We start from the raw sequence: 576,716 nt of genomic DNA on the forward strand, positions 1-576,716 counted from the left end.
GTGTTTATAGCTAACTGACACAGAATGCAACATCTAATACTCATTTTAAATGCATTAGAAAAGCAATTTCTCAAAATCTCTTTGGCTAACCTTGCTTCTATACACATGTTGTGGTTTTAAAGTCCATTTTCTTGTGTGGAGGCGTGAGGTAACACAGCTGCAAGGTTTCCGCCCCAGTGAAGCGCTTGCCTCTGAAGGCCACCTTCCCAGCAATGTGGCCTTGTTTGTTTCAGCCCTCCCTGCTGCCTTTGTGTGCTTCCTGGCAACCAACATAAAGCCCTTCACCTCCCCAACTAATGAATGACCTGAAGGTTGGAATATACAATGTAAACATTGCGGCTTTTTTAAAGGACAATTCAGCGCACTCATTTTTTATTAAATTTCAGCCCTGCATTATTTAATGACAACTTTTATAAATACATTTTCTATGAAGCATGTTATGTATTATGAAACAAGATGATTAGCCAAAGAAAAGAGCAATGAATTTAGGAATGTTACATTTTCCATATAAAAAAATGTTTCATTCTTATTTAATAAGAATCCATTCCTATATTCTCTTTGTCTTAGTTTCTATGTATATAAAATGGGGATGGTTTAGCATAGGCTTCCAATTCATTGAAAGACGTGGTGGGGGGGAACACAGCATAACATAATATGATAAACCTTATAATAAAACTACTTACAGTACCATCACTGGTTTAGCTAATATTAATGAAAAGGAAGGAAAAAGGAGAAAGTTAATATTTTGTTTTAGTATTTACCATATGCCAGGCACTACACTAAGCACTTTGTAATTCCTTATCTTGCTAAAGCTTCACAATAACCCTGCAAGGCAGACAAGACCACTCTTCCCACTTTACAGATGAAGAAGCAACGTAAAGGCCAAAGGCCATGCAGTCAGTAAGGCGTGGAAAACGACAGAGTGGCTCTGCCTTCGGAGCCTGTCCTTTAGATGGAGGCCATCTCTGCACTTTATTTTCATCTCTGTAAAACTGAAAAGTTGTCACTAGATATTCTCTAAGTTCTTTTTCCTACAATTTCATTCAATGAGCTCGTGTTCACAGGCACGTGGTGGTACAAAGCACACTCCCTACAACACAGAGATGCAAGTATCCCAAGGCTTTCCTGGACCAGTTTTGGGAAAAAAAATGAAATATCATTCATGCAGCCATTAATTCATCAATTTCTCTGTCCATCATTCATTCCAAAATCCATTTACGAAGGACCTGGTGCCTACTCGTGAGGGGTTTACAGTCTTATAGGAGCTGTTACCTGTCTAGTTCATCTTTCATGCCAATCCCAACCTCTTGCTGTCTATAGTGCTGTGTTGAGAAGAATCATGAAGTTATATGTAGGCTCAGAGGAAAAGAGTGGCATTATAAATTACGGATGTGTATCATGGGGACAGAAGGGCTGAGGGAAGCAATATTTACCACACATTTGCCTTTCCTGGTTTAGCCCTTCATGTAAATTAGAAAAACAACTTTAAGCCCTAATATGATAAATTTCCCTAAATCATCTCACATAAGGATAAAATTTGTCTTCTTACCATCCTAATTAGTAAATTAATAATAGTTTAGTTCAGCCACATCAGTCCTATAAATGTCTGTAAAATGTTTTATGGTGATATGTTGAGGAGTTGGGCTTAAATAACAGACACTAACGAGGGAAGGAAGAGGAAACAGAAAAAGTATTCTGTGACGCTGCACAGGGAGAGGTAGGCATCCCACTGGATGACGATGCAAAATTCTCTAATTATTCTAAGACAGTCAAACTGCCTGGACTACTTAGTTTTCATAAAGATGCAGCTCTAAATGTTTTCATTAGTCAAAACAGGAGAGTATAATGAACAGCTAACAAATTACTGTAGAAGTTAATTAACTGACACAGTTTTCTTTCGGTAAAATCGTGGCATTAGAAATCATTCTTGATCATAAAATCTTCGATGGCTTTCACCTTCTTTGTAACTGTGTGGTTAATTTTCAGGTTAAATTTCCACTGCTCTGAAAAGTCCACAACTAGCCTCTTGCCGATACTGAAATTTTCCTTCTTGCCTGCCATGAATCAATTATCAGTTTGTGAAAATCTGCCACGTGCCCAGTGCCATCCTAGGCTCTGTGGGGAACGGTGCACTGATGAAGACAGTCTGTGCTCTCAAAAAGTGGAAGGTTCAGGACTTCCCTCGTGGCACAGTGGTTAAGAATCAGCCTGCCAATGCAGGGGACACGGGTTCAAGCCCTGGTCCAGGAAGATCCCACATGCCGTGGAGCAACTAAACCCGTGCGCCACAACTACTGAACCCACGTGCCACAACTACTGAAGCCCACACGCCTAGAGCCCGTGCTCCACAACAAGAGAAGCCACCGCAATGAGAAGCCTGTGTGCCACAACAAAGAGTAGCCCCCTCTCGCCGCAACTAGAGAAAGCCAGCACATAGCAATGAAGACCCAACACAGCCAAAAATAAATGACTAAATAAATAAATAAAAAATTTAAAAAAAAAGTGTAAGGTTCAGTCTGGAGAGAAAGCTGACTGACTGACGGACACTTGCTCTCTTCTCCGGTAGGGACCAGTCAACAGCTTCTAGCATAGCGGAGCACTCAGCACCCAAAAGGACAATGCAAGCAGATACATCCACTAGCTTTTGCTTTTCTTGGAACCTTGCGACTGAATCATTCTCCCCCACTGAACAGACACTCCCATACGTGTCCTTGTCACAACTCCCAGTCCACCCCCAAATCCCTGCGCTCTTCCTCCCCCGAAATTCATCCGCACCAACACAAATGCAGGCCCTGTCTTTCCTCTTAATTTCCCTTCCCTTTTGTTCGTCCTCCTGTCACCCCGGACCTGTTCTTACTAACATTCTTAATCTTTGCCTAGAATTCTCCCACCACCTCCTTCCTATAATAGAAAGCCGCTTCCCCTTATAAACCCCATTTCCCACCAAATCATTTCAAGCTGAAGCTCCTCCTTGGCCCAGGCTCCATCCCTCAGGGTCAGTGGAAAGGTGTCTTCTCACGGTCTCTTCACTTCTTGAACCCACACCTTCCCAACATGGTCCCAGTGGCCAAACACCCCTACAGCCCTCCCCTTTCAGCCCCCAGCTCACTTTAAACATCACCTGCTCCCAGAGCCTGAAAGCACCAGCCCAGCCTTTGGCACCTTTATTTTTTAATAGATCTTTATTGGAGTATAATTGCTTCGCAATACCGTGTTAGTTTCTGTTGCACAACAAAGCGAATCACCCATATGTATACATATGTCCGCATACCGTACCTCCCTCTTGAGCCTCCCTCCCACCCTCCCTGTCCCACCTTTCTAGATGGTCACAAAGCACGGAGCTGATCTCCCTCTCCTATGCAGCTGCTTCCCACCAGCCAATTATTTTACATTCGGTAGTGTACCTTTTAAGCCCTCAAAAAATACTAGTTTCTTTCCTTCCTTGTTCCAGATCCTCCTGGTTCAAATTAATTCCTCCTTCCACTCTGCAACCACAGCATCGTGTTTACACTTTCACTACAGCAGTTTTTCTTTCTGCCTTGTAATATAATTAGTTGCCTTTGTAGCTATCTCTCTCCCACAACATTAACTCCCTGAGAACAAGGATGGTACCTCACTAACGCCCATAGCCCTACATTGCCCAATGCAGAACTTTGTATAAACTACACAGTGGTATGGTCATGTGTACTCATTTGTAAAATAGGATGGGCTGAAAGCGAAATTCTCCTACAGTTTTGAGTTTTCAGTGCCAGGTCCTGGGAATGGGTGGCACTGAGTCCGAAACGGAGGCAGAATTCCACACAAAAAAATTAATGAGGGAAACAAAGTTTGAGGTTGTATCTTCAAGGCTCTTAGAATAAACTGTTCAAGCACTTCTGAAACAAAGCATTTGTTTTTTTTTTTAATTTTTATTTATTTTTTGGCTGTGTTGGATCTTCATTGCTGCATGCAGGCTTTCTCTAATTGCGGCGAGCGGGGGCTACTCTTTGTTGCAGTGCACGGGCTTCTCATTGCAGTGAGTTCTCTTGTGGAGCACAGGCTCTAGGGATGCAGGCTTCAGTAGTGGCCCATGGGCTCAGTAGTTGTGGCTCGTGGGCTCTAAAGCACAGGCTCAGTAGTTGTGGCGTACGGACTTAGTTGCTCCGCGGCATGTGGGATCCTCCCGGACCGGGGCTCGAACCCATGTCCCCTTCATCAGCAGGCAGATTCTCAACCACTGCGCCACCAGGGAAGCCCAAGCATTTATTTTTATACACGCAATTTCTACATAAGATGCTTCCGTGTTGAGGCCCTACTCTGTCCCAGGTGCTGCTTTAGACACCAGAAAAGCAAAACTGAATTAGACACAGCTCTGTACTCACTGTTGCTCAGAGACATATAACAGTAAACGCTGGTTTTAAGTTAATTTTACCTTTGGACAAAGCAGGTCCCCTGTTAACCCTTAGGCAACAAAATATTTCCTTTTTTTGATCTGCTGAACAATGTCTAAAGTAAGAAAACTATATTTTTGTAACAGCATTTCTCAGGCTGTTCAAGTATTTAAACACTGAGAATTCATGAAATAATGATATCCTGAAATAACTAAATGTATCATTTTGCAATAAATTGCAAATTGATATATGTCAAGTTCTAGTCTAAGCAAGCAGTTGTAGACAAATTTTAAAATATATGGAAGTGGGGCTTCCCTGGTGGCACAGTGGTTGAGAGCCCGCCTGCCGATGCAGAGGACACAGGTTCATGCCCCGGTCCGGGAAGATCCCACATGCCGCGGAGTGGCTGGGCCCCTGAGCCATGGCTGCTGAGCCTGCGCGTCCGGAGCCTGTGCTCCACAACGGGAGAGGCCACAGCAGTGAGAGGCCCACGTACCGCAATAAATAAATAAATAAATAAATAAATAAAATATATGGAAGTGGAAGGTAAAATTAGGAAAATCCTAATTTTTGACTTAAGCATTCCTACTCATTTGAAAAAAGCAACTGCGATTTTTATATTATCAGTAGATACTTAGGATCCACTGAACTGAATATTAAGAATAAGTGCTTAAAAATATTCTCAAATTCAATCTTTTTTATGCAAATTCTGATAGGCCTTCCCAACAGTTAATCACTTTTTGAGCCCTCTTTGCTTTAACATAAAAATCCTTGTCTTTGAAATCCAGTGTCCACGTTCAAAGTCCCACATGGGCTTGTTGTTTGTCAGTGGGATTTCCACGAGAGAGCCACTTTCTGGGCAATTACTCTGAACTACCAAATTCCTTTATGTTTCCGATCTAAGAGGACACTGCATTTTATTCCATCTGGAGATTGAGAACAGTTTGTCAAAGTCACCTTGATATTGAGCACTTGCCTCCATGTATAGAACCACTAAAAAGTAGTCACAAAATCATTGCATGAAAGGAGTCACCGAAAATCCAGTAAACATTTATTGATTTCTTCCTTGAAGAAAGAAGGAAAGCAGGTAGGTGGGAAATTAACAATTATTGAGTCCCTAGTATATGCTAAACACTGTGTTAGGCACTTTCACAAATGTAATTTTATTAAGCCTCATGATATCGCTGCAAGACACTTGATATCTTCCCAATTTTGTTTTACTGATGGGGGTACCAAACAAGATTAAGTATCTTGCCCAACTTCACACAACTTGCAAATTATATAATATAATAATATCATAGTATGGTCTCTGCTAAGACTTGACACATTTTTTCATTTAATTCTCTTTGAAACTCTATGATGTGGGCACCATTATGGTCACCATTTTACAGATGAAGAAACTGAGGCTTAGATGGATTAAATAATTTGTCTAAGATCACCCAGCAAAGCTGTAATTCAAAACTCAAATCCTTCTATGTACTCCACGGTGTAGAACCCTGTAAAGAGTAATCTGCTAGACACCATAGTAAATTCTAATCCAGTTTGGGAGCTGAGATGTGTGAAAAGTGGGGAAACGAGAAAGCATATATTTGGTAATAAAGTCAAAGGAACTTAAGAATTTGGACTCAGTACACCGGGCTTAAGTCTTAATTCTCTCACTTTCAATACTTTATTTCTTGGGCAAGCTGAATCATTTCTCAAAATGAAGACAGTAATGTTGTTTATTTCAGAATAGTTTTAAGGTTAAAATGAGATAATATGATGAAAGCTGTATGTAAATTGTAAAACTTTATGCACATGAATTAGCATTAATGTTAGTACACAGTCAGAGAAAGGGAAATTCCCTGCAAACTCAGAAAGATTGGGTAGGAGTTCACAGAGAGATTGGAATATTGTAATTGTAAAACAGAATGAAGCAAAATCATCCATGTCATGACATTTTCTATTGAAGCTGAGATTCTATAACCATCTTCATTGCTCCTAGGAAGTTCTTACATCTAAATCCATCCCAGAGAGATCAAAGCCATATCAATATATTCAAGGTTAGTTATTAAAAACAATGCTTTGTGTGTGTGTGTGTGTGTGTGTGTGTGTGTGTGTGTTATACTTAACACTTTGAAAAAACATTTTCTGCCTTAGAATTAGTTAGAGATAATGGCAGCTACAGAAGTCTCCTCTAATGGATCTGGTCTGCTTGGCACTGAACCTACTCTTTTTTTTTTTTAATTTTTTTTTTTTTTTTTTTTTTTTTTGTCGGTACGTGGGCCTCTCACTGTTGTGGCCTCTCCCGTTGCAGAGCACAGGCTCCGGACGCGCAAGCTCAGCGGTCATGGCTCACGGGCCCAGCCACTCCACGGCATGTGGGATCCTCCCGGACTGGGACACGAACCCGTGTGCCCCGCATCGGCAGGCGGACTCTCAACCACTGCGCCACCAGGGAAGCCCTGAGCCTACTTTTGATAACAACAGAAATAGCTCTTCACCATCACCAAAACAGTGTTACCACTATCCGTCATAACATGAGCCTCTTACTCTTCAAGTGCCCAAATCCCCAGAATCAGATGTTTTGTTTATAAAACTCTGTTTTAGAAGGAAAGTACTCTCTAGATGGCTTAGCCTTAAGGGAGGATACATGCATGTAAACATATACATATACATATGCATATGCATATAGGAGAAGAAAGACAGAGGGGGAGGAGCCACGTAAGAGTGTAAGATTGGGAGCTTCTAAACAAGTTGTCTCAAAGCAAGGGAGGGTCATGGGCAGTCACAGCGCTGGTCACTACCTGGGGTGGCAGAGGTGTAATTGAGAGATAAAAATATCTCCAGAAGAGATAAAATGTAAGGGAACAAGAGCTCTAAGGTCAGAGTCAGGAGACCTGGATCTTAATGTAGTCCTACCATGTCCATGTAACACTGGACATTTACCTTTGGGCTTCAGTTTCCTTGGTCGTAAGTGGAGATAATAATTCCTACAAACCCACTTCAAAGACTCACTTTAAGCCTCCAAGAAGATCATGTATGTGAAGACATTTGCCCACCAGAAAGAGCTATGTAAATGTTTATTTGTTGGTTGATTCATTCATTCATTTTATAATACTTTTATGTCACTTAACATGTGTAGGGCATCATCGTCATGATACCAATGCTTATCAGTCATGGGCCTTAACAGTAAAGGGCATAAAGTCTAAAAAATGAATCATGTAGGTAAAATAAATGTTATAGATGAAGTACTACGTGGATTTGGTTAAGAAAGAGATTGCTTAAATATATTTGAAGGGGCATTGTGAATGGAGCAAAGATGGCTTTGGAAGAGGTGGCACTGGAGTTGCTGTTATGGCTTGCTTCGTATGTTGAAGTCTTAAGCCCTGATACCTCAGAATGTGACCTTATATGTTATAGGGTCATTGCAGAGCCAATTAGTTAAATTAAGATGAGGTCATATTGGAGTAAGGTTGGCCGCTAAGCCAGTATGACTGGTATTCTTATAAAAAGAGGAAATTTGTACATAAACACACACACACACACACACACACACACACACACACACACAGTACCACGTGAAGATTAGAGTTACTCTGCTAGAAGCAAAGGAAATACTAGAAGCTAGAAGTGAGGGCTGGAACAGATCTTTCCTTAGTGCTTGCAGAGGGAGCATGCCTGCTGTCACCTTGATTTCAGACTTCCAGCCTCCAGAACTGTGAGATAATAAATTTCTGTTGTTTAATGAAGCCACTCGGTCTGTGGTACTGTGTTATGGCAGCCCTTGGAAATTACTACGATTGTTTATATGGTAATACAAGAAAAACTGTTTATGTATAGAAATGTATATTATTAATATATTTATTATTTTTATTAAGCTAATAAAAATGTAAATATAATCATTGTAATACAATAGTATGCTATTATTATATAATTATATCGAATATAATATACTATTATAATATTATATAATATTAAGCACCTAGCACAGTGCTTGGTACATAGTAGGCACAAAATATTGATAAATGCTTATTGAGTTAATTTTTTTATATTTATTTATTCATTTATTTGGCTGCGCTAGGTCTTAGTTGCCGCATGCGGGATCTAGTTCCCTGACCCGGGATCAAACCTGGGCCCCCTGCATTGGGAGCATGGAGTCTTAACCACTGGACCACCAGGGAAGTCCCCGAATGAATGTTTTAATAAATAAAAAGGAGATCGCAGAAAGAGGAATGGATTGGCAACAAACATACATTTTTTATCTGTTTCATACTTTCTTTTCCCCCCCTGGACCAATCCTTTACTTATCACACACAAGAAAAATCAGAAAAATCCACACTCCTATGAAAAATGCTGCCATTTCACCTTTGTTTACTCTAAGAAATTCTGTCTAGGAAAGCAAAGAAATAGAAAAAGTCAAAACTTGTAAAAATCAAAGTTCTGAGACAAACTGCACTTTAAAAGATTGAAAGCTGTGATCCCCAGAGAGAACACTGCCACAACAATATTTCTCACAGAACATAATGCTCCCAGACACGGTGCTCTGATGAAAGCCCTGAAGACCACAGGCCTCTATTTTTCTGCAGCAGAAACAGCAACGGTCAAATTAATATCAGAAATACACTCCTAAATCAATTGTTGTACGTGTACCCATAGAGAAGGCATCTTAGAAAATGCAGGTGGAATGTTTGCAATCATTGCCTAGACCAAATGCTGTCGGAGAAAATGGATCTTAATTTACTCAACACATTTTGGTTTTATAATTTTCACAATTAATTCTTGACAATGTCTGAAAAAACATGAGGCCCTTAAAGGCAAGCTTTAAAAATGCACTCTGGAATGGGGCAGGGAGTTAGGCATGTTCAGAGCAGATGGCAGGAGGTTTGATTACTCTGTTCATGTCCTCTACAGATGTGTGTGTGTGTAGGGGGCCAGTTAGCTCAGGAAAAAGCTTATCTACCTATTGGGAAAATACAGCAGTGGTAATGGTCAGGAACACAAATTTACCAAGTGGGATGCTAAATTTAGGGAAGTGAGTCAGATTTTCAACTAAGGAGAAAAATGATACAAATCTATGATCATAACCAGCTGCATGACCTTGGGAAAGTTACTCAACTTCTCCGGTTTCAGAATCTTCATCTGTAAAATTAAAAGGTTAAATCATATGATCTTTAAGTTCTCTTCCAGTACCTAATTTTAAGAAAAAGGAGAGGGGAAAGCATAAGAGCCCTGTGAGCTCTGCAGGAAAAGAAAATATTCCATGTCCTAGGTAATATTATTGCATTTGTACCCACAGTACCCAGGACACGTCTTTTGACATCATAAATACTTTTTTGATGATAAATTAAATTATCATATGGACCAATTAATGGACCTGTCAGTCAAGCATTTGCCCACCTGCCACACTCTGAGCCCAACACTACCTGCTTCTCTCATTGGATTAGCAGTGGAGATTTCAGCAGTTGATTATGGCAAATGGATTCTGTCAAAAGAATACAGTTCAAATGGATTTGTTTATCCACACATTTATTTCCCCAGACACTGATTGATAGTGTGGGCCACGCATAGTGTTATGCACTGGTGCTATAAAGTGACAAAGAAAGACTGGCTCCTACTCTCATGAAGCTTACAATCTAGTAGGGTAAGAGGTGGATTCAAGGAAGAACATACAGGGGCTCCTAATCTACAGTTGGAAAGATGGCAAAAGGAAGATGCATTGAAAACAAAGTCATAGTTATGATAACTCCCAAATGATGAGTAGGTATTAGCCATATAAAGAATAGGATGAAGGGGGTTTAAAAAGAAGAAACAATATGTGCAGAGGTCTGGAGGTGACTGAGTCCATGGTGGATTCCTGGGGATAAAAATAATTTAGTTTGGATGGCTCATACAGCATAGGGAAGGAGGGCTGGGGGAAGGGGTGGGAGTCTGGCTGGAGAAGTGAGCTGGTCTAGATCATGACAGCTGTGCTGGGGAGCCAGGTGGTCATGCTGAGGGCAGTAAAGCTATGGAAAGTTTAAGCAGAGGATGTAACATGATGAGATGTGCATTCATGGAAGATCACTGATGCCCAGTGGTTCTCATCTAGGTAATTTTTAAGTGATCTAGGCAGCTTTAAAAAAATTCAATGCCCAGTTCCACTTCAGAACAATTATTTAAAATCTCTGGAGGTGGGGAGCTTCTCTGGCGGCACAGTGGTTAAGAATCCGCCTGCCAATACAGGGGACACGGGTTCGAGCTCTGGTCTGGGAAGATCCCACATGCCATGGGGCAACTAAGCCCATGCACCACAACTACTGAGCCTGTGCTCTAGAGCCCGCAAGCCACAACTGCTGAAGCCCATGCACCTAGAGCCCGTGCTCTGCAACAAAAGAAGCCACTGCAATAAGAAGCCCTCACACTACAGTGAAGACCCAACCCAGCCAAAAATAAATTTATTAAAAAAATTAAATCTCTGGAGGTGGAATCCAGGCACCAGTAATTTTTCGAGTTCCTTAGATGATTCCATTGTACAACTAAAATTCAGAACTACTGGGTCAAAAAGAGGCAGGGGCTTCCCTGGTGGCGCTGTGGTTGAGTCCGCCCGCCGATGCAGGGGACACGGGTTCGTGCCCCGGTCCGGGAAGATCCCATATGCCGCAGAGCGGCTGGGCCCGTGAGCCATGGCCGCTGAGCCTGTGCATCCGGAGCCTGTGCTCCGCAACGGGAGAGTCCACAACAGTGAGAGGCCCGCGTACCGCAAAAAAAAAAAGAGGCAGGATCAACTAGGAGACAATTGAAGTAATAAAGCTGACAGCTGATGATGGTTTTTATTTATCCCAGAAAAGTATCAGAAATACAAGAGAGAGTATTTGATAAGTGTGGAGGAGAGAAAAATCCAGAATAAGTATCAACACAATTCTGAAACCTCTTATTGTATGTTTTAGATTTCAGAAATCATTTTAGTAGTTTAAATATTTTAAAAAATAAAAATAATTAAATAAGATGGGGGAAAAATGAAAATTGAACACAAATAGAAACAAGTGTACCCAGCCAAATGCATAACATAACCACAAGGAAAGAAAAAACAAAACCAGTCCAGAGAATGCTTGAGCATAGGACCTTGACTATATAACCTCAATTTAAGGACAAAAAGAACTACAAAGAATCTTGAACTCTAATAGTTTTCTTGATTGCAGTGACATTTTGAAACTATTCTGAAACTATTTTGTGTGTATTACAGGGTTGCACAAATAAATGAACATTGATTTTGTTAGGAATCAGGGTTTTCACTGTAGCAGAAGGGAGATACAAATATGGAATGGGAAGAGGCGAGAAGAACTCTATGCTGTTGCATTGGAATTAGAAGATATCAGTATAAACTAATTTCTCTCTCTCTCTCTCTCTCTCTCTCTCTCTCTCACACACACACACACACACACACACACACACACTTATTTCCTAGCTCTGACTGCTGAGACAACTCAAATGCAATAAGCACATTTAGCCCAGGTCTTCATTTCAAAATATGATTCTCCTTGGAGAACTAAATGATTCCAGAACCAGGGCAGGAGTAGTACAAGACAAACCTTGGATATCTTGTTTGCTAGAAAGTAAAAAAAAAAAAAAAAAAAAAAAAAAAGCTTTAAAAATGATAGACACATCAAAAAGAAATCGGTGAAGGCAAAAAGGGACTCACACTGGCCAAACTGGAGTCAATTTGAGCAATAAAATGAATAATGACAGGAATGGGTAACACAAAGAACTTTTAAGAAGGGTCTATGATTCTATACTGATACAAATATATATATATATATATAGAGAGAGAGAGAGAGAGAGAGAGAGAGAGAGAGAGAGAGGAAGAAAGTGGAAAGAAGGAAACAAGGAAGGAAGGAAGGGAGGGAGGAAGGGAGGAAGGAAAGGGTGGAAGGAAGGAAGTGGACAGGTAGGGAATAAAAAGAGGTAAAATGATAGAGTTAGAAAATCACTATTTCACAACCAACTTTAGTAATAATTGATTCAGGAAAAGATCATCAATTGATTAAAGTTTCTTAAAAAATAAAATATTTACACAATTTCAAAGTATCTTCCTCACAGATTATTTACATTACAGAAGCAAAAGGGGTACCTTGCAGTGGAGTAAGTTATTGGAGTTAATGTCGCCAATAATGGGACAGGCTGACATCATGTGCATCTGGATGTGATGTGCCGAGAAGGACCCCGCATCACTTCCACAATACCCCTGCCAAACCCAGAACTGAATCTATTCATGAGTAAACAGACACATCCAAATAGATAGAATTCCATAAGACATCCAACCATCCTCTTCCCAAAATGTCAATGTCATGAAATGATAAAGAATCATTGAAACTGAAAACACAAGGCAACTACATGCAACTCATAATCCCAGACTGGCTCCTTGAATTGGGGTTGAGTGAAGGGAGGGAACAGCATTGGGAGGAAAGGCAACATTTAAATATGGACTGTATATTAGAAAATAGTATTGAATCAATATGAAATTTTCCAAATTTGATAATTGGCCGGTGGTCATGTAAGAGAATGTATTTGTTCTTAGAGATAAATGGCGATGTAGTTAGGATAAGGGTCATGATGCCTGTAATGTTTGCAACTGGCTCAACAATAATGATCATATATAACAACTCTAAATACACACTTACACACATCGATGTATATTATTGTACTCTTCTTACAGCTCTGTAGCTTTAAAGTTTTTTCAAGATAAAAGTACAAACTTCAGGATTTGAGCTTCAGCAGGGGAAGCACCCACTGTCACCCAGCTGAGTACGTGAGGACATCCTCACTGAGGGAAGCCAGTGGCTTTGGGGTCACTTTGGCTTTTACAGCTGGGAGTCACCCAGTACCCCTCCTCCCACCCAGGTGCCCAAGACCGTGTCTATTCTCCAGCACAGCCTGCATCTCATAGTACTGAAGACACTATGAGAATACCTTGTTAGGAAAATAAATACGAGTACCTAAATATCAATACTCCACAAAGAGAGCTACCCAAACACTACCATTAGGCAATGTAGGTCAGGCTATTTGGGTCATAAAAACCAAACTCACTTACATAGTCAAGTAATGGGGGTTTGTTATATAGTGTGATTAGAAAGAGGAAGAGAGGGATACACTGGGCACTCCTGGAGAAGTAATGAATTACAGGCGTACCTTGTTTTATTGTGCTTCACAAATACAGCATGTTTTACAAAATGAAGGTTTGTGGACACCAGTTAGCTGGTTCCCAGAAACCTAGGTCCAGCAAGTCTAAAACTGTGCTTATTGCTTTTAACCTTGTGTATTCTCCAGTATTTTCTAACAAGACAAATGTTATCATCTTCCTAATTGTTTGTATCTATTAGGAATGTACTAGCATACAAGTAGCAACAGGAATTGTTTTGTTTTTTGTTTTAATATAGCTAGAAATCTAGAAAAAGGCAGTTGCTGATGTTGGTTAAGTGACTCCAGTATGAACTTCCTGAGGATGAAGGGAAGAGGGAACGCGTTTCCTATTTTATCATGTAAAAACAAAGGCCTTTCCAGAGCCCCAAACAGTCTTCCCCTTATGGTTTCATTGGCCAGAATCGTGTCATTTGTCATGTGGTCATTTCTGCCTATGAGGCAGTCTGGGAAATGCAGGCTATCTTGCCTGGTGTTGGGTACAATGTTCTTCTGTATGAAAACAGGGTTTTGTTACCAAGGAAGAGACAGGGAAGGGATGCTGGGTAGGAAACCCAAACTGCTTGCAAGATGGCTAGAAAAAAATTAACGGCTGTTTCAGTAGGTTTTCAAGTGAATCGCCCTTGACATATTAACTCCAGGACTTATAAGGAGTTTATGTAAACTGGACCTAAGAAAAATGAGAGTCTGACTAAGGACTGCCACAATTCAAGCACCTGTACTTCCCTGTTGCAAATAACTTTGGAGAAATGAATAACCAGTACTATGAGAGGCAGGCTGTGCTGGAGAATGGACACGGTCTTGGGCACCTGGGTGGGAGGAGGGGTGCTGGGTGATTCCCAGCTGTAAAAGCCAAAGTGGCAACCCTGTGTTGAGCAATTTTTCCAATAGCATTTGCTCACTTTGTGTCTTTGTGTAATTTTTGTAATATTTCAAACTTTTTCATTATTATTATATTTGTTATGGTCACCTGTGATCGGTGATTTTGACGCTACTGTTGCAAAAAGATTACAACTCACTAAAGGCTCAGATGACAGTTAGCATTTTTTAGCAATAAAGTATTTTTTAATTAAGGCATGTACTTTTTTTTTAGACATAATGCTATCACACACTTACTAGACTACAGTATAGTGTAGACATAACTTGTATATGCACTGGGAAACCAAAAAATTTTTATGACTTGCTTTATTGTGGCGATCTGGAACTGAACCCTCAACACCTCCGAGGTATGCCTTCACAGTAGTGCCAAGTCTGATGCAGTACTGGAAGGTTATTCTGGAACAAAACCAAGTCTGGGAATTGGATTATCTTATCTCAATAGCAGTCAATTGAATTTTCACCTAAATGTAACTCGAGCAACTCTTCTGCTGTTTGTTTCTGTGTTTCTACACCCTACTTTTTCACTACAAACTGACAACTTATCCTCTGATCAATTTTCTCCACCTCATCCTTACTGGTGGTCTCTGTTTCCTCCTAATGTTGGCCCATATGTCTTCTGCTTCATGGCTTCATTGTATTATTTTAGTTTCCTCTCCCACTGCCAAGCAATTTTCAGAATTACCTAGTTTAGAATTTAGAGCAAGGGTCTGACGTGGCCCGGCTTATCATGGTGGAGCAGAGCTGTACTTCAGACTGGCTATCTCAAAGGCCAACCCCTGTAATTTTTGCCATTGGATAAGCTTTCCACCCCTGTTCCAATCAGTGTTGATAGGGAGGGTCACGTAAAAATAGCCAAGAACCCTTTCCTTCAGCAATGACCGTGGCTGGGGCATTCCTTCAAGAGAGGAGTCTGGAGGAAACCAAGTAACTCATGTAGGGTTTGTGAGTACTATCAGAAAAAAAAGGGAAACATAGGAAATATGTTAGTGCTTTTTGTGTCCAGGAGTCCCACTGGGTCCTGCTTGGTTTCAGTAGGGGCTTGGATCCAGGCATTTTACATGCACTTATCCTCGCAGCAAAACAGACTGCTAACCCTGACTCTGCTTTGCAGACAGGGAACAGGTTCAGAGAGTGTGTATGTGTATTCTTCTTTGTGTGCTTTTGTCTGTATAGCTTTGTTTTTACCATTTTTCTTAGGGTTCTGTCTGTCCATTTTATTTTTTGTTTGTTTGTCTTTTAGTATAGATTTTAGCGCTTCTTATCATTGCTGGATTTCTTTTTTGGTTTGGTTGCTCTCTTCTTTCTTTTTTTAAATTACTTTTTAATAATATTTTAAAAATTTTTTATTTTAATAACTTTACTTATTTTCTTTCTGTTCCTTTATTTTCTTTCATTCTTTTTTTTTTTTCTCCCTTTTCTTCTGAGGCTGTGTCGCTGACAGGATCTTGGTGCTCCAGCCAGGTGTCAGGCCTGAGCCTCTGAGGTGGGAGAGCCAAGTTTAGGACATTGGTCCATCAGAGACCTCCCGGCTCCATGTAATATCAAACGGCTAAACCTCTCCCAGAAATCTCCATCTGAACACTAAGACCCAGCTCCACTCAATGACTAGCAAGTGACAGTGCTGGACACCCTATGCCAAACAACTAGCAAGACAGGAACGCAACACCCCCCATTAGCAGAGAGGCTGCCTAAAATCATAATAAGATCACTGACACCCCAAAACACACCACCAGACATGGACCTGCCCACCAGAAAGACAAGATCCAGCCTCATCCAGCAGAACACAGGCACCAGTCCCCTTCACCAGCAACCCTATACAACCCACTGAACCAACCTTAGCCACTGGGGGCAGACACCAAAAACAATGGGAACTGCGAACCTGCAGCCTGCGAAAAGGAGACCCCAAACACAGTAAGTTAAGGAAAATGAGAAGACAGATAAATACGCAGCAGATGAAGGAGCAAGGTAAAAACCCACCAGACCAAACAAATGAAGAGGAAACAGGCAGTCTACCTGAAAAAGAATTCAGAGTAATGATGGTAAACATGATCCAAAATCTTGGAAAGAGAATGGAGAAAATACAAGAAACATTCAACAAGGACATAGAAGAACTAAAGAGCAAACAAACAAAGATGAACAACACAATAAATGAAATTAAAAATTCTCTAGAAGAAATCCATAGCAGAAGAACCGATAAGTGACCTGGAAGATAAAATAGTGGAAATAACTACCACAGAGCAGAATAAAGGAAAAAGAATGAAAAGAATTGAAGACAGTCTTAGAGACCTCTGGGACAACATTAAATGCGCCAACATTTGAATTATAGCGGTCCCAGAAGAAGAAGAGAAAAAGAAAGTGACTGAGAAAACATTTGAAGAGATTATAGTTGAAAACTTCCCCAATATGGGAAAGGAAATAGTCAATCAAGTCCAGGAAGCACAGAGAGTCCCATACAGGATAAATCCAAGGAGAAACATGCCAAAACACATATTAATTAAATTATCAAAAATTAATTACAAAGAAAAAATATTAAAAGTAGCAAGGGAAAAGCAACAATTAACATACAAGGGAATCCCCCATAAGGTTAACAGCTGATCTTTCAGCAGAAACTCTGCAAGCCAGAAGGGACATATTTAAAGTGATGAAAGGGAAAAACCTACAACCAAGATTATTCTACCCAGCAAGGATCTCATTCAGATTTGATGGAGAAATTAAAACCTTTACAGACAAGCAAAAGCTAAGAGAATTCAGCACCACCAAACCAGCGTTACAACAAATGCCAAAGGAACTTCTCTAGGCAGGAAACACAACAGAAGGAAAAGACCTACAAAAACAAACCCAAAACAATTAAGAAAATGGTAATGGGAACATACATATCTATAACTACCTTAAATGTAAATGGATTAAATGCTCCAACCAAAAGACATAGACTGGCTGAACGGATACAAAAACAAGACCTGTATATATGCTGTCTACAAGAGACCCACTTCAGACCTAGGGACACATACAGACTGACAGTCAGGGGATGGAAAAAGATATTCTATGCAAATGGAAATTAAAAGAAAGCTGGAGTAGCAGTTCTCATATCAGATAAAATAGACTTTAAAATAAAGACTATTACAAGAGACAAAGAAGGACACTACATAATGATCAAGGGATCAATCCAAGAAGAAGATATAACAATTGTAAATATTTATGCACCCAACATAGGAGCACCTCAATACATAAGGCAAATGCTAACAGCCATAAGGGAAAATTGACAGTGACACAATAATAGTAGCAGACTTTAACACCCCACTTTCACCAATGGACAGATCATCCAAAATGAAAATAAATAAGGAAACACAAGCTCTAAATGATACATTAAACGAGAGACTTAATTGATATTTATAGGACATTCCATCCAAAAACAACAGAATACACTTTCTTCTCAAGTGCACATGGAACGTTTTCCAGGATAGATGGTATCTTGGGTCACAAATAACGCCTTGGTAAACTTAAGAAAATTGAAATTGTATAAAGTATCTTTTCTGACCACAACGCTATGAGACTAGATACTAATTACAGGAAAGAATCTGTAAAAAATACAAACACATGGAGGCTAAACAATACACTACTTAATAACCAAGAGATCACTGAAGAAATCAAAGAGGAAATAAAAAAATACCTAGAAACAAATGACAATGAAAACACGATGGCCCAAAACCTATGGGATGCAGCAAAAGCAGTTCTAAGGGGGAAGTTTATAGCAATAAAATCCTACCTCAAGAAACAAGAAACATCTCAAATAAACAACCTAAATTGACACTTAAAGCAATTAGAGAAAGAAGAACAAAAAAATCCCCAAAGTTAGCAGAAGGAAAGAAATCATAAGTATCAGATCAGAAATAAATGAAAAAGAAATGAAGGAAATGATAGGAAAGATCAATAAAACTAAAAGGTGGTTCTTTGAGAAGATAAACAAAATTGATAAACCACTGGCCAAACTCATCAAGAAAAAGAGGGAGATGACTCAGATCAATAGAATTAGAAATGAAAAAGGAGAAGTAACAACTGACACTGCAGAAATACAAAGGATCATGAGAGATTACTACAAGCAAGTATATGCCAATAAAATGGAAAACCTGGAAGAAATGGACAAATTCTTAGAAAAGCACAGCCTTGCAAGACTGAACCAGGAAGAAATAGAAAATATAAACAGACTAATCACAAGCACTGAAATTGAAACTGTGATTAAACATCTTCCAAAAAACAAAAGCCCAGGACCAGATGGCTTCACAGGCGAATTTTATAAAACATTTAGAGAAGAGCTAACACCTATCCTTCTCAAACTCTTCCAAAATATAGCAGAGGGAGAAACACTCCCAAAGTCATTCTATGAGGCCACCATCACCCTGATACCAAAACCAGACAAAGATGTCACAAAGAAAGAAAACTACAGGCCAATATCATTGATGAACATAGATGCAAAAATCCTCAATAAAATACCAGCACACAGTATCCAACAGCACATTGAAAGGATCATACATCATATTCAAGTGGGGTTTATCCCAGGAATGCAAGAATTCTTCAATATACGCAAATCAATCAATGTGATACACCATATTAACAAACTGAAGGATAAAACCATATGATCATCTCAGTAGATGCAGAAAAAGCTTTCAACAAAATTCAACACCCATTTATGATAAAAATCCTCCAGAAAGTAGGCATAGAGGGAACTTAACTCAACATAATAAAGGCCATATATGACACACCCACAGCTGACATGGTTCTCAATGGTGAAAAACTGAAACCATTTCCACTAAGGTCAGGAACAAGACAAGGTTGCCCACTCTCACCACTACTATTCAACATAGTTTTGGAAGTTTCAGCCACATCAGTACAAGAAGAAAAAGAAATAAAAGGAATCCAAATCAGAAAAGAAGAAGTTAAAACTGTCACTGTTTGCAGATGACATGACACTATACATAGAGAATCCTAAAGATGCCACAAGAAAACTACTAGAGCTAATCAATGAATTTGGTAAAGCAGCAGGATACAAAATTAATGCACAAAAATCTCTTGTGTTCCTATACACTAATGATGAAAAATCTGAAAGAGAAATTAAGGAAACACTCCCATTTACCATTGCAACAAAAAAAAATAAAATATCTAGGAATAAACCTACCTAAGGAAACAAAAGACCTGTATGCAGAAAACTATAAGACACTGATGAAAGAAATTAAGGAGGATACAAACAGATGGAGAGATATACCATGTTCTTGGATTGGAAGAATGAACATTGTGAAAAAGACTATGGTAACCAAAACAATCTACAGATTCAATGCAATCCCTATCAAATTACCAATGGCATTTTTCACAGAACTAGAATAAAAAATTGCACAATTTGGGCTTCCCTGGTAGCGCAGTGGTTGAGAGTCTGCCTGCCGATGCAGGGGACAAGGGTTCGTGCCCTGGTCCGGGAAGATCCCACATGCCACAGAGCGGCTGGGCCCGTGGGCCATAGCCGCTGAGCCTGCGCATCTGGAGCCTGTACTCTGCAATGGGAGAGGCCACAACAGTGAGAGGCCCACGTACCGTAAAAAAAAAAAAAAATTGCACAATTTGTTTGGAAACAAAAAAGACTCTGAATAGCCAAAGCAATGTTGAGAAAGAAAAACGGAGCTGGAGCAACCAGGCTCCCTGACCTCAGACTGTACTACAAAGCTACAGTAATCAAGACAGTATGGTACTGGCACAAAAACAGAAATATAGATCAATGGAACAGGATAGAAAGCCCAGAGATAAACCCACACACATATGGTCACCTTATGTTTGATAAAGGAGGCAAGAATATACAATGGAGAAAAGACAGCCTCTTCAATAAGTGGTTCTGGGAAATCTGGACAGCTACATGTAAAAGAATGAAATTAGAACACTCCCTAACACCATACACAAAAATAAACTCAAAACGGATTAAAGACCTAGCTGTAAGACCAGACACTATAAAACTCTTAGAGGAAAACATAGGCAGAATACGCTATGACATAAATCACAGCAAGATCCTTTTTGACCCACCTCCTAGAGAAATGGAAAAACAAAAATAAACAAATGGGACCTAATGAAACTTAAAAGCTTTTGCACAGCAAAGGAAACCATAAACAAGATGAAAAGACAACCCTCAGAATGGAAGAAAATATTTGCAAATGAAGCAACTGACAAAGGATTAATCTCCAAAATTTACAGCCAATGCAGCTCAATATCAAAAAAAGAAACAACCCAATCCAAAAATGGGCAGAAGACCTAAATAAACATTTCTCCAAAGAAGATATACAGATTGCCAACAAACACATGAAAGGATGCTCAACATCACGAATCATTAGAGAAATGCAAATCGAAACTATAATGAGGTATCACCTCACACCAGTCAGAATGGTCATCATCAAAAAATCTACAAACGAGAAATGCTGGAGAGGATGTGGAGAAAAGGGAACACTTTTGCACTGTTGGTGGGAATGTAAATTGATACAGCCACTATGGAGAACAGTTTGGAGGTTCCTTAAAAAACTAAAAATAGAACTACCATATGACCCAGCAATCCCACTACTGGGCATATACCCTGAGAAAACCATAATTCAAAAAGTTTCATGTACCACAATGTTCATTGCAGCTCTATTTACAATAGCCAGGATATGGAAGCAACTTAAGTGTCCATCGACAGATGAATGGATAAAGAAGATGTGGCACATATATACAATGGAATATTACTCAGCCATAAAAAGAAACGAAACTGAGTTATTTTTAGTGAGGTGGATGGACCTAGAGACTGTCATACAGAGTGAAATAAGTCAGAAGGAGAAAAACAAATACCATATGCTAACACATATATATGGAATCAAAAAAAAAAAAGTTGTGAAGAGCCTAGGGGCAGAACAGGAATAAAGATGCAGATGTAGAGAATGGACTTGAGGACACGGGGAGGGGGAAGGGTAAGCTGGGACGAAGTGAGAGATGCCATGAACATATATACACTACCAAACGTAAAATAGATAGCGTGTGGGAAGCAGCCGCATAGCACAGGGAGATCAGCTCTGTGCTTTGTGACCACCTAGAGGGGTGGGATGGGGGGGGTGGGAGGGAGACGCAAGAGGGAGGAGATATGGGGATATATGTATATGTATAGCTGATTCACTTTGTTATAAAGCAGAAACTAACACACCATTGTAAAGCAATTATACTCCAATAAAGATGTTAAAAAAAATGAAATATGTTAGTGAGTATAATGGTATTCAGAGAATAACTTTATAACTATACTTGCAAAGCCAGACTGTGTAGGATAATTATAGATGAAATGAGATATTAAATATGCTGTTATGAATAGCTGATTTGATTTAGAAGGATGAGTGCTATTTCTTGGCAGTGGTATCAAATGACTGGGTTTATTTTCTCAAAGTCCTTAGTAACACATGCTTGAAAAAGCTTAGCCCTTTTGCTTGGAATGTAAATGTCAAACTGTCAAAATCATAAAAATCTCTCAAACAATTTCTGGAAAAAGCTTAATAGAAAAGAGAAATGCATAAACATTATAAAAGAGGTCAAATATAAATGCCAACCAAGAAAATAGGTGAAATAGATCAGTATTCAGCTATAATTGACGCCCCCCCCAACTCTTAATTTCATTTGGAATTCAATCTATGTAATTTCTTCTTCTTCAAATTCCATTTAGAATAATATCCTGTTGATAATTTGTAGCTTTTCATGCAGTGTGCCCAGGTGATGAGATCTTTTCTGAAGCACTCTTTGCTCTCTTATTTAGCATCTTTACAAAACAATAACATATATCTTTATTATTTCATACTGAGTGAAACATTTCAGCACATTTATAAGGCAATGTTACTTAGAATCATCTTCCAGGCCATTTTCCTTCTTCCTCTAATATCTTGTAGCTGAAAGCCACGGTATGCAAATTCATTTTTACATTCTTGTGTGTTTTTTTCACGGGGTCCCTCCCTCCTTTCTTTAGTATTAATTTTAGCAAGTGAGACCATCTATCTTAGGTCTTCCTTAACATAGCTGCAGTTCAATAGTTTTACTTAGCATTCTCTTCCCTGATTTTATTTTCTGTTGCTAATCTCAGACTTCCAGACTCCAAATCTGTGAGAAAATGAAATTTTGTTGTTTAAGCCATGCAGTTTATGGTATTTCATGACAGCCAGATTAGACTAATACAAGTGGGCTTATCCTCATTAATAACACTAGGCTTTACTCAAAATGCATGCTTTTACATTTACCACAGTTGATTTGCATAGTTCACTGGATGGCTGGAAACAGTCTTTGGACTTTCTAGACATATTATTTCTTAATTTGAAGCCCAGGAGTATCCTATTTTAGCCAACATGAGTATGCCAATTTAGAACCTTCTCAGAATAGAAAATTGTCTCCCAGGTTAACCTGACAGTTAACAGCAAGAGCACCAAGACCGGGGAAAAGAGAAATGAGCTTACTTCCTACCAGTGCTCCCTGTGGAAGAAGGGGACTGGAAGGATTGAGGGAGCCCACCGCTTTCCCCTGAATCTGTCCTCCCAAAACACAGGGTCTTCATTTACCTCTAAAGCTCAGTCTTTTCAGTACGCGGGCCTCTCACTGCTGTGGCCTCTCCCGTTGCGGAGCACAGGCTCCGGACGCGCAGACTCAGCGGCCATGGCTCACGGGTCTAGCCGCTCCGCGGCATGTGGGATCTTCCTGGACCGGGACACGAACCCGTGTCCCCTGCATCGGCAGGCGGACTCTCAACCACTGCGCCACCAGGGAAGCCCTAAAGCTCAGTCTTTTAATTCATAGGTTTCAGGAATTTTGAATTTCACAAACCAGCAAAATTATTTGAAATATTGGAAAAGGAAGTTCCAGGTTTGGAGAACAATGGTGGCTGTCTGATTCTTAATATCCCACACATTCTCCTATTTGAAACGAGAAATTCAGTAAGACTAAATGAAACCTTAGCTGACTTATGCCTTCAGTATTACTAGGAGACAGCAAACACTGCGACCTTGAAATCACCTGTGAGTCGAGAAGAAAAATCCAAGAGTTCTTCTCTCCTGCAGCTGGCAAGCCTGTGAGCAGGGAGAGCAAGTAAGGGGAAGTTTAAGAGAGCCTCTGAAAAGGAGCAGAAAGGAAAAGAGGACTTAGAAAAAGCAAAGGTAAAATCATCTCTAGAAAGAGAAAGTGCAACATTAAAGGCCAGTATTCTGAAAAGAGGTGGGTACTTGATAGAAAGTTTGCAGCATGAGTTGCAGGGAAGAGGCAGGACTGGATGTGACAGCTTTTTTTTTTTTTTTTTTTGTGGTACGCGGGCCTCTCACTGCTGTGGCCTTTCCTGTTGCTGAGCACGGGCTCCGGACACACAGGCTCAGCGGCCATGGCTCACGGGCCCAGCTGCTCCGCAGCACGTGGGATCTTCCCGGACCGGGGCACGAATCCACGTCCCCTGCACCTGCACTCAACAACTGCGCCACCAGAGAAGAATGAGGCAGAGAAGGAAAGAAGAAAATAAGAAGGGGAAATTAAGTATCTGGTGGTAACAGAAAAGAAACAAGGCACACTGGGCTTCCTCTTTCCCCAACAGCAACACAATTCATTTTCGCTGCTGAAAATCCCCCTACCTTGAAAAAATAATGAAAAAAAAAGAAGCTGCTAAAAGAAAACTGAGTCAGTATACCCCAACTAAATAAAATATCCTCAAATAAGCATGTGATATATGAAAAAGTAGACTAAATCAGAAATACAAGTACTAAGGACTCAAATGCATGCAAATAGGGAGATATGAGAGTTGGTTGAATGTGGGAAAGAAATAGAAAAAAATTACACCAGAAATAAAGGTTAACATAATTCAAAAAGAGTCATCTATCACAAGGTTCACTGCAGCTCTATTTACAATAGCCAGGACATGGAAGCAACCTAGGTGTCCATCGACAGATGAATGGATAAAGAAGATGTGGCACATATATACAATGGAATATTACTCAGCCATAAAAAGAAATGAAATTATTTGTAGTGAGGTGGATGGACCTAGAGTCTGTCATACAGAGTGAAGTAAGTTAGAAAGAGAAAAACAAATACCGTATGCTAACACATATATATGGAATCTAAAAAAAAAGAAAAAGAAAAAATGGTTCTGATGAACCTAGGGGCAGGACAGGAATAAAGACACAAACGTGGAGAATGGACTTGAGGACACAGGGAGGGCGAAGGGTAAGCTGGGACGAAGTGAGAGAGTGGCATGGACTTATAAATACTACCAAATGTAAAATAGATACCTAGTGGGAATCAGCCGCACAGCACAGGGAGATCAGCTCGGTGCTTTGTGACCACCTAGAGGGGTGGGATAGGGAGTGGGGGAGGGACACGCAAGAGGGAGGAGATATGGGAACATGTATATGTATAACTGATTCACTTTGTTATAAAGCAGAAACTAACACACCATTGTAAAGCAATTGTACTCCAATTTAAAAAAAAAAGAAATAAAGGTTAAATTACAAAGTGCCTGAGAGAGTAGATTTGGATAAAAATTTAACAGGATCTTGAAGAAAAGCAGGAAAAAATTAAATAAAGAAGTAAAAAAAGGTCACAAAGAAAGTGGAAGACAAAGCACCGAGCTGACCTCCCTGTGCTATGCAGCTGCTTCCCACTAGTGGTTTTACATTTGGTAGTGTATATATGTCCATGCCATTCTCTCACTTTGTCCCAGCTTACCCTTCCCCCTCCCCGTGTCCTCAAGTCCATTCTCCACGTTTGTGTCTTTATTCCTGTCCTGCCCCTAGGTTCATCAGAACCATTTTTTCTTTTTCTTTTTTTTTAGATTCCATATATATGTGTTAGCATACGGTATTTGTTTTTCTCTTTCTAACTTACTTCACTCTGTATGACAGACTCTAGGTCCATCCACCTCACTACAAATAATTTCATTTCTTTTTATGGCTGAGTAATATTCCATTGTATATATGTGCCACATCTTCTTTATCCATTCATCTGTCAGTGGACACCTAGGTTGCTTCCATGTCCTGGCTATTGTAAATAGTGCTGCAATGAACATTGTGGTACATGAATTTTTTGAATTATTATTTTCTCAGGGTATATGCCCAGTAGTGGGATTTCTGGGTGAGGGGTGGGATAGGGAGGGTGGGAGGGAGATGCAAGAGGGGGGGGATATTGGGATATATGTATACATATAGCTGATTCACTTTGTTATACAGTAGAAACTAACACAACACTGTAAAGCAATTATACTCCAGTAAAGATGTTGGAGTATAAAAAAAAAAAAAAAAAAGACAGTGGATGACAGGTAAGGAGAGTTCAACATGTTAACTGATGTCCCAGAAAGACAAAACAATGGAATAGAATTCATATTTAAAACTGTAATCCAGGAACACTTTACAGAAATAAAGGAAGACCTCAATCTACACACAGAAAGGGCATATTAGTTATCAAGAAAATTGACCTGGAATGACCAACTCTGATACATATCTTAATAAAACTACTAGACTCTGAAAATAAGGAAAACATCCTAGGGTTTCCAGGCAAAAAAGACAAAATAATGTAAAGGCAAGAGAATGAGATCAACACCAGATATCTCAGAAACAACATACAAAGCAAGGTAATAGCAAAGCTATAATTTTCAAGAAATTTGAGGAAAGAATATGTGAACTAAGGATATTATATGTAACCAAGATATTCTTTAAGTATCAAGACTATAGGAAAATAATGTTGAACTTGCAAGAACTCAGAGGATACTATATAAATATATAGCATAAAAGCTACCAGAGGATGAGCTTCATCCAACCAGCAGACAACTGAGAAAACTTAGGCAAAGGGACAACTTGTGAGCATTCATATATTTAATTGTAGAGTTCATTTAGACTGAAATGATGGTGGAAACAAAGGTAGAAGAAAACCATGTAGGTATTCTGTGTTCTGATAAAGTAGAAAAATGTAATTAGAAATAAGAGAAGGGAGAGAACAAGGGAAATGCAGAAAAAGAACACTGACTCTCATTTAGGTAATAGGTGAGCGTTAAAGGATATGATTTAAAACTGACATACCAGATAATGAAAATTTAAGTAAGAAAACAAGGGGTTAAAAATTCTGTAATATATTAATACAAAGCCAACACTAGGATAAAAATATAAACCTTCCTAAATACAAAAGGAATTTTTTTAAAAAGCAAAGATGGTACAACCAAGTAGAAAAGAATACATAGTAATTATAACATAATACATGCAGAAATTATAACAGAATTTGCCCAAACATAATAGTCATATCAATAAATTGAATGGGTTTAACTCAAGGTCAAAAGACAAATTTCAAAAAGCACTAAGCAAGAGGGAGAAAAAGGACACTTTATAACGTTAAAATCCACATTCACATTTAGGATGTAACAGGTATGAATATCTACACAACATATAACACAGCAACCACCATGTAAAACAAATACTACAAGAGATGCAGGGAGAAGCAGAGAAACACACTGCTAATAGATACTTTAACACACACTACGAGACAGGTCAAGTAAGCCAAATAAAAAATATGTAAGAACTAAACAACAGGAAGTAATTTGGCAGGGATATATATTGAATACTACATACTAATAATAGAGAAAATACAATCTTCTCAAGTATACATGAAACATTCGCAGAGATATACAAAGTAAATACAAAGCAGATATACTATCTGCTTATAGTATCAGCAGATACTATAAAGTTATTGCAAACAGCACTTGCTGATCACAATGCAATAATACTAGAAGTTAAAAATGCAACCAAAAATGATCCTCTACTTGGAAATTAAAGATATTCTAATAAACTTAACTCGGGCAAAACGGGATGTATAAACAAAAATTACAGAATTTCTAAAAAATAATGATAATAAATACAACTATGGGATACATTCTAAGCAGTGATCAGAGAAAATTTCATGGCACTAAATAACGTATATCTATAAAAAAACAAAGATTAATTACATTCCCAACTGAAAGAACTGGAAGAAGAACAACAAAGTAAAACAAAAGCCCAAGGAAGAAAATAATAAATATAAGAGCAGAAATTAAAATTAAAGAAGTAGAGAAGGAAAAACTGTACACAAAATTAATGAATAAAATCCTGGAAAAACAGGAACAACATAGACAAAGGATTATCCAGTTTAATAAAAAAAGGGAGGGGGAGAGAGTACAAATATACAGAATAAGAAATAATAACGAAGAAATAGCTATTGAGACAGAGAAAAATGTTTAAAAAACAAAAGAGGGCTTCCCTGGTGGCACAGTGGTTGAGAGTCCGCCTGCCGATGCAGGGGACACGGGTTCGTCCCCTGCATCTGGGAGGATCCCACATGCCGTGGAGCGGCTGGGCAAAGTGATTCAAAATCACTTTGAATTTTGCAAGTGTGCACAATTTTTTAAGCTTTCTACAGGAGTCAGTTTGTTAAATTACGTTTTTCTAAGAAAGTATCCATTTCCTCTAGGTTTTCAGATGTGTATTTCTATTGAAGTGAGTAAAATAATCTTTTATGGGTTTTTTTTTTTTTTTTAACGCAGGCTCTCACTGTTGTGGCCTCTCCCATTGCGGACGCGCAGGCTCAGCGGCCATGTCTCACGGGCCCAGCCGCTCCGATAGGGAGGGTGAGAGGGAGATGCAAGAGGGAGGGGATATGGGGATATATGTATATGTATAGCTGATTCACTTTGTTATAAAGCAGAAACTAACACACCACTGTAAAGCAATTATACTCCAATAAAGATGTTAAAAAAACAAAATAAAATGGATAACCAACAAGGACCTACTGTATAGCACAGGGAACTCTGTTCAATGTTATGTAACAACATAATTGGGAAAAGAACTTGAAAAAGAATAGATACATGTATATGTGTAACTGAATCACTTTGCTGTACACCTGAAACTAACACAACACTATTAATCACCTATACTCCAATTTAAAATAGAAAGTTTAAAAAAAAAAAAAGGCATGTATATAGAGGGACCAACCCTCCCAGTTTGTCCAACTCTCCCAGTTTTAGCACTAAAAATTCTGTGTCCCAAGAAACTTCACAGTCCTAGGCAAACTGAGAGGGTTGGTTTCCCTACATGAATGCTACCTTTTGTGTAAGAATGAAGGGGGGGGAATGAGAAAACACATTTGTCATTACTTTTCTTCACCAAAAGAAACACAGAAGATAAGCACCAAAAAACAGTGGAGTTGGATACTTAATTGGCAGGGTGGGGAATGGGGCAGAAGCGGTAAGAGTGTCACTTCTCTAGTATACTTTTTGGTATAGTTCTGATGTTTAGAAGCATGTTAACGTTCTATGTATTTTTAAATGAATAAAATTAAATTTACAAGGATGGGAAGTGTGTGGGGATGGGCGGGGGGAAGGAACCTTAAACCTGGAAGAAAACTGAAACAAATGAACCCAATTTATTTCAAATAAATAACAATCACAGTGAAGGACAAAAAAGAATTAATCCAAGTAATTCATGAACACAAAATGTAATTACACATTCTTAGTCTTGGGCAGGGTACAGACAGGGAAAGAACTGCAAACAGTCCTGTAGTCTTTTAAGTGTGCTTTTAATAGAGATAGGGCAAAAGAAATTCTAAGACTGTTTCAGATGTATTGTAGGACTGAACAAGTGAATGAATTGATTTTTCAGGGAGCCAGGATTCTGAGGAAGAAGGGACACAGAAACACGGAATGGGGAAAGCAAGAAAGAACCCTATGAGGATGGACTGCAATTGGAGGTACTAGTGTGAACTCATGATTTCTGAAATCAAACATCATGTGCCTATGACATGTAAAATGTATGTGTACATGCATATCCGTGTGTATATGTCTGTATATGCACATTTTCTAGTTCTGTCTGAATAGGCCTAGAAGCAAGACGACACCCAGTAGCAATGACACGTAGTAGCAATGAGCCTACACAGCAGCCAGCAGATCTATATATCTGTTATCATTCCCCAGAGTTCCTTGACTGCTGATTCCAGATCCTGGGACATATTTAAGATAATGTCCTTTAAAAAAAAAAAGGTAGTGGAAGCCACAAGGACATAGAAACAAGATTGAAATAGAAGGTACTCCTAACTGGTCAAATCTCAGACCATTTTAAGTACCAAAGTAAGTAATGAATTATAAGCCATTGAAAAAAATAGAAAAACAGGAGTCCAAAACAACAGTAACTATAAAAATTCATGTGGACAGATATGGACTAATGAATGGAAGGATGGGAGAGAAAGGAGGGTTCAGGCTTACAGAGAACGCTGTGTCAACTGGTACGTAAGAAGAAATGCTGGAGTTGGAAAATCACCATTTTGTAACTGTCAAAGTAAAGACAGAATAAGCAAGAATCATCAATGGATGCTAAATATTGGGGGGAAAATGTTGATGTTAAGCATGGACTTAAAAAGAGCCTTCCACAGATTGCTTATCAGGTGTAAGGTAAAAAACAGTCACTAGGGCTTCCCTGGTGGCGCAGTGGTTGAGAGTCCGCCTGCCAATGCAAGGGACACGGGTTCGTGCCCTGGTCCGGGAAGATCCCACATGCCGCGGAGCGGCTGGGCCCGTGAGCCATGGCTGCTGAGCCTGTGCGTCCGGAGCCTGTGCTCCGCAACGGGAGAGGCCACAACAGTGAGAGGCCCGCGTATGGCAAAAAAAAAAAAAAAAAAAGTCACTATACATTGGAGAAACTGAACGACACCTTGACCAGCTGACCAAAATTAACGGTGAGGAGAAGATGGGACACTGTGTAGTTATTCTGACCAAGAATGCACAGCCTGAATCTAATTGTGAGGAAACCCAAAATGAGGAACATTCTATTATTAAACGGAGGATAGGGGAGGAGACAGAAGACTGTATTTTTCAAAAACAGCTCAACACCATAAAAGACAAAGGCAGCCATGGAAATGACCCAGGGTAAAGGAGATTAAGGGAAGGTAAGCAAATCAACAAATGATAAAATAAAAATGGTAAAATCTTAACAACAGGTCAATCTGAATAAAAGATGTGTTGATGTTCTTTGCACTATTCTTACTCTTGCCAATATCTGGTAAATGTGAAATCCCTTGAAATTATTTCCATATAAAAAGTTAGAAAAACAATTAGGAAGGCCTGACATTGGGTTACTAACCTCATGTTTTGCCAAACAAGGTTATTACAATGCAATCATGAAAAAACCCCATACTACCACCACCTACAATTATATCACTTTGTTTTAAAAAAGTGTGAGGAGAGGGCATATTAAACATCCCAAGCATAGCAATGATGTTAAATAAAAGAATGGTCCTTTAAAATGAATAAATTTAGATTTATGAAAAAGACATCACATTATCCTTATTTTTCTCATTTCCCCGTGGACCAGGGACAGCTATGTCAGCTTGGTGTTAGGGAATTAGTATTTTAAGTGGTGCATTTTCGACAATGGATGAAGTACAGTTCAGTGGAAAGAGCATGGAGTCTGGAGACAAATGTTGAATTCAAATCCTGGCTCCAGCAATTACCAGCTTTGTAACCTAAGCTCTCTTAGCCAGTTTCCTCAACTGTAAGGCAGATGGCTAAATCACAGAGTGTTAAGAGAATTAAATTAATGTATCTAGAATAATGCTTGACACAGAGGTGCTCAACAAATGTCTCCTCTCTTCCTTTGCTTGGTAGCCACCTTTCTATTCTCTGGAGTTGTATATGACTGGGGCCACACTGGTCCTTTCCTCCTTGACCCCAAAACACAAACCCACTAGGATCATGTAAGAAACTGAATTATCCTGAGAATAAATCTCCTTTTTGGAGGTAAATTTCATGAAAATAGAAGCCAGATATATTGCATAGTAGAATAAAAAGACACAAGACTTATAATAACAGATGAGTTGGGGCATGGCTGGTAACTGATGAGGTCTCTTAAGGAGGTAAAGACAAGAGGAAGAAAGACAGTACTTGTTTATCTTAGAAAGGTCTGCTGCTCAAAAAAAAGAAAAACAGTATATTTTTTTCTTCATATATTCACAGATCTATTTTGCAAATACCCATTCTTCTACTTCCAAGAGTGAAAAATAGCTTATGCCAAAACCAAACAGTATTAAAATCGCTAATTCTTTATGTTTTACTAGCTATGTATCTCTGAAGAAAAAATCAATTCAGTAAAATGTCCATAAATTATGAGATTTCATCCAATTGTCTATTTTTTTTTTTTGCTTCCCTCCACATATTTCCTATTTACATCTAACAGGACGATTTCGTTTTATGTTGCTAATGAGAGTAATTCTTTAAAAGTCTGTTTTTTAAAATGGGAGAAAGAATTTTAAAAAATAACTAAATTGCATCATAGCAAAAAAATTTATATTGCCAAGAGAAATTTAGTTTAACATTTAAAATCTTTATAAAAGATAAATTCTGATTTTTTCCTTTATTTTATAACTGAAAAATGAGATCACTTAACCTGAATACTTGATACATGATTTCCTTAAAACTTCTCTATGGTAAAACAAAACTGTCCATATTTCAAGAGTGCATATAATATTATTAACACTCATGACAATTTCAAACCAACTAGCATTGGTATAGTGTCAACTTAGTTGTGGCTATTTATGGAAAAAAGGCGCAAAGCTTATTAGGGCCCAGCAAACCAGAAATACTCAATCTTACATTGTAGAGTTCAAAAGTGGCAGTACAGTGTGAAGACACTATAAACTGCTATCTCCTTCTCATAAGTCTCTTAAAACAAAGGCTGGAAAAATACTCAAATATAATAACTAACAAAAATATCTCCATTAACTACTTTTTGCCCAGAGTGATTAAGGACAAAAAAAATAGGAATTCTTGTTGCTTTATTATCTGATAAACTGCTAATAAGCTCCCGTTAGAAGTTCTTTACACATTACACCAAGTCGTCTTGGTCTTCTGATCATATATATATTCACATATATATATGCATTTTTTCAAGTAAAGAAATGTTTAACAGATGTAAACTATTTATTGAATATTTGCCACCAAATATTGTTAAATACATTATCTTGCAGCATATCGCTTTCAAGTTAAAATGTCAGAAACAAACACCAATATTTACAATTCTTTTAAGGAATGTTATATAATGACACATTAAGGCGTAAATTCTTTTGGCTTATAATTCTTAAAAGAATGATAATAGCAAAAGTGATGCAAAATCTTCAGTGTGAGATTATGATTAAGCTACATTTTACAAAAATATGGTGTAAGATGGCAATAATCCCATTCAACATCCTGGATTATTAGATCCCTTCAGGAGGGACTGATAATTTATACAGTCAAACTTTTAAATTTACAGATAAAGGCAGTCCAATACTGCCACTGAGAAGTACATCTCTTAACATATACAACTTTCAGGCCACAGTTTTGAAGGTCTGAAGTATCAAGTTGGTTTGATGAATTAGTCGGTTGGCACTTATGAACACATTTATTGCCCTGTTTCAAAAAAAAAAAAAACAATTAATTTTATCCCCCCAAAAATCATCCTTTAAAAATATTTTATACTTAAAATGCTCTACTAGCAGTAGCAATAAAATCAATTTAGGGAAAAAAAAAAAAAAAAGGCAAGATAGTACTGAGTATCACAAATTTTATCCCAGCTTGGAACTGAAGGGTCCTGCATCATTTGAAACTATCTAGGAATTACTGCCCCCTAGTGGTTCTGGCTGGCAATAAGGTGTTGGTGGGCTGCTAATAATGGGTGGCACCTCAACAACCAGAGTTCACTTATAGGTCAAAAAAATAACTGGCCAAAGAAGAGGATTCAAACATAGTCTCCAGCTGCAGTTTCACAGAAGTTACCAAAAAAACATCTGCTAAAACATTATACTCAGTCTCAAAATCTGTATATCAATGGGCATGATAAATACTTAAGAAAAAGCTCATTACTTTGAATCTGATTCATCCCAATCTCTTACCTTCTTTCAAAAAAAAAAAACTGAGAATTTTACTTTTAGAATATACTTTTAAAAGAAAATAATCATATGGTTTCAATATTTATGAGTCCACAATATATAAAAATATGTTCTTAAAAAATTACTTAATGCTGCACCATATTTCCTATCAGTCCATTTTCATATGACCTGGAGCACAGAGGTGACGCCCTAGTCCCCTTGCGTGGCCTTATCAGTTTCTCAGTAGCAAAGCTAAGCTTGTACAGTTGTCCCTTGGTATCCAAGGGGGACTGGTTCCAGGACCCCCCTCAGGTACCAACAACTGTGGATGCTCAATACCCTTACATAAAATGGTGTAGTATTTGCACATAACCTATGCACATCCTCCAGTACACTTTAAATCATCTCTAGATTCTAACCTGTAATACCTAATACAATGTAAATGTAATGTAAATAGCTGTAAATACAATATAAATGCTATGGAACTTTCTGGAATTTTTTTCCCCAAATATTTTCAATCCGTAATTGGTTGAATCCAGGGATGTGGAACCTGCAGATACTAAGGGCTGACTGTATCTTCATCCTAAACATTCCTCAAAAAAGGGAGACTAGGAAGAATTAGATGAATCAATGCAAATTCATCCTCCTACTGAAAAATGGCTCAAAGATCAGGCTCTATTAATAATTTTCAATTTTGAGGAAACAGGGACAAAACTTGTGGCACATTATTCATACGCAAATAATGGTAATTTAAACAAGCTGCTGGAGAAAAAGTAGTAGAGAGCTTGAATAATCCATATGCCTGTTTAAACTGTTAAAAATAACTATGGCACCAAGGCACCAGGAGTTTTAAAAACTGAACCCAAGTGATTCTAACATACAAACAGGAATGAGAGTGAGTAATTTCAGATTAATGAAAATTATGTTCCAAATGAATTTATACCTTTCAGTGTGCTTATTCCAGGATAGTTCTCAATTAATCAGTATCATAAATAATTTTCTTAATGCAAGTTATTCTTTTAATGTGTTTTTTGGTTATTTGGGCTTAGCAGGGAGACCAAGGAAAAATAGATGTAAGTTTATTTTCAGAACACACCTGCTAGCTTATTAAACTAAGTCAACAAGGTACATTTCCCCTAGACAACCTGAATAGTAGTATGAAACAACACAAAACCATTAATAATATTTAGCTCAATATCTTTAAGTTAGAATAAAATGTAAATATTTCAACCTGTTTGAACTATTTAAAATAATTATGAAAATCAATATACCATTCTAATGTATTTTTATTATTTTTTAATATTACTACAGTAATATTGTAATAGTTTGACATGGATATTGGGATCTTAAAATGTCAATGGTGGGATAGGATGTTAGAGGTCCCTGCCAATTAGAGCTGAAATAATCACCACTTATTCTTCTGCTTCAAGCACTGTAGGAAATTGGTCTTGTCCACAAAACTCTACTTGAGGTACAAAGAATTCTCTGTAAGGTATGAAGCTGCAGAAGACATAGCCTCTGCATCAGTTTATACATTATATGTACATGTGTATTATACATAAATCACATAAGATTACTTGGCTTTCTAGAATGTTCTACAGCCAAGTGTACGTAAATTTTAAAATAATGTCATATTTACCTTTTTAGTATACTTCCTGTCTTATAGAAAGCCCTCCCTATTCCAGGACAGTGGATCACAACCGTTTACAGCATTTTAAAAACACGTGAAGCACTTTTACAAAAACACACCTGAACCCTGACCCCATTCCAAGCCAATGGAGTCAGAATCTCTGAAGGTAGGGCCAAGGCACTGGGATTTTAAAACACTGAACCCAAGTGACTGTAATGTGCAAACAGGATTGAGAACCACTGTTTTAACAATAGTGCAGCAGTTCTTCACAGACCTGCAGGATCCATGACATCTGGAAATTTCTCAGAAATGTAAATTCTTGGGCCCACCCTAGACCTACAGAATCAGAAACTGGGTGGAACCCAAAAGCAGTCTGTCTTTAACAAGCCCTCCTCCAGGTGATTCTGAGGCTATTAAAGTTTGAGAATCACTGCTTCAGGGGTTGGTAAAGTAGGCCAGTAAGTCAAATCTCACTCACTGTATGGTCTGCGAGCTAGGAATACTTTACATTTGAAAGAGTAAAAATTTTTTTAAAAATCAAAATATTATGATGTGACAGCTGAATTATATAATTCAGTGTCTATAAGTAAGGTTTTGTTAGAACACAGCCACAAAAATACCACTTGTTTCCACACTGTCTACAGCTGCTTCTGCACTACAAAAGCAGAGGTGAAGTGCTGCAGCTGCAACAAGCCCACCAAGTCAAAATATCTGCCATCTGGCCCTTTTCAGAAAAAGTCTGCAACTCCTGCTCCAGACTAGAGTCATGGCTGGATTATCAACCATTCCCTTTCTATTTTTAACAGTCTATCTTAGTAAGTTGGTGTAAGTATTAATAACATAGTAAAAGGGTTTAATTTATATGATTTTAGTATCATATAAAACCACATAATTTTCTAATTCTTAAAAGAAAAGGATGATAAATGACAATACTTACTTGCCATCTTTAAAATAGGTTTTCAGAGTATCACTGAAACTTTTGGAGTACTTTACAAATTCTTTCTTTTGGTGTTCAAGTGCCTGCAGACATCAAAAATAATTTTAAAAAATACTAAATAAGAACAGAGAAGTTAACACAAAAGCCAAAGTCAAAGACAGGAGATTACACAGAATACGAACGTACCTTATATTACAGATAAGCATTTTTAGGAGTATTTACTTAAATATATGTAACAGCATATTTAAATGCAAGGACAAACCCAGTCATTAATGATACAAAACCATTTCCAATAATTCAACAGTCTTATTATTTAATTCAGTAAAATGACTAAGTGTAAACCAATATCTAGGGTGGCAGCTTACAAGGCTTCTACTAAACTTACCCTGCGGTTCTGGTATTGATATTTCTTGAAGACACTGTTCACTGTATCAAGAAGTTCTTTTATTGCGCTAGCTATATCCCTGTTGGGTGAGGAAAAAAGAATCTTCTTAAAATCAGTTTCATTTGAAAGAAGTCTACATTTTTTTAAAGAATCATTGCACTGTTAACTACCATATGAACACTGCATCAAGCACAAATACTTGACTGGCTAGTTGAATGGGGGTTTTGGCCTGTACCCTCCTGTGATCCCAGCTACTCTTGCACTGCTGACAAAACACTGCACAACTAACATCACCTTTCCCAAATCAGTAACATTTCATTCAGCATTACGCACTCAAATTTATAAGAAAATACCTCTGCCTCTCACCTTTTCCGGTTACAATTCTTCCTTTTTCTGGCTCATGTAGGTGAATTCAAGCAACCATATCATCCACTTTTGCTATTTCATGAACAATTATATGAAATTTTGCTATTACATGTAACTCATTTCTGTACTTAAAACACCAAATTACAGACCTGATGTAGTTTTGAAACATAGTTTCAAACATAGTTCTGATGTTTAAAATATTTCCTCCTCAGATGTAGCTCTTCTCTCTTAAGACACATCTATTCTCTTCCAAACTTTTGCTGACACTATTTGCTTCAGAAAATATATTTAAATTTCTGGGAGACAATATCAGAATACTCTTCTACCTTAACCTTTTCAGCAATCATCCTTTGAGTATATATGTATCAGCACTTTTCTCCCCTTTCTAAAGAAAGAGAGAAGAAATCAATAATTCTCATCTGACTTGACTATTCTTCCTATCCATGTACCATTTTCTAAAAAGTCTTCTTATCTTTTGTATTTATGCCCTTTCAATTTCCATGTTCTAACTTCATAGTAATATTTTGGCAAACTGAACTTACTATAATTCTGCATTCTCAAATAGGCTCTCAGTCTCTAAGGCAAACCTTCTCTTTTTCACGTCCATTCTTAGCTGTTAATTGCTACAAAAACTTTTACTGTTCAAATGCAATGCAAGTGTGAAGATATGAATTAGTAAAACATCAACCTAGACCACCCCAAACATAACCTTTTATTACCTACTTTTTAGTCACAAATCTCAGATTTCAGTTATTTCACACCTAAAACATTTCAGCTATACTATTTAAAGAAAACCAAAAGGCTCCGTGTCCAGATTTTTGTGTGTACGTGTGTGTTTCACAGCTTATTTCTAGCAAATAAGCATATGGAAATTCTAAAAATTACAAATATACAGAATTTTGGTATAAAAAAGTATTTTAGCCTATTCTGAAGTAGTAATGATATTTTTATTAAATATTTCAATAACTATTTCCTTATTACCTCTTGTATTTCAAATATTGGCATCAGGCTGAAACATTAAAACATTAGATATTCAAACAGGATAATGAATTTACATAATTACATCTGTCCACTCTTTTTTGTTTTTTGGCCTCTAGTAATAACAATTTTAAGTTACATTAACTATTCCTTTCATTTATGTTTTTGAGAAAGTTGAATCCTTTTGTATTGCTGTGATGGGCGTAAGCCCCCTACTGCTTAATAAAATGGTGTCATATGACCATCCCATTATGTGAGAAAAATTAGTTTCAACAAATAAAAAATGTCAAATCTCTGAATATGGAAGATTCTTCAAACCCACAATAAGCTTATTCAAAAGGGATACAACAAAGAAAATTATAGTGATCAGACAGCTGTTTATACACAACCATACCTTCTTGTGTACTTTAATGAATATTGGGAGTCTGTATGTACTTGAAAAGAAAAGGGAAAAAAATCTCCCCAGGTGATTCTGCTGATGAACCAGGTTTGGAAACCACTGCTTGGAAACCCAGAACCTAGAGCTAATCCTTGATCCACTATTTGCCACGGAGCTTTATAAAGACCAAGGCTGTTTATCCCTAGGCCTGGCCTTTTCTAAAACAATCTGCAGCAATTTATGTCAAATATTATGTCATCTGTATGTACATGGAACAGCATTTTCATTTATGGCACTAAGGTTTGCACCAGGGAAGCTAAATTATTTTAGTAACTACCAGAGGGTTTGTCTCCTATAAGAGAAAATACCGGCACACACACACAAAATACTTCAGACAATTAAACAAAATAAAGAACTGGGGAAAACCTGAGGGTAAAATAATTATAATGCAATTATATGCAGTTTGGAGTTAACGGATTCTGTGATACAGGACATATAGTATGTGTAAATAGAAAGGAATTTTAGCAACTTGCAGGTTGCTAAAGGGGTTAAGGGGGCAACTCTGGGGAACATATACGCTGAAAGAGAGGACCACAGGCATCAGAAGAAACATAATACATCTTATTAAAAAAACTGCATGGAATAGTAAAGCTTCTAACTGTATCCACCAAATTTGTATAATTATGTTTATACAAACACTCTAAAGGAAGGAAATTCCTACACTGTATGTTTAGTTTGGTCTAGACTGGACACCTCTGGAAAAGCTATTTTGAGGCCAGCATCAAAACCAAACGCTGGTAAATTTTCACCTCTGAATATGCAAATGTAGATTATAAAGAGTAAACAGGGGCTTCCCTGGTGGCACAGTGGTTGACAGTCCGCCTGCCGATGCAGTGGACACGGGTTTGTGACCCGGTCCGGGAAGATCCCACATGCCATGGAGCGGCTAGACCCGTGAGCCATGGCTGCTGAGCCTGCGCGTCCGGAGCCTGTGCTCCACAACGGGAGAGGCCACAACAGTGAGAGGCCCGCATACCGCAAAAAAAAAAAAAAAGAGTAAACAGATAAATGCATAGCTTTCTGGACTATTAAATCACCAGTTTCCACTAGTCATCCATTAATTGGAATGTATCCTAAGAATGAATTTTATAAAATATTTGCATAAGCTCAAATGTAGTCAAACACATTCATTAATCAAAAGTACTTTTAAAATAATTTGTTTGCTGGATCATTTTTCCTAATCAACTTCATAGAGAGAGGGAAAAAAAATCTTATTTCACAATGCTTTAGGTGCTGTGAGTGTATGCTAGGTTCTGTGCTAGGTACCATGTATATCATTTCAATTCTCACAACTATTACCCTCATCTTCACAGGCAGAAACTAGAATCACAGAAGCTAAGCAAATTATCCAAGGTCACACAGCAAAACGCTGGAATGGGGAGTCAAACCTAAGCCTGCTGATATATACAAAAATATATGGATATTTGTTAGCTGACAGCAATCTTTTCTCCTATAACATATTGTACAGTGCTTGGTATAGTAGGTATTTGATCCATGCTTATTGAAAAATATTGTTAAAATATTTTGAAAGAAGAGGATATCCACCTTAAATATGAGAAAGTAAAATATTTTAAAGAAAAATAATAACTGTACAATATGTTGTGCTTGAAGGATAAACCATTTTATATTTTTGTGCAATTTTATCCACTAATTTATCAAACAATTAACACTGGTAACAATATATATCAAAAGTTATCAATATATATCAGTGATACAAATAATTATACCTTAGCCATCCATGCTAATACACACATGGTTGAATTTCAGTCTCAGAAACAATACACATTATCAACAAACTTTCCATGGCAAATTATCCCTCCGAAAATGGATATGAAATAAATTTTAATTGCCAATAATCTTAATTCAGTTGGCTGAGTACACTCCAGGAAACAGAAATGAAATATTACTATTGCCCCATAAATGAGAGACAAGACCCCAATTCAGCCCTTGTCAATGACTAAGGACAAGACTCTTAGGCTCTTGACCTCAACTCCCTTTTGATCAAAAGGTGGCTATTAATAAATTGGTTTTCAAACGGTATCTCTTTAGAGCCACACTGGGTTTAGCAGAGATGCCTCCAGGACTTCCTAAGATGGAAAGAGAGTATCAAAGTAGCAAGATGAGGGCTCCGGACCTACCATCTCTATCCGAGCTTCAACTACAACAACACCATTCTGCCTCTTTCCTATTGACACCCTAGATAGGATGTCCTTTACCACACCTCTTCCAAACAGCAGAAACATTCTTTTCTTCAATCACCAGATTAGATCAACGTTATGAATCTATAATTGGGAAGCAGCAGAGAAGTCCCTGGAGTCAGTCTGCTTAGGTTCAAACCAAGTTATAGAAATGTAGCATGTGATCACCAAAATAAATTAAACCTTAAATTATATGAAAATTTTAGAACTAAGTGTTTAAACAGCTGTGTTTGAGATCACTGATAATTTATCCTTTTATGGGCCAAACGTGTTCACTTTATACCAAACTGAAAATAAAAAGCTGTATTAAAAACTGTTAAAGAAAGTTGGGGCTTTCCAATAAAGGTAAAATATTTACCTTAGGGTTTATCCCCTGTGACATGGCTAGTCAATGAAGTCTTTTGTACTTTCTGATCTTCAATTAGAAGACCAAAAAGAAGAGGGTCACTCCTTGATAGCTGGGTTGGCACCTATCACCGTTATTTTCTAAAATGGGTCATACTCCTCCCTCTAACCCACTCAAAATAGGTGGCCAAATAGCTAAAATAGAATTTTGCAATGTGAATTACACGGAATACTCTTCCCCTGAGAAGTATGCTAATATTTATTCCAAGGCAGCCTCTTTCAGCTTTTTAAAGATACAATGTATGATGCAGCTTCTTCCAGAAAAAGATCTGTGCTAAGTTCTTCCTTTCTAGCAATTTCTACCTGTGGTTTCACCAAAAGGTTGCATTGATAGTGCCACTACAGTTATTCCCGGCTTTCTCTGTATTCTACCCATTGAGGCTGAAGAAAATTATCTGACTCTTTAGTTTGAAAATACTTACCTAGAAATTATGCTTGGAGCTTCCCCCTCATTCCTCCGCCCTCTCACCCCCGAGAAGAGTGCCCCTGGGTTGAGGCACTCATGCCCCTGCTTGAGAATGACCCTTTTTGCTGCTGCCCATCAACCAGCCTCCTGGCCTCACACAGTTCTCAGCCTTTTTTAACCTACATCCCAAAGGCAAGGATTTTTGGAGGTTCACCATTTGGTCAACATTAGAAAGTGCTATTTATCACTAAGGGTACATACATTATTATGCTAATGACTTGTACCATTTCTGAAATAAAAACCAATATTGGTATCCTTTGTTATCAATCTCTATAATTTATCCAACTCCTCTCTTCACTTTAATCTGACATTTACATTTTTCCATTTCTCACGAAGTTCAAACTGCATTCCAGTTTTATGCACATTTCACTGTTTTTAAACATTCTAAAAAAATGTTACTATACTCAGAAGCCAAAGGCACAGTTTAGAAGTTAATAATAAAAATGCAGCAATTAAAATTTTCAATTCTTTAATTTCAATTTAATATCATACCAAAGTAAAACATAAAGAATGAGTGGTTCCTTTGAAGTACTTAAAAAAAAATAAGAACCAAACAAAAAGTTGCTTACTTGATTGTCTGCAGAAACCTCACTCTGTCATTGATCTCATCTGGGATCTTACTGAGAATTTGTTTAAGTGCTCGTGCCTTTTCGTTTAGGTCCTGGAATTCTGGCTCCGGTCGTTCAATCATATACTCTGATAAAATACATAATAAAAAAAAAATCATGCAACTTGCTGCCAAATTCAAGTCTAAGAATTTCCAATGTGTTGGTCAAGGAGGTGGGGGGGAGGGGGGAGATAAAGGCCAGATAATTAGGGAAGACAAGGTTGCAAACCAGAAGTCATTATCGTTCAACTTAGTTCTGTAATTATATTAGGGCTCCCTCCAAATAAAATATCAGAAAATGAAAGACTGAACATTTTCAATTTGGGGTAAATGGAAACCCATGAAACCTTAAAAATTAAAAAGATTAATAAATAAATAAATAAATAAAAATTAAAAGGGAGGCCTAATCAAGTTTTTCAGGCCTCTCAAGCTAAATTTCACAAGGAAACCTTAAAGTAAGTAACATTTGTAACAAATACAATGGCAATGGGGAATATGAGTTTAATAAAAACTTCTATACTGAATGTACTACCAGATTCATTATAGACTTGGAAACATTACAACTCTACCAACTCTTCAATATAACTCAGCCTAACAGGCTACAGATGCTCAAATCTAGAATAATGATGAGGACTTTCTCATAATTTACGGAATCAGTTAAAAACATCTACATCTACTTTTGTTCTCCCTTAATAAACATGGGAAATTATACCTCTATGTTTTTCTAAATTAGCGGGAACTGAATTTAATTCAGTTAAACTAAATTTAACTGAAACCCATTTCTAATTATTTAAAAAAGCAAAAATGTGAAAAGAGGCCAAAAGGATGATTATTACATTGTTCTCTCGAATCTGTGTTTGAAAAAAAAATACGCAATACTAAAGTTTAAAAAGAAGAAACTCATTATTTTCAAACTGGTATTTGCATAAGGTCAACACAAAATAAAATAACCATTCCAAACAGCTTGTCTCTTGGTGAAACTAGAACTCATCAAACATATTAATCAGTAGGGGAAAATATTAAAGCATGCAGCATAAACAAATGCTTTACTTCAAGTAATTAAATCTGACAAATATAAAATAAAAATAAGAACTACATTTCTATTTTATATGGGTTTATTTTTTCCCACTTTCAAAACAATAGCAATAACAATAAGAGGGAAGGGAGAAGGGGAGGAAGTCCCTTTTATCAAATAAGAAAGATCTGGAGGAAAAGCTTTTCAACAACTGTAAGGAACTAAACAAGACTCTTTCTGATTACCTTCTACATCATCAGCTGCCATTCGAAGAAGAGACTCTGTGAAGTTGACTTCTACACTTTTTTTCTCTAAAATTTTCATAATGATGTCTTGTGTGAGTCCTGGATTTTCTTTTTCAGCCTATAAGAAAGAGGAAGCTAGTTTTGAAATATAGAAACTAGATCAGCATTTCAAAGCCAAAACCTAATTGTTTAGAACCTGTTGGGACCTCCTTAAACTGATCAACTTATAAATAAGAGCAGAAATCTTTGCAAAAAGCAGGTGTCGTGATGGCACTCACTTATGTTTGGGTACAGCTTGTGCACCCGTAACTTCTTATTACAGACACGGTCCCATTTTCCATTTCAACATAAATTATTTAACATTTCCTACTTCTCATTTACACTCTCTTGCAATTAAACTAATAACAAACGTAGAAATAAAGATTATATATATACTGGTAGTTCTTCAATTACTTTTTTCAATAGATTAAAGACACTGAAGATTTTTAGCTTTTTTAGCTATTTCGACTTGAGGATCAAGCAGTAACTCATCTCACAATATTTTTTTGCAGATTCTTTACATTTAAATTAACAGAATGTCAGGAAAAACAAACCAAAACAAAAAATAATCCGTCTTTTGGAGGTTTTGTTTTGTTTGCAGTACGCGGGTCTCTCACTGTTGTGGACTCTCCCGTTGCGAAGTACAAGCTCCGGACACGCAGGCTCAGCGGCCATGGCTCACGGGCCCAGCCGCTCTGCGGCATGTGGGATCTTCCCGGACCGGGGCACGAAGCCACGTTCCCTGCATCGGCAGGCGGACTCTCAACCACTGTGCCACCAGGGAAGCCCCTTTTGGAGGTTTTATTGAAGCTATGTGATCCCTTAACTACATTCCCACACAACAATTTTCATTTCCTATTTTTGCAGCAAGAGTATTTCCTTCACTAGCTTTCAGAACATCATTAATCCTTTTACTACCTCCTGAGCTTGTTTCACTAATGAGTTTGCATTGATTCGATGTTACTTACACTCTCTACGGTACTAATATCTTCTAGTCATTTCAAGATTGAGCGTAAAGAGTTCTGAGTTTACCAAAGTTAATTTTCGAGATTTTGGTTTTCCCTTGTAATTCTGTCCCATTTTATTTTAAAAAATTTTATAATCACATTCTGTTTCTTTTAGGATGCCTGCCAATTTTAATCATTATGCTGTTGATTTCCTATCTTTTTTGCCCTGATATTAAATAGCAAACAGAAACACAACTTATGATCTATCAGACAGCAATCTATTTGCTTCCTGATGTGCCAATTATGTTTAACCTCTGCCTCCTCAATCTGGTATCACTGCAGATTCAGCTTTATTTGGTTCCTATTGCTCTTCACATTATAACAACTTTTGCTTCTCATTAATTTCAAGTACCAAAAACCGAAAGGTTATGGAATGAACGGAGAAAAAATATACACATTTATCTCAATCCCGGGACCATTTTAACTGCTGTCAAATGCTATACAGGAAAATCATTTTGATAGTTGATTAATAATAATAAAATATGTCCTACTGAATTCCGTTTCTTTTATAACCTGTCTTGATTTTTCCTCTCATAAATATATTTAAGGAAGAATCTACTTTAATAAATAAGATTTGCCATTAAAAGCAAAGCTGTACAAATGTGGCTTAAGATGGTATCAACATCATTAATCTGGTAAACTGCCACAAAATAACATATAGTATACTAATTAAATAAGCCACTATTTGATAACAGTGGTTTATCTTCTCTAAGTAGCATTAAATCTACCTACATAATGAATTATCTTGGAAAGCAGGGGAGCATTCTCTATGTGCTTCCAGAGAATGCCAAAAGAAAAATAATGCCTCTCTGATTAAGTTATAATAAGCTACTGAAAGAATTAAATGCTGAAAGCCTGAGAACAAAGTTTTCAATACCAAGTTCGTTTGCAGTCCCCAAATGCCAAAGCTGGAGCATTACAGAGTTCTTACAGACGTCCCTAACTTTCTTGTTCACAGTGCTCTTAGTACCAAAAGAAATACCTAACAGTGCTGCGTATTAAGTAAAGTACAAACAACTTAATGAATACTTACATCCTAACAACTTAGTAACCTTTAAAATTACATGAATTGAAAGAAAAATATTTTATTTTATTCTTAAATAACCACAATCCCTAACGAGACGTGTGCACCTGTTGGGCACTGCACAATTTCTCAAATGTTGGAATTAGACCCTTCCACCCTCATTTCCTGTTGTACACTGATTTTCTTGTGATACTTGCATTCTATCAATAGCAGTGACCCAAAGTCCAGTTTCACAAAGATATGACATCATTGAAAGGAACGTAGCCCAATCAAATATGCTGAAGCTGCAAACTATTTCAAGAGAGTCATTCACAGAGTGTCAACCTAATGTTGAGTATCACTGTGTTCCTTCAAATTTTTAAAATATCCCACGATGCCACTCTGAGTTTGCTGCATGGTCCTGGAGTGCCTCGGCACATACTAAGCTAAGTCTAGCATCTTAGCTATTTTTTTTTAATCTTAAAAGCCTTAAATTTAATCAGTGACTCTAGTTGACAAAACAAATATATCTACCCTTAAATCAAGAGACTCTATCTATACCTTCAAGATATCCCTCAGAATACAACCTTAAACTCTGCTGTCCAACTTTTCTGAAAAATCCAAGAGTGAGAGAAAACTATCCCAAAGGCAGTTAACATCTACTCTTGTGGAGCAATGATTCTCAACACTATCAGAACTTCCCAGAGGGAAGAGGAATCAACAGCAGGATAGATATCATAAAAGACAATATTAACTAGTATTGTTTTATCTTTGGAAAAATTATTTTAATCCTTTTTCTCCAGATAACAAAACTAGATATTAAAGCTTGATAAATATTACTGTTGTTGTGGACCAAGAACTGGAAACATGAATATATATATATGGATATAAATATGGATATATGGCTGGGCAAGAAACATGAAACAAGGTTTTTTAAATCTTTTTCAAATAAGTTATAGTATAAAAATTACAAAAATCTTAAACTTTTTAATGCATGTCCTCCTTTAAAGTCATTTGAAATTCTAACAAATTAAATATAGTAATTAAGAATAAATCAATGCAAAACTAATATATTTTCCTCCAAATAACTTCCACTATCCCCAATTAAGAATCAGTGCCGTGGATAAAATTACCCATGTATTAAGCCAGATCTATAATAATCACAAACTTTAAACACAGTTTGCTTTTTAACTGTACTTTAGAGTTAAAACATCAGCTTATATATAAAGATATTATAAGAAAGAGCTTAATGAAATTCATTATTTTATCTCTTTTATGAATGTCATTGAGTATATACCATATACTACTTCAGAGAGGGTCTTCTTTATGAGGACACACAGGAGAAATTTCTCTCTGTTCCTGATATCAGAAAAGCTAAAAAACTGACTTTTGCCTTATCGATACTACAGTGTGCAACAGATCACTTTTCCTTCTTTTCTTTGGCCACAAAGATGCTTAAAATAGTCCCCATCCTGCCTCCCTAATGACCAAATATACCCTTCCAAACCACACTGATACTTAATGGAAAGAAGAAAAAAAACCACTAAGGATGGTGCTGCTTCACTGATTCTCTTCATTAACCCAATGATTTGGCAGGATATATTCTAATGAAATTAGTATGTATGTGTACACAGGCACTGCATTTTAGAGTATTAAACAAATCAAAATAGCTCTAATTCAACACACACAATGTAATTTCTTCTAGTGAAATACGCAGATGTCTAATGACATTATTTGTGCTATCAGTTAAGAGTGGTATCAATAAACTAATCTTTGCCATAAAAAGAAATCAAGCTGGATGGATTTATAGTTTCAACTCCAATGAGACTCAACTGTAAACTTCTTCTAGATTTAAACATTAAAATACCTTCCTTGAAATATAACTTGTTTTAGCTATTGATGGGAGCAAGCACACAAAAAGTAAATAAAAATTAAGACTTTGGGTGTCTTGATATGTATTTAGGATGGGATGGATTAATTTTTATATGAAAGACTGTACCCAATATGTAGAGTAGGGTCGTCCAATAAATATAATGCAAGAAACAATGAGGAGCCTATGTAATTTTAAATTTTCTAGTAGCCACATTAAAAAGTAAAAAGAAAAAACATGTGAAGGTATTTTAAGAGTACATCCAAAATATTACCATTTCAACATGTAATCAACATAATACACTTATTACTGAGTTGTATATATTCTTTTTTTTGGTATTCACCTTCAAAATCTGGTGTGTATTTTATACCTGGAGTACAACTCAATTTGAACTCGCTGTATTTTAAGTGCTCAACAGCAACACATAGCTAGTGATTATCAATTGAACATCTCAGGTCTAGAGACAATGAAAAAATTTATTCGAGTGACTCAGCTGTATATTCTCAAAATATCCTTAATCTGACATACACAGAGCTCTTATTTCCCCACTCAAAAATACCGTTTTATACTTACGTTCTATAGGTAAACAATATGAAGAAAATCTTTGAGTTATAACTTTATAAAAGTTTTAATAAGTCAAATAAAACAGAATTTAAAAATATACTCTAAAGCTAAACAGAGAACACTCTGAAGAAGTCAGTTTCAAAAGCACGAAGTGACAAAAGCTGAATGCTAAGGAAACAGCGCCTGTTCCAGCTCACTCTTTACAAGTGTTTTAAGCTTTAAAGAGTACACTAAAACAAGCACAAGATGACTGAAAAGATTTTCACTAAAAAACCAAACAAAACAGGTTTTCACTAAAAAAATAAAGAAATAAACTGGCAATTATCACATGATATTTAGATTTATATATAACATACTTTTTAATCATAATAAATTATCTGCATCTCACCTTAATGAAAGCCGCTCTCAGTGTCTGAGCTGCAGACAGATTTACTCGTTCTAGCTGCAATGAAAATTTTAAATCATTATTAACATCGATTTTCTTGGAAAAAGCACATTTCTGATATTTCATTCTGTAGTAATCACATTGATATGTTCATCGATTAACAAAAATACTTGCTAATGATTCTAAATCACCATAATTCTTCAAACAGACAGGCAATCTAAAATTTTCATTAAAATCATGAAAAATTAAGGCATGTATATCAGTCTCTTAATTTATTCCTTTTAAAAAAATACTGTACCTTAAAGATAGATTTATTTTAAGATAAGCACAGAATACAAAATAACATTAAGTCCCTATAGAAAGAATAAACATATTCACTTAAATTTCTGAAAACAGGGAGGGTTCAAGATTAACTCTCAGTGCTCTGTTGCAAATACATGGCAAATTATGTGTGTACTGACTATAAAATGACCAAAACAAAGAAAATATCTATTACTTAAGATTCTTTGTATTTACTACCGTACTCTTTTAAAATTGCGTTTCAATTCCCTCAGTCAGGCATTAAACTGAAATTAATCTTTTTATTAATTAGCAAATAGCACTGATAAAAGGTTTGACAGTTAAATTGAAGACTGTGGATCATCTGGATTTCAGAGATGCTTTTATCTGTCCTCTATTTTTTTTTTTAACCAGGATTAAAAAATGGTTACCTAAAATCATGAGTCAAAAGTTCAAATGCTTTTAATTCTTATGTCGAATGTGTAAGGTTTACAATTCTGAAAGATAAATGTCCTTATTAGACACTATATAAGTTGCTTTTCAGTGAGCTGAAGGCATGCAATTTCATTAAAAAACTCCATTTTTTGAAGAGTTAACTGCCAGGCTTAAAATAACTAGCTTCAGTTAAAATCAGATTTCCTTAGTCCCTAAGAATTAGGCCAGTTAACTCAATCAAACTCAACATAAATATTTTTTATTTGGGACAATATTAAATGTTCAAAAACAATGTAACCTTCGTAGATTTTTATGCAAGTAGAATATTTCTACAAAAATCTTATGATTATATATCACATCATACAATAAATATTCAATTCCTTAAGGCAATGAAAATGTTTCCCTTTATAAATGACATACACACACACACCCCTAATGAATCTCCAACAGTTTAAATCAATTTATTTTCTAAACAAGACAGAAATGCCAAGAACCTTATCTCCTTACGAGTTATCACCTTAAGCAAAAGGCAAAAACAACAAAATCTGCCAAATAATTTATCTCCAAAAATAAACAATGGGCCATTTAATTTAGTATTTAACTTGGCTTCTACAAATCTTGTAAAATCTAACATTGCCCTTGTGGGTCAAAGGAAAGACACAAGGGGACCCAGGTAGGCAAAAACAGCAAATAAGCAACTACATAAGATAGGTATATTAATTAATGAAGGTATATTTCCCAAAATTAAAATTTTCTTCTTCGAACCAAATTCATTTAATCACAATAAATCCCAATGAACAGTAAAATAACAATACAGCTCTTCTGATCTCAAGTTCATGTTGTGCAAGGGAGGCAGGGGCTGACAGCAGGATGAGTGTTTCCTCCCAGATAGGAACCCATTTCCTTGTTCGGGTTACACCACCCTCTGACCTCTTCTGACAAGTCAAAGGTCTGAGTCAGATGTGTGCCTTCAAGTACTGGCACTATTAACTCATTCTGTACTGCCCTGACTGGTACGTGAAATGGTCAAGGGAAGTAAAAGAGGCCCCAAAAGTCGGTGAAGAACTATAAAATTGGTCAAGACAGACATCTACATCTCTAGATTGCTAGATTAAGTTTACATACATACATACATATATATATACACACACACACACACACACACACACACACACACACACACACCTTAGGAAAGACAGAAAGGTCAGACTTAACGTACTGAATCAAATCTGTGAGCTGTGAAGCACCTGACCAGAACTCTGCTAGGAGTCATTTGGGGATACATTATTTACCCACAACATCTTGCAATAAACCCACCGGGCTTTTTTACTCATATGATATCAACACTGCCCAGGAAGTACAAGGCACAAAGGCACATACATACATTAAAAAAATATTCTGAATGAAACTTAATCTTTCATCCATAAATTTATCTAAATTGTTCTTGAATCTATTTATAATTTCAGCCTGTAATACTCAGGTAGCAAGATATGTTTATACATGCCCTATTAAAAAGTGCTTCTATTTTAGGCCTCTTACATGTGATAGATGATTTCACAATAAAATCATGTTCATCTTACCTGTACCTTTCATGACAGTATCAGGTTCTGGTAATAGACTAATAAAAGCTACCATTTACTAAGCACATATTATGGACTATTATATAGAGTATTTTTATGGAGAGTATCTCTAATCCTCATAATAAATCTGTAACTAGCTATCAGCATCTCCCTTTTACACAGGAGGAAACTCAGTTTGCATAAATTTACCCAACATAAAACAGCTAATAAGTACAGAGCCAGGATTCACACCAGATCTGTCTGGTTCCAAAACCCATACACAAGCCACTCATGCTATCCTGCCTCCCCGTACTCACCCTTTCTGGACTGGAGTCTAACCTATTACTGAATCTCTTCAGCTACTTAAGAACGAACAAAGTCCTGAGTTTCTACCATGTGAGATAAGTCAGTGTGAGAGATACAAAGAAATAGACTATAGTCCTGGAACCCCAGAAGATTAATTTAAGTAGGTAGCTACATGGAAACTGATGGGATCACTGTCAGCTAAAGTACAAAGGAAAGTACGAAGATGAGATCTGAACTGGTCCTTGAAGAATGTGGTCCCTTAAAATCATCTTCCTTAGTGTTTCTTCAGGGTAACACAAGGGGGCGTAATGATATTATGTCAGTTTGGAACAGACAAATAATATACACTTCGTTTCCAATACTTTTACTAATGGGTCCAGTATTTTTCCAACTTTTGGGATAATGGTCTTTGACTAGGGTATGTTTAAAGAGCCAATGCAATCATTTTTCAGTGGTACCTGATAGTGCATACACCATGTTTTAAGTCCAAAGAAGGAGGGGGCATATGATAATGGATACTGGGACATGGAGAGGCACTCCTGGGTCTCTGCCATGTAGAACTTCTACGTCACAAGTAAAAAGAGTTAAAAAAAAAAAAAAAAGAGAATCAGGGTGAGAGAAAAGGGCGCATAACATTTCCCCTCACCTAAAGAGAGGGAAGTGCAACTGGAGGGAAATGACAGGCTGGGTGAGCCCAACATTAAGGTCTCACCCCAACCTCACGTTCTGCCTACTCTCAGTTGTGTGAACTCCTCCTGCAACTGACTCTTCATAGATTTTGAGAGCACTTAACTATTAACTAATTGCAAACTTGTCAAATTTAACTTTCTGGGTCATTTATAAAAATATTTTAAAAGCTTGTAACTAATTCTGATTCCACAAAGAGCTCATTTATTATATTGCTCCCTCCAGAAATATCAGTTCATTCCTATACTTTAGTTTCTAGTATCAAGCTGGTTTCTTAAACCCGTAATTATAAAAAATATATCCACTTAACCCTTTGGTTGCTCAAGTTTTAAACAGTCTTGCATAAAATCTTTCAGAAGTTTTTTTGTTTTGTTTCGTTTTTTAGGTCAAAATAATTAATTAGTTGGTTCCAAATTGTCTATAAATCTTGCTTCCTCAAAATTAGGTATATTTTCCACATGCTGATATCCCTTACCCTTCTTCCCACCCTCCCCCCCACCCCCACGAAGATTATTGATCATATTCTTGAAAAAGAGTTAAACTGAGCCAAGAATAAAAAGAATAAAAACTCCACATAACACCTCTTGTGATTCAAATGATAATGAGGTGAGTTAGGTCAAAAAAAGGAAAAAAAAGAAAAGCCAGAAGAAAAACAGAAGTAGATGGAATCAAGAGGCCACCCATTAAATTTTATGAGTCCACAGAGAAGGCAAAATGCAATCATCTGTTTTGTACAGATTGATATTAAGTCCAGTAACTGGTGCTAAAAGTTCCTGGCATTGCCAAGTTGTCTGGCAAAAAGGTAACCAGAGCCATCTAACTAGTATAAAAATATTCCACTAAAACACTGCCTACAAATATGCAAAACTCTAGGGTATGATCGCAATTTTGTCAGAAAATTATGTGGAAGACTCAATAGCTAATACTTACTACTAATAGTACATGCCTGGTATTATTCTAGGCATTACAAAACATCAACTCATTTTATTTCCCAGAGTTGTGAGTATTAAGTAAAATTGTTTATCATCATTTTTCAGATTAGGAAACTAAGACAAGATTATATAGCATAGTAAGTGGCAGAGGAGTAAATCAAATGCAATGCAAAATATTAACTATGATGGCTTCTCGATGGTGGGATTGCAGGTGAAACCCATGCCTTCATTGTGGAGAAGTGTATATTTACTATCTCAAAATTTGAGGTTTGATTTTTTCAATAGGAAAAATTATATTTATAATTATATTTCACCTTAGAACGTTCCTTTAAAGTCATAGGAAAAGAAGATACATGATATGTCTTTTCCTGGAATGAAGAACTGAACCATATATCTTTTCTCCTCCATATACAAAGAATCAACAAAAGATAATACAGTACATAAAAACCTGATCTAAGACTTGGCATGAGGTTTCTATAAACTCATTATTCCATCATGCAACCAGGACACCTATTTCACAGTACATTTACAACACATGCAATATACTTGGACTCTGAACTCTGCAGCAGCTGATTAAACGAGAAGTTTACTCCTCAGCTGTGCTGGCATAGCTTCATTAAGTTTAGCAAGCATCTAGGTCCCAGAATGCCATAAATAACTTTCCCCTATGAGCTGCAGTAACAGTACTAAAATTTCCCCAGGTGTAAGGATGTCCTACTACCTAAAAATCTGTTCTGCAAAATGACTTCTGGGCTACCATTGTTACTATTATGAATGTAATGTTAAGGTGAGAATGCAAGCTTTTTAACTCTCACAGTACACTGTGGATAAAACTGAGTGAATCAATTTAGCTTCAGAGTAAAACTTTACCCCTACTGTGGTGCTATTTTCTGTAAAATTAATTTGACATCCATTTTATCTTTAAATCTGCAAAGCAGAGAAAAACAGAGCCAAACTAAACTCTAATTTCCCCATGACTATTTATAGAAAAATCCATGTTTGAACTATAGTTAAATATTGTTTAACTGATTAGGTATCTTATTTAAGATGGTACATTAATACACTAGAATGTCAGAGAACAATGCTAGTATTTAAAAAAGAAAAAAGCTTGATAAAATGACGTTAGATCAGTAAATTCAATGTGAGAATTAGATCCTGACAATTTAACAGAGTATCTCTCAGTCGGCCTCATCCAGACATTTCATTTTCAAATTTCACTTCTAACAATTAGTTCTTGAAGCAACTATAAATCATTTGGCAACATGTTCTAATTCTGGGCCCATTAACCCGTGTATGTTTTCAGATCTCAGATTTCTGGAAGAGATTTACTAGTCCCTTCATAGCCATTTCTTTTTCTTTCAAATTAATTTTTTGTACACATGAATCAATTATAAGAGGTATACTAGTATTAATCCCAACAGCTCATTTTACCAGAATCCTACATCTTTTATAACAGTTTTCCAAAGTCAAGATTCAAATAAAATCATTTTACCATATGTAGGAAAAGGTCACTCAAATTGTTAGGAAAAAAGCTTTTCTCATTCCTCCCTCATTAACCAGAGGATCAAATTGAAGTTCTGCAATGTAAATTGCCCTCCCTTCAAATAAAGACTCAAAATACCAGATAAATACAGAAAATGCCCCCAAACAACTTGATCCAATAGCCTACAGAGTTAGCTATACAGACATGAAAAGAGGGAGCACCTCTGGGTGGAACTGTCATGATGGTTCTTGAAGAACATGAGAAGTTCAAACACTAAATGTCAAGATAGGTTACTCACCTACCGTTCAGTGACCCTCTCCTTACCTCATACCTGGTACAAGAATAATTAAATAGTTAATAATGTATTTGCTTAAACATGTGTTCCCTACAACTCTTGGGAAGAAGTATGCCGACTTTTTCTTCTCCATATCTCCAGACCCTTGCTGAGTACTTGACAAATTAACAGTTGGCATTACATTCACTGAACAGCACTGAAGCACTTGCTTCCAACAATAACTGTAGTCTTGCAATGACTGGGTAAAGTGTTAGAACAAAATGGCAGAATTACTGGAGCATTGGCTACAGCTGCCAGAGATGGATATAACCAGCCCTAAAAGAGTGCCTCCAATGCTACCACGGTAGCAGGATAATAGGGACAGGTTTTCAAAAGATGCCTCCTCCTTGCTTCCTCTTTAGTAAACTTCTCAATTTCCTAACCACCCAGCTAGGTGTGGTCACAAATCTAAACTCTTGCCAATGAGATGTAAATGGAAGTCTTATGTAGGACTTTCAAAAAGGTTACTTTAAGGAAGCTGAATCAGCTGGAAATAACTCCCCACCCCCTGCTCCACTTTTTACCCCTTCTAGACAACAACTTAAGACAAAATAGCAGCGGCCATCCTACATACTGAAGTGACCTTGATAATGGAAGGCAAGCACTAGGATGATGAAACAGAAGATAGGAACCTGAGTTTCTGATGATACTGACTCATAATACTACTACTCCTGGACCACTTACTTCCAGAATTTTTTATGTAAAGAAATAAACTTTAAAGTAAAATAATTTCACATATCAGGATATAAGTTCACCATTAAAAGGAGGGGAGTAATTATCTCTAAGGAACTTCCAGTTCTAAAATTCTCTACATACCTTAGCATATAAACTTAAAAGAAAAACCTAAAATGTATTGGTATTATTAAGTCCTGGAAAATTCCTCAAATAAAAAAGCAACTATATATTCTCTAGATACGAAGAATGGTATCTTCCATTTATCAGTAAAATTATGTTTGTTGCTACTGACTATAACTCATTAGGATATTTTTGTGCCTGCTCTTCTGGCTGCCTAAAATGTGCTACTCCCCAACTCTTCAACACTCTAACCCTTATTTGTCTCTTTCAGATGTTAGCATATATGTCTCTTTTACCAGTGAGGCCTGTCCTGGCCCCTAAAGTAGGTCCTACCTGCTATTTTATTTAACACACTTAAAAAAAAAAAACTTCCTAGCACTTACCACAATTTTTCATTTATATAATTACTTGTATTCTTTTGTTCAGTGTCTCTCTCTCTCCCACTATAGTGAAACCTCCAGAGGAGGAACAAAAAGTCAGGGTTTTTCCCTCGATATTTTATGTCCATGCCTGGCACAATGCCTAACACACAGATGGAGTCCATTTATGTAAGTACTTATTATACGAAGGAACAAACGAATGAATAAATGAAGCAAGCATTAAGGAACTGCAGAGATCATATGAAGCAATGTTTACTCACTTACCTCATTAAACACAGGATACATGACTGCATAGAGGGGCATAGAAACCATGGAAGTGGTCTCAGCTTCATTCTTCATCTCTTCCATTGTCATCCTCATTCAAAAGCCAACTACAGTAGAAAAAGCAGTGCTAAAATGCAGAGGAATCTTCATTCACTGCAGCCTTTCTTCTCTTTTTTGTGACAAAAGAACAGGGCACAAAACATATGCTGACCTGGTTAAAGGGGACGAAAGAACAGAGATTTACTACGCTAGAATTAACAATAAAAAATTAAGGTGTTTAACATTTTCATTAAAATTCTTTTGCTAATTGTTCATTGATTTTTGTCACCTAAAAAATAACCAAAACATAGCAAGCATCAAAGATTTACGGCAAAATTTTAAATTCTACCAAATGTGATCTACTTGGGAAAAAAATTGACCTAATTTATTAATTAAATAATTCACTTAATATTATTTAATTTTGCCAGTGGCATTTTTTGAATCTTTGTCCAAATCTGACACAGAGACTAAGAAGAAAAACCCAGACACTGGTAGTTTGGAAATAAAATATTGAGAATTCAACAATATAAGAGAGAAATTTTGCTTTGAGGAGTTGAAGAAATGTGTTGCTTTTTAAGAGAAAGCAACTGTATTTAATTCCTTTGCTAGGCTGAAATATGAGCCTAATTATAAGGTGAAAGAGTAACAGTAGTAACATACCTGTATATTAAATGATATACATGTTAAACAAAAAGCCATTAATTTTGAATAATTTCTACCACTTATAAAGCATTTTCAGATTATAAAACATATTTCACATGCATTTAGTCCTAATAACTTACTTTAGAGTAACTGTCATTCTAATTTTACAGATGAAAATGTAGACTCTGAGATGATAAATAACTTGCCAAAGATCACACATGCAGAGGCCTGTGACTTGATCCCTGTGCTCTGCATACAGATCTGACACTCCCAAATCAGAAAATAAAGTATGAAGTGAAAACCCAGAACCTCATCTACCCAGGAAAATGCCCAGAAGTTATTCATTCACTGAATAAATAGATGTTTAGCACTTACTACATGCAAGATACAATGGGGGATGAAAAAGGTGTGGTCTTAATCATTAAAACATTATCTGAGCCAGACTGTGGAAGACCTAAGCAGTTTGAAAGCTACAAAGGCCAGTACTCATAGCTTTAAAAACTTCCAATAACCTGTCCCGTTTGAGAACTGCTTACTATTCTTCCATTTATCCCTACCAGTGAAGGGGAACTCAACACTTACAAAAACAGTTTAGCCTTATTTCTGGTAGTTCTAAACATGGAAAGTCTTTCCTGTTTCTGAGCTTAAATCTGCTCCCTGACTTCACAGAACCAAATAAATAATAAATAAAAGGAAGAAAAGGCCAATTCCTAAATTTTATTCTATAGGACAAGAGAAAATCATTACCTAATGAGACAATTGGTACTTAAGTAGACTGCTTTGGTCACAGCATTAAGGAAAGAATGGAGGAACAGAAGTTGAAGGCAAGGAAAACTTAAGAAATCTAGTGCATCTAGATCAACAGGACCTGAATAATAAGCAAGAGCAAGCAGATAAATATCAATTCTGGCCCTGCTGTTCCTATTTGATTTCTTAATAAGCCATTTGGTAATCTGCTTTTCCACTTAAAAATTAACTGTGAATACCTTTTCATAATAAACTTGGAATAAAGAAGAGGGGCTGAAGTGCTGTCAAAATGCAAATGATGGATACTGGATGTACAGTATAAGTAGTAAATAAAAAGCCTCAGTATCTATGAAAAAAGAAAGTGAAAAATAGCAGTACGGGGCCAACAACAGAACTTGAAGAGCTATTTCATTTTTTTTTTTATACCACATCAGTACAATACCACAGTATTGTACCACATCAGAAAATTTTCACTTAAAATATTTATGATTTAAGTCAACTGTCTCTCCCTCTGTATATATACATTTATTTTTATACATATAAATATATATATATTTATTTCTTGCTTCTTAAACTAACTTTTACAGGACTATCAGCTACTATTTGTCATCAAGAAGATAATATTATAGCAACATTATGGGCTACATAGGTGGCTGGCCCACTCCACACTTAACCACCTTTTTAAATATTGTTCCTATGGGAAAATGTTCCAAAGAACCAATTTACATCTGGCCTTTTCAGAACACACGTTCACAAGCTGGGGCCAAACAGTTTCATTAGTGTTTACATGAGATTAAAAATCAACAATTCCAATAAGGCTTTTTAAATATTAAATTGTTCTGCCAATTTTAATTCAACTTCAAGTTAAAATATGCTGTCATTCCTTCTACATGCTTCTTCATTTGAAATGGTTTAATGGACAACCTGCCAATTACTCCAAGCCACTCCAATGCCAAACTCAGTCTTAGGAGTTTCTGCCCTGCACTACCCAACCAACCCACAGGAGTCTGTTCATTTAAAGAACTATACTTGGGTGTATCTTAAGGCTCAGAATCAGCATTTCCTGAAACAGCCTCACTTTATTCCATCGGGGCACAACAGAGCCAAAGCTATTTACTCACAAATAAAATGAGTGAACAAAGGGAAGTTCTTGGTATTGATGTATGCAGTTCTTGGGGAGAAACAGAAGCTTCCTAAGTAAAGTAAATTCTACACTTAAAAAATATTTGTAGGCAGGTCTATTTGTCTTGTTTTTCTCTATAGTGAAATCTAGTACTTAGCCCCCTTACATGGTCCTATATTCTTATAATCCCTTTAATTTTTCTCCCTAAAGAGGGGAAGTTTTATTTATTTTTGTTGGCTCTCCAAACTGTCCATAATATTTAGCTAAAAGAAGTTTGTTTATTCTAGCAGTAAACAGAACCCATGAGTTCATGTTACAGTTTACAAGTGTAGTTCTTTTTTCCAATAGCCATTACAGTCAGCATAGCAGGTACATAGTAGACACTTTATAAACGTTTGTTGAACGAATAAATCAGTGAGTTAAGAGATGGGCAATTTATAAGTTGAATCAGTCTTGCTAATACTTTTCAAATATCAAGGCTAGCAAAACAAAAACAGACCCAGAAATCTAAATAATTTTATTAACAAAGTCTGGACCCAGTTACATTTACCAGTTTTTACTTCTTTTGGCTATCACAAGCTCTTCCTACTATAGTAAGCTAAGAGAATATAAGCATCAGATAACTGCAAATAAAACCAGAATTCCAACAGAAATTTACATGAAAACCAAATAAAACCAAAGAAAATAAAACAGAGATTATAAATTCTAATGTCTCAATTTTATTAAGGCTACCAGGACGCGATCCTAGGGACATAACTGGTGTATAATTTAATAGTTCACAAAATTTTCAAAGTGCAAGCATCTCCAACATTGGTTAACCTTGCTTTACACATAAGAAATATCCACCCAACTTTTAGCAGAAAGCAAAACTTTTCCTATGAGAAAGAGTGGAAGAGTGGTGCAGTTTCCAAATGTTGGATGACCTAAGGCATCACAATCACTTCAGGGCCTATTAAGAACACAAATCCCCAAGACTACTCAATCAGAATCTCCAAGAAAGGGTCAAGGAAGCTGTATTTTAACAGCCGGCCTAGATGATTCTTGTGAACAGAACCGGGTGGAAATCACTGGTATGGAAAGAACAGTGGCTAGAGTCAGAAAATAGAGTTGCTAAGGCCAGTCTTGAGACACAGGTAAAATTAAGTTTGACTCAGTACCTGAGACAGGGTTTTTTGGTCCTGACTTTGTAGAAGTTTCACTTAATCACTGACCTTGTTTCCTCAGAAACAGAAACAGAAAGGGGTAAAAATTATATCATCTTAAAGGCCATGGTACTCTAAAATTCAGTGATAATAAAATTTTATTACTGGTATCTCCTAAAGGTTCCAAAGTAATCTCGTGGGAAATTTTTAAAAAAGAAAAAGATCTCATCAGATCTTAAAAAAATTCACGAATTCCAATAAGGAGATCCTCTTCAATAGTTGGTTGATTCAGGGTTTCAAATAACTGACAACCCCTTGCTTTCTCTTAAGCATCCGGCATCACGAATCACACCCAGAAACTGAATTTATTCCAAAGTGGGTATAGATCAATCTGGCCAATTCACATAGCTGGAAAGGTGGGCATCTGATATCACAACCTACCTTTTAGGGCCTTCTCATACCAAAATATTGTAGCCACTTCCAAACAAGAGACAAAAAGTTTAGAGGAGGAAGCTAGGAAAAAGGCAGGCAGAGGAACAGGGTAAGTAAGAGATCCTACTTAGACCAAAATGAGCTTGAACCTTCAGGATACACCTACATCTCTCTCCTTCCTCTGCAAATTATATTTTCTATAATTCAAGGTCCTCCATTCTAACAGTTTTCTTCTTGAATAAGGTAACGTGTAACTCAACCTCCCTGAACACGCACTGCTGTCAGCTTAGTATTGATAGAATTTTGCATTTAGGGACCTCTAGGAACAATCTCTTCTTAATGGTAGGTGTAATATATTACATTTTGCCACTCTATCTGTTTACATGTATCAATTTTTTCTAGGCTTCTCCAAAATAATAAATGCACAATTTGTGCAGAGATATGTGAAAGGAGTGTAAGAACGATCTGAAAACATGGGCTCAAATTCTGTCATTATAAACCATCTTGTCTCTGAGCAAGTCACTTGACCTATCTATGCTTTAGTTTTTTAAGATGGACCAAAACTGAGCTGTATACTTGAAAGTGATATAATTAGACTGAAAGATGAAGTAATTTCTAAATCAAACCATAAAGCCTCTATATTAAATCACTTTAATTTACTGTTACTAAGCACTGTATTTTTGCACTTTTAAGTAACTATTTAAAGAAAGTATACATTCTGCAAAGAATTATCACTTCACTGGAAGATCTGATCTCAGTCAGATTTGTAAAGGCACCTCCTCTGTTATACCACAATTTCCAGGAATCGGATACCACCAACTGTTTTTTTTTTTAAAAAAAAAAACAAGATAAAAAAGATATAATCTCCAATATCTCTGTACACATGACTGACCAAACAAGCATTTCCTGAGTTATTAAGAAATAATAGAGGTTCTAACTAAAACAACATCTGAAAATTAAGATGTTTTTGAAAATAGGTAACACTGGCAAATTAGCACACAATGACCCACGAAGGAAAAATGCCTAAATGTAAAATTTAGCAATTTAACTCCATTTACTTTATCATTCTTTGTTAAACTCCATACAGCTTTCACAGACAAGTGTTCCTTAACTATTAAGCAGATCTGGTTCTAAACATATACTTATAAATCAGTCATTTAAAACTTACTGTTTATTTTTCTATAGAGGGTTAAGTGAGGGTTAAGGTTCTAAGAAAGACTTCAAAGTTCACAATGTTACCTAAAGGAAAACAGTAATAGGGCTGTTTGAATTATACAGTGCCCACCCCCACCAATCCAGATTCACTTACTTGAGGTCAACTGCGGTCCAAAAATATTAAATGGAAATTTCCAGAAAGAAACAATTCATAAGTTTTAAATTGCTCGCCATTCTGAGCAGCATGATATAATCTCACACCCTCCAGCCTGAGACCCCCAACCATAGATATCGTCTGCTCCCAACATGCAACCATTGACATCATCATGCTTGATGATCCTCCTTCTGACGTAGCATCAGAAGGTCAATAGTAGCCTAACACTACATCACAATGCCTACATCATTCACTTTGCTTCATCTTATCACTCAGGCATTTTATCACCTTGCATCATCACAAGGGTAAGTACAGTACAATAAGATATTTTGAGAGAGACCATATTCACATAACTTTATTACAGTGCGTTGTTATAATTGCTCTATTTTATTACTAGTTATTGTTAATCTCTTGCTGGGACTTCCCTGGTGGCCCAGTGGTTAAGACTTCACCTTCCAATGCAGGGGGTGCAGGTTCGATCCCTGGTCGAGGAGTTAAGATCCCACATGCCTCATAGTCAAAAAACCAAAAACATAAAACAGAAGCAATATTGTAACAAATTCAATAAAGACTTTAAAAATGGTCCACATCAAAAAAAATCTTAAAAAAAAGTCTCTTGCTAATTTATAAATTACACTTTACCACACATATGTATAGGAAAAAACAGTATATAGAGGGGATGGTACTATCTGAGGTTTCTGGCATCCACTAGGGGTCTTGGAACCTATAGCCAGAAAAAGGGAGGGCCTACTATACTTAGTCAACATTAACAGCACTGTCATTAGTGAGGTAAGTGACAAGCATAGTGACTGTAGAACCAGACTCGATTAGAATCAATCCTGGATCTACTACTTACTAGTTCTGTGACCTGGGGCAAGTTATCTAACTTCTCTGTGCTACATTTTTCTCATCTATGAAATGAGAATAACAATAGTATCTGTCTCTTAAGGTTGTAAAGATTAAACAAGTTATTACAGATAAAGTGTTTAGAACAGTACATGGAACACAGTAATTATTTAATATTAGCTATTATGATTAAGTACATTTTAATCTAGTATGACAAGATCTCTAGAGGTCAGGTCCTCTGTACAATCAACCATCTAGCCAGGGGAGTCAAGGACTCTTGAAAACCGGACAAATGGGGGAAGATAAGTGATTGTAAACCTTAGAACAGCAGAACTGTTTTGTTTTTCAAATAAATTCTTTTATCAAATCCTAAATGTGAGATAAAACACACTCAACTGTGCATTTATTCAATACATGTATTAAGTAATAACTATGGTTTACCAGCCCTTCCTCTCACAGGAGCCCTTAAACACCTCTCTCCACAATTTGAGAATCACTGCTCTAGGGACAATCACTACACAAGCATTATGAACAAAGCATCGTAAGAACAAAGGTGAGTGGTCCGAATAGTAAGGATAAGGACTGGCAAAAGATATCCAGACCCAGATTTTTTCCATAATTCAGATAGTTCCAGATCTCAATTTCTCACCAGTAAATTTATCTGTACTGTTGTCACATGCTCATGCATTTAAGAAACCTAAATGTTAAGACCCTAAAATTGGGGCTTCCTTGGTGGCGCAGTGGTTGAGAGTCCACCTGCCAATGCAGGGGACACAGGTTCGTGCCCCGATCAGGGAAGATCCCACATGCCGCGGAGCGGCTGGGCCCGTGAGCCATGGCCGCTGGGCCTGCACGTCCAGAGCCAGTGCTCTGCAATGGGAGAGGCCACAACAGTGAAAGGCCTGCGTACTGCAAAAAAAAAAAAAAGACCCTAAAATTTTAAAGCGATAACAACCATTAGTATACATTACTATATATTATCTAGTCCAATCTCCAAATTTCACAATTTAGAAATAAAAGTCCCCAGAAATTCACATTAAGAAACTAGTCACAGATATTTTAAACAAATATGCAATTGAACTACTATAACCTATTGTACAGGACATCTTAGTCTGCCAAACTGATCTACTTCTAGGCTCACCTGCCCTGCTCTTTGTGTCCTCCACTGGTCCTGCAGCTGAGAGCCAAGACCCCCAGACTCCACGCAGAGTGTTTGGAGATGGAAGCCAGTGGGAATGTGGCTCTGATTCAAGGTCGCCCTAGGGTACTCAGCAGCACAAGTTTGTGGATCTTCCATTTGCTGCTGCTGAGACCTCTGACTCACTCACTTTAAAAGTTACCTGCATCATGTCAGTGTAAGAACTTCCAAATTTGGGGGAGTAGCTTCTTAATACAGAAATCATAAAATGGACAAGTAATTAGGTTTTTCTACAGATGGACAGTACAGAGCAGTAGGTAAGTGCTTAGATTTGAAACAAAGGTCTAAGTTTGAATTTTGCTCAGGTGGGTGATATCATTTGTTAATCTCTTTCTAAACTCAATGAGAAATTACTGGAAATAACGATTGAGGTACTCACCTCACAGAATTAAGAGTACAAAATGCATATACTCATTACACCGTCTGACACACAATAAACATTCAATTCATATTATTAGTTATTAATGTTTTATCCAAGATTCTATGAACCTGACATGGCATCAGGACTGGAACTAGGGTGAGGCAAACCGGATGCCTAGAGCACAAAATTAAGGTCTCACCTGCCTGACAGAGAGTGAGCGCCTTCTTAAATTTTGTACCCTAGACCCTCCCTGCCTACCCTAGTCCTGTCCCTGCATAGCACACACAAGAATAGCCTAATACTGATATAACAATGTCATAAAGGCCACTTACATAGCATTTTTTTTTTTTGCGGTACGCGGGCCTCTCACTGTTGTGGCCTCTCCCATTGCGGAGCACAGGCTCCGGACGCGCAGGCTCAGCGGCCATGGCTCACGGGCCCAGCTGCTCCGCGGCATGTGGGATCTTCCCGGACAGGGGCACGAACCTGTGTCCCCTGCATCGGCAGGCGGACTCTCAACCACTGCACCACCAGGGAAGCCCCACATAGCATATTTTTAAAACCTTTTCTCCCCACTTGCCAAAATGGAGGCATATATAAATTACTTGGGCCACCCAAAAAAGTTACATATATCATCCAAATCAAATTACATAGTTTAGGAATCCTTAAAAGAATGTGATCATCAAATGCAAGCCTGTGTTAAAATTACCTTTTATTCTCTTAATGTACATAGAGCAATTTAATAAAGAAAGCCGTGGCCCAGAAGTAGGCTCAGTAGCAGAGTGAAATCAAGATGTGATCAAAGATTTTCTCAAGATAATCCATAAAGGGAGATAATCTATATAGGAAAACCAAAAGATAATAGAATCAAAAGGCTTGCTACCTTTGAATTAGCTGATGGGAAATGGGAACAACAAAAATAGCAACAACTGGCTTCTAAGATATTTCTGCACAACAGGTTCAGGGAAAAGGATACACGTCTCTTTGGTTGTGACAATCCTCAATTTTTTTTCCTATTCGAATGCCTAAATTTTTGTTAAATTCTGGTCTGGACAAAATTTAAATGAAAACATTTGTTGGAAGGCAGGAAACAAATCTGTTCCCTTGAATGTGTTCACTTATGCCCATAAAGTTCTTAATCTAGTGGTTCATGAATTAAATAATGCCTAACTGAACAGTCATTTAGCATTTAATTGAGGTACATCTTTTCATTTTCCCGTTTATTAGTATTTGTGATGTTTTAATTTCTCAAATATAATGCTAAAGCTTTCCTTTAAAACCCCTTAGAAATTCAATTAAACTCAAGCTCTCATACTGTCCCTATGTTCTCTATGCTTGGAAGTACAATGAAAGGAGACTGTACCACATGGGTCAGGCTTACCTGCTCTGTAACACTTACAATCTTATATACCTACTATCTTACTTAATGACTCCTTACTGCTTAAGGTTCTCTACAGTATGCAATGTATATTTTCTTATCTTACCTTATCAAATTTCTTTGCACCACAACACTGCCACAAAGCACTTAAACGTTGATAAAATTATTAGCCTCAGATGATAAATGGACTCTGACTCATTTGTTTACCAGCAGATGCTAATAAGGACAAGATTCTATCATGATGATGAACTTTAACCTCACCTTTAGCTCCCAACTGATCTCAAATAAAAATTCTATTAGTCACAAGAAGAAATAAGGGAGATAGAATGGTCTCTGCTTAAACCATACGTACAATTCCACCTGACCTTCACTTGCAAAACTGTAACTCATTTTTCAAGGAAGCACACCAAAATTAAGGTAGGACCTCAGAAATCTCTCAAGTTTTGAAAATACTGCCAAAATGCCAATTTGATTACTGACGAAGGCATCCACAAGTATCTACTTCTGAATAAAAGACCATATTCAAAATGCTTTGTAATTAAATTAGAAAGCCTTGCCACAATGTGAACTGGTATAGGGAGCAAATGAAATCTGGAGGCCATGTCTGATTCATTTACCATTCCCAAATGCCTTTGGTTGCAGCAACCTAATGAAGTCTAAGAAGGCAGCAGATGTGTAACATCTTAGGATTTTGTCCTTCCTGAACTCCAAACTCCACTGGAGTTCCAGTTCATCCTGAAGACAGGATGGTTGAATAAAGCAGGAAGGCATGTTTCAGTGCCAGGGACCAGAAGGTAACTTAGAGAAACTATCATTTTCCCCCCTCCTATCAGCTCTGACCCAAAATTATCAAATGAATTGATGCATGTTCAAGTACTTAATATATCAGAATGGCTAAATGTCCATATGACGGTCTTTCCATCCCCTATTATCCACTAAATTATAAACACTAGAAAAGTTTTATTCTGTTCTCTATTTTCTAGTACCTAGCTCAGTACTCTATATAGTCAGTCTACATCAGCAACAGTGTTAGAGATGTGATGATGAAAAGCCAGATATAGTCCATGCCCTTGAGGGTGTGCAGTCTTGCAGGGAAGAGAGACAGTAAATAAATACATGTTAAGCTGCCACTTCACATAACTCCAGGGAGCATACCTGTGTCATACTATATATACACTTTTCTATGCAAATTCAATGAACATGCTGAACAATTTTTTTTGAAGAAAACAACAAAAAAGAGAACTATTGAAATAGGTAGGTGATCATAATTCCATTCCACGCATATAAGCCCCAGAATGAAAGAGATAAAGACATGGATCTGCTGCCCCCCCAATCAGACTGAGAGCCATAGTTGTCCCTCATGATGAGCAGCTCACCACACTGTGATTCCACATAATCACACTGTGATTATGTATTATAATGTACATATTTCTTTTCCAACATGATCTCTGAATAACAAGTTAAATACCTGATCCAGCACTCAAAGGAAAAGTAATTCTATTCCAATGCTAGAGGAAAAATGTGTTGACGCTCTGTTAGTTTCCAATGTGGTAACTTCCTAAGTGTTTTTTTTTAGAGTAAGCTTGAAGATAAGTAATTTTTGCCTGCCACACCGACCTTAGCATCTAAGATACAACTTTTCTGTAACTGCAACTCTAACTGCCCTCCAATGGCGCTCAATCACTAACATCATTTTACTGCCATGATTAAAAATATGGTGTCTTAACTCGGCCAGCATGGATTCAAATCCTAATTCCAAGCAATAAGTGGTTCTGTGACCTCAGGGAGGTTACTTAGCCTCCCTGTACTTTAGTTTTCTCATTTACCTTGGGGATAATAGTGCCTCTACATCATAGGGTTGGTACAAAGAAGATTTAAGGCAATTTTATACATAATATATATTCAATAAATATTTGATAAATGAATGAACCAAAGTATCATTATTATGCAATCTAACTTACTTCTGGTAAACTTATTTCCAAAGGACTGGCCTAAGTAAACAGTAGTGACTACCACTTAATAAGCTCTACTGCTGTTACCCAATAATTCATAAGCTTGCTGATAAAAAATCCTCTTTTCTTTCTTTCTTTTTTTTTAATAGCAACACCTGATTCTAGGCAACTGCATAGTGAGACTGAATATTTATTTCACTTTTTGGGTGGTTAAAAAAAAAAAAAAGATTATACATACCAAAAATGTAAGGGTGACCTTGAAAAATAAAACTAATATTATATTACATCCAAGATGCAATTAATTGTATAGCTAAAATGAGAAAACTGAATTCTTCATTTTCATACAGACGAAAATGGACCACCAAACTATACTGTTTACCTTTCTGCCAATAAATTATTTCTAACTGCTACAATAAAGATGCTTTCACTTTTTACATTGTGTGTGTGTGTGTGTGTGTGTGTGTGCACCTGCAGATTGCTAAAACTTAAATCTCTAAGACTGCAACTTTCTATAACATTTCAAATGCAATAATACACACCATCGATGACACTATTTAACATCTAAATCACTTCTGCAGTTTATATTATGGAAAAAAATTGTTTATCATGGAATTAGCTTAAAATTCTTGGCATACATTAAATCATATCAACCTTAATAACCCAACAAGATATAAGAAGCAGTACTTCAGTTTTATCTTTCACATATTAGTATGCTAGGTCAATATCAATTTTTTATCCAAGATTCAAACAACATAGCGACTTACTTTTTAAAAATTAAATTTAGAACTTATCAAAGACTTACATTTAAAAATAAAAACTGGGAGCATTACCAAGTTTTAAAGCCAAATATCAGCAATCACTTTTCGACAATATCTTGTGGAAGAGTAAATGGGTAAATTCATGAAGGCAGGCAAAGCTACAGCAACACAGAGCTGTTGAATTTATTCTATGCCATTATTACAGTTCTGTGAAAGATCAGAGAATTTGTTTTCAGGACCAAAACCTGACACAATTTTTTCCTGAATTTAGTCTGCATGTTTTGAAAATAATATTTTTACTCTCATAAGTATCTAGGTTAAAGCAAATAAGATATTACCATAAGACTCACTGAAATATGAAAACTTTCAAGAAGCACAAACTATAAGCTCCTCTGAAATAAGTACTACTCAATTTTACAGTCACCTTGCCTAAGGCAGGTGATACTAAAGGTAAAAACTCAAAGGAAGATACTGTGGTTAAAAAATGAAACAAAACAACAAAGAAAAAAGGAAAATGCATGAACTTTGTTGAGGACAGAATGAGATACCATTAGGGAAGAACAGAATCCACTGAAAGTTAGTTTCTTCCACATCTGTATTCTGTTATAATGAATGTTGCTTGCAAAAGCAGGATAGTGACAAGGTGCCCAAAATGCTGTTATACAGAAATTTTGCTGTAATAGAAAATGATTCCTTTGCCATGTCCACATAGAAAACTACCCTGATTTTACAGACCTCTAAGGAAGAACAAACATCTTTCTACAATTTATATTAAACTTCTGAAAATAACTCCTTTTTATTCAAAGGTAGGGAACATGTCTCCTTTATTAATTTCTGTATTTCTGCCCCTAGTAGAGTGCTGGAGGCACTGTGCATGAATGCACTTACATTTGTTCATAAATTCAGCAAATAATTACTGAGTAGTTAACTTTGTGTCAGACACTACTGTATAAGTAGTGAGGTAAGGCACATGACAAATGAGGGCCCTGCTCAGGTAGCTTACAATCTAGTGAGCGAGACAGACATTTACCAAATAAACACAGAAATAATTAAGTTCCTTTTGTGATGATGCTACAAAGAATTACAGAGTATGGTGAAGATATAGTGGGAACTTACTGTAGTTTGGGGAAGGAGGGGTCAATGGTCAGAGAAGGTTCCCCTGAGAAATAACATTTAAACTGAGACTTGAAAATTAACTAGGAGTGGGCCAGACTTGGGAATGGGAGGGGAAGCAGCCCAGGCAGGAGGATGTAACACGTACAAAGGTCAGGAAAGAGCTTTTGTAGGTAGTAATTGAAAAGCACGGTAAATGAGAAAGGCTGGGGTTAAGGATGGAGAGTTAGATAGGAGACAAGAGAAACTGTGAGCATTAAACTGAGTAAGAGGGTAACAGTATTTGAATATTTAAATCATTTTAAGTCTTTTTCTCATGTAAAATAAATAATCTAAGGGAACTGAGTCTTTATTCCACAATATTAAATATCTATAGTCAGAAGACCTGGATTATGCCTTGGTCCCACCAGTTACTAGCTCCGTGATCTTGCACTTAACCAATCTGAACTTCTTTATTCTCTTTGTAAACAGGTACTCAATTATTTTACCTACTGGGAAACACAATGATAACACAACAGTCCTGTTCTTACAGATCTTACATCCTTAAAGAAAAAAAAATCATGTATATGGGACACAACCTAAGCCCTATAAGAGATGAGGTCCAAAAGTTCACACAAGGCTCCTGCAAAACCCAAAATGACAATAAATGTGGACACTGGTGAATTGCAAACTACTATAAAAATACAAGCGTACACATCATTCTGTGAGCCCTAAGTTATTCAGTGTGCAGAGCTCCAAAATGACCACAGTACTCCAGCATGTGACTGAAAGATGATAAATACAATAGAAACATTATCCCGCCATTCCGTTACTCACCATTCGCCACTGGTGAAATATCAGTACTATAATGAAGCTCAGAGATGAAGAGCAGTTGGTGTAGAATCGAACCAAGGACAAAAATTAACACTCACTAGACAAGTGCATTATATTAATTTTACTAATTTCCAAGTTTTCCTGGCTTTTGGTTCAAAAGTCATTCCACAACCTCCTAACTGCATGTCAAAAATAAGAACTCATTTCTCACTTCCTCCAACAAAAAGCAAATGCCTACATGGCCATATAGAAAATACTTTCACATTCTTGCTTTACCATAACTGACTCATATTCAGTTTATGGTCTATTTAAACTACCGCACCCTTCTAACACAGCACTGAGCCAGTTACCTCCACATAATTTTCCATTTGTTCAGTCAGTCTTCCTTCCTTGTCTACTGCATTACTTACTTATGGTACTAATTATTTATTTTACTTCATTCTATAGCATCATACCTCTCTTTCATTTTAAAAGTCATATTAATTTCCAGACCATCTGAGTTTCAATCAAAGAGGAATGTAAGAGTATTTCTGATCCTGTAAAGTGTTTTTGCATTCAAAAGTTAAACACATTGTGGATAATTTTAATAATTTCAGAGTACATTCAAAATACTGCCTATTTAAATGGTCAACTTATACAACAGTAAACCATGACTGATTACCTGCTATCAGTAGATACCCGATTTTTAGCTATAAACTTACCAGGAAGAGATCTTAATGTCAATGAACATACTCCTAAAATTCTATTAAAGAACTGTCTAATAATAATATATGTGAACTGTAATTATAATTGGTCACAACAATGGGTAAGACTGGAACAAGCACACTGCTTTCTGCTCAATATAAAACACAAATGTCTATTTTTCCATTCTTTAATATAAAATAAGGATGAGTTAAAACTCATAGATGATGCTAAGAAAAATAGAATATATAAGAGCCTGATGTTATTAATTACACACACACACAACACACACACGAGCCAAGAAAATGAGAAGTAAATAAAAATCAACAAAAATGTGATGCTACCTCCAAGAAATGCAACGTATCTTCTTTTCTAGTAATGAGCACAACTAGAAATAAACTCTTTCTTGCTGCTGCATTATTTGAAAAAGTGTAAAATAAGTTTCATGAAAGAATCCTAATCCCATTGTTCTCAGCTGAAAGTAAAAAAACAGAGTAAAGACTAATGTAGAAAGGGAAAGGAATATCTTTCACCAGTAAGGATGAGCTGTATTGTTACCTGACTTTCTCCTGTCCCATCAACTACCCTTTAAAATGGTAGCACAGTCCATCATTTAATATACCTCTAATAAAAGGAAAAAATAGGTAAGTTGAAACTGATTCTTCTTATTTTTCCAACAGGTTAGAGTGCGTGCTTTCTTTTGCTGAGAAATTTCTCTCCAGCTCAAAAAAACTCTTCACCTCACAGATGGCTTCTTAGAAATACCTAAAATTCATTACTTTGCAACTTCCTCCACCCTCTTCAAAAAAAACAAAAACAAACTCCCTACTCCTTTCTGGTGCGGCAGCTCCGATGCAGAAGCTGGATTACAACTAGATTAGATTCAGACGATCTGTCCCTACGTGTGTGACCTTGGGCACGTCATTTATCCCCTCAGTTTCCTCATTAGCATCCAACTGTGAATGCTCTTTGAAAACAGTAAACAGTAAATACATCTTAGGAATTACATCTTTATAGCGTTAAGCTTTTCTACTTAGGGTAAAATTACCTCCTTAGAGGGACCACGTCATGAAACTGGTACTGAATCCGTAGGTCTCTGTCAACATTTGACTCTTCTACAGTTCTCCTCTTCCCTCAAAGGGCATAACCCGAGTCACCTCAAAAGCAGACTCCAAGCGCCCCTTCCTTCCTCCACTCCTTCCCTCTCCTATTTCTAAAGCAGGGGGAAAACAGCAGCCTCATCTCCCCGCCCCAAGCCACACCTTCAGAGGACCCCACCCCAGGCACATCCGCCCTCTCCCTCCTCCGGGGGCACCAGAGGCCAACCTCGCTCTTCCCCTCCCGCCCCCACCTAGAGGAGACTTCCTGGAGGCGTTCAGGCCCGAGCAGGGCAGGCGGCATTTACAAACTCGCTTTACGCCACTCGCGTAGGGTAACCTCGCTTACGCCCATAGGGCCCCGTTCCCAGCCCCGTCCGCTCCGCCTGCCAGAACCAAGCCCGAGTGCCTCAGCCACGACCCCCGTGTGACCCCAGAGCTCTTCTGCTCCGCGCGGGACTACGGTGACTGGGACAGAACAGCCACACCTTACCGGCAACTGAGGCAATGACTTCACTTGCCACCTTTGGAGCCCTCTTCAACTCCCAGATCAATTCACTCCGGCGACGCCGGAAGGACCCGAGAGGAACCAGGCGTTGTCCGGAATCCTGCCCTGCCGGAGTCGCGCAGGGGCCTATGGGGACTCGTAGTCCCACTCGCCGGTGTTGTCGGCAATTCCTGCACATGCAAGACTACAATTCCCGTCAAGCCATGCGGTGGAGCCTTAGGCGATGGGTGGGGACACTTTTAGCCAATAGTAGGAGAGTTCCCTGTCTGTGCGGGAGGAGGTGAGAAAAAGAGAGAGGGTGCATGGAAAGAAGAGGAAGGGAGGGGTCAGCTCTCACCTGCGCCAATCAAGATGCAGGGTCGGCCCGGCAGGCGACTCACCCATTGTGGGGGCGGGCTAGCGGAGCCGAGGAAGGAAGCGGGGCGGGGGGAGAACTCCAAGTGGGGAACGTGGGGCGGTCGAGCTGCGCGGGCGGAGAGGAAGCCGCGGGAATAATAGGCAGGATGGAGGGAGGGCGCGGTGTGAGGATTCACCCTGGCTGGAGGAGCAGTTTCCCCGAAAGCGGCCAAGCACCAGGCACACCGAGCGGCGAGACCTGCGGCTCAGGCAGGGATAGGTTGAGCCTGGGCTCCTCGCGGAGGTGCCCGGACGGGGCGGGAGGCTGCTGTAGGCGTCAGGCCACTGCGTGAAGGGAGAGGGGTCCCCGGGGAAGGGAAGCGGCAGAGCAGCTGCAGAAGTGCGGGGAGCGCGAAGGTACCAAGGAAGCAGATTCCCGCCGCCTTCAGCCAGGGCAACAGCCGGAACAGCAGGGGGAGGAGCAACAGCTGCCGAATTCGCCAACTAGAGGAGGGGGAGGCGGAGCTTAGGTCCCTGTAGCAGCAGAAGGCGCAGCCTGGACTGTAGTTTCCCGGGAGAGAGGAGAGCAGGAACAGGAGAGGAGCGCAGTCCTCGGAACCTCTGCTCCAGCATCCCGCCAGGGGCTGCAGGTGTGTGGGAGGTAAGCGTGGGTGCCTCTATGGGCGTCTCCTCTGCCCGGGAGAAAGCGTCTTCCAATAGGAATTTTATCAAGGCACAGCCAAAAAGAGTCTCTGACTCGGGTTAGGGAACTGGTGCAAACCCTTTTAGGTGAAAGATGTACGTTTTTGGAGTTTGCGGGGGGATAAAAAGCAAAAGGTGGCTTGACTCAGGGTATAAAGGGCGTGGTTAGTGTTTTTGGTTTGAGTTGTACCATTAAAACTATTCTGGGAAATTTTAATATTGAGGAAACTGCTAATTGAGGACAAGGTGGATGATATTTGGATAGGTGCGTAGCTGGTAAAAAACAAAAATTTTGTCACTGATAGAGAATTACTTCAGAACTGTTTCACTAGGAAAATAACTTAGCATTCTTCTTTACTATCTATCCTTTACGTTGTTTTATCAGATTGCCCTGCTACCGACCTGTTTTCCAGGGTGGTTATACTGCAGGTTCCTAGAATTGAAAGAGATGTCTATTAAAGAAGGAAATACAGTCAGGAATAATCACGATGACTGAACCTATCAGAAGTATAACTTTTGCCAGCAATAATGTAAAACTGTTTTTTAATGGAGACACTTCGCTTTCCTTCCAGTGGCTTTAAACTATCGGAACAAAGACTAGGACTCAGCCTACAGTGGGAACGTATGGTGTACTTCACAGCTGCTCCTTATTCTCTCATTTGTGTCTAGTAATATTTGTACATTTTAAAAAACAAAAGTACCAGAAAAGCTGTGCAAGGATCTTTTCTGTTTAGACAGTGTATGCTAAATGGTTTCCCTTAGTATGTGTTATGATGGGCTCAGGCTTAACACATGTAATAGTGTCATAAAATAATAGTTTATTCTTAGTATTAAACCACGTGTGATTCCTTTGAGTGTAATTAAACACCAATAGGTGAAAATATGTTTTAATACTAAGATGAAAGTCACATCTACCTTTGTGTAACTATGACAAAATTACAGCCTTTTTTTTAGAAAAAAACTGTAAAAAGCTATTTGCCTAGTTCATTTTCTTTTTCTCACAGAGGTTCTCCAGATTACATGGCTTTTAATCATAGTAGCATATTGCAGCACATTTTGCTCTGAAATGCTTTCCTTGTGACAGTTGTATATTTCAGAGTCTGCCTGAATACTTTAATCTGGGTTTTTTGTTTTTTTTGAACTAGGGTCAATAAAATGGAGTAATTACCTTCTATTCTTGTTTGTTTTGTTTTGTTTTCATGGTTTGCTGATTTACTCATGATTTAGGGATTTTATTTCTGTGATACAAAATTCCTTTTTGAAAAGAAATGGCTGGAAAGAATTCTCTTCATAGCTTCAAGTTCAATCCTACTGAGTGCTACTACTGATAAGCCTAAGTGACTTATCAATGTATATACTCCAACACTCCCTCCCATACTCTCACCCACTAGAGGAATATATAGGGGGACAGATCTTAGAAAAACAGCTGCTTTTCGATTGTCCTCAAGTAGATCAGGTAAGTATTAGAAACAGCAAAGAGCTTAGAAAAAAGAAAAAGCAACAGTAGCCACTAAATTTAGCAGCCATGGTAAGGATGGGATTTTATCTTTGCTACATCACAGGAGAGTCTTAATCCACATAGCTGATATGACCCTGTGAAAATGATTTTAGGGTGAAAAATGGGTACTAGGGTATAGTTAGTTAGGCTTGGAAAAGATTGTGTTTGCCCTTGTTATTTCTGATTAAATAGATCATCCTGAATCAGAGTCTCAGATTCTCTCTCAGGCTCTGCTACTGATTCATTCTGTGAAATTGAATACTTGCTGTCACTGGGTCGTTTCCCCCATGTAATAATTAATAATAATACTGGCAATGAAGTTCTTTCAGGGCCTTTATCAGAAGATCTTTTTGAAAGGGTTTGATTGGGAATCAGTTAATAATCAAGTAAGTGAGATAGAAAATAAATATCAAAACCGTCGAAATTCAGATGTACTTTGAATCCCAACTATTTATAGGTCTTCTGCTTTGAAGTATCAAAAAGGATAGAATCTCATTAGGAATGAATGAGTCTGTGGTATTAAAGTACTGGATTTTTCACCTGTTTCCAAGATATGGATCTTTTTTATTGTGTCAGTGAAAGAGATTGGCTTCCTATAACATTTGAGAGTAAGAAAACCATGTTTTTATAAGGAAGAAAATCATTGGCAGTGTGTGGCACTTAAGTATTTGTTACCTTGAACTCTTGACACATTTTAAATTGGTGTTCACATTAAATCGCAGATAAGCTGAAGACTTCTTGTACATTACTGGTGTTGAAAATGTTCATCATATGACAGTTTACAATTTTATGTGAAGTACTACCTAGGTTAAAAGCATATTATTCCGTGCTTGATTTTTACTCTTTGTGTATGGCTATCAGAGTATGCATGTGATGAGAAAGAAGAAAACCAACGGAGTGCAGAATGTCTCTCAAGTGGAAGATGCTCATGAAATTAGTGTTCTTTAGCTAAAAGATTTGGTTAATTTCAAATTACAATATACTTTGGATTTTTTTTTAAATTTATAATTCTAACTCTAAGCCTATTGAGTAAAAATAATTGAGTGGCATGGGTTTCTCTTTCTAACAGGAGGATTCACTGATGCATGCAGTACAAAAGAGCAAGACGTAAAGGTTCAAGATCAAATGGTTTTTGGGGGGTGGCAGTGGGGGAGAGGTGGAGTACAAGGGGGCATAGATATGAAGAAACCTGTTTGAGACACATACCCTTAGCAAGAGAGAAAGAGATTTGACCTTTTTTTTTTGTTGAATGCCTGTAAGTGATTTCATGACCTGTTTTCCCAGTTATTAATTTCTAGAGGCTTATACCCATAGTGGGAGACAGTACTTTCCTACATTGTCATTTTAACTGGAGTCAGACTGACATTAATTCATTAGGTTTTGAATAATTATGGGTTACTGAAGCAAAGTGAAAAGGATCCTGCACGTATACATTCACTTCTAAGTGAAACTTAATATTATTTGGATATAATATTAAAAGTAAAAACTGAGGTTTTCCCCCTTAATAGCAAAGGTACTTGAACCAGACACTAAAGATGAGCAGGACCCTCCCCTCCCAGCCCCTGCTGCCTTTTAAAGTCATCTCCTAAGGTTAAACAGGCTTTGGGGAGCAAGATTGTTATACAAAGGTAAAGATTTGTTTCTGTCTTATTTTCAATCTTACGTCTAATGTTTTCAGAATTTAGTCCTTAAAGTCTGGATCAGTGTGTTTTAAGTTAACAATTATTAGTTCCTAGACACTATGCTTCTTTCCTATCTCCTATTTGTTCTTAGCACCTTATATAATGCTCAGAAGAAAGAACTTGCCCTATAACCTTACTGAATTAGAAGTGGGGACCAATACTTCTTTAATGTACGCATTGATACATCTTGCGCTTTGACAAATGAGAGTCAGTTGCCCTCACAGAATAAGTACTATACATTAGGCCTTCTGAGAATGACCTTGTGCTGGTTAACCTTTGCAAAAGTGTTACTTGAGCCCAATTTGATTCAGACTATGTGGACTGCAAAGACTTACCTACAACTTCATGTGCCAACATTTCTAAATTCTTCCAGAGATAGGCAGTTATAGGTAAGGAGAAGGGTTCTCCCACCAGTGATACTCAAGGTCTGCATTCTACAGCCAAGGAAGCCTGTGGCTCACCACTGTTTACTTCCAGTAAGATACCTTTGTAGAAGCTTATCTAGGAAAAGCATACTTTATTCTATAAAAATTGAATTCGCTCTTCCATTTTTCTAATTGTTCTTTAAAAAAAAACAAGAGCCAGACTCATTGTATTTAAGCACATGTGGAATTTGGCATTTATTCCAGAAACAAATTAATCTGATTAATGTTAGAATTAAGAATTCAAATGTGATTTTTCTTTTATTATTATAAGACCTGGAGAATTCTAGTTAATTGTAAATAGTTCTTTAGTAGTAAATTTAATGATAGCAGATATTTAACTATCATTTGTTTGCTTTTTAATATGCCTTTACTAGCATGCGATAGATACACTTTGGCTTAGAACTGATGTTTGATTAATCTTCCTTCTTCGTGGTTCGTTGGCGTTACTCTAAATGCTTAGCATAGTGCCTTGTATAGAGTTAGGTGAGTTCCTGTCTTCTTCACCAGATGCTTAGTATCTTCAGAATTAAGACTGAGTTTCATTTATCTTGGTATTTACTTTGAGAGCCTTACACATAATAGTTTAACAGTAACAGTTATAGTTGACAACCTGTAAAGAAGCATCATTTTACATTTTTCACAAGTACACCTAGAAAACAATTTTTTTAAACATGTCTTTTAGCACTAAATTCAGCCCTCTGCCCACAACAGTTGCTTATATTGAGCTAAATATAAATATCACTGTATTTTGTTGGATTTCTGAATGGAGTAAACATTGCTATTAACTACAACCTTGCATGTGTGTATACTTTAAATGTAAATTTATTAATTCAATGCCATTTGAAATTTGTGTAGTCTCTGCTTGTCTCTAGAACTTTGCTGACTTAAAGATGTACTTTTAAGTAACATTCCGTACTATGTGTATATACACACACTTTATGACTTTTTTTCTTGACACATAGAGACTTATAGAAAAGTATATAAACGTAACATGAGGCTTTATCTTAACTAAAACTTAACTGCTCTTGAATGTTCTGTTTTCAGTGAAATGGTTACAATGGGAGACCTTATTCAGGCTTATTAAATCTAAATTATTCAGGTATTTGTCATCTTTGAGCCAGCATGGGGAAGAGATGAGTTCTGAGATTTGGCATTGACTGTACTCAGTGCTGACCTTCTGTACAGCATAGCTGATGAAGTGTGCATGGGACCTCCAGCTCTAGCCAGTGCTTCAAGGCCCCCTTCTGGTTCAGCCTAGGAAAGGAGCCTTCTGAGCACACAGCTCATAATTTTAGTGTGAGAAGAAAGGCAGATGGAATTTACTTTGATTTAATAACCTCATTTGCCTAAGTGTATTGTTTTTCCCAGATATACCAGAGTTCCCAGTAACAGTAACTCAAGTGTCAGAAAGTGATTTCTATTGCACAATCTAGCAATTCAGTGAGTACCTGTCAACCTGTAGTCTATTTTCCCCTTAGTGTCTTAGCTTCTTTTGAATGGACCCGAAAGAGCTCACCAAGATACTTTTGATATTTTGCCAATATTGGATTGCTTCTGCCATTTTCTTGATAACCTAAATTTTGTTCTGAGCCTAAGTTTTATTTGAGGTCTTTTAATCCTATGTCACTTGAAGAGTTAATTTTATTGTTTTTTCATCTTTTAGTAGTATGCTATAAATACTGTATTATGATGTATAATTTTTGCCACTCACTTGAATTAAATCAATTATCAGAGCATTTAATTGTTGTGTACTTCACAAAGCAATTTAAAATCATTGAAGCAATTAATGTTTTTTAGATACATTCAGCCTTCCAGTTAAGAAACCTTCACATAGTATCCTAAATCTCTTGTTCTATGTCTAAGGCAGGTTAAATTGGATTTATACCATACGTCATTTGACATATAATACTGGATGAAATTTATACAATTCCAGTATTCTGACAGCTATGTAACAATGGTATAACTTTTGTCCTTGCTAAGTCGGGGAACTTTTAAAAATTATATTGTGAGGTATTGAGCAGAAGGTATGTTAAGCCAGAAAAGTAACTTTTTCTGTATTTCAGAGTTTTTGATTTGTTCTTTTAAAAGTAAAATGTCAATAACAAAATTATGAAGACCTAATAATAACTATTCATTTTTAATATAACAAATTTTGTTAATAATTATTAATATGAAATTAAACATTTTGAAAGAGAAAGAAATCCTGTTGTCCAAGGTTATCTTAAAAGCCAATTTTTACTCACATTATGTGGCCCCAAAGTAACTGACAATTTAAAAAGTAGTTTTCAAGTATGTATCAATTAGAAATGCTTTCAGCTGCAAGTTTTATGTACAATGACATAAAATAATAGGGATTTACTTTTTCCAGGACAAGAAGTCTAGAGGAAAGCGGTTGTGTCCTTTTTGTTTAGAGGCTTAATGTTGTCAGGGTGTTGTCCTCACAACACCTTGTGCCTGATGCAAGATGGATGCTTCTGCAGATCGAGACATCATATTCTAGTTCAGGGCAGGAAGAATGAGGAAAGGCTTGTGCCTACTGAGTCTTTCTCGTTTAATCAGGAAGTAAAAGCTTTCCCAGTGACCTCTAGCAAATGTCGACTGTGGACTTACTGGCTCATGGCATGTAGCTGTCCCTATTTTTAAGGGATGTTGAGATATCAGGGACTTTGGGCCTTGGTGGTGGATGAAGCAGGGGAACAGTGGTTCGAGTGTGATTTTGGGGTAACCAGTCCATAGTTTCAGCCATAGTCTGATAATTAAAACCATGCTAACTTTAAATTGTATTCCTTCTCGTTCCGACTGATGTTTATGTTTCCTGTTTGTTCATTTGTTTGTTTGTTTTCTCCGGGTTAGAAAACTCTAACCTTCTTACACCAAGTTTTCACTTCTGTGACTACCAAATTTCAAGTCTCTGGGCAAAGGCATTTCTCAGAGACTGACGGCATCTCTAGTTAAAAGACCCTGTAGCCCATACCACATATAATACTTGTCCTGTACTTTTCATTACAGATGTATTCAGTAACACTTGAAAGGACAATTCTGTTTTAAATCTGCTTTGAGCCTCAAGGTATCAAAGTATCTTCTTATAGACTGAATTAAAAATATGGGTATAATGTAAATACAATTGAATATTAAAAAAATCTTAAAACAAATGCTATCTGCCCAAAAAAGCCACAAAGCCATTGTTTCATAGAAAGGAACTCATTCTAAAAAATTTTAATCCTGGAAAATGGTGTTATTACCCATTTCTAAAATGTGAAAAATATTATCAACATCTATACCTTGATTATTACCTAAATTATTACTCATTCTTAGAATAATACATCATGGACTTGTAGTTTTGATAAATTAGGATTCCTTGAGATAGGAAAGTCTGAGAAGAAAATTGAAACTGAGAAAATGGAAACAAATATTTTTTCTACTTTAAAAAAACTCATAATCAAAGATGTTGACCATAGAACCTTGGCTATACAGCAGTTGTCTGCATTTCCATATCAACATCTTTATTGTCCAGTTTTTACATTTCTATTATGTGAACTTAGATGAATGGCTTTATAGAGGCAAAACTCTCCAGATATACTCAAGTAAATTTCTAAACTACTATAATCTGTAGCATGGGGTTGGGTGTTATAGAGAGATACAACAAAAGATTGCGATATGTAAAATCACTTAACTCCTTGGCATAAGCTTTTGTCAATATAGTTAACAAAAGAAGGCGTCACAAGACATATATATATATATATATATAAACAAGGATATATGATTTAGGATGATGGTATTACAACAGTTACTATGGTAGATGTCCAGAAGCAGAAGAAGCAGAAGAAATTGATCTATGTGGTAATCAGGGAAGGCTTTGAGAAGTAGGCCAGTGTGGTGTGCTGGTAAGAGCAGGGGACCACAACCGATGGCCTATAGCACACTACCTTTTTTTGTAAATCAGATTTCTTGGAATACAGCTATGTGCATTCATTTACATATTGTTAAGACTGCTTTCTTGCTACAACAGCAGAGTTGAGTCACTGTGGCAAAGCCCCTGTGGCCCACAAACTTAAAATATTTCCTATCTGGCCCTTTAAAAAAAAAGTTTGTCAGCCACTGGTTAAGAACGTGGTTTCTGTTGTCATGCAAAACTGGGTTCAAATTTGGCTTTGTAATCTGTAACTTCACTCCAGGGATGTTTATACTGATACACGGAGATTTCACATACAGTGCATTGTAATACCTGGTGTGTATTATATGCTTATTAAATGTTATTTTATTAAATGTTAGATTTTATTTTATTATGATTTATTATTTTAAGTGAACTATAACTTTTAATTCAAATGGGGATTAGAATCTCTAAATTTAAGTACTCCCTACCCCTACAATAAAAGTTCAAGAAACTGGGAAGGGTATCATCTTATTGTAAGAAATTTTCAAGAGTTGCACAAAATATTGTATAGGGACAATGATATTGATGTAAGAGCCAAACAACATAAATGTACTGAATAGTAAAGCCCAGACTTTAAAATACAATTAATAAAGACTGAATAGCATATTAAATATTGTAGGAAGCCATGATAGTCAATTAAAAGCGAAATTAAGATACTTTATTAAAACTTAGAGCAAAATGATATTTAAAAGTGAATATAATAAAGAGGAGACGTCACTACTAGCCTTACAAAAATAAAAGATAGTATTAGGGAATACTATGAAAAATTATATGGCAATAAATTAGTTGACCTAGGTGAAATGGACAAATTAGTACAAAAACACAAACTATCAAAACAAGAAGAAATAGAAACTCTGAATATAGACTCAAAAATCCTTATATCAAATCTGGCAACAAATAAAAATTATATACCATGATCAAGTGGGATCTATTCCAGGAATGCAAGGTTGGTTAAACATGAAAATCAGTCAGAAAATCTATTGATATACCATATCAATAGAACAAAAGACACATGATCATCTCAATAGATACAGAAAATCATTTGATAAAATCCAATAGATTTTCAGGGTGAAAACATGAAACTCAACAAACTAGAAATAGAAGGGAACCTCCTCAACTTATAAAGGACATCTGCAAAAAACCTACAGCTAACATCTTTCCTAATGGTGAAAGACTGAATATTTCTCCTTAAGATCAGGACATAAGCCTAATAGAATTGGAGAAACATAGGTCTACGCAAGAACATGTACACAAATGTTCATAGCAGTGTTATTCATAATAGCCCCAAAATGGAAACAGCCCAGTGTCCATCAATAAATGAATGTATAAACAAAATGTTGTATAGCCATGCAATAGAATATTATTTAACCATAGAAAGGAATGAAGTACTGATAGATGCTACAACGTGGATGACTCTTGAAAATATTATGCTAAACAAGAAAGTCAGACACAACAGGCCACATTTCATTTTATATAAAATATCCAGAGTAGCCAAATCCATAAAGACAAAGAGTAGATTAGTGTTAAGGGACAGCGGGAATGGGGAGTGACTGTTAATGGTTATGGGGTTTCTTTCTGGGGTGAAATGTTCTAGAACTAGATAGCGGTGGTGAGTGCACAGCTTTCAAAAACCACTAAATCGTACACTTTAAAAGCGAACCTGTAAAAAGTGTAAGTGAATAATATAAAATGATTTTAAAAAACATAAAGAAGAGTTATAGAAGATTGAATTATAAGGAACCCAGATAAACCCAGAACTAGCAGATAAAGGGAAATACTCTCATTTTATATCTTTGTCCTCAGAACACCAGGAAAAATTAATGGAGACCGCAATCTAGCCACACTTTGGTAAAGTTGTTTTGTTTTGTTTTTTAATTTTAAAATGAAGGGGAAAAAGAACCTAAAGAACTCCAAACAGATAAAAAATAAAGGGAGTGAAAATATCAGCTTGTGATCAGACTTCTCTTCTGTGTCATTTAATGACATAAGGAGTAATGGAATAATGTCTATGAAATTGCAGTGGAATAAGTTTACGATTCAAACTTGCTTTTCCAGCTGAGCTAGCATTCAATATGCATAAGAACAAAAGAATGATCTTCTCAGCCATACAAGGGCAGACATACACATACCACCACCGCTGCCAACGACAACAACAAAAAATGCATACTTTGCTTCCCAAATAATCAAAATCAATAATTCAAGTTTGAATTCAAGGAGCTATAAAATGATGAAACAAATGACATTTAAATAAGTTGTTCCTATTTTGTTTTTAAACAATTCAGATGTTAAAAATAATTCTTACAAGGTGCCTTATGGTAGAAAAAATAATAATATTATGGGTCCAGTACCCCAGGTCACTTCAAAAACACAGAGAGAGATGTATAAGAAAGAATATCACATGCCTCATTTTACAGATTGTGGAGTCAGTAAATGTTGTTTTATTCTTCACATTCATAGCAAAACTATATTTAAGAAAAAAGGAAAAAATGCGATCAATGCAAAAAGAAAAGAATAAGAAGCATGACAAAATGCGAAACAAACGTATTGCAATTATCAATAGTTTTGGTCTCTTATTGAAAGGTAGAATCTGCCATGCTGGGTGGAAAACAAAAACTATTAAGTTTTTTAGAGACAAAGCTAAGCAAAATAATATCAGTTAAAGTAGAAGGATGGCAGTGCAATAATAGACAAAAATAAATTTTAAAGTGTAGGTGGCATATTTGTAAGATGACAGAATTCAAAGTAAAAAGCTTTAGTCTGGTCAAAAAGGATAATTTATATTGGTAAAGATGTAATCCACACTGAAGCTTTAATAGCCATGAATCTGTTTGTACTGGTCATGTAGAATTAAAATACATAAAACAATCTGAAAAAGAAAACATGGCCTTTGGTGTCAGATTTGGATTCAAGGGAAACATGCAAATAAACATGTGATGTTAAGAATAAGGAAAGGACAAAAGTGGACTTGGGAAGAAGCAGAAGTGATGACAGTGGCCCAGGGGTGATAGCAACAATGATGTAGATTCAAGATTTGGGATACGGAATCCACAGTTCTTGTCCCTTTATTAGCTCTAGCCCAAGGATTACAAAACAAGTCAGAAGTCAGCCCACAGGTATGTATGTGCACGCGCGTGCGTGCGTGCGTGTGTGTGTGTTTAAATGCCAGTTCTCCACAGTCACCGCCATTCTCTACTGTCTTATACTGAGCTTGTTGGGGCCATTTGCCTTTCCCCTGCCCACCCCCCACCCCAGCCTCTGTAGGCATTTCAATGTGTGAACCCTGGGATGAGGTAAGGGAGATGGCTAAGGAAAAATGGCTAAGAAAATTGTGAGTCTGAGTAATAAGAGGAGAATGAATAATCGTAGTAGTTCAACAAGTAACAATTGGGCTTCCCTGGTGTCGCAGTGGTTGAGAGTCCGCCTCCCGATGCAGGGGACACGGGTTCGTGCCCCGGGCCGGTAAGATCCCACATGCCGCGGAGCGGCTGGGCCCGTGAGCCATGGCCGCTGAGCCTGCGCGTCCAGAGCCTGTGCTCCGCAGCCGGAGAGGCCACAACAGCGAGAGGCCCAAGTACGGCAAAAAAAAAAAAAAAAGTAACAGTTGTATACACTTAAAAATGTTAAGATGAATTTTTTTTTACCACAAAAAATAAGTTTAGAAACCTAAAAAATGTAGTAAGAATTATAAATCAGCTGAAGCATTTAAATCTGTTTGTCTTAAGAGGATTGTGTTCACTCACCTGCATTCAGTTTGCTTCATTTTGTATTAAAAAGTAATGGCTTATTGAGACATTGATACATCACTATGTAAAAATTGTCCCCTTGCTCTTAGATTAAGGAAGTCAACTTTAATTAAAATACTGTCTCATTTCCTCTCTTTTCAGTCTTAAAATTTTTGTAGTTGCTCTAGTTTACTTTCATATCACCTTCCTTTTTCTGTCACCCTAATTGGAAAATTTTAGTTTTTGGTTTGACACCTGCTTCTTAACTGCCACAAAACATATTAATTATGCTTGTTACTGTTATAGAAACATAATGTTCAGCCAGCTAACTAGCATGAATAATCCATCACTAAGAATCATTAACTACAGTAATTGCTGTCTTTAAACAAGTAAAGACAGTCTTCTGATTATGTGGCTGACAACTTAAAACCATAAACCCAGTTTCACCTAAAATATAATAGTGTGACAGCTGATATTTCAAGAAATGTTTTCTTCTTTCTCCCTTTTAGAATAAGTTGTAAGTGAAAACCTTTAACAGAAAGATCTCATTTTTCAAATGGATGCAGAATCCCAACCAAAACATACCTTAGAGCCCAGCTTTCTAATCCAGCCAAATTTCTTACTGTAAAACTCACTTTATGCATTCGTTAGCCCCTTCAGCCCTTATTCATAGCCTGTTTACTTTTAATAAACTGTTTAATTTGTATGTTTAGCAATGGTTCAATAATAGAAACTCTCTCAATATAAATGGGAGGAGGAAAAAGAACAATGGAACTAAAAAAGCTTAGTTATCTGAAAAGTACATGTCTTGAAACCTCAGTGAAGTCCTGTGACACATGAGCCCTAGGACAATGGGAGATGCTCAGTGGGTATTAGTTGGATGAGTGAAGAACAGTAAGTTCAGAGTGACAAAGAGGATACATTGTTATGTTTCCAGTTTTCTGAGAAAAAAGTAGATTACATGTTTTCTTTAAGTTTCATGAAAATGGTAATAGAAATTTTGGTGCATAAGTAGTAAATTCCCATCATTGGCAAAACACCCAGCCAGGACAACTTATTCTCAGAGAAATTAAGAAAACCAAAGTTTTGCTTTTTATATGTGTAGTTACATATATGTATTTATCTGAATATCTAAAATAATGGTTGTTAATGTTGGGATATTTACTTTAGACATGTGCATATGACGGCTATTTACTTTAGACATGTGCATATGACGGCTTTCTCTTTTCCTGGTTGGGTTTAGAAAGATCTCCCAGAAGTATTATTTCATCAGCACAGTTAGGTGTGGGAAAATAAGAATAGGATGACTGCACACAGAAATTAATGAAATAGAAAAGGCCACATTGAGCAATGGGTTTGCAATCATATGTTCCTGATACTTGTTTGCATTTCGTGTAGAGACTGTTATTAGTGTGTGAAGATAGGGTGAAAGCTTTGAGGAGGCGGTGGGTGTTGTGCAGAGGGAGATCCAGAGTACTTTACTGTTTTTTGAGACTAGACTTTTACCTCGACCTGTGCACTGTGCTAGTATGTTTATATACATACACTATCCCCCTTAATTTCTATAATAATCCTATGAGACAAGTACTGTTTTAGTCCCCATTTCACAGATGAGGAAAATGAGGCACAAAAAGTTGTGTAGGTTATCTCAGGTATCACCACATAGGACCAAGTTTGCATTTTTTTTAAGCCTAAGCGTGGCTTATATTCATTACTTCAGAAGTGACCAACATCTTCTGTGTATTTCTATAGACTTCTCCATAGTTACTGCCTACCGTTTGTGTCATGCACCTTGCATTCTGCAACTATAAAGTCTCCAGCATTCTTAAAAAAAAAATGAGAACATTTACAATTATAGGTCTTACCATTTTAAAAATAACAAAAGCAATATTTTAAAATTCTAACTTCAGACAAAACTGGAGGATGTCCAGTGATCCTACCAAAAAATCCACTGCGAGGTTACTTTAAATCAGATATCTCAAACTTCCAGCTGGACAGACTGAAATCCTCCCACCTCACCTCATCCCTACTGAATTGTTTTTGCAGAGTTTATGTTTTAGAAAAAACTTCTTTTTCTTTATTTGCCACAGATGCCACTCCTCTCTATTACACTGGCCCAATTCACATATCTGACATCTAAGTTTGTAATCCTGGCTTTAAATCATGAGTCCTTGGTAAATTGAAAACATATTGAATTATTAACAATGTTTTGGAATATGTCTGGTAAAATGAGAGAGACCTGTGATTATGATTATACAGAGTAACTCAAGCTATATGAGAATAGTTTTTCAAAGCATAGTCCCTACAAACTAAGGTTAGATTATAGAGCTGTCAACCATGTCTATTAATTTCCTATTAATGTTTTTTTCCCTGTAGAAAGAAGCAGGAAGTCAGATTTTTCTTAAACCAGATAGAAAATTTGAGATGTGTCAAATTGCAAGTGCTTACCCTGATGGACGTGTAGGTTTCCCAGGGAGTAGTAGTATTGGGGTTGTCAGTAGTCAGAATACAATGATAAATTGTCAATGGCATTTTCAGGCTGTCAGCTTGATTGACAGGGTAAAATTATTTGGTTAAGTGCTATGCAACATTACCATGTATGATTTGTTTTAATAACTTTTATAATATCTAAGGTAATAAAGAAGCTTCTAATGTTAGCAAAAGATTACTCTTCATGTGTGAAAGGGCAACATTTTAGAACTGTATACTGTCCTGTGATACAAATGGATTTTCTTCCAAATTATGTTTGTATAAGATTGAGCTTTATAAAAATGCCAAAATTTGACTATTTTTGACCTACAAAAAAGAAAAAGACAGTTCACATGGTTTAACATAGTACATCAGCTCTTCCAACCTAGATATAATTGTTTCAAACTGGGAAAGTGTTTTTCAACAGAAACTAAAAGATGGTTTTGTTTCTAGGCTAATAATAAACACGCATTTTGGCCTTGCTTCCTGCTAGGCCCTGTGCTCACATGGATGTTCATTTTCTTGCTCCATCCTCCTAAGTCTTACAAATATTGGAATTTTCCAGAGCTTGGCCATAGGCAGGCTATTCACCACACTCTCCAGAAAATCTCATCCTTCCTGATAGTCTTAAATGTGCTGACAACTCCCAAATGTCTCTCTATCCCAGACCTCTACTCTGAACTCTAACCTCATTTATCTAACTGTACTTCCTTGCCTCTTCAAGTGAATATCTCATAGGCATCTCAGATTTACCTATCCAAAACAAAATTTCTGATCTCCCTCTCTCACTCCTCTCCGTTCTTAGTTCAACCTCTGCATCTTGGTGAAGGGCACCTCCACCCACCTTTTTGGTCCAGGAGAAACCAAGGAGTTGTCCTTCCTTTCCATTACCTATGTCCTATTCAGTCTATCTCTTATGTAAGAATAGAGACTCTGTCTACTTCTTTTCTATCTCCATTGTAGCCACCTTAATCCAGCCACTAACTCCCTTCACCTAGATTGTTGCAATAACCACCCCATTTGTCCTTAGGCTTCTACTTCTGGACTCCCTTGAAATCCATTCTGTAAATATCAGCTTCTTAAATTGTTCTGCATTTAGGAGAGAATGCAACATCCTTGCTGCCTACAAGACCCTGTATGTCCTGGCCCCTACCTACGTAAGCCAGCTCTTCTCTCCCTTTTGTTCAATGATTTCTGTCAGTTCCTCACGGTCACAAAGCTCTTTCCTGACCTCAGGGCTTTGTGCTGTTCCCTCCACCTAGAATACTGCTTTCCTCTTTAACTCTTACTGATCCTGCAATGCTCAGCTTAAATGACACTTGCTCAGAAAGGCCTTTCCCGGTCCTCTCTCTAAAGTAGGCCGCCATGATTCTATCATATAGCACATTGTAATTTTTCTTCATTGCACTTAGCACAGTTTGCAATTAGACATTTATATGTATGTTTATTTGGTTAATATAAACGCCATAAGGCAGGCACCTTGTGTACTATGTCCAGGGCCCAGTACATAGTAGCTGCTATCTGCTTAAAGTGAAAAACAATCTATCTTCGATGTTGGTGCTTGAAGAAAGCCAGATTGTTCAGAAGATGAGGTAGTGATGAGGGGCCTCTGGAAGTGTGTTGTATAATATGTAAGACATGGACTGGTCTCAAATCTCATCTTCATTTGGGGTGAGTTAACTCAACTTTTCTGAGCCCCTAGATTGTAAGCTTTTGAAAACGTATATTTTGTCTATTTTGTTCACTGCTGTATCCCAACAGTGATAAGAAAAGTCCCTGGTGTATAACAGATGCTTAATAAATATTTGTTGAGTAGATAAACTTCTGTTTCTCATTTTGCAGAATTCCTTTCTAGTGACACTCTGAGAGGGTTAATAAAAAATATCATAGGAAGTACCTAGTACACAGCAGGTGCTCAATAAATGCTGGAAACCCTAATGCCTTTTTCAAATAGTAATTTTGATTTTTTTTTGCACAAGTGATTCTCAAAAGCCCTGGGCCCCCATGAATATTGAGAATGGGGAGACAGTGAGGTAGGTGCGTTAGAATAATTTCTGTAGTGTTTTTCAAACTCCTTGCACTTGCATCTCACCTCCACTGCTTGCTACAGAGTGGCTATTTTTAAGTATATTATATTCCTCAGGTGTGTTGAGGCAAAGGTTGAGAAACATATGTCTAAATCTTGCCTAGAACCAATGTCACTGGAATAATAACTGATAAATGAAGCCTTCATTATCAGAGGACTGTCAATTTTAGGCAAAAATATTTTTTAAAAAATAAAAGAAACCATGCAATGATTGTTTAGTATTGCTACAAAATGCCCATTGAGCGGTAATTTTTAAATAATCAAGTTAGTGAATTACAATATCAAATGACTTCAGTGCTGGAAAGAATCTTAAAGATCAAAGACCAACTCTCCCATTTTACTGATGAAGCCCAAAGCTTTCTCTAAGACCACCTGAAACATTCCAGCTTTTTGAAAGGACCTCAGTTCCACTGAACTGCAAGGTCACTGAAGACAGTGTTTAATTGTTGCTTATATCCGTGGTGTTTGCACAGTGCTAGGAACATATTAAACATTCAGAGTATGAGTCTGCGGGATGAATTAATAAGTGATTTTATGAACAAACATGATCACCTGTCTGTTGCACAGGGATTTGTGTTACACAAATCATATTCAAGGTTGATCTTATCTGTTTTCAAAAAGTTCCCTCTCATTACAGTAGCCTAAACTGGTGATATCTTAATCTCTCCCCGCACCCTGCCCTTTCGCACTTGCGCGCACACGGACACACACACCCATGAGTTAAAGTTATTGAACTTGTAATTATGGCTTCTGGCTGGCCTCTGTATATCCAGATGATCCAGAGATAGAATTATTTCTTAACACCCTTCTTACCAATTGCCAGGTGTTAAATCTCCAGCCAGAGTATAAATGTCAGGGGTATCCGGTACCCTGAGCTTCTGTTTCCTTATAGGTCTTTTGTCTTTCATTCTTGGAGCTGCCAGGATCTAGATTCAGTACCCTTTGTCCTTTGTACCCCAGACATTTTTTCCTTCTCTAGGAAAAAATTAATTTTAATTTTAATTTTTTCTCCTATGCCACATCTCAAAAACAGGCATTTCTTGGGGTGGATTGATTTTTAGCAAGGCATTAATCTATGTGAGTTGAACCATCTAAAAAGGCCATAGTAAATCTGGGACAATTTGAGAAATAAAATAAATCATGATAGCAATGGACTGTAATGCATATAAAATAAATACCCATGAGTCCATACTCATACAAATAAGTAACTTGAATACATTACTAAAAACGAGAGAAGGGATAGCTCTTCCTTACAATAGAAGTCCAACTGATGAATGTAGAAAGAATGACAGAAGTAAAAAAATCACCATTTGGCAAACACCATGTTCATTGTTGCAGATAAGAATGACACATGGATGTTAAAATGAGTGGCCAAAAGTATAATGAGAAATAGGATATTTGCATTGTCTTAATGTATCCACCCATGAGATACTTTTCTAAACATTGGAGGATACTAATGAGATACTTTTCTAAACATTGGAGGATACTAAGGGGACAAGACAACAAAATGCAAGGTGAGAACCTGGATAGAATCCAGGACCAGGAAAAGGACATAAATGGGATAACTGGAAACATTTGAGTAAGGTCTATAGATCAGTTGGTAGTATTATATCAATGTTAATTTCCTGATTTTGATTATTATGTATCAGTTATAAGTAAGATATTAACATTTGGGGAAACTAAGAGTATATGGGAATACTTTGTACTTTTGTCAACTTCTTTCTAAGTCCAAAATTATTTCAAGACTAAAATTTAAAAATTTAAACTTAAAAATAAATAAATTAAAAAGTTCTAACATTTTCTAACATTTGAATGGCCCTTTATTTAAAAAAGAATGCTAAGAAATAGGGAAGTTTTTTTGATCCTCCCTTGACACAGGAAATAAATGCCCATCATTTCTGTGATTTGCCCAAGGCTACCCGTTATAAAGTCATGTGTCCTGTTAGGTCCTCACCACAGCAGCTTCATTCTCATAGCTACTTTACAAAGAAGAAGGAGAAGGCATTATGATTCCCATTTTATAGACTTGGAAACAGAGTTCCAGCAAGAGTAAAAGATTTACTGCTAGGCAGTGGTGGAATGAGAGCTAAAGTTCAAGTCTTCTCATACTTAATCCAATTTTCTTTTCATTCATATTCCATACATATAGTTATCTCTCTCTTTTATTCAACAAATATCTATTTAGAATTTTCTAGTCAAGGCACTGCACTGAGCACTGTGCGTACAAAAATGAAAATTACTTTTTGGAGGCCGCCTTCAATCAGGTGAGTTTTGAAAGAGAAATAGAAGTTAGCCAGGTAAAAAAAGCCAAGGACATCATTCTGAGCAGGGAGGGTGGTAACTTGACCTCTAAAGATGGCAGCAAGAGTACCACAGAACTGGCCTTGAGGCCCAGCATCCTCACAGTTCCTTTTATTCACTCCTCTGTAAGCGTTTAGTGCCCATCTACCAGTGAAAGGCCACTTACAGACTGCGGTTTAAAAGTAAACTTTATTTTCTTCACATTAGCTTTGCTTTGGGAATTGTTGTAGAGTTTACTTGCATTCTGCTTCACTGGAAAACTTAAGTTAGTCTTGTCGCCCGTATATCTCTGTGGTCCAGCTGGCTGGCCTCAACAGTTCCTCTGTGCGGTGCTACCAGTCGGACCTTACCAAAGTTATAATGGTACTGGAGAAGGGTGGCTGGATAACTGATGTCAAGAGAAGATGCGCCTGCCTAGCACCAGGGCAGCAGAAAGCAACTGACCAGAGAACAAGTGTGGCCTCCAATCCTCTCACACTCTGTTCCTGGGTTGAACATACTGTCTCAGCTTAAATTCTCCAGCTGGCAACAGGAGATTCTTCAGTTCTGGTAGCTTGGCTCCAAATTGTGTGTGTGTGTGTGTGTGTATGTGTGTGTGCGTGCTCTTGACTACTTTACAACCCTTAACTTGCTAAAACCCCTTTCTTTTTTAATTACAGTAATTTTCAAATTTTTATTTATTTACTTTTTGTTGTCGTTGTTTTGGCTGCACAGCATGCGAGATCTTAGTTCCCCAACCAGGGATCAAATCCATGCCTCCTGCCGTGGAAGCATGGAGTCTTAACCACTGGACCGCCAGGGAAGTCCCAACCTGCTGAACCCTTTAAGTGAAATCTCTCTCTTCAGTTTATCTAATCTGGCCACACATCACGCAGTTCAAATTATCTGAGTTTGCCTTTCCTTCACTGGTTTCACACATGTGCTCAGATTAGTCCAGATTAGTCCATGAGGGGGATGAATTCCACATTGTGGGAACTTAAGGCATTAAACTCTTAGATTCATTCATCACAATTCTGCAAATAACTGTAGCCAAGTTCAGGGAGAGTAAAACCCGATGATTATTCCCTGCATGGTGGATAATCTTGGATATTTAGCTTTGGATGCCGTTGTTTTGGTGGCATATGTAATATATGCATCTGTATTTGAGCAAGATGTAATACTAGTACAGTAGCTACTACTGATGCACAATTAGGGCAGATGAACTCTTTGCTTGTACAAGAACCCTCTTCAACCTGACCTGGAGGGGGAGAAGACAATGCCTTTTATATGGTTTATTCAGTTGTGATCTTTTGTTCTGAGCCTGTCTTTAAACATCGGAATGATAAACTTTTGGGATCACAGGTGTTGTTAGGTTTATCCATTGCAAGGCTAGCCACTGAGTTGCAAGAGCTTTGAGACTTTAAGAATCGAGATAACAAGCTGAAAATTCAGTAATGCCGTTTCAGTTTGTTAAACCATTCATTGGCCCCAGGTTGAAAATGTTATGGGCCTCTACTTTCTGGCTGAGGAATTTGCCCAGATTCTCTGTTAATAAAACTAAATTCCCCATTGTATCAGTTTCCAATTGTATCATCAATTGTGTTGGCATAAAAACTTCAAGCCATGTCAGCCTTACGGATTTGATTGATATGGTAGGGTGGAGGAACGATGAGTAATACCTTTATTATCTGACTTATGTATGTCTTTAAATGGTATGCTATCTTTCAACCAAAATTACTTGTTTTTCATTAACTCTACAACACTTGTATATTCTACTGATGTCCTAATTTCATGACATTAGAGTGATTTCTGTTGCATAAATGATAGCTTGCCTTGCTTATAAAATGTGCTTCGACACACTCAATGTCTTCTTCAAACTTATACTGCATTGATTACATCTGGCAGCCCTATATGGTGAAACTTAGTTATGACCCTTCCAATTAAATTATGGTTGGAAACCCACCTCTGCGGTACAGCTCAGTGATCTACTAAATTTCTCAGTGACATTCAGAACATGAAATAATTTTGAGAGAATATATTTGCAATAAAAACGGGAGCAGACGAGAAGGTTTTCAGTGTGTATTAATTTATATTTCAAGTCATTACTTGTACAGTTTACTTCCCAACCTAATTCTAACCAAAGATGAGTAACACTGCATTGGCAAAAGTATGTGCATAAGATATTTTCATATGCTTAAGCAGAAATATCAAGTACGGTGCTTATGTATGAGTAGATTTGCAGTGAAAGATGTTCTTAAGGCGGGTTTTCTACACCTGCTCCCAGCCTCGTTCTCAGCTAATGAACCTGCATCTTATTTCGTGGAGAAAAGGGAACCCATCAAAAGACTTGCGCAACCTCCCACTACCACAGTGGCTCTGTACCAACCACCTAATAGCTACCACCTAATAGCTCTGTACCCATATACTTTAACTTTTCTCCTGTTTCTGTAGGTGAATTGTCTGTGCTTCTAAGGCCATCCCCTCCCTGTGCACAGGTCCTCAGCCTTCTCACCTCACAATCCCGCTCCTGCAATGCCCTTCTCTCCTGAATCGTCAATTCCCCCTTCTCCCCTGGAGCATTACTACCAGAAAACAAGCATCCTGTTTCTTCTCCTACCTTAAACAAACGAGCAAACAAAGAAAACTCCCTCTTTTTTTTTTTTTTTTTTTTGGCTGTGCTGGGTCTTCGTTGCTGCACAGGCTTTCTCTAGTTGCGGAGAGCAGGGGCTACTCTACTGTGTGGTGCATGGGCTTCTCATTGCGGTGGCTTCTCTTGTTGTGGAGCAGGGACTCTAGGGCGCACGGGCTTCAGTAGTTGTGGCACGTAGGCTCAGTAGTTGTGGCTCGTGGGCTCCAGAACGCAGGCTCAGTAGTTGTGACGCACGGTCTTATTTGCTCCGCGGCACGTGGGATCTTCCCCGACCAGGGGCTCGAACCCGTGTCCCCTGCATTGGTAGGCGGATTCTTAACTGCTGTGCCACCAGGGGAGCCCAAAGAAAACTCCCTCTTGACTCACCCCTTCTCCATCCAGCTGCTGCCCGATTTCTCTGTTCTTCCAAAGAGTTGTCTTTGCTCAGTTTCTGAGTCCCCTCTTCCCGTTCTTCTATAACTCACTATGATCACGTTTCACCCCCTCTCCTCTTCAACCTCTCCATTCTATCTGCGTTGGCTTCTTGCTGATCTTTGGACTAAACAGGCACACTCATTCCTCAGGCATTTGCTTTTGCTGATCCCTGGCCTCCAACCCCAGGTATCAGTGGTTTGCTTCTTCCTTGAAGACTTTGTTCAAAAAAAAATCACTTGTTCAGTAAAGACTTTCTAATCATTTTATTTAAAATTGTGATAGTCCTTCACACCCCCTCACTCTCTTATCCCCTTATGCTGAGTTTTTTTTTTTTTTCTTTCCAGGATATTAACACATTCTAAAACACTATAACACTTTTTATTTTCTAAATAAACTCCATTATAGGGGTTTTTGAGGATTTGAGTGTTTAACCGGCAAAGCTAATATAGGTCCCCTCTACGACCACATTGAATGTCCCGTGACAAGGAAGGGGCCTGGGTTTGGAGCCAGTGAGTGGCTATCACTGAGTGATCTGAGTTGTCACTCAGATCTCTATCATCTGAGTGGTGTTGGACTGTCTACCCTCTTCAAGTTGCAGTTTGCTCACCTGTAAGTGGGCACAATATACTTAAATCATTCACTCAGCAAATGTTGAGGACAGTCTTAGACCAAGCAATGGGCTAAGTCCAGCCAGTCCTGAGTGAGACAGATGTAATTCATGGAGCTTGCAGTCTAGGGAGGAGATAGATATTAAACAACAGTCCTAGAAACAAATGTAAACAGTGTGCCTCTCACGCCACCAGTGCCTAGTTTTAACCTCAGTTTTACTGACAGGTATATCCTAGTTGATATCCTACTAACTTGGTTTTCACACTTGACTGTGTCCTGAAATGTCTCTTAAAAATACAGGCAACGGAGGTCCGTGTCTAGAATTTCTGATTCAAGAGGTTGGTGATGTGGCCTCCAACCTGCATTTTCACCTCATCCTAGGAAATTCTGATGCAGACCACACACTGAGAAGTGCTGATTTAAAGAAATAGCTTTATCATCTTTCTTTTTAATAACAGGTAACAATAAAAACATTTTAAAGTCATGTCATTTTGAATAAATTATGCTCTCCCAGAAGCCATTTATTCCAGGACTTTTGCCTCACGTTAATGATATTAATTATCCTTAGAGGCTACACACACACTATCTAATCATACTAGAGTCTCAATCTTAAAATAACTCACCCACCTGAGGGCACCTTTTTTTGCCTAGTAGGTTTATTGCAAAAAGCAGAAAGAGTTTTAAAATGTCATCCATTTACATGGCTAAAAAGTACAGAATAGCAAAGAGAGCCACAACCAAAAAGAATATTGACCTCAGAGAGCCTTCCTGCCACAGGCACTAAGGAAAGCTATCAACAGATGGTGCTGACTGCTGCCATGATTAAGCCTTGCAGATTCGAACGTGAACATAATTTCACTCCGTTGACATAATTATGCTAAGGCAAATAATTTTGATATATGACATGTGGCCATGTTCTACAATAAGGGCATAAACCCACGAAAGTATTCCTTTGTAAATAATCATAAGGTAAGTTCGATATTACTCAATTCAGATTGATTGAAGCCTGGAAAATCTGACTTGCGGGTTAAAAACAAAAGCACACCAATGATGATTTATTATTTGTCTTTTTTTTTTTTTTGGCTTCTTCTGCTGACTTGTAGGATCTCAGTTCCCCCACCAGGGATTGAACCTGGGCCACAGCAGTGAATGCCCAGAATCCTAACCACTAGGCCACCAAGGAACTCCCTATTATTTGTCTTTAAACCTACAGTAATATCATAGTTAGCTGTGTCCAAGGAAGAATTTGTTTTCCTGTGTGTCTAGAAAAAGACAATTGAAATGTACCCTAGTAAACATCCCAGTATTTTGTTTCAGATGCCTTATGGTAGTTTACCTAACTGTATGTTATTTGTATCCCTCCAGAATCTACCAAACAGAATAAGTTAATATTTTTGAGATGGTTCAAGGTCATCATCATGAATCTCTAACACTGGGTACTACATTAATACCCTGATCTTCATAAGAAATGTGCCTGTAGTAAGTGGTCCTAAGTGGTCCTAAGACTTCAAGGCCTTATTGTTATATCTGCGTAGTTTAGGCCTTAATATTACTTTTATCAATCTGGTAAGTAAGTTTGACCATATTTTTATGTGTTTAAGAGCTGTTTAACATTCTTTCGGTAACCTGTCTATTCATATCCTTTGCCTATTTTTCTACAGGATTTTTGTTGGGTTTATTAATTTATAGAGGTCTTGTACAGAACAGAGAACTTATCCCTTAGTCCAGCAGTGCCCAACCTTTTTGGCACCAGGGACCGGTTTCGTGGAAGACAATTTTTCCACGGACATTGTGGGGGATGGTTCAGGTATTAATGTGAGCGATGGGGAGTGATGGGGAGGGCAGATGAAGCTTCGCTCACTGGCCGCCACTCACCTCCTGCTGTGTGGCCTGTTTCCTAACAGGCGGTGGACTGGGGGGCGGGGACCCCTGCCTTAGTCTGTAATTTAAGATTTTTCAGTTTGTCACTTGTCTTTTGACTTTTCTCATATGGCTTTTGCTGTGCAGATTTTTATCTTTATTTAGTAAAATTTATTAATCTTTTCTTTAATGGCTCCTGGGTCTTTGTCACACTTAGGCCTTGTCCATTTCAACACTGTGTGTCTAATACATGTGTGTATAATATATATATTTATATATATGTATACAAATAATAGTACAATATAAATATATGCAACCTATACATATATAATGTATACATATGTATATATATATATATATATACACGTATATGTTTGTATGCATGAACCATATATATGCATATATATATATATTTACTTATGAATGTATGTTTTAAAATTCCCATGATTTCTCACTGGAATTTTCAAGTTTCAGTTTTCACTTTTAAAGTTTGGTCCATCTGGAACTTATCTTGATTCAAAATAATAAATTAGAATATTCATTTCTTTATTTTTTAATACCTGGATATTCTGTTCTCCTAACACGAGTTATCACTTACAGAATAATCTCTCTTACCCTACTGATTTAACATGCTAAGTTCTATCGTATACCAAATTATATTTCTCACCATCCCTATTCTAATTATTATAGCTTTTTAATACATTTTAGTATCTCATCACTGTTCTTTTTTCCTCAGAGTTTTTCTTGCCGTTCCTGCTTTCTGATTTTTTCTACATAAACTTTATTTTTTAAGAATTTATTTTATTTATTTTATTTTTGGCTGCGTTGGGTCTTCGTTGCTGCGTGCGGGCTTTCCCTAGTTGTCTAAATCTTTATTTTTTTTTTTGCGGTACGCGGGCCTCTCACTGTTGTGGCCTCTCCCATTGCGGAGCACAGGCTCCGGACGCGCAGGCTCAGCGGCCATGGCTCACGGGCCCAGCTGCTCCGCGGCATGTGGGATCTTCCCGGACCGGGGCACGAACCCGTGTCCCCTGCAGCGGCAGGTGGACTTTCAACCACTGCACCACCAGGGAAGCCACAGTTGTCTAAATCTTTTTAAAGCCATCTGCCTCCCTGCCTCCCACTGCCCTTTATTTCTACATTTTATTTGTTGAAACTGAATCAGTTGTCCTATGGAGTTTCCCGTCATCATGATCTTGTCAATTACACCCCCACGGTGTTGTTTAACATGTTCATCTGTCCTTATTTTAGGAAGAATACCCCGTAGGAGATTAAGTATTCTATTCTTTTTGCGTCTATTTCTCAGCGACGTTTCAGTTTTTCTTTAGTGTATACCTTCCTTGTTTCTTTATGAGCATATTTCTAGGATTTTTAATGATATAACCTCTAAGAAGAGCAGTTTGGCAACATTGATCAAAATTACGAGTACATGTGTCTTGTGACCTAGCAACTTAACTTCTAGGAATTTATCCTGCAGAGATAATTGCACACCTGTGAAATGATGTATTTCTGAAATTACTCATTGCCTCATTATTTGTAATAGTAAAAGACTGCAATAATCTAAATTCCCATTGGTAGGAGACTAATTAAGTAAATTATAACATGCCCATGCAGTGAAATGCTTTGAAGCTGGTGAAAGAAAAAATTAGGCAGTTCTTTATGTAATGATGGGGAATATTTTCCAAGATATGTTGCTAAATGAAAAAATGAAGTTGCAAACCAGTGTGTGTATATTATGTTCCGTAAGAAAATGGGAAATACATATACTGAATATACATAAGATATTTCTGGAAGATAACGCTGGTTGGTTCCACCAGGAGAAATTGGCTGACTAAGGGACAAGAGAGTGTGGGAAAGAGAATCTTCACTCTATGCCTCTTCATACCTTTTGAGTTTGTACTCTGTGAATGTTTTACCTATTTAATTTTTTTAGCTTAAAAATTTAAGTATTGTAATGTATTATATAACAGGTTAAGATCCCAATTAACATAAGTTATGTTTAAAGCCTGTTGTAGCATTATTTGGCACACAGAATTCAAGCAGAGTCAGTCTTGTAGAGGGAATTCCTGCCCAACACGGACAGCCTGGCACAGTAAAATTAGCAAGGAATTTGAAGCCTTCAGGCAAAAGTTCAGATGCCTTTTCTATTCCCTAGTAAACTTATGAACATGGTAAAAATATCTTAAACTTACTAGGTTTCAGTTTCTGAATCTACAAAACGGGGTTACCTTCACCTACCTTCCAGCTTGTTATGCGGATTAGCAATAATTTGTATTACGTCCAGATGGCTGATCCATTATGTTATTATTTCAGCTCTAGAATTCCATGAATTAATTGGTCCCTGGGGAGAAAATTGAGGTCAAGGATATATTTTATGGGAATAATTTTCCTTTTCATTTTGAAACTTAAATATTCCTATCATATTCTTGAAGTTTATTAGCTTGAACCTAGTCTTCAAGCTCCCAACCAGTCATATGTAGACTCTCAAGCAATCCTAGAAGTGAGAAATCGGGCAACATATCCCATCCTATTTGGGTGGCCTCCCACGCACTTGTCTCCAGTTGAGCTTTGCCTCTCATTGTTTTTCTCACTGGGACTGTAAAACTGTATATTTAAAATTACAGTTCTAAATCTCTGTTGCAGTGTAAAACCTACGAGGCTCAGGATGCCCATCATTCAGTCATTCTTTGCAAGGCCAATGATGTGAATTTTTTAAAAAAGCTAAGTTGAGAGAGCGATTTCATTTTATTCCAATTCACTTATAGACAAGTCTCATCTGCAAGATAGACTCTGACACATATCTTGGAGTCCTAAAAATATACTCTGAAATTTCTCTGACACAACTAGCTTTAACTTTCGACAATGCTTAAGACATGTAAGAGGCAACCCACAAGTTAACAAAACGAAAAGCCAGTATCCTTGCCTGCGTTTCACCAGACTCTTCTGGATCCTTCAGTAGTTAACTCAGAGGAAGAGAGCTGCACCCTAACAGGTCAGGGCAGTGAGCGCTGGTGCTCACGATATAAGACCCATGAGAAATCCTTCCCATCTTACCTGTGCAGTAATGGGAAAAGCCTCAAGGTGCTATGCAAGGAGCTTGATGGGGACCATTTCCTATCAGTGAGGACTATTAAACTTGGAAGACATTCAGAAGAAACGAATTAAGCCTATATCTCTACAGAGCTCTGAAAAGAAGAGAGGTTGATTACCATTTGGAGTAGTTTAACTCTGCCTTGTGGAGAAGAAGTACACTAGCTCCCTTTATTTTTATTTTATTTTTTGTCTGTACAACATTTACATTGGCTGATTTCCTTGATTCATCTTTCTACACACTTCCTAAAGCTGTTACTGTATTGTAAATATTTTTCTGAAAATCACAGGGAAGTGTACCAGAATGCTTTCATAGAGCCCTTTATATCTACATACTTATGTTCTACTTGTTTGCCCACACTCAGCAATACAAATTACAAGTTGCTTTTTCAGTCATTCACAGTGATGAACAGGAAGAGGAAACCAAAGTACTGTTAGAAATCCCCTATTACAGCGTGGCAGGTTTATAAATAGAATTAACAGGTGGATATTTTCAAGCAGCATTAATAACAATGTTAGTCAATATCAGGAAAATTTTGTACTTTAAGTTTATAAGAGTTTAAAAAACAAAGTAGTGAAATTATTTTTTGACATGTTCCCTCTTGTTCCCACAGTCTGTAGTCCAGCAAGAGACCATTTAAAAAGGAATGTATGTAACTTAATTTCCACAGGGTACAGAAAGTATGAGCCATGAGGATTTTGCATTTTTTCTTTTAAAGAAAGAGACACTTAATTTAGGTTGGTGTTTTGTATCAGTTGGAGAGTTCCTTCTGTCAGTTTCTAGCGTTTCCAGCACAAGGTGAAGAGAAAAGAATTCTAAGACAAAAATCATAATATTTTTTTCCAGATTTCTTAAATAGGATGCATTTTAAAAATATGAGATATTGTGACCTCTCAAAACAGTGAAGCAACTGTATGAAATACTAAGTAACAAAGCAGCCTATGAATGTTCTAATCTTCAGCCTGGCACACGATAGATGCTCAGTAAGGAGTAGGTTGAAGCATATGAAGTTGCTGATATCTGACCACTTTGACTTCCAAAAATGGCAATTTCACAGGATTCGATATAATACTAATATCCTTCATTATTCACCTTGGTGTCAGAATCCCATGAGCCTAAACCGTCTTACTAAAAGAGCAAGCAGGTCTTGGTAATGTTATAGTTATTAGCCAAGATAAGGAAGTACATTTGTGTGGCCTTAACAGACACTGAGGCAAAGTGAACCTATGCATTTCGCCTCAGGAGAGTTTAGATGTCCCCAAACCCTCACACACAATCTTATAAAACAAGGCAAGAGGGTAAAGCTAAAGGAGCAAAATAACAACAGCCGTGAGGGCTGCATTATAGTGGGGAGAGACAGAGAATCTGAAAAGGAAAGAAAGAAGGAAAAAGAAAGAGAGAGAGGGAGGGAGGGAGGCAGGGAGGAAGGAAGGGAGGGAGGGAGGGAGGGAGGGAAGAAGGAGAAACAGAAACACTGTAATTATAACCCAAATATAATTTAATAAAAATACAAATATAAATACCCAGTATCTGGGATACTTTGGTGTGTCTGGCCAGGAGCCCTAACCACTACTGTCCTCTATTAGGATATCATCACATTACAATAGTGTATTTACACTTCTGACTGTAATTATCAAGACAAGTTTAAAACTGGCTTTGAGTGCTCTGAAAGTCTTTCTGTGAGAATTTTTTCTTTAGGTTGGTGCACCAAATAACTTCTCGGGATTTTTCACCTCATTTCTCAGCCTTTCAGGGTGTACTCAAGTGTTAGTGAATGACTGAAAGATGAGTCAGGCTACTACTCCCTCCACTGGCAAAATAATTGAGAAGCAACCTTACATCTGGGTATTTTTAGCTTTTTAGGGACACATCCAACTTTTAAAAACTTTATTACACAAGCAACATTTTAATATTGAAAAATTAGAAAATCGAGTATTTTTCAAGTTCTGAATAAAAAGTTGAATATCTCTTTGAACAATGTAGAACTAACACATGAAGGAAAATACCCCAAAGGCATCTCTTATGTCACCCTATTCTCCTCTACATCCCTAGTAACTAGTTGTCAAGGATAAATATTTATCGTACGAGTGAATGAAATTCTGTATTCACATTTGAAGTTTTGGGCTTTTTTTTAAACATCCATAGTAGCTCATTAAATATCCTTTATGTACAAGATGTTCCATATAAATGACTTCCCTTCCTCATGTATAAAATGAGGGGCTGGACAAGGTGTTTCCAGCAGAAACGTACAATCTTGTAAACAGCTAAACCTTCAGGCCAGGGAAGAGAGCAAGCAGAGGGATTTCTTAAAACATTAATGGGTAAGCTAAGACCATTAATGTATGGCTTAGTTCCAAAATGGCCTTGGGCCATGCATGACCTTGATAGATGATGACTTTTTAACCTGTCTCTCTGAAACTGTTCACTGAATTTTGCCTAAGGGCTTGTGTGTCACTTGTTTAGCTTTCCCAACAGCACATTCCAAAGGAAGTCTTTCACTGGCCAGTACGAAGTCTCCCCCAGTTGTGCCAAGCAGAATCATTCATTACCATTTAATGGAGAGCCCAAATCATAGTTCCAGGAGGGCTAAGGACCTGCCAGCTCACTGGTTCTTGCTGGCATTGACTTTGTTTTCCTCGGTAGTCACCAGCAGTAACCAAATGCCTTTGGAATTCCAAAAGGAGCCTCCTTATCAGTTGAGATCTCTCAAAGAAAGAGAGTGTGTTTTTAAAAAGAGACCCGTTTTGTGAGGCTCACGCGACTAATTTTCTGTTTTTGATTCAAACACTTGTACTATGGTCAGGAATCAATGTTACTGAAGACTAAATCTGTTTAGCCTACTTCTAGCTCTGTACTTTCAAATATGGTAACCACTAGCCACATGTGGCTGTTTAAATTAATTAAAATTCAATAAAAGTAAAATTCTTGTTCCTCAGTTGCATTAGTCACATTACAAAACCCAATAGTTACTAGTGTCAAATGACTACCTTATGGACAAGAACACATACATGATATTTTTATCATCGCAGAGAGTTCTGTTGGACCACATTTTTCTAACTTTCTGAAGGATACAGAGTAATCAAGTATTTTGGATTTTAATTTTAGAATTTCTTATGGCCTAAGGTAGGAAAACTTTTGGCCAGAGATTTATTTATCCAGCATTTATTTATTGAGTCAAAACAATTTCCCAAGAGGCTGTTTTTGTTGTGAAATATTCTTGAAGGTTTATAGCCCCTATCTCCTACGAGATAGATGATGTGGCCCAGGGAGGTTACTGGGAAAACTCAAAAACTCCTTGGAAACCTTCGGTACTTCCAAAGAAAGGCAAGCTTCTCAGTTACTGTTCATCTTCATTCCAATTAGCCTGAGGACTATATATTAATTATATTAATATATACCAAAGCACTTTATAAATTCTGGGAAGTTTGGGCACCATAGCTTCCTTTGATTATTTCTCCAGATTTCTAGGACTAGTTAGTCCCTAAATGAGCAGCCCGCCATAGACTCTTCCAGCCCTAATCTACCTCTTGGATGCATGCAAAATACTCAAGAACTTTAAACCTATAGCAGAGCCAGCTCAGCACTGGCTGCTATATGATCAGTAATTCCAAGCCACAGAATTCTACCAAATCACTTTGGGATACCACTGGTACAATACTAATTCAACCAATAATTAAGGAATATTCAGTGATTCATAAAAGGCTAATATTGCAGTTCTTTCCTATTCTGATTATTGAGGTATCCCATGAAAATAAACTTTTTTTTTTTTTTTTGCGGTACGCGGGCCTCTCACCATTGTGGCCTCTCCCCTTGCGGAGCATAGGCTCCAGACGCACAGGCTCAGCGGCCATGGCTCACAGGCCCAGCTGCTCCGTGGCATGTGGGATCTTCCCGGACTGGGGCACGAACCCGTGTCCCCTGCATCGATCGGCAGGCGGACTCTCAACCACTGCGCCACCAGGGAAGTCCTAAACATTTTTTAAAAGAAAATTTTCTAACTTTGATTTAAAAAATTAAAGGAAAATTATTTTTTAAAAGGTTATAGTCTTGATTTTAATACAAATATAAAATGAACAGATGTCAGAGATTTTATTTAGCTCATTAATTAGTGAGAGATCCAGTAAGATGTTACAAACGATTCACGAGAGACTCCAGAAAGCAGATGAATACGTAAGTCCGTCAGGAATACTGAAATATGTTTGTTTAATAGGTGCAAAACTGGTCAATATCCACAGGACAATAATCAGTTGCATCCCACCATCCATGTACACTGTGCATTTTTATAGACATTTGCATCACTATCAATTCTCTGCAATTTAGAGAATTTTAAAATTGTTCAAAGACTATGAAGGGCCCAAACCCGTAGTCAGATAACTTGGAAGGGTATTTCTAGGTAATGTATAGTTTTTCATTGAAGATGCCCAGTAATCATCTTGGTCCATTTCCGAGCCTTTTATAATTGTTTTAGGGTAGAAATCTTTATAGGTTACTTTCTCCCTAGTTCTGCTTCTTTAATTTGCCTGGCCATTTTCTCCTTGTTTGAGAGATACTCGATGAGCTTTCTTTTTTGCTTGATTCAATAGAACAGGAAAAAGAACCTAAAGATGTATCTTATTGAAAACTCTAAGTTAAGAGACTATTGAAAAGGGTCACAGTGGGCTGAATAGCTGAAGGGAGAAGCAAAAGAAAGAAAAAGATGAGAAGATTAATTCATTTACATCAGAATTTCATAGATGTTGCAATTACAGAATTAAACCTCTTTGTTTCTCTTATTTCCTTGTTTCTGACCTCTTGGCTTTAAGACACATCTCAATTTCATAACACCTTTTTTAGGACAAAGAACATTTTAAAAGGAAAAAAAATGTACACTTCTCTTTAAAAATAGCACAATGGAATATATTTATTCATACCATAGCATATTATTCCCTTAATAATCAGAGTTTAAATCTAAGTCTTCTTATCGTTCTTCTGAATTACATTGGGCCATCATTTATCATGCATATGACATTATACTTTTCATAATGTGTTTTTGTTTTTGTTTTTGTTTTTTTGTGGTACGCGGGCCTCTCACTGTTGTGGCCTCTCCCGTTGCAGAGCACAGGCTCCGGACGCGCAGGCTCAGTGGCCATGGCTCACGGGCCCAGCCGCTCCGCGGCATGTGGGATCCTCCCGGACCGGGGCACGATCCCGCGTCCCCTGCATCGGCAGGCGGACTCTCAACCACTGCGCCACCAGGGAAGCCCCATAATGTATTTTCTGATCAAAACTTTTTAGTGCTGTTGTGATTGAAAATGTAATCTTAAGGCATTTCAGAGAATAGTGATGTGTTCTCTACACTTCCATTTGATTCTTTGATTTATCCATCCCCATGTACGTATACAGCTAATTTTGAAAGTTAACAGCAAGCTTTTGCCAGCTTAGCACCTGAACAATAGTCCTTCACAAAGCATGCATAGGTAATTCACCTTTTCTTGCTTTGAAAACCCTATGATTTATCCTGAGAAATCTGGCAAATTCTTCTGCCTTTAATTGTACTGCTTGGGATCCAACAGACAGTTCTTTGTATATATCCCAAGGACAAAAGATTTATCTACTAGTGCAAATTAACTCTTACACGTGTCTTCTGTTTTTGGGTGCTTTAGAAAAAACTCTGGTTTTTGTTTTACAAGAAAATCAGCTGGTTCATTTCTCTAGTGATGCATGCTTGCATCACTTACAGTAGGTTACATTCTCCTTTCTGTTCTCGTCCCTGTATGTGGTCCTCTTTCTTTTAAGTACTGCCATCATAGTATGGTCCTGATAATTCTAGGTCCAAGTTGAAGCAAAAAACTTAATTATGTGAGCCAGCATCAGTGGAAATAAGTCAGCTGAGAGAATAAGGATAGACAAATAGCCTAAAGTTCACACTTTTCCAGGCTATGACACTTATACAGGCAATGGGAACAGTCACACAATTTGCCTCTCTGTCTGAGGGCCAGCTGGACATTGATTATAAGACTTACTCCAATTTCAGAAAAGGTAAAATTGGGGGTGGGGATGAACACCGTGCATGTTACAGTTGAGGAAATTTGCTAAATTATAGGTTGCTTAAATACATATTGTTTCACAAGGTAATGATTTCTTTTTTTTGTATGTGACAAGTTCTTTGAAAAATTTTCCAGCTTCATTGCTGCTGATCTAGGTTAACACTTTCTCTTAATAAATCAGGAAACACAGACTTGGAAACTTCAACTTGTTCCAAATTTCATCAAGTGAGCTACTGCTAACCAAAATTAGAGTAGTGATTTCCAAACACTCAGTGCCTACCCATGAGGGAAAAAACAAACAAATAAACAAACAAAACCTTCATGAATTCAAATACATCCACTTTAAATGACTGTCTTATTTTCATGTTGAAACGTTCACTCTTTTATGTGATTGCTGTGTTCATTCTTTCATGTGATTGATGTGTTCATTCTTTCATGTGATTGTAAGAGTCATTATTCTTGTTAATTTTTTTTGCCCCCATCCCAATATATTTACTTGGTAAAATAAAAATTTAGCAACCCTATATCGGTTCCCTCAGTTAAAACATTACTAGTCCTTTACATGCAAAAAGCTGAGAATTAATAGGCCAGAGGGCTTTAAGACAGTGTTCTTTGCATTAGGCATTTCTCCTTAGTTATTTCCCATGCCTGTTGCTTGCAGAAGAAAGGACCTTCTTCAGCTTTTCGTCTCACCTTCTAAAGAGCACCTCCCTTGTTTTCTCAACTCAAAATTATGAAACCGTTTCTTTAAAATTTCAAATAATTGGGTTATCTAAAAAGAAATGTTTCATATATGAATAATCAGCCTCTCTATAAATAAGACTAATTACCAAGGAAGTTAAAAAAAACTATCTTTTTTTATTGTTCTAGCTTTAGCTCTGTGATTCCTCATACCTCGATTACCAGAAGATTTAGTTCTCCGACCTGTTTCAATGAAGTGTTTTCTGAAGCAGGATACTCACATACACGTGCCCATAACCTACCTTACTACTGGCAATGGGAGGAGAATTGCAAGAATGAATGTGGTTTATTCACAGCTCAGCTGCCTTTGCCTTTTCTAGCACAACAGCACAGTCTCCTACTAGTCTGGTACTGCAGCCACTTGCTTTTATGTAAAGGCATTCTATTCAGTAACTTGAAAGTAATGAATCTACAAAGTAACGCTCCGTGTGAGAGTAACGTATTTTAGAACGCGTTGATTATTATGATTAATGGCGGGGCCCTGGCATTTTGTAGATGAATGTTAATACAGTAACATTTGGGTACCACCTTTTGCAGTTTTTCAAGGTGGTATACTTGTTTGTTAATGCATCCCATGTCCAGCCATTGCATTATGCCGACATTGGTGACAGTGCCATTTTGTCAAGCTGGAAAGACAGTCTCATACTCAATAAGGAAACACTTTATCAAGGGAATAAAAAATGGAAATGAGCTACTACCTGTGGGCTCAAATTAAATTAGCCTGGAGAATTTAGAAGCAGCAGCCCCTCTTGCTGTTCCTTCTAATGCAGCTGTGTGGGCCTTTATATCTCATGCTGTATTCATTCAACAAATATTTATTGGACACCTACTATGTGTAATGCATTACGTATCCAAAGATATAAAAGATGAATGCAGGGGCTTCCCTGGTGGCACAGTGGTTAAGAATCCGCCTGCCAATGCAGGGGACACGGGTTTGAGCACTGGTCCGGGAAGATCCCACATGCAGTGGAGCAACTAAGCCTGTGCACCACAACTACTGAGCCTGTGCTCTAGAGCCCATGAGCCACAACTACTGAGCCCACGTGCCACAACTACTGAGCCCGCACTCCTAGAGCCCGTGCTCCGGAACAACAGAAGCCACCGCAATGAGAAGCCTGTGCACCACAACGAAGAGTAGCCCCCGCTCACCACAACTAGAGAAAGCCCATGCACAGCAACAAAGACCCAATGCAGCCAAAAATAAATAAATTAATTTTTTTAAAAAAAAGATGGATGCACTTCCATTTGTGCCTTCAAAAAGCTTAGGAGATGAGATGACACATGTACGGAATTATCTGTAATTGAAGGCAACAGTAGTACATGCTATTGGAGAGGTAGAGATAAAATATGCCAAGATTTCAAAAAAGGGGGAAATAGTTGTTTTAACTGAAGACCTAGCAGGGTATTCATAAAAGAAAAGGAAGTGGAGCAGAACCTTGAGGAGTGGTTAGGATTTGAACATATGGAACCAGGTTGAAGCAGTTAGAGCAAGAAAACTCCACAAGCCGGCAACAGGAGAGAGAAATTCTGGGATATGTATTGCAAAGGGGATTCTGGCTAGAACTGCAGCATCCAGGAAGGAGAGTAGTGGATAGAAAGAAATGCTGGAACACAGTGCAGTGGGTTATGTTCAAGATTTGGGGCTTTAGTCTCCAGGCATAAGGGCAAGCCTAAGGTTTTGTAAATATGAGAATATCTGTTCATAAGAGCACATCAAGACAGTTCATCTGGAGGATATGCAAATGTTGGATTTCAGAGAATGGCTGAGAGTCATTGATAGAGTCCTTGGGAATGCATTAAGAGGAAGAACTGCCACCATGACCAGGGCAATGGCCATGGACGATGGCTAGAAGTGTCAGGGATGCGGTATGGAATAAGGGTTGACGTTCATTGAACATAAGGGGAAAAGAGATGGGGAAGAGTCAAAGACTTTGATGTTTTAAGGAAATAAAAAAGAGTTGGTGTGATTGATAAGACAAAGATTCTTATTTGAGCCACCTTGAATTTAAAGCGCTGGCAAGAGTAAAAGACTAAATATCGCAAGAACAGTTTGCAATGCACGTCGGAAATGAAGATAAAAATAAAGCCGGAGCTAGAATTTTACTTATTTGGGAATAGTATGAATAGGGATAATAGTTGAAGCACCTTTTTGTTTTGAGAGAAGTTCACAGGAGCAGCAGTAAGAAGAGCATTACAGAGGAGAGGGCCAGGCATAGGTCCGTGGAGGATGCCTGTGCTTAGAAGGGGAAAAGGAAATCTTCCCCTCTCCTCTGAAAAAAAAACAAAATGAAAAAACACTCATGGACTTCCCTGGTGGCGCAATGGTTAAGAATCCGCCTGCCAGTGCAGGGGACACGGGTTCGAGCCCTGGTCCAGGAAGTTCCCACCTGCCACGGAGCAGCTAAGCCCGTGCACCACAACTACTGAGCCTGTGCTCTAGAGCCCGTAAGCCACAAATACTGAGACTGTGCTCTAGAGCCCGTAAGCCACAAATACTGAGCCTGCATGCCACAACTACTGAAGCCCGCATGCCTAGAGCCCGTGCTCCACAACGAGAAAAGCCACTGCAATGAGAAGCCCGCGCACCGCAACAAAGAGTAGCCCCCGCTCACCGCAACTAGAGAAAGCCTGCGTGCAGCAACGAAGACCCAACGCAGCCAAAATCAAATAAATAAATAAATAAATATTTTTTTAAAAAAAACCACACTCATAAGGAGGAGTCTGGGGTGGCAGAGGTGAAGGGGGCCAGGGCCAGGGGTGGAGTAGGTGGGATCAAAAAGGCTGCATCAGACTGGCAGAGGTCATTTAGCTTGCACATGGTAAATCTTGCCTTTGAAAGAAGGAAAGATCACTTAACCATAGATCAAATGTGTGTTTCCAGAGCAGAGTTCTTTAAATCTTTATTAAGGAGTTTCCCAATAGGACTCAGTGTCCTGCTGCTTGCTACCCTGGGAAGAGCCCTGTCTCACAAACATACGGGTGTTCTTTCCAGGAATCCTCTAGAAGCTTGAAGAGACATGAGTGGTTTTAACATCTCTTTCCCCCAGTAAGGCAATGTTGCAGAACTGTGGGTCCATCAAACACTTCTTCTTTCTGCATTGGACCATCTGCTGTAGACCAGGGGTTCCTAACCCGAGGCCAGCAAAATCCTGGCCAGTGAATGTAATGTTCTGTTCCACATGTGTGCATTTCTTGAGGAGATGATTTACCCTTCACCTGATTCTTAAAAGCATCTCTTTTCTTAAAAAGATAAGAACCACTGTAATGGATCATGCCCTGCTGCACAATGATGTAAGTGCCCTAAAGACAAGAGCCTGTCCTTATAAATTTTGGTATCTTCGTGATACCTCTATCAGTTTTGGCTGAGTGAATGGGTAATGGTGCTACATTCCATGGGCCAACAGGAATCATAAAATACTCATTTTGACCCTATAGCCTCTTGCTTGAATTAGCAAGTATACAAACCTAGAAAACATATTTTTTAATGATAATGTCCTTTATTAGTATAACCTGTAGCTTAAAATGAGTGCTTCAGACACACACACTATCTCCTTTATTTCTTTAATAATTGTGCAGAGTAGGGATTGGTATCTTCATTTCATGAGTGGCGCCAAGACTGAAAGAATGCACATGACTTGTCACAGGTCATACATCATATGCCAGCTATTATTATTATCTCATGGTACATACATAAATAAAAATGCCTACAAACACAATAGACTTGGCCTTACTTTCTGAGATGCTTATTGGTTGGCAATAGGTTTTTGTTTTATATGAATGAAATCTTTTTATTAGCTTAAAATGTAATCCTCATGTGAAATGCAGTGGTTTTGCAATAGTTGTGTTATTGAATGACAGATACTACTCTCATACAGTGAGTTTAATTTCTTGGTCTTGTACTAGATAACATTAAATGAAAGCAATGGGTCTTTGCTTGGTAGAGTGAAGATGGCACGTGAGATAGCAGTACAGCGTCATGATGAAGAGCAGGGGCTTTTGAACCAGACTTGGATTTCAGAGTTCCTCTAAACACTATTACATCTTAAGTATTAAATACCGGATGTGTTTTAAGTTCTCTTTCAACTTAGAAGAGCACGTGCTATATTTCTTCCATCTGAAACTAGAGAGAGAGAGAAAACTCATCTCTTCCACTTCACTTTCCCTGGAGAGGACAGAGGAAGAGAGAATGTCACAGCAGCCTCCCATCAATGGCCTAAGCCAGCGGACCAGCAGGACAGCTGTGCTCTGGCATCTGGCTTCTGTCCCGATGCTGCCTGCACTGCAGACTCTGTTCTGCAGCAACGTACTTCATCTCCCGCCAGTAGCTATTCTCAGCCTCCTCACCGCGTGGGTTGTGAGAGTTCATATTTACATATAGGCTGAGCTTTACCTTCCTAAACAAGCAAGAATTATTTAAACCTTAATACAAAAGTGGGGGGCAGGATACAGGGGGACTTGGAACTTCTCAGACAAAAAACTGATACCTGAAACTGAACCCAAAAATGTGAAGGACTTGCAAAGTGGTCAGGGAAAGTTCTCTGAAATTGGAATCAGAAATATTACAGGGCTGATTGGGACATTCTGACTCAAAAACCTGTAGGAAGCACACTGCTCTTAGGTTAAACATGTGTGCACTCTGTTAACTGAGTAGTGGGGACTGTTAATGCTTCATACTAACAAAATACAATTTTCCAAATGTGTTTGCTCAATATCACTTTACCTGTTTTTTTTTTTGAATTTTTGAATTTTATTTTTTTTTATACAGCAGGTTCTTATTAGTTATCCATTTTATACATATTAGTGCATACATGTCAATCCCAATCTCCCAATTCATCCCACCACCACCACCCCCCACCCCAGCCACTTTCCCCCCTTGGTGTCCATACGTTTGTTCTCTACATCTGTGTCTCTATTTCTGCCTTGCAAACTGGTTCATCTGTACCATTTTCTAGGCTCCACATATATGTGTTAATATACGATATTTGTTTTTCTCTTTCTGACTTGCTTCACTCTGTATGACAGTCTTTAGATCCATCTACGTCTCAACAAATGCCTCAATTTCATTCCTTTTTATGGCTGAGTAATATTCCATTGTATATATGTACCACATCTTCTTTAGCCATTCATCTGTCGATGGACACTTAGGTTGCTTCCATGACCTGATTATTGTAAATAGTGCTGCAATGAACATTGTGGTGCATGTATCTTCTTGAATTATGGTTTTCTCTTGGTATATGCCCAGTAGTGGGATTGCTGGGTCATATGGTAGTTCTATTTTTAGTTTTTTACAGAACCTCCGTACTGTTCTCCATAGGGGCTGTATCAATTTACATTCCCACCAACAGTGCAAGAGGGTTCCCTTTTCTCCACACCCTCTCCAGCATTTGTTGTTTGTAGATTTTCTGATGATGCCCATTTACCTGTTGTTTTAATGATTTTTTTTTTTTTTTTAAAGATCAAGAACAAGGAAGCTGCTTAACTGTTTGAATCGGCAGTTTACCTTTCAGATGCCTAGAGTGACAAAGTGTGAGAATGTGAGGAAAGAGGGAATCCTGTCCCCAATGTGTGCCAGTCAGACTGTTTGTGGGGAGACAGAGCGTGTGGAATGCTGGTGTGCCAAAAGGCAGGAATATTATTCTGAGATATCTGGGCACTGACACTGCTTTCTCTTCCCGAGAGAACACGGTTCAAGTACCAGATGAGCTTGATATTTAGAACAGTCATTTAAATAAAATCACTGGAGTATTGGTGTAAGCTGAAATGGTCATGGAAGTCTAAGAATGAAAGGACATTGTTGTAAGAGGGAGGCGTCTCCCTGCACAGAGATGGTCACTGAGGGCAGCAGCCTGCTAGGGAACAAATAAATAAGGAAAACCACACAAGGATGTGCCGAATCTGCTTTTTCTCTGAGTTACCACTTCCTGTGGGTTCTGCAGCCTGGGCTGAATAAACTGGGGCTCCTGGCAAATGTGTGTTTGATGTCTCCCCACTAGTTGGTAACCCAGTTGCATGGTACATTAATTTCATAAATGGGTAAAGGGGCATTTTCAAATGCCTAACTTCACTAATTCTTCTTAAACCCTGTGAATACCTTTTGGTTTTCATCTTAATTGTCCTGTACCTGTGTAGTTTAGTGTACACTAGAGTGAATTGTTTCAAAGTCATGACTGAAATATGCATGATGAGGCCATGAAAATTGATAAATTAGCCTCACCAAACATTGTTGAATATATATCTATATATACTCAGCCCCATGAGGGTGAGACCAGGGCTATCTTGTTCTTGGGAGTATCCTCAGGACTTAGCAGTGTTATTTGCTCATTTGACTATTAATTGACTTAATAGGATCTTCCAACAAATCCTTTAATGGGCTTTTTTGTTATAGAGACACTAACATTCCATATGTTTAAAAACTTTTGGTTTACTTACAACTTTGCCATGAAATTTTTTTTTTACCTTTCACTCCCTTTCTCTGAGGTAATTAATAATTAATATGTAAAATATTGTTCTCCAGGCTTGAAACTATTCCAACATGGCTTTCCTTGGACTCTTCTCTTTGCTGGTTCTGCAAAGTTTGGCATTAGGGGCCACTTTCACTGATGAAACCATTGCTGAGTTGTCAGTGAATATGTATAACCATCTTCGAGCCACTGGAGAAGATGAAAATATTCTCTTCTCTCCACTGAGTGTCACCCTTGCAATGGGAATGATGGAACTTGGGGCCCAAGGGTCTACCCTGAAAGAAATCCGTCATTCAATGGGATATGATAGCCTGAAAAATGGTAAGTGTGCTTAGATTTAATTTCTCAAGGTGGTTTGACATTAACATTCAACTCAGTTATGTTGCCTTATGCCTGAGGCAGCAGTATTTACAAAGAGTAAGAAAGAGGTCTCACTGAGGTGATATGGATAAGAGAACCATTAGGAAACCCAAGAAAGTTCTTAGTTCCTAGCTGTATCCCTGGCTGAGTTAATCCAAGGAAATTGTATCTTTTATTATTATTGTTTAAACAAACCTCACTATGATAAACAAAAGCAAACATGGTTCTTGCTCTGTTGGAGTTTCCAGTTTAGAGGGAGAGGCATATATTAATCAATTATCACATAAATAAATGAGAAATTATAACTGTGATGAGTACTATTAAAAAAAACATTATGCTCTAAGAATATCAGAAATTTTTACTTAAAATCAACAGTACCTTCATTATTTAAATGGCATCCAAGAATTTTTTTTTATAAATTTATTTATTTTATTTATTTACTTTTGGCTGCGTTGGGTCTTTGTTGCTGCACTCAGGCTTTCTCTAGTTGCGGTGAGCGGGGGCTACTCTTTGTTGTGGTGCACGGGCTTCTCATTGTGGTGGCTTCTCTTGTTGCGGAGCACGGGCTCTAGGCGTGTGGGCTTCAGTAGCTGTGGCACATGGGCTCAGTAGTTGTGGCTCGCGGGCTCTAGAGTGCAGGCTCAGTAGTTGTGGCGCACGGGCTTAGTTGCTCCGCAGCATGTGGGATCTTCCTGGACCAGGGCTTGAACCTGTGTCCCCTGCATTGGCAGGAGGATTCTTAACCACTGCATCACCCGGGAAGTCCCAAGAGTTTTTTTTTGAATGTTGTATTATCATGAAAAATTTTTGTACTGGAGAAAATTTCTAACCAAAATGTATTTTGTAATTACTTTTCAATGATGTATAATTTCTATTTTAATGTTTCTAATATACATGTGAATTAACTCATTAAAAAGTTGAGAACTAAAACAATTTCAATTGGATTTTCTAGTTGTAAGGTTAAAAAAAAGTCTACTTAAAGTAAAATTTAAAGGAATATTTTGATTTTTAAATTAGAAAATTAAACTTGATAACAGAAACAGATTATTTCTGATCATCATAAAATAAGACTCATTTAATTAAAGTAACCTAAATCCTTTGAAAGAAAACAATCCAAGTATCTCTACTTTATAGATTTTACCAAGAAAGTCAATTAAAATGAAAATAATATCAGTTGATAATACTAAACTGCAAAAAGTTAATTTGAACATCTAGAAACAGCACAAATATTGGAACCTCCAGAGTTACCATGTCAGTGTGGAGAATAAGCCAGTGCTTTTCCTTTGGGCCTCTGTTCTATTAATCCCCCTTGCTGTGTTTTCGTGCTCCTCCACTCTCCAGGATCTTTCACTGTGTTTGTTCCACTAATAAACTTATCTTTTGTCATTTTGCAGGTGAAGAATTTTCTTTCTTGAAGCATCTTTCTCACATGGTGACTGCTGAAGAGAGTCAGTATGTGATGAAAATTGCCAATGCCCTCTTTGTGCAAAATGGATTTCGTATCAATGAAGAGTTTTTGCAAATGATAAAAAAGTACTTTAATGCAGAAGTCAATCATGTGGACTTCGGTCAAAATGTAGCTGTGGCCAACCATATCAATAAGTGGGTGGAGAATAATACAAATAGTAAGTCATTTGGTTCCTTTCTTTCTCTAATAGCTTAGTTTTAACTCCCTTTTACTTCTGAAATTATTTGTCCCCTTGTTCCTTTTACATTTTGAATGTTAGATTGCATTTAGTTGAGTATCTACTAATTATTTTGTATAGATTACAGCCTATTTTATTTTATTTATTATTATTATTATTATTTTTTGCGGTACGCGGGCCTCTCACTGCTGCGGCCTCCCCCGTCGCAGAGCACAGGCTCCGGACGCGCAGGCTCAGCGGCCATGGCCCACGGGCCCAGCCGCTCCACGGCATGCGGGATCTTCCCGGACCGGGGCACGAACCCACGTCCCCTGCACCCGCAGGCGGACTCCCAACCACTGCGCCACCAGGGAAGCCCTGATTACAGCCTATTTTAGAAGCATTGTATATGAATAAACATTTGAGAAAGAAGTTAATTCTTTTGGCATGCATAGAATATTGGCACTGATAAATTAATATGAAATCTGTGCTCTCCAGTTGGTGAGTTTCATCTGAATAGTAATCTTAACTACTGTATGGAATTTTGCTTGAGCTGACCATTTAATAAGTTAGATACTAGTTAGAATCACAGTTTCTGGCTCTCTTAACAATATGATTAAAATAGAGTAGGAGAGTTTAAAGATATTTGTTGGCTTTTAAACCACAGAACTTGATTGCTAATCAAAAAATTTGTACAGGATTCCTTTAAAAAAAAGAGCAGCCCATTTTGAGCCCAAACAAATGGAGGGGAATTAGAAAAGGATGCATTTGTTTCAAATTTTAATTCTAAATCATATTCTTAAAATGTATTTAGGGGGGCTTCCCTGGTGGCGCAGTAGTTGAGAGTCCGCCTGCCGATGCAGGGGACACGGGTTCGTGCCCCGGTCCGGGAAGATCCCACATGCCTCGGAGCGGCGGGGCCCGTGAGCCATGGCCGCTGAGCCTGCGCGTCCGGAGCCTGTGCTCCGCAACGGGAGAGGCCACAACAGTGAGAGGCCCGCGTACCGACAAAAAAAAAAAAAAACAACAAAAAAAAACTATTTAAGCTCTCCAAATGTTTCATATTTTACCATTTTATTTTCCGATTTTACCAACAAAATAATTGAAATTAGAATAAATAAATGAGACCAAATTGAAAGTAGATTACTATGGCTGTTCCTTAAATTAATTAATTCATGTTGTCAAAACTCTGAAAATAATGTTAATCTAATACATTTTATGCTGGAACAACAACAACAAAAGACCATCATCCCATACCCTTTGTTCTATATTCCCCCAAATGCTGAGGCACCTTCTTAAGTACCTAAAGACGTGCTATGACTAATAAAATGAGAGAATACGGAGTGAATGTGCTCCTATCTTTTCTAACTGTGAAATTAAAATGTAAGATAAAAGAAACATGGTTATTTTTTAACATTCAAAGAATAAGAATAATAATTCAGCTGCATTAGATTGGATTATTGAAAGCTGTTTATTTCCAAACTCTTCTTAAACAATTTCAGCCATTAATAAAGTCCCAATGTCTTTCAAAATGGATTTAGAAAGGAACATTATACGTGATAAAAATTAAGGTATCATTAGTTAAGTTGGCTTTTACTCATCTGTTTTCACCTAATCAAAAGCGGCTGTTATATCTGATAGATATCCAATGTACATGGGGGAAAAGTTTGAATTGGATGACATTTTAATCATGTACACTGTTCAAGAATAAACTTAGAAATATCTGTTGAATGCTTAATCTGTCTTAAGATTGCAACTAGAAAGTAGTAAAGCCTGAGATTCTGTTGTATGTGGTTCTGTAGTTTGTGCAAATGTCAAGATACTACTAGTTAGTGTTATTTTAGGTGGTGTATAACGGTATTTTAGATGCCCTTAGTCTGTAAGTATATTTGTGTGTGTGTGTGTGTGTGTGTGTGTGTGTAACATTTTTTCCTTTGAAAGTTAGTTTTAATTTTTATTGTAAATTTTATAATGATATAAAGTTCATCTCAAGCACTCTCTTAGATGGTAGTTTGATAATCTTTTGGTTTCCTTTCACCTTCAAATTTAATATGAATTTTCATCCATTCATTTTTTCCTGAATAGGTCTGTTGAAAGAGTTGGTATCCCCAAGGGATTTTGACGCCGTCACTCATCTGGCCCTCATCAATGCTGTTTATTTCAAAGGGAATTGGAAGTCACAATTTAGACCTGAAAATACCAGAACTTTTTCCTTCACTAAAGATGATGAAAGTGAAGTCCAAATTCCAATGATGTATCAACAAGGAGAATTTTATTATGGTAAGACAGTTTGGCTTTTATTTCTCTCTTCTTGCAGTGTATCAACAAATTTCTAAGAAACAAACATGAAATATTCGTTACTCAGATTTCTCAACAATCTGGTTTGGGCTACAATTCAATTTTCTTGGCCCCATTTTCACAGGCCTCTAATTAGATCCTGAGTGAATATGATATGTTTTGATAGTTTTCCAATATGTTTCTTAATTTATAAAGTTGATTACACCTACAGAGCGGCTTTATTCATGTGAAAATATCTGACCTGTGTCAGAATGTTGAGTCACTCCAGAAAGTCATTCGCTTTGGGGTGGTTTTCAGTGAGCCATATATTCCACCCAGCTCTTGATTTGGACACCTCATCACTTTTTTTTTTTTTTTTTTGCGGTACGCGGGCCTCTCACTGTTGTGGCCTCTCCCGTTGCGGAGCACAGGCCCCGGACGCGCAGGCTCAGCGGCCATGGCTCACGGGCCGAGCCGCTCCGCGGCATGTGGGATCTTCCCGGACCGGGCCACGAACCCGTGTCCCCTGCATCGGCAGGCGGACTCTCAACCACTGCGCCACCAGGGAAGCCCCACTTTTTGAATTATAAGCATTCCTTTAAAATTTTGCTTTCAGACTTGTTTATGTTTGGTCAGGCGTAATTATTCATTCATAGTTTCACTTACTGAGAGTCTATAATTTGTGATACAGGTCAGCATCCTTGGCATTGTTTTCAGGGATATTTCATTGGCCTTTTCAGAAGTTTAGGGTGCTAATCCTTTCTCCATACCATACTGAACTGTAATTATTTATTGTCATAAGCAGAAATGTAATTGCAAGCTAAGTATATGTTAGAACTAATATTTTATACTATTCAAAGGTACACAGTAAAATTAAAATATTATAATCACAGTTAATCAAATGAACAGTCAAAATAAGAGAGGGAAATACCTATTTATTTGAGAACCAAAATGTTTAATGTGACATCTAAAGGACCTAGATCAGTTAAATGAAAATATTCAGAACAAAAGCATTATGTTTGTTTTGAAAATGGGGGAAATTTTAAAGTAGTGGCAGGACCATTTGTTTTAAAGACCTTTTTTTTTTTTTTTTTTAGTGAAAGCCTGGTCAACTTAGCTAAGTTCATAGAACACAAAGCCAATTACCTAATTATCTAATTTGGAGATTTTAATCACCACAAATGCTCTGGATAACTACTGCCGAATGAAGTAGATTTCACTTTGGCTGTGCTACCTTGGCCTCAAAACTTTTAGCTGCGGTAATAATAGAGTACCAGGTATTATGTAGTCAGTTTTTCCCTTCTTAGAAATCAGGTGGGTATTGGTAAATGTGATTTACATCCAACTTGGATCCAGGGCTTTATTTTTCTAATCATGATTTTTCACTTTTTTAATGATACCCTTAAAATATATTCATTTGAGATATCTCATTTAAAAATAAAAAGTAAATCTAGAGAACATGATATGACAAATGTGAAACAATTCTGGGGATCCTAAAATAAAATAAATTCTGTAGGGCTGAGGGATTCACTTGAATTTCAGGGCTTAGTTTAAAATAAACCCTCTTCTTCTCAGATGCCTGAATTTTTTATATTCTACACACTATTTTGGAAGAAAGTTATAACAAATGTAAACATTTTAGTTAAGCCTTGATAGGGGCCTTTTATCACCTTTCTGTTCTTTTTAGGGGAATTTAGTGATGGCTCCAATGAAGCTGGTGGTATCTACCAAGTCTTGGAAATACCCTATGAGGGGGATGAGATAAGTATGATGCTGGTCTTGTCCAGACAGGAAGTTCCACTGGCCACTCTGGAGCCATTGGTCAAAGCACAGCTGATTGAAGAATGGGCAAACTCTGTGAAGAAGCAAAAAGTGGAAGTGTACCTCCCCAGGTGAGAGGTTCCTGTGTGACTCTCTCTGATAGCATGGAGGGAGGGTGTCAATGAAGGTTCTGACGCAGAGAAACTCTTGCCACTGCTGTTGAATTCTGTCTTGTGTTGCTCTCTTCTTCCTCCTCTTCTTTCTCTTCCTCCACCTCCTCCATCTTTTAAAAAGTATTCTTTCATACTCATTCAGTCCTGCCCAGAGACACAGGCTGACTCATTGATCATTCTATACTACTTATCAAGACCTAGTTTCAGATATGAATCAATATTCTTAGCTTCATTTTAGAAGATTTTTCAACAGATTGTCTCTGAATATCATTTGCATCTACAGTCTTCTGTATTTCATTCATATTTAAATTGACAATAGCTGGAGAAAAAATAATCTTCTACTTTGTTGGAAGAAGTGCAAGCAAGTCATGGGCTAGGTGCCAAGATACAACCATAAATAAGTAGGAAGAAGCTTAAAATTCTCCGTGCAGGGCCTTGATGTTTTGACTACCATCCACTTCCTCGACCCTATCTCGGGCCATTCAGCACATTCAATTTTTTGTAGGTACTATCCCTGTGCTTGTAGTTATGCCACAGACACCATAGGCTCTTTTATGCCTCAGGGTCTTTATGTATGGATTTTTGTTTTGTTTTTGGGTTTTTTTTCCGGTACGCGGGCCTCTCGCTGTTGTGGCCTCTCCCGTTGCGGAGCACAGGCTCCGGACGCGCAGGCTCAGCCGCCATGGCTCACGGGCCCAGCCGCTCCGCGGCATGTGGGATCTTCCTGGACCGGGGCACGAACACGTGTCCCCTGAATCGGCAGGTGGACTCTCAACCACTGCGCCACCAGGGAAGCCCTTTACGTATGTTTTTGCATTGGCCTAAAGTGCCCTCCTCACATACCTTTGCCAGATGTTATTTACTTAGCCTTCAGGGTACAGGTCTGGCACCAGTTCTTCTAGGAAGCCTTCCATGAACCGCGTGATGGAGCAGGTGACCCTCACTTTGCCTCACTTATGCACCTCCCTGTTATGACAGTACATTTACATTACCACCCCACAACAAAATTACCTTTTTTGTAGGTCTTGCTTTCCTTCTGTAAATTCTTCTAGGGTAAAGTCAGTTCTCTCTCCTATCCTAGAGATACAGTGTGTTTGCAAAATCAAACCCAACCAAAGATATTATTCTGCCCTTGAATACTTTAAAACGTAATAGGGGAGCTAGACCAGCAAACCAAATTTAAAAACATAATGTATAAATTCTAGGCTAGAAAACAAAACACGCAAACAGCCAATAAACATGTGCGTGTGTATGTATGTGGAAGTAGAGTTCCAATATTCATTGCATGTAAGAAAATTACACAAATATGATTAATTAGTATGAATATTGAAGGATGATAAATAAGATATTAGTATTAAAATTGAATTACTGGGCTTCCCTGGTGGCGCAGTGGTTGAGAGTCTGCCTGCCGATGCAGGGGACATGGGTTCGTGGCCCGGTCCGGGAAGATCCCACATGCCGCTGAGCGGCTGGGCCCGTGAGCCATGGCCGCTGAGCGTGCGCGTCCGGAGCCTGTGCTCCGCAACTGGAGAGGCCACAACAGCGAGAGGCCCGCGTACCGCAAAAAAAAAAAAAAAAAAAAAAATTGAATTACTAAAACCTCATTGACTCATTCATGTTTATTCTAATTTCAGGAATTGTCATTTAAAATTACATCTTATATGAATGCTTATTTTTCCAAAACTTAGCTGATGTCTGCTACATTATGTTAATGAAGGAGAGCTATTTGGAACTGTAGACATTTTTGGCTAGAAATATGCATATATTGATGCATTATGTTAATGTAGTTCATAATATACAGCCATATATAGTATATAGCCATAGACTTCTCAGTCTACATGTAAAAATTAAGGTAATCATAATCCAAATGTTTTTTTCTTTTTAGCTAAGATATTTAGCTTGCATAACTTACCATGACAATACATTTATGTAGAAAGATTTCACTGTAAGTCTATTCTCAAGGAGAGGTAGCCAATGAATATCTAACATACAAAACCAGGTTTTTTTAAAAATATATGATAATTGACATCTACATATTTAATATATGAACAATATATCTTAACTCTAAAAGAACAATTTACTTTTAAATATTAATAATTAGATGTAAATAACTAAATCAGATTTAAACCTTCATCCAGTGACCTTTTATCATTAATTTTGTATTTTTCCCTTGCATTTTTATAAGGAATTCTTTTTGATAATATGAGAAATTCAGTAGAGAGTTAATGCTTCTTTTATTAAATTCTATGAATTGACTGCAGCATCTCCAAATGCCTTAATTCTGTAGGGATGCAAAATTATTTAAGAGTATTTTAAAAGAATTCTAAAGGAATGTTTATTAAGTATCACATATTGTAATTCAACCACATTCACTAGAAAATGTGGCCTTCGGGTCCTGTCCACTGAGAAACTGAATGCGGCAGCAGAAGAAAATTAAATTTTCATTCTCTAAGAGATACTCTTCAATTATGAAAGAGTTTAGCTTGCTTGCTCATATTAATGCCTGTTACTAAACTAGGCATGGTTAATTACCATGTATCCATTTCTCCAGGAGTTCCATGAATTCTCCTTCTGCATGGCTAATGCATAGAGTGGGAGGCTAAGTAGCTAGATAAGATAAATTTGGTGTCCCTTTTTAAGAGATTGAGTGTTTCCAAATACCAATGTGTTGGTAATAATCAATGGGAACTATCCACCCCTCCATTTTACAGCATTAGGACCCACCAAATGTTCAGTGAAGGAAGTGATTTATGTGACTCAATTTTAGCAACGGTAAAAGTTTTCTAATAGTTGTGCTCCAGCTTTACTCAAGTGTCTGTCTTAAAGGGTTTGTATAGTTTTTTCACATGGAGACATTACTCTAAAAATGCAACTGTGCATTTCTGAATTTGACCACATTCTTGTCCTACTTCACAGGTACTTTTACTTTCTATTATACCAGATTTTATACAAGTTGCTTTAAAATACTTTCCCTTAAGAGGCATAGGGTACTTGGGGGGAGGGGGAGGGGGGAAAGGCAATTACTTTTGTATTAATATTTTTTCCCCTGAACAGTAAATCTTACAGGAGTCAGATGCTGAATTGAAATTGTATATTTATCCAAAATACAAGAATCTATTCAGAAGAGGGTAAGATTGCTATTTCTATGTGATATCACCAAATCCAGTGAAATACCACAAGATTTATGCACAGTCATACATCTCTAAGATTTAAATGAGATTGCCAAATATTCTTCCAATTTATCCATGGTAGAAAATTTATCCATGGTAGAAAAAATAGTTTGGCTAATATGTAAAAGTATATATTATATATATATAATATATGTAAAATATCTAAAAAGCACTTTAGAATGATGCCTGCCATAAAGTAAGCATCATATAATTATTATCTAATATTACTATTTTTGTTTATTTTTAAGTCCTAGTATTTATCATTTGTTAATCAATCTTTTTATATACTTTTCCCTAAGTAGGATTTTTTTAAACTTGGTTCTAATGAAATTACCCTCTTCATTGTATATTCTTACTTTTCAGTCTTACTGATACAGCTTAGGTATAAAAAGATCTTTCTATTGATAAAATAAAAATGAAATCTCTAATACTTGGAATGCAGATGTACCTGGCTGTAGTATCTTTCCACTCTTACCTTTGTAGTCTTAGGTTTTTCATTTGTGATCAGAGTACTAGAAATCAAAGGATAAGTGTTCTCTATTTTGTAACCAGAAACCATCCTGCTATTTTGAAGTGACTGTCTACTAATAAAGCACTTCAGTTTCATGTCTGTTAAAGAAAACCAGTGCATAAGCCATCTGATTTTATTTTTTATCATGAGTGCTTTTATTAGGTTTTTCTTCAAAGAATTTGATTAATTCTTACACATTTTTATAAATCTCCTTATGTGTAATATATATTTGTTCTTTTCTAACACTTGCTCCACACTGTCCCTGCTTAGTCTCCGATGCTTCTGCCCTCCGCATACCTCTTTAATTTATTCAGATAGAAAATTGCAAATACAAGATTACATCAAATGCCTTTACAAAAACAGCCATGACTTTTGGTTTTAAAAAAGTAGCATTGTGGCTTTTTATTTTTAAAATCAGTGGGTGAAATGTAAAATCTTCCTGTAGTTTGTTTGTTTTTAAATAAGCCATTGTTGGCATTATAGTGATTAAGGGTGGGAGGACTTCGCAGTCAGAAAGATCTCAGTTCATATCTTTATTCTGCCACCTACTAGCTGTGTGATTAGGGAAGTTGTTTAGCTTTACTGAACTTCAGTTTGTTCTTCTGTGGAATAGAGGTAACAATACCTGTCTCATAGGATTGTGTGAGATTATCACAGGGATGATTAAATGAGATACTAGACATAAAAGGATTTGCATAGTGCCTGGGACATAGTAAACACTCAGTATATGGGAGATGATAATGATTATTTATATTAATATTAGTCTATATAAAGAGGAAAGAGAGAGTATATGGATAATAGCTATTTTTTAATAGTTTGATAAGGAACAAAGACAAGGAATGGATAAGTGGAAATTGTTTACATCTTGTCTTCAACTTTAAACAAACACTCTCGTGGACACCTAGATTTTATTTCACTTCACCCTACGTATGTGGTCTTATGCTAGATACTACAAATATTAAAATGAAAAAAACACTAGATCTGACAAATTTACAGTTAAAGTAGCAGAGATTAGTATACCTATTTAATCAAATTACTCCACCACTACTAAAATGCAAATATTCAACACCTTAACATTGATAATAATGTGAATGTTACACATAACTGCAATATGGTAAGTACTCTTAACATATCTGCCCTTTACTGCATGCCTCCTACAAGCCAGCATCATCCTAAGATGTTTAGAAAACTTATTTAATCCCCTCAACAATACTGTGAAGCAGGCATTATTATTGCCATTTTCCATATGCCAAAACCAAGGTTCAGAAATTAGAGAACTTGCCCAAATTCAATCTAGCTAAAATATCATTGTCACCTAAACAGCCTAAAAAGTGTGAAACAAACCAAGCTGCTTTTAAGAAGTAAAAAGAACCCTTACTGAAATCTTCCTTCACTTTCTTATTTTAGGTAGATCAGGATATATATACTACTACCTGGATCCATATCCCAACTCCGCCACTTACTAGCTGTATGAACTCGGTCAAGTTATTCCATCTCTCTGCTGCTCAGTTTCTTCAAATATTAACTGAGGATAATAATACCTACCTCAAAGAGCTGTAGTGATATTTAAATTCATCTGTTTTTGTTAAATTAATCTGTTTTATATTGTTGGAACAGTTCCTATTATATAGTAAGCTACATATGTGACCAATAAACAAACAAATAAATAACAAAGCACACAGAGAAAACACTTTAAGAATTCATTCAAGTCACTGAATATATTCTCCAATGTATTTCCCTACTCATCCCCCTTTTCTACTTTCACAGTCAATATCCGCTTTTTGTGGAAAACAAAATAAACAATGTTAGGTGCAAGTTAAAGTGTAAGATAAAAATAGTACTTATTTTTAAATAGTACTTAAATAGTATCTATTTTAAAATAGATAAAATTTAGTACTTAGTCTAATATGTTTGTTATACTTTTACTCATCTGTTGGTTTTCCCCTGATTATTCCTCTTGGTGTCTGAGTCTTGTTTATAGCAATCATTCTCTTTTCATTCTTCTTAAAACCAGACATCAGAAATGATGCTAAAGTAATGTTTAGTGACTATTACAGACTTAGCTTTTTTAAGGACACAGCCCATTGCCTAAAAACTTATATTTATGATCTGTATTGATTAGGAGGCAACATCTTTTAAAAAAGGAAATATTTAGTTCTAACCAGTTTTTCACTTTTTATAAAAAAGTAATAAAAGCCTTTGCTTTTAAAAACTGCACTTGTTAATACAGCCATGCTCAGTCCATATCTTTCACTGAAAAGATGGGTGATACAATTCATTGGTTTGATACAATCTCATTGGGAGAGATTCCATATTAAGACCAATCTGGCTTCCTACTTAATAATTTAATACTATTCTGTTATGTTATTCTTTTCGATGCTCCCCTTTTTTACAATAACAATCAAATACTACTTATAGTCAAAATCCAGTTTTAGTATAATTTACCCTCTATAAAACAGACTTTTAAAAATCAACATATCTAACATTTTATTCCTGTCCCAGGTAGCAGGATGCTGTAACTAAATACTTTTTGAAGGCTGTAACTAAATACTTTTAAAATGCTGTAACTAAATACTTTTTCCCCTCTGTGTTCTCCAGGTTCACAGTGGAACAGGAAATTGATTTAAAACATGTTCTGAAGGCTCTTGGAATAACTGAAGTTTTCATCAAAAATGCAAATTTGACAGCCTTGTCTGGTAGGAAATAAACACCAATTTAAAAAAAAATGTTATTCCATAAAGTTTTTTTAAAATGATGGTGGTGAAACCTCTATTTATTAAGGAGTTCTGAGGTAAAATATAGTTATCAGTTGCCAGATAAATATAAGAAATATATTTAACTTCTACAAGCGAAACTATAAATACAGTCACAACATTGTTTGTATTATTCTGCTCCATGTCTATCTTTGATAGCAGAGTATATTCTCCAGAAGACCTGTCTTATGCATCTTTGAATTCCCCATCACATCTGACAGAATGCCTTGTAGAGCAGATAATCAATAAATGTATTGATTGAATATCTCAATATGTCCAGCTATAATAAATCATATGGGAAAGAAAGAAGGAAGAGAGGATAAATGAGTGCCTGCTGTGAGAACTAGATGCTTTTAAAAAGAACACCTGTGAGATGATGTAACTATTATCTTAAGTCTTCAATAAAGAACAGTGGTTTTGAAGAAGTAGCTTCAAAATATACTTGACATATCGGGTGTTGAGTAATTTATTTAAAATATCCCAAGGGAAAACAACCAGTTAAATTATTTGATTCAGATGCCCTAATTTGGTCAGGATAAAAATCTTAACATATTAGGAACATTAAAGTACTTAGAAATGTAAAATCCTTTCGGAAATATTTTTAAAGCAGCTAATCCCAAGACATGTATTGAATTAAGGTACCTGTGAGTGTAAGATTTAGTTAGCTTAGCTAATGATAATTTTCATCATTTCTATAGAACATGGGAAATAAAACAGTATGTTTTCTGATGAGATAAAGACAGATTGATATCAAGATAAAACAAGAGTTCAGAGCCCTAGGAGCTTGGATGTGAGCCATGAAGGTAGAATAAATGGAGATTCAAAGGGTAATGGGTACATTGTACTTGAGGCAGAAATATATATATATTTGTGGTTCAAGCACAGGATAATTTAAAATTCTTATGCTCCTTTCCTTAGGAATTCAACGAATGCTATGTTGGCCAAATTCCAACTAAATAATTATATTTTGCTTTCTTACCATGGCTCTGTTTTCAGTTTGATTAGAGATTCCTCAGTGTGTCACCCAAACATTTAGGCAGTTATCTCACACACATAGAATATTTACTGCTTTTCAGTCCCGAAGGAGTATCACTGCAGTGGCAAATCAATTATTGTGGTCAGTGTAGGTCAACTTTTTTGACATATCTGGAAGGTTTATAAGGTAATATTTAATTGCCTTTACTATGTACAGAGACAATAGGGCATAAATGTACATATGAGTGCAGATTTGAAATCACACTAGGCTCTTTCAGAGTTCATAGAGTCTATAGCGGAAAGTCTTTGCTCTTTGATCAAACCTCCATCAGACCTGAATCCTTCTCAGCATCTTGCTCACAGCTGCATTCCCAGTACCTGGTCATCCTCAAACACTACCCAGTTCAGGTCTTCAGGATAACTGATCTAAAACCAGCTTCTCGAGTTTTCAGTGAGAATTCTTTGATTCTTAAATTTCTAGTTTTGCCACAGTCTTAGAAGTCCCGGCATGCCAGCTACCTCAACCGATACGGTCTTCATTCTCTTTCTCTCTCTCTTTCACTCACACACACACACATATAAACAAATACATACATTACTTTATGAATCATTCATTCAAGAACTTTCTAGTGACACAGCTGTAAAACTTTCCTCTCTGCTTCCTCTAACTTCAATAGCCTTTATTCCCTGCATCATTTTGGGGCACCGTATGCTCTGCCTTACATGATTGGTGTCCTGTTCACATGTATACTTCTTTCCTCCCCAAATTACATGAAAACCTTGATGATTAAAGTGTTTATGACACTCAGTAACCCCACAAGTACCCAGGAAAATTATTAGCATGTATTTGGTTATGACTTTCTACTTTAGTGAGAATTTTCATGGTGTTTAGGATATACAGATTAATTCTATTCAATGCCATGTCTATTCCTTTCATTTAACAACTCTTTGTGAGGCAGATAGTGTGAGCAAAGTACTAGGTCATAAAAATGAAGAAATAATTAAGATATGCTACCTGTTCTGAAGAAGCACATAGACTCGTGGGGAGAAAGACATAAACAGCTGGATTTAATAAAAGGAAGAGTGATAGAAATGTATTATTGCAGTAGTGGTTCTTAACCAGGACAATATTGCCCTTCAGGGAACATTTGACAATAGCTGGAGACCTTTTTGGTTGTCACAATTAGGGAGAGCTACTGCCATCTACTGGGTGGAGGCCAGGGATGCTTCTACATCCCTGTGATCTACACTGCACAAGACAGCTTCCATGACAAAGAATTATCCAGCCCAAAATTTCTATAGCAATGAGTTGAGAAACTCTGTACCTGAGAAAGCATTACGGAAGCAGAAAGGAAAAAAATCAAAGGGGACAATGGGAGGGAGCATATTGGGTCAAAAGATGGAGGAAGAGACTATATGTATTTTTCTTCTTTCTATTTTCATATTGAGGTAAAATTGGTAGCTAACATTACATAAGTTTCAGGTGTACAACACAATTTGCTATTTGTATGCACTACAAAGTGATCACCACTGTTAAGTCTAGTTACCGTCTGTCACTGTACAATTGACCTACTTCACCAATTTTGCCCACCGCCTTCCTCTGGTAACCTTCTCCTCTGGTAACCACCAATCTATTCTCTGTATCTCCATTTTAATGGGTCTTTTTCTGGGGTTTTGTCTTGTTCTTTCATTTGGAATATACTCCTCTGCTCCCTCATTCTGCTTGACTCTCTGTGTTTGTTTCTACGAATTAAGCGAAACAGGCGCCTCTCCCAGTCTTGATGAAATGACCACGTGTAGGAGATGAACCTTATGGTTCAACCTTTCCCCAGCTCTTGGTTGACTCCTGAACCCTTGTGATTGTCTAAGTAGCCTGGTTAATACTTGATAAATCCCAGGTGTGGACAGTGTGTGAAGACCCAGCAGGGTTCCAATAAGACGGATCTCAGTCAGCACCTGGTTTTAGGCTGATTAGAAGCCAGCTCTTCAGGCAGCAGCTTTTAAAGTATGCAAATCCATGCAGTCCTGTGGGTCTACAATTATAAACCCTGCTGACTTCCAGACCAGACCTGAACATGTTCCTGCGTGACAGTTTGCAAAAATCAGGGTTTCAGATGAATGAATAAACTCTGGGGAGGCACCAGTAAGTTGTGGCGAGGCCAAGGGAGGGCTGAAGGATGGCATCTCCCTGCCTACGTTCCCTGCGAGCTCCTCTGTAGCCCCTAGAGGTTTAACAAACCTGTAGCCTGTCCCTCGGGTTGCAGCTCCAAGACAAGGAAATGGACCTTTTTCACAGACAGACTGGGGATGGTTTTAGTCTGCTGTCTGTGCAGTGCCCCGGGGGGTGATAGCCTGCACAGAACTGTTTCTCTGATTGTCACAGTCCTTTGGGGCCCAGAAATGCAAGCCCTTCTGGCCACCAGGGCCAGACAATCAAGGGGCGCCCCCTGTGTGGACTGTGCTCGCCCCTAGCAGGGAAGAGCATTGGGGGAAGGGCACACCCTTGCCTCTAGCGAGGGAGAGCAAGAGCGCTGGGAATGGGGCACACCCAAGGCTATAGCAAGGCTATGCTGTGTGTGCCCACCTGCACTAGCAAGGTATAGGGAGAGTGCAAAAACGGCGCTCACCCATGCCTCTCTCCCCAAAGAAAGTCCCAACTTGTCCCTGCCCCTCCAGCAGATGCTTTAAGATTAGCAAATGAACCTCCTTCACATATGGTCCAGGCACTTCTCTAACTGCTGCCTTTGTACTGGGTCCTGGGATGAGTGAGACAGTGTGCAAGTCCTTTCAAAGGAGTATCTCAGGTCTCTACACCACCCTGGGTGCCCTGGACATAAGCCCCTTAGGTTTCCAAAGCCAGATGTTTTGGGGACCTCGTGTCCCCAGTACAGGTCCCTAGGGTTGGGGTGCCCAACGTGGGGCACAAATACCTTGCTCCTCAGGGTGTAGCTCTGGACCTATGAGACCCCTCCCTGTTGGAGGTCTCTGCACAGGGGCATGGAGTTTTTGGTGGGACTGACCCTCTGCATCTCCTACCATGAGGCCCTTTTATCCTTTGTTGTGCCTCCAGTTGGTCCGCTAATTATTAGTTCTTTTTCAACACTCGTTCCATATGTAGCTTTAGATTTGGTGTGTCTGTGGGAGGAGTGAGCTCAGGATCTTTGTACACCACCATCTTAGATCACCCCCCTCATAAATATGTATTTAAGCTTCTAAATGCGTAGAACATTTTTGAACAACATCTTAGAAAATGATAGAAGTGGTTGCCTCGAGAATACTGGACAGAGGCTCTTAGATGAGAGAAGGGGTTTCGTTTCATAGACCACTGTGTACTGCTTAGAAATTTACCTTGTGTGTGTATTACTTCTTTAATTAAAAGCCTTATGTAAAAACTGGGGAAATCTTTTAAAAATAACATTATTAGTAGAATTTGAAAACTCGAAAGTACCCAGAAACCAATTCAGTACTATTGGGACACTACTACATTCTAAAATCATGTAATGAGATTTTTTTCTTTCTTTAAAAATAGTTAATGTGATTCAGCAGTGGACCAAAAATACCCTACATGACATTCTCTTGCTTCTGAAAAACTGAATGACTTGAGAGTCTTTTGCTAAGACCTCTTGAATCCATGCTTTCATTTTCTGTTCCATGGCATCTACTTTCATTTCAGACTCTCATTACTGCTGCCCTAGACTATTTCAATAGCCTCCTAAACGGTTTCCAATCTCTCTACCATCTAATCTGTCTTATCTACCACTGCCAAGATTAATCACCTTAAAACTCACTCTCTGATCATTCCAGCTCCTGTTCAGAGCCTCCCTTCGGTCTGCTGTGCACCGTCCACCGCTCGGCAGGGCGTTCAGACCTCAGCTCCGTCCAGCCTCATCTCTGGCTGATTCCTTACACACAGCGTGTGCTCCAGCCAAACTGAACATTCGCTCTGCACCTCACATCCCCCCAGCCCTCATCTTTATGAAATTTCTCCCACCTGAAATACCTTTTGAACTGAGCCTCAGGTCAAATATCTCCAACTTTATTAAGCCACCATGATTACACCAACGAGAAGTAATCACTCCTTTTTAAATACTACAATATTCTATTATTTTTCTTATGCCACATACCACATTTAATTTCATATTATCATTACTTATGCATTGTATATCTCCCACCAGAATTTAAACTTCCACATAATTGATCCTTATGTGTGTTTAAGAAGCACCCAGCACTGTGTTTTCTGCTTCGTACTCCCTGAATGAAGGAACAAATAAGATGAGATGCTCTGTATTTATTGTGTTTATTTTTTCACCTCACTTTGATGTCCATTGCTTTTGACGCTAAATTCCATGAACATAAAACATAGTAAAGACTCATGCGATAAACATGGAATCTAGAGAGTGCTGAGAATCATTTTCTTCTCAGGCTCTATTTAAAATGCAGCGAAGATCCTGTTATAGAGTAGGGCTATTTTTGTAAGGGAAATGAAGGACCATCAGCATTTGGATTAATAGATAATCCTCTTGGAAGGTGTAAGGGGAAAGAGAGAGTACTAAATCCTTCAGCACGAAGTATGAGCTTTAATAAAGGAGCCAATGAAATAAAGGAATTAAGAAGACACAGCAAAAAGCCATATTCAGGTCAGACTCAAGTGCTTAGATTTATGCTGGACTGACTCTCACATCCTGCCCTTGTTTGTTCTCTTTCTCCTTCTACCTGTAAGTCAGAGAGCTGTCCTTCTCTTCCAGCACCGTAATTCCAGTTCTACCCCACTTTCTTGCTTGGACTGTTGCAACAGCTGACACAGTTGATCTTCTTGCCCCCAGCTGACTGCTCATCCAATTCACGCTTTACAGCTGCTGCCACCGATATCTTCTAAAATCAAAGCCGTCATGTCCTGTTACTTCTGGCCAAAGCCCGGGCTCTCTAGCATCTTGGTCCAAGCTCTTAAAATCAAGCACAACCCCCACCACTCCCCTCCTCCTTCTAGCCCCAGCTTCAGTTGGACCTTCAGGTCCTCACTGCTGCTTCTCTCACTTTGCAGATATAATTCTCTGTTTGGAATGCCCTTGTCCCCTTCTCTGACTTTCACTCTTCCACTTATTCTTCAAGAACCAGTCCAAATGTCAGCATCCCTGAGAAGCTTCCCCTGACGTCCTGCCCTTCCTAGATGGTTTACTTTCCCTTATCTGGATTCTGATGGTGCAAAGTGCTCTCACAAGTTCTACTTTTTCCTTGGATTGTTTGTTCTTATACCTGTCACTGAGCTTGGAGCCCCTCAGAAGCCTGGACTGTGTCATGGACATCTTTCTGTCCTCAGAGCCCAGCATGGTGTGGGGAGCAGGATAGATGCTGGGTGGGTGCGTGCCCTGAGAAGATGGTGCTGGGCTCTGCCTTGCTCCAAGTTGGGGGCTTCTCTCAAGCCTCTGGCCCTCCTCAATCCCCATGCTCCAGCCACACAGGCTTTTTCTGGGTCCTTGAACACACCTGGCTTGTATCTGCCTCTGCACCAGCCTTTCCCGCCAGTCTGCCTGGGGCTGGCTCCTCTGTATTCTTTAGGTCTCAGCTCAGATTAACCTTCTCAGACAAGCCTTTCCTAACATCCAATGTCAAGTAGCTCCTCTTCCCTTCCCTAGTCACCAGCCAACCCATCACTTTATATTATTTCTTATACTTACCATACCCTGAAACTGTGGTCATTTATTGATTTGCTTTTTTTTTTTTTTTTTTTGCGGTACGCGGGCCTCTCACTATTGCGGCCTCTCTCGTTGCGGAGCACAGGCTCCGGACGCGCAGGCTCAGCTGCCACGGCTCACGAGCCCAGCCGCTTCACGGCATGTGGGATCTTCCCGGACCGGGGCACGGACCCGCGTCCCCTGCATCGGCAGGCGGACTCTCAACCACTGCGCCACCAGGGAAACCCTGATTTGCTTTTTTATTGTCCTTGTTATTTAATGTCTTCTCTCCCCCATTCGGAAGGAACTATTTAGCTCACCATAGTATACCCAGGGCATCAACAATGTCAGGCACATAGGAGGTGCTCAGTACATGAATAAATGAATGAGTGAATAAATGAATGAATATTTGCTGGTCTAGAACAAAATCTATGCAGAGAAACAAATAAGCAAACACTATTCCTACCTTGAAGGAGCTCAAATTCTAAAAACCTTTCTAAAGTTCATGGGTGGGGCCAAAGCTAAAAGTATTTTAGCAACTAAAGTACAGAGACAGAGACATTTTTGGTATCCTAGGGTTCTGTTATGGAACTCCATTCATTCTGTTATTTTAAGCATGTCCTTGGTGATGCAGAAATCCATTAAAATTGGCTGATTAGGAACAGTGCCACAAAGGAAGTAGTGGCATACTCTTGCATGAATGGCCATCTGGCCAGCGTTATGTCAATCACAGGTACTTAGAGCCTTTGGTGCCCTGCACGATACCTCATACGAGCAGGGTACTTGATAAATATTTGCTCAGTGACTGAATGAATGCCTTAGTATTTGGCCTTGCTTTCTTCAGAAGAGCTTGAATTACTGTCCAGCTCTTCTCTGGGGAACCTAGGGTTTGCTGGCACTGTTTCCATCTTATCCATTGTGAAAAGCCTTGCTCCACGCTGCCTGGAGAAAAGTAGGACCAGTTATTTGGCGGCAATGTCTGCTGTGGCCAGAAGAAGAAGACTGCTTGGGACCAGTGTGTGGGTTTTTTTTTTTTGGTGGTTCTGTTTGCCATTGATTGATTTATTTCCATTTTTAGAGAATAAGTTAACTTTTCTCTAACAAATAAGACAACCTCATCAGTGTAAATCTCTTTAACTCCCCTCATATTATGATTCCTTGAATACCTGAGTGCATACTTGGTGGCGGGAAGTGTGCAAGGAACTGGGGATAGGGAGAGGAGATAAATAGGACAGGAGGGTCCAGGCCCTCAGGGAATAAGTGCATGGCAGGAAAAATGGCCTTGATTGACATATAATTACACAAGAATGAGCAATACTGGAGGCCAAACATAGAAGCTATGAACTCGCCTGTATTCCTGTATGATCTGATCTCCTTCTAAGACGTGGCAGCAGACACATTCTTGCTTAAACTACTTTCAGCTTATATTTTATTTTAATGTGACAGCTTGAAGTTTGTGCCTAGAGAAAAGTTTCATTTTCTTTTGTTCCCTCAGTGTTCATGATGTGATTTCTTACTTGTTACATTTTCTCCTACTTGTACATCCAAAGGGGTGGTGTTTTGCTGAAGGTTAAGTGTTGTGAAGTCTTGTTTACAACTGGAGACATTTGCTGTCCTTGGTGTAGCAGTTAGTCACCCCCAGGAGTTGGAACATTGGATTCAATCTTTATTTTGCTCTCTTTGAAATATATATGATGACAGTGGTCTGTTAGATCCCATCCCCTTTGCTCTTCTACTCAATTAGATTTTTAAGTTTTCTAGTGTGTGTGTGGTCTTTGTATTCTTTCTCTCTCTGGGGCTGTTTTCCATCAATTTTCCTAGACCATCTACTTAGTTAGTGTCACATATTTTATTTATAACAAGAATAAACTTTATAGCCATAATTGTGAACAGAATTGTGGTCGTGGTGCCCACAGAGTGACAACACCCAAAGTCTTACAATATGAAATAACTAACACCTTTCATTCAACAGTTACTAAATGTTGGGTTAACTACTGGAAAATTACACGTTACCAGCAAACTCCCTCTACTTAGGTTAGTTCATTCATTAAGCTCCCTAAATGCCAGAAGCCAGGGGCACTAAGGGGAAGGACACAATCCTTGCCTGAAGGAAGTGGACAGTCCAGGAAGAGAGAGATAGCAATGTGAATATGATATATTATGAAGGCTTAAATAGAATTAGATCGTGGGTTCAGTGGGAAAGAGTGGTCAGTTCTACTGTCGCAGGGTTGGAATCGGGAGAGAGCAGAAAAGTCCTGGTAGGGTTTGAAGCTGAGCCTTAAAAGTAGATTAGGTGTCTCACTGTACAAGGGTTCAGTGAGTTTCTGGGGAAGCAAAGACACAGAAGTGATAAAGTGTGGTATGATCAGGCCATTGCCATTCAAATAATCTGGAGCACAGTGTGTAGAGTGAAGAATGCTATTTGGAAGAGGCAGAGGCAACCTCACGGAGGCCCTCATATTACATACTGAGCAGGTGTGTTATATACTGAGGGGGAGATGGGAGGTAGAGCTAGCAGGAGAGGCGATAAAGGGTTTTAAGTAGGGGAGTAGCATAAATTGGTTTGTATTTGATGATCATCCTAGACGAAGCTTTAATGTGAACGGGAGGCAGTTAGAGTAGTTTTAACTGCTGTGTCATGATACACTGACATCCCCAGAAACTCATTTAAAAAAGTTGTTTGTATGTGTTGCTGGGTTTAATTTTCTGATTTCGAAGAACTTTTACCTCCATATTAATAGGTGAGTTTGGTCTATGATTTTCTTTTCTTAGACAGTCCTTTTTAAATTTTAATAGCAAGTAAGATGACCCAGAGGTGACTTAGATTGCTTTTACTCTTTCTAGAGTCTGGAATAGTTTTATCTCAGAAAATTCTGTTGCTAGAAGGTTTGGTTAAAGTTCCCTAGAAAACCATTTAGGCGTGGAGTCTTTAATTTTGAGGATAGGGGAAGATTCTGTCTACTGATTCAACTACTTTAATGGTTACTAGACTATTCATTCTATTTTTTTCCTTGATTCAACTTTATAATTTAAATATTTTTATAAAGTTGTAGTTGATAGCAAATCTTCTATTTCAAAGTTATCTGCATAAAGAAGCATAAGAAACTTGTGGGGAGAGTTGGAAATATTCTTTATCTTATTTGTAGAGGTGGGGTCATAGATATATACATCTATCAAAATTTACCAAATTGTGTATTATAAATAGATACAATGCGTAGTAAATAAAGTATACCCTTTAAAGTTAACATTATCTGCAGAAAATTATATAGTATTTTTTGTGATTTTTAAAAATTCTCTTCTGTTATCTTTAGGTATGTTCTGCTTTTTTGTCTTAATATTGTTTACTTGGGTAATTTCTCTTTCTTCTTTGTGAATCTCATTATAGGTTTGTCCATTTCATTATCTTTTAAATAACTAGCTCTCTGGGAAGAACCCTCGGCATTCTTGCTTTCTTGATCTTTCTGCCATGATGTCTTGCAGCATCCCTCCCCTCAAAACCATTCTGTGGAGGTAAATGAGAGCACATGAGAGGTTTGGGGTCTAGAGGAGGGTATACTTGGGGCAGACGCCAGGGTTGAAGGGAGGAGATTCCTTCTTTGAAGGTGCTTAGTACAGTCAGCAAATCAGGCTCGGGATATTGGAGGCAGTTTCCTTTGTGCAAATTAATGTGTCTGAAATATCATTCAGTGTTATTGAAAACTCCCCTCAAATTTCTTTTTCTTTTTTTTTTTTAATAAATTTATTTATTTTTGGCTGCATTGGATCTTTGTTGCTGCACATGGGCTTCTCATTGCGGTGGCTTCTCTTGTTGCGGAGCATGGGCTCTAGCCGTGCGGGCTTCAGTAGTTGTGGCATGCGGGCTCAGGAGTTGTGGTTCACGGGCTTAGTTGCTCTGCGGCATGTAGGATCTTCCTGGACCAGGGATTGAATCCGTGTCTCCTGCGTTGGCAGGCGGATTCTTAACCACTGCATCACCAGGGAAGTTCCTCCCCTCAAATTTCTGAACAGGGCTTACCTGGCAATGTGGACACTCCTTATCCTTTAGGAACTGGGTGCTGTCACTTTCGCATTTAGGGCCATTGATGCATGACTCTACCTTAACTGGCAGACTGATGAAAATGGGCAGCAGAATCTGAAAATAATATAGCATCTGTTAACTACTAAATAGTTACGTTTTACTGTCTTGGAATTTAGTGTTTGTTTTGCCTACTAAATTAGTTTGACTAGTTACTTAATGCAATTGATATCTTTTCTTTTCATTTGCTAAAGAAACCTAGTCATCTGGATTTGAGAAAGCTAATTATACTTAATTGTTTGATGTAAAACTTTATTGCTTTTAATTTTTCTTCTGGTTATCAAATGCATTCTAGAAGAAAATATAATCTGTGAGATGGACAATTTCATAATGCAGTGCTTCTATCTTAATGCTGAATATGAGCTGAGGAAGGAGTATCCCTATTAAAATATATTCAGAGATGCCACCAGTTTGTCTTGGGGCTTATTCAAAATAAGCAGGTGCTTTGCAACAGGTGTACCAAAAATGTTGTTGAACATCGTTTTCTATCGGTATCAGCTAATCATGTGTCTTTGAAAGTATTACTAAGTAGTTTAGTGGGAAGTCAATTGTGCTTTTACTAAACAGGGCTGGGCATGAGCAACAAAGTTATTTATCTTAAATTTGAAGTAGACCTCCTGGGATTAGAAAAAAAAAACGGTACAAACTTGAGTAATCCTTTATCTTGCTTCTTGTGCTATTTTCCTTTTTATATATATTGAGGTATCTTCTGTTTGTTTTGTTTTAATCTTGGGGAAAAGTGGGAAACCCAAGACTGAAGGCTATTGTACTGTATGCTTTGCTAGGGCTGCCGTAACAAGGCACCACAGACTGAGTGGCTTAAATAACAGACATTTATTTTGTCACAGTTCTGGAGGCTGGAAGTCCAAGATTAAGCTGTCTTCAGGGTGGATTTCTTATGAGACCTCTCTTCTTGGCTTATAGATTGCCAGTTTCTCCCTATGTCTTCCCATGTTGTATTAGTCAGGGTTTTACAGATAAACAGAACCAACAGGATGAATGGATGTACATATATATATATGGAGAGAGATGGATATATGCATTTGCGTGTCTATATATATGTAGAGAGAGAGAGAGAGAGAGAAAGATTAAGAGATTTATTTTAAGGAATTGGCTTGCACAATTGTGTAGACTTCGGAAATATAAAATCTGCAGGGTAGGTCAGCAGGCCAGAGACACAGGGAGGAGTCTGAAGGCTGGCAAAATTCCTTCTCGCTCAGAGGAAGCTAGTCTTTGTTCTAGTAAAATCTTCATCTGATTGGACGAGGCCCACCCACATGATGAGAGTAATCTGCTTTACTCAAAGTCCACCCACTTTAATGTTAATCTCATCCAGAAAACATCTTTGTAGAAACATCCGGAATAATGTTTGACCAATTATCTGGGCACTGTGGCCAAGCCAAGCAGACACATAAAATTAACCATCATGCATGGTCTTCCCTCTGTACCTGTCTGTGTCTAAGTTTCCTCTTCTTGTAAAGAAACCAGTCATACTGGATTAGGGCCCACCCGAATGACTCATTTAAATTTAAGACTATCTCCAAATGCAGTCACATTCTGAAAACTTGGGGGTGAGCGCTTCCACATATGAATTTTAGAGAACAAATTCAGCCTGTAACAGCCATTAATTTAAAAGTAAGCATAACTAGAAAGACAATTCAAAGGGAAAGACAGTCCTCCTAATATTAAAAATGTGTTATTTCCTCTGACTTTAGGATAAAGCATGTTTTTGAATCCTCAGATAAACCAATTAATTGGAATGGGAAATAGCTTTTTAATATATTCCTGTTTCTACAACCTAGAAGTCAATTTTGTTTTCCTTTGCCAAGGATATTTCTATTATCACAGTAATTAGAGATTAGATTTTTAAAAACTTTTTATTCTGGTTATATGTGGATTTCTGTTTTCATTTTATGTTTTGAAATTTCAAGTTAGGGAGAAACATGTAAGAAGTTTTATCCTGAGTTATGAACTAATTTGAGGTTGCTATTAAAAACAGAGCCACGTTTCTGCTTTTCCTGGCAATATAAGAAATAAACAATGGGAAAATTACCAATAAAAATGAAGAAGAAAATCAACAAGAGAATATAAAATAAGGACAAAACAGAAAATACATCTTCAATGGTTCTTTCAAATCATGAATGTAATCTTACAACATTATCTCTTATGTTTTATATCAGTATCTTATATCACTTATATTTCTCAAATTTGTTTAACTAAAGAAAAAGTGCTTCCCTTTCTCTGATACCGAAAAAATGCTTCTGTTATCTCTTTTTTTGCAGATAACAAAGAGATTTTCCTTTCTAAAGCAATTCACAAGTCCTTCATAGAGGTTAATGAAGAAGGCTCAGAAGCTGCTGCTGCTTCAGGTGCCAAATTATTGTTTTCCAAAATCTTCTCACTTTTTTGAGATTTGTATTTTTAAAGCAATCTTGGGTGGGGAATGGGGATCATTTAGAACCAAGCCAAAAAACTGACCCTGCTCTAACTTAGAAGTCAAGCTAATGATGAACCTGCTAGAATTTTCCAAATAGGATATGAAGCATGCACTCATTTCAATGCCCCATACAGAGTAACTCCCATCTCTAATGAGAGGCAGGAGAAGATTGTCAGCTCTGCAGAATAGATTTTCCTGCTGTGCTGCCTGTTTAAATATTTTAAATATTTCCCTGCTGCCCAGTTAATCATTTTTCTTTCTACTTAATTATTTTTGGAAGTTAGTTCTTAATTTTGTCAGTGAAGAGCTTTGAGTTTTTAAAAAGCACATGTACAAACAAGAGTGCATGATAGCATGCAATACATAATTTTAAGTTAATAATAAAATAATAATTTTAAATAAAATTCTTTTTAAATTTACCTAAATTACGTGTCCAAAGCAAAATGGTAAATGTCTTTGGTTATTTTGAATGTTCTGACTTCCTTAGTTAAGCAAGAAGGATTTTTCTTTTTTTTTTCATTTGTTTCTTTGGATTTGTTTCAATATCATGTTCAACAGCCGTCATGAAATTTTGGCAGGATTTTTCCCTTCTCCGGTAAAATGCAACATATCATATTTGCGCAAATTCTTTTTAACTTCTGCATACATTTGTCCATTAAAAGGATCTCATCAGTTAAAATGGTGTTTTCGGGAGGAAATAGAAACAGTAGTCTCAGGCACCGAGAAAGCTTAAAATCTTACATAATTTAATCTTGGCCTTTTCCTGACAACAAATCACCCTGCAGAAAGTATAAAATGATTATCCCACAATAAGGATCTCGAGGGAATTCAATTTCCCAGCTGTAGGAAACACCACTGCATCTCTCCCTGCTGTATTTTCTCTTTAATCACTGCTGTTCTGGCCACTTGCTAGAAGCCTGGTGACTTGCTATGTAAAAATCCCCATTTCATGTAAAAGAAATAATGATTTGAGAATATAAAGAAACTGATATTTGCTTGTTTGCGGTGGTTTTTTTTCCCCTTTCCTTGACTCAAAGGTCATTTTAGTAAAGCTGTAAGTATTTATCTGAGAATAAAAATTTGTAACATGCAAAATAAATGGTTCTATAGGGAGGGAACTGTGTGTGTGTGTGTATTTGATTTTTTTTAAGATCAAGTAGAAATGTTAACACATTTACAATTTTTCTCTAAGTCTTTAAAATCTTGTTTCGTGTAAATCATTACCTTTGCATTAAACATAGATAGTTTGGAGAAATTACTCATTAGTCCCCGCACATCCACAGACATGTAATTACTTTCTCTCTGCGTTACAGGAATGATTGCAATTAGCAGGATGGCTGTGCTGTATCCTCAAGTTATTGTCGACCATCCATTTTTCTTTCTTATTAGGAACAGGAGAACAGGTAAGTCTGTTATGAGAACAGAACTTTAATAAGCCAAAAAGAAATCATTTTTTTAATTGAAAACATTTTCCGCATTATTTATCAGATGTGTTCAAATGATTTTTTAAATGAAAATAATTTACTTACATTTTTATCTTTAGAATTTATGAGTATCCAAGGACACAATACTTATCATTGAATCTTTTACTGCTTGTATATTCAGAAAACTTATAGTTTATTCATAAATCTGAGGTTATTGGAGACCAGTGTGCTTGCTTTCATTTATAATGTACAATTAGAACACTGCTAATTGTAAGCAAGAAGGAAAATAAATATCTTTTGTTCAACTCCTCTTTTGTTCATTCCCAACCCAATGCAGGTACAATCCTATTCATGGGACGAGTCATGCATCCTGAAACCATGAACACCAGTGGGCATGATTTTGAGGAACTTTAAATCATTTTATTTAAATAATAAGGAAAATAGTAACTAAGCACATTATGTTTGCAACTGGTATATATTTGAGACTTGTGTTTTACAATATATCTTAAGATAATACTTAAAATAGCTCCCGATAAAAGCAATGTATGTAAATTATAAGCCAACTTGTCAAGGAATGTTATCCATATTATTGAGGTAATGATCCTCTCATGTCATTGTGTTTGTTGTGCTAGAATTTAAAATAAAAGTACATAGTGAACGTGTGAACAGCTCTGTTTTTCATTTTAGAAGTTGTAGTATAAAGATACCTCTAGGTGAAATTTGGAAACAATGATGTTTCTGGACATCTTAAGTCTTTTATAATCATGCAGAAACAAAGCACCAAAGTAAATTAGCATCATACACTTATACATAACAAGCAACAACAAGTGAGGTGAAGACAGGTACTCTGCAAAAATTCTAACTGCTGTTTCTCTGAAGACAGTGTATAGTGTAATATAAAAACCTGCACACTGAACATCTTCTGTGTGGCTCCATCACAAAACTTGTTAGAAAAAAATAGGGCTATGCCAACCCATAGAATATAGCTATAGCTTACTGACTTTGTCTTTAAAGATCATTGGCTTTACAAGGGTGATGTAGACTATGAGCCTGATATATCACCATGTTTTGCTGTGGCAAGTAAAATCTGAACTGTAACATAGTTCCCAAAAGTCCCCCAATAAGCCAAATGAGCAAATTAATGATAAAAATATGCCCTCTGGTATGTCACCGGAGAGTTAACTAGAAAAACTCTGTGAGTACAGATACTAGAAAGTAGCAGATCATAGGCTGAGAGCTGCCCACAGGGATGTTTTTGTTTGTTCTGTGCAAGAGGTTTTCATGTTTTGAACTTGAATGTCTGTAACTGGAATAACACATTCCTTGTTTCCCCATTGGTTACCTGATGGCTCCAGGATGCATTTGTGTTTGAGACCTCTTGAGATTGTAATAAGTCCTTTGCATAATATTTTGGTCTTATTTTCTAGTATAAGAGTAGTCGATTCCAATGGGGACAGTGTCAATTTCTTAAGTTCTCCAGTAAATTATTTTGTTATCCTGTGGCTGAAATAATGGCATTCCTTTGGGGGGAAGAAAAAAAAAGAATGGTCTTGTCATGTTCCATGAATGGAACCAGGTCCATTTATTGCCAAATTTTTGATTCTATGATTAATGATTTCTTAAAAAGTTTGAAACGTTTCAAAATTTAACAGAAACAGTTTGTATGTGACTCTCTTGTGTGTTAGGTATTTTGCTATGGTTTGGAGCTGTTAAGAAGAATTGATATTATTATTAACTTTAATTCTGTTCAGGAGAGTTGTGGTTTGAAGCAACCAGGCCTGACCCTTGACATACTGAATTCTAAGCTTGGAGAAAAAACTTGAAAATTTGCATTTTAAACAAGTTCCTTTGGTGATTTTGTTATACACTAAATCTTGAATATTGCTAAAATAAAGGATACAGGTGGAACACTTATACACTAGTTGTTTAAATATGATTAATTTATAGAAAATTAGGTCAATCAATGAAGTATCCTAAATTAGTGCTTCTCAAATTTATGTGTAATGGAATCACTTGGGGATCTTATTAAAAATGCAAATTCTCATTTAGTAGATCTGCAGTGGGACCAGAGATTTTATATTTCTAACAAGTTCCCAGGTGATGCCATGGCTGCTGACCCACGGATTCAGGTTGGTAGCGAAGCTCCACTTAACATAGGTTTACATGTTTGATATTTTTACTTATGGAAACAGAAAAACTGTATAATTTTCATGCAACTTGGAGAGATTCAGGAGTTGGGGTTGTAGTTTACATTAACAGTGCTATGAATTTATACAAAAAGAAAAAAATGGTTTCACCCTAAAGTTTTTTTTTCTGTTACACATGGAAAAATGCAGACTTCCTCTGCATATTAGAATACTTGAAATACAGTTTTTAAAAATATAAAGACATTTATAGGCAATGCCCATGAAAGAATTTATGAGTATCCAAGGACACAATACTTATCACTGAATCTTTTACTGCTTGTATATTCAGAAGACATATTCATAAAGCTGAGGTTATTGGAGACCAGTGTTCTTGTTTTCATTTATAATGTACACAGGTTGGGCTAACTAATGTTGATTCTGTATTGATATTCTGAGTTTGTGATGTCCTTTATTACCATATCACTACTTTTTTTTTTTTTTTTTTTGGCGGTATGCGGGCCTCTCACTGTTGTGTCCTCTCCTGTTGCGGAGCACAGGCTCCGGACGCACAGGCTCAGCGGCCATGGCTCACGGGCCCAGCCGCTCCGCGGCATGTGGGATCTTCCCGGACCGGGGCACGAACCCGTGTCCCCTGCATCGGCAGGCGGACTCTCAACCACTGCGCCACCAGGGAAGCCCATCACTACTTCTTAAGCATTACATATATTGCTATACCTGTGTAGCCATCAGTCAACTAAATGAGTTACCTATAAGGAAGAGTAAACATTATTAGACAAGTGTGTGGCTTTTATAAAGCCCAAAATGCAATTTGTGTTAGCTGACATAAGATTAAACTCTACCATTCAGAATGTTTACCATAAAATATTTCAATACAATTTAGATGTCCCTTAAATGAAAAGGGATTCTGCCCTGTTATTAGCATGTTTGTGGAGTGCTTAAAAATAGAATACTTGATAGTACCAAGTTTTTCCTATTGTTTGATTTTGTTTATAATTTCTTCAATAATTTCCTTTCTATTGAAAAAGTAAATCTTTTTTTTTTAGTTTCTTTTTCTTAAATTGAGGTATAGTTGATTTACAATATTATATTAGTTTCAGGTATACAACATAGGAATTCAAAATTTTTATAGATTATACTCCATTTAAAGTTATTATAAAATATTGGCTATATTCCCACTGCTGTACAATATACCCTTGTGGTTTATTTATTTTGTACATAGTAGTTTGTACCTCTTAGCTCCCTTACGCTATCTTGCCCCTGCCCTCTTTCCTCTCCCCATCGGTAACCACTAGTTTGTTCTCTATATCTGTAAGTTTGTTACATTTTCGTTATATTCATTTGTTTGTTTTATTTTTTAGATTCAGCATACAAGTGATAACATACAGTATTTGTTTCTCTTATTTCACTTAGCAGAATACCCTCTAGGTCCATCCACATTGTTGCAAATGGCAAAATTTCATTCTTTTTTATGGCTGAGTAATATTCCATACATATACATATACTACATCTTTATCCATTCATCTATCGATAGGCATTTAGATTGCTTTCATATCTTGGCTATTATAAATAATGCTGCTATGAATACCGCAGTGCATATATCTTTTCAAATTAGTGTTTTCATTTTCTTCAGATATATACCTAGGAGTAGAATTACTGGATCATATGGTAGTTATATTTTTAATTTTTTGAGGAGAAAAATGAAAAAGTATAGTTCAGTTCCATTTCCTTTAAAATGTATGTTAGCACAGATACACACATGCACACACACGCACACACACACAATGTGCACAGCCAGCTTATGAAAACTTTCCTATTTTTCTTATATTTTGGGGGGGGGGAAATCAACAACAGTTATACATCTGCTTTTATTTTAAATAATTTTTCAGCTTCACTGAGGTATAACTGACAAATAAAGTTATATATATTTAAAATTTACAATGCAATGATTTGATATATGTATACATTGTGAAATGATTACCACAATCAAGTTGATTAACACATCTATCACCTCACACAGTTACCTCTGTGTGTGTTTGTGTGTGTGTGTGTGTGTGTGTGTGTGTGTGTGTGTGGTGAGAATGCTTAAGATGTACTGTCTTAGCAAATTTCAAGCATGCGATACAGTATTCTTAACTATAGTCACCATTCTGTACGTTAGATCTCCAGAACTTATTCATCTTATAACTGAAAGTTTGTACCCTTTGATCAATATCTCCCTATTTCTCCCACCCACCAGCATCTAGAAACACCATTCTTCTCTCTGTTTCTATGAGTCTATTTTATTTTTTTTGGTTTCGCATACAACTGATACCATACAGTATTTGTTATCCTTTGTCTGGCTTATTTCACATAGCACAAGGCCTTCTGAGTTTATCTCTGTTATTATAAATAACCCCCTCAGCCCTAGCAACCACCATTCTATTCTGTTTCTATGTATTCTACTATTTTATTTTATTTTACTTTATTTTTAGATTCTGCATTATGGGTGAGTTCATACAGCATTTGTCTTTGTCTGCCTTATTTCACTTAGCATGGTATCCTTCAGAGTCATCCCTGTTGTTGCAAATGGCAGGATTTCCATCTTTTTATGGCTGAATAATATTCCTTTGTGTGTGTGTATACATTTGTGTGTATTTGTATATATACATATGTTACACAGGAATGCATATATTACATTTCTTTATCCATTCATACATCAGTGGACACTTAGGTTGTTTTATGCCTATTATGAATAATGCTGCAATAAACGCGGGAGTTACAGATATCTTTTCAAGATACTGATTTCTTTTCCTTTGGATATATATTTTAGATATCAACTCCTTGTCATATATACGGTTTGCAAATATTTTCTCTCATTTTGTAGGTTTCCTTTTCATTTTGTTGATAGTCACCTTTGCTTTACAGAAGCTTTTTAGTTTGATGTAATACCACTTGTTGCTTTTGCTTTTGTGTCATATCCAAAAAATTGGTGTCATATCCAAAAAATTATTGCCAAGACCAGTATCAGGATATTTTCCCCTATGTTTTCTTCTAAGAGAGCAAACCTAGAGAATATGAAACTTAACTCAGCTGCTTTGTTTCATGTCTGCCAACTAAGTTATTCTTGAGGGAGTCTGAAGCCTCTACATGCACATAAAAATAGCTAATGAAAAACACTGCGTTATGAAAACTGGAAGAGATATTTCCACAAAATAATCCGTTTACTTATAGAAGATAGTTTAACATTAATAAGCTAAAAGCTAAAGGTGCATTATATATATATTGGCTTCTGATTTTGATGAGACAAAGATGCATGGATTTGTGAAAAAGGTGTTTAATAAAATAAAACAAAACCAATGCAAATAAAACACGTACTGTCCTTTGTCCAAATTCACCCTTTATTATGTATTGAGTATAGACACACTTTTCCTCTCTTTGAAAATTGCAGAGTTTTTTGGTCTATTTGGGGGAAAATTACATGGTTATTTGTGACATATGGCATGTTCCAGAAAACGTTTTTTCAGCAGTCATGCCAGCTACTAGCTGATACAGCAGTTTTTTCTCTTTTTCAAATAGGAGACAGTGTTTCATCTCTCCCCTTTTCTGAAAATTTTGTGATAATTCACAAATATATAAATCTGACACTTGTTCACGCAATTGCTCTTTATCTGTTATTCAAGGAAAATTGCTGATGGAGAGATCATATTTTTCTATATGATTGAGTCACCTCCCTTCAAGTATTTTCTGCTTAAATATTTATAACCAGGTACCTATGGAAAAACATGGGCTGTGCGCATGAGAGAGAACCAAGTTTAAACACCAGATCTGCCACTTACTAGATGTTTGTCCTTGGAACAAGGTTGTTTAATTTTCATCTGTATATTCAAATAGTAACACCTACTTCATAGGATTATCTGAGGATTAAATGATATAATGTGTATGAGGAATATAATAAGTACTTGACACATAGCAGTCAGTCATGAAAGGCTAGCAATTAGCATTAACATTACCATATTTCAGCTCTTCTAAGGCACATAATTTTTCACATTTTAACATTAAGAGAATGGAGTGATCAATGGTGTCTTACAGTTGCTGGTAACAACCAAGACTTAGACGGCCTTGCCCGCGCACACGGTAATCTTGTTGCATGACGGCTGTCTGACTGTAATCTCTTGGCTTCTCAGTCCACAAACCATTTGAGAAAGAATCATAATGGCTATTTGAAGAAGCATTGTGAATCCTGGTTATCATCTGAAAACCTTACACTGATTTTTCTGTCAGATAAAGCGCCAGTTTCAAAACTCGTGGAATACTTATCAATAGCTTAGAAGAAAGTCCTAGAGACAGAAGTTGCACTACGGGCATGACTGTGTCACCAGTGCTCTTAGTGCTGTAGAGGATAATGGTGTGGGCAAACGTGGACATCAATCACTGCACAGAGAGTGACTTGGAGCCGGACTCTGTATTTTAGAAACATTTTACTTTGCTTATATTTTCTTTTTAATATATACATAGGTATGATCTACAATAAAATGTATTTAAATAAGTCTAAATGGAAGATATACTTAATGTTTCAAATGAGTTTGAAATAAACATTCTGTTTAACATGTCATAGTTTTACTGAAAGTGATTTTTTTCTTTCTAAGCTGTACGTAAAACAAAGGAGTGTCCTACAACTGATGTCTTGAATTGGATGAACTAGCATATTATTCACAGCAAGACTTGTGAAGGAATCACATTTATTAAAGTACATAGCGAGTGGAAATGTTGTCACGTATAAATTCCCAGGGAGATTGCTTTCATTGGCTCTCAGAAGGGTTATTTAGAAGTTCAAATTCAAAAAGAGGGGAGGGGAGAGTGTGTGAGAGAGGAAAGGAAAAAGGGAGTAGAACAGCAAATATTCACAAGCTACTTGCAAATGGTAATTATTTTCAGCAAAATGACTCCACAGTATCTGAAGCAGACTGAACTTGGTCATTAAAAAACATCTGAAAGAAGAATTTTTCTGACATCCATCACATAGAAGTGACTGTTAATGACCAGAATGCATGTAAGGAGGGCAGAGTGGGAGGGTGGGGATATTAAATCTAGTTTATCTTTTTTTTAAAAAAATTACATCTCTTAATGTAGCTTAACATTCTCGCCTTATATACTGTACATGCTAATTAGAGGCAATCCATGAGGAGGCTGATAATTATCAGATTAAATGCCAGAGGTTTAATTTTGTCCTGAAAATTTTTTTTCTTCCAATAAAAATCTTTCCTCCAATAAGATTGTTTATAATTAGCTGGTCTTAACAATTCATAAGCTATAGAAGCTATAATCACACAATACTTCCTTAGCAACAGACTTTTAATTTTTAATTTCATTGTCTTTACATGGATTGATTTCTAGGGCATTTCCTATGTCATAATGATGTCAATGGAAGAAAATTTTAAATGAATGCTAGATCTTGGTATTTCTGAAAGAAAATATTTTTCTAATTGAAATTATTCAGAAATATTTACTTGAACCAAATAAGGTGGAATGCATTTTGTTCATTTGGCTTCTACTTCAAATAGTAGTTTCTGAGTTTTTTAATTAATATCTCTTACATTAATAAAGCTAAAATTCTTTAGCAAGAACTAAAGTGTTAGCTTTTACCTGGGCAAGTTTTAAAAGGGAAAATAACACGCCACAAGATGTCACTGTAATCCTCATAAACTGATAAGTGTAGTAACTGCTTTTATTTCAACATTTAAAGAAGTTAGGTGAGAAAAAAACTCTCACAATAGGCACAAAGCAGTTGGTAGCTTTACTGTCTATCTTTTCGAATCTAAACATAACTATAAAAAGTACACCCTGGAATGAGCCTCTGGCATTCAATGACAACTTACATAGAATAGAGTAAGAATCTTTCATTCTTCTTAAATAAAATCATCTTCATTTTTATGGCACAATTCTATCTATCCTATTTTTTTTGTTGTTGTTGTTGTACGCGGGTCTCTCACTGTTGTGGCCTCTCCCGTTGCGGAACACAGGCTCCAGACGCACAGGCTCAGCGGCCATGGCTCACGGGCCCAGCCGCTCCGTGGCATATGGGATCTTCCCGGACCGGGGCACGAACCCGTGTCCCCCGCATAGGCAGGCGGACTCTCAACCACTGCGCCACCAGGGAAGCCCTATCTAGTCTATTTCTGATTCAGATTTCAAGTAGGATAATACTTTGGACTCATTGGAAATAAAAACTCCAGGTTAAAGATGCAATAAAAGCTCTTTATACCAGTTCTATGATGCCTTTGATGTTTATGGAAGACTCCACTGCCAGCCAGAATGGACATAAAATTGTGAGAAAAACACAGCGTGGGGCTTCCCAGGTGGCGCAGTGGTTGAGAGTCCGCCTGCCAATGCAGGGGACACGGGTTCGTGGCCCGGTCCAGGAAGATCCCACATGCCGCGGAGTGGCTGGGCCCGTGAGCCATGGCCACTGAGCCTGCGCGTCCGGAGCCTGTGCTCCGCAACGGGAGAGGCCACAACGGTGAGGGGCCCGCGTACCGCAAAAACAAAAAAAAACAACAAACAAACACAGCGTGGGCCATTAAAAAAAAAAGGAAAAAAAATCTTTCCTGGTAATATACTCAAAACAAAAATTATAAGTGAACTACTCATTCTTGTTAACTTCCAGTTGAAAATCTCCTTCTGATTCACATCCTATAGTCAAAGCACACAGATTAAAAGGGAATGTATGAACCTCGGTTTCAACTATAATGAAAAACTCATGGGGAAAAGTGAGTTTAGTTGGTTCTTTCAAGATCACTTTTACCATTACTGGTAGAGAGGACAACCTGTGATTTATTAAAGAAAGTTCTTTTAATGTTTTGAACATGTAAAATAATATTATATTCAGAAATTTTAGGCTGTAGTTACAAGGGACTGATTGTTTTGCATACATGGATTTAGAGGCATTTTTTAAAAAAAGTTGTCCCTTTTTAAAAAGGAATGTCTCATTGAAAACATTTTAAAAAGCAAATCCCGTTGTACACCTGAAACTACCGGTAATATAATATTATACATAACTATACTTCTATTTAAAAATTTTAAAAAGCAAATCCCTGTAACTGGTTATATGAAAGCCTTCGCCACCTGCAACTTTGGTCATCACTTTTGCTTTTACTGAAATTTTTTCCATATTTATTCACTTAATTACTAGTTAATCATGCTACAAAGAGGTACAAAGATGAATCAGACACGAGCCAACAGACTCTTAAAGCTCTTGAAACCCAGTTGAAGGAAGCAACTGTTTAAGCAGATGAGGTTAGGATAGAAGCTCATACTGGGTGCAGCTGGGCATAGATGAAAAGGTGAGTTCACCAGGAAGGGGAGGTAAAGAGGTCCAGTCTATATAAATTTCAAACAGGAGGTAACAAAGCCCTTCAGATGACTGTTTTTTTCACTAGATATGCTGATTTATTTCCCTCTAAACTGAAAGAAAACCTGCCAAAATGCATGATTTCAGTTTTCTTTTCGGTTTGAAAAATTTACTTAACTCATCAAACCAACCATTTCATTGTTAATGTCAATGAAAGATAAGAAATTGTTTACTTGGAGATAGAAAACATTTCTAAAGAGATGTTCTCTGAAGTAATGCTCATGTGGCTGCATAATCATATTGAATCCCACACTTATTTGCTTCAGCACATAACTTACTGCAACAAAGAAGTGCTTGTCTATTGATCTCCTGGTCTGTAAGAAAGGAAAAGGTGAAAAAAAATTACAATACTTTAATGGAGAATAGAGATACAGCAAATCCTATGAGTTTATCTTGTCAGCTAGAAGTTCTGTCCCCATTAGTAAAGCATGTTTTGATCCCCAAACCTAGTCTCCGGAGTTAGGAAAACAGCTTCTCCTCTGTGATAGCCACAGCTAAGCCTACCTGTGGGAAGTCCCAGCCCAGGCATACATGGCAAACTCCTTGGCCTTGACATTCAGGCTCAGGGAACAGAGATTACTCCAGTGCTGGCACAGACAGAATTTCTGTGGCCAGAGGTTTTACATCATTACAAGGTGACAGAGTTCCTACGTGGTAGATTTCTAGCCATGGACAGACATATAAGCTGATCCTGGGCAATGACCTGGCTGGAAGTAGACAAGAACAAGTTCACAGTCCTCATGGTCTTCCAACCTTGGGGAGATCTCTCTCCAAAAACATCACCAGGACCACCAATTCCTGGGTAACCTCTCTAAGGTAGGAATGGAGTACTGTGCCCACCCACTCACATCTGGTGGTGTTTGCATCTTTGACCGGCTTCTTTGCTCTTTGGGGAATAAACTCAAGTACTGGCCGCCTAAACTAGGTCCGAGACATTCCCATACCCACCCTGCAACCCTAACCATCTTCTTTGGTCTGACCTAGGTTCCTGCTGTGGCTTCCTCTTAAAGTAAGAATGTCAGCTACTGTCAAACAGAAGATATTTTCCTCAGAGAATTAGATTTTTTTAAATTTTACAACAATTATCAAAACAAAAAGCCTCAATAACAGAAAAAAAATCCAAACAATTTGATTATAAAATAAGCAGAGGAAACGAATAGATATTTTTTCAGAGAAGACATTCAGATAGCCAACAGGTAAATTAAAAAGTGCTTAACATTACTAATCATCAAGGAAATGCAAATCAAAACCTTTTAGAATGGCTGTCATCAAAAAGACAAGCAGTAACAAGTACTGGCAAGGATGTAGAGAAAGGGGAACACGTGTGCATTGTTGGTAGGAATGTAAACCTGTGCTGCCACTATGGAAAACAGTATAGAGGTTCCTCAAAAAATTAAAATTAGAACTACTGTATGATATAGCAATTCCACTTCTGGGTATACTTTCAAAAGAAATGAAATTACTGTCTCAAAGAGATATCTGCACCCCCATATTCATTGCAGCATTATTTACCGTAGGTGAAACATGGAAACAACGTAAGTAACCATGGATAAAGTACCCATGGATGAGTGGATAAAGAAAAGATGATGTATACATACAATGAAATATTATTCAGCCATAAAAAAAGCAGGCAATCCTGCTGTTTGCTATAACATGGATGGACCTTGACGGCATTATGCTAAGTAAGATACTGCATGATCTCACTTACACGTGGAATCTGAGAAGATTGAACTCACAGAAACAGAGAACAGATTGGTGGCTGCCAGAGGCCAGGGGTAGAGGGGCGTAGACTGAAGGTGCTCAAAAGGCACCTCAAAACCCCAAACCTAACAGTTCATAGAAGGCAAAAGACAGGACTAGTCCTTTGGCAAAAAAATGGCTAACTTTTCACCACTCGTTCCTTTTTTATCCTGGGAACAGCAGATTCCAGCTTGCCTTGCAGTGGTGTGCAGCTAAGTAACTAAATTCTGGCCAAAGGTATGTGAGCAATTATGTACGTCATTTCACCACTTTCTCTCCCTTCATCTGCTGACTGGCTGTGGAATATCTCTCAAGGGGCTCAGGCCCTAAGAGCTGGAAGAACTCCAAGAGGGAAGGAGTCTGGTTCCCTGAGCTGCCACTTGCAGAAGAGATGTCCAGAAGAGCCAAGGGACCAGGAAGACTCATTTGACCTGTGCACGAGCAAAAACCAAAACTTGTAGAGTTAAGCCACTACATTTGAGTTTGTTTGTTTATTATAGCAGTTAGTCTACTGTGACTTTTCTAAGCATACATATAACTGATTTATTCTCATATGCATGCTGTATACCTTTTCACCTTTTTTCCGTTTTTCTCGTCCTTGACGTTTTATCAAAATAATACACTATGTAATATACTCATCCCAGATACAAGGTGGTCTGCAATCATCAAGACACATTTATTTTACATTAATGCTCGATCTTTGTGAGGTCGCTTTCATTAGAAACTGTTGAATAATGCAGGACATTATTTTCAGGAAGGATTTTCAAGTGCTGGCACCTTATGCAGCTCCCTTGCACAGGCCTACTGTGTCAACTAATAGATATTGATAGGATTTATACCACCTCTCTGCTTCTGACTCCAAGAACCACATACTTGAAACAGTTCTTTGCTTCCCGGACCAGTCATCCTCAGGACACTGCATCTTTTGCCTGATTCTCTCTCTCAGGAACTTTAAACTGCACTTAAGAAGAGACCTGATTGATAGATCGCCCTCCCACACGCTCAGGCTGAGGCTGCTACAGGTATTAACAATCCTTACCCCCATCATTTCTTCCCAGGTCTGAGCCACCAGGAAAAGAAGTCAGGCAGGATAATAGGAGATCCTATTAATGAATAGTTATTCATTTTTAAATTTATTCATTACTGACTGAGAACCAGCAGGCTCTGTGAGGTCACAGGGAAGCCAGAGAGCTTGGTTCAGCCCCTATCCTCAGAGAGCTTACACTCTTAGAGAAAGAGGTGGGGGGAGAGACAGGCATGTACTAAGGCAGTTACAATCCCGTGTGAGGTGTGTGAGAGACGGAAGCTCAGGGTGGGTATCTGTCAAAATTAATTAATCCGTGCAAACTTTAGATTTCTGCATTTTATTGTATGCAATATAATATATTTAAAAAATATTGTCTAAACAGGAGCCTATTAAAGCATTTTTTAAAAATTGCATTTGTTATTAGCCTTCCCCCTCTTCTGTTGCAAGGAACACTTCCTTTAGATTCATTTTCATGCTGCATTTATTTAAATATATTTACCTGTTATTCTGATTTCTAGTTTGGGTCTTTATTTTCTCTTAAAAATCAAGATATTTACTGACCCTTTATAAACTAGCCTACTTTGGGGGTATTTATGGCATTCTCATTTCACAGGCATAACACAAATTAAAACAGTGCTACAATACTTTAAAAATACAACATGCAATGGAAGCTCTAAGTGATAACAGAGAAGATGAGGAAAGACTTGCAGGCAATTTAGCAGTTTTGGGTGCATTTTTCCACCGAGAGAGGAGTTCAAGCTATCAATATAAGAACTCAGCTCTGAGAATAAGTTTCAGAATCAAAACAGAACTGATAAAAGCCCCAAACCCAAAATGGCAAGCAAAAACAAACAAATAAAAGCAATAGCCTAAAACAATCTGCCCAAATACTGCAGTGGCGATGCTAAAAATAGAACAATTTTTAATAAAAGTATAGGAAAATAATAGATCACTGAATGTGATCTTTGATACATGTATTTTAAACTGATTTTCAAAAATAAATAATTCTATTTTTTAAGAGCTAAAATCCTGACACATTCAGCATATAATACTATGAGTAATATACCAAGTAGTAATGTTCTGGCATTATGACTGTGCATGACTACAAGGCAGACCTTAATGTAATCAGTGTTTCCTCTAATGGTGCTAATGGTGACTATTCAGCTTCGACCCTGACCAAGATTGCTTTTTATTTCACTGGTTTAAAGAAAGTATGACCATTGCTAGGACTTGGCATCAGCCACGGATGTGGCAACGTAAACATTATGGAAACTTAATTTGTGCACATCTCAGGAACAGAATTTTTATCTTTGTGTACTTTGCACTTCCGACCAGCCCTTTAAAGACCTCCTGGGATGCCTAATTTATTCTAAGGTAATGGAGGTACAAAAGTTTTGTGCTAGATGCCCCCTCCAACCCAGCCCCTAAATAATCAATTATTTGCACTTAAAGAGAACCTGGTTCAATCTGCATTTTGTAGCTAAAGAAACAGAGACCCAGAGAAGTGCAGCTCTTGCCCAACATAACCATCATTATCAATTTCGTCAGCGTGTTGACACTTACTGTGCACTCTCTGTATGCTGGCCATTGTGCTTTATATGTTGTACCATATCATCCTCTTAATCCTGGGTGCTATTTTCATTTCCATTTATTAATGAGAAACTGATGCTTGAAGCAGTTGTATACTGTGCTCAGGGTCACACAGCTAAAATGTCAGTTGTGGGGAGTCCTTCAGAGCCAGCATTCTGAATCACTGCACCAATGCCTGTTGGTTATGGAATCATAGAACCCAGGTTTCAGGACTACTAAGTATAAGTCGGTAGGGTTATTAAAAAACTTGCCACATTTTAGGCATTCCAAAATGCTGGTGAGCAAATAAATGAGTGAAAATGAAATGCACAAAACATAATGCTTTGTCTTCGAAAATTTATCTGCAGCAAATTTTCACCAACACATTTGCAAGAGTGGCTCCATCCATATAGTTGGACATCAGTTTCAAGATTACCTTTCAAAATTGCTTGTACATTACAATCACTATGTTAACAGAAAATAAAATATAAGGCAGTTCAGAGAGGGAACACGTGTACTGTCTATAAAGAAGTTGTGACCTGAGAACATGACTGAGATATCTGAATGTATCTTAAAGAAAACAAGAATAAATGTAAACAGCAAAGAAATTATCAATGATAAAACTGAAACTATAACATTTTTAAAGAATTAACATAACATCAACTTTTTGAAATTTCTAATAAAAAGCTAGTCTATACAGAATATAATATGTATATAAATATATCTATATTTCCCTAAATGGGAGTTGATTTATATGCCAATATACTGCCATCTGATACTTCTTTATTGAAGCTTTAACATCATCTAGCAGGTACTGAGTGAAAGGGACAGCAAGGCAGACAAGAATCTATTGTAATCTACCAAAATCATGTCTCAGATTTTCTAGGAAAATACCAATTTAAAAGAGATATTCTGCCCACACTCCTTATTATAAAACACCCAAGTGTTTCTGAAATTTCTACATTTGAACACCAGCATGCCCTCTCCCAGACCTTCTCTCGAAGCCAAAAATCAATATATTCAATATCAATTTATTTAACAAATATTTACTGGTCATCTATTATATGCCAGGCCCCTAGGATAGAAGAGTGAGAATTATTCCTAACTTTAGGTTCAGAAAAATAAGTAGCTTTATGTCAACTTGATGGTAAATTGTACATTAAAATTCAGTTGACCTTCAAAAAAGGCTAAAACCATCTCTTTCTGCTGGATGTGTGATTGCCTAGGAAACTTCCATTACAAAGAAGCTAAAATAGGTTTTTGTATTTTCTTTTACATTCTTTTTAGTATTTTGGAGAGTAATTAGTCTTTTAAAATTAAAGATGAAAACATTTTAAGTTATGAGTTTAAACAGAATTTATCTCTATATAAGGGGAACTCATCCATGAATATTTACATTTTAGTGGCAAAATCAGATAATCCCTGCATGATATTGCAGCCAATGTATTATTTGAATTCCATCATGTAATATTTTTTACTACTGTTCAATAATCTCAATAACTTTTGTGATTTTGTAAAAGTAATATCTATTTATTATATAAAATATGAACTAAATGTCCATCAAAACAGGAATGGATGAATAAATTATCGCAGATTCATACAATTTAACACTATGTGTCAGTTAAAGAAAATAGAGTTTCAGGGATTACTATCAAAAAAATTCTCAAAAACATAGTATTGAACAAAAAACTATATAGTATGATACCATTTCTATAAAATTTTAAGCCATATAAGCCAAGCAGTACCATATAGTACTAAATGGATGTACACAGTAAAAATATAAAAACCTGTGTCAATTAAAAAGGCTAGAAATGAGATCAAGAAGGGTATCCGAGGGAGGAAGATATCAGATGTATGTGTACTACAGTACAGCAATTACCTTTACGCAGCAAGTATAGGTGACTCTAGGGCTCATCTACCTTTCCTTAAGCATCCTAGTGCTGTCTTTAGTCCAATGTCAGAAAGTGGTTGTTTCCTATAATTTAATTTTTAAGTTGTTTAATCCTCTTATTTCCTTATGGTTTGAAGTGCAAATATTATTTAATTCCGAAAAATAACCAAAAAAGAAAGAAGGAAGGAAGGAAATAAGGAAGGAAGGAAGGAAAAGAAAGAAAGAGAAAGAAAAGAGGAAAAAAAGAGGAAAGAGGAGGGAAGGGAAGGAAGGGGAGGGGAGGGGAGGGGAGGGGAGGGGACGGGAGGGGACGGGAGGGGAGGGAAGGGGAGGGAAGGGAAGGGAAGGGAAGGGAAGGGAAGGGAAGGGAAAAACCCTCTGAAATTGACATTGTAAAAAGTTGTTAAGACTTGGCATTTTGAGTTTTCAGTTCTGGGATGTTTGTTTTGTTATACTCTACTGTATGTTTGAACTATATCATAATTTTATAAATTATTGAAGATAGAAATAAAAGAACATTTAAAAAATTCTGACAAGCCAAAAGGAAAAAAGAATTTTTCATTACTATACCACCACATATATTTTGTTACCATTTTAAAAAGTATACACATATTTTCAGAATATTAAATATTTATCCTTACATCTTTCCTGAATGGCATTTCATTGTGTGTCTGTAACATGCTTTGCTTAATCGATCCTACCTTCCTGAAAATGTAGGCTGTTTTAATTTTCATAATTTTAAATAATGCTTTAATGAATGTTCTTGTACATGTATTTTTTATACATAACCATGATAATATCCTTGAATATAGTCTTATAAGTAAAATTTCTGGGTCAAAACTATACACTGTTTTTTTTAGGATTAATCATGTTTTGAAATTGCTCTCCAAAAAGATTATATTAAGTTATATCAACAGACTATGAGACAGCCCATGTTCTCAGAGTATCATTTATTGCTTTTAAAAAATCTCCAATTGTTACAGGTAATGGAATTTTACTCTTTTTACTTTTGGAAAATGTTTCATGTCTTTTGTCTATATGTTAACTACACATTTATCTGTTTTCTTATAGTTCTGTAAGATTCTGATATTAAATACATTAACCTTTTCTCATATGTTGTAAATATTTCCTTCATGTTGTGTTTTGTCTTTTATTTTGGTTTAGAGTGTTTTTAGTCTTGAATTTTATAGTTAAATCTATCAATATTTCTCCTTATGTTTTCTGCATATATATATATATATATAAAATCACTTATGTAATCTTTAGCATTTCTGTTTCATTTTGCATTTGGATATTCAACCCATATGGAGTTTATTTTAGTATATTTGGACATATGGTGCTAGGAATCTATTTTATTATAGATTATTACAAATAATTGATCAGCTGTTTCAAAAGCATTCATTGAATAATCCAGACTTAGCCTGCAAACTTAAACTTTTTTCAATACTTAATTCTCATATGTCCTGTTTGTGAATTGTGTATTTTCTTCCTATATTGAGACAAAATATTTCTCCACAAAAAGATATATTTCTACTACTTTTTTTTTTTTTTTTTTTTGCGGTACGCGGGCCTCTCACTGCTGTGACACCTCCCGCTGCGGAGCACAGGCTCCAGATGCGCAGGCTCGGTGGCCATGGCTCACGGGCACAGCCGCTCCGCGGCACGTGGGATCCTCCCGGACCTGGGCACGAACCCGCGTCCCCTGCATCGGCAGGCGGACTCTCAATCACTGTGCCACCTCTAGTACATTTTTGAAAGAACTTTAAGTTTTCCTAGAGTTCACATTGTGTTAAAATTTTTAATGCAATCTTTGTAACTTAGACCTTTGCTTTTTCTTACTTTCACTGCTCTTAGAATTCTAGTCTTGCTCATGCCTAGAGAAGAAAAAAAATATTGAAGCATGATCTATTGGTTACTGACATTTAGAACCATTATACTCAAAATCCCAGGAATTTGAACTCACAATCAAAATAATTATAATATACCGAGCACAAAGACAGATAATACTCACTGGCTAAAATGTTACTAACAGGAAATTCTGAAACTGGAATATATTAGCCTTTATTTAAGCTACTGCATATTATATTATTGAAATCTAAGTTTTTACATCTCTGTGATTTGTTCCTCCTCTGGGGCAGTGGATGGAATGAAAATTCATAGGACATGATCTGAATGTTCTTATTCTTATCCTCTTTCTCGCCCATGTACAAGGAGTACTTGCATTTCACACATTACCCCTTCCCATATTACGTGCGGTTACACTGCCATGGCCATGGAAAAAAGAATGTTCATAAGGTATTTCTTCATTGGACAAGCCTCCCTGAGCCTTAAGATCTGCATCTGTTCGTTTTCTCATTAATTGAACTGTAAATGTGTACAATTTAACTCATAGAAGTGTATGGATGATGAGGCTGAATCTACCCTCAAAGAACACATTTTGGCCCTTGTCTTCCCAGGTCTCTAGAAAACTCAACAGCAATTTTTCATTACGGAAATTTAAAAATACACAAATAGAGAATAATAATAATGAAATACCATGTGTCCATCACTGAGTTTCAGAAGCTATCAACATTCTGTGATTTTTGTCTCAATAGTCTTTGATATGGTGACATCTCACTCATTCTGATAACGCTCTCCTAGTTTGCCTCTTATTCCTCTGGTGGCTGCTTCTCAGTCTTCTCCTTTTTTCTTTAAACTATTAGTTTCCCCTTAAACTCAACCACTCCCATAGCTTCATTCACCAACTCCTAAATTCATATGTCCGCTCAGGCATCTGTTTGGGGGAACATTAAACTCAATGTGACTGAATGTAACACATTACCTTTCATATTCTCCTCAGTCCAACTCATCATTTCATATCGCAAGAAATGATATATCCACCCAATTATTTATTCCAGAAACAGAGATATGATCCTTGATAATCCTTTCTTTCACAATAAATCATCAAATTACTCAATTTAGTCTCCTAACTACTTTTCAAACATGTCTACTTCTTTCCATCTCCATTGTCAACACAATGATCAGCACCGTCTGATGAAATATAATGTAATCCACCCATGCAAGTCACCCGTATAAGTTTGTATTTTCCAGTAGCTCCATTAAAAAAGTAAAAAGAAACAGGTGAAGTTAAATTTAATAAGATATATTGTTTAATTCAATATATCCAAAACATTATCATTTTAACATGTAATCAATATAAAATATTACTAATGAAATATTTACATTCTTTTTTTCTTACTAAGTCTTTGGAATCTGGTGTGTGCTTTATACTTACAGCACACTGTAATTTGGACAAACCACATTTTCAAGTACTCAGTAGCCACATGTGGCTAATGCCCATATTGGACTGAGCAGCTCTAGTCCAAACTCTGACCAACTCTTTTTGCAGTGTCTGTTAATGGGCTTCACATGCCCATTTGGTCCCCTTTCAGTTCATTCTTTATGGGTAGCCAGAGTAATTTTTTTCTCAGTGCAAATCTGTTTTTATGAGTAAGCTTAAATCCTTCAGTGACTTCCCATTTTTCCCTTTGGTTAAAGTCTGAAACTTCCAACAGAAACTACCCCATTTGATATCTGACCCCATTTGATATCTCCAATCGGTATATTGTGCAAAGTTTCTTTCCATTTCACAGCCTTTAACAAGCTTGAAATATTTTTGCTCCTATCCATCCTTAATTCTTAAAGTACCACTTAACGGAAATTTTCCTTAATACCCCTTTCCTCTCGCTTCCCCCAGAACAGGTTAGAATTCCAATTACATAGCCTGATGGCACACAGTACTTTTATTTCATGGCAGAAATTACTTGTTATTATTTGTTCAACATAGGCCTCTCATTCTTATTCATCTTTGTTTTCTGGCACCAAGAACAATGCTCGGCACTGAATAAATATATGTTGAATGTATGAATTTGACCCTCTTAGCCTGATTCACCTGAGAAAAAGTCAAGATTGCCAAGATGGGCTTAGACCAATTCACATCCCTGGGCTAAGGGAGGGACTCTTTGTCCTTGAGCACAAAGCTATCCCATTCTTGAACAAAATTAATGTTCTGTTAACAAGAAAAAAGGAGAAAGAGTTGGCTATTGGGTAGGCTACAAATATCATCTACCAGAATTTCCAATTTACCATTGTGATAGGCTGCTCACCTACTCTGGTTTACATCAGCCCTGAGAAAAGCAAGGCAGAGCCATTTGGAGATAAATTTGTGGATGGAGGAGTTTTGTTTTGTTTTAAACTGTAAAAATAAAGTGGAAGAAACACACTGTATTTGTCAGGGTTCGCCAGAGAAAGAGAACCAATAGAATATATATAGAGAGAGATATATATAACAGGAGCTTTATTATAGGAATTGGCTCATGTGGTCATGGAGGCCAAGAAGTCCCACAGTCTGCTGTCTGCAAGCTGGAGAACCAGAAAAGCTGATGATAAAATTCAGTTTGAATCTGAAAGGTCCAAGAACCAGGACTTGCAATGTCCAAGCACAGGAGAAGAGGGGCATCCCAGCTCAAGAAGAGGAAGAGAGAATTTGCCCTTCTTTTTGTTCCATTAGGGCCCTTCAAAGGATTGATGATACCTGTTCACATTGATGGGGGCAGGTTTCTTTACTTAGTTTACCGATTCAGTTGCTAATCTCTTTTGGAAACACCTTCATGAATGTATGCAGAAGTAATGTTTTGCTAGCTATTTGGACATCCTTTAGTCCAGGCAAGTGGAAGCCTAAAGTTAACCATCACACACAAATTATTATCCAATATTCACAAACATTTTCCTGCATCACTGCATTTGGTCCTCCCCCAAATTCTGGGCAACCTCATTAATTTGGTGTTATTACCATTTTGCCTAATTTACAAAAGAGAAATCCCAAATCAGGAAGGTTAAGTGATTTGTCCAAGGGAATTTGGAAATTAGACGTTACGACTTGGAGAGGGACACAGGTGATCTTATTCTCAAATCCAGACTCTTTTCCCCACACCAGTGGTTCTCAGTATCAGCTTCACCAAGCAACTTGTTAGAAAATCAAATTCTTGGGCCTCACCCCCAACCTAAAGAATCAGAAACTCTGGGAGTCCAGCCCAGCAGCCTGTGTTTAACAAGCCCTCCAGGTGATTCTGATACACACTTAAGTGTGAGAACCACTGTATAATACCCTGCTACCCATATCGCTTTCCCCAAAACTGATCAAAAAATTTTCTGGATATTTTATGACTTGGTGAAAAAGAAAAACACTGCCTTTTCCTGGAGATCAACCCAGGAGATCTTGGTATGGGCACTCAGGTACATGATAAGAAGCCAAAGTTGTATTTACCCTACTTCCAGATTCAAAGGGCTCTTGAAATTAAGAATCTACCCAATGGACTCCTTTTCCAAGGTTACATTCCTGAATGAAATGAGGAGCGGCCAGTTACCCTCTACAGCTCGAGCTATATTTCTATGTGAGCAGACAAGGAGAGCTAGGGAAAGTCTCTATCTCATAGAACTTATTTTCTTTTGTACTTAACAGTGAGTTACAGTGAACTCTCTCCTCTGCCCAAAACTTTCTAGTTCCCACATACTTCTGTGACCCAACCTTTTTACCACACAAAGCGCAATATTTTCTGCTTTTTAAAAAACCAAAAACATTTCAGGGACGAATAATCATCTCTGACAAAGATGCCCTAATTTGAGCTCAAGATAAATTTGTCTTCTTCCAACTTTGCCTCTGTCTTTTGCTGTGTTTTCAGGACTACAATAATTCTAACCCATAATCATGAGCTTATGCCCTGCATACTATCTACGATCCACATTTCTGGCATATTTTGTGAGAATAAAAGGAATCATAGCTGCAGGGTCAATTTCAGGCCCAACGGATATACTGGGAAAGTCTGTCTCCCTCTCCTAGTTTTGGAGCCCAGCTTCCTCTGTTGGTAATGCCTGACCATGAGGATTATCCACAGGCTTTTGCTGCTGCTTGGTTTCCTCAAAGTTCTACTCTGTCTTACTTTACCATTTTGTTCTCCCCCAACAGCATATCTCATACCTTGGATCCTATTAACATTTACCTCCACACAAGGAGGAAGCACTGTGCTGATTTTGAAGTCATAGCTGATGACCTTGAGCAAGTTACTTAGTCCTTCAGTTCCTCCTCCTTGAAATGGGCATATGCAGTGATTCTCAAAATGTACGGTACCTTAGAATTACCTGAAGGGCTTGAAAAAGAGAAAACAGAGTGCTGGGCCCTCCACAGAGATTCTGATTCAGCAGGTCTAGGGTAGGTCCTGAGAATTTTCATTTCTACAAAGGTCCCAGGTGATGCTGATGCTGCTTGCCTAGAGACCACTCTGAGAATCACTGAAATAACGTCATTAGGACGAGAAATACTATTTATAAAGTGCTCGATTCAAAGCAGCCACCTAGTGAATGTTACTCTCCTATCTTCCACCTCTATTCTACATGTCCTCAAAGCAAAGGAAATGGATGATAAAAATGAATTAATGACACTGGATTTGAATGAAATTGAGCTAAATGCAATTATCTTTGGGCAAGGCTTTTCTGGAAGCAAACCAAAAGAGATATTTCTGTGGAAATAAACCAAAGGAAATATTTGAAGTAAATGGATCTTTAGACGCTATTAATAAATATTGGCAAGGGCATCAGACAAAGGGCACTCCTGTACGTTGTTAGTAGAAAAATAAAAATTTAGAGGATGATTTGGTAGTACCTACCGAAATGTGAAAGATACATATCTTTTGACCCAGCATTTCACTTCTAGAAATATATCCTTACGAAAAACACACAAATGCACAGGAATATAGTGCAACATATTTACACAGCAGCTTCTAAACTCAAGTAGGCAAGAAATGTTATTTTTTTCCTCTAAGTCAACTTGATTTATACTTCAAGCCCATCGCACCAGGTGGTAAAAATAAATCTAATTCATTTCGGGATTCACTCCCTGACATTGTTCTGGAGTTGCATCTGAGAGCCAGGAGGCATGCACAGAGCAGAGGGGCTGAGGTATCTGTGGATAGTTGGCCTTACGTCATAATCCAGCCATGCTGTCATCTCCTGACTTGGCCATCATTCTGTTGGTACTTGGTAGATTTTATACACAGATTTCTGCTCATCTTATCACAAGATTTCCTCCTTGTGGTCCCATCCTGTCTGCTGCTTCTACAACCCCCATACCGTGCTGAGCTGCCAGGCACTTTGGGAGGCTGGGACCCTCATTCCTTTGATGCCACTTTCAGATGCCTGGGATCATTCTGATGTTTTTGTGCCCTGTAAATTCTGAGGTTGTCTAGGGCTCTAATCAACTACATAACTATTTATTTCAGTCCCACTAGTAGAGTAGATTAATAAAGTTCAATTGCTGGTTTTGAAAGTGTCACGGATTGCCATTTGAAATCTTGTATTATTTTAGTTTTTATCAAATCCTGAAGAACAGAAAATAACCATTTCAATGGTAGAAAATCTTGTTTTCAAGATAAGTCCCAGATGTAAGCCACTCCTTAATCAATGACTCTGATTATAACTTAGCAACATGCAAGTCTGGGTTAATTATATATAGGTCTATTTTTGTATGCATTGAAATGAGCCTCTGGTGGTCAAAATAGTTTTATATTTTCAAAATGATAGCAGCTGTTTATCCTTAATTTTGAGAATAATTCCGGGAGCTATGTACTCCACTTTTTGCTCAAAAGACAGGAATGACTTCACTGTTTAGATGCAGAAAGAAATATGTTATATCATTCAACCAATGCTACTTGGAACAGACTTCTTTAAAGCATATTTTGATTGTGTAACTGTTCTAAACTAAACTTGGCTTGCCCAGTCTCTGGCTGTTATATAACCTCTGAGAAAATACAAAAGTAAGAAATAAAGAGAGAATTAAATAAATGACAATAAGGTTGAGGCATTTCAGCATGCATTTTTTAAGCACCCATAACGTGCCAGATGTTGTAGATTCAAAGATAGATCAAACACAGTTCAATGAGATCTCAGACTAGGTGGAGAGATAATCAAGTAATAGAAGGTTCCATCAAACAATAGATACAAAGTATGGAGCCAGATAGCCTTTATCCCATCTGAAGAAAAGCTTCACAGTGGAGACAATATTTAAGCTGTGATGGAAGAGACACATATTCAAGAAGCAGGGACAGAATTTTACCAGGACAAAAAATATCCTGTTTATTAGACTGTTAGCTGTGTGTTGAAAGGAAGAATGTCTGATTTTCCTCCTACATCCTTAATGCCTAGAAGAGCGCCTGGATGCCTAAGAGATAATATATATTTGCTGAATGAGTGAAAGCATGATTTCAAGCAAAAGTGAGCAGCTCCTGGTGGTTCTATCAGGTTAAAGCACAGAAAGACTGGGGTTAACAGATAGAGGCTAGAAAGCTGGGTACGGACCAAATTCCTTAAGTATGATCTTCTAAGGAATTACAATTTTGTCTTGCAGATGATGGGAAACCACTAAAAGCCTTTGAGTAGGGCAGTGACACAAGTGAGTATGTAGTAGGATGTTGGGACTAGGGCTGAGCGCTTGGGACTAGAGCTCATAGGTGAGGACCAATGCTAAGTACTTCATATCATAAAAAGAACAGCCAATTATTCAGGAACAGGATTTACCTTGACCTCCCTCGACCATCACCCCGCTTCCCACACATGCATACAAGCAGCATCGGGAAAATGAAAAGAGGGAGTACAGCATTATTGGTAAGGTGGAACGTTCCCTCACTTGGCCAGGATGCCTGGGCAACCCTATAGACTCTGCTCCCTCCTCTAACCTCCATGCTCCTTCACAGGAAGCCCTGGGAATCAAAGTGGTCCTCCTCTGTTCTTTCTGAGGGCCACGGACTTGGGGAATGACTCCCTCCCTCTGACTTTTCTTTACAGGAATATCACAGAACAGTCCCTTTTGCTGGGCAAACTATTACAGCAAGCCTCCTGCTTTCATGCATTTCTAGATTAGTAGGAGAGACCAGTCTCCATGGTTCAGTCCAAGAGTCACTTTCAAGCTTTCCGAACAATTCTTCCACCACGCTCTCCACTGCACTCTGATGCATCAGTGTGGTCCCAAGATCCCGCCACTGATCAAGCATTCAGCCAGGGATGGAAGCAAAATGCGTAGCTCTGTCTCTTGCAGTGACCTTCAAGGCCTTATTCCCAACTCCTACCTCCAAGCCTCATCGCTTGGCTTGAAGGTGGATGAAATGTGCACACAGGAGGAAGGGGGGAAAGTCTCTCTCCACAAACATTGCCCTTGGGAGTGTATTGTTTGGTGGAAGTTGGGATTGTAGAAGAAATTGTTTCCCCACATCTTAGTTTAGAGGGTCGTTGTTTAGCCCAATTTCTGGCTGCTGTCTTTGGAATGTGGAGCTAATTAGCACTTCTTGTCCTGATCTGTACGTCCTAGAGGCCAATTTCAGGGCAACAGGAAAAGTTTCACTCAACATTCAACAATGGTTCCCAAAAGAAATATAATGTAAGCCACATATGCAATTCTAAATTTTTCTAATAGCCACATTAAAAAGGTAAAATAAAAGGGAATTGCCTGGTGGTCCAGTGGTTAGGACTCTGCACTTCCACTGCAGGGGGCACGGGTTTGACTGGCTGGGGAACTAAGATCCCGCAAGCTCCATGGAGCATCAAAATCAAAATTTAAAAAAAGGTAAAATAAAAGAGTTCGGATTTAATTTCATAACATACTGCACCCCAACCAATCCAAAATATATTTCAACATGTGATAAATATGAAAATATATCAATTAGATAGTTTTCATTTCTTTTTTCATACTGTCTTCAAAATCTAGTGTGTATTTTATAATTACAGGACATTTCAGTTTGGGCTATACTCATTTCAGTGCCCAGGAGCCATTTTTGACAATGCTGTTAGAGATTATCTTGTGATGAAACCTAACAATGGTCCCTTATTGCTCATAGAATAAATCCAAATTTCTATTACAAATATGTTTATGTTTTAGACGATTGTCCTGAAGGATGAAGGGGAAGGTGCTTTCTCTTACCACAGGCTTAGAGATTTCACCCTCTTCATATGTCTTTACTTATGAATCAATTATTTAGAAACTCAGCTGTTTTAAAGTATCCTTTAGAAAAGGATTTTTTTTTTTTTTTTTTTTTGCAGTACGCGTGCTTCTCACTGTTGTGGCCTCTCCCGTCGTGGAGCGCAGGCTCCGGACGCGCAGGCTCAGCGGCCATGGCTCACGGGCCCAGCCGTTCCACGGCATGTGGGATCTTCCTGGACCGGGGCACGAACGTGAGTCCCCTGCGTCGGCAGGCGGACTCTCAACCACTGTGCCACCAGGGAAGCCCTTATTTTATTTTATTTTATTTTTTTAGGAATTTTTTTCTAACTCAGGTTACTGCCTAATTAAATAGAGGCAAATATCTAGAATAACTTTTCTTTAATCTTTGTATCACAACTTTTAAAAAATTGATGAAATTTATTATCTTTCTTAAAACACAAATCAAGGCAGCTTCTTCCATAAAGGCAGCTCAATATAGTCCTTTGCAGATGGATGGGTCTACTTCAATGGCCTGGTAACTGAACATCGGCTGGATATGCCCCATCTGCTCTGTTTCAGATTTATTTCTTCAGACTGAGCAAGAAGGAATCAAGAGTAAAACTGAATCATTACTTTTTAGTTTTTTTTCTTTTTTTGGTTTGGCAGTTTGCCTCATTCCACAGAGACTTTACGAGGTCCTTATGCCTTAACTTTTTGAAGGTAAGAACTGTGATCTAATCTGTATTCTGTGGGTTACTTAGCACACTGAGGGCGCCCAGTAAATATTAAACAGGAAGACGCTATTGAACCACCCTACACCATACACTTCCTAGTTCATCCATTGTGCCAGCTTCCAGGGCAGAACCATTATGAATAGATGGGTGGTTGGATAGATTAATGAGGGAATTTATTTGATAGTTTGCTGCCAAAATTTTGCTACCTAAAATTAAATCATATTTCTTGGTCTCTCCCATCAATCACAAGGAGAATAGTCTCACTTACATTAATAAAAAGCTGAAGTCTGGACAAATACAGAGTAAGATCCCTGTCTCTGAAAAGTTTAAAGTAGAGGTTAAAGCCTAATAGACTCCATTTCCATCAACCCATAAAACCAGAACCCCCAAATGACCTTCTGGCACCTCAAAATCAAAACACTTTAAGGATATCAAGTTGGGAAAGATAATCTCTTAAATAATTAGAGACCATTCAATTATTTTTAAAAATCACTTATTTTTTGGAAAAATCACTTGTTTTAAAAATTCTGAAAGACGTGTTATTGTTCCAGCCTCACTGTCTTATTAAAATAAAGGCTATTGTCTAAAATTAACTTGTCTTTGAAATTTGTATCACAACTTAAAAAAAATTAAATAAATCTATTATCTCTTAAACCACCTGTCAAGTTTCACTGTGTACTGAGGCAAGTCAGGGCATCCCACTTGTGGATGAGAGGATTGATACCCTCAGAGCCATGACATTCTGAGCCCCTGGATCATCTCCTTAGTTTCACTCTATACTATAACTGCTTTCCCAAATTTTGGCTTCTTAAAGAACCTGCTGGTACCTCAAAATCAAAATGACACCTTCCTGAACTTGTCCGGACTTCATAACTCCCAATAGCATTTATTCAATAATTTTATGTGTCAGACGCTATTTCCCAGGGATGCAAAAATTAGTGTTTTACTACTTGCTCTCAATTTACTCATAATCTGGAAAAGAAGAACGATATAAGAAAAAAATGGAGTTAGTATAATGATAGAGACATGCATAGCCTAATGGAAGTACCATGAAAGGGTCTCTAGCCTAAACTAGGGCTCAGAGAAAAGGTTTCCTGAGGAACATGATGCCCAAGAGAATCAAAAAGACCAATTGGGATTCCTCAGTGAGTCATAAAGGCAAATCGCCTCTGCATTTTTCTGGAATGTATACTCGTCGTGAAGCTCATCACGCAGCTCATCATTAGTACATTCCATATGGCAGAGCTCCCATTCTAGACAGTGAGTCCTGTGAGTCAAGGCCCATATTAGTCATAGATTTCTCTCTTTCACAGGGTCTAGAATAATGATGTCTTTAAGACATCAGTTCTCTGTCAAGCAGTCCCATTCTGCAGTAAACAGGTGATTTGGGATTAAGAGGTGTACAAGCCCAGTGAAAAGGTTTATATTAATTACATCAGAACTACATCTTGCAGGACTTGACATTTTTCTCATATTGAAGTAGATATAGACATTTGAAACCTTTTAAGAAATAACTCCCAATTTTTATTTGCTGACTAAATTAAAGGACATGAAATAACTCTAAGACTCCATTTTGAACAGTGTGCACATTTGTCAAACCTCACCTAGAACAGTGTAGGCAGCATAGCGAACACTGAATGGTGCTAAAGAAGGCAACTTGTCATACCATATATCAAAATGATAGCATCGAAAATCAATGCAAGCAAAGCAACTTCAACCGAAAGAGACTGGTTGAATTGTAGCTTCCTTATCCTTCTTCTGTCTCCTCCATGGTCCTGGGACTCCAGGAATTCGCAGTAAGATACGAGTACATGCATTTATATTTGAATATAAATGCACACAAAATCCTGGTAAATATAGTCCTAAATGCTTATAGCAATTGTCTCGGATTAATATGTCAGAATCAAATAGCTTCTTTTATTATTTTCCTGTATTTTCTATTTTTTGGCAGTGGATACGTATTACATTGATAATCAGAGGATCTATTATACTGTTAAAAGTTGAATCCCAGCTTTCCTCGTTCTGTGTGTATGTGATGGGTATCTTGATATGGCCTGCAAGTTTCTCTCCATTCCCAGCCCCATGACATGGACCCTGGTCCCTAACCAGTATATTTGTCATGAGTAGGACATCATCCTGAAAATTTTTTTTAGCTAGACGAGAAAGAAGGTATTTGAAATTAGAAATGCTGGAAAAGGCATTTTGGAGTTTATCTGCACACAGATGCTGGCTGACATTGAATTATTCCCATACCCACATTCACTGAGTACCCTGACTTTGTTTATGTGGAATGTTCAAGTCACACATTATGTATGCAGATTCCTCCAGCAAGTAATGGGTTCTCTCTTCTTTGACCTTCAAGCTATGCAGTACAACCATGTGATAATATTCAATTTTCTCTATTTTGTGGATGTGACTCTAGACTGTAAACTGAGAGAAACCTTGTTTTTCCTTTTTGTGAATCCACAGAGATGAGAACTCAGCTGGTTAAATAGAATACCCTATTCACTTCTTCAGTATCATGGTTAGAAAGTTGAGTGCCTTGGGGAGTTTGAAAATGTGATGTTTAAAAAGATACTTTTCTGGTCCTTAAAACTAGTCTCACCAAGCACATGTATATAATAGATATCTGGAAATCTTCCTCACGATGAATGGACTATTTACTAATCTATACTTCACTGTAAACAAAATGATGATTAAAGTGTATCCTGTTATTGTTGAAACCATGCCATAGAAATATAATAGATTGTCTAAATCAAACCTAGGAACATTAAAAAAACACAAATAAAATTGCCCCTTCCTGAGCAGTTAATTTCTGCATTTTTGTTAAATCTTGGCTTGCTTATAAGAGATTGTTACCTTCGGAAGAAGGGAGATGAACAGGTGACGTATCTGACAGGTCACTGTAGTGTAGGAAACGGAAGCACTGAGTGTAAGGTGGTGTTTCCTAATGAATTTGGAATTTGAAGCCCTGACATTTTTTAAGATGAGAACTAACTGGTTCAGGGTTCTGAAAAGGATAAACTCATCAGGAGCAAGTCCTTTGCTGTCCAACTGAGTGGCATTTACATTACATTCTTCAAACAGCAGGGCCCCAGAGAACATTGAGAACTACAGACATTAGAATCAGATTTGGGGCTGCAGGTAGGAATGAAACAAGCCACATATGCTGACAGCAATTCTCAGTCCTCCATAGGACCTGGCGTTCAAGAGTTTTGCGGGAACTTAAGCCGGAGAGAAAGATAGAGAGCTGGCAACCACACACCACTCCAAGATTTTAGCTTTAAAACAACTTCATGTCTTTTCTTGGCCTGATTCTAACTTAGAAAGGAGACGGTCTGGTAGGCAGTCCTTCCCAAACCTGTACATGCACACCGGTCACCTGGGGGTCTTGTCTCTGAGGATGCTGATGCTCCTGGTCTTGGGACTGGGTAGCAAGCGCCTGGAATACCATAGAGCCCTGCATGGTACACTGAATCTGTTGGGTTCCAAAGGATTAGAAGAGCTCTGCCTTTTTTCAAAGCTGGCTGTTTAAACCAGTGGAAGGTGGCACTGTGTACAGTGTGTGCAGCCCTTGATGTGATGGGAAGCTCCAGGCCTGGGCTCTGCACATGCTCAGGCCACGTCTGATGCATGTGATGCTAAAGGGGAGGCCAGCTCCATTTGTTTCATGGCTGGAGGCCGAGGGATCCCAGAATCACAGCTCTGACAGTGGAGGTCATCTTCACACCTGCCGGCACAGCCTCATAACACCTGCTGGCACAGCATCGTGACATAAAAGACCGCGTCCTCTTTTAGAGGAAGCAAGGTGGAGTGCAGGAGGGAACCCTAAGCCCCTGCCTTTGTGGCTTCCCAGACTTCAACTTTCCAGAAGACATTGCGTCCCTTCTCTCGGTCCCCACCTCTTTGTGGAAGGTTGAGCCGGACCATTGCCTCAGTTCATTCTTTCAATATCTGGATGGCTTCCTAAATTCCTCTCTGGGACCAGAAGGGTGGCAGCATCTGACCTGTACTGCAAGCTTTGACTATCACCATCACCCCGGCTGTTCTTTGCCCAAGACACCTTTGTGCAAATCAGAAGGTGACCCTTCATGTGGGAATGAAGATGTGGGCAAACCAAGGGACCACTTGGTGGGTGGAGTGGGGCTGGACTGAAGGTCCGGCTGGCCCCTGGTGGGCACTGGTGCAAGGCACAACCTGCACCACTGCAGCAGTAACTTTCCTCCAGCAGCTCCCCAGCCCCGGCACCATCGTGCTGAGAACCACCCAGACCCCTGGGTGCATGTCCAGCTGCCAAAGTGTAGATGATGATTTGGGGAAAAAAGTGCTTGGAGCTCTTCCAAAGTGACCTCATCCCTGAATCATCCCTGGCAGCATCTGGCCTTTCTTGGCTCACATGGGGCTCCACCTTTGGGTGAGGCAGCTTCTTCCAGAACCCTGCCTCCTACCTGAAAGTCTTGCAGGGGGCCCTGAGGAGAACTGGCAAGTAGGCCAAGGCTGCTGGTGGTTCAGAAGCACTCAATGTGGGGTGATGCCCTAAGAGTCCCCACACCGGACTGAGACACCTCTTCTGCATTCCTAGTGGGGAATCCACCCTGGGCTCTGCAGGACCAGAGCAGCCTGACTCATTCTGCGCCTTGCACCAGAAAAATCGTCAAAAATAGGCCTGAATCCTTGCCAGGCCTGCCTCGCCATGAATTCTGTGCACTATGACCTTAAATATACTAGATAAACCAGAAGCCTAAAATTGCTCAACTCTCAGAATAATAGAATTTAGTCTTCGTCTCCTTCCTTAAGTTGAATTCTTAACTGTTAAATTTCAGGCTTTCTTTGTGGATGTAAAAGTGTTCAAGGCCACAGTTCTATACATTTTGAAGTGAGGTGCTCATAAAATTAATTAATTTGCCATTAATTACCATCTGATTTATACTCTGGTGGTTGTTTAGAAGAGTACTTTTGGTTATTTATTCATGATTTTGTTGTTGCTTCCTAGTTTTATTGGATTGACTGAAGAATATAGCCTCAATTGCTCTCTGTGAGACGAAATATGATTCACAATTGTATATGCTCTAAAATATGAGAAAAGAATGCATATTCTCTGTCAGTAAAATACAAATGTTTTAAATATGTGTGTGTGTGTTTGTAAATATTTGAAAAGGAGTCTGCTGACCTTATTTTTAATGCATTGCAGCTTTACTTGATGAAATTACCTTTGTATTTGTGAAGGATTTTGCTTTATGTATTTTTGATGCTGTGTGCCTGGTGAATAAAGATATAAACTTTGCTTTGGACTTTAGCTTTTACCATGATAAAATAATCCCTTTGTCTCATTTAATGCACTTGTTGTGTATCTTGCTTCATCTGATATATCGATACTGTCAGCCCTTCTTACATTTTTATTTGCATTTGTCTTTGTGATTCTGAACATCCGTTTCTTTTCAACTTTTGTCTTCATTTTATTTCAGGTGTGTTTCTGACAGACAACATATATCTGTGCATATTTTAAAATTCAGTTTGATATTCATTGTTTCACGATAGGGAAATTTGGTTCACTTGAATTTATTATGAAGATTAATAGCTTTGTCTTAGTCTCATCATATTTAATATTTACTATTTATTAATTTTTCTATTTTTATCTCTCCCTATGTTCTGGCTCATCATATTAAGCCTTTTGCTAGTCCTCCTAAGTTTTTCTTCTATCCTTTCACTCTCACTTTTAAACTAATGTTATTTGATGATTCCCCATGCCTCTAAATATTACCTTACTATTGTAAGAATAATATTATAATCTATGTGTCTTACTAACACACAAAAATTAATATTTTATTTGCCTATCATCTCCTGTCCCCCATCCCAACTCCCTTGAAGAGGAGACATTTCCACCTGTACCTGCTGTTCCATTCTAAACGAAATCCCCACCCTTGCCAACAGGCAATGCTTGGGTTTTGCAGCAACAGTTTCATAGTTCTAATGTTTCATATTCTGGTTAAATATTCTGAGACATTTTCTTCAGTTTAGGAATAAGTACTCAAAACTTGAATATATCCCACTCATATCATCTTATCCATTTATTTTATCTCTATATTTTAAAATCCATCTCATGGTTCAGCATTAGGGAATTCATCACTATGATTCATTAAGTAAACCAATTAAAGGTGGAGCAACATATTGCCTATTTATGCTTTTGGTTTTAGTAATATCCTTTCACGTTCATAATCCAGATCATGAGATAAGCAAGATTTTATCCATCAAGGCTCCCCTTCATGACTGCCAAAACTGAAAAAACATTGCTGCCATTTTAGTCAACAGTTAAACTTTACTATAAAATATTCTGACACTAAAGGAACCTGCAACTCACATGGTGATGCTCAAATCGCATTTGCCAATTCACCAAACTAGCAGATTCTGCAACATGGAATTCTATGAGCTGGGTGTGGGTATGTCCAGGCCCTCCATGGGAACTGACCTTAAATACCTCACAAATACCATACCTTCCAGGAATTCACATTTTCTTTATTGAATGTAGAATTGAGAAATCTGTAGGAAATAGCTGAATCATTATTTCTTAACTATCTCCTGTCTATTAAAGCAGGAACTATGAAATAGCTCAAGGGAAGCCTAAGAAATGTCTTCCATTATATTCAATAGCCTGCACCCAAATCACATATGAAAGGATGTAGACAAATAGAAATTAAAACTGAATTTTGCAGAAGAGGTTGAAGAACTTCCCCAGGAAAATTAAATGTATAAGCTGAAAATTGATGTAAGTCACCAGTTCACTCCTAAATAGACTGAAGGATCACAACAGTTTTGTGGACATTTTTCTTTTCTTCTCTTCCTGCTTTCCCAGACTTCTAAAAAGAGATCTGCTAAGAGTAATAAAAAGATAGATAAATTTTATCTATCTGAAGGTGTATATAAATAAATAAGTAATAAATAAATAATAAATAAGTAATAAAAAGATAGATAAATTTTATCTATCTGAAGGTGTATATAAATAAATAAGTAATAAATAAATAATAAATAAGTAATAAAAAGATAGATAAATTTTATCTATCTGAAGGTGTATATAAATAAATTCTCTTCACTAATGGTAAGGGTGTAACTTGGTATAGAATTTAAGGACGACTGAAATGTATATACAGATCTTTCTCAACTAACGATAGGATTACACCCCATAAACCCATCATAAGCTGAAAATACTGTAAGTCGAAAATGCATTTAAGACACCTAAACTACCGAACATCAGAGCCTAGCCTACCTTAAACGTGTTCAAAACACTGCATTAGCCTACAGTTGGGCAAGATCATCTAACACGAAGCCTATTTTGTAATAAAGTGTTGAGTATCTCATGTCAGTTATTGAATACTGTACTGAAAATGAAAACCAGAATGGCTGTGTGGATACAGAACGGTTGCAAGTATATTGGTGGTTTACCCTCATGATCACGTGGCTGACCAGGAACCGTGGCTCCTGCTGCTGCCCGGCGTCACAAGAGACTCTCATACTACATATTGCTAACCCGGGAAAAGATCAAAATTCTAAACTTCAAAGTATAGTTTCTACTCAATGCATATAGCTTTTGTATCCTCGTAAAATCAAAAAATCGTAAATTGAACTACTATAACTCGGGGACCATCTGTGTTGTTTTTTTAAAGTGCACACACTTTTAAAAACTTAATTTCATTAAAATTCATCTTAAGGAACTGTTTAGGCGGTTGGGCAAAAATGTATGTAAAAGTAGGTTCATTCATTGTTCTCAATAGAAAAATCACTGAACAAATTTTACAAACATCTATTAAGAAGGGCCTGGTTAAATAATGTATTGTATAGTCATACATTCAGTAATTTAGAATGGTCGTTTAGATCTCTACATATTGACATTAAATAATGCCCACAACATACTAAGTGAAAAAGCATAAACATATAGAGAAATATGCCTATGTCTAATTAGAGAAAGTCTACATATCTATTTATGAATACATGTGAAAATATTTGGAAGACCATGGTCTAAAACCTTATTGGCGGTATTTTTTTGCAGGAGTGGGGAATACGTTGACCATATAAGCTACGCTGTGGGGAGTTTTTTATGAATGGCTGCCAGTGTTCTTCCTCCTCCTCCCTCTTCTTTTCTTCTTCATTATTTCCTCCTTCTCATTTTCCCCCCTTTACTGAGGTTGACCTATTCACTCATTTGAAATAAATAAGATATTCATATTCCAATGAAAAAGAGAAGCGATTAAAGTAGGATAAACATGAAAAAGATGGGGAAGACAACTTACAGTGTATAAAAGTGTGGATACTGGCACCTTATTTTTTTAAAACAAAAAAGGGAAAGAAAAGAAAAACGTCACTGACTTTTCTGAATGCTGAAGTTTTAAGTTCATTCCCACTTGAAGTGGCAAAAAGACAAGGATGTCTGCTATCACTACTATTATGCAACACTTTCTGGTAAAATTATATATTGCCTTTGTAATTAAAAATCCAATAAGTTTTCTAAGCCAACATATTATAATCTAGACTAGATTTTACATTAGTGGGGTCAAAATTTTAAGTACATTTCATTGCTAAAATTCTCAAAAATAAAATGATATAAATGACAATTTATGAACTAGCGCTCTAATCTATGAACTCTTTCCAGTAGGCCGGAGGGGGAGGGGGGGAACACTAGGGAAATTTCCAGAAACAGAAAGCAGCATTAAACTCATTGTAAATACTTTTTGACATTTTAATTGTAATCTCTTCATTTTTTTAGCTACACATAAGATTGATTCAGTCACACACTAATAAGTAAGATGTACAAGATACATCACAGTAAAACTTCTTGTACTTTCTCCACTCTTTGCATTTATTCTTATTTATTCGTGTTACACATATCTTCCTTTCTACTAAACTAACATTCAGGATATAATCAAGTTTTTTTTTAATTGAGGTGTAGTTGTTATACAATGTTGTGTTAGATTCTACTGTACAGCAAAGTGGAGTTCCCTGTGCTATACAGCAGGTTCTTATTAGTTATCTAATGTATACATATTAGTGTATAGATGTCAATCCCAATCTCCCAATTCATCACACCACTACACCTCCACCCACCGCTTCCCCCAGTTGGTGTCCATATATTTGTTCTCTACATCTGTGTCTCTTATTTCTGCCCTGCAAAGCGGTTAAACTGTACCATTTTTCTAGATTTCACATATATGCGTTAATATACGATATTTGTTTTTCTCTTTCTGACTTACTTCGCTCTGTATGACAGTCTCTAGATCCATCCACATCTCTACAAATGACCCAATTTCGTTCCTTTTTATGACTGAGTAATATTCCATTGTATATATGTACCACATCTTCTTTATCCATTCATCTGCTGATGGGCATTTAAGTTGCTTCCATGACCTGGCTATTGTAAATAGTGCTGCAATGAACATTGGGGTGCATGTGCCTTTTTGAATTATAGTTTTCTCTGGGTATATGCCCAGTAGTGGGATTGCTGGGTCACATGGTAGTTCTATTTTTAGTTTTTTAAGGAACCTCCATACTGTTCTCCATAGTGGCTGTATCAATTTATATTCCCACCAACAGTGGAAAAGGGTTCCCTTTTCTCCACACCCTCTCCAGCATTTGTTGTTTGTAGATTTTCTGATGATGCCCATTCTAACCGGTGTGAGGTGATTCCTCATTGTAGTTTTGATTTGCATTTCTCTAATAATTCGTGATGTTGAGCAGCTTTTCATGTGCCTCTTGGCCATCTGTATGTCTTCTTTGGAGAAATGTCTATTTAGGTCTTCTGCCCATTTTTTGATTGGGTTGTTTCCTTTTTTGATATTGGGCTGCATGAGCTATTTATATATTTTGGAGATTAATCGTTTGTCCATTGATTCATTTGCAAATATTTTCTCCCATTCTGAGGTTGTCTTTTCATCTTGTTTATAGTTTCCTTCGCTGTGCAGAAGCTTTTAAGTTTCATTAGGTCCCATTTGTTTATTTTTGGTTTTATTTCCATAACTCTAGGAGGTGGGTCAAAAAAGATCTTGCTGTGATTTATGTCATAGAGTGTTCTTCCCATGTTTTGCTCTAAGAGTTTTATAGTGTTTGGTCTTACATTTAGGTCTCTAATACATTTTGAGTTTATTTTTGTGTATGGTGTTAAGGAGTGTTCTAATTTCATTCCTTTACATGTAGCTGTCCAGTTTTCCCAGCACCACTTATTGAAGAGACTGTCTTTTCTCCATTATATATCCTTGCCTCCTTTGTCATAGATTAGTTGACCATAGGTGTGTGGGTTTATCTCTGGGCATTCTATCCTGTTCCATTGATCTATATTTCTATTTTTGTGTTAGTACCATATTGTCTTGACTACCGTAGCTTTGTAGTATAGTCTGAAGTCAGGGAGACTGATTCCTCCAGCTCTGCTTTTTTTCCTCAAGATTCCTTTGGCTATTCAGGGTCTTTTGTGTTTCCACACAAATTTTAAGATTTTTTTTCTAGTTCTGTAAAAATGTCATTGGTAATTTGATAGGGATTTCATTGACTCTGTAGATTGCTTTGGATAGTATAGTCATTTTTCACAATATTGATTCCTCCAATCCAGGAACATGGTATATCTCTCCATCTGTTTCTGTCATCTTTGAGTTCTTTCATCAGTGTCTTATGGTTTTTTGAGTACAGACCTTTTACCTCCTTAGGTAGGTTTATTCCTAGGTATTTTATTCCTTTTGTTGCAATGGTGAATGGGATTGTTTCCTTAATTTCTCTTTCTGATCTTTCATTGTTAGTGTATAGGAATGCAAGAGATTTCTGTGCATTAATTTTGTATCCTGCTACTTTATCAAATTCATTGATTAGCTCTAGTAGTTTTCTGGTGGCATCTTTGGGATTCTCTAGGTATGTATATTCTCATGTCATCTGCAAACAGTGACTGTTTTACTTCTTTTCCAATTCGTATTCCTTTTATTTCTTTTTCTTCCCTGATTGTTGTGGCTAGGACTTCCAAATCTATGTTGAATAATAGTGGTGAGAGTGGACATCCTTGTCTTATTCCTGATCTTAGAGGGAATGCTTTCAGTTTTTCACCATTGAGAATGATGTTTGTTGTGAGTTTGTCGTATATAGCCTTTATTATGTCAAGGTAGGTTCCCTCAATGCCCACTTTCTGGACAGTTTTTATCATAAATGGGTGTTGAATTTTGTCAGAAGCTTTTTCTGCATCTATTGAGATGATCATATGGTTTTTATTCTTCAATTTGTTTATATGGTGTATCACATTGATTTTACCTTTTAGATTATTAATAAGTTAAAATATCAGTGACAAACACAAACTTTTTTTCAGCTTTATTGTGTATACACGAACTCTTAAGCTTTAGAACAGGTTAATGATTAAGAGGACACCAAATATTGGTTGGAAAAATGCTTCCTATACCCTGCTGGTTAGAGAAAAAGTGTTGGGCTCTCAATAAAATGATAGGTTCGTAATATTCCACTGGACAAAAACCAAAATGGAACTTCTTTCAAACATATGCTCTCAGTATACATTTCCAGTAGCATTTTTGAAGTTTGCTCTTTTATAAATGAATATAAGGTCCTTCTTCCCCCTTCCTGCTTCATAGAAGAAAGTCTCCTCTCCCCAGCCAGAGTATCACAATGCCTGCCTGAGTCTTACATCACTCACCTCTTCCGGGGGCTCACAAGACAACTGTTGGTCATTAAGACGCTTGAAAGAACTGAGGTGTGGGCATGGCCAAGCCTCAGGTGGTAAGACTCTCACCCTTCATTCTGTTCCTAAAAGCAGATATTTAGTAACTGACAAAGCTGTGTTTTGAGTTGTATTCTGTGGTGACTGCACAGCATGGAATTATTCAAACGTGTTATTTTAGCAATCCAGACAAGCAGATTTGTTACTAGAGAGCAGAAATATTTCTGGTACACATAGGGACTAGATAGTATATCTACCCGTATTTAAACTTTAACAAATCTTCTGATAATACTTTCCTAAATTATTCTTGAGTATAGTCATTGTGAAACATATGATGTTCAATTGCACTGATGTTTTTAAAATTTGCAATTTAGGAAATTTTGAAGTAATTAAAAAAAATTTTAATAAAAGCAATTAAAAGTTATTGCTAATTACTCTAGGTCAAAAAGATTTATGTAAACTTTTCAAGTATCTTTTTTCCCTAAGCCCATATTTTGTTATTTTATTTGGAAAGCTCCTGCAATCAATGACTGTCCCCAAGCGTCTCTGCCTTCCTGACATGCATTCCTGCATCCCTTTGCTGTTATTTCAGGAAGGAAGGATACAACAAGCCCTGGGGGAAAAGAGCAACAATTGAAAGTTAAGAGTTGAATTCCTAATGTAAAATAAAGACATTACTGAGATTGGGTTCAAAACAAATATTTTGTCTGTCTCCTTGGTGGTTTCTCACTTGCCAGTCGGAGCTGAAAAGCTCCTTCCCTGTCAATGCCAGCAGGGAATGCTAATACATCATCTGTCTTTGAAGTGGAACAAATACCCTTTACTAACAAAACTGATCCAAAATGTAAAAGAATATATTAGAGCAGACTGTGATGGTTGTCAATAAATATGTTTTCATTACAACTATTCATTCACAACATCATGAACAGCTGCAGTATTCTCTTACGTAAATGAAAACTACCCTTCCCGCTCAATCATGTCTTTACAAAGTTAGGGGGCTCTATTTTAAACTTTATGTTACTTGACATTGAAGATAATTCTAATTACATAAATACTCATATACACAATTATTAATTCAATTTTCATTCTTTTCCTGAACTTCACCCCTTTAGAAATCCATGTGATGCCAATGATGGACATAATGGTTAGGAATTTTGTTGGTGAAGTCTTTCCAGGCCTCAGTTAAAGCAGCACAAGAACTGATAGTGAGGCAGGAGATAGATGGGCCCCAGGCTGGGCAACTGGAGTTTGTCCCCTGTGGACAGATACTCTGAAACAGCAGGAGTGAGAGAAGACCTGAGCCCTCCCAGATAAAAGATAGAGACCACATATTTCTCATTCTCGAGGTCAAGGATACCTTCCCAACTATAAATGCACAGAAAGCCTCCTCGGAGGTCTAAAAAGAGGGGGCATCACCTCATAGTAAGTGATGTTAAACTACCCATAGGCCTCTTCACTAGAATCCACCTTGGCTAAGAGATGCACGTGCACACGTGGGAGGACCCTGAGACAAACCAAATATGGACTCAGAACCAGGCAAAGAAAGATGATTGGCCAAAGCAAACCCGGAAGAAATGCCCCATAAGTGATTCAAACTACCAGGAGGGCGCCACTCTCTCTCTGAGTTCACCTGTATCTACCCACACATACCCTTTTTCCTCCTAATAAACACTTTACTTGTTTCACTACTTTCCGTCTCTATGTGGAAATTCATTTCTACACAGCTGACGGGCCAGGGCCTTGTCACTGACCACTGGTCCCTCTAGTGGCTAGGATTCAGCGCTCTCACTGCTACAGCCTGACTTCAGTCTCTGGCCAGAAACCGAAATCCTCCAAGCTGCTGCAGGTTGAGGTCACCCGAGATCAATATGATGATAATACCTAGTTCATAGGCATTGTGAGAATAAAATAATACAGCTAACATGTGCTAAAAAAATAAAAATGAACAACAGGCCCCAAATGGAGTCACTTGCCCCAGGACAGCAAACCAAGACCTAACAACTAAACTAACTGCAGTTTCACCCTCTCCCAGGAATGTGACCTTTCCCCAGTCAACCTGGGATTACCTGATCAGCACTAGTGAGGTAATTTGTTTGACAGACTCTTGTCTCTCCCCTAAAGGAAGGTAACCTTGCCTGAACAAATCCACTTCTTGTTGGAAACTTCCTTTTCCCACCCCCTTCAGCCTATAAAAGCCTTCCATTTCGTACAAATGGAGCTCCTTTCTACTTGCTAGAGCTCCTTGGAGCTCCTTTCTACTTTCTAGACAGGATGCTGCCCAATTCATGAATCACTGAATAAAGCCAATTACATCTTCAAATTTACTCAGCTGAATTTTGTTTTTTAACAATGGAGAGTGGCGAAATAAATGCTAGCTAATTTTTCAGTCATAATTTGAAGGTACTGTTTTTGTTACTTTACTATGAATAATTAAAAAATATTTTATTTGCTGTGAAACTAGCCTTGAGTACTCCAAGATTTCTGCATAAATAACTAGGTACTTACTACCACCTTTTGAGATACAGTTCCCATACTGCAATCTCACAATTGTCTTTATGAAAATGTGTTAAAGTTGAAAAAACAAACTTAAGAAATACTCCCCATTGAAGGTCCAGCTTACATTGAAGAGAAGGCTGTGTGTCCTCTTGAGAGGGTTTGCCCCCAAAGAGCAAATTCCTGACTGTTCCTTCTGCTTGTCTGATGCTTCAATACTGTTGACATTAAAATAGGGCCAGTTCCTTGTCAAGTCAGGCAACCAAAGTCACACTACCACCAAAACTGACTGAAAATTTAAACATTTAGATAATCGGTTTGGTGGATGCTTCACCAAATTCTCTGAACTACCAGTTACTCACCAACGAGTTACAGAACAGCAGTAGTTTAACATGATCTAAGGCTTCCCTGGTGGTGCAGTGGTTAAGAATCCGCCTGCCAATGCAGGGGACATGGGTTCGAGCCCTGGTCCAGGAAGATCCCACATGCCACAGAGCAACTCAGCCCGTTGCTGAGCTGACACAACTAGCTCACAACTACTGAGCCTGCTCTCTAGAGCCGGCAAGCCGCAACTACTGGAGCCCGTGTGCCTAGAGCCCGCGCTCTGCAACAAGAGAAGCCACCGCGATGAGAAGCCTGCGCACCGCAACGAAGAGTAGACCCGCTCGCCGCAACTAGAGAAAGCCTGCGTGCAGCAACAAAGACCCAACGCAGCCAAAAATAGATAAATAAAATAAATAAATTTATTTTAAAAATAATAAAATAAAATGATCTATACATCATTATTATGTAGAGGATCAAGTAATCATGCATCCAAACAACACCAGGTGTGAAAGATAACCCTTCCCCTTCTTCCAAGACAGTCCCTGAGGGGTTGGACAGCCCCAGAGCATTGCTGGAAAAACACTGAAGTAGATTCTAAATTCCTTTTCAGTGCTAAAGTTTGAGAAGCCCTCAAACTTGGAACGGTAGGTCATACAGATTAAGCTTAAAGAGTAGTATACTACAATTCATTGATAAATGGCTCTTGTTGTTCATTCAATGCAAACAGGTTGTAGAGCTAAATTCATGCTTTTGTGAATGGACTTTTGCACACATTAAAACATTTAGTTCAATGGCTATATTCCTGTCTGAGTAAATCATAGAATCCATTAAGCTCAACATTTTAATTAGTATGTCCCAAACTCCATCACTCATCACCTGGGTGGCCTTGGTCCAATTACTTAACCACTCTAAGCTATAGTTTCCTCAACTATAAAATGGGGGGAAGATCATTATGACTCATAAGGTTGTTAAAATGATTAAATAAATGATGCCTGTGCCCTGCCTGACAAGTAGTAAGTGCTCATTAAATGTTCATTAATAGAAGAACCAGTAGTAGTAGCTACCATATTTGGAGAGCCATTGATTCTGTTTTCCAAGAATTCTGTTAGTGAGAATTCTGTTTTGTTTTGTTTCTGTTGCATTGCTATATACAAGAATGCAATTTCCATCTCTAAAATTACTCAAATAATGAGTCAGGGAAAAATAAACTCAAGTCAAGAGTTTGACAGTCTGAATTGGCTGAACACTCCTAAGGAAGGTAAAACTGCATGCCCTTTTTTGGTTGTTTTTAAGTAGATTTTGGACAAGAGAAAGAAATGAAGAAGTCCCTCTCAAAAGAAAGCCCAGTTTGGCGGTGAGAAAACTTTGGAGACAGCTAAGTAGGAGAGTCAGCAACTGACTTTCTCTTTGTGTGGAAGAAACACTAAGAGCCCATCCAGAACTGTGGGATAAGAGGGGAGGGTGGAGGGAAGACAAAGAAGAGGCAAACAAGGGGCTGTCACCATCCACCACTTCTGCTCTGAATACCTTTGAAAAAATAAAGTTGTAGGAACAAGGAGAAAGAGAAAAGTCACCATTTTATTCCCCCACTTGAGATTCAGTTAGAGGAAAACATGCAGACGGCAACAACCCCAGGATGGGTTCTCTCGGTGACAAAGTTCACTTGGTTCTACGGATCTCTAAAGTTCTAGCCAGCTCCTGCCACTAGAAATAAAACATGTGGCAACAGTAGCCCAAGCCCTGGAGACCCCTAGGAGTCTTCTAAGAGGGTTCAGTATAAAGTTGGAAGAGTCTAGAGAATTCATATTTGCTCAATTATTGGGAAAGAATAAACTGGGTTAGATACCACTTGTTCCTAGATTTTGCATTTGTCTAAGCTTCAAATGAGATTTTCTTTCAAATTTATATCAAGAATCATGAACATAATCTGTTCTGTGCAACTTCTATATTCCAGTCATGGTGCTAAGCACTTTATTACATTTTACCTTATTTAATACTCACAGCTTCACTGGGCAGGTGGAATTATTAGCTCCATTTTCTAGCCCAAGAAACCCAACCTTGGAGAGATTAACTTGCTCAAATTCACACAGCTGGTGACTGGCTGAAATGGGATCTGTACCTATTTGATGACATATTGATGGTGAACATACCCTTTTATATTTTACAATAACTTTTCATTTAATTTTGTTTTATTATCTTTGAAATATATGTTCATTGTAATAAAAATACAGATAAGCAAAATAAGTATATCTTTGCATTAAGGGTTTAATTTGCTTAAGAAAAGTTATTTATTTCAAGATCCTACTTAGCAGTTTTGCAACACTTCTCTTCCTATGGAGGGTTAACTTTTTGAGGATTTTCTCTCGTTTACCCACTATTCCTAGGATAGTTCTTTGCCCATTATGGGCAATCAAATGTATGTGGACCAAATAAATCCAAGAGAAAGCTGCTTGTTGGGGTTACCACACCAGTTGAGATCACATTTCCTCACTGTAGTTCCCAGAGTTGGGTGGTAATACTTGCCCAGCCATCCCAGTTTTCTGGATACAGAGCAGTGTGAACAGCATCACAAGTGCTATCAGAAAATTTGGTTACGAGTGAATATCATGGATGTGTTGCTCCATTTTTTTTTTCTACTCTCAAAACATCTTTGAGCAGTAACTTATTCACATATAAAATTTTTTTTCTCTTCAATTTTTTCTTTTCTTTTTGAATACTGTAGTTGGTTTTGGGGGAAATATGCTCAGTGAAAGAAAGAACAAAGAGTATATGGTTGACAAAGAATAAAATAATAAAAAGTATCAAACTTAGAAAGTTTAGGTTTGGGAGTTTTACTCTTTGGGTGTATCCTTATTTAAAAAATAATTAGATGATAAGAACAAAAAATAATAATAATTAGAAAGGAGAAGCAAAAGATGAAAGTGTCCAAATAAGATTCCTGATCAGTTGTTTATTTTATTGATATATTTTATCATGTATTTGAGTTACAATATTTATTTATCAGGAATAAGAAAATTTTAATCATAAAATTATATAACATCATTCCAACATTGGATCTTGTTATTTTCTTCACAGGTATGGTGGAGAGTCATTCCTTTGCATGTCCAGATAAGATCTTTGTTGTCTTGGGGAGCTGCTCCTCCCACATTCCAAAATATGGTCCTCATATGGGAACCACATGACAGGGGCTGCTGACCACATTATCCCAACCCCCAGGATGGGGCCTGGGTGCTAGAAGGCCAATTGGAGTATTTTCATGAAATTTTTCTAACGGAATCTGGCAGGAAATAGCTTTGTTCCTTGTTAGTTACAAGGCTATAAGAATATAAGCCCCGAACTATCTGCTACCAGTTCCTGCCTCATGGATATCACAGCCTAAGATGATGAAGACAACAATCGGAAATGGGAAGAAGTGTGTGTGTGTGTGTGTGTGTGTGTGTGTGTGTGTGTGTGTGTGAGAGAGAGAGAGAGAGAGAGAGAGAGAGAGAGGGAGAAAGAGAGAGAGAGAGATCCATTGTCTCTGAAGCTAAATCTACTTTCCAAGGTTTGCCTTTCAGAACAAATACACTGCCCATTTGCAGAGCTAGTTTGAGCTGAATACATGTTGTTTAACTAAAAGTCCTGACTGATAGCCAAAATTCAGGGTGCTAAGCAAACAAAGTCTGCAAGACATCTATTTTCTAGCTTCTATTCCCCTTGACATCTGTCCTGAAAAATCTATATAGGAAATGTTGAAGTCTTTTGGCAAGTGCATAAAAATATTATTCAACAAATGTATTCCATGCCTCTTTCGGGCCAGGCATTGTGCTAAGTAGTAGAAATACTAAAGAAACGGGCAAGAAAGTACCCTGTATCCATGGCAGAGGCATACATCAAAGCCAATTATTATAGAACTGTGTAAGAAGGGCTTTAATAGATGCCTGTGGAAAGTGTCATGGAAACTCAAAGGAGCAAGCAAGTTCAACTACTTGAACTTTGAGTATATTTTGAAGAATGGTAGAATTTTCCCAAGCAGAGAACAGAGAAAAGGGCACTGTGGACAGCAGAAATAACATGTTGAAGGGCATGGACAGATGAAAAAATACATGCCACATTTGGGGAATAACAAAACCTTTGATGCAACCAAAACATAATGTTGTGGAGTTGGGTAAGAGTGAGGGATTTGGCTAAACAACTAGGCAAAACTCAGATTCTAAAAAGTCTTAAATGCCATGCTAAGGAGTGGACTTTTTACTGTAGGCTGTGAGAAGCCACCTGAAGTTCTCAATCAGATGAATGACACCATCTAATTTGGATATACATGTATATAATGAACACACATGTACCCATCACCCAGTGAACAATTATATCAACTTGTGCATGAGGTTGGGCAACTTTTCATACAGTTCAGAGTAATTTTCATATCTTTTTCCATGAATTTTCTGTAGATCTGTTCTTGGCCTTTTTCATCTCAGTTTTTAGAAGCTCTTTATATATTAGAGGTACCTTTGTATTATATATCATTACACATTTCACTGTATATTTTGCAAATATTTTTTCCCAGGCTCTTATTTGTATTTTTTACTTTGTGTCTGATATGGTATTTTTACCATGAAAAGATTTTTAATTTTCATCTGATAAAATTTGTCAATCTTTTTTCTCATTGCTTCTAGATTTTTGAGTCATATTTAGGAATGCTTTCTCATCCCCTGATTATAAAGGAATTCACAAGTGCTTTTTCAAATATATGCATGGTGCTTTTTTATACCTTTGATTTAAATATCTGATCTGTTGGGAATTTATCCTGGCTTATGGTGTAAGAAATGGATCCAATTTAATTTTTCTCCATATGGCTACCCAGTAATCAGAACAACATTTATTTAAAAGTCCATCTTTTACCCAGTGATGTGTGATGCCACATATAATGTATATTAATTTCCATATGCAATTGGATATATTTCTGGATTTTCTCTTTTTCCTTTGGTTTGTCTTCCTATTCATGTGCTAATATAGAATTGTTTGAATTACAGAGGCTTTACAGTACTGTAAGTGGCTTTTTCTCCTAGCCCTTAAGTTAGGGAAAACTGACATCTTCATGATGTTGGCCTTTCTTTCTCTCCTAGAATTGATATGTCTTTCCATTCATTAAGATCTATTTTTTTCCAAAAGAAATTTCCAGTTTTGCTCATATAAGTTTTGGACATTTCTTGTTAACTTTATGTTAAAGTATTTTTTTCTCTTTTATTTTCTATCATAAATGGGGTCTTCTCTTTATATATTCAAACTGTTCTTTATTTATACAAATATATGTTTATGTATAGGTTTGTAAACATATATACATACATATGCTATTAATTTTTATATCCTCATTTTATAACCTGTTATTTTATCGAGATTCTCTTGTTGATTATTGTATTTTTCCATGGATTCTTTTGAATTTTCCAGCTGTATAATCACATCCTCTCTTAATAAACATAGTTTTACTTCTTTGTTTCCTATTCATATTTCAGTAATTGCTTTCTCATGTCTAATTGCACTGGTTAGTATCTGCAACATAATGATAAATGTTATGGATATGGTAGGTACCTTTGCTCTTGACTTTAGAGGAAAAACTCTACAACATTAAATATTAAACAGTGAAGTTTTCCCATCTTTGGGGAAACTGATTTAGGGATGGTAATATATTGATTTGTAAGATTTGGATCTATCATCTTAAGCTTTTTGTAAGACATCAGAGTGAGGATCTCCATTGTATATGGCTCTATTTTCTGAGAAAAAGCCCTAGATGGAATATTTATTAGGTCCTTACTTTTTGCCAGATACTGTGCTAAGCGCATTACATGAATTGCTTCATTCTAACCTAACAACAAGATTTAGAGTTATTATTCTAAAATTCCAGGACAGGAAACTAAGACAATGAGGTTAAGTAATTTATCAATATCACCTAACCATTAAGTGGTCAAACTAGTATTTGAGCCTAAGCAGTCTAATGCCAGAGCTTAAATATAAAGCCTATGTGATGCTGACTCATAGGATTTGGAGAGAAACTAGTTATTCATTGCAGTTGAAACACTGGTAATGAATTAAATGCTCAAGATTTTATAAATCAATAGTGAAGAGTGATAAGAAAAATGTTGAGAGCCAAAGAATTAAAGAAGAGACAGAAGAGGAGCCCAGGGAAGAGACTGAGAAGGGGCAGGCAGAGAGATGGGAGGAAAATAAAGGAGAGAGTACATATCATGGAATGAGAGAGGAAAGAGTGTCAGGAGTGATGCAGAATTCCAGTAGGGAATGTGGTTTATTTTCTGACCCTGATTCTTTATTTTCAAGTTCCAAAATTTCCCATCATGCTAATCAATTCCTGTTCTTTCACTATTTTCCAAAAAAAAAAAAAAGATACCTGGTATGAAATATTGCAGGATATCCACAGCTATCTTAATAAAATGTTCACAAAATAGTCAAACAGAAAAAAAAATCCCTTTTTCATAAGTGAAGAGTAGTACTTGCATTACCTTAGGAAAATTACAAACTTACGAAGGTTCACCTTTTGCTTAAATATATTTCAAGTTATCAGTCAAAATATAAGTATTATAATGTGCAACCCCACAAAAGGAATTTGATTAGTTAGAATTATAATCTCTAGCAGATTCTAAAATTCAATCTTTATATGTAGGGGACAGCATTAAACTCTGCAGATAACATTATTCTAACAGCTCAGGTTTCTTCCTCCTCACTGTACTCTTCAATTGCAACTGACATATAAGGAACAAATAACCAACATAGTAATCAAATGAACAAACAATTTATCAAAATTTTTTTTAATCCTCTGTAACTAGTTTAACATAGCAGTAAATATATTAGCTTTGCTTTGTGATCTTTATTTACATCATGTCCTTCTTTGTAAGATATAAAATGCAAGATCAATGTGGTTATCCATTTGGCCTTGGTTGAAAACATTCCAGTACAACACTGCCATTCATCTTCATAGTCATTTAAATGCAATTTGTTACTCAGTTTTGTGATTTAATATTATGTTTTATGGAGCTGATAGGACTCCAGAATTGCTTTCTGAATTATCCATCTTGTATATGTATATGGGAAAGCTTTTTCAAGCCCCCAAAATGAGTTCTTCAAGAGCAGGAAGGGTGGGGAGAATGAATCAATAGGGTTTTACGTTTCTGCAGAATCATAATTTTAAGTGATCTTATATCCAGTTTCAAGTAACGATTTGTTGACTATGGTAACATCTGCCATCTTGTGGCTGACTTCAGGTACTACAGAATAAACTCAAAAATTGTATTTTTACGGTAATAATAATAAGGAAGACGGCAGGGTTTTGGTCGTTGTATTACAACTACATTTCATGTAGGAAACATACATGTTTTTATTTAACAAACTTTTTTGTGCCAATTTGATCTAATTATAATTTACTCCATTTTGTGTTGACATCTTGAAAGTAAAGGCGAAAAATAAAAACAGAAAGAAAATAAAGAGAAAGAAAAAATAACATTTTTAAACCTGCCACAACAGAAGATATAAACAGTAATAATTTAATTATATTTCTTAAGTTGTTTCAGTTTTAGGGCGATTCCACTTTATCATTGAACAAATGCTAATTTATTCTTGAAACATAATTAGAATAAAGCTAATATATTTAAAAGAAAACATCACAGATAAAAATGAGTGTATAAATCTCCCCCTTTATTTTTACTAATGTTAAATTATTATATACATATACTTCACCATCTCTGACAGAATTGACTTTAACTGGATAGTCTCCATGCCAAAGGTAATGATTGATTTTCTGTTCTTATCTCACTCAATTCTCAGCAGCATTTGACATAGTTGACAGATCCCTCCCTCCTCCTGGAATCACTTTCTTCACTTGGACTCCAGGACACCATATTCTTCTGGCGGCACCAGCTACATAATTTGTGAGCCCAGAGCAAGATGAAAATGTGGGCTTCCCTTGTTCAAAAAGCAAGGAAAAAACGCCCTAAGGTAGTAAATTATAAAGCTTTTTCCTTTCTTCCACTGTCTCTCCCTCAACTTGTCATGTTTTTTTAAATTTGCTTTCTATGTTGTTCATAAATAAATAAAAATTTAGAATTTAAATTATCGACATGAATTTTACCATCCAAATTTACATTATGCAATGCCAGATTTAATGAAAATATAAGAGCATTTAACTCGCATGAATTACACAATTCATATTTTGTAGCCCATGCACGCATATATATTTTTAATTTTTTCCAGCACAGTGCTGCACAAGACTAATCTAATTATTTTTATTTCACTTCTTGAAATGCATGCATTCTATCAATACTGTCTATTTTTGGCTTATGGATGAGAAAGGAAAAGTCTCTATGGCCTCTTCTATCTTTCCCGCTCCTTCTACATTTCAGGGTGAGTGGTTGGCTAATACAGGGAAGTAATGTAAGCAGCTCTTTGCAGGAAACGACCCTCAGCAGGAAGCCCCTTTTCTTGTCACTTTAACAAAACTATATTGTAACTAACTTTTAAACCAAGCACCTCCATGCTCTACTCATCTCTGGCCCTAGCATCTTCCCTGGCCCGGGAAGATGCCACGGAGCAATTAAGCCCGTACTCCACAACTATTGAGCCTGCGCTCTAGAGCCCGCGAGCCACAACTACTGTAGCCCGCGCGCCTAGAGCCCGTGCTCCGCAACAAGAGAAGCCACCGCAATGAGAAGCCTGCGCACCGCAACGAAGAGTAGCCCCTGCTCTCCGCAAGCAGAGAAAGCCCGCACACAGCAACGAAGACCCAACACGGCCAAAAATAAAAACAAATAAATAAATTTATATATATATAAAAATACCTTCCCTAACTGGTCAGTTCTTTCCGTAGATCAAAGAAGTAGAAATGAAGAATAAGTAATTAACAGATAACAAGATGTCTTCCCTAGCTTCCCCTTCAGTAATCTTCCAAACAAACTGTGTGACCAAGTTCTATGAACAAGATGACATCTAGAGGAAGATCACGAGTGACAAGCCTGCACACAGTGGGGAATGGCGATGACTCTGACCCTCACCTCAATGATTAACTGAGATTGCTTCCTTCCTTTCCTTTAAAACTTTCATAGCCGAGCAGAATCTTCAGAGGCGGTTTTTGGGGAACACTTGAGTCCACCGTCTCCGCAGATTGCCGGCATTTTGATTAAAAGCACCTTTCCTTTCTACCGTTTGTCAGTATGTAACTGATTCTGTACGCAGCAAGCAGCAGGACCCAATTCAATCACAGCAGTAACATAAGTAAGGAAGGATCGGATAGGGTTCTTTGGTTGTTCATGCTTCTTAGATCACCACTGCCTTCTGTCTGTTTTAAAAGCAAATTCTGGTTTGAACACAAAGCACCGCCTCTCAAGGCTGTCAGCACCAACACCACCACTTGCTCCGTTGTCGGTGTAATATACTTACATGTACTTGACTGGAGCCTCATTGAACACCCAATGCATCATGGGTCCCCTAGAACTCTGTGCTCATGGGGCATCAGGAATATGAATGGGGTGTCAAGGAATGGCTGATACACATAATATGTGTATCGTCTCTCCTCGCTGGCATGCTCCATTGTCCCATCAGACTTCACCTACAAAACACAAGTTCAAAGATAAAATAAGTAAGAATTGGTGGCAGCTTAGCAACCAAGTCTGGGGCCCTTCTGAGTGCAGAGCACTGTGTGCTGCACTGGTAACGTGCCCATGAAACCTGATCTGCTTCCTGGGTTTCTTCCTATATCACTGGCTGTACCTTCTCAAACTTTCTCATTGGCTCTAGATATTATGACTTGGGTCAGTGCTAAGCCTTATTTTATTTATTTCTTCTTTAGCTGATGTCATCCAGCCCCTAGGCTTCAAATGTCATCTATGTGTGAATTACTCCCAAATTTGTTCTTCCAGCCCTGACCTGTCTTCTGAGCTCCAGTTGTACATATCAAACTGCCTGCCTGGCTTTTCCACTTTGATGTCTAAGGGGCATCTTATATCATCTCAATTTCCCACAAACTTCTGCCTACACTTACTATCTTAGCTCACTATTTACTAGTCACTTCATCACTTAAACACAGGAGTCTTCTTTGACTATTCTCCTTCAATTCCCTTAAATCTAAATCCAATACAAATCCTATCAGCTTTACCTTTATAATATATCTCCAATTTAACCAGTTCTCTCTACCTAGGTGGAGAGAAATCTAAGACACTATTATTTATTTCCTGAACTGTTGTAATGGCCTCTTAACCAAACTCTTTGCTTCCATTTGTTTCTCTATGGTTCCTTCTCCACATGGTAGTTGGAGTGATCTTTCTAAGAAGAGAATCATTTCACAAACTTTCCCTGCTTAAATCTCTTGAGTGGCTTCCCAGGCAATTTTAAATAAAATCCAAACTCATCAAAGGATCCTCAGATCATGCCTCCCCTCCAGACCTTCCGTCCTACCACACTCTACCTGGTGCCCTGCGTTCCAACTTCCCTTTTTCCTTGCTGAAAACACCCCAAGCTCAGTCTCATCTTAGAGTCTCTATATTTGCTGTTCCCTCTGGCTGGAATACCTCTCCCCTCTCCTAATCTTCAAATTGCTCACTTTTTCAGCGTTTTCAGTGCTCTGTTCAAATACTGTCTTCTCAGAGTGGACTTTCCTGGCTATTCTACCTAAAGTAGCATCCTTGCCCTGCTCCCCGACCTTATATACTCTATACTATTACCCTGTCATCCTTGCCCCACTCTCCAACATTGTATACTCTATACCATTACCCTGTCTTTTACTTTTCAGAGCACCTGTCTGTAACTGTACTCCTTACCCATTTGTTTACTTGTCTGTCTCACGCACCAGAATATAAACTCCAAGAGCACAGGCGCTTTGTTCACTAACTGCTGTATTTCTAAGGCTTCGAACAGTGCCTGGCATGCAGAAGGTGCTGAATATTTGTGGAATAAATAAAGGAATGCTTTATCTTTGAAGCCCTGGAGGCTAGTATAGCACAATGTTTTCCTCAGTATAACCACTCAATAAATATCGTGGAAGGAAGGAGGTTGGAAGAGTATAACCACTCAATAAATATTGTGGAAGGAAGGAGGTTGGAAGAGTATAACCACTCAATAAATATTGTGGAAGGAAGGAGGTTGGAAGGAAGAATCTCCATTTCTCAGTTTATTCGTTCTACATAAAATGATAATTAGCTTATTTACTTCTATGTGATTGGCATCTAAAATATTATTTCAAAGTTAGATGAATTCTGCCAACATACTTAAATTTAAAAAACTTTAAATATATCTTATTATACTACTAATATGGCTAAAAACTGCTCTTTATTGGAGGGTGAATGGGATTAGGGTTTAAACTGTAAGAATTTTTTTTCATGGTCCAGGATAGGAATTGTTAGTCTTTTTGTTCTTTTACTTTCAGCTCTGATTTACTCTACTAAAACGTATATACCCAAAACATTTGATTTTCTATTTAGTTGTTATAATCTCACGGGCAAAAGTCAAAATGAGATTTGAATTATGCTTTGTTGATGGGTGACTGATTGCCTAATGAATATCTAAAAGACATTTCATTGCTTTTGTTGATAAATATGACATTGTATTTTCATCTATTATGCATGAAAACTGATGAAATATCATTTCTATAACTTTTGGAAAACAAGCACTTAGAAGACCTCTTTAAGTGCAACAAAAGCAATATTACATCTCAGTAAGACTAGCCCTGTTCTAATAGACATTCAGTAAATACATAGTGAGTGAATTTGTATGGCTTTTTCATTTGAACTCAGAATACACATGTTTAATGAAATAGCTGTCTTTTATGAATAAATTCAGAATCTGGAATGTAGATATAGATAGGTAGCTACTATATCTACCTATCTTAAAGTAGATAGGTAGATATAGCTAAATGAGTGTAGCTATAATAAAATAAAAATTGGTTTCACTTGTTTGCTTATCTTTTAGCAATCTCTTTCTGAACCACCACTCCACATTGAACTATATACCTGAAGGGATAGTCAGCTGCTTTGGGGTTAAGTTCAATAAGCATTTGTTAAATAGCTCACATCTGCAACAAGAACTGTGCAAATACTTGGGAATAGAATCATGAATAAGATACATTTTCTGTTTTTTGAGGTTCACAGCCTAGTGGGAAAACTAACAGATACCTTATTTCAAAAAAATGTAAAATACAGGGCTACAATAAAGATATTGCCAAAGTAATAAGAAAGCAATGTGGACTAAATTATCTTGAAGGACAAACAGGACAGAGTTAGGTTGAGTTAAGGTATGTGGAGAGTGTCAGAGAAGGGGGAGTCAGAATGAGACACAACACATGTGCTCTGGAAATATTCAAAATGTTCACAACAGGCAACCACTCTGAGGGTCTTAGATATCACCCTGTAAGCAATGGGAAACTACTGAAGGGTTTGAGGCAAGGGAATGATGTAGGATAGAGTTACCATATAGAGCTGAGCTTCTCAACACTTCAAAGTTTATACAAATTACTTGGGGATCTTCTTAACTGTGAATTCTGGTCCAGTATGTCTGGTGGGACCTGTGTTTCCTATAAGCTCGCAGGTGATGTGCTGGCTGCTCACCAGTCTGTGGGCCACACTGTGAGTAGCAACATTTTAGGGAACTTGCCTTTAGGAGTACCCAATAGGGACAAACATGATAGTTTAGGTAAGAGATGATGAGAGTTTAGGCTAAAGCAGTAGCAGTCACTAAAGATATTTTGGGGGCAAATTGAAAGAATATTTTTTTAACACATTTAATGAAAAAATTGGAAACATTCAATAATGTTTAAAGTCTTTTACAGTCAGTACACATATAACCACCACCTAATTCTACAATTAAAATTTTATTATGCTTGCTTTATCACATACCTATTCATCTATCCATCTCTCAATCCTTTCATCTATCTATCATTTTTATGTATTTCAATGGAAGTTGCAGATACCAGTATACCTCCCCCCTGCAATAAAAAAAAAATTAAGATTGATTGAAAATAGGGGTAAAGGAGTGTGGGTTGTTTCCTAAGTTTATGCTTGATGAGGAAGAATGTAGAAATAAATTTATGGGGTGGACTGGGAGATGCTGTGTTGAGTTCAACCCAGTATCACTGAACTAGAGATGACAATTTAATATATATGTTATGCATATATACGTGTAACGTCTACAGCTCTAGTTATGGACTGGGAATCATTAGCTGGTAGTTAAAATGAGAGGAGTAGATGAGAACGCTCATAGAATGTAGACAGAAGAGAAGAGGATCAAGGATGGCATTTTGAGAAAAATGACGCTTAAGACATGTACACGGGTAAATGATAAAATAAAGGAGACTACGATGGGATTAGGGAGACAAAAGAGAATCAGCAGAGGGGAGAGGGACAGTAAACATGTCCTTGTAAATCTCCTCACTGCTTGGGAATATTGTGGTTTTAAAAATGCTGACATTACACTTTATATTTATGATATCTATATCACATTGTATTTATACACTTATATTTAAAATGCTGACATTATACTTTTAGTAGTCAATCTCAACTTCACACTGCTTTATGTACATACCAGTGGAAGTAAAGAGCCATTCAAAGCAGATTATATTAAGTCACTTTCTCAATTCTCACTTACTGAAATGTCAATAAATGTTCATTGTTTTGCTTGGAAAAGGGAAGGCAACTAACTGGACCCCTGATTCTTGTTTCTCAGGTGAGAGGTCCTTTTCGTGAAGGGTCACTGACCCACAGACATGTTTACAACATAGTGAAAAGTGACTTCCAAGTAATTTTAGGCTCTTAGAGCATTGGAGGTGGTGAGAAAAAAAGAGGTATAGTTTTACTTTAGATTTAAGGAGGAATCTAAAATTTCATTTGATATATTATTTTAAAAATATATTATATATTAAAATATATTTTAGTTCCAGGTTACGGCTATTTAATGGAGAAAGAAAGAGTTAAAAATGATGAAAAATATGAGAAAGAATTATGGATGACAGGAAGGAAAAAATGGGATAAACCAAGCAAAAGAAACAGAAGAAAAAATAGAGACAGGAAAAGTAAAAGATCTTCCCAGGAGGGATAAATTTGTGTTTCATTGGAGAACCATGTATTGTCCAAGGAGGCATAACCAAACTTTTCTTATCAAGGATCAGAGAGTCAATATTTTGGCTTTGCTCTGTTATAACTATTAAATTCTGCCATTGTAGCACCGAAGCAGCCATAGACAGTAAATTTTTAAAAAGCATGTGTGTGTGTGTCTATGTTTCGATAAAGCCTTACTTACAAAACTCAGGCAGCCATCTGGATTGGGCGGCTGGCATAGTTTTTACTGACCTCTGCATTAGAGCAAAGGCCAAAAAATGGGGTCAGCAAACTTCTTCTATAAGGGCCACAGAGGCCTCTAGCTTATTCTTCCTTTTTACCAATGTTTGTTTGTTTGCTTTTACAACCCTTTAAAAATGTACAAAGCATTCTTTTTTTTTTTTTTTTGCTGTACACAGGCCTTTCACTGTTGTGGCCTCTCCCGTTGCGGAGCACAGGCTCCGGACGCGCAGGCTCAGCGGCCATGGCTCAGGGGCCCAGCTGCTCCACGGCATGTGGGATCCTCCCGGACCGGGGCACGAACCCATGTCCCCTGCATCGGCAGGCGGACTCTCAACCACTGCGCCACGAGGGAGGCCCACAAAGCATTCTTAACTATAGGACCTACAAAAGGTAACCGTGGGCCAGATTTGACCAGTGGGCAGGTGGTTGCCTGGCACTTGTCTAGAGCACACCTTTCTGTCTTATCTGATTCCAGTTTGACGGGAGGTATTTTACAACTCCGTGCTTTGTAAATAACTGGTACAATGCAGAATAATTTTTGTCTATAGACACGACATGCAAATTCTGTTCCATAGAGGTCCAACTGACTTCCATCACTCACTGTGGAAGAAGCTAGTTTTGTGTCTATTTGCACATTCATTTTAATATTCCAGATTTATAAATATAACTGTTTAGAGTTCTTTTTAAACTGACTGTAACATCTTACCAGTTTATCATTAATGAGTTAAAAAAATTTTTAACACACGTTCATTTTTAAATCTGTATGAGAATCATGATTTTACTTTTTTGTAAATTACCCTTTGAACACTGGCATAACCCTTATTTCCCACACCACCTCCCACGCTTTCACTAGAGACCTCAGTGGTAGAGTGAATTTTTCCTGCTACCTTGAATCTGACCTTTTATAACTCCATCCATTCCCTGACACCTTCCTCCCTAGTACCTGGTCACTCTTCCACACACCCCTCCTCAAACCAAATTGTTTGTTTGAAAAACCATCTCCTTCTAAACTTTGACATAATATGGTCTTTTCTTTTGTATATAGGCATAATCTCACTCATAAATTTCAACTTTGGAAAGGCAAAGATTATTGAAACAATTTTCAAAAATCTTGGCAATGAAATAAAATTGAATTTAAGGCCCACTTTGACTTGGGAAATGAATAATCCCACTCCTGGGTCTATGTAATGACTTAAATGTCCATATACTTATGGACAATTATTCAGAAATGAAAAGGAACAACTGCCACTATATGCAACAATATCAGTAAACTTCAAATGCATTATAATAAGAGAAGGAATCCGGATTCAGAAGTCACACACAGGGCTTCCCTGGTGGCGCAGTGGTTGAGAGTCCACCTGCCGATGCAGGGGACACGGGTTCGTGCCCCGGTCTGGGAAGATCCCACATGCCGCGGAGCGGCTGAGCCCGTGAGCCATGGCCGCTGAGCCTGTGCGTCCGGAGCCTGTGCTCCGCAACGGAAGAGGCCACAACAGTGAGAGGCCCATGTACCGCAAAAAAAAAAAAAAAAAAAAAAAAAGTCACATACAGTATGGTTACATTTTCATTACATTCTGGAAAATAAGAAACTATAGGGACAGAAAACAGATCAGTAGTTGCCAGCAAATGGAGGTGTGGGGAAGAGATTGACTAGAATGATACAAAAAGGAAACTTGAGTTATCATAGAACTGCTTTCCTCTTGATTGTGGTAGTGGTTACATGACTGTATGTGTTTTTTTAAATTTATACAACAGAACAGCCAAAAAAATGAAGTTATTTTATATAAATTATACCTCAATAAACCTGACTAAAAAATCTACCTATCTATCTACCTACCTATCTATCTATCATCTATCTATCCACCTACCTACCTATCTTCTTCATCATCATATATTTACTTTCCTGAAAAATCTGAAGATTTAATTTTTTAAGTTGGAAAACAATCTCTAAATATACAACTTACCACAAAAGTACTACTTAAACTGATTTAAAAATTTAAATTATAGAAATACTTCACTCTTCCTAGTTTACAGAGAGTTTTTATCATGAATGGTATGGGATTTTGTCAAATGCTTTTTCTGAATCTATTAATTTGACCATGTGGTTTTTCTTTTTCACCCTGTTGATGTGATGGATAACATTAATTGATTTTTCAATGCTGAACTAACTTTGCCTATCTGGGATAAATTTCACTTGGTTGTGGTATATAATCTTTTTATATTTTTCATTGTTGGAATCAATTTGCTAACATTTTGAGACATTTTGCATCTTTGTTCATGAGAAATATTGGTCTCTAGTTTTTTTGTTTGTTTGTTTTTTCTCATAATGTCTTTGTCTGGCTTTGGCATTAGGGTTAATGCTGGCTTCATAGAATGGATTAGGAAGTATTCCCTGCGCTTCTATCTCCTGAAAGAGATTGCACAGAATTAGTATAATTTTTTCTTTAATGTTTGGTAGAATTCACCAGTGAACTACCCAGGCCTGGTGCTTTCTGTTTTGAAAGGTTATTAATTATTGATTAAATTTCTTTAATAGATTTAGGTCTATTCAGATAGTCTATTTCTTCTTCTGTGACTTTTGGCATATTGTGTCTTTCAAGGAATTGGCCCATTTTATCTAGGTTATCAAATTTGTGGGCAGAGAGTTGTTCATATCCTTGTATTATCCTTTTAACATCCATGGGATCTGAAGTGATGTCCCTTCTTTAACTTCAGATGTTAGTAATTTGCCTCCTTTCTTTTTTTTCTTAGCCTCAATAAAGGTTTATTGATTTTATTAATCTTTTCAAAGAACCAGCTTTTGGTTTTCTTTCTTTTTTTAAATTAATTTTTATTGGAGTATAGTTGCTTTACAATGTTGTGTTAGTTTCTGCTGTACAGCAAAGTGAATCAATTTTACATATACATATATCCTCTCTTTTTTAGATTTCTTTCCCATTTAGGTCACCACAGAGCACTGAGTAGAGTTCCCTGTGCTCTACAGTAGGTTCTCATTAGTTATCTATTTTATATATAGTAGTGTATATATGTCAGTCTCAATCTCCCAATTCATCCCATTTCCTCCCGCTCCCCCATATACAGCTTTTGGTTTTAATCACACTAAATTACCAAAGATGCCCAAATCACAATGCTCTCTCACCTCCAGCCCCTTGCCCATGTTGTTCCTTCTCTGGAAACACTCCCATCCTTTTCTTTGCCTACCTGACTCCTGCTCAACTCCCAGTGTCAGCCTAGATGCCAGAAAGTCATCTTTAACACTCTGCCATCCCAGTGCATTGTGCTCCTCCTAAGTGATTCCTCACTGTTCTATGGTTACTATTATTGTAGCACTTTTCATGCAAATTAATAATTTCCTATTACTTCTTTCACCTTTACAAGTTTCTTTTTTTAAGGGAGTCTGACCTGTTTACTATGGTACTTCTGTCACCTAACATGCTGCCTAGCACACACGGTAGAAGCTAAATGTCTTTTATTATAAACCATGAGAGAATTTTTAATTAATCTGAAAAATAATTTGTTTAAATGACAGTTCTTTATAAAAATTGATTTATCCTATGATTTAAGGAGCAATGACCATTCAGCATTTTGGCCTTATTTACCATATTTATGCTGTCAAATTTTGCCATTGGAAAATATAGTGAACAGCGAATCCTATTTGTTGAAGAAAATAAGAATAAATGTTTTAAATATAATTGAATTTTTCTTTGGTATTTATCATAATAATTCTTTTAAATCATTTCTCTCAGAGCTGCCAGGCTAAGTAGTGGTTTCAGTTAACTGAAATGATTTTAAATTCAACGAAATTACTTGATGCCTTTAGACTTATTTCTACCAGACTAGATATCTCACATTAAAACATAAAGCAAAGCATTCAGCACAATAAAGCCAGAAATGGAATCTTATTGTTAGAGATTGTCACTAAGCACTTAATAATTTTACTTGTAATGACAGGTTAATTGAATTCAAAAAGAAAAGTAAGAAAAAATATTATGAGTTTTTAGGAATAAGTTGATTTTTAAAAGTTGATATGATATATGCCAACATCAGTATATTAGCCAAAATTTGGAGATAAAAGCTAGAGTACAATAAAAGTATATCATATACAGTGGTTTCATTAAATGTTGAACATCTATTAATCTCCTTTCCCCCAAAGAAGCAACTCATTATGACTGGGAAACATCAGTAATTTTAACAGGCATTGGCTAAACAAAGTAGAACTCTTGGTACATATTATATCATATTTTTTTGCAAATGTAAATTTTAAAAAATGAGTTTCATTGGCATTTGGCTCGTTGCCATTTCTACTGTAGAGACTATAGTCTCTAGAATTTACCAGTTAGCATGTGTTAGGCTATAAAAGACGATACATGCATGAGAAAAATTTTAATATTCCAAGAGTCAGCAGTGCAATAACATCAGATTTGAGGCAACCTCACATACTATTTAGTTTATTCTCTTGCACCTTTTATCAGAACCATCCTGTACTCATATTTTAGGTCTCTCAGAGTTGAGCTGTTAACTCATCCCATTATTTATCTGAAAGCAAAAAAGCCTTTCTTCATATTTCACATAAACCCCTTGTGTATACATGATGTTATTGTACTATAACACATGAGTTATATTAGCATGACATGCCCTATAGCCCTCTGTGAGTTTCAGGATGATAACTCCGCTAAATAAATAAAATGTTCCTACTCCATTATGTACACTCCAGCAGCCTGTTTCCTTCTTAGAATCAACTCCAGAGCACTGACTGCCAAAGACCCAAAAATTAGTCTACAAGTTAGTATCAGCAAAGCCAAGAGCAAACAGGGAAAATAAAGAAAACATAATAGGGCTTTTTTTTTAAACAGAGACATTTTGTTAATTTAATGGAGTATTTTAAGATAATTTTTTCCTATTTGGATTATTTAATAGATTTTTCATGTTAGAAATGATGATGATGACTTCCCTGGTGGTGCAGTGGTTAAGAATCCACCTGCCAATGCAGGGGACACGGGTTCAAGCCCCAGGCCAGGAAGATCCCACATGCCACAGAGCAACTAAGCCCGTGTGCCACAACTACTGAGCCCATGAGCCACAACTCTGAACCTGCGTGCCACAACTACTGAAGCCCACATGCCTAGAGCCCATACTTCGCAACAAGAGAAGCCACTGCAATAAGAAGCCCGCGCACCTCAAGGAAGAGTAGCCCCCACTCGCTGCAACTAGAGAAAGCCCGTGCGCAGCAAAAAAGACCCAATGCAGCCATAAATAAATAAATAAATGAATAAATTTATACTAAAAAAAAGAGAAATAGAGTTACAGATGTAAAAAATAAACTTATTAAAAAAAGAAATGATGCAAGTACATAGTATTTTTGTTGTTTCTAGTTACCACATTTGGAAAAAAAATTGTTAATTCAATGCCAATTAATTAATTAAAAATTTTTGCATATTTATAAAAGACTCAGAATTGAAACTACCATTTTACAATATGACTCTGTAGTATTAGCTACTTTTAAGTAAATTAAATTTTTGATTAAAAATTTATATTGTATATAAACATACATATGCAAATATATATATGCTTGCATAACTATGAAAGAAGTTTCCTCATGAAGCAAGGATATTTAAAAAGATCTAAAATGACAGAAACCTGACCTATCTCATGCTTTCTCTTAATCATTATTGCCTAATAACAATTTCTCTCAGTTTAAGTTTAGAACTCTCTTAGTCTGCTTTTTAATGGGTGCTGCTGAAGTCCTTGTTCTGCCTATTTCTCTTTGGAGGTAAGATCTTGTTCTCAGCTAATTAGAAAAGTACTCCCTCGAAGAACTCCCAATTCCCTGGTTTCACCTCACCAGTGAGTACCTATTATGTGCCAGACCCTGGCCAGGTCCTCAAAATTTTGTTACACTAAGCACATAACTGTTCACACCACAGTAAAAAGAAAGGGCAAAACCTTAATTTGTCTCCAATTTAACCTTACAGGAAGGAAATGAAGGCTTTTTCCATGATTATTTTCTCCCCAAAGAATAGAATGTGAGACAGGATCCATACATCTGTGTTAGAAATACCGTGGAATTTTTCTCAGTTTTTCTCTTGTTTTCCGATCAGTTATTCTTCACATTCCTATAGGAAAATATGCACTTCCTACACAGTTTTTGTGTAGATATATTTTCTCTTCTTTTTGTTTTGTATCATTTTTGGAGGACATATTAGGGATCTGGTAACTAGCCTGCTGCCACTGTCTTAAGCTACACACAAATTTTATCTTTTGGTTTGATTTCACAATACTGAGAAAATACTGCATCAGACAGAGGAGTACTTGTAAACAGTAGCCTTTTTTAAATAGCTCACATTCCAAATTTGGGATACTTCTTTTAACTGGTCCTGAAGCTTAAGAGAAAAGTAGAAGGATTTTTTAAAAGTTAGTTGTCTAACATCATGTACCAACTGTTTAACTGTCCTTAACTGATATTAGTCAACTTGGAAGTTATCAAAGGACTTTACTCAGTTTGAATCTTGATTGTTTTGAGGACATTTCAAAAGTACTTTTAATTTTGAGATATTACTTTTTAAAAAGCATCAGATACATCAGTGCCTTGTAGTTCCTTGTAAGGATGCTGATCCTTTCTTTGTAAGACAGCTAACCACTGAAGCGTTTGATCAGAAGAATGACTGCATACTAACAGAATCACGCTGGGTGCTGTGTTTGAGGAGAGAATGTGGGTAGTATGGTCTGAAGCAGGAGACCAGTGAAGTGTCTGTTGTAATAATACTGTTAAGAAATATGGGATCTCACACCAGTGTTCATAACAGCACTATTTACAATAGCCAAGACATGAAAGTAACCTAAGTGCCAATGAATGGATAAAGAATATGTGGTGTGTGTGTATATATATATATATATATATATATATGTACAAACACACACACACACACACACACACACACAAAATGGAATATTACTCAGCCATAAAAAATGGAACATTGCCATTTGCAGCAACCTTCTCAATGGATGGACCTAGAGATTATCATACTAAGTGAAGTAAGAGAAAGACAAATATTACATGGTATCATTTATACATGAAAACTAAAAACATGATACAAATGAAGTTATTTACAAAACAGAAACAGACTCACAGACTTCAGAAACAAACTTATGGTTATCAAGGAGGAAAGTGGGGGAGGGATAAGTTAGGAGTATGCGATTAACAGATACACAACACTATATATAAAACAGATAAACAACAAGGATTCACTGTATACCACAGGGAACTATATTCAATATCTTGTAATAACCTATAATGGAAAAGAATCTGAATATATATATGTGTAAATATAACTGAATCACTTTGCTGTATACCTGAAACTAACACAATATTATAAATCAACTATAGTTCAATAAATAAATAAGAAATATGGGGTCTCATAGTAGCCATGGAGGGCATGAGAGGTGGTCAGATTCTAACTATATTTTGAAGGTAGAGCTTACAGGATTTCATCCGGGATTGGGTGTGGTATTTGAAAGAAAGAGAGTAGTTAAGGATGATTCCATGATTTGGGGTTTGAATAGATGGAGGGTATGAAAGGGGCTGATCTGGATAGGAGATTTAGAAGTTTATTTTGGGAATATTAAGATTGAGGTGACTATAAAACATCCAGAGGAATTTCAAGTAGGCAAGTAAATATATAGGTCTGGGGACTTCCCTGGTGGCGCAGTAGTTGGGAGCCCGCCTGCTGATGCGGGGGGCGCGGGTTCGTGCCCCTGGTCTGGGAGGACCCCGCATGCCGTGGAGTGGCTGGGCCCGTGGGCCGTGGCCGCTGAGCCTGCGTGTCTGGAGCCTGTGCTCCGCGGCGGGAGGGGCCACAGCAGTGAGAGGCCCGCGTACCGGGGGAAAAAAAAAAAAAAATATATATATATATATATATATATATATATATATATATATATAGGTCTGGGATTCAAGAGACAGAGAAGGGTCTCGGATGGAGTTATAAATATTGGAATCATTAGCATATAAATTGTTTTTAAAGCTATGAGGCTGGATAAGTCACTAGTAGAGTGAGTTAAGAGAGAAAGAAATCTAAAGACTGAGCTATGGGCACACCAGTATTAAGAGATTGGTAGGATGAGTAGGAAATAGCAAAAGAGATTACAAAGTAGAAAGAAAACCAATGGAGTGTGGGGTCCCAGAAGCCAAATGAAGAGAGTGCTTCAGGGAAGACAGAGTAACTCGACATTTCAAATGCAGTGGATAGATCAAAGAAATGAGAACTAGTGAATTTAGTGGCTTGAAGGTCATTAGTGGCCTTGCTAAATGTAGTTTCAGTGGAGTAGTGGAGTGAAAACAATACTTGAGTGAGTTCAAGACAAATGGAAAGAGAATTGGATGCAGCAAGCATAGACAATACTTGCAAAGCTTTTCCCCCATGTTGTAATGGATGTAAAGCAACGGGATAAAGCTGGATGGAGAAGTAGACCAAAGGGCATTTTTGTTTTGTTTCTGCTTTAAATGGGAAAAATTACAGCATGTTTACATCTTTGTGGGAATGAGGCAGCAGAGCAGAGAAATTGAGGATGCAGAAGAATTTCTGGATCAATTGTCTTGAGTAGAGATGAAGTGATAAGATCTAGTCCACAAATGAAGATAGAAGCATTGATGTCATACCTGTTAATGAGAAGAAAGCAGAGTAAATGGGCAGGTAGATGAGAGTAGGTGGATAAATGGATGATGGGACCCTCTGGAAATTCTTTTCTGATTGCTAAGTGAAAGTAAGGATGGGAGCAGAGATCTTGGAAGTTAGGAGAGAGAGAAGAAGGTGAGGATCAACTAGGAGACTGGGGGAGACACTGGATCTGAGGATTCTGGAAAAGTCGGAATCGAAACACTGGAGTATGAATAGGTTTTGCCCAAGGCAGTGGAGGCATGGGATAGTTGTTTGGCGCTAGAAAGCTAAAAAGATAAACTAAGACCAGTTTTTGATTTATTTATCTTACCTAATTCATTTTGGGATAACATTAGTCTACAATTTTTGGACTTGGGGAAATTCTGAGGTTGCTTAGAAAAGACAAGGATAAAAAAATGTCTGACATTTGGCATCTCTACCCCTATCATGGGAAAAACATCCAGAAAATTTGAGATGTAATGTTTCAGATATTTGACAGTTTTTTAAAAAAATTATACTAACTTGAATAGAAACAAATAAATTTGTAGATCATTATCAAATATGTTAAATTATATTTTTTAGCATAGAAAGTTTTTAGGCTAAGTTTCAGCCTAAAGCATTTTGTATGTAAAATTAAAGTTCTAACAGTAACATAATGTGGAGGAGAATGTGTTTTCACTCTTTTGATATGAAGCACATCTCTAAGGTTACTGAATAGTGTTAGTCTATGGATGGATTACCACTGCATGGAAAAAGGAATGAAAAGGAAACATAATGTTTTTTCCGACATGCCAAATATCTTGTTTTCAAATGAAGTTTTGAATAAAATGGTTTCCTAAATGTCTTGTTCTCCAAAGCAGTAAAGACTATGAAAGTGTTTACTGTGCTTTTGGCAAACAACAAATTCTCAGTACCCAAAAGCAGAGCTAACATTTTTCTATTTGGGGGAAAGGAGGCATGCAAGTAACAGGTTTAGAGAACTTTTGTTTTATCAGCTCCTGAAGTTAAAAACTCACAGCGCTATCTATACACATAGCAGGCACTCTGAGCAGACTTCTTGGACCAGTAAACAAGTATACAATATAATATAATATTCTCGCCCTTTTCTGTGACAGGTTGTAAAAATTTGCTTTGAAATGAAAACCTGCTATTTCTTTCCTTGTGCCGAACAAGGCAGAACTCCGTACCTTCAATTCAAAGGTGTTTTATTTGAGCAAGGTTCAAGCTGGAATTAGATAGCTTCCCTTTTGCCTCTTCTGCTTGTTCTGAAACTACAGGAGAGAAGCCCGAAACCAAATACTGAGGGATACATTGCACTAGTACCACTTCAACTAAACTCAAGCCAGATGCAAACAATTCAAGAAACAATGGAGCTGAAGACAGCATACTTTTCAGGGATGCTAGGGCCATTTGTTCCCTCTGCTATAATTTATGTTCCTATAGTCAAGGTTCAGTTCTACCACAGTTTAGGCAACTCACTGGAAACAATGATCACCGTTAGCTGCTCCAGGAGCACAGGAATTCCTTAGATGAGCACTGAGAGATTGGTAACAATACCTCCTAAAGGGCCAGGTTGCTAGGTAACAGGTTGTTTCCTTGGTCACAGTGAATACATGGAAGACCCCCAAAGGAGGCTGCAGATTCTTGGTGGACGGCTCTCATAGCCCCTCCTGGGAGGAGGATGAAAAATGTCTTCAGAAAAATAGCCTTATGAAGGCCAGAGGAACTTTATGCACCAGCAAGACATGTCTGAAAGGTAAGCAAATGAAATGCTAAAAAGTAGCCTCAAGTCATTCCTTAAGAGAAAACAAAAAAACAAACATAGGTAGTATTCCTGTATTAAATTTCATTTACAAATGTAAAATCATGCAACCTTTGTTACTGATGATGGCTGCTTGGAGAAAGAAGCCACCGTCTCCCCTATAGCAGGCAACAGGCTACAAATGCAATTCAGGTGATCAATACTGTAACAGAGAGAGCTGGACCTCTGTCTAGTAGTGGTACATTTATAGCTACACAGGGCTCTTTAAGAGAACGAGTGTGAATTTCAGGGGGAAAAACAGTTAAGACAGACAAAAGGAAATATCTATTAGTTAATATCCATGAATTATTAGTTAATATTAGTTTGTACCTATTAATTATATTTAAATGAAATTACTAGCACAAAACAGGACTTCTACTAGATCAATAAAGCCACAAATGAGATTAAATAAGAGGGCCAAAACCCAATCCTTTTTTCCTCACTCCTAAGCGTTAGAGCTGTTACATAAATATTTCTCAAAGCATGCTGATAATTAGACAATATACAATTAGGGGGGTTGCAAGTTTCTTGAGTTTTTTGGTCCTTCTATTAGTGTTGAAGTTGGCTCTCATCTTTTAAAAAAGTGAGATTTGCACCTTCAATTTTCAGGATGAAATACACTGTGGTTTCATGAGTGTATGAAACGTATTTATAGCTCCCTAAATTTACTGCTTATAGTTAATGTAGGAATGATGCTTAGGAAGAGGTTCAGAAGCTGAAGCAGTTCTATTACAGAAGTTTTGTTTTTGTTAGCAAACTGTGTACATCTCAAGCAGTGTCCAGATGTTTTGTTGATTTTAATGTTATAAACTGTGTCATAATTAAAATTGGGCATGTGAAACAATAGTTTTTAAATGGGTAGAAGTTCTGTGAACAATTATAAACTTTATTTTTCCTACTTGCTAACACCCTTGAATACACTATACCAAGAGGAAGTTTACTTGTGAGCTCTGTGAAAAAGTGATCTTTATGATCAGTATTATTTTTAAACTAGTAAGTTTTATAAAATTATTTTAGAGACAGTGTAAAAAGTAATGGCCAGGCTACAACTTAAACTTTAACCTTCAACTTTTGAAGGAGGAAGGAAGGAAGGAAGGAAGGAAAGAAGGAAAGGAAGGGAAAGGAAAGGAAAGGACAGGGGGAGAGAGGGAAGGAAGGAAGGAAGGAGGGAGGTCGGAAAGAAAAAAAAAAAAGAAGTTTTCTTTGTGCCAGTATTTGTTCAATCATGTTTCTGCACATCATGAAATGAGTCTTAGTCATACTACTTTCCTAACAGATTGTCACTTTCATTTGGAATTTTATTATAGTTTTGTTTCTGTTCACAAGATCTACCTAATCACATGTTGTCCTTTAGTGTCTATATTCTTCTCTTTGTAGTGTCGTATGTGGTTGAATTTTCAAAATTATAACAACATAGGGAGTAGTAAAACATTCTTTTTTTAAATTTTATTTTATTGTTTTTTTATACAGCAGTACTTATTAGTCATCCATTTTATACACATCAGTGTATACATGTCAATCTCCCAATCTCCCAATTCATCACACCACCACCACCACCCCCCCGCAGCTTTCCCCCCTTGGTGTCCGTACGTTTGTTCTCCACATCTGTGTCTCAGTTTATGCCCTGCAAACTGGTTCATCTGTACCATTTTTCTAGGTTCCACATATATGCACTAACATACGATATTTGTTTTTCTCTTTCTGACTTGCTTCACTCTGTATGACAGTCTCTAGATCCATCCACATCTCTACAAATGACCCAATTTCGTTCCTTTTTATGGCTGAGTAATATTCCATTGTATATATGTACCACATCTTCTTTATCCATTCATCTGTCGATGGGCATTTAGGTTGCTTCCATGACCTGGCTATTGTAAATAGTGCTGCAATGAACATTGGGGTACATGTGTCTTTTTGAATTATAGTTTTCTCTGGGTATATGCCCAGTAGTGGGGTTGCTGGATCATATGGTAATTCAATTTTTAGTTTTTTAAGGAACCTCCATACTGTTCTCCATAGTGGCTTATCAATTTACATTCCCACCAACAGTGCAAGAGGGTTCCCTTTTCTCCACACCCTCTCCAGCATTTGTTGTTTGTAGATTTTCTGATGATGCCCATTCTAACTGTTGTGAGGTGTTGCCACATTGTAGTTTTGATTTGCATTTCTCTAATAATTAGTGATGTTGAGCAGTTTTTCATGTACTTCTTGGCCATCTGTATGTCTTCTTTGGAGAAATGTCTATTTTTGGCTTGGGCTGTTTGTTTTTTTAATATTGAGCTGCATGAGCTGTTTATATATTTTGGAGATTAATCCTTTGTCCATTGATTCGTTTGCAAATATTTTCTCTTATTTTGAGGGTTGTCTTTTCGTCTTGTTTATGGTTTCCTTTGCTGTGCAAAAGCTTTGAAGTTTCATTAGGTCCCATTTGTTTATTTTTGTTTTTATTTCCATTACTCTAGGAGGTGGATCAAAAAGATCTTGCTGTGATATTTGTCAAAGAGTGTTCTTCCTATGTTTTCCTCTAAGAGTTTTATAGTGTCTGGTCTTACATTTAGGTCTCTAATAAATTTTGAGTTTATTTTTGTGTATGGTGTTAGGGAGTGTTCTAATTTCATTCTTTTACATGTAGCTGTCCAGTTTTCCCAGCACCACTTATTGAAGAGACTGTCTTTTCTCCATTGCATATCCTTGCCTCCTTTGTCATAGATTAGTTGACCATAGGTGCGTGGGTTTATCTCTGGGTTTTCTATCTTGTTCCATTGATCTATGTTTCTATAGTAAAACATTCTTAAGTATTGGGAATCTTCTGAATAACAGCTATATATGTGGTTACAGTAAAGTTCTAAGAATTTCTAAATATAATTTTGTTAATGGAACATAGAGGTATCTTAGTCTATCTTCATTGTTTTTGGCATTTTAATATAACTTCTTATTTCTATATATCAGTGAACTCACTAATAGGTACTGAAGTTTACAAGCTTTCCCTCTAGAGAAGTTTGATACATGTTTGTTCTTTTACTTTTGTTGTACCTTAATGTGGGGACCTATTTGTGTTTATAAGAATGCACATGGGATTGGAACAACAGGGAAAAGCAAAATTCATAAGAATACAACGTCGCATAAGATTAAAACCTGACCCATTCAGATAGAAATAGAGAAATGATAATTTTAGTTGTATATTTTTCAAAATTACAGTTAGTTGTGCTATGTTTTTAGAATCAACAATCTAAATAATTTCAGATATATCTGTTACAATCTGGGCCTTGGATACTAAAATTTGAGGGATATCTGTAAAACACACGGTTTTTTAGAACAGTTCACTGCTATATGATTATTTACTCAATTTATGGGTTTAGTTCTGGGAAATTAATTTAGAGCCATCCCAAATTTGAACATAATAACTTGGTATACCAAATCTGCCATTCCAGAAACTAACACATTATGATACCAAATTACTTCTTGATTTCGTGAAACTTCCTTTCCGAGTACTTTATATTATCTCATCACCATCTCTAGCATGCAGATAGTAAAATCATCACCCGTTTTACAAATGAATACATTTAAATATAGACATAGAGAGGACAGGGATTCTGGATTTTAAAAGATAAGAAGAATGGTGAAAGAAATCAAAGAGGCTGGATTGATATCTCCTTTCACCCAAATTTAATGCTCTAGAGTCCGTGGTAATTTTCCTCTAGCCAGTAACCTACGAAGTGCCTGGGTTTAGCAAGATTCCACTAGATTTGAGAACCTAGCTCAATATTTTGGGAGGAGAAAGAGAGCATTTGAGGATTTGGGGAGTGTCCTTTGCTAACTGAAAAATATGATTGAGCTTTTTCTTCCTTTCGAAATACAAAGCTCTCATGATGCAGCACTGAATGTAAATGGAACATTTAGAAATGGAATCATAGGCAATGCAATTTAGACAATGCTGGGTGTCTGTAAGGTGCCCTCTGGCCTTCTGGTTGGTGTGTGTCCAATATAGCCTCCCGCACCTCAAGAGCTCGGCTTCACCTCAGAAACTAGGCCATCTGCCACTTTCTCCTTCACTCTCCTTACAAAGCTACATAATCACCAACTTGACATTTGAATTAAACAGATAGCACCCTGTTGCAGCCGACAATTTATGAGGCTTATAAATTCCTGTTTGTAAAGGACATTGCAATCTTCCAATGAAAGGGGCTCATGAATTAATAGATTATATTATTATTGTTTCTCATCCTGCAGTCTCAGCTCACCCGATTCCTTCTTGTTGGCCATTCTACACTTTTTAAAACCAAGAATAGATGGCCAATTCAGATAATACCACCTAATTTAAAGACACTATAAGTTACTCCTGACAAATGTACAGTTTTAGCCATGGCACCTCCTCTGTGGCAGCTTTATACTACAGCATTAATAAAATTAATTTCTCTTTCATAAGGATTTAGAGTTGTAATTTATGATAACTGTTCACTGCAGGCAGAAAGATTAAAAATGAGTAAACCAATATACCAACTAAACTGCAAGTCTAGCTTTATTTTCTTTTGGGGAGGGGCAAGAGGAGAGGGTTTTAAAAACAGCTTGATGTTATCTGGAATGGTGTTCTCATAGGTTCTACTACTAAAGGCTTACCTCAGTAAACAGTCAGTGCTAAGATTTACATGTTCTATTAACTAGTAAATTATTTATCTGTAGTTAAGTGGAGCAATCAGAATAAGAAAGATCAATATTAATGATTTTCCTTACTAACAACTGCACCCTAATAAATGATACAGATTTACAGTTATTTAAAGAATCACAGTAGCTTATCTGAATCTTATTTGAACCCTAGTAATTAAGAACACTTGGTCATTTACTTGTGTGACTTGGGCAAGTTATGCCACCTCTCTGGGTCTGAATTTCCTCATCTCTAAAATCAAAATAATAATGCTACCCACTTTGTTTGGTGACTGTAATGATTAAATGAATTAATCAACGTACAGTTCTTAGTACAATGCCTAGCACATAGCAAGTGCTCAAGAAATGTTAACTGTAAAATTATTATATTAGTAATAGTTGTCATCATGGCAATAATGTTGCAAAACAAAACAGAAAACCTTTTCACTCAGGCAGAGTCCACATCATCTTCTGAATATTAAAGGTAAGGAACCACCAGAGGTGCTAAGTGACCTGAGGTCACAGCAGTAGCTGTTTGTAGATTCCTAAGACTCACAGGTCTTGCAGTTTTGACATCAGTGATGTGTGCATTAAAGCAGATGGAGTAGAAGTTTGAGGGTGATCTCTACCTTTTCTTTTTTTTAAACTAAAGGAGCAGAAATTATATTTCTTTGCTGATATTTCTCCCCAAAAACAGACCAAAGAGAACTTCCATATGGAATTTAAGACAGAAGTAATGGAACAAAGAAGATTTTCAGAATGTCCCAAAGGTTTTACTGCAAGATTCCAGAATACTGCCCTTCACCACTGCCCTCTGGTGTGGCGCCCAGGAAGCGTATATGAATGTGAGAGAAGGAATCCAGCCTTTGGGACCCACAAAAAGATATCACACTGAAAGAGAGTCAGACTAGTCGTCTACTGGTTAGAATCTTCTCAGATCATCTGTCCTTAGCTGAAACTCTACACCAAATTCAATTCATTCCATTCTGGCAGGAAAAAAAAAAAAAGAGAGAGAAAAAGAAATAGTGGGGATGTTATTTGCGTATGTACTTGTGTTACTGAAGTTTTAATTACCTTCTGTTATTCATAAATGTCTAGTAGTAGTCAGGGTAATGGCGCAAGTACTAAGTTAAACTCTCAAATCTGCTAATGTAAACTAAGATGATGAGATAATTTTCAGTTACCTGTAAACGTGATTTTACCTTGAAGCTGTTGGGCTTGGTCTTGTAGCACTACACAAGAAAAGTGTACTGAAAACCCAATCAGCCGGATCTCTCTCATCAGATATTTTGGTTATGTGAACTTATTTTCCCCCCCTGTTCTCTGCTTTAAGCAAAATAAGACCACTTCTCACACTTCTCACACTTACGAGTCAGCCTCTCATCACTGTGTAACCACCACTGAAGTTTAGAATCACAGAACACCAGTCACTGAAGAAAGATTCAGTCATGTTCATTACCCTTATTTTCCTGATTTCATTTTGGCAGAAAATGGCTAGCATAGTTTCATAAAGACAAGTGAACCCAAAAAGTCAGTTCAACTTTTATCCTCTGTTCATCCCCTGAAATACTGTTCCATTTTGCCCCATTTTTTTCTCCCTGATTGTTGGCCAAAACTCTGGTCATAGATAGTAGGATTTACCTGCCTCAGGAATAATAAATTTTGCACAATGTAATGTTGTTCTTCTAATGTTTGTTAATTTGTTGTTATGGTAAGGTATTCCTTGGTAATGTCAAGAAACAGTATCCAAATTATTAAAGAATTGCTCAAGTGTAAAAGAACTGAAAGGCATATATTTTCTGACTTTTTCACATAATTGAGACAAAGTCTTTGATTTGTTATTTAGTAGCAGACGGAGGAATAATTTTCTCCTTGATAACAGGACACAGTTTTATCTTCTTAATGGCACAGTAGTGCTATTTTTTGAAATGATGTAATGGCTATGCTCTTCTACTATAGCACATCAGTTAATGAATGAAAAATGAAAAACATTTTTACATTGTACTTCATGAAGGCAACTTCAATATACAAGAAGTGTCAGTTTCTTGTAAGTAAAATTGCTGTAGAGCTACATAATAACTGTGTCATAAATACAGAATGCTGTCTCTTAAGATTCTTGGAGTCTGAAAAATGATCCCCAAAGAGTAAAAAGAGGTCAGAAATAGATACAATTTTTAGTTTTACTTAACATGAAAAAGCATATTTAGATATTTTTTAATTGGCTTAAAATACTATATAGCACCAATGACAGAAAGAGAAACATATAACCATTGCTAAGGAGAAAGGGAAAAGTGTAAGAATAACAGTGAATAATAAATATAGGAGAGCGAAAAAGACATTTTATATCCCAGTGGCATAACAATGGGAATACAGAGAGAACTGGACTGTTGTTAAGTGAAATGTTTGAGTATTATTTCAAAGTGAGTAAAATTGATTAAAGAACTTGAATTTTTAATATGTTTGCCACCAATTCAGGGAAATTTCAGGGAAAATGGAAGGTCCAGATCAATGGAAAAACCAGTATGGAGTTTAAGGCTTGTTTGTGCCAAATCTGCAATGATAGCTCTACTAGGAATGATCTTCCAAAATTGGGGCTGACTTTCTCGTTCATATCCCATAAGCATGTATTCGTGTGTACCATTAGATTTACTTTTCTAAGATCTGCAATCTATGTAGACACCCTTACCTTGGGAGAGAATTTGTCTTAAGTGACTGTTAGCCATAAAAAAATGTGTGTAGGACTATGACAGAATTCCTAGGGTATCATTTCTCTCTCCTCTAATTGGAAAAGTTGGTGTTTATAATTTGTTTTATAGTTTGTTTTATACAAAGGTATATATACAAAGGTATTTACATTTAAAGGTATTATACAAAGGTATATATACAAAGGTATTTACATTTAAAGACTTTAAGCATTTTCATTCATTCAGCTCTTCAGGTCAAAACACAAGCAGTCAGGAGATTCACCCATCTACTTCATCCTACACCTCCGATCTGAGTGAGTCACACACTGGCTCGGCTCTCTTGAGGAACAGAACTTTTTATTCACGTTCGGACTCTGGAATATCATCCCTGGTAAATATTTTTGATTAGCCCTTTACCTAATGATAAGCTTAAAAATGTGTTTTACCTTGGATTTCACACTTTTTAATAAGTGTATAATTATAATACACTTTTAATAAGTGTATAAACTTTATACACTTATTAAATAAGTGTATTTTAATAAGTGTATAAACTTTTAATAAGTGTATTAAACCTATCCTTGTAATTGGGGGGAAAATAAAAGGTTGGTACTCTCAGTCCCAACTCAAAGAGGCAAGGGAAAGAATCTGAGGTGGAGGAAGGAAGACAAAAGAGACCAAGATGAGTAGAAAAGATAAATGACCAGAGAAACAAAAATGGCGTCCCTTCCTTTCCCCCACTGAGTTCAAATTCTGTCCCTAGTCTAAGATTTATCTCCTTTCTTTCTGGAATGTCCTTTGGCCAAATTTTCTCCTCGTAAACTCACCACTTCCAAGACTTCTCTCTAACACATCTAAGTGGAATCAACCAGGCCTTTTCTCTTTTCCTCCTTTCAAAATTGTTCCACTCATCCCACTGGATCAAAATGAGTTATTTATATGTCTGCCTCCCAAATTACAGAAAATGAGTTTTTCAAGCACAAATGCCATATTTTATTTAACTTCGTATCCTCAGTGTCTGACAGTGCCTGACACATAGCAAGGGTACAATATATATTTGTGAATAAATGAATGGATAGAAATTCAAAATATTCAAAAATATTTATTGAACAAGTGGATTAATCATTGGTCCATCAGAATTAAAAAAGAAAAAAGAACAGGGTAAGACACAATATTCACTATTCCTTTAAGAAGAAACAACGGTCACAGAACTGCAACACACTGACAGCCTTACATAGATATAAACAAAGAAATGCAAAGGCTCATTTTCCTACAATGTCAGAAATCCCAAAATCAACCTCATAACTCCTTTCAAAAACAGACAGGGACTGGTGGTGCAGTGGTTAAGAATCCGCCTGCCAATGCAGGGGACACGGGTTCGAGCTCTGGTCCGGGAAGATCCCACATGCCTTGGAGCAACTAAGCCCGTGCACCACAACTACTGAGCCTGCATGTCACAACTACTGAAGCCCGTGTGCCTAGAGCCCATGCTCCACGACAAGAGAAGCCACCGCAATGAGAAGCCCACGCACCGCAACGAAGAGTAGCCCCAGCTTGCCGCAACTAGAGAAAAGCCCGAGCACAGCAATGAAGACCCAATGCAGCCAAAAATAAATAAATAAAATAAATAAATTTTAAAAATGGAGGAGGCAGCATTTGCAATGAATATTAAAGGTTGGATGCAGGGCTTCCCTGGTGGCGCAGTGGTTGAGAGTCCGCCTCCCGATGCAGGGGACACGGGTTCGTGCCCCGGTCCGGGAAGATCCCACATGCCGCGGAGCGGCTGGGCCCGTGAGCCATGGCCGCTGAGCCTGCGCGTCCGGAGCCTGTGCTCCGCAACGGGAGAGGCCACAGCAGTGAGAGGCCCGCGTACCGCAAAAAAAAAAAAAAAAAAAAAGGTTGGATGCAATTTTAAAAATAAAATAAGATGAAAGAGTTTAAAAAAAAGACACGTTTTTGTATAAAATTAGATGTCAATTGAAAAATGTAAACTTTATTCTCAAATACAGCTTTAGCTTAGATCCTTTCTCAGCAAGAGTCTCATGAAATAGCACCAAAAGGTAAATGGGGTGTGGCAATTACAGGAAATTTAACTTCTAAGAAATTTTTATTCTATGATAGGAGCAAGCAAAAAATTCCAAAAGCACGTAACAGGTTGGGAAAGAAGCTTCCATAAACACGTAAACTGAACAACCAAGAATGGGCCAGAGACTACATTTTTCAATAATCTGAAATGTATTTGTGCTTGTTTTTTTATTTTATTTTATTTATTATTATTATTATTTTTTTTTTTGCGGTACGCGGGCCTCTCACTGTTGTGGCCTCTCCCGTCGCGGAGCACAGGCTCCGGACGCGCAAGCTCAGCGGGCATGGTTCACGGGCCCAGCTGCTCTGCAGCATGTGGGATCTTCCCGGACCGGGGCACGAACCCGTGTCCCCTGCCTCGGCAGGCGGACTCTCAATCACTGCGCCACCAGGGAAGCCCTAATTAACTTTTTAAAGTTGCTCTTAATGAGGGAGAGAGCTTTTGTTATTTTTAAAATGAAGATATTGAAATATTTATGGAACAACTAAGGTCATTCAGTGACGAAGTAATGAAGTAAAAGATCAAAGCTAATTGATTATTAAAAAGCCACCTCTTCCCAATTTATTTTGAGACAGCTTTTCCCAAATTCTGCTTTACAGGATGCACTAGTCCCATGTGCTGCTCTAAGAATAAAAGGTTCTATGGTTTAAAAGTCCAGGGGAACACTTTGTAGTACAGATTCACAATATATGCTAAGATACTAAAGGCTCAGAGAAGTCCTGTAGTAAGAGAAATGCTTAGTTCGGTTTAATCCAGAGCCTCATAAGCTTATTTAATGGTGGAAATGTTTTTCATGTTAGTATCAGTCAAACAAATGTACAGCTCAAGCAAAGCATAAACTATGCAAAATGCTGCTCTGTAAAATGAATGCAGTTGTTCCAAATATTGTAATGACATTTCTTCAAATCAAATATTCCCGTTTCATTTATATATGTGCATAACACTGGCTAACAGAAGAATGAATCTATGGCGTGTATGTATTTAACATAATATTCCGTTCTGAGTAGTATGCTTTTTTGTTTGTGTTAACCTTGAAACTATCATAAGCTATGTAAAATACAGGAATTTTGATTGATTACAACCTCAGTAATAGTAAACAACATAAAATTGCCCTAGATGTGATCTTGGCACATATTCTGGTCAGTAATATACTGTCCAGAAAAGGAAGATGACCAGACCTGAAATATTTCATTCAATACTGGCTACACATTTTAAGAGCAATGTCAATAAAATGGAACTCTTCCCAAGGAGAACCATGTTTTCCCTGGATATTTAATAATTTGTAAACCATGATCTGTGAGTAATAACTAAATGACAAAGAAGATGACAACTATTACCAAACACTTAAAATAGTAGTCACATGTGGAGGGGTTCTTCTGTGTAGCCTCAAAAGGCAGAACTTGTACAACTGGACTAACTTAGAGGGATTACTTGGGGTCCATATAATGAAGAGCCATTAACAATTACAACTCTTCTAAAATGGAATAAGATTCTTTATGAGCTATTCAATAAATATTAAAGGACAGTTTATCACAGGTGGTGTAAAATGGGTTCATGAATGGGTAATATATTTATTTCTGCTGTCATTTGTCATCAAACATAAATCAGTTGCAGGTGTTGGAGATGCAAAGTTGAATAATACATAATTTAGATTGGACTAAGATAACGTTTATGAGCACACCATTAGGTAATTGGAGTTCAATTTGGCTGAATGTTTGGGATGGGTTCGCATTACTTGCACCCATAAAAGTAAGTGAACTATATATTGCCAGATGATATTTCTCTTCTCTCTTATTTTAAAGCTTCCATCAGATTCTTTTAAGTACCTTACTTGGCACAAGGTAGAACAAAGGTAGATTTAAGTACCTTACTTGGCACAAGGTAGAACAAAATGACATCCAAGGAAGTCAACTGCGTCGCCCAAGAGTAAGAGAAGGTAAAGGAACAGGAGTGTGTGGTCTTTGCGTACATGCTCCTAGTGGATGTTTTTTGAGGATCACAAGACATTACTTGGGGATTAAAAACCTGTATTACTTGCAGATAGAAAAATTTCCCATTTCAAGACCATAGAGTTGTTAATATAGTGAAGCCACCTTTAAAAGTATATTCTTATAGCTGATTATATAAATAATAAATGTTCAGTATTAAATATTGGAAAACAGAGAAAGAAGAACCTGTAATTCAATTATCCAGAAATAGTCACTGTGACTTTTATTTCCAGTTAGTCTTTTTTTGAAAAGCATGTATATATTTCTTTACAAAATTATGTGAACAATTGTTTCTTGAGTTTTTTCACTTTATATTGTGAGCCTTTCTTTCCGCCATGTTATTAAACATTATCCCAAACAAGTTTTTTAAAAGTTGCAGATCTTTCCATCATAAGGATATTATTAACTTTAGTTAGCCAATGATCTTTGTTGGAATTTTATGGTCATGAATAACACTGTCACTTCAGTGGATGCCTTTAAGCTGATTAATCCTACATCGGTTTTTTAAAAAGCGTAAAAAATAATCTAAATAAACCAGGTAGTCTCATTAGTATGTTCACTAAGCATTTTAAATTTGGTAAAATAACCAATGTTTTACTATTCCTTTTTCATCCTATCAGATTTTACAAGTGTACTGGTGTGACAGTATGAAGAATTTTTTATCTGCAGCCCCAATATACATAATGTTTGATTTCTATAAGTAGCTTCAATAGATAAGTTGTGTAAGGGCAGAGAGTGTGCGTTTCTCTTGTCTCTTTTGCATCCCCCATAAGCTGATGAAATAATATTAGACATAATTCCTGCTGCAGTGAGTATTTATTCTTTACAAAACATCAAGTATCTTGGCTACCTTGTATCTGTATTTGCAAACTTGCAGATACATTGTCTATCGTACAATTGTAATATTGATTTAAGAAAAGTTGCTTTAGATATACTCATCTGCCCATTTCCCCACTCCATTGCATTACTTTACCCACCAATGTCTTTCTTCTTTCACTCAAACTCAATTGACAAAGAGTGATTAAAATAATATCATTTTCTTTCTTATGTTTTAACTCTGCCATATCTATTTGCAGCTAAGCACTGGCTTATATAAGAAAACATTATATTATAATGATTTATATTATATTAATTTATTTTATAATAATAAAATATTATTAGATAGTACTATTAGAGGTAAATTAGAACTTCCCTTTGGAGAACTTAGAATATTTTTCAAAGAGCAAGAAATTATGGGGAATTAGTGACATGTACACACTTCTATTTTTAAAATAGATAACAGGAACCTACTGTAAAAAAATTTTTTTAAATGAATAAATAAATAAGTAATAAAAAAGAAATTATGGGGAATTAGGAAGGAAGGAGACCAGAGGCCGTGGAGGCCATGTGTGTCACAGGCATAGAGTTCATCAGCAAAAGAAAGAGAAAGGGTTACATCAGGGGCTAACGAAGGCAGGGTTTAACTGGCTCTTAAACTTCAGTGTACGGACAAATTACCTGGAAGTGTGTGGTAAACACAGATTCCCAGGCAGCATGCCCAAATAATCTGATATAGTTAGTCTGGAGTGGGGCCCTGGAATCTGCATTTGTTAAAATTATCACAGGCAATTCTGTTGCAGATGATCTGAGGGCCATGCTATAGGAAACACTGGTTTAGGGGGCTTGGGGAGAGGCAGGAAAGGAAGAAATTTGAATAGGAAGTGAAAACTTGAGAAAGTAAGGGTGTTGGCATTTATGTGCACGTGCATGTGTGTGTGTGTGTGTGTGTGTGTGTGTGTAAGTGTGTGTGAGGGGAGTGGTTGATAATTGTGCAAGCACAACGAGGCTTTGGAGCACAGGTGAAGAGCTGAGGTTTAGAGAGAACTGTAGAACTGAAGAAACTGGAAGAGATGACAGAAGAATAAAATCTAGGTGTAAACTGAAAATGAGCATGTGTAAAGAGTCCTGTGGTCTCCCTCCTTCCCTGATTTAAGCAACCAAGTCATGCCCTGAGGTCGTCACTCAGCAAACCGAGCCTTCCTGATGACCATGCTGGCCATTTATGCAGAGGCTATCATTGCTCTGCAGAGATAAGGCATATTTTCCTTCTACAAATCATTAACAACACCCATTCTCTTGCAAGTGGTAAAAAGAATGGAGCATGATCTAGGGGATGGGAAACAGTGGAAAATCCCATCACCTCAAACCGTGAAGAAAATAGATGTCCTTTGTTTGTTGCCCTAAATTTTGTTGAAGTGTTTGGTTTTTTTCCTTTGTTTTCGGGGTTTTTTTTTTTTTTGTGAGATGGAGAACAAGTGCATTTCAGAAGCATTCTGATAAGAATGACCCTCTTTCTAGATTAGATCCTGAAACACCCATAAGACTACTTCAGTTGATCTCAGTTGCTCAAACTGTACATCCAGGAAGAGTCCCTAAGAAAAGAAAGGTTAGCTGGTGTGTGATAAACAGCAATTTCCCAAGGCTTTGATTGCCAGATAGAGACGGACTTAACTCCTCCCAGTTAAACGAAGCAAAAGAGCAAACTGTTGGCAGAATTCTTTTAGAGAATAGATTCTTTCTGTTTGAAAATCTCCCAGCAAGTTAATTCAGTCACTGCTGTTAGGAGTTACTAATCCAGGGAGGGGACAAAGAACAAGCTCAGAGATGGCAGGTGAAAGCCAACATCCCTGGGCTGCCAGATATTCCAGACTTCAGTTCTCAGCTGCTAAGATATATCTTCAATTATCAACCAGGTCTGAGTTTAAAAAAAAGAATCCAATTTAATAGAACTCCTCACAGTGGAAGAGACCTTCGGCTTCCGACTTCAAAGAAATCTTTGAAAGCTGCTTTAGAAAGAAATAATTGAAAGGACAGAAGATCGATAGAACTCAAACAAACAATACAGGGCAGAGTTTAGTAACTCTGGGGCATCTATTGCACAAAGAAAGCCACCAAATTTGGGGGGGGTATTAAAGACAATAAATCCTGAGGTCTCCCCAGTCAATTAGGTGATGGTTCCAGTTTTTCCAGTCCTACAACTTTTAACTCCAATCATCCTAATCAATGAACAAGATCACTTCCTAGCACAAGGATATTTTATTTGTAAAGTGATTGGGACACTGCCACCTTCAGGGGTAAGTGGTTCCCTGGGTGGCAACATTAGAGTTTGTTATGAGAGAAATGTCTAAAAGGACAGGTTAGATTCTGGCTTCCACCTGTGCCTGATGAAAAAACTGATGTTTTTGTCAATAATGGAATATTGGACTGTTGCTCTTATCGCCTTCCATAAATCCTTCACAAACGGACTCATTATCTCCCATCACAGTCCAGATGAACTTGCCACAAAAGCAAAGTTTGTTCCTGATACCTTCAATATCTTTTCTATGCTCTTTTCACCTTTGAAATTAGGGGAATCATGAATTCCAGAAAAATGAAGTTGGGGGGAAAGGGGTACAAATGGTGCCAGGTCTGACTCAAGAAATACAATATATTAGAGTTGGAAGAGAATTGAAATCATTTAGTTTAGGATTGCTGTCAGGGGCCTTGGTTGGCATCAGAGCTGAATGAAGTTTGCCTGGGGTAGCATGATAAGAGTGTAGGGGTCTATGGCAATAAGAAGCCTATGTTGGTGTAAAAGTATTAGAAATCAGTATTTTTTATAAAACGTTATCAACTTCAAACATAATTTCTCACCAAATTCAGCCCTTGATGGGCCCTTGATGCTAGTCTTCCCCATATTTTTGCAAACTTGGAAAACCGAGGCTCAGAAAATTAAAATTAATCATCTGGAGTCACACAAGTACCTGCTACTTAACTCCAGACTGGAAACAAGATATCCTTTCCCTAACCCTGGAAGTTATGTGCAAACCCGATTTGGAACACAATGCAGTTGGAAAATAGTAGGAAATGAGTTTGGAAATGGAGATTGGGATAAGATAGTAGAAAACCTTGCCTGATGAACTAGGCTTTTTCATCTTTATTTGGTAAGCAATAAGAAACCTGAAATGTTTTGAATATGTCAGTCCTGTGGTAAAAGCTGTGTTTTATGAGAGCTGGGTGGCAATTTGTGTCATTTATGTTGAAGGAGAGAAGACTGCAAACGAGGAGATCCAAGAGAAAGTAGTTACGGTTCAGGTAGGAAGATATGAGGGTCTGGACATTGAAAGGGAAGGGATAGGTTCTCAAGGGGAAAACTGGTAGGACTAGGTGGCTAATTGCATTGAGAGACAAAAGAGAAAGAAAGTCAGGAGTGACTTCATAATCCCTAAAGAGAAAATTATATGAAAATTAAAACCATTATACTGATGATTCTTCTCACTTGCCTGGGCTAGAAGTAATTTATGTAAGATTAAAAGTTAACTCTACATGTTGACTTTTCCGAACAGTTAATAGAGGTCATTCCTCCCCTTTAATCACTCTAGAAAATCATCAAATTATCTCTGAACCTCAAAATATTTGCCCAGAATTAAAGAGTCTAATAAAGAATACAGATATTATATATTTTAGCTAGGACATTTTTCCTAGCAATGTGCTAAATTGCATTTAAAAAGAAATCTATAGGTGAGAATTTAAGCTAAAGCTGACATTTGATCCTCTGTGGAAACCTAGACCATAGATAGCAAACTTGTGAACAATTTAAATTAAAATAATCTGCAACCCTATTTTTTTTTCTGATAACTGTATTCACTCTACTGTAAACTTAAAAAAAGTAAAACAGATGGAAAAGAATAAACTTGCTGATTTGTTTGCTATTTCCTCTCTCTTGTATAACTCATCCTGTGATGGGAGGGCCTAGGAAGTCAGCCCATCAGAAATGCCACAAGGCTTCCTGCGGCAGGAAGAGAAACAAAGGAACTGGGTGGCTTAAATATTTAACAATCATCCCGTGATTAATTTACTCTTGTCATACCTGCACATCTGATTTAGTGTTCTCAAATCAGAGGTTTCACTTTGTTTTGTTTGGAAGACATGAGAGGAAAGTTATTCAGCAAATTTCAGGAAAAATGATTTTCAACAATTAGAAAGTGTACAAAGTGGTCAAGTCCTGGCATCTTTTCTGTCCCCATCTCTTCCCCAACCCAGTTAAGGCAGGCAAGCAAGAGTGTGTTAAGTAGCATAAATACATTTTGTTACTGCTCACACTATGTGGGCCTAAGAGTCTAATCCTGTCTCCCTCAATCCAAATATCTAGTGGAAGTTTAAAACAACCGGCCAAGCATCCAGTGAGGCTGTCAATCCTGTCTTCCTAAACCTACTTCCAAGATCTCACCTTGTGATTTCTGCTCAGGACCCTCTGCGGAAGAGTTGTTCTTCAGACAGGAGTGTACCTTGCCTCCACGGAAAAGAGTCCTTGAAAAAAACAAATGGGAAACATGGCTGCAAGAAAACTGGGAGGACTGCAAGGTGAGAACATAAAAACAGAAGAAGAAAAAAAAAGCCTATTTCCCTCATTGATTAAATTACGACATTTTTTTTTTTAAGGGTATTTGCCAGCACAAACACCAAAACTTTAAGTACATCTTTAGAACTTTCTCTGAAAATAGTGGTGTTTGGGCTCTCCATCTCTTTTTCCATCCCTTCTCTTCATCAAGACTTGCTACTTATTTTCTAATCTTTATTTTATCTTGATATTGCTGAACTTTGGAAAAAGTTTAAAAGAATTGAGAATGAAATTGGGTTTTTTTGATAATAAAAAAGTCAAATATTGAACAATAATCCTTATGAGAGAATTTATGATGCAATCTTGAATCCTTTGAACAATGCAGTAAGCCAAAATTTTTGAAGATTCAGGGCAGCCAGTTGGGTCTGAACAGAGCTATCCTGGAACAAATCAAACTTTCACCAGTGAAGGATATGAGCTGTAGTTTCTTGGTGCTGAAAATGACTCCGCTGGCTGAGCCACTGGCATTGAAACAGTCCCTGTAGTTAGCCCGACCACTACCAATCTATGGGGCTGCCATCACTCAAGCTTCTAATTCCAATTGGAGCAAGTCATGTTTAAGCAGAGGACTGAAGATTTAACTGGGAAGACTAAGCCATTGGTAGCAATAAAAGAATAAATCAACTTCTTTATAGCAGAGTAAGATGTCAATATTTTTTCTTCGAAGTGATCAAATTGTACGTGAGGATTTTAGGAAATCTTCCCCAAATGAGACTTACTGGGATCTCCTGTTGCCTTTTTTGTTTTACAGATTGATCTTGTATGTTGTAGGATTATAGAATTAGGGCGTGGGAAGGAGCTTCAGGGAGGGTCTGGTCCCAACTCCTTCCTTTCAAAAAGGAAAAGAAAGTTTAGAAAGAGAAATGATTTGCCCAAGGTCACACAGCTAATTAGCAGAAGACAGGAAAATAGAATATTGTTTCCCAGTACAGTGTTTTCTTTCTAAAATTAATTTTAATTATTCTTATATAATGGATGGATACATTCTACTCTTTAAAAATTTAAACAATGCTCCTATTTATTTATTTGAAAAATTTAACCAATACACTTAAAACTTTGACCTCCACTCCCAGGATTCTTTTTAGAGGTAATCATTCCAGTGTATACCTGCATTCGTTCTTTATAGCTGTCATTTAAACCATGGATATATTGTAAAGGCCAATGGAACCTTCCTAATAAACTATCATAGAAAGTTTAACTGGCCTTTAGATAACTATACTGTCAGAGAATGGCTAAATAAACTTTAAACTATCACAGAAAACCTTACTGGGAAATAGTGGTCAAAAAATTCTATTTGAGAAGGTGATATTTAATGTAGAAATGATAAATATAATATCTTAATATTTCTTTGGTTTTATTTTAAATTAAGACCTTTTATATTTTGGGAAAATAAAATTTAAAGTAACAAATTTTATAATGTTTAATGTCTAAAAATATCAAGACCATATCTTTTTAGATAGATATTGATATTTCCCTAAAATAGTATATTATTTTGCTTCAATTTTTTTTAAAAATGTCATTTTATGCAATAATTTCTATTCACAGAAATTGATGGTAAAACTTTGGAAACAAAAAGTTAAGTTGACTTTTAGCAATAGAGTTTACAAGAGCAATGCTACCACTGAGAGTGGTTTTAATTTCCTTGGGATCAAAGTTGGGGCTTCCCTGGTGGCGCAGCAGTTGAGAGTCTGCCTGCTGATGTGGGGGGCGCGGGTTCGTGCCCCAGTCCGGGAGGATCCCGCATGCCGCGGAGCGGCTGGGCCTGTGAGCCGTGGCCGCGGAGCCTGCGCGTCTGGAGCCTGTGCTCCGCGGCGGGAGAGGCCACAGCGGTGAGAGGCTCGTGTAAAAAGAGATCAAAGTTGACTGATGTTAAAAGTAAAAATAAAATACCCACTATCTCTGAAATATGCCAAGTCATCCTTATGTATGTATCCCAGGTTATTTTTAAATAAAATCATATTTTCCATCTTTTGAATGATGGTATCTTACTCTGAAATGTATATAAATGTGATTTCTGAGTATTTCCAAGGAGGCTAAAGATAACTAATCATTTAAAGCCAAACAGAACTTTACCTCCTCTACTTTTTACCCCTAGAAGTTTTACCCCTCGAAGTTTCAGAATCTGTTTGAGGGTCTTTCCCTCTCTCCCTGATACACCCGCCCCCACCAACCTTGTGTGTAATTGTAATCAGGATCCAGTCAGGATCTTCACCTTCCCTCCCTACCTTGAGAAGCTCTGCAATAATTTTGTGTTTGGATGTGTGAATATTTTAGAAGACCAAAAAACAAAATAGTAAAAACTGCTGGTTTAAATATACAACACATATTAATTTAATAACTATTTTTAAAAGTTGATAAAGCACTTGCTTTTTCTTTTTATTTGTTTTTCCTTCAGAATTTGAACCTTTCATTTCAGGATTTGGGGGACCCTTATCAAGTTGCAAATTTTAACAGGATTCTTAGAAGACTAATTCGAGTTGAAACCCTCTGGTTAGTGGATAATTCACTGGTGGATTTAAGTGCCGCAAGATTGCCAAGGTATCTGCTCCCCAGCATGTCCAATTACTAAGTTAAAGTGAAGTCTTTGCTCTATGGGTACGTGACCATTGTCTGTTCATACTGTGGCTCCTCTCATGTGGTCAGGTCTTAGTGAGAGTGCTAAGCGATGCCTGGGCAAGGCAAAAAGGGAAATTTATAAATCAAAATGTCATACTTTAGAGGGAAAAATCTATTCTTTTTCAAATTAATACTGTTATTATCAATTATTAAGGGAGTAATTTGTAATCATAGAACATATTGGCAGAAAAGCCTGCTGTGTTCCTTGCATTGTCAACTGGAAATACAATTACATTATATATACATTATCATTCTAAGTTAGTGATTTTTTGTCATATTGGCTGAACACTTGTGGGGAAAGACTCTACAGGTAGTTGACAAGAGTCAACTTGTCACTTCACATTGGCTTCAGGGTCACATTCTAATGGAGGGGTAGGGGTTGCCAATCAGAACAGTGACAAAAACAAACTAAAAATTTTTAAATTTATACGGCCTCCTTGATATTCCAAGGACCCTAAGCTACTGAAGTTAAAGATAATCTGTCTCTTTGCTCAGGATTGCTTGAGAACTCTTTGGAGAGCTGCCCTTTGCTTCACCAGGCAGATGGGTAGCTGGAGTGAGCTCTGGTAGCCATCAGAGGGGCAGACAGAGGTTCTCAGAAGAGAATTAGGAGATGAAGGAAATCAAGCAGCCACAAGAAGGAAGGGTAAATCCCAGAGCAGGTTAAGATACATCTCTGAGCTGGGCTGAGGTAGGGCAACAAAAAGAGATCATCAGGGGTGGGATAGGGAGGGTGGGAGGGAGACGCAAGAGGGAGGGGATATGGGGATATACGTATACATATAGCTGATTCACTTTGTTATACTGCAGAAACTAACACAGCAATGTAAAGCAATTATACTCCAATAAAGATGTTTAAAAAAAAAACAAACAGATCATCATAGTTGCACAGGAGAGGGAAACAGTCAGGCAGACAGAGGAAGTGTCAGAATATGCAATGGTTCCTGGGTATCTTCGGTCATATTCAAAGCCCCTTCCCAACTTTAGACAGACTTGGATAGCATTTGATTTTACTTATGTTCTTTTCAAATGACAAATTTAAAAATACCTAAATAAAAAATTTCAGAGGAATCTTAATATCACTGCCACCTTAACTTATTCAGTTACTTGATGTTAATTTGTTCAGTTTTTTTTTTCCCCAGACTCTCTTCTAGGGATAAAATAGTGATGCATTAGTTATATTTTTCTAATACACATTTAAATAAACAACGACGAATTTTAACAGTAACATAGCCTACTTTGGAAACACTGAACTAGAAGACCATTAATTTGGAGTATGTGAACTTGACTTGATCCAGATCAGTAAACTTCCAAATCTTTGCTATCATATAAAAAAGAAGAGAGAGAGAGAGAAACTCCAGTGACTGAAGAAAAGACTTGACCGAGTTTTAGTATTCTCTAGATGTATTCTTTTGGCCTTTCTTTCTTTAGAAATAGGATATGTCATATAAAATTATATAATTGCAATTCAAACTTTACAACTGTCAAATCAGTGTATCAAGAGAAAAGAAAATTGATGCATGTATATTCATAGCCTCCTTCCCTTCTGCCCCAGGTGAAAAACCACACTTGGTTTGCCACTCGTCTCCCCTAACATTATCCGACTAAGGATCTATGGTAGGGTGAATCTAAGAGGCTGAGAAAGTGGCAGGGTATACACTGAAAATGAGAGAATGACTAGCAGATGAGAAAACAACAGATTTCAAGGAGGACAGAGAGACAGGATCTGCTTGGGCTGGGTTTTCAATTAGAAATTGCAATAGTACTAACGTGCATCTAAAGATTATGTATAGGGACTTCCCTGGTGGCACAGTGGTTAAGAATCTGCCACCGATGCAGGGGACATGGGTTTGAGCCCTGGTCCAGGAAGATCCCACATATCGTGGAGCAACTAAGCCTGTGTGCCACAAATACTGAGCCTGCGCTCTAGTACCCGTGAGCAACAACTACTGAGCCTGCATGCCACAACTACTGAAGGCTGCATGCCTAGAGCCCGTGCTCCACAACAAAAGAAGCCACCACAATGAGAAGCCCGCACACTGCAATGAAGAGTAGCCCCCGCTCGCCGCAACTAGAAAAAGCCCGCACGCAGCAACGAAGACACAACGCAACCAAAAATAAAAATAAATAAAAAATAAATTTATTAAAAAAATAAATAAAGATTATGTATAACCTAGGAAAGAGTGGAAACCTAAAGTTATCAAAGATATGATTAAAAGACTGTAAAATATCCATATGGAGAGGGAATGTTAGAAAACAAGAAAAATGACAATAATGGATGTGAAAAATTACAATGAAATCTGGGTGGGTTCAAACTGAATTTGTGTTTTTCATGCTGCTTTGTGGCTGTCCTTTCTCTGTTTAGCACCATATTTACCATTAGCAATAATTATTTACTAAATGTCTTTGTGGGGTATGAGGTTCATAAATAAGTACCCTGTCTCAGGGTATTAAACCTCAGCTTATAAAGGAATTTTTCCTTTAGGTAAGGTGTCAGTGATAGATTTGGAATTATTGTCTCTACTTGCATGGTTTTATACAATTACAGTTTTAAGGCAAAAATATGAAGAAGCATTATCTGTCAGGAAAATGTATTCAACCTAAATGCCTAACGCACATTTCTTTTCCTAAGGATAGCTTTTAGTTTTCTTTGGTATAAAAAGGCCTTTTTTTTCTGATTTAAAATGCTATTTCTCAATATAGAATTTAACTACAGAAAAGTAGAAAGAAAGGAAAATAATTAGAATCTCACTACTTAGGGGCAATACTCTTCAGAAGTTATTAAGTTTCTTTGGGTGAACTTTTATATTGCTGAGATTACATGCAGCTCTTCACTCTTTCATTCAGGACTTATTGAGAATCCACCATGGACCAAATACAATGCCAGGTACTGAGTGTATACATTGGGAAAAAAAACAGATTCCTGCCCGACACAAGCTTACAGTCTTATATATCTTGCTTATTTTCTCTTAATATTTTAATATACATATTTCTCTTTTCTTCCCAACCACATTTGTAGAAAATATCACTGTCACACCTTTGAGGGGCTATGGTCTAGGTGAGGCATGCTGGTGTTTTGCAAGATTTAGTAGTTTACCATCCTCTTTAGGAGACAAATGACAAGATGTTTATATTTTATATCCAGCTGCAGAGTTTTAAATATGAACAAAAACCATCTCACATCTTTCAAACAATTGCCAAAGATACCTCAGATACAGCATTTATCCTTGGCTGAAAACCATATTGAGACTCTGGCTGGGCTCTCCAGTTTGCGGTGCACGCCATTGGAATCCCTTACGCTCAGGAGGAACCCTTGTGAGTTTCACCAAAACTACCGGAAACGGTGAGGCCCCAAACGCCTTGTCACCTTTTGTACTTCATTGAATATTATACTTTTAACAGTTGTTCCCCTCTTGATTAAATCTGCTCAGCAAGTATTTATCTTATTTACTATGTGTTGAACTTTTCATGCTTCTAATCTCACCTAAAGAACTTTGAACTGATTTGTGTGTGTGAGTTTAATCTTTAATACACTCTTCTCTCAGTTAATTTATGACTGCTGTACAAACTTTAGGCTCCTCCTATAATGTGACTTTACATACACTAAGATGTTTCATTTTAGACTTTCAAATCCTATGCATCTTCTCTCATAATGTTTAATAGATACTATATCTTTTTTAAAATTTCTAAATATAGGTTCCTATCAAGGTCCATATGACCATCTTATAAATTGTTTATTCTCTGGCTTTGTTTTCATCCCTTTGGGCCACAAGGGCACCATTAATTAAGTGAATACAAAAAAGTAATTGATTTGATCTACTCTAGTGGTGGAAAGAGCTGGAAAACCTGCCAAGAATAAACCATTTTTATTTCTTTGTCACTACTGGGAACATTCTTAATGATAATAATGGAATCTAAACAACCTTGGAGTGTGCACCAAGTAATATGGTAATATGGTAATATTTATCTCCAGCTAATTCCCAGCACCACTATTAGTGTACTTACAGGAATTAAAAGGGTGAAAACAAGCCACTGAATTCTAGAACCTATATTTGCCCCCAGATGACCACAAGTCATCTCATCTCTCAGTGTGAATCCATCATACAGAGCCTTAGATCATCTCTAGACTCCATTTCCAGTCTATGATTATAGTGCTTCCTCCACATCCAATTTCAACAAAAGACAGTTCTCATTACCTTCCTTTCTCACACTGCCATTTTCCCAAGACAGCAACTGTATTCCAGAGGCCTGTATAATATTAGACTCTTCAACCCGTGATGAACAATGAAAATTGTCAAAGTAAAAATTCTAATCTCTGTTGGTACTACATAAATCTCATTACTGCCGTTGTCTTCCCTCTGATGTAGTCTGAAAGCAAAATTTCATATTCTGTGACAATAAATTCTCAAATTGCTTTTACATAAGTGAAAACTAGCAGCACAGTTGCTTTAATATTGAACTAATATTTAACCATAATAATGTTTTGAAGTCTAAAATTCTATTTCCTACAGTCAGAGGAGATTTAGCTGGACTTTTCAACATTATTCATAAAAAAGCACACTTCTAGTCATAGAGATAATTTATTAGTATTATATTTCAGTTTGGTTAATTTATATGTGGGATTTTAGAAAACACCTTGGTCCCAACTCAGTCACTTGCCTCCCTTCAAAGAATTCCTTGTAACAGTAGTGTTAGATTAATTATCTGAAATCTGATATGCCCTGAGGTCTCACTATAAATCTGTCTTCAGAATTCATGATGTGGTATAGAATTATGTGAGAATGAGCGATATAATGAGATTTTCCATTTTCCTAGTATTCACTCTATTGGATTGAGTCCAAAGTGGATATATACTGACACTCACGCTATAAAAAGCCAGGTTGTATTGACTGAGGTAGTGCAGGGTTGCTTTAAACAGAAAGACGTGGTCATTTTAAAGTATGAGGGAAGGATTTAAGTATCCACTCCTGCTAAGGAACTAAGCTGAAGTCCCAAGTTCATCCAAATTTGGGTTTAGTTATCTAGCCAAAATTCCACAAGAGGATTATAACAGCATTCATTTTGTCACTGTCATTCATTTTGTCATTTTGTCTCTGTCGAGGATTTAGGCCAAACTTTCAATGGCCCTTTACATCACGATCAGAATTATTTAAGTATAAGCTTTTCTTGATCACTGACACCTAGAATTGTGACTGTCTTTCCCTTCCTCCTTTGTTTCAGATCCTCCAATAAGAAGACAGCACAGTTCAAAAGAGAAAGGACTTAACGATAGAGCTAATAGTATAAGTCCCAGTAGGTAGAGGGCAGTCCACTTTCTGGGACACCCACAGGCAAACTCTTCTACCATTCTTCAGAAGTCAGTGTTATCTTAGTTCATCATAGTTTGACTTTTTAAAAAGAAAGTGACTAGGAGTTCCTGCCAGCTAAGTCTGAACGTTGGCGCCAGAAGACTTAGCTTTTAATCTTTGCTCAGTCACCTACAGGCTTTATGATCTTGGATAAGTTACTTAAAATGGGGGATAAAAACTAACTTGACAGAATTGTTGTGAGGATGAGATAATGTGCAGAAAGCATTTAGAGCTAAGAAAGTCATGCAGCCAATGGGAGCATTCGAGGAGGTTGGCACCATCATTAGTTGACTCAGCACATCACCTGAGAGGTTTCAGCATCTTTCAGCCTGGGCCAATGCCAGAGCCATGCATTTCCTCTGGCCTGAGCCCCCAGAACTCCCCAACCAGAACAGCTGTCCACTTGAAAGAAAATGCTGCTTTGTAACACTGCTAGGCATACAACTACTGTTTAACTGGGTTGACATGAAAGACTGCTTCCTGAACCTGGAAGTGACTGTCTAAATTGGAAATGTGAGCTTCAAAAATGCTCTCTGTCGGGGCTTCCCTGGTGGCGCAGTGGTTGAGAGTCCGCCTGCCGATGCAGAGAACACGGGTTTGTGCCCCGGTTCGGGAGGATCCCACATGCCGCGGAGCGGCTGGGCCCGTGAGCCATGGCCGCTGAGCCTGTGCCTCTGGAGCCTGTGCTCCACAACGGGAGAGGCCACAACAGTGAGAGGCCTGCGTACCGCAAAAAAAAAAAAAAAAAAAAAAAAAAATGCTCTCTGTCAAGGCAAAATCACTCAGCACAAAATTATTTCCCACCCCTTCTTATAACTCTCAGCCAGAATTCCTCCTTAACTATCACTAAACAACTTGGACTTGCTTTACTCTAAAAAAAAACCCAAAAAACTTTTAACTTTATAATGTGTACATATACTGTGACCTCATTCTTTCTCTTATGGTTAGTCGGCTAAATCCACTCATTGATTTTTTTTTTCTTTATAGGACTCTGTAAAAACTGGAATGACATTCTTTTATAAAAACAGACTATGCAGTTCCACTCCTCTGCTCACTACTTAGAATCTGCTGAACTATCTAGTAGCTCACTGAGAGGGCAAGCTATGGGAGGGTCATCACCTCAGTGGACGTGAATAGTACTTTACTGTAACCTCATTGCAGAGACAAGGAAAACAGAATAAAGTGATAGCCACTCATCTTTCTTGTAACAATAGGCAAAGTCTACTCATTTATAAAGAGAGTAAATGAAATACAATGCTTTTGTTCAGTATAGTTACTTTTATTTTTTCTTTAACTTTTGCTTTAGAGTGTTCTCCTGTTTGCCAAACTTAAAAATGCTGGATGGGATCCTGAAGCTACCACAAGACACTTCACCACCAGAAACCAATATTTTTTCCAAAATATGTATTTTGTCCTAATGCTATCTGTATAGAAAGAAAGCAATCACTATTGTCTTTAAAAATTAATAAACAAGAAATGCATGACTAAATATTGCAACATATATATATACATTATGTATCTATGTATATTGATTTCCTTTAAACCAATTATCTCATTTTTTAATTCTATATCCTATCAATAAATTTTGAGCACACACATTTTAAATGATTTATTTTATTTTATTAGTTAATTTAGTATTTAATTAATAATTTTTATGTAGAAATTATATACATAAAATACTATATAAATATATAATATATATTTTAAAATATAAAATTAGAGATTTTCAAATGATGGGATAAAAATTTAACATGAATAAGGGCTCTAAGATTTTCCCACGCTCCAGGGACACATCTGGTCCACTCTCAGGACTATAAGCCTGAGTGTCCTTGGAGTGTACTGCTTTAAATATCTGAACGTATCAAAATGAAAAGGGACAACTGGAAGTACCTTGTACAATTTTCAGCCACATTCACTGAATTCTTCATTTTAAACATTCTGTCACTTATTAGTGATTTTCTCACACAACAGAAATTTAAGCCTTATGTTATTCATTAAATACTCAGAAAGTAAACAATAATGATAAAGCTTCTTTTTGATCAGAGAATTTCACAAGTGTGATTTTAAAACTGCCTTCCCTACATGCTAATAAAGAACACAATTCAATTTAATTGCTTTCAAAATTTAGAGAAAGGTCAACACCCAGATCAACTTATGACCTTATATTTGTCCTTATTTATAAAGACCAACTTAGTTGCAGAACTAAGGTTTTCCCAAGATGGTTTATCGATTAACTAGGGATCCTAGCATGAAATAAATAAAATATTTTCTGGATTCTTCTGCCAAGAGTGAATGCTGCTTGTAAAATTATATAACAAAGATTCTAACAACACCAAGACACAGTTCCTTTCCTCAAGAATCTTATGAATGATTGAAGACAACACACACATAAGACCTAAAATTCAATGAAATGTGTTATGAATATCTATTATATGAGTAAGTGGAAGAGATTTAATTGTAAATTATGGAAAGCTATCTGAGATGGATATTGAAGAACAGTAGACTTTTCACAGGTAGCAGGTAATAGCAGACTCTTCCAGACAGGTGACACAACATGAAAAGGGGCACAAAGACCAGAAATTGTATGTGAGTTAGGAATGGGCTGGCTGCAAAAGTCAGAGAAGCATATTGACGTGACAATGGCTTAAAGAGTAATATTAATAAAAATAGCTATAATTTTTGAACATCTACTATGTATCAAGCATAGGACAGATACTATGTATCCATTATTTAAATCCTCAAAAAACTATGAAGTTCTAGTTATTCTTATTTCCTAGGCAGGAATATCTGAGGCTCAGAGAGGTTAAGTAATTTGCTCAAGGTCGGTGACACAAAAGGTATGTCACACAACTATCACATGACAAAGCCAAGATTCAAACCCTGAACACCTTTCAACACTCTTGCTGCCTCTTCTAATAATTTGGTTCTAATTTTAAAATTCAAGATGGTATTTTTGTGTTTCCAGGGACAGCTTCATCTTCCATAATCCATCACAAATCCTAGCATTTAATCATAATCAAGGATTCACTATTCCTTGAACATACCTTAAACTTCCCTTGTTCAAGTTTTTGCTTCTTTCTGCAATACTTTTCCCTTGAAGGCGCGCCTGAGAACATATTTTCTCCTTTCAGTGCTTGCTTTGGATTGTATTTCCTCCAAAAATCTTCCCTCATCTTTTCAATCAGACTTGTTTCCTCTGCAGTTCCAAAGTACTTTTTAAAAAATATTGGTCTTATGGTATGTTTTCTCATTAATGCCTCAACTTGATTAAAAAACAATTTTTAGACGTTGCTTGCTTCCAGAAAAACAGGGGCTTTAATCATGACGCAAATAAGAAAGTGGGACACATTTCATTTTAGATGTTTACACATGTAACCTTCTGCCTCTCTAACTCAGGCTGGGAAGACGTTTTCAGTAAAGGCCCAGATAATAAACATTGTAGGTTTTCTTGGCCATATGGTCTCTGTCCTAACCACTCAACTCTGCCATTTTTAGTGCAAAAGTAGCCATAAACCACATGTAAGTGAATGGTGTGACTGTGTCCCAATAAAACTTTTGTTTACGAGAGTATGTGGCAGGCTCTAGTTTGCTGACCCCTGCTCTAAATTTTAAGGTCATGTGCTTGAATGCTTTACTCGTTATCAGTATTCACTGTCCTCCCTGGAAGAAGTATATACTTCCGCTACTCCTTGAAGTCAGATATGTCAAGCAACTTGATCTGGCTAGTGAAATATAAGTGAGCCTGACATATGTCACTTATAGGCAGAAACTCTGAGAACCAGTTTGTGCTTTGTCACACTTTCTTTCCTTGGGCCACACCAGCAGGCAAATTTCCATTTAAAAGCTGCTCCATCAGTCTAGGTCCTGGGGTGAATATGATGTGGGGCAGAGCTACAGTCATCTTACATAGAATTCCATTTGATGCTGTACCGTAGCCTAGCCTTTCCCAGCTAATATAGCTCCTTAAGTTTAGGGACTGCAATTTAACTTATTCAATGGTGTGTTTTCGCCCCCCAAATAGCAGGGTAGGCATGCAAAATGTTGAATAAATGGATAAATGCCTATTATAGGAAACCATGAATGGGGTACTAGAATTACCAGGTAGGACACAATTATAATAGTTTAGGTGAAATGTATTAAAAATATTTTAATTAGAGCAATAGTATTAGAAATAGACACAAGTTATGAGAGCATGAAAAACTGGGGAGTTATGACAGCCAACAAAGTGGTTTATCGTTTAAACTAGTTTGAATTGAGTTATTACCTGCAGGCAAAAACATTCTAACTGCAAGGAAAAGCATGGGCTTCATAAGAGGTGCTGGGTGGATAGCTATGAAGAATAATGGCCAAATGCACTGCAAGCAAGAGTCTCAAGATATATATCACACTATTTCTAAGAGATAGCTTGTGTTGAGTTGCAATCTGATTTTCTGATCTTAAGAGGTACAGATTCTATGGGAAGTGTGGCCAGAGGGGGTTGACTTAAGTTGGTGATGCTTACCTACGCCAGAGGGAACCGACTGGACCGAGGCCAATGGACTGCATAAAAGTGAAACCCAAAATTGAGTCTACCTATTCATTGTGGTACCAGCAGCTCTAACAGCTATCAACAATGACAGGTCCAGGAGTGGTACTGCTACTATTTCAAATAAATCTGTTCACTTGACCTGTGTAAAATACTTCCTTGCATCTTCTATAACACCCAGAGATATGAGCCACTCACTTCCACAGCCTAAACATACTAGCAGACATACTTTGTTAGGAAATATGCAAGGATTTTTTTTCCTTTTTTAAGCAGCAGTAGAGCTATGTTTGTGGGAATTTTGTGCATAGGTGCCAAAGATGGGTAACTTCTGGCCATATTCTATTTAACTCAATAGAACCATACCAAGCTCCCATTCTAAAAAATTTTAGGTACATCCATCCTTCTGAAATATTCAGGTCCTTTTCAATACACGGGGCGATTGGCATAAAAAGATTTCCTAATGCCACTTAATTTCACATCTAAGTTTGTGTCCCAATTTCATGCTTACCCTGAATGGCGCATGTGTATAGGTTCATGATTATCTGAATGGCTTAGTTCAAAACAGTGGCAGGAGTTAATTGTGTAGATCCTACACCTACAGCTTTCTGAGAGAGGGCACAGTGCAAATAACTCCTTTGTTAGAAAATAATTTCAGGGAGAGAAGCTCGTTCAGTATATGAAGAAACCTTACATATCAACTACATGTCCAGCTCCTCACCAATATCCAGTGAATGCTTGGATCAACTCTACATTAACCTGTAAAAGACTTTCCAGTTCCCATTTGAACAAACTGAGGGATTAGAAATATTTGAGAAAACTATTTTTGATCCATTCTAATCTTTAGGCAGTTCTTCCTTGTATTGAACTGCTATCTGCCTTCTGCAGTTTCCAACTAATTGTTCAAATCTTTCAAATAAGTATAATTAATTCCATCTTGTAGGGAATTTTTCTCAGCTTCCAGGTTCTTAAAAGTACTCTGATATTTTCTCTTACAAGGGAAATGTAAATGGTTAAATGAAGATTCTGTGGGGTGAGGATGGTGAAAGAAGGGTAAAAAAGCTAACTAGAAAGCCCAGAGTAAGAAAATAATTTTATCTTCTTCAAGTTTTATATACATCTAAAGAGGAAGATTCCTCAAATGAATTCCCTGTATCAAATTTTAAGAATTAAGTTAGCAGAGGCTTCCCTGGTGGCACAGTGGTTGAGAATCTGTCTGCTGATGCAGGGGACACGGGTTCGAGCCCTGGTCTGGGAAGATCCCACACGCCGCGGAGCAACTGGACCCATGAGCCACAACTACTGAGCCTGCACGTCTGGAGCCTGTGCTCCGCAACAAGAGAGGCCGCGATAGTGAGAGGCCCGTGCACCGCGATGAAGAGTGGCCCCCGCTTGCCGCAACTAGAGAAAGCCCTCACACAGAAACGAAGACCCAACACAGCCAAAAATAATAAATAAATAAATAAATAAAAATTAAAAAAAAATAATTAAGTTAGCAAGCTTATTTTTCAATCCCTTTAGAAGTCATCTGCTTCCAGTTATTATTTCTTTCCAGAACAATTATAACTAATTGCTTGTCATTATATTCCCAAACTGTGTTAATAGATGCTTATCTTTTTAAAGGCTAAATGCAGTCATGAAACAAAATTTCTAATTAGTTTTAGAGCTTTGGAGAGATGCATCAGTATTTGAATTGTGCAGGTGTATATTTGCTTATCTGCTTCTTTTCTCTTCAAAAGAAGTATTCTATGAGATCTGTTCAGAATTTCTAAAAGGTTATTCCAAAACTTATTATAATACTCTACAAATGTCATAGTGAAATCTACTATTGATAAATTTTTTAAATTTTGTCTCCAAACTCTCAGTGTCCTTGAGCTATAAATATTTTAAGGTACTTTTCATTCTATAGCTTATAGTCTAGTTATTTTTGACAATGTCTAAAATGCAAGTTTCTCCAAGAGCAGGACTCATCTTCATTCTTCTTTACACCCCTCAAAAACAAAACTTTGTTCTCAATGAGTATTAAGTGGACGAGTGTGAAATTTGAGTATATCCTCCTTGAGGTTAAATCTCTAGGGCTGGAAAAAACTTGTATCTAAAGAAACATTATAGGGCTGAAAAAATATTTTATGAATACCAAAAATCTCACTGAGACAAGAATTCTTCAGTGGGAGAGAGGTTAGCCTTGAGATTGCTCCAGCTTCTTTTCTGCCCATTTCCTCCCTCCTTCCCCTGACCAAATCAAGCTAGAAGTTCTGTCTTCCCTCTTCCTCCAGGCCAAGAGGGCTGAATTGCTTGGACACTGATTACTGATTCCACTGCATTTTTTAGGGGTGGAGCTTTCAAGGGGGCTTTGATTTTCCTTTTCCTAATTTTCCTCCTCTGCACTTGGAAAGTGGTAAGGGCTCCAGCTTTCTCTCCTCCCTTCCCTCCCCTCCCCATTCTCTCTCTGTCTCTCTCTGTCTCTGTCTCTGTCTCTCTCTCTCTCTTTCTCTCTCTCACACACACACACACACACACACACACACACGCGCACACTTTGCCTCTGTCACTCTCCTGCTCAGCAGGAGACTCTGTCCTGGTCTGGGAGGGGTGCCTGCCTGGTGGTCTAGACCTACTCAGTGCTGCGCAAATACAGCAGATGCTCTTTTCTGCTTCTTGTCTCCACGCTTTCCTGGGTTGGCAGGTGTAGCTTTTTGTTTTGTAAAGATGGTCACTGCCTAATATTAAATCTGGGCTCAGTAGGATGGCACCCACTCACATATCTAACTGGGGTGAAAGTTCTACTAAATCCCAGTGTAATTTACTAGACTTTGCCAATGGCTTTTGGGGCAGAGACTTAATTTACAATAAAGTGTTATTTTGTTTAACTAGTCACTGCTCTCTTCATTTATCACCTTCCAGAAAATTGTCAGAGGTATTTTTCTGGAGAAGGATTCTGGCATTCCTGAGTCCCACGGCCAAAATACAATTTTTTTTTTAAAGATTTAATCTTATTTATTTTTGGCTGCGTTGGGTCTTCGTCGCTGCATGCGGGCTTTCTCTAGTTGTGACGAGTGGGGGCTACTCTTCGTTGTGGTGCGCGAGCTTCTCCTTGCGTTGGCTTCTCTTGTTGCAGAGCACGGGGTCTAGGCGCGCGGGCTTCAGTAGTTGTGGTGCGTGGGCTCAGTAGTTGTGGCATGCTGGCTCTAGAGTGCAGGCTCAGTAGTTATGGCTCACAGGCTTGGTTGCTCCTTGGCATATGGGATCTTCCCAGACCAGGGATGGAATCTGTGTCCCCTGAATTGGCAGGCAGATTCTTATCTGCTGTGCCACCAGGGGAGTCCCCAAAATACCATTTTAATAGCATGCCAATCTTACTCTACTCTCAATATTAGAGTACGTGTTTGCATATATACATACAAATATGTTGACAGATTTCGTATTAAACATTAAATTGAATTTTACCTAAGTAAAAATCTATAAACAATCAAAACAATATCTTGATTAAGTTCTATAGATCCCACTATTACAGATTCTCAATCTATTGCCAATCTGGTCAGAGACAGTTAATGATATTCTCTCTGCCTATTGTATAACACAGAAAGCTAATAACACAGCAAAGCTTTGTTGTGCAAATTAAGGATTAAAATAAGGAACCAATATGAATGTACATTTATCTCACACAGAGCTGTGAAATTCAAGCAAAGAGCTGAATATTGGTCTGTATTATTCAGAAGAATTATGGCTTCTCTCTTTAGCTTTTTAAAATAAAAATAAAGACAAAGCATTTGATCACTGGGTAAAAAGATCTAGGATGCCTTTCAAATGAATTTATATTAAGTATCCACAGGGTAAATCACCATCAGTTTTTAGAAGTAAAACTCATTTTGATGAAAAACTGTGTTTTAAAAGGGTCATTTATTTTGCTTTTGCAAGTACACACCTGTTCAATGACTAGATATATTTCCCTTGCTTTTAAAACCATTATCTGTCTAAAACACATTTTTAAAAAGCTGTGTGTTTTTTCTCTCAGTAAATTATCATGGATAAACATAGAAAATGGCCCACTGGTGAGAGGAAATAAAGTTATAAAAAGCAAATGAATTTTATCATGCATTATTGTTCTAAGTTTTGGGTGAAGGTTTATGCATACCTCACACTTAACTCTCCACAGCTCTTTAACCTACACAAAAGAGCACATGTAATCTACCTCTGATTTAAAAGCTGTAACGCTGGGCGGTTCACTAGATAATAATCCAATATTTTATAATATTCTTAGGGCAGCTAACATTTATTTAGCAGCCACAATATACAAGACTCTATGCCAGGATTTTTAGATCCCATGCTACCACGTGTGTAACTTCTACCCCATCATATTTTTAAAATGTAATTCTAGCAGTAGATAAGATTTTGGGATCTGAGGATCCTCATATTGGCACTTCAGTCTACAAATTGTCTCTTAAGTTTGTTTTTTTTGCATTTGGACCTTCAGGTCCAACTGGGAGCAGATATTCTTCTCCCCTGAATCTTGACTGGGGCAGAGTGGAAAGGAGAGAGAAGGAAGTAGGTGTGGTATAAGCACAATTGGACATATACTGGGTGTGATGGTTAATTTTGTGTCAACTTGACTGGGTCATGGTGCCCAGATACTAGGCCAATCATTATTTTAGATGTTTCTGTGAAGGTTTCTTTTCTTTTTTTTCTGGATGGAATTAATATTAAAATCAATGGACTCTGAGTAAAGCAGATTACTGGCTACAATGTGGGTGGGCCTCATCCAATCAGTTGAAGGCTTGAATGGAACAAAAGACCACCTCCTCTACTCTCCCCCTCCCACCCCCACCCCACCTACCCACCTCCCAAAATTCTGCCAGCAGGTGGGCTGCAGACTGGAGCTGCAACATTGGCTGTTCCCTGGGTCTACAGCGTGCCAGCTCACCCTGCAGATTTTGGACTTGCCAGCTACCACAATTGCATGAGCCAATTCCTTAATAATAAATACACAAATACATTATCAATAAGTAAGTAAATAAATACACACACACACACACACACACACACCCTATTGGTTCTGTTTCTCTGAAGAACCCTAATATACCAGGTAACCAGCCTATGATGTGTATCTCTTGTTTGCTTCCAATTCTCCCTGAGCCCTCTACCCACCAGCCCAGGAAAGTGGTCATCATTTTTGTTTTTACTCTAATTTCTGTGTGGTTGGAAATGACTCCTTCAACATATCCTTAATCCTTTCTCTCCTGTGGTTCCCTTATACGCCATGCCTGAGTCCATCGGCATCTGACTTTTGATACTTAAAGATTTTGGAATTCAGAAAACTCTTTTGCCTAGTTCTTGCCATTGAAAATCTAGTTTTTAAAACGATTACTTTTCTATATACTTTTTAAAGTTTATCTTGAAAATCAAGGCTGAACACTGATTTCTTTTGTCCTTGGTTTTTATCTGCCTACCCTAAAGCAATGGATGCTTCATCATTTATGCTAAGAGAGCAAAAGCAAAATAACTCATGAAAAAATTTTTGGTCCATGAGCTAATATTTGTAAATATTTTCACTCTGCAAGAGAGTGGCATAAATGTGATTCTCAGTCCTGGCTTTACTTTGGAATGATCTGGGGACCTTCAAAACTATTAATGCCCTAGTTCCATCCCCCAGAGATTTCAAACAGGTCTATGTGAAGTTCAGGTGTCACTATTTTTGCTAAGCTCCTTGGGTGATTCTAATGTGCAACCAGGGGTGGGAACTGCTGGTGTCAAGGAAAGGCTATGGGATTGGGCTCCTATGCCTGTTTTGCCATGGACTAGCTCTGAGACCTGGAGGGATGCACTTCATCTCTCTGGGTCCAGTTTACTCATATGCAAAATGTGGAGTTGAGTTTCAAGGTCTTCAATGAACTGTCCAACACTAACATTCTATAAATCCATCATTGTGAGAACTAAAAGGGTGACCTTGTTCAGTGAGTGATTAGAGTATCACAAAAAGGGTTAGTGTAGTCACACAAATAAGGTTTCTACTTTGCTTTGAAGTAACATATTACAACTAAAAGAACTCAGTGCTCCTTTCAATACAATGGTCTTTCCCTCTTGTAGACTGTCCGATTGTTTAGGGACCAACATTAATTCAGAAGCACTACCTTACGCAGCTCCACACCCTCTGTTGCTCAGCTAAGTTCAACGGCATAAGCCTCAAATATTTTCTATGTTGAAAGTATGTGCCTCAAAAAAAGTGGAGAAATTGTCCCACTCTCACGTATTTTGAAAATGTGGACTGTGTACAAGGAATTTCAAGTGGTGCATTAAATAACACTGAACTGCATGGTAGATTCTTTCTCTTTTTAATTCTATTTTATTTCTCATGGTTAAAAAAATCTTAGTTTATGCTGGGATATCATTTTTTGTATTCAAACTTATAATTAATATTCAATCGGTATCTTTTACTTTCTCAATTTGAAAGAGGAATATAATTTCTCTTTTGTCTTTCACTTTACCTTTCCTCCCGTTTCCATCTCCCAACAGCTGTCTCTGTTAGGATATCTTTATTACATAGCTAATATTTGCTAATATATTTTAAGAGAGAGGTGGTAAATTTCAGATTCAAAGTTTCATGCAGGGAACAGTATTTAGCTAATATGTAATAAATGTAGTTTCACTCTAAAATATGTTATATATATGCAGGGGATTTCTATTTAAATAGATATCAAGCTCCCTTTTAAAGTTCTTTTATACAAGTAAAGAAGAATTTACTTCACTGTCATGCAAAGATTCAGATGAAATTATTGAGAAAACGTTTATTTGGGAAAAGATGCATGAAAGTCAGATCTCAATTGGACTGTCTGATCAAATAAAAATTACAAAGAAAATTACCAAGGTTATGCTATTTGGGAACTGAAATATTTTATTTTTTCACTGGCTGGGTCTTCACGTAAAGGTGGAGATGATAGTGTCTTTTTTGCAATTGGTTGAATAATAGATGTTGATTGGCCATGTCTTACTATTCTACCTTATCAGTAATTACATTAATTATGAATGAATTAAATACCCAATCAAAAGCAGATAATCTTTTTAAAGGGTCCAACTGTACGTGTCTATATGAGATACACTTTAGATTCAAAGATACAAGTAGATGGAAAGTAAAAGGACAGTAATAGATTTAATATGCAAGCAGTAACCCAAAGAGAACTGGAATGGCTACACTAATACCAGAAAAAATAGACTTTAAGACAAAAATTGCTCCCAGAGACAAAGAATAGAATGATTTTTTTATAATAACAACAAAGTCAATCCATCAGGAACTGTATTAATACTAAAGGAGTTTTTTTTTTTTTTTGAGGAGTTACATATTCTGATACCGTCTATCTAGCTATATGTAATGTTTACTCTCCAAGCAAGTCCATTATTTTCATTCAAATTACTTTTAGAGAATGGGGGTCTTAGGTAAGGTTCTGCCAAGGAGTTCATTGGCATACCCACCAGTATCTAGCCACATAATCTGATTTACATAGAACCCAGAAGGCTTATAGAAGACAACCTGAACCTAGTTTCTACTGAGGGACAAGAGACCCTAGACTGGAGAGAACCCCAGTGGAATCCCTGAAAGAATAATCCCCCGGCCTGGTAGGTGGGATTTGGCAGTGTAGTCTGTACCAGGGAAAACTGCAGCAGACTGAAAGTAAGGGTGGAGTAGCCTGGAGGTGGGTCTGTGTGGAAAGTCTGTAAGAAGGCTCTCAGTAGATACCTAAAGGTCTCCACTAGGCAATGATATCCCTCTTCTCTGAAAGAAGAAAGTGAACAGTGTAGTATTATCTAACCAACTGGAAAGAAAGGTAAGTTAGACTCTGAGACTGGGTGGGAAAATGGAGGAGAGAACACATTATCCAGAGGCACCAGAGGTCAAGTAGGAGAAGGGCCATGATGAGAGGCCTGAGTAAAGCCTGAGCCAGCCAGCCGGGAGCTCACAGCAAGAGCAGATGCCTGAGCAGAGGAAAGGCGGATGCACCGGAAGGCATTCAAATTGGATCTGAAAAGAGTCTTTTGGGGGAACCCAAAAGAAAGATTCAAAAGAACTAGAAATGCCAAGAAAAGTCTAGAAAATTACACAATGTTTAAGGAAGGCCATTTCTCACTGAAAGCTACTGATTGACATAGCAGCCTTAGGCGTAAACTGCAAAATGAACTCATGAGAGAAACTGAGTACACATTACTATGAAGCAATGTATCTGTGTATACTTGTAAAACATTTCTTCATAACTCATTGTAGGCAATCTTCATAACTTGTCCATGAGGTGATATTATTCCCATTACATGGCTCAGGAAGCCGATACTCAGGGTCACTTCGAGTGACTTTCTTGAGATCACCCAGCTGCTAAGTGTGGGTGCTGGCTCAATCCCAGGTCTTAGGACTCCCAAACCAATGCTCTTGCTACATCACCTCCAGTCTTCATAGCTTTCAGTATAAATCTACCAGGACCCCACTTTATAGACATTTTCCAGGAGCCCAGTGTGTGTTTTCATCAATCACAATGGACTTCACAATAGGCCTAGTAAAAAACTGATCACATGCTGCCTAGAAGGCAAGATTGCTTTCACCTGTGTTCTACACCTAAATTTCATCCTCCTCAACCCGATATATGTAAAGCCTGGACGCTGCCATTCCCTACCGGCATATCATCTCAGTAGCAGACGTCTTTCAAACCTACAAAAGTGCAGTATCTGGAGAGATGCATTTCACATTAGGGTGACCAGAGGGAGGCAGGAGACAAAGGTGCATGTGTGTGTGGTTGGCGCTGACTCAAGATGAAATGTGGGGGAATAGGGCTTGTTATTCTCTCATCTACAGAACAGAACAAAAAATTAGAACTAGGATTTGTTTCAGAATCTCTAAATACCAGTATTTCTGCTTAATGGACCATTAAGCTAGGATCTGGCACCCTATACCTGCACTAATCATCAGGACGTCATGAGTATTCCTTTTTTCATGAGCATAAGGGTTAGAGAGAACCACATCTCTTGGCAGAATAAACCTTCACAGGATTCAAGAGTTTGTTAAATGAGTAAATGAATCAGACTTTTTTTTTAACTACAGAGAAACTTACTGTTGGAGAACAAAAAAGTAAAAAGGGGCAGTAATTTGTACATAGCTATAGTTCTTGACAGAATATTCTTCTCCACTAAAATGCCATTTTTAAAGTTGTTGTGCCACTATACCAAGATATCTCAAAAGACTAAATGCGTCACTTTCGGTGACATAGTCAAATGGTGCCCTGGAATGTAAAATTTGCTATTCCAGGAAGAGAACAAAAGAGACACATATTTAAGATTTTTAAATTATAGTCTTCTACAGCAGTATCATCAACACCGCCACCATCATCATCACTATCACCATCATCATCATCATCAACAAGGACTACCTAGGCACATACAAGAGAGAGGAAAAAAAACTGGATTTACCAAAACACAAGAATGACAAAAGGGGAACGCTCTTGGCAAAGAAAAGTAATCAATACTAAATGACATTCTTTATATATGCTATTTTAATCTTTCTAGAAATTAAACAGAAGGGAGCCAAGCAAGATAGAACAAAAGGCAAAGGTGAATAGAACAAGAGTAATTTCTTATGTGATAGACGGATATCCATATTCTACAAACATGCCCATTCCTCATTTTCCACCTCTAAAAATAACCTATGGAAATTTCACTTAGCTGATGTGCTTCATCAAGGTCATCACCTACTTCATGGAAAATTGTTCAATTACATGACTTGCTGTCACAATCTGTAGAGACTGTCATTCTAAGCTCCTAGTTTCCATTTTGGGCTTTGGTCTCATCTTCCACTGGAAAACATGTTGCATTTGATTCCTTGCATGGAAAAATTAAATATCATTTAAAATATCTCAGATCTCAGACAAAGAAACAAGCCTGGCATCTTGTTGAAGATCTGTAAAAAGCTGAGACCAAACTGGTTTCTTACACTGTAGAAACGTTAAGAGTTTGTTCCATAACTCAAGCATTCTTGGTAGAACTTTCCCCCTGGATAACCATGGAGCATGTATAGTTGTTGTTTACAATAAGCTTCCTTATTGTCATATAATAAAGGAAATAGTCCAGAATTTAGCATACCTTTAGCTTATTCACATTTTTTACTAATTAGCTTGCTGTTTAGTTCAGCTGACTTTTTTTTTCCCTTGAGGTAAGATTTCATTAATGTTGGAAACAGTGAGTTGATTTACATTCTGGCACAAACTCCTTAATCTGGGCAAGTACTCTGATTATTTTCCTGTCGTTGCAGCTATGTCATCAGAATTTATTCCCAAACTAAAATTAAATTCTGAACCACATTTGCTGGCAGAATAGTCACCATTATGTTCAAATCACACACACACACACACATATGTGTGTCTCTCTGTGTGTGTGTGTGTGTGTGTGTGTGTGTATATATATATACACATATATATAAAGAATTGTCGCATGGCAATATCTGTTCATTTATCAACTTGTAGTCAAAAATACTTTGCTAGCTCTATTTGTTCTGACTTGGTTTTCTATATCTTTCACCCATTCCTGAATAGGCTGTGGGGTCATTAGAAAGTACTTCAGCTACTTTCTTTGTGGCAGAGACACCTGAAATTTCCAAGCAAAAATCTTTACCACAGTCTTTTGCCTAAGCCTCAGCAGTTGTATGTAGTGCTACGTTATAGGTAACCCATATACCACTAATATTCATATGTGAAATAGAATGTTTATGTGTGAAATAGTGAACATATACTGCTGTCAGCTTTTCAATATTTTTTCTTTCAAACAGTTAAGCATATTTCTTTATGCCCGAGTGCAACTCTTGCTTAAATGTTTATGATTTCATTACTTCTTAGCCAGTACATCTTCATAAGTAACACATTGAGGTTTTAGTACTTCTTCATCAACAGTGGCCACGAAATTAAACACCATACATAAAACATCATTTTTCCAATTAAAACAAGTGTAAGTTTTCTGGTCTTCTTTTGTTAGTAATCACATATTTTATTGCCACATTCAGAAAACAGTGTCTTTTTTCTTGACAAAAAAAGAGAAAATTCAGTGAACTAGGCTCAGAAAAAGGTAATCTGTAAATTAGGGTTAAGTGTAAATAATATAAATTTTAATTATCAAATTTTGCTAACAACATTAAACTGTAAATTTTAAAATTCTGAATTAAAATGTAAAAAAACTAAAAATAACAAGTTGTAAATATCTAATACCTGTTCTCAGATTTCTATACACTTTTGGGTTATAGCTGACAAAATATCTTTAAAATGTTACACATGACTAGTATGCAGCTGAACCACAAGCAAATCACCACCCAACTTCAACAACATCTATATTGGTCTACCTCCTATTAAACAAGAAGAGTTTGCTGATCATGAACTTGGATACCATGGCATGCCAACTGCTATAATGTTTTCTACATACTTACTCTCATTTTCTATACTTTCTTTGTATTATATTGTTTACAAACCAGTAATTAACAGTTTGCACACTGGCACTGAATGCAGAACCCGCTTTGACACTTAATTATCTATCTATCTATCTATCTATGGAGAAAGAGAGATTGAAACTTATCTTAAATCTCTAACTTGTATTATCACCTTTCATTATATGTTTTCTTAAAAATCTTTGTATGAATCAGATTTCTTTAGCCATTCAATCCTAATGTTCTCTTTTATTTCAGGAAGTGTGTCCTTGTGTGATTTTCAGCTAACCCTTAGCAAAGCCCCTAACCTCACCTTAGAACTTTTTTTTAGTAAAACTAAGGAAATCATGTATTACAAAATGGTTTTTTAAATAGAAAATCTGACTGTTTCAGCATCTCCTTTTCTCATCCTACATGAGAGAAACCAACATTACCTTCTTAAAGGCTTTTGAAGAAAGATCACACAGGACTCCTACAGAGGGGAGAGGAAAAGGTGTTGGCAGCCCTGGATTTCAAAGGGGAAGGTATTTGGAGGTTTTGTGAAAATTAGCATACACCTCACTCACTCACAATAACCATGGAAGGTAGCAAAACTGCAGGAGGCGTGATACAACAGTGAACCCAGGGAGCCTAGATCCAAGACATCGAGGCTCTAAATTTGGCAGTCTCTGCTGTCAGAGCTTGGCACAGACCCAGCCCAGCAGGTTGTCTCCAAGGCAGCATGCAGGTGTATCAGGAGAAGAAACCAGAGATCCCTTCCAAATTTTCTGGACCTCATTAGATTCCCAGGACCTTTACACATCCTGGCAGAGGAGAGGGAAGGCCAGTGATGAATGATATTTCCTACTGTTTTGGCCAGGTAGGGGCTCAGAGCAGAATTGTGACTTAGAGAAACAAAGAGCTGCAGAATTTGCAAATTAATACCCACCGCGCATTTGGATTTCTATAGAATGGAAGCTAGCAAACAAATTTCATATCCAGGAGATTTATAAAAGCTTTTTAATGTTGTTGGCTTTGTGAGAAGCAATTTCAACACATTCAACTCCTAGACAGATCTTCATGGTATTCATTCAATTATTTGTTCATTCATCAAAGTATATTGAATCTCTTTTATGTATTAGGAACTGTTTTAGGTGCCATGGATATAGCTGGGAACAAAAGAGACAACAGCTGCTGTGCCCCATGGAACTTCCCTTTAGCCATTTAGACAATAAACTAAATAAGCATAATCGGTAGTACCTTAGAGAGTCATAAGCCCTAAGAAGAAAAATAAAGCACTAAAGGGGTACCTGAATTGTTAAGTATAGGTTTCAATTTTAAAGGGGTAATCAGGGAAGGAGTCTCTTAGAAGGAGACATTTGAACAAAGCCCTGAAGGAGGTTAAGAAGGCGAGCAATACGGATATGTGGAGGGAAAGTAATCCAGGCACAGGGAACAGCACATAGAAATCCCGTATTTGGGGGGATGCTTGCCATGGTGGAGGAAATACGAAGAGGCCACTGGGACGGGAGCAGAGTGAATAAGGCAAGAGAAACCAAAGACGAAACCCAAGAGGCAGTGGAAGGCCAGATCATGCAGGGTCTTGTAAGCCAGTGGAAAGATTCTGGCTTTCACTCTGAGTGTGATGGGAGTGATTGGAGGGATTTGCGTGGAGGAGTGACGTGATTTGACATATATTTTAAAGGCTCATTCTGGTGACTGCAAAAAGGACTTTGTTCCAGCAGAATCCAGCTGCCTGGATTAGTATTCAAGGTGAAGTAATCACATGATGAAAGGAAGTTTCACTATTTAATTCCTATTCTTCCTTTGTGTTGTATTAAGTTCGTTCTCCTTCTAGCCTGATCCACCAATACTGTCATTATTAGCAGACACAAAAGCCATAATCTGTATTGTTGACAGGAGTGAAGGAGGGAAGGCTTCCTAAAAAGCAACTATATTTACACTCTTTAATTGGTTTTTCAAGGACTTGGCTCTGAAAGAACTGCTACTATGGGACAATGACAACTCGGGCAGTGCCCTGGCAGGAAACGTACCTCTAGGTTGCAGTGCTATTAGTATCCACTGATGTATGAGAGTACTGCTCACTAATTTCTCCTCTCTTACTTGAACAGTGAAGTTACTAACCAAACAGAGCAAGTTATTCAAATAAATCTGGCATTTTTCTTCCCCCTTTTTCTCTCTTTTGGTAAATAGAAACACAAGTGTAGGTATTTAATTTCATTAATTGTATTTCTCAATAAGATTTCTCAAATTGTGTGTCGGAGGCAGCTAAAGGAGTGCTAAAGGGAAGTTTATTGCATTAAGTGCATTTATTAAAGAGGAAGGAAGATCTAAAATCAATAACCTAAGCATCTCAAGAAGCTAGAAAAATGAGGGTAAATTAAACGCAAGGCAGACAGAACAAAGGAAACAATCAAGATCAAAGCAGAAATCAATGATATAGAAAATAGAAAAACAATAAAGAGAAACAAAGAAACCAAAAAGTTGGTTCTTTGAAATGTTCAACAAAATTGATAAAGCTTTAGCTATATTTACCAAGAATAAAAGTGAGAAGACATAAATTACCAAGATCAGGAATGAAAGAAAGAACATCACTGCAGACCTACAAAAATTAAAAATAATATAAGGAAACATTATGAACAACTGTATGCACTAAATTAGACAATTTAGATGAAATGGGCAAATTCCTTAAAGAGACGCAAATTACCAAAACATATTCAAGAAGAAATAGAATATCAGAACAGGTCTATAACAAGTAAGAAATTAAAATAGTAATTTAAAATTTTTTCTCACAAAGAAAATCCCAGGCCCAGATGGCTTCACTGGTGAACTCTATCAAATATTAAGGAGAAATAATGCCAATGCATCCCAAACTCTTTCTGAAAATAGAGGAAGAAAAAACACTTTACTCAACGTGGGGACTGCTCAGTCACGATACATCTCAATTTTGACCCAGGGACTACATTACTACTTAAGAGGTAAACACCTCTCCCTTTTGATCTCATCAGTGTCATGAAAGAAAACACACTTCCACAGAGTGAAGTGCTCCCAAATTTCAGCGATATTAATGTATCATCTGGGTGGGTATAATTTCTGACCACTTAATGGTTCCTTCTTGAAACAGAATGATGCTCAATACAACTTGTACCCTAGAACAGCTATCGTATCTCAAAGACTAGTTCACAGTCCTCAAAATCTGTGAATCTCTTCTGAAAATGTTTATTTCCGTGAAATTGCACTGTACGTTTTTGGATTCTGTTTCCTTTGACTTCACACAATTCTACAATAGGAAGTGAGATGTGTCCAGTATTTTTGCAGTAAAGATCTTTGCCACAGGCAGTTTTGCTGCAGAACAAATTGGCTGAAAGGCAATTCTCTCATTAAAGATAAAATAATGGTTGACAGTTTGGTTTCAAACGGTTGACAGTCTAGTTTCATTTCTCCATTGATGCAGTACTCCCATTTTTATGTTATATAAATCTTGGGCCTCATAATGGTCTATACAGTGACAAGGGAGACGTGGCAGTCTTAAAATACTGGATAACAACTATGTATATGGACTTGAAAAAAAATACGGTGATAAATAAACTTACTGGAAGTGTGAAATAAGAGTGTAAACCCAGACTGCACACTATACTAGAAAATGATAACACATCAGTTTGCAGATCCTTCGTTGAGCACAGTCATCCCTCTCACCCCTGAAAACCAAAGTTTACCAAGCTATGGCAAATATAAAAGATGCCACTAATAATTCACAACAGTCTTCAAACGCGTTAATTATCCATTCTTTAGCTACAACATTCAACCAACAGCTTGCTCTCTAATGCTGTCTGTACCAAATTTATCACGCAATATTATAAGCTGGAGGCAAACGAAGACTCAAGCTCTATCTAGATTCTTTTTTTTTTTTTTTTTTTTTTTTTTTTGCGGTACGCGGGCCTCTCACTGTTGTGGCCTCTCCCGTTGCGGAGCACAGGCTCCGGACGCACAGGCTCAGCGGCCATGGCTCACGGGCCTAGCTGCTCCGCAGCATGTGGGATCTTCCCGGACCGGGGCACGAATCCGTGTCCCCTGCATCGGCAGGCGGACTCTCAACCACTGCGCCACCAGGGAAGCCCTCTATCTAGATTCTGATGTAGACAGAATTTAGGTATTTGGCACAGATTCTGGCTTAGATGATTTGGTGAAATACAAGGACTGGGCTTGCGACAGAATATTTAAATGTAGTCCAGATATGTACTGCCAGTTATATATATTACATGTATTAATAAGAAACAGCAGTGTCTCCCTCTGTTTGTTTTACTTCAGATTTACAGGTAAATCTGAAGACCCTAACAGCAGATTTTTTAATATTATAAAAAAATTATTCTGATTTTAGATACTGAATCCTTAATGATTGACTATGAGAAAGTATCACTGTTTTCTCTAAGATGTACCCGAATACAGCTGTAACTATGAATCTACACACTTTTTAAATAAATCGAAATATTTTTGCATTTTTCACAGTAAAGTCTTTTAAAAATTTTATTATTTTTTATATTTCATTATGTCCTTTTTAATGTCCTTTTATTTTTGTTATTGTATATTTTACGGCAAAATTGTCTTATGACCGATTAGTTGTACAGAGAAATTGTTTGCAGGAAACTGCTTGCAGCAGAGATTCTTACTGTGTAAATACCTAGAACCAAAATGGGGTTTCTCTACAGTAGCTAGTTGCATAATCTACATATAATCCAAGCCTATTAGTGTGGTTTCTCCAAATAAACGGAACCAATTTTTATATCTACAAAGAGTTTTATTGTAAGGAATTGGCTCATGTAATTATGGAGGTGAGAATTCCATCACCTGCAGTTGGCAAACTGGAGTCCCAGGAGAGCCAATGGCATAGTTCCAGTTTGAGTCCAAGTCCAAAGGCGGGGGAAGACCAATATCCCAGCCTGCAGCCCATCAGGCAGAGAGAGTAAATTCTCTCCCACTCAGTCCTTTTGATTATATTCAGGCCTCCACCAAATTGGACAAGGCCAGCCCTTGTTGAGGAGGGTTATATTGAGGAGGGCAATCTGCTTTACTCAGTCTACTGATTCAAGTGTTATTCTTATTGAGATACAGAGACACACCCAGAAAAATGTTTCATCAGATATCTGGGCACTCCAGTGGCTCAGTCAAGTTGACACATAAAATTAACAATTACACCATGTATTATCAAACAATCTGCCTAGGATAGTAAATGAGATATTAGTCATTCAACAAATTTGACAAATATTTGTTAGTTCTTATTATGTATCTGTTCCCAGTGCAGGGTCTGGGGATACAGGAGTAATTAAAAGAGACAAGACCCCTGCCTCCTGGAATTGACATTAAGAAATATATTCCCTAGTTCATAGGCACTGGCTTTCCACTGCCTACTGAAGGACCTCCAGGCTCTTGCAAAGTTGTCCCACCCTATACTGTCCAGCTGTTCCGGGAATTTTGTCAGTTAGTCAACAATTACTTGTTAAATAATGAGTATGAGCCATTTTCTTCCTCTCTTGCTTCTGGGGCCTGTGCTGTATCTGTGTAGTCAGGTAAAAGTGACTCACATCTGAGAACATCCAAGGCTCACAGCTGACTCAGCTCAACGGTCACTGCTATCACCCTCACAGGGATGCCACCACTGCCTAGAACCCTGAAAAGGCCAAAGGGATCATGGTTCCCTGGAGTCCTCACTCAGTGAAGACAGTCCATGTTTCATGCAGAAGTAGAGGTGGTGGATGGGGTTTGCGCCCCCTCTTCTCACTTGTTGGTGTTATTATGCTTTGACACATGGGTGAACAAAAAAGACTGCTTGGGGGGCATCCCTGGTGGCGCAGTGGCTGACAGTCCGCCTGCCAATGCAGGGGACGCGGGTTCGTGCCCCGGTCCGGGAAGATCCCACATGCCGCGGAGCGGCTGAGCCCGTGAGCCATAGCCGCTGAGCCTGCGCGTCCGGAGCCTGTGCTCCGCAACGGAAGAGGCCACAACAGTGAGAGGCCCGCGTACCGCTAAAAAAAAAAAAAAAAAAAAAAGATTTATAGTTCTTTAAACTTACATGAATTCCAGGAAATTGGAGGAAGGTTGGGAAGGAGGCTGAGAGCCTAAGTAACATAAACCATACTATACACAAAACTGTCGGGTGATAAGTCTTTGCCATTGGACCAGCCCCACGCCTCCAACTCCTCTTCCCTTTAGGATGATTTATCTCCTATGAGGCACTTCATTCCTAATATAAATAGACTCCTGGTGAAGTTGTGCCACTTGTCCTGCAGACATGCCTAGTCATGTTTTAGCTCCAGCAGTGCACACAGCTGCAGATCAAACTGGCAGCCCAACTGCACTCATAATCAGTTTGAATCTGAATTATCACCTCCTTGAACAAATCAGTAACAGACTTGTTTGCCCTCCCTGAGGTTTTAAGACAAGTGTGGTCGAGGTCTTGCCATCTCTGTAAAAAAATTCAATTTTGTGAGTCATGAAGGATCTGACAAGTTGGTTCCATTCAAGGCCTTTAATTCCACAAAGTTCTTGATTTGAAAAAGTTTTTCTGTACGAAGTTTCTGCTATGTGTCCTATGTGACTAAAATTTAAAAATTACATTTCTAGAATTTGCTTTATCTTGTTTCAACGAGCCATTCAAATATTTATATGGTAATATTTAAAGATCAAAATAGAAAGAAAAGTTTCAAACTTGATATCTTCTTTTCTGTTACACAATACAAAATCTGACAAAGTTCCCAGCACAGAATCTCCTAATGAATGATGCAAGACATGTGAGACAGGCCAGCCTCTCCTCTGGCTTGAGCTAGCTGCTAAAATCTTGCTTTTTGCCTTTTCATTACAGATGCTCCCTTTGTGATAAGTTAACTCAGCTCTTCCAGGTTTAAAACACATTTCTCAAATTCTTCACTGGCAAAATGTGTTACCCCTTCTAGTCTTGTGTGCCTATATATTGAATTTTATTTTGCTTCATTTTTGTATTGAATAGATTATCAACGACTACCATTTATTGAGAGCTAGGCATTGCTGTAAGACATTTTCTCTAATCTTCATAACAACCAGATATTATTCTTCACATATAGCAACTGAGGTAACTGTGGCTGAAAAAATAACTTTACTTGTTTGCCCAAGGTCACCCAACCAGAGAGTGTAAATTGAGGTTTAAAAAAGTTTGTGCTAAACACCTCCTGGGCCCTGCGTGTCAGTGATACTTAATGCAATAACGTATGATGCTATTACAACACAGCTCTGGTTAGAAAGAAAGAGTGAAATATTGTGGTTTAGTTAATTCTTTGGAAAGATGTTTTATAAACCAACCTCCACTCAGTTTCCTGTGTTCTTCTTACTGATAATGGCCTACATGAAGGGGAAACAATACTATTAGCTCTCTCTGATGGATATGTACAAGTTGCACATGATATTTTGCCCATTTTAACTCCAACTGAAGCCAACCCTATTTGTTCTCGTTTGGCATCAGATTTTGATATATGGTCATGAATATGCTTCTATGTTTAGTAAAAATAAAGATGATGTTATAATGGTGGCAGTGACACAATACTGAACGTTGTATTCGGTGTTGCAACAGGAGTACTGGAATATGAAAAAAACAAAAAGGGCCACCATCTAAATTTTTAAATTGCAGAGACTTTACCCTTTACTAATATTTACCAAGTGGGAAGTCAATGATTAGGAGGAATAGAAAAATACACCAGGAAAAAATGTACTCAAAAATTATTTAAAAGGGAAATTAGACAAAACTGGCAGTAGTAGCAATGCTCTTGATTACTATTGTTTTTTAACTACTGATACTAATGCTATACAAATTCTCATGGGTGATTCTTTAATTATCAACTTTGTCCAATTGTTATTTTTATGACTATTTGACCTACATTTCAACTAAAAAGATGATTAACATTTTGAGTAGACTTGACTATTGTCTGATGTTTAGGTTTAGACAAATGTATTTCTCTTCAGGATATAATTTCTCACCAATTAATCTTTTTAATAAGTTTTTCTGCAAAAGTTATGTTTTTTGCTTTGCAAATATCAACCATGTATAACTTCTCAGGGAAGAAAATAGTAATAAAATATGGAAATTAATTTGAAACAGGAGAAATATCAGAAATCATAGCTCTCAATGTCAGCTGTTGACTTTCAAGGAGACCCCCAGAAGAACCAATTGCTAAAGCAAAGCTTATTTTATCAGATTTACTGCAATGAGGGAGAATATCACCTTGATAGAAACTTAATAGTGTCCTTAGAAAAGAGAAGCCAGTAGAAAATATTTGAAAGGTTTTGTGACTTAGGCTGGGAGAGTTTAGGCGGATATTGTCAAGGAGGAGGACTGATTGGGTTTGGGCAAAGTTTATGACATGAAAGACTTGGATTGGAAGGCATAGCGATGTGAGGATGTAAAAGTATTGAGTAAAATACTAGTCTTCATAAGCAAGTTTTTAGTTGGTTCACCATCTTAGCTTGCAGTAACAGTAATTTCCTGGAGCAAATGGCTGTTATTTTTGCTTGACCACACAATTACTTTGCACAGGGAAAGAAAGTATGTTGGCTTCTGGTGGATTTGATTCTTTAACTCTGATGCCATCATTGCCAACAAGCAGATGGACACTTAGCTGTAGCACTACTTTTGAGGATGTCTTCCCAGGCCCTGTTCTACCTACTCCGAGAACCGTATATAAAAATGGTCCCAGGGTCTTCCCTGGTGGCACAGTGGTTGAGAGTCTGCCTGCCGATGCAGGGGACACGGGTTCGTGCCCCAGTCCGGGAAGATCCCACATGCCGCGGAGCGGCTGGGCCCGTGAGCCATGGCCGCTGAGCCTGCGTGTCCAGAGCCTGTGCTCCGCAACGGGAGAGGCCACAATGGTGAGAGGCCCGCGTACCGCAAACAAACAAAAAAAAGGTCCCAGAGTAATATTTCTATTTCACGCCCCTGCACTTGCCCTCTCTCCTCATCCTCCCACCCCACCTAATTGGATTATGGGTAGATATCTGGCCTAAGCCAGTCTATTCCTGACCCAACTATTTTGTCTCAAGTATTTGAAACTGGAATTTAGAGCACTTTGAAAATCTATTCTCTTTTCTTGATCTGAGTACATGTAAACTCCAGAGTATATATATATAAACTGTTTATTAGTCTCAATTTATTTGTATATAAACATAATATTTAAAAAATAATTGCCTCCACTGGAGCCATGTGGGAATCCCTTTCTGGCTGGATAGTGGCTCTCTTGAATATATTTTGTCCAGAGTCCATAATCTTTTAGTCCCTTTTTATTGTTTAAATAGGCTCATTTTCGCATTTAAAGAGTCAGTACCAATTATTCTTAAAATTCAGCCTCATTATCTAATTTAATGCCTTTTTCTTCTTCCCTTTTGCAGGCTGTCTATTTCTCTTGGAGCTTAAAGAAGAGGTATAGTCTGCTCTGCCCACATTTCTCCCTTCACCTTCTCTGAGTTTCTTTCTCTGCTGTTGAGGAGGAGGAGAGTTAGGGGAGGGCATATATGATATCTCAGAGTCAGACGGCAGCCCTCTTTTGTTCTTTATCACTGTTGCTTAGCGCTGTCTGGCCAATTAATTCCTGTAAGATGCCAGTGTCTAAACATAAGCTTTATCATGGGACACAGGCTTCCTCATTCCCTTCCCTGGAGTAGAAGTTCTGACCTGGATTTGACCTCTTTCTCCAGTTCCTGCAAACTGTTCATCCTGCAAGCTCATGCTGTTCAGTCCCAGTAAATGGCTCTGTAGGATTGGGGAACTGGTAACATTGATCAAGCCCATGATCTTTTGGTGTCCCATCCCTACAAGGGACTCCATTAACATGATTGTTAGAAAATGACAGTTAGAAAACAACAATTAGAAAATTTCAAAAGGCATGTATTTCCAAGAAAAAGGGAGCAAGACAGGAAACAGCAGTAGAAAGAGACAGCAAAAAATTTTCTCTAGAAATGAGATAATTCAAGCTGCAAAACCTCCTACAAGCATAAACTGGAGTTGTCACTCTGATGGGAAGGTTGCACGGCGGGGATGAAAACAGGAGAATTTGTTGAAAGTATTTAGATGTGGCACTTAACTCTCCGCATCCATTCCCACACCCAGCGCAGCCAGGCATGGTACCCCTTCCTTTCCTTAGCAGAAAACTCAAGGTATAGCCAGATATAGCACCAGATATAGCCAAGCAACATATGAGGCATGAAAGCATCAAATTAAAAACAGGTATTAAGAGAAAGAGAGACACTCTGTATTAGTCTGCTTGGGCTGCCATAACAAAATACCACAGACTGGGTAGCTTAGACAACAGAAATGTATTTTTACAGTGCTGTAGTGTAGAAGTCCAAGATCAAGGTCTGGCAGGGTCGGTTTCTGGTGAGAGTTCTCTTCCTGGCTTACAGACAATCGCCTTCTCACTATGGCAGAGAGAGAGAGAGAACAAGCTCTCTGATGTCTCTTCTTATAAAGTAGGACACTAATCCTACAGTATTGGGGCCCCACACTTATGGCCTCATTTAACCTCAGTTACCTCCATAAAGGCCTTATCTCTAAGTATAGTCACATTGAGGATTGGTGCTTCAACATTAATTTTGGAGAGACACAAATGGTTAGTCTATAATACCCTCTAGCTCCTTTCATAGCATGTCTCTCAAAATATTGGCAGTAGACCTCATCCTCAAGGGGAAAGCAAGGTCGATTTTCTTCTGGGGAAACTGAGAAGCCTAATAAGAAATAGCGATAGATAAATACTTACATTTGGAGAACCCCTAAAGATCACCTTATAGTAACCTCACCAGTAGATAAGTTTCACCTATGCATGCCGAAGCAGTATTCTAGTGATTTTTTTCTTAAATATGAACAGATAGGAAAGAATTTTCAGGCATTTGGGCTTCTGATAAAAAACAAAGAAGCCAAAGAAAACAATGAAACTCTAGGAAAGAGGGACAAATTAGGGAACAAAAGGAAATATGAGGGCTTCCCTGGTGGCGCAGCGGTCGAGAGTCTGCCTGCCGATGCAGGGGACACGGGTTCGTGCCCTGGTCTGGGAAGATCCCGCATGCCGCGGAGCGGCTGGGCCCGTGAGCCATGGCCGCTGAGCCTGCGCGTCCGGAGCCTGTGCTCCGCAACGGGAGAGGCCACAACAGTGAGAGGCCCGCGTACCGCAAAAAAAAAAAAAAGGAATTAATTCTCCAGAGATATAAAGTAAAACATAATGTTTATAAAACAAGAACAAGAAGTTATTTAAAAGAGATATTGAGAGAATAATAAAAAAGCTTTAGAAATTTAATAAATTTGTATTAGTCAACGTTATCCAGAGAAATAGAACCAATAGAGTAAATATAAATAATTGTATATATGTTTACCATAAGGAATTGGCTCATGTGATTATGGAGGCTAAGAAGTCTCAAGATCTGCACTGAGCACCATTTAGCAACTATCATAGCAATGATTGATTTGGGAATGAATCACTAATGGATGTTAAGCCAAGTGGATGAAAGTTTGTTGAATGACAGGATGTATACACTTATTTATTAACTTTACAGTGAAGAAATTGGGTGGAAATCATTCTACCCAAATGTTCAAAGTTAACACCATTTTGCCCATGGGGCAAAGCAACGTGATGTGCCTCACTGAGAACACAGCACAATTTCTGGGGATTTCCTACCTAAAGTAATTACCTGGATATGATAAAATATCAAGGCAACAAAAGAAAAGAAAACATTGAGGAAAACAAAGAGATTGGAGGTGAACAAATGAATTGTTATAGGTAAATACAGCACATAATCCTGGATTGAATCTTGGACTAGAAGAAAAAAAAAGTTTAATATAAAAGCATTACTGGAAGTTTCTAGCCAGGTAAATTAGGCTTTTCCAGATGGAAACTAAGACGTAAAACTATCTCTATTTGCATATGAAATAATCTTTTATGTAAAAAATCCTAAGAAATTCACCAAAACCCATTAGAGCTAATACATGAATTCAGTGATATTACAGTATACAAGGTTAATGTACAAAAATCAGTTGCATTTCTATACACTAGCAATGAACAATCTGAAAATGAAGTTAAGAAAAAAATTTCATTTATAATAGTATCAAAAAAGAATAAAATACTTAGGAGTAAAGATAACGAAATGTAAGACATACATTGAAAACTACAAAACATTGCTGAAAAGAATCAAAGAGCACCTAAATAAATGGAAAGACATCCATGTTCATGAATTGAAAGACTTATTGTTAAAATGTCAAAACTCTCCAAATTGATCTGTGGGTTCAATGCAAGCCCTTTCCAAATCCCAGCTGGCAGCATTTTTTGTAGAAATTGACAAGCTGATCTTAAAATTCATGTGGAAATACAAGGGATTCAGATAGACAGCACAATCTTGAAAAAGAAGAATAAAGTTGGAGGATTCACACTTCCCAATTTGAAAACTTACTACAAAACTACAGTAATCAAGAATGTGTGGTAATGACATAAAGAGAGACATATAGATCAAAAGAATAGAATTTAGAGTCCAGTTATAAATCCTAACATTTATGGACAATTGATTTTCAACAGAATACCAAGCAATTAATTGGGGAAAAAACAATCTTTTTCAACATATAGTGCTGGGACAATTAAATATCCACATGCAAAAGAATGAAGTTGGACTTCTATGTTACGTGATGAAAATTAACTCAAAATAGATCAAAGACCTAAATGTAAGAACTAAACTGTAACACTCCTTGAAGGTGTAAATCTTTATGACCTTGAGTTAGGTAATGTTTTCCTAGATATGACACCTAAAGCACAAGGCACCAAGAAAAAAATATACAGATAAATTGGACTTCATCAAAACTTTAAAATGTTATGCTTCAAAGACACTATTGGTACATAAAGAACTCTTGGATGTATTAAGAACTTACAGCTCAAAGACAACTTGAATTAAAAATGGGCAAAGTACTTGAATAGACAATTCTACAAAGGTATACAAATTGTCAATAAGAACATGAAAAGACGCTGAACATCATTAGTCATTAGGGAAGTGCAAATCAAATCACAATGAAATACCACTGCACACACTCTAGGAAAACTATAATTAAAGAGATAGACAATACCAAGTGTTGAACAGGATGTGGAGAAATTGGAACCCTCACACATTGCTTGGTGGAAATGTAAAATAGTATAGCTGCTTTGGAAAACAGATTGTCAGCTCCTCAAAAAGTTAAACATAGAGTTACCATATGACCCAGAAATTCTACTTCTAGGTATCTACCCCCCTCAAATGAAAACATATGTCTATACAAAACTTGTATACAAATGTTCATAGCAGCATTATTCATAATAACCAAAAGTAGAAACAACCCAACTGTCCATCAACTAAGGAATGGATAAACAAAATGTAAAAATAGAATATTATTTGGCCATAAAAAGGAATTAAGTATGGGTAGGTACTACAACATGGATGAACCTCAAAAACATTATGCTAAATGAAAGAAGCCAGTCACTAAAGACCGCATTTTTTTTTGAGCTTGTATTTTGATTATATATTTAAAGAATTGTTACATGGTATATAAAGAGAAAATAAGAAAGAAAACTGTCATCAATTCAAATTACATCTAAGAACACTAAAGCCTATTGAATCATAATAATATATATATAAAGACATTAAAACTTTGAAGATATTTAAAAATTTATTGAAGTCAGAGAAATAGATAAATTCTTAATACGTCAATTCTAGAAACCCCGAAGTCCTAGGAATTATGTATCGAAGGATTTAGAAACAAATCTTTGTAAAAGATTTTAAAATTACATTCTTTGTTAAACTGGGACTTGGACCACTTTGGGTTTAGTTTTTCCCCTAAACGAATGCCATGATAAATAAGTCAGCAGCAGCACATTCCATCTATATGAAACGGCCAGAATCAGCAACTGTGTAGAGACAGAAAGATCATTAATGGTTGGTTGGAGCTAAGTGGGAAAGAAACCTTACATCCTTATATAATGGATATAAGGTTTCTTTGGGGGATGACAGAAGTATTCTAAAATTACACCACTCCGTATATAGACTAAAATTTATCGAATTGTAGACTTTCAACAGGTGAACTTTATGGCATGAGAATTATATCTCAATAAAGCTGTTAGTAAATAATATGCATGTATAGAGACAGACTGATAAGATATATGTAGTAAAACGTTAGCAATTAGGGAACCTTGGTGACAGGTATATGGGATTTCTAAATTTTGCAGCTTTTCTGTAAGTTAGATTTGTTTTAAAAGAAAAAAATAAAAATAAACTTTATGGTGCCCTCTTACTTTTTAAACTAAATGCATGTATCATGGTGATCAAATTAAAAAATTATGAAATAGATATGGGTTTAGAATGAGGCAAGAGATAATACTGTCTGGTCAGGACCACTCACTCCAGAACTCCAAGGAGTACCATTCAATAGCAATATAATGGTCAGACATTCCCCACTAATCTGTAGCTTTAAATTAAAAAATCAGGGCCAATATGGAAAAATGGGCAAAGCTCTAGAGTTGGTCAGCCATGAGTTCAAATCCTGGTGCCACCAGTTTTTAGCTGGTTACCTAGGAAAGTTATTTATGCTATCAGGGTGTAGTAGGCACCTACTATTGCGATGACTCAACCCTTGTATAACGCCCTTCCCCTTGAGTGTGGGTGTGAACCGTGAACATGACAGGAGGATCACTGGCATGATTAGATTATGTCACACGGCATAGTTAGCTTTAAGAAAGTTAGTAAACTTTAAGAAGGGATAGACCTGACATGACCACCTGAGCCTTTGAAATGTGGGTCTTGGAGTCAGAGAGAAAGAAGTCTGAGATTTGACATGAGACATTCCCATTGCCTGCTTTAAAGATGGAGAAGCCACAATGGCAAGGAGTGTGGGCAGCCTCTGGGAGCTGAGAGTGACCCCAGCTGACAGCCAGCAAGGAAACTGGGAGCTCAGTTAGTTCTACATTCTCAAGGAACTGGATTCTGCCAACAGTCTGAATGAGATTCTTCCCCTGAGGCTCTGGATGAGAAAAGCAGTCCAGCCAACACCTTGGCTTTAGCATTGTGAGATCCTGAGCAGAGAACCAAGTCATGCCATGCCTGGACTTCTGTTTTACAGACTGTGAGCTAATAAATGGGTGTTGTTGTAAGCTACTAAACTTGTGGTGATATGTTATGAAGCGACAGAAAACTCATACACAGAGTATCCATTTCCTCACATATAAAATGAAAATATCAACACTATCTACCTCCTAACATGGTGTGTTTTTGTCAAATAAATAATCATATAAAACATTTAGCAGCTTCTCATATAGTACATGCTTACTTTAAGTTAGCTCTCATTATCATTACTATTACTATCATTATTGAGATCAGGTAAAGTGAAACCTCAAAAAGAAATCAGAATCTTTTCCAGTAAACCTGTAATAAACTTAATTTATTCGTTAATGTGTCAACCAAGATATTTTGCCATACCCAGGATATGAATAGTATTCCTAATATCATCCATAATTAAAGCTCTGGCTTTTATTCAAAATCTGATTCATTCCATTGATGGCATTTCCTAGTGAAAGATAACCTTACCAGTCCTTTAAAGTATTCATCATAAGGCTACCTGTCAAGTTTCGATGATGGGTGGGAAATGACGGAGACAGCAAAGAACACTCTCATAAATGTCCTCTGAATATGGCATTTAAATTTTTGTGTTAACTGTAAAACTGAAATCCTTCTGCAAACTAACAGCCCCAAGGTGGTATTCATGAAACACACAAGCTGAACTACCTGAATGAAGTCACGTTCGTAAAATGGCTTGAATAGTTTTGTGTCACTTAATTCCAGCTATGGGCTAAGACTCAATGTGCTAAGACTCAATGTGGCTGATTTCCCATATTCTAAAATCGACTGATTGAACATTTGTGAAGCAGAATAGCACTTATTCCCAGGGGGTATTTGTCTTTACAAATGAAGCACAGCTGCCCTATACTATTAGGCTACGCTAACCGTACCTCAAACACTCCATAATTTCCATTTATGTTTCATAATATTACCAAGATTGCCATGGAATAATCCTCCTTATTACTGAGTAGGGGCTGCATGCACTCCTTGATCCTCACTTCCTATCAAATTTAAAACTACACTAGTATTTATTTTTTAACATATTTATTGGAGTATAATTGCTTTACAATGGTGTGTTAGTTTCTGCTGTATAACAAAGTGAATCAACTATACGTATACATACGTCCCCATATCTCCTCCCTCTTGCGTCTCCCACACACCCTCCTTATCCCACCCCTCTAGGTGGTCACAAAGCAATGAGCTGATCTCCCTGTGCTATGTGGCTGCTTCCCACTAGCTATCTATTTTACATTTGGTAGTGTATATATATCCATGCCACTTTCTCACTTCATCTTGGCTTACCCTTCCCCCTCCCCGTGTCCTCAAGTCCATTCTCTACATCTGCGTCTTTATTCCTGTCCTGCAAATAGGTTCATCAGTACCATTTTTTTTCAGAATCCATATATATGCATTAGCATACGGTATTTGTTTTTCTCTTTCTGACTTACTTCACTCTGTATGACAGACTCTAGGTCCATCCACCTCACTACAAATAACTCAATTTCGTTTCTTTTTATGGCTGAGTAATATTCCATTGTATATATGTGCCACATCTTCTTTATCCATTCATCTGTCGATGGACACTTAGGTTGGTTCCATGTCCTGGCTATTGTAAACAGAGCTGCAATGAACATTGTGGTACATGTCTCTTTTTGAATTATGGTTTTCTCAGGTTTAATATGCCCAGTAGTGGGATTGTTGAGTCATATGGTAGTACTATTTTTAGTTTTTTAAGGAACCTCCATAATGTTTTCCATAGTGGTTGTATGAATTTACATTCCCATTAACAGTGCAGGTGGGTTCCCTTTACACCACACCCTTTCCAGCATTTATTGTTTCTAGATTTTTTGATAATGGCCATTCTGACGAGTGTGAGGTGATACCTCATTGCAGTTTTGATTTGCATTTCTCCAATAATTAGTGATGTTGAGCACCTTTTCATGTGCCACTTGGCCATCTATATGTCTTCCTTGGTGAAATGTCTATTTAGGTCTGCTGCCCATTTTTTAACTGGATTGTTTGGTTTTTTGATATTGCGCTCCATGAGCTGTTTGTATATTTTGGAGATTAATCCTTTGTCTGTTGTTTCATTTGCAAATATTTTCTCCCATTTTGAGGGTTGTCTTTTTGTCCTATTTATGGTTTCCTTTGCTGTGCAAAAAGCTTTTAAGTTTAATTAAGCTCCATTTTATTTTTGTTTTTATTTCCGTTACACTAGGAGGTGGATCAAAAAAGATCTTGCTGTGGTTTATGCCAGAGTGTTTTTCGTATGTTTTCCTCTAAGAGTTTTATAGTGTCTCACCTTACATTTAAGTCTTTAATCCATTTGGGGTTTATTTTTGTGTATGGTGTTAGGTAGTGTTCTAATTTCATTCTTTTACATGTAGCCGTCCAGTTTTCCCAGCACCACTTATTGAAGAGGCTGTCTTTTCTCTATTGTATGTTCTTGCCTCCTTTGTCGTAAATTAGGTGCCCATATGTGTGTGGGTTTATTTCTGGGCATTCTATCCTGTACGATTGATCTATATTTCTGTTTTTGTGCCAGTACCATACCATCTTGATTACAGTGGCTTTGTGGTATAGTTTGAAGTCAGGGAGCCTGATTCCTCCAACTCCATTTTTCTTTCTCAAGATTGCTTTGGCTATTCAGTGTCTTTTGTATTTCCATAGGAATTGAATTGTATAATTTTTTGTTCTAATTCTGTGAAGAATGCCATTTGTAGTTTGATAGGGATTGCTTTGAATCTGTAGATTGCTTTGGGTAGTATAGACATTTTCACAATATTGATTCTTCCAATCCAAGAACATGGTATATCTCTCCATCTGTTTTGTTTTTTGGTTTTTTTTTGCGGTACGCAGGCCTCTCACTGTTGTGGCCTCTCTCGTTGCGGAGCACAGCCTCTGGACGCGCAGGCTCAGTGGCCATGGCTCACAGGTCCAGCCACTCCGCAGCATGTGGGATCTTCCCGGACCGGGGCACGAACCCGTGTCCCCTGCATCAGAAGGCGGACTCTCAACCACTGCACCACCAGGGAAGCCCTCTCCATCTGTTTATGTTATTTTTGATTTCTTTCATCAGAGTTTTATAGTTTTCTGAGTACAAGTCTTTTGCCTCCTTATGCAGGTTTATTCCTAGGTATCTTATTCTTTTTGTTGCAATGGTAAATGGGAGTGTTTCCTTAATTTCTCTTTATGTTTTTTCATTGTTGGTGTATAGGAATGCCAGAGAGTTCTGTGCATTAATTTTGTATGCTGCAACCTTACCAAATTCATTGATTAGTTCTAGTAGTTTTCTGGTGGCATTTTTAGGATTTTCTATGTATAGTATCATGTCATCTGCAAACAGTGACAGTTTTACTTCTTTTCCAACTTGTATTCCTTTTATTTCTTTTTCTTCTCTGATTGCTGTGGCTAAAACTTCCAAAACTGTGTTGAATAAAAGTGGTGAGAGTGGACGTCCTTGTCTTGTTCCTGATCTTAGCGGAAATGCTTTCAGTTTTTCACCATTGAGTATGATGCTTGCTGTGAGTTTGTCATGTATGGCCTTTACTATGTTGAGGTAGGTTCCCTCTATGCCCATTTTCTGGAGAGTTTTTATCATAAATGGGTGTTGAATTTTGTCAAAAGCTTTTTCTGCATCTACTGAGATGATCATATGGTTTTTATTCCTTAACTTGTTAATGTGGTGTATCACATTGATTGATTTGCATATATTAAAGAATCCTTGCATCCCTGGGATAAACCCCACCTGATCATGGTGTATGATCCTTTTAATGTGCTGTTGGATTCTGTTTGCTAGTATTTTGTTCAGGATTTTTGCAGCTATGTTCATCAGTGATATTGGTCTATAATTTTCTTTTTTGTGATATCTTTTTCTGGTTTGGGTATCAGGGAGACGGTGGCTTTGCAGAATAAATTTGGGAGTGTTTCTCCCTCTGCAATTTTTTGGAAGAGTTTGAGAAGGATTGGTGTTAGCTCTTCTCTAAATGTTTGATATAATTAGCCTGTGAAGCCATCTGGTCCTGGACTTTTGTTTCTTGGAAGATTTTAAATTACAGTTTCAATTTCATTACTTGTGATAGGTCTGTTTATATTTTCGAATTTTCCTGGTTCAGTCTTGGAAAATTGTACCTTTCCAAGAATCTGTCCATTTCTTCGTGGTTGTCCATTTTATTGGCATATAGTTGTTTGTAGTAGTCTCTTAAAATCCTTTGTATTTCTGCAGTGTAGGTTGTGATTTCTCCTTTTTCATTTCTAATTTTATTGATATGAGACCTTTCCCTTTTATTCCTGTTGAGTCTGGCTAATGGTTTATTAATTTTGTTTATTTTCTCAAAGAACCAGCTTAGAGTTTTACTGATCTTTGCTATTGTTTACTTTGTTTCTATTTCATTTATTTCTGCTCTGATCTTTATGATTTCTTTCCTTTTACTGACTTTGGGTTTTCTTTGTTCTTCTTTCTCTAGTAGGGTTAGATCGTTTATGTGATATTTTTCATGTTTCTTGAGGTGAGATTGAATTGCTATAAATTTCCCTCTTAGAACTGCTTTTGCTGCGTCCCATATAGGTTTTGAGTCATCATGTTTTCCTTGTCATTTGTTTCTATGTATTTTTTTCATTTCTTCTTTGATTTCTTCAGTGAGCTCTTGGTTATTTAGTAGCACACTGTTTAGCCTCCATGTATTTGTGTATTTTTACAGTTTTTTTCCTGTAACTGATTTCCAGTCTCAGAGTGTTGTGGACAGAAAAGATGCTTGATACGATTTCAATTTTCTTAAATTTTCTGAGGCTTGATTTGTGACCTAAGATGTCCTGGAGAATGTTCCATGTGCACTTGAGAAGAAAGTGTATTCAGCTACTCTGTTCTATTTATGTTCACTTATTTTCTACAAATATCAATTAGATCTATCTGGTCTATTGTGTCATTTAAAGCTTATGTTTCCTTATTTATTTTCTGTTTGGATGATCTGTCCATTGGTGTAAGTGGGGTGTTAAAGTCCCCTACTATTATTGTGTTACTGTCGATTTCTCCTTTCATGGTTGTTAGAATTTGCTCTATGTATTGAGGTGCTCTATGTTGGGTGCATAAATATTTATAATTGTTATATCTCCTTCTTGGATTGATCCTTTGATCATTATGTAGTGTCCCTCCTTATCTCTTGTAACAGTCTTCATTTTAAAGTGTATTTTATCTGATACGAGTATTGCTACTCCAGCTTTCTTTTGATTTCCGTTTGCATAGAATATCTTTTTCCATCCCTTCACTTTCAGTCTGTATGTGTCCCTAGGTCTGAAGTGGGTCTCCTGTAGACAGCATATATATGGGTCGTTTTCTTGTATCTGGGCAGCCTGTGTCTTTTGGTTGGGGCATTTAATCCATTTACATTCAAGGTTATTATCAATATGTATGTTCCTATTACCATTTTCTTAATTGTTTTAGGTTTGTTTTTGTGGGTCTTTTTCTTCTCTTGTGTTTTCCACTTAGAGAAGTTTCTTTAGCATTTGTTGTAAAGCTGGTTTGGTGGTGCTGAATTCTCTCAGCTTTTGCTGTCTGAAAAGCTTTTGACTTCTCCATCGAATCTGAATTAGATCCTTGTTGGGTAATCTTGGTTGTAGGTTTTTCCCTTTCATCGCTTTAAGTATGTCCTGCCACTCCTTTCTGGCCTGCAGAGTTTCCACTGAAAAATCAGCTGATAACCGTATGGCGATTCCTTTGGATGTTACTTTGTGTTTTTCCCTTGCTGCTTTTAATATTTTTTCTTTGTAATTAATTTTTGTTAGTTTGATTAATATGTGGCTTGGTGTGTTTTTCCTAGGGATTATCCTGTATGGGACTCTCTGTGCTTTCTGGACTTGGGTGGCTATTTCCTTTCCCATGGTAGGGAAGTTTTCAACTATAATCTCTTCAAATATTTTCTCAGACCCTTTCTTTTTCTCTTTTTCTTCTGGGACCCCTATAATTTGAATGTTGGTGAATTTAGTTTTGTCCCAGAGGTCTCTGGGATTGTCTTCAATTCTTTTCATTCTTTTTCTTTATTCTGCTCCTCGGCAGTTATTTCCACTATTTTGTCTTCCAGCTCACTTATTCATTCTTCTGCCTCAGTTATTGATTCCTTCTAGTGTATTTTTCATTTCAGTTATTGTCTTGTTCATCTCTGTTTGTTTGTTCTTTTTTTTTTTTTAATTTTTTTAGGGGAATTTCTTTATTATTTATTTATTTATTTTTGGCTGTGTTGGGTCTTTGTTTCTGTTCAAGGGCCTTCTCCAGTTGCGGCAAGCGGGGGCCACTCTTCATCACGGCGCGCGGGCCTCTCACTATCGTGGCCTCTCCTGTTGCGGAGCAACAGGCTCCGGACGCGCAGGCTCAGCGGCCATGGCTCACGGGCCCAGCCGCTCCGCGGCATGTGGGATCCTCCCGGACCAGGGCTACGAACCCGCGTCCCCTGCATCGGCAGGCAGACTCCCAACCACTGCGCCACCAGGGAAGCCCTGTTTGTTCTTTTGTTCTTCTAGATCTCTGTTAAACATTTATTGTATTTTCTCAATCCATGCCTCCATTCTATTTCCGAGATTCTGGATCATCTTTACTATCATTACTCTGAATTCATTTTTAGGTAGATTGCCTATTTCCTCTTCATTTATTTGGCCTTGTAGGTTTCTACCTCGTTCCTTCACCTGTGACATATTTTTTTGCCATCTCATTTTTTTTTCTTTTTTAATGAGTGGGATTGTGTTCCTGTCTTACTGGTTGTTTGGCCTGAGGCTTCCAACACTGGAGTTTGTAGGCTATTGGGTAGGGCTGGGTCTTGGTGCTGAGATGAGGAACTCCGTGAGACCTCACTCCAATGAATATTCCCTGGGGTCTGAGGTTCTCTGTTAGTCCAGTGGTTTGGACTCATAGCTCCCACCGCAGGAGCTTCGGCTTGACCCAGGACCTGTGAACCAAGATCCTGCAAGCTGCGTGGGGTGGCCAAAAAAAAAAAAAAAGAAAGAAAGAACAATAATGAAGTAAAAAATAAAATTAGACCAGAAAACTAACAGATACGTTATAAAGAATATAAAAGTAAAAATATAATGAATCAACAACTGGAAGGTACATCAGTACCACAACAGTAAAAAAGAGGAGGGGAAAAAAAAAAGGGGGGGGGAAGGCCTTGGCTGGGCAGGGCCAAGGCAGGGCCTAAGCAAGGGCCAAGGGCAGGGCCTAAGCAAGGGCAAGCTTTGGGTGGTGGGTAGGGCCAATGCTCAGGACCCACAGGGCTGGAAAAGGCCCTAGGGGCTCTGGGGGGGGTGGGGCTTAGGCTCAAGGAACAGAAGGGGCCCAGGCATGCCCCCCACCTCTGGTCTCAGAGGGCAGGGCACCTCACCTGGGAGCCCAGCAGTCTTCCTGGGCTCAAGTGGGTGGGGCAAAGGCCCTCCTCTCCTTTCCTGCTCCTCCCTCCTATGCCCCCAGGAACAATGTGGCTGGGGGCGGGAGGGGACCGGTCTGGGAGCTCAGCAGGCTCCCTGGGCCCAAGTGGGAGAGGCAATCACCCTCTGCTCCTCTCCCACTCCTCTTGTATGGCCCCTCCCACCTGTCTCTCCTGATCTCCCCTGCCTCCCTCCTATGCCCCCAGGATCCATGTGTCCTGGACAGGGCTTTGGAGGGCGGGGTTACTGGCTTGGGAGATCAGCAGGCTCCCTGGCCCAAGTGGGCCTGGTGATCGCCCTCTGCTCCTCTCCTGCTCCTCCCAGAGAGTCCCTTCCACTGCCTCTCCTAATCTCCCTGGCCTCAGGGGCACTGATCTTGTGTGGCCTCCACTTCTCCTCCCCGCTCAGTCCCCTTACATCTTACCATTCACTTTGGGTTTCCTCCCATCTCCTTGGGCATCACAGTCCCCCACCAGCGCCTGGCAGGTGCCCTAGTTGTGGGGAGATGCTAACTCAGCATCTTCCCACACCACTGTCTTGACTCCATCTCCCCCATCTATTTCATTCTTTTTATTGATTACATAACATTGCTCATCTCCTACCATGCTATATAATTTACTAATTTATTATATTTGTTGTTTGTTTTATCCCTAGAACATAAGCTTCACTGGCTAAAAAGATTTGTTTACTGCTATATCTAAGAGCATAGGACAGCCCTAACATAGGAATCTGTTGAATGACTCAAGTTCAAAATAATGTAAACCCATAACTTGTTTTGCCACATTCTTATTAATGAGCTATTTTTGTTTGTGCTCTTTGCTATAAAGAGAAATGTTTCAAGGCTGTCTTTACAGCTATTTCTTCACTTGCTGAGAGAGTTATTTCTTAAATTCCTAGAATGTGATCGCTATATAGATTATACGCTTTTTAAAATAGTTATTTCCAAATTGCTCTCTAAAAATGTTTAAGTTACATTCTTATCACAGGATATGAGTAGGCCTTTTAGCTTTATTCTTCATAATTTTCTGCTTTTCTAATTTTTATATCCAACATTTATTTTCTTAATCAAAAGAAAGCATGATTGAAAAGAAAATTACCTTTAATTTTCTTTATCATCCTAGAAAAATATTTTAACATTCTAAAACTTGAAAATGGCATATACCATTTGAACTATAGTACTCTTCTTTTCATTCATTTAGATTATTCCAGTATACAATTTTTAAAAATTGTTATTTCTATGTCTATCAATACTTTACTACCAAATAGGTACATTACAACATGCTTACTGGAGCAGAGAAATTAGATAGAAAGGCTTAACTAATTTCCAAAGTTGGTGTTGTCTTATAATTTGCAGAGTAGCAGGAAATGCTTTTTACAATAAATAATTTTTGAGTAATGATATCATTAATAAATAGACATACTTGCCTCTCATTTAACCCTTTTAGTAAAAGTTCAGGAAGAAAAGAACCATATTAAAATTTTAAGAGTACATAAAATATATTTGTTTCCAGTTTTGTAACGTTTATAAGCAACCAATAGACAAAGGGAGGTGGTAATTTTTTATTCAGCTTTAAACTTGACCCTGTTGCTCAGTAAGTGTGACTATGGCTTTGGTAAAGTCTTGTCCTTCTACAAAAATTACACTATTAACCTAGAGCCATGAAACTGGAGCTGCTTATTCAGACTTGCAGGCAAATTGTTCTGAACCATTCACATATATTTGCACATCACCTACTTGGAAATAGGGTACAGTTTATATCAGGATACAAACTTTCCCTGTGTGAAGGGAAAACAAACCAGTAACTAATGGGATCGGACCCTTTGTCATAGCTTCTGTCCTTTAACTGAACTCACTGATCCAGGGACAACATTCGGTGTCTCCTAAACAGCTCAGAAGCTAACAAAATTCATAACCACTGAATTTCTGATGTATATAATAGCAACTTGTAAGTAATCAAATGGAATAGGAATAGAAAAAGTTCCCACTTTAATTAACATTGAAGACTACTTTTTTTAAAAAAAAATTTTTAACACCTTTATTGGAGTATAATTGCTTTACAATGGTGTGTTAGTTTCTGCTTTATAACAAGGTGAATCAGTTATACATATACATATATCCCCATATCTCTTCCCTCTTGTGTCTCCCTCCCTCCCACCCTCCCTATCCCACCCCTCTAGGTGGTCACAGAGCACAGAGCTGATCTCCCTGTGCTATGCGGCTGCTTCCCACTAGCTATCTATTTTACATTTGGTAGTGTATATATGTCCATGCCACTCTCTCACTTTGTCCTACCTTACCCTTCTCCCTCCCCATGTCCTCAAGTCCATTCTCTAGTAGGTCTGCGTCTTTATTCCCGTCTTGCCCCTAGGTTCTTCATGACCATTTTTTGTTGTTGTTTTTTAGATTCCATATATATGTGTTAGCATATGGTATTTGTTTTTCTCTTTCTGACTTACTTCACTCTGTATGACAGACTCTAGGTCCATCCACCTCACTACAAATGACTCAATTTCATTTCTTTTTATGGCTGAGTAATATTTCATTGTAGATATGTGCCACATCTTCTTTATCCATTCATCTGTTGATGAATACTTAGGTTGGTTCCATGTCCTGGCTATTGTAAACAGAGCTGCAATGAACATTGTGGTACATGACTCTTTTTGAATTATGGTTTTCTCAGGGTATATGCCCCGTAGTGGGATCGCCGGGTTGTATGGTAGTTCTAGTTTTAATTTTTTAAGGAACCTCCATACTGTTCTCCATAGTGGCTGTTATCAATATACATTCCCACCAACAGTGCAAGAGGGTTCCCTTTTCTCCACACCCTCTCCAGGATTTATTGTTTGTAGATTTTTGATGTTGGCCATTCTGACTGGTGTGAGATGATATCTCATTGTAGTTTTGATTTGCATTTCTCTAATGATTAATGATGTTGAGCATTCGTTCATGTGTTTGTTGGCAATCTGTATATTTTCTTTGGAGAAATGTCTATTTAGGTCTTCTGCCCATTTTTGGATTGGGTTGTTTGTTTTTTTGATATTGAGCTGCGTGAGCTGTTTATATATTTTGCAGATTAATCCTTTGTCAGTTGCTTCATTTGCAAATATTTTCTCCCATTCTGAGGGTTGCAAGACTACTTCTTAATGCCCTATGTGCTTGGCATAATTTTAGGCTTCTGTAAAGTAAGCAAGCCCTGCCCTCAAGGAATCTGCATTTTGCTTAGCAGCCAAGGAGATTGAGAGAAAGAGGTGAGCAAGAAAAGATGGCAATTTGAGTAGGCACTATTTCTAGAGGTGAATTTCATGATGCTTCATATCAGTGTTATTATAAGAAATTATAATGAGTCAGTACTCTTGTTAGAGCAAACACAATGAGATGATGATAGAGCAAACAGAGCTCAAGTAGGTTTCCCAGACGAATTAAATTCCCTGACATCAGTGTCCAAGACCTAGGTCATCCTTTAGCATTCTGGTTTTTTAACTTTCTCCTCAAATCAACATATTTACATTTACTCAGATTCTATCATTCATTTTTCATCTCTTCATGAAGAAAAAGTTACCTTTTCAACTTTCTAATGCTTCTTAACCTCAAGTATTTGCTTGGATAGGCTTCAAAAAGCCTATATGTTTCTTTAAAAAGGCTTTTGTGAAAGAACATTCTTTGAATGGTATTGTTTTAATCCTAACAAAAGCAGGGCACTAATTGAGTCCCTTGTTGGTTAAAATCAATATCCTCCTTGTATTATTTAAAAGTATCTGCCAAAGAACTCAAAGGCATTAAACTCTTGTGAAATTTTTAGGTGAATTCTTAAAAGATGCACACTTCTTATTTATCCATGCTCTCTGTACATTATTGTCCAAACATTTACCTTAATGTCTTTTACCATGTACCTTCCATTTCTTATTCCTTTATTGGAAAGGTACTATCACATTGTTGAACCTGGTAGACAGTCAGCCAAAGATTCACTAATGACTTAATACACATAGACTGAACACCTTCTGTGTGCAGAATAAAATGGTAGCTCCTGAGGTAAATAAAAAGATGAATTAATCACAGACCTAAAGTTCACAACCAAGTGGCAGAGATGGTCACAAGACATGTAATTCAGTGCCTGAGTAAGATGTTGAGAAAAAAAGGAGGAGGAGAGAGTGAAGTATTTAGATACTGAAAGTTTCTTATTTACTATTAGTGTAGAATTTACATCATTACATGAGTTCCACTGCAAAAAAACCTCTGAACTTTCTTATTTAAACATTTACCACATCTCTCATCATTCATTTGCTCTATATACTATTATTTATTGAGTGCCTCCTCTCATTTATTGAGTACAATGCTGCATAAGGATATATCAGAACACGGAGTGATGTAATATGTAAAAATAAAACAGAGCATTAAGGATTGCTATTTTCATAGAGATGTTTATACAGCTTGACCCAGAATTTTCTTCAGGATCAAAGCTCACTTTGATAGAAACTATATGTTATATTTTATTTAACATTTTTTATCTTAATATTTAAATAAAGTTAATGTTCTTGGAATTTTCATTTCAAAAAGTCTTTGGATTAATGGGAAAAGCCAGGAGTTCTGGCAGTAAGCACAAAAAAGTCATCATAACACCTATGCACCTCATCATTTATCTGGCAAATTTTGCTAGAAACGACAACATCCAAAACAGAGTTCTAATCCTCCCAACTGGCAACAGATACCAAATTATAAGTCCAATTCTTCTTATAGTTCTCTAAATTTTCCTGGGTCTGGAAGAAGATAGCCAAAGGGCTGTAAATTAACATCCTTCACATTATTTTGATGATATGCAAAATCTTTAACAAATTTGACACTGTAAACTACTTAGCTCCTTTTAAAGGTGGCAAAATATATTCAGATATGAAAATACTAACCTAAAATTGCAGACACCAGTTATACCCACTTCAGTAATGGCCATGAGTTAATAATTAATTTGCATAAGATGACAAGTAAAAAACAACTGAGAAAACTGATTCTTTCTTATCAAAAAGAGACGTATTGCTCACAGAAAAATGCTATGGGAAAAAATACTCAGTTTTATACCCAAATGATCAAGTGTGAGCAGTGAATAGAGAATTTGCAGAAGTGCAGGGACTCAAAATCCCATATATTCATTTTCAGGAAGATACTGTAAGATGTGCTCTAGCAAAATGTGGCAGTAAAACAAGAAAGAGGCAAACTGGTGCCTAGAAAATAGAGCATCCAACACAAGAAAGCTACAAAATGGAGTCCCACCAGGACAACCATGCCTTAGGCTAGAAGGGAACCAAGACTAAAACAGTGAAGAAGGGTAAGGCCTCCAAACTACTGATTTATCTGAACATTTGAAAAAATTGTAGTAATTAGTATTTGAGTGTTCTCACAGAGAATTTAAAAAGATATATTGAAAATCAAACAAAACAAAGGGGGAGCAAGGCAATTATTGAGTCCAGGAAAAGCAAAAGGCTGAAAAAAAGTAAAATATAACAATAGTGTCTACTTGGCTTATTAATAAACAGTATCTACATAGTAAATGCTGACCAATGATCTAAGCAAATATTTTATAATGATATGGAGAAGATAGAGGAAGGGAAGAGAGGTGAATGTGAAAAAAAGAAATCCATAGTCAACAGGTAATATCTAGATGTGATAAATAAAGAGTTATATACATATAAAATTTATATATGGAGGAGAGAAAAATACCAGCCCAATCAACTAAGTTGTTGAAAGTGAATGTCTCTGGGTAATGGGATTGGAAATGAAGAAAGATAGAGAGATGATTCACGTTTATTATAATCCTTTTATTTTTAAAAACTATGTGTATAGCACTTTGATAAAAACTTTACATATTTTAATTAACTTGCAATAACCAAATACATTCTGCCTAATCTAAGTAGAGAAACAATTTGCTAAAGGATATTAGGGAACACGTAGGTTCATTACACAGGTTAGTGAAACAGGATAGAGGTCAAGCACCCAGGAATACACAGAGATTTGGCCAATAAAGAAACTTCTATTGCCAAAAGCTGCATATCCCAGCTAGCATTCCAGAAAAAATGGATTTTACATACTCTGGTTGCTTACTTTTGCATGTCTTCCAGAGTGTAGATGATAGACTCTAGATGCTATGCCCTTAGCCCAGGGTAAAGGAGACTAGAAATTGATTCTCCATTAGAGACACAAAACTCAAAGTTTGGGAAATTATCAAAATATAGAGAAGGTACTCAAAAGATACCAGACAGCCACAAATGAGAAATGTTCGCTACATCTAGATAAATCAATTCCTTTCCTAGAATGTGTGATTTTCTTCATTAATATCTGACCATTTTAATCTAAGCATCATTGAAAATTCTGAAAAAAAAATGCTAAGAAAATGTTATGATTCTGGATTGGCAACTTCTGGGAACTTATTATGTATCCTTGTAGACATGAGATATCCGAGCACAACATGTACAAAGAATGTGAGTATAGATTTTGGGCCTGACTATAAGAAAGCAAGTTTGAACCGGCAGCTGAGTAAGGCAGGAGTAAGAAATATTTGATTATATGGAAAGGTGTAGAAAATCAGATTAAAAACTTGGTATCTTGGGGAATAGTTACAAATTCTGTCATACGAATGAGGGTCTTCTGTTTTCTCTTCTGCATACTACACACTAAAGATTATTTTTACTTTAGCTGGAGATTGAGCATCTTAAGTATTAGTTTTGGTGATTGTATTTTTCTTTAGCTAAAATTATCATAAAGTACTTCACTTATTAGCAGCAATTATGTGATAGTCAACTACGTTAAGAAGTAAACATATTTTTCTCCAGTGTAATTATGCACAATTAGAGACAGTGACAACATAAATAACAGTAGAGATAATATAATAATATTGTAATAATATAAAATAAAAATCTAAATTTTGTTGAGTAATTTGAGTCAACAAATGCCAAAAAGTTAGGCTAGCCCAACAATCCAAAATTAGATATATAAAACAACTCCCAGAAATAGTATCACTCTAAAATTCTTCAGACACATCAGACCTTCAAAACAGAATTGCAGAATGTAGATACTATGCCAGCAGTTAAGCTCTGCCTCTAGAAAGATTATAATAGTCATTGATTTCCAAATGCACATTGTGGAAGTAAATTTAGAGTTGATCTGGAATATGACACCTTTATTTTATAGATTATAAAACCAAAGACCTTAGAATTATAAAAATTCATACCTTCATTTTGTATAAGTGAAAAGAAAAGCTCAGAAAGTAATTACAGTCACATATGTATGGAAGAAAACATTTTAGAACCCAGATTTCTTGATATCAAGTTAATGTGGAACCAGGATATCATTTCAGACATTGTACACATTCTTAGCTACTACATTATACTGCCTTTTGACCAAGAAAAAATATACATGGTTATTAAAGATAAAAAGGCTAATTTCAGTTACCATAAAAGATATGTAAATTAAAATAAGAGGAAATCACAGTTCACAGTTACAAAGTCACTGGGAACACTGAATAAAGGTATATTGAGCCATTGCTCCTGGGGGAAATAGAGGATCAGGTTCCTGCAAGCTTTTGGTCACAACATTTTCTTCAACTGATAAATATATAACTTTATTTAATCATATGCAGTGTTTCTTTATAGCAAAACACTAGCTGAGAACATTATCCTGATGCTGGGTAACATGACCACAAATTTCTTTGACCTTCAACGTCACAACAATGCTGTCTACTATGCTTCTTTTAATCAGTCATCATCTCATGAATCCACAAATTTAGCTGCTTTTCCATCTTTCCCATAGCTTCGTCATGAACTGTAGATGTTACTTTTGCATTTTCCAGAGCAGCCTCACATACAGGTCAGTGAATTTCCTCTCCGTTTCTCTGGATATATAGTACTGTTGATTTATTAACATTGAACTCACAGCCAACAGCACTATAACTCAAGCCTGGATGAAACTTATCTAGTATGTGTATTTTCTCCGGAAGGCACATCCCAGCTTTCTTACACATGGGAACTGTGAACAGCATTTCAGCATACACTAGGGGACCATTTAAACAGCAAAATTACCAAACAAAAGCACAAAAATGTGAAAATTGTGGCACTACACTGACTGTGAAAAAGACATTTGTTTACAGTATGAAAGTTGAAACAAGAAAGCAGAGGATGGCCTTGTTTGCCCATATGTGACTCAAAATTTTCACCACTCTGCACATGTCCACAAACAACCAGGAAAGTGCCCTGAGTATTGACCTTAGAATTGCAAATAAACTTTAAAGGGTAAGCATATTCACAAATACAGAATTCATGAATAATTAGGATTGACTGCATATTGACAAGGATTTCAAAAGATCGATAAGACTAGTGTTGGCAAGGATGGGGACAGTGGACATACTCCAGTGCCAGAGTTTGCCTTCTGAAATAGGACAGAATTTTCCGAGGCCAACTTGGAAATATGAATCAGAAATTTAAAAACTGTTCATATACTGTGATAATTTTATGTGGTAGCCAGATTGGCGGCCTGGATGGAACAAAAAGGCTGAAACTTCCCTGAGTAAGAGAGAATTCCTCCTACCTGACGGCCTTTGAACTTGGACGACAGTTTTTTCCTGCCTTCGGACCCGAATTAAAACATTGACTCTTCTTGGGTCTTGAGCCTGCCAGCATTCTGACTGGAAACACAAACTCGACTCTCTTGGGTTTTCTACTTGCAGAATCAACCTGCAGATTTTGAGAATTCTGAGGCTTCATAATCTTGTGAGCCGATTTTTTATAATAAGTCTCTTTCTACATATAAATCCTATTGGTTCTGTTTCTCTGGAGGACTCTAACACATATGCTTTGTTCTTGGAGTTGTACTGCTAGGAATATATCTCAAGAAACTAATCATACAGTAGATAGATAGACTGATAGATTGATAAGAGATATATTTATCTTTTACATAATAAGGTTTATGGAAATGGTATTATAATAGCAACGAGTTAGAAAGAACCTAAACATCCACAAAAAAGGTTTTTGTATGTCATACTATGCTGCGATATAAAAAATTATGATATTGGTATATTTATTTATATAGGCATTTATAAAATATTATGCTAAAAAATGATTACTAGCTACCATACACAGTATAATTACATTTTAAAAATATATGTGAACATATACGCATAGAAAGAAGTCTTAATAGAAGTGGTTATCTTGAGTGGTAGGAATCTGGGTAAATTCTATTTTTATTACCTACTACATATTTATATTTTCTTTTTTTTTCTATAATGAACATATATTAGCGTGTTGCTCAAAAAGAAAAGAAGCCCATGATGGACAAAAGACTATGTGACGTGGTAGAAAGAACTCTAGGTTTGATGTCAGGTGACCTGGGTTCTAAACCCAGGTCTTCACTAACTTGAGACAGTAGCTTAACTACCCTGGTCCTCCTTTTCTCATCTATAATATCATAGAACTGAACTAGGTGACCTCTAAGGCCTCTTCCAGTACCACACTCAGTCTTCCCCAGGCCCATGTTTCTTTGGATTCTTTGGTGAAGGTTCTACATGTTGGTACCCTTATGATTTCAACTCAGGGATACGAGGGAACACAAAAAGAACAACTTCTGCACAGTGGCTGTTGGGACATTCCCAACCTGTAACCCTATCTGAACCCAAATTTGGCTCAATCCTGGGCTTGTGGTAGCAGAATGGAAGGATATAGATCAGACGTGACTTTGCATTATTTGGTGGCATTGTCCAAGTATCCTAGAAAGAGAGGGACGGTATATAGTAAAAAGAACATGGATGTTGGTGTTTGACTTCCCACTCAAGCACTTACTAATTCTGAGGAGGATTTTCCTCACCAGTTAAAAAGAGACTGTTCTATGTACTTCAAGAGTTCTTGCGAATTCTCAATTCACTAAAGTAGCAAAAGTGCAGAGTACAAAATAGGCAGACATTCAGAAAAAAGGAGGTAATTGTTTCCTTTCCTTCTTCCTTTCACAGATGACACATTCTAGAATCAGGCTGATTCCAGGGAAAATGGGAAAAGGGAAGTAATTTTCTTCATAACTGTCCTAGGAGCTAGAGGTAATCTTGTTGTTCTACCTAATGATTATATTAGACAGTTGGTAAATTATAGCTTACAATGAATTTGTTATCATAGCAGTAAAAAAAAAAAAGCAAGTTAAGCAATAATAGGAAACAAGGATTTAACTTTGGGATCCAATTTGGAGCACAAGTAAGTGACATAGGAGCCTAATATTTCATTCATCTAGTAAAATATCTCCAGGCTTGGTAGTGATTAGACGCAGAGTCATTTCCTGGCCCCTGTAGTAGATAATAGCTCTGACACTGTGTCCTTTAACAAAGCACCAGAGGAACAGCTCAATATACTCCAAGAGGAACAAATCACACCTTGTCCAACCTACACGTGTCCTGGATTCTGCCCACGAAAGCACTGACATAATCTGATCTTATTTTACTCAAGAATTCTCATGGGATCTTAGGATAAGAGGTTATTGTTTTATCCTGCAAACTATTTATATTCTTTAGAAAGGGAGTTATGCAAACTCATGTTAATGCATAACTGGGAACAAATTATGAGGCCTCTTAGGAACTCAATGAATCTTAGTTTCTCACAGAGAGGAAACCACTTGATTATCCAAAGAGATGATCTAAATGTTCTGTTCCCTGATCCCACTCTGATTTGTGACTGCCTCCTAATTCCCTAAAGCTGCAGCTCCTTAACTGTGTGCCATCTCAAGGTGGCAGAAGATTTATAGGGGAGCTGTGAAATTTTTACATTTTTAATGGAAACACAGTGATACTGAGCATCTGTCAGACAGCCCATGAATGACAAGCTTGAAGTAATTTTCAGACCACACAACATTCCTCTGGATGAAATCATCTTTTAGAAGCTGGGGTTCTGCAGCAAGTACTGCAGAAAAATTAATGAGGAACAGGAAGTGAGGACAGAGGGATCCAGTCTGACTCCAAGGTTTGAGAAGTTGTGCAGCACCCCACAGATGCACACATCCCATTAGGAGGTAATTGTGGTTATTCAAGAATGATATAAAATAATTTTCTTTCAATTTATGTGTATTACTTTTTCATGTGGCTACTAAATTGCTAGGACATAAATACTTATGAAGTTGTTTGGATCTAACTACTTACACTTTGAACTCTCAGGTACTTATTTTGGCCTAAGGATGCTGTGGAAAAAAAGAAATACTGAGACACTAAGGGCCCCATGGTAGAGAAAGTTTGGTAGCCTCTGCCCTGCAGCCTCTTCCATCTTGTCAATATGGCTCAGGTCAATATTTTATATTCAAAGCCATATCTATCACAATACGCTGCCCGACGAGGTGGGTGTTCCCTTTCATCGAAGTAGAGAAAGTTAAAATAAATTTTAGGTCATTAAGATCTTGTCAGCCTACTGAGAATGCCTGCTATAGTTCGTGTTAAATATTTATCACCTGAGGACAGCCATCTGTTCTTTCCAATTCTCATTTGGCCTCCGTCTCCTCTCTTCCTGCCAAAAGTATTAGATGCTTGATGGTTTGATTTCCAAAATCAGGATGCTTTGGGGTTGCCTATTGTATGTTTATTTATAGCAATATTTATTCTGTCTGACCTGCTTTCTGCATTTCTCAAAACAAAACATCCACATCTCATAAATGTACTATTAAATTTCTAATCATGTTGCAAGCTACAAGCACTCTAAAATAATTATTTCTCCTTTCTGCTTAAACTGGAAAGCTGGAAAAGAAATATTCAGACTTTATCAGTCACACATGTTAGTAATAAGGCACAGAAACTCCAAGTTATAATTGCATATTGGGAATCTGGGGCTTTTCTCTATTTTCTCAATATTCATTCTCTCTGGGAGAACCCCTCTGACCTTACTGTTACCACAGGATAATATCTGTGAAGATGGCTCCCAAATCTCTCTCTCTCTTATCTCGTCTTCTGAATTGCAGCCACACATTCTAAATTGCCTAGATATGCCACAGCCCCCTACCAACTTTCCTCTCATACTGCTCTTCTTTCCTCCTTCCTTTGCAACCAACTCAGGCTCAAAATTTTGGTTACCTTTTCCTCCTTATTTCTCCTTCCCAACAACCAAAGGATTTCAAGTCTTAGCAATCTATCTCATCATCCGTCCTCTACTCCCACGGCAACTTCCCTGGTTTAGGCTTTTATTGCTTCTTACGTCAGTTCATCCTCCACAAAGCAGCTAGATCATTTGCTAGATTCAAATCGGCCCGTGTCGATTTTCCCCTGGCTTTATTGAGATACAGTTGACATAAAACAGTAGGTAATTTTAAGATGTACAATATAATGATTTCTATATATGTATTTTTTGCAAAACGACTACCACAATAAGGTTAATCCACACACATGTCACCTCACAGTTATAATTTGATGCACGCATGCACGCACGTGCGCGCGCGTGTGTGTGTGGTGAGAAGTTTTAAAATCTATTGTCTGAGCAATTTTCAATACAGTATTGCTAACTATAGTCACCATGCTATACATTACATTTCCAGGACTTAAGTCATCTTATAACTGGAAGTTTGTACCCTTTGACCTTCACCCATTTCCCCCACCCCTTATCCCCTTGCAACCACCAATCTGTTCTTTGTTTCTAGGAGTTGTTTTTTTAGATTCCACATATAAGTGTTACCATAAAGTACTTATCTTCCTCTGTATGACATTTCACTTAGCATAGTGCCCTCGGACTTCATCCATGTTGTCACAAATGGAAGGATTTCCTTCTTTTTATGGCTGAAAATACTCTACTGTTTATATATACCACATTTTCTTCACTCATTCATTGTCAATGGACCCATAAGTTGTTTCCATGTCTTGGCTATTGTAAATAATGCTGTCATGTCACATTTATATTTTAGATTTTCTTGCCTTGATCTTGCATGATTTGACCCCTGCTTATCTCACATATTTCATCTCACACCTCTTATCATCTCCACTACTAACAGCTCTGGCCTTTTTCCAACTGCTCAAATATTCATCCTCCCAAACTCAGAGTCCATGTAATGATACTCCCTCTACCTAAAAAATTCCTACTTTGTTCTCCCTCACCTTTTCTTTGTGGGATAGTGTTAGGTTTAAACTGACCTTTGCTTAAATTCTATCCTCTTCTATAGGAGTTACGGATGCAAGGCAACGTAAATCAGCTCCCATTCACCCACCATTGCCCCACTCCACCTCCAAGAAAGAAAAAGTGCTCTGTTTAAGTTTTGCTCCAGCTGAGTTCAAATTTGGAGGCCACCACAGCTTAAATATAAAGCTCTCATGGTATAATGTCCCGAGTTAGCCACAACAACAATAAACCCAAGTGTAGGTTGATTGTAGAAAAAGAAATCTTAAAAGCACTTAAAGAAAACATGAACAAAATCTTTTACTAAGCTTTTAACGGGAAGATCTGCCTTACCATGCTCTGTAACTTAGCAACCAAAGAAGAAAATAACGACACATTGTCTTAGTGAAATATTTGCTTTGAATGTATATTAAAGTATCTCCTTATTTATTCATTCATCACCTTATATTACTGAATCTCTACTGTGTTCTAGGCCTTTTGCTGGCTCCAGAGTCAGTTCATTTTGAGGCAAGGGAGCTGGCCCTCTGTATTCTAGTATCAGTCAGTGTGATTGCCTATGGGTTGCCCCAGGGTTGGAAGGCTCAAGTGTAACTTCCCAGACAAGATGCTCTTATATCTCAAAGGTCAGTATTTGGAGAAGGTTGCAGTTTTGAGTGCTTAGCAATCCAAACTCACAACAGCTGTGGGATGAACACACCAGCCTTGTAAAGGTACATGGGACACTAACAGCTTTCACTACAAGGTGTAAATGAAAAAGCTGAAATCTTGGAAGCCCCGAAACGGTACACTTCTGGGGTAGGCATGGGTGTGATTAACATAAGCATTACTGCAGGAGTAAGCAAGGATGTATTGTATTGTGCAGAACTAGTTTTAGCTCATTTTAACACAGTGTGGCAGCAACAGGAGAGATGGCATCCCCAAACTTGAGTGAACTGTTTCTATGGTCGTCTCTCCTTGAGACATTTGGAAGCAAATCTGGGTTCCTTAGGTTGGGTAAGCTCCTGGGGTTCTTGATTCATTGGGAAACAATTAGGGATAATAAACTTTTTGAAAACCTATTACATGACGGTTCAGATGATTTCATTAAAAAAAGAGAAAGGGCATGAACATACTTGTACTCTTAAGCTAGAGAAGAGGGCTTACAAAATGTGGGTTGCAGAGGAGTTAGTTATGGGCAGGCTGCAGGAGACGCCCTCTAAATTTCTGTTTTTCCCTTCCATGTGGGGTAAGAATTAAAAACCTTGGGAAGGAAAAATAGTATCAAGTACCAGGAAGTGTGAATCTTCAGGCCTAGAAATAGTATAGGAAACGCACATGAAAAGGCTCACTAAGATAATTCTCTCCATTTGAGCCAGGATTGTTTACATGTCAAACAAAAACTAATGAATATTTATGTAATTTAATAAAGATGATGTTAAATATTTCAAAACTAGAAATCTCAGAACCTCTTCAAAATTCTCAGATTTACCTTTTTTTTTTAGCACTAATAGTAATATTTGAAGTTTAGTGAAAAAATACATAATTTTTCTTAGGTTCATTATTATTGTTCTTGCTGTTACAAAGCCTTGGTTTTGATGTTTAAAACACGTGGTTACTAGATAACAAATAGCATGAACACTTAGATTTTAAATTTTACTTATTTCTAAATAGATCATAAATTCATGCTGTTTTATGTCAACTGTATCTCAAAGCCAGTTCAAAATTCAGAAGGTGCAACATGGTAAAGAGTGAACGGCAGGGTTGTGCCCGAGATGGCTCAGGCTGGATCACAGGGCTGCTGTTGAGTATCTCCTCCCAACTCTCCATGTATGGACATCACATTCATGTATTGGAGTGGATGCAGTGGGAGCATTTGCACTACAGAAATTGGCAAATACTATAAATCTAATCCCCCAACCCCACCTACTTGTTGAACATTCACCAGAACATCAAGGTAAAAGACTTCCCCCCTCCTCAATTTTCTACCCAGCCCCCTAATTTTGCTCCCCACATACAACTAATATTATTTGGGATTATTGGGATGTCTTCCCAAACATAATTTGGAATACCAACAATATATTACATGTAATAAATATATACACTTACTTATTTCTCCTTTTGTAACACAAACAGTAACATTTCCTATATGCTGTTCTACCCCTTGATTTTTCACTTAACAAAGCACATTGGAATCATATTGTAGTGGTGCATACAGTGTTTCCACTCTTTTTTTATGCTAGCAAGGTAATCCACTCTATGGGTATACCATAATTTTTATTTAACCCAACATATTGCATCTATAGTTATGTGTATTTTAAATTTTGATGGAGAATGCCAAATCATTTTCCACAAATGTTCCAATTTGCACTCGCCTCAGTGGTGTCTGAAGTACATATTTATAATTAAAATGCATAGCTATCCTGTCATATAGTCATATAAATGTGCTGTTCTGTGTTAGAGAGAAATACTGTTTTCTGTTATTCCTCAATAATTACAGGATAGATACAGATTGCTATTGTTTCAGTAAGTAAAAAGCCTTCTTTGACTAAAAATCTCTTCTGCAACTTCTTTATCTCACTGGTAGGGCTTTGTGAAAAATGGCTTCACTAAAGCCCTTAGGAAAAATATTTATAAGATTCGACACAAGAGAAGTCTTTTTTGTATTCACTTCTCCAAATGCTTTTTCTATCTCGTTATTGCCACACACACAAAAAGTATGAAATGATGTAGAGAACTTAAGTTAGGCAGTGATTTATCAGAAGGAGCAGAAACACACATTTAAAATGCTCATCTTTAAAGTAAAAGAAGGAACAAGTTTTTAAAAATGACTTTACTGTACATCTGACAAAAGAATCAACATCTGGCTTTTGCAGGAGCAATCCCATAGTGAAAATAAAATCACTCACCCTTGTAGCTTTAAACAACAAGCTTCTATGCCTAGGGAGAAAAGGGCATTTTCTAGAGAAGCTTTAAAAAATAATAAGTGGAAATTACTCATGTTCCATTCTTTTAAAAGTCTTGTTTCTTGAAAATGAAGTAATTAATGCACCATTCCTAATATCCAAGACCTTAAATAATTCTTCACGAAGTTTACTAAACAATCAAGACTGAAGTGCACGTTAGCCAAGAAAATTGAGAGAGAGAGAGAGAGAGAGAGAGAAAGTGGGAGAAAGACTGCACTTCATAAAGTATCATTTAACTTGAGGACCTCAAGCGGGCAAAATGCCAATGCAGTTGTTAGAATAAGCTTTTCAAAAGCTACAGGCAGGTAACCAAAGAAAAGATACACAATATTTTCTTTAGATGAAATAAGGTGAAATGCAAAGAGGGAGAAGTCAACATTTCACAACCACCAGTAACCTTTAGCTTGTGTCATCTAAGCCTCTGATTCCACCATACTAGGTGCTTCAAAAATCTGCAGTAGCTATTAAAATGAAAAAGTAGACAACGATGCTCATAGCATTAGCTAATATAAGCTGCTGCGTTTCTTGCATCTAAAGGCACTTGCATAGATGCTTCAATGAAACCCTCTGTTCTCACCATCATGCTTTTCGTTGCACTGACTTTGGAAACCTAGGGTCCAGCCCTCAGGACAAAGGTTCCCTTTACACCTGTATCTCACAGGATTCCTTTTACTGCAGTGTGTGTCCATTTCTTGCCTTCTGTGTATAAAATTGTACTTATAAAAGTTTATTTGGAGCATCTGAGCCACCAAAAGAAGTTCAGAAGCAGCAAGTTGAAAATGCACATATGAGGCTCAGATACGCTTCACGGAACTCTTCAACATAAAGGTCACAGTTAAAATATGTGGTGAGGCAGGATGAGGGGAGGAGAATAATGAAATAAAAATTACAAGGGAGAGGGAGCCAATGAACAAACCAGGAGAGACCAAGGGGAATTTGCTACATTGGAAAGCAGCCGGCAGAGGCAGCCTAGCAGGGAGTCGTCTGTGGAGGCTGAGCTAGTCCTCAACCCTCTCTCTGCTTCAGTTCCCACATCTGTAAATGGGGGGGTGGGCTGTCTAGATCTGATACCCTATGCTCTCTGATTCCATGCTTGTGTGGGTGTGTGAAAGGGAGGAGGATGGAGCTGAAAGGCATGCCTAGGAATACTAATTTCCTCCTTCCCCTCTGACATGAGCTGAAGCATAAATGATGCTGCTCCCCAAGCCTTCGTCCCATGTCCTAGCCTTCTTGCACTGAGGTGGAGCCATTGGCCTAGATCCGGCCAATGAACTGTGAACAACCCCTGTGTTATTTACAGGCTGAAGCATAGAAGAGCCCAGGGATGGCCTTCCAGTTGTCTCCCTCCCAGAACAAATGCCATAGCCGAAGTCCCTGAATGAGGAAGTTGGGGCAGAGGTCTCTACTGACTTATATGAGATATGCAGTATGAATGAGAATAAATCTTTACTATGGTTGTTGCATATATATCAGGCATACCTCATTTTATTGTGCTTCACTTTATTGCATTTTTTATAAACTGAAGGTTGTAGCAACACTGCGTCGAGCAAGTCTATCAGTGCCATTTCTCTGACATCTTTTGCCCACTTAGTGTCTGTGCCATATTTTGCTAATTCCTGCAATACTTTGAACTTTTTAATTATTATTATGTGTGTTATGCTGATATGTGATCAATGATCACTGATGTTGCTACTATGACTAGACGAAGGCTCAGATAATGGTTAGCATTTTTCAGCAATAAATTATTTTTTAATTAAAGTATGTACATTTTTTTAGACATAATGCTATTGCACACTTAACAGAGTACAGTATGATGTAAACATAACTTTTATATGCATATGGGAAACCACAACATTTGTGTGCTTGCTTTATTGATATTCGCTTTATTTCAGTGGCCTGGAACCAAACATGTAATATCTCAGAGGTATGCCTGTATATATGCATATATATATTGTGTGTATATGTATATACATATATATGTATGTATATGTATTTATATGTGTATATACATGCATATATATGTATATATGTATATAGACAGACACTTATCTTACCTGATAAGACAGCAGAACAGTAAACAATGGATAAAAGAAGTGTTTGAACATATGTGAATGAAGAGAAAGGAAACAGAAAAAGAAGCTAAGTTACATGGTAAATGAGGAAATGACTTGCAGAAAGAGACCATGAACAGAATATTCTAGAAAATTGGTCAGACCTGGTGGGAACTACTGTTCTGTATGCTATCAAGGGACCCCCAGGGTGGACCCCTGTAAATCCACCTTGGCAGAAAATCCACAAAAAATAAATAAGTCTGAGATTAGTGGGGGAGGAGAACATTAAGAACATTAAATGGTTAATCATCTTGTGTTTCATGTGTTGGTTCAGAATTCAAATGTCTTTTTTTGTTTTTCGTTTTTTTTTTTTTGCGGTACACGGGCCTTTCACTGCTGTGGCCTCTCCCGTTGCGGAGCACAGGCTCCGGACGCGAAGGCTCAGCGGCCATGGCTCACGGGCCCAGCTGCTCCGCGGCATGTGGGATCTTCCCGGACCGGGGCACGAACCCGTGTCCCCTGCATCGACAGGCGGACTCTCAACCACTGCGCCACCAGGGAAGCCCTTTTTTTTGTTTTTTTTAAATGTTCATTCTTTCACTCATTTCCAGCTGAAGCACAGTAACCACGATATTGGCATTCAGGGGAACGATTGCACCTCAGGGGAACCTGTTCAAAATGAAAACTCAGAAATGGGGTGGTGAGAACATGTCTTCAGAGACCTCATCTAAAAATGCTAAATATAAGAGGACAAGGCTAGCTTTTGGGGAAAGAATCACTAAAAAAATTAGTGTTACTTCAAAAGAGGTGTTGCTTCCACACCGTGAGCAGTCATTTTCTCTGTCTAGGAGGAAGTTGGAAACGCAGATCTGAGGCGTAGATACAGATAGATCTGGAACTCTTCAACAAGGAAGGTCACAGTGGGGCAGACGCTCTTGTTTATGCAACACCCATTCTGATACCTATCTTGCTTGTCTTGTGCTATAGACCAGGCACCCTCTGGCTAGCATTCCACATGCGGCCTGGTTCCAACAGCAACGAGAAGCAGCTGCCAGTCACAGGAAGAAGTTTTACTACAGCCAGGCATGGTGGAGAGGTCCCTGGTCTTCTAGGATAGCTGCAGCTGAGTTTCCGGCATCCCTTCCTCTGCATCCTGCAGTATGAGTGATCAGAATGGTGACCATGGCTGCTATTGGTCTTTTCTGCTGGCTTTGTTGCTGCTGATTTTACATCTCAGCCTAGTTCCCAGGAATCCTGGAGCTCCTGTGAGTTTCCCAAGACTGTTTTATGAGTCTCTTTATGTTTAAATAGTTGGAGTAGATCCTAGTCTGTAGCTAGGAATAAATTACCTAAGGAAATAGTGAAATGAGAGATCCAAGGTAAAGACATTGGGCAAATTGCTAAAGCAGTATCTGAGAGGAGGAGATGAAGCAGAAAAGTCTAGAGTGCTTGTCCTATCCCCAGGTGAGATTCGAGTTTATACACTATTCTGTCATTAGAGAGAGGATGGGTGTCTGGTCCTAGTTGGTCTCTGGCTGGCTATCTCATCCTCTATGTCCCCTGTCCCCCTCGCTTGGCCCAGGAGAAGACAGTCTACAAGGCTGTAGACTTGTCAGGTGCTGTCAGGTACCCTTCTGCACTTGTTACTGATAATAGCAGACTGGCCATCACTGCTGATTACAAGATCTCTGCTCTCTGCAGCTCCCTGGTCCCAGATCTACTCCTCTTCTTTTTCCCTGCTCCTCTGAGCATTTCTGAGCCTTATGTGGGTCCCAGAAATTCTCAGGGGCTTCTTCCATGCCTCGTTTGTGTGAGGGGTACCCTTCAAAGCTGCTCTCAGACCCAGAGCCATGGAAACTCTGTCCAGCTACTGCCAGCGTGCCATGTGCAATCCAGAGCCATGGGAACTGGGAACTCTCTGGAGGCTCGTCACTTCACCAGGAAATGGTCAGGCAGTGAGCACCAGACTGGACATTCTGTTTGAATGATAATTCCATTGTCCCCACCCCTCCTCTTTCCTGAATTTCAAATCAAGTTGGAGAAGCCAAAAACTGATGCTTGATGTAGACTTTAAGAAGTCTCGGGGGCGGAGTCAAGATGGCGTACTAAGAGGATGCGGAATTCACGTCTCCTCACAACTAGGGCACCTCAGGCACCAGTGGGGGACAGGAGGAATCCCCAGCGGCCAGGTAGGACGTGGGGTGTGGTGGGAGTGAAGAGGGAGAAGTGGAGGTGGGATGGGACTGGCGGCCCTAAGGGGCAGCTGGGGGAGGGGAAGGATCCCATGCCCGAAGAGGGAAATTGGGGAACCACTGGGAGGACAGAGGATCAAAAGGGAGCGTGGCCAGGTTTCCCCTACCCACTTGGGACCCCAGGAACCTGCTGAGATCCCGGGCCTGATGCTCTACCCAGCGAGGCACCCTCCAGCCACGTGGATCCTGAGGGAATGGGAGGGAGGGAAGGGGGAGCAAAAGTAAAGGCCAGACCTACAGGGACTGGCACCCCTGAGGAGTGGCTGGGGGAGGGGAGGAGTTCCTACACCCGGAAGGACCCACCCACGGTTAGGGGTCCAGCAGCGAGGGGGAGACCCTGGGGGAGATGGTGGGGGAGGGGTGGGAAGGAACGGAAGGGAACGGGGCCAGTGCTTTCCCTGTCCACTTAGGCACCAGGAAGACTGTTGGGCTCCTGGGCCTAATCCTCTGCCCTCAGAGCCTCCCTCCTGCCATGCAGAGCCCAAGTCCCGCCCCACACCCCCACCCAGGGCCCCACCTCTACCCTCGGAGACCCCCTCCAACGCTCTGGGCCTAAACCCCACCCACACGCCCTCACTCAGGGCCCTACCTCCAAACTCCAGAACCCCACACTCCAGAGGCCCTCCTTTCCATGCACTACCTCTCCCTTCCCCAGGTCCTAAGCAGAGGCTCCACCCCCAGGGCCTTTTCCAGCTACCTGGGTCCTGGGCCTAGACCCCACCCCACACTCAAATGTCACCCCCCCACCTTCCTAGGTCCCACCCCACCCTAAACCCCACCCCACCCTAAACCCCACCCCTGCCTAACTTCCACCCCTGCCTAAACTCCGCCCCCAGAGCCAAGGCTTTTTTTTTTCTTTCTTCCTCTTTTAGATTGGTGTTCTCTTTTACCTTCTTGATTCATTGCTATTGATTCGTTTAGTTTTATTTTTTCTAAGAAATTATTTATTTTTCTAATTTTATTTTATTCTTTATATTTTGTTATTGTTCTCTTCCTTTGTCTTGTTTCCCTCCTTTTCCTTTTTTTTTTTTTCTTTTTCTGTTGTGGTTTTATTTTACCTTGTTGCAGTTGTTTCAATTGTAGTTTTATTTTTCCTAATATATTTTTTATCTTTCTAATTTTATTTTTTAATTCTTTGATATTGTACTGCTCCTTTTCTTCTTTCTTTTTTTTTTTTTTTTTTTTACCATGCCATGAAGCTTGTGGGATCTTGGTTCTCAGGCCGGAGGTCAGGACCAAACTCCTGTGGTGGGAGCTCTGAGTCCAAACCACTGGACTAACAGAGAACCTCAGACCACAGGGAATATTAATAGGAGTAAGGCCTCCCAGAGGTCCTCGTCTCAGCACCAAGGTTCGGCTCTATCCAACTGCCTTCAAACTCCAGTGCTGGACATCCCAGGCCAAACAACCAGTAAGACAGGAATACAGAACCAGCCATCAAAAAAAAAAAAAGAAAGAAAGAAACTACAAAAAAATGTGTTACAGACGAAGGAGCAAGGTAAAAACCTACAAGACCAAATAACTGAAGACAAAATAGGCAACCTTCCTGAAAAAGAATTCAGAGTAATGATAGTAAAGATGATCCAGAATCTCAGAAACAGAATGGAGAAAATACAAGAAACATTTAACAAGGATCTAGAAGAATAAAGAGCAAACAGTGATGAACAACACAATTACCGAAATTAAAAATACTCTAGAAGGAATCAATAGGGGAATAACTGATGCAGAAGAATGGATAAGTGAGCTGGAAGATAAAATGGTGGAAATAACTGCCAGGGAGCACAATAAAGAAAAAAGAATGAAAAGAATCAGGGACAGTCTCAGAGACCTCTGGGACAACAGTAAATGCACCAACATTCAAATTATAGGGGTTCCAGAAGAAGAAGAGGAAAAGAAAGGGTCTGAGAAAATATTTGAAGATATTATAGTCAAAAAGTTCCCTAACATGGGAAATGAAATAGGCAATCAAGTCCAGGAAGCACAGAGAGTCCCATACAGGATAAATCCAAGGAGAAACACGCCAAGACACATATTAATCAAACTATCAAAAATTAAATACAAAGAAAAAATATTAAAAGCAGCAAGAGGAAAACAACAAATAACATACAAGGGAATCCCCATAAGGTTAACAGCTGATCTCTCAGCAGAAACTCTGCAAGACAGAAGGGAGTGGCAGGACATATTTAAAGTGATGAAAGAGAAAAACCTACAACAAAGATTACTCTACCAAGCAAGGATCTAATTCAGATTCAATGGAGAAATTAAAACCTTACAGACAAGCAAAAGTTAAGAGAATTCAGCACCACCAAACCAGATTTACAACAAATGCTAAAGGAACGTCTCTAGGCAGGAAACATAAGAGAAGGAAAACACCTACAATAACAAACCCAAAACAATTAAGAAAATGGTAATAGGAACATAAATATCAATAATTACCTTAAATGTAAATGGATTAACGCTCCAACCAAAAGACACAGACTGGCTGAGTGGATACAAAAACAAGGCCCATACATATGCTGTGTACAAGAGACCCACTTCAGACCTAGAGACACATACAGACTGAAAGTGAGTGGATGGAAAAAGATTCCATGCAAATGGAAATCAAAAGAAAGCTGAAGTAGCAATTCTCATATCAGATAAATTAGACTTTAAAATAAAGACTACTACAAGAGACAAAGAAGGACACTACATAATGATCAAGGGATCAATCCAGGAAGAAGATATAACAATTGTAAATCTTTATGCACCCAACATAGGAGCACCTCAATACATAAGGCAAATATTAACAGCCATAAAAGGGGAAATCGATAGTAACACAATAATAGTAGGGGACTTTAACACCCCATTTCACCAATGGACAGACCATCCAAATTGAAAATAAATAAGGAAATACAAGTTTTAAATTGCACATTAAACAAGATGGACTCAAGTGATATTTATAGGACATTCCATCCAAACACAACAGAATACACTTTCTTCTCAAGTGCTCATGGAACATTCTCCAGGATAGACCATATCTTGGGTCACAAATCAAGTCCTGGTAAATTTAAGAAAACTGAAATTGAATCAAGTATCTTTTCTGACCACAATGCTATGAGACTAGATATCAATTACAGGAAAAAAACTGTAAAAAATACAAACACATGGAGGCTAAACAGTATGCTACTAAATAACCAAGAGATCTCTGAAGAAATCAAAGAGGAAATCAAAAATTACCAAGAAACAAATAACAATGAAAACACAATGACCCAGAACCTATGGGATGCAGGAAAAGCAGTTCTAAGAGGGAAGTTTATAGCAATACAATCTTACCTCAAGAAACAAGAAAAATCCCAAATAAACAATCTAAACTTACACTAAAGCAATTAGAGAAAGAAGAACAAAAAACCCCCCAAAGTTAGCAGAAGGAAACAAATCATAAAGATCAGATCAGAAATAAATGAAAAAGAAGTGAAGGAAACAATAGCAAAGATCAATAAAACTAAAAGCTGGTTCTTTGAGAAGATAAACAAAATTGATAAACCATTAGCCAGACTCATCAAGAAAAAAAAGGAGAAGACTCAAATCAACAGAATTAGAAATGAAAAAGGAGAAGTAACAACTGACATTGCAGAAATACAAAGGATCATGAGAGATTACTACAAGCAACTCTATGCCAATAAAATGGACAACCTGGAAGAAATGGACAAATTCTTAGAAAAGCACAATCTTCCAAGACTGAACCAGGAAGAAATAGAAAATATAAACAGACCAATCACAAGCACTGAAATTGAGACTGTGATTAAAAATCTTATAACAGACAAAAGCCCAGGACCAGATGGCTTCACAGGCAAATTCTATCAAACATTTAGAGAAGAGCTAACACCTATCCTTCTCAAACTCTTCCAAAATATAGCAGAGGGAGGAACACTTCCAAACTCATTCTAAGAGGCCACCATCACTCTGATACCAAAACCAGACAAAGATGTCACAAAGAAAGAAAACTACAGGCCAATATCACTGATGAACATAGATGCAAAAATCCTGAACAAAATACTAGCAAACAGATCCAACAGTACGTTAAAAGGATTAAAAGGATACACCATGATCAAGTGGGGTTTATCCCAGGAATGCAAGTATTCTTCATTATACACAAATCAATCAATGTGATATACCATATTAGCAGATTGAAGGATAAAAACCATATGATCATTTCAATAGATGCAGAAAAAGCTTTTGACAAAATTCAACACCCATTTATGATAAAAAAAAAAACTCTCCAGGAAGTAGGCATAGAGGGAACTTACCTCAACATAATAAAGGCCATATATGACAAACCGACAGTCAATATTGTTCTCACTGATGAAAAACTGAAACCATTTCCTCTAAAATCAGGAACAAAACAAGGTTGCCCAATCTCACCACTATTATTCAACATAGTTTTGGAAGTTTTAGCCACAGCAATCAGAGAAGAAAAAGAAACAAAAGTAATCCAAATTGGAAAAGAAGAAGCAAAACTGTCACTGTTTGCAGATGACATAATACTATACATAGAGAATCCTAAAGATGCTACCAGAAAACTATTAGAGCTAACCAATGAATTTGGTAGGGTAGCCAGATACAAAATTAATGGACAGAAATCTCTTGCATTCCTATACACTAATGATGAAAAACCTGAAAGAGAAATTAAGGAAACACTCCCATTTACCATTGCAACAAAAAGAATAAAATACCTAGGAATAAACCTAGCTAAGGAGACAAAAGACCTGTATGCAGAAAACTATAAGAAACTGATGAAAAAATTAGAGATGATACAATCAGATGGAGAGATATACCATGTTCTTGGATTGGAAGAATCAACATTGTGAAAATGACTCTACTATCCAAAGCAATCTACAGATTCAATGCAATCCCTATGAAACTACCAATGGCATTTTTCACAGAACTGCAACAAAAAATTTCACAATTTGTATGGAAACACAAAAGACCCCGAATAGCCAAAGCAATCTTGAGAAAGAAAAACGGAGCTGGAGGAATCAGGTTCCTGGACTTCAGACTACACTATAAAGCTACAGTAATCAAGACAGTATGGTACTGACACAAAAACAGAAACATAGATCAATGGAACAGGATAGAAAGCCCAGAGATAAACCCACGCACATATCGTCACCTTATCTTTGATAAAGGGGTAAGAGTATACAATGGAGAAAAGACTGCCTCTTCAATAAGTGGTGCTGGGAAAACTGGACAGCTACATGTAAAAGAATGAAATTAGAACACTCCCTAACACTATCCACAAAAATAAACTCAAAATGGATTAAAGACCTAAATGTAAGGCCAGACACTATCAAACTCTTAGAGGAAAACAGAGGCAGAACGTGCTATGACATAAATCACAGCAAGATCCTTTGTGACCCACCTCCTAGAGAAAGGGAAATAAAAACAAAAATAAACAAATGGAACCTCATGAAACTTAAAAGCTTTTGCACAGCAAAGGAAACCATAAACAAGACAAAAAGACAACCCTCAGAATGGGAGAAAATATTTGCAAAGGAAGCAACTGACAAAGGATTAATCTCCAAAATATACAAGCAGCTCACGCAGCTCAATATCAAAAAAACAAACAACCCAATCCAAAAATGGGCAGAAGACCTAAATAGACATTTCTCCAAAGAAGATATACAGATTGCCAACAAACACATGAACGAATGCTCAACATCACTAACCATTAGAGAAATGCAAATCAAAACTACAGTGAGGTATCAACTCACACCAGTCAGAATGGCCATCATCAAAAAATCTGCAAACAATAAATGCTGAAGAGGGTGTGGAGAAAAGGGAACACTCTTGCACTGTTGGTGGGAATGTAAATTGATATAGCCATTTTGGAGAACAGTATGGAGGTTACTTAGAATCTAAAAATAGAACTACCATATGACCCAGCAATCCCACTACTGGGCATATACTCTGAGAAAACCATAATTCAAAAAGAGTCATGTACCACAATGTTCACTGCAGCTCTATTTACAATAGCCAGGACATGGAAGCAACCTAGGTGTCCATTATAGGATGAATGGATAAAGATGTGGCACATATAAACAATGGAATATTACTCAGCTGTAAAAAGAAAGGAAATTGAGTTATTTGTAGTGAGGTGGATGGACCTAGAGTCTGTCATACAGAGTGAGGTAAGTCAGAAAGAAAAAAACAAATACCGTATGCTAACACATATATATGGAATCTAAGAAGAAAAACTGTTCTGATGAACCTAGGGGCAGGACAGGAATAAAGACGCAGACATAGAGAATGGACTTGAGGACACGGGGAGGGGGAAGAGTAAGCTGGGATGAAGTGAGAGAGTAACACTGACATTTATGCACTACCAAATGTAAAATACCTAGTGGGAAGCAGCTGCATAGCACAGGGAGATCAGCTCGGTGCTTTGTGACCACCTAGAGGGGTGGGATAAGGAGGGTGGGAGGGAGACGCAAGAGGGAGGAGATATGCGGATATATGTTTGCATATAGCTGATTCACTTTGTTATACAGCAGAAACTAACACAACATTGAAAAGCAATTATACTCCAATAATGATGTTAAAAAAAAAAAGTCTAGTTTGAAGATTTCCTATACATTTCCAGTTGGCATATCAATTAGTACCACCTCTGTGGGAGATAATTTAGCAACATTTACCAAATTTTAAAAACACATGGCCTTGAATGGCAATTCTCCCTTTAGGAATTTATACTACAGATACATGAGTTTTTAATGAAATTATTCATTATGGGATTGCTTGTAACAGTGAAAATTTGGAAACCACCTAAATGACTATCAATATGACACTGGTTAAATAAAAATTATGGTAAATCATGAATGGAATATAATGAAAGTATGAAAAGTAATGATGTGCCTTTTCATGTACTGATGTGTAAAATCTCCATGATATATCTAGAGGGTTACACCAAAACCAATAACACTGATTGACTGTGCAGAGAGGAAGTGGGGGAATAATGTTCAGAAGAGGGAGGAAAAATTTTCACCAGATATTCTTTTATACTTCTTGACTTTTGAACCATGTGACTGTAAAACCTACAAATACATTTTTTATATTCAAAAACATTTGTTTAGTTTTTTAAATAAACCTTTTTTTCTAAAAAAAATGTATATATAAATATTATATAATTTTATTTAAAAATTGCTCCAAGTTGAGCAATTATTTTGGAGTATCTACCTTCCCCTGAAGCTACGATTGCTTCGGTTTTAATGAGAGAAGAGCCTCAGGGCAAAGAGAAGCAATTATTAATTCCTCAGAATAAGCACTTACTGGTACCAGTTTAATGTTTTTAAAAATGCCATCTCTTTTCATATGGTGAATAGTTGGGATTTGCATCACTCTTTACTCAGATCTTTGTGTGTTAAGTGTTTCTCCTTAGTTCATCTCAATATTTACATTAAAACTCTTTCTAAACCTGTCATTCTACAGTTTTTGTAGATTCTACAAATTATATCACTTACATATTAAATGACAGCCACAAGGCAATCTTTTGGTGGTTTTCAGACAATTAATAGCAGCTCTCAGTTTTATAGAGTGTTTAGCATGTACCAAGCAGGCCCTAGACCTTTTGCTATATTTGTTTGTTTAATCATTACTATAACCGTATTAAGCAAGTACTGTTATTAACTTTTTCCAGATGAGGAAACTGAAGCACAGAGATGTTCACCAAGGTCCCCAAAATAAGAAGTGATGGAAGGAGGATTCAAACCCTAGATCCTGCCCCAATAATGATGATGGTTATGATAACTAATACCTACGGAGCACTAACTATGTATCAGGCACTGTCCTAAAATTTTTTCCATGGATTAATGATGTTTTGAGGAATTAACCAATTTAATCCTTACACCAGTTCTATGGGTGGGTACTGTTATCCTCCCATTAGATATGATGGCATTGTCTTAGTCAGTTCTGGCTTCTATAACAAAACCATAGACTGGGTAGCGTAAACAACCAATATTTATGTCTTTGAGTTCTAGAGGCTGGGAAGTCCAAGATCAAGGTGGAGGCAAATTTGATGTCTAGCCAGAGCCTGCTTCTTGGTTCACAGATGGAGGTCTTTTCATTGTGTCCTTACATGGTGGTGGTGGGGGGGCAGGGCATAAACATTCAGTCCATAGCAGGTATCAAGGCACAGAAATTTATCACATCCTTAACCACTATGATATAGTGTTTCATCACAACCAAATCCATGAAGCAAATAAGTTTATCTCCATCTTTCAGTGAAATTTCCTAGTTCGCATGTAGTAATGAGTAATGGAGACAGGGTTTGAACCCAGCCCTGTCAGCCTTCTACAATCCAGGCTCTTCCCATGACACCACTGTGCCCTCCCTAAAGAAAGGTCCGTGGAGCGCACAGCAGACCAATGGGGGTCTTGCACCAACCAGCTGTTTGTTTTTTCCACGCTGTCTAACCTCTCTTAGCTTTAATGGGCACAGTTTTGAAAGGAGCGAGGAGAACCAGAAGGTCTCTACAAACACTGACAACCCCAGAAGTTTTGCCACCTGACTTTCCCACTCCATCCATTCTCTAAGTTTAGAAATTCTATACAAAAACCATCTCCATTAACTTCATACTCTGACACTATGAGACTTGGGGAAAATGAGTTCTGAGCATTTAAGAGGAAAGTTTGAAGTTACAGAAGAGAATTAACATTTGGCCCTGGGTTCAAACCCTGATACACCTGTGTATCAGCTGTACCCTACTCAACACCCCTCCACCACCACAGTCCTAGGCCTCTGCTCATGCTGAACCTTCTGCTTCAGGCCTTCTGCCTCCCTTTCTTCTTTGAGGGCCCAAGTCTGTAGGATTCTTCTAGACCCTTTTAATTGTCTCCTCTGTGAATCCTCCCTGTTCTCTCCTCTCTCCATACTGGAAGCAATCTTTCTTGCATCTGGTTTAATTTTCTCTCTAAACACTAATGGAGGTGAAAAGCATAGAGATCACTGCCATTTCATTTATTTTGGGCTACCATTCTAACCCTTTTTCTGGTCAAAAAAAATTTTCATTATCTCAGGTCATTTTGCCTGCTACTCTGGAAGCCCATCTTAACTTTTTACGTGTGAAACCTATAACGAGGTTATTTCCTTAACAAGCAAAATAATCCCACTTCCTCTGACCTTTTCTAAAAGGGCATTTTCCCCCTATTAATATCTTGGTTGTCCTCTGCCTCTCTCCAACTTTTCTCTCTCCCCCTCCCTCTCAAACCCTCTCAATCTCTCTTCCTTTCTTTTTAAATCTGTAAATTCAATTAAATTTAGCAAGTATTTGTTGAAGTCCAGCTAGGTACAGGACTCTATTAGTGGTATTATAAAGATTAAAAAATTTAGAAATCATCTCTCCCCTCGGGGAATTTAACAATCTACTTGGAAAGAAATATGCAAAAACTAATTATGACACAATACAGTCTAAGACATGTTTGGGGAACTGGAACTGCAATACACACACAAAAGCCATCTTAAAAACAAGCTAAAGAAATGTATAAAACATTGAAAAATAGTTATTAGTTCTACTAAAAGAGAACTCAAGATACAAATTAGTTATAATTTGAAAGTTCTTCCAACTTTAATAAAACAGAAAACAAGTCCATTGGTATTGTTAGTTCAAAGAACTAATCAGATACATTTATATCTAAAAGATAAAGTGCCTTTCTTCCATAGTTATTTAAGCAAAAAATTAGTGTAACTTTCATTTATGGCATAAAACTTCTTTTTTTTTTAGGTTGGCCAGGAATTAAGCAGAATTTTAATGGACCGCAAGTGCTCTATGACTAAGTTCATAGTATAATGTTTGCTTCATATGGAAGGGCTTCCAAGGGAGCAGTACAGTGAAATGGTGAGAAGGTATTTAGCATCCCAGGGAGTCCAGCAGACATTCTTTACTCTAACAGGCCAAAGACTAGCTTATTATTTCCCCAGGCTTGTATTCTCACATTCTAGAACAGGCAACTTTAAAATCTTTGGAATCTAAACAATGGTAGAGACTTCAGTGACCCATCTTGGCCAGAGGTATGCTCTCATACATCAGATGAACCCTCACTGAGGCTAGTCTCCCTCCCTGGCAGTGCTAAAGGCAATTTCATTCATTTCTTTGTTTCAAATGAGTTCTTCCATATTTTATAACCACCACCACCACCACAAAAAAACAGGTCTTATACACCTGTTAATATATTAGGTGAATGACATAATCAGTGTATTGATTTACTTTTGTATTGAAGAAATAGAAATAGTCCAAACGACATTGTCTAGAATTTCTAGCAACTCGTATTATAACATTTTTGTTGTTGTTGTTTGTTACCAAGATCAGAACATGTCTCAAACATTAGACAGTATGCTTACTGAAATAAATCAAAACAATACAAAAATGTGGTTCAAGCACACACATGTAAACATAAATAATTATACACATATATAAGTGGAGAAAGAAGCATCAGAAGAAGAGAGGTGGTCTTTCCACCCACCCCTTACTTTACAAACAAAATCCTACTATCGTATTGGCTTACATTTTTTTTTCTTAGCATAACCAAAAGCCTACATTTTAAAATATCTCACACATTGCAAAGTTACTTAATACAAAACTTAGTGTGCAACTGCTCTACTGAAAACAGTTTTGGAAAATGATTGTCACTATACTGGTGTTATTTACCTGTCATGTCAATAACACACATATTTATAATGTTCCAATTCATCAGCTTGCAAATTCCAAACAGCATTTAAGTGAAACATAGCAGAGCTCTCACATTATTAACAACAACAGAAAACATAAATATAACCCTCTCTTTCATCCAGGGTGTCCTTAGGAAGATTTGCAATGCATTTTATTATTATATTCACATAAACTATGCAAAAGGAAATTTAAAGTAGAATGTAGAGGTTTGATTTATTTCTACTCCTTTTCAACACTGTCTTCCAATGTGGTTTTGAAATAATGAGTAACACTATATTTTAGTCAATAAAACCAATATTCTGTTTTTACAAAATGAATTTTAGAAAATTTAATAATACTCTAACAACAGAAAAAATAATACATTGGCTGGGATTCTGTGTGAGTTTCAAAAATTCTGTCAACAGCATAAGTATATTTTAGGACTATGACACAAGAAGAATTTTATTTGGCCTATGAATGTATTTTTATCTCTACATGTCTTATTTTGAGGAACATCAATAGAACAGTTTGCTTTAGCCAGACATTTTTTTAAAGAAAAATAAAGTTTGGGTTTTACCCTCTTTATAAATGAAAAATGCTAGCTGCAGAAATTTCGTATAATACAGAAAAGTAGAAAGAAAAATAATTGCCCATAAAACCACTATTAGTAATATTTTTGGTATAATTCCTTTTGGTTTTTTTAATGAATAATTTTTGGTTTGGTGTTATTTGTCCCCCATGGTTAGAATAATACAATTTGGTATCTTTTTTTTTTTTTAGTAGTTTTAAGTCAAGGAGAAGGACATTAGAATGATATTTAAAATCCCATCTCAGTAAGTTCTGCCTCTGACTTATTTTTGTCACCTTGACATATCACTTAATTCTCTAAGCCTCAGTTTCTCATCTATAAAATGGGGATAATACTGACATTTGTCTATTGTGATCTGACCTGAGTATATGTCCTCACAATTTTCAGGTTCTTTTTGGTGAATATTGGTAATCTACCATAATTAGAACTCCTCGCCAACATTCTGGCTGTCAAAAGATCTGTAGCAATGAGAGCAAAGCTCAGACTGATTTCTGTCAAACATACGAATATTTCATGACGACCAGGAATACCAGTTCTCTATCTCTTTAGGTAACCTCCCAGCAGTTTTCTTGGAAGTTACACTCCAAGGCAAAGATGTTAACACTATTCTAAGATGAGGATCGACTATCCTTCTAGTGGGAACAGATGATGACATCTAAAACACTACTCCGGAGATGTTAGGCTGCTGGGCTTTCCAGGTTTAATACATCGTTCATGCAAATTTACAGGTGAATATAAAGTATTTCTGACTGATCAACATAGTTGGAACACCACTCATTTCACCCATGAGAAATAAGCACTAATATTCCTTATGTTAACTAACGAACTCCCTAATAAAAAAAATCACATAGTGATATCTGAAACCTGGTATAGATAGCCCTGCAGTAGAGATTCCTGGTTAACGTCTTTCAAATATTACCAATCACCTCTGGATTGTGTATTTCCGATCTGAATATTGAATTGTTGACCAAATGTCTTTGGATTAGAAGTAAAAACCAATATACACACTTACAGTCCACTGTCTAGGATAAAGTATTTTAAAGAAACTTATGGACAATTAAAAACTATCTCATATACTGTCATAAAGATTGAATGAAATCACTTAATAAATACTTACTGAGCTCCTAAAAATGTGCCAAGCACTATTCTCGGCTTTGAGAATATGGAAACAAAGGAGAAAAATTCCACTGTCATGGATACTATATTGACAATTAGTGCCTAGGCATTATGTTATCAATAAACTATCTGTAGAATGAATAAATGATTGATGTTCTTTGTTGCTATCATGAATATGTTGATGATGTTAATAATTTATTATGCACCTATTATATACATAGTATGACATATGTATATAGATATATATAGAGAGATTATATTTAGTAAGAATATATATATTTATTTTAACATGAACATTTTTTCTAAACACTATTGTTAATTACTACGTAGTACCCCGAAGTCTGAAGGTGCAGCAATTTGCTTAACCATTCTCCTATCCTTGGCATTTAAGCTGTATTTAATTTTTTATAATAAAACTAGTATTGTTGGACTTCCCTGGTGGCACAGTGGTTAAGAATCCGCCTGCCAATGCAGGGGACACCGGTTCGAGCCCCGGTCCGGGAAGATCACACGTGCCGTGGAGCAATTAAGCCTGTGAGCCACAACTACTGAGCCCGCGTGCTGCAACTACTGAAGCCCATGAGCCTAGAGCCCATGCTCCACAACAAGAGAAGCCATCGCAATGAGAAGCCCGCGCACCGCAACAAAGAGTAGCCCCCGCTTGCCACAACTAGAGAAGGCCCGCACGCAGCAACGAAGACCCAACGCAGCCAAAAATAAATAAATACATTTTTTAAATATTTTAAAAAACTAGTATTGTGAGAAACAATAGATTTACTTTTGTTAGATATCCTATGAAAAGCTACTTAATAAAACTACTATAAGTCTTCTTTCTTACTCTCAACCATATTTGAATTGACGTACTATTGATGTCTGAGGGCCAAGCAGCTCACCTCTCTGGAAATGTTGTCATGTGTCCATACTAGATTGATATTGCAAATTTTAGTTTGTAAAAGGACAGCTTTGGCAAAGCCATGGTGAGGAGTCACATGCACGGACACTTAGAAAAATTAAAAAAAATATATATATATATGGTGAGAAACATCTAAGTATAGGATCCTCTTCTGTTGCTCTTCCTCTTCCTACTCATTCTTTTTTTATTTCTAAGTAGTGTTTCCTTAGAGAACATTCCCGAACCCTAACTATCTTTTCCCACAGATGGTCCCTCTAATACCAAAGAGGCTCTGGGTGGTGCAGCTCCAGCAGCAGACATCCTGTACCACAGCCTGGGTCTGCCGCAGAAACCTTTCCCAGGCCACGTTTCAATCAGTGCTCGCAGCCTTTTCTGTCACTTGGTAAGTGAGTTAGAATCATTTTCCAACCTTGGAATATACTGCCTCCAGAAGCTGAAGTGGCGTACCAAGCATCACGAATCCTTCTAAATGGGGAGAGGTGCAACATATAACCATTTGTTCTTTATTTCTGAGAGGATATCGCAACATGCCCCAGGCCACTGGAGTCCTATAACCTACACTGATGAGGACAACACCCTGAACCTTCATAGGGTTTATTTCCTCTCTACCTTCCTTTTGGGTCTATTCTAGTTTGGAAAGGCAGATAATAAGTTTTATTTATTTGAAGATGCGTATATTTTCCATAATTTAATATCTCTAAAATCATCAAGCAGTTTACAGCAGATGTGATAAGAAAGCATTGAAAATAGACTGAAACATGCTAAGAATAATATCCAATTAACCACTGGAGGATTAAAGTCTGAGAATGGGGTCAATTTTGGTTTTTATCTTTCCCGAGAAAGCAAAGTCCTTATATCTCTAATGTGCTAGAAACCATTTTTCCTCCAGGGGGTAGAGAGCCATTAAACTCTCATTATCATCTTATAAAATTGGGAACACTTGCTAGAATTATACGAGGGGTACTTCCAGCAACAGGGAAATCTGCACTTAAATGATCTTATACCCATAAATGAATGGGACTTACAATAAACCATTTTCCTGACACAACCATAAAGGACTCTTGGAATCAAAAGTCACCATGATGAAAATGTAAGCAAAATAGGCAGACTGTTCTAATGATCTTTAGGGACAGACCTAATTTCCTCCTGAGGTATTGTAACATTATTAAAACGTTAATGGGATATCAGTCACCCTTAGAAACCTTTAGAAACAACTAAGGTCCTCAGCAAAGAACTGAACATCATCCATAGGCATTTAAATTGATATAGAAGTGATAATTCCCTCCTTTGGTTTTTATGTAGTTTCTTTTTAAATCTGAATGAGGATGGGGATGCAGAATCCATTGTTTCTAAGAAAACATTTAAATCCATTTCACAAACATGTTTTGTTTCATAAAACGTTTCACAAACAGTGGTCCACCTAGACCCTCAATGTGTTCCAAACATTTTTTGCAAGTGCTATACACTATCTCCTTCCTAAGCAAATATTTATTATCACCCTCAAGGATCTAATATGACATATAATAAGTTGGGTGACCATACATTCATGTTTGCCTGGGACAATATTGGACACTTTAGTCCTGTTCTTTTTTTCATAGCAACTCTAAAAAGCACCTGCAGGAAGTAGATGTGGTAGAAGAAAATGAAGACACATTTAAGCACATAGGAGAAGGATGCAGTGTGTAGCCTTTTTCTGGTTGGAGACATTGTGAAACTGTAGCTCCGTTATTATCTGGCCCACCATCCTCCAGCGACTGGTAGAACCTGGCTTATCGCAGGTTTCCCAGCTCAGCGGCATCTTAACAAATATACAGAGCGGATGACAGCTATAGCAGCAGGTATTGCATGCCTTAACCATCTCGATTCACTTCCTCCTTAAATATTGCTGGTCAATGCAAAACAAAATGCACTGCCCAACAGCCAATGGTGGAGTTGCACTCATGCAAGATTTATGGTCACTCAGCCTTCATTTCAGTTCCCCTACTAGTCTTGGCTGGATTTGGGGAAGAAAACATTAAAATCAGGGTAATTCAACTGCTCTGGTTCAGTATGTTTTTGTCTGTGGCAGTAGGTGTTCAAGGAAGTATAGCTGGTCTGAGAAATCGATGGCAGTAGAAGCTTCCTCTTTAGAGACAAGAACCCATGACCAGGGTATGCTCAAGGTGACTGTCCTCTTTTGTCTTATTTCCTATTTCAGTGTGTTTTTTTTTTAAAGTGGGGTAAAAAACAGAAAGTCCAGACTTTTATCGTGACCATTGTCAGAAGACCTCACACAGGGAAATAAACCCACATGATATAAAAAAGAAAAACAAAACAATACAATTCAAATTCTTCAAAAGTTTTTCCATTTACTGATTTTTCTGATTAACTTTTAACAGGAAACTCAACTCCAGAATAAATTATTATACTATTCAAGCAAAAACCACTCATTACATTGAAATAGACATACGATTCCTGTCAATAAGAAAATCAATAATCTTCACAAATAATTTGTTTATTACTACCAAGTTATCCAGTGTTCTCTGGAAACCATTTTCTGGAAAATATTTGGGGCCCAAAAGACTTTCCAATATTGTCCCGCATTATTATTATTATTATTTTTTTTTTTTGCGGTACGCGGGCCTCTCACTGTTGTGGCCTCTCCCTTTGCGGAGCACAGGCTCCGGAAGCGCAGGTTCAGCGGCCATGGCTCACGGGCCCAGGAGCTCCGCGGCATGTGGGATCTGCCCGGACGGGGGCACGAACCCGTGTCCCCTGCATCGGCAGGCGGACTCTCAACCACTGCGCCACCAGGGAAGCCCCTGCATTATTCTTAAATATTTACATGTACTAGTTTTTCTTGTAACAGTAGCTAACACTTATACCAAGCTTCCTGTGTCCAGGCATAGTTCTCAACACTCTTCATGCATCTACTCATTTAATCCTCCTAAAAGTCTTGGGAGGCAGGTACAAGTATTACTGCCTTCATTTACAGATAAGGAAACTGAGATGCAGAGAAGTTGACTCACCTGGCTAGTCAGTAGCAGCCTGTAATGCCCCAACTTACCAAACTGCCCCTCTCTCTTTATGATATAGTATATCTTTATTTAAAAGCTTTTCAAGAAAAGTACTATATCTTTTCTGTTTTCCTTTTGCCAATACCTCATGTCCTTCTTTATGTACTGCAAGCAATCAAGAAGAGATATGATAAATATTTTAATCAATATTAATCATGTCTCAGATAAATGAAAGTGATATTCCATAAAATGGTGCTTTGAGCATAGTAAAAGTTCAATAAATATTTGTTGGCTCTTTCTAATAAAGTATATGAAGACTATGCCAATATTTCCTAAAAATAGTAAGTATTATTACTTCCTCATTCTTTAGTCTGATAAAATTCAATAAAAACTAAGCAACGCACTTCCCCCCCAAAATTACTTAACTGCCACTTCAAGTACATGAGTACCAAAAATATATTCTGAGCCACTTTTCCGTTGTGGAGCACAGGCTCCGGACGCGCAGGCTCAGCGGCCATGGCTCATGGGCCCAGCCGCTCCGTGGCATGTGGGATCCTCCCAGACCAGGCCACGAACCTGTGCCCCCTGCATTGGCAGGCGGACTCTGAACCACTGCGCCACCAGGGAAGCCCTGAGCCACTTTTTTGAACTGTTAATTTTTTCTTTGCAGTTGTTGAGATATTGGGTTGAATAATTGAATCATGTCCCCCCAAAATTCATATTTACCCAGACCCTCAGAATATGACCTTATTTGGAAATAGTCTTTGCAGATGTAAGTAGTTAAGATGAAGTCATACTAGATTAGATTTGTCCTTATAAGAAGGTGGTGTGCCTACACAGAGACAGAGACAATGCAAGGAAAACACCATGTAATGACAGAGGTACATTCTGTAATGATGCACCTACAATGTAAGGAAGGCCAAGGATTGCCGGCCACCACCAGACGCCAGGAAGGAGGGAAGGAACAGATTCTCCCTTAGAACCTCCAGAAGGAACAACCCTTGCAGACACCTTGATTTCAGACTTCTAGTCTCCAGAACTGTGAGAGAATAAATTTCTATTGTTTTAATCCACCCAGTTTGTGGTAATTTGTTATGGCAGCCCTAGGGAACTAAGGTAGACACTAAAGTCAAATTTTAGTATTTATTCATTATTAGATAGAAATTTGCTGTTGCTTCAATTGTTGAGATATCAGCAAGGAAAACTATTTTATAAATATCACTGTTTTTATTCCTGTTGTAAACATACATGGTCTTAATTTATCTAAAATGACCACTTTTTGAAGCAGTATTTAAGTTTTTTAATAAGCTTAATTTCTGCCAGTTAATGATTTGTTGCTATATAGTGATGTGAACTAGTTCTATATTTTTTCCATTAATATTAACAATAGATTGTTTAATTCCTGCCTAACAGATAAAGCTTTGGGCTTCTCATATTTATAATTCATTCGATAGAAACTTTAGTCAAAGGCAAGTCAGAACTACCCCATTTTTTCTTCAAAATAATGACCTTTCCTTCTTGGTTGTTTTTAAAAGATAATACAAGTGCTTTGGAAACAATTTCAAAAGCTACATTTAATCAATTTATTAATTAAATGTTAAATTATTGAATAATGAATTTTGGGCAATTATTTTAAACTAAGTTGACAAAAAAATTGCTCAAGTCAGTTCTGACTACATGAAGCCATTTGTAATTATACAAAACACTTTAACCATTTGTTCTATTTACTTGCACAAGTCCCAGGAATATTTTCAGTTTGAAATAAGAACAAAGAAAAATTGTTCATATTTAGATTTTGCTTCTGATACTACTTGGCAAGTGCATTTAAATTCTGAAAATACAACTTAAATATACTTTAATATAATGACAATGTTAATTAAAACCTAGAACTACTAATTATTTTTCTTATTTTAGCAATTTCTTGGCTCTCTAAGAGCTACCACTTAAGAGGCTGAGTGCCATTTCCAAGCAACAGGGAGAAATACATGATTTTTCAATTGGTATAAAAGTAATATTTACAGCTGAAATTTTTTTCAAATTTTTCATTTGGGACTTAAGCATGTATGAATCACTAGAAAAGCTTACTTGCTGTTGGCATCACCTATAGATTTAAAGACATACAGGCACTGTATCCCTGGGGAAATAACTAACACAGAGAAAGTGATGAGAGAAGAGTGTGAGATGCAGGTGACAACTAGTTCTCTAACTATCAAAATATAAATTACAGTTCATTAATTTTTCATATGTAAGGTAAAGGAAGTATTAAAGAGGTAGTATTATAACTGAATGATCTCAAATTGTGGGCTGGTGACGTCCCTATGTGCAAAAGTTTTGCTCTCTAAAAATTTCTTCTCAAAAATCTGAATTTCCTTTTTTCCCCCTTCTATTCCTTTATTCCAAAATACCTGGACAAAGCCATGAATGAATAAATTTTAAAAGCAGGCTATACATCAACAAAACTGAATGAAGAACAATTATATACATCAATATGGATGAATGTCAGGTGTATAACATTGAACCAAAAAAGCATGTCAAAAAACTAGGATGTACAATCATTTTAATACACCTCAAAATAAGTAGAACCAAACAATTACCATTTACAGACTCGTAATTCACAACGATACTGTTTTTAAAAAGGCAAAATAGTGATATATGTTCAAAAAATTGTGGGCTGGGGAATATACAAAAGTAAATGTTGTAGTCCCTCTTAATTCATCAATTCTATATGTGGATGAGCTTGTCGAGTTACCTCTTCATTAAAACAGATTGTATGCTTATATCAGGCTCTCAGATATAAACAAAATTAATGCTATACTGTGAAGTTTTTCTGGAATATATTTACTAATGTCTATGGCCATCTTAAATGGCTATCGAGAGCTCTATATTAAATGAGGAAACTCTCTAGAACATAGACGTTATATAAAAATTAGTACTGATCTCCAGCCATAGGATGTTTGTTTTTCTAAGCTATCTAAAAACAAAGAAGTATAACATTAAGATTCCTTCCAGAAGCCGGTTCCTGGCTTAATGCAAATTTTGTCTTATTTGTTACCCTTATGGTATCAAATTTTTAAAAATAGTACAAAGGTCAAGAAACCATAGGATGTTGGCCAGTGGTCAGCTGGTCCTTCACACTGAATCCTGGCTCACAGAATCTTGCCTTTACCAGGCTACAAGGTAAGAAGAATAGGTGGTGGGATGGCAAGGAAAGGGGCCTCAGCCAAGCTTGCCTCTGAACAGGAAGCAAAGGTCAGTTCAAGAGCTGAAAACAGGGAAATGCCAAAGGATTAAAGCCCACATATGTCCCTGCTGTGCTATGTGCATATGCACAGGTTTTTATTAATTCAGATGTCTGTCCTCAAAATCAGGAATATTTATAGACGTGGAGCCCAAGGAGTAAAAAGCAGAGGAAAGTATAAAAAGCTGAGGAAAGGAATCGGAATCATGGTCTCCATTCCATTAGCTTTGACCTTGCCCATGTGCCTTCCTACAGCTCTGAGACAATGGAAGCCAAGATACTATGAAGAGGCAGAATAGAAGAGGCTCCCAGGGGTTGTTAAAACCCACACCAAAGTAGGGGTGCAGGACAAAATTACTAAGTAATCCATTTAAGAAATCAAGGTCTGCAATCCACTGGGATAAAAGTACCACTCCTAGACTTTGCAAAGGGTCAGAATCTTAGAACGTTAATGCAAACTTTTTAAAAAATTTTTAATTGTTTTTTTTTTACTTTACTCACAGCTAAAGGCAAACAAGGCGAGCAGGCTTTAGGCAAATCGATCTGCTCCCTCCTTCCTCCTTCTCCAGCCTCAAGGCAGCCAGCATTCTCTGGCTGTTCACGTAGCAGCATTCCAACCCCAAACCACCAGAATTCAGTGACACACATTTAGTTACCTGAGATTTTGGAGGTGGATAACCAACTTCATCCCGACAGAACCCTGTACTAAACCACTCATTCCTCATTGAGGACTTGAAGGCTTCAAGTCCTCCTGTTCAGTTAAGGACATTTCAAATCTTAGTACGCTAGTTGGCAAAAAAAAAAAAAAAAAAGAAGAAGAAAACCAAGGAGGAAAAGGAAAAAGAACAAGTGAGGATTACCTGGTATATAGTTCATTGAAGTTATAGCAACGCTGTGAGATGTTGGACCAGAAAGACTCCGAGAGACCTGGTGAAGGTTTCCAGTGCTTTCAGACACAGATGTCCCTGACCCGGGCTGTCCTGTGGTGTAACTAACCGGCAGAATGCAAAAGTCAAATGTGTACGTTCATGTCAAACTCCAGTGCATTTTCAAAGTGAGAAGCCAAGATTTCATTTTGCAGTCCCCTCTTGCGTGGCCCCAGGCGTAATTTGAAAATGATCGTTTTCAGGTTCAACACTGACGTTTCTTCCCTTTCTAAATGTACGTTATAGCTAATTTTCCTCCCAATTCAGTTTCATTCTTATTAAGCATGGTTTCTGCTCTTTAGCTCCCTTAGTAATTTTGTCTCACTTCAAAGAACCTATTGCTCCGGCTTTTGAAGGAGGTCGTGGGGAGGATGTGATCGCTGTTTGACCCGGAAGCTGGACCCGGAAGTCGGCGGCTCCTCACCCACTCCCCGCCCTTGGAAAGTACCTTCTGCCCAGCTTTCCCACACAAGGAACTGTTTTCTAGGACGCAGCTTTGAGAAAGTAATGTGGTGTTGAGACCATCCGGACTGAAAACGTGACTGAACCCAGTTAAAGCCTCTATATAAACTTTTTTTTTTTTTTTGGCTGTACGCGGGCCTCTCATTTTTGTGGCCTCTCCCGTTGCGGAGCACAGGCTCCGGACGCGCAGGCTCAGCGGCCATGGCTCACGGGCCTAGCCGCTCCGCGGCATGTGGGATCTTCCCGGACCGGGGCACGAACCCGTGTCCCCTGCATCGGCAGGCGGACTCTCAATCACTGCGCCATCAGGGAAGCCCTGTATAAACTTTTAAGATTCTGGCGGTCCGGTGCCGAGATTGCTCATTTTGCGGCCGCCAGAGACAAGCCTCCAATGTAAGTTTCCTTGCTCATTAAAGCTGCCACTTACCGATCTGGAGTGGCAGTCTCTCCCTGCCCTCTGTGTACAGGGGCCAGTTTCAGATGTTACCCCCAGGGTGGGGTGGGGCGATTCCCAGAATTGTGAACCAACACCTGCTTTTCTCTCAGGATTAGCAATCTTTTTGATAGTTTTTGCAATCTAAATGCCAGTTTAGAGATTTAAATGTATTGACCTACGCTAACTTAGCCGTGAAATTTGCATCAGGGTCACTGTTTTCCTCCAGGACTTGGAGAAGTTTCTGGTCTTGGCCTGAACAGACATTAGGCTGAACAGCACATGCTAGTGAATTAGATCTTCTGCCCAAGGTGTGAATTAAGAGCAGGACTGGCTGCCGGTGAGACAACCGCCATCTACCCACCCCCCAGCCCTTGCCCAAAATAACAGAAGTGAGAGGCTGAACGAAGTAGCTGTGTTGCCTGCCTTGTGATTTATTTCTTAGTATTCACTTGTATTTTGCATGATTTATATTTCTATACATATAGCATATTTTCCCATGTCTATAAAGCTTTAGGAAGTGCCCTGGTGAATATGTGAATAAACTCTGCTTAGTCGGTTAGGTCCCCAGATGCCCTGGGACGCCTTGGGGGTGAGTGAATGGTGAGGAATTCAACCAGAACTGTTTGTGTGGCCATGCCCTTCCACTGAGACTGTTTGCACGCCTTTTTCTTTAGCTAGGAAAATCATCTCATTTTCCCTTATATACTGTTGGTTTTCCGTAAGGCAAATTTATAGAAGTGAAATATTCCTGGTTATTTTAACATAAGGATGTGGATGGTACAGATCAACTTAGATCACTGCTCAGTTCTCTTTGGCCAGAACAACTGCTTAATTTATTCTTCTTCCTCCAAGCAGAGTGCCAACCAGAGTGTCTCAAATCATTGGAGATTAAAGAATTCATGCTGGTTTTTAGACCTTTGGTTATTTCACATATAAGACTTTCATCATTCATCAAAGGAAAAACACGATAAATTCAGGTTTAGCCTTCTGGCCTCCAAACTCAGAAATAGTTCAGGGTGTCCATGTCCTGTCTCTTTTTCCGTGAGTCTTAAATGTAGAGGGAGAGAAACTTAAGAGTTGAGTTTGTCAGATGAGGATTCAGTGATCGCAACCACAGCATGAAGTTTTCTGTTATTATTCCCATTTTGTGAGTGGGCAAATGGAGGCACACAAAGATCTAGAAATTTGTCTAACTTCAGAAAGCTAGAGAATGGTGCAGCCAGTGGTCAAATTCTTATCTGTCTCCTTGTCTGGTGGCAGGAAGAAGCATAGGCACCTGGTTATATTCTCCCAGTGTTTTAACTGTGATTTTCTCACCATTAGTGCATCATGATAGCAAGATACTGAGTCATGACCAACACTGCCATGGAATAAAGTAAGAGAGGCATGAGTTGTTTCTTGAAACTTTTGTTTCATTTATGTAATATAAACACAAATATTCATGCATACTGTTTTGTGATAGAGACTGTCTCTATTTCTTCCTGTGATCCTACTCAGAAATGAAACTAATTAAACTGCCAGACTACTCTCTTTTGGGGATTCTTTGTTATTCTATAAAGACCGCAGTTTATGGGTTTGAGAAACATTGTTTTGAGGCAAAGCAATTGCATTATGAGTTTTTTTCTCCAAGTGCAGAGACTAATAGAACTATTAACTCATGTAATTCTGCACTGTAATATTCTGAAATTCCCCAGTGTGAATCTGCAAAAGACAGCTCTACCTCACTATTACAGTATTTATAATTTACTTTAAAATACTTCCGCATAGACAATGTGGTGAGTTTATATATGTGGACATGTGCATATGTACGGTGAGGGGAGGTTTGTTAACTTAAGAAATTAACGCTGGTGGTACGCTAACTGTGAATGCTCGTCTCAGAGATGGTGGATCCGCCCTTGAAAGAATCTAAGCCAGTGACTTCCAACCCTAGCTGTACATTAGCCTCTGAGACTTTTATAAAGAATTAATAGGTATAATATTTTATTTTTAAAATTATCATACAATAAGATTGACCTTTTCCTTTGTTGTTGTTGTATAGTTCTATGAGTGTTAATACATGTACAGATTTGTACACAACTCTCACAATCAGAACATAGAAGAGTTTCTTCACCCAAAAAACTCCCTTGTGTGTATTACGACCCCTTCAGGGTCCAGTGCCAATCTTGATTTGTTGAGAGGTTTTTAAAAAATACCAATGCCTAGGCTCTGCCCTCAGAGTTTCTGATTAAATTAGAGTGGGGTTGGTATTGGGGTCTTTATTTCAAAGTTTCTTCGGTGGCTCTAATGTGCTTCCAGGGCTGAGAAGCTGGTGCCCTTATCAGCCCACACTCCCGAGGCTGCTATCACAAGATCTTCCACTCACTTCAGCTCAAATCTGCAGTATGTGTTTAGTTGGGATCATGGATATTAAAGACTTTTTTTTTTTTCATTGTAGAAATGAATGGTGCTCAAAATATGTGAGTGACCTGGAAGAAGTCTTGCCCAGGCACCTCCCCCCACCCCCCACAGAGAGGACTGGGCACCTGGTGAGCCCATCACCCATTGCAGAAGACCATGGGCCTCGTCAAGGAAGATTGTCAGGTGCAGGATCTGACCAGACGTTTAGCTGAATTCTGTCCCTAGAGTATTATAGGATGTGCATGAGCAAATCCTTTATGCCTCATGGCTGTCTAGAGTGCCTAAAAGGATAGGTATCTGTGACTTCACTGAGACTTCAGAGAAGTTTGATGTCTGTCTCTGCTTACCTCTAATTGTTTGCTTTGCAAATTTGGTCTGAGACTTGATTTCTTTGTAATTTACCATCCGATAGAGAGACGTTGGGGGAAAACATTACGCTTTCCAACTTCTAACTTTTAAAGCAGTAGTTCTCAGTCTTAGCTGTACATTAGAAATGCCTGGGGAAATTTTAAATCCTGATACCCAGACTACAGCCTACTACAATTATTTCAGAGTCTCTGGGAGTGGGATCCAGGTATCACTATTGATACTTTTGAAATTCCTCAGATATGTAGCTAAGGCTGAGAACCACTGTATTAGAGGCCACTGATATCTGGCAAAAATAATCTAATAATTTTGAACAAATAAATTGGCTTAAATTTATTCAACTCATTAAGTTGAACTCTGTCTCCCCTCACCTGCACATCTGGGCCTGGCTTCCAGCTGAGCAACTGGCTGGATGCTTATTTATACCATGTAGCTGCACATTGCCTTCACCACTGGCCTCTCTGCTTGGAGCCATAAATACCCTTAGAAGATGTATTAGTTGTCTACTATTGTGTAACCATTTACTCCAAAATCTAAAATGATAAACATTTATTATTTTGTAGTTTGTGTGACCCAGGCATCTAGGAATGACTTATCTGGGTAGTTCTGGCTCAGGGTTTCTAGTGAGGTTACAATCAAGTTGTAATCTGAAGGCTTGACAGGGGCTGGAGGGTCCACTCTAAACTCACTCATGTGGCTGTTGCCAAGAGGCCTCAATTTCTTGCCACATGGGCGTAGGTCTCAACATAAGGCTGTCTGAATACCCTTATGATATGGTAGCCGGCTTCTAAGAGACGGCACAGAGGAAGCTGCATTGTCTTTTTTGACCAAATTTCTGAGTCACACACCATCAACCCCCTTTAATTTTATTTGCTAGAAGCCAGTAACTAAGTCTAGCCCACGATCAAGGGAAGGGAAACTAGACTCCACCTTTTGAAGGAAAACTGTCAGATCTTGTGGACAAATCTTAAAACCACCACAGAAGATAATTGGATAGGGCTAAGGGAATATAAAATGTGCTTACATTGCCTTTATGAAAAAAAGTCGAATTCCACTAGGATGCATCAACTTAACAGTAATCAGACACCTACAGAATGCAAAAAACTCTCGGAGTTGAGATCACAAATTTCATGATTGTTAATGTATTAATGGGCAGCCACGGCAATTGCTTCCCATACGTAAGTCTTAAGAAGGAGAAAGAACACACCAGACCAAAAGAAGTCATCTCATCTTGCTCAAACCCCGGTTTTACAGTGAATCAGTTCTTTAAGAGACAGGTACTTTATGGGGAATGCTATGCATGTTGTTAACAGATAAACAGAAATGACGTTTAATTTCAGGCTCCATTAGTGAGAACAAGGGAATAGTGAGAATGGTGAGAACAAGGTCAGCCAAGATGGTAAAGGACAAAAGTACTTCATTTCCAATCACTTAAAATAGTGTACAAATGCAGCAGCTAGGATAATGTTGAGTGCTTGCCAACTTAAAATAGAAGGGATTATAGGAAAGAACTAGAAAGCCTTGATACCAGAAGATCTCAAAATGCTGTTTTCTATTGAAATAATTGTTTTTACAGCAAGCATTTGGATCATCTAGACTAGATATCTACAGTCTATAGGCTGAATCTGGCCTGCTGTTTATGTAAATGAAGTTTTATTGGAACACAGCCATGCTCATTCCTTTACACATTTACCCTGGCTGTTTTCACAGTACAGCAGCAAAGCTGAGTAGTTGCAAAAGAGGTTCTATGGCCCACAACACCAAAATATTTACTATTTGGCCCTTTACAGAAAAAGTTTGCCAATCTTATAGACTCAAGATGGGGATATATGAGCATTATTAACTTCATTACAGTAATCCCAAAGCTTTTATGATAGATTCTCTGGGCTTAGAGACAGATCTAAGAGAAAAAATGATGATCAAGAGACTGGCAAAAAGCCTGCCATTATTTATTAAAACTTGCTACATTTAGGGCAATATGACTAAAAGTTAATGAGAGTATTTCCTCTCATCCCATAAGTAAAAATGTAATCTGGAAGTAAGTCAGTACTCTTTAGTATGTAATTGATAGAAAAGAACCTTAAACTGGTTTCATGAAAAAGAGGGAGAGATGTTTATTGGCAAATAAAATTAAAGGGAGTCAGAACCTGGGAATTTGAACACCATTCTTCTCTTTCTTTATGATTCTGTCTCCCTTTCCCACCTTTCCTGCGCTCCCCCCCTACACCCCAATCCTGTTCCTCTTTCTCTGTTGGCTTCAGTTTTTCTGCTGCAACTGAGTTTTCTCCATGTCATAAGGAGTGTGACTCCTGGAAGCTCCAAATATATGATTCCTGTCATCACTAGAGCAGCCAAGAGATCATTTCTCTTATCTAACCTCAGTATAGAAATCCCAGAAGATGAGGTACAGTGATTGGTTTGGGACCCACTCCAGTGGTTACAGGGTTAAGCCTTTCTACAGATGAAGAACAGAAGAGGAAATGGTGTGAAGACAAAACGACAAGCAATGGATGGACACAGCCTACTCCATAGTACCAACTGGCCCTGCCGTAATAGTGACAAGACCCAAGGAAATTCTAAGAGGATATTCCATCTCTTCATTGGCTTAGGCATGGCTCTTGTAAATCGTAATTACTTAATATATTCTGATTTGAAAACCTCTCTAGGTTTCACAACTCCATTCACTTGTTTCTCAAGAAATTCTTTATTCTTCATGCTATACTTGATGCTTCATAGAAGATAGACATACAGTGTTATGTCCTTTGACCATATCTTTCTCAGGGCAAATAATTCCAATTTCTTGGTTCTTCCTCAAGACCCTATGGCTGAGAGTTCACTCGTTTTTGTTTGTTGTTTATTTTGTTAGTTTTTTTTTAACTTCTGTAACATTTGTTTTTGCCAAATTTAAAACACATCTTCTTAATATATGAAACTCAGAATGTGACAGTGGGTAATGATCCATACAACCCTGGCTATATTTAGAGTTAACATTGGAATCAGATTCGCCTGGGAAGAAATCCCAGCTCTGTGACTTACGTGTTGTATGATCTTTAAATAATACTCTCATTTCATAGATGAGGATTATAAGATTTCATTTAGTTAATATTTATTGAAGTGCTTGGGATATCAACAATGAACAAGAGAAGTAAGTTCTCCACCCTCACAGAACATGTATGTCAAGGAGAGTATAGACACATTGATAGACTATTTCCATGTACTATGGGAGGTACTGTGATATGAAACACAGGATGCTATAAGGGGACATAGAAAAGATATTCAGCCTAGACAGGGATGGGGGTGAGAAGTAGACACTTACCAGAAGGAATTGAATTGGTGTGTCTTGGGTCACCTGCCCATCTTGGATCAAACACTTTGTCCCAGGATATGGGGTAATATTATTGGCTCTGGTCAAAATCAACTTCCCACCCAAAGACAGGAGTCAAGGCCGGTTACTAAGACAATGGTGCTTGACAAAGATGAGTCATATTTATTATGATTCAGAACCAGAGTACAAATTATAAGGCTGAAGAAGTAAGATGGGTTATGAAGAACTATGTAGTCATATTAAGGAGTTTGGAACTTTTCCTGTGTGCAATAGGGATTTATTAAATAATTTTATAATGGGGGGTAGTGTTAGTGTTATCTTTAGAAATATCACACTAGCACAGATTTTAGGGATAGGAGAGGGTAAATGAGGAGACAAGTTAGGGGACTATTACAATAGTCCAGGTAACAGATAACAAGGACCTGAGCCAGGACAGTAGGGATGAAAAAAATGGGCAAATGTAAAGATATTTTGGTAGCATCAGTAGGGAGAGAAGACAGAATCAAGGACAAACTTTGCTTCTGTTTTGGGAAACTTAAGTGAATTGAGATTCAGAACCTAGAAAGAGAAGTAAGTTTTAGGAAGGAAAGAAGGCAAATTCAACTTTGAAAATTATAAATTTAAGGTAGGACGGGTCATAGAAAGCTTAGGTTGAGGAGATGGATTGGGAGACATGTCCAAGACATGACAGAGAAGTAGGCTAGATAGAGAAAAGGCTCCAGGACAAAAGCTGAAAAACAGATATTTTAGGGGCAGGCAGAAGAAGAGATACCTGAAAAAAAAAAAAAAAAGTTGGGAAAGAGTAGCCAGGATGGTTAGAAGAAAACTAAGAATAGATAGTAGAAGGGAAGCCAAAAGAAGATAATTCAAGAGTAGAAATTGACCTTTTTTTTTTTTTTAAATGCTGTGCAACATGCCACACGACAATGTACCACAAGGTAATGAGAATTAAAAACAAAACAAAGAACTCAAAGCTTCAGGAAATCAAAATTCTTTGGTTGTAAGATAAGGAAGGAATTCCATCAAACTTAAAGGAGCACTGAGGGGATAAAGTGGGTCCTTTTTTCACATTTCTCACACTATGAAGGCATTCAGTAAGTGTCCATCATTTTCCTTTATAACAGTGAGTCACTGTGACCTCCACGTGGCTCAGATTATACTCTTACTCCTAGATCTTACTCAGTCACTCATAAATATCCAGTCATTACATCTGTACTAATGCAGCATTTTTGTACTCCACTGTACTTGGCCTTAAAAAAAGTACTTTTTTTCCTTCTGATTATGTCACTGGTACCAAATCCTTTGACATACGGGTTGCACCAAAAGTCACAGATTAATTGGCAAGGTAAATACAAGTGACATTTTATTGCTGCTCATCTCATTAATGTAGATCAGTTCTGGGTGATTCTCTTCCACACATTAGGTTAAACAGCCCTATAACTTGGCGCCATACAGAGTAGAATGGTTTGCGATTGTTCCGTTTGCTTTCCCAGGGAGGATTCAGTAGTTTTTTTGTTTTTTGTGTGTTTGCACATGACACTCTCTTACATTTCTCATTTTTCTTCCTCCAGAACTAGCTCAAATAAAATAAAAATTCTTAGCTCTTCCTTTAGAAAAGTGGGGAGGGGAGGGGCGGAACTCGTGCCAATCCAAGTCGAGAAAGATTGGGAAAGGCATTTTATAATTCATTAATATACATTGGTTCCCCTTAAAATTTTTTCCTTTTATGAAAAAGAACTGAATAATGTTACAGGATCAGAAACTAATAAAAAATCACATACTTTCAAAGATTTATCACTTGCTTTTTATAGCTTTATTGACTACTACCAAGTTTCAAATAATTAAATACTGCAATTGGGACATTAAAAATACAAACTAATTTACCAAAATAATTGTATTCTGAATATTATGTACAATATTATACATTTTACATTACATAAAGGGTTTTTATACATAAAGGTAAGATTTGATTCATGATTACCGAAAACCCAAAATACATTTGAACAAAACATTCCTATGCATACATACATAATCACTCAACTGGGCTAATCAAAACCGTACATGAGTGTGGTTATTAAAAAATAAAATTACATTCATACGATAATGGTAGAAATTGAAATCTCTTTTTATTGATTTGAAAGTACTGTTATAAAACCACACACAGAAGAATGATATAACCTAATTCTATTTAGTTAAAAATCTTTATACTGGAGACTGCAATATGTCTCTATCCCATGGGAAATTTTTGATTTTTAATATTTTTATTTTAAGGGACTTGTATAATTCATAATCATTAAAAGTCTATCCATGGGCATAAAGTAGACCCATTCCCAGCACAGAGAAAAGTCATGAGGGTCAACCATACCACCATGTGTACTTTACCATATCGTTTTTGAAAAATACCCTATTCAGTTGTACAATTTGATATGTCTTCATATTCATGCTTGTCATCAGTGATTACATACAGAGGCACAGAGCTCACAGGGGAAATATATATTACTGTGGAGAATTAGATACTAAAACAAAGCTATCACTGGGTGACTACAGAAAAAAAAGGGGTGCTCACGTGGAAAATGCCACCCATACACACTAAATTGTTATTAAACAAGGCGTCAGTCCTTCAAAAAGGTTAATACGCTGATGTGTCATACCTTGTTTGAATCCTGAAATATCTAAGTCTAGAATACTGTCAAGTGAGTTTTAGTTCTATCTCACATTTAAATTTAATTCCTCTCAAGAGGAAGAGCTGTGATTTTAAGCCAAACATTTTTTCTAACTGATCTGAAAAGCCTGAAAAAAATGTCTTTATAGCAAAAACGTCTTTCTAACTGTATGTCACTCTGTCCATGAATCTTATGCTAGAGCTACACAGACTGGTGAAAATTCTATCAGAACTATGCATAAGAACCTCGGAAAGGCAGCAATTAGTAAACTGGCCATTTTCCTTAATGTCTGTACAGCATTTTTCAGTATTCTCTATCCTGCATTTCATCAAAGGCAAACAACAGAATGCTTGGAACATAGAAGACAGAGAAGGAACAAGTTGAAACATATACAAAAGCAATGTCTTCTCCAACATCACATAATCTATGAAAAATGAGATTCAGAGCCTAAGGTCTGCTTTATTGTTTTTCTTCTCGTTCATGTTTTGCTTGAATATAAAAAGAAGCTCTAACCTAGGTTAACAAAATATATTCATATAAATGTATGAGCATTTCTAATACAAAAGTTAAAAAAGAAGTCTAAATTCTTAATTTTTGTAGTTAAATACCCTAGAGTTCAGTAGGCAGATTTATTTTTGAGCAGCTTGAAAAGAATCCGTCGGCTGAGCTCTGTCTGTGAAATCGGACACGGCTACATTTCAGCTCTTTGCCGAGATTTCTCAGCAGCAGCGGCTCCGTCCTCCTCCTCCTCCTCTTCTTCCTCGTAGTGCTCCTCTCGGCCTTTGGGGTGGTTGTCATCTCGAACTTCTTGCTCTTCTCCATCATTGTTTTTCTCATCGGCCTTGAAGTTAAAAAGAAAAAAAAGGAAAACTAAGAGAGAGGGCACAGAGTTAGTGGTATAAATAATTCCCTCTAAAAAAAACACCCCAAAAAACCAGTATGAAGTTACTCATTTTTGGAGAAAGAAAACAAGTGAAGAAAAATGTTCCAACAGGCGAGACTGCTACAGTCTTTTCTAATCTTCAGGTTGTCACAGATTTTCCTAGTTCTAGGTTGGCCTGTTAAACTCTACGGCACCTTAGATGTACCCACTGGTATCTTTCCAACTATACATACGTATCTCCCATACTTGCGCGCACAGGCACACAAGCGCAATAGAAATAGGTAGATCCTACGCGTACATTTTCATCATTTTCACCATAGGTCTCTTCAGCATTATGCTCCAATTCCCTTTTTTTCTCCTCAGTCAAATCTTCCTGAACCTAAAGCAAACCAGAGACATCAGGTGACACCTTGATCATTTCAACACTTGGAACAACATGTTTTGATTTCCCAAAAGTTCATTCAAAGCAGCAGAGACAAAATCAAACTAAAAATAAATCTGAAAAGAAAGTCAGAGATTTGACTGGTCTATTAGCCATGAAGAAATGTATAATACACCTACTACAAAAAAATCAATGTGATTCAGAATCTAGGACCTTTGTGTTTCTGATTTGTTTAACACTCCAAGTATAACACCTGAAGAAATTCACCTTATAAAATTAAATGGGAGAACTGTTGGAAGTCTGAAGGCTCTGACAGAATGTAAGTTCTTGTGAAGACAGGAACCATCTGTCTTACTCAACTAACTGCCTTCCATGCCTACATGCGTACTTGGCACACTGCAATTGCTTAATAAATACTGTTGAATGAAATGAGTCAATGAATGAATCAATGCAAAATATAGCTGCTCTGTAAAGGCACAGAAACCAGGCACCACTACCTATACATAATGTAGTAGAAAACTGAGGAAAACCTGTGTATATACGTTTCTATAATTAAGAATAAACTTCTCTGGCTAAAATATCTAGAACACAGAATACAATCATTTCCATTTCTTCATAAAATAGTTATTAAGCTACCTCAAATCCCTACATCTCTTTAGTGTTCTAACACATTTCTGTTTTAAGTAGTTTTCTTCGTGTATGCTACTACTATTATGTGTCATTGATTCCGATTGTTTTTTTTCAAAATGCAAATCAAAGAAAGCATCCAAATATTTTTGCGAAATAATCTCTATTTAATGATCACATTCCACATGAATAGAGGGTAAAATATTTTCTAACTTAACGATTCTGAAAACTATACATATGCCAAAAGGTTTAAGTCATTTGAATACATTTCAAAAAATCGCTGACTGCCAATTAAGCATAATGCAGTGTCCAGGTACCAGAAAGAACCCTGATCTCTCTGAGGAGAGCGGCATAAAAGTAAGTCTTCTTGAATAACACATAAAATTACCTAATTTTGGGGGGCGGGGTGTATGTGTGATAAATATCCCAGAAATGGGCAAGGAGAGGAAAGTATGCAGGTGTTATAATTAAGGAATGACTAATTAAGGGCTGCCTCAAGGTGTCCAGCCCAGGTTCAGCAGGATGAACTGCAACCCACCAGACTCACTTTGGAGGGACCCTGGCCTGTTAGGAGCTTACAAAGATGACCCTTCAAAGATGCCCTAACAGAGCCCAGCCTTCAAGAACCTCTTCTAACCAGTCAATTGTTGGCTGGACTTTCAGCCCCTACACCACGCTGGCACCAAATAAATACATTGTGGGGACAGGTATAGAGTATACTTTGTATTCATGTGTCCTGGTAGAGCGAGCTATAAAGAAGACACCTCTGTTTTACCTGCAGTTTCTATCAGTGGCCAATGACATCTCTTCTGCCCTTAGTCATGGAATCTCATCACAGCATTTCCCAGGACATTGTAACGAAAACAGTGAAGCACTTATTTCAGACTATATTAAGGTCTCACTAATTGAAAACTGCTGAAGTGTCCCCAGTCAATTTCCGTGAACAGACGTGTCTTCTACAGCCTTAATAATGAAAATATACTAGTGAACACTAAACATGCTTTAGTTGGGGTTGGGAGGGAACTGCCTTGAAACTGTGGTATGGTGAAAAGGACCAGTGTTGGCAAACTTTTGCTGCAAAGGGCCAGAGAGTAAATATCCAGACTTTCTTGGCCATAAGGTCTCTAGCAAATACCCAACTCTAGTGCAGCAGCAGCCTTAGACAACATGTACACCAAAAGGCATGGCTTGTGTTCCAATAAGGCTTCACTTGTAAAACAGGCCCAGGCCTGTAGTCTGCCAGCCCCCTAACGCAGACCGTGGGGTCAGACAGACCTGTGTTAAAACCTTCGCTCCTCAACTCTCCAGGTTGTATGAACTATAAGGTCACTTGTTTTTACTGTGAAGATTTTCAGGCACACACAAATAAAGACAATAATTCAATAAACTCCGTACAGCCATCACCAAGGCTCAAAGGTTACCTCAGTGTTGCCACACTTGCATCACCTATCACTTTTCTTTATTTTCTGATGAACTTATTCTTAAAATTCTAGATAGCATGTAATTTCACCCCTACTCATCTCGGAATGTATTTCTAAACACACTGGACTTTTCTTATATAACCATAATGTCATTATCACGTCTGATAAATAATTCCATGGTATCATCTAGTGTCTAGTCCTTACTTACATTTTCCTGATTGTCTTAAATATGTCTATTTATAGTTGGTTTGTTCTAATCATGATCCAAACAAAGGCCACATCTAACACCATTTCCGCTCCCCTCTTTTTCCCTTAATGCTATCTTGAATTGTTGTCCAGTAAAATGACCCACATTCTGGATTCATTTGCTTCTTTAAGGTATCACTTAACTCATATTTTTAGCCTCCACATTTCTTATAAAAGGAAGTTAGCTTAAAGGCTTGAATGAATTCAGATTCAATTTGCAAAACAAGGACTTTTCAGAGGTGATGCTCTAGATTTCATATTTTCATCACATCAGGAGGCATATAATGCTTGTCCCACTTTTAGTGAAGCTAAGGTTGGCCAGTGAGCTCAGAGAGCTACAGCCTGATCCCTCCATGGTAAAATCCCCTGACCTCCATCTATCTGGTGATATCCATTGATGACTGCTCTTAAATCAACTGTTTTAATTAGGAGTCACAAAACGGGTGACTTTCTAATTCCATCATTCCTTCTGTATTGACTAACTTCTATAAAGAAAAACTTGCCCATATCAGCTCTTTAGTTACTGTGCTTAGTATATTTAATCATGGTAGCTTTTAAAAGCAGACCTGGGTAGGGTCTAATCATGGTTCTAACAATAACAAGTTGTGTGACCTCTGAAAACTTATGTAACCTCTCTGAAGCTCAAATGTCTTATCTGTCAAAGAAAGGGTTAGATAAAAAGCAGTGATTTTTAATTTTCTCTCCGTGTGTGTGGGGGGGTGGGGGACGGGTAGGGGGAGTCATGGACCCTTTTAACAGTTTGGTTAGGAAATCTTTAGTAAATGGGCATAGGTATACATAATTTTGCATGGAAGTTTCAGGAGGTTCAGACTTCCCAAAGTCTAGCTACAGACCTGACCTGTTGTAGGCGTGCTTCTCTAAACAGTGTGCTCCTGAAACATCAGTATCAGCTGGGGGGCTTGTGAAAAACTCCAACTCCTATACCCCACACAGATAGGATCAAAATCTCCAAGGGTAAGGTCTAATCCAGGAATCTGTACTTTCTACACACTTTCCAAGGTGATTCTTAGCCACAGCAAAGCCTGAGAGCCATTCGCTTGAGTGACAATGAATGTCTCTGGCTAGAGAGATAAACACCTGTTTATGAGTTCTGTCTTCTCTTCTCTTGGGATCTATTGTAGGAAATTTAGGTTGTTGACCAGTTGTCAATATAATCTGAGGTGGGAACCACTGATTTAAATTACTTTTTAATTTAGGGATTGCACAAAAGAAAATGTTGTAGTTTTTCAAATTTATAAATGTACCTTTTCTATTCTAGTAATATATGCTTCATGTTTGGGGCAAAAGTAATTCAAATCCATCTTAAAGGCACTGCTGAAATGGGACCAAGTGATATGGAGTTTCTCATTTTAAAATATGCTTACACTAATAACCAGAAGCCAAATGCGACTCTTTTACAATGTAGACACGCCAATTATGTCTTCCACACTTGACCCTCTTTACTATCGTGCTAAAGCCGACGCAAACATTTTGTTAAATATATTCCTACACCGCTCCTCATTACTCATTACTGAAAGCTAATGTTTTAGGCATTTTAGCAATGGTCCCTATGTGATGTGGCAAAGTTTAATAAATAGCGAAAATTAAACAAGATAAAACAGATCTTCTGAATCTGAAATGGGCTTTGGCTAGCTACCCAGTCCCCGTATGTATTCGCACCTTTCTCTGATGCATCAAAGGTGTTACGGGATGAGCCAGGAACCAGAAGGCTGCACCTTAAGTAGTCAAGAATCCTGGAATCCAAAGAAGTGTATGGGATGTGACAATGGAAGGGCCTTCCAACAATGTCCACTATGGTGGTGAACACCCCTGCTTACCAGCGAATATTTAATAGGAGAGTTTCTGCTATCTGGACAGCTTCTTGATGTGGTGATTCACAGGCTGACATACCACTAAAGGGAGCCAGGAAACCCTGTACCTGCTCTTGCGTGAGTGTTCAGATCAATCTGTTTTCAGTTAGACGGGAGAAACTGAGCACTCGGGTTTTGCAAAGTGGTCGTTTAGTCTCTATATATTTTTAAACATTTAAATAATTTTGGGAGAGGGGGAAGATGGCGGGGAGAGGGGGAAGATGGTGGAAGAGTAAGACACGGAAATCACCTTCCTCCCCACAGATACATCAGAAATACATCTACACGTGGAACAACTCCTACAGAACACCTACTGAACGCTGGCAGAAGACCTCAGACCTCCCAAAAGGCAAGAAACTCCCCACGTACCTAGCCGTGTGGATGAAAGGCTCTTGGTGCTGCAGCCAGGAGTCAGTGCTCCACCTCTGAGGTGGAAGAGCCAACTTCAGGACACTGGTCCACAAGAGACCTCCCAGCTCCATGGAATATCAAACGGCGAAAATCTCCCAGAGATCTCCATCTCAACACCAACACCCAGCTTCATTCAACGACCAGCAAGATACAGTGCTGGACACCCTATGCCAAACAACTAGCAAGACAGGAACAAAACACCACCCATTAGCAGAGAGTCTGCCTAAAATCATAATAAGTCCACAGACACCCCAAAACACACCGCCAGACGTGGACCTGCCCACCAGAAAGACAAGATCCAGCCTCATCCACCAGAACACAGGCACTAGTCCCCTCCACCAGGAAGCCTACACAACCCACTGAACCAACTTTAGCCACTGGGGACAGACACCAAAAACAACGGGAACTACGAACCTGCAGCCTGCAAAAAGGAGACCCCAAACACAGTAAGATAAGCAAAATGAGAAGACAGAAAAACACACAGCAGATGAAGGAGCAAGATAAAAACCCACAAGACCTAACAAATGAAGAGGAAATAGGCAGTCTACCTGAAAAAGAATTCAGAATAACGATAGTAAAGATGATCCAAAATCTTGGAAATAGAATAGAAAAATGCAAGAAACATTTAACAAGGACCTAGAAGAACTAAAGATGAAACAAACAACGATGAACAACACAATAAACGAAATTTAAAATATGCTAGAAGGGATCAATAGCAGAATAACTGAGGCAGAAGAACGGATAAGTGACCTGGAAGATAAAATAGTGGAAATAACTACTGCAGAGCAGAATAAAGAAAAAAGAATGAGAAGAACTGAGGACAGTCTCAGAGACCTCTGGGACAACATTAAACACACCAACATTCGAGTTATAGGGGTTCCAGAAGAAGAAGAGAAAAAGAAAGGGACTGAGAAAATATTTGAAGAGATTATAGTTGAAAACTTCCCTAATATGGGAAAGGAAATAGTTAATCAAGTCCAGGAAGCACAGAGAGTCCCATACAGGATAAATCCAAGGAGAAACACGCCAAGACACATATTAATCCAACTGTCAAAAATTAAATACAAAGAAAACATATTAAAAGCAGCAAGGGAAAAACAACAAATAACACACAAGGGAATCCCCATAAGGTTAACAGCTGGTTTTTCAGCAGAAACTCTGCAATCCAGAAGGGACTGGCAGGACATATTTAAAGTGATGAAGGAGAAAAACCTGCAACCAAGATTACTCTACCCAGCAAGGATCTCATTCAGACTTGATGGAGAAATTAAAACCTTTACAGACATGCAAAAGCTGAGAGAGTTTAGCACCACCAAACCAGCTTTACAACAAATGCTAAAGGATCTTCTCTAGGCAAGAAACACAAGAGAAGGAAAAGACCTACAATAACAAACTGAAAACAATTAAGAAAATGGGAATAGGAACATACATATCGATAATTACCTTAAATGTAAATGGACTAAATGCTCCCACCAAAAGACACAGATTGGCTGAATGGATATAAAAACAAGACCCATATATATGCTGTCTACAAGAGACCCACTTCAGACCTAGAGACACATACAGACTGAAAGTGAGGGGATGGAAAAAGATATTCCATGCAAATGGAAACCAAAAGAAAGCTGGAGTAGCAATTCTCGTATCAGACAAAATAGACTTTAAAATAAAGACTATTACAAGAGACAAAGAAGGACACTACATAATGATCAAGGGATCGATCCAAGAAGAAGATATAATAATTGTAAATCTTTATGCACCCAACATAGGAGCACCTCAATACGTAACGCAAATACTAACAGCCGTAAAAGGGGAAATCGACAGTAACACATTCTGATATTTATAGGACATTCCATCCAAAAACAACAGAATATACATTTTTTCTCAAGTGTTCATGGAACATTCTCCAGGATAGATCATATCTTGGGTCACAAATCAAGCCTTGGTAAATTTAAGAAAATTGAAATTGTATCAAGTATCTTTTCTGACCACAACGTTATGAGACTAGATATCAATTACAGGAAAAGATCTGTAAAAAATACAAACACATGGAGGCTAAACAATACACTACTTAATAACGAAGTGATCACTGAAGAAATCAAAGAGGAAATCAAAAAATACCTAGAAACAAATGACAATGGAGACACGACGACCCAAAACCTATGGGATGCAGCAAAAGCAGTTCTAAGATGAAAGTTTATAGCAATACAATCCTACCTTAAGAAACAGGAAACATCTCGAATAAACAACCTAACCTTGCACCTAAAGCAATTAGAGAAAGAAGAACAAAAAAACCCCCAAAGTTAGCAAAAGGAAAGAAATCATAAAGATCAGATCAGAAATAAATGAAAAAGAAATGAAGGAAATGATAGCAAAGATCAATAAAACTAAAAGCTGGTTCTTTGAGAAGATAAACAAAATTGATAAACCATTAGCCAGACTCATCAAGAAAAAAAGGGAGAAGACTCAAATCAATAGAATTAGAAATGAAAAAGGAGAAGTAACAACTGACACTGCAGAAATACAAAAGATCATGAGAGATTGTTACAAGCAACTCTATGCCAATAAAATGGACAACCTGGAAGAAATGGACAAATTCTTAGAAATGCACAACCTGCCAAGATTGAATCAGGAAGAAATAGAAAATATGAACAGACCAATCACAAGCACTGAAATTGAAACTGTGATTAAAAATCTTCGAAGAAATAAATAATTTTAAAGCACACATAGTACTTTTTGGCAATGTCACAGTTTGTCTCGTTTGCTCACAAGGATATAAAAAATCTGTAAAGTAAGCAACATGAGGATGGGCTCACCATATGAATGTCTTTGACTCTAAGGATCCCAAATAGTAAACAATGAATGTGTGTTAATAGCCATCCGTCTTTATGTCTCAGAAGGATAACACTGTTGCACTCAGATAAGAGAAGGCAGGGAGAATGCACACTTGTTTTGGGTCCTCTACTCTCATAGTTCAATCAGTCTGATGGGCTGTACCTCTGAACAGGTATAACCCTGGCAAGATGCAGCTCCTCCCTAATGTGACAGAAGTCAGGCTGACTGTGGGCTGGAAGGGAGGGGACCCGACGGCAGCAATGGGCCTTACATCCCAGGGGTCAGCTGAGGCAGTGGAAGACTCTGAGGCTTAAGGAAGATAAGAATGATGCAAATCACACAGCGTTTTATGGTTTTCAGTGCTCACACACACAGCACTTGTAAACAACACACTATGTGTTCTCACGTATTGCATCCCTCTTTGTTTTTCTTCTTTTGCTGCAGTCTGCTGAGAACTTTGTCTCTGTTACTAGTCCTTGCCTGATATATGGAAGTGCTTCTCCCTCCTCAAGGGAAGAGCTGAGAACAATGGAAAGAGGTGGGAAAATCCAGTAACTAATCACCACAGGAACTACCAGAAAAATATAACACAGCCTGAGCAAGGGGCGCTTAGCGGGCAGAGGGGAAAGGTACCCAGGGAAGAAGAGAGGCACGCTGGTCTTCTGCTGAGAGCTCACGTGGCAACCACCCTAAATGAGAGGGCGTGGTGACCTGGAGCCTCTGTGTGAGGGTTAGGAAGTGGGGACGGGGTGCCACAGCTAGGAGCTCTGGGCAGGAAACTAGGGGTCAGGCGCAGGGAGGGGGAAGGGCTCCAGTCAGTCAGGCCCCCTGAGGGAGGAGGGACAGCAGCCTGGGGAGCAGCTGCCCGGCGTCGGGCACCAGGCTCTGCCTGGTCATCATCCTCCTTCCCTCCCGCCTCTCTGCCTTTGTTTTCTTTCTATCTTTGATCCCTCTTGGATCCCAGGATTTCTCTCTCCACCTTACCTGATAGAATATAGAAGTTAAAAAAAAAAAATCAGTAAACACTGATTAAAATTTTATGTTTACCCTTCTGAATTTTTAAAAAGGAGCCAAGGTGAATCTCTTCTCTTTTAATCTCCCAAAGATTCCTGGCATCTGACATAATGAAACAAAGTAATATTAGTCTAGACATCCTGTGACAAGAGAGGTCCAGATGAATATCTTTCTCTTGCCAAACGTCTTAATATTCAAGGCTGCTGGGTTCTCTAACGCTCTCTTCTGATAACACAGCTCAGGGGCTTCATTAGGATGAACAGCAGGATGAGAAAAAGGAGAGAGAATACGAAGATCAAGCCAGGTAGACTGCACGTGACTAGAGGTGTATGTTGCCAATGACTGCAAAGAATGAGGTTCTTTTCTGTTTTCCCGGTATAAACACAAATTTCAGCATCAGCTCTGAAAAGCTGATAAATGCAATCTAAACGAGGCGGCAGACCTAGTCAAGGGAACCATGCCCGTGAGTGTGGCAGCTCGTGCCTTCTGAGCAGGCTCTCAGGGGTTGGGGGGGTTTGTTCAGGCTGCCATTTGTCCGACCTCTGCTGCCGTTCCCCTTAGGGTCAGAGCCACACATCTGCAAGAGGCCTGGCTGAGAGGTGCCTCTGAACCAGGGCTTTAATCTGCTGGTCCATTTGCTGGTCCAGAGAGAGACTGAACATGGGGCCTTGGCCTCATCCGTATCATATTCCCGAGAGCTGAGCTTCAGCGGTCCATAAAGTACCCCGCCGTGACTAACCAGCTACAACCAACAGCGTTCATCAGTCAATTACATGATTGTGGCAGCAAGGCAGATGCTCTATAAACCTAATTAACAACGATATGCCAGAGGTTTACAGTAAGAAGCAAACTCAAATGAAATGTTAAGAAATTCCACCCAAGTGCATTTTACGCAACAGAGCTCCTTACATATTTCTCCTTTGCTTCTTTGTTAAACTTGATTAAGATGCTAAATTCTTAGAAGGGCAGAGGCTAAAAGGAGAGGCTATACAATTTTTTAAGTGTCTGGGGGTGCCCCTGTGACACAGGCACTGTGACCATGTCTACAGGGAAAGTCTCTGGGGATAGTCCAGACCCTCAGTGTGCAGAGCTTTGCTTTTCTTTCTTGTGAGGGAAAGAGACAGGAGAAAATATTCTTACAAAGATCACATAAACCTAAGTTCGCCATTTCTGGAAGGCCAAGTGTCTTCTCAATTCAAAATTTCTAGGGTAAACCAGAGAGGAGGATTTTATCACCACATTTTTGCTATCTTCTAACCAAATGTCTCCACAGCCTTGGTCCGTTTCCCCTTGAAACCACCCTTCCTTACCCAGCCTACGGCTCTCTGAACCTTTCTACAGAAGCCCGCGCAGCCGAGGTTTGTTGCAGGCGAGCGTGAGGCCCCAAACAGTCTGGCCTCCTGCCCTCCCCCTTCCTACCTCCTCTTCCCCCTCTTCCTGGTACTGGTCATCCACATTGTCCTCCTGCTGGTCTGGATTTCCTGCCATCTGTTGAAACAAAAGGGGAGGCTCAGGTTACCGAACACTGGAGATGGGTTGTCCAGTCCTCTGGGACAAAGAACAGGCAGGCCACCATGAACATTACACTTTCAATGCATCAGGGGCCAGGAAATGATGACTAACCATTCTCAACACAAAGCCCAGGATGCCCATCATCTGCTCTCTCTGAGGGTGGGCATTTCACATGATGACCCCCCCAAAAACCCAAAGAGGTGAACCTCCTGTCCATGAGGTTATGGCTACCCTTTTGCGTAAAACCAGGCATTGTTAAAATACCCGAGTTAAAACCACCCTCCTTCGTGGCATCTGCTTACCACCAAATGCTCCTCCATTTCTGCATTCCCTTGCTTTTGGTGACTTTGTTTCTGCTCTTCATTTTCATCTGGCAAGTTTTCTTCCCTCACTTGCCCGGCTTCCTCAAATTCATCCTCCCCTTGATTATTAGGGTCGTCTGCTGGGTTTATGTCCTCTACAGCTGCCCTCTGTAAAATTTTAATGAAAAGCAACCACCACTTCAAATTCCAGGATCAAGTTTAATTTCATTTGAAAGGCCAGACACTGGCAGAAAATGAAATTGTCCTTCACCAGATTGTTCAGATCTATCCTTGCCAAGACTCACAAGTATTCGTCCCACTGTCAAAAGATAAAGCCTCTGCTTTATGTGTCAGAGACTGATGCGTCAGAATTAAGTTCAAATAGCATTTCTTTCCTGCAAGTGATTCCAAAATAGTTCTCAAAACTCTAATTATCACAAGTAATATGAACATAACTAGATGACAAGAAAAACAGTTAATGAAAGCCAAAGGACCAAGTAGGAGAAATAATTAAAATGAGAGATTTAGATAGGCAAATAGTAACTTCTTTCACTGGTATGTTGATTTTTTTGACAGACGAGTTATCCTTTGCAAAACCAGCTGTTACATGTAAGTGAGTGAAAAGCACCTGAGGAGAGAGCAAGCCCACACCAGAAAGGACCCAAGAAGAGGGCCCACGAGAAGACAAGAGGAGGCTAATTCACAAGTAGACGATCAGGTTCTAGTGTGGATCACATTTATTTATTTTTTTATTTTTACTTTTTTCGGCACGCGGGCCTCTCACTGTTGTGGCCTCTCCCGTTGCGGAGCACAGGCTCCGGACGCGCAGGCTCAGCGGCCATGGCTCACGGGCCCAGCCACTCCGCGGCACGTGGGATCCTCCCGGACCGGGGCACGAACCCGTGTCCCCTGCATCAGCAGGCGGACTCTCAACCACTGCGCCACCAGGGAAGCCCAAATAAGTGCGTTTTTGTTTTTGTTTTTGCGGTACACGGGCCTCTCACTGTTGTGGCCTCTCCCGTTGCGGAGCACAGGCTCTCGACGCGCAGGCTCAGCGGCCACGGCTCACGGGCCCAGCCACTCCGCGGCACGTGGGATCTTCCCGGACCGGGGCAAGAACCCGTGTCCCCTGCATCGGCAGGCGGCCTCTCAACCACTGCGCCACCAGGGAAGCCCCCACATTTCCTTATAATGAACACTACCATGAAGCTGAGAGAGGCTGCACTGGCAAGAGACAGGAGAAAAGGGACTGGGCTAACCCAGCCTCCGGCAATATAGTTTGAAAAAATACCTCCCTCTCCCCACCCCACCTCTCAAGTAGTGATTCTGTTATTGTGTTCAGTGAATGCCCTTCACATTATCAACTTTAGAATTATCTGGATGTCCCACGTATGCTCCCAAAGCACCTTTCAAAATAACATATGCCCTCATAAAGATTCAGATCTTAGAGCCTGAGCTGGGCAGAAATGGCGATGCTTGCAAGAGCTTCCCTGATCACACCAGGGTCATCAATAGGGCACTTCACTGAAGCAGCAAATGCTTCCCAGAGACGGTGAAGCCTCAGAGTGAGATTTAGTCTCCAGCCCACAAAATTCTACTTCAATTCACCTCAGAGCCTTGACCATGTACAAGAGCTCGCTGCAGTCTCAGCTGATGTATTATCTGCACATCCCTGGCTATGTACTTTGTTCAAGAGCAAAATCACACTTTTCTTGGGAATGTGACAAATCATAACCTTCACACTAAACTCCAATTACTCCACAATCTTGTTATATGGATCACTTTTTGTACGTTATCAATAAACTGTGTGGAAATATAGGAAAAATGTAACACATTTTCTTCAGAAAAAAAGTACAAGATGTCTTTTGCAAAAGTACGTGAAAATGTACACATTAGTTCCAACTCTAACCAAGTAGTAAAAAACGTTTAATAGGCACAGTTGTTACGTTCAAAAAATAGTTAGATGATCAATTAAATCTCAGTAAAGCTGGACAAAAATGTTTTTACTTTAAAAATAAATGGATAAAGTATGAGACAAAGAGAGGGACAAGCAGGCTAATAATTTCTAATTAAGAGAAGGCATGGTAGAAAGGCCAGCGTTTCCCAGCGTGTTACCTAGAGCAAGTCAACTGATGAAAGGAGAGTAAAGAATTATGCAGTCAGGTAAGCAATCGAAACATACAGCATTTCCCAAAGTCAGTGACTGGAATACCCACCCTTCCTCTGTCCCCTCCATTGCTCTCAGGACGCTCTCAGGCGTTTGCACACTCGCTTTCTTGCTCTCTCATGGACACTCTCTTGCTCTTTCACATCCTCTGGCTCTCTCACACTCTCCTGCTATCTATAGCTCTTGCTCTTTCCTGAAAATATTTCAGGGCTAGGGTTCCCTGGAGCATACTCTGAGAAATGCCAATTCAGGGGCTGGTGGGTAAATGTGTTCTGCCACCTCTCAGTGCAAGTTATGTGCAAAAGCTGTTTCCATCAGGGTGGCTTCAAGCATCTGTCAGGAAGACCTTCTCAATGTTTATCAAGGAAGAATATGGACAGGCAGGGCCCACAGGACAGCACAGACTGAATTTTATTAACATGGTGGTGGATTTCCTAGCAAAAGATGACAGGAGAGCTAGGATTTTACACTGTGAAAATCACCTACACATAAGCATAAGGACACACTCATTTGCAGGCAAGGCCACGGCCACAGACCACCCAACTGAATTGGGAGTCTTGGTCCTTTTTGAGTAAACAAAAAGAACATTTCTGGTTACTATATCTCTAACTGCTAATATTCTAACTTTTCTATAGCATCATGGTGTCTGGGAAATTTTTTTCTTTCATTTCTCAAACCTCACAATCCTATCTGTGTATTTATTAAAATAGTCACTGGACTGTTGGGAGATTACAGAGAGTCACATGACACACATTCACACCCTAGCAGACTGCTCAACATGTTTCATAGTGGTTAATCTCCTTTCTCTGGTTCTCTCTCCAACTCCCACACTTGCTTTTTTTTTTTTTTCCATCTTTCAGAACTACTACATATTTCAAGGCCTCTTTTTTACTTTTCTATTTTAATTCGACTAATCTGAAAGTCCCCAGAGGGAAACTCCTTGGATGTTTTCCCAGAGTAACCTTTAACCCATTCTCATCACACACACCCCTCATGGTTTACAGTTAACAACATTGCTCATATCATATAATTGTGTAAGCCACCTTCCTTCTGTGCTGATGAAATAACAGACATATCTGGAGCCAGAGTCACGGTGTCGGGTAAACCTTCACGTTTCCTTTCTGCCTTGTGAGTTCCCAAGTGTCACGACAGGAAGAGAGGACACTTACATCTGCCTCGGATTCTGGGTCAGCTTCGTGGGGCCCTTGTTCTTGAAGCTCATGTCCATTCTCTGGGTCTTCTTCTGCCTCGTCTTGGTGCTGGTTGTCTCTCTCATAGGCTAGCAAATCAAAGGAACTAATATCAGTCCAAACAAACCAGACAGGATTCTCCCTTTGAAAGCAAAGCAAAGTCACCAGCGGGCTTTCCTGCAGACCACTTCACCCGCTCTCTCCTCCTGCTAGGTTAGCTCGAGATAAGGTGTATGTTTCAGCTTTTCTGGAAAAGTTATGCCCTTTCCCCAGGCCTTGTGTCTACAGAGATAGTGTGGAAAGGCCTTGTGTCTACAGAGACAGTGTGGGTAAGTGACACCATTCTAACTCTCCCAAAACAAATGTTTACAACAAAAGCGGCATTTCCCCCCCCCCATTATGCCAAAAACAACGATCAAAACTTTCTTGATAAGATAAAGTCCAGTCAATTGGACATCGCTAAAATTATCAACTAATTTTTGGTAATGTCAGAGAAAATGGCAAGGCACTGAAAGAAGAAACTGATGCTATTTCAGGAAATGAAAGAAATAACAACCCCATTTGTGGAGCTAAAAAAACAAATTCAGCCCGTCGTCCTGTGTTCTCTGAATTGGCGGTAATGATGATGCCACAAGCACTGCATGCTTATACTCACACACACATTTACTTGCTACGTTTTGAACAAAATTATTTCAATTAAGAGAATGTATTGATAGATAAGAGCACACAAAGAGAGGAACAAATAACTTCTTTCGGTAAGATGCAAGAGGAAAGGTTAAGTATAGGGAGAGTAGTCAGCCTGTAGAAAATAAAGATGCGGGTGACTTTCCATCAGGTTTCAAGCGCACCAAGGGATCCATTAAATAAAAGAGAGAACAAATGGTTCTCTAGTCTTACTGATAATGGAACAAAAAAGCTTAAAGTGCTGCATGGGGGGACATAAGGAAAACAATGTCTTGATGATAAGGGCTATAAAATATCAGAACAGGCTGTAGAGGGAGTTTGGGTAATCACCTTCCTTTAGATTCTTTAGGAAAGGATACAGAGCTAAGTGTTAGTGTTGCCAGGGAAACGGTTACTGTCTAGTCCTATCATCACAGTAAGCGGTATTTGATAAATGACACATAGATGCGCCCTGCAAATGAAAGCTACTACTGACTTAATTTGAAAAACTTTCAAGGCAATAATCTAAACACCTCCAAGGTAAGAAGAAAATGTAGAAGTTTCCCAAAGTATAACAGTCCTATGACAATGTGTTAGAAATAAGTACTTAGCATACAAAACGCTTAAACTACCATTTCCTCTCTAAAATGTCAGAGAACAAACGGATTATCTTGCGTGATTTAGGCTACCAATGTGAACTGTTTGGGAGGATTCAGAAAAGCATACCAACAACAACAAAAGACAGATGGTAGTACGTACAGGTATCCTCCGCTTTTTGAAAGTTCGTTTTATGTCACCTCACTTTTCCGAAAGACCTACATTAGTACCTGTTTTGGGTAACCGAAAGAATTCGGAAGAGGATTACCAATGTTATGGAAAAAGGTGAAAAGCAAAAATAGCGACTAGTGTTGGTTCTGCAGCGAGAGAGAGAGAGAGTCTCGTGGAGACTGTACACACCCAGAGCAGAGCAGTGAGAGTGGCATCGTCCGTCCAGCTCCTTCCCCAGGACCTACACTCAGCGGCTCAGCATCAGCCCCCAGAACTCTGAACTGTGCCTGTGAGCACCTGTGCTTTACCTCGATTTACTCTGTGTATCCCTTAGCAAGATGTGTCCTATGGTAATGGCTTCTTTGCTTTACACCATTTCGGTTTACAAAAGGTTTCACAGGAACGCTCTACTTTCAGAGAGTATGCAGATACACATGTAACTCTGAGTTGATATTATATATTACCAAGCAGTTTTATTAAAACATTCATCATCTAAGAAGCTCACCACCTCCTTCCTCTTCCTGGACGCCCTGGTCCTCTGCTCCCTGAACAACATCATTATCTACAGCATCATAACGAGCTTGCTGCCTGCAAGGGAAACAAACAATCATCACCTCAGGGACACAAATTAAGTAGCACAGTTTGACATAAGTCATTTATCTTTAAAGAGAGTTATCAATGAATTTTTCGACACTTTTTGAAAAGCCATAAAAATATTTCTTAAACTTATCCAATTAGGTTTAATAAAGATTCCAGATACTTTCAAAACATGCCTTATAAAAGATAAAATACCTTTCAAATGATAAAATAAAATGAAGTTAGCACAAAACCTGATAGGTTATTTTGAGACATACACTGTCTTTTTTTTTTTTTTTTTTTTTTTGCGGTACGCGGGCCTCTCACTGTTGTGGCCTCTCCCATTGCAGAGCACAGGCTCCGGACGCGCAGGCTCAGCGGCCATGGCTCACGGGCCCTGCCGCTCCGCGGCATGTGGGATCTTCCCGGACCGGGGCACGAACCCATGTCCCCTGCATCGGCAGGCGGACTCTCAACCACTGCGCCACCAGGGAAGCCCTACACTGTCATTTTTAAGCAGGGGAAAAAAATGTTGATTATTCTGAAAATTCAATGTTTGGAATGTAGTTTTCAGGTAGTGGTTCTGCCTCAGCTACACGAGCAACAGGAGCCCCTCAAGTTCACGGGTAACAAATACAGGAAGCCGTCTCTATCCTGCTTGTGAACGCCAGAGGCGGGCTGCCTAGGCCCATCAGGAGGCTACCGTGTCTGCTCCGGGCGCTGCGGCCGGCCCTCGGCGAGCCCAGCCTGCCTCTGCTGGGCCGTCTCCCTGGCGAGGAGCTGCGGCTGGTGCTGGTGCGGCAAGGGCCCCTGCAGCCTCTGCTGGGGCGGGGCCTCGTGGCGCTCCTTCGGCCGCTGGGCCTCCTCCACCCGCCGCACTGCCAGCCTCTGCTGCTCCTCATACGGCGACTGGAATTTGGCGACCGGCTTGCCCGAGGGATACACCTGGGGAACAGAGAGTCGCTGCAGAGCAAGAACTGTCGGGTCCCCTGGGTCCTCCCTTCGTCCCTTTCGCGCGACACGCGCAGAAGGCAGGGCTGGTTTGTGAACACCTATCTGTCAGGTCAACTGTCATAATGGTCCAAAGCCACCCCGCGGCTGGACTCCACTCCTGTCTACCAACGCTCTGAATCACCCTTGGCTTCTTTCAGCAACTGGTCTTCTCCATTTGTTGGCATTAAGGCAGATTTTTAATGTGCTCCCTCTCAAATGGAGGAGGACGCAACAGAAGAAATGTTTCAACCCTAATTAAATTTATGCTCAGAAGGCTCTGGTATATGTGGGCACGTAATAACCTCAGACTAAATGGGGCGATTTGTGAGCTGAGGCTGAGGCTAAGGCTTTCCCATGAAGCCTAAAGACCTAGGGAAGCTAATTAACTCTCGCAATGCATATACTAATCTCAGGCTAAGCGGAGCCAAAACAAGTCAAATTTCAGATTAGGGTGGAAAAGCAGAGAACCGTTTTTCTTCAAAGAAACCAAAAATGGATGAGAAGAGAGAACTTTCTGATTAAAGGAAAACCTGATACAGGAATTCTTACTCTGCTTCCATTAAGCCGTCTACCACTCCCTCCTCCGCCCCCCTCTCCCAACTAATACAAGTCCACACAGTTCTCACCAAAGGAAACAGGGTGCATGGTTGAGGGAAATTAAACCTAGTGGGGAATTACCTTTGAGGAAAGCTATGAAGGACCCAAGACTGGGAGAGAGGCTTCTTCATGCCACCTTTGCAACAATTTAAGAGTGCACCCGCAGGGGGGCCTTCACACCTGCCCAGCCAAAGCCTCTAGCGGCTTGAAGTCTTGGAACGTTCGAGGCCAAACAAAGCTTCAGAGCTATAAATAAAAGGTGACCAGCGTCCATGTAAGGGCCAGGTAGCCTACCGTCAGGTATCACCTTCGAGGCTGTGTAAGGAAGGTACACCTGGCTGCACTCAGGGCTGCTTTCAGTTCTTTTAAAGTCTCATTTATAATAATAATAATGGATGTTTTTATGAGTCTTACTTATGTGAGAGGGGAGTGCTCAGTGGGACTGGTTAAACACACTCACTCACCTAGTGGCACGTCCTTAAGTCAACTTTCTGATGACTTGCTAACCACCCTGAAGGTGAGCGTGCAAAAGCCAACATAGGATTTGACAGTAAGTAAGTGAACAGGGAGAAAAGTACCCTTGACCACAGAAAATGCGTCACTTCTCGGCCTCAAGATGCCCACGGGGCTCGAGCACAGACTGGAAGGTGCGGGATGAGGTGCCCATCTACTCTCCTACTCGGTTAAAGGGGTGTGACTGAGTCTCTCTCACTGCACACTCTTGACAAAGACAATACATACATGCATAGCACCTTCTCTTTTCCCCAACCGTCTTTCTGGGATAAGGTAGCTATGCTACTAACATCACAAAAGAACATTTAAATAGGTACATGTAACATTTAGCAAGATCACCCCAATTTTATTTTATAGACTGTTATACACGAGGGCTTTTTCCTTAACACAGCTGACCCTTGAACAGTGTGGGAGGCTGGGGCGCTGACCCTCCGTGCAGTGGAGAATCTTCTTACAGCTTTCAGTCGGCCCCCTGTATATAGGGTTCCTCCATAGCCTCCCTCCCTATAGGGGCTCCTCTGGGCAGTTCCCCACGTGCAGGTTCCACTAACCGCGGATCTTGCAGTCTTTACTACTGAAAAAATCCTGGTAGGAGTGAACCCGTGAGGTTCAAACCTGCCCTGCTCAAGGGTCAACTGCACGTAGACACAAAGGCGCACCCCTTATCCCAGGCAACTGGCTGGATGACCTCGTACCCCAGCGCGAGCCTGCCCTTCCAGGAGCCTGGCTTCCTTCCGCTCACGCCGTTCCGCCCACTCCCGGTTCCTATGCTCCTCCAGCGATGGGTCGTGCTCCTCCGCGAGGTGCTCGGCCTGCCCGACCTGCTCCATCGCCTCTTCCTCCAGGGCCCTCCTGTGCTCCTCCTCCGCCGGCCGCCCCTCGGGCTCCTCGCGGCCCGCTTCTCGCCGGGTCAGTTCTGCGGGCGCCTGGAATCCTGCCTCCTTCTGGGTGGGAGGGTAAGGTTCTGTTTCCTCCGTTCTTCCAGGGACTGCTTCATGGTTCTGCCACACTTCGCTATTTCGGGACACCTAGGCCAAGCACATCACTGGAAATGACACTCTTCTATTTCGAAAGCAGTGATAGAATCTCTTTATTACCATGTCTACGGGGTTACAACATAAGCAAAATCCTGGAGTCTAGAAATATAGAGTCCTGACTGAAAGGTATGGCTGCAGTGGAGTCACTTAACTCTTCTCACTGTGTGATCTCACCTACAAAATAGAGACAACGTAAGCAAAATTTCATCGTGGAAAGAATACCGTAAATAACCTAAAAGTAAAGCCTATAAGTGACCACATCTCAGTAGACCCTACCCTCAAAAGCAATCTAACTCCTGTTCTCCCTTAGAATACAAAGGGAAAAACCCTCATACTTCAAGTGATCAAATACGTAATTTTCTTCAAGGTAAATTTTGTTTTCAATAATTATATGAAAAGAAAAGGATAAGATCAAATAGAGGATGAGCTAGCTTTGTTTTCTGTTAGCAAATATAAAAAAAAAGAATGCCATTACTAATGGACACCCATATGTTGGCTATAATAGTGCCCATTAAATCAGGTACAATTAAACATTTCTGATGTATTAAAGTGGTATTTCTTTGTAAACCAGAGGAAGTCTTTTGTGAGTACTTTATATTATTAACACAGAAAACTCTGAAGAAAAAAAAAAGATGTGTCTTTTCACAGAGAACTCCTCTTCTAAAACTGGTTGATTTAAATCAGTTTTCTCTGCAAGTTTCAGAGATTTCTATACGGTCTTCATCACTTAGAAAAGAGAGGCAAAAGAGAGATGGTATAATATCAATAGGAAAATGTGTCACTGTCCTTCCTCCCTCCCACCAACCTTCTTTAGCAGAAAGAATACTTTCTTTGGTCAGGTTGCTGTCCCATAATTGAAATAAATGTGAAGCCCTGTTCTTAAATTAGCAGAAACATAACTTAGAAACTGGATTGTATACATAAACAAATAAGCCAAGGGAAAAAGTCCTTTCTCAGACATCTGAGGACGGCTTTTGGAGGTGTACATTTTACCAAGTCCTTGCATACCTGACAAGTTTGAATTGATACTGCCCTGGCTTTACAGGAAATATTTCTCTGAAGGGCCCTAAGTGCTTTCCAACACCTGTCACTTATCTCCACAACATCCCCGTGAGAAAGGTTAGAGCAGATGACTATTATCTCCACCTCCCAGATGGAAGAACTAAAAAGTCTGAGTCTTTAAAAGCTTAATCCAGTAAACTGGTAGTTAAACTTAGATAGAGAATAGAACCAATTTCCACACCAGGGCTCTGGTTGTGTTTTCTTAAGTTAGGAGCAACATAAGACCCAGACAAAGAACAAGCATCCAGGGGGATACAGAACCTGTGAAGGAATGCTTTGCTCAGACTGAAGATTCAAACGAAGTCCACTCACTTCAACTTAATTATTCCCATAAGGTGATGAGAAGGTGGGTTGGGGAAAGTCTTCTCAAACATTCACTGTTTAAAACGACTTTGTCGGGGGAAAGATAATCATACTTGCCATTTTTATTACAGGTGTGATTGCATAAACAACTCTGTAAGAATTAATCATATGGGCGACACCACTTTTGATGTTTCACTTGGGAGATATTCTTAAGCAACAAGGCTTAATTTTATGAAGAACAGGAATACAAAAAATGGATTCTGTGACTAGCACTTATACTCTTGTAGTTTTATGAAGGCTATATAATACGAACTTTGACATATTTTGTATGGACCAAGTACAGCATCAAGTTCAAATATATTATCAGCTTTAATACTTAAGTGGGCTGACTGTCATATAATATCCTCATGATCATTTAACCTTCTCACTCTACCCCCCCCAAAAAAAAACCCCTAAAATATTCAGACATGACAGCTCCTTTCAAACAAATATACCCACATGAAGAAAGACAAAACTAGTTCAGTCTTTTCCAGGAAACAGAACAGCAGTTCTCAAAGTGTGCGTCCCCAGCCCAGCGAAATCAGCTAGAAATGCAAATCCTCAGGCCTCACCCCAAATTCACTGAACTGTAAACTGTGGGCTGGGGCCCAGTTATTCCTGTTTTAACAGCCCTGCTAGGGACTCTGATATATGCTAAAATGTGAGAACCGGTGTTCTGCAGTTAGAGCTGGCAATATTTAGAGCAGTTCACCTGAGGACAGCTTGACAGGGAAAGCAACCTGACCACAGATGACCAGTTCATGCCTCTTACCTCCCGAGGCTCTCCAGGTAACTTGTCCCTTGTTGCGCTGTCACCTTGTGGAGAATGTGCCACCTGGGTAATATTCTGCTGCTCTGTTTGTTCTGGTTTTCGAAAGCTTGGAATCCTATTCAGAGTGTCTTTCAGTTGTTTATATTCTGCAACTTGAGTCTGCATACAAATTGCACAATTGGATGCAAATTGCACAATTTGAGGAGGGAAAAGGATATCATTCATAGATGGTTCACTGGAAGACTGGACAAAAATATTATACCTAAATGCAAGAAAGGAAGAATACGCAGACTGTTTCCATGCATTAGCTATACTTACTTGGACATGCTCAACCATTTATAAGCACATGCAAATTAGAGTTAAAGGGAATAGAGAAAAAGTATCTAAGACAGATGTTAGTTTCCCGTGCTACATTAAACTAAGTCAGGATTTTTATATATAAATTTCTAGTCTAAATATCATTATTAAAAGTAAGACAGCTATGCAATCAGTTTTATGACATTAAACTCTATTTTAAAATTGCACAATTATGTAAATATAAGTGCAGATTATCTTTTACCAATATGGTCTGAGTAATACTTTTCAGCAGAAAAGAACCATAGGCTTCAAATAAGTAACTGAATATACATGTAAAATCACTCAGGCCACCCTCTTCTTCCAGTCAATACGTGCTCACAAAGGGTCCCTTCCTCTCCAGAGCGCTTCCTGTGTTGTGCTCTGCAGTTTTGGAAAGCAATAGCATAGGCATGAAATGAGGCTGGATTTTTATTCTTCAATTCTGAATGTCCTTTTCTTCTAGAGCAACAAAGGCACTAATGAAGGCATAGGCCTAGAATATACTCATATACTCATATGTGTGTACCCGTGTGTATATGTGATAGGGTGTGTGTGTGTGTGTGATATTTTTAATACAAGAAGCTAGAAAGACGGAAAAAATCAAACACTTTAAGTAGGAAAACCAAGAGACTATACTTAGCTCATCATATGCACCAACACCGTAACCCTAAAACAGAAATACTGTGTGTGTAAACACATACTCCATGAACACAAAGAACCCAGAAATCTCTTCTGAAAGAAAGAGCCTGCTGGCCAGGGCCGCTGCCCTCAGTGTGCACAGCAGACGGGGAGTCGAGGCTGGTGAGTCGTGCTCCTGCGGCCACAGCTGTGCACCTGTACAGTGCTCTCCCACCCCTTTTCTGCCTTTTTCTAATTCACACAGAGGTGAAGAAGTCTGCTTGCTAAATCTGTCTCAGGGGAGTGCTTCTTTATCATTTGAACAAAGGCATGCCAAACGGCTAACAATGGCCCTTAGCCCAGAAATCTACCAAACATTTGCAAACCAACTTTGGAGGTCAAAGAAAAAAAGATGACATCCACACAATGATACTTTTAATAAGATAAATATTCTAGTCTTTTTTTCTTTCTCCTCCTCCTAGATACATAACCTTTGAAGGCAGCAATGCTGTGGTTCTCAAATACTAGCGTGCATTAAGAATCATGTTAAATTATGGAAGGATCATGTTAAAAATGCAGGCTCCTGGACCCCCCACCCTAGAAATGATGATTCAGTAGGTCTGGAGCAAGGCCCAGGTAACTGTGATACAGGGAGTCTCCACAAATTCCAGCTGAAGAGTTAAGTGTGACTTTGATGTCCCTAAGCTTCCAGCTTGGTTCTGGGCAATGATTTGGGGCCAGCTACAGTACTCCTTTTTGACCTTACTTTATTTAGATATAAAAAGGATACAGTATTATATGACTCAGTAGGTTGTGAATAGTAAATAAAATTCTGTACATAAAGTCATTATGATAATCCCTGATAAATTGTAAACTCTCAAATTCTACTCTGTTCCTGCTTTCTCCCGCCCTTAATTATTCCATTTAAAAATCAGGTTGTCGGGCTTCCCTGGTGGTGCAGTGGTTGAGAGTCTGCCTGCCGGTGCAGGGGATACGGGTTCATGCCCCAGTCCGGGAAGGTCCCGCATGCCGCGGAGCAGCTGGGCCCGTGAGCCATGGCCGCTGAGCCTGCGCGTCCGGAGCCTGTGCTCCGCAAAGGGAGAGGCCACAACAGTGAGAGGCCCACGTACCGCAAAAAAAAAAAGAAAAAAATCAGGTTGTCAAGACAGAATCTCATAAGATGATTTACATGAGAGACGTAGATGCCTGAAATAGCAGTTGTTTTCTGAGCAGCTCTGGGGAAAGTTTTAATACGGAGGTAAAAGAGCAGGAGAAACTTGGAGGCCCCACCCAAAAGAACCAAAAAGCTATTGAAAGAAATAGAAAATTATATGTAAGTTAAATAAAAATATTTTTTCTGTTGCAAAACCTTGTCGGCAATACTCCCAGGATGCTTACGACAGAATCTGGCTTTGGTCATTAAATGAACTATTTTACTTATATTTTTCTGAATTTTCAAATTGTTGCTTAGTCTAATATTTATGGCTATTATAGTACATAGAATATTCAAATTGGTTTGTCATATTTTTCAGTATGAAAAGCAGCCTCACAGAAAATAATAATAATTGGTAAAAATTTTATAAAGAAGGTTTTGAATGTAATAATATCCTCTAAAGTCAATTTAATTTATACCCATGGAAAAAAATTACCACACAGCTACAGTTTTGTAGGGAGATAATCAATGACTGCCTTGAAAAAGGGTCCCAGAGACACAGATGCTACAGCCTCTGAGATGAATCAGGGCCCAGCATATGATTCTATTAATAATTTTATAAAGACAAAAGATAATACATGGTCTCCTGGTAAGCACAGATAGTTGGTTTTCCTTTGCCCTTTTCTTTTAATTCTTCCAAGAGAAGAAAAGTGAAGACCGGTGATTAAGAAGACATAGCAACTAAACTAGCCATTCTTATTTCTTTGCTTCGACTAGAAAGCTGTATAACACTCAATGTGGTATTACTTTAATAAGCTCTCCAACACTTGTATTTGTTCACTTGTTCATTCAGTAAGTGTCTACTGAGGGCCTGCCTTGTGCCGAGGACTGTTCTAGGCTTTGAACAAATGAAGCTTACGACCCTCATTTTCCTTCTCTATTGACTTGAGAGCTCTTCTTATTTCCTGTAATTTGACCAAACAACACATAAGCCTAGTCCCCAAAGCAGTGTGTGCGGGCTGTAAAGCTGGGAGCAAGGGAGGGAGGAATAAAATATAGAGCTTGACAATAATTTATTTAGGTAGCTAGCATCATAAAATCCTACAGATCATATAGCAAGCGTTAATACAGGTCACACGGTGGCAAAAGACCACATATGTGGGATAATTTCTGTGACTGAAACAAGTATTAGACTACTGCATGCAGGGGCTGGAGGAGGGTAGAAAAAGTAATATGCACCACACTGCCAGTGCAAAAAAAAAAAAAAAATCAAAGGTTTATTTAATATTCTCTTGATCGAGTTTTGAAAGCATGCATGATCTTCAGGATCAGGAAAGCTCTGTCCTAAGGAACTCAGTGAAGGCTGGCCTTTAAGAGACTACACGCACAGAGGAATTCAGAAATGTTAAGCAGACTTAAAAAGAACCCAGAGAGGCCGCTACCCTTCTAACCTGTGCAGCAGCTAGTGCACTCTTGTGGTCTTCCAAAGTCACTACAAGTTGTTCATGCTCGGAGAGTAAATTCTTATGCTGTTGCTACACAGAAAAGAATTTTACAGGTTGAGTTTTAACATTCTAGGACAAACTCCTCTTGGGCAGACAGTGGCATGAGCACCCAGATGCTGCTTGCTTGCTGTTTTGTTTGTTTGTGCAGTATTTGTTAAGTTCCAAAATCTTTGTAGAGGGAAGACTATGATTAATGTATTCCACAATCTAAAATGTGCTACCCAAATATCACAATCACTTACAGTGAAATCAACACACAAAGAAAAATACCTGTTATTAATAAACCTTTGTAAATAAAAAGCTTATTAATCTAACAAACCTGCAACATTACAGCCATACTGGAAATAAGTGAAAAATATTATTAATAATATTTGAATTAACATTTTTATTATAAAAACATTATAACAACAGTGCAGAATATTTGAAAAATAGATGGGGAAATATATAATCCCACTATCCTTAGATAAGTTACAAACGATTTTATATGTTTCCTTTCGGTCTTCTCTACATAATTGTATATAGCTATCATAATAGCCTGAATTCTACTTCATGTACTTATTTTTCACTTAAGATATTAAAGGTATTTCTGTATTGCCAAAAAAAAAAAAAGCTTATTAAGATTGAACCATCTAGCAAAAGAATCATTTCAGTACTAATGGAAATGTTGGGATTTCCAGACCATCGTTTAGCTTATGATACAGAAATGGTAAAAGTATTGGGCCTGGTCCGGTTTATGCAAAGCCCAAAATAACAGTGTGCATTGTAAAGCATGTCAAATAGGGAACGACTTTTAAGGTCAATCTACAAAGTAAAGCAGGCAAACACTAAACAGTCAAATGCTGGGTGTTTTTTTTACCTTGACATCTTGCAGCTGTGTGTGCATGTCCTGATGCGCTCTCCTCAGCTGTCTGTTCTCTTCTCTCAAATTGTACACGGATTCTATTTTAGAAAAAGGGAAATCATGCGTAAAGCCCTGGGCCTTTTGGGCTCTTGGTTCTATTATTTTCACATCTAAAGCCTCACATAACTTTTTCTAGGATCGTTTTGACCTTTGACAGTACCATATTCCAAATCAACAAAACCTATACCATTTTGGGATGTGGCATGGATTCAGCTGGACAACCCAATACAATCTGGTTCAGTGGTTTCAATACATTTAAACAAGCTACACGTCGTAGAAGCTAAGGACTGTTAATTAGTCCTGTGCTAAAAATGAAATGTTTCTGTTAATAAGCAAACCCTTAGGAATGAAATGTAATGGGTAGGGGTCATCTAAGATTTTGATCTCTTCACAAATTAAAAACAGGGCTATCAAAAAGCAAAACCACATTTCTCATAGCATGAATAATTTCCACAGTCCCCAAAAGGTATTTCAGTTACAAAAGCAACTCAAGAAATAAATAAGAGACAGAGAGACACCCCATCTGCTCAAAACTTCTAAATATATTTTCTTTCTCCCACCATTGAGTTCTTGACGGATCCAAATTCTCCCTCCAATAGCTATAGGACAGTTCTTTCCAGGGCTACCATGTGAGACTGGAGCAAACAGAGTGAAGTCTTAAAACCTCCTGAACCACAAGCTCCACTGTTCGGGGAACAACCTCTTGCTAACTTTCCCACATTTTCAGTATCTGGATGGTATGAACTGGCAGCGCTTGGGCTAAATACAACACACAAACATTGTTTTCGGCCCCTGCAGTGTTGGCCTACACAGAGTGTCTTCCACATTTGAAGAGCTGTCACCATTTAAAAATCAAGAATCTGGGTCTAATAAGATTCTGGCAACATTAGGCCAGTTCTCATGTGACAGCACTCAGCAGAAGTTAAATGGTGGCTGCGTGACCATAATGACTCATCTCCAACGGGAGATACTGTTGAGAGTGAAAGGGGTGCTGTTAAGAATTATGCTGGGACAGCAGCAGGTGTGGACCTGCACTGTGTTGGGCAAACCGTCCCCAAAGTGGCAGCCACTTGCTGCAGGCAGAACTTTATGTCTCCAGGGTGGCCCTCAGCACAGAAGGAAAGTTCCAGTCACCATCCCGCCTCATACTTTCTGTCCACTTTCACTCCACTAGAGTCCCTGCTTGATCCCCGGGCACTGGCTTCGTGATTGGGTTTGGGGAGAGATCAAGAACAAGGTGGGAAATGTGGCCAGTGGTTGGGTTGTCCACCTACATGTCATACCGGATTTTCTCAAAGGTCAAAACAGGACACTGTGGGGGCTTCCCTGGTGGCGCAGTGGTTGAGAGTCCGCCTGCCGATGCAGGGGACGCGGGTTCGTGCCCCGGTCTGGGAAGATCCCACATGCCGCGGAGCGGCTGGGCCCGTGAGCCATGGCTGCTGAGCCTGCGCGTCCGGAGCCTGTGCTCCGCAACGGGAGAGGCCACAACAGTGAGAGGCCTGCGTACAGCAAACAAAACAAAACAAAACAAAACAAAAACGGGACACTGTGGCAATTGAAGAGGACCACAAGTGTGTCATCGGCTGGATGGGCCCTCAGTCTACACACAGGCACACATGCACTTGAAATACTCGAACTTGGCTGACTTTTAAAGGAATTCAGTTTATAACCTTAATGACGGTGTCTCCTGTGCCTTTGCTGTGTGACCCTGAGCACGTTACCTAACTTTAGCAGGCCTCAATTTCTTCACTTGTTAAATTAGACTAAATATAATGCCTACCTTGCAGGTTGCTATGAGACTTAAATAAGATACCTGTACAAAGAATTTCCCCCAGTACTGTCACATGGAAAACATTTGTTAAGTGTCAGCTATTATTATAACGATAATGGGAAGAATAATCATCTAAGTTTATATATGCTATCAGCTCATAGCTATCCATATTCTAAATTCTAAACTCCCTCCTCGTGTCATAGTAACCTGCCAAAGACTACTCGGACTACACACGTCATAGGTTTGCCGCTACAGACCCGCGTCTACCATGATGCATCTATCTTTAATTTACTATCAGGGACCATAATCAAACAAAAGTGCTGATGTGAAAATCACTTATCAAAGTGTCATCAAAGGCACTGTCACATTAAGTTGTTTGAAGTCTCTCTGAGAAACTTCTTCCAAAAGTTAATTGATATCAAAAATACCGTTCTCTCTCTCTCTTGCCCTCTGTCTCCATCTGTCTCTCTCTATCGCTCCCTCACCCACCAAGGTATTGGTAGATTCTCTCTTCTGATGACAAGAGCCCTATCACTTGCTGTATTTCTACTTTTGTTCTGGGTTCCAGGCCATCAGGCTTGAACTATCTGAGTATGTAGAACTCACAGACAAGTATTTTCCATGGTTCTGATTTCTTGTTAACATTTTACTATACATGGACTTGGCTTCAAAGAAAGGAGTAACTATAGAGTAGACACAAGATAATATGCCTTTTAGGGCTATTACTAAAATTGAATGAACTAAATTATGTAAAGCATGCCAAGGTCAGACACCTAGAAAACTTTACTTCTCACTCCTTAATGGATCTCCTTCATAACAATATAATTAAATATATTTCCTCAGCTTGGCTCAGGTTTGAAAATGCTGAACAGTGGATCCTACAAGTCAAACGTCCTCCTTCACCACACAAAGGTGTAGCATCCCCAGGGTGGCAAGTGCTGTCTGCGCACTGGAGTCTTCTGGTTCTCTCTTCCTTTTACCACCTTTGTAAGGGCTTTCAGTGTTTAGTCTCTTCCTTTCTCTATTTTGCTATCTTACTGACTCCTCACCACCCGGCTCACCACCAACAAGCCAAGGCCCCTACATGTCTACATCTCTTGGGTATCATTCTGCTGACATCTGGCTCCATCAAGACCATCTCAACCCTTTGTAAACTGCCTCAGTGGCTATTTAACTCCCAGGTGCTTTTTTGGAATACTTACAGACAAAGTATTCCTATTATTTTGGAATACTGTTATTAGCCTATTATTTTGGAACACTTCGAGACAAAACATTGCAAAAAAAAAGTATAGAAAATCCAAAGAACCCTTCACATGATTTCTTTCTATGATGACATTTTATATAAAACCAGGAAATTGTTCTTCACCCATGTTTTTGCAAAGCACCAGGATTTCACCCGTGTTTTTGCAAAGCACCAGGATTTCACCCGTGTTTTTGCAAACACCAGGATTTCACCCGTGTTTCCGCAAGCACCATGTATGTTTTTAAACCAAATCTCACACTTCAGACTTATTTAGTACCTGGATAGGTGATTGTAGAATATGCTATTGCCCTTTTCCAGAACTCACATGTACTCAGAAGTGATATATTTTGTTCCACATTACTATGAAAATACCTGATGCTGATGCTGGTGGTGGTTAATATAGATTGAAGGTCTACCACGTACCAGTAACTGTTCTAGGTGCTCTGCATAATGTAATCCTCATACCAACTCTACAAGGTTGATACTTTTTATGAATATCCCGCTTTTACAGATGAGGACGGTTTACGCTACACAACTTGCCTGTGGTCATATATAAACTAGTCATTGAAGAGGCCAAGATTCACCAGGGCAGTCTGACTCCAGAGCCTGAGCTTTTTGAAGCTACTATTAGCGATCAACAGGGAGTCTTTATGCCCCTGTGGAGATTTGGAAATGCATCACTGTAACTGGGGAGCACTGACGGCATTTTGTGGGTGGGGTCAGAGATGCTAAATGTCTCACAACACACTTAAAAAAAGAGAACTGTCTTGCCCAACATGGCCAATGTGCCCCGTTGAGAAACACTAAGTATTCTATTCTGTTTCCCTAAACAAACCCAAAGAGATAAGTGTGAAACTTCATAAAGAAGTAAGAAGTAACTGGTAAAGGACCACATGTAAGGTAATCAATCAGCAAGCAACAAACAAAATAAAACAAAAGTCTATTCTTCTATTCAAACGTTAATATGAGTATTCATTTCCATGCACACTGACTAATTAGGTTTCCAAATACCTTTTAGCTTAGAAAGCTCTTGTTCTTTCTCTTGCTGCAGCTGCAGGTATCGCTGCTTGTGGTCATTAAATGTCCTACTGAAGTCTTCTCCTTGCCTGCGGTGTTCCTCTTCCAAGTCGCTGTGCTGTTTCTTTAGCTCCTCATGTTGACTCTGCAAAGATGAAAACTTTAGCAGGGATGTACATTCTCTAAATTATATCAGAATCTGTCTCTCGATAGCGTAGCCTTTCTCTTGCCAGAAAGTCAGCACAAACGAAGAAGCAGGCTTCGTTTTCCTCAGACTGCTTTGAATTTGTGCAGCTCCCTTCCATTTCCCTTCCATTCCAAATGAATAGTTTGGGATCATGGCCAAAAATAATTTTCTCCTGAATTTTTAACATTAACGGGAAAAACAAGAAGTTGGAAGTTTGCATGAGAGATGGAAAAGGAAGGGATTTGGGGAAATTCCCAGGGACTCAAGTTACTGTGGAAACAGGGTAAAGCTAACGAAAAAATTACCCCTCCATGGATACTCTAGACTGCCTCTTTCAATCCGATGTTTTCCCAGCAACATTTTTTATTTCCTTTCTTTGATTTTCAGCCTTCCTGGTAACCCAGTTTAAAGAAGGGGGGAAAAAAAGACTTTTTTCCGTTTGGGGGAAGTAATAAATCGACTGTTTATAGAATGATTCTTACTTATACTACTCCTGATTATAACACTGTAACCACAATCTAGATAAATTCTACAGTCTCCAAATGCTTAATATGAAAGGGTGGTCTGCTTTAATTCATGTATTGCTTTCTTGATAATAGGAAAGATGCCGGTTTCAATAAAAAGCATATGCCCTACTGATATAGGAGAAAACACAACACCAAACAAAAAGCTGGAGGGTAGGGGCTGAAGACAGTGGCGTGGTTTTTTTCCCTGCTGTGCAGGGTGGCATAATGTCTGCTGCTCATCTCTTCTGGCCTGAACAGAAATAATGCATGTCTCTCTCTCTCTCTTTTTTTCAATTTTCCTGACACAATAATGAGTTTTATCCAAGAACCAAGGAAGGAGAATCTTTAAACATAAAGTGTGCTCCTGTGGTAGGCAGAACATTTATTGCACATTAGTAACAGGAAGGGAGCATTTTAATACTTCTACTGCCTCCAGCGTGACTAAGATAAAAGAAAATCTCTAAGAAAAACGACTCTGAGAAATTAGATTTAAAAAACAAACAAAAATCCTTAAAAGATAGAGAACAAAATTAAAAATTAGGTGACCAGAGAGCCTGATTTATAAAATGTGTAATGAGCTAAATATGTTCTTTGTAATCAGGTGATAAACATGATGGAGCATTATAATTATATATCACTTTTAGCCAGAAATGACTTTAATATACCATATCACAATACAAATCAACTTTCTGTAAACTTTCCTTGATCACTTAAGTTACTTAGTTAATCCTTTGATTCACTCACGAAGAACAACTTTAAATTACTCACCTTTAACATCTGATGTTGGACATTCAACGCGCTGTACCTGCTATTAGAATCTTGCTGTAAATTGAAAAGCAAACAGTTAACACAAAAATAACAAATTTGGCTCTTTTGCTAACCAGAGCTTAAAGGGCTTAATGGAAGGATTTCACTCATTTCACTTGTGTTAAGTGAAAATGAACTCTAAGCTCGAAACAGGACAATTCTGAGGCCATCTCTTTACTTAATAGCAGAAATGAAGTTTTCACATTCCTCTAAGTTTGCTAGACATTAATAATGAAAAATCAGGACATGGAATTATGAAACAGCAGCTTGACAGGGCCCTTGGAGGTGATTTACTTCCACTCTCATACTGAGAAGAAAAACTGAGGCCAGAGGCACAGGGGATCTTGTCCTGAGATGCAGCACCGCACATGGCTGATATATTGTGCCCGGTGCTCCAACGGGAAAAGGAGATAAACCAGGCCTCACAAGCTTCGCATGGCTTCCGGGAAGGGAGAGAAAAGGCACTTTCCTGCCTCGAGCTTCAGCGGGTAAGAAATTCTACATACGTGACTTTACCCAGCTAGAATCCAACTCACAGAGTGAGAAACAAGAAAGGCTAAGGAACAGGCCAGGGCAAACATTTCCTTTAGTAGCAGAGCCAGGACCAAAACTTGAGCCTACACCTATGGCTGAAGCACGCGCTCCAGGAGCGTGTCTCTGTGTGCCAGTGGAGCATCTTCACCTTTGGAGCTCACACAAGTCCAGCCCTGGGCAACCATAACCAGTGAGTGTGCAAACCACAAACCACCTGAAACTCTTCTCTCCCCAGGCTGCTGTGGTGTTCTATCTTATGTGCCCCACTCCTTGCTTTACCCGTCACCGGTACAAGCACAGCCTCAATTCTTTCTTTCTTTCATATTCTTGCAGCTTCTAAAATGAACTGCATTTTATCATTTTATTTGCTTTATCATTTTATTTTATCACTTTGCCATTTTAATTTGTAATAAATTACATTACAAAATGCACAACAGAATACACACAGTTCTGGCTAGGGCTTTTAAAAGCAGGTAAGAGTCGAAAGCTGACAGCCTCCTAGTTATTCAAGGAACAGACTCTTCTCAGTTTTAATACCCCAAAACACCAATGCTTTATTCAACCAATGCTTACATATTTTTCTTAGAGTAAGAGAAAAACTTGTTTTTCTCCAGTTAATTTGGACTTAAAAACTTTTTAAACTGCCAATATCATTTATGTATTCATTCGTTCCACAAACGTTTTTGAACATGGGAACTCTAGGCCAGGTACCGTGTCAGACATTACACAGCAATGTCTATGCAAGTGACAGTAACGTCCTGCAAAGGCAAATTAAAATAAATATCACATTCTATAGAAAAGAGAGACTACAAATGAATAAATAAGTGAATAAAAATAATCTCTTTATGAAGAGATTATGTTTATGGTTGAACATTAAGGCTATTTCCAATTCATCACTATCACAGTAATGTGATAAACAAAGGAAGGTAGGTTTTAAAAGAGTAGTTTTTAGGTCTTCCTCTGAGAATCTCTTGGCAAGGAAGGAAGGAAAGGAGAGAGGAAGGCAGGGAGGGAAGGAGGGAAATGTGTTTCAGCCCTTCGATCCTAATGATCAACAGAGTAAAAGGTTTTGCGACCATATTTCCCCCTCTTGCAAGTTTCGTGAAATAAAAAATTAAGGGAGGAAAAAAAAAACTCACCCTTCCCTTATTTAGTGTTTCTTGTGCTTCTAATTTATAAACCAGAAAATCTAGAAAATACAAAATGGAGAAAATAGAGTATAAGTTAATTCACTGTGGCATTTTTAGACATCTAAAAGAACATAGACGTACTTTACTCAGACCTAAAAAATGTTTCAGGTTTAAGACAATCTACTTGGTGACTTATATACTTTGTCTTTTAATGCTTTAGCAAGAGTTGAAAAAAACTGTTATATAATTTTCCTCTTTACCTTTAAGTTGTGAATCTTGTATCAACAAAATACACACTATAACCAACTGATTAAAAGTGCATTTAGAATGTGTACTTGGTGATGAGCTGTCCTGAAATTAAGGAGAAAAAAAACATGAAGTGCACCTAAGGACAGAGATGGTTTATTGCCAGCCACTAGATGGCACACGAAAATCATTCAGGACCTGAAAAGGAAATCAAGCCGTGGAAACCATCTTTAATGCTCTTAAGGCTTTATTATCCACTAGATGGCTCTATAAAATCACTCTGCTTTTGAAGACAAGGGAAATCCAAATCCTATCAAAGCATTTTAATTATCTGAAACATCTCAGTGAAACATCCTAGCCCACACTGCCCTCCTCTGTTCTCCCTCCTTCTACCTCACACCAAGGTAATCAGACGGAACATCTCACTTCAATCTCAAGATTTACCAAAAAGATGAATAAATAAAAATAGAATGCAGGAGAAATGTCTATTTAGGTCTTCTGCCCATTTTTGGATTGGGTTGTTTGTTTTTTTGTTATTGAGCTGCATGAGCTGCTTATAAATTTTGGAGATTAATTCTTTGTCAGTTGCTTCATTTGCAAATATTTTCTCCCATTCTGAGGGTTGTCTTTTCGTCTTGTTTATGGTTTCCTTTGCTTTGCAAAAGCTTTGAAGTTTCATTAGGTCCCATTTGTTTATTTTTGTTTTTATTTCCATTTCTCTAGGAGGTGGGTCAAAAAGGTTCTTGCTGTGATTTATGTCACAGAGTGTTCTGCCTATGTTTTCCTCTAAGAGTTTGATGGTTTCTGGCCTTACATTTAGGTCTTTAATCCATTTTGAGTTTATTTTTGTGTATGGTGTTAGGGAGTGATCTAATCTCATACTTTTACATGTACCTGTCCAGTTTTCCCAGCACCACTTATTGAAGAGGCTGTCCTTTCTCCACTGTACATTCCTGCCTCCTTTATCAAAGATAAGGTGACCATATTTCTCCAAAGAAGATATACAGACTGCCAACAAACACATGAAAGAATGCTCAACATCATTAATCATTAGAGAAATGCAAATCAAAACTACAATGAGATATCATCTCACACCAGTCAGAATGGCCATCATCAAAAAATCTAGAAACAATAAATGCTGGAGAGGGTGTGGAGAAAAGGGAACACTCTTGCACTGCTGGTGGGAATGTGAATTGGTTCAGCCACTATGGAGAGCAGTATGGAGGTTCCTTAAAAAACTACAAATAGAACTACCATATGACCCAGCAATCCCACTACTGGGCATATACCCTGAGAAAACCATAATTCAAAAAGAGTCATGTACCAGAATGTTCATTGCAGCTCTATTTACAATAGCCCAGAGATGGAAACAACCTAAGTGTCCATCATCGGATGAATAGATAAAGAAGATGTGGCACATATATACAATGGAATATTACTCAGCCATAAAAAGAAACGAAATTGAGCTATTTGTAATGAAGTGGATAGACCTAGAGTCTGTCATACAGAGTGAAGTAAGGAAAGAGAAAGACAAATACCGTATGCTAACACATATATATGGAATTTAAGGAAAAAAATGTCATGAAGAACGTAGGGGTAAGACAGGAATAAAGACACAGACCTACTACAGAATGGACTTGAGGATATGGGGAGGAGGAAGGGTAAGCTGTTTACAATAGCCCAGAGATGGAAACAACCTAAGTGTCCATCATTGGATGAATGGATAAAGAAGATGTGGCACATATATACAATGGAATATTACTCAGCCATTAAAAGAAACGAAATTGAGCTATTTGTAATGAAGTGGATAGACCTAGGGTCTGTCATACAGAGTGAAGTAAGTCAGAAAGAGAAAGACAAATACCGTATGCTAACACATATATATGGAATTTAAGAAAAAAATGTCATGAAGAACGTAGGGGTAAGACAGGAATAAAGACACAGACCTACTAGAGAATGGACTTGAGGCTATGGGGAGGAGGAAGGGTAAGCTGTGACAAAGCGAGAGAGAGGCATGGACATCTATACACTACCAAACGTAAGGTAGATAGCTAGTGGGAAGCAGCCGCATAGCACAGGGAGATCAGCTCGGTGCTTTGTGACCGCCTGGAGGGGTGGGATAGGGAAGGTGGGAGGGAGGGAGATGCAAGAGGGAAGAGATATGGGAACATATGTATATGTATAAGTGATTCACTTTGTTATAAAGCAGAAACCAACACACCATTTTAAAGCAATTATACTCCAATAAAGATGTAAAAAAAAAAAAAAAAAGAATGCAGGTAATTTCAAACCACAACCTGTATAAGCTCCATGCTTTATAGAAAAACTCTGATAAAAATCAACAGCATTGCCTAATACCTGTGCTAAATGTTGATTTTTCAAACCAAACCAATCAGTTGTGCCAATAAAGCCTTTACCACAAGATGAAAACAGGTGTATAACCTAAAAGACATTGTACAATAAGATCAATTCATTACGTTCTAAATGTACATGTATACGTATACGTTTATATAACGTTTGTCATATTCTGGACAACACATGCTGTTACTTTTCCTGGATGCCTGTGGACGGAAGTCAGGTGTTAGTAACGTATGCATTGATAATATTCAAAGAAAAACTGTGTGTTATTTCTGAAGCAATACATATAACCAATACATGAATGACCTCAAAGTGGCACCAACTGAATGAAAGAGTCTAAATCTAGTCTTGAGCAGGAATTATTTTGTCGCAATGTATAGCATATTGCTTGGTATCTCCTTCTCCATCCACCAAATGAAACTGACTTTGGGCGATCTGACAAATTTCTTAGCAAAAAAATAGTAAAGCAAGTACATGATGCTTCAAAGAAGAGTATGATAAAAACACAGAACACGAATTACATTATTTATTTACCTTCCTTTGCTTTCTTATGTTCAAGTCTTTCCTTTTGCAAGGATTTCTCTAATCTTGATCTGTGTTCATACACAACTGGAAAAAAAAAAGTTAAAACTTATCTTCAAAGAATTAGAAATTCTAAGGTAAAATTAACATCAATTTTCAAAACAGGAAGAAGACAGTTTAGAGTCCTTTCACAATTAAAATTAAAACGTATGCATTTTAAGTTCCACATTCTTGGTAAAAGATGGACACGATAAGAGGCATAATTCTGGGCTGACTCCTATGCAGTCTGCCCCTCTGTAAAACCAACACTCTGGAAGAGGCTTCCACCTTCTTGTCCTCATGCTTCTGGAACACGGGTCTGTGTGAGGCTCCAGGTCTCTTCCCGGACAAGCGTGTCCACGCTCACGACTTCAGCCAACATCTACACGGCACTTACCCTCACATCTGTGTGTCCAGCTCCCACCTCTCTCTCAGGTGCTAGGAGAGGATTTCCACCCAGATATCCCATAAGTACTGCCAAGTCAACATGAGCTGCGTGAGTCTCAGTGAAAGATGCCTGGGTGGGTGAGGAAACCTCAGCAGCATACTAAGGCTTGCTGAAAGAAGGGGTGGATTCCGCCATGTCAGGAAAAACTTAGGTAAGATAGCCACAGAGATGAAGGAGGGAGAGACTCTCCCCACTAAAGAACTTATACAAGTGCCCACAAAGGAACAAGTCAGGTTTACATCTGCCATGGCAGGAAACCCAAGGCAAACTGATGTCCTGCTGTAGGACCTTCCTGCACTTTACCAACCCCACCTCCCCCATCTACTCTGAAGTAGCTGCAGTTGCCCGTGGAGTGCAGCAGAGAGAGCAGATGTGAAGCCCATCGGGACTCTCTCCCACACTACAGGCTTCACATCTACAGCGAATGGGAGCTGCAAGAGTGGGAAAAGCTTTACCTTTAAATGAAAAAAATTTGTATTACTACACTGGACTAGACCAGACACGATCCTTACTAAACCAAGACTGTGTTTATGGATAAAAGTTACCGAAAGATTTTTTTCTTTCTTTGATCTGAGAGAAGCTGTAAAGTAGTGAAGTCTGTCTTAGATTTCATGCAGGGACAGAAAACCCAGCTCCGCGGAGTGGTTGGAATCGGGGAGAGAAGGAGAGAACAAAGTTACGTTTCTGACGCGCCCTTTAATCCTGTTTGTTCAGCATTACGGTCCCAAATGATCTCATTCCCTGCAAGCTCAGCCAAGCCTGTCACTTGGTTCTGTTACCAGCCCTAGCTCCCCATGACTACCTAAGATACAAGTCAATCACCAGCCGCTGACTGTCCGTCCAGTGCAACAGCTGCCCGACACTGCCGGCCGCCTTGAGTTGCCATGGTCGCAGCAACTCCCCTCCCTGACATCTGCTTGTTGCTGCTGGACCCCCTGCCCCGTCCCTCCCCCCGCCCCTTCCCCACTGCCACCCCTGCCAGTTACCAGCTATCTCTGTCCTCCTTCCAACACGCCCATCATCTCCAGGGTCCTTCCCCTTCTCCCAACACTGCATCTCTCATCTTGGTGTCCCATAGAAACCTGCCATTCCCAGGGCTCCATCTACGACTCCCACAGCCCCTAGCTCTCCTCACACCTCTGCTAACATCTCAGTCCAGAACTCCTGGAAGGCCTGCCACCAGCCAAACTGGTATGGTGTCATCCCCTGATGGCATGCCTGCCCCAAACTCATCTTTCCCCTCAATTCAGCCTCCCATGAGTCATCGAAATAATGAGCTGCTCCATTCCCTTTCTCCACTTGGGTTCCTATTCTGTTCACCAGATGATCCCTCCCACTCCCCCAGTGCTATTATTACAAAGGGATCTAATCCAACTCCCCAGTTATTGAGCTGCTGCGATGTACCTGGCACCATATTAGGAGCAGAAATGCAAAATGAATAGACATGGGCCTTGGCCTCAAGAAGCTCTAGTCCAACACAGGAGATAGATTGGGTAATTTTAAATAATTAGAGCCAAATGCATTTGGCATACTAAAAGCCCAGTGAAAGACAGGGGTGAGCTCTGGATGGGAGAGGAGTGAGGGGAGATTCTCAGAGGTGACAATCTCTTGGCTGGCTTTGGGAGTGAAGAACAATTTGGTAGATGGGAGCCCCACAGGAGAAGGGCACTGCTGGAAGACATCACAGGGACAAAGACACAGAGGTGTTGGAACTGGACTAAAGGCAGCTGTGCTCCAAGAAGCTTGGCTCCAAGTCCACTGTTGAGAAATTAGACTTTTTTCAACCATATAGGTGTACAGTAGGTAAGTCTCTCGGCCAATTCCTGAAAGCCTATTAACACCAAGAGGTTCCTTGGATTGGTACTAACACTACCATCTTGAATGACATTTGGAACGAGGGAGGGAAAACAAAGACTAGAGCTGGGGAGCCTCACCAAGCCAGACCCAGAACTGCCTGCCCATAGTCTGAGAATTTCCGCCAGGTAGCGGAGGCTCGCAGGGAAATAGATAAATTACAGTGTGATCATGATATACACAGGCAAGAACGGATGCCATGGGAACACCTAAGCTCCCCAGCTGGAAGGAACAACGCTCCCTCATCTCCAATCCACTGGCCAAAGTTCCCACGGTCTGGGAAGAAGGTCACAGGAACATAAACGTGCCGGGTAATAGGGAATCTGGGTGCACTAACTGGACAATTTCAGCAAGCATGTACATCACTTTCAAAGAAGGGTCAACAGGCAAAGGAGTCAAGATCTTGCTCTAATGGTGTCAAAAGTGGCAGCAGGGGTCCTGAGTCTAGGGGGCTCCTGAAGGGAGGTCAGGACCCTTATGGGGAGACAATCCAGCCTAGCGACACCCGAGATAACAACAACAACAAAACCCAGCAGCAGCACAGCCAAGAAAACACATGTGGGGGACTGCTTCCCACCACCCCCCGCCACCTCAGACTCTAGATGTTAACTATTACCATGGAAGGGTAAGGATGGCGGCAAACGCTGTAGGTACAACTTGTAATCCTGTGAAATTCTTCCTGACTTAATAAAATATGGCAGCGGTCACTCAACGTCACGTGGCACGTCACGAGAGAATGGAGCAGCAGTGGCTGACCGCGGAACACTTACCTTTGGTTTAGGCAGCAGAAAACTCATCTGCAGGATTTCATCCTCAATAAGGGCGGAGGGTCCACTAGATTCCACCTAGCGGAGAGGGGGTGTGGGGACTGGAGTGAGGAGCGCTCTATGTGGGGGCAGGGGAGACGGTGCTCTGTGCTTTACTCTCTTCCCTGCGATTCAGCCAGGAGGATAACGTGCCACCGGCTGGTCCAAAGTCCCCATCGACCAAACTGTCTTTGACAGTTGTATGTATCATGGGGATTTAGACATTTGACATCTTAAGAGCAACGTGTCTCAAGAGCTAGAAGATCCTAGGACACACAGTTAGAAACTTTCCTAGATCACCTAAAGAGATGCTATACGATGTCCACAAAGAGGAGAGCATGTTTATGGATTACAGTCCACATCCGGAGGTCTTGGGAAATCTGAGACTATTCATGAATCCATAAAATGGCATCACTCATAGCATGACCTAAGGCATGAATAACGTGCTTTTGCAAATGCAGCAGAAAAAAGATGCAGTAAACAGGAATAGAGGCTATATGTGAGGAACCATGAGGTAACTGTACTATTAATATTATCTTACTCAGAACTGGTCATTATGACAGCCACCAGCTTCTAGTCCTGACATATAACCTAAGAATTCAGAAATGGTTTGAGGGTTGAGAACATCACCGAGGAGGAAGGTGAGAGAATGGAGCAGCAGTGACTGACGGAAAGCTGGAGAAGTGCTCAGAAAAAGGAAAAAAAAAAAAAAAAACCCAAACCGAAAAGGAACCTTAAACTATAGGCTGAGGAAACCACGTTAGGTAAAGGAAAGTGAGAGTAAAAATTAACCCTTAGAATTAGAAACTCTAGAAGGAATGGGAGAAGGAAAGAGGCAGGCGGTACGTAAAGGTCGAGAGCACAGACTCTGGTGTCTGGGTTCAAGCCCCAGATTCATTCCTTATGGGGAGAGTTGCCGAACTTCTTTGTGCTTCAGTTTCTTTATATGGTACATGGGAATAAAAACAGTGCCCATCCCTTTGGGTGGATGTCAGGGCTAAATGAGTTAATTGATGTGAAGTGCTTCAAACACGGCAAGGCACAGAGTAAATGCCAGAAAAATACTAAAATATTTTTTCAGCTATCTGTGATGGCTTCAAAGTGCCAGAGAATCAATCAGATGATTCCCTGAGCTCTTTCAACCCTACAATTAAAGTCTAATAATAACAAAGTAATACACATATACATTGAAAGAGAGACTTGAAACAGCAATGAAATACTGATCTCAGTTTCCTGTTACTTAAAAAAAAAAAAATTCCCTTAAAAAGGGGGGAGGGTTGCGAAAAATCATTCTAATAGCTTAGTAAAACCTATAAGCCTATTTTCTAATAAAAATTGAAGAACAGCAAAAGGGACCAGATAGAATCTTTGTGTTCTTGTGGCGCTTCTAGAAATTTCCCTATCAATTAAACACACACACACACACACACACACACACACACACACACACACACACACACGCTACCCTTAATTCTTTAGCATGCATTCTCCAGGCTTTGGGGCTGGTGATTTATCTAGATAGGTTTACTGCTTTGCTTAGGAGGATTGCTAATCAATCCCTGTCACCTATCTCTTTTTCTATTTATACTCGGAAGTCAAGGGCATCAGTCAAGATGAAGCCAAACTGCTAGAACCTTTGCAACAAAAAAGGTATATAATTAATATTCTCAAAGCACCCATCAGGTTAAAGAAAAAATAAGTATAAAAATAATGGTTCAATCTCAGCATTCAAGATCGTTAATGCAGACCAACACTACAACAGGGATAGGATGTGAATCATAAGAACTCGTGAGAGAAGGATGAAAATCCACAATACTCATCATCTCCCCTGCTTACTGACAAGGAGTTTAATATTTTCCATGCAGTCACGGGTGGAAAGAGTTTTTATTCCCCCCTTAACTCACTCAAGAGTTTAAAAATATGCCAGCTTCCGACAGCAATTTTCCACTTTAACTCTGACTTCCACCCAAAAGGCACAGAGAAATTAGGTGCAGGCATCCACTTAGGGGTAAAATATATATCTATGACATTTCATCTATGACAAACTGCTCCAATTCAGAATTAGAAAACAACAGTTTAAAATTAGACAGAAGGGCTTCCCTGGTGGTGCAGTGGTTGAGAGTCTGCCTGCCGATGCAGGGGACACGGGTTCGTGCCCCGGTCCGGGAAGATCCCACATGCCGCGGAGCAGCTGGGTCTGTGAGCCATGGCCACTGGGCCTGTGCATCCGGAGCCTGTGCTCCGCAACGGGAGAGGCCACAACAGTGAGAAGCCCGCATACCGCAAAAAATAAAAAATAAAAATAAATAAAATTAGACAGAAAACACTGCTAAGTGTTTTAACACCTTAAGCCAAGAGAGGGCAAGGTTTCTTTGGCAGAAGCAACAGCCTGTGAAATTTTGCTTTCAGTCCCGACGACAACACAGGGTTTTATCTTTAAAAAAAAAACACACAACCGAGTCTTGGTATGAAAGGCACACAATTCAACTTGTGAAAACATTGATTTGCGAGTACCTTTATCATTTTACAGGTGATAAAACTTAAAATGAACAAATTAGTGTTTTGATAATTGTGGCTGAAGATAAGTAGGATAGCAAGAGCGATGACAAAAAAGGAAAATAAATTGAAATCACTATAGTTCTCAGAAGATAATACTCTTGAGGTTTTGCTTTATTTTGGTTTTTTAGGCCTAAAATCGTAGATATTTATTATGTCTTTACGAACCGTTCTCAACTGTGGTTCTAACTGGCCAGAAGTGGGCTGGAGGCCAGCCACTTGCCCACCCACCTCCTCCGCTGCACAATGAGCTGGTAATTAACATGAAGACAACATCATAGATACAGTTTTCCAATTATCTTTCCTTCCTTCTTTCATCATTTCACCTCATAAGAAGTCTGAGAAAGAATACCAAAGATCTTCTTAGAAAACAACCCATATAAAACAAGTAAAAAGACAAAAGAAGGGGGACACCTATTACCATTTTGAGGATCACACTGGATCCCCCTGCAGCCCCCGTGAGTGGGCAAAGGCACCCCTAAGGCTCTACTTTGGTGTCTCCACCCCACTCTTTCCACAAAGTCTGCCCCATCCTCCTGACTCATGGAGCGTTTTTCTCACAGGTGACTCCTAAACCATTAAGTCCAGCTTTGGCTTCTCACCCCCTTCCGGTTTTACAACTTCCAGTACAATTCAACCTTTCCGGTCTGCCTGACCATTGATGGCTGAATTTGAATTATGGTTAGTTCCCTTGGTCACATCGCAGGCCTGGGGGCAAAACCTCCCAATGGCTTCCCGTCACGACTTGAGTGAAACCCACAGCCCTCACGAGGCTGGCTTCACCCCATCGTCCATCCTGCTCCAGCCACAGCGGCCTCCTCAGCATCCCCCGAACATGCGAGGCGAGCTCTCACTTCAGCACCTCACACTGACTCTTCCTGGCAGCCCCGCTGCTCCTCCTCCAGGCATCTGTGCGACTAGCTCCCTCACTTCCCTCGTCTTTACTAGAAAGATACCTTCTCATCAGATCCTTTCCTGGACAACCTAAGACTGCCACCTGCTTCCCACCCTCAACACTTCCAGGCTCCCTCCCCACTTCATTTTTCTCCTTAGTCCTTAACTCTTTCTATTAATTTTTTTTTACTTTTGGGGGCCTTATTTATTGCCTTTCTATCTCACTAGAATATAAGCTCAGTCAGGGCAAGAATTTCTCGTTTGATTTATTTCAGTGTTGTATCCCTGTTACAGTGAGTTACAGGCATTCAACAGATAATGAATGAATGAATGAATGAATGAATGAACTATGTGTGCCATGAAGGCTGGGATTGGCTAGCTCCTCTTTCCCTCTCTTCTATGTTCCCAGCCCTCACTACCACTTCAGTTCCAATCCCCCAGCTCCTAATATCTAGTGGTATTCAATAATACTTGAGAAATAAATGAATGCATTTAGAAGATATTTCATTCTCTTCCTCATTTGCCTGCCATCCATTAAGTCCCAGCATTTTTAACTGAATTTCCATATTTGTTGGCTCATTAGTACTCACATATCCCAGAGAATAGACAGATAACAGAATAGAGATTAAATATAAATTTATCTGTTGATGTATAGGCTCATAAGATTAGCATTAGTTAAATCAGAGCCCTGAAATATAGAAGTTTTCAGAATGCTGAGAGGAAAAAAAGGACAGTCTGATTAGGTATTTTTCTACTTCATGGCAATTGCTGTATTTTTTTTTTTTTTTTTTTTTTGTGGTACGCGGGCCTCTCACTGTTGTGGCCTCTCCCGTTGCGGAGCACAGGCTCCGGATGCGCAGGCTCAGCAGCCATGGCTCACGGGCCCAGCCGCTCCGCGGCATGTGGGATCTTCCCGGACCGGGGCATGAACCCGCGTCCCCTGCATTGGCAGGCAGACTCTCAACCACTGCGCCACCAGGGAAGCCCCTGCTGTATTTATTTTTTTACTGCACACTAAAGTTCCTATAATAGTTCATAAAGTGTCTATTTTTAAGTTTGCTAATGCATACAGTTTATGAAGTCATTTAAATGGAATTTTAAACATGATTTGAATTGGTGCCTAACTGCCTTTCTTATTTTGGATAAAACTATACAAAGGCTTTCCCTCATGATGCTATCTAATTGAGATTTGGCTTTTTCAAACAAGTATTATATTAGCTGACTTAAGATATATGTCTTCACACAAGTCTTCTTGGCATTCTTTCAAGTGGTGAGCTACTAATAATCATTCTTATTATTAGAGGAAATCTATTCACTCCTCATGAAATAATTCTACTCTTAGCTGCTCAGAGCTATCATAGCACCAGCAGTATTCCAGGCCCCTTGGGAGACACTAAAGTACAGGCATTACTCTTATAAAAAGCTTCTAGTCAACAAATTTGGGTTGCGAGAGGAGGCTAAGACAGTAAAGACAGTAAGAAGACAATTAGAGATCACCAAAGGTTAGGTAAGCCAGGATGACAGAATGGCCTGCTGAGCCAGCAGATTTTTACATATAATCTCTTGGTAAGCTAAGAGAAAAATTATCCTCCTGTCCCATGAAAATACGGGACTCAACAAAGTAAAAGTTACATTCTCAAAGGCATGAGTAAGTACATATGTGTATATATTAGAAACTTAGGAATTCACAGTAAGAGAAGTAAAAGTTATTCTAACATCAGATGTATATACATAGACCCTCTAGAGTAATATGCTTATCTAGCAATCAGATTTCAGGTGGACTGCATCACAGCATTTCAAGAAATAATGCATGAGAGAGAGGATTAGGTTTCTGGCCACCCAAAACTGATGCAAGGGTATATAAGAATGCTCTTCAGATGGGCTAAAATAGGCAAAAGCACATTGGTTCTATAATGGAACTAAGAATTTATGCATAAACTTTTCAAAATCGATGTGCTTGATCCAAACGTAAAAGACATTTCTTAAGTTACCTGGTTTCTTCATGGAAACCTGCTTCTATGGACACTTCAAGTAATGCCAGCATCTTTGCTGGCATGTTTTAGAGAAAAACCTAAAATCCAGGACTCAAGTATCAACCCTGTTGTATAAACCTGTATCTCAGAGAATACACACAACTCAGGGAGCATGAGCTGGGCTGCAACTGGCTTCTCCTTCAAACCAATGAAGCAGTACGCAAGCAACCCCATCTTCATCCAAACTGCCAGTGTCAAGTTTTCACTTCAAAATGTGAAGGTATGCAACGTATCTTGGAAATGGCTTCATAAAAAAACCTGGCTTATAAAGAGATACTATGTAAGGCCTCTTCTCTATTGCATCCTGAATATTACAATCTACAAATCAAACAAATATTCACTGAGCATTTATTATATGCCAGGCATTGTTCTGATATTTGAGAATATATTGTGAGCACAACAGTAGAAAATATTGCCTTTGGGGAACTCATATTCTGCAGAAAGATGTAAATGATAAACATAATTAAGAGTACACTAGAAGTTAGTGAATGCCACGGGGAGAAAAGAACAGAGTATAAGAGATTGGAGTTGTGGGAAGGATGATCAGGTTTCACTTTTAAATAGGGTGGTCAAGACAGGATTAACTGAGGAGACGTTTGAGCCAACACTTGAAAAATGTGGTGAAGGAGTTAGTACTACAGACGCCTCAGGTCAAGTGTTCCAGATAGATAGAACAGGAAGTGCAAAAGCCCTACAGTGCAACCATACCTGGGATGTTCTAAGAAAAGCAGGGAGGCCAGAATAACTGAGGCAGAGTGAGCCTAGAAGGTCAAAGGGTGAAGGTGGGGAAGGGGGCAGATGGCGATGGGTCTTGTAGGACCTCATGAAGACTTGGCTTTTACTCTGAGAGAAATGGGGAGCCACTGGAGCGTTTTGAGCAGGAACATGTGATGTTAACTTAGATTTTAAAATAATGATCACTCTGACCACATGGGTGCAAGATGCAAGCGGGAAAGCTAGCTAGTAGCAGGCATGTGCAGGCATGCAGGCCCGAGTGTAACGGGAGAATAGGACCGTGTGCAAGCTGCAGCCGATTCTGAATTTAAACTGAAGGTAAAACCAGTGCATGCAATCAGCTGAGATGGGGAAGGCCACCGTGGACTAGGTTTATGAGGAAGACCGGGGGTAAGACTTCATTGACTACAGAGTGATTTACTCAGCCTGCAGGAGTCAATCTGGATTCCCAGAGGCAACGTTTGTGAGGATGTTTCCTTCCAATGGAGGAGAATAACCCAGACAGTGGACAGAGAACATGTAAGAGCACTGAGGCAAAACCAAAATCAACCTGTTTGTAGTATTCCTCAAACTTCCCTGAAAATAAGAGAAACCTGGAGTGCTTGTTCATCACACAGATTCCTGACCCCACTGGAAGCTACTGAATCAGAATTTCCAGGGAAGAGCCTTGATAATCTGAATATTTAGCAAGTGTGCCTCGAACCCGCCCAACTCCTCCTCCCCATGACCTTTCAAAGGCGGGTTCTGGAAACACTCTGTTTAGCACAGCGTCGACAGGAAGGTAGGTAATCAGGGAGGGGAGAGAATGAGTGGGATAGGGCTACAATTGACTTGATCAGATCTGCATATAGAAAATAACTTTATGGGTAGTACGGAAGACAGAGTAGAGCATCTGAGAGAGAGCAGAAGGTGATGGATCAGTTAAGAGGTCACCTCAATGACTTCCATATTGCCCCAATATAAGATGATCTCCAGTTTTGCCAATAAGATAATCCAATTTAAAAAAAAGTTGATTTCTTTTCCAACTGGAATATACAAAATTTTAGAGAAGTGAAAATGAGTGGGGAGTGAAAAAGAATATGAACAGACACTTAAGGATATCCTAATGGTGGTTAGATATTTGAAAAAGTGGTCAGCTGGGTTAAGTCATCAGGAAAATCAAGTTAAAATCATAACGTAATACCACTATTCTCCCATCAAAATGACTAAAATAAAAAAGACAGAAAGTACCAAGCTGGCAAGAATATGCAGAAAGGGGCCCTCCTACCTTGTTGATGCGCGTGGAGCTTGGTACAACCACTTCAGAAACCTGTTTGCCAGCACCCGTCGGAGCTGATGAGGGGTATCCTGTGTGGTCTATAATCCCACTCCTACATAGGTACCCAAGCAAATGCTGGCATGCGGTCACCAGAAGTCACAGAGGAGACTCGGAAGAACGAGACTCTTCACGACCCTCCCCAACTGGAAACAACACAAACATCTGTCCCCGGAGAATGGATAAGGTGTGGTTGTTCATAAAATGAAATACCACTCAGCAACGTGGAGAAACCGAATGAAGCCACATGTGAGTTTCACAAACTAAATGTTGAGACAAGAAGCCAGACAGCAAAGTGGCACTTACTGAATGAGTCTACTTACAGAAAATTCAAAAATAAGCGAAACTATTCCGTGGCGAGAGGAGGATGCACCTGTTCACACCGTGCCTATTGGCAGTGGGAGGTGGACAGGCAGTTCCTGGAAGAGCGCAGGAGGGCACATTTTTGGGTGCTGGTAACTGTCTGATTCCTGGTCTGATTCCACACTGTCTGCTTTGTGAGAATTCACTGAGCTCCATGCTTAAGATTCATGTACTTTTCTGAATGTACAAGTGTTTACATAAGATCATGGTCCTTGTTATTTTCAGTTACATAAGTGAAATTAATAGTAAAATATAAAACATTTAGATAGGTCACTTTTGTCCCTCCATCCGCGTCTCCCCAATTTGATTCAAACTCTTCACAGGCATGTCTGACATCTGCGTCTGCATCACCTCAGGTCAGCATCTTAGTCCTCTGACAGTTTTCTGAAGCATACCCATCTTCACTGGAATACAGCATTAGTGGAATCTCTGTCTGATGCGGTCACTGGAAATGTCCTAAGTCACATATATTTGGTAAAAATTAGGATAGCTGACATCTCCATTTGTCTTGGAGGTGCAGATTCATGCTTTCGGTAGCCCTAACTCCTGAACGTATTGGGGGTGTTTTTGTTTTCTTTTGTTTTTGCAGTGGGGGGGGAGGGTAGTGAAAAGGCTTATTTATAAAGATATTTTGCATTTACCATTGTGAGATCACATTCCTGGGAATAAATACCCACACTATCTTAAATGCTGCCACATCCTTTAAAACCAAAAAAGAAGATTTTTGTCAGGTGCCCTTCATAAATATCTAGTCGCATTAAACGAGGCCATTTTGGACCAATGTGTCTCCTTCACACAGCGCTCTGCGGTTTAAAATGAAGCAATTGGGAGGGCTCCCAGAAATAGCAGAGGCTTTATGCTCACTCCAGTACAAGACCCCCTCTTTTCTGAGGAGTACTTTTGCAGGGGGAAGGGAATCTAGCTTTATAATATTCAAGTATATGCCGTAATCATTGATGGAGGGAGGGGAAGGAACAGAAGCAAAATGTATTTAAGCAATAAATGCAAAATGCCTCAGTGACTGACTCAAAGTACGTTACGAAAGTGGATCCAAGGATGGTGCAAGGATTTCCGGTTTATGCTACTGCGTGAAAGGAGGGTCCAGGACCAAGGAGGACAGTGGGAGCTCTGTGGGTGGGGGCAGGGCATCATGCACCCTGCATCCCACGTTGGACACGTTTAATGCTTGAGAGGGATACCAAGATAGTGCAGGGAAGTAGGAAGAGTAATCTAAGAAACACTCAAGTTGCTAGCAGCTAGAAGGTCACTGCTGGGAAGGTCTATTTCATTATCACTTACAAGTCTAAGACCCAACACAAGGAACCCTTTGAGGTAAACGCCAGCCTACCCTCCACAGCCACGTCGTACGCTTCCTGACATATTTTTTTTTGTCCCACAACTAAACTGCTTAACTACCTATACCAGTTACCACTGAGGGAAGTTAAGAAGATAAGATACTGTGGGGACAAAGTCAACACCAGATGTCTAAAACCTGCTTCACCAGTTTGATTAAAATTCTTAGTGATATCCTGCATTCTCTTTCCATTTTTGGACATTTTAAGCTCTCCTTTGAGAGAGGAGTATAATTAGGTATGATTTCTTTTCTTTCCTTATATTTGCTACAGAACAATGTATATTTTCAGTTTGCTAAAATCATATGTGACTCTAAATAAGAATGTCTTCTGCAATGAAATCCTGGGCACTGCCTGATTCGGGGCAACGGTCATATTTTAATCTCCACTCACTGCACGGCCCGTCAAAGACCTTAAGAGTAGAAGGCTGAGCTCACTGATTGAGACCCTCCAAGGTCAAATAAAAATATTATCTTTTCTTCATCCTTTAAGAAAGGGTAGGACTTCCCTGGTGGCGCAGTGGTTGAGAGTCCGCCTGCCAATGCAGGGGACACGGGTTCGTGCCCCGGTCCGGGAGGATCCCACATGCCGCGGGGCGGCTGGGCCCGTGAGCCATGGCCGCTGAGCCTGCGCGTCCGGAGCCTGTGCTCCGCAACGGGAGAGGCCACAACAGTGAGAGGCCCGCGTACCGCAAAAAAAACAAAAACAAAAACAAAAAAAAGAAAGGGTATATTACGTATCAGGACGTGTGGATTTTAGGGTGACAGCAGGAGACTTCTGATGATGATGTGACATGAGGAGGACACAGAGGGTTTTGTGAAATTCTGGTGAGTAGCCCTTGAGGTACTGCGATTGTATCGGCCTCCATCACGTAAACACAGTCATCCACGATGTGAAACCCGACATGTGAGATCAGCGTCCACCTTCACTGTGGTCTCCAGAGGCTTCTCCAGGCAGTATGGATGCCCCACGTCTATTCTTCCATGGGGGCCTAAGAAAATCCCTATCCGTGGTCTTATTATAATACTTTACATACAGATTTGTCACTCCTACGACTTTGTGGAATTACTTATGAGAGAGTCAAATCTGTGCCGATGGTCACGTAGCCTTGGGTCTGGTACAAAGTGGATACCTCTGCTGATGGTTTATTAAATGACTGATCCAAGATAATCAGCACGTGACGTTAACAGTGTACTCTTCATACCAATTATTTCACAAAATTTACATATAAAACTTGTAATTGGTTACATATCAAGATGGATTCCTAAGAGTCCAGCTTTAAGAAACTTTAAATGTGATACAGCTGACTTATACCAATATAAGCATAGGAATTCATTGGCAACCTCTAAAGGTTTTCTATGAAAGGTAGAGACAATATATCTAATATCTATATTGTTTAAATTGACAAAGCACATGGGGATCTTTGAAAGCGGAGTAAAATCAACAGACAGTCCAGATCTGTAGAAAGGTGCATATATAACTGGATGCTAAAAGAAAGAAAAAAATCTTTGATGATACCAGCATTCTAATTAGAGTTAAACTTCCAGTTTTTCTTTTCAACCCGTTCCATAGTTAGTATTCACATTAAATCCACTGAAAATGACTTACGAAGAACTGAGATGGATTAGCCTGGAAGAAGAAAAAAAGAGAGAGAAGGAAAAAAGAGACAGACTGACAGAGAAACAGCCAGAAACAGATGGAGCCAAGAGACAATTTAATGAGAATTTTTCAAGTAATTGAGGGGAAATAACAGTGGCCTGAGCCAAGATTCCTGAGCTCCATGCTACCAGACACTAACCAGTTCTGTGCTCACATTTAAGAAACTTCACCTTTCAAATTGTTTCCTCAGCAATAAAATGAGGTAGTTGGACATCTGAGTCATCAAGGTCCTTCCAATGCTAAAATTCTAAATATGCATATTTAAAGCAAAGGAGAAGAGTAGGTGGCATCAGCGATACACTAATCATTTCAAAGTGGATTTGTATATTCTCAGTAAAATAAACTTAGGGACTTCGCTGGCCATCCAGTGATTATGACTTCACCTTCCAATGCAGGGGGCGTGGGTTTGATCCCTGGTGGGGGAGCTAAGATCCCACATGTCTCATGGCCAAAAAACCAAAACATAAAACAGAATCAATACTATAACAAAATTCAATAAAGACTTTAAAAATGGTCTATATCAAAAAAAATCTTTAAAAAATATAAATACATTTGATTAAGAAAGATTCAATTTAGCAGAATGCTGGGAAAGGCTGATTTTTTAGGAAAAAGTTTTTGACAAAAGAATACTATTTCAGATTTATCTGTCACCTATGATTTTCAATAAGTTGAAAACCATTAAATATAAACTAAGACCCTGTGTCATACTTAAGGTGTTCTATGGTAGGGCCCTCCTTTTCTACAGGTACAACTCGAAAAGATACACATTATCCTTCTTTGATACTGAATGAACTTTGATACTGAATGACTAATAAAAGCAGTAAAGTGCATACAATTACAATTGCTACTCCCATTGCAAACAGGTCTAAGGAGCATGGTTGCTCCTTTTTTTCCCTGCCTGATTCATGTTTCAATTTGCTCTTTCCCATACTAGGGCATAACCAAGCATATGTGGTGAACAGCCTGGACACAGAGGTGGGAGAATGCAAATATCAGGTATTCTTTGGAATAGGCAGATTTTTGCATGTGTCTACTTGCACATATCTGCAGGCAACATTTCCTGGTGGAACAGGCCAAAGGCTAGAAGTCCAGAGATTTGGGTTTAATTTTTAATCTGAAAGGTATTTATTTAATGTCATACATTTCATCACTGGTAAAATAAAGGGGCTTAGCAACTGATTTCTGAGGCTTCTTCCAGCTCTAAGATTCTCTGATTCTCTGATGTGGTTTAACAAGCAAGGACACAGAATCAGAACTGTGGAATGACCTGGATAAATGTTTAAGATCTTACAGCATAATAGTGATGCTCAAAAAGAATGCTAGCCTGACTAGACTAGGGGGACCCAGTGGGGTTATAAAAGAAGACCACAAGAGGAGGGGCAACATCTTTTTTGGCTGAAGGGCTTAAGTCCCTTTTCTTCTGCAAAGTATCTGAAAATGATTAAAATTATTTTGACAGCTGCAAGTAATTGGGAGGTGGGTGAAAACAGGAAGTGCAGGCACAGAATAACCTCACTGGTTCCAGATTCCAACAATTCGATATTTATAGTAATTTGGACAAGAATAGCTGACATTTATTATTACACTACATTTTGATTTTCAAGCAATATAGAATAAAACTAATTATAACCATAACTTAAAACAAGATTCATTAGCATAATAAACACTTCACCTCTGATGCTATGCTATTTCCCCATTGACAAAGTGTAAATCAGAATTTTTCTGGAAGAGCAAACAGTTATTCCACTAAAGATCTCGGTTCTATTCTTCATCACCTTGTAGATAAACCTGTCACTAAGAGGTTAAATACATTTGCAGATGAGTGTTAATATATTCAGGGGAAAACAGTGTCCTTTAAAAAAACCCACTTTTAGTAGCAAAACTATGCTTTTATAGTCCTTTACAATTTATATACAAAGAGCTTTTTTACACCCAATTCACATGTAATTTGTGGCGGGAACAGGTGCTAATTAGAAATTACTCCTATCTATTCATTAGACGATCCAGTGACCTTTCTTTAGCCATTAGCTCAGTACTGAAAAGACATTTACTTAAGAAGCATTAAACTTTTTAGTGATTTAGTGTACTCTTGTTCCATTATTCTGAATTTCTGGGGAGATACTTCATAAGAAAAGGAATCCATTTATTACGGTAATTTTTTGATTGTCATTCAAGAGATTGTGAGAAAGAAATTATTATCTGTAAATTCACCTTTAAATCATTGATACAACATGCCCATCACCCCACCATAAAGCTGTATGAATTTAAGTATATAGATAAAAGAAATGTTGTGGGTTTTTTTGTAATTACTGCTGAATATGAATTATCATAGGAGAATTGGGACAAATTTTATTTAATATTCATGCTTGGTTCTTTCATCTTTGCTTTAGAATCTTGGGAACTCACTAGGTAAATTTTTTAACATTTTAAAGGACCCACTTTTGAGTTCTACTTTTAATGAAGATAATTTTGTGCTATTTTGTTACTTGCTCAATGCCGAAATAAAAACTACAGTACCCAAGTAGTCTATCCCTTCAACACCACAAATTTATCAATTAGGAAATGTAGCTCTTGATCCAAAACAATAAACCTAGAAATACACATTAAGCATAAATACATTTAGCAGTATATGTAGGCAAACAAAAAAATAGCACTAAACAGTTATTAAAGTTTTTCTTCTGAGGCTATCAAACACACACACACACACACACACACAAGCACACGATATAAAAAACCAAAAAAAAAATCCCCAAAACAAAAAAACCCTCTGATCTAAACATTGTTGCCAATGTACTGTCAGAACTCAGTAAATCATCCCCATACTAAAAGCATGAGAGAAAACAACACAGGCATTTGAGGGGGAAAATTAGGCCCTTACCGATTCCTGTAAGGCAGAAAGGACAATTCTACATTATCAACATGCCAAATATACATGATATTTATCTGAGGTGCAAAAAGGGAGTATTTCCATCATTTTGTCTTTCAGAGTTCATGAATTTGAAAAGAACATAGATAATCTAACAAGAGCACATTAATATTTTCTGGCCTGGTGTTTCACTAGGAATATACAAAAATAACTTTTTAATTCCTTAACTTCATAACTAAGAAATAAAAGATGTTATTATGAGCTTAATTTCTCACTCTGAATTTAAATGAGTTTATAAAGTATCACTATGTATGATATATATCTGATGAAAATATGTATCTGATAACACTGTATTATAGAATTGAAAGAATTTTCACAAGATTTTCCTTACAAAGTCAATTATCAGAAATTACCCCATGTAAGATAAAGAAAATATTGATAATTCATGGCTGCGTTTTTCTGTTAGGCTTACATTCCTTATTGTGATGGAAAGACCTGAAAGCAAGCCAACAAAAAATTACTGTGATTAAAACTTTTCTTTCAATACTCCAAGTCAGAAAATAAGTGGAAAAAAACCTCTTAAAATTTGGCTTCTGAATGGTTCTATTTTTCAGAGAAACTTTTTTCCCGAATTCTGAAAGCAGGTACTTGATTTACTATTTTACATGTCAACTTCTTGCAGACTAAAAACCGTTTAAAAATAATCTGTTATTTTTTTCTCTGTTTCCCCAATGCAATATTGATTAAGGACAGATTTTTTAAGCCATGAAGAGAAGTTTCATTTCTGTTCTTTTCATCCGTTTGTAAATTGTTCTAAAACTTAAAGTGGAAATATGACTAGATAAAGCAAAACATCAAGTTAAACAGATTTTAAAAAGCTTAAACTAGTCAAAGAAAACTGCACATCCATTTGTCTTTGATTCTATAAATAAAGACTAAACACTAAAACTTTAGAGACTGTGCTGGTTGTTAAGAATTATGAGTGACTTTGTCTCAAAATTTTTTCTGCACTTTTCAAATTTCTACACAACCATAAACTACTCTTAAGTTTATATCATAATAATTAATTATGTTAATGCTCATTTTACCATAACTTAAGTGGAATTTTTTTATTGTATTCATGTTCTAAAAGAAAGGGAAAGATCAAAATCTATTGATAAATTCATTGCCATGGCCAAGGGACAATATACATCTAGTTGAATCTTCATATCTGATCTACATTTTCATCCCTAGAGGAGAACTGTTGTTTTTAATGATGGCCATTCTTAACAATGAAGTAAAGCAACTAATACAGTTTGAAATGCGTTTCAATAATATAACATGAAACAAAAAGTATTTTCTTTAATTGATTTCTCTTTTACCAGAAAAATAACTTGGTACAGAGTTTTCAATACAACCTCAAATTCAATAGAATGATTTAAATACAGACACCAGAAAACACATGGGTGGAGAAGGTAATATGTTTTTTATTTAGCACTGACAACTGAATTCACCAGAATATTCTATTTCCTGACTCTTCCACTTAACTGAATTTTATTGCTTTGATGTTCACAGTCTCTGAGTAAAATGAATTAACGATTGAAGCAGCAGCCTTTCGAAGATCGTTCCAAAATATGCTTCATGAGAGAAATAAGAATGCCTGTTAAAAGCATCATGTCTTTTAATATGCTAAACTTACTTTCCCTAATGGAGATCTTAAAAGGGTGTCATTAGAAAATAAAAATAGGACATAAAGCTCTAAGTTGGTGTTATATGAAAACTTTGATGTAATATAGCTAGTTTTCAACTATGAAGCCTTTGTATAGAAAGATGAAGTTACTAACTCACCACCAGTAAGGCGAGTATTTTAATTTGTTTTTCTAGAAGTCGTAATTTATCAACTAATTAAAGTGGGGTGGAGCTGACTACCTTTTTCAAAACATCTACTGCGTACCAGGCACAGAATAGATGTTTTCATTAGACTCATAACTTCAGAGAGCAAGTATAATCTTTGTTCAAACAGGCAATGAAACAGGCTGAGTGGCTAGGTAACCTGTCAAAGATCATCCAAGTATTTAATTATGGAGTCCAGATTTGAACCCTGGTCTACACTCATGCCAAATTTTGGGAAAGTGCATAGTTTCCTCATCTTTTTGAGTTGGGTGTTCACACTGTAGCTTCATTAAAGTCTCTGACGTAATCGTCTGCCTCATCAAATACAGATTCAAAGGACCTCTAAAAACACATTATAAAACTCAAAATGAATTATTTTTAATATTCTCTTCCAATGATAAAATTAATCAATAATGGCCTAATTTTCAACTCACGGAAACAACCTTCACTTTCATTAGGGTTATTAAAGAAGTAATTTAAAAAAAGAAAACAGTTTCTGCGGCCTGCCTAGACAGAGGCACATGGCTTTATAACCTGAAAGGGAAAGCTTATCTATTCAATATAACACCTTTCTGATTAAAGATTAAAACCATACTCTGAAAAAATTGAGGTCAGGGAGTTCCCCGACTTCTTTACATTTAATAAGTTCGCTCCTCTTAGTGAGTGGAGGTTTTTTTACCCTAAATTGTTAAATCTACTTTTAAGACCAGTTCTTAAAAAAAAAAAAAAAAAAAAATCAACACTGAAAACAGCAGCTTTCTCTTCATCCTACAGGCCAGGAGCTGGCATTACAGACTCAAGGTGGACCCAGATAATGGTGCCCAAGGCACATCTGCCACATGTGCTTACAGCAGCCTCCTGCGTCAGCAGAGGGATGATGGCCAGCGGCACAGACTTAAGCATGACCTAATGAAGCCTTCCAGCTCACATCATCAGAGTTTCTCAGTGCCCTGGCACACCTAGAGAAAATGGGAGCTGTGCTAAATTGGAAAGAAGACTGAATTTAGAGTGGGCAGATTTTCATTCAAATTCCTTCTCTCATATACCACCTTTGTCATTCTGAACACAAAACCTTTCTGAACCTCACTCTTCTATTCCATAATGTAAATATTAGGGCCTATTTCTATGTATGGTACAAAATAGGTACTCAGTGAATTTCAGTTGAATTTAAAGCAAGAAAAGGGCAGAATCTTGGCAGGACTCTCAAGGCATGAACGATGAATAAATGCAAGAAATGCAACATTCAGAAGGGAGCAACCTGGAGTGAAGAAACCGGTCATGGTGAGAAGCTCCTGACGGTCAGTGGAAACCACCCAAGAGGAAACAAGGAAATAGAGCAGCAGGAAGAGGCCTAAACTGAAATGAGATTCTCTGGGGCACACCAGACAATCCAGCAGGCCAGGGAGATGACCCATTTTGCTTGATGACTAGAAGAGAATGCTGATTTCACTGCTTTTGCTACTGAATGAGTCACAAGGGTGGATAAACTGAGAAAATATGTGAGGGAGTGGAAAAATGTAAGTAATTACATGGATGTCGTAGAACTTAATTAAAAAATTCCTTGCTCTGACTGTTTTGTTAACTCTGAGTATGTACAGGGACTGATACATCCCCCCATGAAAGCCCCACGGCCTTATACTTCTCAAGGGCTGAGCTGCCTCTGAATTCCACTGCTGTAAACCCCAGGCAGGGAGTGAAATACCATGTAGCAGCTAATACCTGCTTCAGGGTATCAAATCTCTAAAGGATACTTAGAGAGTCAGTTTAATTTTACAGTCAATCTTGGACTGTGAATTTTCCATAGGGCCAAGGTACTGGTACCAGTCTGCCATGAAACTCAATCTTGGATTGCTCCCCAAGTTGTGCTGACAATCTTAGGAAAGAAAGCTGTCTGCAGGACTGGTCCTCCGAGTCTAGCTCTACACCACTGGGTATAAGCTAGGACACCCTTGTCAAAGTGGCATGCATATGGATACTGCTTACCAAGGCATTTGTTGCCAGGCACCAGGTGGTAGAGTGTGAAGCCCATTCAACCTGGTGGGGATGACTGGGAAAGGAAGAGAGGACGGAAGAAAATCCATGCCAGTAACGTTCTAGGCCTTTAACATATTTACTCTTTACATCGACACTGTAAGATACAACTTTTTAAAAATCAGACTCAGAAATATACAACAATTTAAGGACGTAAAACTAAAATTTGGCAGACTTATGAGTCAGTCTGACTTCAAGGCCAACTGTGATATATTGAACAGAGACAAAAAGTTCAACAGCAAACGTAAGTAAAATAGCATTTGTCTATTAAGAGAAGTTGTTAAAACACAGATGAGTACCAGAAAGATGAAAAAATGAGCCACAAAGAGCTAAACTAAAAAGAAAACCTCCCTTAAAACTTAATTACTTGAAAACTCTTTCATAGTCTCGTTTATTCTTATTATACATAATTCTATCAAGCGTGGTTACTGGGCTTTCAAGTCCACAGCAAAATTAGATGAAGCAACTTTTTTTTTTTTTTTTTGCGGTACGCGGGCCTCTCACTGTTGTGGCCTCTCCTGTTGCGGAGCACAGGCTCCGGACGCGCAGGCTTAGCGGCCATGGCTCACGGGCCCAGCTGCTCCGCAGCATGTGGGATCTTCCCAGACCGGGGCACGAAGCCGTGTCCCCTGCATCGGCAGGCGGACTCTCAACCACCGCGCCACCAGGGAAGCCCTAGATGAAGCAACTTTTAAGACGAGGGAGACAGAATGACTACCATAAGAAGCTGGTAACAGTGAAGAATACTATACAATACAAGAATACAATTGTTACTTGGAGAACTAATTGCAAAGATACACTGATTGAAGGCTATTTAAAGTATGGGCAACTGCTCTATATATGATGACAACCACACATTATGAAACATGATTTCCTTTATTTTTAGTCATTTCAGCAAGGTGATCTTTAAAAATACATAACTAAACAATTTACCATATCTATAATACTCTTGTAGACCAGGCTTCCTGACTTTTTAGTTGTTCAGGAAATATGGTTTCTTTCCTTCTTACATTCTGAGAATGCTAGAAGAAACACAATATTACAGGACAAAATAACATACTGACCTTAAGACATCAAGAGGGCCTTCTATCGTGAAGCCTCCTCCAATTCTCACCCTGCCTCTCGCACTGCAATTTTTTCCCTCTTCTTTATTTTACTCATTCTTTACTTTGTTATTTCACTTGTTCTCATATGGCACATACCCTTCCTTACTTAAAGGACTCCTTGGAGGTAAAGACCATTTGCGGGTAAGATTTCATTTGTAACTGCAGAGTATCTAGCACAGTGCCTTCTACATAAGGTAAACTCAGCAAATATTACTTAAACTAATGAAATTTATGTTCAGTACACTCAGTTTTAGAATACAGGGATGCCTGTAGAAACAACTTCCATACAAAATGGTTGAAAAGGTAACCTATGTGTTCATTTATCACAAAATGATCTACTACATTTCAGGCATTGTTCTAAGCCCAAGGATTAAAATAGTGGACATGAAATACCTGTTTTCTGAATTCAAGGTCTCATACTCTCATAGAGAAGACAGACAAACAAGATACAATTAACAAGGAGATACAATATGGGATTTCAGATAGTCATTGGTGCAAATAAGATAATAATGTAGGATAATGGGATAGAGAGTACTTAGGTGAATGAACTATCATCATTTTTCAGCTTATTCCCTTATATCAAGGAAGATACGCAGCTATGACTTCTAAAGATTGTTCAGAGGTAAAAAATATGAAAGATGCGGGCTTCTCAAAAGTAACCAGTGAAATTCCCATGGGCTGCTGTAGTAGCCAGCCTTCCAGATGGTTCCCTATGATCCCCATACCACCTGGTACTCATACTCTTGTGCACTCCCCTCCTACACTGTACCAGGGTTGGTCTCGTGATTGACAGCATCCAGTGCAAGTGGATTCAATTATAAAAGCCTGGCTTCTGTGTTGGGCTCTTCCTCTGTTAGATCCCTTACTCTGTGGGGGATGCCACATCATGAGGACACTCAGGCAATCTATGGAGGGGCGTTCTGTAGTGAAACAGAGGTATCTGACCAACAGTGAGAAACTGAAGCCTGCCAGCAACCATGTGAATGAGTTTGGAAGTGGATCCTCCCCCAGCCCATCCTGAGTTGACTGTAGCCCAGCCAACAGCTTGAGTACAACCTCATGAGAGACCCTGAGCCAGAACTGTCCAGCCAAGCTGCTCCTAGATTCATGACCCTCAGGAAACTATGTGAAACAGTTAATGGTTACATATGTTTGTTACTTGAAAGTGCTAAGTTCGGGGGTAATTTGTTACGCAGCAATAGACAGCTAACACTGCTGCCTTTGTAGGAGTTGGCATCTGAGCTGAGGCCTGAATAAAAGGGAGTCAGTCAATGATGAAGAGATCTTAGGGAAGAAGATTCCAGGTAGAGAGAATAGCAGGTTTAAAGACTCTGAGAAGGCTGTGAGCTTGGGGTGTCACTGCAACAGCTAAAAGGCCCATGTGGTTGGAAACTTGTTGGTGAAGCACAACCAAGTGGTAAGAGAAAAGTGAAATTTTCCTTAAAGAGAGATAGGAAATAACATTACCTACCCTATGTTTTACAATGAATAATCTTTATAGACTACTGAGCTACTATGTGGGAGGTAAGGGTGGAAGCAAGAAAACCAAGCAGGAGCTTACTGCAACTAGCCCAGTCAAGAGATGACAGGTAATCAGACTAGGGTGTTAGAAATAGAAATATCACAGATTGGTAAGATTCAGGAAATGTATTTTCAAAGTGGAGTCAACACAACTATATAAAAAGCATCCATGTAGTCTACACCATGCCAATAGGTTTTTGAGTCACCTGGATAACACCAGAACAGACCTAGAAAGAGGGGAAATTAGATATGATTGAATGAGACACAACTCAAAATTCAAGACATAATTCTTGGTGTGATGGTTAAAAATCGTAATTTCGTGCAGTTAAAATGCTGTGGGGGCCTGGTAAGACTCTTCCCTTTACAAAATAATTAAGCAGTCAGTAGAAATGTTCTCTTTGGCATCTGGTCCAACTGGTGCCAACCAGAGTGTTTAAAAAAAAAAGTATTTAAGCAATCAACTAGCAGAGTTTAAAAAAAATTAAGTAATAAAACAGAGATAAGGAAAACCAAAAATAAAGTCAGATTTTCTTTCCACATCAACATATTTCCAAAGGGACAAAGTTAAAGACAGGAAGTATTTCTTTAAGTTAAAGAACAAATACATGGTAACTGGCCAATTATTCACTGGTTTCATAGAGTATTAGAGTTTTACTTACTGGGGCTTAACAAGAATCTACATGTTCCTACTCTGAAAATTTTCTGAGCAGGCACTGTTCACAAAAAGTACAGAAGTAATTTGTCGAAAAAACCTGCCTTTCTTACTGCTGCTTCCATTGTATGCACAAAAAGCATGTCAGGACGACTCACAGGAAATATTTATTTTCAAATCAAGGCCGTATTTTTGTACCTGGGGACCAGCCTTCGGCTTCCCTTTTTTGGTAAAAAAAAAAAAAGTTCTGATATTCTCAAGCCGAGACATGAAGAATCAAGCTTTAAAAAGTAAAAATATAAACAAATTATTATTAGGATTATCTTACTACAGAAGACCAATTCTTAACTTACTAGTCATACACACACATACATACTACATATATATACATATATATACATCTCACATTAAATGGAGGAATTAATAAATATGCAACTTGAAAAATAAGGGTGTTTTAAAGAAATGCTTAAAATTAGATAAATCTTTAAAAAGACAGAAATACTGACAAAAAGACAGGGCACCCATCTCTCTAAATTTTCCATATTTTTTCCCCAAGACCTTGGGTATAAAAATATATAGCTGCTGTAGTAGGCACTAGAACCTTCAAGTAAATACTAATGGCATAATTTTTTAAGTTTATTTATTTTTGGTGCCTTGGGTCTTCGTTGCTGCACGCGGGCTTTCTCTAGTTGTGGCGAGCAGGGGGTTACTCTTCATTGCGCTGGCTTCTCTTGTTGCGGAGCCCGGGCTCTGGGCACACGGGCTTCAGTAGTTGCAGTGCGTGGGCTCAGTATTTGTGGCTCGCGGGCTCTAGAGTGCAGGCTCAGCAGTTGTGGCACATGGGCTTAGTTGCTCCACGGCATGTGGGATCTTCCTGGACCAGGGCTCGAACCTGTGTCCCCTGCACTGGCAGGTGGATTCTTAACCACTGTGCCACCAGGGAAGCCCTGGAATAATTTTTTCATTTAATTTTTTTAAAGAAAAGAATCCCAGTGAATATATAATGGATATTTTTAAAAAACCAAGCATTACTTGCATATTCATGAGAAGTCTACAAAAAAATTTAAATGTCCAAGCCTATCCATGGGTCCATGTTCTATATTGTTCTAGTTTTTTCTTAACCCACATAAATCAATGTATTAAATTAAATCCTGTATTTGATCACATCTTCTTTTGCTGCTAAAATCAGCATATTAAATGTTGAAATACTTCAGTGGAGAAGTTCTACTTATTCTATGTCACTGAAAGCGCAGTCATAAAAATCCGACAGAAAAGCCTTCAGCTTTAAAGGATACTTCAATTACATTCTATCTCTTAATGGCAGCCCCTGTAAAATTATTATATCCCCCAAGAAAGCCTGTGGACAGCAGGTGCTTCAGAAAAAGTTTGTTGATTAAAGAAAATATATATTCGTTGCCTTTTGTTTATAACTTAGGCTACATGCCTTTTCATCATGAACTCATTCCTTTTGCCAAGAAAACTCAAATATGACTAAAATTATGTTAACCTTTTTAAAAGTCTACGTCAAATCACTGTAAAATAATTCTTCAAATGAAGGAAGCTTTCTTCTTTTATCTCACACTGTACCAATTTTGAAATTGACTATGGTACATAGGGTCATCACTCCTAATTTTTCACCCCTCACTACTGTAATTATATACTCACACCCTGCCACATAGGCAGTAGTGCCTAGCTGTGCGCAGAGTGTTCTTCCACGCCCCAATCCATCAATGTTGGCATTGACCACGTGTCTTATCTGGTCAATGGGATAATAGAAATGACAGTGAGCCAGTTCCAAGCTTGTCTACGCCTAGATCCAGACAAATCACTCCCAGGCAAGCCCAGTCCACAATGGTCAAATCACAAACAAACTACAGACCTGTGACCATGAATATGCTTGTTCTTTTAAGGAACTGAGATTTTGAAATCGTTACAAAACAAAAATATATCAATGCTCAGTATCTTTATATGGCTACTCATGTAACATTAGTTGCATCAAACCACACCTCCTTGGATTACCTATCCTAATAATAGTAATTTTCTTTGACTATCTTCTATTCCAGAAAACAGAATCAGAAATCTTTTTAATAAAGGAATTTTTAAAGAAAAAGTTGTCATGGAAAGACATTCTATGAAGTTTAATTTTCAGAAATAAACTACGATATACCAAATAAACTATATTTTAACAAACTCAAGTTATAATTTTGTAACCTCAGATGTGTCTACAATTTACCAAGCAGTTCTCTAAGTGAAATGAAAGTAACCCATCTCCCTAACTATCTGAAATACTCCAGAACCGCTCATCTGGTTTTTTGAGCAGTTCCTGAATAGCTTCCCTTCTAAACCTCACAGGTGTGAACTAAGTAGTGTTAGGAGGAGGAACCAGTATAAATTAGTAAAATCTTCAATTAAAGAAGAGTTTAGTAAGTACAGTTTTATTAATTTTGAATACTAATACTTTTAGGGTCTGCCTGAATCACAAGATAGGAATCATCTGTTAATTCTGTGGCTAGGAGGATGTTTTTCCTTTTTATGCTAAGTGATTTGGAAATCCATTCTTTTAAAAAGTAGGGTAGATTTTTGTTTACACAAATATTTTATTAATTTTTTTCTGTCATAATTTGTATGAAGACAAACTGTAGCCTAACACGATTCAATTAAGTTATAAAAGCAATGAGATTTTCATGAATCACTTCCAAGAACGTCATTGCCTTTTTAGCCATTTATATATAATAAGGCAAAACTAATATACAGTGTGAAAACTGTATATTAATAATTTGCTGAGCATGAGTCACTACAAATAATTCTTATTTTCATTATTGTGCACTAAAGCTAGCATCACAGAATATAAAAACAAGATTCTTAAGGCTAGTTCAACCACCCACCAGATACTTGAGTTAACTCTGTAACATTGCTCCCAGATGCTCAGTTATCCTCTGGACCCTTCCAGTGAGAGGCAGTGTTCCCAAATCAGGGGGATTGTGAACCTGTTTCAGTAAGTTAGCAAAAGGCGGTAATCAGGCCTATTGTAATTTCCACTTTTTAAATAAAATAATTACTTTAAAAATGACCCTTTTACACAACACAAATGGGAAAAGAATGTATCAAAAGAGCACGAATGATGGTGAATAGAGAACAGACAAGTCAGCTCACATCTGGATGGACCCTTGGGCAGCTTATCCTTATCCTTGGCGGAGCAATGACACCAATATTTGCATTTTGAATGTTAGGTTTTAGTTGTTTTTATTTTTGCTCGTATTTTTACATTTGCACTGATAATAGTCCAGTGCATACAGACAGGATGCATAAGGATATTAAATTAGCACTCACTAGTAGAAGGGAAATAATAAAATAACAATTTTGCAAATGCACTCAAAATAGTCCTTAAGTTGCATTATCTTACTCAAAATAGTCATCAAGCACATCAAGAAGTCGCTAGCCCTTAAAAAAAAAAGAAGTCAAAAGGAACTAGAGCATTCATAGCAGCAGATCTATTACTCAAATGCTTATCAATAGTAGAATGGATAAATTGTGATAGACATATAAGATGACACACTAAAAGAAGTGAACAATCTATAACTACATGTAATAGCTTGGATGAATCTCACAAACAACGTTAAGAAAAAGAAGTCAGGTGACCTCCCTAGTGGTGCAGTGGTTAAGACTGCACGCTCCCAATGCAGGGGGCCCAGGTTCGATCCCTGGTCAGGGAACTAGATCCCACATGCATGCCACAACTAAGAGTTTGCATGCCACAACTAAGGAGCCCACATGCTGCAACTAAGGAGCCCGCGAGCCACAACTAAGGAGCCCGCCTGCCGCAACTAAGACCCAGCACAACCAAATAAATAAATAAAATAAATAAATATTAAAAAAAAAAGAAAAAGAAGTCAGAAACAAGATTATATATTGTTTGATTTCATTTATGTAAAGTAAAAAAACAGGCAAAATCAATTCACAGCAATTATCCTTAGGGGGTGGGGGACAGTTAGTGACTGAAAGGGGCTCAAGGAAACTTCCGGAGTGCTGGTATTGTTATGTGTTTTGATCAGGTTGCTGATTATACGAAGGTGTTTGTGAAAATTCATCAAACTGCCTTGCTTACAATTTGTACACTTTTATGTATGTCACAATTCACAATAACTAAAATGTAAAAAAAGAAAGTAAACGTTAGACTTGATTGGGCTATTCACATGCCCATTGTTTTATTTGTGAAGTGTTTGATTTCTTTCTTCTCATGTCAAATATAGGAATGCAATATATTAAGTCTAAAAGTAATTTGTCTAGTTTTAGAGTTACAGTATGTAACTAATTTTAGACTACATTTTAATATACATCTGTGTCGAAAATCAAATACAATGTTATTTTGAATGTGTTGAAAATTGTTTTCTTAGACAAATAATTCAGAGACAACTAAATGGTCAGTGTCACTTAAAATAAGAAAAATAATTTTAGTCTTTATATATCATGAATATTAATTATATTATCTTTAAAATTACCTTTATTATATGATCATTGATAATACACAAAGCTAAATTGTCATTTACATAAAATCATTTCTGTATCATGTGCCATGCAAAAATGAGGCAAAATAAACTCCTACAGGGGTTTATGAGATTGTCTGGTATAATGAAAAGGTTTTGAGAATTAGAAGGAAAGTTGGGCAAGAGTGTAGTAATAGAGAAAAAGAATGGTTAGAACCGTGGATATCTGCTGACAAATTCCAGACTTTCCACCAACAAGCTGTGTGAGCTCTGTCAGGTCAACACTGTCCAACAGAAATACACCGTGAACCACGCTTGTAATTGTTAGATTTCTAGCAGCCACATTTTAAAAGGTAGGAAGTATATGTGCACTGCAATACACCAATAAGATCTAATGCAACCCAAGACTTCATCGAAATGTAGTGCCACCAAGGCAATAAAGCTGTGTTTAACAGAAAAATATTTCACAATGCTTTGGCTAAAAATTTTAAGTTTAAATTAGTTAAAATATGAAATTCCAGGGCTTCCCTGGTGGCACAGTGGTTGAGAGTCCGCCTGCCGATGCAGGGGACGCGGGTTCGTGCCCCGGTCCGGGAGGATCCCACATGCCGCGGAGCGGCTGGGCCCGTGAGCCACGGCCGCTGAGCCTGTGCGTCCGGAGCCTGTGCTCCGCAACGGGAGAGGCCACAACAGTGAGAGGCCCGCGTACCGCAAAAAAAAAAAAAAATGAAATTCCATTCCTCAGTCACACACTAACTGCACTTTAAGTGCTTCTGCCACACAGGACCAGTGGCTACCACACTGGACAGCACAGTTGTCAAGTCATTCGATCTCTCTGAGGTTCGCTTTCTTCATTGATCAACTAAAGGAGGTATTCAAGAGGAAGAATTCCCAGCGGAAGTGTCTGCCAACGGAAGCCCACATGCCCCGCTCAAAACACAAGCCACGCAGGAATGCAGCGCAGTGCCGAGGGATCCTATGACTTTTCAGACAAAGTTGGAAATCCGGATGCTCACATAAAATATCTTTCTTTTTCCATGTAGACAACTACCGTGAAATTTTTCCGAGCACTGTGTGGGCCAAACCAAAACATATCCATATGCTGCTCTTTGCAACCTGGGTTCTACAAAGCTTCTTTCCTGTTTTTCCAATCTGTGATTTATTTAGGAGTGATTTGGCTTCTACATCTGGAAACTAAAAAACACAGCTGGAGAATCAGTTGAGTGGTGAGCTTCAAAGCCCCCCTGTGAAGTCAAGGTGAAGCTACAGAGCCTGTGGTGAAAGTTAGCAGGATGCCGGTGTGGGCCCGTGCCATGTCTACACCCCAGGTTGCAGAGGCGTCTGAGAAAGAATCATCTGAAGGTTAGGGACAGCCCAAGCCCCTAATTTTGGATCAAGGACAATGTGCCGGAGAGAGATGGAAAGGGCGGTGAAGCCAAGTTCACCACACTGACTATCACTCTTATTACCCTGGGATCCAATCCTGTGGAGCCTGCCTCCATCCTTCAGGGCATGAGACGCAGAGAGGGACACGGTGAACATGCTGGTGACAGTAGAAAGCTGCAGAGGTGAAGCAGCAAGTGGTGGCGTGAGCAGCCAGCAGCACCTTCCGAGGACACGGAGATGGGAAGTGGTGGGGGATGGCAGTGGACCCCAAGGAGGCCAGTTCTCAAGTCCAGCTGCGTCACCATCTGGGAATACTCTTAACTCTGAGGAGGCAAAGTAAAAAACTCTGTTTTGGAATAGGTGCTGTCAAAACCTCCTTTTAGTTCCAGGGTGAGGGAGCCTTGGAAACTGAGAATTAGTAAGAGTCCTGAGTTAGGATTCAAGCAATTTGAGCATCAATCCCAAGTGTGTCACTGCCTTGCTGTGTGACTTCTGTTTCCCCAGATTCAAAATGGTAATAATATTGCATATTGCTTTACTCAACATCACAGGTTTTCAGGACCAAATGATATCATGAATACAAAGCAATTTGAAAAGCATAAATGTCTCATGTGATAGCAAGGCATTTTTATTTATTATTTACTAAGCAATTACTAGTGGATTCTAGGAATGCAATTTATTAGATGTCATTTAAATCTCTAATCAGGATTCTTACATTTGAGGGAGGTGGAGTGGGTTTGGGCTTTAGAGGAATAGCAGTCAGCACTGATGACTCCATTACAAACCTGGCCACTTTCTAGAGGGTTCATGGCATGGAACCAGGGGAGGTCAAATTCCAAGATGGACTTAAAAAAACCCCAGAAAGGGGAATTTGCCCAAAAGCAGGGGTTCTTAACCTTTTTCAGGTCACTGATGCTTTGAGGATCTGATAAAAGTTATAGAGTCTGTCTTGGAAAAAGGCACTTATACAAAATTGACATAAATTTTCAGAAAATTCAGAGACCCCACAGATCCCAAATTGAAAATGCCACCCTCAGGGAAGAGAGGGTCACAAACAAGACACACGACGTGGTCTTAGACTGAGCTGTTGCCAGGTAGGAGGCAGTTTTGAGAACAGCTGGAGGCCTGAAATAAAAACAAAGCAGTCTTTCTTTAAAGGCTCGGTCTCTGCTCAAAGTATTGCTACCGTGGGACCCTCAGATGAACACTTCTCGGGGGCTAAAAAAGGGGTCTCACATGTGTTCACAAATACCATCATTCTAGCTAACTGGGTTAGAAGCTACTGCTTCCTTGGGCAGTTTCAACAGAAAAGAGCATCTGCTAGCTTAATCCATATGGACCCTGACCAACCCAGGGAGCAAAAGGTAAACGAGACAAAGACAATATGCAGCCTGTTAAGTGTCCCTAAGAACCACACTGCACATGTTAGAACTATACTGTAGAACACGTAGGGACTTTTCCCATTTTGGTTTTTGGGACAGATAACAGAGACCACATGTCCCAAGGGATTTACAATCACTGAGTATCACCAAGAGAAGTCCCCAGCAACCTAGCCTAACAGAGAGGATCACGGCAGCAATCTGGCACCCACATAGACAGCAGGAGAGCAGGAAGAGAATCACTGATTTCCTAGAAATTCAACAGCAACTTCTCACTGACAAGAACAGAACTCTCCCTGATCTGTGAATCAAGTATGGCCTCAAACATTTTGACAAAATATTCTCTACCCACTTCCCGATCTAATTTCTTACAGAAATATGTTTAGGAAAGTACAATGGAAGCCAAATGGAAAACAGAAATATTCATCTCATGTATCTCTAATTATTAAAGTATGTTTGGAAGAGTGAGGCCATACTGTGAATTTGAAATTACAATTGTTCATAAAACATTTAATGACTTTTTCATAATATGCTCATATGCTCTATTTTTTATTTTATCGACATCACAAAAGAATACCTCATGTATTGCAATATTTAAAACCTGACTTTCAAAATAGGGATGAATGAACAAGTTGAAATTACTAGTCATGCAATGAATGCTCTTTCTTTAAATCAAAGATATTTATCTTTCTAAGACCACTTGAACTCCATTAAAAAATATATCTTCTGATCATCAAATAATGAGGTCTTCACCAAGGACTGCAGGCTATGTGAAATCAGAAGGAACGTTCAGAAGCAAATGAAAATACTGTATGAACAAACACACTGCACTGCATTCCCATCTACTTGCCAAAGAAATACAGTCACTTGTAGGAGTAGGAAATTTTCACAAATTGTCAATGGATTTTGAAACTTCCCAAGGACAGGATGGCTTCCATTTTGGGATTTCCCCTAACAGCCTCCTAGTTAGGTTTATACTTCAGAGAGATACCTGGAAACCTCTTTTAATTTTAATTCTTCCAGGTCAGATGGTTTAAACAGCAGATAATTTCCCTCTGTAGTTCCATGACTTCAAATGCCACTTCTCACTAATATATGTCAAATTAAATGGTAAATCACATTTTAATATATAGTAGAACATTTTTACAAAAGTATTATGTTGGATATTCCAAGAATATAATTTAGAACAGTGCCTGATACATAGCAAGTGCTCGAAGAATGCCAACAATGACAATGTCGTTCTCACCTTGTGGGAGGCAGCTACTAAGATGGCCCCAGGTGATCCTTACTTTCTGTTATTCTTGCCCTTGAGCACAGGCTGGACTTGGTGATTAGATTCTAATGAACAGAATATGGCAGAAAGTGATGAGTTATCACCTTCAAGATTAGGTTATTAAAATACTTTCACTTTCATCTTGGGTTCATACACACTCTCTAGCTTTCTCTTGGATCTCTTGCCCTGAGGGAAGCCAGCTATTATGTTTTAAGTTCCAGGTTGGAATCATGGGCCTTCAGAAAGGCCTGGATGAGTGAGATTGGAAGTGGATCTTCTGAGGCCTGCCAACAACCACATCAGTGAATTCTGAAGCAGATCCTTCAGTCCCGGTCAAATTTTGAGATGACTACAACCCTGATCAGCAGTTTGACTGCAACATCGTGAGACAGAGATCTTCAGAGAATCACCCAGCTAAGTCGATTCCTTTCCAGCAAAAACTGTGAGATAATATTTGTCATTCTAAGCTGATTCAGTTTGGGGGGTAATTTGCTATGCAACAGGATAACTAATCCAGATTTTAGAAGTGGGGTGCTGCCATGACAAAAACCTAAAAGGTGGTAGAGGCTTTGGATCCATGTAGTGGGCCTAAGAAGAGTGCCAGTGACAGTGTAAAGTGCCTTGGACACATTGTTCACAGAATTTTGGACTTTGAAGAGATTTCTATTAAAGGCATGAATGAAGGTGAGGAAAATCTTATTGGAAACTAGAAATTGCACAGTGGCAAAAGGTTTAACAATACGACACTTATGTGTAGTTACGTGACCTGCAGACCCATGCATTTATATGAGACGTTTACAAAGTGCCAAATGAACTGGGTGATTTAGTTAAGGAGCTTTCCCAGCAAAGTACTGAAGATGCTACCTGGTTCCTTCTTCTTGCTGTTTATAGCAAACTATGAGAATATAAATCGGGGGAGGGACTACCAAACAAAAAAGGAAGCAGGACCTGAAGGTTTTGAAAATCCTCAGTCTCTCTAGACAGCAAACAATGCTAAAGTTAAGAAACAGTTTCCAAGCAAAGATCATTTCTAGGGAACTGTCTGAGAAAACATGGTCTAAAATGAGATCAACGGTGCAGCTTCTGAAATCCTTTTGGTAAGCCCTGGGAAACGTGGCATCTCAGAGTACTATTCAATCAGACCACAGGATCTCCTACAACTTTAAGGGTGTGACTCACAGATACTCTCAACAGGCCTTTGGTAAGTTAAAGGGCATTGTCTCTCCCTTGCCTCTGCAGAAACTCAAGGTAGAGAAGGAATCATCTCCAAGATGGGTGTGGTTTTTTGTCTAACAGAGTAAACCTCAACAAGTTTCACAGGAGACCCACAAAAATTTTGAGAGGATTTTACCAGCAGATACACTGCCAGTTTGGACTGGAAGGAATGGAGATGGTCCTAAATGAAGAAAGGCCATAGATCCCCCAAATTCTACAGGCAGGAAGCGGACAGAAAACTCAGCTGCCAACACATGGTACCTTTCATGAAAAAAGGAAGGATGACTCGGTAGTCCATAGGGTAGAATCAAGAACCATGGAGAATTATTCCCAGGCCTGGACCTAGTTGAGGAACATTTGCCTAACTGGATTTCAGAATTTTCATGGACCAGCAACTCCTACACACCTTGCACTTTCTGCTATTTTGAATAAGAATATGTAGGTATCGTATGCCTGCCCCACTGTTGTATGTTGCTTATATGTTGAGGTTTAGTTTCACAGATCTACCAATGAAGAGGAACTATACTTGAGAAGTTGTACCTGAGGAACTATATCCAAGGAGCCACACCCACACCCGGATAAAACTTAGATGACTTCTGGATTTTGAGCTGATACTCACCTATCTAGTAAAGAGGATATAGTTTTCATCTTCTAATAAAAGTGATGTTTGACATCAGTACTATTTAATGTGTTTTACAGAATCAAACCTTTAAAAAGGATATAAAGTCCTTTTAAAAATTACCTCTAAATGTTTGTTAATAGGTTGAGAGATTATTGCAGTAGGAAGCATAGAATTACAATATTAAATCTCACTAACGTAAAACTTGATAAACTGTTCTACACTAACCAAACTAATCAAGCAATTTATCAGCTGTCCAATATTAATCTACATTTAGAATACTTATTTTATAGTATCATAGCTATTGTCTAGAGCATACAAACAACGTCAAAGTTCTCTTACATACCTTGATTTGTAGAATTTTTTTTTTTTTACAAAAATTCCACTTAAAGAAGGGCTTTAAATGAGAGGTGAAATGGGAAATAGAATGTTTGACTCTCCTAAAATGATTATATATTTTTCTTAAGTTCACTTACTCTCAAAGGAAAGGACATGGTGTCATTCAAATGTTCTAAAATGCCTCATCCTTCAGAATGACAGCACATCTTTCACTTTTCTATTCACTACGTATCATATTGTGACATTTTATATGTGAAAAATAGCTAAAGCAATATTTTTTAAATGTCATACTATTATAACGAGCAATTTATTTCATGCCCATGTCCCTCCAGGCTATGAGCCTATTTAGTGAGCCTTATTAGCGTGGGGCAATGTCTGGCATGTCCTCTGGAAAAGCACCCACAGGCCAATAAAAACAAAGAACACAAGTGTGCCATTCAGAAATACATAGCATTGTTTAAAAATAGCAACACCCATGCTGCTCAGACCAAGAGGAGGGTGCTGCCAGTCTGCAGACGCAGCTGAGCGCAGTGAGGAGTGCTCCGCTGTTCTGGAAATCAGCGTATGTAGGCTCTGGGCTTAGCTTGAGACATATGCTAAGTGATTCATCCTCTTCAGGATTGTTTTCTTAACTGTAAAATTCAGTGTCTGTATCACCAAGTGATGTGTTCTTGAACGTCAGACATGGAGGTATTCATAACATGAGTTCTTATTTTATACATGCAAAACCTGCATAGGTACAATGGGTGGCCAGATGTTCACTTTTTACCCTAACATAAACTTCTAAAAAGGAAACTTTACACTACTACTTTGTAAATGAAAAATCTGACTTAACGTGCCATTAATGGGTAGTAACCGTAAAATTTAAATACAATAAAACAACAAAACAATTATTAAAGTCTAGCTGTCAGGCTGTTGGCTGCCTGAAGTCGGCTCTCTGAAAACAAATGAGCAACTATATCTAGGAGAGAGGCTCTAGTATCAAACTGAGAGTTTCTCCTTGACTGTCAAGAAAACACTGAAAGGGAATTCAAAAGGGCAGAAGTTTCTCATGTGATTTGATGTTATTTTATGCAGCATCTGCAGATCACCTAAAATCAACTCCAGTATCAACTAAAATCACCTTTTTCAACAGCACCAAATGTCCTACACTCTGGAAATGCTGCGTCAAATAATCACACCTGTTACTTCTGATTCTAAATTTTATCTTGAATCCTCACATGACCCACCTAACCCACTTTCTCAAAACCTTTAATACTGTCACAGAGACACTAAAATAATTTTGAGGGCAATGGAGTACTGTGGAAAGAACACAGGCTAGGAAATCACATTGGGGTTCCAAGTGCAGATTCATTAGATTCGACCTTGACACTGGCAACTTAATTTACCCCTCTGAGCCGCAGACTACTCCTTCACACCAAAGTGCTCAGTCAGGGTTAAGTGAGAAAATGCATGTAAGTGCTTAAGCCCAGCACCTGAATGTGGCAGACACTCAATAAATGGTATGTATTTAACATAATTTAATTCTTTCAAGGAAATTTTCAAATTTCTATCAAAATAAATTTGTTTCAAATAAGAGTGGCTCGAAAGAAAAAATACAGTTGGCCATTTTTATTTTACAGTAAAGTTATACATATTTCACTTCCAAACAAAGCTACAAAACCCATAAACCACTGACTGGCAAAAGTAGCAAAAACATTTTGTCCTCAGTGATAAAATAAGAACACTTATTTGTCAAAATGAAAAACAGGAACTCTTAGCTGCTACCATGCAAAGCGTTCTCAAGTCCTTTCTTACCAAAAGAGGGTCAATATAGTAGAAAAGACAGAGTGAGAGTGTCTTTAATCAAGTAAAAGTTTCAGCCAAGGTGGGCATATGGCTCTGAAAAGAGCCACAATTAGACCACAGATAATGACTCTATTACCTACTAGATGTAATACACGGTGGGCAAAATAAAAAGTAGCCCAATATTAATCTTGCAACAGCAGTCCTGGTTACCTAGTAAATGTCATAGTGATGCGCTCTGGGATTTGTGCTAGTCACATTAGATGTATTATTTCTAGTGCATGCAAGTGTGCAAAATATCCCCAGCGAACTAGGAAGAAAGCGAAGTTCAGAGGGGTTACCTGCCTGCTCAAGGTCACTCCATTGGTAAACACCAAAGTTGCATTCTAACAGTATCTGATGCCAAACCCACTCCCCCTTTGCTAGTCCCTGTTTCTTTCTTTTTAGGACATGCAGATGTGGGCAAGAATCATCCCCAATGCTTTGAAATGTCATAAACTGATGTTAGTCCCCTTCTCTCTCTCTCACGTCTTCTAGTTTCTCTCAAGTCATTTGCATTTTGGTCCTCCCGGCTTCAGTCGTCATTCTCAAACTCCAATTCACTCATTCCTTAAGTCTCTAAAACCTGGTCTCCTGTCCCAGCTCTTGGTAAGGCAGGAGGGAATTTTAAAAGGTCAAGGTAAGTTTTCCAATCTACTTGGATGTAGTGAACTGTATAACATGCCTGGGTCTTCTACCTCAGACTTAACCAAAAGGCTCACAGATACTGAGCAATTCTCCTCCCTGGTGAACCAATATTGGCGAGTTCCAATTTACAGGGACGACTAAGGCAGGTACAGTGTGTGGAGTCACACATATTCGTGCATGTCACATATATTTAACAGAATGTTTAACTGAGTCATATTTTCAAAAGTTATCTAGAAGCTTTTATCTTTTATTCAGGAAATAAATCTTAAGGCAGGGTTTTACATAAAGAGTTTTTATGTCTGTTCCATTTTTAAAATAGAACAGAATTAAACAAAAACAGCTTGATAAATTTCACCTTTTAACTGCACGATGTATGTACTTCAGTGAAAATGTCCATTTAATAGACAACATCTAATTGATGTTTGTGTGTCCTAACTTTGCACTTGAAAACAAGTATCCCTACTACGCATTGCCTATACCCGTGGGGCTAAATTACTGAGGTCTGTGAACCACTCTGTTGTACATGAAGTTCCCCAATATTCCAAAATGCAAGTATCACCCTTCTAAGCACTGTACACCCGCTAACACTACTGATCCTATGACAAACTATTATAAACACCATTATCCTGATTATTACATATGATGAAAGCAAATCACAGAGATGTTAAGTAACCCAAGATCACCCAGCTGGTAAAAAAAATATACATATATATATATAGCAAGACATCAAATCCAAGAGCTCTGACTCCTCAGCCCACATCTACTACATTTCACTGCTCACCATATAGAAGCACATTCATTGGCAGAGAGCCAATGAATATATAGGTATAGACCTATATATTTATTGATCACCTACTACAGTATATGCCAAGCACTTAGCACTGGAGATGAGAGAAGTTTTTAAAAGCCTGGTCCTGAGCTAAAGGAGAACATTTTTTTTTTTTTAAAAAGCAAATTCAGGGTAGGTTGAAAACAAAGAAGAAACCAGATACAATATGTTTTCATGCTCAGGCAAATGGGCCATTCTATGTCTCAAGGGAACATAATGCAAAGGACAACTAACTTGAATAACCATGTCACCCTTAGAAGCACCAAACGTGTTTGTTTTAAATAACTGTAATACACTTATCTGGAATAGAAGCATAGAAGACATCATATGAACCTTTTCTTTTTTCTTTTTTTTTTTTTTTTTTGCAGTACGCGGGCCTCTCACTGTTGTGGCCTCTCCCATTGCAGAGCACAGGCTCCGGACGTGCAAGCTCTGCGGCCATGGCTCACGGGCCCAGCCGCTCCGTGGCACGTGGGATCTTCCCGGACCGGGGCACGAACCCGTGTCCCCTGCATTGGCAGGCGGACTCTCAATCACTGTACCACCAGGGAAGCCCTATGAACCTTTTCTTGATGGTTTCTGCTCATCACTGGGAAGACCAAGAGCACTGCAATAATATAATACAATGTTTTAAGAATGAGGGACTGTGGGAGGGAGGGAGACACAAGAGGGAAGAGATATGGGAACATATGTATATGTATAACTGATTCACTTTATTATAAAGTAGAAACACACACACCATTGTAAAGCAATTATACCCCAATAAAGATGTTAAAAAAAAAGAATGAGGGACTGTTTGCCCCCCCCAAAATTTAAATAGTTACATCCCTCTCCCAGATCTTATTGCACAAGGTTACTGCCTACCTCTGGCAATCACACCCTCTCCTAATCTGACATGATATAAAAAGAGAGTTAATTAGTAACCAGACTTGAATTCTAAATTTAAATTGTCAGGGAGGGTCCCTTATCCAGAGTAAAGTACTTGGATTTATTCCAGTCTGCCTATTTTCTTTGATGTTCATTTAGGTACAACAAAAAAGGAGCTAATTATAAAAACAAATTCTGCCAATTTCAAAATTTTACCCATGGCAACCCTGGGAAGAGAAAATGATCAAATATCTCAAACAGGGACTGCTATGATAACAGCTAATGTTGAATGAGCGGTACCTACTATGTGCTAGGTATGTGATAGGAGCTTCACAGGTATTAATTATTTTATCCTCACAATATTTTATAAAATAGGTCACTCTAATCTCCATTACATAAATAAGAAAAATGAGGCCCAAGATCACGCAAAAAGTTGCAGGGCTAGAATTTGAATCACATGCTTGGGGTAAAAGAAAAAAGCCTCAAATGTCTTTGCAGCCAAGCCAGCGAAGTAAATGTGCGAATCAGCTGAGTCTTAAGATTACAGAGCTGTGGTTCTCGACCTCAGCTGCACATTGCATTCACCTGGGGAGATTGCCAGGTGGGTTCTACCCCATAGATTGCGACTTAATTGAACTGGGAGTTGCCCCCAGGTAATTCTAATGGGCAGTCAAAGCTGAGAACCACTGTTTATAGACACAGAAAATGGAGCATGGCCCCAAAAGCATTTTTGCTTTTTTTGTTTCGTTTTGTTTTGTTTTTGGCTGCTTGGCGAGGAACGTGGGATCTTAGTTTCCTGACCAGGGATCTAACCCGCGCCCCCTGCAGTGGAAGCTCCAAGACTTAACCACTGGATTGCCAGGGAAGTCCCAAAAGCAGTTTTTTAAAAAAAATTTTAAGTTAACTAAACACTGCGCTGGTCAAAGGTTGTTACTACTGCCTCTGCCACCAGAGGTAACCTCTGCCCCACTCCTCAATATAATTAAGAAACACTATGGATGGAAGATAGAGAGGCTGGCAGACACAGACATTTGTTTTTAGTGGACGGAGCATTGCCAAAGTCTGGAACTTTCCCCATGTAACCCCTGCCATTTCCTATTTATGGAACTGTTCTACTCCAAAATACACTTGGAGTTAGACATAACCTACTTTCAGAATAATGTCTGGTGACAATCCATTATTAAACTGAAGATGACCTAAATATGTTCATTTAACAAATGTATACCTTCAGATTACATGGCCAAATTACTTAACATTTTTCAAGAGGCATTTTTAAAAAAAAAGGACACTCATAATTAACTCTGATTTTAATCCAAGCCAGGTCAAGAGACCTCACATAACGAAACAAGTCTTAAGAATGGAGAGTTTAATGTCCTAAAAACAAATCTATATGTGTACATAGCACCGCTGAGTAAAATGTCATTTGTCATTGGAAAAGGGAAGCAAAAGCTGCGTACCATCAGAAAATCTTCATTAAATGGCCTGCAGATGTGAAATCCAAAATAAATGCTACAGAACAGAATTGTGAAAAAATAAGAATTGTAAAAAAAAAAAAAAAAAAGAAGAAGAAGAAGAAACTGTAGCCTGCTTGGGAAATCATTCTTCACACATAATCATATTGCAACTGTGCAGCACCACAATTCAAGAGGAAATGGCAAAACACTAAATTAAAAAATGGACTGTAAGGCCACTTGTTCAAACTAGCTACAACATTTTTTTTCATCTCCTGCAGCAAAGCAAATGTTGTGTATTTTAATGGTCTTGTATTACCACTTACCACCCCTCTCCCCCACTACCACCACCAAAAGAAGGCAAATAAAAGGGGAAAAAAAAACTGAGATGGATTTTCTAAATGGAATACTGCAAATAAAGGCCATGACTCAGAAATCAGGGCCTCCTCAGTCAATGAGTTCCAGCACTGGGAGTTTAAGCAAATGTGCTACTTGGGCAAAATATTTCATTGTTGTTACTTGGTTTTTTTCAAAAAGCAGACAAGGAAGTGAAGTCTGAGAAAGCAGACAAAAGTGATTGGAACTAGTTTTCTCATCACAGTTAAACTTTGTTTGTTGACTGAATAAATATATACATTGACCCCCTCCTGAGTGTCAGGCACTGTGCAGTGCTGAGGATGTATTGGTGAATGTGACAGCACCTGCTCTCAAGAGTCTCCTGAACTAAGAGAACAAGGCACCAACCTTGCATAATCCACCATATACACCCTTCCAGTCACGTGTGTGAAAATCCAGTCCTGCCATTGTACTACTGGATGGCAAGTTTTTCCCTTGGTCTAACTGCCGCTGGTGTCTTCTAAGTAAACAAGTAAATAAATAAATATCCATATTTTGCATACCAACAATAACTCATGGGTAAATTTCAACAAGTTTTAAAGAAAAACATTTTTAAAGTAAGACTGAATCAAAACAGATTTTCCTTTTGAACAAAGCCCAGCTCATGTATTTTCATTGCCTGTGGCTATACAGCTTCAGTAAGCTAAAAATACTTCCTTTGTTTCTAAGTTGGGAAAAGCAAATAAGACCAAGAATCAGAAAACATTCAAAATAGCTAAAGCAACGAAAAGGTATCTGTTTTATATTTGTATAAATATACAATGACAGAAACTATCCATGCAGCTTGTATCTTCCTAGAAATATGAAATAAGCTATATTTGCATGATCAGCAAGGACTGTCAACATTTCACTACTCAGAGCCCTTTACTATTATTACTTTTTTTGGTGGGGAGAGGACTGCATAAGTGTTGAAAACTAACCACAAGTATAAGAAAAAGTTTTCAAAAAATATGTAAAGGATGACTCTGCTCTTAACAAGGCCACATGGTGCTTACTTTGCAGTCATGCATCATTTATGTTCCTGAAATTTACGTTAAATGGGATTCTAAAACAGAAGGATAGGAGCTTTCCGTCTTTCTGCAGGTATTGCTCACGTTGTGTTTGCTGTGTGTCTGGCAAAGTGAAAAACCAGGTTTCTCCTCTTGCACCTCTCCGGGACAAACTGAAAGTTACTCAGTTTAATAAAGTTTTTTTTTTTTCTTTTTCCAAAAACATACCTGCAGTATGGTGAACAGTAGCGTGGACTTTTCCAACACATCCAACATCTCTAAAGTCACACTACTGAGTTAACAGAGATAAGCAACTAGCAGGTCTAGGCTCCATTCGACTGGGCCATTAGTTTGGACCACCAGGTCATGGCTTAATTTCCCTTGAAGAAACAGCAGTTTGAGAAATCTCGGCCAAACTCCCCATTTCTTAGGCTACTGACAACGTCAAGTGGAAAGCAAATGCCTAGAAACCAGGAAACCATGCCCCTCCGGATGGGCTGGCAGGAGCGGAGGCAGGGATCCTGGTTTGTCTGCCCGGGTTGCAGCCGGGCCTTTGACAAGGGCTGGGGTAAAAGACGCAGTGTGTACCCGCCCATCCATCGCCCAGTGGAACCTGGGCTGGCGCGGCCAATTTCAAATGTAACCACCGGAGGAAGCGGGAGGATGCGGATGTGTCATCTCTGACACTCCGGGGTCCGGCGGGGCTTGCCTCTGATGTCCCTGAAGGTCAGAGGTGGTGCCCGCGGTGCCAACAGCTCATCAAAACCACTTTTCCAGTCAGGGCGGGAAGCGCGGGGCAAAGTTGGCCACCGGCCGCGCGCGTCCCGTTAACCGTACCTTGTAACTGGGCGGAAAGGGACTCCTGGTGCTGCTGGTACTTGAGTGCCACCGCTTCGGCTTTCCGCAGCTGTGTCTGCAGCTCGTAGTAGAGCATCGCGCCATAGAGAAAGCCGAACACCACGGTCAGCAGTAGCAGCGTCTGGAAGATCCGCTTCTGCTTTCGGGAGCACATCCCGTTTCCCATAGTCCCGTCGGGACCCCGCGCCGCGGCCGTCCTCGCCGCCGCCGTCCCTTCCTCCCCTCGGCCCGAGCGGGCGCCTCAGCAGCGGCCGCCGCAGGAGGTGGCCGGACGCAGCATGAGGAGGAGGCGCGAGACACAAAAGCTGGGCCAGAGGGTAAGTGGCGCCCGCTCAGCCTCCGCGCGCCGAGGGGCGTGCAGCCATCGACGCCGCCGGGGCAGCCACCGCCGCCAAACTTTGGCGAGGCTGACTCTCCTTGAGTGCCTGGGCCCGGGAGGGGGCCCTCCGCATACTTCTGAGCGGGCTGTCCTCGCGCCGGTCCGCAGATGCCGCCTGCCTTGTTCCCTCCTCCCCACTTTTTGGCCCGGCTGCCCCCGGCGGCGCTTGGAGTCCCGCCCCTGCCGCTCCCCGCCCCCTCGCGGCAGCTCCCACTGCGCGACTTTGTTGCCACCAAAAGGAGGGGGTGCGCGCCCAACAAAGGGAGCCGGGCTCCAGGCGGCGCCTCAGCGCGCGGCCCGCGGGGGTGAGTAGTTGGGTGGGGGCCGGCTGCCCCGGCCGGGTTTGGGGGACGGCGGGCCGGTGTCACTGACGGGGCTGCGGAGCCTCGGCCGCCGCCGCCTCCCACTTAACTTACGTGTCACCCACGGCCCAGCTATTCTGGCCAACGGGATTCCGGGAGGAAGTCCCACTCGGGCTCCCCGCTCATTGGGCCCGTCAGAGCCGCCCCTCCCTCCCTTCGGGTAGGCAGTGCCGAGCTCGATTGGACGCCCGCTTTGTCCGTCCGACCCCGGGGCCGCGCCTTCCCTCGAACGCGGGGGCCGGCTAGGGCCTCCGTGGGCCGCGCGGCCGCCTGGCGCGGGGTTACGCCCATGTGGAGTGCTGGTGGCTGGGAGAGGCCGCGGAGCCAGCGGCGGGAAGATCGGAGTGCGCGGGAGACGCGTCCCGGGTGACGGCTGGGAGAGATACGGGTGTGTGTGTGTTTGTGATCCTGCCCTTGGAACGCACGTGGGGAGAGGAGTACAGTGTATAAAGTGGGAGAGAGTGGATAGGAACAGCTGTGTACACTACACCAAGCACCCTTTCTTTCCCTGTCCAGTGGGCAGATGCGGCAGGCACACGGGATAGCTACACGGTCAGCACAATTTTCTTGTGAACCGGAGATGCCTTGCCTACTGAGTCTTGCCCCATCCAGTGCACTATCACGGATGCGTGTGTCCCCATAGATGGCAAGACACAAGTCCGGAGACTCGAGCGCGCTAGCATGCTAGACTTACTGCTCAACTGTACACGTGGGTTGGGGAAATCAGCTTGTCTTTGGCAGAGGGGAAAGAAATGGTCTCATATGTTTCCCCTGTCTGCAAATAAAATAATTTTAAAACAAATCTTACGGGCTGAAATAAGTATGCATTTATTTTGTCATATGTATTTGTTTTATTGTTGGCAAAAATACATCAGTTACACTAAGTTACATTTTAAAGGCCAACAAAGTTTCCCTATGTAAAAACAAGTAAAACAAACATAGTAACTACAAACCTCTTCAAAGAAAATCCGTAGTACATTTGTTCTTTCTATGTACTTGAGGGAAAAAAATTGAGGTTATGCATAAATTATAATTTTGTTTCTGCTCTTGACCTAAATTCTAAAAAAGTAAATATTTGTCAAATGCCTCAGTCATGTCATGGAATTTATCACATACTGCATACTTTTTAAGATACTTCAACCACATTTTAGTTATCACTATTAATAATGGCCAGTGAGTACTCAAAATGAGGGTAGATCTGTTTAGCCACAAATACAACTTAAAGACAGCCCCTGGTGCAGAAATTTTTTAGTGTTAAAAGCCATAAAAGTAACCAAATTTACAACCTAGCCAGCCTGTGACGTTTATATTACCATGAAAACTAAATGTGCCTGGCATGTGCTTTTCCCTAATAAATAACTTACATTATATTTTTTAAATGCTTTCATTTACTATCTCATCACAGCCAGGTTAAATATTTGGCTCACATATTGGTAAATAAAGAAAGCAAAGCTTATCAAAGTACTGTGATAGCTCTAAGACCTTCTTGAAAGCTAGGAGCGCAACAGGATTATAACCCAGGTCAGAATCTTCCTCTTTGGATCTCTTTCTCCTATAGAAGCCAGGTTCTCATTCTTTTTAAGCAAGTTATATAAACAAATTATATCTGGTCCATTAGCGTGAGAACCTAATTTAAAGAGAAAAAGGTCTGAAGTTTTAGTTTTTGTCCTGTCATGTAAATATTATGTAACGTTACTTGTTATTGAATTTACCACTGTTTAAATTTCACTCTTTCAGTGTGACTCAAGACTGGAAACTGAGACTGGATAATTCCTGTGACCTTGTCAGAATTCCTCGTAACTAAAAATTCCTCACCGTTGTCAGTGTACAATTTGCTAAACAAACTCTTCCTCCAAAAAAAAACTACCAAAACTGCTCTGGAAGAAGTTAAGTTTTATAGCAACAATCCTTGCCCGTACATGAATAGATAATTATCCTAGCCACAAAAGAAAAAGAAGCTGTCTAGAGAATTGGGAAATTATTGCTCATATATTACACAGTATGCAGTATTTGGTTGTTTTTCAAAATCTTTGGAAAATTCCTATGCTTCCAAAATACATGATTACTCATTTTAAACCTCTGATTTCTTCCCAAAGTCTGATTTCAGACTCCGAAGGTATTCTTTGCCTAAAGCTGCTGGCTGACTCTACAGAATATAATAAGTGTAGGTCATAAAACAGAACTCAATATTGAAGTCATAAAATTTGAAAGAGAACAAAAATTATTACTGAACTTATCCATTATTTCAAATTCAAGAAGGGTATGTAGAAGTACATAAAATCACTAATGGCAGCGTCTTCATAGTATTACTTTTTCAGGTTGGAGTGTGCTGCTAGTTTCTTGAAAGTATCAGTGTAATGCTTTTCAAAGGCCAACATTGGGGAAGCTATTCAACGTCTATAAATTGAATTTACATGACATTGCCTTTGGGCAGAGCTTGTAATAGATGAGCTATTCATTCTGGTCTTGCTAGCTCTGTTGTAAGTTCTACCTTATTTTTGTTTCTAGCATTTAAAAAATAGTATTATATAATTATATTTCTATATGCCATATATTTAACAATATAGTATGTAAAATTTAAAAATTGTAAATCTTGAGGAATTTCACCAGTTTAATGTTTTATTCCTAAGACAGGAAGAAATTAAACAGATTCAAGATCTTACATTTGAGAAGGGCTAAGGCAACATTTGGGAACCTTAGTATTCTCTCCAGTTTTAGTAAATTTGTCATTCTAACAAAATTTGTTCATTTTCCAAATAGGGGAAGGCAAGAAAATTATAGTCAAGAGATACAGCTAATTTATAAAAATAGATGACTTTAAATTAATAATGTTCAGGATCCTAGAGCAAATTTTTCATTTAAATCTCTTTACAAATTGAATTCAATATTTTTTAATTTGCAAGAGAAATCAACACTTAAGATGATGAATTTTAAATAATATTTTAAAAATATATAACTAGGTGTGGTGATGGATGTTAACTAGACATTGTAGTGCTCATTTCAAATAAATGCATATATAAAATCATTATATTGTACCTCTGAAACTAATATGATGCTGTATGTCAATTATACTCAATTAAAAATAAGTAAATAAAATTTTAAATGGCGTTTTGGTATTAATAAATGACTTTTAACCTTTTCATGTGAAAATTGCTGAAATCAACTATCTTTTTTTCTCTATAGGAAACTTCACTCTTTATCTCTGCCTTTTGGCTATCACCTAATTAGCACACAGGCTTCCTGCATGCCACCTATACCTGCCTGTTTCAAGGGGTAAAGGAAGCTACATTCAAGGTATTCTGTCTTTTTGAGGATTCTGTGAGAGATGTTTTTATAACTCCTTTTTACAAGATTTTGCTAATGACCTGGTGGCAATTGTTAGCAGATTAACAAGGTAAGCCTGTGGCTAAACGCTTAACAAAGCAATTGAAACCTCACTCAATGTGTCTTGGTGCCTTGCTTTGGTCTGTCTCTAAGCTGCCACGTGGGTAACTTTGAACTATTTAAGGAGTTAGAGGAGAGTAAAGGGGAAAGTAGATGATTAGATGAAAAGTAAAATGCTTTTCAATAACAGAAACCACACCATCAGCACCACTGGTAAATACTTTGTGAACACACTCTGATAATGGAGGAAAATGATTTAGAAGGTTCTACTTGCCACCGATGTGTAGCTAAAGAAACAGAAATTATCATTTCAAACTTCTTTAACCTTCTAAAGCAGGACCATCCAACATACCCTAAAGTCTTCCAAATTCTAAGATGGCACAAGAAATTATTTTGAATTTGTTGCTTAATGTTTATTATAGCTAACATATTAATTTTAGAAAGTAGTTTAGTTCCATAGAATGTTAGAATGAATGGAAAGGGACTGTGAGACTCAGAAGTGAAGCGAACTTCCCAAATCTGCTGCTGCCTGGTTCAGGCAGCTTTTCACTAGCTCACTGCCTTCAGTAACTCAGACACTTCAGATAAGCAGATGGACCACAGAAAAGATCAGTGGCCAATGAAACATACATCTTTAAATGTTCCCCTCTAAACGTATAGTTTGTTGGAGTCCTTTGTATTAAAGAGGTGTTTGGTTTATCCATGACCATTTTCTAGAATTGGTATTTTAATTTTATATGTAGGTATTTATAGTAATTTCTTAATCGTCATGAGACATGGCTGGTCATATTTATGATGTATCTAATGCTGAGTCCTGGGTCAGATATTCTATATTCAGTTTCAGAACTGTTCCTAAAGGAAATCATAACTTGCTTCATAAACATTCTTTATGCTCTAGTTTCCAGGAACATTTTGAGTCAAAACAAAGAGACTATCAATGTTTTTACTTAGAAATAAAGTAGAGCAAATTTTCAAATAAGAAGAATCGAGTTACCTCAGGATTAAGTTCAGCTTAAATCAAAATTGTGAAATAGAAACATTTGTCTTGTGTTATTCTGCTCCTTCTCTAGTTCAACTCCAACTCCTGGCATCCAACATCCTAATGATTGCCTTTAGTTTCCCAGAATCCTTGCCTTTGACTGTGCCCTTCACTTCTCACCACCCTCCCATGTACATATAATACATTGGACTTTCCTTCTTGAAGACAAAGTATACTAATCTAAAATAATCCTACCACAGTCTTGAGAGAAAGTTCAAGATGGCTGTGTAGAAGATCTTGAATTTGCCTCCGCCCATGGACACACATATGGAACAAGTCCCTCTGAAAAAGACTTGAAAACTAGCTGAACAGCTCCTCCACAACAAAGGATAAAAGAGCCACATCGAGACAGGTAGGAGAGGGAGAGATACATTCTCACCAGAAACCCCACCCCCTGCACAGAGAGCCCCAATCTGTAGGGATCTCACAAATATGGAGCTTTTCCCTGAGAAATGAAGTGCTCATGCACCACATCAGGCACCCTAACCCCTGGGACCTGCACCAGAGAGAAGAGCCCCCCAAACGTCTGGCTGTGAAAACAAATGGGGCTTACATCCAGGAGACCCAAAGGGCTGTAGGGAACTGAGATTCCACTCTTAAAGGGCTTGTGTGCAAACTAACGTTCCCAGGGACCCAGCGCAAAAGCAGCAACTTGAAAAGCTTGTAGGCTGAATGTGAAGGAGGTTCATTTGCTAATCTTAAAGCATTAGGGTCAGGGGCCTGACCCCCCGCTCTCTGTTTTTGCACCCTCCCTCTACCTTGCTAGCACCACAGGCATGTGCAATCACAGCCCTCTGCAGCTTCCCCACTAAAGCCTGAGGGTGTGTCCCTTGCCTATGCTCTCCCACTCCCTTGCAAAAAACAGTGAGTGCTCCCCAACCCTGTGCTCTCTCACTGCCTCGATAAAGCTGGTGGGCATGCCTTGACCCTGCACTCCCCTGCTGCCTCGCTAAAGCTGTAGGCAGACGTGATTCACACAGGAAACGATCCTTGATTGCCTGGCTCTGGTAGCTGGAGCTTGCATTTCTGGGCCCCACAGGACTGAAACAATTGGAGAGACAGTTCTTGGCAGGCTACCAGTCCCAGGGCACTGCACAGACATCAGACTGAAACACACCCCAAGTCTGCCTGTGAAAAAGGCCTGTTTACTTGTCCCAGAGCGTCAGCTTGTGGGTCAGGCTTCATGTTTGCCACACATCTAGAGGCTACAGAGGAGCTCTCAGGAATGAGGCTGGAGGAGCCATCTTTCCGTTCTCCCTTGGCCTCACTACAGCTCACTAGTACATCCCAGAAAGGAGCTTATACACTCATCTAAAGCCCCAATTTTTGCAACTGTAACCCATGGGACACTTCCAGATCACCTGGTCTGGAGGCCAGCAGGGCTTACGAATGAGGTGCCATTCATAAGACTGTGTATGTTGGCATACTTTAAAAAATGCTGCCTGAGTGTCTGGCTTCCAACAGGCTGACTGAGATTTCTCCTTTCCACACATGCTCAACAAATGGGACCTATCATGAATAAATAAGACTGCTCAGACAATCAAAATGTTTGAGAGAAAGCCAAGAGCTAGGACAAGGTTGAGCTAGAAAGGTTCATCTCCTATACAAGGCCAATCCTTAAGACTGGGAAAGGTAGTTGTTGCACCTAATACATAAAAACCAAGCAAAATGAGGAAACAGAGGAATATGTTCCAAAAGAACGAATAAGATAAAACCTCAGAAAAAGGACTGAAATGGAGATAAGTAATCTACCTGATAAAGAGTTCAAAGTACTGGTCATAAAAATGCTCACCAAACTGGAGGGAAGAATGGATGAGAACAACAACAGTGAGAACTTCAACAAAGAGACAGAAAATGTAAGGAAGTACCAAACAGAAGTCACAAAACTGAAGAAAACAACAACCAAACTGAAAAAATACACTAAAGGGCTTCAACAGCTGACTAGACGAAGCAAAGAACAGAAACAGCAACCTGGAAGACAGGGCAGTGGAACTAACTTAAACGGAGCAGTACCCTCCCCAAAAAAGAAAGAAATTAAAAAATTGAAGATAGCCTAATGGACCTATGGGACAACATCAAGTGGAATAACATTTGCATTATAGGGGTTGGAGAAGGAGAAGAGAGAGAGAGAAAGGGGGCAGAAAACTTATTTGAAAAAAATAATGGTTGAAAACTTCCTTAACCTGGGGAAGGAAACAGGTATGCTGGTCTAGGAATCACAGAGTTCCGAATAAGATGAAACCAAAGAAATCCACACCAAGACACATTATAATTAAGATATCGTAAGTTAATGATAAAGATAAAAATACTTATTACATCCAAGGAAACCCCCATAAGACTATCAGCAGATTTTTCAGCAGAAACTTTGCAGGCCCGAAGAGAGTAGCATGATATATTCAAAGTGCTGAAATAAAAAAACTTCCAAGCAGAATACCTTACCCAGCAAATTTATCATCCAGAATTGAAGGAGAGACAGAGTTTTTCAGACAAGCAAGCTAAAGGAGTTAATAATCACTAAACTGACCTTACAAGAACTTTTAAAGGGGATTCTTTAAGCTGAAAAGAAAGGGCACTAATTCATAACAAGAAAACATGTGACAGTAAAACTCTCACTGGTAAAGGTAAATATATAGTAAAGATAGTAGATTAATCATATAAAGCTAGTATGACGTTTAAAAGAGAAAAGTTATAACAATAACAATAACTACAATAATTAGTTAAGGGATATACAGTGAAATGTGACATCAAAAACAAAATGTGTTGGAAGAGAGTAAAAATGTGGAGTTTTAGAATATGTTCAATCTTGCTATCAACTTATGAAAGACTGATATATATATATATATATATATATATATATATCTCAGTATATACACACACACACACAAGTACAGGCTGTCATATGTGAGCCTCAAAGTAAAAAACCTATACACACAAAAAAATTAGAAAGGAATCTTAGCATAACACTAAAGAAAGTCATCCAACCACAAAGGAATAGAGCAAAAGAAGAAGAACAAAACAGAGAGGAACTTCAAAATAGAAAACAATTAACAAAATGGCAATAAGTACATAACTATCAATAATTACTTTAAATATAAATGGACCAAATGCTCCAATCAAAGCACAAAGTGGCTGAATGATTAATAAACAAAAAAAGATCCATCTAACTGCTGCCTACAAGTGACTCATTTCAGATGTAAGGACACACAGACTCAAAGTTAACAGATGGAAAAAGATGTTTTATGCAAATGGAAACTAAAAGAAAGCTGGGGTAGCTATAATTACATCAGACAAAATAGAGTTTAAAAGAAAGGCTGTACTGAAAGACAAAGATGGGCATTGCATAATGATAAAGTGGTCAATTGAATAAGAAGATATAACATATGTAAATATTTATGCACATAAAATCAGAGCACCTAAATATATAAAGTAAATATTAACAAACCTAAAGGGCAAAATTGACAGCAATACAATAAGAATAGAGGACTTTAATACCCCCTTATATCGATGGATAGATCATCCAGGCTGATAATCTATAAGGAAACATTTGCCTTAAATGACACATTAGACCAGATGAATTTAATAGATGTATAGAGAACATTTCATCCAAAAGCAGCAAAGTGCATATTCTTCTCAAATGTACATGGAACACTCTTTAGGATAGATTATATTTTAGGCCACAAAACAAGTCTCAATAGATTTAAGAAGATCATTTCAAGCATTTTTTCCAACCATAATAATTTGAAAGCAGATACCAATTACAAGGAGAAAAGTGCAAAAACTCACAAATATGTGGAGATTAAACAGCATGCTACTGAACAACCAATACGTCAATGAAGAAATCAAAGGAGAAATTTAAAAAAATACCTTAAGACAAATGAATATGGAAATACGACATACTAAAATCTATGTAATGCAGCAAAAGCAGTTCTAAGAGGGAAGTTCATAGTGATACAGACCTACCTCAGCTAACAAAAATCTCAAATAAATGAACAACTTTATACCTAAAGGAACTAGAAAAAGAAAAACAAATGAAGCCCAAAGTTAGTAGAAGGAAGGAAATAATAAAGATTAGAGCAGAAATAAATTAAACAGAAACTAAAAAGACAATTTAAAAAAAATCAGTAAAACTAAAAGCTGGTTCTTTGAAAAGATAAACAAAATTGACAAACCTTTAGCTAGACTCACTAAGAAAAAAAATAGGGCCAAAATAAATAAAATCAAAAATGAAAGACGAGAAATTACAAATGATACCACAATAAACAAAGGATCATAAGAAACTACTACAAGCAACTATATGCCATTAAAATGGACAACCTAGAAGAAATGGATAAATTCCTAGAAACATACAATCTTCCAAGACTGAATCATGAAGAAATAGAAGATCTGAATAGATTGATTACTAGTAAGGAGAATGAAACAGTAATCAAAAACCTTTCAAAAAACAAAGTCCAGGACTAGGCAGTTTCACTGATGAATTCTACCAAACATTCAAAAAAGATTTAATACCTATCCTTCTCAAATTCTTTGAAAAAATTGAATAGGAAGGAATGTTTCCAAACTCATTTTACAAGGCCAGCATTACTCTGATACCTAAAATGGACAAGGACACCACAAAGGAAGAAAATTATAGGCCAATATGCCTGATGAACATAGATGTAAACATCTTCAACAAAATACTAGCAAACTGAATTCAACAATACATAAAAAGGATCATACATCATGATCAAGTGGGATTTATTCCAGGGATGCAAGGATGATTCAACATCTGCAAATCAATCAACATGATACAAAATGGAGGATAAAAATCATATGATCATCTCAATAGATGCAGAAAAAGCATTTGACAAAATTCAAAACCCATTTATGGTTAAAAAAATCAGTCTCAATAAAGTAGGTATAGAGGGAATGTTCCTAAACATACACATGGCAAGCCCACAGCTAACACCATACTGAAAGGTGAAAAGCTTTCAGCTCTAAAATCCAGAACAAGAGAAGTGTGCCCACTCTTGCCACTTTTATTCAACATAATATTGGAAGTCCTAGTCACAGCAGTTAGGTTAGAAAAGGAAATAAAAGGCATCCATACTGGAAAGGAAGAGGTAAAACTGTCACTATTTGTGGATGACATGATTTTATATGGAGAAAACCCTGAAGACTCTACCAAAAAAACTGTTAGAACTAATAAGCAAATCCAGCTAAGTTATAGAGAACAAAATCAGTATATAAATATTGGTTGCATTTCTATACTCTAAAATGAGTTATCAGAAAGAGAAATTAAGAAAATAGTACCATTTACGATTGCACTGAATACCTACAAATAAAGTTAACCAAAAAGATAAGAATAGATAAAAATAAAGATAAAAATGTTAATGATGTTAACATTTAACATTGTTAAAATGTCTGTATTACCCAAAGCTATCTACAGATTCATTGCAATCTCTATCAAAATTCCATGGCACTTTTTTTTTTTTTTTTTTTTTTTTGCGGTACATGGGCCTCTCACTGTTGTGGCCTCTCCTGTTGTGGAGCACAGGCTCTGGACTCGCAGGCTCAGTGGCCATGGCTCACAGGCCCAGCTGCTCCGCGGCATGTGGGATCTTCCCGGACAGGGGCACGAACCCATGTCCCCTGCATTGGTAGGCAGACTCTCAACCACTGCGCCACCAGGGAAGCCCCCATGGCACTTTTTACAGAAATAGAGCAATTGTAAAATTTGTATGGACTACAAAAGATCCGAGATAGCCAAAGCAATCTTGAGAAACAAGAACAAAGCTGGAGGCACCATGCTCCCTGATTTCAAACTGTATTGCAAAGCTATAGTAATCAAAGCAGTATGGTATTGGCATATAAACAGATACATAGATCAATGGAACAGAATAGAGACCTCAGACATAAACCCATGCATATATGATAAATTAATTTGTGACAAAGGACTAAGGATACACAATGGGGAAAAACAGTTTCTTAAGTAATGGTGTTGGGAAAATTGGACAGCAACACACAAAAGTATGAAACTAGATCACTATCTTACACCATATACAGGAATTAGGTCAAAATGGATTAAAGATTTGAATGTAAGACCTGAAACCATAAACCTTCTAGAAGAAAACATAAGTGACATTGGTCTTGGCGGTGATTTTTTGGGTATGACTCCAAAAGCAAAGGCAACATAAGCAAAAATAAACAAGTGGAACTACATCAAACTAAAAAGTTTCTGCCCAGTAAAGGACACCATCAACAAAAGAAAAAGGCAACCTATGGAATGGGAGAAAGTATTTGCCAATCATATATATGATAAGAGGTTAATATTGAAAATATATAAGGAACTCATACAAATCAAGAGCAGAAGAAAATCCAATTAAAAAATGGACAGAGGACCAGAACAGACACTTTTCCAAAGAAGACATACAGATGGGCAACAGGCACATGAAAAGATGCTGAACATCACTAATCATCAGGGAAATGCACATCAAAATCACAATAAGATACCATCCTACACCTGTTACAGTGGCTTTATCAAAAAGACAAGAAATAACAAGTATTGGTGAGGATGTGGAGAAAAGGGACACTTGTGTACTGTTGGTGGAATGTAAATTGGTGCAGCCACTATGGAAAACAGTTTGGAGGTTCCTCAAAAAGTTAAAAATAGAACTACCATATGATTCAGCAATTCTACTCATGGGTATTTGTCCAAAGGAAATAAAAACATTAACTCAAAATATCTCTGCAACCCCACTATAATTGCAGTATTATTTATAATAGCCAAGATATGGAAATAATCTAAGTGTGCATTGATAGATGAATGGATAAAGAAGATGTGGTATCATATGCAATGGAATACTACTAAGCCCTAACAAAGAATGAAAACTTGCCATTTGTGACAACATTGATGGACCTTGAGGGTATTAGGCTAAGTGAAATAAACCAGACAGAGAAAGACAAATACCACGTGATTTCACTTACACATGGACTCTAAGAAATAAAACAAATGAACAAACAAAACAGAAAAAAAACCCAAACTCATAATACAGAGAACAGATTGGTAGCTGCCAGAGCAGAAGTGGGTGGCAGGTGGGGCAAATGAGTAAAGAGGATAAAGAGGTACAAACTTGCAGTTATAAAATAAATAAGTCATGGGGATATAATGTACAGTATGATGACTGTAGTCAATATTGTATTATTTATTTGAAAGTCACAAAGGGAATAAATCTTAAACGTTCTCATCAAACGAAGAAAAAAAAGTTTGTAACTTTGTATGGTGATGGATGATAATTAGACTTATTGCAGTGATCATTTCACAGTATATATAAATATAACATCATTATGTTGTACACGTGAACCTAATATAATATTATATGTCAATTAAACCTCAAAATTTTACATGAAATTAACACTGTTTATTAATTTAAAATATCAATAAAGCTAAAAGTCAAGCAAACAGAAAACAAAGTAGCGACAATAATAATTTCTGAAAAAAATTTTCACTAACAACTCCTTCATTTAGCACAGCAACTATTTCCACTTTTGCGTGTTACCATCTATTTCTGATCTGCATAGTTATATTTTATTTAATTAAAATTATAAAACAGCATATTGTTTTATATAATGCTTTTTTTTTTTTTTTTTGCGGTACGCGGGCCTCTCACTGCTGTGGCCTCTCCCGTCGTGGAGCACAGGCTCCGGACGCGCAGGCTCAGCGGCCACGGCTCACGGGCCCAGCCGCTCCGTGGCATGTGGGATCCTCCCGGACCGGGGCACGAACCTGCGTCCCCTGCATCGGCAGGCGGACTCTCAACCACTGCGCCACCAGGGAAGCCCCTATAATGCTTTTTAATTACCACCACATTTATAATATTTTGGTTTCCTATATAGTCTTAATCATTATACTTTTAAATGTCTACCTATCTATCCTATTCAATGATGTAACATGTACTTAGCTGGTCTCCTATATTTGGACATTTGGATAGCTTTTTTTAAAAATAATTAACAGTGAGTATTTTATAAATGCTGTATTTGGTTTTTTGTTTGTTTTCACATCTGCTAATTATATTTTTTAAGGATAAATTCGCAAGAATGCTATTTCTGAGACAGTGTATAAACAACTTCGTAGTCTGAATAGTTATACTAATTTTTATGTGTGTTAGCAGAATTTTTCATTCAACATCACATAATTTCAGAAAATATGCTAATTAAGTTTGGCTTGTGTGATGTATTTGTTATTCTAGCACAAGTGATAAGTAAATTTAGGTTTATGAGATGGGGAAGAGTTGGATTAAAGGAATGCCAGAAAAAAGGCGGTATGTGACTAGGAATTGTATTATGATGATGAGAGTTTCCTGTTGAAAGCATGAGAAAAACATTCATGGACTAGGGACAGAACGATAGTCACAAACAGGTATAGGCAAAATGTAAATAGCAAGAAAAAAATGAAACAAAAAGCAGTTTCAATTAACATTAGTTTTCTTTGTAGTAAGCACATTGTTGATCTTAGATGGAGAATGATGCCTGGAAGCCAAAGATGGCTCCATCTTCAACAGGAGATCAGGATAAGGGTTTGAAAAGAAATGGGACAAGAAACCTCAATTTTTAAAAATGCAAAAAAAAAGAAACAAATTCTTTCTCAAAATACCCATTACTTTCCTTTCCTTTTGCTCAGGTAATTACTTAATCGAAGGAAAGCAAATTGGATATATTAATTAATAGAAAGATGTTAAAGAATGAATTATTAACTTATTATTCCTCCCAAGAATTTTGTGGGAAAATGTGTTAAAGGACTGAACTCTAAAGGCATAATCCTAGACAGCCTGGTAAAAAGAGGAGTGATAATTGTGGATAGAAAAGTTTGGCTTTTCACTATTTACTTCCTGATTCTCCTGCCCAATTATGAAGGAGCTTAGGAAAAGTTAAAAGGTGACTCAAGATGCCTAATGCCTGGGTACAAATCCCATTTAAGTCACAAACTATCTATAAGGTCAAGGGTAAGTCAGGAACCATTAATTCTCTCATTTGTCAAATGGAAGAGATAATCATATCTGTCCTATCTAGCTTAGAGGAAATTGCTTCAGAGAGAATAAACCCACAGGATTCAAGAGATTAGCAAAACTTTAGCCTTCATTTAGATAAAATTGAAAGCTGTAGTGGTACTTGTCATTGTCCACCAAATTTGTTTGTACATTTCTGGAAAACTGTAGTTGATTTTTAAAATTAGCTTCAGCTACCCAATTAAAACTGATAGTTTTCCGATTATAATTATCGATTGAGTTTCTTTCCTTTAATTGTTGAGAGGGGGTAAATTATGACTTCAAAACAGAGGAGTTTTCTTGTAATACACCAATTTCAACCAGATTTCTAATTCTTGGGTTGTAACTTATGGACTAACATTTTCATTATGCTTTAAATCTCAATAATTTTTGAAGTAGTTACTATGTGCAAGACACAATGCAGTGAGGGCAGCAGAAGGTGAAGATTTGATGATGAATGAATCTTGGACCCTTCTGTGAAGAGCTTGCAGATGTGGTGGTTATTTGTTTAAAGGCTCAACTGAAGCTCTGGTTGGAAATTAAATTTCTCAAGGAGACAGCAAAGCAAGGAAAGAAGAGGCCTCGTGATGTAATCAAGATATTTCTAACGAATGCCTCTTAGACAAGGCAACTGGGACAGGTTAATCAATAGAGTCAGTTACAACTGGGAAAAATAAGTGATGCATAAACATCTTAAAACACATAAATCTACTTTCCTTTAATTCTCTCTTGATGCAGGGTCAAGGTTTTTGCTTTGTGTGTGGATCTATTGTTGGTTGGAGCTCACCTTCCTCTGTTAAGCCATAGAGCATCATTCAGATTCCAGTTTTAGCTTTGTTGAGTGGTGCAAGAGCTTAAAGACACATGCATGGTAACGTCACTCAATGTAAAATATGTCTAGATTGGAAAAATATTTTTCTTGGCCTTGTTTTTCACCTAATTTGACTGCAAATTTTCTTTAAGCTACCAACCATTATGAAGCTTTTCCAAACCACTCATATTAATTTTCATAGAAACAACTCTTTTTTTACTCTCATATCTCATTAGTTTATATAACATTTGATTAAATTACATAATAAAAACAGCAAGTGTAATTGCATAAACAGTTTTTAGAATAAACTATTTGTCTCTACTGACTGAGCATATAGGTCAGTAAGTATACAAAGATGTAGTGGAGGTTCACTTTTTTGTGCCAGGAGCCTTCAGCCCTGAAGTGTGGTGGGGAAGGAACCCATTTACAGAGAGAGGAAGAGTCTCCTCTAATCCTGTGAATTAGTTACCTGGAGTTAAGGGCTTCTACTGTACATTCAAAGGCTAGTGAGATAAAAGGAGGAATTGGTGATTAAGAACAAGGTATGTGAGAGAAGTAACAGTGAAAGCAAAGGTGTTGGGAAGAGAGTACTTTGAAGAGAGAGGGGAGTCTTTCTGATTGAGTTACAGAGAGGTCAAGTAAAGTTAACTGATTAGGGGTGGGGTGGAAGATTGCAGTACTTGGGGAATAAATGGGTGATAGATAATTAAGGGAAGAGAAATAGTAAGAGTGGACTCTGCTTTTGTTATGTTTGGCTGAGAAGGAAGATAGATTGGGTGGAGTTTGAGGAAGAAATTAGGTTGAGAAGAAGTTTGGTTTTGGAGTTTGGAGTTTTGTTTTTGGATTACCGTACACTTAAAAATTTTAGAAAGGAGCTAGTAGAGAGGAGTAGGTTAAGAATGTAAAGGGCTACATTTAAATATATTAGAATATATGGAACATGATTTCTTAAGGCAGTGCCCTATTATAGATCATTTGGCATTTTAGAGGCTCAATAAATTATGGAATGAATGGTCTTCAGAGTTACCAAAAAGAAGAAAATTGAAAACACTGCCTGGCTAAAGGAAAAAGAAATTTGCTTGAGGACGTAAGGTAGTATGTGCTTATATTAATTCACTTGGATTAAATGTGTACACCTGAAAAAATGGGCATGGTTGTCTGATAATATCTCAAGTAGAGAACCTGTAAAAATGTCTACTTATTTAAGAAAAGAAACTAACTCTGCTTTGAAAAGAGTAATTTGTCCATTGAAACCTGTTAGGTATCACTATCAGATATTATGTTTACTAAGAAGCGTATGGCATATGCAAATATTTTATAATGTTAAATGGAAAAGGTAGAACATAAAATTGTACAAACAATATGATTATAACCATGTTAAAATACTTATAGAAAAGGTAATTTGTTATATCTTACTACTTTTGAGTGATTAAATGAAGCAGTGGGGTGGGGGGGAGCAGATATTTTTACTTACTCCTGAAAACCTATTTATTCTTTTCAGGATATTATGCTTTTGACTCATTTGCAGTTTTTAACATTATTGAGCATATCCCCTGATCATAAGATCTGTTTCTCTACAAGGAGTGAGTTGATAGCACAACATGCAAAAAGAGGGCAAAATCCCTAGCACTAGGCTACAGGGCCACACATTTCCCCTCCCTCTTCTCTCTCCCATTGGCAATCAGTTAAGTGCACTCTCCCACTGAGTGACTTCAAATGTGACTTCAGTATCCCTCTCAACATTTGCCTCTAACAATGGTGCCTAACACTGTGCCTGGTACATAGTAAACATTGAATATATTTTTATTGAGTGAGTGAATAAACTTGGCACACAAGATGGAATCTATTTTCGATCTCTGCCATGTGTCAAAGTAAATAACAGAGGGATTCACAAGATAAATGTTAAAGAGAGACATAGGAAAGAGAGAAAAAATTCGAGAAAAAAATGTAAGGTAAAATTTATCTGATTTTAATTGCAGGACAACTTTCTGAGTAGGGAAGCATTAGAAGAAATCACAAAGGAAAACAAATAGATTGGATTACTCAAAAATCAAAACTATTGTATTTTAAGCAATTTTTAAAAACTTAAAAGCAAACAGAATATTTGCATAGATTAAATAGATTGCATGAATGACATAGATTTAACAACTTTAAGTTATATAATTATATGTATATTGTTAAAAAACACTAGGATAATTTAAAATTGCAAAGTTTATAAACAGAAGGTAAACAACCAGTAAATATGTAAGAAAATATTTAATCTCAGCGATCAAAGAAATGAAAACAATGCTAATAATCTCATAACTAATAAAATAAGTTTTTTAAAATGTTTACATTAAGATTGGCATATTGTGGTAAAAATATTTTTGAAAGCAATACAGATAGATCAAGCACTGTAAAATATGCCTTCATGCCTTTTGATTTAGTAATTTCCCTTCTAGGAATATATCCATGGAAAGCAATCTAGAACACATGAGAACATTTTTGCATACAAACATAATCATTACAAAGCTAGTTATTGTAGAAAAAAATAGAAACAATCTAAACACTGAACTATTGGGAAATAGTTAAATTCTGGTATAAATGGTATATAAAAATATTAACCAGCCATTAAAACTTGTTGTTCTAACTTGGAATCCTCAGAAAGGGACCTTGAAAAACGGATTTGTGTGCAAGAGTGTCATTAGGAAGAATTCCTATGAAAAATCAATATAATTTCAGGAAGGATGGCAAACATGCAGCCCCATAGAAAGTAGTTTTGCTCAATCTACTTTATTCAGACTACCAATTTAAATTTTAACGTCATCCAGAAACACCCTCACAGACACACCCAGAAATAATATTTAATCAAAATCTGTGCACCCTGTGGTCCAATTTTGTTACACATATAATTAACCATCACATGGAGGATGAAGAAGAAAGGAATCAAAGACAGTTCTCTGTGTTCTACCTTAGATCCTTGTGTGAACAGTGGGTCCATAATTTCTGAAGAGAGTATGGAAAGAAGGACAGACTTGAGGTACCAGTGAGAAGTTTAGTGCTGGACATGTTTTGTGGAGCATATATGGGTCATCCAATTGTAAATATACTGCTTTGGATTTGGATTGGAGATACAGAATTGACAGTGGTCAGTATATAAGCTTTAGAAGGAGAGGATGAAATTCCCCAGAGAAAGTGTGTATAAAAAGAAAGGGTAGAGGGTGAAGGATGGAACCCTGGAGGATTATAAATATGAAAGAACAGGAGAAAGTCAAAGTCACAGAAGCAAGATAACAGAATGAGACCAGGAACCCAAGGCAGGAGTTTCAAGAATGAGGAAGAGGAAAACTATCATCCACTGCCAAGAGGTCAAATATGGTAAATACTGAAAAACGTCCAACAAAAATAGCAAATAGGAGGTTTGTGTTATCTCCAGGGAGAAAACCTTACAGAGGTGGGATGGATTGAGAAGTGCCAATGCAGAGGAGGTAGAGACATGAAACATACACTTACGCTGTCAGCAGCTTAGATTGATGGAAAGTGAAGAGATGACTCAGAATGGAAATAGGTTAAAGAATATTTTTCTAAAATGCTGAAGGGAAGATCAGGGATGGGAAGAGGAGAGACAGGGAACAAGGTCCCTGAAGAAGAATGAGATCAGAAAGAAATAAGATCCAGAGTACATGGAAAGTTTGGTTTCAGACATGCTGGTATTACTGCCCATTCTTTTCTGGTCCAAATAAACACATGGAAGTTTGTCATTGCAATATTAAATTGCATTCTATCATAGGTGATGGATAAAAATTTCTGTAGTTTAGATGTTACCTTTATATATAAGCTTAGGACAGTGCTTAGTTTCATGATTTCAAAAAATATCTTTATCCAAATGGAATAATATATTTGAAATTACCGTGTAAACTCTAAAGAACTATATAACTGCCAACAGTAAAGTCACTGGGAGCGATTTGAAAGAAACGTAATTTCTGTTCTTTATTCTCTACCTAAATAATAATAATATGTCCCAGGGCATATGTTTCTTTTGTGAGAGGTTCACAAAATTCCACTTTCTTGCCTTTCTTTCTTTTTATCTTTTTTTTCTTTTTAAAATACCTCCCAAAGATCTCCTTTGCTTTCTATCTTATGGTCCAGTTTTTTCCTGCACTGCTCTAATGATCTTTTCATAGTTCTCTATTTTGCTAATTTCTGCCCCCTTGAATCAATCCTGGACCTGTAGCCTAAATTTAATTTTCCTCAAACACTGATTGCTACTTCACTATTCTAGTCAAAATCCTGCAATAGCTCCCCAATTTCCCTGCATTAAACGCAGAATAAAGTCTGTATTTCTTAGCCTGGAATTCGAGGCACTCCATAATCTGGTCTCCACTTTTCTCTTCAACCTTCTCTGTAACTTCTACCTAGTACCTACCTATCTTCTACCCCCTTCAAATTGATATGTTTTGTTTCTTGAAGTCATCTAGATGGACCGTATATTTTTATAAGGGTAGTGTATTTCCCAACTTTCAGAAGCACCGTTCACACTGCAACGTGGTTGGTGCCCACTAGCGTTGTACAGCTTACAACCTGCATAAATGGAAGCGACGGCCCCTGTCTCAGAGCAGAAATATTATTCCAACCTCTGAACTCCAATTATATCATGACCTGCAGCTGGGTTTCCCTCTCTATTCTTCTGCAAACCTACATATCGAGAAATTATAACTAGTTCAAATTCAAACCCAGTATTTAAAATCTTCCGTCAGCTAACTTCTCTGTAACCATCTTACCTTATCCTCAACATGAATTCTCCATTATGAGTGGGCTGTTGTCTACCATCAGGTCTCTACATATAGAATGCCCACCTTGGAGCCATTTCATTCTTTTTCCTTCAACCCTCACTCTTTCCCACCCTCTTCCAACAATGACAATCCATCTTTCATGAAATAAAATAGTTTTCACCATCTCTATAAACTTTCAATGATTGTTCTACTCCACAATCATCCTTTCTTTCCTGAATTAATATTAAGGTTATAATATGTGCTGTAATATTTAGCACTTGGTTAAAATCCCATCTTCCATTCATTCATTTGTCATGCATCAAATTTTGTCAACCACCAACTAGACTATGATTCTTCAGTGGTTGAAACTTTGGCTTTTATAACATTTATATCCCTTGAGCATAATACACAGTCATATAATATTTGCTTGTTGATTTGATATTTTCACTAAAATTTAAAAATGATAAAGCTAATCCTTATGTTTGTCTGTAAGATTCTTAAAAAGTTAATTTGTAATTTGCAGTGTAATTTCGTAGGGTTTTTTATTTTACTGTCCAGCATGCTTCTTTTGTCTTTGAGTTCCATTAGGAAACTATGCTTTTATTTCTGTATCTGGTATGACTTTATGAAACCCAAGAAGAGCCAATGGTTTTCTTTGCTGGAGTTTGTGACCTGAGGCTGCTGGTGCCTTTCTTGACTGCCAAGGGGAAAATATCTCCTTAAATAATGAAGACAAAGAAATATAGAAAGAGTAGAGAGATGGAGAGAGAGAACTGTAATGAAATTCTTTGAGCCCGTAAATCCTTTTATATTTGAGGTTTGCTGCATCCCTGGATTGGCCGTTTATATGAGTCAATAAATTCCCCATTTAGGAACTAAGCCACTTTGAATTGGGAGGGTTTCTGTTATTTTGCAACTGAGAGACCTGACTCTTACATTTGTAATATATAAACTTAAGAATGCTAAAATATGGGCTTCATTAGGAAAAAGGGAGTCATGCCAGAATATTGAAGAGGATCAAAGTATTATAAAATACACCTACTATTAAAAAAAAATTGAAGCTAGTGTATAATGAAGAAACTTGGGAAAGGAAGTGTATGAATTATACTTGAACTATAACATTTATACATCTTTTTGTTCATAATGTTTTCTTAAGTATCTCTGTCAACATCTGTCAACAAAACTATATCCAAGTAGGCGAAGGGGTTTGAATTAATATCTTTCTTATAGATATTTTAACCATTTATACTATTGGTATTCTTCAGAGATTAACCATTTGCCCAAAACATAGAAAAATCATGGCTATGACTGAGTTTGAATTATTTTACAACATGTTTATAACCTTTTATTATCCATTTAATTCAAGGGTAGTGATGACTACATTTATTTGAACTAGCCATAGGCTTGAAGGTAGAGCACATTCTTTGGGTTGTATTACGCAAGGTACTTTTAGAGAATAGACGATCTTATTCCTTCGTCCTTTATTCAGTTATACTTGGCACTCAGAAGCCTAGCTTTTGCATTGCATGTACATGCTTAAAGAGGAGCTTCGAGGAGTTCTCTTTTCACCAAACTGTGGGCAGAAAATGACATACTGTGCAGCACGTGCCAAGTAAAGAAGCAAATTTCCCACAGAATCACGAGACAGCCCCATCTGTAACTCTGGGGTAGCTGTGGTCTCATGCCAAGTCTTTGCTCTGGAGGAGTTAAATAGGAATCTTTCCCAGAAATTCTGAGAATAGTCATGTCAGTTGAAGGTCCTGGTGCCAAGTATCTGATAACCACTGGCCTAGACTCATAGGAGTCCTTTCTACCTAGCAGCTGCCTGGCTTGCTGCAGTTCACTTAAGAGAGGCCATGTTGCTCTTTGACAAAGCAGTGTCAATCTGGAAGACTAGGACCCACTTGGATAATCCTGAGATTAGTAACAACTTAAATTACGTTGTATTTACCCTATTGGTAGAGTTGTGAAAACTTCTTACGCATTTTAGAAAGATTTCCACTTAACATGTGTTGAAATAGAAAATTTTGTGTGGAAATTATAGTTGTCCGACATCTGAGAAAAAAATAGCTGGGCTAATTTTCTCTCCTTGGTGATTGATGAGATACAAATCACCAGATAGGCATTTCTATATTGAATTTGTATTGCAAGCTGAAAAACTAAACCAGTTTTAAATTTGATAATCTTCAGGGAGCAATTATGTCATTTTGAGGTGAGGCAGTAAATAACCTATTTTACATACTTCTAATTCTAATCTTCTGTTGTGACTGACCAGAGACTGCCTAGTTCACCTAGGAATAAACTGGGGCACTGAGAAAAAGCAGTAGGAGGTGTGAAATTTTAGAGACAAGGGCCTGATAGAAAATACTGTTTCTTAGGGTGGCCCTTGAGGGAATAGTGCTTTACTGTTGCAAGCATGCCTAAAGGGCTTCTTCCTTTTGTTTATTTCTTTTAGCGCCTATGTACTCATCTGTGTTAGTATTAATAAATTACTCTTTGCTTAAGCACTTAATGTAAGAGCCTATTTTCCCTGAAGCCTGGAACAACGCCACCACTATCACAAGATGAAACAAGCATGAAAGATTGAGGAGTGCCTTGGTGAAGCAACATTCTGCTTTATTTTCTTTGCTCTTCAGATAATGACTCTGGGGAAGGAAGAGAAACTCCAGAACTACTTTGTTCTCTTCAAAGACTGAGCCTCAGGAGAAAAAGTAAGAAGACAAGGCACATTTCAGGCTGAAGGGCCACAAAACACGCCAGCCCTGTGCCTTTATTTTATTATATTGATGATACTGAGTTCAAAAATTACTTACTTTAAAAAAAAAACAGCTATGAGTAGTCGATAGAAGAAAACTAATGGTAGTGTTTAAATCAAACTTAGTTTGTTCATATACATTCTCAGTTATGTTTCCCCTTGAAGAGTGCACAATTTTAATGCACAGGAGGAAAAAAAAGCAAATGAAAAACCTCTAGATTCTCATCACGCAATCAAATAAATAAAAGAGCGTGTCTTCATAATTGTTGGACATACACAGATGAGTAAAAAATTGCTGAGATTTACTGTTAGTTGATGTTCTAGTTTCCAGTAAAAAAAAACAAATATGAACCCTTGCACTATCAGTAAGTACAATGTGGAGTGAAATTAAGTGGCTGGTGATGTAGTTTTAGAGGAGCACGTAGACCATGGAAGGGAGAAAAGGAAAGAGAAGGGGAGGATTTTCTCCAGGAGCATAATCTTTCCAGGTCAGTCCCTCTTCTCCAAGCTCAGTGATGTCTAGGCTCCTGTCCTAACCATGGGCTCTTCAGGTTTTCGCTTGCCCACCTCCAACCAACTGCGTACTCTGTGACCTTGAACAAGCAATTTCACCTTTCCTGCTCTTGGTTACACACCTGTTGCTATGGACTGAATGTGTGTATCCCCTCAAATTCATAAGTTGTGCCCATAACCCCCCTCGTGACTGTATTTGGAGATAGGGACTGTGAGGAGGCTCACTAAGGTCATCAGGGTGAGGTCCTAATCTGATAGTGTTGGTGCCCTTATAAGAAGAGGAAGAGACAACAGAGCCTTCTCTCTCTGCCCTGAAAGGACAGTGAGAAGGCAGCCTTCTGCAAATGCGATGTGGGCTCTCACCAGAACAGGATCTGTAGGTGCTTTGATCTTGGACTTCCCAGTATCTAGGACTATGAGAAATGTTTGTTGTTTAAGCGACCAGTTTATGGTAGTTTGTTATAGCAGCCTGAAGTGACTAAGACGACTGTAAACTGAGAAAAATGAGGTATATAGATCACCTCTTATACCTTTTTAACACTAACATTTTATAACTGAAGTTAGAGGTTTGAAACAGTAATTAGATATCATATTTTGCCTTTTAGCTGAATGTATATATGTGTGTGTATATGTATATACATATGTCTCTAGATCCTTCTAGATCCTGTTGTGATTCCTTGCGATTTCTCTAAATGTCCATATTCTCTTACACACACTTGCCATCTCTGAGTAGAATGTTCAGGCTCTCAAATTGTCTCTTGTTGTTCAATCATATCTTTCCCATATTCAAACCCCATTTGCCCACTTCAATTTCAGCTGGACCAGTCAACCCTATGAGAAGCGCCATGGAAGTGTTAAAGAAAAGGATCTAGAGGCCAGAATATACGATAGCAGAAAAGCTTCAGAAGGATGGATGATCTTAGGGTAATTAATAAATATAATTGAGATATTTTAAGGTAGATATAATTATAACTAAAATGCTATTCATGCTGCTATATTTTCCTCACAATTTTTTGATGCCCATTAGGCATATGAGCCTTGTTAACTAGAATTCCCTCAGAGTCCATGAAACAAATCTCTTCTTGCTGATTAGGTAGTTTATTTTGAATTATTGCTGGCAAGGCTTGGAGCTATGGTTACTCTTCTTTGAATCTTGAATAGACGAAAGAAATCCAATATGAGTTTTTTAAAATGAAATTTATACCATGAATTAACATGAAAAAATGTTAGTTATAATATTAAAACTTTTATATGTGATATTAAAAACTTAATATTCTTAATAAAACCTATAATATATTATAGGACTTAATATAAGTCCTGTGATAGCAGAATTAAGTATTTTATTATCAAAAGTATTAAAAAAAAAACCAGCTCCAAAGCCTTTTTTGAAATAGGTAGGAATATAAACTTTTGTGTACTTATTTACACCAACACATATTATCATTGTTTTAGTATTTGTTCGTGTGTTCTTTTTTTAACTTTGGGGGGACAAAGTGAAAGATAAATTATTGACCCTTGAGCTGGAAAGTCCGAGGGTTGGGCCAGTAGATTGAGGTGGTCAGTGTATGTATCCAGAGCCCTGGCTCTGTGACTCTTTCTGTACTCCAGTATCATCTTTATTTAGAGGATGAACCTTTGTGTTGGGAATTTTCATAGAGTAGCTGCATGACTGGTTTCTGAAAGACGACTGTATGTCAGTTCATAAAGTTTTAATAGGACAGTACTTGTGCTTGCATGGAAAACTCTTGGCTACTTACTTTATGAGAGTGGGAGAGTCACGTGTTCTGGATGCCAAGGGGGGGAGTCTTTCCAGTGACTTGCTGATTCCGAAAGAAATCAGACGACGACCCCTGACATGTTTACTGAGGAGATTTTTGCACCATCATCATGCAGGTACCAGTGGCTTGAACTTTCAAATATTTAGCTGCCTGACTTCAGAGATGTTTGATATAAGACAATTTATTCTGTTCTGTTCTATTACACTTTTTCCCAATGTAACACCACTAGCTACTTTACCTTCCTGTTATTGATATACTGATATTATTTCCTATATGTATACCACTTAATGAGTCAACGTGAACATCCATTTTATCTCCTTTTGGAAGAAAAAAGGATCAATTATCAACCATCTCACTTAATTGCAATACATGATTGGTGGGCTTTGGCTAAACTCCATGAGGAGCATGACCAGGTCTGTTTTGCTGAATGAGTGATGAATAAATTCACAAATCTCTCATATACTTTGATTCCCTCTTATGATCTCCAACAGTTTCTCCTGCCAGTCCTCTGAAATCCCACCAACATATTTTTTTTTTTACTTAATATTTACCAGTTTGACCAGAGGGAACAGAGATACCCATTCTCTTTAATCCATCTGATCCTACTTATATTATTATATACTTATAATACTACCTTTGTTTATATTTAAAGTACAGATTATAAAGCACATTCACATACTTCTCATCGAATCCTCATAACCACCTCAAGGTTAGCTTATGTGGTCAAATTATGCCCTCCCTTAGCACCTGATTTACCTTTGCAGAATTTAGTAATTGCCTATTTAATATCTATCTGTGTGCCTTACACAGTGCTTAGCAGACAGTATCTGTTGAATCAGTACTTGCCAAAGGAATGGATGACTTGATGAATGAATGAAAGTTTCTATCCCTATTTCATAGTTGAGAAAACCGAGAATCGGAACATCTGAGTGACTTGCCTAAATTCAGAGTTCAAAATAGGTCGAGTCAGGGCTCAAACTCTTTTGGACTTCAAGCCCTTCCTTTTTCCCAATCCAGCCGCTAGACTGTGGAGAAAATACAAAGACAAATTTATCAAACAAATAGAATTGATAGAAGCCAAATAGGAAGTATGATCGTATGTTAGTTTCCTAGCGCTGAGGAAACAAAGTACCACAAACTAGGTGGCTTATAACAATAGAAATTTAGTTTCTCACAGTTCTGGGGGCCATAAGTACGAATCAAGGTGTCAGACGGCTTGGGTCTTTCTTGGGAGCTCAGAGGGAGGATCTGTTCTGGGGCTGTCTCCTCGCTTCTGGTGGTTGACAGCAATCCTTGGCGTTCCTTGGTTTGCAGCTGTATCTCTCCAACTTCTACCTTTGTCTTTACACGGCTTTCTATTCTATGCATCTGGTATCCTTTGTTCTTCTTATAAGGACACCAGTGGTTGGATTTAGAGCCCACTCTAATCCAGTATGACCTCATCTTAACTTGTATCTTAATTACATCTCCACAGACCCTATTTCCAAGTTAGATCACATACACAGGTACCAGGGGTTAGGATGTCAGCATGTCTTTCAGGAGAACACAATTCAAACCACAACAGATGATTTTTTAAAAAAGGGACTAATATGTGAATAATTTAAATGTGGTTGAATTATTTCCACAAGTAACACTTGCCATAGGACTAAGGTTATAACTTTATTAAATCACTTAGTGCAACATTTCCTCAAGTGTGTTTTTTAAACTAGTCTGTGGGATAATAGGAGGTACTGCTTAGGGGGGGGAAAGGGCCTTATTATTAAATAGTTTTAAGAAACAGTAGGTCAAAGAAAGTTAAATGGCTTTACAGGCTATTTACAGTACTCCTCGGAGGCTTTAATATGCCAGAGTACATTGGGAAGATGTAGTACAGACCATTTTTTAACTTGAGTGCTGTCCCAGGGAACACCCTTTATGAGACCCTGACTTCACAGGTAACATTATTTTGTAACTATCTGTTTACAAATTTGTCTCAGTAGGTTGTAAGCTTCTGAAAGGCAGAATCCATATTTCACTAATTTTTGAATCCTCAGAACACGCTTAGCATCTGACAGCTATAGGGCCATGCGGTTGTATAGGACAGCGGTCCCCAACCATTTTGGCACCAGGGACCGATTTCGTGGAAGACAGTTTTTCCACGGACCTGGGGGTGAGGGGGATGGTTTCTGGATGATTCAAGCACATTACATTTATTGTGCACTTTATTTCTATTATTATTACATTGTAATATATAACGAAATAATTATACAACTCACCATAATGCAGAATCAATGGGAGCCCTGAGCTTGTTTTCACTTGCCACTCACCGATAGGGTTTTGATATGAGTCTGCAAGCAATTGATTTATTATGGTCTCTGTGCAGTCAAACCTCTCTGCTAATGATGATCTGTATTTGCAGCTGCTCCCCAGCGCTAGCATCACCGCCTCATCTCTACCTCAAATCATCAGGCATTAGATTCCCATGAGAAGAACACAACCTAGATTCCTCACATGCTTAGGGTTCGTGCTCCTGTGAGAATGTGATGCCGCCACTGATCTGACAGGAGGCTGAGCTCAGGCAGTAAAGCGAGCGAAGGGGAGTGGCTGTAAATACAGATGAAGCTTTGCTCACTCACCTGCCACTCACCTCCTGCTGTGCGGCCTGGTTTCTAACAGGCCACGGACCGGCACCCGTCTGTGCCCTGGGGGTTGGAGACCCCTGGTGTAGGATACAAATAAATGATGCTTGCTGGACTTGTGTAACCCAACCACACTGGACACGTAGAGTGGTATTTTACCAGTGAGGATTTCTTTTAGCTATGTCACAAATCCTGGCCACTCTTCCCTGACCATAAAGGGGTTACTTTTTTCTCAGATAATAAGAAATTTGGGAGGAGGCAGTCCACAACTGATGTACAGCTGCTCAAAAGGAATCATCAAAGACACGGATCATCTTGTTTCAGTCTTCTGTAATAGGAGGTTTCCTCTCAATGTTGCAGGATGGCTGCTTCATAGCCAGCCTCCACTTCTGGGCGCCAGGCAGGAAGGAAAAGTCTGTTTTCCTTCTCTCTCTCCTTCCTTCTTTCCTTCTCTCCCTCCCTCCCTCCCTTCCTCCATCCCTCCCTCCCTCCCTCCCTCCCTTCCTTCCTTCCTTCTTTCTTGCTCTTCCTCCATCTCCCTCCTTCCTCCCCCACCCCTCTCTTTCCCTTTTTGTTCTTTTAACAAATTTTTGGGCAAGCCCCCCAAAATGGCATACCATTGGCAAAGAAGAATGAGAGAAGGGCTTTGCAGTAGCAAGGTCTTGAATCCCGTGCAATATAGGTTTGTTTGTCACTGTTGTTATTGTTAACAGTACTGGAGTTGCAACTGGTGCTGACCTATTTATAGAAAAGAAAAGGTTTTTGTAATTTAAATATTTTTATATTTTAAATTCCATAAAGAAGAAATTTGTTTCAATAATCACTTAAGCTGTTAGGTTATATAACCTCCTAGTAATAAACTATTTTGACGGGAGAGAAAAATGTGTTGGAGAGTGTCCCAGGAATTCTGGACGCAGAATAGTAGGCTAATTGAGTGCTTATGCAGTCATTGGATAAACTCACAATTCAACTGAACAAGAAATTAAATATATAACCTCAAAATATTTCATGATTCATTGCATTGGGAAACCAGTATTAACTTATTGCATCCTATTGATTCAGCATGATAAATAGAGCATTTTAATGGGGACTTTTATTCCATAGTGATTCAGTTTCCAACATTTGTAGAAATTTTATATCAGCCAGCAGAACAGCTAGCAATCTTGAGCCATGCTGGTATGTTTGCTTTTCAAAGTTGGTGCCCTTTCCCTCTTAGATACAGCCATACTCAATTAAAATCATGCAATGTTGGCTAAGTAACAGGGCAGCAACCAAGACTGAAGTTGTGGAGAAAAATTCCAAAGCATGTCTGAATAATAGGAAGCAGGAACTCAAAATTAGAAACTGCTTTCTGCTGTAATCACACCAGTGCAGCCGTTAGAGATTTTTCCATTGATTTTGGGAGTGTAGGAGACACAAATTAAAAATAAATAACTGTAGCAGCATTGCCATGACTTTTTCTGTCACATTTAATTAATTGGAAGTTTGGACAACTTAGGACTTTGAATAGCTGCTTTATTTGTCTTTCATTCTATTCTTAGGCTTTCGGTTCCTATTTAGAAGGTAGCTCTCCTTCAGTTTGTTTTAATCTTAATATCAAGACAGTTAATCAAGGAATTGATCATCAATGATTGCATCATTAAACATGATGTTCTAGCACCTCTGACTTCTCAAACATGAAGCAAGTGGGACTGACCTCACTCTCCCTCAGATGTCCGCTCATAAAACCCTATTTTTAGGGAAAGAATGCAGGAGATTTTAGCTCTGTCACATCTCCCAAAGATTATGGGATTGAAGAGAGTATAACCCCCCACTGCCACCGAAACTCATTAAGACCAGACCCAGAGGTTTAGTTAAACCTCAGCCCCAGACTCTGTGGTCAAATTCCCTGATAGGCACACAGTACGTTTTCATTGCATTTCACTTCTTTAGGTTCTAAATGAAGCCCTGTGTATTGTGCTGAGGACATGCTAGGCCGTAGGCTCCTAGGTAGCTTCTCAGGGCCCTTTCTTCCTGTCTGAGGGCCTTTGCACAGGCTGGTTTTTTTTTTTTGCCTAGAACATTCCTCTCTCCCCTATTTGCTTTTGTCCTACATTCCCTTCAGGTCTTGTTTTAAATTTCACTGGCATACCAGATGAGTTTTTCTCAGTTATGAACTCCCAAATACACTTCTACTTTACTTAGCATATTTATAATTATTAATAATTTCTCAATTATTTGGGTAGTATCTTACCTTCTTCCTTGGGTGCAATGTAATAGAAGCAGGTCTGAGATATATGAGAGGAATAGAGCACTGTGGAGCTGACCCAGCCTTGGGCTCGCATTTCTATTTTAACCCTAATAACAATGTATTATAATAACCTCTGTACATGATGCTTTTTTCTATCAAATTTTTTGTGCCCCCGTACTGAATACTTGTTCTCCTATGCAAGTATTCCCATAACATAGGAGCTGACAATCTAGAGTTTAGTCATCTACTCATGAAAAGTAATTAACTTTTCAAGCTATCGTACGCCAAATACCAAACAAATCAGCAAATGTGGTAGAGCTGTATTATCTATTCTGTTGGCCTCTAGCCACAAATGAGATGGAGAAGCAATTTATTTTGATAGCCATTTTAGTTCCTAGAGATGGCATAAAGTCTGTAAATATAAATTTAAATGCTACACAGTTTATAAAGCATGTCATAATGAAATTCTGCATATTGGCTAAAGCAGTGCCTCAAAATACTGAAGATACAGATGCAGAATTAAAACTAGAGGGCTTAAATATTATAACAGGATGTGGAAGAAAAGCAAGACATGATATTAGTGGAAGTTTACTATTTTTAGGACTTGCTTGGGGCATAGTCATGTCTCTCAACAATATATAGAAGTTTGTAAAATATTATTAACTTCTAAATCTTATACTATGTGAATGAATTGCTTATTCAAAAATAAAACTAAGAATAGGGAAAAAATTGTAATATTAATATGCCTTATTTTTAACTTTTGGTTAACTAATACATCTTTTTAAGTTGGTTATATAAACATTATTATATTCTTAGAAGATGATGTTTGAAATTATAAACATACTTTTAAATATATATATTTTGAAGATTGGCTTCAGGAAGCTAAGATAGAAATAAGTAGTGTAGATGACAATGGGGATGTGGAACTATAACCAGTACATTTGTATAAATTGTGAAGACCTTGCTGAGAGCACAGTTATAGAACTACTCCCCAGATAACTGGTTTCATGAAGTTCTTCCATGATTATGTAGCAATTCTGTTTTTTTTTAAATCATTGTTCCATAATTAAGAGGCTGTGGTTTTCAAGAGTTTTTCCCTTTGATCCATTTGATGTGCAGAATGTTTTTATTATTCTCCACCCTCAAAACAGCTTCCCACCCAATTATTATTTATTTATTTTTGTTGCGGTACGTGGGCCTCTCACTGTCGTGGCCTCTCCCGTTGCGGAGCACAGGCTCCGGATGCGCAGGCTCAGCGGCCATGGCTCACGGGCCCAGCCGCTCCGCGGCATGTGGGATCCTCCCAGACGGGGGCACGAACTCGTGTCCCCTGCATCGGCAGGCGGACTCTCAACCACTGTGCCACCAGGGAAGCCCCCACCCAATTATTTTTTATTACAAAAGCATTTAACATTTTAGAAATCTCTCTATGACTGAAATGTTAAGACTATGTCTGTTTTTATTGTGAAAATAATGGATGAGCATGTTCCAGTCACTATTTCTGTTTTAAAGTTTGGTGGATGTTTATTGCATTCAGTGAATGCTACCGGTTGCATTAATGCAGTCCATTTACAAAATAGCTGCATTTTATAGTCAATATATCAATATTAGTTACCAGATAAATCCTCCAAATGAGAAAGTTGAGGTTCCTTTTGTAATATTGCAAAAGCACATTTCTCTCAGTAGTCATAATGACTTAAAATAATTTTAAAAGTATACCTGTTTGTTTCCAGTTTCTATAGAAAAATTGGTTGATTCCTTACAAGTTATAAGTTGAATGGGATGTTTCCTCTCCTTAGGTTGAGAATTGATTTATGAGAAATCGTTGAATCTCTAAGATTTGCATTTGTGTATTTGAAACGTGGCTCTTAACTGGTTTGGCTCTTCATGTCACATGGGTTTTAGTAAGGAATAAGGAATATATTTGTCATGCCAAATCCTCCCCCTACCCCGCCGTTTTTGTTTTGGCTGCACTACACAGCATGTGGGATCTTAGTTCCCTGACCAGGGATCGTACCATGCCCCCTGAAGTGGAAGCATGGAATCTTAACCACAGGACCGCCAGGAAAGTCCCCAAATCCCCCTTTTGTAATGATGACATGCAGGAGGCAAGAAATCATATGCAATTGCATTTGATTAATTCTAAAGTGTGGAGGTTCATGACCACTAAAATAGTTATTTCTTAATAATACAGTTTAAGTGAAAATACAAAGAGTGGACACATCTTCCAAAATATTGTGTGTTAAAAAAAAATATTGTGTGTTACAGTAAACTATGGTTTATTGGCCACTCTATTAACCTGGCATTTCTCTTAATAATGACATTTGTGTTTTGGCAGTAATAGGTTAGAATGTGATAATTGGTATTTATTATTGTGACCCCAAAAATGTGTAAGATTTTTAAATACCCTCTGACTTATCAAAGAAAGATTAAATTATTTATATTTTCCAAGGCACTTCAGTATCTAGAAAATTGTAATTCTTTGACAATATTTACTCTCTATATAATATAGACAATAATCCTCTATATATTAGAATACCTTATTCCTAGGATATGTTAAAAAAAGAAACCCTGGAATTTGCAGTCATTTTCCATTTCACGTACTTCTTTACAGCCTGTTGAAATTCCTGACATACTAATTATTATAGAATATGACTAACTTATTTTCCTTTTATTCATATATTCTGTGGGAAAAAAAAGTTAAAGTGAAAAGATTTGAATAGTTTACTATTTAGGAGACCCCTAAATGATGAAATATTGTTCAAGTTATTAGATCCCCTTAACAGTATCACTATTAGTGACTTTCTTCTAATCCAGGAGCTTATAATTGAATAAGAAATAATTGGACTTTTCTAAGCATGAAAAATAGACTCTCTGAAAGTCTTAACTAGGGCTAAGTTTTTTTTTTTTTCAATGTAGTGAAAACCAAAAGCAACATGTTAGGTTCAGCATTAAAAGCAGGTAATATAATCAGTGAATGTATATAAATCAGGATATAAAAAGGATCTTGACTCATAGTGAGATAGAGATCAAACCAATAGGGCAGGCTCTCTATTCTGTTTTGCTTAGAAATAAGTAAATAGGCTGAACTTTAGGTTAACTAAACTCTGGGTGTAAATCAGCCATCTTTCAAGACCCTGAATTAACCTGGCATTTCTCTTAATGCCACTGAGTTAACCTCCTTCACTTAACAAGGGCTCAGAGGCCCCATGGAATTTACACCAATCAAAGCAGTGCCGGCAACCAAACAGCCTCTGTTTCAATACAAGAAGCAGCCAGGGGCAGAATATAAGTTACTGGTGAGGCTTGTACTTTGGACCACTCAGCAGGGCAGACATTCTTCTCCAAATATACCTTAAAGCAAAAGAAGGGACAGTGCATACCATTCTGCACCTGGCTGGAATCCAGGGGAAATGTAAACTAAGCTGACCCGACTGGTAGGTAACAAGTTTGACTTACTTGTTTGGGTCCCAGGACTTACTCTTGGCGAAAGCTATTAAAAGGTGGAATGTATCTTTGGCATAATTTCAGCTGTTTTATGTATTCATTCCTACTTCATTTTGTCCTAGCTTGTGATTTATTATGTGACCTTAAACTTGATTTAAAATTGAGAAAGCCCAGATCTGGAGATTCTTTCAAAGTTTGTTTCAGGAGATGGGACTAACTAGAGTTGTAGAGTATCCACCGGCAGCAGTTTCAAATCTCAGCTCTGCCAAATCTAGGTCTGGCAGGTGTAACCCTCCTACACCAAGTCCCTCATCTCTAAAATGAAGTTCCTAACATCTTCCACGGAGAGTGTTACTGTTTTTTAAAAACTTATATACTGAAGCACTTGGCACATAGTAAGGACTCAATAATGATTGCTCTGAACCTCTTTCTTCCTTTTCTCTTTCTCCCTTTTATGGTGACAGAGGGCTACTAATAATGTCAGATTATCTGTTTTTGTTGTCCTTTACTTTTCTCTCTCTGATTCTTCTTTCCTCCATCTCTGAAACTGAGCCCTATGCTTGCTATTAAATTATACCTTAGTGTCAGGAAATGAGCCTTGCCTCTTGCTATTAAAAGTGTCTTTGTGGGCTTCCCTGGTGGTGCGGTGGTTGAGAGTCCACCTGCCGATGCAGGCGACACGGGTTCGTGCCCTGGTCCGGTAAGATACCACATGCCGCGGAGTGGCTAGGCCCATGAGCCATGGCCGCTGAGCCTGTGTGTCCGGAGCCTGTGCTCCGCAACGGGAGAGGCCACAACAGTGAGAGGCCCGCGTACCGCAAAAAAAAAAGTGTGTGTGTGTGTGTGTGTGCGCGCTGATATTTATGCTGTACTGACTGTCAGTTCATATATTCTGGCCAAAATTTCTTTTTATCATGGATCTTAATCCCTGCATTTTACCTTTTCTGAAATGGTAAAATGTCACAATGTTTTCAATGCTGCAACTGGGCAGCGATGGAGTAAAAAGACAGAGAATGACGTTACTGGAGAATGACAAGTTAAATTTTCTTCTCTCTTCTGATCCTTTCTGGGTGTGTGGATGTCTTTACTTTCTCAACGTAAGGAAGGGAAAATATTTTCTCTCTACTGTTTTCAAGATTAAAAAATATCAGGGCTCCTGAGCCTATAGAACTGATCACTGCTGAAACAAGCAGACTGAAAAGGAGTGAAAGTGTAGAGTTCACATGTGTTGTGTTTACTATGCGTGAAGCACCATTATAAGGATTGCATGAATCATGTCATTATTTTCACAAAAACTCTATCATTGTCCCTGTGTTACAGATGAGGAAGTTGAGGTGCAAATATGCTAAGATGATTCCTTGTCTCACAGAAGTGTCAGGGCTAGGATCTGAACCCAGGGAGTCTGGTGCTGAGGAGAATCTTATCTGCCTTCTAATGTATGATGTGAACACACCAGTAAGGGCTACGGTCAGTCTCCATCTCCTAAAATTGTGCTGCTCACCAGATGCACCGACATCACCTGGGAGCTTATGAAAAATGCAGCATCTCAACCTCACCCCAGACCTACCAAATTTTAATTTGCATTTTAAGAAGATCCCCAGGTAAGTAGCATGTAAAGTTTGGGAAACACAAGCCTCAAGCATTATTTCTGGGATCATATATATACTTTTTGTGTGATATAGGGAGAAAAACAATCAGGAATTTTAGATCTCAAAGGGATAAAGATTTAGAGACAATGCAGTTCAATCTCTTCCTTTTGTAATTGTTGAAAATAAGTTACATGGCGGTTGAATATGTATTTAAGAATAAATAAATTCTTAAGAATTCAATAAACATTTTTTGAGGGTCTGTCACGTGCCAGACTATATGCCAAGTGGGCTGGGGATACAAAGACACATAAATCATATCTCCTGGGAGCCAAATGGAAGAGACAAATAAAGTGCATGAGATTTATAGGTGCTATGATAGAACCATATATATATATATATATATATATATATATATACTGTGTATAATAGAGCACAGAGGAACAAAGAGGTTGGGTTGGGAATCAGGAAAGACATTATTACAGACATAGTATTGGAGCTGAGTCTTGAAAGATTAATAGGTATTAACCAAAGGCACTAGAATTTGAGCCTTTTCATTTGCAACTAGGCCAATGAACATCATCATTCAGGGCCACAAGTTATTCAGAGAAAGGAGATATTTAGAGGAGTCAATCTCAAACTTGGCTTCACATAGAATTACCTGGAGAACTTTCAGAATGCCTATTCATGGCTCCACCTCCAGAGTTACTGATTTTGTTAGTCTGGGAGGAGATCTGGACATTCGTTTCTTTGTTTGTTTATGTTCTGCAGATGACTCTAGGGTCCACACAAGGCTATTATAGTTCTTTTGTGCTTGGTTTCCCTCTTTACTCTCTGGGTCTTCTGACCATTTCATCTGGTTCCTGACCCAGCTTTCGGCCCTGGACTTCAGACCCACCCTTGTCATAAACCGCAACTTGTTACCCCTTGGATCCTGAACTAAGTCTGACGGTAGATGCCGTATTCGTGTGACCCCCCCCGTGAGCATGGAGTGCTTTTTCTGTAAATCACCACATGTTGGGGCCAGAGCCAGCCCACTCTCAGAAAAGTTAGCATTAGAGCTGCCTGAGAACAGACGCACCCAATCTCTATAACTAGCGTGCCGCCCTACCCACAGTATAAGACGTCATAATTTTCTCCCCCAAATAAATAGAATATCAAAAGATTTTCTTTTACAGTTTTTTAAATTGAGGTAACATTGGTTTAAATGTTATATGTTTCATATGTACAATATGATATTTAGACTTCTGTATACACTATAGTGTGCTCACCACCAAAAGCTTAGTTTCCATCTATCACTATATAGTTGACCCCCTTTACCCATTTCACCCTCCCCCACCATTCCCCTTCCCCTCTAGCAACCACTATATTCTCTCTGTATCTATGTATTTGGTTTTATTTTGTTTGTTCATTTATTTATTTTATTTTTATATTCCTCATATGAATGAAATCATACAGCATTTGTCTTTCTCCATCTGACTTTAGCATAATACCCTCAAGGTCCATCCCTGTTGCTGCAAAAGGCAAGATTTTATCTTTATTATGGCTAAGTAGCATTGTGTGTGTGTGTGTATATGTATATATAACACCTATCTATCTATATCCATTCAACTGTTGATGGGCACTTAGGTTGTTTCCACATCTTGGCTATTGTAAACAATGCTTCAATAAACATAGGGGTGCATATATCTTTTCAAGTTAGTGTTTTCATATTCTTTGAATAAATACCCAAAAGTAAACTAGCTGCGTCATACGGTAGTTGTATTATTAATTTTTGAGGAATCTCCGTACTGTTTTTCATAGTGGCTGAACCAATTTACATTCCCATCAACAGTGTATGAGGGCACCCTTCTCTCCACATCCTTGCCAACACTTGTTATTTCTTGACTTTTTTTTTTTTTTTGCTGTATGCGGGCCTCTCACTGTTGTGGCCTCTCCCATTGTAGAGCACAGGCTCCGGACGCGCAAGCTCAGCGGCCATGGCTCACGGACCCAGCCGCTCTGCGGCATGTGGGATCTTCCCGGACGGGGCATGAACCCGTGTCCCCTGCATCGGCAGGCGGACTCTCAACCACTGCACCACCAGGGAAGCCCCTATTTCTTGACTTTTTGATAATAGCCATTCTAACGTGTGTGAAGAAATATCTCATGGTGGTTTTGATTATTATTTCCCTAATAATTAGTGATGATTAACATCTTTCCATGTGCCTGTTGGCCATCTGTATGTCTTCTTTGGAAAAATGTCTAATCAGATCCTCTGCGCATTTTTTAGTTGGATTGTTTGAGTTCTTTATATATTTTGGATATCAACACCTTATCAGATATGTGATTTGCAAAAATCTTCATTCAGTAAGTTGTCTTTTTGTTTTGTTGATGGCTTCCTTTTCTCTGCAGAAGCTTTTTATTTTAATGTAGTCCCATTTGTTTATTTTTGCTTTTGTTTCCCTTGCCTGAGGAGACATATCTAGAAAGACATTGCTAAGACCAATGTCAGAGTATACTGCCTATGCTTTCCTCTAGGAGTTTTGTGGTTTCAGGTCTTACACTGAAGTCTTTAATCCATGTTGAGTTAATTTTTGTGTATTGTATAAGATTGTGGTCTAGTTTTGTTCTTGTGCATGTGGCTGTCTAGTTTTCCCAACACCATTTATGGAAGAGACTGTCCTTTCTCCATTGTATGTTCTTTGCTCCTTTGTCATAAATTAATTATCCATATATGTGTGGTTCATTTCTGGGCTTTCAGTTCTGTTCCACTGATCTGTGTGTCTGTTTTTCTTCCAATACCATGCTGTTTTTATTACTATAGCTTCATAGTATAATTTGAAAGCAGGAAGTGTACTTTCAGCTTTGTTCTTTATTTTAAAGATTGCTTTGGCTATTCAGGGTCTTTTATCATTCCATACAACTTTTAGGATTTTTTGTTCTACTTCTGTGAAAAATGTTGTTGGGATTTTAATAGGGATTGCATTGAATCTGTAGATTGCTTCAGGTAATATGGACATTTTAACAATGTTAATTATTCCAATCCATGAGCACAGAAAATCTTTCCATTTATTTTTGTCTTATTCAGTTCCTTTCAACAGTGTCTTATAATTTTTGGTGTATAGGTCTTTCACCTCCTTGGCTAAATTTATTCTTGGTATTTTATTATTTTTGCTGTGACTGTAAATGGGATTGTTTTCTTTATTTATCTTTCAGCTAGTTCATTGTTATTGTATAGAAATGCAACAGATTTTTGCAGATTGACTTTGTACCCTGCAACTTTACTGTATTAGTTTATTATTTTTAATAGTTTATTGGTGGGGTCTTTAGGTTTTTTTCTTTATGTAAAATCATGTCATCTGCTGATAGTGAGTTTTGCTTCTTCCTTTCCAATTTAGATGCATTTTATTTCTTTTTCTTGATTAATTTCTGTGGCTAGGACTTCCAATACTATGTTGAGTAAAAGTGGTGAGAGTGGGCATCCTTATCTTGTTTCTGATCTTGGAGAAATAGCTTTCAGTTTTTCATTTGCGTGTGATGTTAGCTTTGGGTTTGTCATATATGGCCTTTATTAGGTTGAGATATATTTCTTCTGTACCCACTTTATTGAGAATTTTTATCATAAATGCATCAGTGCCTCTATTGTGATGATCATAAGATTTTCATTCTTTGTTTTGTTAATGTGGTATATCACATTAACTGATTTGTAGATATTGAAACCTGGAATAAATCCCACTTGATCATGGTGTATGATCCTTTCAATATATTGTTGTATTTAGTTTGCTAATATTTTGTTGAGGTTTTTGCATCTATATTCATCAGAGATATTGGCCTGAATTTTCTTTTTTCATGCTCTCTTTGTTTGATTTTGTTATAAATCATAAAGTGAGTTAGGAAGTGTTCTCTCCTCTTCAATTTTTTTGGAAGAGTTTGAAAAGAATAACGTATTAAATCTTCTTTGAATGTTTGGTAGAATTCACCTGTGAAGGCATCTGGTTCTGAACTTCTGTTTTTTTGGTAAGGTTTGGATTACTATTTCAATCTCCTAATGATTAATCTATTCAGATTTTCTATTTCTTCATGAATTAGTCGTCAGAGGTTGGTTGATTATAAGAATTCATCCATTCTTCTAGGTTGTCCAATTTGTGGGCATATAGCTGTTCATAGTATTCTCTTATAATCTTTTGTATTTCTGTGGTATCCTTTGTAATTTCTCCTCTTTTTTTTTTGATTTTATTATCTGGGTCCCTTCTTTTCTTAGTAAGTCTAGCTTACGCTATGACGATTTTGTTCATTTTTTTTAAAGAACCAGCTGTGAGTTTCATTGATGTTTTCTGTTGTCTTTTTAGTCTCTATTTCATCTATTTCCATTGTGATTTTTATTTTTTCCTTCCTTCTACTGACACTGGGCTTCATTTGTTCTTCTTTTTGTAGTTCCTCTAGTTTAAGGTTAGTTTGTTTATTTGAGATTTTTCTTATTTCTTGAGGTTAGCCTGTTGTTATAAACTTCCCTCTAAGTACTGCTTACTGTATCCCATAGATTTTTGCTTTATCATGTTTTCATTTTTATTTGTCTTCAGGTATTTTTTTTAATATCTCTTTTGGTTTCTTCATTGACCCAATAGTTGTTCAATAGCATGTTGTCTAGTCTCCATGTACTTGTGTAATGTCCAGCTTTCTTCTTGTAGTTGATTTGTAGTTTCATATTATTGTGATCAGAAATGGTGCCTGATATGATATCAATCTTATTAAATTTGAGACTTGTTTTGTGTCCCAACATATGGTCTATTCTTGAGAAAGTTCCATGTTTGCTTGAGAAGGATGTGTGCTTTGCTCCATTTGGATGGAATGTTCTATATAAATCTATTAAGTTCATCTGGTATAATGTTTCACTTAAGGCTGCTGTTTCCTTGTTGACTTTCTGTCTGGATGATCTATTCATTGATGTAAGTGGGGTGTTAAAGTCCTCTATTATTATTGTATTGCTGTCAATTTCTCCCTTTAGGTCTATTAATAATTGCTTTATGTATTTTGGTGCTCTCATGTTAGGTGCATATGTATTCATAAATGTTATGGCTTCCTGATGGGTTGTCCCCTTTATCATTGTGTAATGTCCATTTTTGTCTCGTGTTACCTGTTTTGGCTTGACATGTATTTTGTCTGAGTATGGATATACCTGTTTTCTTTTGGCTGCCATTTGCTTGGAGTATCATCTTCTATCTCTTTACTTTGACCCTATGTTTGTCTTTGGAGCTGAGATGAGTCTCCTAGAGGCAGCATATAGGTGGGCCTTGTTTTTAATCCAAACAGCCATTCTATGTCTTTTGATTGGTGAATTCAAGCCATTTACATTTAGGGTGATTACTGATAAGTGAGGACTTAGTACTGTCATTTTATCTTTTGTTTTCTGGTTGCTCCATATCTCCATTGTTTCTTTTTCCTTGTGTTTCTGTCCGCCTTTTTAGTTTAGTGGTTCTCATGATGTTTTTCTCAGTTTCCTCTTTTTATGTTTTGTGTCTGTGCTCTAAATTCATGTTTTGTGGTTACCATGAGGTTTGTATAAAATATCTCATAGATAAAATAGTCCCTTTTCTGCAGATAGTATCATATCTTCATTTGGCAAATGGGCTCTATCTTTTAACTCTTCCCCCTTTAAGTTTTTGTTGTCTCAAATTATCCCTTTTTATATTGTGCATTTGTTACCAAATTAAAGAATTTTTACTGCCTCTTTCCCTTTATCTTTTATGCTATAATTATGTGTTTAACAATCTATTCTGATATAGAATTGCAGTTTCCTGATTCTGTCTATTTGTCAACTTACTAATAGTTTTGTGTACTTTTACCTTTTCATTTCCCATAGAAAATCTCCTTTCAACATTTCTTATAAGACAGGTCTAGTGGGGATGAACTCAGCCTTTGTCTGTCTGAGAAAGCCTTTATTTCTCCTTCATATCTGAAGGATAACTGCTGGAGAGAGTATTCTTGTCTGATAGTTTTCATCTTTCAATATTTGGATATGTCATTCCACTCTCTCCTGGCATGTAGAGTCTCTGCTGAGAAATCTGCTAATGGCCTAATAGGGTTCCTTTGTAGGTTACTGCCTTCCCCCCACCAAACTGAAAAGTCTTTATCAATAACTTTTAACAGCTTTAATATAATATGTCTTGGAGAAGGTTATTTTTTGCGTTTAGAAAATTAGACGGTCTCTTAGCTTCATGGACTTGTAAATCTAGTTAATTCTTGAGGTTTGGGAAGTTTTTAACTGTTATTTCTTTAAATAAACTCTCTCCCTTCTCCCTGTCTTCTCCTTCAGGGATTCCCATTATCCTTCTGTTGCCTTTCGTAATGGAGTTGGATAGTTCTTGTAGAATTTCTTCACTTTTAAAAATCATTGTTCTCTCTCCTCTTTTACCTGAATCATTTCTATATTTCTATCTTTGAGCTCACTAATTCTCTTCCATATGGTCTGCTCTATTTCCAATGTTTTTTTTTGTTTTTTTAAACATCTTTATTGGAGTATAATTGCTTTACAGTGGTGTGTTAGTTTCTGCTGCATCACAAAGTGAATCAGCTATATGTATACATATATCCCCATATGCCCTCCCTCTGGAACCTCTCTCCCACCCTCCCTATCCCACCCCTCTAGGTGGTCACAAAGCACCGAGCTGATTTCCCTGTGCTATGCAGCTGCTTCCCACTAGCTATTTATTTCACATTTGGTAATGTATATATGTCCATGCCACTCTCTCACTTCGTCCCAGCTTACACTTCCCGCTACCCGTGTCCTCAAGTCCATTCTCTATGTCTGCATCTCTATTCCTGTCCTGCCCCTAGGTTCTTCAAAACCTTTTTTTTTTTTTTACATTCCATATATATGTGTTAGCATGTGGTATTTGTTTTTCTCTTTCTGACTTACTTCACTCTGTACGAAAGACTCTAGGTCCATCCAACTCACTACAAATAACTCAATTTCATTTCTTTTTATGGTTGAGTAATATTCCATCTTATATATGTGCCACATCTTCTTTATCCATTCATCTGTTGATGGACACTTAGGTTGTTTCCATGTCCTGGCTATTGTAAATAGAGCTGCAATGAACATTTTGGTACATGACTCTTTTTGAATTTTGGTTTTCTCAGGGTATATGCCCAGTGGTGAGATTGCTGGATCATATGGTAGTTCTATTTTTACTTTTTAAGGAACCTCCATACTGTTCTCCATAGTGACTGTATCAATTTACATTCCCACCAACTGTGCAAGAGAGTTCCCTTTTCTCTACACCCTATCCAGCATTTACGGTTTGTAGATTTTTTGATGATGGCCATTCTGACTGGTGTGAGGTGATACCTCATTGTAGTTTTGATTTGCATTTCTCTACTGATTACTGATGTTGAGCATCCTTTCATGTATTTATCAGCAATCTGTATATCTACTGTGGAGAAATGTCTATTTAGGTCTTCTGCCCATTTTTGGATTGGGTTGTTCTTTTTTTGATATTGAGCTGTATGAGTTCCTTGTATATTTTGAAGATTAATCCTTTGTCAGTTGCTTCGTTTGCAAATATTTTTTCCCATTCTGAGGGCTGTCTTTTTGTCTTGTTTATGGTTTCCTTTGCTGTGCAAAAGCTTTGAAGTTTCATTAGGTCCCATTTGTTTATTTTTGTTTTTATTTCCCTTTCTCTAGGAGGTGGGTCAAAAAGGATTTTGCTGTGATTTATGTCATAGAGTGTTCTACCTATGTTTTCCTCTAAGAGTTTTATAGTGTCTGGCCTCACATTTAGGTCTTGAGTCCATTTTGAGTTTATTTTTGTGTATGGTGTTAGGAAGTGTTCTAATTTTATTGTTTTACATGTAGCTGTCCAGTTTTCCCAGCACCACTTATTGAAGAGACTGTCTTTTCTCCATTGTACATTCTTGCTTCCTTTATCAAAGATAAAGTGACCATATGTGTGTGGGTTTCTATCCTGTTCCATTGATCTATATTTCTGTTTTTGTGCCAGTACCATACTGTCTTGATTACTGTAGCTTTGTAGTTTAGTCTGGAGTCAGGGAGCCTGATTCCTCCAGTTCTGTTTTTCTTTCTCAACAGTGCTTTGGCTATTCAGGGTCTTTTGTGTTTCCATACAAATTGTACAATTTTTTGTTCTGGTTCTGTGAAAAATTCCATTGGTAGTTTGGTATGGATTGCACTGAATCTGTAGATTGCTTTGGGCAGTATAGTCATTTTCACAATGTGGATTCTTCCAATCCAAGACCATGGTATATCTCTCCATCTGTTTGTATCATCTTTAATTTCTTTCATCAGTGTCTTATAGTTTTCTGCATACAGGTCTTTTGTCTCCTTAGGTATGTTTATTCCTAGGTATTTTATTCTTTTTGTTGCCATGGTAAATGGGAGTGTTTCCGTAATTTCTCTTTCAGATTCTTCATTATTAGTGTATAGGAATACAAGAGATTTCTGTGCATTAATTTTGTATCCTGCTACTTTACCAAATTCATTGATTAGCTCTGGTAGTATTCTGGTAGCATCTTTAGGGTTCTCTGTATATAGTATCATGTCATCTGCAAACAGTGACAGTTTTACTTCTTCTTTTCCGATTTGGGTTCCTTTTGTTTCTTTTTCTTCTCTGATTTCTGTGGCTAAAACTTACAAAACTATGTTCAATAATAGGAGTGAGAGTGGGCAACCTTGTCTGGTTCCTGATCTTGGTGGAAATAGTTTCAGTTTTTCAGCATTGAGAACGATGTTAGCTGTGGGTTTGTCATATACGGCCTTTATTATGTTGAGGTAATTTCCCTCTATGCGTACTTTCTGCAGGGTTTTTATCATAAATGGGTGTTCAATTTTGTTGAAAGCTTTTTCTGCATCTGTTGAGATGATCATATGGTTTTCATTCTTTAGTTTGTTAATATGGTGTATCACATTGATTGATTTGAGGATATTGAAGAATCCTTGCATTCCCGGGATAAACCCCACTTGATCATGGTGTATGATCCTTTTAATGTGCTGTTGGATTCTGTTTGCTAGTATTTTGTTGAAGATTTTTGCTTCTATGTTCATCAGTGATATTGGCCCATAGTTTTCTTCTTTTGTGACATCTTTGTCTGGTTTTGGTATCAGGGTGATGGTGGCCTCTTAGAATGAGTTTGGGAGTGTTCCTCCCTCTACTATATTTTGGAAGAGTTTGAGAAGGATAGGTGTTAGCTCTTCTCTAAACGTTTGATAGAATTTGCCTGTGAAGCCATCTGGTCCTGGGCTTTTGTCTGTTGGAAGACTTTTAATCACAGTTTCAGTTTCAGGGCTTGTGATTGGTCTGTTATATTTTCTATTTCTTCCTGGTTCAGTCTCAGAAGGTTGTGCTTTTCTAAGAATTTGTCCATTTCTTCCAGGTTGTCCATTTTATTGGCATAGAGTTGCTTGTAGTAGTCTTTTATGATGCTTTGTATTTCTGCGGTGTCAGTTGTTACTTCTCCCTTTTCATTTCTAATTCTATTGATTTGAGTCTTTTCCCTTTTTTTCTTGATGAGTCTGGCTAATGGTTCATCAATTTTGTTTATCTTCTCAAAGAACCAGCTTTCAGTTTTATAGATCTTTGCTTTTTTTGTTCTTCTTTCTCTAAGTGCTTTAGATGTAATATTAGGTTGTTTATTTGAGATGTTTCTCATTCCTTGAGGGAGGATTGTATTGCTATAATCTTCCCTCTTAGAACTACTTTTGCTACATCCCATAGCTTTTGGTTCACTGTGTTTTCATTGTCATTTGTTTCTAGGTAATCTTTGATTTCCTCTTTGTTTTCTTCAGTGATCTCTTGGTTATTTAGTAGTGTATTGTTTAGCCTCCATGTGTTTGTATTTTTTACATTTTTTTCCCTGTAATTGATATCTAGTTTTATAACATTATGGTCAGAAAAGTTACTTGATAAGGTTTCAATTTTCTTAAATTTACCAAGGCTTGATTTGTGACCCAAGATATGATCTATCCTGAAGAATGTTCCATGAGCACTTGAGAAGAAAGTGTATTCTGTTGTGTTTGGATGGAATGTCCTATAAATATCAATTAAGTCCATCTTGTTTAATGTGTCATTTAAAGCTGTGTTTCCTTATTTATTTTCATTTTAGATGATCTGTCCATTGGTGAAAGTGGGGTGTTAAAGCTCCCTACTATTATTATGTTACTGTCAATTTCCCCTTTAATGGCTGTTAGCATTTGCCTTATGTTTTGAGGTGCTCCTATATTGCATGCATAAATATTTACAATTGTTATATCTTCTTGGATTGATTTCTTGATCATTATGTAGTGTCCTTCTTTGTCTCTTGTAATAGTCTTTATTTTAAAGTCTATTTTGTGTGATATGAGAATTGCTACTCCAGCTTTCTTTGGTTTCCATATGCATGGAATCTCTGTTTCCACCCCTCACTTTCAGTCTGTATATGTCCCTAGGTCTGAAGTTGGTCTCTTGTAGACAGCATGTATATGGGTCTTGTTTTTGTATCCATTCAGCTAGTCTATGTCTTTTGGTTGGACAATTTAATCCATTTACATTTAAGGTAATTATCAATATGTATGTTCCTATTATGTGCTTCCTGGGCTTGATTGACTATTTCCTTTCCCATATTAGGGAAATTTTCAACTATAATTTCCTCGAATATTTTCTCAGTCCCTTTCTTTTTCTCTTCTTTTTCTGGGATCCCTATAATTCAAATATTGGTGCATTTAATGTTGTCCCAGAAGTCTCTGAGACTGTCCTCAGTTCTTTTCATTCTTTTTTCTTTTTTCTGCTCTGCAGTAATTTCCACTATTTTATCTTCCAGGTCACTTATCCGTTCTTCTGCCTCAGCTATTCTGCTATTGATTCCTTGTAGAGAATTCTTAATTTCCTTTATTGTGTTATTCATCATTGTTTGTTTGCTCTTTAGTTCTTCTAGGTCCTTGTTAAGTGTTTCTTGTATTTTCTCCATTCTATTTCCAAGATTTTGGATCATCTTTACTGTCATTACTCTGAATTCTTTTTCAGGTAGTCTGCCTATTTCCTCTTCATTTGTTTGGTCTGGTGGATTTTTACCTTGCTCCTTCATCTACTGTGTATTTCTCTGTCTTCTCATTTTGCTTAACTTTTTGTGTTTAGGGTCTCCTTTTCAGAGGCTGCAAGTTCATAGTTCCTGTTGTTTTTGCTGTCTGCCCCCATTGGGTAAGGTTGATTCAGTGGGTTGTGTAGGCTTCCTGCTGGAGGGGACTCTTGCCTCTGTTCTTTTTTTTTTTTAACATCTTTATTAAAGTATAGTTGCTTTACAATGGTGTGTTATAACAAAGTGAATCAGCTATATGTATACATATATCCCCATATTTCCTCCATCTTGCTTCCCCCTCCCACCCTCCCTTGCCTGTGTTCTGATGGATCAGGCTGGATCTTGTCTTACTGGTGGGCAGGACCGCATCCGATGGTGGGTTTTGGGGTGTCTATGATCTTATTATGATTTTAGGCAGCCTCTCTGCTAATGGGTGGGGTTGTGTTCCTGTCTTGCTGGTTGTTTGGCATGGGGTGTCCAGCACTGGAGCTTGCTGGATGTTGAGTGGAGCTGGGTCTTAGCATTGAGATGGAGATCGCTGGTAGGGCTCTCGCCAACTGATATTACAAGGGGCCGGGAGGTCTCTGGTGGACCAATGTCCTGAACTTGGCTCTCCCTCCTCAGTGGCTCAGGCCTGACACCCGGCCAGAGCACCAAGACCCTGTCAGCCACACAGACCGGTACCTGGGGAGTTTCTTGCCTTTTGGGAAATCTGAGGTCTTCTGCCAGCGTACAGTAGGTGTTCTGTAGGAGCTGTTCCACATGTAGATGTATTTTTGATGTATTTGTGGGGAGGAAGGTGATCTCCATGTCTTACTCCTCCACCATCTTGAAGGTCCTCTCTCCAATGCTTTCTAATGCATTCTTCAACTCATTTATTGGGTTCTTCTGCTCCAGAAATTCTGATTTTTTTTTAAGAGCTCATTCCAGTAAAGTGTTCCTTCTGTGCATTAATTTTACTCCTGAGCTCACTGAACTGCCTTTCTTAGTTTTCTTGTAGCTCACTGAGTTTCTTTATGACAGCTATTTTGAATTTTCTTTCAGTCAGATTGCAGTATTCTGTGACTTTAAGCTTGATTTCTGGAGAACTGTCGTTTTCTTTTTGTGATAACTATGTTACCATGGTTTTTCATGGTGCTTGATGAGTTGTTCCTCAATTGGTACATTTGAAACAGCAAACACCTTTCTTATTTAGATAAAGCTTTTAAAATTTTGATTCTAACAACTCAACTGGTTGGTAATTAAAACCTTTCTTTTGATTTTCAGCAGGTGGCATTATAGCACAAAGTTTTGATTTCTCTTACCTGAACTGCCTCTGGCTATATTAGAGAACTGGCACTTTCCACCTTCCACTGCCTCTGCCAGAGTTGTCACTGGTGTCATCATTATCATTGCCTGTACCTCTGGGTCACTGGTGCCTTGCAGCTGCTAGTGTCACTACTGTTGCTGGCTTTGCAGCTGGGGACACTGGGATGGCGGGAGCTTCCACTGCGCCCAGGGTCACCTAGATTGAGGGCATTGATGCCATGGCAAGGGGAGGGGAAGGGTGGGGGAAGAGTCAGGGTCACCAGTACCTCTACCACATCTGGGGTTGTTGGGTTTGTGGGTGCTGCCAGCAGTGGCAGTGGTGGAGGACTGGAGTTGAGAGTGGTACCCCAGCTGGAGGAACCAGTGTCATGGGCCCTGCTGCTTGCACTGCCTAGCTCACTGTGCTCACAGGTTCCGATGTAGCCAGGAGGCTGGAGTAACATGTGCCTCTTCCTCTCCTGCTACTGGGTTCTCTGGGGCTGCAGCTCAGCCACTGCAGTCAGGAGGCTGGGCTTCTGGGCACTGCCTGCACTGCTTCCCCAGTCTGCCTCGTCCATGCGTTTCAGTCCACCCACCTTCAGGTGTACGGATGTGTGGACCTCTCTGGTGTCCTGGTGGGCTGGGCAGAGGAATCTCTGTTGGATTCTGGATCCTTCACATGTCATAGATTGAAGAGGAGAGGGATAAAAAGAGCTTTTCATGCCACCATGGTGCTCACTGACATCAGTCTCTTTATGGTTTTGAGGAGGCTGATTTCCAAACTAATGACACCTGGATTCAGTGAGGGAGGAGTCAAAAATCTTTGTAGATGAAGCAAAAGTTGGACACCTTTTACTGATACACTATGAACCAAGTACAAGACAGAGAATGCATGTTTCCCAAAGCATGGCCTGTGAGCCACCCACATCAGAAGTACCTGGGGAAGCTAAATACAATTCAGTTTCTGGCTCCTTCTCTAATCCTTTTGGATAAGAATCTCTAGAGACAGGCCCCAGAGTTTAACACTCACCAGATGTAATTCTGACAGGCATCAGGTGGGAGAGTAACTGAATAAGTGTGTTATTTTATATGAAATCATTTTAGTAATCTGGCAAGTTTCTGTTTTTCATTATTCTTCACTGATTCTTATTTCAATTATATTTCAATTATATTTTTTGAAATATATTTCAATTATATTTTCTTTCCAAAAGAAAATGTGTCATAAGCAGTCAACAGAACACCATACATAACCACAGAACAGGAAGTGCATTTCACATATTTGAACAGGCAAATATGTTGCTTATTTTTGTATTGGGACAATTTAAAAGGCATGGTGTGGCAAGGCTCCTGAAGAGTTAAGGAGTGTTCATCTTTTTAATGTCTGGAGCATGTATTTGTTGATGTGATTTCATTTTAAAGCAGTGATTTTGCTGACCAAGAGTACGCCACCGAACTGACAACAAGGAGAGAAAGTGGCACAGTGCCCAGGAATCATTAATGTTAAAAAGTTCAAAAGATGCTGCTAATGGGCAATGCTGGTGAGAAGTTCTGCTTTAAGTGCAGAGATTTGTAGAGAGTAGAAAAGATGTGCTCCCCTGCATGCTTGTAAGGTTGGGGAGCAGCTAATGAAATTAGACAACTTGGTTGGAGTCAGGTGAAGTATGGGAAAAGGTCTCCTACTACCATGATTATTTCTCTTACTTAATTTCCCCCTTTCTCTCATTCAGCTTTTCACCACCACTCTTCATTTTTGCTGCTTAAATTTGGACTCTATTATACCTACTTTGGATTATTGCCAAAACCTCCTAACTGATCTCCTGGTCTTCATTCTCTTTCTTCTACTTGCTGCCAGAATCCCCTTCCTAAAATTAGATCTCTTTCACTTTTGAGCTTAATATCTCGGCCATGAGTAGTTTCTCACTGCCTACAGAGTCAAGTCCAAAGCCCTCTCCATCCCAGTGAAGACACCCTGGCTCCTGCCAACCATTCCCCTCCTTGACTTGAGTCACTCACTTCATGCCGTTTGCAGCCATGTTTCATCCCATTTGATTGTAGTTCACTGAGCCATTTGTGAGCGTTCAGCTCTATTTCTTCCTCATGAGCAAGAGATAAGCAATGAACAAATCAAACCTCTTGAAAGTATACATTTCTGGCCAAGGCCTTTAGAGGTCAAACATGTAATATTTTTCCTCCTAACATCAGCTTATGAGCTCCCAATTTACATGAGTGCTGTTGGGAGAGAGAACGCATTATCTTGATCCCAAGGATTTTCACCGTAGTCCATGGAATTTCTCCTGGGAAGTTCCTCTGATCTTTATATGAGCTGGTGACATCTAATGACAGGCCTTTTAGCAATGGGGGATTTTCCCGGACACTTTGGCACTCAAATCCCTTCCCCATTATCTAGGATGCCCTATGCCCCACATATCAGCTGGAGGAAAGGTGAAGCTCCTGAGACAAAAGGAAAGGGCTCTTACATGGTGTGAGTTATAGATGAGGAACCTGGGAGAAGGAATCTAACCTTATTTAATCTTGCAGGAGTTCTTACTCCAGGCTCCGCATTCTGCCTAGATTGGGAGTCTAGGGTACTTAGAATAGTCAATTAGAAGACAGGGGAAATTTAATATTCTCTCTCCTGTTTGCTAAAGATATACCTGGTTTAGATATTAATGAGACACAAAGCTAATGATGCTGCTCAATTCCTTTTCTCCTTTTCTTCAAAAAATCCCCTGATGTCTGCAAATGCTTAGATGCTTACTTTCCAAAAAGATTCTTAGATGCTTAAGGCAAAGTATTCTTTCTGTGTCTCAAACAGAAATTCTCTTATAAGGTTGCGTGACTTAAAAAATTATATGGTAAGCTTTAGGGGCTTCGTGTGTTTGTAAAACAGAGTCAGGCCAAGACCAGAATATGATTTGAAAGCAACTGTAAAATAGTGCCCTTATTTAAGGACAGCCTGTCTTTCCTTCCTCCCTCCCTCCCTTCCTTCCTTCCTTCCTTCCTTCCCATCCTTCCCATCCTTCCTTCCTTCTTTCTTTCCTCCCTTTTCCCCTTCCTCCCTTCCTTTCTTTCTTCTCTTTTTCACTTCCATTTTCTCTTCTTTCTTTCTCTTGCACTTCCGCCTTTTCTATTTCTCTCTCTCATTTTTCTCCCTTTTTCTCTCTCTTTTGTTTTTGCTTCTATCCATTTATTGAACAGTACAACAGGCCAGGCTATGCGTGAGAGAGAGAAATATGAAAAAAAAAAAAAACCCCACTACTGCCTTTAGTGACCACACAATCTAGTGTTGGGAGAAACATACAGGTATGCAATTAACAAGGATGTTTGGGGTTAAGCTGATGTTTTTTAAGGCAAGGAAGAAGGCTTTTTCTCCAATTCAATGACTTATTTATTCATTCATGGTACTAGATAATTCTCATGGTACTGAGAACTGTAACTTCTTTTTGCTATAGCATGAGGACCGAGCTGGGGAGTGCTGATAAATAAATAGGCTGGAAAGGGAAGCAATAGCAGATGATAATAGCCTTACAGTTCCTGATAAAGGATTTGGCATTTGTCTTGGAGTCTGTGAGAAGCCACTACTAAAGGACTTGAAGCAAGAGAATGAGATGATCATATCATTAGAAAAAATGTTATCTGGTAATAGTGAGAATAGCCAGGTAGTGGGGAGAGGGTAGGGCATTAGATAGAGGTAAGGAGACATTTTAGGAGTATATCACCATCATCTAGACAGTGATAAAGGCATTAAACTCAGTCAGTGGAACTTGAACCTTTAGAGAAGACATGAGGTTTTAACCCACAGAAGAAATGTGGGTGAGTGGCAGAAACAGAAGAGTTGCAGAAGGCACCCAGGTCTTGAACACAGTATCGTTAACACCGGTTCAGATCACAGGAGGAAAAGGCCTAGGGCTGGGGTGGAGGAAGCATGATTTGGGGTTCAATTTGAAGCCTCTAACATATATTTAGGGGGGAAATGGCTTCGTAACTCAGATGAGAGATTGATAAAAGATGTAGCTTTGGAAGTTGGTGGTCTGTAGGTGGTGGTTGAGACCATGGGGTTGGGTACAGTCACTCAAGGATCGGGGGGGAAGAGAGTAGGATACAGGGAAAAGACCAGAGTCTTTGGAAACACTAATACTTACGGAAATAAGAGATGACAACTCAGGAGTCTGAGATTAAATGACCTGGGAGGTAGAAAGAGGGACTAAAGCAAGTGATTTCATGGGAGCCAAGTAAGAAAAGTTTCAAGAAAAGATGAATAAAGCCAGCATTGAATATTGTAGAGAATTCAAGAATAAAGGCCCCAGACAACATTAACTGAATTAGGCAACAAGGTGGTCATCAGGGACCTCAGTAAGAAAGGTTTCCATAGATTGGGGTGGCGGTGGAACACAAAATTTGTTGAGGAGAGAAGGGTTGGGGGACATTGGAAAGTTGGGCAAAAGCTAATGGGGGCTACAACATAGTGACACTAGAAAAACTAAACTGATGGCAGAGAGGCTACGAATCAGGGTCCTTGCTGGGGTGAGGGTGGTTTTCTGTGGAGGCCCAGGAGCAGGAACTAAAGGGAACAAAGATGTGTCAGTGCTGAGCCACCACAGGAACACACAGAAGGGGCTGGCCAAGCTGGGATCGCTCAGCGCCCACCTGCCTGGGGGCACTCAGGCTCCAGAGACTGAGCTTACGTTCTCTTCTTCTGCGACCCAACTCCAGCACTGAAGAAGGAGGAGAAGCAGGAAAACGTACCCTGGGCCTCTCTCTCTGTTCACTTCACTGTACTCCTCACATCAAGCCCTCTGTCCTTCCCCCAACACCCCCTCCATCGAAAGACTGTCCCTGCTTAGCCAATCCTACTAGCAAGACTCAAAGAAGAAAGAAAGATGTGAGCTCATTTATGGAGGAGGATTCATATGAGATTCTACTCTGGGACACATTTTTATTAGTTTGTGCTACTGAGTCAAGAGATTTCTTTTTTAATTTCTTGTTTTATTATTTCTGGAGGGGTTGGAAAGACTTGACGATGTCTAGATCCAAAAAAAGAAAAAGTCCAGAGAGAGAAGATGAAGATTCTGGAGAGAAACAAGCTCTGAAGAGGTGAGAGGTGTCACACAGAGAGCAGTGGCGAAGCCAGGGAGAGCCCTATCCGCTGAGGTGGGAGGCTCCAAGGTGCAGTCAGGAACTTGACTTTCTGTTCACTGGCCTCTAGTTGTCCAGGGCAGGAGACTAATCTTGGGCCTGGGTTGTGTTCATGGCTGGGCTGAGGCACGCCTAGGAATGATGGGTAAATTCGGGAACAGACTCTGGAGCAGTCAGTTATATGAGTCAGTTTCCAGAAGAGTTTTTTATTTGGTGAAATGATGAAGAAGAAGTGTTTTTTGCCCCTGGTGGGTGTGGGGGAGGGGAGAGTGAAGGTGGGAATGGGAAAAGAGAAAAAGCATTCACTTCCAGCTCCTCTGTTTTTTAGCAGCAAGCTGAAGGAGCTCTTCTTCTTGAGATACGGGGGCACCAGCTGACAGTGTTAGTTGGACACAGCCTTACTTGGCACCTAGAGGACCCCTGCCGGCACTTTGGTTCCTGGCCCTGCAATGACAGAAGCCCTGGGACCAAAGGGGTTCGTGGAACACGTGGAGATGCTCAGAAGATGCCAGTTTGAGATGCTTATTGGCCTCTACACGTCTCTGTATCTCTCAGTTTGGGGTGGACACTCCATGCGGTTGTCCAGGAAATCATGGGGCTGAAGTCCTGAGGGAGCCGATGAAAGCAAGGGCTATCTTAATGCAGGTTACGTTTTCATGAAGAGAGAGGCTAGGCCATCCCCGGGAGAGGTGAGGTGTGGGTCTTGAGGAGAGGAGAGAAAATTAATGGGGAATAGGACACAGCTCTGTCTGGGGCTCATGAAAGATTGCTGAACAGTGCAGAGGGCCTGGCTGGGGATACCGAGAAGAGTTCGTAGTGCTGTCATATATCTGATTCTCTTCAGCGATTAGTAGCTTAAACATGAGAACGTAAAACGCAGACAGCCAGATTAATCCAGGCTGTCCAAAAAGAAATAATGTCCAAAAAGAAAGCAGGGGGACAAGTTTACAATAAGATTCTAAAAACGTCCCAGAAAGACTTGGTCGGGGGAGGGCATCTAGAATTCTCATGGGCTGAACAGGAGAACACAGGTGGTTGGAGAAGCAGAAAAGCCCTGTTCTATAAAAAGTTACTGAGGCTGGTGTGGCCTGGGGGAAATCTTTGTTACACTTCCAGTAAGGCAGCCTGCAATCGAATTAGCATCTTTGGCAAACACATCACACCTTGGGCTTATATTGAGCTTACAGTCGACCAAAATCCCTAAATCTTTCACACGCGCTGCTCCTAAGTCATGTTTCTGCCATGTTGTACTTGTGAAATTAATTACCGTTTTGGGCCTAAAAGTAGGGCTTTACAATTATGGCTATTAAATTTAATCTTGTTAGATTTAGGCCATGGTATCAACTTTCAGAGAATATTTTACATACTGATTCAGGTTTTCACACATTTCCCCTATAACTTTCAATAAGACAGAACCCAGAGGAATTCCTTACGCACATTCAAAAGTGACAGATTTACCCTATGTGTTGTTTTTTAGTTCACATCTTCATTTTGTCTGAAAGGGACTTGGTCATATTTCTTCCTAACATCATAATTTGCCAAACTGCATCGGTTAGGATGTTTTTGCCTGCAAGGGTGAAACTCTGAGTCAGCCTGGAATAAACAATAAGAACATTTGTTAGTGCACAGAGGTAGGGAAGACTCCAGGCACAGCACAACCAGGGCTGAGACTCTGTTCTGCTGTTTGTAGTTTATCTTCTCCCATGTCTTGTCCTCAGGCCAGTTTCCTTTGTGGATATACGCTGACTGCCAACAGCAGTGGAGAGAGTGTGCTTCCTTGTTTGTGTCCAGAGGGAGGGTGGAAAGGGGAGAAAGTGTGAATAGAAGACTGTTCTTTCAGTTTGACTAGGACAACCTCCTACGTGACCTTTAGAGTGACCAGCAATCCTGATGTGCTTGGGAGTGCGGCTTTGGGCTTTTATTCTAGGGATAGAATAAAAAAAAGTCCCAGGATATGGGACTTTTGGTGCTAAAACCAGGAAGATCCTGGGCTAGCAGGGACAACTGGTCACCCTAGCCCCTACACGTAGACCGGTGACCATTACCAGGATAAAACCTGATTCTGATTGTTTTAACCCATTGGCAAAAGGATGGGCACTCATGGTTGGTTTGCGCACACATTTCTGAAGTGTGGCTGTGGTCTATCAGATTCCACTGGGGGCAGATTCCTTGGCACCAAACCTACTTATTCAGAATCTCTAGGCATGGAAATGGGAAATTAATTTTTATCAAGCACTGCAGATGGTGGTCCTACACACCAGGGCTTAGAGAAACACTGGTTTAGACCTGATGGTGCTTATCCCTGAAGCTTCGGTCAACACCCAGAACGGCATGACTGCTATGCAGTGGGGCAGGGCTGGGGAGGATTCTGGGGAGTCATACGCCCCCACACACCGACTCTAGTTCCCTGGTTTTCCTGTCAAGTAATCCTGTCTTCCAGAAGGGAAGGAAGTTGCTTTGGGATTACTTGTTCTTAGAGAAACCATCCTTCTTCCTGGTAATGCCCAAGGGCATTAGTAAGACTTCCCTCACGAAGTGTTCACAAACCATGCTTGAGAGTCACTCTTACTTTTTTCTTGGAATCAGTATAAAACTCTCAAGTGACTAGCTTGCATAATCCATGACTTTAAAAAGTCTTTTGACAGTCAGAATAGTATTTCCTGTGTTCAGTCCTTGGGGAAGAGGCCTACATTTGAGGTTAAGAGTTTGAGCTCTGGTCAGGAAACAAAACAAAGAATCCGAGCCCTTCCTTTGCATATATTGATTTTGCATATATTTTTTAACTTCCTAAAACTTATCATCAGCAAAATAGAATAATTATCGAACTTACCTCATTGGGCTGTAGAATTAAATGAGATAATGTTTATAAAGTTTGAGCACAGTGCTTGTCTCATTAAGCAGTCAGTAAATTATGATCATTAATATCCTGCCTCCTCATTCTTTCATTGTTTGAGATATTCTGAGTAGGACCAGGCACAGTGCTTGTCACTAGACAACACAAAAATAAGGAGCAGTCCCTCCTATCAGGGAACTCACAGTATTGACATTATAATATAATGGCACTGTAGTAGATTTATATGCCAGATACCAGGATGGAACAGAGAAAGAAATGATCAATTGAGGGGATGTTGAAGAATGATCAGGAGTTTTCTAAATAAATATGGGAGAAGAAGGAAAGAGGACATTCCGGAGAAAGGATGTAACGTGAGCATTAATAAAAGCACAGGACATGAAAGAGTAGGGCCTCTTTGTGAATGTAAGTTGTTTTGAAGGCTGGAATGCAGGGTTCAGGTCAGGAGCAGTGGTAGATGATATTATAGGAGGCAAGGGCTGACTCGGGGCTTTGGGCTTTTATTCTAGGGATAGAACAGGGTTTTAAGCAGAGGAGTTAGCTGCATGATCACATTTATGTTTTGGAAAGAACAATCTGGGGACAGTGGATGAGCAGTTGGAGGGTGGTGAGGCAGAGAAATTTAAGAGCTTGCAGCATTACTCCTAGTGAGAGTTGATGAATATTAAACCAAAAGAAAGCTATTAGGAACAGAGTGGAAAGGATGCAAAGAAGAGATGTAGGGTAGATACAAATGACGGAACTGGCTGATTGATTGACTAGATATGAGGTGGGGAAAAGGAAGATTTGAGGGGAATTCCTAAGTTTCTGTCTTGAGTGGATGGTGATGTCATTACCCAGACAGGACTACAGAGGGCGATGGTGATGGAGTCAAGCTTTGAGCCTATTGAATTTCAGTTCCATGGGAGATATCCAGGTGGAGATGTACTAGGTTGTCTGTTTCTGGGGAGTAAGTTCTGGGATCGAGAGATGGCTCGAGTCAGCAGGGAATGGCCTTCAGGCATTGGAATCTGTGGGTGACAAAAATTGCCTGGGATGATGCCTCAGCGGAGTGTGTAGATTAGAATGAGGACAAGAATCCTCAGAAACTACAAGATTCCACAAAGCTCATTGACAAGTGATATAACCTGTACGTTCTACCAGGGTCCAGGCCAGAAGAATTCAACATATTTAAGCTTTATTTTGTTCTCTCTACTTTTTCCAAGATTTTTCACTGATCTTTCTAGTCCTTCATTTATTCCCCTTCAAGTAACTGAGATTTTTCTCTCAGTTTTGTTTTTCGGAGGGTAAAAATATAATGTTCAAAAAATTTTAATTACATTTCAAGAATCTTGTTTTCTAATTAGGATTGTCTAGTTTCTTTGGAATTTCTCATAACTGTTTTCTTATGTTCTTGTCCAAAATTCAAACAGTTCTAAATAGAAAACTTAAAAAAAAATTAAGTTAAAATAGAATATTACTTCTGATGAAGAAATAGGGATGAAGAGCTTAAAAGTGAGACAAACCTGATAAATACATGCAGAAGGGAGAAAAATACTACAAAATCTATGTCCAAAGGACATTTTTAAGAAAGTGAAATGGACGTGTTTACTGCATCTGCTCTGGTATTTAAACGAGCTGAAGCTAAATTCTTCAGTCTTTCCCCTCAGCAGTTAGAGAGGCAGCCTGGGAAAGATTAAAGGGAAAAAACCCACTAGTTCTGCAGAAGAAGAAAATGTACAAGTCTAGTGAAGTAAAAGACGTTGGCCAACTGCAAACAAGAAACCGTGGGTCACTGGGGAGAAAGAACCCCGTAGCAACCAGGAAAGAAAGAACTCCAGATAATGGACGCCACCTAGTGGGAAACTGGAGGATTCGGAGAAAATGAACCACAACAGGATTTCAGAACTTGGAGGTGGCTTAACATAATTATTACGAGATTTATTCACTCTTTCAATAACAATCATTGAGGACCTGCTATGTACCAGGCACATTAATAAGTTCTAGGAATCACGTAGTAATGATTTTCAATTAAGCCCACAAACCCAGATGTCCAAGAATTCCCACTTTATTTTTCTATAACATAATCAATATCTATATTCAACCTCCATTTCATTTGGTGATGAGAACTTAACCTTCGTCACTTTAGTGCCCCTACACCCCTTGCCCTGGTTGGGTCTGAGCTCTAGGGTTTAATTGCAGTGAGACCTCTGCATTTAGCGCTCTGCATTGCTGTCTTCTGCTGAGATGGTTTTGTGTGTCTGCTGTTTGGACATTGGCCCTCATAAGTCACTGCTGGAAAAAAAAAATCTGCTTGTTTCTGTACATAGGTTTCTTCGAGTCTGCCTCTTTCTCATCTGCGTCCGCTACCTTCTCAGACATTCTGCTGCTCCTGTAGGGCTGTCTACTGCCCTATCTGCTTAGATACACGAACATACATTTTTACGCTGGCATCTTGAAGCCTCTTCCCTTGGTTTTATCTAGGAACTGGGTCACAGGTCCCTTTGACCTCAGATTCTCCAGATCTCCCTTGGGCTTCCTCTGCCCCATTTTCTTGAAGCACAGAAGAGCACATTATGGTTAAATAGCCCTGTGTGACTAGGTCGTAGGCTGCATGTTGGACAGCAAAGGGAGATGAGGCCACTTTGCAAAATGTTTTGTATGTTGCGCTAAATAATTTTGTATGTATGCATTGCAAATAGAAGGCTGTCTCAGTGGTCTGGGTAAGTGAAGACATGATGCTGACTTGGAGCGCTAGAGAAGACTTGGTCAATTTAAGGGACACTGGGTGGTGGAACTAACTTTATTTGGCAGCCCCAATCTCCTCCAGCCCAAACAACACCCATGTGAAAATGAGACAAAGGCAGCTCCTACAGGAAGAGGCAACACCTGGGTACACAGCTTGAGGAATAGATCGTAGTCTAGATTTCATCCCACCTCTTGTCTGAGTGCATTGGTGTAGGGAGTAGTCTTGCCTAACCAAACATGTTGACCCTGAATGTGGAGGTGTAGAGTGGGAGGAATAACTAGGTTGGTGCCTTTAAGAAATATGTCTGGAAATTAAGTCTCTATTCACTTGTTTCTTGCCCTTAAGTATTTCAGAGAATGACTCTGTAGGGTGATAAGCTGCAGTCTGGTGTGCAATGTGAGTTTCTTACCCCAGTTTTTACCCCATGAGAATATATTAATTGATCCAGCAATTCCACTCCTGGGTATGTATCCAAAGTAAATCAGAAACACTAATTTGAAAAGATACACACACCCTAATATTCACAGCAGCATTATTTACAATTGCCAAGGTATGGAAGCAACCTAAGTGTCCATCAACTGATGATTGGATAAATAAGATGTGGTTTATATATGCAATGGAATACTACTCTGTCATAAAAAAGAATGAAATTTTGCCATTTGCAGCAACATGGATGGACTTGGAGGGCATTATGCTAAGTGAAATAAATCAGACAGAGAAAGACAAATACCTTATCATATCACTTATATGTGGAATCTAAAAAATACAACAAACTAGTGAGTATAACCAAAAAGAAGCAGACTCTCAGATACAGAAAACAAACTAGTCAAAAATCAGTTAAAAATATTTGTATGGGTCTATTTCTGGGCTCTCTGTTGTGCTCCACTGATCTATATGGCTACCTCTCCACCAATACCACATTGTCTTGATTATTGTAGCTATATGGTATACCTTAATATTGAATAGCGTGATTCCTTGCACTTTATTCTTCTTTGTCAAGATTGCTTTAGCAATTCTAGGCATGTGCTTTTCCATATAAATTTTAGAATAATCTTGTCTAAGTCTATGGGAATATGTGCTAGGATCTTAGTAGGAATTGCATCAAACCTATAGGTCAATTTGAGTATAACTGACATCTATACTATACTGAATCTTCTAATTCATGAACACGGTATGTCATTTGTTTAGGTCCTTGATTTCTTTCATCAGCATTTTGTAATTTTCAGCACATAGATTCTCTATATGTTTTAAGTATATACTTAAGTATTTCATTTTCTTTGGGGCAATTACAAATGGTATTGTGTTTTTAATTTTGTTTCTTGCATGTTCTTTGTTAGATGTGTAATTGATTTTTTTGTGTGTTTATCTTGTATCCTATGACCTTGCTAAACTCATTTATTAGCTCTAGACAATCATGTTATCTGCAAAAAGAGAGTTGGCTGCCAGAGGGGAGGGAGAGGGATGAGTGAAATAGGTGAGGGAAATTAAGAGGAGCAAACTTCCAGTTAAAAATAAATGAATCATGGGGCCACAATGTACAGTATAGGGAATATAGTCAATAAGGTACAAACTTCCAATTATAAGATAAATAAGTACTAGGAATGTAATGTACTATGTGATTAATATAATTAACACTGTTGTATGTCTATATAAAATTTGTTAAGAGAGTAAATCCTAAGAGTTCTCATCACAAGGGAAATATTTTTTCTTTTCTTTTTTTTTTATGAACCCAGTGAAATATCTTTATTTTCCAGATGAATTACCTCAACATTTCACTATTTATCAAGTATCCTTCCTCTTTTTCTCACCCTCTTCTCTCTGACCGACAGCATCAAAGCCATGAAAATTGACAACAACAAAAATGAAAATATCTATTGATCCAACATCCTGTCGAGTCCATGTCACAGGCCCCCAATAATCCGTTTTTCCTTCATTTTTAAATTCTAACTCCCAGTTAGTCTCGGGACTATTTTGTTTACTCTTCTAAGGAAGGTCTTGTTTTAATCTCACTTTGGAAGCCATAATGATTCTTATGGAGACATACTGACTCTGAATCTAACTCACGTATTGCCAACAAAACTTAGGCGAACCTATCAATCCCAGCAAAATAAAGACATTTGGCATTTCTCAGCATCACACTGGATCTGAATAGATTGAATCTTTCAGATCTGGCAGGAAGTATGGTCAATATAAGCCAAGTATCAATCAATATACAACAAATATTTTCATCATATTTAGAATGCAGCTATTCTATTTTTTAGGGAAAGTGAGAGTCACAGAAATTTTGTGGACAACTCTTTTTAATCCTGAAATGTTCACTGTCTTGATTAAATTAATAAATAGAATGTCTTTGGACTTATGTATAAGTTCAACTGGTTACTTAGTTTTAGATTTTTTAATAGAATAAATTTTGCTAGTAGAAGAAATTTTGGTACCAGCAGAAGATTTTATTTCCAGCTCATTCTTGGTCCTACTGATTTCCTCAGCCATTTAGCTTCCTGATATACAGCTTCTTCTTTTATGATCCAATCTTGAATGGATTTTGCAACAAGTTCCAAATAATTCCTGAATCCAACATTACAGGGAAGAGCAATGTTCCAATGTTCACAGTGCAGACGTTGCAAATTCATTGGATTAGGAAAGACCAACAGTAAAGAGTTATCCTGGGTGTGGTAATAAGAATCAATACACCTGTATTGCTGATTGGCTTCTTGAAGAACCTGAAGCAGAACTTCTGGCTTAAAATGTTCAGTAAAACTCCAGTCCATTAGATTGTGTTGCTGCATTTTCTTTATGTCCTGTAACTCTGCTTCCACAGTCATCTTCTTGGGTTTCTTTTCAAGAGGATCAGCATTTGTGACCGCTTTATCTTTGATCTCATTGTTCACGGTCTGCTTCAAAGGCTCAGGTTGGAGCTGCGACTTCAAGCTGTTCTGCGCTGATGGTTCTCTGTAATCAGAGTCTAAGGATTTCCTATTATCCAGGTCAGAATACTTCATATTGTTAGTATCAGGATGACTAGGATTGGAAGGTTCTTTGTTGATCTCATCATCTGGCATAGATGTTGACCAATTCTGATCCAGAAATAAAATTCTGTCTTTGATTCCACTATCTGTTTGATGTCTGGTCTCTTGGGTATTCATTTTCATGATGTACTTTTGCCTTATCTGTTTAGCAAAGCTGGCAGGGTTGTCCCATGGTATGTTGAACATCTCAGAATCTGTCCCATACATCATTCTAGAATGCTTCAGTTTCCCTTCTTCATCAACCTCAGAGAGTTTCAGGCTCTCAAAAGTAAACACTTTGAAGGCTCGTTCTACTTCATTCTAGCTCAAAACTTCACTTGTACAAAAGTGCATGAGCTCATGAATTGTAGCTAGACGTTTTGTGCTGTTCCATGGCGGAGGGCAGAAGGAATTCAAGGAATTCCCACAGTGGCAACTTAGACTGCATCTTCTGCTCAACTTGAACCAGGTCAAAATTCTTTAGGTCCTTTAGCACATATTTCTTGTGGGCGAGGGCATCGTGATAGTTCAGTAGGAGAGGGCCTCTGGGCACTGGTTTGCTTTCATTTTCCTCTTCAGATAAGAATATTTCATGGAGATTCTTTTTCTCCCTCTCTGTCAGACAGAGAGAGGGCAGGATGGACATGATGTGAGCTGCAATTCTGTGGTCCAGCCCATCTGTTCTGGGAGGCGGCTCTGCCAGACTCCGTGGGACAAGGTCTTCTTCACTTGCCACAACCTGTTCCAGCATACAATGCAGTATCAAGGGCACAGAAATGAATTCTTCTGGAATTAGATTCAGCAAATCATTGTGATATCGCATGTCTACTTCATTTGTGATGAAGGAAGCCACTAGTGGTGGTGGTGGAGCTGGAGCATGCAGCTCTTCATCTTGTTGTGTTTTCTTCTTTCCAGGGGTTACAGCAACAGTTTGTGGGGGCCTGCCTGGTGACATCTTCCCAACTCCCGTCTCTCCATCCTACTCTCACTTTTTTTTCCTTTTATTTTGTATCTATATGAGAAAATGGACATTCACTAAATTTATTGTGGTGATCATTTTATAATGTGTGTAAGTAAAATCCTGCTGTTCACCTTAAACTTATACAGCACTGTATGTCAACTGCATCTCAATAAAACTGGAAGAAAAAAATAATATAAAAAGTACGAGTTTTAAAAATTTTGATGAAGTTCAAATTATTGATTTTTTTTGGCTTTATGCTTGTTGAGTCTCAAGTAGGAAATCTTTGCCTAAACCAGTGCCTCAAAGATTTTCTTTTATGTTTTCTTTTAGAAGTTTGATAGTTGTAGCTCTTATGTTTAGGTTATGATAAATTTTACTATAATTTTTGTATATGTTGTGAAGTAACAATCAAGGTTGATTTTTGGCTTATGGCTATCTAGTTGTTCCAGCACCACTTGTTGAAAGTTTTATCCTTTACCTTTTGCGTTGCCTTCAAATATTTTTCAAAAATCAATTGTCCATATGTCTGTGGATCCATTCATGGACATTTTTTCCTGTTCCATTGATCTATATTTCTATCTTTACATCAGTGAAAGTCCTTCAACTTTGTTCTTCATTTTATTTTCACATTACTTATAAAATGAACTAGTCAAGTTCAACAACAAAGAGCCTGCTACAATTTTGTTTAAGATTGTGCTAAATCTACAGATCAATTTAGGGGGAATTGACACCTTAACAAAATTGGTATCTCCCCACTTACTTAGGGATTCTTTTATTTCTACTAGCAATGTTTTGTAATTTTCAATGTATGTGTTCTGCACATTATTGTTAATATACCTCTAAGTATTTTATATTTTTGATGCTACTACAAGATTTTAAAATTTCAGTTTCCAATTGTTCTTTGTTAGTATATAGATTATAATTGATTTATTTACTGAGCTTGTGTCCTGCAACCTTGTCAAATTCATTTATTAGTTCTAGCAGTTTTTTTGTAGATGACTTAAGATTTCCTACATAGACAATCATGGTGCCTGTGAATAATGACAGTTTTACTTCTTCCTTTCCAGTTTATAGGCCATTTAGCTCTTTTTCTTGCCTTATAATACTGCCGAGGACCCTGGGTATAATGCTGAATGTAAGGGTAGAGTGAATATCCTTGCCGTGTGCCCAATCTTAGAGAAAAAAAATCTTCACTCTTTCACTATTAAATATTATGTTAGATTAAGAAAGTTCCCTTTCGTTCTTAGTTTGGTGGCAATTTTAAATCAGAAATAGGCTTATATTTTATAAATGCTTTTTCTGTATCTATTAATATGATCATAAAATTTTCCATTTGTAGTTTGTTAATATTGTGCATTCCTGGGAAAGATGCCAGTTGTCAAGCTATATTATCTTTTTATATATTGCTGAATTCCATTTGTTAATATTTTGTTGAAGATTTTTGCATCTATTTTCATGAGGATATGTGTGCATAAATTTTTTTATCATACGTTTATTAAGTTTTAAGATTAGGATAATGCAGACCTTATAAAATGAGTTGAGAAGTGTTTCCTCCTCTTTTATTTTCTGAGAGTTTGTGTAGAACTGGTATTATCTATTTCTTAAATATTAAGTAGAATTCATCTGTGAGGGATCTGAGACTGGAGGGTTTGTTTGTGGGGGGAGAGAAGATGGCGTGGGGAGAAGGATAGGGGAAGTAAGACAGACTCTTCTAAATTGTTACTTTAATATTTCTTATTATATATTCTATAGCAACTGTTGATGTTAATATCTTCAGGCCCATTAAATGCTTTCAAGTTGAGATCCTTAACAGTAGTACAGTAATTGCAGATTTTAAATAATTTACTTTGGTCAACCCTTTTTTTTTTTGTAATGTCTCATATTTATAGTCTTCCAAATACTACCACACTCAGTTTTGTCTTCAAAGAGTCCAGTTTTCCGGTAGCTTACAAACCATTAAGATCCAAGAAGTTACCCTCGCCAGTTGACTTTTCTCTCCATGACAATAGAGGTAGCTAGGTTTCATCACTTTTCATTTTACCCAATGGTCAGTTGAAGTATAATATCTTATTGCAGCAGCATGGTAAGAGCTTATGAGACTCTTATCTTATTAATAGACATCTATTCTGGAAAATTAATTTCTTGGTCAATTGAATGCTGCCCCTTTTCTTCTCACTCTTCCTTCACTTGCAATTTTGACCCCATCTTGCACCATTTTGCTTTTTCTACCCTTTTCTTTTTAAGTAAAAATTGGAATCTAGGCTGTTTCAAGATTTGGTCACCTTGGATAGGAAGCTCCTTAAAAAAATAAATGCCTTTGAGTCACAGAGACTTCTGTTCTCCACACAAATCTTGAGACTGGCTTTAGACAGTCTATCTTGAGACAAATAGAGCTGGAAACTATGGAACTAATGCCAGTGACAGAGAATCAAAGTAAAGTATGATCATTTGTTTAGAACTGAAATTAAACACAGTGAAAAAAACTTTAAGACCTTAAGATCTTCTGGAAGTCCATATCAGAATCCTTACATAAAAATATCTGCGAAGTCATAATTCTTTAATTAAATATATCTTCCCCACCTACCAGCATTCAAGACACATAGAAAACAGTTTATTGTTAAGATTTATTATTCTGGTTTTGTTTTATTACAAGTGTTGCAACAGCATTTCTCTCCTCCAGCTTGAATCATAAATCTGCAGTTTCTGCATTTTATTGTGAACTAGATAAGTGCTGTAGGCTGACCTAGAAAATTAACCTCTAATGTAGCATTTTTTCCATGAGAAATTGCATTTGAAATAATAATCTCTCTTCATTCAAAACCAGATTTCTTAAGAATCTAGGCTACATTTATTACCGCTAGTTACTCACTTTTTATTCCTCCCTCCCTCACTGCAATCTAATTTCCACACCAATCCCTCCATAGAATCTACTCTTGCTGAAGCTACCAAAGACCTTGTAGTTATGGAAGCTAATGACCTCTTTCCAATCCTTATTTTCCTTGACTCATCTTTACTCTTGATAGTATTGATTGCCTATTTCTCTTAAGAGTTTCCCTTTGTTTCTATGATACTTTTTCTTCTAGTCCTCTTAATATCCTGACCATTTTCTATTTGTGTTTCTCACTACATTTTCCCCTTTCTGTTTCTTTGGGGCAAGTTGTTGATTTTCTTATTCCTGAGTATATTCTTGCCCATCGTCTGTTTGGGTAGTCTCATTCACTCTCACAAATTCAACTCCCTAGACTTGCACACTTTACTTTTCTACTGAGTTCCAGTCTCATATTTCCAACGCTGAAGTGTAGTTTATCCTTTTCTTCCTTTCCGTCTCTGTTTCAGTTAGTGGAGTCATTCAACATAAACCCAGTCTCTCTTCGTTACTCAAGTGTTAGCTAGGGCCATTCCAAGTTGGACTTAAAAGTGACTACAATCAGTCCTAGGGCTGTTGAAGTTCTGTGCAACGCCTTTTTGCAAATTAGACAAAGTCACTTCCTTCTATGAGATATTGTACTTCTTAAAACAATATATAATAACTTCCATTGTGTAATGATTTATTTATAATGAAACATTTTATATAAATCTATAGTGACTAGGATGTAAATGATACTCCCTTAGATACTGTGCTGCTTCTGTCGAGCAGTGTACAACCTATACAACTGTACAGAGCAGAATAATATTTCATATCTTTATGGCTAAGAAAGAGAAGGTCAAGATGGTACTCATCGTTCCTATGGGGCTCTACCAAAATTTAAAAGATGTGATTCCAGCTACTACTTTCCAATGGTTCATGGAAAAAATGATTAGTGATGTGAATTATTGGGAAGAACAAGCTTGAATAGATGATATAATTATCTTAGAAATATCTTGCAGGCAAATGAACAAATGTCTTGGTGATATAATCTCAACACTGTTCCTTGACTGATGCCATGAAATACATGAGATGCTCAGTGTCCAAACAAGTGCTGAGCGTAAATCCTGAGAAAATATAGGTCACAATCTTTGTCAAATATCTGAGAGTTCAAACGTTTTTGGGATTCAGTGATTTGCTAAGTCTTCCAATAGTCTGAACTGTAGGTTCCAGACAATCAGCAAACCATCATGAAAATAATACATGAAAACAGGCATCTAGAACATTTTGGGGAAGGTGAAACTTATTATCCTTTGCGGCTGTTGGGAGTGTACAGCTTTTCTTTTTTGAGCATTATTTAGTCATTTGGGAATAGTGTCTGATAAAAGGTAATGGTGGCAATTCCTGGCAGAAACTTCAGTTCTCAGTAGGGCAATCCCAAAGAAAACATTGTGAAGGAGTGCATAGTGGTAGTTAAAGTGAACATATTCATGTATACTTCCAGGTTACTCTCAGAAATACTCAGGGACAGTTTTGTAGGAGACTAGGTAATACAAATGTGTGTATATATATATATATATAATATATATTAGATCTACAAACTAATGAAGCATAGGAAAGTCTATTTATTTATTACACATACATATAATACCATTATTTATACATGTTAAGTATACTTATAAAATTAGATTATACTATTTGCATCCTTATTTTTCATTTGTCTTATCATGAACATTTTGCCCATGTCCATATATATTTTTCAAAATCATTGTTTAAAAGTCTGTATAGTAGCTCATTTTGTGCTATAATGTAATTTATAATTCTATTTTTGTTTGCTTTTTTTAACCTTTATAAATAACACAGAAATAGAAGAAATATAAAAGAATGTAAAATCCAGAAAAAGATTTATGCACATAATGTTGGATTATTTTCTTGGTATATATTCCTGAAGGGAGATTTTATAAGATGATTTTTGTGAGCCTTGGTATATACTTTTAAATTGGTTTCCAGAAAGGTTATACAACTTCTTTTTGGCAGATAATTTGATTGTTCTATCAAGGAAAAATAGCAGGTGTAATGTAACTCGATGTAAAGAAGGGTTTGGAAAAGAATTATTTCAAAAAAAAAAAAGAATTATTTCATTCTTATGGAAAAGTTTGTGAAATGCAGAGTAGATAATAGTTCAATAAATGAATTTATTGTACCCAGGGGTACTGATTAAAATAAAGACATCAGCTTTAGAAAGGGTTTCTAGAAGCTTGCCACTGGGCTCTATTCTATATAGTACTTTTTTAAATCAATGATATAAATGAATATATAGAAAATCTTCTTAGAAAACTTAACGATTAAGAAAACTGACATCTAGGAAGCAATTGTCTGGCTAAACTTTGGAGGCACCAGAACATAGTAGTAGTTAGATGCATGGGATTTGGAGTCAGACTCAGTTTTAAAGATCAGCTTCACCACTTGCTGGCTCTGTAACTTTGGCTAAGTCACCTAACCTCTCTTAATCTCGTTACCTTTCTTTTTAAAATAAAAAGTACCTCATTTCTGGAGCATTTTTAGGGTCACAGCAAAACTGAGAGGAAGGTATAGTGATTTTTCATATACTCCCTGTCCCCATACACACATAGCCACCCCCTTTATCAACATTACCCACCTGAGTCAAACATTTGTTACAACTGGTGAGCCTACACTGACATATCAAAATCACCCGAAGTCTATAGTTTATCTTAGGGTTCACTCTTGGTGTTATATGCTCTATTAGTTTGGACAAATGTATAATGACATGTATCTATCATTATAGTATCATACAGAATATTTTCACTGCCCTAAAAGTCCTCTGTGTTCTGCCTATTCACCCTTCCCTCTCCCCAATCCCTAGCAACTACTGATCTTTTTACTGTCTCCATAGTTTTACCTTTTTCAGAATGTCATGTAGTTGGAATCATACAGTATATATCCTTTTCATTTTGGCTTCTTTCACTTAGTAATATGATTTAAGTTCCCTCCATGTCTTTTCATGGTTTGATAGTTCTTTTCTTTTTAGCACTGAATAATATTCCATTGTCTGTATATATATACACACAGTTTATCCATTCACCGACTGAAGGGCATCTTGCTTGCTTCCATATTCAGGTAATTATCAATAAAGCTGCTATCAACATCTATGTGCAGGTTTTTGTGTGGACATAAATTTTCAGCTCCTTTGAGTAGATACCAAGGATCACAATTGCTGGATGATATGATAAAATTATATGTTTAGATTTGTAAGAAAACACCAAACTATCTTCAAAGTGACCATACTATTTTGCATTCCAACCAGCAATGTGTGAGAGTTCCTGTTGCTCTGTATCCTTGTCAGCATTTGGTATTGTCAGTGCTCAGGATTTTGGCCATTCTAATAGGCATGTAGTAGTATCTCATAGTTTTAATTTTCATTTCCTTGATGAGACATGATATGGATTTTTTCAAATGCTTATGTGTCCTATGTAGATATTTGGTGAGGTGTCTGTTAAGGTTTTTGGTTCATTTTTTAATCAGGTTGTTTTCTTTATTGTTGAGTTCTTAAGAGTTCTTTGCATATTTTGGATAACAGCCCTTTATCAGATGTGTCTTTTGCAAATATTTTCTCCCAGTTTGTAGCTTGTCTAAGTTATCTTGACATTGTCTTTAGCAGCATAAAATTTTTAATTTTAATGAAGTCCAGCTTATCAGTTATTTCTTCTTCCTTTGGCATCTCATTATCTTTTTAATTATGACCTTCCTACCTGTTCTTATCTATTTACATAGTATGGACACATTTTTCATGAAGGTTATTTATTTATTTAATATACAGTTATTTATATAATTCCATTATGGTAAGATTGCTGTTCACCTCCACTAAGAAAATTAACTTCAATCAAAAGAGTTATGTTTTTCCTTCCAAGGGTGAGGGGGTAGAGAGTGGTGGAAGCTGGGAACAAATAAACACATTTCTAGTAAGATTGTTGTGAAAAAATGCAATAATATAAAAGATATAAAATGCTTAACATGTTTTCTATCACACAGAAACTATATAATTAGTTATTACTAATCCAAAGTTGTCTTGGCAAACTGGAAAAATGAGTATATTAATAGGATCAAATATGCTAGGGATAAATACACACTTATATATTTGGATTAAAAAATAACAAAATTGAGTATCAGCTTTAATGATAAAAACAAGTTTGATTTAGTTAAATGTAAGGTCAGTAGTATGATGTATCTATCAAAAAAAGTAAATATGACCTATGGCTGCATTAAGAGAAGTAAAGTGTTTGGAATAAAGGAGGTGATAGTCTTGTCCTACTCTTTGCTAATCACACAATGCCTGAAGCATTGTGTTCAGTTCTCCACACAAGATTTTAAAGAGGCTGGGGTCTGGATTTGGGATTAAAGTCTATTTAAAAAAATTCATTTCTTTAGACGGTTGGGATTTTTCTCCCCCAGGAGAATAATTTTGAAGAAAAGATTAATTAAGTATGTTTTATGTGGAGAAGGGAAGTTTAGAGGGATATGATAAATATCCTTAAGTATTTGAAAATGTACCATCTGGGCAAGTTAAATAAAGTTCCTTTGGATACAAGTAATAGACATTAGGAAAGGATCAGGATCTAAGGAAGATCTGAACAACCAGGCTTCAGTGAGGCGGGCATCAGGGAAGTTTCAGTGTTTAAGCTTGAGGCTCCTTTTTCTGGATGCCACTGCCGATGTGTCTCAGCGCCAGCATCCCAGTCTCTTCTCAATTCTCTGGAGAGAGAATTTGACCATCCAGCCTATGTCAGGTCCACTCTTGGATCAGAAAAGTATGCTCAGGTAGTAAAGTGGGCTTCAAATTTAGTTTTCTAGAAGTCAGAACTAAGAAGGGACACTTCACATATTCACAGCTAGAACGGTGAACTTTACTCTCTCTTTCTGCCTTCTCTGAAGTCCAAGTAGATAGAAAGATTTTAAAAGAAGCTTTATTGACATTCTCATCCTTTTCTTCCAGTGTATTGCCCTAAATTCATCATATGACTGTTGCTGTTGATCTGTCCTTAAGACTGAGCAGAAGGAAATGTCCTTCAATAAGAGATGTCCTTTCCTCTGAAATTAATGATTAATGTGATGCAGCTTAAAAGGTGGAAGACTGTAGTTGAAAATTCTGTGTAAAGGATAACTGTTAGGTAACGGATTTGTTTTAGATCTGGACCTGTGGAGGCAGTCCCTTTTAAGACTAAGCCATTGGTATGGAAAAATAAACATAAATTTCATGGCAAAAATATCATATCAATTTTATTAAAATTTTAATCAATATCAATGGCTTTTAATAATGAAAAACAGGTTTTTAAAAAATTCACTGAGCCAGGGAATTTTTAAAAAATGTCTTAGATACTGTAATATTGTAACTCAGGGGTTGGCAAACTTCTTCTTAAAGACCAGAGTTCAACTATTTTCATCTTTGCAGGCGGTACTGTCTCTGTTGCAGCTACTCAGTTCTGCCATTGTAACCCACAAAGAGCTATAGACAATACAGAAACAAATGAGCACAGCTGTGTTCCAGTGAAAGTTTATTTACAAAATCAGCTGGCAGATAGAATTTGGCCAAAGGGCCATAGTTTGCCACCCCTGCTGTAACTAATTATACAGTTGTACTTGTTTTGGCTGTTAGGAAGCTCAGACCCAACTTTGCAGTCCGCTTCCAGCATGGACCACACCGCATGCAAGCTGTACATCACCCCACTCATGTCATCTTTCCTTTATGCCAGTGTCCTCAGCCACTTTTTAAATATTCTGTTCTATTGTTTGTATCTCAAGCCATCACATGAATTCATTTTTGAAATAAGATTAACATAATTGAATTAGATTAAACATAGTGTTTAACTGGGAATTGATTTTATATTACTGTAGATATAATTCTCAGTTCATAATGTGTAAATTTGTTAAGCAAATACCAAAATATCAGTTTGGTAGATACAGATATCTATTTACCATGGTAGCTGTATCTACCATGTGCTATGGTAGCTGACTTCTATTATATCTCATTCTAGCTAATATTCAAAGGCATCAAGTTGTACTGGTGTTTTCTGATTCATCTTCATCCTGGATATTGGGAAAATGATATCTTTTTCTGTTTATTATCTTTTGGGCTATATTCATAGGATATAAAAATTAAAATACACAAAGATAAAAATCCCAATCAACCTCCCCCCAAATCCAGTGGTTCTGACAGGTTTTTACCCCAGAATCTCGGAATGTCAGTTCACATGCCCAGTGCCTCTTAAGGTTAGACATGCTTCATGTCTGGCCCCATGTCTGGGGCTTCCCTGGTGGCGCAGTGGTTGAGAGTCCACCTGCCGATGCAGAAGACACGGGTTCGTACCCCGGTCCGGGAAGATACCACATGCCGCGGAGCGGCTGGGCCTGTGAGCCATGGCTGCTGAGCCTGCGCGTCCGGAGCCTGTGCTCCGCAATGGGAGAGGCCACAGCAGTGAGAGGCCCGCATACCGCAAAAAAAAAAAAAAAAAAAAAAAAAAAGATATCTACTATTTAAGTTGAAATAAATGTCTCACAAACCAGTCATTCATATACAACCTTCATAATTTTTGTCATGTTTTATAAAACTTTTTTCACTTAGCCTAGTAAATGTAAAACAAAATTATGTATCACCAATATAAACAGAAAATCAGTGTCGTTTGTCATAGAGAGGTTAATTAAAATTATTAATGTACATGTATTATGTGATCTAATTTTACTTGTTTAATACCTGTAGTAAGTGCTATATTTTTGGAAATACTTGTTTAAATAATTTCTGCTTCCTGCTCCCCTGCTAGTCCTAGCCTAATCAAGCAATCAATCAGTTAATCAATCAGAAACTAGGAATTTACTCCCCGCAGTTTTGCTCCTACCCCTGCCCAGTCAATAGCCATATCAATTTCTTGAGGCCGAGGATCTAACAGAAACTGGCTCACCTTAAGATCCCTACTTCTTAAAATTACTGGGTCCCAATCTGTCCTGTAGGTGCTACATCCATCTTGTCAACATCCACCCAAGGACCACAGAAATCCCTAAAGAAAGGACTGCACGTGACAAATACACGGGTTTCCTTTTTTGAGAGAGAAATAGTTTCAGACCTGATTTTCTTTTCTTTGATATATTGATTTCTAGAAATCAGACGTTTTTCTCCTTAACTCACTAGACACAATTTCTGAAAAGGATGTTAGACTTTTATCATTAATGTACACAAAGCTAATCATAAAATAGAATTTTAAGGAGTGAAAGATGGTCCTACCCTTCATTTCCACATTATACAGAGCACACTGCATTTTTCAAAAAAAATACATGATTTAAGATTATATAATAGTTGAGACTTCGTATCATGTCTTAAATCTCTTTCTTTATGATGCAAAATTGCTTTAAAATAGACCAAGATATTGTTTGTACTCTGGACATGTTGATTTAATTCTCTATTACCATTAAAATTTGACATAATTACTAAAGGAATTTGAAAAAGTTAAATCTAAATTTTGTCAAACCAACAAGCGCCCCTGAATCTTCACCTTTTGTTTGGCAGAGAGGACTTTATAGAAAAGCCACAAAAATTTGACCTACTTAGTCTGACACAAGAGTTGTCCTTCTAAATTTGAGATCTGTCCAGTTGGCACTGTGACACTGACAGGCCTAATCTCTCCAAACAACTGCCATTTCCACAACTAAAAAGGATTACAGGGGGTCACACTGTCCATCTGTCATCCTTTCCAATGAGTAAAATTACTTTAGATTTAATTAAAAAACCCATGACCATTCCCCTGAACTAGTGGTACAGTTGCTTCATATCCTTTTGTAAGATACATTTCTATCCTTATAATGACGACCTACTAAACCCTTTGAGGAACTGCCTTACCTGTGTATGATGTTTCACCTGCACGCAGCAGGGAACAGAGAGGAAGTCCAAGAGCAAATGTCTATCCTAAAATTAGTGGTTTAAATTGTTCGTCAATATCAGTCTCATTATTATAATAATTCATACCTACTGCCTTTCATTTTGCACCATATATTGCATAGACAATATGCATCATTCTAACAACAATCCAGCACAATGGGTAATTACGCTCATTTTTCTGTTGGAGAAACTGAGACTAAAATGTTAAGTATCAAAGCAAGGCTGTGCTTCACATTGAGTTCCAACTGGCATCATCCCTAACATTTCTATTTTACCCCATAATCTTCCCTTTTTATCCTGCATGCTTTTTAAGTCTGGAGTCTACATGATTGACAATCAGAGCTACTGATTGGCATGAGATGACCAGGTCAACAACCTTGAGGTCATATAACGTGCTTAAAAACACCTTTTAAAAGCTTTGTTTAACCTATGCATTCTGATTGAGGGGATTCACTGGCCTCAAACTGTGTCTCCAGCACCCCCCGACACAGACACAAAGTTGTTGCAAATAAAGTTCCTGAATTCTCTACTTTCCAGGACTTTCTAGAACACTGGACTTGGCTTGGCTGTCTAAACCATGATTCTAACAGGCTCTCTCTACTGAATTCTGTGTCCTTGATTGTTCTTGACCGGATTTGTGAATCGTTGGTGACCTAGCTTAATAACTTGTCCTCCTAGAGAACCTTTTCCAGGCTCCTTCTTCTTAATCAATGTCTAGCTATGGTCCCTTCTATCACTTTTTTTTTTTTTTTTTTTTTTTTTTTTTTGCGGTACGCGGGCCTCTCACGGTTGTGGCCTCTCCTGCTGTGGAGCACAGGCTCCGGACCCGCAGTCTCAGCGGCCACGGCTCACAGGCCCAGCCACTCCGCGGCATGTGGGATCTTCCCGGACCTGGGCACGAACCCGCGTCCCCTGCATCGGCAGGCGGACTCTCAACCACTACGCCACCAGGGAAGCCCTCTTCTATCACTCTTTGTATCAGGGCAGAGGCTATTAACTAGCAGCAAGTGGGCCATACTCTCCCTCACACGTGTTTGGTTTATCTAACCCAGTGTTGTTGTTCATTGTTTTCTGGTATTGTGACCACATTTAACATTGAGTAATTTTAGGAGCCAGACACAAAAGATCACATACTATATGATTCCATGTATATGAGATATCTGGCGTACATAAGTCTGTAGAAATAGAAAGCAGATTGGTGGTTTTTAGTGGCTGTAAGGAGGAGGAACAGGGAGTGATTGCTTAATGCGTATGGTGCTTTATTTTGGAGTGATGGAAATGTTTCAGAACTAGATAGAGGTAGCGGCTGCACAGCATTGTGAAAGTACTCAAAGCCACTGTTCACTTCAAAATGGTTAATTTTATGCTATGTGAATTTCACATAGATGAATGAATGGAGTGATTTCAGATTTTCTACCTTTCTTGGGAAACTGCTCTCTGATTCTCACTATTGTAACTGTCAGCTAGAGCTAAGCTTTAGATGAGAATATGTGCTTTAGGGACCGCATTGCCAAACCCTGAATTTTATTTTTTTATTTTTTATTTTTGCGGTATGTGGGCCTCTCACTGCTCTGGCCTCTCCCGTCACGGAGCACAGGCTCCGGAGGCGCAGGCTCAGCGGCCATGGCTCACGGGCCCAGCCGCTCTGCGGCATGTGGGATCTTCCCAGACCGGGGCATGAACCCATGTCCCCTGCATCGGCAGGCAGACTCCCAACCACTGTGCCACCAGGGAAGCCCAAACCCTGAATTGTTGACTTGAGTCTGAGAGTAAAAGTCAGGGCCAAGATTCTACATGCCCTAGCTTTTGACTGTATTGTAGCAGAGAGCTATTTCTCTGCGAGCTCCATCAAAAGCAAGAAAATAAAATATTTGCTGAGAGAGCTAAACCATTCAAGAAGAAACGAGGGGTTAGTGGAAAAGTGAGGAAACCCATTTCCTTTATGGAAAAGAAGGATATTCTTTTGTGTTTAATATGTAAATGAAGTATATTAACGCTGAACCACTATCAAATGGGAGCTTCACTCCTTTACTTACCTCTGTGGGTATTTCTACAGGTGATCCCTACCTCAGAGTGACTAATCGTAGTAATCGGAACTAACAGTAGTGGAAGTGGAGCAGGAGAGAAAGGAAATCAAATGAAATAGAGACCTATTATGACAAAGAGGAAAAGAATAAAACAAATAAATATGTTCTCCCCTACTATCCCTGACACTCTGTATGGTGGCAAGAAGACAGTTACTGATTCTCTCCTTTAAGGGACATCATTAAATAATGTCTGAAATTAATGGAAAATAATCAGTTTGGATGCTTTGCTCCTCTAATTTTTTTTTTTTTCCACTAGGAAGCCTGTGTAGTAAAGAATTTAACCTTGCTCAAAAAGCATTCTGGCCTTTGACCTTGGCTTCTGGGAGGTAATCACTAAGCCCTTGGAATTACAGGCCTGAAAAAAGTGTCTTTATTTTCCTGGGCCTTGGTTCACCAGATAGTCTAGCACTATGCTACATAGTGGGCACTGGCTATACCCAGATAGTCTTAGGGTGGAGCCAGCCACCCTAGAAAACCCAGCAATGTCATTTAGAATTATGCTGGGTCAGACAACCACATGGGCAGTGAGCCCATCAATCATATCTATGTAATGGAGCCCCAATAAAAACTCTGGACACTGAGACCTGGCTGACTTTCCCTTTTTGGCAGCACTCCATGTGTTTTGTCACATATTGGTGCCAGGAAAGTAATGTGTCGTGACTCCATGGGGAGAGGACAGTGGGAGCCCCATGTTTGGTACTTCCCTGGACTCCACCCTGTGTGCTTCCTCTGTTGACTGACTTTCATCTGTATTCTTTCCCTGTAATAAACTGTAACTGTGAGTATAACATTTTCCAGTGAGTTCTGTGAGTCCATCTAGAAATTATCAAAACTGAGGGTGGTTCTGGGATCCCCACAAACTTGCAGTTGGTGTCAGAAATGAGGGTGGTTTGTGTATTCTGTGTGCCCTCTAATTTTACAGTTGGCTAAACTCTTCCCAGTCTCACTCTTGATTTTAATTTAATACACACACATATCATATCTTGATTACTTAATGGCAGTAGAATTCATGGGGACAGGGACAAATGTTACCTCCTACTTACCCACTTCCATACTGTTTTAAATTTTTATAAGTACCCATTACTTAATAATAAAAAACATTTTAAAAATTTAAGAGTCTCATCTTTTCAGCATTACCCCTTTATCAAGCAAGAATTATGGTGGAGAAGGAAGATGGTTTACAAAGATAACACAAATGTGAATCTGGAAACTAATCACAGAAATACGTAATTAAGGTGAAATTATGCACTGTACATTATAATTTATTTTAATCCTTGGCAATATTTTAAAGAAGTATGTTGAATTGGGCATATAATGTGTCTAATTTTGAATAGCAATTAGATCATTTAAACTATAATTAGAATTTTAAAAGAAATCATCATAATTTCTCTAAATATGAACACTGAGTCATAGTATTGCTTTATGGAAACCACATCAGAAAACTATTTAAGTAAAGCTTGGAAATTTTCATGAGTTTATGTCTATGTATGCATTGGACAAAATAGAGTTTTTCAGTCTGAAAAAAAAAATGAACTCTCTAAATGCCAAATTTGGGACTAAAATAAAATAAATATTTGGAAATAGTATTGGGAGATAGTAGAGTTTAAGAAACACAGAATACTAAAATAAAATAAAATAAAATAAAAAAGCATCTTCTGATTTCTCTCTCCCCTCTTCCCTCTTCGTCTTGGGAGGTGGGGTAAGATAGGACCCTGAACTTAGGCTCAAGGTGGAACTGTTTCATGATGTCAAAGACAAAACTGCATCAGAGACAAAATGAGCAAAGGCTGTTGATTCATAAACTGGGCAAGGGAACCTGTCTGTCATTGCTTTCATTTCGGCAGGAGTTCTAAGGTGGTAGAAAGGAGAATACGTTTACAGAGTGAAGAGAGGAAACACAGTCTCTGACTGGAAACACTCTCTGGAGGTGGGATTTTTGCAAGTGAGGGGGACTTGCTGCTTGGACTCCAGGCACACTCATAATTCCTTGGTTGGCTTCAGGGGGCAAGTGAGCCACCCAGGGACAATTCTAAAGAGGGAGATGTGTTTAGTGTTGGGAGTAGGGGTGTTCTGGAGGTGGCTATTTCCTGGAACAAGTTGGGGTCCATGGGATCCTCTTTTTGAGGTCCAACTATCATAATGGCGCATAATGGGCAGGGACGGCTACCATGGTAGATAGTTTCTCATTGAAGACAGGGTTGGACAGCTATGCACTATTATTCTAGGGGGAATGGTGTATTCTTCTTCCTTTTCTTCCTTTTCTTCTGCCACACCCTCCCTCATCCGCTCTGCATCCATCACTTTGACCTTCCTTCTGATCCTTAGATACAAGACACCAATTTCTGTCCTGGAGCCTCTGGTCTCTCTCTCTCTTTTCTCTCCCTGGAATGTTCTCCTCTTCATCTGGTTCAATCTTCCTGCTACTCAGGCCATACCTAATTACCCCTTTTAAACCAAGCATTTAAAGGAAGGGAAGAAAAAGAAATAATCTATATTCAGATGTGTTTATGCATACATAGTGATACTCTGGAAGTTACATGAGAATCCAACAACAGTGGTTCCATCTGGGAAGGAGCAGCGAGAACACCTGAGAAAATGGAGGTGAGCATTGGAAGGGGAGATTTACCATATATCTTTTTATAAATTCTGATTTTTTAAAGCATGTGAATAAATCACCTATTCTAAATGTTTTTTAAGCTGAAAGTACATTCACATGAGCAGCAGCCACTTGGCCAGCCACCATCACTCTCCCTGTGCATGTGTTTGCCTGAAAATGACTTTCTTCCACCTTCACAGTTAGTTAATAATTTGAGTATAGAAGTTTAAGTTGAAAATAATTTTAACACAGAATTTTGAATAGATTTTTTCTTCATTATCTTCTAGTATCTGGTGTTCTGATGAGGAAACTGAATGTGCTTTTTTTTTTTTTTTTTTCTGTAGGAGACCTGTCTTTTTTCCCCCTCCCCTTTTAGGACCATCTCTTTATCTCTAGTGTTTTTTTTCCCAATTTAAAAAACTGTGGTACAATACAAATAGCATAAAATTTACCATTTTAACTATTTTTAAATGTACAGTTCAGTGGTTTTAAGTACATTCATCTTGTTGTACGACCATCACCACCATCCATCTCCAGAACTCTTTTCATTTTGCAAAACTGAAACTCTCTATCCACTAAATATAAACTCCCTATTCCCACCTCCCATCAGTCCCTGGCAACCACTATTCTCTTTCAGTCTCTCTGAATTTGCCTATTCTAGATACCTCATGTGAGCAGAATCATGCAGTATTTTATACCCTGCGTTTTTATAGCACTTTTCAGCCTTTTCTTATTTATTCATTTGTTTATTGTTTGTTGCCTCTATTGCATTTTAAGTTCCATGAAAACAGGGTCATTGCTTTTCTGATCATCCCTGTAGCCTCAGAATTCAGAGTAATGCCTGGAACAGAGTAGAAGGTGACTTGATGAATGTTAAACGGTTTCCATCGTGGTAATTCTTCCTAGGGGAGGGATTCTCTACACCACTTTCCCAGAAGAGGTTGGAACCTGGCAGACATTTAACATGTCGTCAATTGCCTGGGATATGGGGCGGGCTTGGATTTGCTCTTTATTGCCTGAATTTCTGACTTGCTGTCTTTGTGATATTATGATGGAATAACCAAAGCAAGTCCCCATTTTGTATAATTAGGATCAAATTACCACTGTAAGGAAGACAGTTTGGGGAAAATTCTTATGATGCAAAATCAAGTGGAAGTTCTCAGTTGGCAAAGAACTGGTCCTCTTTACCTTCTCTCTTGAAGCAGATTATTCTACAGTCATCAGATTAATACCAGCTTATCCTCTACTTAGGAAAACCTTGGCTATGATCTTGTTAGAGTGCCAATCTTCCTTTCTTTCTAGGATAGATTTAGGCTAAATGGTGGGGGGGGGGGTGTCAGCAACATTTTCTTAAAGGGCCAGACACTAAATATTTTAGGCTTTGTGGCCGTATGACTTCTGTCCTAACTACTCAACTCTGCTGTTGTAGCACAAAAGCACCCAGGACAATAGACAATATGTAAAGGAATAATAACACTTTTTTATGAATACTAAAATGGTAATTTTCATGTGTCATGAAACATTATTGTTTAGATTTTTTCCCCTACCCATTTAATAAAAATCATACTTAGTTCGTAGGCTATATAAAAATAGGCAGTGAGCTCGATTTGGTCCATGGGCAGGAGTTTACCCCCCTTGAAGGAAGGATTACCTGTGAAATGTAAAACCTAATTCTCAGAGAGTGCAGGGCACACAGAAGACAACATATAAATGCTCACAGTTCTTTCAGTGTAGACGTTCTTGAAACCAACAGGAAGAAAACAGCTTTGTTAACCTGCTTGCAGGAGCAAACACTGTATATAAACACCACTAAAACATGCTACCACATGGTAATGACTTTCACTTCTCTCCTAAAAGAAATTACTCTAGCTCTAATATTAGACACTAACTAAAAAGCCTACACTGAGCAAAGCTGAATAAGCTATTGCCTTCTTAGTGGAAAGGAAAAGTATTATGTTGAATTGGTTGCACAAAGAGTTCATGCTTGTGTATAAATTCTCATTGTTGCCCTTGGTGTTCTTTATCTTTAACCACTCAGCTTAAGGATTAAGTCTATGACATGCTACAAGGGTTTGTGTATACATGCTACAAGAGTTTAAAGATGGGAGAGCCAAGGCACAGAGTGGTTCAGAAAGTCACCTAAAGTCACACAGCTATTGCATGAAGAGCCTGATTCAGACCCTGGCAGTGGGACCCTAGAATTTGCTCTTTTCACCACTGTGCTATTTTTAAATCATCACACCTTTTAATTTTCGTGCTAATAATAGTCTTTCTCTCCAAGGAAAATTGTGCCCTCTATAAAACGAGAGTGAGAGTTTAAAAATATTTCACCTCCTTCAATAAATAAACTGTGATACATAAACATTCAAGTTTTAAGTACAGTCTATAATATTCTCATCAGCCTGGCAAAGTGAGTCCTAGTGAAGACCTAGTCAGGGACCTAGCCCACCTGGGCTCTACACAGACACAAGATAGCCTTTTTAGAAGGAGGTTTATTTAGTATTAGGTTTGTGGGTTTTTTGGGTTTTTTTAGGTAAAAACATAAGATGAAAATACATTCTTCTGTAGAACTGCTCACTTTGCCAGATTTCATTATATTGTAAAACATAATTAAATAAATAAGATTTCAAATTGGTGCTAGTAAAATACCCCTTTGACAGAAATTTTTTCATCTAAATATTAAAAGCTAAGCAAATGTCCATGTTATCTTTAAGTACTAATTGTAGAATGTAATTCAGGAGCTGTTGTCTCTTGGGGGAAGGATGTTGGTCAAAGGTCTATTCCAGAATGCTGATATAGGTGCTGGCAGGTGAGTGATTTTCTCTTCATCAAACATACCTGGGAAACTATATTATAAAGAAATGAGACCCTGTGGTGATAATTCTTCTTTCCCAGTGGTTAATATATTTTTAATCTCATAATTTATCATTGCCATTGATAAGTTTTTTTAAAAAAGGTGATGTAGGTTAGCCTTGAGTTATTAATAAGGATAAAATTATACAGAAAATGCCACTTTGTGATGAGGCAGTTATTCAGTGTGCTTTGTTCTCATATTTAAAACCACGTCCTATGGGCTTCCCTGGTAGCGCAGTGGTTGAGAGTCCGCCTGCCGATGCAGGGGACACGGGTTCGTGCCCCGGTCCGGGAAGATCCCACATGCCGCGGAGCGGCTGGGCCCATAAGTCATGGCCGCTGAACCTGCGCGTCCGGAGCCTGTGCGTCCGGAGCCTGTGCTCCGCAACGGGAGAAACCACAGCAGTGAGAGGCCCGCGTACCGCAAAAAACAAACAAACAAACAAAAAACCATGTCCTATATCTTCAGCCACTTCTATCCCAAATAATAAATAACTTATACTGTATTGTGTAATTTATGAAGCATTTTTGCATATGTGAACTAAGTTTATCTATAAAACACTGATAGGTGTTCCTGCTCCTTTTTATGGAAAAGGAAATTGAGAAAGATTAGATGAGCATGCTAGGATAATTTTATTCCTATTGTCTCATTTTTTTTTTGAAATGTATCATTTGATTACCCACGGTCTCATAAGAAGACATGTAGAGAAAGGAGACTATTATGAGTATTCTATAATTCTTCCTGGTAAGTGGGTAAAGATATGTAACTCTGGGAGGGATAAGAGAAAGAAATATTGCTGTTTGTCCTTTGCTTATATCTCTTAATAGTGTTAGCCACCACCTATTGAGTTCTTACTTTAGTTCTTACTCTATTGAGTTCTTACTAGTATAAAGCTTACTTGTAAGCTTTATAAAAAAACATTTAATTAGCACATTTAATCATCATAGTACCCTAAGTGGGTATATAATACAGACATGGAAACTGAAGCGTGGAGGTAGTAATTTACCCCAGAGTGTACATCTAGTAAATGGTTAAACAGGGTTCAACCCAGGCCATCTGACCCTAAAACTTGAGATCTTCTATATTCTCCGCTAATTCTTTAGACTACTAGTACTATATTCTGTATTTTCCTTAGCTATATCCTTTTATGGCCCTTGTAGGGAACCACGTTTCCTGTATCTTATATAAAAACTAAATAATTTGAAAAAAGCTGAGATTGGTTTTAGGCTATGTATTTTTTAAAATTTTGTTTTGTTTTTGATAACATTATACGCTGTGGAGGTTAGAAAGATGAGGTTTTGAAAAGGCAAATGTCAGAAGCTTCTACTTACTACTGTTCATTTTGGAATATAGGATGTGGCAACTGGCAGAGACACAGGAGAGATAAGATTAGGTAGCTATGAGGGACAATCTTGAAAAAGTAGGTTGGGTTCTCATCAATAAAATTTTAGTGAAAGTTTCCATAACAATGAGTCAGGCTTAAGATAAGGCTAGCCTACTCCCATGGTATCTTACATATTATGGGGCCATTTGCTCCCCTAAGACTGTTAAAAACAGGCCCAGACCTTAAAAAACATGACTCCCAAGTGAGGGTTCCAACAATAGGGACAGACTTGCCCAACTTTACCAACTTGCAATATGGCAGAGCTAGGTCTCAAGCCCAAGTCCTTTAAACATTGTTTGAAAGTAGAACATTACTTTCACGCAAATAGGACCTAGGCAAATCACAGGAGGCACATTTACAGATTCTCACCTCGTTTCCCTGGACCCCAAGCAGTCAGGACCTGCAAACTTTCCTCAGGAGTAAGAGGGTTTTATTCTGCCACCCCTCCCTGAGCAAGGCAGTGCCCCCGTGACCACGCCTCCATCCTCTGCCACTCAGTGCACTTCCCTTTCATCTAGTTCAGCAAGTGGTGCAGGACCCGCTGATGACTCACGCACAGTAAGGTATGAAGGACTGACAGCTAGCATCCCTGGCCAATCAGTGTTTTAATGCGAAGGAAGAATTCTGGTGTTTGATTAGCAATACCATTCCCCCCAGAAAAGAATTCTGGATGGTGGAATTTCCACAGTGATATATGGCTCAGAGTGAGAAATGGGGTAGAGAGGAGGGAGAAATTATTTTTAGGAGGAAGTTCATCTTAAGGCTAGAGTCGGCAGAACTGGATTTGAGTGCAAGCTCTACAGTTCCTTAGGCTGTGTGAGCATGTCCAAATTATTTAACTTGTCTAATTCCTAGCTTCTTTATCTGTAAAATGGGGCTAATGATGAAATCCACCTCCGAGGGTTGTGGAAATTACGTAATCTCATGGGTGTGAAGCATGAGATTTACATGAGAATGAGAATTGCTCTACAGATACTGACCATTATTTTTGGCCTTAGCGCTAGGATTGGGGCTGGTTCATTCAAATGCATAACCAAACATAATCAAATAAAAACGGATGGATAGAATGCAATGGGTAGTTAGCAAATTGTGTCTAATCAAAACTCGGCACATCCAACTCTTCATATCTACGCGCACATGATTTTGTTCATGAGCTTTCCTTGTGTTCTCTTATGTTGCGCACTGTTCCTTATGGGGGATATTGTCATGTAATGACAATCATGTAATGATGACAAATAACTGTTCAGTGTTTTTCTGATATGTATATTTCAAAAATTGATTTTAACATGAGTTATCACCAACACTAATTTTTGCCATTTATCAAAATATGGTTTGAGACAAGCCATTCTAGTCAATAAATGTTCTAAATATTCTCTATACCAGAGATTCTCAGAATTTACTGTGCATTAGAATCACTAGGGAGGTTCTGGTTAAGAATTTTGTTTCATAGGCCCCTCCCCCAGAGATCCGGATATAGAACATTGAAGATGGAGCTTAGGCAGCTGTATTTTTTTTTTAACATTTTTATTGGGGTATAATTGCTTTATAACGGTGTGTTAGTTTCTGCTTTATAACAAAGTGAATCAGCTATACATATACATATGTTCCTGTATCTCTTCCCTCTTGCACCTCCCTCCCTCCCACCCTCCCTATCCCACCCCTCTAGGTGGTCACAAAGCACCGAGCTGATCTCCCTGTGCTATGCGGCTGCTTCCCACTAGCTATCTACCTTACGTTTGTTAGTGTATATATGTCCATGCCTCTCTCTCGCTTTGTCACAACTCACCCTTCCCCCTCCCTATATCCTCAAGTCCGTTCTCCAGTAGGTCTGTGTCTTTATTCCTGTCTTACCCTTAGGTTCTTCATGACATTTTTTTTCTTAAATTCCATATATATATGTTAGCATACGATATTTGTCTTTCTCTTTCTGACTGACTTCACTCTGTATGACAGACTCTAGGTCTATCCACCTCATTACAAATAGCTCAATTTCGTTTCTTTTTATGGCTGAGTAATATTCCATCGTATATATGAGCCACATCTTCTTTATCCACTCATCCGATGATGGGCACTTAGGTTGTTTCCATCTCTGGGCTATTGTAAATATAGCTGCAATGAACATTTTGGTACATGACTCTTTTTGAATTTTGGTTTTCTCAGGGTATATGCCCAGTAGTGGGATTGCTGGGTCATATGGTAGTTCTATTTGTAGTTTTTTAAGGAACCTCCATACTGTTCTCCATAGTGGCTGAACCAATTCACATTCCCACCAGCAGTGCAAGAGTGTTCCCTTTTCTCCACACCCTCTCCAGCATTTATTGTTTCTAGATTTTTTGATGATGGCCATTCTGACTGGTGTGAGATGATATCTCATTGTAGTTTTGATTTGCATTTCTCTAATGATTAATGATGTTGAGCATTCTTTCATGTGTTTGTTGGCAGTCTGTATATCTTCTTTGGAGAAATGTCTGTTTAGGTCTTCTGCCCATTTTTGGATTGTGTTGTTTGTTTTTTTGTTATTGAGCTGCATGAGCTGCTTGTAAATTTTGGAGATTAATCCTTTGTCAGTTGCTTCATTTGAAAATATTTTCTCCCATTCTGAGGGTTGTCTTTTATGGTTTCCTTTGCTGTGCAAAAGCTTTGAAGTTTCATTAGGTCCCATTTGTTTATTTTTGTTTTTATTTCCATTACTCTAGGAGGTGGGTCAGAAAGGATCTTGCTGTGATTTATGTCATAGGGTGTTCTGCCTATGTTTTCCTCTAAGAGTTTCTGGCCTTACATTTAGGTTTTTAATCCATTTTGAGCTTATTTTTGTGTATGGTATTAGCGAGTGATCTAATCTCATACTTTTACATGTACCTGTCCAGTTTTCCGAGCACCACTTATTGAAGCGGTTGTCTTTTCCCAATGTATATTCTTGCCTCCTTTATCAAAGATAAGGTGACCATATGTGCATGGGTTTATCTCTGGGCTTTCTACCCTGTTCCATTCATCTATATTTCTGTTTTTGTGCCACTACCATACTGTCTTGATTACTGTAGCTTTGTAGTATAGTCTGAAGTCAGGGAGCCTGATTCCTCCAGCTCCATTTTTCTTTCTCAAGATTGCTTTGGCTATTCGGGGTCTTTTGTGTTTCCATACAAATTGTGAAATTTTTTGTTCTAGTTCTGTGAAAAATGCCTGTGGTAGTTTGATAGGGATTGCATTGAATCTGTAGATTGCTTTGAGTAGTATAGTCATTTTCACAATGTTGATCCTTCCCATCCAAGAACATGGTATATCGCTCCATCTATTTGTATCATCTTTAATTTCTTTCATCAGTGTCTTATAATTTTCTGCATACAGGTCTTTTGTCTCCTTAGGTAGGTTTATTCCTAGATATTTTATTCTTTTTGTTGCCATGGTAAACGGGAGTGTTTCCTTAATTTCTCTTTCAGATTCTTCATTATTAGTGTATAGGAATGCAAGAGAATTCTGTGCATTAATTTTGTATCCTGCAACTTTACCAAATTCATTGATTATCTCTAGTAGTTTTCTGGTACCATCTTTAGGATTCTCTATGTATAGTATCATGTCATCTGCAGACAGTGACAGCTTTACTTCTTCTTTTCCGATTTGGATTCCTTTTATTTCCTTTTCTTCTCTGATTGCTGTGGCTAAAACTTCCAAAACTATGTTGAATAAGAGTGGTGAGAGTGAGCAACCTTGTCTCGTTGCTGATCTTAGTGGATATGGTTTCAGTTTTTCACCATTGAGGATGATGTTGGCTGTGGGCATGTCATATATGGCCTTTATTATGTTGAGGAAAGTTCCCTCTATGCCTACTTTCTGCAGGGTTTTTATCATAAATGGGTGTTGAATTTTGTCAAAAGCTTTCTCTGCATCTATTGAGATGATCATATGGTTTTTCTCCTTCAATTTGTTAATATGGTTTATCACATTGATAGATTTGCGTATATGATGAATCCTTGCATTCCCGGAATGAACCCCACTTGATCATGATGTATGATCCTTTTAATGTGCTGTTGGATTCTGTTTGCTAGTATTTTGTTGAGGATTTTTGCCTCTATGTTCATCAGTGATATTGACCTGTAGTTTACTTTCTTTGTGACATCTTTGTCTGGTGTTGGTATCAGGGTGATGGTGGCCTTGTAGACTGAGTTTGGGAGTGTTCCTCCCTCTGCTATATTTTGGAAGAGTTTGAGAAGGATAGGTGTTAGCTCTTCTGTAAATGTTTGATAGAATTCGCCTGTGAAGCCATCTGGTCCTGGGCTTTTGTTTGTTGGAAGATTTTTAATCACAGTTTCAATTTCAGTGCTTGTGATTGGTCTGTTCATATTTTCTATTTCTTCCTGATTCAATTGGAAGTTTGTGCATTTCTAAGAATTTGTCCATTTCTTCCAGGTTGTCCATTTTATTGGCATAGAGTTGCTTGTAGTAATCTCTCATGATCTGTTTTAGTTTTGCAGTGTCAGTTGTTACTTTTCCTTTTTCATTTCTAATTCTATTGATTTGAATCTTCTCCCTTTTTTTCTTGATGAGTCTGGCTAATGGTTTATCTATTGTTTTATCTTCTCAAATAACCAGCTTTTAGTTTTATTGATCTTTGCTATTGTTTCCTTCATTTCTTTTTCATTTATTTCTGATCTGATGTTTATGATTTCTTTCCTTCTGCTAACTTTGGGGTTTTTTTGTTCTTCTTTCTCTAATTGCTTTAGGTGCAAGGTTAGGTTGTTTATTCGAGATGCTTCCTGCTTCTTAAGGTGGGCTTGTATTGCTATAAACTTCCCTCTTAGAACTGCTTTTGCTGCATCCCATAGGTTTTGGATCGTTGTGTCTCCATTGTCATTTGTTTCTAGGTATTTTTTTATTTCCTCTTTGATTTCTTCAGTGATCACTTCGTTATTAAGTAGTGTATTGTTTAATCTCCATGTGTTTGTATTTTTTACAGATCTTTTCCTGTAATTGATATCTAGTCTCATGGCGTTGTGGTCGGAAAAGATACTTGATACAATTTCAGTTTTCTTAAATTTACCAAGGCTTGATTTGTGACCCAAGATATGATCTATCCTGGAGAATGTTCCATGAGCACTTGAGAAAAATGTGTATTCTGTTGTTTTTGGATGGAGTGTCCTATAAATATCAATTAAGTCCATCTTGTTTAATGTATCATTTAAAACTTGTGTTTCCTTATTTATTTACATTTTGGATGATCTGTCCATTGGTGAAAGTGGGGTGTTAAAGTCCCCTACTCTGAATGTGTTACTGTCGATTTCCCCTTTTGTGCCTGTTAGTATTTAGGCAGCTGTATTTTTAATAAGCACTCCCAGGTGACCTGATACAAGTGGTAAGAGATGCCCATTTCGAGAAATTCTTTTCTATTACTTTTTTTCTAGTCTGGGGAGAAACAACTGTTTATCTGGCCCAAAGTTTCCCATTTTTCCCCAGCTTCATTCTCCTTTCAATCTCAATTCAGGAAATCTGATGGCCCAACCTAGATTTGCATGTGAAAGAACAACCTACCTGCCATGTATCTCCAGAGACCACAGTCCAAACTTTGAAATACTTAGAGAACCTGCATTTGAATCTCAACCTAGACACTTTTCTCCCTATTCTGAGGCTTAAAGTATCCCTACACATACATAATGATAAATCTCTCTTTTCTGAGTAAGACATTTTGTAACTGTTATTTTAAAAAATTTGGATCTCATTTTCTTTTCTTTTTCTTTTCTGTTCTCAGAAGACCTCAGTAATTTTTTTTTTTTTTTTTTTTTTTTTTGCGGTACGCGGGCCTCTCACTGCTGTGGCCTCTCCCGTTGCAGAGCACAGGACGCGGAGGCTCAGCGGCCATGGCTCATGGGCCCAGCCGCTCCATGGCATGTGGGATCCTCCCGGACCAGGGCACGAACCCATGTCCCCTGCATCGGCAGGCAGACTCTCAACCACTGCGCCACCAGGGAAGCCCTGACCTCAGTAATTCTTGTTTCTGAGTTAAGATAAAATGAAAGACGGGTCATGTATGCTAAAATGTGTAATTAGGCGATGCTAATTAAGTACTTTAAAATGATTAGACGAAAGCACCTTATGTGTACTTCCAGCCTCAGTCAAGGGCGTGGCTTCAGGCTAACATCAGAGGTAATTGGGTTGCCTTCCCTGACTCAAACTGCTTTTTTGCCATGAATCCTACGGATCTTGCATTTCAGATTTCATTTCTTCCTTCAAGCAAGTATAGGAACAAAGTATCTTCTTCCTATCCCTTAATCAAAAGCCATAATGCCGGAACTCTTCTCTGTGCCTCCGTAGAGTGTTTTAAAGACTCCCGTGGAGGCCTTGGGTTCAGGGATACTATGTGAATTGGACCATGAGGTAAAAGCAGAGGAGTTGCTTTTAACTCATAGTTCAATTACTGTGAGACTTGGAACAAGTCACTTTGCCTTTTTGAGATTTGATCCCAGGAGTTGTTGTGAGACTTGGTGATATAATATTTAAAACACGTGCAAAATATTTAGCACTTGATAGATAATCAATGAATGCCAGTTATTATTATTACCTACTACTGTATTTACCAAACCCGGATGATAAGCCAGTACAACTACTATGGTAAAAATCTGGGCTTCCAAACAGCAAGTGAGATCTGAAAACATAATGGGTCTAGTATTTGTTCTTAAAGGCCACATATGATTTAATCCTTGAAGTATTTTTGTCCTGTGGAAAAAAGTAAAAAAGGAAGAAGGAAGGTGGTTTGGAGAGCTGGCAGTGTATTGCTCAGCTGAGCTAGACTGGTAGCAAAAGCCAGCATTAGAGAGGATTCTTGGAGAGGCAGCCTATCATTAACTGTGAGGGCAATGGATCCTCTGAAACTTCTTCATATTATAGAGCGCTCGTTGTTTTCGGCATTTCCTTGCTATCATTTTCTCTTTCTTGGGTCGTATATGCATACATTGAATTACGTGGAAAATGTAACCGAAGACCAGAGCCTTTCTTTTTCTTTTTGGATCCCCAAAAAACAGGAGTTTACTATGGTTTAGAAGTCAGAATGACGGTACATAATAATTAGGTTTAATTGACAACACTTTTTCTGAAATTTCTGAATTTTTGCTAAGTTTTATACATTATCACTAGCTTGAGTTTCCCCCCTCTGTCTTACTTTTATTACTCGAGTCACCAGAAGGGAAATTTAAAGTATTTCAAAAATAGCTGTTTCTGGGCAAGTCACCCAGCACACACTCCTCATGTTTCCTCTGGTTTCAAACATAAAGGGGAAGCCGGCTCAGACAAGAACAATCCTTGCTGCACACCCGCCAGCTCGCGCATCCCCCTTTTTATTCCGAGAGACTCCAGCTCAAAACAAAAGTTACAAGGGTAAGCGCTACTCTGAGTTCCTGACACAGCTAAACCCTGCTTGGTCTTCAAAAAATAGAGGTCTGTAATTCCTTTTTGAACATGCCTTCAAAGTGGAGGTCTTCAGCCACGAGCTCCTCTTTGACGCCATCTAGTGCCCACTGGTGGTCGGTCGGCTCCAAAGCTTCCCACCGTCTTAAAAGCTTTGTTGGTGTCTGCGGGCATGGCCATGGCTGCTCCAGTCATCTGTTCCTGCATCATCCGCGATTGGTCAGCAACATTATCTTGGCCCCAAATCAGAGAGTAAATGCCCCGAAGCCCAAAGACATTGTGGAAATACCAGGATGCAGAACTCACCCAGGAGGCATCTAATGTGAGTAGTTTAATTCCTTGCTGTAGCATGGGCTTAAAAGGCAGGGTCAGTGGAAACGGGACCTTGGTTGTGACAAAGCCTGAAAACGTCATGTTGAGCCATCCACCAATAAGAATCATAGGGAGGACACATGTGGCGTTGCCTTTCATCATGTCTATGAGCATAGCGGGGAGGGGGGTCAATCACAGGAGAAGGAGGCACATCCTTCCTTTTAGTTTTTTTGGAAAAATCCATCCTCTGGGTTGTTGAAGTAATATGTTTGTGCCAGGAGAGACTGTTTGGGAATGTATTTTCCATTTTCCCTGAGGCCTCTGCTTCGAATGAGGGCTTGACTGTCGGAGACTTGTTCCTGGGTGAGCTTCTTGTCGCTCTGCAGCAGGATGGACACGTAGTGGTGAATCATGCCCACGAAGAAGGTGATGATAACGATGGGCAGGACCACCCAGAGGCGGATGTTGGAGTCGAGTAGCAGCTCGGGCCCTTCCATCCTCACAGAGAGCCAGCTCCCGGCTTGCTGTAGCCGGGTTGATTTTCACTGGGGCGCGGGGCTTCTCGTCGAGTTCGCCTCCCAGCCTTCTCACGCCCCTCAGCCAGGCGAGCCCGGGACCACTGGGCAGCCCGCAAGCCCTTATTTTATTGACAAGTCAGGAGCATCTTTACCCAGAGGAAATGCCAGGTTACTGAATTTACCCACAAAACTCTTCCGAATCCTTTGTTACTTTGTGTGGATTTGATCTGTATAGATGACACATTAATAATGTTCTAGGGCCCAGAGAACTAATTATTTACCCACAGATCAAATCTGTCTTTCTCATTTGTATACCTGGCAACTGCAAAGGATGGGAGTTGGCAAACTTGTTAGCACTGTGGGAGTCTGGATACAGAGAACATTTATAGAACAAATTCTTGTTTGTGTTTAGGCATGGATGCCGATCTTAAATACTTTTGTACTAATCTACTGGGGCACTTGATTCAGGAAACATTTACTGAAGACCTGCTTTTTATGCTGCCCAACGCTGAATATAGCCATTGCGTTTCGCTGGGTGCAGGTGTGCATTTCATAAAGGAAACACAGCAGTACAAGAAGGAAAGTACATTTCCTTTACTAGGGAGAAGTAGCAGGTAGAAGAAATGTTGAGACTTTTTTCCCCCTCTCTTGCCCTGAATCTTTTCTCCCTGTCATCCAGAAAGTCAGGTCGTTTATTCTGCTTCATCCCTTCCAAGGAGGATTGTGACACTCCCCAAAGAAGTCACAGCAAACCTTCCTGGATTTTGTTTCCAAAAGTCTAAGCCAAGATGAACAAATCCAAACACTTAGAAGGGTCTGGCAGATAAAGTGATGGGAGGAGTGAGCTGGATGGCTCTGTGGTGAGTGGAGGGCATGTGGTTTGCATAAAGAAGGCATCTGCTGCGCTGCCCCAGATTTGTTTCGTTTTGTGAGCCCAGAGAAGCCAGACGTCCAAATTTCTAAAGGAAATCCAACTTTTGGTACAAAGAACTACCGGCCCCAGCCTACTTGGGAGAAGAGAACTAGATGAAGAGATAGGTTCCCCGAGACAAAAAAAGGGATTTTCCTGGGTTCAGAAAGGAAGATAATTTTGTGCGCTCTATAGAAATAGAGATCTTTACCCACAGCCTCATGGCAGCCTCTGGGTTGATGGAGAGGAGAGAGATGACTTCATGGTGCCCTAGGGAGGTGGGATCCCAGGCACTGAGATTTCCAGGGAAGCCTCCAAAAATTTCAGTCAGCCAATAAGATGAACTTTGGTGTAGAATCCCGTTTTAAGGGAAGACAAGGAACTATGGATATAAAAAATAAACTTAAAATGCTTAATTCCTTGCATAAGATAGTATTTTATCGAGGTGCCTATAGCAGAGTGGTTTAACATAACCTGGTTTCAATTACTGAGTTCAGACCATGGATCACACATTTATTTGCTGTGAGTCTTGAGGAAACATGTAAACTCTCAATGCATCAGTTTCTTCATGTTTAAAATGGGAATGGGGGCTTCCCTGGTGGCGCAGTGGTTGAGAGTCCACCTGCCGATGCAGGGAACACGGGTTCGTGCCCCGGTCCGGGAAGATCCCACATGCCGCGGAGCGGCTGGGCCCGTGAGCCATGGCCGCTGAGCCTGCGCGTCCTGAGCCTGTGCTCTGCAACGGGAGAGGCCACAGCAGTGAGAGGCCCGCGTACCGCAAAAAAAACACAAAAAAACAGGGAATGGTACTTAATAATACTAAGCCTACTTCAGTATTATGAGAATTAAAGTAAATAATATGTGTATATCTGGTATGATGAACAAGCAAGATGCATGAGATACAATTAGAAATCATCCTTATTTTAACTTCCTACTATCCTTTTAAAATTTATTTAGAAGAGAAGTCCTTCTTCTGCTGCTGGTTGAAAACACAGGCTGATGGATGAATTTTCGACTTCATTTTAGATATTAAGACCTTTTTCAGATTTCAAGGTTGCAAACATAATCTTAATTCTGAATATGGTCTGATGGATGAATTTTCGACTTCATTTTAGATATTAAGACCTTTTTCAGATTTCAAGGTTGCAAACATAATCTTAATTCTGAATATGGTCTGATCCCACATACCAGCAAAAACTCCAAATTTGATTTATAGTTCAATTTTCTCCTCGCTTTCATCTGAAAGATGGGAAAGGAGGGAAAGAAAGCTCTCCCTTGTTTGCTACTGCTGTAAGATGGCATTGTGCACACTGGGCCTGGCAGTTAAGTATGGATGACTCCTTGGCCATTTTATATATCCTTCGGTGCCCCCATGAGAACTTACCAGTACAAGCCGTACCTTGTCTTCCAGTTGCCACTTTCTCCCTCACTCCCTCAGTCCCCGTTTTCGTCTCTTTTTCTTTTTTCTTCTGGAGGTCCACAGAGCAGCCTCTGTTGCCTTCTGTCCTGTTGCTTCCCCAGACAGTCCTCTGGGGTGGGTTTTAAAACAGCTCCATGCTGGCACATGACACGTGTTTTTAAAAATGTCATTATTATCACCACAGTCGGAAATAACAGGTTTGAGAGGATTGTATGGAAAGACATATTTATCTAGTTCCAAATTAGGCACCTTATACTATAGATACATTTGTTTTATAGATACATTTTAAGAATGTTTCTTTAAATGAAAATTTGACAATTTGATGCTTTTCCCATGTACCTATTGTAAGTACCATACATGAGTTTACAAAGTATGAATGGGCCAACATAGGATTCATTAACTAAATATATGTGGATTTTTATGAAAGGGGCATTGAAGGCTTCCTGAAAGGAGGCAGCATTTGAATTAAGCCTTGGAATTTGAAGAGGGTTTTACCATGATAGGCCCAGATGGTGGGAAGGGGAAGGAGTGGGAAACCAGAGGCAAAAGAAATGTGTCTGGAGCTAATACTCATGAGTGACAGTGTGTTACAGCAGAGGTTGATTACAGGTAAAAGTTAAAGCTAGTATTGACTGAGGATTTCCTGAGTGCTTCATTTGGACTACTTCATTTATTCTTCTCAAGTTTGTGAGGCAAGTACTGTGAGTATCCCTGTTATGCATAAGGACATTGAGCCTTAGAGAGGCGAGGGTAGTGGCCTGAGTTCTCCCAGCTGGAGAGGGCAGGACGTGGGATTAGATCTGGCTGTCTGACCTGGGCAGGACCATGCCTAACTATTGCATTATGCAGGGCCCTTAGTTGTTAGGGGTTATAGGTGGCATTCACAATACACATTGGATCATAAAGAAGGTTTAGGATGGTCTGCATAAGAAAAATTTTAATTTTGTACATCAATCTTTGAAAAACTTACCGTTTTTCACTATATAATACTTTTAATAATTTCCTGCCATTCCTTTCTTCTTCTTCCCTTCCTCCCTCCCTTCTTTCTTTGTTTTTTTTTTATCAAGTTGTTATTAATGCAGGGACTGTGTTAGTCCCAGGATATGTAATGGTGAACCAAAATATATGCAGTCTCTGCCCTCATGGGAATTATATTCTCCAGGTGGGAGGGAGATAGATATTTAAATAGTTTCTAAGATTAAAATTGCAAGTGTGACTTTTACCTAAATGAATGGAAATTTGAGCTATTACAGCTTAAAGTGGGAGCTTTGATTTGAAAGGCCAGGGGAGAATTAGTGACTTTGAACCAAGTTCTGAAAGATAAATGAGAGTTAACTAGATGAAGTGGGAAGAGAGGAGTGCCCAGGCAATAGGAGCAGCATATGCAAAAGTCCTGTGGTAGGAAGAAGAATGGGCTATAAGGGCCTGAGTGGCTAAATCTGAGCATACCGGAGTGGGGCAATGTACAGAGCAAGACTGGAAAGGTGGGGGCCTGGTCATGCAGAGTCTTGCTGTACATGTTCGAGCTAGATAGTTTTCCTAAAGGCAAGGGGTTCTGACTTTTAAAAATGAAGCATTTTAAGCAGGGGTGGCCCCATGCTCAGATTTCATTTTGAACATACAACCCTAGCTGCCCTGCGGGGAGCAGATTGGAAGCGAGAGAAGTGGAAGTAGTTGGAAGAAGTAGATTATTCAGTCAGCCAGGTGAGAGAGGCATTGCTTAAACCAGGGGGTGGCAGTGATGAAGGGAGATGGGGGGATTCAAGAGACGTTTAAGGGGTGAAATCAACAGGACTTTGGGATTGACTCCATATGAGGGGTGAGAAACAGGGGTGGCATTAAGCAGACTCTATGTTTCTGACTTGGAAACTGGATGGTTTGCAGTCATTGAAAAAAGGAAGGCTAGCGATAGTTTTGTTTTGTTTTGTTTTGTTAAGGATTGGGTTGAGAGTAGCAGGGAAGACCATGAATTTTGAGTTAAATCACCTTTCAGATCTCAAAGATTTTTGGTAATGGAGTTTTAGCTTTGACTTACACTTTATCCCACCAGTACCCTACCTCTAATTTCCCCATTCCTGGCTCAGTTCCTATCCTGTGTGAAAACTGGGTCATCACAGACTGACAGTCAAGGGCTGCTGTCCAGTCGTTCACTGGACATGCCCTATAGCCCCTCAGATTCAACCTCTCCCTCCTGCAGATCCCAGAGCCAGCCTGGCTGCCCAGAGTAGACCTCAGATAGCTCAGGTGCTCTAGGCTTCTTACCTCAACTCAGACTACGACGTGCGACCCCTCCTGATGCTGATAAGGGCTGTCCAGCTGCTCCTATCTCGCTTCACTCTTGCTGGTTTGGCTTTATCATCACTGGCTCCCCTCTGCCCATGTCTTGCTTGCCACCTCCTCTCCACCTCCTTCCCAGTAGTTCCCAGCATGTCTTATGGAGCGCTCCACATTATATGACTAGTGGAGATGAATAATTCCTTCCTTCCTTCCTCTGGTCCTTCCCTCTGTCCTTCCTCAGAAACAATTCATGATTCTCAAGTGAAGCTGCTAATCTGAAAACTATCCACCAGATGGCACCAAAACATTATATTCCAAGTGTTCGGCCCTCAGTACACCTTCAAGAAAGCCCGAAGGTTTCACTACTAGAGATGATAAAGCAGAGCCCCAGGTGCCAGTTCAACAGAAATTAAAATTCCCACTCGAACCTCCCAGAATATTTGGTTTTGGATTTTGTCGATAGAGAGAGAGAGAGAGAGAGAGAGAGAGAGAGAGAGAGAGAGAGAGAGAGAGAGAGAGAGGAGAGAGGGAGAGGGAGAGAGAGAGGGAGAGAGAGAGAGAGAGAGAGAGAGAGAGAGAGAGAGAGAGAGAACACCTTTCTCAGTAAACAATCTTTATTTTTTATTTTCTGCTCTTTAGATTCTGGATAAAAGACTATGATGGACATTACAAAATGAGGAACATGAATATTTTCAGGGACACTGTCATTTTCACTTGTGTTTCCTTCACTGTCCTTTTCTTAGTGCTAAAGCTTTGCTTGTTACAGAACATCATGTCAAGAATAGAAATACAATAGCTCCCTCTTACCAAAGTAATAATTAAGATTAAGTGAAAACAAATGTATGCATCCAGCATCCTAGTTAAACAGAAGAGTAAAATTAACCATTTTCTCTAGTTTTAAAATGTAACTGTAATTTTTTTCCGTTTCAACATTTAGCTATCATTAATATAGCAAAAATAGTATGAGTGACCATTTAAATGATTAAAACAGTTAATGAAATGAACATATCTTCTTGGTATTATCTTCTAACTGTGGGATAGTGTGTTCTTCAATCAACATAATTAACAATTATGTTGTTGATGACAGCTTAAGAGACTTTGAGGGTTGTTTGTTGTTGTTAGTAATATTTCAGTGGCTTAAAAAATACCACACCCCTTATAAATTAACATTTTTTACTAGGTGATCAAATGTCTATCTGGCCAAATTTAGTCAAAACTTCATATGAGGAAATATCTATAAGGATTTGTGCTTTCAAATTTGGAGATCTGGGTACTGAGTGATTAAAGACTTTGCCAGGGGATGGAAAATGGGTAAAGAAACAATAGATGTTAAAATTTACTATTTTGATTCTTCTTTGGAGGCAAAAGAAATGATCTATGAATAAATGCACAGCAGGAAGTGAATTTTTAAAAGGAAGACATGTTAAGAAATAATTTGATGTTAACTCAGTTTTGTGTATATATTTTTATAATATTTCGTATGTATACTCTTTTGTCAAATTTGGCTGGCCAGCAATTGTAACATGCACATATATATACATAGAGTACATAAATATTCCTTGTTTTGCAAAGGTGTGTGTGCATGGGGGGTGGTGCTGTGTTTTTCCACTGCACAGAATAGAATGTGTCTTGCTCTAAAGCTTGGATGAATGTCTAGATGCTTCCCTACCCTAGGGAGTCATCTGAATGTCCACATTTCCCAGAGTGCTTTGGGATCACTTAGGCTAAAAGAGGCTACTTATTGTGAAGCTATCTTGTTTTATTCCTAAAGGAATTTCATCATTTTATATTTGTGAAAACTGTCAATGCATCTTTCTCAAAATGCAATTACCTGAAAGAAGCAAACCAACACAGAGTGGACCCCTTGTCTTCAAAGTCATTTTATTAAGAGTAAATTAGACTGAAAAAGTGATAGTCTGAAATGCATTTTCAATAGATTGCTGTCAGCCTTGCTACCTGTCAAACAGAGGCCTGAAGTTTCATAGTGACATATGGATTAGCCCAGTCTTCCCTGCAGCGTGAAAACAAAAGACAATTGGTGATGCATGGGGCAAACTCATCTTAAAACAGAGATATCAACAAAGGAATATGACAGCACGAAAAGACAGAGTGCAGCCTGCTGTCCACATTTACAAAGAGATTCTGTCTGAATCCATAACTTCAATACACTATGAGACAGAAAAAGAGAAAATACACGTTAAGTGTAATTGTTCATCGGGTAGTTTGCTTTAGCAAATGCTGAATTTCATTCTCGGAAGGGAGAAAGAAGTGGGAACAATGGATAAAATAGCTGCAGTTATAAAGAGTCATTAAGAAGAACCATATGGAATTAGAATTATTTGATTTTTTAAAATCATCCATCATAGGGACTTTAAATGAATGTTCAAAATTCTCATCCATTAATCAATTGAAAAAATAAAGGCTAAAGTCACAAAAGAACCTCAAGAGCAAAAAACTCTTTTCCCAGTTAGAGCTTTAAACGAGACTGGCAAGGTCATTTAGTTCAGGGTCTGTGTGAAAAAGAAGTGCATATCAAAGTAAGAGAAAATCATACAGATCTGCTTAGGTCTGGGAAAATACAGTATGGATTTTTTTTTAACACCTCATGTGAACAATTACCTAGGCCACTTGTATGACCAGTAACTTACAATTAAATAGAAATGAAAGTTCCTCTCATAGTCATTTTAATCCATACATCCTAAGGGACTCAAAAAACAAGTGTAATAACTAACACGATGCAAAAGTCAGTGAAGGAAAATGGTGCATTGAATTATAGACAATTCTGATTTTCTAAGCTTAGGATTAGATGCTAAAAGACCAAAGTAAGAGAGTTTTGGAGTTACGCAGTGGCCACCAGAGACCCACGCAGAGCTCAGAAGGAAAAGTTCAGGAAAGGGCAACTTTGGGGTATCCTGAAGGAGTTTGCCCACGGGACAGGGGTCAGTGATGGATGCTATTTTGTCAAATCATCACCTGCATGATGGCTTCCTTTGGCGACAGGGCTGGCTCTGCAAATGGGAATAGGCAGCTGTCTACAGAGGGTCACTTAAAATGGGAACTGGAAGCCTCATTGGGGTTCCTTGAAACTCCTGTGATTAGTCACGTGTTAAGTGTTCATGGATATTTTACACAAGTGGAGGATGGGGGCATATTTTCTAATTAATATATTAGGGAGCTTTAGGATATCCATGTCCTTCCTAGGAAAGTGCAGAGTCCTGAAGGTTTGAAAAATGGAACAAATGAGTTTTGGGTGTTTTCCTTGGCCGAGCCAGAGGACACACATTTAAGATACTATTGATACATCAGAAGTCATCAGGTTTGGGAGGGGGCTGAGGTTATCAGAAATCAGTAGGGCAGTAGGAAAGAAATTAAGGGCATCAGTGGAAGCATTTCCAAAATTCATAATTTTGCCTTTAAGCAGAGTTCTTCCCAGAGAATTTAGCTTATTGATATCTGCTTTAGTACTCTATGGCCTTAAACATGCATAGGAAAATTACGTAGGAATAAAATAGACCTGTTTGTTGTATACTTTACATCATTTTTTAACACTTGTGTTTTCTTGTAATGTCCCTTTGTTTTCTCTATTCATTATATCTCTGTCAATAAATGTTTCTTTTTGAGTAGCATCGACATATATACACTATCAAACGTAAAATAGATAGCTAGTGGGAAGCAGCCGCATAGCACAGGGAGATCAGCTCGGTGCTTTGTGACCAACCACCTAGAGGGGTGGGATAGGGAGGGTGGGAGGGAGGCTCAAGAGGGAGGGGATATGCGGACATATGTATGCATATGGCTGATTCACTTTGGTGTACAACAGAAACTAACACAGTGTTGTGAAGCAATTATACTCCAATAAAGACCTAGTAAATATAAATAAATAAATAAATGTCTCTTTTTCCCACATACCCTTAGGAATCTGCTTTGATTTCTCATTTTTGGAGTCTAAACTCACACCCCTGAGACCACAGTGTGTACTCTTCTGACATAATTGCTGTTGATTTCGTTGCTATTAGATTTGTTCTTGTTGTTGTTGTACCGGTGTGGCTACACTATTATCTGAGCATTAACACACTGCGTCAGATAATTTTCAGCTGCATAAAAGGGATCTTAGTCGATTATCCAAATGAAGGTTTCTTTTTCTCTCATAGAAAATAGACCAGGATCAGCCAGCCAGGACTTTTACAGTGGCTCTCGTTAACATCAGAATCTAGATGCTTTCTCTCTTTCTGCTCCTCCATGTTTGGCTTATGACTTTTATCCGCCTGGTCACCTCATGAATCCCAGATGTTTGATCTCTAGCCTTTCCTGAGCATTACAAGTGGAGGAGGAACAAAGCCACATGGAGAAAGGGTGGTGTCTTTATCAGGAAAGCAAAGCTCTTCCAGATATCTCCAGGCATCTGCTTACATTTTCTTCACCCAAACTGTGTCTGATGACCATCCCTATCTCGAGAATGCTTGGAAATACAGCTTTTAGCTGGTCACGAAACCAGTTCTCTATTTGTATGGAAGAAGGAAAGACTTAGAGATATTGGTAGGTGACCGGCAGTCTCTACCTTACACTGACTTTTCTGCAGAGCCTATGTAGAGCGGAATAGGAAAATGCATTTCTAAAAAGATTCCATATTTAACTGCTTAGGGTATAAAGAAAAGATCTTGGAGGGAAATGTAGAGCAATGGATGGATGGTTGAAAATTCTAGCCGGGAATGTTGAAGAGGTTGATGTTTGGCCCAAGTGCACCAAGAAAGCTATTTTTTATTTTAAAAGGGTTAGAGGTTGACTTGTGTGGAATAAAGGTAGAGGCGCAGGAAAGAATACTAACATGAAGGAAAAGAAAAAGATGACCATGACTTGTTCCTTCATAATGTTTGAAAACCAAAGATAGGTAGGTGAATTTCACCTATCTGCACCGCACATGGGGCTGTAATGATGAATAAAGGCAGGCAGAACAGGCCAGTTCTGGCTTCTTGACTCTTTGCTGCTTGGGTGACTCAGTTACTTAGCCTCTATCCCCATGTCTGTGAAATTGAGACATTGACTATTCCTATCCCATTGCTTTGCAAGATTAAATGTTATAATGCCCAACCCATAACAATCCATCAAACCATGCTAAGTATCATCACCATTAATCTCATGACTGCAGGCCTGGAAATTATTTCACTGATTCGGGCTCTATCTTCACACAGCTGTTCTGTGTGATCTTGGACAAGTCATTTAACTCTGGGTGCAGATTTTTTATTTCAGTAAAATGAATGTAGTAATATCAACCTCATGCACTAGTTGTAACAAACAAATAACGGGCTTATGTAAAAATCCTTTAAATGGAGAATCTTTATATCCAAGTGTGAGATATTATTAGTGTTACTATATTGCCTACACTTTTTTTCCCCTTTCCTATTTGTTACTTTTTTTTCTCTACTCTCTGCTTACTTTCTCAAATGAAATTGGCACAGGGTAGAGTAGCTAATATTTGGGATCTTTCTAAAAATTAGAGTTGACAAATAGGGATGGTATTCCATCAATCTGTAGCCGCTAGTGCCCAAATATTTATCTGTGAGAAACTGAGCTGTGGTCTAATATACTCCTTGTGAGTTTTAGCCCAGATGGAAAAATTGTGTTGTCAAGCTGCGTGTGCCAGAGACCAATGTACTCTTCTGACACGTTACAAGTTCTAACTGCTTCCTTTCGGCTTTGAAAAGTATTAAAATTTTCTACCGTTATGATAAACAATTCCCATTTAAAACAATCTCAGCTTGGAGAGTCTGCAGAGGAGAACAGTGCAGATGATCTGCCTCTGCTGGCAGGAGTTGTCACTGATCTCCACTGCCCCCTGCCTCAGCCCTGGGGCAATTCCACATGCACTCGGCCTTAACAGCACTACAGTTCCCACAGATGTTGTCAGCTTTAGTCACTTTAAGTAGTGTCTGGTAGGCAGTAAAGAAATGGTTTCAGTAGGATATTCTTAATTTTTAGAGTTCAGGTAGATACTAACACATTCCTTTTATGCCTCCTAAATAATTTTCTATTAGTGCAATATATTGAATTTCTATTCCAATTTTCCATAATTTTATTTAAGGGACACTTAGTACTTGATAACAGCTTTTTCCAGATTGATGCATCAGAACTTTTGTTTTTCACCATTAATTCTAAAACCTTAAAAATGAGGCTGAGTAATGGCTGGCATTTTTCTTTTTTATGTGTTAGGAAGAAGAGTTCTTTGTATCTGGCTTCAGCTCTCCTTTAGTTTATCCCTCTTTTCTGCCCTTCTTTCTTACCCTACTTATAGACAAGATCAATGTCGTTCAAGATGTCAGGCAGCACTTAGGCAAAGCACATGGGTGCCATTGTCTTATATGATGCCCGTGGTTTGGATCTCATTCTCAAGGACATAGGACTAGGGGACTCAATTGACTAGATGCTGAGGAAGTGGGTCACAATCAAGAGACCCACTAGGGATTTCTTTACAAGTAAGAAGGCCAATATACTAATTTATAATAGAAAATATTTCTTATCACAAGAATATCTATGACTAACCATCCCTGGTATTAGCAGGCCCACCCCTAGCCGTGTGGGGCTGAGACGGGGGTACTAATCGGGGCCCACGTACCATGTAAATGTTTAGGAGTAATAAATTAATATATGATTGATCAAAATATGTTCTGTCTTCCTACCTTGACAAATGTTCCTACCTTGACAAATGTACCTTCGTTATAATCTAGAAGGCCAGGTTAGAATTAGAATTCTTCACTTTCCTTGTGGGGAGGAGCCAGTTTCACGGCTCCCAGCCTCCATGCCTATGCTCGCCAGCCTCTGACCCATCTCTTTTCATCCCTGGATCTTTCCATGGCCTGCTAAGCATCTCACATGTATGTTGTGAACACCTCAACTGACACAAGCACAAGTTCATCCGTTCCACCAGCAAACAGCCACCCACCGGCCATTCCTCTGCCTGGCTTTGGGAGGTGAGACCCAGGGAAGAGACAGTACAGACTAGTGTGGCAAACTTGGAGCCTTTTAGGTAGGAACTGTAGGGTTCTGGGCAATCAGAACATGATGCTAGAGCCAGCCCAGATGCCCAGAGTAGACTTAAGTTGTCTCAGGTGCTCTAGGCTGGTGACCTTGACTCAGACCACAATGTAGGGGCCCTCCTAACACTGATTAGTGCCGTTCAGCTGTTCTGTCCTTGCTTCAGCTCTTGCTAGTTTGGCTTCACCACCACTCACTTCTCCTCCACCCCCACCATCTGGACTACTGCTCTCCTCCATCTCCTTACCAGTAATCCCCACCATCCCACACTTTCCCTGCCCTTCCACTCTGCCTAGAAAGCGTTATATGGACCCTCAGATCCTTGTTTCCAGAAAGGACAAACATCCATTACCTTTAATCAAATAAATTTTAGGTCTGCCATCTGGAAATTCCCCTGAGTCACCTTGCCTGGATTTGGGGTGGTCCCTTAACTCCTCAGTTATCTGTTCTTAGGAATTTCCTGGGTTTATGTACCCATTACTGATCTCATCTATTGGATGAGCTTCCTTAACCGTTATGAAAAATCATTAAGAAGTATTTCACTGGTTATCAGGATGATCTTAATATAAGTTTCACCCCCCATATTCTTTTTAAAAAATTTTTAATTGAAGTATAGTTGATTTACAATGTTGTGTTAGTTTCTGGTGTACAGCAAGGTGATTCAGTTATACATGTATATATATATATATATATATATATTCTTTTTCATATTCTTTTCCATTATGATTTATTACAGGATATTGAATATAGTTCCCTGTGCTATACAGTAGGACCTTGCTGTTTACCTATTCTATATATAGTAGCTCGTACCTGCTAACCCCAAACTCTTAATTTATCCCCACCCCATATTCTTAAGTAAAGACTTAGTATAAATTCCTCCTCACTATTATTAAATAACCACTTCAAGTTCCTCACAGGAATCAGTGGTTCTCAAACCCTAGGAAGTATCAGAGTCATCTGGAGGGCTTGTGAACCCCAGATTACTGGCTGGGGAATATGTGTGTATGTGTGAGAATTTCCATTTGTAACAAGTTGCCAGGTGATACTGTTGCTGCTGGTACAGGGGATGCACTTGGAGAACCACTGCTCTTCATGTGCACTGTTCAGTCTCCTCTCATTCACTCTTCAGTACAGCACAGTCTATCTTCCAACCTCGCCATCTACTGACATTGCTCTGACGAGAGTCACCAGTGCTCTCCTATGGCTAAATCCAGTGCTTAATGGCTAAGTCTAAAGGACACTTTTCATGTCCAGTAGATTCTTAGGAAATTTCGGATGTGTTTGATGTGATTTACCCCTACTTCCATATTCCTTCTTTTGAGTTTTATTTCATACAACTTTCTGGCTCTTCTACTGGTCTGGATTCTATGCTCTTCTTGCTTCACTCTCCACCTGGAGGGCCTCTACCCACTCATCTTTCTAGACTGGGGCCCAGTGTCACTTCCTCAAAGAAGTGGTTCCTTTTCTTGTCCCAGAAACATGGATGACCCTTTCTTTTTCTTTCCCATTCTACTCTACTCATGCTTATATCATTCTCTCTGTAATGCCTATAATGGCATATATTTACTAGTCTCCTTACTCAGGGGAGTAAGGATTTTGACCAGATTTTTCCAAGTATTGCTAAACAGTAGGTGTAAAAACTTCCTATCGTTCCTTAAATCCCTGCTGGGTACCAGTGCCCACTCTCATTCTCTGGGATGTAGCAAAGGTATGTTTATGTGAAGCACATAGGAAGGGTAAAAGCTAAGTCTCTGGATTGGGACAGATGTCAACTGCTGTGTTTCCCCTTGACAAAGTGCTGGTTGCCCATGAAGCGAAATCCTCTACAGATGCAGTTACCAGTGGCAGGAACTGTTAGCATTATCTTGAGAGTGTGGAATGTTTTGCAGGCCTGGTAGTCTGAGGATGAAAATTCAGCTCCCATTCATCTCCCAGATGCCTGAACAATGCCATAGTTGCCCTTTGCTGGAAATATATTTCAGTTCACATGGCTTTAGTGGATTTGGCCCTCTCTTCCCTTTCTCATTAAACTCTCTGCCCTCATCCTTTCCCCTTTCATCTCTCCTCCCTGAAAGAAAAGGAGACTCTTTATCTTTGAAGCAAATATTTTATCCATTATAGGAGCTCACTATGTCCTTTAGGCTTAAATCTTTGGAAGCAAAGTCAGAAAGAAGGAAGACTTTTTTTCTTCTTTGCTTTTTTCACCCAATTATGTCACTCTTCTCAGTAATATGCACAGCACAGACTTGGTGCTTCTCTGTAGGATAATGTGAGGGTGAGAAATACTCCGTCTGCAGAAAGAAAATATGCTGGTTATTATGCCAAAACATAGCCTATAATTCAATTCATTGTGCTGCCAGAAAACCTGACTATAACCTCTCTGTGGCCAGGAACCCTATGCTATTCATCTTTGTAGCTACCTTGCCTATTACACCTGTCATGCCTGTCATGTTTACTAGGGAATCAGGAGGTATCATCATTTCACACAAAATGATAGCCGATTGCCACCATCTTTAGAAGAGTTTCAAAGAATACACAGTTAACCCCTAATATTAATGCATCCTTGGAGGTTTAGGTCAGTAGGTCTGAAAAGAGCCTCTTGAATAATCATCTTTTCCCTCCTCCAAAGCCCTGTTTCTCCATCTAATCTGGGGTCAGTAACAGCAGTAAGAAAGCCAGCAGCAGTCACATATGTGCAAGTCAAGCTTCTCTCCATCTGCTTCCTCCTTAGGGAAACTCTAATGCTAAAATGACTTTCTAAGGGGAGGAAGCACAGCTGTTTTCACCACCATCTATGGCGTCACGGGATAAAAAAAACCCGCTTCCTTTCCCCTTAAGCTCTGGTTTCTTTTGGACACGTTTTGGATGGCAGCGATAATTCATTTTGCTGCTGGGATGCTGGTTCCAACAGCACCTCCTTTGCTGCTTTGGCCTCCACCCCATTTATCTCTGGCCCTGGGAGCCAGGGAGACAGGGCTATTTCTATCTCAGGCATCTGTGTGTTTGATCAGCTCATGTGTTAGGCCAATCTAAGTGTGAGGAAGAACTGAAACTACTTCACACTTGTCTGAAGTAGTGCCTTCATTTGGGTGAGGGGTAGAGAAGTGTGTGTTGATGCCGAGATGCCTGAGTCAGAGGGCAGAGATTCCGGCAGGGACACCGTCACTGCCTTTGAGAGTCCTGGTGGAACCCAAGAAATGTAGAATGTGAGTTACAGAGGAAAACTTTGGACGAATCTGGCAAAGTCTTCATATTTCTTTCTCTAAGAATGAAACTATGTCTAGATAGAATCACTTTTTATTTTTCCAGCCCCCAAAATAAGATTATAGCCTGGCCAAGTGACCTCAGGTTTTTTACTGTAGTTTACCCACCTGTGTGGAGGTCCTGATTTTCCAGAGGAGCTCTAACTTTAAAAGTTAAAATTGTATATTGATAACTCTTAGATTCTGTTATTTCTTTCATGTGATATCATTCTTCTCAAGAAGGAACCCTTAATTCTCGTTAGTTTGAAGGGCCTGACATTAGTGTGATTTCAATGCTCCCCATATGATTGTTGTACAGCCAGGGCCGAGAGCCACTGACTGAGAATCCATAAGAGCATCTCACTCTAAAATGTAATTCGATGAGTCAAAGATTTACTAATAACTTACTGATATAATCTATCGAGTGGTTTCTTACTCCAGACTATAGCAGTATATAGTTGGCATCTTTAAATTTCATAATTTGTTTTCCGTACAGAAATATATTGGAGTTGGAATACAGGGCTAAGTGACTGTTTCCTTTGTGACTTAACAATGATACTGTGAGAGCTTACGTTTTATGGTGTTTTTTTTTTGAGGTACGCGGCCTCTCACTGTTGTGGCCTCTCCCGTTGCGAAGCACAGCCTCCGGACGCGCAGGCTCGGCGGCCATGGCTCACGGGCCCCGCTGCTCCGCGGCATGTGGGATCTTCGCGGACCAGGTCAGGAACCCGTGTCCCCTGCATCGGCAGGCGGACTCTCAACCACTGCGCCACCAGGGAAGCCTGATCCCATACATTTTATCAACAGCATTTATACAACCTCATTTTATTTTGGAAACAATTCCACTTGGTCAGTATTTTGGCATTTGTAATGATATGAGGGAAATATTTTTAGAATGCTTCATGAGGAATATTATCAGAAAAGTTGCTTTTCTCTCTGCACACGGTCCGCCCTGTGGTCCCAGCAAAGGTCAAAGTCGGGGATGTGAAATAGAAAAACACTTGACAAACCCAAAGATGTGTAAAGCCGGCCCCTTTCACCTCATGTAGGAAAGGGAAGGAGAAAAGGCTACAGAAGGAGGGGAGGTGGGGGCTTCCCTGGTGGCGCAGTGGTTGAGAGTCCACCTGCCGATGCAAGGGACACGGGTTCGTGCCCCGGTCCGGGAAGATCCCACATGCCGCGGAGCGGCTGGGCCCGTTGAGCCATGGCCGCTGAGCCTGCGCGTCCGCAGCCTGTGCTCCGCAATGGAAGAGGCCACAACGGTGAGAGGCTTGCGTACCACACACACACAAATGAGGGGAGGTAATTGGTGAGACATGGTTGCAATGCCGTTCTTTCTCTGGATTGAATACCCCAGAGGACATCTGGGACAGTGGCAGCCATTTTGAGAGGAAATCTGAAAGCAGAGCTGTGCTCTGGTCTCCCGTTGAAACGTAGGAATAGAGTAAAAGTGGAAGCAGGACGTTTGTGTCCTGCTTGTAATAATTGTGTAAAGTTCCATGTGACTTGGAAAGGCTGCAGATGTTCTCTTGGCCCCTACAAGAAAGCAGAAGGTTGAGAGCCATTGGCTTACTCTGATGCTATGAAGTGGAGAATATAGACAGGACTCAGAGAGCTCTGAATCAGTGAGAACCAAGGTTGGGTCAAGTCCTTAGGGGGGGGGCAACTCCACAGCTATTTTAGTTCTCCCCTGAACTCATGGAAACTGCTCCAGACTCCTGGGTTATCTAACTATGTCTCTTCTGAATGCACACTGGTCTAGAGTAAGTGGCAGCTGAATGGTTTAATGTGGATGATTCACACTGAGAGGCGTGGACTAGAAAGACCATGTGGTCAGACAGACCTCACCCGGTTGCAACACTCTCTAGTTCGTTCTCCTTAAACAAGTCATTTAACACCTCTCAGCTGAGAATTCTTCTCTCAGCCTCAGACACTTACATCTAGCTCTTAGAGCAATATAAAAATTAACTACATAACTCTACCCATTAATTTTGGTCTCTTTGGGTCATTGCAGAACTGGACCTGGTCTATAGTGAGTGCTTATACTGGTCTATAAGCAATTGTTGAATGAATTGAATGAATGTCTCAGTTGAATGAATTGAATGAATGTCTCGGCCAAGAGGCTTTTAGCTACAAGTGGCAGACGACCCAACTCAGATGCTCTTCAAGATGAATAAAATTTTAATATATAGGATAATATAATTGAGAAAGTCCAGAAACTTGGCAATGATTAATTATGGTTGAATTGATAGCCCTGTTTTTGTTTTTTTTTTATCTTTTATTATTCTCTGACTTTGACCTCCTGCCCGTGCTGACTTCTTCATAGCTGTACTGATGGCTGCAAGAGTCCTAGACAAAGAAAATTCAGAGAAAAAGAGGACATTTTTGGTGATTCTATCTTCGGAGTGAGGAAATATCTTTCCCAGAACTCCCATCAAGGTTCTCTTCTTGTCTCATTTGACCAAATTGTAACACATGCTCATTTTTGAGTCAAACTCTCAATTAATGCAGTGCACTGACTGCTCAAGGCCTGGGTTCCTGTGCCCGTCACTTCAGGGACAAAGGGATTATCCTTAGAATAATCAGTCTCTGAAGCTAGCAGAAGGGCCAGCTCTGCCTGAAGCACCTGGGTCACATGTGGGAGGGGTGGGTACTTGAACCCAAATTAAGGTACTTTTTGGAAGGAGAAAATGGATGCTGGTGAGACAATCAACCACTAATATTTACCACAATATGTAAGCACCGGCACCGTATCTGACAGGTAGTGGGCTCTCAATTAATGCTGCCTTCGTTTCTCTTATAAGCAGGACTTGTATAAGAACTCAAAGAAAGTGAACACGTTTTCTGGGGTGGACAGTAAGTAGATTAGTGGGATTGGAGGAGGATGGAGAGTATATCAGTCAGAATCCCAGGAGCAAACACATAATACACTCAGATGAGGCAACTGAGGAGAATTTTTACAAAAGGGCTATTTACAAAGCAAAGGGAACCAACCAGGGATAGAGAGGCACTGCAGTGTTGGCAATGAGGGGTGTGTTACTACCCCTAGGACTGAAGGGGCAATGGGAGGAAGCTGTTAATAAACCTGGACAGAGTAGCTCTCAGCTGGTCTCAGTAGTAGGGGTCGAAGTGGGGGAAGGGAGGGGATTTTTCCTCTTAGGGTACATTTGGCAATGTCTGGAAACATTTTAGATAGTCATGACTTATGAGATGCTATTGACTTCTAGTGGGTAAAGCCCAGGGTTGCTGTTACACAGATCCATACAATAAAGTATTATCCTGCCCAGAATGTCAATAGTGTCAAGGTTGAGGAACCCTATACCAGAGAAAGCACTGTGAAAACAGAGGGATGCTCAAAGTCTGGCCTTTGCCTATAACTCCAAGCAGCCAGAGACAGGGAGAGAGCTTGAGCAAGAGATACACTCCCTGCCTCCTGCTGGCCCATATCCCCGTGGCTCCCCCTGAGTAGCAGGCCCATTTTTGTAGTTCAGCAATTGTTTAACTGGTTTTGGTGGCCTTCGAAAGCCTATCCATTGGATGGAGACCAAACCTATTATAGAAAGGGTCATCATATGACTATTACCTTCTTCAGTTTTGCATAGGGGTTAATAAGAAAATAGTCATTTGAGACTGTCCTATGTAAAGAAATGAAAGACTTAATTTTCACTGATTTTTGCCACTCTGGCCTCTGACCAGCATGTTTGAGAATTAGACATATATACACTATTGATACACTATATGTACCCATATATACACTATTTATACTGCATGTATAAAGTAGATAACTAATGAGAACCTACTGTATAGCACAGGGACCTCTACTTAGTGCTCTGTGGTGACCTAAATGGGAAGGAAATCCAAAAGAGAGGGGATATGTGTATACGTATAGCTGATTCACTTTGCTGTGCAGTAGAAACTAACACAACATTGTAAAGCAACTATACTCCAATAAAAATTTTAAAAAAGAAAGAGAAGTAGACGTGGGTTTTTTTTGCCTTATTATAGATTTTTTTCCCCTTAAGTAAAGTATGGAGCAAACTTTTGTGTAGTTTATTATCTGAGCTTGTTATTTATCCATAATTAATTAGAAAAAGTATAAATGGAAAATACGGACGTTTACTCCTTTCTTACTTCATGCACTTTTGAAGGTGTTCACCCTGTTGTCTGAGACATTCCACTTCAGGGTGTTTCAGTCGGAGGATAACTTGAAAGAAGACGCTCTGAAACTTAAACAAATTAAAGTAATTTAAGACCTTGCACCCCTTGGCTAAGTAGTAGTAAAGCCATGCCAGACAGAATGATCACCAGGTCTACAGCCATGTGAAGACATTCAAGGCTCTTTTCAGTGAGATTCAAGATAAAAGCAAACTTATGAGTGAAGTCAGAAGCCTAATTTTGTGCTACGGATAATAATTAGCTTCTTGTTTGCTTCTTTCTAGAATTTTTACTATTAGATTTATTTATTTACAGCTAAATGAACGAAGTCGTCTAACATATTGTAAACATATATGGGCATATTTATCAAATTGTATCTGTGGAATGTCTTGGAGATTTGTAATTATTTTATCTTAAAATTCAAACCCAAACAACTGCTTGGTTCATGCAGTTCTAGTAAGTTAGTAGCGAGGAACAGAGGCACAGTCTGGGAGACCCTTATAACTCACTTAGGATGTGCCCCCCCCATACCTACAGTGATGGAAATGACACGTGCAGCCCACGGAAGTAAAAAAGTAAATGCGGGGGCTTCCTTGGTGGCGCAGTTGTTGAGAGTCCACCTGCCGATGCAGGGGACATGGGTTCATGCCCTGGTTCCCGGGGGATCCCACATGCCGCGGAGCGGCTGGGCCCGTGAGCCATGGCCGTTGAGCCTGCGCGTCCGCCACGGGAGAGGCCACAACAGTGAGAGGCCCACGTACTGCAAAACAAACAAACAAACAAACAAACAAAAAGTAAATGCGCTGACAGATGCATCCTGGACCTAGAAAAACCTGTGTAGAAATACAAATCTGGAAGATTTGTAGTAAAAGTTTTTCGGTTACTCCACCTGCATTTCTGTGTGCAGCTATAGTAGTTTTGAGGGTTTTTGTTTGTTTGTTTGTTTGTTTGAAGCAAGCTGAATAGCAAGGTATTAACTATAGACCACAAAAACTTCAAGGGAAGTATGCAGAGAAATTCATTTAGCCTGCTGCTTATCCCTCAGCTGAAAGAGCATGGTCTCTGTTTTGTTTTTGATAAGCCAATGAACTGAAATTAAGATTTGGATATCAAAAAGAAGTTAGAATTTCAGGAGATGAACCCAAACCACTAAAACCCTGAGAGATAAAAAGGTGTTCTTTTTAAATTCCATTATTGTGTCTCCTTTTCCAGCCTCCCCGCTGTCCAACAAAATCCTTCAGAAAGTAGTTACATGTCAAAATCAAACATAGTGAGGCACATTTTTTTTCCTAAAGAGAATATACTCAGAATATTTTCAAAGCTTCTTTAAGAACGGAGGCAGATACTGACAACCTTGAAAACCTTGAAGTGAGAGTCCAGGGAGGGGTTTAGTGCAAAACCTCCTGCAGAAAGCTCACATGAGCCACCAGAGAGGTCTGGTGAGAGAACATTACTTTGTGGACATAGATGCCCCAACTTTACCTTCACTCCCCCAACCTTTGCAATGGTACCATTCCTTTGAACAACTAGGAAGTAAACTCAACTTTAGCTTCAGTGTTTTCCAATGAAGCAACGTACCAATTATACCCGAAGACACTCCCTCACTCCCCTGTCACTCCAGGCCAGCACCTCTTGTCACACTCTACATAACACTCCAATGCGTTCCATATGTGCCTATGTCTGTGTACAAATCATCCATAATACACACTTTGTTTTTTTTTGAGTGGGGACATTACTCTGTATTCCAAGTTGTCTAAGGCTATTCCGTATGATGAATGTGCTGATAACTTTCTGCTATTATTCATCTATTTGGCCAATCACCTCTCAGCATGTCTTCTAGCTCCGATGGCACACACAATCACAGCTTATCTCTTGATCATACATTGTAGCTCAACACAATTTTATCTCTGAAACTACGTACTGTAGCAGGTGTATCTTCCATTATGCCTCTGCCCTTTTTATTCATCTTCCTGGACTGGTAATCCTAAAAGTGGCAATCTTGGAAAGCAAGGTAATGAATCACAGGTCCTACGACACATCTGCTCTCCTTCTAGACCATATAAAAGTGCTTGCTATAAAAGTGATGGATTCCCTAAGCTTGTTGTTCATCTCCTGTGACACACTCCACTCCGTGTTCAGGTTCTATCTGACTCTCTGTATAGCCCTGTGGAATTTGGAGCTTAGGGAACCAGCACATACATACGGATGTGTTTGCTATTGCTTTTGCTGTGAGTAATAAAGGCCCTTGTTTCTGACAGAGACTCTTGTGTCTAGCAACCACAGAACTGCAGAAGGCTACTTACTCACTTTGCATAGCTATTTCATTCAGTGTTCTACTGCTTCCATCCTCCCTCCACTCTGTCAAACTCATTTAAGTAGGATAAAATCTCCACAGCTGTGAGTCCGTACATCTACCTAAATGCACGGACATTCCCTTCTACCCTTCCTTCCCTCCTGGCTTCCTACCGGTTTTATCTATCTATCTATCTATCTATCTATCTATCTATCTATCCATCCATCCATCTCTACTTATCTGTCATCTACCATTTTTCTCATTTATTCAACAAATGTTTACTGAGCATCTCCTTTCCTTCAGGCACTGTTCCAGAATATGCAAATTCAGGAGCAAGCACAACCAGCTAATATCTCTCATTGTTGTATCTTTATCTTCATCTTTATTTGAAAAAAAATATTAAAAACAGATTTCAAGGAATACATACAAATAGCACAGTCCATACTAGATATAGGTAAAGAAGAGATGAAAAACAAAGCGAAAAAGGGCAACAGTGCTTAGGGGTGAGATTAATACAAAAGATGAAACATACTTGTTTTTGCTGCAAATTTGGCTCTAAGGTTTATGCTGAAAATTTCTAAGTTCTCTGGGTACGGAAAAGCTTCCTAGAATGGGCACATCTTTCAAGAAGGCCTAATGGCCAGGCACATAATTATCTTCCTTGTGAGATTCTTTCGAGTTGAAAGTGCTCTGCTATTCTGTGGGGGCATCTAATCATGGGGACCAGGATTAAACCGCAGAGTAAGAGCTCATCTAAGCCACGCCCATTTCCTGGGCTTAGGTTCTTCATTCATAAATTGGTCTATTGTACTCTATAGCTTGCGTGTCTTCACTACTGTGGTATATTATCTGTGTCATAGTATACAAATGCAGAGACATATGAAGGTTAAGAGTGATTATGACTCTAATCTGAGAGAGAAAAAATGGCCCTTTGGATAGATTCCTGTATGTGTAGAAAATTCATATTAATTCCTTCCCTTGTCCTTCATGGTACCCAAGTGCTAGCATTTCAGCTCCTTAAGATGCTAACTTGTTCTTTAAGACATCCTTCATACATTAAACTCTTGCAGTAAGGGTTGCTCAGTATGTTACTTGTTCATAAAGTACATCTGCATTTGTCTAAATGCTTATTTAAAAAAGAAATTGGGATTTAGTGCTTGTCGGCACTAATGGAATCAATGGTACTTTAATATGTGTTAATGGTACTTCAGTTCACTTAACAGCAGAAAACAGTGTGGTTATTAACCAAACACACTGTTGTTCCAAATGAAAGAAAAAGTGTATGGAATCTAGAAAAGGCAAAGATGGCACATGATTGTGCTAGTGTGAGGTCATTTGAACCTAAACGAAATGTATGCATTTTTCTTCTTTGCTGTGTTTTAGTCCAAAGGGTAAACAAAATTGTAATGGCAGGGGTTGGTGAGGCTATCATGCATCTTATCAAAATTGAAGGTAAAAGAACTTGCTTAATGCTCCTCTGTGTGAAATTTCAGTGAGATGCTAACCGTCAGCTGCTAGCTCTAGGAAAGGGTTTTTCCTCCCCATTGATGTAAATATCTTTAAAAGACCAAGTGAATAAGAGGGAAATAAGGGAATATGTATTCTAGAAGAGCAGAGGAGGGCAGTGCATTTGGTTAGACCTCAGCTTATCGTATTAAACTCAACAAAATAAGAAGGCAAATTAATGGTTGAGGCCTTGACTCAAATACCTTGCTTTTGAACCTCCAAGGCTCCTTTTACCTTGTACCTGTATATAGAGTTTGTTCTTTTAGTGTTCATTTCTGGATGCATTCCTTACATCTGGTGGCAGATTTTATAATTTAGACACTGCATGTTGTTAAGTCAAAGGCTAGAAATAATGTTATAAGAAAGTATGACATGATTACCTTCCAAAAGAAAGAACTACTTTTCCAATTGCTGTCTATATCCAAATGATCCTAAATACTTCCTAATGTGGCTGATCCTTAGCTTTTTTAAAGTCTGGTGAAATTTTTCTGCAGTTAAAAGATTAGTCAAGCATTTTGAATTAGTGGAGAATGTGCTACACTTTTGGAATATTTTGTGTAGTTATTGGAAAATATTTATTTTGTTCATCTCTCCTTAACATTTGTGTTATTCTTCTTTGGGATGGAATATAATAGACTTACATCCTTGGCTGAAAGAAGAAGTCACTTGAATTCTTACAATTGATTTTTAAACTTTTACTTACTGGTTTATGGACTCTAAAAGGATCGTCTCTGAAGTAAAACCTTTCTCAAGTCTTGTATAGAATGCATAATTTTTGGCATTGTTGGAAACTGAAAGGATGTCTAATGATTAAATGTTTGAAATACTAAATTAGAAATCAGGAAACTTAAGGTATTATCTCAGCTCAACACACCGTGGTCTCAGATACTGTGCATCGCTGAGTTGTTACAAAACCCAATAAGGCAATTTTAAGAAAGTGCTTTGTACTTTTTGGAAGAAAGTTTTTATGTCAATATAAAGCATCAATATGAGTCGCTTGAAGTTCCATTGCCTGAAATCTGGGAGTCAATACAGTATTCTCTATTGCTAGTGTCTAGTTGCATAAAACACTCTAAGATTATACTGTCAATTTAATATCCATGCAGGGTTTTTGTTAATGCACACTCTAAAAGGGGATGCTAAACAATGAGATCAATGAACTATTAGATATCACTCTGTATGTGGGCAACATTTCTTCCTGTATCATCCCTCCTAGTTTCCTAAAGAAACATTTTCCTATCTTGAATTTCAACAGGTTATATTTACTTTCACATCACAGAGACAAACATAGTGTCTATTATTTTTTCTCTTTTTAAGAACAATGGAAAACAAAAATCAGTGGTTTTGAATATTTCTCAAAGGGAACCAATAATTCCACTGGGAAACTACACCAGGCTGCTGGACATGAGTCCAACGGCAATGAATTAAATCAATCCATTCACAGCTTCCACCCAGAAAGATTAGACTGCCTAGAAGGCAAGTATATATGTAACACCATTTCTGCCACAAGACTGTAGCTATTTTCAAATTTTAAGAAAATGCATTTCAGGTAGCATTCTTAGCATTTTAACATGGTTCTTCAGTGTTCTCTTCAGGGTGAATATCTATCATCCTACAAAATGAGAATTCAGGGCACATGTCAAACTTTCAAGGAGGGACACTGGGAGGTGATAATGCCCAAAAGATAAATTGGAACGTTACCGTAGGTATTAGCCTGTGTAAATGCTGCTTTCAATTTGTGTAGCAGCCACTGTAGCGCTTTCAGAACAAGATAATGAATTAAATGTAATTCTTGGCTGTCCCCTGAAGTCCTAATAAGGACCAAGCCGCTGAATCCAAACTGATTTGAAACCTGTCCTGGAACCATGACATAGATGCCTCACTTTCATTCTATAATTGAGCCAAGACAAGCTTTAATATAGCTTAATTTCTATCCTTGAAGGCACTGACAAGAATGGCTCCTGAATTATAGCAAAATCTCATGTGTTTTCTTGTTTTATGAAGGACTCAATAAATGCCAAGACTTGTCCTTGGTTCTCATTTCTTAAGTGGGATGGTGTTTATATTTTAGCCCAGAGAGGCATTGCTATTATCTTATGCGTCCTTTTTTTTATCTGTTAACTAACATAACAATGGCAGTATAAATCAGCTCATTTGTTAAATGGTTCTCTAGGCTGGCCTTAAGAAAACGTTAGTTTTAGGTAAAACATTTCAATCACTCAACATGACCTCACCTGATACAGTCTGGTACTCTGAAGGATATAAATAAGATATTTCTCATCTTAAGGAGCGCACAATAAATTTAGATGGAGGAAGTGGAGAGTAAAATTGAAACACTTGGATATTAATATGAAAAAAATCAACTCAGATTTTAGCATATGAAATTCTTTTTAAGTGGACAGAAAATGTTGCGGATTTTGTTTGTTTGGCCTTCCAATATTAGCTATTGCTATGAGTGTATTGAGAAGGAGTTTGCAATGAGGAAAAATTGTGAGGTTGAGTTAAGAAGGGCTTATCTTCTTTGGAATATGCAAGTTGATATTTTCTAAATTCAACTTGTATTTTAATTCGTGTTTTGCAGGGCTTTTCCAAAATGGGTTCAACCAACCAGTAAATCAAAAAGGATTGATTAAAGCATTTCATTGCAAGGCACTGTTTATAAAAAAGTAAGAAGATAGCATCATTTAGATTTGAATGATGTACAGAGAGCACCAGCTTATGGAGTCAAGATTTTCTAAAAGAAGAGGCAGAGTGACTCAGAGCTCCCTCATCCACAACCAAGTCATCAGAGCAACTCCACTTCCATGAGGGCACCCAGGTTACTGCTTTACCTTTTTTGAAGCTCTTGCTGGCCCTGAGACCACAGTCTTACACTTCTCTATCTGATCTCTTGCCTTTAACTACTTTGCAATTTGCCCTCTTGAATGTCTCTGTAACCAGAGTCCAAGTTCTACCCGACTCTGAGTGTCTCGTCATCCAGTCTCCAGGGTCATTCCAGCCAGTGGCCCAGGCTCTTGTGGGATTTCCACTATTTAAGTCTGTGTGGAAGTTTCCCTCCCATTATCCTCCAGATGTGTTGGGTTCAAACCCTCAGTGTATGATACTCTTCCTAGTACCAGGTGGGCCTTTGAGACTTGCAGAATTCAGGCCCAGGACGTGGTCTCTAATTAGCAGGTGGATCTCTCTTTTGAGCACTGACACTGAGGGAGTGGCCCCAGTAAGTTATGCTGAGCCTTCAGCGACCACAGCATAGAGGTCAGGGTCCCGTATCCTTCCGGAAGGAGAAGGAAAGCTGTGGCCTGTGCCTCACTTGCCAGGGGGCCTGGCTACTCTTGTTTGTGTGACTTCTGTGGAATTAATATAAGTCAGATAGCATTCTTTCTATTGAGGCTCTTACAACCAAATACTTAAGACAGTATAAAGCCAGAGCTTTTCTGGATTTAAAGAAATGGAGTCATTTTAAGAGGAAAGAAAATTGTAGCTTCTGGAAAAACAAGGTAAAAAAGCAATGAGATCTGAACAGTAGTAAATGTATTGTTTTATTCAATGAGAGAGAAGACAAAAAATTATTATATACTTGACGATTTCCTAAAAGCACAGCTTTATTTATTTATTTTTGTACTTAGTCTCTGCTTGTGGTTTGGGATATTTCATTAAAACAATGTTAAATAAAATGTTCCCTATCTATAAAAAACAAAAACAAAACAAAACAGAAGAATATCTTTGCATTAACAAAAGGCATGATGTAGAAAATAACTTGGCATTGATGGAGTCCAGACAACAGCAGAGTTGCTTGGGAGAACCTGGGGTCAAGCATCAGATTGGCATATAGTCTTGAGAGCATGGCCACATCACACAGTAAACAGGAATTCACACAAGGAAGCACCGAGAGTCCCAGAGGGAGATTCAGGATACTAAAATCAGGGTCCCGCATTGATAATCAAATGGGAATTCATGTGTCATGAAAAAGAACAGGGCTATCAGGCAAGGTGGCTCTTAACAGATTTCTTCAGTATCAGCCAGCTTTCACTGGTCCAATCTAATTTGTAAACAGATAAACCAATGGTGTCTTCAGTGTAGCTGAGGCTTCTGACACAATCTCTGTGACAAAATTTCATTATGTGAGGATACGAAGAGAAATAGGCACATAAAAACTAGTCAAATAAATCCATATATCTAAAATACATTCTATGTTTCTTGTAATCTATTCATCACAGGTGTGAGAAAGAATCCCTTCAACAAGAAAAAATTGTTTAAAATTGGATATTCATTCCAAAGTATGAAGATCCTATATCTTTTATGGTTCCCTCTTACATTATCCATCAAACAGCAAATAAAGTCATGTGCAGAGGTTTGGGGAGAGTCCCCAGTGAGGGCTACTGTGAAGACAAATGGTTAATGTCTGCTCTCCCAGCTGCTCAGTTAATTACTGTAATAGAAAACATCTTGAGGGAAAACACTGCATACAGTTATTAGCAATTAACCCACAACTCTAAAAATCACAATTCTTACTAATAATAGAACATTGCCCAGCCAGCCTCATTATAATCTCTACACAAGAGTCTTGTATTTTCAGAAAATGTGAAATCTTGTAGGTTACTACTATTTCAAATGCAAATAGGAACTTGGGATGATGAATATGACATTGAGAAATGCAAAATGGAGTAGAGAAACAGAGAGGCCATGATTTATGTGGTAATAAACTAATTCCCAGACATGCAAACGATTCAGATATATTAGTCAAAAGAACTTCCCTCTGAGTGTTTACTACAATTACAGGGCCCGGTGGTGTTAATGGTTGATGGTACTAAAGTGGTAAAGAAGGTAGGATAAAAGAATGCAGGGCAGGAGAAATCCGTGAACTAAAATAAACAGATATGGTATTGCTTTGTTTTTCTTTGAATCATGGAATCTTCTTAGACACAGCAGGTCGTGAAGCTCCAATGCTTTTCCTCCCATTTGGATATGTTTCATCTACTGTTCCCCATACTGTTGACCTCATTCAATGCTTACCAGTCTTCTTGCCTTTCTAGAACACACTAAGTTTATTCTTGTCTCAAATTCTTAACACTTGCTCTTACTTCTATCTGTAATATTGGTCCCTCAGGTTGGGTGTGACTGCCTCCTTCTAAGAATGCAGATATCGACATAGAAAAGGCCTGATCACACTACACAATAGCCTGCCTCTCCTTTCTCTTTCTGTTCTATAACATTCTCCTATTTTTCCATACATATACATCTATCTGATAGAGTAGCCTATTCTATTATTTCTTAATGTATCATATTAGGCAGTATTTATGGACTTCCTCCCTATTTTGGATCCATTACACCCCACTCCAAACCTTGCTTTCCACTATGCCTTCAGTAGTTGTTTCACAAATCTGTGTCAATATTTGCATTATTTTATAGATGGCATATTGTTTGCAACTACACCAAATAATGTCAGGATATTTACTTTCTCAGTAAACTTTGTTTTTCCTTCAGTTAATAATTTTCTTGTGTTTTTTTTCTCATTGATCAGTAGTTAGTTTTCTCCCCAAGTGTTCTAATGCCTAGAAATCATTTCTGTAACTCCCAAACACATTAAATGACCCTCCTCCCCTTTTATCTTCCAGAGATTTTTCCTATATTCTCTACTTACTCGCTGGCTGTAGGAGGCTTTTTAATTTTGGCTCACAGTTTGGGTTGTAAAGCTTCCCTTTGTCACCTTCCTGAGAATACTCTTTTCCATATTTTCTGGTTTCCGTATTTTCCTTTCTTAGCTCACGTCCTCATTTTGCTGGGATATATCCTCCACTAGCTTCCTATGAAAGTATATGTGAGTGGTCAGTTTTTTTGAGCTTTTGTATATCTGAAATGTCTTTCTCTTAAACTTGATTGATAGTTCAGACTAGTATGGAATTGTAGGTTGAAAACCATTTCCCTCAAAACTTTGAGGTTATTATTCCCCTATTTTATATCACTTGGTATTTGTTTTCAGAAGCCCAATGCTATTCTGAATGATGTCCTTCGTATTGTACTAGCTCTGTCCCTTTTAGAATTTTTTCTCTGTCTCTGCTGTCGTGGAATTTCAAGATGACGCATCACTGTGAGTTGTTGTCCCACAAACTCTGTGTACTTGGTCCATCTGGAGATTCACGTCTTCTGGTTCTTAAGCTTTTTTGTTTGATGATTCCTCACCTTTGTTTTCTCTTCTCCTCTCTTTCTGCTTCTCCTGGATTAATCCACTCATTTTATTTCCTTTTATTTCCTAGTTTCTCTCTCTTCCTCCCTGCCTCTGTCCGTCTGTCCCTCCTTTTACCTTCTGAGAGATTTCCTTGATTTTCTCTAACCTTTCTATGGAATGTTTTTTCACTGCAGTTATCCTATTTTTAATTTCAAAAAGATATTTCTCACAGTGTTCCTTTTCCATAGCAAAACACTTTTTTGTGTATGTGAATGTAATATATCCACTTTCTTAAGATAATATTTATAATTTGGGAGGCAGGGGATTTTTTTTCCTTTTCTTTCAGGTTTCTTTTATCTGTTATTTTCATGTGGTCTCTACATACTGGAAGCTTTCTTTATATCTGGTGACCCTTAGCTGGTTATGTTTAAGAGTAAGCACTACAAAGATTATTAGAAAGCAGTTCTGCTTTTGTGGGTGGGTGTAGTCAAGTGGTAGACTTAACTGGAAGATTATCAATCACTGACCTTTTTATTGGGGTCTCCAGGAAACAGTCCTCCAACCTCCTGCATGGTGCATGATACACAGTTGGATATAGGTTTTCTGGGACCACAGGTGAGAAGGGCCATGAGAGGGCTTCAGTTTATTCTGTGGACTTTCCACCTAGTGCTCTTGCGTTAGCCCTCTGCCAACCTCTGTTTTCCACTGTGTCAAGGATAAACCCCTGTAATTCAGTTTTTTCAGAGAATACATCACCTGGATCTTGAGGGGTATAAGGAGAGGGAACATCAACTGCCCAATATATTTTACAAGCATACCCCTCATTTTAGGCATCACTCACTCCTTCCAGGTTTCTTCAAGCACTAGATTTCTCAGATGTTCTCTCTGGGGAACTAGCTCACTTCTCTCCTCCCAGGCATTGCCTCTTACAGGCACCTACCTTGTAACTTTCGTGACTTCTATCTACCAATGCAGTTAGCAATCCTGCATCAGGCTTCTAGCTTCCAAACTCTTCTTGAAATAGTTGACTAGTTGTCTCCTCTCTCGTTCGTATTGGAGGATAGTAACTAAAAACATTTCTTTACTCTTCATTTAGTAAAATTTGGGGAGGGAACAGATGTAAAATATTATGATCAATTCACTGTATTAAACTGAAACACTATATTTTTTTCAGGACAGAGCATCTATTTTTTAAACTAGTTGCTACGTTTATCTAAAACAGTGGTTTTCAAGCTTTAGTGTGCATCAGAATCATTTGAAGGGCTTGTTAAAACGAATTGCTATTGCTCACCTCCAGACTGGCTGATTCAGTAGTTCGGGGATGGACCTGAGAACTATTTCCAACAAGATCCCAAGCAATGCTGATGCTGCTAGCTTGGAAGCCACACTTTGACAAACACCAATTTATATGTAAGGACTTCTGGTTTAATTTACTCTGGTTCTAGTCTTTTGTATTCAGAAGTATGTGCCTGCTGATCTCCTAATCATCTTTTATCACCTACCCCGTATACATCCTCTGGAAGGCTTTGCAGACCATATAGAAAGCATATCCTCCCTCAAACTAACCCCTTTCTCCTCTATATTTTGTTTTTGTTTTTTTTTTTTGCGGCACGCAGGCCTCTCACTGTTGTGGCCTCTCCCGTTGCGGAGCACAGGCTGCGGACGCGCAGGCTCAGCGGCCATGGCTCACGGGCCCAGACGCTCCGCGGCATGTGGGATCTTCCCGGACCGGGGCACGAACCCACGTCCCCTGCATCGGTAGGCGGACTCTCAACTACGGTGCCACCAGGGAAGCCCTCTCCTCTATATTTTATTGCTACTTGTTATACTAATCACATAGGACAAGTCACATGTCTGACTTCCATAGAAGAAAGTAAACTCTTTGTGCATGTAGCACCTGCCTTATTATTTATTTACCTTCTTCTCCTCCGCCTCCACCCTCCCTTCTCCCTCCAGTTTCCAACCTCCACTCTTTCCCCTTCTTCAATTCTCTTATGGGACTCATTGCCTCACATATAGAGGCATGATGAACGGAAGTTTTGTTACCACATGCAGTTGATACATAGGACATGGGTTTGGAACGGTTTCTCTCAGAAGTTGTGAATGTCTTCATTCATTCCTCAGTGTGTCATGTAACCGTTGGCAGGCACATTCTTGAAGTCAGGCGTGCAGCTTACAGCAGCTTTACTCAAAGTAGCTGATCTGTGAACTCTTCATTACCTGGTCCCAAGCCTACCTCAGAAGGAAATCAATGGACTGCGTACTTCACTGGGAAAGTCTTGCCATTAAAATATATCAGCTGAACTAAATAGTGCACTTAGTGATGCAGTCTACTTTCATTCTGGCAAAAGCTTCTCATCTCGTCAGGGACGAGTATGAAACACGTTGCAGTTTGGCACCGGTCAGCAAACAGCACTTAAAAAATATATATAATTCACCTGTCATAAAATTTACCCTTTGAATAAGTGTACAACTCAGTGCTTTTTCATGTTTTCACAAAGTTATACAACCGTCACCACTACCTAATTTCAGAGTGTTTTCATTACTCCAGAAAGAAACCCTGTACCCATGAACACTCTCTATTTCCCACTGTCTCCCAGCTCCTGGTAACCACTAATTTACATTCTGTTTCTATGGATTTTTCTATTCTGTACTTTTCATATAGATGGAATCATAAATAAGTAAGTGGCCTTTTGTATCTGGCTTCTTTCACTTAGCATAAGGTTTTCAAGGTTCATCCACATTGTAGAATATATCAATACTCCATTCCTTTTTATGACTGAATAATATTATGATGTATGGATATGCCACATTTTGTTTATCTGTTCATCAACTAATGGACATTTATGTTCTTTCCATTTTTTGGCTTTTATAAGTAACACCGTTACAAATATTCTTGTACAAGTTTTTGTGTGGACATATGTTTCTCATACTCCTACAGTGGAATTGCTGGGTCATCTCGTAACTCTGTGTTTAATGTTTGGAGGAACTACCAAACTATTTCCAAAGTGGCTTCACGGTTTTACATTCCCACCAGCAATGTGTGAGGGTTTAAATTTCTCCACGTCATTGTCAATACTTGTTACTGTCTCTTTGATTATGACCATCCTAGTAGGAGTGAAGCTGTACCTCATTGTGGTTTTGAACTGCATTTCCTTAGTGGCTAATGATATTGAGCATCTTTTCAATGTGCTTATTGGATATTTATGCATCTTCTTCAAGAAATGTCTATTCAAATCATTTCCCCATTTTTATTGTTGCGTGGTGAGCATTATTTATATATACTGGCTACCAGTTCCTTATCAGATATGTGATTTGCAAATATTTTGTCCCATTCTGTGGGTTGTCTTTTCACTTTCTTGATAGTGTGCTGACTGCACTTTGTATACCATAGCACCGTAGCTGAAGCTGTCTGTCTCATATGCTTCAGAAAACACACAGTCAAAACTACAGAAAATGTTCCAGGAGCAAGCGTGTACTGTGTTTGTATGAAAGTGGAGGATAATGAACTTTCGAATACACTAGCTTTGGGTTGGTGATTTAGAGCCTCAGCTATAACTTGGGCTTATCCTTCCGGAGAATAGCCGACAATGTTTCCTATCTTCTTATGTGGGGTTTAAATGGATAGGCTCAAGACCATATTAGCTTTGATAATTTTTCCTTAGGGGGATATTTTTTCCTTATTTACACTGAGGTTCATGTGTCACTACTATGCTCAGTGATTCATTCTTGTGAAACCCTCCTCTGGTTTATCCATATTGAGTTGGAGAGGAATGGAAAATTCTATACTATCAATGATTGATTTTGATCTTTCCTGGTTGTGAATGCTTAGTTTATAAAAGGTGAGCTAATGGCACAGTATGAGTAGCTTATTGCAGCCAGGGCCTAAATAACTGGACCCACTATGAAGCACGCAGCAGGCTGTGTTGCTCCATCTGTGTGTTCTTTAGGATTAGATCTAGTCAACATTAGCATGGTTAGTTGTTGAGGCATTGACAGTGGCTGTTAGGATTTGATCAGTTACCCAAGGCATTCAGACATTAAAAATTGGAATTCAGAATAAAAGCTTCCAGGGAAGGGATTTTTGTATTCACTTTTTCTTCTTTGACAGAAAAAAAAAAATGTTAGGAAAAGTGGGATTTATGCAAATAATAGTAAAGAAGCTCTTTACATACAAAAATTAGCTTTAAGTCACCCCAGATAGTCAAAGCAATCTTGAAAAAGAACAAAGTTGGAGTCCTCACATTTCCTGACTTCAAAATATACTACAAACCAACAGTAATGAAGATGGTATGGTTCTGGCAAGAAGACAGATATATAGACCAATGGAATAGAGTAGAAAACCCAGATGTAAACCCTTGCATATATGGCCAAACAATTTTGACAAGGATGCCATAACTACACAATGGGGAAAGGGCAGTCTCTTCACCAAACGGTGCTAGGAAAACTGAATATCCACAGGCAAGAGACTGAAGTTAAACCTTTATCTCACATCATATACAAAAATTCACTCAGAATCGATTAAAGACCTAAACATAAGACCTAAAACTATAAAAGTCCTAGAAGAAAACAAAGGGGGAAAACTTTAAGGCATTACATTTGGCAGTGATTTCTTGGGCATGATGCCAAAAGCACAGGCAACAAAAATAAAAATAGACAAAGGGGACTACATCAGGCTTAAGAATTTCTGTGCATCATAGGAAGCAATCAACAGAATGAAAGGCAACCTAAGGAATGGGAGGAAATCTTTGCAAGTCCTATATCTGATAAGGGGTTAATATCTAAAACATATAAGGAACTTCTACAATTCAACAACAAAAACAAATTACTTGACAAAAAATGGGCAAAGGATTTAACAGACAGTTCTTTAAAGAAGATATACAAATGGCCAACAAACACATGAAAAAATGCTCAGCATCCCAAATTGTAAGAGAAATGCAATAAAAGGTACAATGAGATATCATCTCACACCCATTAGGATGGTGACTATCAAAAGAATAGAAGATAAGTGTTGGCGAGGATGTAGAGAAATTGGAACTCTTGTGCGCTGTTGGTGGAAGTATAAAAAGGTGCAACTGTTATGGATAACAGTATAGAGGTTTCCCCAAAAACCAAAAATAGAATTACCATATGATCCAGCAATCCCACTTCTGAGTATATATCCGAAAGAATTTAAAGCAGTATCTTGCAGAGATACTTGCACACCCACATTCATTGCAACATTATTCACAATAGCCAAGAGGTGGAAGTAACCCAAATGTCCATCAACAGATGAATGGATAAACAAAATGTGGCATATACCTACAATGGAATATTATGCAACCTTAAAAAAGAAGGAAATCTGTCACATGCTACAACATGGATGAATCCTGAGGACATTATGCTAAGTGAAATAAGCCAGTCATAAAAGGACAAAACCTGTATGATTCTACTCATGAAGTGGCTAAAGTAGTCAAAAGCATAGAAACAAAGTAGAAAGTTGTTTGCCAAGGGCTGAGCAGAGAGGTGAAGGGGGAATTCCCGTTTAATGGGAATAGAGTTTAAGTTTTGCAAGGTGAAAAAGTTCTAGAAATCTATTGCACAACCACACGAATATACTTAACAATGTTGAACTGTATATTTAAAAATGGTTAAGAGAGTAAATTTAATGTTACATGTTTTTTTTTTAACATACACACATACACACACACACGAAATTAGCTGTGTAAAGTACAGTTTCCAAAAAAGTACAAGTCAAATGTTTATCTGGGCTGATCTTCTAATTATGTTCTAATAAATATACATAATTCTGGAGTTGGTAATTCTATTATAACTCCCATCTGATTGGTCAAGTCTTTATGGCCAATGAGTAGCACAGGACTGAGAAATTATGTATTAATCACTAGACAGATATCTTAGGAGTTTTATGCTAAATTTATCACTTTCCTTAAAAAGAGAGCTATTGGTTTGTAGGGACAAAATTTAGTGGCAGATGAAACCAAAGCAAGAATGATTATTCACATCTTGGTGTGACAATCCCAGTTGGTTCCTGGGTGAATTTCATTCTATTTTGCCTGACATCAAGATTTCAATGTACATGGCTCATTAGTGCTTGTAGGCATTTCTATAATGGCAATTTATTACACTTTCAGGTGACAGAATCTGTCCTTTGAAGAACTGCTTTCTGACCTCCTCCTCTTTCCACCCACAACACCTGCCAGATGAAGTGGCCTGCTCTCTTTTCCTGTCCCCATACAGACACTGGAAGTTTTTGTGTGCAGGAGAGCAGGGCTGAAAAGCTTTGGCAGGAAGGTTTTTGCAGCAGCCTGCCTGTCGAACTGCATGGATCAACAATTTCTCAATTAGAAGAAGATAGACGAGAAGATAAAGTATGCGGGGACTGTAAAGCTTCAAGCAGCAGCTGAGGAAGATTTTGGAACATCTGGTCAGAATCTATTTCTTTTTAGGTAAGCATTCCTTTTTACAACGAGCATATATAAAGCGTGAAATTGGCTTACCCCAGCTCCTCCTTACAAGGGAGAAGCTAGTTAGATTTATCACTCCTTTGATGCAGGTCTGGAGAGAGTGGGGTAGCATGTGGCATTCCCACCGGAGGTCCCCCCAAATCCTTTGGGCTCTTCTCAGAGAGAACATTTGTCTGCTATAACAAACCCATTTTTAAAAACCTGTTCAGGTTGGCAGTGTAAAATACCATTCACAAAAATAAAACCCAATTCGTGATGTGTCTGTGTTTTTCCTCCATGAAATTTATGTCTGAGCAACGGATGCCATCATCACAAAACTTCTCTCTCTCTTAATTTAAAAAGTTGATTCTTTGTGTATGTGGCTCATTCCCTCGCTTTGTTGAATTTTAAAATTTCTTTCATGTTGGGCAATAAACGTTGAATGAATGGTTTTGTCTGTATCTGGCTTCATTTTGTGTGTTCATAGCATCCCCAAACCAAACTGCATTGCTTTTTTACTGTGTAAGACTGTAACTAACAGGTTTCATAATGCACCCTTTTTTAAGAGAATAGCATAACCAGCCAATAAAACCAAATTACCAGTTATTTTAAAATTGTATGAACAGACTGCAGAAGGAGAGCTGAGTTCAAATTAGGGCTTCCCAGTTCATGGAAAATTTTAAATCCCTATGCTGGAAGAGTATATTTCATTTAATGGTAATTGCTTACATGGCATTGTGTTATATTATTATCCATGCTACAATAATTCGAAATCAACCTCACTTTATGAAATATACACCAATCACATTTAGCGTCACATCCGAAGTGCTTTTAAATATTCATCTATAATAAACATGCTTTTAAACTAACGTACATAAAAGGAAATTTTTCTAATTTGGGATTTTCAACTTACTGCTTCACTTCCCCTGTACCCAAACTAAGCATGCCCTTTATTAAACAACCATGCAATCAGATAATTTACATACATTCCTGTATTTCCCCATTATTCTTTAGCTCTTAAAATAGTTCTGAGTTTCAGCTGTGGCTTACATAAAATTTAGCCTTGTAATAAAGAAGGTCTATTATTTATGCAAGGCTCTCTGTAATATAAAGAAAAAAAATGATTAGAAACTTTTTACACTCCAGGAGAGAATGAGATTAGTTGAAGATAGAGCCCTACGGAGTTAAAACTATTCCAGAAGCAAAGAAAGGCTTAGCAAATCATATGAATTTCAGGGTACAGTTAAGCTATACTGTCATCTTTGGGTGTGCTATACATTTTCATTAAAACAATTAAGGTCAAACTATATTGAAATAACCCGGAGTCTTTAGGTTTCATCCAAAGACAAACTAAAAGTTGAATCAATGGAAAGAGTTAATCTTTTCACCTCTACTTACATCCAGAAGGGAAGAAAAACAGCCTCACCTTATGTAGTTAGTACACACAGTTCAGGAATCACCATTACTGTGAATTACCAGTTTCCTTTTCTTTATTTCCGCCCTCACTGTGCCCTGCCTGCCCTTGGTCATTTCACTGTTCATTAGCACCTCACTAGAAGAGGGAGAGGAGAAAGAAGAGGATGTGAAATTAAGCATTCAACTTTGTCACTTGGTAACAAAGGTGACAAAGAGGTTCAGGAGGAGTTAAAACTAAGAGTTAAAAATAGATGTTAAAATTATCAATGTATTTCAGCGACCCATGCTGGGCATGTCATTATCAGAACTAATTAAGAGTTAGCCAAGTGACAATGCATTTCTACAACAGATGTCAGCACTTTCCCGAAATCCGCTCTGTGATTGGAGAAGGTTTGGTTCATGTATAACAAGCATTTAGAAAAAAAGAAAGAATGAATCCCTGTTTTATAAAATAAGGGGTTCAAATAATGATTTCTATTGTGCAAATTGCTTCAAAATTCTGTTCGTTAAAGACATCTGTCAAAAGATAGAGATATCATCTAGTTGTATATTTATGATTTTTCACTTTAACTTCAATTTAAAAAAAAGTAAAAAGAATAAATATGTCTAGGAGAAATAGAGAAGACTGCAGGGTGGTGTGAACTCCAGCTCCCCAAATCAAGGAGGGCAAAGTCACAGAATGCGAAATAATTCAGGAGTGGAATGGTTCTAACGCACCCTCATCTTTTTCTTTCTTTTCATAGAAACCCCAAAAGTTTGTTCCCCAGTCTCCCCTGTAAATGCCCAGTTGCTTCTTTAGTTGCAGAAAAAGAAGAAAGAAAAGAAGGGAGAACAATGGCTCAGAAGACTGAAACTAAGAGCCAGATGGTTAATTCAGCTATGAAGGGCAAAGGGAAGCCCCAAACACCATTTGGGGTAGATCCTTTTAAGGCTCCTAGGATTGAGGAAATCAGGTGGTACCACTTTAAATGTTTGACTATGAGTGAGTCATTGGAGAGCCACTTTTGGTAAGTTTAGGAATCAGCGAACAAAGTTGTCCCGCTGCAGATTGATCTGTTTCCTGCAGGGCTGAACAGATTATGGCTTCGGAGCCGGGCTGTTCTTGTTGGAGGGCACAATGCACCATAGATTTTTATTTTCACGAATCAGACTCCAGAGGTTTGTGGTCTTCCAGACAGCAGCTGGCGCCGGGCAGAGGCATCTCTTCGGGCCGGAGCTGCTGGCGACCGCGCGGCGCTTGGCTATGCGTCCCAGGCAGGCGGGCCAGCACCGCAGCCTATGCCTCCCGTTCCGAGCAGACGCCGTCCCTTTTGGAAGGGCTCTGGGGGCTCGCAACTGACTGCTCCTCAGCAAATTTGGGGGAAGAGGAGCTGGTTTGAAGGAAAGGAGGGAGTAGGTTTGGAAAAGGGTTGGCTCCTTCTCATAACTCTGGTGCCTGAAGGGGGTGAGATAGACGGTGGCCAAATAAACTGAAGGGAGATGATCCCATTTGGAGTAACGAGGATTTCTGGATGAGCCGACGATGTGCCCTGCAACTGTCGATTTGGCAGGAGATTTGACTCAATCAACTGCTGTTTGGTTCCTACTTCAAACCGACCTCGCCCCCCCCCGCCCCCCGCCGGGCCTGTGTTCTGACCGACTCCCAAGACTCGGGTTGGGAGCGAGCGGAGCAAGCAAGAATCAAAAGTCAGCCTTCCTTTGGTCTCTGTTTGTGGCAGATGTACAGCTGGCTTGGTTCTGAGCAGGTTGGTGTGTGAGGGGAAGCCAGAGCCGCTTCGTCTCTTTGGCGAGGTTTGGGTGTGTGTCTTGGGTGGGTGGGTAGGAAGAGGTAGGTAGCAGGGTTAGGCGGGAGGATTGAGCAGAGCCCCCTAAATATCTTCTTAGCTGCCCCTCCAGCCCCCAGCGTCCAGCCCCCGCCGCGGCTCCTCCTGGCGGCGCGGGAGAGAGGAGCGGGTGAGGAGGGCGCGGGGGTGGGGGGCGCCCAACAGCTAGTCGAGCCGCGGTGGCGGCGGGGCTGTCTCTTTAAGCGCTCCGGAGGGGCCGGGCCCGGAGGGCGGCGAGCGCGTTTCCATGGCACCGAGGCTGAGGAAGCTGCGGGGCTGCTGGGCTCGCAGGTTGCCAGTCGCTCCGGGCGGAGCAGGGGCGCGCATCTCGGCGGCCCCGGGCGCCTCGGGGACTCGCCAAGGCGCTCCGCCTGCGCTCTCCGCGTCGCGGGTGATGCCTAGTGGGGCCGAGCTGCTTTCGCGCCCTCCGCAGGGAGACGCATCTCGTTGGACCCGCGAGCCCGCACACCAACTTCTGCCCGCCCAGCGAGCTCAACTTCTGCGCGGGGCTCGGACTTGCGGAGCCGGAGTGGCGCGCGGCGCGCAGTCGGCGTGGCGGCTGGAGCAGCTCCGCCCGGCGGAGGTGACCTGGCGACTGTGGCTCTGGTGTGGCTCTGGTGAGCTTGGGTGGCCGCCGGCTGGCCGCCAGGCAGAGCCCTTCATCTCCGTCCGGGCATGTAAGTGGCGCCCGCGCGCTCCGGGACGTCGGGGGAGAGCCGGCCCCGTATGCCTCCGCCCACCCCAGACCTGCCGCAGCCCTGGCGGCCGCAGCCGTTCCCTCCCGGAAGGGATGGAGGGCAGGAGGGGCAGGCGGGCACCGGGCGGGGTCGGCGAGCAGTCCCAGGCAGAGCGCGGCGGGAACGCTGTCCTCAACGGGTCCTCGGGTCAGAGACGAAGACCCGGGGGGGCTGGGTGCTTTCCACCTGACATACTTTCTCAGCGCCTGACAGAATTTTCCCGCAAATTGTGTGTGTGTGTGTGTGTGTTAATTTCCTGTTTGGAAGAGTAATTGGCTAATAATAAGTTCCACTTTCTGAAAGGGTTTTGAATGAAATCGTTACTTGACATGCCCTTTCTAGAGATCAAAGTTTATATATATATATATATAGTCTTTTTTTTTTTTTTGAGAAGTATCTCCGAGTCCGAAGGAGTGGATTATTCCACAGGTTTGACGAGAGGCGAACCCCGGCTCATTCGCCGAAGTGAGGAGCTGGGGAAGAGAGAATGTCAAGGGCTGAATGCGCAGCCACTTAGATGCCAGCCCGGTTAGGAGAGAACTAAAGAGTAGGAAGATGACTGAAACGCATCCTCTGAGGGTGGGTCATGGTTTCATTTGCAGATTAGAAGTGAAGAAGGGAGGAGATACTCGTTCTTGGTCCCTGTGTGAGCTGTAGTGAGAAGCTCAGGGGAAGTGTGAATCTTTCTCAATTGCCCGGTCGCCTTGACCGGCGGAAGAAGTTTGCATTAAATTCTGTAGCATCAGGGGATCATCATCGAACTGTCTGAGAGAGAAGCCAAATTTAACTGATTTTCCTTTCTGCTCCTGAGCGGTTATGAATAGACGCCAGGGTATTTTGAACCTTTAAACGTCTTTGCTACTTCTTTGCTTCATCTTTGATTTTCTGAAATGTGAATGCTTTATAGTAGAAAAATGGTTTAGAGGAGTACACAAGGCCATCCATACCTTTCTGGGTCTTGACTTTTTCTTGTCAAAAAAATACTATTCTTGGATTCACTTTACATTTCCATATTTCATTCGTCTCATGTGAGATTCGATTTACTACCTGGTTACTGCAAATGTCACTAACCATAAATCTTGAGACATGGCCACAGTGAGGTGGTATCGCAGAACAACTTGCCTACATAGTTTGTAAATACGTTTTTCGGCAGAAATGCAAGAAATTTCTGGGTAGGTGATTTATTTTACATTGATAAGATGTGTCTTGTTTATCTGAATAGGCGTTTCCTCTCCAGTTCATCTCAGGAAACACATCTTACTTTGGGTATCTTGTACATGCATAAACCTCCACTTTTTAGCACCTGCTTTTTTAGCATGCTTGCTGGCTAGCCATGCTCTTACTTTTACAAGCGCTGTTATTGAAGTGGACCCTGGCTGGCCTATTAGGACCCTGGCTGGCCCATGCACATGAAACAGAATTCCTTTGGGGGAGGGACACTGAAAAACAACTGAAATACCACCTCACTTTTCATATTGCTTAGATATTTTAACTCATGTTTCAGTATTGATACTTTTGTTGAAAAGGCTGGAAGGATGACATTGCATTTTTTTTTAAAGGACACTGCTGCTGCAGCTCATTCATTTATCAGGTGAGATGAGATTGGATATTAAAACCAATATAAATTCTTGGGTGTTTAATAGAGATGCTCTTTTTTGGAGTTATTGAGATCACTCTGATGACTCTTAGTACTTTCTGAAATCTGGATGGGAAACCCTGGTATTAGAGTTAATGGTTTCTTCAGCAGGAACCATGTTGGGATTTAGTGCTAGGTTTCTGCAGATGCCTTTGCAATCGTTGTAGGCATGTGCAATAAAACCATGTATAGCACTTGGCTTCCACACACCTGTCCATCTATTAAATTAAAGAGAATTCTTCCTGAGATTTTTATTGACCTCTGAGGTCCATTATCAGTGAGAGCAGGCTTCTAATGAGATGAGGACCACTAATGAGAACACATCATCCTACTGACTGGCACTTATAGGTCATTAACACAGGTAAAAATTTTGTGTAGCTGATCTTGTACTTGAGCAGATTTTGGAGCCGGGGTGACAACTGAAAAGAGGAAATGACTGTGCAGCTAAATAACAGTCAGCCTAAACGTAATGCATTGTATTACGGTACATTACTCCACAGGTAAGCTCCTTTTCAAAGGAGATTTTACTAATGAAGCAAAAGATGTAATGTATGACTTACAGGTCCTCCAACTCTAATGATAATTGATCTGATAACCTTGTCTTATCACTTTTAGGAAACCCCGTATAACTAAGGTTAGGCAGATTCATAAAGTCAGTATTTCACAAAGAGCGCCTACGTACCTCCTATGTAATTCCACGTTGGAAATCACAGGTAATGAATACTTAATCTTTTTGAATTCTTAGTTAGATGCTAGGCAAATTTCTAACTACTTTACATGTATTATTTCATATTATCCTGGAAATAGCCCTACAAGGTAGGCATCGTTATCATCTCCGTTTATGATGAAGAAAGAGACACAGTCAGGTTACGTTCACACTCCAAGAGTTCATGAGATTTGGATCCAGGTAGTTTGAATTCCAGTGCTGGAGTTCTTAACAAATATCATCCCTTTCAGAACACCTAGGCCCAGCCAGTGTTTCTAAGAAGTTCTTTGTAATCAGTGCCGGGGGTTCTCAGTGGGAGGCTGGCTAGTACCTTCTACCTAGTGCGTATTGAGGAACCTGTGGGGCTTTTTTGACTGTTGTGAAAGCTATAGGGTTCTGTTGGCGTTTGGTGCTGGGTATGGAGGCGGGTTGGGGTGCTGATTGTCCTGCGGTGGGTAAGATTGTTCCACACAAGGAAGAGCTGCTTTTTCTCCTCACTGAGACTCTTCATAAGAAATTTCCTGCTCTCTCATGGCTGTAGACACTTAAAACACTTAAAGCAATGGGCTCGGCTTAAACTGGGAATTGTGGAATAGGGAAAGCTATCCATGGCAAGTATATTACGAATTGGAGAGTTGTAACCGGTGATGGCATTTAAAAAAAAATTAAGTTTTGGCTGCGTTGGGTCTTTGTTGCTGCACGCGGGCTTTCTCTAGTTGCAGCCAGCGGGGGCTACTCTTCGTTGCGGTGCGCGGGCTTCTCATTGCGGTGGCTTCTCTTGTTGCGGAGCACCGGCTCTAGGCACGTGGGCTTCAGTAGTTGTGGCATGCGGGCTCAGTAGTTGTGGCGCATGGGCTTAGTTGCTCCGAGGCATGTGGACTTTTCCAGGACCAGGGATTGAACCTGTGTCCCCTGCATTGGTAGGCGGATTCTTAACCACTGCGCCACCAGGGAAGTCCCGGTGATAGCATTTTGATAAAGGGGTATTGAAGAGTTTACTTATGTTAATGGTACTCTGCAAATGTTTTCTCAAGGATTAAATAGATGGAAATAAACTCTACTCCACATCTTTGAGACATCAAAGGAAAATGACTGGCTGTAATACACTCTATTAAAATTTATCCTTTGTGATGCTCTCTTGTAAACACTTGCATAATTATTGTATACAACATGATGGATGTAGTAAACATGAGAGTGTTGCAGACAGATATCACACAGGCAGAAGTCTATAAAGGCAGATCCAGTAGCTGAAGCTCCTGGGACTTGAGATACTTGGCATTCTCTGACACTTGGGGGGGATTTTAAAAAGGTATGGTCACTTTGTGACTCAACAGTCTCCTAAACTGTTTAAGACAGCGCACATCCATTCCCTAATGTAGGTATCCAATACAGGTTGACATACGAATCCAAAATGTGCCTGATCTGATACAGTTTATCCACTCGACCCTCACATCCAACACATGCCTGTAGAACTGTTTAACCTCAGCCTTCTGTAGCTGATGTAGAAACTTGTGGTCAGAGTGGCAGAGATTTAGATTTTCAAATAATGAATAAATTTAGAAGTAGAGAAAGGTAAAAAGGTTTAATAATTCAGAATCACACCATGCTGGAATTTGTTTTATTCTGGTTTTGTTTTTTACTTCTGAGAAAGCCTGAAATTGAGCCAATTAGAGACGTCTGGGGCTAATAACAGTCCACTTTTAAATTTACAAATAATTTAAGAATGGTCTGTGGTCTGTCATTTACTCAGTGTAATTTAGTTCAAAAATATTTTCCTTTTTCATGAAGTCAGCCACACTGAGTATAAAGTGAAGGAGAGAAGGCTGGGTGTTCTCTCCATGGGCAAGGCATTATTTCTAGTAATTTGTATTTATTGATATCTTTCATCCTAACAACAATCCTCTGAGGTAGATAATACTATCATCTCTATTTTTCAGATAAGGACACTGAGGCAGAGAGAGAGGTTAAGTAACTTGTCTGAAGTTTCACAGCTGAGAAGTGGTGGGATGGGCTTTGGACCCATTCCAACCCCAGAGACTTGTTCATAATCACTGTTACTTGTGATGGTTCCTCTGCCCTTGACCTCTCCTTTCTAGGCTTCCTAGGGTCTCAAATTACCAGCCTCCCAGACCCTCCTGCTTATATTTAGCAGTAGTTTACTCTTTCTCCTATTGCTTCTAGTGGACCTGAGCCTCACCTCGGCCATGTAGTTTTAGCAGTCGACTTCAACCCATACTTTATCGATGAGATTGACATTATATTATTTAATATATAATATTTTGTCAGGCTCCCTGTTCTCAGCTTCAATGTTGTTTTCTGTATCTTTACTTCTTTCTTAGGTGTCTCATGGGAATAACTTTCTACTTTCTTCAAGGTAATCCCTTCCCTATATGTTCCACATCCCACCTTTAAAATTTTTCTATATTAGTCATCTCTTTTCTTTCTTTTATTGCCAACTCTTTGCTTTCTACTATTTTTTCCTCTTCTCCCCAATGTATCCAAGTCACCTTATCTACATCTCTTTCTGTTCCATGTTTATAAGTTTGTGTCTATATGTGGATCTGTTTTGACCTTGCTTCTCTCCTTCATCTTCAATTTCTCAAGAACAGCTCTTTGATGCTTATCAGTGATCTTATCATTGATCATTTAAACCACTGCAGTCTGGCTGAAATTCCTTCTCAGAGGCTGCCTTTTTTTCCAGGACTCACCCTACTCTCATTTTCCCGTAGTATGTGATATTACTGCCTATTCCTATTTCCCACTTCTCCACTGCTGCACTTGTTCCTTTCCTTTGTACACTCCGTATCATCTGTAGTTCTCCTGCACCGGCCCCTGCTTTCTCTCACCTTCTATCCTCATTCCTCTTCCCGTTCTATATACTTTACCTGGTTTATTGCTTCCTTTCCACTGGCTTCTATCATATGTTCTATTCTGGTGAGACCCAGATCTGTACATCTAGCCCCGTTCTCTTCAGAGCTACATACTTGCATTTTCAACGATAGATTTATCATCACCATGGGGTTCAGACTCAAAATGTCCTTAGATAATCTCTAGTTATCAACGTTCTGTCCCTCTGAGGTACTTCCCTCATCTTCCCCTCCCTTCGTATTTGAAATCCTTTATCTGTCACTTTTCTTCCACTTTACCTTGTAGTTATATTATGAGCTTTAGGTGGGATGATTATGGAAAGGTCTTTTTATATGACAATTGGATAACTAGAAATTAATTTTTATATTCCTATCAGGTACCAAAATTCTAGAAACACCAGCAATGAAATATCTCTTGAATTAGTTCTCTTCCCCATTGCCAGCACTAAAGCCCAGCCAAGCTATTTTTACTCATAGACTGCTATAGTCATCTCTTGGTTAGTCTTCTGTTTCATATTCTCTGGATCCTCTTTATTTTTATTATATATATGGTTTAACTTTCATCAAAGTTGGTTTCTAAAGCAAAGACTTACTAGCATCATTTCCTTTCTTAAAAACTTTGATTGTCCATGGAGTAAAGTTCGAGCATCAGAATATTATTCTTAAATAGCATTTATTAAATGCCAGGAACAATTTAAGTACTTTCCATATTTTAACTCATTTAATCCTCACAACAACCCTATCAGAGGATAATACTGGTATCCACATTTTATAATGAGGAAATTGAGATCTAGAGAAGTTAAGGTTTTCTGGAGAAATTGCATATAAAGGTATAAAGCTCAGGAGGGTTTATATTGTTAATAATTTTAAAAGCTAGGCTATGAACCCAGACTGTTTGACTGTAGATTCTTGCTCTTAACTATTATACTCTAGTTAAGATTTTATTTTTCTGGTAGTATTCAATTTCATAAACATTTATCAAATAGTTTAAAAAATTTCCTTTAGTTCCCTTCTCCTTGTCAGGAACTCTGAAGTGTGTAAGATTTTACTCTACCTTCAAGGTAACAAGTTAGTTTGCCACAGTACATAGCTGCTGACAGAAGATATGAGGCTCCTGGTCAGAGACAAAAGACTTTATTAATCAAGCCAGAGCAGGTAGTGTGAGCTTCATGTTTGCATAGGCTTCCATCCCCCCCACCCCCAATTCCATGGGGCAATGAGGAGTGGCCCAAATGGATACTGTGTACATAGTGGATTTATGTCACAGCTGAGGAACCTGGGCCTTAAAAAATCTCCAACCTTATAAGGGGGCTGTTAGCAACCTCGTCCAACTTTTGCCCTTAGAGGGAGACATCGTCTTTATTATCCTGCTCAGGAAACAACTCTGTCCTCAGCCCTGGCAGGACACACTTTCTAAATCTTCCAAAGCTGTTTGCTATATACAGACATCCTTCTAGAACAAAAGCCATCAAAGCATCTTCACAAGGTATGAAGAAACGTAAGAGACCTTGAAGAATTGTCTCCCAACACCCCTAACGTTTTCCTTCCCAATTTCAACATCGTGAGCTTTGCTAAAGCTTAAATCTAGTTTTGTTCTCTTTTGCTAAATCCAGCACTTGTTTTTCCAATTCTTTTTCAATAGGTGGGAAACTCTGGAACTAGATGAACACAGAGGTTTAATGAGCTGACTCAAGGGGCTATGTTCAAATCCCAAGTATCTGTCTTTCCTCCACTGAAGCTGAAATCAAATCACTAACCTAGTTGCTTAATGTGTAGCTGATTTTTTTTCTTGTTACTTCCATTTAACAAATAGTTGGTCAATGTCAACTACTTTGCTGGGCTTTGGAGATACAGAGAGGATAAGGTGACGCTCTGTCCTTGAGCAACTCATAGACCTGGGGGGAGATCAATGAACAGACTAGAACCTGTCAAAAGAAAAAAACGTTGCAGAGATGGAACATATAACCTAGTTGGAGGGAAGAAAGAATCCAGGGCCTCAGTGTAGGTTTTCAAGAGTGTATTTTTCTTAAGCTGATTCATTGAGTAAAGGTTAGATAGATGATAAAGGTGGTGCTGGTGGGTTCTAGTTGGTGAGAAGAGCATGTGCAGGAAGAAGGAGGTCTCCTCTCCTTTAGGAAAAACCATAAATCATTTTCTTAATGGTATGTCTGGAGGGAAGAATATAAAAGGAGCCACAGTAGAAAATGGGTTTAGGGCAGCTGAGAGGGGTTAGAGCTCAGGAAGGACCTTACATATCAAATTGAGAGCTTTGGATTTGGCAGTAGACCAGGGAGGAGCCAGGAAGTGACTGACTGAAAGCAGGGGAGGGACCTAGTCAGATTTGTGTTTATTGAATGAAGAATGACCTGGAGAGGGGAGAGGCCAGAGGTAGGGAGCCTAATTAGGAGGTTCCTTCAGTAGTAGAGGGAGAAGTGGTATGAGTCTTATTAACAAAGGGAATAGTGATGGTGATGAAAAGAAGGGACAGATTCCAAAGAAGAGTTGGTGAATGTGTGGAAGAAAGGGAGTGAGAGAGAAAGAAGACTTGAGGTGACCTCTGGGTAACAGAGAAAATCAGAAACACAGGAAAGGCAAGAAGAAGGTGAGCTCGGCAGTGACGCTGTGGGCACTTATGTGTCTGTGGGATCTCGGACGGAGACATTCTGGGGAAGCTCCACAGAAGGGCCTGAGGCTAGGAAAATGGTCTGGGCTAGAGCTATATTTGGGTGTTGAAGTAGCAGGAGACAAATATGTATAAAACGTGAGGAGAAAAGATTATCGAAGAAGGAACCTGGGGAATTGTAATATATGACAGGAGGACAGATGAAAAAGGACCCAAGGAGGAGATTAAGAAACTGCCTGAGATGAAGGAAAAAGGGAGTGTAAATGCCATGGAAGGCCTCAAGAATGTTAAACAAAAGAGGAACATGGAAAGTGAGGCTGTCGCTACTGAAAAGTAATTGACTTAGAGTTACCCAAACACACTTGATGGAAGAACCTGGTTTTAGTTGAGAGCTTCCCTGTGGCAGCCGTCACTTGCGGTTATGGTGACCAGAAATGGAGACTCCTGGAGAGTGGTCGCATGTGTCTGAGTTCGTGCTGGACTAGTGTCTGCCATCATTCTCGGCCTCACTATTCCCATTGCCAGACATGACAGGACAAAGGACTTCCTGCTGTCCTATTCCAGCAGCATTAATTACAGTTGGGGCACACTTTAAGATCAACTCACAATCGCCAAGGCATTTTCCTTGGTTCTGTGGAGATTGTCAAGATGGGCAAGATAAAGTCCCCATCCCCAAGCAACTTCTAAAACTGTGTTCTTTGTTGTGGGATAGTTAAGTACCATAAAGGACTTAGACCAAAGTATGAATGTAATTAAAAAGGAAGGAGAAACCAAACTCATGAGAGGAAATCATGGAAAGCTTCATGGAAGCGGTGGCATTTGAAGGCGAGGTAGGAATCAAAGCAGAAGAGCATCCATTACAGGAAGAGAGCAGAGCACGGCAAGGCCTCAGAGGCTGTTGGAAGGGTGGAGTATCTTCCATGGGGTGACAGATACTGTGGTTAAATGGTGTTGCCATCATTGCTCCCATGCCCTTGGAACTCTCCCCTCACAGGGTACCCCCCAGAGGCCCCCAGTGTTCTCCACACTTTCCTTTACTCTCAATGAACTTCCCAGCACAAAAGTCATCTATTTCACAGATAACTTCCAGGTCCCTCAGATATGATTAGCCGACTCTCTGTCTGTCCCAGCAATCTGAGCTGTCATTCGTATTTGGCGTGAAGATCTCTAGTTTTCTTGAAGAAATCTATTTGATAACCCTGTGATAATGATGAGGACATGTTCGGAATAAGTAAAGACTTTTCCAGCCAACTGTTTGTAAAGTCAGCTCCTGGTACATAAATTATGTGGCTTGTCAACTCATGATCTGGGAAATGTTTTCTGTCACTCTTCAGCGGACGGTTTTCAGTGGTGTTAAGTGTTCTTCCTCACTGATATGGTTAATTAAGAATCGACAGTAATTCTGAGCTTTAGTGGCTTTTACTCTTGAGGGAAGAGGCAATCCGAGGAGACTTGAGGTTTGGTTTCTCTGAATTATTAAGAGCACTATTTTCATGGTTTAACGTAGTGGGTTCTGATCAGGATCAGGAGAAAGGCAACCTAATTTTGAATTTTTTTTTCCCTCTGGAGCTTAAAGCACTAATCTTATTTGAAGTACTTCCAGATTTTCATTATACTGTAAAGGGTTTGATTTATAGACAAAGGTATGTGACAATAGAATAACAGTCAAATTGTATTGCTTTTTTTATTTATTGTGGAGTTTAAACAAATTTTGGCTATCCTAGCTTACAAAGTCCCAAAGATAAGAAAACTGTTCTCAGCGTGAATAAACTGGGAATGTATCTTGACATCAAAATTTTATTTTCTAATGCCTTTCACGGTTTGTTCATGCTGAGAACCACTTCTTATCTTTTGAACTTTTGAACTCTCTCTGTATCAGGATGAGCAAAAATGAACACGGGTTTCCTTTCAATGGACTGAAATACCACATGTAAAATAAAACAAGTAGAAACTCAAGACACAGCAATACACACTGGCCTATTATGTGATAACAGAATAGTATTTGTACTGGGCTTTAGGCATGTTATATGCAATATGAAATGAATTTTGAAATAGGAAACACAATAGGCAGCAGCCATTAAAAGGTATGCCTTAAATCTCTTGTAAAGCACATCTTGCTTGAATTCAACTGACAGTAACAAGTTGGGAAATGACTCAGTCAGCATTCTCCTTTCATAAATCTATTTATAGTAGAAACACCATTAACCTTTTAATTGTTTCACAGCTAAAGTTGCTGTGAGTGCCACCTTTAAAAGGGCTCAGGTTCATTAAAATTTAAGGGACCAGTAAGTTCATAGTCTACTCTAATGACCTAGGATGGTTGTGAAGGCTCTAAATATAGTTTTGGTTCACTGAACAACTGAGGGATTCTTTGTCGTGGCCAGGTGTGCTCCCAGTAAGTTGTTGCATTGTCCCATTTCAACCCCACCAGAAAAGTCTCCCCCCTTCTCCCTCATCTGAATCCTAGGGTCTCCTAAAGTCCTGTTGAGTGTCTTCTGTCAGTTTTTATTTAGTTGGCCATGTTAATTCTGCAGCTAGATTTTAATTTCATCGAGGGCAAAGTGTGAGCCCAGTAATTGTTTGTTGGATTTAAACTGGTCACAGATAATCTGTTTCTGCAGCCCCTCTATTGCCCCCTCGTAGATAAAAAGGTACCCCAAACTTATTGATAAGCATTGGGAGTTCTTGTTCTGACTGTGCTACTTATTAGCTGGGTGAGACTATAACATCTCTGGTCTCTAGTTTCTCCTTTATCTGTTAAAACAGATGTTCCAAGAGATATTGGGCTGGCCAAGAAGTTCATTCGTGCTTTTCCATACCATTTTACGGAAAAACACGAACGAACTTTTTGGTCAAACCACTACCTGTTCTTCAAGGATTAACCAGCCTTAAAATATGTCCCTAATGTGATTTGTTATATATGATTATTTAACATTGGTTCCTTAAATGTAGGGAAATGTCTGCCCAAGACATTATTTTTTCTGTTTGGCTTTATTGTATGTTAAGCCTTCCCTGATAAGATGTAGTTAAAGGATCCTTTTTCTCTAAAGAATGTTTCTGGTTGATAATAGTGAAACACTCTCATTTGCTTATAGAGATAAAATATTTGATTTTCTAAGAGAAAACTGAGATGGAGAGATATAAAGTCTAACATCAAGGGGATCCAGAAGCCTTACACCATCAAAGTGCATTAAACACCAGGAAGATCCAAGATCATTTGGGATGCTAAGGATCTATTCTTTTTTTTTTTTTTGCGGTACACGGGCCTCTTACCGTTGTGGCCCCTCCCGCTGCGGCGCACAGTCTCCGGACGCGCAGGCCCACCGGCCATGGCCCACGGGCCCAGCCGCTCTGCGGCACGTGGGATCCTCCCGGACCAGGGCACGAACCCGCGTCCCCTGCATCGGCAGACGGACTCTCAACCACTGTGCCACCAGGGAAGCCCTAAGGATCTATTCTTAATCCTGGGGTTTGACAGTAATATTAGGATGCAGATTATACAAAAACAGTAATAAGAGGGAGCATGTGTTCATTTATCCTTTTTACCATGTGATTTTTGTGTGTTTATAAACCTGAAGAGTGAGGTGAACTAGGTTTGTGTGATTGTCAGTTTCTGGAAGTGAATCCTATGGGCTTTGCCCACACTGTGTGTTCAGTTTCCAAGTACTCTTTTTCGCCTTCAAAAAATGGCTTCACGAGAAGTCTGCAGCCTGGAAAAGGGCCCTCACCAGACCCTGCTGCCACCCTGACCTTGGACTTCCAGCCTCCAGAACTGTAGGAAATAAATTTCGGTTGTTTATTAAAAAAAAAAAAAAAAAATGGCTTCAGACTCACTGCCAGAAGATTTTGGTTAGTGGTGGTAAATAATGACCAGTAGATTTTAAGAAATCTTACGCCAAGGTGATACTTTTACAGGCCAAATCTGCACTAGAGGCTCTTGAAATTCTTTTGATTTAGGAGGTACGTGCTTCGGTTTCACCATTTCTTCTTTTGTCTTGTAGTTTTCCTAAAAGTTATTTCTATTTCCAGTAGATTTTGTCTGTATGATATCAGCACACAAGCTGCCCTTTTTATGTCTTAAATTACTTACCCATCTTACATTTACACACTAGTCTGGTTTACCTGACAGTGTATGTTGAAATAAAAAATATTTTCATTATCACTTATCCATAATTTTGAAATCCAAAAAGCTCTAAATATTGGCAGGTACTTTTTTGGTTGTTGCTGTTATTTGTCATAAACTAATTTGGTGGCAAAACCTACACCGAGCTGATGTGAGTCTAATTATAGACTTTATTTTATTCAATATGAGAATCCTCAAGTTTCTTTAAATAAATATTAATGGGTTTGGTTAGGGTGTGACTCTAGACACTTCTGTGCACATATGTACCATACTGCCTTTCTAGAATCTGAAAAATTCTGAACTCCAAAGCAATTTGGCCTCAAGAAATTCAGATACTTCTAACCTATATTTGTAAATATGATATTTGAAGAACATACTGATTTTCACAGGATAATTTAAATTTTTACAAGTTTTTTTATTCATACCATTCTTTTATAAAATGAGGAATTGCTTTTAAGCAAAGAAGTACCCACCTATTTTTGTTTGTTTAAATTCTGGATGTTGGGTGGTGTAAAGAAGGAAGGTTCAGCTTCTTCTGTTCCCCAGAGTAAAAAAGAACATTATCATAATGTTAATGGATGTTTTTTATCCGAAATCCCAACATTTTATAATATACTTTGTCAAAAGTAAAAAAAAAAAAAAAAAAAAAAAAAGTTAGCAGATTTTATCATTGAAAAATGTTCCCAGGGGCTTCCCTGGTGGTCCAGTGGTTAAGACTCCATGCTCCCATGCTCCCAATGTGGGGGGCACGGGTTCAATCCCTGGTCTGGGAAATAGGATCCTGCATGCTGCATGGTGTAGCCAAAAATTAAAAGAAAGAAAGAAAGAAAGAAAGAAAAAATTTCCCATTTTAATAATCAGAAAATAGAGATTAGATAGTCCTTTAAGGGTAATGCATGAAAATGAGTTTTATTGTTATTCTCTTAAGCCCATTGCTTCTGTATGAAAGAAGCAGAAACAATGGAATCCATTGAGCAGGATCTCCATGCCAGGCAACATGACAAGGGTTTTCTACATTGTTTCATTTTATTTCATCTGAACAACAAACTCTGTGCAGTTGTACCATGCCTCTAATGTTGAAAAATCATTCTTTAGGGATAGCAATAAGGCAAAGCAAAACCCATTTCTACAATTTAGATATTTTATTCATTCCAATTTTATTCTCTGTGAAGTAAGGATAAAACTTCTTTGGTCCTACTCTTGGTTACTTTTTTTTTTTTGCGGTGCGCGGGCCTCTCACTGTTGTGGCCTCTCTCTCTGGACGTGCAGGCTCAGCGGCCATGGCTCACAGGCCCAGCCGCTCCGCGGCATGTGGGATCTTCCCGGACCGGGGCACGAACCTATGTCCCCTGCATCGGCAGGCGGACTCTCAACCACTACGCCACCAGGGAAGCCCTTGGTTACTTTTTATGATGTCTACTTCCAGAGGGTGAACTGGTCTTTTGAAAGGTAAGGTGGTCTGGCTAGGATCAGTCTGCTGGACCCCCTAGTACTAGATTGATATTAATAGAAGTGGACTTTGAAGTCTTTTGCTCTCCTCTGCTTCACAAACTTTCCTATTTCACTTTCTTCATAAATTTTATTTGGTTCTGTGAAGTCCTTATTTTGACTCCAACAAGCCGCTACATTTTTGAGATTGCATTTGTGATAGATCCATAGCTGTTTAGACTCTGGTAAGCTCTTAGTTTCCAAGGAGAGTCAACCAAAATTCCTAACTCACTTTGCTGTAGTCCTTGCATTTCAAATTAAATATGCTTGTGCTATTCTCTTTTGTATGTAGAATCTGCATGACCACATGTTGCATTATTAATGGCCTCCCCAAGGCTTCGCTTCTTGCTGACTACTTCAATTATCTCAGAGTTTAAGCTCTTCATCTGGTAGCGTAGGTGGGGCACTTATGTTTCTAGCATGACTTTCTAGCCTAGCAGGAAAGAAGCCTGTTCTGAAGAAAATAGGGGTCCTCTTAAGGTGGGGTAGAGTCCCTTGGTAGGGGGTTCTGGTGCCCGTGGAGACAGATACTTCAGGAGAACCTAAGGGCCTGGAAGAAAAGTTAATTCTAAAGGACCCCAGAAGCCCAAGGAAGACACTTTTACATCTGACAGACTGGCCAAGAATTGAACATGAAGAGGAGATAAATAGTCTCACAAGGGAGGGGGGGCTACACATGGGCAGGATTGCAGGTGAGGCTTCCTGCCTCTGTTGTGTGTGGCAACAAGAGATAGTAGGGCTTTTGACCTACAGACAAATTAAATGCCAGCTGTCAAAAATGTGAGCTTTATGGCTGAGCCTTTGCAGTTGTGTGAGATGGAAAACATATTTGTGAGAAAGCAGCTAGGAATGGAAACTCTGAATTAAAATTAATTATTGCTTGAAGGAAAGATAAATGCCTATTCTGATTGAACCGGAGGCTAGCAGTGAAATCTATTACACGAACATATCATCACTCTCTGTTTCATTGTGTACTTCATTTGCCTACGAAAGGAAACTTGTTTTCTTTTGAAAACCATCTTTAAAATTTCTGTGTGTTAGCAAAAAAAGTGGAAATGGCCTAAATGTCCAACAGCGAGGAAACAGTAAGGTAAATTATGGTGTATCCATTACGGTGGAACATTTATGCAGCTATTAAAAATGATGTTTACAAAGAATTTTAACGTTCTATGAAATGCTTATATTATAAGTCAAAAAAGAAGCAGGATACAAATGTAACAACATGATTTTATACAGAAATGTATAAATATAAAGACAATAAGCACAGAAGGAGGGAAATGCATCAAAATGTTTTAATAGTGTTTTATCTCTTGGTGATGAATTATGGATAATTTTTATCCCCTCATCTACAGTTCTCAGTTTTTGCCAGTTTTTCTATAATGAACATCTATTACTTTTTTCTCAGGATAAATACTTAAAAAAATTCAACTTGCTTCTGAAATAGTTTTCTGACCTGACGTATATTACTGACCAGAGCCACTTGAAGACAACTTCGTAAGACTACTGTTGAGGCCACCAGTGCCACAAAATTATTTCTGATAAGAACCTTTATGGTTCATTTGTATTTCATTAAAAACATGTCATTGTGTGCTCTATCTGGGTTGCTATGATTTATTCCACTGATGGTCCAAAAAAAAAGATGCAGGCAGTGTCCTCTGTTTAAGGTTCTGGAAGCATCCCAGAGCAAGGGGGGAGAGGTAGCTTCGCCTCATGGGCTTCAGTCTTGTAATCTGGCTCACGATTAACTGACATAACCATATTCAGGAACAAGGAGGCCATAAACATGGCTTCTTCAGACCTATAGTTACTAACTCAGAATTAGAGTCTTAACATTTAATCTACTAGCTTTAAATTGCTAAATAACAAATTTATCGCATTTTTTCCTACTCCAAAGGATGAGATTAACCTGACTTGGCTTTTAGGTGACTCTTACTTCTGTAACCAGTTGGTTACAGGTAGAACAATTTTGCTTACCTAGAACTCAATTTTCTGGCAGCCTATCTGCCTGGAAAATAATTGAGAATCAGGAAGTGAATAATAATAGTAACACGAATAACAACAGCTAACCCATATTGGGTACTTGTTTTTGTTTTTGTTTTTGTTTTCGCTGTACGCGGACCTCTCACTGTTGTGGCCTCTCCCGTTGCGGAGCACAGACTCTGGACGCACAGGCTCAGCGGCCATGGCTCAGTGGGATCCTCCCGGACCGGGCCACGAACCCGTGTCGCCTGCATCGGCAGGCGGACTCTCAACCGCTGTGCCACCAGGGAAGCCCCACTTGTTATTTGTTTTAACTCTGTGGGGTACTTTACCTCATCATCTCATTTAGCCTTTACAAAAAACATATGCAGTTGTATTGCTTTCCCTAGTTACAAATGAGAAAACTGAGGCTCAGAAAAGTTGAGTAGCTTGTCCAAGGTCACATAGCTAGTTGCTCTGGAGCTAGAAACTGAACTACATTCCAAAGCCCAAACGTATACTTAACTAGTACAGTAAATACAAAGTGCAAACTGATGTCACAAAGTCTCTATTCAGAAAATGCTGGATTTTAAACTTCAAGTTCTCAAGTAAGAATCACTCTATTTTTCAAATGACTTTTGCAGATTTACAAATAACATATTTGAAAAGAGGAAGAGAGGACTTCTAGAAGCAGGAATTGATAGTAAAAAAGAAGATATGCCTGTAGACTGATAGTAAGAGGAGCCGAAAAAAACTAGAATATATTCTCGAGATCTCTGAAAGCATTATATTCTGGATTGGTTAGGTAAGGCATCCTGTTCACTTTATTAAGTGTACCAGTGAGTAAATATGGAACTTGATCATGGTAGATTTATCTTGTCAATAAAATGTTAAGTTCAATGTAGTCCTAATTGTTTTGACGTCTCTAATTTTATTATATAACGTATACATTTCATGGAGAAAAGATTAGAATCTACAGATGAGGTAACAAAATAAAAATCTTTCATAGTCTCATAACCAGAGATATCCACTGTTAACATTTTGAAAAAGCTACACAATATAAATACAAATGTAAATATAAATATGTATGTTTATGTTTTAACAAAATGGGACCATGCTTTACTTTTTAATATTGTCCTCACTATCGTATGAGCATTTTTTAAAATGTTCTTTGATTATGAAAGTAGAGAGGTATATAATATATTTGAGAATGATTTTCTTCCAGAAAGGATTAAAAAAGAACCTGAAACATTTATTTGATGCTTTAAGGAAAAATGCATCTTAATCCAGAAAATTATTTCATGTGAATCAGTTCATTTCTTAATTATGCTATATCAGTGAAGCACTGATGTACTTGAGTTATCTTCATGCCACAGAGCTCTCATTGTTCTCCTCTATTTAGATTAAACCTTTTAAAGTAACCTTTTTTTTTCAGTAAAGAAAAAAGGATCAATAATGAGAGTGATAATTTAAGAGTGTTTTGAAAGGAAGAGTATACATTCCCTGACTGGAGCTGATGTAATTTAAAGCCATCTGCTTCTTTCACTTGAGATGCAGTTAGCTTTGTACCCATCAGCCTACTTAATTCAGGGGGAGGGGCAGGACCAGCTTCCAAAAACTGTGTTTTCATTTGCTATTTCATTTGACAAAGATTTATCGAGCACCTACTTTGTGTGCGTCCTTGCCTTAGATGCTTATTTAATGCAAAGAGGTATAGGATGTTTCCTCTGTACTCAGAGAAGTCCAGTCTAATGTAAAAAAGCAAATAAGAAGGTAATTGCCATTCAGTATGATAGGTGCAAGGAGAGAAGTGAGCTTGGGGGCTATAGAAGCACATGGTCCAGCTTCTTTGGCCATAGAGATGCCTGCGTGAAGTGTCTTGAGAGTGAGAAGGTAGGTGAGTGATGACGGGAAGGAGGGTGATGAAGTATGTTTCAGGTAGAGTATGTTTCATGTATAAAAGGTTTTGGGGACTACAGAGCAAACATGCTGTGTTTAGGGTCATAGGGATTAGGATCTAAGGCGGAACAAAGCTTGAGAATTGGCCATGGCCTATCAAAGAGGCATTGTATGCCATGCTGAGGAGGTGGAATTTTATCCTAAAGGAATGAGGAGTCACTGAGTATATTGTCAGTGGAGCCTTGAGAAGAACAGCTGTGGTTTTGAGAAATCACTCTGGCAGCTGTATGAAGAGGCTCTCAGTTGTGATAAGAAATGATCAAGATCTGAACTAAGGTGCTGGAGAGAAAGTAGTTGAACTGATTAACTTGCTGATTGTTGGATGTGGGAGGCAAGGGAGTGGGTGGGAGAGAGGGTGACATCATCATCTCCAGGGTAGGTGACCGGGTGCACGGTGGTGTCTTCTCCAAGTGAAGAATGCAGAGAATGAAGCAGGTTGAGAGGGCAGGTCAAAGGTGATGAGTTTGTTTTGAATGTACTCAGCAGGCAGCTGGCTGTGTGGATCTTGAGCTGAGAGACAGCTGTGGACTAGAACAATAGATTGGGGTTGTCTGGGAATACAAGTGTGAAACCAGGGAGCGGGGTAGGCTCACTCAGGAAGTGTCTGTGGATTCAGAGGGGTCCTAGAGGACCACCATCATTGAAAGGATCAGCATAGAATAAGGGTGTGGGCTCTGCCTCTGGGTTCAAATCCTAGTTCCACCAGTTACTAGGGCAAGTTACCTATTCTCTCTGTCCTTCAGTTTCCTCATCCATAATATGGAGATGACACATATTTCAGTCATAGGGTAGTTGTGAGTCATAAAGAGTTAATATATTAAAGTATATGTAGTAGACTGGCTTGTAGTAAAAAAAAAAAAATTCGATAGCTGTGGCTTTACTCTAACATTATAATGATTAAGGGAAATTTGGCCAAAAAAACCCAAAAAGTTAGTGAAGAATACAGAATAGGTATTGTCAGAAGGGTAGGGGAGGACATCTGTGAGGGGGGAGGGGATCATAAAAATTAAGGTGGACCAGAGGAAGATGAGTCGTATTAATGTTACGGGAAAGACAAGCCACGTTAAGAGCTAGAAAGTATCCTTTGTTTTTTTGTTACAAGAGTTTGCTGGTGGCCTTAGTGTGTTGGGGTCCAGATCTTGATCCTGGCCTGAGGAATGAATGGAAGCTGAGAGTGGAGTGAGCAAGTCGAGACCACTTTTCTAAGGGGCTTGATTGAAGCCAAAGAATAAGGATGGTGGTCAGGGGGAGATAGAGAGTCGAGTGAATATTTATGGTTGTTTTAAAGTATGGGTGAGGGGACTTCCCTGGTGGCGCAGTGGTTAAGAATCCACCTGCCAATGCAGGGGACATTGGTTTGAGCCCTGATCCGGAAGATCCCACATGCCTCAGAGCAACTAAGCCCGTGCGCCACAACTACTGAGCCTGCGCTCTAGAGCCTGTGCTCCGCAACGAGAGAAGCCACCGCAATGAGAAGCCCGCGTTTCGCAAAGAAGAGTAGCCCCCACTCGCCGCAATTAGAGAAAGCCCGCGCACAGCAACGAAGACCCAGCACAGCCAAAAATCAATCAATCAATCAATTAATTAATTAATTAAAATGTTTAAAAACAGAAGTAAAGTATGGGTGAATCTAAAGCATATTAGTTAAGAAAGAACTAGGACAGGGGAGAGGACTGAGCATTGAATTAAAGGAACCCCTTATTTATGCATCAGATTTCCCTCAGTATTTTTTGTGTCTGGCACTGTGTCGTAAGTTGAGTATACTCTCAAGGAACTCTGGTCTTACGCTGTGTATGAAGGTAGATGGCCAGAACTCTAACATCCTTGTGTTCCGGCTGACGATGAAGTAAGGCATTGGAGGGACTCTGCCTTCTCATGGCTAAGAACCTCTCCTGAGAGTAGTGGTCTGGGTTAGGGGTAGTAGGACCCCTGGGTGTTGACCTGAAGTATATGAGATCATCTCAGGAGTTTCTTCAGCAGGTCAGACCACCGTGCAGGGAGCCTCCTGAGTGAGGAAAACCCCCTGCAGTCATGCTGACCAAGCTGTTCCCTACATGACCACTGGTAACACCTTCCGTTTGGATACTTTCTCTTTCAAAGGCACAACAGTGTATTGAAAAGAACATGAAGCTAGATAACAGAAAGCTTACTTGTTTCATTCATTCATTCAAAACTATGCATTGAGCACCTACTGTGTGTCAGACAATATGCTATGGGCTGGGATTGCAATGGGGTCAGGAGAGGTGGAGTGCGTGCCCCAAAAAGATTGCATTCCTGTAAGGGAGACCAGCACTGAAACAAACAGTCACGCTCCTGTAGGGAGAGTAGAGGCCCACAGTTCTGTGCAGAGAGGTCAGGGCATCTCCCTGAGGAAGTGATGGCAAGACTGAGCTGGAAGATAGGTTGGGATTAGCCAGGTGCAGGGAGCAGGGGGAAGAGCTTTCCAAGTAAAGGAACCAGCATGTGTGGAGTTATGAAAGAGTCTGGTACTTTCCAGAACCTGAGAGAAGTTTGGTTAGGCTAGAACATGGAGGGTGCTCTTCATCCAACTAATTAAATGGTATCGGGCAACAGTGATGCTGATCTTCTCTCTCCTGCTCTCTAAGGGCAGAAGTGGGAGAAGGATGCCCCCGGACGCTGCTGTTCTCAGAATGCAGAGATAAAACGGGATTTGTGGGAAAGGACTCTGAGGACCATATGTAAGATGGATTCGGGCACAGAGAAGACAAGGGAGAAACTAGAATCAGGGTGGTCTGTTGGGAAGTTACCTGTTGAGACTACTGCACTGGAAATGTGAATAGAGAAAGGAGTGGACTGGAAGAAGAAATCAGTTTGTTAAAGAACAGGAGATGCTGGGATGAGCAATTCCTTGAAAATTCCTGCAAGGAGGCTCACTTGAGAAGGATCATCATGATGTAATGAAATGAACTGAATTTTCAAAGGGATACATCTCAGAGGACAGCAGCTGGAAAGCTAACGAAGAGATGCAGAAGGTATATCCCTGGAGAGAACTCAATGAATTTGTGTCAAGGAATTTTAGAAGGGAGTGTTTGAAAAAATTAGATTGAACTCTACCTTTCCTTTGATGAATGCTCTTTTAAACCCAGTGAATTGGGTAAATTCTACGCTTAACAATAAAGAGCTACAAAGTGCTGTTCGTGACTGGCCAAAGCAAACCGGGTTAAGTCCTAGATGCTGTTCTAGCAATGTTAGCCCTGATTTTGTCTATTTCATTTTCATTGCCAGTTGGTGAATACTAACAAATGTTTGAAGTTTCCAGTATTTTGTTTGGGGTAACATAGCAGGAGACATTCACATTGCCTTAGTAGAGTTAATTGTTCCTGAGCAAATCCGGAGAGACTCGAATCTTGTGCGAAGGCTTTCTAGCAATTATTTGCAGTGGACTGTGTGGAAATACAGCTCTGTTGATGTGCGTTTGAATTCTGAAAGAGATGAAGGGTGCTGTGAAAATGCATCGTGCTGCATTTGTCAGGAAATGGGATTGCCCCGAGGAGCATGGCCAGTGCCTGGTACAAACTCACCACTGACCCACCCTGTGAGGACAGGAGGCGGGCACAGGGTCGATAGGCAATCACAGCGCCTCCGGAGTCTCCCTGGCAGCTGGCCAGGTGGCACTGCTCAGCGCCTCCTTGGAATTCAAGATTTCCTGAGCATGCGGATGGACGCCTGCCTGTTTTAGCATTAACAGTCAAAGAGAAGAAACTTGGGACCTTTAAAAAAAATGCCGTCTTGGTTTGTTATGATTGGACTTTGTTTTCATTTTTCTCAGTGGTCAAAGAAGGTTGTTTCCAGCCAGAATATCCTTCCAATGTGTCCCTCAAAAGACTGATTTATGGTTGCTATGGGAACCGGATTATCAGATTTTGAAAATTAGTGTATTTTAGGTCCCTAGACACTGCAACACTCTGTGTGTGTGTGTGTGTGTGTGTGTCTGTGTCTGTGTCTGTGGTTGCTTCTTCCATTTGGAGAAGGAAAGAATAGAATCTTTTCATCTATTTTTATTAAATAAAGTGAAATATACACCTTTGTTAGGTGAATTGTGGAGTGTGTGGTGTAACATTTCATTCACATTTACTGTGTGTCTCCACTATCTCATTCCCATAGGGACAAATAAACTAAAATGCTGAGGAAGGGGGAGGTTACTTTATGTGATTATAGCTCTATTCAAAGTTTCCTTTTTCACCTCTTTTAATGAAAAATTAAGTGTCACTTTCTCAGTAAAGCTTCCAACTCCCGAAGATCTTGACCACTCCTCTCCCCCTTTCCTTATTCCACATTTTTCATAGCACTTACAACTATCTCAGAAACTATATATTTTGCTTATCTTACTCATTCAATATTTATTGTCCATTTCCTGCATTAGGATGTAAGCTTCATGAAGGTAAGGTATTTTGCCCGTTTTGTTTGCTGCTATATCCCCAGCATTTGAAAAAGTATCTAGCATGCAGTAGTTGCTAACAAGTACTTGTTGAACAAATAAAAAATTAATAATGTCGGGCTTCCCTGGTGGCACAGTGGTTGAGAGTCTGCCTGCCGATACAGGGGACATGGGTTCGTGACCCGGTCTGGGAAGGTCCCACATGCCGCGGAGCGGCTGGGCCCGTGAGCCATGGCCGCTGAGCCTGCGCGTCCAGAGCCTGTGCTCTGCAACGGGAGAGGCCACAACAGTGAGAGGCCCGCGTACCGCAAAAAAAAAAAAAAAAAAAAAGTCATATTAATATTCATTTTATTGCTATATTGCTTTGCACATGCTCCACAGTAGTATCCATTGCTTTTGGAAATAGCTGTACTGTCCCTATTCAAGTGATGACAACATGCAAATCCTCAAAGAGTGGGGCATCACCCCTAACACCAGCCACTAGACTACAAAGACGAGTAGGAAGCGGATGCTGTTCCACAGGGAGCTTACAGTAGAGGAAGGAGGAAGGTGGTCAGTGTAATGGTAGAGTCGACCTCTGGTGGCTTTGGCTGAAAGGTACACATGTTTAGCGAGAACCTGTGATATGCCAGGCACCTTGCTAGTCCCTCAACATTATTCTCCTGTTTTTCTGATGGCAAAACTCAACTTCAGTGAGGTTACATCAGTTTCCCAAAGTTGTACAACCTGAAGGTTAGATGTTAAGACTGGCTCTGTTTAGTCATTTTTTCCCCCTCTTTTACTGTTTCAAAACTCTGCAAACTATTCATGTGCTATACCCCAGACAATAAGTTCTGACATCAGTCTGCTTGGAGAACATGATGGGATGAGATGGAAGGAAACTGGCACTTCATAGCATCGCGAAAGCATCTCAGTATGGAGCTTATCTGTCTGGTCTGTTCATTTTTCTCCTGATTTACAATTATAGAAAATTCAAAAGCAAAACTGAACTACAGTGTTTAGGGATGCATAACAAGCTGATAAAACTGTAAAGATCTACAAGGATGTAATTACCATAAAGTCAGGATAACTATTGCTCTAGAGAGGGGGGAAGGTCTTATGAAAGGGTATTAGGGGTAGTTCTGGGGTGATGACCGTGACCTGGGTGGTTGGTACACAGGTTTGTTAGGATGTGCATGCACTTTGCCCTCACTTTTCTCTCTGTGTGTAATTGTTTCTCACAGAGTAACACGTCACTTCATATTTTACCGTTTTGCCTTTGAGGAGAAATGAAATGAGGGAGGAATGTAGGTGTGAGGTTTGACTGTATCAGAAAAGGCGGCACTTGAAAATCCGAGGTCAAAATGTAAAACCTGTGAAGAGAGAGAGCAAAAAAGTGGCTCTGTCTAGTCTTAAAGCCCAAGCTACAGATATCACTTTGCCTCCTTGGGTGGAGGAATGTTTAACTCTGTACAAATGCCTGTTGCCTCTTTCCTGGTAGTCCTTGGTGTAGGTGGCAACATGTGCTTTTTAGGAGACTTAAGCTTAAAGACCTTTAGCCTTTATGAGGGTAGAGATTGTTTAAATTCACATAATTATTTCTAAACATGAAATATTCTGAAATAGTGTGACAAGGCCATTTTGAATGGGAACATTTGGGACTCATCCTTTAAGGCAGGGGTCCCCAACCCCCGGGGCCAAGGACCAGTATGGGTCCGCGGCCTGTTAGGAGCCAGGCTGCACAGCAGGAGGTGAGCGGTGGGCGAGCGAGCAGAGCTTCATCCCAACAGCCTCATTCATTCCCCCCGCCCCCCGCCAAGGTCCGTGGAAAAATTGTCTTCCAGGAAACCGGTCCCTGGTGCCCAAAATGCTGGGGACCGCTGCTTTAAGGGTCTTCTTTGCGAAGCCTCTGAGACCTCTAGGTAAAGTTCAAATGCTTTGTTTTCTAGGTGCCCATAGTACTAGCTTGCATACTTATTCACGATCAAATTTTTGGGTAAATGTATTTTTATTTAGATATCTCCTTCATCAGATGGGGGAATGCCTTAAAGGTTGGAATTTTTATCTTAACTCTCTGTGCCTAGTGTTTTGAAATGTTTGAGGAAAACAAATCCATAGAAAGAATTCACAATTCAACCTATAAATCCATAGAAAGCATCCACTGCGTGGATAAAACTGGTGTTTGTTAATCTCCATCGAATAAAGCAGGAGTTGGGGACAAAGGAAAATTGTGTTACGTTTGTGAACCATCCACGCAGAGCTGGACAGTGAGAAGATGTAGGAAACACTGATTTCTGAAGTGGAAATGCTACTGACATTTGGAGAAAGTGAAAGAAACAACGTTCATAATTAGAATTCATGAGTTACTTTATAATTGAACAAATGCTTTCACAAATGTTATTAATTATCACAAAACACAGTGAGATAAAGAGATATAGTCCTGTTTTATAGACAAGGAATCTTCAAAGAGGTTAGGATAACTGTGAACTTGACAAAGTCACACAGATGAATTATGGAGTCCACACAGAAACTTTGAATTCCAAACTTTGAATTCCTGGACGTCTTCCACTATACAATGTTCTTTCCAGAATAGGAGACTTTTATCTCAGTAAGAGTATGTAGGACTCTGACTTATGTTCTCCATTCATGGTACCTGCGAAAATGATTTATCTATTGTTTGGTTCATTTTTTTTTCCTATTCCAAAATGCTCTCATGTATGGCTTAATAAGACTCAAATGCGTGTTAAATCACATTTTATGTTTTATTTTTCTTTCATCTGTAAAATGGGATTATACCTCTCTATCTCACTGAGTAACTTGAAGTGCTTTAAAATAGATAATCGGGGCTTCCCTGGTGGCGCAGTGGTTGGGAGTCCGCCTGCCGATTCAGGGGACACGGGTTCGCGCCCCGGTCTGGGAAGATCCCACATGCCGTGGAGCGGCTGGGCCCGTGAGCCACGGCCGCTGAGCCTGCGCGTCTGGAGCCTGTGCTCCGCAGCGGGAGAGGCCACAACAGTGAGGGGTCCGCGTACAGCAAAAAAAAAAAAAAAAAAAAAAAAGATAATCTTGTGCAAAATCCAGATGGACACAAGTATTTCATAAACTTAGAAATTGGTTTTATGTTCTTGTTTTGGTTTCTATCTTGCCTATCATGACCTTTCAAAGGTTTGTGGTTAAACCCAGAGTAAAACCCTCCCAATGTTATTCACCCAAGAAGCTATTAGTATGAGATTTATATATATGACAGGAGGTAGAAGTAATCTTTGCAGATAACTATTAGTAATATGAAGGAGCAGATATTAATATGGGAAGTGACGGCTTCCTTAAAAATACCAGGTGGACTTTCGACTTAAAATTAATCCAGCAGGCCTGCAGGGACAGTAGAGAATAGATGGGAAGTCATGTGTCACACCTGCGTACTTAAAACATCCAAGTCTGATTTCCCTCCAGCATTACCAATTACACTGATTATAGTTCTTAGTTTTCTTTGCACTTCAACCAAGTTTCCAGACAATTCACAGTAGTTAGATGATCGATCTGTGTACATATTCTTATTGATTGTACTTATCAAAAACCATAATGGAAAAGTTGCCGTAAAGATCTCGATTAAATAATACACAAGCTGCCACGGCAAACATCTCACAGTTGCATTTTGGCTGAATACACTGAGCTGCAGTGTTTCACTTCATATTGATTGGATAGCCTCATGCTGTGTATGTGCAAGTATGTTAATTTGTGAAGCTAGGGTGAGAATGCTGGGAACGTTCGTGAATTAACTATTGATCTAGAATCTGGAATTCACCCAAGATAGTTTTTGAAGAACATAGGAGCCTCTGTAAGGATGACAAAATGTCATCAGTTGAAACTGGTTACAGATCTTGATAATTAGGAATACTAGTGTGATCAGACTCTCTAGATTAGTAAGGGCAGAACTAGATTTCCACTTCCTTTTCTTGTTGTTAAAGAATAGCGTTCATACCCTTTGTTGAATCAGTGCTCTTTTCTAGAGAAGCTCTTCTCATCTAAAGGAATAACGTAAAATATGGGGAAACGACATCAGCATGAAGATGTTCATAACTGCCTAGTTTAGAGAAAGGAGAAGCTGAAAGGAGAAGCTGGAAGAAGCCTATAGGACATGATGCATTTACTTGACAGAATTTGGGAGGCGTTGAAAGTTACGTGTATGAGGTCTTAGCAATGTGGAAACTGCTTTGATATGATGCTAGGTGAAACGTTATTTTACACAGGTAAAATTGTAGATAACTTACTGTTATATTTTTCACAAATATGTATATGAAAATAGATTTATGGAAAATAGTAGTCATCTAATTACTCTTATTATCAGCATTTTGCAGATCAGTGCTGTTAAGTAACTTGTCAAGGTCACACAGCTACTCAGTGAGAGAGTTTGGACCTGATCCCAGCATTGTCTGCATCCCAAGACGATGCCTTAAGATTATAGTAAACTTGTAATATTGCTTCTTTGACACTTAAAAAATATACATCTATTATAAGGAAAATTAATAAGAAAGCCAAAATGGTACCATAAAAAGTTTTTCTTTGACTTAATTTGTTCAACTTTAATTTTCTTTCCACTTTCATTTTTTCCTATCCTCATTCATTTTTCTCTTTCCTGTTCTTTTCTCCTTCCCCATACTTTTGTAGAAGAGGAGAAAGTTTTCCTTGACTCTTAGGGTCCTTGGCTGGGTCTGAAGATGAGGCTAACAACGATTAACAGGACTAAAGCATACACACTTACTTAATATCAGTTTTATGTGATTCAGCAGCCTTCATAGGGAAATGAAGACCCAAAGAAATGGTAAACCTGAGTGTTTTTATGCTAAGTTTGATGAAGAGCGGACATTTGTGGAAAGATATGGTAAGACAGAGTAGCAGATAAGTATAACAAAATGTGGTAACTTAGTGAGGCTGTTTCCTTTAGATTCTTCTCAAAGTCTCCAACTTGGCATGTTGGCATCTTGGATGTTCATTTTTCCTCCAGGTATAGGGAGGGTGCCTGTCACAGGAAGGTCTTAAGACCTGCTTCGGGGGAGAAGGGAAGGTGGAGGGTTAAGGTCAGAGAACCTTCTTGCTTCTGCTCTTTTCTCAAACTTCTTCAGCTTAAAATATTCAATACGCCAAGATACTATACTTTGGGGCAATGTGTCCTGAACCTCATCACTTTCAGTTCTCAACCAGCAAGAGCCATATCTCTACCAAGACCGTGTTCCGGTGGATAACTGAATCACTGCCTCACCCAGCCTCCTCTGTTCCTGACTGGGCTTCTCCCATCCTCGGTCATTTCCTCTTGGATGCCTCCCACCTATCTTAGTTTATTCCTTCTCTTCCACTGGAAGTAACCAAGGGAATTTCCAGACCCTCTTTGTGTGTGGGGGGGTGACACTCATTTAGTCTCGTATATTTTAAATCTGAGCAATTGGAAATTTCTACTCCTGCTCTTTAGTTCTCATTTTAGGAGCTGCCTTTCTTGGCGGTAATGACCTTGGAGCAAATGTTAACTGTTTCTAGAGAATTCATACTAATTTGGCCCTTTAAAAGTTTTAAGCAGGAAGACTATTTTCCCTGGCCTCCCAGGGGTAGTGGGTAGAGGTGGAAGATGCTGGTGTTTATCTCATGTTTTTAATTAACATGTTTGTTTTTAGGGTGTCTTTTCTTCTCTGACATTTCTCCCTCTGGACTCAGCAAGTTTTTGAATCGTTGGTTCTCCTGCCGTGAGAACATCCTTTGAGAGAGGCCCTAGAGAAGTTAAGAGACCCTGGAGATCTCAAGAGATGTTAATTAGTAGGAGTAAATAAATGGCTTGTTTATATGTATGCGCATTTTAATGCTGTCCTTTCCTTTTTTAAATTAAGAAGTAGAAAATGTGCTTGTGCTTAAATGTAGTGTAAAGTTTCCCATATTCCTTTGGGTGTTGGTCTATTTTCCCTGGTTGCAGTAAATATGTTCAAAAGAGTTTTATCTCTTGAGAAGGGCCTTCCCCCATTTTATTGCCTTTTATTGCCACCCCTACCCTTGCACAGAAATATCATCTGAATGGTAATAATATTTTATCATCTGCTATAGTAACCATACTTGCTTATTTTCAAAAAGTATACAGGACTAGAGTTGAAGAAACAGAGGCTCGGGGCTTCCCTGGTGGCGCAGTGGTTGAGCGTCCGCCTGCCGATGCAGGGGACATGGGTTCGTGCCCCGGTCTGGGAGGATCCCACATGCCGCGGAGCAGCTGGGCCCGTGAGCCACGGCCGCTGAGCCTGCGTGTCCGGAGCCTGTGCTCCGCAACGGGAGAGGCCTGCGTACCGCAAAAGAAAAAAACAAAATAACAGAGGCTTGGGAATTGCCCATGATTTGCATAAAACTCTTTTCATCCAAAAGTATAAAAATTATAGTGACTGAGTAAGAAGGAACCTTTAGAATGTCTTCCCCATTCTTATCTTCAGGCAGCCTCACACTTAAGACTGCTCAAGGAAATGAAATGCTGGAAGCCATTAAAGTTATTTTCAGAACTCTTCCAGGTATCCTCCTTCCAAAATATAATAAGTCAAGCTATTGGAATTTTCTTATTAATATTTTACTTAATCTCTTACAGCAGAATTCAAGCTTGTTATTTTACATCCTATTCAAGAGAAGCAGTATGGAATAGTGGTTAAGAGCATGAATTCTGGAGTTAGTCCACCTGGGTTCAGATCGTGGCTTGGCCACTTACTACTGTGTGACGCTGGGTAAGATAGTTTATTTCACTTGGCTGTAGGGTTCTCCTCTCTAAAACCGGGTAAAACTAGGTAAGAGAATTTAGTAAGCTACTAAGATACTTAGAACAGTGCCTGGTACAGAGTAAGCACTAAATGATCTTTATGAGATTAGTCTTACCATTAAAAGAGGAGAATGGTCTTCACATTAGAAAGGGTAGAACGATAGTTGAAGGGGAATTGAATCTCAAGATGTCAGGAGATAGTAAGAAAGCCCCAGTTTGAGGTTTTTAATCCTAGACTAATTACATTCCAGATTCTTGAGAGAATGTGTGTAGGTTATGATAGAACCATTTTTGGTAATCATCTTGGAAGCTTGGAGATATTTCTGAAGACAATTAAGAAATAAATGGTATTTTCAAAAGCCATCCAACAAAACCTAATGATAAGGTTGTGCACATGATGGACTTGATTATAATACCGTTAGCTGGATTTGCAGATTTGTACTCATACAATTACAGTGTTAATTAATGGCCCATGAACATTTTTTGTTGCATCAGGAATTTGAAGGAGTTTACAGTTAGAATACCAATAATGAAAGAAATAAAATGTAAATAAAAGTAGAAAGTTGGCACTATAGCACAGCAGAGCCCAAGCATGGGACCTAGGATCTAACGTTATATGTTACCACTGAGCTTTAGATTGAGCTCTGAGGTTCTTGGCAGCCAAGATGGCAAAGGAGATGTGATCCATTGTGTCACTGTCGTTATCCCAGACTAGAAAGTAAATAGGTTCCTCAGGGGAATTTTTCCTTAGTGCTGATTTTTAAAAGACATTTTTCACATGGGACCATAAATAATGAGTATTGATTTAATAGGCAATTCCTTCAACAATACGTTTTGATGCAAATGCTCTTTCTTAAAACAACCTTAGGAAAAAAGTCTAAAAGTTATTATTAAATGTCTGTTCAGCAAAGGCACTATTATGAAAGGCTAAGCTAATCTGCTCTATGTATGTGAACTTCATGTTAGTCTGACTTGATCCAAGATGTAGTTTAGAGATTGACTGTATATTCTTCAGTAGTGTTTTTCAAGTCATTTCTCTGGTTGGGAATTTTAGCAAGACCAGTATGCTTTAAAAATCAGCTCGGAAGTTAGTTAAGTCAGCCCACTATGAGGAAAACCATAATTTATTTCTCCACCAAATCTTGAAGCTCGGAGTTCATGAGAGGTGCCAGGGCACTTGGTTGGGTGGCAGGGGGTGGTGAAGGAAGAGAAAGACTTGAGGGGTAAAATTAAGCATTTTCAGCTTTAGTTATTTTTACACGTGGGGTCTTTGGAAAAGACTATGCGACAAACAATAAAATAAATTATTTTGTTTAAAAATTTGGAAAACTACCATCATGTTGCATGGTCATAGTGATATTGGTTTAGTTAGTCATCCTGGCAATAAAAAAATACAGAAGAAGCTCTCATGGATTGGTTTATTTTAATAAGAACTTTTTCTGAAGATCTAGCCAAATGATTAGTTGCACAGATTACCTCCTGAAAGGGGTGCGGAAAAGGGGAAACAGACAAATTCCAATTGCCTTTTGAAGAAAAATTTCTGCAGATACTGATTTTAGTTTTAGAGTAATTAATACTAATCTATAACCTATTAACCTTAACTTTGGCTAGAAAACAGAACAAATTATATATTTCTAGACCAACCTAGGATTCTAGGTTCCTCGACCAAACTAGAAGAATGAAAATAAAACCACGTATCAACATACAGGATAATAATTACTTTTCTAATTTCTGTGGAAATTGAGACTGCATGCAATTTATCTGATTATTTACAACAAACTTGAGACACTAAAACACAGCAGCCATGCTCCACATACCAGTAGAGATTATTTGTTCTGCTTTGAAAGCCCTCATTCTTCCAATGTTAAAAAAAATGCAAGTTTTGCAGAAGCATCAATAACTGGGTGTCTATACTGCTATCATGTATCGATAGCTTAGGTCACACCTAGTCCCTGCCCTTAGAGTTAAGGACAATTCAAGGGAGATAAAAAGCTATCTTTAATCTCTTAGGAAATGGAGAAATACAGATAAATAGAGATGAAGCCTTTCTCTCTCAATCCCTCCCTCTATACTTGGAATAGAGCATTAGCATATCTTTAGACATAAGACTGTTGTATATTAGAGTCTTTTAACCCTCCTGGAACCTTTTATATCCCTAATCCTAAAACCTCAGTTAGGATAGGGTCACCGTTAATTTATTATGTAAACCAGGACCCCTTTGAATATGGAAGTAGTTAATGACAAGACAATAAGCAAAAATGGAAGGGACTGTCCTGGACAAACTCCATGTATAGTGTCCTAGAATCTAGGTATAAACAGTTGCAGGGATCCTAGAGTGTGAAGGGTTAAGGAAGTAGAGAAATGTGTGATTAAAATTAATAAAACACATTCACTATTTACCAGTTGAAGTATATAAAAATATAAATAAGAAATTATAAATCCCCTGTAAACCTGCTTCCTAGAGATAGCAATTGTTAATATTGGGGTGAGTGACTTTCCACCTAGAATCTTCATGCAGAGTAAAGAACATGTATCTTTTTCTTTCTTTTAAATCAGTATCCCTTTTAACCATTGCTTTGTATCTGTTGCTTTTACTTAACTTTAATCATAAGCATTTTCCTGAGTCAAATATTATTTAAAACAAATTTTTTAGGGCTGCAAGCTATTTTATCTTGTAGTTATACTATAATGTATTAATCTCTCCGTATCATTGGTATTTTGAGTTATTACAGTTACAAAATATGATGAACATCTTTGTAACTCACCTTTTGAGTGGAAGTCTCATAATTTCTTGAGAGTAAATTCTGGGAAGTGGAGTTCCTGAGTCAAATTTTCAGGGCTCTTGATACATATGTGTGTGTGTTTATGTGTGTGTATATGTATATATACATATAAATATATATGTATATATAATTTAAATTGTTGTCCTTCAACAATTATGTTGAATATTGTTGTCCTTCAACAATTATGAAGGAAAAGTTATGTGGCAAGTAAGTAGGAAATAATTACTTCATTGGAACATCCTTTGCTTTATTAACTTTGGAGAAATCATGAAATCTTTTATTTTTCTCTCAATGTTTTTATGAAATGACAAGCAGTATGTCTGGGGTTGGTTATGAAAATACAAACATGTACAGAAGTTTTTTACATGTGTCATTGGATTGAAAAATGAAGGGGAATTAGGCTGCTAAGTAAGTGTTCAGTTGGTAATTTATTTTTTATTGTTGTATTAAAAAAAATTTTTATTTGGCTGCATTGGGTCTTTGTTGCAGTGCGTCGGCTTCTCATCATGGTGGCTTCTCTTGTTGTGGAGCACGGGCTCTAGGCACGTGGGCTTCAGTAGATGCAGCACGTGGTCTCAGTGTTTACAGACATGGGCCCTAGAGCAGTGCGTGGGCTTCAGTAGTTACGGTGCATGGGCTCAGTAGTTGTGGCTCGTGGGCTCTAGAGCACAGGCTCAGTAGTTGTGGCGCACGGGCTTAGTTGTTCCACGGCATGTGGGATATTCCCGGACCAGGGCTTGAACCCGTGTCCCCTGCGTTGGCAGGAGGATTCTTAACCACTGTGTCACCAGGGAAGTCCCAGTTGGTACTTTAGACTTAAGTGCCAATCAGGTGGAGTAAGTGACGTGGTGGTGTGAACATCAGGGCTTCTCACTTGAATGGATGTTCCCAACGAGGTGAGTGGGCAGTTTGGTGCATGAGAGCAACATTAAGCTGGGGAGTGACCTCTTTGCTTAGTTGCAGAAGATAAGTCAGGTTATTTTTCAGAAGCTTAAGTCTATCAGACTGGCCTTGTTATTTATTGGGATGATGGATAGATAACAACAGGGGCTCATCCTCGAGGGCTATTGTGATCAAGACACAGCAAGTGAATGGAACATGTAGTCCATTCTAGTGGATCTCAGGAGCTATAAGCAGATCTTTGACTGCCCATGAAGGGCTTTTATTGGTTTGTTTGCTTTTTAAATTTGTGGGTGTCATCAGCAAAGTCCCTTCTTACTCTATTCCAAATAATCTGTTGGGGAAAATTCCAGCTCTGGTTAACTTTTCCTTGTTCCTCAAATTTGAGGGAAGAGAGTTGAATGATCCACTGTTCCAAAAGGATTCTTCTGTAGCCATGTCTTGTTGGAGGAAATAAGGCAAGAAAGCTTCTAGACCTGATTATAGATCCTCCATGGTGCTCTTCAAGGAGTGCATCCTCTAATCTTCTCCCATCTAATGAGGACATTTCATGAGGCCAGTACAGTGTCCAGGGTCGTCTGGGACTGAATCTCTAGACTCAGGTGACTGAACTCTCTAGTAGGGCTTGGTTGGTATATTGTATGAGAACACAGTGTTAATTGGACACCTCAGATGTGCTGGTAATACATGTAAATCCTCTAAGCTAATAAGCTGTTTTGGATTTCTCCGTTTCTTCATTAAGATCACACATATCTTAAGGAGAGTTGGCCATACTACCATGCTGTGTGGAGGGTGGATTAGCAACCACAATTCACCAAACTTTAAGGTGAATCTTTCGATCCTCCATAGACTTTTAGTACAGGAACCATCAGCTTAGACAAGATAACTGTGCAGACAGGGTAAAAGAAATAGGACGTCATTCGCAGAGACAAAAGTTAACATATTCTTTCTAGCAGATAAACAATAGAAAAGGCAATATTGTCCAAGAGAAAACAAAAATAATATCAAAAGAGTTTCTTGGGACATACTTTGAACTCCCCCCTGCTAATTATGCAGAGGAAAATTACCGTGCGCCACGTCCACCAAGGTTAGAAAAGGAGGAGAAAATGTCTTTAAACTGCAGACTACAGTGTGAGAGATTTAGATGGGTTATAAGGAATAATATTCTGGTAGGATAGTTAAACACTGGAAAGTGTTACCTAAGAGACGTTGCAGGCCTAGAAGTGGGGCGGAGGAGTTGCAGGTACCTCTGACCCCTGAATGCATTACAGTAAGAGTCTTTAGAGAGCAGTGGGAAAAAAGTCATGTGAAAGAAGTACACAAGCTATGGTTACAAAGAATTTTCGGGACTTGACGGAAAGAAAGAGGAAGAGCAAAGAATCACTCCTAGGCTAAAAAAACATCATCTCAGGGATGGCGGAAGAGTCGGGGTGCTAATGCACATCAGAATATAAAAGAGGCACAGAAGGAACCGTCTAGACAAGAAAAACACACTGTGAAAAAAGGATCGAGAGAAAGGGAGAGGAATTAAAATGTTAGCTTGCTATGTTTATAGCAAACAGTTATGTGCTTGTAGAAATGTTTTGGTTTGGTGTCTGGAAAATATGTATAAAATGTAAATAGCTCTTTATTTAAAACATTTGAATTACTTTCTCTGAAGAATATTAAATAGTGATAGATTGTGAATTGGCTGAGATATTTATGGGCTTTCAAGGAGAAGGATAAAATCAACGGTCTCCTACAATCAATTCTTAAATTATGATTCCTTCATCATTATTGTGATTTTTGGTGCTGAGTGTGTGCTCTGAGGTTCCGAGTGCATGTGGGTGTCATTAGACAAATGTTTACTAAGCAGACTACTAAGGTCTGCATGGGTTCCAAAGATGTGATGCAGTTTTCAAAAGGAGCTTGCAGGATCCTCAGGGAGATTTGAGGGTAGCAGACACCATAAGGGCCCCCGGGAGGTACAAGGCATTTCTACCAGAGCTGAGAGCTGGCAGCAATGAGTGTGGGCTCTGTGAGAACACATAAGGCTTTCCTGGAGGGATGGTATTTGGGCTGGGCCTTGGAGGGGAGATAGAGGCTTTGACGGATGGAGATATGCAAGCAGAGGGAGACAGGCGTCCTAGGAGCAGAGAACAGTGGTTGGTAGTACAGAGAAGCTCTACATCTAATGTGTGGTGTTTTCCGAAAGCCAACAAAGGCTTTTGAGGAGGAAAGAGCACCATAACCTTGAAGGAGAGAGAAGACAGGAAGACCAGTTAGGCAGCAGCTGAGTTAGTTTAGGCAAAGGAATGATGGCTTGTCCTAGGTAAGGAAATGAAAATGACAAGAGTCGTGAGGGAGAAACTGTGAGAGAGACCTGGGTAGGTGAAAAGGGGGAATGCAGAGAGAACCAAAGATGGGAGGATGCTTAGTAGAATGTTGAGGCCATTGATAAAAACTAGAGAGACGGAAAGGATATTGATAAGCAAGTCCTTGGAATCAAAACCTGCTTCTCTTCTGCCTGCTTTTCTTTCTTCCCTCCCATCCTCCCTTCTGTCCCTTGCATGAAGCCTCTGCTTTGTGCCTGCTCTGCTCCACGTAAAGTAATGAAGGGAAATAAAAACATGCAAACGACATCCCCTTGCCTTTTAATTGCTCACCATCTAGTTTGGGGAATAGGATCTATGCATACTTTGGAAATAATTAGCACACAGTTAAAGATAATAGAACTACCCGTGTGAGTGCAAAAGAGAAAAATGGTGGGTTAAGGTCTCTGTCCAGCAGAAGCTAAACTTAGAAGTGGATATGCAAAGTGTGGTCTATTTTAGTTATGCATCAGGTAATAAATGGGGTCAAGGTCATTGGTTCTGGTTCTAGTTTGAACCAGATTTCTCTCTCAGGTTCCCTTGAAGATGTTAGCATGTCTCCCTTATATTCAGAGATCAGAGGAATATTAAAAAAGTTTATGACAAGCTATTCCTGCCCTCTGGTTATTTATGGAGATTTCTTTTCCCTAGGAATTACATGGCAGATAATTCATTTTTGAAAGCTTTCCTGCATTTCAAAAATATTTGTTGAATGAACAAATAGAGTGACTTTTAAAATTAATTTAACCCCAACTTTCAAATAACATCATTCCTAGATGAAGTGAAGCCTTCAAATGATTTCAGGGTCAGATTTATCGTGGTCATATCTTACTGTAGGATTCCAGCTTTGGATTTCTCATCCGGCAGTTGTGAACTAGAAATTTTAAACACCACGCACCCATCCCCTATCTTTAAAGGACTTCAGTGGAAGCTCTAAGAATTTATTTTATTCCAAAATGTTAAAAGAATCCAAAATGGGCTGGTTATTTTGCACTTCCCTGTTAATAGCACCCAGGGATAAATACTGGTATCTTTTGTTACCATCTGTTTTCTAGTTTCTCTATTTTTACGTCCTGTTTCTATTCTGTTAAAAATTCTCTTCTATTTATAAAAAGTACATATAGTTGGCAATATGAGATTTTTTTTGCGTCTTCGTGTATTTGATGAGACAAACTACTAGATCATTTTGGAAGACAGTGATTTGTGAAATTTGAACATGAAAAACCAGTAGCAAAGAGAAGAAAAGCAGTGTGGGTATTTGCCAGACGGGAGATGCCTTACTGCTCTTTGGCAGGCCCTGAGAGCCACTTGATAGGAAAAGGCTCACTGAATCTAATCTTCTGATATTCACCCAGGGCAGCTGCTGACTTCAGAACAGGCACTGTCTCTAGGAGTAGAGAGTGATCCCTGTGGGGCACTAGAAGGCCTTTTTTTCCTATTTCTCCTCTTTCGGGTCTCTGTTCTCTAATTAAAATAGGTGTTTTGGAAAAAGAGAACATGAATTCTGAATACAGTAATAAATTGTATCCTTGCCTCAGATGGAATTAAAATGACTGCAGACTTGAAATTTCCCTGCCTCTGAAAACTTAATTTGATATTTTCTGTTACACACCAAGTAGTGATTTGCAGAGGCACAGACTGCATCTAATCTTACATCTAATTATCTGATCATCTGAATCGCAAATACAGTAGTTAAAGGGTGTCTGTTTAAAGGGCAGCCGCAAAATGTAAATATTAAAAAGGAGAGCTCTCTAGTTTTCAGGAAGCAGACATGGGGATTTATAATAGCCATTATGTTATTCACGGTATTAGGTCAGCAGGTCACATAAAAATGTGGTTACGTTGTTCTGTCGCTAAAATGTGAAGATAATCCTGAAGTCTGTGCTGAGCTTGTTTTGACAATTAACCTCCATTAGTATTCTAGGCCACATAAGAGCAAAACTCTTAAAAGGCTCTCTTTTTCATGAATGTACTGTCAAATTGACTTCATTTAAATAGGACTGTAGCCACAGTAAATGATGAGTTGATATTTATACAAAGCATAACCTTAATTAAAATATTAAACGCAGTGTTCACGGAATTATTGTACATTTATATGTAATAGAGTAAAAACATTGCATGGGACTGTTAAGCTTTTTGTATGAATCTAATTAACTTTGACAGGCTCTGGGCTTTTCTCCCCCTTACTTTTAGAAGTGCTGTAGAATAAATGTTCTTGCATCTGGAAAACTTCAAACAGTTTTGATCAGCAGTTCAGATCTGATTTAAAATGTACGTATTGAGATGCTCTCTTAGACGTGCAGGGCTCAACTTCTTGTGGCAGGAAGGCAGATGCGGAAGGGAGAACAGCTATAGACTGGTGCTGCCAGTGGGTATTGTTTTTTGTCACAATTTACTGTCAAGCCGCTACTGCTGTGAGCAGGTCTTTGTATATTAGGCTCTGGTTAATGAAAAGGTGAACTCGTGTGGCTGATTCCCTGGAGGGCGATTAGGAGGGAGATATTTCTCTTCACCCTTACACTTCTGTAGCCCTGAGGGAACAGAGGCACCAGGAGCAAATCTAAATTCCCACGGAGCCCAGTGACTTCCTGTTTGGTAAGTGAGGGAAGGAAGTCCTCCTGCAAACAGTGAATTAGGACATTGAGGATAGTGCAGTTTTTGTTCTCCTGTTCATTCCCTAAAATCCCACTACGGATCAGCACTGAAAGAAGCTAGGAATTTCTCAGTCTAATTGCTATGATTCAAAGGTAATAATAATAGCAACAACAATAGTTATATTTTATTCAGCACCAATTGTGTAGCAATTGATTTGCAAACATTACTTTTTATAAATTTTTAAAAATTTTATTGAAGTATAGTTGATTCACACTGTTGTGTTAATTTCTGCTGTACAGCAGAGTGATTCGGTTATACGTATATATACATTCTTTTTCATATTTATTTCCATTATGGTTTACCATGGGATATTGAATATAGTTCCCTGTGCTATACAGTGGGACCTTGTTTATCTATCCTATGTATAATAGTTTGCATCAGCTAATCCCAAACTCCCAATCCTTCCCTCCCCTACCCCCCTTCCCCTTGGCAACCACAAGTCTTGCAAACATTATTTTATTTAATCTTTACCCCATCTCTGAAGAAGATACTATTTCCAGTTTACTGATGCGGAAACTGAGGCCCAGAGCCTCTATCATCCTTCCAAAGGCACATAACTACAAAGCATCAGTGCTATTAAAATGCGAGAAAAACTGTAAATTGGCGTTGAACATAGAAATAGATAAAAATTAAGTGTAAAAATGTAACACAACAATATGTATTTAATATGGACCTATTTCTGTAAAAATGCAAAAAAAGAATGTGTGGCTATATATACACACAGACACACAGACACATGTATATTGATACAGATAAAAAGTAAGAGAACTGAACATACTAGATGGCTGACAGTGGTTATTTGAGGTGGCTGAGCAGGGGAAGAACAAGTAGAACAATTTTTTCAAGTTTTTTTTCATTAATTTCTTAAATTGTTACAATCCTTAATTCATGTAATTAAAGATTAATTACAAAGGGTAATTAATTAAAGGGTAATTACAAACTTAAAGATCCAGAAAGGACTTTTGCTGCCAAAGTGAACGTTTGAAAATGAGAATACTAAAAAAGAAAGTGTTGGCAGCTCTAATTTCACCTAGGGCTGTCTGACCCCAACATTTGTGCTTCTTCTAGTAAACTATGTGGCTTTTTAAAATGTGATTAATATTAAAAAAAAAATCCCACGAAAGGGGATGGTGAATCTCTGACCTCCCTTTGGTCCTTGGGAAATCCGGCTTATCCATTGCTGATTTGAGGATACATCAGAATTCCATCCTTAATCTATTTAAGCCAATCAATATATATCGAGTCCCTATGATGCACCAGTTGCACTGTGAAGCCCAGAGGAGGCTGCAGAAATGAATAAGGCACTGATTCTGCCCTTTTAAGGTGTTTAAAGCATCATGAACAGACAGACTTATGCCCAAACAGCTGACAGACAAGGCTTAGTGTCATACATGTGTTGACAGTGGGAGAAACAGTGTGCCATGGGACATTTAGGAGGGGACAATTATAGGGCTAGGGCTCACGTGACAATTTGTTGGGTACCTAGGTAGATGTCTAGGAGCTGGACGTGATGGAAGATGCCAAGATGTGGCCTCTGTCCTCAATGACTGTGTAATGTTGTAGGAAAGAGAACATTAAAACACGAGAAAAGAAAGAACAAGAGAAGCCAGGAATAGTATGTAATGGACTGCTTCGTAATATAAGTTAGGCCCTAAGTGAAGTAAGAATTCAGGAAAGGCAGTGATCACTGTGGGTAAGAATTGTAGAAGAGGGTTTCATAAGGAAATAAATGATAGTACCAGTATGTTTTCTGCTTAGCAATTGCTCTGTGAAAGAGTAGTGGCCAGGAATCCTAGTTTGTCTGCACTTTAAAATTGGCCTTTGAGTGGAGTCTCTCTTCATTCTCTGACCGTTGTTTAAAAAAGGACTGAATAACATTAAATCCATTCACGGCTGATGCATTTAGTTTATATGTATATACACACATACACATACATGCATTTATTTGCTATATTCATATAAATCAGGCATCACAGATGTCTCCCTTTCTCTCTCTCTTCCCTCCTTCCCTCACTCCTTTGCTCTCTCCATCCCTCCCCTCCCTCTCTTTCTCCCTCCCTTCTTTCCTTTTTTTCCTACTAGTATTTCTCACACATTGGGCACAGAATCAGGCACACTTGGTTTAAAAAAGAGAGAGATTTCTACCCTAAAGCATAGGAGACTAGAAGTGTAGAGGAGCTAGCTGTTTAGGGAGTTTCATTTGAACAGATATTAAATCTGTGTTCTAGATCCTTCTAGTAGTACCGTGATCATGTGTCTAAAGTATCTAGCACAGTGCTAGTATATTCTAGATGCTTAGTGGTAGTTCTCTTCTCCATCCTCTTCTCCCACCTTTCCACAAGGCTTTAGTGATCCAGTCTGGGGAGAAGAGAGAAAAGCCCACATGGGAGGGACTGTAAAAAATAATCTAAGACTGAGGGTTGCATATTTGGAAAAAATTTGATGTTCAGTAATCAATTCCTGCCAATGTCTCAATATTAGAGTGATTAGGTCTATTATTGAGCAACCCTGGACTTCCTTAGAGTGAAGATAAACAATGTAAGTATATTAAAAATGCATATGCATCTAGAGCAAACCACATACACTGTTAAGTATTTGGGATGGTTATTTTTGAAAAAGATATTTCTATCATATTGACTTTTTCCCTATTTTTTTGTTTTTAATCATTCTAAAACAGATAAAAATCTTTCACAGCCTGTCTGACTCATACTTCTTTAAAGACTGAACTTAAGACTCAGCCCTTGCTCTTTTTTTTTTTTTTTTTTGGCGGTACGCGGGCCTCTCACTGCTGTGGCCTCTGCCGCCGCGCAGCCCAGGCTCTGGACGCGCAGGCTCAGCCGCCATGGCTCACAGACCCAGCCGCTCCGCGGCACGCGGGATCCTCCCGGACCGGGGCACGAACCCGCGTCCCCTGCATCGGTGGCGGACTCCCAACCACTGCGCCACCAGGGAAACCCCTTTGCATTTTTTAAAATGATAATTTTTTAAGTTATATATGTACTCTCACCATAGAGAATCTGTAAAATAAATAAAGGAAGTATAAAAAACAAACAAACAAAAAGACATAATCCTACAAGCTGGAGAAAACTATTGTTATCATTTGGTTTCAAGTTCTTCTAGTCTTTTTAATGCTTATTTATATTATGGGTATTGTATGTATTTGGTTGCGATTACACTTTTTAGATTTGGCTGCACAGTTTTTTAGTGTGATTCAGTTTAAGATCATTACTCACTTTCACAGTAGTTCTGAGGGGGACATAGAGAAGAGGCCTGTCATTGAACCTGATCGGGCTCCATGCCAAGGCTTCCCTCTCCTCTGATGTCATCCCTCAGAGTGTGGATGGCCAGGGAGTGACCTGGGAGGAACTTCTGCTCTGTGCCTGATGGGGCAGACTGGGAGGGCAGTTGCTCATGGCAGCTGGCTGGTACACAGGTTCTTGGAGGGCTGACTGGACATGGTCAGAAACGGGAAACACGAGTTAATTGGCACATGTCTTGGGATCCAAGTTCAAGCAGAATAACAAGTTAGGACCTGATATGACCTGAATGTGGTGGACTTGTGGGATCGAAACAGAGTTGGGAGAAGAGAAAACATTCCAAGAGCATCTTTAGTCGGACAGCAGGCTTGTATATTCAACAGTCTTTTCTGTCCTCTCTGAATGCATTTATGCCAGACTGTGGGGCCCCAGGACTCAGGTGTATGAATGGTTAGCATGGCAGCACGTTTGGAAAGGGAGACAAGGTGTTTATCCCAGAACTATGGCTTATATGTTTTTATTTGGGATAGTTCTGGGGAGTCTTGTGGACGTTGTGGGGGAAGGGAATGTTAAAGTGTCCCTCCCCCAACAATGACTTGGTTCTCTTACTGATTATTTCTTTGGAGCCCCAAAACTACCCTTAGTTCAGGAGAACTCTTGGAGCCTTGTTTGAGGGAAGGTCCTTCACATCTGAACTGACTACGGAGTCTATGCAAGGTCCCTAGGCCCATGGTGGTCCAGAAAATCCGTGTCCTTCTGTGCTGGATGACCGATCGCAGATACTTCTTGATTTAATATATATTTATTAAGCACCAACCATGTGTCAGATACTGTGCAGAATACTGTGATATAAAGACTAATAGAAATGGTCCTTATCCTGAGGAAACAATATACAGAGAGGTAGATTTGTAAGGAGATTAATATAAGCTTTGGAGTTAGAGGTGGGGTTATGCTTTTTGTCCAGCCATGGGAGTTCAGTAGTTAGTCCTAATGAATGATTGTTGAATGATTACATATTGCATTTACCTACTTACTATCACCTTTTATCAAAAGCAGAATTTTGCACATAACTTCTGTTTATGCAAAGCTTCTCATGCTATTACTTGTGTTTTGAAACCTGAACAAATACATGACTGTCATTTTTTCCCTGCTGTTTCTACAGTGTGCTATTTTTTTAATAGTCCTCTTTACATACTACTTTCTCCTCAGTTCAACATTTTATCTCATTTATAATCCAGTAAACCAGGAACTTGACTTGGGATGTTACCCGTTTTATTATTCCTCCAATGATCTTTAGAGGCAGTTTCGGGATTATAGCAGCAGTTCCTGAGACTCTGAAATGGGATAGATTCACTGAGCAGTGATTCTCCACCTTTGGTATTTGTCAGATTCCAGAGATGATCAGCTCCTTGTCACAGCTGGAGAATCATTGGGGACGTGGAGCTACAACTGAGATTGTTGCTGGACAATGTGTGAATGAAATGTATATTTCATGACTGCAAATTGTACAACATTGTGAATCTGCCACTGTGGACAAAACTGGATCTGGCTTTTGACCTTTTTAGACCTTTTAGAGTAAAATAAAATTCTTTAATTGCTGGAAGTTAGCTAGTTCTCTTACGACCGTAGGGAAAGGGTATGTGTACTACTGATCTGGTCGATCTTCAGTAGGTCTCTAGGGTGTGATTCTCAAACTGTAGCATGCATGCGAATTGCCTGGAGGGCTGGTTAAAACACAGATTGCTGGGCTCCACCTCGGGAATTTCTGATTCAGTACATCAAGGTGGGACCCAAGAATGTACATTTCTAGCAAGTCCCAGGTATTGCTGGTGCAGCTGGTGCAGAGACCACATTTTGAGAACCACTAATCTAGGAGCTTCCTTTACTGCGTAAAACTATGATTACTTTTTAAAAATGTAAATTGGTGCTAGAGAATGGACTTGAGGATATGGGGAAGGGGAAGGGGAAGCTGTTACAAAGCGAGAGAGTGGCATGGACATATATACATTACCAAACGTAAAATAGATAGCTAATGGGAAGCAGCCGCATAGCACAGGGAGATCAGCTCGGTGCTTTGTGACCACCTAGAGGGGTGGGATAGGGAGGGTGGGAGGGAGGGAGACGCAAGAGGGAAGAGATATGGGAACATATGTATATGTATAAGTGATTCACTTTGTTATAAAGCAGAAACTAACACACCATTGTAAAGCAATTATACTCCAATAAAGATGTAAAAAAATAAAATTTAAAAATTTAAAAATATGTAAATTGGAAGGAAAAAACACCTATTGGAGGATGGATTCTCCTTTGGAATATTCATGATTCTGTGGAAGATCAGAAAATCTATGTTTAAGTATTTTCAGGAAGGGAGACAATAGCTTTCCTCATAACTTATTCAAATAGTTTTTCAATTAAAAAAATCTATTATAAAACCTTTATCTGAAACTTACCTCATCTTTGTCTTAGACTTTTTGACCTTAGAAAGGTGGCATCATTGATAATTGAAGATCATTATCAATCGTCTCTATTTCCTCCCATCCCATATCCCCAGTCTAAGTAATATATTGCTTTAGTACCGTAATACTGACCTTAATTTAATTTTGATAAACAAAAGGATGGTGACTAGTAAGGCCAATTATCTTTGAAGAGAGAAGGCTGAACTCTTTTAACCTGTACAAGAAAGATTTCACAGAAGACATCCAAGTTCCTGAAAGGAAGTTTATCTGACCCAGACGTGACAGGGAGAAATGACTTTAATTTAGCTTTGCCTCTTTCAAGTAAGGCTTTATATCAGACATTTATTTGGATACACTTTGGTGCCCTTTGTGTTTTCCAGTTAGTAAATGAATGACCCATGTAACACCTAGCCTATGGAAAAGCTGTGTAACTTTTCCTTGGATATCAGGGGTAAATCCCAGTTTTTATGTAGCCTGAGACATAAAATCTGGGAGGCCCTGCTAACGAGTACAAATATCTCTTATATTTGCAACTTTTACAAAATTTATGCCAATGTGAAAATATTAAACTTCTTCCAGGGCTGGAAGCAGCCCAGGCTAGTGAGAGGCCCTGAAGGTTAAGTTTCATTGGCTTCAAGGACAGTTCACTTCTGACTGTATTACAGAGCCCTGACACAATTGGTCACACATTGTGGAGGCTCAAGGAAATTTTGTGGAGTGAGTTCATGAATTCTTCATCACAGTATCTTCAAAGCAGTGTGATTTCCATTATTTTTGAGCTACTGATGTCACTATCAGTAACTTGATGTTGAACATGTGTTTAGCACTAGTTTTTTTGTTTTTTAGAGAAAGAAGACACAGGATCTAAATCAACCAGTGTTTTTCTGTGTAGAATCAATAGCATATTCATAAGGGACCTCCCATCTTAAGCTAAAGAGATTAGCAGTGAAGACAAAATGGTGATGATGAATGCTGCTTAGGCCAGGGAGGATGTCAGCCTGATAGACCTGACAGATAGGACTCAAGGCTGGTTAGCTTGGAATTCTGAAGATTCTATTGCTCTGTCTTCTAATTTTTAGAGGATATAGGGCTGGGAGGTTTTGAATGGTGGAGAATTTGCTCTAGTGAAGTCCTCAATTTCTGGATGATTTTTTTTTTTTTCCCGGTACGCGGGCCTCTCACTGCTGTGGCCTCTCCCGCGGCGGAGCACAGGCTCCGGACGCGCAGGCTCAGCGGCCATGGCTCACGGGCCCAGCCGCTCCGCGGCATGTGGGATCTTCCCGGACCGGGGCACGCACCCGTGTCCCCTGCATCGGCGGGCGGACTCTCAACCACTGCACCACCAGGGAAGCCCCGATTTCTGGATGATTTTAGTGGAGCTTTGGCTACTGCACTGGGCTTGGGAGGCCAGGTTCAGGTGAGGATGGACTAACAGCAGGAAAACACATGATCCTGGAGTATGGTCAGAGCTGTTTGCCTCCTTTGCTCTCGAGTATGTATCATCAGGTAAAGATTCACAAGTGTTTCTGCTTTGAGACGGCAGTAAAAAATAAGCGAAGAATAAATGGCTGCAGCTTTCTCTTCATTAAGGTCAATGTGGTGACTTAGGTCTTCGCAGAGATTCTGAAAGAAAATATAATAAAAGTAGAGGATTAAGGAGGTAGGCAAAACAATTTAAAGATAGTCACAAGCACTGAAAAGGTTTTCCTTAATGATTGGATTTAGAGTTGTGAGGGGGTCATTTAAAAGGAAGGAGGACTACATTATTAGTCCATTATATCCCTGATCAATAGAGACCACCCATTCCTTTTAAATCGTTTATGCGTAATAGCTAATAGATTGACCAGGGAAAACAAAGTATCATTTATAATTGCTATTTGAATATTTTGTGTAAAAGTTAATCTTCTGGAGAGTCAGAGAAATCATCGTAGATTAAAATAAGAAATAAAGATTTATAAGAAATTAATGATAGTTCTGAAATTGAAGAATCATTTAGTGCTGGGAGAAATAAATACAAATTGTAACATCTATCTGATGGAGTTTTGCTTAGATTGCTTCTGGTAATAAACCATCTATAATAATATAAATCAAGGGCTGGTGTTTGCCATAAATTTGCAATGTTTAGCATAATATTTGTTTGCATTTCATACTAAAGTGACACCAAGAAATATGAGATTAATAGTTATTAAGTGAAAATGACTTTCATGTCTGTAGTCATTTTTAGAAACAGTTATGTGTAATTCATTTAGGGAGCAGAGAAAATTAATTTGCAGCTGTGGTGGGATCTAGCGTGTTAGAACAAAGAGGGAAGTTCCATATAGTAATAAACTTGTGGAACAGAAGGGTGGGATTCATTTTTAACCCCTCCTTTTGATTTCTCTCTAACTTCTCAGTACCTTATGGTACCCTTCAGGTCACCACACTTTTGTTTGTTGACTCCAGAACATTATACTAATAGCTTAAGGAACAGGAAAATGGATACAAGTTCTCAAATTATGTCATAACATTGGAGATCACAAGCTTAACCATACCTAGGGGGATAGAGGGTCAGATGGCAGCAGCAGCAGTATGGTGCCTTATATTAATTTTAATTAGTGTTTAAGAAGTGTCACATTAGATTCTGATTTTTTAAAAAATGACACACTATCTACTTTCATTTGTTTTACTGCACTACAAATCCACAGTGATGTTGAAGTGCAAGTCTATAAATGTTTTTTTGAGAAATCTAGCCTCAGATTTTGTGAGCTTAAAAAAATACATAGATTATATAAACAGATTATATAAATATAAATAGATTGTGGAGAACAGAGAATATGGAAAACATTTTCCATCCAACAGACATAAAAGTGAGAGAGGAAGAGAGTAAATACAAAAACTAATAATACGAAAGAGTAAAGACACTATTTTAAATGCTTTATATGTGTTAACTCATTTGTGTTATCTTGGGTACTGGAGCCCTTTTTAGGCAGTGGTGCGTTTACTTGTTCAGGTACTACTTACTGAACACCGTGTCTGTGCTGGTCACAGAACTAGGTTGGAAGCATTAATGTTTTAGAGGAAGGTGGAGAACAGTGATCATATTTAAGAGTTTTTAAAAAATAAGTCCAACTTCTGGTCAATATGGTGTTATAAGTTCATATTTTGAGGACGCTCTGCCCAAAGTATCTACCAAAGCTAGATAAAATATTTTAGAAACATAATAATAAAACACAATGTAATGGGAAAATTTTAAATTAGATCTCTAGGTGGACCAGAGACTGGACAGAAATGCCAAACAGTGGTGGGTTGAAGTCCAGTGTGGGCTTGCTAGGCTCCGGGTCTGGAAGCAGACAGAGGTAGCTTAGGCAGTGGAGGGGCTGGAGGATCATTAAAGTACCCTGAAGCCAGAAACAACATGAAATTAGGAGCCGTCCCTACCTGGCTGACCCCCTCCTCTCAACTGCTGCCTGGGACACTGATTTCCAGGAAGCTGTGTGTTTAGCACTTGGAGGACAGAATCAGCCCATGACCAGGACCTGAACCAAACCATCTGCTCCCTTGATTTACATGTCTGTAGAAGGCCCAACCATATCATGGAGGCAGTAACTCTGAGCTAACAAGATAAGACACCTGGCTCTGGACTGAGTGCCCAGGAGGATAGGTGGAAGGAACTACAGATCAGCCAGGGATACTGATATGGAAGACATCTCAGTATGCTGGGGTATAACATGGGACTGTTTTTCTAATCACTACTTTCAGTTATATTAAGTTTCTTCCTCTTTTCCCATCCTTACAAATCATTAGCTGTTTCCAAAGTTTTCCAGTCACTTTCATTTATTAACTTATTCCCGCTCAGTGTAAAACTTAAATCTTCAAAATCTGGCTCCTCCTTTATGCCACGGCAAGCTAGAACTGTAGCCCTCGTAGCTTGAAGTGATCAGCAAGGGCAAAGGCTGGTTGTGGTATGGCTCTGAGGCATCTTCTTTTTCTCCCATTTCCTCTAACAGCCCTATAGCTCCTCCTGGTTTGGGAAGGGTAGGGAGAAGGGGTCAAGGAGGCTGACTTCCTGCTAGTCATGGAGGTGGTGCCTGATGTTACTTGGATTTGGCAGGGTTCTGTCTGAAGTTGGTGCCCTCTATTTTAGGTTCCCTATGTCCTTGGGAGAAGTAGTCATCTTCAACACAGTCTGTCTTTGAGGATCATCGCAGAGAGGGGCTGCACAGTTTCCCTTTGGGTCCTAACAATGGTCCACATGCCCAACAGCTTCTTTGGTTGGGTGTGTGATCACTTGACCCAGTAGCCACATGGAGCCTGATGACTTCCTCCCCTCTACTCATCTTGGTCTCCTTTGCACGAAACCAAAGTGACCTTCCAACTTTGTGGAGGACTGAGATGGAGTGGGATTACTGCAGCTCAGTACTGACAAGCCCTACTTTATAAACTTTTTTTGCAGGGTCTCCCTACTTTGGTTCTCACATCCATGGACCAGAATCAGGCCTCATTTACATAAGACTCCATGACACCAGGGGACTCATGCTAAGTACTTCCAAGAATGCACCTGCCAGTGTAAAGGTAACCATTAAAATATTAGAAATATAACTTAAAACTAGGTCAAATAGATTGTGGAGAATAGAGAATATGGAAAAACATTTTCTTTCCAACAGGCATAAGAGTGAGAGAGGAAAAGAGTAAATACAAATTGCTGGTATACAGAAGCCACAAAATGAGATGGTAAGAATAAGTACCCTTGTAATGAAAATGTATTAACTATATTTACCTTACCTATTAAAAGACAGAAACTAGCAAATTTTTTTTAAAGACAGCTAAAGTTGTAAAAGAATGCATAGCAAGATTTAAAGTATCAGAACAAGATATCCCTAAGAGATTGCAAACCAAATGAAATTTGGTATAAAAATGTTAACATCAAGCAAACAGATTTTAAGGTAAAACAAAACAATACAAACACCTTTATCGTGAGTTAGAAGACACAATGCGTAATGAAAAGGAACAATATACCAGGTATATACAATACAGTTGACCCCTGAACAACATGGGTTTGAACTGCACAGGTCCACTTATATGCAGCTTTTTTTCAAGAGTAAATACTATAGTGCTGCACGATGTGTGGTTAGTTGAATTCAGGGATGCAGAGGAACTGGCTATACCAAGGGCTCTTTGGATTTTTGATTGCATGTAGGGTTGGTGCCCCTAACATCTGCATTGTTCAGGGTCAACTGTCATCATCAACTTGTAAACACTTAACAACATAGCCTCAAATACATAAAGAACTAAACTGTCAAAATTGCAAGAGTAATGTCCGAGGTAACTAACGGAAGATTTCAATATGCATCTCTCATGATCCAAAACCAAGCAGAGAAAACATTTACCAAGTGTAGAGGCTTGATCAGTATAATGCACAAGACTGAATGTGTGTTGTGTGTGTACGTATGCACATATCCATGTTCTTATTAACAAAGAGTACATATTATTGAGTATACATGTACCCAAAACTTTTTAAACACAACGACACAAGAATGATAGATCTTTTTATATTCATAGATTTTGAAGAATCACTGTCATCTGGATGATAGTCTTTGACATCTGTATAATGTAATTAGAAATCAACAACAGTCAGTTCTTCCATCTTTCGGGCAAAAAAATTTGTCCTCTGCCAACTTACGTTTGGTGGTCTGGGGACCTGCAAATTAATTGACAATAGACAGATGAACAGGAGAAGAGTTCATTATTCAGGCATGCAGGAGTCCTCTGTAGGGAGGAGCACACAGAACAGCTAGGGGTAAAGGTTTATATACCAGCTTAATAAGTGGGGAAGAGGGTGCTTAAGGCTTCAAAAGATGTAAGGTTCTGATGATGTTTGCTTACACAGATTTTTTTGGAATGTCCTGACTCCCAAGGTCAGTTGCATTCCTGACTGAGAACTCTGGAGCAGAGGGGGTGGGGTTTGTGGCAGATGACTC

The 576,716-nt window shown here is 38.6% G+C and overlaps 5 protein-coding genes, 2 long non-coding RNA genes and 1 pseudogene across 14 annotated transcripts; 2 read left to right on the top strand and 6 right to left on the bottom strand.

The window, feature by feature from the left end:
- Nucleotides 1-32,375: 32,375 nt before the first annotated feature.
- On the bottom strand, nucleotides 32,376-72,937 carry PDCD10 (programmed cell death 10). Of its 2 annotated transcripts, XM_060149947.1 has the most exons (9): nucleotides 71,438-72,909; nucleotides 70,896-71,060; nucleotides 55,314-55,524; nucleotides 47,863-47,916; nucleotides 42,992-43,109; nucleotides 41,694-41,820; nucleotides 36,273-36,351; nucleotides 35,888-35,970; nucleotides 32,376-32,862 (listed from the first exon to the last, which is right to left on the bottom strand). In XM_060149947.1, the coding sequence occupies exons 3-9, from the start codon at nucleotides 55,407-55,409 to the stop codon at nucleotides 32,781-32,783; spliced, it is 639 nt and encodes a 212-aa protein (XP_060005930.1). In that variant the 5' UTR covers nucleotides 55,410-55,524; nucleotides 70,896-71,060; nucleotides 71,438-72,909; the 3' UTR covers nucleotides 32,376-32,780. The 2 variants fall into 2 exon arrangements, with proteins under 2 accessions (XP_060005930.1, XP_060005931.1); XM_060149948.1 differs by lacking the exon at nucleotides 70,896-71,060 and having other exon boundaries at nucleotides 71,438-72,937.
- Nucleotides 72,313-140,317, top strand: SERPINI1 (serpin family I member 1). Of its 2 annotated transcripts, XM_060149945.1 has the most exons (10): nucleotides 72,327-72,449; nucleotides 111,433-111,511; nucleotides 112,492-112,759; nucleotides 114,193-114,423; nucleotides 116,509-116,703; nucleotides 118,388-118,592; nucleotides 124,914-125,011; nucleotides 138,073-138,159; nucleotides 139,541-139,630; nucleotides 139,989-140,317. In XM_060149945.1, exons 3-10 carry the CDS (start codon nucleotides 112,510-112,512, stop codon nucleotides 140,063-140,065), a joined length of 1,233 nt encoding a protein of 410 aa, XP_060005928.1. In that variant the 5' UTR covers nucleotides 72,327-72,449; nucleotides 111,433-111,511; nucleotides 112,492-112,509; the 3' UTR covers nucleotides 140,066-140,317. The 2 variants fall into 2 exon arrangements, with proteins under 2 accessions (XP_060005927.1, XP_060005928.1); XM_060149944.1 differs by lacking the exon at nucleotides 111,433-111,511 and having other exon boundaries at nucleotides 72,313-72,449.
- LOC132520982 (uncharacterized) lies at nucleotides 102,393-309,873 on the bottom strand. Of its 2 annotated transcripts, XR_009540670.1 has the most exons (5): nucleotides 309,421-309,873; nucleotides 222,058-222,137; nucleotides 190,073-190,241; nucleotides 135,731-135,847; nucleotides 135,475-135,654 (listed from the first exon to the last, which is right to left on the bottom strand). It is a non-coding gene; the product is annotated as an uncharacterized LOC132520982 (long non-coding RNA). The 2 variants fall into 2 exon arrangements; XR_009540671.1 differs by lacking the exons at nucleotides 135,475-135,654; nucleotides 135,731-135,847 and adding an exon at nucleotides 102,393-103,178 and having other exon boundaries at nucleotides 309,421-309,872.
- Nucleotides 205,343-230,110, top strand: LOC132520981 (uncharacterized). The gene is made up of 8 exons (XM_060149949.1): nucleotides 205,343-205,368; nucleotides 212,985-213,129; nucleotides 216,624-216,662; nucleotides 216,703-216,757; nucleotides 222,076-222,191; nucleotides 224,624-224,766; nucleotides 227,990-228,187; nucleotides 230,065-230,110. The coding sequence occupies exons 1-8, from the start codon at nucleotides 205,343-205,345 to the stop codon at nucleotides 230,108-230,110; spliced, it is 768 nt and encodes a 255-aa protein (XP_060005932.1).
- An 8,380-nt stretch (nucleotides 309,874-318,253) lies between the features above and the next one.
- GOLIM4 (golgi integral membrane protein 4) lies at nucleotides 318,254-399,587 on the bottom strand. Of its 5 annotated transcripts, none has more exons than XM_060149951.1 (16): nucleotides 398,789-399,586; nucleotides 356,163-356,237; nucleotides 353,034-353,083; nucleotides 351,322-351,375; nucleotides 349,855-350,005; nucleotides 345,785-345,867; nucleotides 344,875-344,958; nucleotides 341,317-341,475; nucleotides 338,799-339,131; nucleotides 336,704-336,945; nucleotides 335,933-336,012; nucleotides 333,973-334,082; nucleotides 330,637-330,804; nucleotides 330,242-330,310; nucleotides 320,317-320,397; nucleotides 318,254-319,976 (listed from the first exon to the last, which is right to left on the bottom strand). In XM_060149951.1, the coding sequence occupies exons 1-16, from the start codon at nucleotides 398,973-398,975 to the stop codon at nucleotides 319,827-319,829; spliced, it is 2,076 nt and encodes a 691-aa protein (XP_060005934.1). In that variant the 5' UTR covers nucleotides 398,976-399,586; the 3' UTR covers nucleotides 318,254-319,826. The 5 variants fall into 5 exon arrangements, with proteins under 5 accessions (XP_060005934.1, XP_060005933.1, XP_060005938.1 ...); XM_060149950.1 differs by having other exon boundaries at nucleotides 335,930-336,012; nucleotides 398,789-399,585; XM_060149955.1 differs by lacking the exon at nucleotides 344,875-344,958 and having other exon boundaries at nucleotides 398,789-399,587.
- Nucleotides 384,758-390,239, bottom strand: LOC132520984 (uncharacterized). The gene is made up of 3 exons (XR_009540672.1): nucleotides 388,748-390,239; nucleotides 388,493-388,589; nucleotides 384,758-386,445 (listed from the first exon to the last, which is right to left on the bottom strand). It is a non-coding gene; the product is annotated as an uncharacterized LOC132520984 (long non-coding RNA).
- Nucleotides 399,588-458,909: 59,322 nt separating the features above from the next.
- On the bottom strand, nucleotides 458,910-460,493 carry LOC132520215 (sperm-associated antigen 17-like). Its single transcript, XM_060149013.1, is given in 3 exon segments — nucleotides 458,910-459,019; nucleotides 459,022-459,940; nucleotides 459,942-460,493. Coding segments are annotated over 3 exon segments (1,581 nt in total).
- A 27,065-nt stretch (nucleotides 460,494-487,558) lies between these two features.
- Nucleotides 487,559-488,409, bottom strand: LOC132520470 (ER membrane protein complex subunit 3-like; annotated as a pseudogene).
- Nucleotides 488,410-576,716: the final 88,307 nt, after the last annotated feature.

Source organism: Lagenorhynchus albirostris, chromosome 5 (assembly GCF_949774975.1).
Source record: "Lagenorhynchus albirostris chromosome 5, mLagAlb1.1, whole genome shotgun sequence".
NCBI lineage: Eukaryota > Metazoa > Chordata > Mammalia > Artiodactyla > Delphinidae > Lagenorhynchus > Lagenorhynchus albirostris.

Coding starts and splice junctions, on each gene's coding strand:
- PDCD10 (XM_060149948.1), bottom strand. CDS start 55,409: ATGAGGATGACAATGGAAGAGATGAAGAATGAAGCTGAGACCACTTCC. Junction 47,917..55,313: donor TGTATCCTGTGTTTAATGAG/GTAAGTGAGTAA, acceptor TTTTCATTGCAG/CTAGAACGAGTAAATCTGTC. Junction 41,821..42,991: donor GGCAGCTGATGATGTAGAAG/GTAATCAGAAAG, acceptor GTATTTTATCAG/AGTATATGATTGAACGACCG.
- SERPINI1 (XM_060149944.1), top strand. CDS start 112,510: ATGGCTTTCCTTGGACTCTTCTCTTTGCTGGTTCTGCAAAGTTTGGCA. Junction 116,704..118,387: donor ACAAGGAGAATTTTATTATG/GTAAGACAGTTT, acceptor TGTTCTTTTTAG/GGGAATTTAGTGATGGCTCC. Junction 138,160..139,540: donor AGAAGCTGCTGCTGCTTCAG/GTGCCAAATTAT, acceptor TCTGCGTTACAG/GAATGATTGCAATTAGCAGG.
- LOC132520981 (XM_060149949.1), top strand. CDS start 205,343: ATGCACCAGCAAGACATGTCTGAAAG. Junction 216,758..222,075: donor TCGCCCAAGAGTAAGAGAAG/GTAAAGGAACAG, acceptor ATTTCTGCTCAG/GACCCTCTGCGGAAGAGTTG. Junction 222,192..224,623: donor AAAACTGGGAGGACTGCAAG/GTGAGAACATAA, acceptor TTTTTCCTTCAG/AATTTGAACCTTTCATTTCA.
- GOLIM4 (XM_060149950.1), bottom strand. CDS start 398,975: ATGGGAAACGGGATGTGCTCCCGAAAGCAGAAGCGGATCTTCCAGACG. Junction 339,132..341,316: donor TACCTGGAGAGCCTCGGGAG/GTAAGAGGCATG, acceptor TGCTTGGCCTAG/GTGTCCCGAAATAGCGAAGT. Junction 336,013..336,703: donor CAGCGCCCGGAGCAGACACG/GTAGCCTCCTGA, acceptor TTTCCCTTGCAG/GCAGCAAGCTCGTTATGATG.